The sequence below is a fragment of the Phoca vitulina genome, unplaced genomic scaffold (assembly GCF_004348235.1).
Source record: "Phoca vitulina isolate PV1807 unplaced genomic scaffold, GSC_HSeal_1.0 scaffold20, whole genome shotgun sequence".
NCBI lineage: Eukaryota > Metazoa > Chordata > Mammalia > Carnivora > Phocidae > Phoca > Phoca vitulina.
In genome coordinates, this window is record NW_022589723.1 from 24518906 (window position 1) to 25095621 (window position 576716).

Here is a 576716-nt window from a genome sequence, read left to right on the forward strand (position 1 = left end):
TTCATAGAAATGTAAAATGGTACAGTCACTTTGAAAAACAGTTGGGCAATTTCTTAATTTAAACATATGCTCCCTTGCAATCCCTCTTCTAGATATTTATGTAGATATTTACCTGAGTGAAGTAATAGCTAAGGTTCACACAATAACCTGTACGTGAATGTTTATAGCAGCTTTACACATAACTGGCAAAAACTGGAACCAAATGTCCTACAAACTTGGGTAAACAAACGGTGGTTTGTATTTATACAAATGAACACTACTCAGCAATAAAAAAGAATAAGCTACAAATACGCAGAACAGTAGGAATGAATCTCAGGTGCATTAAACTAAACCAGATTCAAATGCTATCTTGTGTAAATCCATTTATATGACATTCTTAAAAAAGCAAACTATAGGGCGCCTGGGTGGCTCAGATGGTTAAGCGTCTGCCTTCGGCTCAGGTCATGATCCCAGAGTCCTGGGATCGAGTCCCGCATCGGGCTCCCTGCTCCTTGGGAGCCTGCTTCTCCCTCTGCCTCTCTCTCTCTCTCTGTCTCTCATGAATAAATAAATAAAACCTTAAAAAAAAAAAAAAGCAAACTACAAGGATAGGAAACAGATAAGTGGTTACCAGGATTTTTGGGGGGGGGGGAGAGATGGAATTATTCTATATTTAAATTGTGGTGGTAGTTCTGCTGTATTTATCAAAACTTACAGAACTGTACATTAGAAAGGGTTACTTTACTGTATATGTATGTATGTTTTATCTTATTTTTTAAATGAAAAAAAAAAACCACAAACAAGATTCAGAGGTTAGCTGGACTGAGATCCACAATTAGGAGTGGTAAAATTGGGGTTTGAATCCAGTTCTCTCTGACTCCAAAACTTGTGTTCTTATCCACCAGAGGTGTCACGGGATCCCACCACAAAACAGTGGAAGCTCTGTCAGCCTGGGTTCCTGAATGACTATGTGAAATACAAACCTCTGCATGTTAAGCCACAAACTGTGGGACTGTTTGTTATGACAGCATAATGTGACCTGACCTGACTGATACAACCATGATGCTGCACTCCCTGGTAGCTTCCTTTTGCAAGACCTGAGGATCTGTGTAAATTTCAGGTTATAACCCTGGAACAGCAGAGAAGAGAAAGCTGTTGAGGGTCTAGAATCCCAGACTTTAGAAGCATCTACTCCACTGGCTAGGTGACAAACTCCCACATAACTGGACATCCTGGGTTCAGTCTATAAAGAACTATGAAATGTGGTGGCCCAGTTGCAAAACTTTGTAGACTCTGTGACTTGGCCCCCTACGGCTCTGCCCAGGAGCCATTTTCCTTGGTTTTAAGAAGTTAAGTCTCTCCCTGGCAATCTCTCCAAAGGCCAAGCCCTTTGGGCACCAAGAGTATCCAAAGCCTTCCTGTTTGGAATCTAGTGCCCTGGCTGGCTCCTGCACTTCCAGGCTCTGTTTTCCTGTGCAGGTTACAATGTTCTGTGGAAAATGTGAAGCAGAAATTGTTGTGATAAGCCCGGAGCGGAGGGGCCTCTGGGGAGCAGCCCTGGTGAGCTGGGTCACCTCATTTCGTGAGGGCCAGCCCTGGGGGAGGCTCCACAAGCTTAATTAAAGCCAGCAGGAGCCTGTTTGAAGCAAGAGGAGCGAAAGAGTGAGGGCAGCAAAGAGCAGGCTAAGCCAAACCCACCTCCTTCTGCTGGAGCCCAAGCTGGGGAGTCCCACAGGCTGGAGCCCAGTCAAAACCAATGCACAGGATGAATGAAGGACAGCACGGGGAGCACTGGGGGCGCCAGGGAGGGGGGCAGGGGAGAGGGCCTGGACAAGAAGGCAAGGTGGCTGAGCTGGGGGGCGGGGGGAGGAAATCACAGTTCTTTGGAGAAGCAGTTCCTAGGGCAGAGCTGCTCGTGATATCAGGGTAACCAGCTGTGGTGCGGGGGTCGAGGAACACAGAAATGCCAAACGAATGTGTTCATCAGAGGTACAGGGACACATTTTAAAGCCAGATATTGCTACCATAGCTTCTTTTAGAAGGTTTGCTCCCAAGTCCCAGCCTGGGGAACCCTCTTCCTTCTGCAGGGTCTCCTTTTCTGCGCTGTTCATTGACCCGTGCGTGGGTAAGTGCGGGGGCAGCAGGGGGTCCAGCTTCGGTCCAGCTTCTCTCCCTGTGTATCCCTAACCATAGCTGCCAGGGGCTTCATCTACAGACCTGGCAGATGCTGCCTCTGGTTTCTGGGGCTACTGGCCCCGTACCATGCTCTGGGGTTGAGAGGAATAGATATCTTTTCCTTCCATAGCCATGAGCTTTGGGAGTGCTTCTGAGAGGACTTGACTTCTGACCAGCAGAGATGATAAAGGGGTTGACAACAGGCCTGAGTATGAATTTGTACCTATGTACTTTAATTCAGAGTTTGCAAAGCCTTTCCACATGTCTTGTCTCATTTCCCCCAATTAACTACGAGATCATAAGAGCAGTTCTTATTCCCATGTTACAGATGAGGGAATAGAGCCCCCACAAAGTTAAATGACTCCCCAAAGTCATAGGGATAGACTCAGGAGCCTTTCCTACTGCTCCAACTACGACAGCTTTGTTTTTGTTTTTGTTTTTTTTTTCTGTCCGACATGGGACATTAGTAAAAGATTTCACTTGCTAAAAAATAAAATTGTTTAGGGGCGTCTGGGTGGCTCCTTTGGTTAAGCGTCCAACTCTTGATTTGGGCTCAGGTTATGATCTCAGGGTGGTAAGATTGAGCCCTGCATTGGGCTCAGCCCTTCGTTGGGCTCTGCCCTGGGCATGGAGCCTGCTTAAGATTCTCTCTCTCTCCCCCCATGCCCCTCCCCCCCACCCTCCCTCTCTCTTAAAAAAAAAAAGGAAAAAAGCTTAAAAAAAAGAAAAAAGGAAATTGTTTAAAATAGCCACAAAATGTTTGAAGATCAATGCTCTGATTTTTCCGTTGAGGAAAGAAATGAAATGATTTGCCCAAGTTCATGCTGAATAAGAAAGCAAGGTGGGGTCAGACCCATTTTTTCCTGCTTCCAGGCCAGTTTTCTTTTTCACCCAAAATATGGTTCTGGGCCATAAGACACTGGGCAGTGTCTTTACTCTCTGGTAATTCTCAGGCATTACTGTTCTTTCTTGCCAGGGTCCAGATAGAATCTCAGAATTTGAGGGCAGGAAAGAAACTGAGTCCCAGGCCAAAGAACGGGGTTTTACATTTCACCAACCGGGACACCAAGGCCAGGCGGCAATGACTTCCCCCACATCACACAGCAAGCTAGAGGCAGAAACAGGATGAACCTGGGAGTTCCCAGGTCTTCAGGGCTGGGCTCTTCCACTGCACTGGGAGTCTGCCCCTTCTGCTGCCCCCTTGACCTGGCCTCCCAGGTCACCTTCCCCCAGTCTCAGCCCTGACTTCCTACCTCCGGAAATTCCTGACTCTTTCCTCTCTGCCCGCCAATGGCCTCCTCCCTTGGCCTAGGATGGCCCACCCCTCAGAGCCAGGCCAGCGCTCTTGCTCTTTCCTACCAGCTCACTCTTACTGCGGGGTTTCCCCTCCAGCCCCGCCCTGCACTGGGTGCCAGGCGACACAGTTAAGGCTACCTGTGCCCAAGAGGAAAAGGGTCACAATCTGGTACAGAGTGGAAAGGGTGGAGGTGAAGGAGGGAGATGTCCTTCTGGGCAGTTCCCTAATCCTGGAAGACTTTTCATGACGTCTTCCTTGAGAGCCCTTAATGCCACCATACTGCTGGTATGGGGCTTAGGAGCAGTCTTTGTGGGGGGAGATCCAGCTCAACCGTTAAGGGTGGGTGGTGGTGGGTCCATGCTCTCCTCCCGCCTTAGACTCGTCTGACTCCCAACCCCACCCACCCTGTCTCTGAGGGGCTCATTCAGCTTTGTGTTCCCAAAATGTATACACAACACCGGCAACAGTGCTTTGCACATAGCACCAGATATTTGCTTAGTATTTATTCTATATTCTGTTCTAATATTATCATATTATTTATTACTATAATATTTATGTTCTGCTTATTTATAGGATTATACATATTTATATATTATAAATATATATTTATTGACATACTTCTATGTCATATTATACATAATATATACTATCCTTATTATATATAATACATGATGATATGTTATATAATACATTATAATCTATAACTTAAATGTTATTATAATTAATATTAATTGATTAGCTAATAATTCCTATATCCCCATATACTTGTGCAGGACCAAACTCCAAGGGAGACAGGAAAGGATCCTGAGCAATATATTTCATGAGTTAGAAGAATGAGAACTAAATCCCAAATATATTTCCCCAAATGCTTTTCTGATTAAGTTTCCAATCTCTTTAAAGACTCCTTAGAGGGCGCCTGGGTGGCTCAGATGGTTAAGCGTCTGCCTTCGGCTCAGGTCATGATCTCAGGGTCCTGGGATCGAGTCCCGCATCGGGTTCCCTGCTCAGTGCAGGGCCTGCTTCTCCCTCTCCCTCTGCCACTCCCTCTGCTTGTGCTCTTCTGTCTATCTCTCTGTCAAATAAATAAATAAAATCTTTAAAAAAAAAAAAAAAGACTCCTTAGAACCCTGTTCTCATTAGCTTCCATCCCCTGAATTCCTAGTTTCCTAAGACTGAAATGTTCTAGCTTCACTGAGGCCCCTGACACGCTGTAAAATTACTTAATGGTTATCAACAGGATGCTGTGTCCTGGTCAAACCAGACAGCTGCCGGGTCTGATGGTCCAGGGTGAGCTGGAAGCATGCAATCTGTGAGTTCTGCGAGAGTTCTAGGTTCGCAAAGTGCCCACGAGTGTCTGCGCGTCAGGAGGATGGCTCAGTGGTTGGTTTCTACCTCTCCTGTCACCACTTCCATGCGCCTCCGTTTACTCACCTGCAGCAGGGTTGAGTGAAGGAGAGGGAATAATGATCTCTCATGGCAGGGCTATGAGAAATAATTAGAGAAACATTGCAAAGTGTTTGAATGAACAAATTCATCTGAAAAACCATTTGAATGGGTCTCTGGGGAACAACAAACAGACTTTTACAAGTTCACAGTTACTTAGCTAAGATCAGGTGATGATATTTTATTTCAGGAAAAAGCAAACACCATGTGCTAGCTGAGTTGCTCACGCCTGGGCCGAGTGAGGGACATCTGGGAGGAGGGAGGTGAGGGCTGCCCTGTTTCGGCCCCAGCCCTGAGAGGATCCTTCACCCTTTCCGGTCACAGACCAGCAGCGTCTCCACCAACACCCTGGGTCCTGCCATCTCCCTGCCCAGATGTTTGGCTTCCCCTGACATGCCCTGCCATGGCATGCTCTCAGCCGCATGTCTCCTTCCTGGGTTTTCATTTTCTCTGCTTTTGTCTCCTTTTATCACGTGAAAATGCCCCATAAAAGCTCAATATTTAGTTTTGGCATATGGTGGGAGTTGGCCAAAAGCATTCATCTTCTTTACTTCTCCATTTTCCAGACTATTCGTCAGGAATAAGAGGGTTGCATGTCCTATTTGGCAACTATATTTTTACTTTTTCTTTTTCCCTTCTTCTTTCCTCCCTCCCTCCCTTCCTTCCTTCGTTCCTTCTTTCCTTCTTTCCTTCCTTCCTTCCTTCCTTCCTAATTCTTCTTTCTTTCCTCCTTCCCTTCCTTCCTCCCTCCCTCTCTGCTTTCCTCTCTCTCACTCTCTCATTCTTTCTTTCTTTCAGTGATTTTCAGGATTCCTAGCTCTGGGGATAAGGGAGTTCAGCGTGCAGCCACAGATAATCTGTGAGGTGGCAGAAACACTGTAGTCAATCACAACAGCTCAAGAGGGAAATACTAACGATGCTTTATCCCCAGAGTCACAGAAACTGCTCTGCTCGAGACCTGAAAAGGCATACCTTCATGCCCCTGGGGAACCAAAGGGGCCTTCTGGGCCTCAGTTCCCACGTCAAGTACCTGCCGCCACACTCATGCTTTGGCCCTGCCTCTGCTCTTTGGGGCTGTGCGGTCCCTGGGGAGATCAGCCGAGGGTGGGAGGCCCGAGGCTGGGCTGACTATGTGGGTATAGCTATATTATTGTGGCTCATAGCATAGCTTCTCTGGGCCTCCATTTCTTCATAAATAAGTAGGAGAGGCTTAGACTAGATCAGTGGATTTCAAAATGTTACTTTTAATTGTTTTCAGCAGCGGAATCCTTTTCTCAAAATCTTGCACAGGACGTCATTACAAGAGACACACAAAGGTGGAGCTACCCCGCTTGAAGGTGGGTGGGAGGGCTTGCTCGCTGGCTCCAGGGCCCAGGCTGGGGACAGTGGAGGAGACACCTGCTCTGGTCCTTTCCAGCTCCCATAGTCTGTGATTCAGGGCCCCCGTAGCCCCTGACTCCAACTGAGGATGTAGGAAAGGAGTAAGGAAGCAGAGCACCATCTTGTTGCCCTATTGTCCTGGCATCCCCGCCTGCCTTCTCTGTTCCAAAGCACCTGGTGGGAAGTAGGACCCTCCAGTTCTGACACGGCGTTACGGAAGCGGGGCCAGCCCGCCCCCCACCACGGGCTGCTGTCGCTGTCTTCCTCAGCCTCCCAGTTTCTGAGGCCCTGCAGATGTGAAGGCTGACCTGGGACCTGGGAAAAGGCCTGGGGGGGGGGGGGGGCAGAGGAGCTGGTGACCTCACAGGGGAGGAGATCAAAGGAGGCTGAGCTCATCTGACCCAGGCCACAGAGTCAGGGCCGGGGACAGCTGTGAGAACAGAGGGCGGGCACCCGGCGCTCCAGGCAGGAGGAGGGAGGCTGGGGCTCCTTTTCCAGCTTCCAGGTGCTACCTGCTTTCCTGCACAGGCGTTTTTGTGGTGGACAGTCGAGAGAGAGAGAGAGAGAGAGAGGACTGGTAGAACTCCTGGTTGTTTTGTTTCTTTCCCCTAATTCCTCATCCTGTACTCCTCTCCCACCTCCTCAGACTTTATGGGAATTTTTGGTTATTCGACACACCCTCTTTCCTGTCAGACCATATTTCATTTCTCACATTCCACCCCGGGGCCTAGGTTAGCACAGCCCAGCCGCGCCGGTTAACCTAGGTGAGATATTAAACTCCACCCGCCCCGGGAGGCACCCATCATCGTCCCTGAGCCGCGGGTTCTCTCCCTGGTGAAACGGAGGTGATAACAGTTCTCATGGTATTTTCAATTAAAAATTCCTGAAATGTTTCCAACATCAGCCAGCCAGAAAGGAGGGTGATAAAGAACAAATGGTGACAAGGAGAGAAAGAAAGAGAGAGAAGGGGGTGGGGTGGGGGAGGGGGAGCAGGCAAGTGAGGAGCCAGAAGTCAGCAAGGGAGCCAGGGAGACCAGAAGCCAGAAAACCAAGGGCAAGAAAAGAGAAGCTGTCAGAAGAAAGATGAAGAAAAAGGGGGGCGGATTAAGCTGCGAAAGTGGAATGGGAGGCCCGAGAGAGAGCAGGACCAGCCAAAAGATAAAGCGCTTTGGCTCTAAGTCCAAAAAGTGCAACAAAGTGAGCCCGCACGTACTGGGCATTCATTAGCCGACTTTCCTGTAGTGTCCTTAACGATCCTCCCTTTATGATCCTTTATCATCGTCTTTCTCAGACTAACCAGAGGGCCCACCCCCCAAATGTACCTGAAGCCACAAGGAAGGGAGTCACGAGGTCTAAACCTTTTAGCAAAGGAGGACACTTTTATCCCAAAGGCTTTTGTTGGCTTCCAGCAATTACGGAGGACCGAGCCCAGCCCCGGCCTCCTAGGCACGTCCTTGACAAATTCATTCTGTTGAAACCGATGTGGTCACCCATCCTGTCGGGGAGGGAGGTCCTCAGGCAAAGATAAACAGCGGAGAGATGGGGAAGGGCCGTTATGTAACATTCCCAAACACACCACTTCAGAGAGCGTGCGGAGGAGGAAATGAGAACCAGTCATTTCAAAGGCAAAAAAGCAAACTAAAACCCCCACAGGCACCCACTTCCACACAGAGCTGTGCCGAGGAGGGAAGTCACTGCATCGACAGGATCCACTGCCACCGGGAAGCTGCTTGTGGAGTTCTCTGCAGGAAATAGCCACAGAGATGGTCTCCTCCAAAGAGTGTGGGATCCCGCTCCCGTGTCCCCCCAGCCCGGGCAACCGTGCCACCCAGCACCTAGAAACCCCGGCACAGTCTACCTGGCCGCCTCCTCTTCCCCCCGCCGCCATTGTTGTTCATCACCATGTGTGGGAGCACTTCCTCCCTCCACCTCCTCTGTAACCGCCTGGCCCAGGCCACCACCCCCTCTCTCTCCAGGGCTATGGTCTGGTGGTGGCTTCCCGGTGGCCTCCCCACAGTCACTCCGGCTCCCCCGAATCCACTGCCTACCCCATGGCCAGCGGATCTACAAATGTGACTCTCATGGCGTTTCACCACTGAGAGCCTGCCCATGGCTTCCGGCTGTCCTCGAGTTGGGTCAACAGAGTGAGCGCGGCCCCAAGGCTGCTGGCCCACCCTGTGACTCTCCCACCCTGCACCGCTGGATGCCGGGCGTCCTTCCTGTCCCCTATCGACAGCCCAGTTCCCTTCTGCAGGGCAGGGTCTCTCCTTTCTTTGGCGTCGGACTCACCCTGAGAACTTGCTGAGGGAAGGGAAAGATCAAAGGAGGGGCCGTCCGTTCTCCCGGGCTAGCGGGCTTCTCGGCTGTTCTGTGGTCTTTGCCTCCCTAGTAACTGTGGTACATCCTGACACGAGGTCGTACCAGGCAACCCAGGGTCCTTGGAAACTCCCCAGTGGCGCCCACGCCTCCTTACTTCCAACATCTGTTCCCACTGACCCACCACCTGCTAACTCTCGATGAGCTTTAAGCAGTTGTTTTCCTGAAGGTTTAGGAGAACATCCCCAAACGGTACCCAGTGGGAGTGGGGCAGTTCTGACGTAGGCTAACTTGTCCCTTGGGCTGAGCTAGGTTCAGGTAGGAGCCTTGTTTGAGGAGATTCTGCCCCTACTCCTCCACCCTCACTACCTCTTCAAGCACCCTTGTACCTACTTTCGGTCTCCTTGAATACCCCACATCCAAAGCTGTTATGGCCTGAATATCGGTGTCCCCCAAAATTCCTAGGTCGAAGCCCTAACCTCTAATGTGATGGCAATAGGAGGTGGGGCTTTGGGGGGTAATTAGATCGAGATGCAGTCATGAGGGTGGGGGCCCCCATAATGGGACTGGGGCCCTTATAAAAAGAGGAAGAGATACCAGAGCTCCCTCTCCATGTTCACACACTGAGGACAGGCCAGGTGAGGCCACAGTGAGAGGGCAGCCATCTGTAACCCAGAGAGAAGGCCCTCACCAGACGCTGAATCTGCCAGCACCTTGACTTTGGACTTCTAGCCACCAGAACCATGAGAAATAAATGTCTGCCATAGAAACCACTTAGTCCACGGCATTTTATCAAGGCGCCCCAAGCTAAGACAGAAACCCAGTCTGCCTTCCTCAGGATTCTCACACTCTCCACGGGACATCAGAGCCCTCTCCTGTCCACCATGGCCTTGGCTCAGAGCTAGCAGAGGCTAATGGGCCATGCCTCTTCCCAGGCTTTTCCCCGCTTGGAGGGACAGAGTGCTAAGTGACCACTTCATTTGCAGTTTGGTCTTTATCCCTGGGGGATGCTCCCCCCTGCTTTCTCTCTCAATCACCTATGAGCATGTGCCAATGTGCAAAGTAAATTTTTTTTTCTGAGGATGCCACAATGTGGTCTACGATGAAAACTTTTTTTTTTTAAGTCATTGTGATTTTATTCTATTTTTTTTTAATTTTTAAAAGGTTATTTATTTGAGAGAGAGAATGAGCAGGGGCGAGGAGCAGAGGGAGAGGGAGAAGAAGCAGACTCTCCACTGAGCAGGGAGCCAGACTCAATCAGGGCTCTATCCCGGGACCCTGAGATCATGATCTGAGCTGAAGACAGATGCTTAACCAGCTGAGCCACCCAGGCACCTGATGTGATTTTGAACATACTGGTGGGTGTGTAGTGCTATCTGATTGTGGTTTAATTTGCATTTCCCTGCTTTCTTAATGTGCTATGGCCATTTGTATATCTGCCTTTGTAAATTTGTTGAATATTAATGTTGAAATTATCTCTTGAAATATAAGTTATCGAATATCTGTTTAAGATTGATTTCTCCTTTTTATTACTGAGGTGTAGGGATTCTTTTTATGTATCTAGGAGATCAGTCCTTTCTCAGATACCTAGCTTGCAAATTTTCTATCAGTCTCTGGCTTGCCTATTTATTTTCTTAATGATGTTGAAAACCTTTTTTTTTTTTTCTATTTACATGACTTTCATTTTATGAAATAGCTCTGTCTTTTTATGTTGTATGCATATTTGCCTCCTTCCTGAACTGTGTTCATTACAAAGAGTTCCTTGCCTCTGCCCCCACCCCCACATTAACTGAAACTGCAATTCTCTGCCCTCATTCAGGAAGGAGGGCACTATCCTCACATCATTTCTCTGTGATGTCCCCAGTTTCTCTCTGGAAAGTAAGGGAGGGTCTATTTCAGTTCTTCCCCACGGGCATGCTTCTCCTTCAGACTGGAATATTCTTGCCTCCCCAGTTCCTTTTATCCAACTGGCTTCTGTTTGTCTTCTACTTCTCAGCCCGAAGTTCCCCAGGGAGTTCATTCATTCATTCATTCATTCATCCATTCACTCCTTACTACACGAGGCCCTGGCTCAGATATCGGAAATACAATGAGCCAAGACAAGCATGTCCCTCATGGAGCTCGCTGTCTCGTGGGAGCGGCCAATCAAGTTGATGGACATAGGAGTGCAACTGCGATGAGCTCCAGGAATGCATTACTTGGGAACTGGACCTAGTTAGGAAGGTCAGGGAAGCTGGAATAGACAACAGGAGAGACATGAGCCTTCCAAGCAGAGGAGGAACCTGTACAAAGGCCGTTTGTCAGGAGGCAAAGCCCATATCAGAGCCTAAAAGAGGGCTGGGGTGGTTGGGGCAGAGAGTGCAGCCGCGTCCAGTATGAGTTGGGGGAGGGAGGGAAGGGCAGAATACCCAGGACTATGTAGAAGATGCTCTGGAGCTTGTTTTGATTCTCAGAGCGAAGAGCCATTGAGGTTGTACGTGGGGGATGGGGGGTGGGCGTAGAAGGGTAGAGGAGTAGAGGAGAGGGATAGAGGGTGCCATAATCAGGTTTTTCCTTTGAGGCTAGCACTGTGGCTGCTGTATAGGATGGATTGCAGGGGCCCCGTGGCGGGGAGGTGAAGCTGGGTGGGCGGCTACAGTGATGCTGGCAGAAGATGCTGATTCTGCTGAAGACAAGGGCCGTGGGGGTGCAGATACTTAGGGAACACAATCAAGGGGCTCTGGTACGGGATTGGTAATAGGGAGTGTGCAGTATGAGGATGATTCCCCACTTATTGGCTTCCACACTGTGGGGAGTGGGGGTAGTGTGCTGAGATGGGTAGGACCACAATGGGACCTGGTGTGGGAGGGCAGATCATGAGTTCTTCCAGCACAAACCCACCTGGCACCTAGTACTGTTGTAATTAATCATTATCTGGGGAGTTATGTGTTTATGGTATGAATTTTCTGGAAATTATTATCTCCATGAGGGCGGGACTTGAATTGGTCTTATTCACCAGGAAATCCGCAAGGCCTGACTTGCTGGCATTCAGCAAATGTTTGCTGAATAAATTAGTGACCATCTGCCTCATTCTATCTGCCCAGGGGAAATCACCGTTTGAAATATTCACCATTTCTGTAGCCTCCATGCATCCCAAACAGAATTTGTTACTAACTTCACATGTTGGAGTTGAAAAGCACTGGGCTGAGAGTCAACAGATCTGGGTTGGAGTCCCACTAGTTATGTGCTGTACTAGCAAAAGGTCCATAGACAAGTCCGAAATATTCAGAAATATGTTCCCTCTGGGGTAGAACAACTTGGAAGCCAGGCCAGTCTGAATATAAACACGGTGAACCAAGAAGCCGTGATTCTTGTTCTGAAGGTGTTAGCTCTCACGTGTGCTGCAATGGTTCATTGTATTTCCTTCTATTTCATTTGATTTCATTTCATCTTTGATTATTCTTTAATGGTGGGGTCCCAGAAGAACCTGAGAATAGATCAGGATCTCCAAGAAGGGACTAAGTTTTCCCCCAACAGTGGGGCTGCCCCAAAAGGACTTTCTCTAGGAGACATTTCTCCAAGAGACATGTGCCTCTCATCATTCTTTCCTGGGGAAGTGGGATGTCAGAGGGGTCAGGGGGTGAGCACTGAGTCACGCGGGGAGGGGAGGAGTGCTGACCCAGCCTGCTGGATGACTGTGGACAAGCACTGCCCACCCCCCCAGCCGGGCCCGAGTTCTGCAGAGAGAATGAAGGCCTTGCACTAATTTGCACTTTATATGCTTATTCCCGGAGTGAAACTACGCATCTGAGGGTGTTGCATAACCAGAAGAGGTAGCAGTTTACAAGACCAAAGTCAAGGAGGGCCAGAGCTGGTGGGATGAGGCTGTTGACCTGAGACATGAGGAGGCACGAGTTCAGATCTCCAGTTGCCTGGGGTCATTTCTGGCAGTTCGTCATTAGGGTGCCCCCTGAACCCCACTGTAAAGTTGGCCCCCCATTGTTTCCTATCATAGCGCCCTACTTTAGGAATAAACCATAAAAATGACACAATTTTATTTTATTTTTTATTTTATTTAAAATAAGCTAAGTTTTAATGAATGAGGCCTGATTATTTACCTAAGTGCAGGAGAATAGTGATTGATCTTACAGGCTCTTTTAAATCTGCTTTGCTGTTACTTTTCGTAAAGAATCTCCAGATTGAATTTTTTTTTTTTTTTGAGTGAATGGACCTATTTTATTTTATTTTATTCTATTTTCAGCCATCAGAAAAGATGAATACCCACCATTTGCATCAACACGGACGGAACTGGAGGGGATTATGCTAAGTGAAGTAAGTTAAGCAGAGAAAGACAATTATCATATGGTTTCACTCATATGAGGAATATAAGCAATAGCACAGAGGACAATAGGGGAAAAGAGGGAAACCAGAGAGGGAGAAATCAGAGAGGGAGAACCATGAGAAACTATGGACCCCAAGAAACAATCTGGGGGTTTCAGAGGGGAGGAGGTAACAGGGTGATGGGTACTGAGGAAGGCACGTGCTGTGATGAACACTGGGTGTTATACTTAACTAATGAATCATTGAACACTGCATCCAGGACTAATTATGTACTATACAGTGGCAAACTGAACATAATACCAAAAAATGACACAATTTTAAGTTAAATATTGATTAAGTTTTAAACATGGCTCTGCCACTAGGCCATGTTTTATTAAATGCCTATGCTGTATGAACAGAATTTAGCACAGGGCCTATCAGGCACAGATTAAGTGGAGGTCTTGGGTGGATGAATGGATGGTTGGATGGATGGATGGATGGACGGATGGATGTGTGAGCCAGTGAGCATGGAAACAGGTCGCAAGCATCAGTGTGCCCTATTGTGTGGGATGGCTGCCTTCTATTTTTTTGATAAGTTCACTCCCTCTTCCCAGTAACTGTTCCCCCTCCCTATGCTAGCAGAGGCTGTCCCTGGGAGAAAGACTCAGAGCTCCTCAGCTTGCTTGCCAGACTTGGCAATGGGACTCTTCACTGATTGTGTGGCTGCCGTCCTGACCGTCTCTGCCTTTATGACCAGAGGGTTCAAAATTAGGCAGATCCTGAAGATCATTTCAGGGGGACCAGCTGCCACCCAATTTCTTGTTTGCCAGAAGTCTGCCAAGACCTCGAAGACTGTGGTTCTGATGGTGACAGCAGTTCCATTATTTTGTCCTCAGTCATCGGGCCTGTGCTGAGCACTTTGCAAACATTGTCATCCATTCTCCCAAGCCACCCTGGGAGGTAGATGCCATTCTTACCTTCGTTGCCCAAAGGTGGGCACTGAGGCCCAGAGGCAGCCTTGCCCAAGGTCATGCAAACCGCAATGGGCTGAGCTAAATTGGGATCCAGGGCAGTCTCCGTATAGACGCCATGCCCTTACTCATTAAAATCTATTTCTTCCTGTCCTAAAAGTGTGTTCCTTTCAGTTGAGTTCAGCTCCAGCTGTGAGATTTCTATTCTAGGGTTCATATTGGGTCTCCAAGTAATGCCCAATTGCAAAGCGGGCGGGTGTGGAGAGGGCTGCTGCATCCTGGGGAGAGGAAATATTTTGATTTTTGAGTGTCAATGGTGCATACAAGTTCTGCAGATTGTCCTCCAGGGGCGGGAGGCTATACTTTCAGGAAATGCTCAAATGTCCGCTCTGGATGCAATCAGCCCAGGGAGGAGGGCCAGGTGCCCAGCCCCCGAATGCCAGCTTTGGGCCCAGGGCAGCCATGCCTCCCGCCCCATGGCTACCCCGGCAGAAGGCCTGATACTGAAGCTCTGCTTCAACCGCGCTCACCTTTCTCAATGCATTTATTTCCATTTTAAACAGTAAGGATTAAAAAAAAAAAAAGGATCAAATTTAGGAATTAAATGCCAAAGTGTGCCAAATGCAGACTCTGACACACCAAGGACTGATAAGCATTTCAGAAAACACCATCTTCAAGTAACAGAAATGCTCCCAAATTAGTGCTTTTAACCCCTTTGTTTTAATTGCTTGGATTAAGATCAACTCCGAACCAAGCCTGGAACCAATAGGCTGTTGTTTCTTCTGTTTGTATCAATCTTATAGCTGTTGCTTTGCTAGGATTAGTATGTCTCTGAGGGGTTTCAACACTGTCCTCCCTGGTGGATTTGCAGAGCCCATAATGTCATGTAATCGGGACCATGTTATTTTTGTCTGAATATCTAGGAGTGATGTAAGAGGAAAAGGAAACTAGCTAACTCCCAACCATTTGACTGACCAAAGGTTAAATTAGTCTTGGCCTTTCCCCAGCTGGACAGAATGCTGCTCAGTCAAACATTTATTCCACCCAGCAGAATGGAAGTCCTCTTCCTTTCTCCCTGAGTTGTTTTCCTTAGATATCCTTCCCCCATCGTGCCCCTAAATAATACACCGATGTTCTCGATCCCCCGTCCCTCCCCGCCATCTTCATGTTGTTCATTATGGATCATTAGCACTGGCGGGAACTGGGTAGAAAAGCCAGACAAGGTGGAAATAGATCCTGACATCGGAACTGGAAACAAGTTTTTCTCAAGAAAGACCGCAGGCCATTAAGTGGCTGCAAGGAGGACACCCTGCTCGCCCCTGGCCCTCATCAACAGTGCAGACACCCAGCTTGGCCGGGATCTCAGGAACACCCTGATGACTCTGATAGGAGCTTCTTCTGAAGCTGCCATGCGGGGTAAGCCAAAAACCCCACCCAAGCCTAGTAGTTGGTCCTCTTGTAAGACACATAGACATGTTGACTTCGACTCTATCAAACTTATTCTTCTTGCAAGGTTAGGAAGCTCTCTCAGGGCCTGAGGGTGGGTATTGAAAAATTAACGTCTCTCCATTGATGCTATCTGTTTTGTACTTGAAGACACTTCTGGGCAAGAGTTGGGGCTATTGAGTGATACACCTGACCCAGGCAAATAGTCCCTTTTCTGTCTGGCATTTTTCTTTAGTTGGCAAGCAGAAATTCATCCAGTGGCAGACTACAGCTTTCTGAAAGAGTGTCTCCTCTCCCAGGAGTGGGGGACACTGTGGTAGAGGGACTCTGGAGCTAGAAGACCTGTAGAAACAACAGCTAGCATGGATTAAGACTTCAACAGGTGTGGGCCAAGCACTTTCTGTGCCTTACTCTCTTTAGCCCGGGCAGCGATCCCAGGAGGCAGGTCCTTTTGTGGTCCCCATTTTCAGAGAAGGAAATTGAGACTTTGAGAGTTTGTGTCATGGGCCTAACATCACAGGGGTGGTGGGACACCACTCCGGGATCGTTGGGACCGCTTTCCTAGGCGGCTCGATACTGCTTCCGCAAGAGTGGGCTGTGGACTCAGCCTCAGTTTCTTTCTCCCTAAAATGAGAACAGTAAAATTTGTCTTTCCTACAGGGGTGGTTATAAGACTGGAGTGAGGCACGGATGTGGAAAGAACAGCGCTGTGAGGCAGCATGCAAATGTTTTGGCTTTTATTTCTATGGCTGAGAATTGATGAGCCTCAGGGACCCACTGTCTCACAAGCTTCTCTTTGTAGTCCAAGGTCTTATAATGTATAGGATAGTTTTTGGTGATGGCAGCCCTTGGGATGGTGGTAGTGATATTTCATTTCTTAAAGGATGAGTGTAAAAAAAGTAGGAACAAGAAAACAGGAAAGCAATCTAAGAAAACAAGGGCAACATGGTGGCCAGGAGAGAGAAGACAAGATGTTGAAGAATCAACCCTTGCTCAGTTATTTTCCCTCTTACCTCCTAGCCTGAAGTCCATTTGGTTATCCTCATCCAGCCAAATTCTGTCAAGTGCATTCCCCAAAGAGCTCTCACATCTGACTTCTATCCTTCCTCTCTGTTACTACTGATTTGGTTCAAGTGCCAATCAGCACTCACCTTGACTTTGTCATGGGTTTCTACCTACTCTCCATGCCTCAAGTCTTATCTTTTTCCTTCATCCTGCCCTCAGAAATCTTACTCTTCAAAGGCTACACCATCCCCTGAAAAATAAAATCTAAATTCTGAGCATAAGTCACTACCCTCAATGACCCAGACCCTGCTAGGACCTGCAGACTCAGGCAAACTACATCTCTCAGGCCTGCTCTACATCTCTCATGGCCACTGCCCATGCATGACATTTCCTCTGTGCTTTTAAGATTTGGGGGGTGGGAAAGATGTCCTTCCCTTCCTGATCCAGCAAACTCCTATGCATCCTGCAAGGTCCAACTCATGAATTGTCCGTCTGTGTATTTTGATGACACTGTATTCAAATTATCCAATAGTATTGTAATTATTCGACACCTATAATTCTTCCTCAGGGTTTCTTACCCATGGGAACTATTTATTAGCCTCTATAAATCCCCTGTCCTGATGTCTGGCACATAAAGGCACTTGGGAGAAGTTGTCTGAAAGGATGAATGATCCTCTAAGATGGGAGTTGGGTTTGTGTAAGATGGTTGATTCTTTCTCTTCTCTTCACTCAGTTCACTGGCTGTGTTCTACAAATTTTCATGAGTTTTCCAACAACTATAGAGATTGTATTCATGTCTCATGATGTGGTATGGCTATTTCTGATTCTTCCTGAGCCGGGGAAGTGGGTGGTATGTAAAATATCTTAAAGCAAGCAAGCAAAAAATGCTTTTTAAAGTATATCCAAACAAACACTTTTATTGAACTCTGAAGAGTCTTGGAAAAGAGTTTGGTTCAGCACAAGGTTTGAACAAAATCTCTGCCAGCAAATTAATTCAGGGAAATGAGCCCCCACACCTCCCTTCTTCTGTTCTTCTCATTGGTTTAACAAAAAGGATTGGAAGGTCATTGACAACACTGTGTTATCCAAAGGAGCAAAATTCAGAGCTATTCTTTCCATCAAAAAGAAACAATATAAACTCTGGGAGCAGATGCATATTTCTGCTATTTTTTCATGAAAACCTCTTCCAGTTCAGTGGGTTAACCACAGCTATTTTGGAGATACACTGTATTAAGTGTAAAGCCCCAAAGCCAAAATGTCTAAGACATTTTAATTGTTCTAGTTGCTATTCATTGATATATATATGTATTTGTTCTAAATTTGTTCTGAATTTTCCCCACCAACCAGCATACATAATAATCTAAAAATAGAAATAGATTTAACTTTTAATGTTTACTAGTCTGATTACAAATGGGTATTAAATTGTGTGTGGTTAAAAGTGACAGCAACAACTTCAGCCAAGTTAAAATGAATAACTTCCACAGAAAGCTTCTCCTTAGAACTATTTCTTGGGCTTAGCCAGAGTTCTAGATAAAACCAATTTATTTTCTGGGAAGTTACTATGCTAGCAACAGTTATCTGGTTCAGTGATTCCCAAACACCAAACCCAAAATTAGTGGAGGGCAGGTGGCAAATGGATCTCAAAAGGAGATTTTCAAAAGTGCTATTCCCAGAGCCACCAGATCCATCCTGATTTGAGGTGTCTGGGGGGAGGCTGGAGACCCATACTTTTGCAAAGCCCCAACTGATTTTGATGCAAAGTTGGGTCTGGGATCCACCCCACGCCATCCCTTAGCTTGCACAGGTGTGACTTAAGGTCACACCTTCGTCATTCTCTAAGTGGCCACTCTGTTCAGGGACCCAGAAGGTGTGAGGCGACGGCCTGCCTACTGGTGTTCCATGGCAAGAGCCACAGGCTAAATGAAAATGTGTTTGCCACTCAGAGAGCTAGACTTTGGTGTCCATGGTTCAGTCAACAGCCTGTTCATGTGTAAGTGATTTGTCACAGATTACTCTGGAGTTACTCTATTGTGCAAGAGAACTGGAATGGTCTAAGTAAAACCACCCCTCAGCAGCCTCTGCTCTCACGAATCCTGAAGTTTTTCTCAGATCAGGGTGGGATGGATCGAATCTCTCAAGCTAGAATCTTCTTTTCACCTGGTACCGATCTGGCCCATGCATCTAAATACAAGGGCCTAATCTACCAGGTCAGCAGAAACCAGAGACTTCAGCCTGTTGGGCAACCTGCAGGTCAGAGCCTGACTGATGGATAAACTCACTGGGGAAAGGCCTCAAGGGTGAATGGGGGTGCAGTTACCTTAGAAGTAAGGGCTGGACGCTTTTATTTTGCAAGCTGGATCAAGCAGAAACCTAGCAGGTTATCAGGGCATGGCTGTGTCCACCGCAGCAGGTGTGACCACCAGACATCAAATCATTTCCTTCAATTTGAATCATTAAGCATCTTAGAAGTCCTTCTTTGTCATCAGATATGTACAACAGATTTTAAAGAATATTTTAAACATTTAAATTATCTCATCCACAAAAATGGGAAAAACCGTTTAAAAAAATCATTCCAACTTAATGTACTATTCCCATCTAGGCAGAGAAAGTACTTTAAATTTGGAAAAAGGTAGCCTAACCTTTATCTCCATTTTTCTTTCAGTAATAAGTTGGAATGGGTAGGGGTGCCTGGGTGGCTCAGTCTGTTAAGTGTCTGCTTTCGGCTCAGGTCATGATCCCAGGATCCTGGGATGGGACCCCGCATCGGGCTCCCCTGCTCAGCGGGGAGTCTGCTTCCCCTTCTGCCCCTCCCCCCAGCTCATTCTCTCTCTCTCTCTCTCTCAAATAAATAAATAAATGAATATATCTTTAAAAAAATAAGTTGGAATGGGTAGATAGAGATTTGTATTTCTGCTTTTTAATAGTTCCTTGATTTATTATAAGATGAATTTCACCCGAGGAAAGACAATTATAGATAGAGTATTAAGTAGCACGAATCCAAGTGTTCAGGAGATTTACTCTAGGAGTAGGGATCATTTCAAAACCTCAACAAATCTTACAAGTTTCACCCTCACCCCAGACATTTATTATATCTAGAGTTGTATGAGACAAGTCCAAGAGGCATTGTTCTTCAAGGTGAAAGGAGCTTTACAAGGCCCTCATCCAGTCCTGTCTACAGATGAGGCATCAAGGCCCGAGCGGCTGTGTCCTGTCTCATGTCACAGAGGCGTTAGCGGCTTGGGACACTGGGATCCTGAGAACGCGCACACGGCGTGGCCCTTGCTTTCCGACCGTGAACGGCTAACCCTGGAATGAGACATTAAGACCCTTCGACCAAAGGACACAATTGTGCTGCTTACATGTGTGTGCTCAGTGCAGACAATGAACTCTGTCATGGCATAGTCCTGTTTTCAGGATCTTCAGTTTCTCCCCAGTCTCAAGAAATCAGCAATTTTTAAAAGAGGCACCTTTCCTGTCCCATGTTCAAGGCAAAGGAAGTATCTGAGTGGCCAGCACATGGTCCATCCTTCTCTTTGGCCGATGTCAAGAGCAGTGCCCATGAGGATTCATTCCCTCTGTCCAGTCACCACCTTGTTCTCCACTTGTCCTTCAGATCAGAGAACAGCTCCTAGGTCTATCTTCCCACTCTGAGGACACCCATGGACTCCCGCGGACAGCAGCTGTAATGGGGTATAGGCACTCACTGCTTTCTGGTTTCCCTCTCCCTTCCTACTCTTCCCCTCTTCCTTGCTGATGATTTGCGCCGGTCCCAGATACCTGAAGCCTGAGGTGTGCTGAATGAGTCCCACACCACGTGTCAGTAGCTGCAGGCTTCTCCCCACTTCACCCCGTCCTGGGGACATTGACAGCGCAGCCGACCCCAACAGGAGACCTCGCCATCTGAGTTTCCTTTCGCTGCTAATTCAGTAGGCATTCCACCAATAGTGCATTTCCTGATTTTTTTTAAAGTTTCTTTCAGGGGCTGCATTAGCACAATATTCCTCAAGGTTGTGGTATGATATTCTTTCCTTTTCCTTCCTAGTGATTTATCTGTGAGGGTTGCTCTGATGGGCAGACATAATCCTGGTATCGGGGTCCAAGCCATGACAACGATGTGTGGGTTCTCTGCTGACCCCAAAGGGAATTCACTCCATAAACAAGCTTTCAAAGTGTTAGTTCTTGTTGGTGGCACTCGCAAGTTATTATTATACACATATCTGACTATTAATACAAATGTATTTTTTATGACGGAGAGTTTCAAAAATCTTCTGGCATTTGAAGAGCCACTGCCCTGACATCCACCGGCCTCATCCGCAAGCTTGGGAGTTAGGGGAGGGCTGTTGCGGTAAATAAGTCGTGTGTGTGGATGTGCACTCAACACTGCCGGAGACGCTCAGCAGCTGCAAAAGGAGGGTATGCCCGTAACGCTCCCCCAACTGCAGCTGAACGATGGTAGATCTGTACCAGAATAACAAAAGTGCTCAGATGCTAGTGTGAGGATGTGGTCACCCACAGTCCTCCGGGAGGCGGTGGGCGTCTGAGAGCTGGCTGGGTGGGAAGGCCAGGGCTCCATCCATCACCTTCAGAGCAAGCGTGCTGGGTAGGGGTGCATCCCCGGTGGGCTCCACGGGGCAAAGAGGCATCCCGTTTGCATTTCTTTGTTGCACTGTTTGCATTTTGCACGTCACCACCTGTCTGCTCAAAGGTAGAAGTTCATTAAAATATCCTCCAGCAGTCGTCCTTCCCAGGAGATGGGGTTTACCTTTTCCCACAGGATTCTCCCTTCGGGCCCAACCCTTGACGTCGGGGAAGCCCAGGCAAATCTTTCTCTTCAAGACAAAGGAACTTTCCCCTCAGAAGCTTCTCCTTTGTTTTCTGAGCCCCTTCTTCTCATTTATATCAACAGTTTATGTCTCCCTTGGACATGCCTGTCCTACTCTGCTAAGTCTCTCCTGATTAACTGTGTGGATCAGAGTTAAGCGCTTGACTCTAGTGCTTGACTCTATTCTCATAAACTTTCGGATAGACAGTGGGTCTGACCAGATGGACAACCAACACATCTCTGCAGATCCAAGCTCTGCATTTGAAAGCTGAGCATCTTTGTTCCCAAAGGCTTCTTTCTGGAGGCAAGCACTGACTCCCACGGAGAGGAGTATTTTTCTTTAATATTTCTATGTCACCTCCGGATACGTCTGGACCTACCTACAGACGGCACCCTGGGAAGGGGAGCCCCAGGCATAGTTCATCCGGTGTCTGGATGAGCTTTTGAAACTTTTCTTAAAAGGTTACTTGGCTCTCTGTATCAAGTTATATTTCTTTGCCACCCCAAACTAGTATAAGGTATAACAGGAACCTGATGGCTGTTCCATAGTGATACTTTTGACCTTGACTATAGCTTGAGTGGAAACATTTTTCTATAGGAATGGTAATTCTATTTTCTGAAACAAACATCAGGATGCATGCTCTGTCAATAAGTCAAGGTATTTGAAGATAGTTCTGCTAGAGAATATCTAAGATGTGTACAGCAACTCAAAAATATATGTTCTCCTAAGAAACCTGACTATCCCAACTCCACAAAAACAAAAACAATATTCCAGACTTTTTCATTGTTTTTTTTTTTAAGTTAATTTTAAAGTTGCCATTTCACTGTAGTAGCAAGTTAAATCCTCTCTAAAAACTCTTGGGCCTTCTACTTAAGCTTTGAGTCCCAGCTCCCCTCCTCTGTGATTTGGGGATAATGAAGACACTGGCCTCACAGGGTCTTGGGGACTACGTAAGAGAGTATGTGAAAGTGCTCTGAAATGCAAATGTTAGTTGGGAGTGATTTATTTCCTTGGAGCATTGATTGCGGACAAGAAAATCACCATAATCACCATTTGCCTCTGCCCGCAAGCGAAATCTTCATGCCACTAGCTAGGCTTTTACTGGAGCTATACCTTTCCTAAGGAAGTCTGGTGGTAAGTGTGTAAAGGAAGAGACGTTCACGTTTTACAGGCCCAGAAATGAAGCTGAGTCTGAGTGTTTTCATGCCTTGGAGAATTTGATTTTTGTATTATTAGAGCACTAAGTCTTAGGAACCAGGGTAAAACTCACTAGCTGTGTTGCTTGGACAAGCCATTGAATTTGTCTGGTCTTTCTTTCCTTATCTGTAGAATGACTGTAGGCTAAATATGGACCTTCCCAACTCCACAGCTTCATATACTGTGGGATGATTTTTACTGACCCATTGTAGGGAGGAGGGTCATGGTCATGATAAGAAAAGCTACATTACTGACCCTTTCCCCACGTCAGGCTCTAAGTGCTTTACATCCGTTGGCTCGTTTAGCCTCACAACAACCCTTGGCAAGTACTACTAGTATGTTTATATGGAGGATAAGGAAAACTAAGGCAAGAGAGGTTATAAGACTTGGTAAATCCACACGGTGGAGCCGGGGTATGCACCCAGGCCGTCTGGGTTCAGAGCCAGTAGTTTCAACCACACCCTATGCTGAGATAAATTAGATATACATTAAATTTGTACTCACTGAACTTCTCTGCTTAAACTAATCTATGAACGCATTCTTAAAAGAAATGGAAACTTTTCTGACAAAGCTAAAGTGCCTTGGTGACAACCCCATTCCTACGCCAAGCCCTTCCCCAGAGGCAACCACGGATAAACATTTGGTGTGAACCTAATGTGCACCACGGACTTACATGGAATGTTTATGTGTGTGTGTGTCTTAATCTACGTGGCATCAAGCTTCATATATTATTCTCCCACAGCTCTCTTCACTTCACATTATGTTTAAAAACATATTGTTTTCCCTCTTCCTGGTACATGGAAAGGAGTCAGTAAGTGTAGTTTATTCTACAGTAGAGCTACACACAATTATTTTTAACCAGTATTGATCGTATCCTGCCATTGTGAGTCTGCATAGTCGTGATTACTAGTGAGAAAGAGGATCTTTTCATATACAAAGTGAAGTGGCCCTTTATATTTATTCTCCTGTGAATTACTTACTCATATCATTTGCCCAATTTTCAATTGGTTTGTCTTTTTCTTATTGATTTCTAGGAGCTCTTTACATATTCTGGATACTGATACTTAGTCTGTTACATATATTGCAAATACTTTCTCCTAGTCTGTTGGAGGCATTTTAAAAAAATCCTATCTATTGAATGCTTACTATGTCCTAGGCTTTGACATGCATTGCCACTAATTCTTGTAATACTGCAAATTACATGTTACTCTCTCCCTCAGTTTCAGAGTAGAACGACATGAGATGCAAAAGATAAGCATCTTGCCACAAGTCACACCTAAATAGCAGCACCAGGATTCGAAGCCTGCCTAAGTCCAGACCCAGTCTTACAACCGTTCTTGACTTGGTCTATTCAAACAGCTCCATGTGGCCAAATGCAAGGATTATTTTTTAAATATCGGGTCATTCTTATACAACAAATACAAACTTTTGAGTTCAACTAGTAAGTTCCCCTATTTTCCATTAATGTTATTTGGTGTGACGATTAGGCAAGCAGGCCCCGGAAGTAGAAATCCAGCCACAAATGCTTTGAAGACAGGAGCCAGGTCTTTTTCATGGCGCTATGCCCGAGCCCGACGCAGTGCCTGGCTTGTGGAGGTGCTCGATAAGGTGAGAGGTTCTGACCGTAGCAGGCAGAATCCTACTTGCCTGGTGTGGCTGCCACGGAAGGACCTGTGCTCTTCAGTGTCCATGGGAACGTGCTTCCACCAGTGCATCCCCACCCTGGGCCCTGGATGGAGATCTGTGTGAGGAGATTCCACTTCCTTTCTGCTCACTGCTCCTCCTGAATTCCAGATGAGCAGCTGTCAGTCCACTTGCCAGCCTGGCACGCTTGGTAAGCCTTCATCAAAATCAGTGTCTTCGGCTCACAGAGCAAAGGGGAAGTAGACTGTGTTATTCAGTTTCTCTTTAAGAGCCCTTCTTCCAGAACATGACCCCTGCCCCCCCTTGCAAGGTCCGTTCGCATTTCAGAGAGTGGTGCAGCCAGCCATCATTTTCATCGCTCTCATGGATTTCTGGTCACCTTCCCCTGCCTTTCCAAATCAGTCTCGAAGGCCCTGCAGGCACCTTCTGCTTTGCTTATATACACTTAGGATCTATTCTTGCTTGACGGACAGATGTGCTCCCCTTGAGGCTGATTCCGGGCACTCTGGGTTTTCTCTTCTTGCTTATATCTGCACCTTCCCCCACCCCCCACCCCACATATCTGATATGTGGTAGGCTACATGATAAATCATAACGGTCTCTCTCTTGCCCCTGCCCTATAGTCATCCTTCTAAAATCCTCTTTGGAAGCAGAGAGGTATTAAAAAAACCAAAAACCCCAAAAGTCACGGTCTCGGCAAAATCTCTCCCCAAACTCAGCTTAGCCCCTGCTCACCTATCAAAATGGATCACTTGGCTCCTCCGCCTTTTCACGGCAGCTTTTCTCCTTCCTGGTCCACCCAGCTGTTACCCCATGACATTGGGGTGAGAGATTCATTTCCGTCTCCCACCTTAGACGGTCAGCCCCAGAGGACCAGCTCCCCTCACGCAGCGCCTAGCACACCGGCAGGGAGGGGTCCTCCTGCTGCAAGTATGAAGGAAGGACAGAAGGAAAAGGGAAGTCGGGGCAACGGGCTGGGTTCTGGGGAGAGGGAGCCTGCCTGTGGAGTCAGGGAGCAAGAGCCGATGGGTTAGTTGGGGCTGCCGGAGGAAGCAGCGGAGGGTGGGCAGGGGCGGTGGACACGTCGTGCGGCTGGGCGGAGTTTGGGGGGTGATGGCCTATCAACCCTACAGGTGCTCCGCCCCAATGCCTGGAAGAACACTGGCCTCCGGGTCCTGCACTGCCACTCTTGCGAGACAGGATGGGCCAGGCTCTCCCAGCGGGTAGGGACGGAGGCCAACCCCGCCGGGTGAGGCAGCGGGCCGAGGGCGGGGAGTCAGCACCCAGCCAGGAGCGGGGCCCAGGTGCCTGGCCTGCGAGTAAGGGCCCTCGGGCCTCGTGGGGCTGCCCCGCGGGCTCCCGCGCGGGAACCATGACCCCGGGACGGCAGAGGAATTCTGTTTGCTCGCACACAAAGTCCTACTCGGGCCAGCTCCGTGGCAGGCCAACTGAATTGGATGCTGAGAAACAGGAAACAACCAAGCCATGAAGTAAACTGATCCGAGTGTTGAAAAGATAATTTGTCCAGAAACAGACCCCTGGTGAAGCTTCACTGTGTTATTTATTAGCTAAGGGCGGGAGTCTGTGCAAATGACGGTTGCTGGGACCATTACTGGGAGATCTTGAAGGCCATTCCTGACTCAAATGTCAGCAACGAAGGTGCTTTCGTCTCTAGGATTTCCAGCTCCTTTTCTGGGAAGGTTTTTCAGATAAGAAATCAGTCCAGTTTGGGAAACCATCCCCATGCTTAAATTTGGGGTGCCACAAAGGATAGGGAGAGGAGGGAAAGAGGCAGTACCCACGGCGGGGCTCGCATCTTCCTGGGCAGCCAGGAGAGGCAGGTCTTACTGGTCAAGCTTCCCTCTGGGGCAGCGCCGGGGTCCCCACAGTCATGCTCCCAGTGCCCCTGGAGCCCTGGCCGGGGGTTGGGTCTGAGCAAATCCGGCCCGATTTCATGGCAGGGGAGAATTCAGCTCTCCCGTCCACAGGAGACTCACCGGAACCCTCCAGTCCCTGAAGGCAATCGCCGCCAGCAAGACAAGGACACCAGCAGACACAGGCTGGGGCCTTCGGACACGCCAGGCAGAGAACTAAGAGCACCGTGTACCCGAGCCGCCCTATTGCTCCGTGAGGCGTGATGTTCTACCAGCCCTAGGTCTCAGCTCCTTCATCTGCAAGGATAAGGAGACTCTAGAGCAGACCCCCCACACGCCTGTCTTGAGACCCGCTGCACCACAAGCACTGGGGCTACACGTTAACAATGTCGATGGCATCTTTGGAGAGATACCAAGAAACCGGCAACGGGTCTGCTTCTGGAAAGAGGGCTGGGGACGGGACATTTAAACCTAACACAGGCAAACAGCTGTTGAGCAATAACTAAAACAATTCACATGAACCACACATCCAGATTTCCAGGCTGAACCTCAGTCCAACTGAATCGAAATAGCCAGAGAGGAAACAACAGGGCAGTGCTTTTAACCAATTCTCCAAAGTGACCCTGATGCGAGGTTCAAGGACCCCTGTCCCTGAGGACGCCTCTTCTCTCCTCACCCACGACCTCTATGTTACAGATAAGAAAACTTAGCTCTGAAAGGGACAGGGATGGGGCCAAGTCATCCTGTTGCTTAGAAGCACAGCACAGCAAGTAAAACCAGGTCTCCAAACCATGACACCCTCGCCCTCACCCTGCTGCAGGCCCCCGTGTCTTTCCCCCCGATTCCACTTCTCTCCACAAGAAAGACTTTCTCATCTCAGAGCCCTCACCCTCCAAACCCTGCTTTCCTTAAGCTAATCTGGTAAACTGAGTGATGATGTGTTTAGTGGGTACTAATGGGCTAACGTGTTCTATTAAAAGACGCTGCTTGAACCCTTCTGGAAACATTTGCAATTAATGGCCATGTTTTACTTCTGTAAAGTAATATGGGGGATTCAGTGTAACAAGTTTCCAAAAATTCTATCCCAGGTGGCAGAGGAGAAAAAACATCGGACCAAAGTCCTGAAATCTGGGTTGTAAGGTTTACTGTGTGGAAGTCATTTCTCTTTTTTGGCTCATTTTCTGCATCTGTGAAATGAAGGTGTTAGACTGAATAATCTCAAAGGTCCCCTTTAACTCTTAAAATCCCATTATATAACCCTGTCTAAATCTTCCTTCTCTGGCGAAATCTGGATTTTCAACAACAAGCACCAGAAAATACCATTGGCCCTTTGGAGAACGGTTCCCAGTGACACTGAATATTTTGCAGCTCTGAGCACCAGGAGCATGGTCTCAGCCATTTCAGGATCAGGTACGGTGGCAAAGGGGGACCATTCAGTACAAATTCCATCTTCGTCACAAGAAAGAAGAAGAGCTTGGGGTTCACAAAAAGAAAATGAAAGCAAACAAAAATTAAAGAGGGAAGACAGTCTGCTTGCATTGGAGGGGACCCAGCACAGGGAGCTGTTTGTTAGCACGAACATGCCTGGTCTCTAGTAATTTCTGCTCCTACCGAGGGAGGAGAGCCAGGTCTGTGTCTGAGACAGGGATTGTCAAGAAGAAATGCTTTTTTTTTTCATTCCCTTACAGTTCCCCCTCTAACAGCTGGGATAAGAGGCCTTCATCTAAGGCCTCTGCTAAAATGCAAGCATCCCAAGAGGTAAGCTTCACAGTCTCATCAGCCTTCTTACCCCTGAGTGCATATGGATTGATCAAATCTTTTCATGAACAGGATTTTTCCTTATTGCGGTAAAATATGCATGGCATACAATGTGCCATGTTAACCATGTCTAAGTGAATCATTCTGGGGCATTAAGTATATTCCTTATTGTGTTATGAACACCACCATCCATCTTCAGAACATTTCATCCTTTCCAACTGAAACTTTGAACCCATTAAATAATAACTCCCATTTCCTCCTCCCCCACCCCCCAGCCACCCCCAATCTGCTCTCTGTCTCTATGGATTTGACCATTTGAGATGTCTCATAGAAGTGGAACTGTGCAAGAACAAATGTTCTTTGGGGCCTTACTTCTATCACTTAGCATAATGTCCTTAATTTTCAACCACTTTGGAGCAGGTGTCAGAATTTCCTTCCTTTTTAAGGCTGGATAACACACCATTGGATGGATAGACTACACCTGTGAACACGGGTGTACAAATATCTGTTCAAGTCCCTGCTACGACCAGATTTGTAAATAGGGGTGGGAGGACCGTACCTGGCAGGTTGGGGCACTGAGGACCAACTCTGTACTTCAGCGTTTTTCCCAGGCTTTCCATGGAATGAGTCCTCTGCTGTCGTCTCTTCAGATCTGTTCACACCTTGGCATCCACGGCTACGATGGAGGTCCATCTACCAGTGAGCACTCCCTAGTGGGTAGCTCTGTCCAACATGCCTAGACTCTCCTTCCTGACCACAGAGAGCCTGGCCCAGCCCAATTTGGTGGCTGTGGGGACCTTGCTGCCTCCTCAGCTGAGCAGATGGATGCGTGACTCAAGCTCATGTTCAAGCACACCTTCCAAAGTCTTAATGACCTTCAAAATAGGAAAGAATTTAATTGGAGGGTATGGGAACTTCTCTCCTAGAGTAGGGCTTTAAAGGTTACCAAAACATTTCTGAACAATGTGTTGAATAGACAAGACTAAAATTGTGGTTTAGTTTCCTGAAAAGAATTCCTGACAAGCTAATTTGTTACAAAGTCCTTGATATCGCTGAGGGTAAGTGGAAAAAAAATAAAGGACAAGTGTTTCCAATATGTATGTGGCTTCGCGCATTAGTTTATTTGTTATCTTTGAGTGAAAAATGAAAAGAAAAAAAATACCCAAATCAGAATCCTGGGTCATCATGGCCCTTGGGATTGAGTGAGTTTCCAGGGTGGTTTTATTTTCCCTAAGTTTTTTAAGGTTATTGATTCTTCTTGTGGGCAGTTATAAGAACTGTTACTTCTTATAACTAGTTTGTAAGAATAACAGTTTCTTGTGGGAATGAAACGGAACAAACAGGCAGCCGAGAAAAGTGTTCTGGGCATTTTTCAGTTTTGTTCTCTGCAGTCTGTTAGGCTTAGCTGATTTTACCAAGGCCCCTGCTTGGGGGAAGGTTCTTGTTCTTAACATCTGGGCCAGAGCAGCCCCCAGTCCTCTGAAAGGGCCCAGGTGCAGAGTCACACTTTATAGCTTTGGGGAGAGGTGATGCCTTCCCACAATGTTACTCTTCTAGAAGTGTTGCCATCACCTTCCTGAGAACTTTGGCTATAGTGTAAACATTCAAACAGACAGGTGATTCCCTCCCCCGCACCTAGGCAAAAACCCCACCAGGTTCCTTGAGCTCAGTAGCAATCACAACCACAATAATATTGTTGTAACATAGCAAACCCTTACTCAGCAAAGTTGGCAAAAGCCTCTTCTAAGTTAATGTTTGCCTCCTTCACCAACTTGTCCTGACTTGCTACCTGTTCTTTTAAACAAATGGGAACCAGGACAACATCTTCTGTGTTAGGAAATCTCTAGATCTCAGTGACAGGGCAGGCGGAGCAGAACTGACTGGACACAGAACCGTGATTTTAAATGATTATATCCTGCCAACCTCCCCGCATTCACCAAAGCTCTTGGTTCTAATCCCACCACTTAAAGCTACCATAGTACCCGTGCCCTCCTGCCTGGCTTCTGCATAGGAACCCAAAGCCATGGACGTGCGAAACCAAACCCAAGGGACTGTGAAATTTACCATCTCTACGGGACTATAGCTCTCCTGAATACTGATTTGTTAATTAATTTTTACTAATTGCTACCATTTTTTTGAGCTCTTACAATGGACATTATTAAGCATTTTACACACATTTTCTTATTCCACTCTCACGACAACTGTGTGAGGTAGGTAATTTTATTACCCCATTTTCCAGGTGAGGAAACTGAAGTTAACTCATTTTCCAAGGGCGCACAGCTAGTGAGCAGTAGAATACTCTAGAATTCCCTTCCTTTGCCCATTGGAGAAGCTCTTTACGGTACTAGCTAACTGTTACTAACAGTTACCGAAGACAATTCCTGGAATCAGAGTGCGTCAGATCTGAATTTAAAAGAGTAGACATGTGATGGGTGGACACCCGTACACACACACACCCCCGTGGTCCCCAGCCTTTGTCTGACAAGCTCCTGTCCCCACCTTCCCTTTGGCAGGCAGGGCATGGCCTTGCTTTTAGCACATAGAATTAAGGGCTGGGAGGGAGTGGACATGGCTGCAGGCTCTGGGAGTGTTTGCGGGCATTCTACCTCCCTTGGGGCCACTAGGGAGCATGAGCTAATGGTACTAACAAGGGACATCTGCAATTTATCCAATTTTACTCAAATCCCGTGTTGTTATGAATGAACCTAACTTGGGAAATGGAGACTGGGATCTCAGCTGTTCAACAAACAGCCCCTTCCCTTGAGTTTAGCCAAGCTATGGGGTCTTGTTCATTGCTACTTGGCTACCCTCTTGGGGATCTTTCAAAGTTCCCACTCTAGGTCACCAATCAAGAGGAACTGGGAAACATCCTACATCATCCTTCCATAAACTGGACATATCTGCTTAGAACTGGAAAGCGAGAGGTCTTCCCAGGGTCCTGGAATCACGGCATTTGGCTCCCGATGGGGTAGGGACCGGAGGAGTCTCTCTTCCTTGCGGCTCAGGAGTGTTTGGGGTTGGAATATTTTTTACGCTGCTCAGAATATAAAATATGAAGCCTGCTGCACATCTCTGAAAACAGACTGGGGAAAACACACTGGAAAAGAGATGAGGCAACTCAAGCCCACCTGATAAGTAACGTCTATTTCATGAGAAGGAGAGGAAGGACCGGGACCTGCTCTTGAGGAACAAACCCAAAAAGCAAGGCTCAAGGACCTTGAAACCATTAAGAGGAGCTCCTGCTCCAGCAGGAAGGGGGCCCAGGCCAGGCTGGTTTCAGGTTCCTCCTTGCTACATAGATAAATGGCCAAAGGAAACATTATCTAAGCAGTTTCACATCAAAGGCTACATGGCAAGCTGATCTTCCTTTTAATCTGGCCAATAACCAAGTGAGAATGAGACAATGCGTGTTTAGGAAGAGGGCTCATGCGGTTCTGGAGTGGACTTTCCCATGCTCTCGTTCCCAGCCGTCTCCACCGAGGAGCAGTTGTGTAAGACACTCGGGGCGGCACCGAGCCCGCGGGCCTCGTAATCACCCCACGCGGGCTCTGAACAAAGCGTTGAACCCACAGGACCGAAACTGGGGGAACGGTCGGAGCTGCATTCATCGCTTGCCCCTAGCTGGCTCGAGGGATGCACCTGTGGCCCGCCTCCAGGCCAGGAGTCCTATCCGAGAGAGTCAGGGTCCAAATGATGGCCTCAAAGCTGGGTGAGAAATGACAGATTCTGGGGTCCTAGGAACTGATTGGCAAAGCAATGGAGTCACCCTGTGATGACTTTTTGCAGTTCAGAGCTGTGTGTGCGGCATGACATCTTGGAGCACCTGAAGAAATAGATCATCCACGAGGTTTTCATCCCCACACAGCATTGCAAGGTAGGCAGGGCAGGCATGATCATCCCGATCCCACAGAGGAAGGGGAGGCCCCCCGAAGTGAGGTGACCTACCCAAAGACACACACCTCTTAAAGGCACTCCAAGTGAGCAGTGCTCATCCCTTCTTGGACCCTCTGGGGCAATGTGCTTTTCACTCTTTCCACACTGCTGGTCAGCTGTGTCTCTGAGCCGAGCTATCACTCTGGATGACCACCCCGAGGATGTGGGAAAGGGTCTACAGGACCCTTCCATCAGCTGGATGTGTGTGCCTGGCAAGGAGTTACAGTGAGAGCAAAGCATGGGGTCCCCCCGCAGGGAGCAACGGCCTTGGCCCGCGAGCTTCCCCAGGGCAGGAGCCGTGCCCGGCCTGCTTTGAGCTCCCACATCCATGCCAGCGCCTGGCGTCAGAAACGTTGCTGGAGGGAGGGAAAGGAAGAGAAGGGGACAGAGGAGGAGGGTGGTTTCTTAGGGTCACTGGTCAGGGGTGCCGGCTCTTCCCTGACCGGCTGACGGCGACCCCCGAGAACAGTGCCAGGACTTCGTGGAACGTGTATTTTCCAGTCCCGTTCGGGCTGCATTCATTAGCTTCCCACCTTTGTTTTCTTCTTTTCTCGTCCCGTTTTTTAATTCATGTGATGCTGTTGCTGTTTCTATTATTCCTGTTATAGTTTAAGCATTGTGATTGACTTTAAATATTTTGGGGATGTTAGTCAACAACAACAATAAAAAAAACAAGCTAGAAAAACTAAGAAGTGACTGTATAAGTACATGTAACTGGCAGTGAGCCTTTCCATTCTGCCCCCGCAGAGAATGCGGCCAGTATGGCAGTAAGAGGGCCTGGAGATTTTCCCCAGCAGTCCTGCTACCCCTCCTCTCTGCACCTTCCCCAATTCTACCCACATTTTGACGCTTATTCCGAGGCCGGTTTCCTCCTCTTAACCTCCCCCAGCTAATCCAGCTCGAGTTTCTTCTAACTTAAGACAGGGAGCTCACGTCCTCTCTTTCCATGGGGCTCTGGAAATTCAAAATCCCCTAATGCAGGGCTCCTCAAACCATCCCCGTCCTTTCAACCTCTTGGCTGCCTGTCCTTCTTGAGCTTTCTGCCCTGGGTTTCTGGGGTGTACCTCTGACAGGGTTTCCTCCCAGTTCTCTGCCTACCGCCTTCATTTCTTTCACTCAGCTCCTCCTCTTCCTTGGCCCAGGTTTTGTTTTTATTCTTGTGTTCTCTGTACAGACAACCATCACTCTTACGGTCGTGTCCCAGTCCAGTCACCCAAGCCAGGTTCCAATCTCTTACCTCCAACTGCCTGCGGGTCTGTCCAGATATCCCTTCATCACCCCCAGAATTACATGTCCAAAGCTGGACATCAAGATCTCTCCCTAAAACTCTGTTCTCTGTGTTCAGCTTCTTGGTTCCACTTCTGTGGCCATGGCATTGCCATTTCCTTCTCAGCCAGGCTTGAAAACATAGTCACTTACTTTTTATTCTTTCATATTCACTCACCGAGTTCTGGTGATGTCCCCACTGATTTGGTTCTCTCCTCTCCATCCCGTGACCATGCCAGGATCACCCCAAACTCATCCCATCATCAGTCTGCTTCTCCTGCCATCCATTCTGCTCCAGAATGGTAAGCCCTAAACGCTGCCTTGTCATTCTCCCGTCCCCAAACCACTGGGGACCCCCCTCCCATTTTCTATTTCAGTACCAGGGATCTCTGGCTGACCCCCAGGACCATCGGCACTCTGAACACTCGCTGGCATGCGGTGCCTGTCCCATCTCGTGATCACATGACCGAGCCCTGCCTTACCTCCAGGCCATGCATATTACCGTCTCCCCGGAGTGCCTGCTTCCTGTTCCCTTGCTATTGGAATTACATGCCATCTTCAAGCCCAAATCAAAACCCACCTCCTCTGCTAGCTTCTCAGACTGTCCTCTTTTCTTGGGCATCTTCCTGTTTTGTTGTGCAGTCCAGTGTATTCACGGTTTCTTTCTGTTCCTTAGTCCCTACATTATAATATTCTTGCCCTTTATTATCTAAAAGGTAGTGAAAAAGCATGAGATCACCAATATGAAGGCACTGTGCAAGTTTTGGAGGAAAAGGTATAATGGAAATCTCAGGTGTTAACAGTGAAAAAAAAGACCGCAAATATATGGTGCTGATGGCAAATGACGGAGTGTCTCTGTGTTAGTTTCATTAGTGACATTTGCAATGCTGTCATTTGCCTTTATGTTGGTACCATAAAGAGATGCGGTTTGAGTGACTTTGTGCTTTAAAGAACCATCAAATTATATCTTATTCTGGATTCCTGTTATCTGTAAGCTCTATAATGCCACCTGCCAGAGGACTTTCCATGATTACTCTATGCCCATCTCATTCTCGTTTTCTTCCCGGTGGCTCAAGGTAATGGACATGAGATAGAATCACAGGGAGCCCACATCTTCAATTTCAGAGTACGTCCCAGCGCCCAGGGACCCCGCGCCCAAGGCTCAATTTGTTCCTCCGAGGGACGAGGTATCAGCAGTCAGAGAGCCACACATCCCGCCCCGAGTCTGATTCTCTTTGTGGCCAACTCAACAGTTTTTGTTTTGTCTCACTGGACCAGGACTCGGGTGGAGACTCCAAGCATTGAAGGAGGGGATGTACGGGTCTGGAGGGGGGGAACCTCTCCCCAGAGGCTCAACTCTGAGAACGTGGAGAGAGCAAACAAGCTCTGGCTGGTAATACAGTCACCACTTACAGCTTCCTTTTTGCAGCTGCGAAAATAGTGCATCAGGTTGTCAGCTTTTGACTTCATCTCACCACGGTAAATAAAAATAAAGCTACTGCCAAGTGCCATCAGCGATGTGAGCTCTGTCATGTAGCCCACGACTCTGAGGACAAGGCCCTCAACACTCCTTCATGTTTTAGCTTTCAGGAGGCAATTTTGAATTAAAACAGTCGTTTCAAAGATTTCATCCATGATTCTACTTGTTGGCCGTGTAAAACAGTATGTGTACACAAAGTTTAAATAGTGTCAGAAAACAAGGGTGTTGCTTACTGCATTCTGTAAAAATACTCTCCCAGACTCCTGATCAGTAACCAGAGAAAACAACACAGCTGAAAAACCCAGCAGCTGAGAGAAGGACCCAAGTGTACTCAGTATGACGCGAAGATTTGTAAACACAGCCACATAATCCCAAGGAGTACACAATATAAATGCTTTATTGCTAGCACAGAGGTTTCTTTTTAAGTAAATTAAAAGAAATAAATCTTCATTTTCACATTCTATATTGCAGTTGAAAGGTAAACTAGCTGGTTAATGGGTATGTTCACTTGGACACACGCTAGAAGAGGAGAGCATGACATTCACGTGGAAGAACTCAGAAGCGTGGCGTCTCTCGAGGCATCGGGCCACTGAATGCACTGTCGTTCGTAAATAACAGCAAACGGAGATTTCTTTTAAACATCATGAACAGACGAGTCTCATAAATAGAAAACCGGTGTGGTTAGAAAGCAGAAACCCATTACATACAGAAGGCTACCTACGTGTTGCCCATATTCCATGTACTTCTAGGTTATGCTTGGTACTTTTAAATAAATGATCTTCATCTAGGTTACAGACTGGATTGGATTCAGCAACTGGAAGAAGGGAAGGAGGAAAGGAAGCCAACACTGTCCATCAGCTGGTGGATGCGCTGGAAAGCAGGAGAGGAAGTGTGTGGCTGGGGGAAAGGGAGAGGGGCTGCTTTGTGCCTCCCCCTCGGGAGGCCCGTCGGGAAAACCATGTGTGGACGAGCCACTGGGCGTGGCGGGCTGGGGGGTTGTTGCTGGTGGGGCACGGCAATCGTGGTGCACTGCAAGTCTAAGAATGGAAATGGAACCTCCAGGCTTGGCCGGATTTTCCAAGGTTACTGCCAGCGCATTTAGGGCATGAGGGGCCACAGCAACACCCAGAGCACTGGGAGGAGCAGGGTTGGTGCAGGCGGCCTGGGGAGTAGAAGCAGCTTCGGAGTCCAATTGCAGAGATAATTCACTTCCTAAGAATTGTCAGCCAGCAGGGAAATGAACTTCTTTCTGCAGGCCCCCGGCACCAAATTCTTGAGCTGACTCAATTCATTTTAGGGTTGATTGTTAAGAGAAGCTTTGGAAAAAGATCTTATCAGTCTATGAAAAACAACTCCCCCCTCCCCCGCCTTATTCCAGAATCACCCAGAAGGAAGTAAACACACACGCACACCCACACACCCTAAAACCAAGCGGCAAGCTCAGAAGCTGTGAACTACATGTGATCATCTCTGGATCTGCATCTTCCTGATCTTTCACTCGTGTCTTTTATGGATGTATGAAAGCCAGACTGGGTCAGGAACATCCGAGTTCTTAGTTCTCGTTACATCTGCAGTGTACCAGCTCCTGGCAGTTTCGGTCTGGTCTGGCTCTAACTAAAACCATTTCATGTTTCGCTTTGAAGAAGTGGATAACATGAAATGGTAATTTGGCTGCAAAACCTTGGAAAATTGTTCCCGGCCCAAACATCTGCCCCAAATGAGCTCAGCTGAGATCTCCTTGGAGGGGTCGGAGGCGTGGGGGGGAAGTGAGCAGAGAGAGCCTGGAAGGGGGAAAATGGAGACAATGGAAAGACGACCTTTCCTCAGGAGGAAAGTTCCTTGTGACGAAAGGCATCAGCCCATCACTCCGGAAAGAGAGACTGGGTGTACCCGACAGTGACTTTTCCTGCCTTCATCCCACTTCCCCCAATATTTGGTATCGTTAAGGTGATCCCTTACAGAGTGCCAGGAAACCGTGCCCACGTGGTCTGCTTTCGTTATGCAGTGACTGGCCTGGCCTACATGTCATTATTTAAATCTTTAAATAAGGACTGGGTATGGACTTTGGATTCCTGAGAGCCGGGCCCCCCAGGGAGAGCAGAGAGGGAGGGTCCTGTGGGCTGGCCTCCACCTTCCTCCTTGGCCTTCTTAGGAGTTCTTCTGAGGGATCTTTACTGTCACCGTCTTCACCTCGGAGTACTCTCGCAAGCCGAATTCCCCCCTGAAAGGCAGAAATAGGCTGTGTCAGATGCCCAAGGCCCGGGCAGCCTGGTGTGAGTGATGGCAGGAGTCCCGAGAAGGGGCCGTTTAGCACCTGCTAACAGTAGGCCCTGGGGTTTCCATGTAGAAATGTCCAATGAGTGGACAGCCCAGCCCTCCTCTGAGGAGCAGAGGGGGCTGTCCTGTCACGAGCAGTGACCGTTTCTTAAAGGCAAAGGCCGATCCGTCTTCCCAGTATGGCCCAGGAAGGGGCAGCATTCCCAACTACTCAGAGAAACAGGCATGCGCGTTAGCCTGGGCCAGCGGTCACACAGACCCTGGACCATGCCCCTGGGTGGGCACCGCAGACAGCAGCAGGCCCAGGCCCTTACCGCCATGTCTCTACCACGGACAGCAATGGCTCTGGAGGACAATGGTGTGCTTTCCTCCTGCCACCTGCCACCCCGATGTGTCTGCGTTCTAGTCGCTCTCCTAGACACCTAGTCCACTTTAGCTGAAAGAAAAGCCTGAGATTTCTAGGCTGGGATCCCCTGGATGTTCTAAATTCTTTTCCACTGGTCCTTAGACTTAACAAATGGAAGCGGGGACCCAAAGGCCTGGGCAGGGAAGAGCATGGATCACCAGCAATGCTTTAAAGACAATCCTGACGCGTGCTGCCCACAGCCCCACAGAGTCAGGGGAAAGAGGGAGGAAATCCAAGTACCTGACTTCAAAGGAAGTGGCAGTAAGCTGGCCCCCCAAGACTCTGGGTAAACGTTTATGGGGTGGGAGCTGGGTCCCCTGCCTCTGCGGGGGCCAGGGGACGCTGCCCTTCCCGGCCCCCTGGTCCTGCTGCGCCGGGCTCCAGCCACTGCCCTCAGGGGGCCGGGGTTCGGCCCAGCTGGCGGCTGCCGTGCTCCCTTCCTTCCCCTCTGTGTCATCTCTCCTCAGTTCACCTCATTTCCATCGCCTTTTTCACCTTTCCTTTATTTCATTGTAAAGTCAAGCATGTTCTCCTAATTTTCTCTTTTAAACATTGAACTTTTCTCCCCCTCTATTCTTTTTAAAGCCACTGGCCCGTGAGGCTTTCCCTGGCTCTCTCAGGGGGAGGAGCTCCTCCCGCCTCTGTGTTCACAGAGCACCTGGTGCGCCGACCACCACAGAGCTGTCACCTGTCCCCGGGGGAGAGGCCGTCTCCCCCCGCGGACCTGTAGCTGACTGTTCCTGCCTCCTGCCGGCCACCCAACCTGGTGTAGAGCCCACGGCTTCAGGCTCGGACGGCACTTGCGGAACGGAGGGACAGAGGGAGGGCTTTTTCCCATCCCCCCTCCCCCAGTTCCACCCAGTGGATATACCACCTCTGCCAGGAGAAAATAAAAGAACACTTACAGATTTATTTGAATAAGAAAATATTAATAAAAAAGTCACATATGGGGTGCCTGGGTGGCACAGTCGGTTAAGCAACCAACTCTTGGTTCGGGTAGGGTCGTGATCTCAGGGTCGTGAGCTCGAGCCCCGTGTCGGGCTCTACACTCAGTGTGGAGTCTGCTTGGGAATCCTTCTCCCTCTCCCCCTTCCTCAATCTCTCTAAAAAGAAATAAATCTTTAAAAAAGATCCCAGTCATATATAAAAGATACGATGTTACAGTGACTGGGCTTTACAATAAAGACCTGCTGTAAGGGATTCATGCCGCTTCCTTCCAGGAACCCCGTGCCCTGCACAAGGCTCCAATTATTTTGCCAGCAGCAACTCTGAGCACCCAAGTCACCTGACTTGTCATGCCCATGCCCTCCCCGCCGGGACATCAGAGGCAGCTAGGGAGAGACCAGGGCATGTGTGCTATTATCTGTGTTGGCCATCTTGCTTATGGGAATGAGAATCAACTTGGGACTGTCCCACTCAGTATGAGGTCCCCTCATTAGCTCCTTCCAGGCCCTGAGTCTTTATTACCAGCTCAGCTCTGGCTCCTTCTCTACTTCTTCCTGCCCTCGGGCAATTCTGAAAGTGTCTCTTCATCACGGACATCATCTGCCTCCTGTTTGAAGTGAGGTTACTCCCTTCTTGTTTCCTGGCTTGTGCACGCACATGGGGCAGACCCTGAACCATCTCCTCCCACTCAGATCTCTAAGTCTGTTGTGAGAAGCAGAAGGAAGCCTACAGAGTCAGAAGCGTGGTGGTATGGTTGCTTTTGAGTGTGATGATTGGCTCCTGTAATCTTTGGGTGCACAATGCAATGGAAAATCATCCTGGGCTGGAGGAGCTCCTCCCCTGTGTCTCGGGCAGCCATCTGCCACCCTGGTCCGCACACAGCCTGCTCCGAGAATGAGGAGTGGCCTCGAATCTGTCATAAAAACAACCCTGGAGCTGGGGGTCAGCAGGCAGGCATGCCCACTCAGCTCTGCCATTAACTGGCTCTAAGACTAGGCGAGCCACCCCATCCTCCTGGTGCCCGGGCATCTCTCAGGCATCAGGAAACGTAAGGATCATCCTTGGAGCTTGCTTACATTGTGGATTCCTGACCATCCCCACCGAAGACTCTGTCCCGGTAGGTCTGGGGAGGAGCCCAGGAGACTGTGATGCAGGTGGTTGTTTGGGCCACCCTCTGAGAAGCGCTGCTGGAAAGTCTCTGAGGGCCCCACGTTTAGATTCTTCTGCTATTTCACCATCTCATTCTGGGGGCTTTCTCTCCAATCTAACTTAATCCAGTTAAATCCCACAGTTACGGGAGAACTGCACTACGGTGCAAACGTAGACACGCCGCTCCCGCTGCACCCCGATCTCTCTGCAGAGCTCCACGGTGCGTCCGGGCAGAGGCACACTCAGACGCCTGTGTTCCTGCTTCTGAGCCAGACTGGGTTATATTCCCTACCACGAACCAAACCTGGCACCCCACGGGCAAGTAAGATGTTAGATTTGGGTGCCTCTCAGCCAGTCATTGTAGAAAATCACTCATAAAACAAAGAGGGATTTCCATGTAGGATGTATACTTCCCTGCTCTTTTCTTTGCCTTACAGCAACATTTCGCAGAGCAGGGTTTCCAGACCACCTGTGCTGAATCATTCCAGAAGCCTGTTGTCAATGCAGAACCTCAGCCTTAGCCCAGCTTTACTAAAGCCAAATCTCTGAGAGTGGGTCGCCAGACAGGCATGCTTGGCAAGCCCTTCTCCCAGACCACAGGTGACTTTCTGTGCACAAGCATGCTCTGCACCTCCATATGAGCACACATGCATGCATGTGCATGCGAACTTGGGAAGCCCTGATTATCCTAATAATGCTTCTCATCTTCAAAGCCGACGTCCTTAGTTTTTAAAATGCTGAGGTTCACAGCTTTCTTTCCATGTGCTCAGTTTGTGACATGTATTTTATAGCTTGTCCCAGGGAAGCTTAAATGAGGAGTAAGGGAGGGGTCGGGAGGAATGAACCGGGGAACTGGCTACAGGGCAGGCCTGAGCCGCCCCCCTCTCTGACCCTGGGAATCAGAGGCCAGCCCATCGGGGAACCTGTAGAGGGCAGCCCTCCACAGCGCTCTTTGGGGGGAGAACTCCGGTGCTCCCACAGTCCGCCTTGGAGCTTGCTTCCAGAAAGTGCTACTTCTCCGTGCCTCTGAGAGGTGGGAAAAGGGGTGCCAGGGACCAGAGCCACATGGGGTTTGCAAGGCCAGGAGATAAACAGTACTGTCCAGAGGAGGGTAAGGGGAGTTTCTGGGATTGCAGTAAGTAGGAAGGAAGAGTGGGGGACCAGGATAGAGTAGGTTCTTTTATTTGAAGCCTTTGCGACCACTCTAGGTCATTTAAGGAAGAAAAAACATGTTTGGGGAGCAAGTAGGGACTAAGAATCATGTAATCTAGACAAGATGAAGTGAGTCTCATCAAAGAGCACTGTTCCCTAATTATTTTTTAACTGCACTGCAAAGGCCAAATCACTACAGCACCGAGACAAGTCGAGAAAGGCTGCTTTTCAGTCTCTTGGGCCACTGTTCTGTGTGGTTCTGACACAGCCAAACTGTCTCCTGGCAAGTTCGTCTCTTTGTCTTTCCAGGCAAGGGGAAGGTTTCTAATGGGAATAGACTGGACCTGGACAATGTCACAAGCCCGAATCCTGTCCATGCTGAGGGTCCAGGACAAGTCTGGGACAAGCTCCATCAACCGGCGATTATTTATTATATTTTATGCCCATGATTCACCCTCTTAATGATCTGTAACAAAACAGTCGGCGTGAGAAGCATTCCCAGAGCCAGGGATCGTCCCAACATTTCAGAGACCAAGAAGGCACAAACACAGAAGCGGGACACGGAGTATCAAGTTACATGCATCCTGAAAAGTGGGAGCAGAAAGTGAAGGTCATATGCAAGTTAGGAGGAGATAGCTGGAGTACACGAAGACTTTATAAAAGCTGAAAAAATACTGATAACAGAGCAAAGAGGATCCAGACTGCTTCTGTATCCTCTGGTTTACTTGCTGTAAAGCAAGTGGGAAGCACTGAAGGCCAGAAACAAGACTCAAGCAAGAGCGATTTCTCCCAGCATTCCCAGGGACAGGACAGAAGTTGATGATGCGAGCTGAAATTCGGGAAAACATTCTGCCACACTTCCAAAGTAAGACATTTATTAGGAAAAAGAAGGATCACCTACATAACACTCACCTACTTGACCACTAGCGACGATATCAGCTAACATTTCTGGAGGCTTGCCGGACACTGCTGGATATCTGGAACACTGAATCCTACCATTTAATCCTCACGGCAACTTTTGGGGTAGGTACTATAATTATTCCCATTTTAGAGATGAGGAAACAGAGGCTTAGTGAGATGAAGTAATTTGTCCAAGGTTGCATAGGTATTAAGTGGCAGGGCCAGGATACGTATCTGAAGCCATGTGATTCTAGAAACTCTGCTCTTAGCCTCACCGCTATGCTTAACTTTCAGTTTAATGGCTAAGAGCTAGAAATTACCAGCTGAAGTATCTGAAGCATGTAAATCCTCTGCACTGGTCTTACGGGTTCACTGTACTTTGTCCCCAATACCGTACTTGTTTCTCCCACAATTGCCGCTACTCACTCTTCCTCCACTCTTACCAACCCTGCAAATTATTCCCCTCTCTCCAGCTACCCAAATGTTCCTCTCCTTTAAGGGCCAATTCAAATCCCTAGGTTTGGTCCTACCTAAAGGTTTTCCAGGCTTCTATAGCTCACAATGATCTCCCCCATCCCTGAACTCCTCTATGACTTCACCGTCTTCTCTGGAATTCTTCTGATTCTTTCAATGTTGTGTATTTCATTTATCCAGCAAAATCTCAAGTGCTGTGATGAACCACATCTTCTCCCACAGGCCAAACACTCAATACTTCAGCAGACTGATCATGAACTGGCACTGGCTCACAAAAGGATGCATTCATTAATGGCAGAGGGAATGGACGTAAGGATGTTTCCTCTTGGGAGTCACAGGATTTAAGAAACACAGAACCAGCTCCTTTCAAGAGGAGGGAAAATTTTTTGTTTTTGTTTTTTTAGAGAGAGTGTGAGCGGGGGCAGGAGGGAGGGGCGGGGTTAGGGAGAGCAGAAGGAGAGGGAGAGAGAGAGACTCTCAAGCAGACTCCACACTCAGTGAGGAACCCAATGTAGGGCTCAATCTCATGACCCTGAGATCATGACCTGAACTGAAATCAAGAGTTGGACGCTTAACTGACTGAACCACCCAAGTGTCCCGGGGGAAAATGTTTTTTTGTTTTTTTATTGGGGGAGGTGCGTGTCAGCTCAGGGAGACCCTGGCTACCATTCACACTCTGAATGCCACTCAAAAAATCCATTTATATATGAAGGCGGCAAATAACATCCCCTTGAGTGTAGTTCTCCTCTGCTACAGTCCCATTTTTCAGGTCCTTTGCCTCACAGGAGGACCCTCCACAGCTCTGATCCCGGCCCTGAAGAGTCCCCGCACCTGGCCTCCCTGCTTCCTTGGCTGCATATCCCAGCAGCCACTGAAACCTACGTTCAAACCTCACATCTGCCACGTACGGGCTGTGTGACCTGGGCAGGCTGCTTAGCTAGTGCAAGCCCCAGTTCTCCACCCGAACCATGTGGGACGTGAAGGGAAGTATATCAATCCCACTCCGTCATCATGAAAATCAAATGAGACATTAAGAAAGAAGCTAACGTAAAGCCATACACAGAGCGGGCATTTAATGAGTGATACCTATCAGCGTTAATTGTAAAATCCTCGTGACGGGTCTTCTTCCTCTAGTCTTTGCCAGGATGTCCTCTACCTGCCAGAAATCTCGGCCTTAAAACCTCTGGTATCTCCTCAGCTCCCACAGAACGTCTAAGCCCTCAGAGACTGGGTTTAAAACAACCTTTCCACTTGTATCTTCAGCATCCTCCAGCCATCCTACGTCCAAACCCTGCAGTCCCAGCCTCAGAGAACCTACAGGGGCCGAGCAGGCGATGTAAGGGAGGGGCTTGGGCATGTGTAAAAACGAAGGGCTACCAATATTCAGGCCCCAGAAGCAATAAGGACGGTGGGGAAGAAGGGGAGTTCTAGAGCTCACAGCTGCAGCAATTTTGCTATGGGGGAATGAAAATAAGCAAGAAATCCAGATTTTATGGAAAGCCTCATTTTTGAATGCCAGTTAAGGATTTTAAAATGTGGGGCAAAGTGAAACACTTCTGCAGGCCAGATTTGTCCTTGGGCTGGCAGATGGTGACCTCTGTTTTAAACACACCAAATCCCTGATGTTCTGTATTTGTTGTACCTTCATGCCTTGGTTCCTGCTATTCCCTCTACATGGCAAGACTGGTCCTCACAAACTGAAACGTGATTTGCTCTGTGAAGTCTTCTCGGACCCCAACAGGCAAATTCCATGGATTGTTTCCTCTGTACTTGCAAAAGGTTTGGCACACTTCTATCAAGAAAGCAGCCCTGATTTTATGAAATAGATGGTAAATTTTTATCCATTCCCACGTAAGGGAAGGGAGTTGTGTTCTATTCATCTTTGTGACATGTAGCACAGTGCTTCGTTTATAGAAGTACGTGCTTAACAAACTGCTGAATGAATGGATGAGAGTAAGAGAATTAAACAATTGTGTGCATACTCCTCTAGGCTGGTATTTGTAATCCGTTTCTCTGCAGGCACCAGCAACTTTGGACACTTACATTTCTCTCCCATTTCCAGACATCTTGAATCCCCCAAAGGGGCTCTGGACATTTAAGGCATTGTAACAATTGATCCTAAGAAAAGAAAACATAGTACCGTGAGTGTGAATTCTGCTTGCACAGAAGTAGTCCCCTCAGCATAATATTTCTTTTAAAAGTTTTATTTTCTAATTCCCCTTTTTGCATATGAAATATTTAGAACTTAAAATTGACTTTGATCTCCTGACCTAGCCATTAAGGAGTGTATATCCCTTTTCAGGGCGAAGGCTGGTTGCTTTCCGTCTTCCCCATCCCCCCGGAGGATCTGCTTATGACCCACACTCCAGAGATCACGAGGCCCCTACAGTACCACCAGTGGTGTGCGTTACGGCCAGAACCATGAGGCTGGCCGCCCTCATCTTACCAAACAGTCCCAGCCTGCATTGCAGAAGACACCGTGAGCGCCTTGTTGATGTCATTAGTGAAGACGGCTGCTACAAGTCCAAAGTCTGAGTTATTGGCTCTTTCGATAACTTCATCCATAGTCTTAAACCTCAGAATTTCCTGAACAGGTCCAAAGATCTGCAACAAAACGGCGTGAGCCAACATGGGGTTGTTGCTCTGCCTTCATTATTTAAATGACATTTAAGTTTAGTAGCACAGAACTGTAAAATTGCTCAAACTTTGCCAGAACAGGATTATGTGAGTCTAACTTTAGAGTTCATTTAAGGCCCCCTCTCCTCCATCCTCCCTGGCATCCCCGGATCCCACGGTCTGTACCAATGCTGCCTTCTCCGTGATTCCCCAGCCACTGCCCCAGACCTCAGAACGGCTGCTGGCTGAGGTGCTCCGGTCGCCCTCCTGCACAAACGTGAGGTGGCTTGGATGCCTTCTCCTTCCCGGCGGACAGCTTAGTAACCCACATCTGAAGGATTGACCTGTGACTAGCGTATTACTAAGGCCAGTGATCGGCTGTTATGATTGTCCTCTTGGCTAATAATAATTGCAGTCGAGGAGCACGTCACAACCTGCCTCCATCTAGCTTGCCTGCCTTCTGATTTAACATTTTCTTGAAAGCAGGATTTGCACAGACATCTGTGTTGTTACAGAATGTATATCAAATATAAAGAGCCAGAGCTAGAATACCATCTACAAGAAATGCTCTGGAAGCCATCCCAAGAAAGGCATGGCTTCCGCTCGAACCCCATATTTGATACCTCCTCTTTGGCAATGCGCATGTCGTCGGTGACGTTGGAAAACACGGTGGGCTCGATGAAAAACCCCTTTCGGCCCAGCCCTTTGCCTCCACATTCCAGCTTGGCACCCTCGGCCACACCACTCTGGATGAGTTCCAGGATCTTGTTGTATTGTTTCTTATCAATCTGCAAGAGAAATTTCCTAAAGACTCCATGTAAAGTCTTCTATGAAAAGAGAAAGAAGTGTGTACTCAAGGATCTCTCACTTATCTAGTCATGCCATAGGGGACTGCTGCCATTTAGCCACTGTTCTCCGAAAAAATGGTCACTTTGTATGTTTAATCCAATATATTGAGAATTCCATTAAATGCACTGCACGGATGATAGTGCCAAATCAGAAGTACCAGATGCAGAGTTAGGCAATGTTTCTAAATGATGGTGAAACTGGCTAATTGATTAAATGCGGTTTCTAAATGGGGAAAAACTGACCGCTATAACCAAATGAACAGTTCACCAAGTTGAACTGATACTAAAAAGATGAGAACAATAGGTAAGCTCCATGGTGCTTCAAATCCTGCTGGGGTCTATTTTTAATGGAGTTCCTATTACACCTCTAGAAGAAAGGGTTAAGTATAAAGAGCAGGGACCAGCTTCCTACTCCATAAAATACGGTTAGTCTTGCCCACCCCCCAAGTTATAGTCATCATTCAATTATGATGGTAAATACAAAAACCTAAATTCACTTAAGTTTGAATTACTCGGCTAGAACATCAGTCATCTTTCAAATGGTCCCCAAATCTAGGAGATGTTGTTTCTTATCGGGAAGACCTATATGCTAGAGATTCAGATGCAATCTGATCCAAGTATCCTTTAAAAATTCCCAGACTCTATCTACAGTTTAAGATTCGACCAGAATTCTATCCAGAAATACACCTTGATGATTGTGGAGAACGTGCAGAGCCAGATAGTGTGGGACTTTTGTGGCCCTCCCCACGGCACTACATGAAGTCTACAGAGTAAGAGACAACCATACAGCAGGGGGACAAGTAGACAGCCCTCTATTCCCTACACATTACAAGCCACAAGTAGGCCAGGTTGGCAGAGAGATTCCTTAGCCACGGAAGAAAGGATACAGGGCTTCTGAGAAAGAGAGATACCCACTCTCCTTGACTGTGGCATTTGCAGGGATGTCTTGAAGGCCAGTGGTGAGGACTGGGACTGGGTTCTCAGGTCAACCTCCATCTTGTCATGCTCAGGTCCTTCCTTAGAGCTAAGAGACTCCCACTTACCCCCGGAGTTCAAAGTATCCTTGAGGCAACTTTAATCCCTTAACATTTCTGAGATAACATTTCCAAAGGGAAAGGGAAGCTTGAGGAATAAGCAATGCCTCACCAGCTCCAATTCCAGCCACGAAGCCGAGGTGGGAGAGCAAGGAGGAGGCGGGAAAAGGACGCTGTTTCTGGGGTCCCACTAGAGTGTCCGGCGCTCGCCAGGGATTAAGAGAAGAAATGTTTATGATTTCTCTACCTGGGGTCCCTGCTCCGTGGTGGGATCAAAGGGACTCCCCACGATGCGCCTCTTGGCCCGCTCCACGCTTCTTCTCACAAACTCCTCATAGATGGACTCCTCCACAAAGATGCGAGACCCGGCGGTGCAGCACTGGCCCTGGTTGAAGAACACTCCCTGGTGGGCCTGCTCCACAGCGTAATCCACTGCAAGAGGAGACAGCCGTGTCCTCAGCACCGTTCACCCGCGGAGGGCCCGTCCATGCAGCCCCCTCCCCTCCCTCTGCGGAGCCCCGGGTCTAATGCCGCGCTCACCGCACAGTGGAACCGTGAGGAGGCAGCACAGGGGAAAGCACTGGCTTGAGAACACAGTTTAGTACAAGTTCTGGCTAGATCCTGACGTGACTTGCTACGTGACCTTGAACTTGGACAACTTCCCTTCTTTGAGTCTCGTTCTTCTTCTGTAGAACAAGGGCCTAGACCACACCATCTAGAACAGGAGTCTCAAGCTCCACGTGCCAAGGGGCCAGGCAGATAATGTAGTGGTATCAATCGGCCAGCCAGGAAAACAATCTGATGGAGACTCAGAAGGAAAGCCACTGCATTTGGCTGTTACTATGCATGAATGTAAGCCCCTGGGTTGCCAGATTCCGATTTTAAGAAAAAACAGACATCAGGATTTTTCTTTTCTTTTTTTTTTTTTTTAAGATTTTATTTATTTATTTGACAGAGAAAGAGACCGCGAGAGAGGGAACACAAGCAGGGGGCGTGGGAGAGGGAGAAGCAGGCTTCCCGCCGAGCAGGGAGCCCAATGTGGGGCTCGATCCCAGGACCCTGGGATCATGACCTGAGCCGAAGGCAGTCGCTTAACCAACTGAGCCACCCAGGCGCCCCTGAAATCAGGATTTTTAATGTGTAATTTTTATTTTTTAAAGTGCTGTGTGACATTTCGACAGTTAAACATATGTATGCCCTGCGTTGGGTCTAGGGACTGCCAACTTGCAATCCTTGATCTATAGAACCTTGTAGCTGTATGTTTAATTAGTATTATGGTGAATTAAACTCTAACAGAAATGGAGCTTCTTGAAAGATACCAAGTTTTCTCTACATTTACTGGAATTGTATAGCAGCAAATAACTCTTTCATCTCAGAGCTTACACTTCAAGATAGGACTAGCAAATACAGTGTGTGCTAGTTGCTAACTGACTGACTGACTGAATCAGTCACTCATCAGTCAATCAGTCGTGTCAATGGAGGACTTACTCCCCAAGAGAAATTTAGGTGTGACAGTTCTGATCCCTCTGACAACCAGCATGACGCTGATGCTTTATTCTTCATGGACTCCAAGTTAGGGCTGAAAGGCAAGCAATCCGCTTTCTATTTTCTGACCTCCCAGTGGTGAAAGGGAAAGCAGCTCTGTCTGGTGGGATGGGAGGAAGAAAAAGACGGACCGAAAGAGCTTTTGAATTTTTATTCCCTGGAAAACTTTTCAAAACAGAAGGACCACACCGATGCAGAATGGCCTAGAGGGCATCCTGCCTGGAGACATGGGGTTTCCTAGATTACTGCTCCACGCCACCATAGGGTCCTACCTCCAAGGTGTAAGCAACTGACCAAAGTGCATCGACATTCTCAAAGTCATGGAAGCAGCAGAGGATGGGGTACTAAACAGAGGAGGGGTTGTGGGTTTGGGAAAATGTTGGCAGGGCTAGTGAACTAGAATTTTTGTAATGATCTACAAAGCCACCAGACACCATTGAGAACTTTCAGATTTCTTGAATCTAAGCAAAGAGAGGATATTTCTGGTTTTGAGAGGCTTAGACCATTGCTCTTTCCACTACACAGCACGAAGCAGGCCTTCTGCTCTTCTATCCTGGCCTCAAGTGCCACAGAGTCAAAGCAGCTCAGGAGGGTCTAGAAAACACTCTGTTCAGCTATCAACTGGCAAGTGCTCTTCCCCAATACTAAACTAGTTGCCCTCTAGGAGGAAGGGTCCAGGTTCTTCTACTTGAAGCTTCTTCTTAGCCTCACAGATCTTTTTCTTAGTGTCCTGTCAAAAGTGGAGATACAAAAGAGAGCACTGAGGGGCAATGTACCGGGACATGGAGGAGATCTGTAGTTGACTTACAATCAGCATCAGCAAAAATAATATTGGGACTTTTCCCTCCAAGTTCCAGAGTTACTCGCTTCAAGTTACTTCTTCCAGCTGCTTCTTGGATAAGCTTTCCAACCTGAAAGAAAGGAAATGGAGCGAGGTTTTGCACACCTTGCAGCTGAGACAGTCAGTGGCCAAAGCCAACGGTGGGAGGCAGCAGGGATGGATCCTGCAAGGCAAACTAGCAAACTAGCGCCGTGGACAACGCAGGAGCAGCTCCCATGGTCAACTTGGTCAACTTGGGTGGACAAGATACAAGTCAGTTGGGATGCAGTTTAATGTCTAATTGGAAATGAACTGGAAGTGAATTGGAAGACTGCTTTAGTTTCATGATGAAAAGAGCACTGAAAAGGGGTTTAATCTGGAAACTTAATCATTGAAAGATTTCTTTAAAGGCAACTGGCAAGCAAAATGTGACTAGAGGTTTTCTACCACTGTCCTGTGGCTTTTAGCTCTGGACTCTGGTCTCAAAAAAAAAAAAAAAAAGGCCAATTGGCTCCACATGAGAGACATGATGACTGTAAAAGAAACTCTTCGTGGATTTACAAAACTGCCAGGTAGGACTTTAATCAGATGGGTCAAAGAAGATACAGATGTTACAACTTCGCCTCTGCCTAGTTCTATAAGTAAAAGGAGTCCAGACAGCTGAGGATCTGTCTGTATGTGTGCAATGCCTATTTACTTAGAAGCCAAGCAAACAAGAAGCTAGGCTGGAGATAGCATTTACCACTGTGTAAAGTCATGTTTCTAATGAAATTGAAAGCGTTCAAATGGAAACAGGGATGTACCACCTACAGCCTCCCTTCGAGGAAGAACATATTGATTACCTCGGTGAGTAGAAATGTTGCCAAATCCTTCAGAGTTGGCCTCAGATGAAGAGCGTTTCCTTGCCCAAGAGGATCCCCTTGCCCTGGGTGGCCTATCCACTGGTGGCAGGGGTACGAAGATCCTCACTTTCAGCTCACCACAGGACAGCTCCAAAAGACAATCTATGTGCCGCCATGCTGCCTGTCGTTGGTGGAAGCTACCAAGCCTGCATTGCAGTTCAGTTTCCCCTTGTGCCCACTTCCCTTCAGCAGGGATCCCTCATAAATAATCAGCATGGCAAACTCTGTCTCAGCAACTGCTTCCAGAGAACCTGAGCTGTAACAGAGTGCTACTCTACTATGGGGTAGAGGTCCCATTATGGAAAATGCCAAGTCCCCACAGAGCCCATATGGGCAGTTTGCTCTTGTTGAGATGAAAAATGCAACTTTTGCCTGGAATCCTACAGAAAATAAAAGATTTTAAAAGCCTGGAGAAGAGAAATGCTACATTTCAGCCCCTCCTGCCCCTTGAGATCCTCAAGTAGGGCTAATAACTCCTCAGGCAGTGTAGTCATGGTTGAGAGAAAAGGCTCTGGAGCCTGGAAGTTTTACTGATTTTATCACTTACCAACTGTTTGACCTTGGGAAATTAATTTCTCTGAGCCTCAGTTCCCTCCTCTGTAAATGGGGCTAAAAATAGTATCTACCTCAGAATCCAGTTGTCTTGAGGATTAAGTGAAGGTACTTGGGCCTTAAAACCTAGCCTGGTACAGAGTAAGTACCCACACATGGTAACTACACACCGGCAGGAGAAGTCGGGGCCCCTCTGCTTCCTTGTTCAATGCAGAGAAATGGAGCTGATTGTAAAAGGAGTTACTGCAGCTAGACTTTCCAAAGCAGGTCTCCCCTTCTTCCCTCAAACAGCCTCTGCATATCAATTGCTTCAGGAAAATATTGGGGAAATGCTGACTTCCCTCAGCCTCTAATATTACTCATTCACTGGATTAAATGCTTTTATGTTTTTATTATTACTCTCCCTCATGGCAAAAAAAAAAAAAAACGTAGAAAATATACTTTCATTCTGAGGAAACCTGTGGGGGAAAGACAGTGATTCTCTGAAAGAGCTAGAATTAGAGAGTTTCTTAATTTGCAGGACAACGCTAGTTTCCAAGGGGTTGAAAAATACTAACATGTGGCCCTAAAGATTAATGGGTGGGCATCAGCCCCCCAGTCAGATGGTCCCTCTCCCGCCTTGCCAGGTTGTCTTGTCTGTCTTCTACCTCAAGGTAAACTCCCTGGGAAGACAGGCTAATAAAGGCCCTGTTCTCAGGCAGACATGCTCCCTCTCCCTCTTCTTCAGGAAGAAATTACATGTATATGATGGAAAGGAGAACCTGGCCTTCTGTTGTGGCAAGAGAATAGCAGTCAGGTGGAAGCTATGACTGAAGCCTGAGATCTCGAGCGTGAAACCTGCACGCAAGGGCAGCTGGGACAGCGCCGTGGGGAGTCCCCGACCAGGCTATCCCCCGCGACCCCGTTGTCCTGAGGAATTCTAGGGTTCTTGGCTCTCTCTGCCCTGAGGAATCCATATTCACTGATGATGACTCATCTTAAAGTCCAGGAAGATAAACAGGCAAGTGCTTTCTCAAAAAAAGGCAACCACTGGAATTCATGAAAATTATTATTAATTGTAATAAAAAAACCTAACATTTGCTGAGTCGTTCTGTGTCAGACATTGGCATGTATGAGCTCATCTAAGTCTCACAAAAACCCTTCAGAGTAGGTACTATCTCATGTTAAAGGCGACCAAACTGAAGAGCTGGAAGCCAACGGATGTTCCCAGGTTACCCGGCAGGTGGCTGGTAGAGCCCGTCAGAGCCCAGGGAGACTGACGCCAGGGGCCGGGGGTGGGTCACTTGCTCTATGCCCCTCCCTTCCTCTCTACCTTCTGCCCTGTCTGCCTTCCTTTCTATATTTACTGAGCACTTACAGTGTGCCACACACCACCAAAACCTTAACCCTGAACTCCAAATTGATTTCAAAGTGAGTAGGAATATCCCCTTTTGAAGATACAGATGATGGTCACACACGATCAGGTGCAAAACTAGCAGTTGGCCTTTGGAGTGACAGAAACAAGAAACAAGCGAAGGCATGGAGAAATCACAGGTCTCACACACAGTAAGACGCTGAGTAAATGCCTGGGGCTGGTAAAGGGAGTGCTGGCCCAGCTGGTATCATGGTTCTATCAGCCCTACTCCCTGACATTAATCAAAGAAGTTCTAGGGGTTGGTGTTTTTTGCCACAAGGAATGTTGTCCGGTGATTATTCTCATGGCTACGGTAACTATACAAAAACGTCGCTCAGTCTGTGGTCATCAGAGAATACCTAAGAATAATTTTTCTGGTGTCAGTGCTTTGCCAGTCTTTCCTTAGAAACCAAATTTGTACTAAACATTGCAAGGCAAGTCTCAGATGAATAATGCCTTTCCTCTTCATCTTTGGAAGAAGGTCAAGTTGCAGCTCGGCCTCAAGAAACAGCTGGATGGGGGAGGGCAGCTTAGTGGTTAAGCATCTGCCTTCAGCTCAGGTCATGATTCCAGGGTCCTGGGATCGAGCCCTGCTTGGGCTCCCTGATCAGTGGGAAGCCTGCTTCTCCTTCTCCCACTCCCCCTGCTTGTGTTCCTGCTCTCACTATCTTTCTGTCAAATAAATAAATAAAATCTTAAAAAAAAATAAAACAGTATAGCAAAAATTAAAAAAAAAAAGAAAAAGAAACAGCTGGATGTATGAGGCCACGGGAGAACCATTCCCATCTGGAGCGGCCTCCGGACCGGACACTGAGAAAAACCCAGTTTTCACTGATCCCCTTCATTCAACATGTATTGCTGGTTCTCCTACTTCGTGTCAGGTGCAATGCTGGGCACAGTCCTGCACCCGGAGGGCATTCGCAGCTAAGAGGACTGCATTATAAACTTAGCAGGTGCTCAGTAAGCGAAGCTTTGAGGTCCACTTGGAGAAAAACCTGGGTCAGAATGTATTATTAGATCTGAGCAGATGGGATTAGGGCTCTGCAGTACTTTGTTATAAGCCAGGGTCAGAGCACTCTGGTCCTATGCACAGAACTGGACTTCGGAGAATGTACTATTGCTCATGAATTCTCTCTGTGAGTGGACAGAGGTTAAATGACCCCAAATAGGAGGCACTTCATGATCACTACCAAGATGGGAAAAGAGATGATGGAAAGGAGAACAGATACAACTCCAAAGCAGGAGATTCTTAACAGGGCAAAGTAATGTTTAAAAACAAAGAGTTCAAGTGAGAACTGACTCCGTGTCTGCTTACAAAATATGATAGGTCCTGTGCAAACTAGCCTAAAATACTACTTGTACAAACCCCATACAGAGGTTTCCAGAATTACAATCTATGGAGTTAGACAAGTTCAGAAAGAATGAAATACAGGCACTACACAAAGGCCTGGGGTTAACTGGCCCTTCCAAGACAAGAAAGCGGTGAGTGGGGCGTTCCTTGGGGATACGTGCTGCTCGGTCAGAAGGCAGAAGAGCATGGAGAGACAAATGGGGTTGCAAGACACACAGGCCTTGTGAGGGGTTAAGAGTCAAGTCAATAGGGATGGATTCATAAAACCAAGTCCTATTCTGATAAAACAGGCAACATCTCCTGTCTTATTGCTGACAACCTGGCTAATTATAAGCATATTCAGGTTTGGAGACTACAGTTTGGCCCACGGGAGGCAGGAGACCCAGGTACTCCAAACTGTGGCTTGGCTCCTAACTCCGACTGCAATGCGGGAAAGCCACTCTGGCTCCTTGAACCTCAGTTTCTTCATGTGCAGAATGAAGGCACAGGCCAAGCAGTTAATGTCCGTGGTACTCGAGTTAGTTAGGAGAGTTTAAAAAGACATATGGGGCTCCTGGAGCTCCTGCTCGTCTGAGAGTCTGCCCACAATTCTTCTGCATTCTTCTTGCTTATGGAGCAGAAGTAGCTTTTCATACAAGTACCCAGCTGCCCTGAATGATAGAACAACCTGATTTTTTTTTTTTTTTTTTTTTTTTAGTTTCCTGCACAGAGCTCATTATGAAAGAGTAAGTGATAGCGTTCCTGCCATGTGGTTTCTTAACTTCGCATTCCCCGTAGTCAGCTGTATCTGGGTACCCCAAACAGGCGCAAGGATGCGAAGGGGGGGCTCCCCCACACATAATGGAACTGGGCTTGCTCTCAGCAGGAATGTTGGCATGGAGCAACTCTGACTCCCATCCTCGTTTTGAATAGGCTTCAAGCTTGGTATGAGGAGTATCCCTGGAAGAGCCACAATGGACCAGACCACGTTCATGGCAATGTAGCAGGGGCAGGAAAGGCAATTTGGTGCTTTGCAAGGGAAAGGATTTGTTATACAGGACAAAAAAAACACATGAAAGGCCTTCCCATGTGCTCTTTGCTCTTCATTTAAGGCTGTTACTGCCTGCACAGAATTTATGAAGTTAGGTAAAATTTTTATTAATTACTGAATTGTCCATATTAGGATAGGTTCTTGCTCAGAAACATTTCTTTTTATTAATTAGTTAATTACACCTATTAATAAGGGTGGATTCTTTCTCAGAGATATGCTACCTTTTTAAAAAAAACAGAAACACCTCAGTAAATTGGTTGAAAATGCCTGCTTTTTGGAATATATTTTCATTTCTTAAACCTCAAACAGATTGATTCTATGCTTTTTCCCTCCTCTCCTTTCTTATTTTTCATTGTTGGGCTTACTGGTTGACTATGATGGAAACAGGAATGCTGAAAATATGCATAATTGGGTATTTCTTATCTTTCTGAAATATCTAGAAATAATAGCCCAAATCAATCTGTTCAGATTTCCACCAGAAAGTAAAAGGACCAAGATATTTAAGCAGTTCCTTTAATCTCAGTGTAACAGCAATTTCCAAACTTTGTCAAATTCAGATTATGAAAGCCAATATGGCCACTACCGACCCATGCCCCCCATCGCACACCTGCCCCTCCAGCCACATGAAACCACTTGCCTTTCCTGGAACATGCCTCTCTGTCTTTGTACAAGCTGTTTCATCTGCCTAAAAGGCCTTTCTTCCCCTTGCTCACCGATAAACTCATTTTTCCAGACCTACTTTTGCTACTTCCTCTGAGAAGCTAGTTTTCCGGACCCACCCTCCCTACATGTCTGATCCTCTGATCCAAAAAAACCCTCACCCCGTTCTTGTTTAATATTCATCTAGATTGAATGTGAGCAGAGAGACCCTCTGTCTATCTGACATACATACGGAAGATTTGCTGGGCAACCACACCAGAACATGACACCTGCTCTTAAGGTCTCTGGAAATCAGAGACCATGAGGGCTTTATGGAAACAAGTGAGAGACTGGATTACAGGATGCCTATGTCCAAGGTAGTTGTATTTTGCTACAACTAACAGAATAATCTTGGGCCTCCCAGTACTTACCTTTGGCTTAAATTTCCTCTTTTTAATGAGGGGGATGACTTCATCTACTACTGGCCGCACAGTTCCTGGGGGGCTTAAAAACTTTTCTATGTCTGGGCTCTCCCTCCAGAGATTCTGATAGTTTTACTCTGGATTATTTTAAAAGTTCCCCAGAACATTTTTTTTAAGACTTATTTATTTGAGAGAGAGAGAGGGAGAGAGCATGAGCAGCAAGGGGCAGAGGGAGAGGGAGAGAAAATCTCTAACAGACTCCTCGCTGAGTGTGGAGCCTGATGCGGGGCTTGATCTCATGAACACTGAGATCACGAGCTGAGCCAAAACCAAGAGTCAGATGCTTAACTGACTATGCCGCTCAGATGCCTCCTCCCCAGAAATTCTAATGTGCTGCTAGGGTTAAGAACCAGGAGATTCAAGAATCTTTAAGGGCATCTCTCCCACACTTGTCTCTCACCTTGCATCACTGCTTCTCCTTTCTAGTTGTGCAACGTTACTGTTTGCTGAGCACATATTCTGTGCTGTTTGTTCTCACAAACATTATTTAATCTTCATGTTGTTTCAGTGAGGCGAAATTACCCCCGTTTTAGAGTTGAAAAAAAAAAATGAGGACTCAGAGAGGTCCAGAAATGACTTGCTGACAGGCTCCTGAGCCTGTCCTGGTTCTTCCTGCCCCATTACAGTTCCTCTCTGCGGTTCCTGCTTCTCTGCTCCAGATGCCCTGCTGGGGATAAGGTCCCCTCCGCTAGGATAAGACTCCCATCAGCCAAACACACTATCCACAGCTAACAGATAGTCCAGATCGGCTGTCTGGTACACTTAGCATCCTTTTGTTAACTACGTAGGACCCTCCCTTTTTATTTCAAAATAAATAAAAAAGGCAAGATTTTGATTTTTTGGTTTGCTTTGATAGGAAGACTCCTGGAGTACTCAAGTCAATGGTATGACACTTCCCACTCACCAGGTGAGCTAAATAAAGAGCTCGGCATCTTGGGACCTATTATCATCCCGAGCTCCAAGGAGAGGGACCCACTGCAGAATAAATAAATAATCTCGGCTAGCATGCAGAGGCCATAGCAGACTTTTTCTTATTCTCCAGTATTCGAGTTTTGATTTAAGTGTTAAGAAAAGGAAAAAAAGAGAATTTAAAACCTGTACATCCAATGGCTTTAACCCATCAAACTGGTATTTTTGATTCACGTGCCGGATGGTTTACTCGTGGACTCATACACCCTTAGGAAAAGACCCATCAGCTTTTTATAAAAAATAGCTAAAACTCTAGCAGGCTGCTTCCCCCACCTACGAAGAGGTGGTGCGGCTACGAGAGAGAGAGAGAGAGAGAGAGAGAGAGAGAGAGCTGCTCCAATCCCTGCCTCCAGCAGCAGCGGGGGCGTCCGCACTGTACGACATAACCTTCCTCCCGCTTAGGAAGTGAGAGGAGGACCCCGGCTGCGTGAATTCGACTCAGTGCTAATACAGCTGTTAGCTACAAACATTTGTTTGGCACGAATCAGTCTGGACTCTCCTGTAGTTTGCTTTGATGGTCTCTCGACTATCTTGTTGACTAATGATGAAACCATGGTTTGTTCATCTAACTGAATAAAGAAAACACCACACCAAGCAAAGTGCAAACTGCTTTCCTGCACTTGATTGAGGTTGTTTATTGACTCTGTGTTTATAAGAGCCCTTTAAAACTCACTTAGTAAATATTTACATGCATTGCTTATGTATTTCGCTGTATAAGGAGAAATTAATCCCATCTTTAATCTGTGTAACTCCGTTTTTCAAAGGAAAGCAGCCACCTCAAATAAGCTTCTTGTTACTGCTGCAGACATTCTGTGATGTCCCAGTAAGTCCCCTCTCCCTAGGGTAATCAGACCAAGAGCCATGTCCAAATTCTTCCCTCTGGAAGAATCTATACAATTTCCCAAGAAGCCTACAAAGTTAAATGAGAATAGATGGATCAAGAAGTAAAAAACCTGATGAGAGCAAGCTTAAAGTGGGTCTGGGAATTATGGGCTCATCTGATTTGCCTGTGAAAATTCTCTATCCACCCCCATTAACATGGGTAATTATAAACTGGCTTCCATATTCTAGACAGATGCTTCTCCCTCAGGTCTTCCATTGTCTGTTAATGATATCGTTCCAGAGAAGAAACTAGGAGATACTCCCGAGGCCACAGAAGTGGTTCCCCTCCAAGTGAGTGCAAGCCTCTCTAGAGACAGAAATATCAAATAGAGACTGCGTCAGAAAAAGTCAGTGAAATCTGCTCTATGCACATGCAATAGGCTAGCTCACTATTGTGAGTATTCCTAAGAGCAAAACTCTTCACAGGGTCACCTTCCACCTCATTCTTTTTCTCAAATTCTCCCTTCTCTCTCTCTCAGGTCCCTCCATTGAAGATCTGCATCTTTGAAGATTACATATTTAGTTTTTAATGTTCTCCCGTTAAGATAAAGAATTTCCTACATTATATAAAGCTACAGTAATAAAAAAATAGTGTGGTATTGGTGAAGGGACAGACATATGGATCAGCAGAACAGAATCTAGAAAAAGACCCATACAAATATGGACATCTAAAACACAAAGGGAAAGGCAGAAAGCCAATTCAGTAGGAAAAAAACATCTTTTCAAGAAATGGTGCTGGAACTCTTATTATCAACATTTTTTTTAAAAAAAGAACTTAGTTCCTCACCTTACAACATGCACAAAAATTAAATAAAAACAGATCACAGACCTAAATGTTAAACATGAAACTATAAAATTTCTAGAAGGAAATATAAGAGAAAATCTTTGTGATACTAAGCTAGGCGAGAATTCCTTAGGCGTGACACCAAAAGCCTGATCCAGAAAATTAAAAAATTAATGAGTCAATAAATTGGATGTCATGAAAATTAAGAACTTCGGCTCTGCAAAAGATACTGTTAAGAGAACGAAAAGATAATCTACAGACTAGGAGAAAATATTTGCAAAGCACAACGGACTTGTATCCAGAATACACAAAGAATTTTTAAAATTCTACAATAAAACAATAGAACAGTAAAAAATGGACAAAGATTAAAACACACTTCATCAAAGAAGACATAGAGATGACGAACACACACATGAAAAGATGCTCAACATCACTTATCAGCAGGGAAATCCATATCAAATACACAATGAGGTATCACCTCACACCTGTCAAAATGGCTAGAATCAAAAATACTAGAAGTAACAAGTGTTGGCAAGGACACGGAGAAAAGGGAACCCTTAGGCAATCTTGGTGGGAATATAAATTGGCGCAACCATTATGAAAAATAGTATAGAGGTTTCTAAAAAAGTTAAAGATAGAACTACTGTATGATCCAACAATCCCACTTCTGGATACTTATCTAGATGAAGAAAACAAAAACACTAATTCGAAAAGATATATCTGCACCCTCATGTTCATTGCAGCATTATTTATTATAGCCAAGATACGGAAAAAACCTATGTGTCCATCAATGGATTACTGGGTAAAGAAACTGTGGTTATATGTACACAATGGAATATTAGCCATAAAAAATACTAAACTCTTGTGCTCTGTGACAACATGGATGAACCTCAAGGGCATTATGTTAAGTGAAATAAATCAGAGAGAGACAAATACTGTATGCGTTCTCTTGTATGTGGAATCTAAAATAAATATATTTTATATATGTGTATGTGTATATATATGTATACATATATACAAACATATATATATATGCATGCCTATCTAGAGAGAGAAATATCAGATATATGTATCTAAAACAAGTTCATAGATACAGAGACAAAACTGGTGGTTACCAGAGGCAGGGGGTGGGGAGTAGGAGAAAAGGGTGAATTGTTTTTTAGTTTAAATAAACTGAATTCTTAAAATGGGGGCTCACATAAAAACAGTAAGTATGGGAAACAGCCTGTCTTTCAGGCTCTCCATCTGCAAAGCAGGTGCTTTCTTCTCTTCCAGGACCACAGCTGTCAATATGTGTGCACTCAGTGTTGTAGCTCCTCTGCTTCAGAAACTAACATTACAGGGAGGAGGGCCAGAATCCAAAAGTAAAAAATGTGCAATGGAAACACCACATAAAAGCAACTACCTATCTATAACGCACACACATGCACAGGTGATAGGATCCTAAGAATAAGGGGAAAGGACCCCCAAGTGATGCACCAAGATCACCTAAAAAATATTTTAATGAAAAAATTTTTTAAAAACTGCAGGAACTCACTTTCAATTATGCCACATGGTATGTTTGTTGATCTATCTCATGATAAGGTTTGGAATGATTATTACCTAATTTCAAACACTGTTAAGGATAATTAATATGTACAATATCTGATTTCAACTCACAGTCCAGAAGAATCACTTGTAAGCCAGTAATGGGGTAACTGTGTTAACAGGATCTTCTGCAGATGTTGTCTAGTTTAATGCTCACAACCACTTTGTAAAGTAGGTGTCACTCTCTCCACATCATAGAAAACAGACTCAGAAAGCTAATGAATAATCAGGTGGAACTTGGCATTAATTATGTATTTATGAAATAAATTTGTAGCAAAATGTTTTCAAATGGGCTTCCATAATTTAAAAAAATTTTAAATAAATGTGGTGCATAGTCAAAAGTTCCCAAGCCATATATATACTATATACACACATACACTTTAAAAAACACTATGTTGAGATAACACTATAGATTTATTAGAATGGCTAAAATTAAAAAGACCGACCATACTAAATGCTGGATGTAGGGGAGTTGGAAATCTTATACATTGTTGGGAGGAATGTAAGATGGTACCACCACTTTGGAAAATAGTTTGGCAGTTTCTTAACCTACCATATGATCCAGCCATCCCATTTCTAGGTATTTATCCAATAGTAAAGGAAAAATACACACACACAAACACACACAACACAGATGCACAAAGACTTGCACATGAAATGTTCATGGGAAATTTTATTGATAGTAGTTCCAAACTAGAAACAACCTAAATGTCCTCCAACAGCTGAATGGATGAACAAATTGTGATATATCCATAAAATGGAATATGGCTCAGCAACAAGAAGGAATGAATTACTGAGATACACAACAAGGATGGATTTCAAAATTACCATGTGAGTAAGTACAGCCAGACAGAAGGGTATATACAGTGTGTTTCAATTTATATGGAATTCCAAAAGTGCAATGCAAACAGTCTGCAATGGCAAAGAGCATATCAGTGCCTGGGAATGGGAAGGGAATGGAAAGGAGGAGGAGAGAGATCACAAAGCCCAGCAGGAAACTTCCAAGGTTGATGGATGTATTTGCTATCTGAGCGTGGTGAGGGTTTCACAGGTAGATACATATGTCAAGACATATCAAAGTGTACATTTATGTGCAATTTATTGTATATCAATTACAGCCCAATAAAACTGTCAATAAAGATACATTAAACAATGAAATTGTTACTTTATTAGAGCAATTATGCCAGACATCTGCTTGTTGTTCTTTCTGGACTATTGTCGGGGAAATTATATTGAATCTACTTGACCATTTAAAATACAATTTGATGGTTTTAATTAAAGTCAAACGCACTAGGAATAAATCAACTAAATTTTAAGATAATTTGAGCTTGAGAGGGAGAGAGAAGAAGTGAGGAGAAAAAAAGAAACTGACAAGAAAGCCCAAGGGGGTGAAAATAACAGATCAGAGGACGAAAGAAAGAATTATGATTAGAACTAGAAAGAGGCAACATTTGAGATAATCAGTCTCAGTAAGAACGAAGCACCACACTCACTAGAGAAGCAGACCAGTTCTCATTTACCCTCACGGACGGTAGAACAGACCCACAGCCCCAAGGGCTCACGGGGCAGATAACGGAGAGGAGGGCGCTCCGGCAGCAGAAGCAGCAAAGGCAAGGGACAAGGTCACGGAACAGAAAGGCATAGCACTTGTGGGGCTATGCAAGTGGTCTGGGAAGGCTGGACAAAGGGGAAGGTGTGGGGCCAGGTCATGAATCGACCTGTCCGTGACCTGGAGGAGTGTGGCCATCCAGGTAGAGGTGTCCACTCTGCAGTTAGAAAGCAGAAGTCTAAAGCTCAAAAAAGAGGTCAATAATTACAGTGAACTATTTCAAGGAAATATTCTAAATGACATACTGTGTGGACTCTCTCATTGGATTATTTCATACTGCTAAATTAAAAATTAAATGGGCCAATTAGGTTACTCCAGGTGAAAAATCTTTTGTACTGATGGTCTTATAGGACGGAAGAGTTGGAGCGGGAAATGGTGGTTAATTTCCAAGTTCAGAAGCCAATAGTTAGGACTGAAATTAACGTTGTACCTTCACTTAGGAATAGTGCTTTTATACAGAAAAGGGCAACAAAAATTGCTTGTAAGAAGAAAATCTGACCGGCTAAGCCTGGAGTGTAAAATTTTCTCTGAATTCATCAGCTGATTCTCTGGGCTCCCTTGAACAACGTCTGCAGGGGGATACAGGATGACGCCATGACCTTGGAGCTGTGCTCAGCCTGGAGAAGCCTCTGGGAACGGGCCTGAGGCACAGAAGGACTAGCAAAGAGAGGGAGGAGGAAGCTCGTGAAGAACCCGGGTGATCTTTGGCTCTGTGTGCCAGGGGAACCCCAAGGTCATCTGTCAAACAAGAAGTGACTTAAGAGCATCTTTACCAGGGCCCAGCACGCCGTGGGGAGTCCCAGTGGTTACCGGATGACAAGGGACTCTGAGTTTTAAGATTATCAAAGTCCTCCCTCTTGGGCAGCTGGCAAGGCCATCCGGGCCCTTCGGGGCTCCGGGGCTGCTCCAGGATCTGGAGAGCAGGAAGGAGAGAGGTGTCATTAGCTAAACACAGACGGAGAAGTGGCAGAGGACATGCTGTGGTTCTTGTTCCTGAGGTGTAGCTTATGGAAATAAGAAAAGCCTGAGCACGTTACAAGGGCACTGTGTGAGTGATAGCTTCTTCAGAGAAATATAATCATTGCAGAACCCGTCCCCATGGCAGAGAGTACCCCCGTGTTCCGTCTAAGCACCTCTGCTGGTGCTTAGAAGAGAGAGGATCCCTGGAATGAACTTACGGACAGAGCGGACACCGTGAGTGGCAGGTGTCAGTTCACACAAATGTTCTCTCTGGCACAGGTTAAAAAACTCAGACTTGTAGTTGTTTTCTTAAACGGACCCAGGAACATGTTCTGGAATATGAGCCAACTAGTCAAATTATGTATAAGCTAGTGATTCCTGAAAGTTAGTGAACCTAGGAATCACTAGAAAAGCTTATAAAATGAGAATTCTTGGGCCTCGTTTCCAGTTGTTCTGACTTAGAGGCTCTTGGGTGGTGCCCAGGAATCTGCCTTTAAAGAAGCCCCTCCACCCTTGACCAGCACTCCCCATCCCCAATCCCTATAGGTGAGGGAGTCCTTGGAAGAACTGCTGGAAAACATGGTAACCCACTACACTTTGTTGCAAAGAAATTCTCCCTGCTCTGGGATTCGGTTCTGGCAAACACAGGTTGTGGGAGTGGTCCCCACTCTAGGCCATAGTGGAATCATACGAAAGTTCCTTAATAGGTACCAAGTGCCCTCTTCTAGCACGCTCTCTAAGTATACTATTCCACTTTAAAAAAAAAAAAAAAAAAGGACTTAAAATCAGCTTATCAAAAAAAATAAAAAATAAAATCAGCTTACCCAAGAAAGTACCTGGGCGATCTTTCAAAAAAGTAAAAAAGAACAGCAAAAACAAAAACACCCCCACATTCATTAGAAGACAAAAATATTTGTAAACTATGTATAAAAGCCCTAAAACAAACAAATGGAAAGTAAAACTGCCAGAGGACTGCAGGAATTAGGAGTTATTCACAGCCCTTCTTGATAGATGAAGAAACGAGAGGTCAGAAAGACTAAATAATTTGCCAAAGGTCACACAGCAGAAGATTTGGGATTTGATCCCAGGTTGGTTGAATCCAGCCCCCTTCTATTCTACCCCATTTCCCCAAGCATAAATTATTCTATAAATTTCATTTAAAAATAAATAGAAAACAATGACAGCTAATATTTACTGGTACATCACTAAGAAACAGACCCTGTCCTAAACATGTTACATATATTAGCTTATTATATCTTCAGATCCATGAATTAGATACCTTCATCCCTTATCTAGAGGTAGGCATCTGAGGACTGGAAGGATAAAATAATCACACGTACTGTGAACAAGCCCACACCACCATTATAGAGGTTGAAATTATGTCTAGCTTTCCGATATGGATCTGACGTATCTTATTTAATCTTGATTGCTTTTAGTGTGACTTGAAGACAGTGCTTGGAATTTCTTACCGAAAAAGTGATTTCCTCTGTTTGTTTTTTTTACCCCCCTCTGGTTTTTTTAAAGAGGCAAAGTGTGGTGTTGTGACGCAGTGTTCTTTCAAGTTTTCATGTAGCAAAAGAAGAGGAGTACTTTATTTCCCTTTAAGAGGCTCTCAATAAAGGATTGAAAGAAATTAACTCAAGCTGAATGACATTAAAGCTCTAAAATTCCTAAACTAACATAAGATTCTGTGAGGAGGTCTTTGTTATCATGAGGCTGATTGGATTGATTACTAACGGTTTGGCTCAGTGATTAACTTCGGTTATGATAAGCCACTGGATAGCTTTGCAGATGGAGATTAACCTGGCCTGAATATAGGGGAGAGTAACATAATCTAAGGAGTAGAAAGATGATTTATGAGAAATAGGTATAGGGTAAAACCTAATATTTTACCTAACTCTGGCACATCTTTGCATCCTTTGAATATGAAATTCTTCCACTAGAACGCTGGGATTCCGTGTTTACCAGTCACCGAACATCTGCTGTCCAGTGTTGGTTTGCTCTACTAAGTGTTCGGGGCACAAGGAAATCAAACACACACCAACTTCTCGATATGTCCCATCTGGCATGATTTAGGTTCCTAGGGCTGGGTTTTTGTTTTTTTTTTTCCCCCATCTCTAAAAGGTTTTTCACTTCCAGAAGGGACTGTTAAGGATACACACTGATTTAGCATAAAATCTACAGTTCTGGAGCATCGATGCCTGTTAAAAGTAGAGCTGTCGGAAACGGCAGAAAAATGACAACTATCTTTGCTTTTGAGAGGCAAACGGTGACACCTAATCTCCCGTTTTACATCCCAGCAAAACACGTATTAAGCTTTTTGAAAGTGCTGGTCCTTCATATCAGGCTTGGGAAAGATTCTGAGAACTGAATGGATTTCAGTATTTGATTATCTGCCAGCATCGAGCAACACATTACTCACAAGAGTCCTCACAGCTAGGGTTACTGTCCTCCAAAGGTCTTTCTGTCCCTTGGTCCCCATAGCACCACCATTTCATTTTCCCCCAAGAGAAGAGGAAGATAGGCCTACATTTCTCCCAGTTGTGAATATGAACAACTGTGGAATTAAGATGTAGAACTATCTTTTTCTTAAATGCTATCTTTGAATGAAGTAGCTTTTCATTTAAACTTAAATACCTTGAACTAATGATATTGTGGTAGTGTTGTATGGTGGCAGGTGGCAGCTACACTTGGGCTGAGCAGAGCATAATCATCCCCTTCTAGCTCTGAGATTAAGCTTTTTTCCCCCCTCAAATGCAGTCCTTCCTCTTTTACGGGGCTAACAAATATTTATAATGCAAGTTGACTACACATCAGATACTACTTGAGGTAGTGAGAAGAATGCCTAAGATAGACTCCAAAGAGAATGCCACCCCAAAATCTGCATATACGGCCAGAAAGTAAATAAATTTATAACCTCACCGACAACCATCTATCCAATTTGAGGCAATGAGGACAAGGACAAACTATGAGGATAAGTGATCCGCCTGAAATGTAAAGAAAGACATCGAAGAATAGTATCAAAATTAACCAAAAGATGCCACAGAGGCTTCTGCTTCTGGTCATAATGGAGTAATGGCCCTGAACTTGTCTTCCCACCGTAAGCAACTAGAAAAGTATGTGAAACAGCTTTCTTCAAACTGGCCACCGGGCAGTATGGGACTGTGATCCCAGAGATGAGAGAAACGGATAAGGGAAGACCTTTTTGCCAAAAGACTTCCTTCACTGCAGCATGGGATGGGGAGACCAAAGTAGAATAGGGTGGTCTCACTAAGTTGATGAAAAAGATCAGAGTTTATAGAGGCTTCAGTGGCTAAAAGGTGAGGGGCTTAGTACCAGAGGGAGAGAATGAGGTCCAGAAATCAGCACAGGGGTCCCTTTGAGTCTCTGGCTGAATGCTAAGCTGGGAATACATGGGGTGAGACTTCACGAGACTGGATAAAGAACAAAGACCAGGTCATCTGTATGCTGATAATCCCCAGAGCTCATACAGGGCTGGGAGACCTTTGAGTTTCCAGAGTGGAAAGACCTGGTTAAACACTGGGAGCATTCAATCGAAGCTTTGGAAGAATCTTCGTAATCTTAGTAAATTTTAATATTTAGTAAAAAATAAACTAGTCCCAACAAAGCTTAAAAGTCAGTGTCAAAAGGGTCAAGCTGTCCTGCAAGTGACTTAACCATTTGTCAAAAACAAACAAACCCAGCACTCTTTAAAGAAAGACAACAAAATCCACATGGTAACAATCCTTTCCAAAATTAACAGACATGAAAACCAACCAAACAACTATATATATATAAATATAACCAACCAACGAACCATATATATATATAAACAAACCAACCATATATATATATGCATATATATATATATAACTAAACTAAATAAATATATATATTTGAAAGAAATGGTCGAAGTTTTCCAAATTTGATGAAAACTATAAACTTACAGATCCAGCTATAGACTCATAGATCTAAAAGTTTTCAATGAACCTCGATTAGGAAAAGAAAAACAAAAAAGAAAGAAAACTACACCAAAGCACACAAGAATCAAATTATTGAAAACTAGTGAAAAGAGAATCTCTCAAAAGCATACAGAGAAAAAAACATTACATTCAGTAAAACAAAAATAATGACTGCTAAGTTCTCATGAGAAACAGTGCAAGTCAGGAAACAACAGAACGGCATCTTTATAAAGCGTTGAAAGTAAAATAAAACAAAAATAAAAACTGTCAAATCAGAATTCTGAATTCAGAAAAAAATTAATTCAAAAAAGAAAACAAAATAAAGACATTTTCAGACAAAAGCCAAGAGAGTTTGCCTCTCATAACCTGCACTCTAAGAAATGTTCAAGAAAGATGGTAACACAGAGGAAAAACAGTATCCGAAAGACACTTGGGTCTACACCAAAAAAAAGAAGAGGGCCAGAAATGGCAGGTCTGTGAGTAAACACAAAATAACTGTTTTCTCGCTTTAAATTTTTTTAAAAGATAGCTTACTTACCAAAAAGAGTAGATAACATACATAGGAGCAAATTAGAGGGCAACAGCATAAGGGATGGGATGAAAAGTGGAACAATTCTGTTGTACGGTCATTATATATGAAGTAACAACACTGTTTAATGATAGACTGTGATTGAGATGTGTATTGTAATTACTAAAGCAACCACTTTAAAAAGAGGTAGAGCTAATAATCCAAAACAGAAGATAAAATGGAGTACTCACTTCATCCCAAAAGAAGGCAGAAAAAGGAGGAATAAAGGAACAAAAAAACAGATGGGACAAGTAGAAAATAAAAATCAGGATGGGAGATTTACACCCAATGATATCAATAATTCTTTAATATTAAACAACAACCAAAAAAAAAAAACAAACCCACCAACACAGGAGAGTATGTATTGCATTACTCCATTTACCTAAAATTCTAGAATAGACAAAAATAGAAAAAGGATCAGTGGTTGCCTGGGGCCAAGGGTATTACACACAAAGAGGCATGAAACATCTTTTTAGGGTATGGAAGTGTTCTATATCTTTATTTGGGCAATGATTATATGAGTAATTTTGTGTACATCTGGTATGAGGTATTTTATTGTATGTGCATTATACTTCAATGAAGTCTTTTAAAAAGTTGAAAAAAAAAAGGCAAGACAAGAGATTTGAACCCAAGCAGCCCAGAAACAAGTGCTTATGTTCTTACTGATTCACTATACCCTTTTTTTTTTAAAGATTTATTTATTTGACAGAGAAAGAGAGAGAGAGTGAGAGAGAGAACAAGCAAGGGGAGTGGCAGGCAGAGAGAGGGAGAAGCAGGCTCCTTGCTGAGCAGGAAGCCTGACTAGGGGCTCGATCCCAGCACCCTGGGATCATTACTTGAGCCAAAGACAGATGCTTAACCAACTGAGCCACCCAGGCCCCCTCCCCTTTTTTAAGATTTTATTTATTTGAGAGAGAGAGGGAGAAGGAGGAGAGGGAGAGGGAGAGAGAGAGAAGCAGACTCCCTGCTGAGCAGCAAGCTCAAGCTCACTCCATGTGGGGCTCGATCCCAGGACTCTGGGATCATGACCTGAGGCATGATGAAGGCAGATGCTTAAACGACTGAGCCACCCAGGTGCCCCTTACTATGCCACTTCTTGTCCAGCCTTTAAGATTGGGTCATCCATCAATATAGCTTGCCAATACATGACATTGTGACTTTAAAAACCTATGTAACTGACACATAAATGAAAAGATTTGCATGGTGCTCCTAGATGAGAAGTCAATCTTGTACAGAAAGCACTCACCCTCAATTTAGTACAGACAGATAATGTAACACCAGTCAAAATTCCAATGAGAGTTTTTGGGAGGAAGGCAAAGTGTTTAGAGAATCAATTTGAAATTTTATCTGAAAGGATGGGCAAGAATAGCTAAAAGGTTTTGAAAAACCAAATAAGAGGGTATCTTGCCTGACATATTGCAACATCTTTTTTTAAAGATTTATTTATTTATTGTAGAGAGAAAAAAAGAGAGAGTGCATTAAGGGCAGGGGGAAAGAGAGAGGGGAAGCAGACTCCCCACTGAGTGGGAAGCCCAAGGTGGGGCTGGATCCCAGGACCCTGAGATCATGACCTGAGCTGAAACCAAGAGTCGGACACTTAACCAACTGAACCACGCAAGAGCCCCTACTGCAACATCTTTTAAAACCTAGTAATTGAAGTAATCTGGTACTAGTGAAAGAACAGACAAATAAAGTTGTGAGTCCTAAAACAGAAACATGTATATATGGAAATTTATCATATGTTAATGTTGTACTCAAATTAGCTGCAAAAGGATAGAGTAACTGAACACTCACTTATAAAAAAATAAACCTAGTCAACATCACTGATCATCAGGGAAATACAAATCAAAACTACAATGAGATACCACCTCACACCAGTCAGAATGGTTAAAATCAACAACACAGGGAACAACAGGTGTTGGCGAGGATGTGGAGAAAGGGGAACCCTCCTACACTGTTGGTAGGGATGCAAGCTGGTGCAGCCACTCTAGAGAACAGTATGAAGGTTCCTTAAAAGGTTAAAAATAGAACTATACTATAAGCCAGCAATTGCACTACTGGGTATTTACCCACAGAATAAAAAAATACTGATTTGAAGGGATACATGCACCCTGATGTTTATAGCAGCATTATCCCCAAACTATGGAAACGGCCCAAGTGTTTAATTGAACTATGATACACTGATGCAAGAGTATGCTATTCACCTATGAAAATGAATGAAGGGGATCTGTAAGTACTGACATATAAGGAGCTAAATCTCATTTTATATATTATGATCTCATTTTTATTAAAAAAATATTATATAGTAGAAAGTGCTTAACTGGCTCAATCTGGACCACTGACTAATTAATTGATTTTTGAGAAAGAGAGCATGTGTGCAAGTGGGGGGAGGGGCAGAGGGAGAGAGAAAATCTTAAGCAGGCTCCATGCCTAGCGTGGAGCCGGACACGGAACTCGATCTCACAACCCTGAGATCGTGACCTGAGCCGAAATCAAGAGTCGAATGCTTAACCGAATCACCCAGGCGTCCCATGACTAGTTAATTTAAAAAAAGGGTAAAGCAGGTAAAGATCCTTAAATATTTCATTTTAATTTAAAAAGTATGTACATTCATTCTCTAGTCTTTGGATATAGAACCAAGGACTTTTCTTTAATTATGGGTTTACCTTTCCTTTCTGATGAAACCATCCCCCTAAAATACTGTTTAAGATTTCTGGTTTCAGTTTCTTTAAAGTGGAGTGAAGACTTAAAAATAGTTGCAAAATGAGCCAGGTGCACATTCTATCTAGCTTTATATTGTCCCCCAGGTTCTTATAATTGTCTTGCCCACTCCTCATTGATTGCAGTTTTTAAGGCATCTAGCCCTTAGCAAATCTTTTCAAAGCACTAGACTTAGTTTAAATAGGAACTATAATTTCCTTTCACGCCCACATTTTGGTTTATATATTTCATTAAAACTGCAAATTACTGTAACAAGTACAACTAGAATAAGAGGTTTGGAAACAAGATTAACTCTTTATAAACATAAAACTCAAGAATCTCTACCTATAAATTAACACTCGGGTTTATTAACCAGTCCCTTACGAAACTTTTTTACCTGAGTCCATTTAACCAAGTATCATTAATTGCATCCGCCGATACAGTCAAGCCCTTCTGCGCGGGCAGCCCAGTGTGGGAGTCACTAGCCGCGTGCGGCTGTAGCGACTCCCAAGGGGGCTGGTCTGCACTGACACGTGCTGCAAATGCAAACTACAGGCCAGATTTCAAAAGCTTTGTATTGAAAAGAGAGTGCAAAATACTGTGACAATGACTCGTTATACTGATCCTGAGTTGAAATGATAATATTTTGGAAATACCGGATTAAATAAAATATGTTAAAATTAATTTCACTTGTTTTAAAACTTTTTTAACGTGGCTAACAGCGAATTTCAAATTCCAAGTGTTGCTCGCTGTATTTCTGTGAGGCAGCACTGTTCTAGATCTGCAAACATCCTTCCTTCCACAGGGAGGTCATCCGTGAAGTTCTACTTGAAACAATGAATCACTTTCTTTTTTATCATCTCTGTTACCTGAATCCAAGACATTTAGAGTAACATTTCAGAATAAATCTTTCTAAGCAGACTTATGACTCTTTATCAAGGGTCAATAAACTATGGCCCATGAGCGAATTTGGCCTGCTGTCTATTTTAGGTATGGCCTGCAAACTAAAAACCGTTTCTGTGGTTTTAAATGATTGGGGGGAGGGGGGGGAAGAATCAAAAGAAGATTAGTAATTTGGGATGTGTAAAATTATATGAAATTCAGATTTCAGTCTCTATAAACAAAGCTCGATGGGCCTGCGGCCATGCTCAGCTTGGACGTTGCCTACGGCTGCCGCTTCCTGCTTCACAAGGGCAGAGGGGAGTGTCGCCGCAGAAACGACAGTACCTGCAAGGTCTCCAATATTTAGTCTCCGGCCTTTTCCCGGAAACGTCTGCTGACCCCCGCTCCTTCTCATCCCTTATGGCTCATGGGCATAGCTAGATGCCAACTGCATCTACAGGATCTGGTGAAACAGTGAGGACAGAGAGCTGTGTTCCCATTTTAATCTCTACTAGAGATCAGTTTGGATTTCCAGCTTCTTAACCCGCTTCTGCCATTAATGTCCTTGACTCAGAAAAGTGTTTAGAACCCCAGCTTCTGGGATAGATTTTGTTTGTTTCCTTTTGCCTCTGGGAAGTGTTCCTTCTATTTCAAAACATAAGAGGGTGTTTTTTTGTTTTCTGGGACAGGTTTTCCACAGATGGCATCCCGAAAGTCAACTTGACTTTGACACTCGCGAGTGTTCTAGCTATGACAATATGCCGGCCTCTGAGGGCTCGGGTACTCACTGCTCTCGCGGAGTCCCACCTCTATAGATAACACATTCTCTTTTCTTTCAAACCCTCTCTTCATTTGCAGGACTGTTCCTCAACCCACGGCTTCTCAGGTACCTACCTCCGTTGACCCTGTGAACGCAATCTTGTCTATGCCAACGTGAGAAGCTATTGCTGCCCCAGCCGTTGGCCCGTATCCTGGCAAAATATTGATGACTCCCGGCGGAAAGCCAGCCTGACAAAACAGAATTGGAGGAAATGTGGCTTGTGAAAGCTGATGAAGCACATTAAATCGGCTATGCTCCAGTAGGCTCCAGCTATAAGGGGAGCGTGAGCCACTCCTAAAGCCGGTTTCCCTTACCTCCTTGATGAGGGCTCCCATGTAGAGCGCGCTGAGCGGGGTTTGTTCTGCCGGCTTGATAACTACTGTATTACCACAGCAAAGAGCCGGAGCAATTTTCCAAGCAAACATCAGCAGGGGGAAGTTCCACTGAAAGGGAAAACTCAAGGTGGATAAATGAAAAAATATTGCTCTATGACTCTGTTTTCAAGCTGTGACTGCTCAGATTTCTCAGACGAGGCCTCTACATAAATCTTGTCTCACCACAGAGTATAGATGTTTGGATATTTTAATTACTTCATTAAGAAGAGAAGAGGACTGGCCTTGAAAACCTCCCCTTTTCTCGCCATTCGGCAAAATACTATATCCCAACGCCCCACCCAAAGGAAATCTCAGGGTGAAAAGGGAGTTTTTGTTTTTTCTTTGTTTTGGTTTGGTTTTTCATTTTTGTCATTTTGTCTGTTTTTAGAATTAGACTTTGGGGGGTGCCTGGGTGGCTCAGTCGTTAAGCGTCTGGCTTTGGCTCAGGTCACGATCCCAGGGTCCTGGGATCGAGCCCCGCATGGGCTCCCTGCTCAGCGGGGAGCCTGCTTCTCCCTCTCCCACTCCCCCTGCTTGTGTTCCCTCTCTCGCTGTGTCTCTGTCAAATAAATAAATAAAATCTTTAAAAAAATAAAATAAAATTAGACTTTGGTTCCAGTAAGTTCCTGTATACGAAAATTTTTTCTTGCATGTGTGATTTTACACCAGCAGCTTCAGACGGGTTTGAGAGAGCTATTCGGTGTGGAAGGGCTGGAAAAGAAAACTCCGGCTGTTAAGTCAACGTGTACTTGAAGAGAGTGCCTTTTCTTCATATACACGTATTGTCACAAAGCACCCGATGATGAAAAAGAATCGCATCGACTGATGAGTATGCAAAAATTTTCATTTGTGTCCTTTCTGTTGCAAAATAAACGAATGGGAGGCTGAGAAATATAGGGGAGTATCTGAATTTGGGGCCTAAGATGGTTTATTTAAACTGATTCCTAAAAAGGATATTAAGCTTGTACTGTCACAGGCATAGGGATGAACCTTGGTGCTATCAGGTGTCATTGATAATTTCATTAAGAAAGAAAACAGAAATCCTGGTCCCCTGGCTTCAGCCCTTGACCATAATGTGTTTCAGCCTGAAGCATCTCAGCGGCCACCCTTGAAAGATTCTCACTGGCCCTGGCAAGCTTGCAAAAATATACAAGTGTCTTGCCTTCACCAAACACCCAATTTCTTTTCCCCTTGGTTGTTTATAAACTTGGGAGTCCACAGCGATGTTTTAATTCCATCTACAGTATATAAATCTTGGAGTGCGGTAATTGAGCCGGAGCTGGCTGACAAGTGGTTCTTGTGTTGTCAGTGAAAGCTGGAGCTCCGAGCTTGCCTCTGGGGAAGGGCGAGGAGAGCAGGTTTGAGTTCCCGCAATGGAGGTGACAGACCTCACCCCTGGCCCGATCCACGGGGGATTTCCCTAGATGGGTTAGGGGTAGCAGAACTTAACCCAACTTCTCATTTTCTGTTTCATTCTCTAGTAAATTTCACAGAAACCCACAGCTTGCAGATCACTTAAAAAAAAAATACTAATACCTCTCAAAAATCTCTGCCCCCCCAAAGCCAAAGATGACTTCCTCCTACATTTTGCAAAGAGAACACTTCTTGTCTCTACTGTAAGAGTTGAATTTGAGCCTCCCCTGAAATCCCTGCCAGAATGATTAGCTAGTACTGTTGGAAGATTCGATGATGTTTTATACAGTGCCAAGACTGTGTATGAGAGAGAGAGGGGAAAAAAAAAGACAATGTTTAATGTTCCAATCCAAACACTAAGCACTACATCTATTTCCCTTTACAAGACATACAACAGCCCGGCATGGTTTCAATTATGACCGTGACGTTAATTGTACTGCTGTGTCTTCCGTAGAGTCTTCTATCTAGATTCTTGTGAAAAGAAACAGTGGGAAAGAATGGGATTAAAAGACCATATAAAACAATATGCCTGGAAAGATGGTGAGTCATAGTTCTAAAAAATAAACAAGCAAATATAACAAAGCATTAATTTTCCATAAGCAGAACGGACATCCATAACCAAGGGCAGGTTATTAACACACTGGGCTTTGCTTTGCTTTGCTTATTTTAATATGAGAATTCCATGGCTTGAGAACTCAACTCCTGGTAACAGAGCCGAAACCCTATTAACCTGTTCAAATAAGCATTTGCGGGGAGGCTGTTAAAGATATGTCAACAACATGAGCTCAGTTTTTTGCCCCCTGTAATGGAAAGCATACCTCGTTGAGGTCCATGTTTTATGTATCTTTAAGAGAACTGATTCAAATGAAAATAAATAGGAGGCGTAAGGAGATTCACTCACCGGGATGATCTGTCCACACACTCCAATGGGTTCGTGTCTGGTAAAAGTAAAATAATCTCCATCTGAAAGAAATGCCCACGGTCACTACCAGAGAATTTGGATGAGAAGAAAAAAACGTAGAGAGAGAATTTGGGTGGCGATGGAAAAACCAGAAATAAAGTTGAGAAAACATCCTACTCAGCCGTGTAGGAAAGCTGGTAGAAGAGCTTATCACTAGGCACAGGGTGTCTCCAGATACGGCTCCTGGACACCCAGAGTACTGATGAGGGACCTCGAAGGTGAAATGAAGGACAAGTTTATGACAGGAGAAGCAATCTTCCGGGGAGGTGGGGGCAGGGGACTGGTGATGGGAGGAGAGGGGCTGGGAACTAGAAAATTGTAAATACTAAATTTTATGTTAAGTGCTAAAATGATACTTCAATGTACCTCAACATTTTAAATAACTTTATGAAGTATTCAAAAAAAACGAAGTAAAATGCTACTGGGTAAATTTTAAATGGTAGGCAACTAGGAAAGGTGAATAGTACAGTAAGATTTTTTTTATAACTGAACCTAGGTGTCAAAACACTTTCCGGGCACTGGGGGAAGAGAGACATGTCCGGGCCTCTTTCAAGAAGGCAAAAGTCCACTTCAAAAAAGATTCTATCAAAACCCCAAAGATTCCACCCTCAAATTAGCCAGGGAAATAAGGACGATTTAATAATCTTATTTTCCTTATAGGAGAAATAGGCATAATAATAATAGGAATAATTACCCAGGAAATCCAAACCAAATTTTTCTTTAGGAAAATACTATTATGTTTATCTGATTTTATTTTTTAATTTTTTTATAGATGCATTATTTATTGAAACAGTCTATTGTTAATGAAAATTTAGATTGTTTCCAGTCTTTTGCTAATGCAAACAATGTTGCAATGAATTATTTCATCTTTATGTACCTGTACACATATATTTTTGATCACTTCCTTGAGGTGGAGTTGCTGAATGAAAGCATATGTTCATATTAAATAGTAATAAACCTTTTTGACCTGACCTCCCTAGATATTGTATCAACTTGTACAGCCATCAATGATGTGTGATAGATTCTGTGTCAATGCATTATTATTTATTTATTTAAATTTTGTTAGTTAACATATAGTGCGATATTGGTTTCTGGAGTCGAATTCAGTGATTCATCACTTATGTACAACACCCAGTGCTCATCATAACAAGTGCCCTCCTTACTACCCATCCCCCATCTAGCCCCTCCCCCACCTTCCTCCCTCTATCAACCCTGAGTTTGTTCTCTGTCATTAAGAGTCACTAATGGCTTATTTCCCTGTCTCCTTTTTTTCTTTTCCCCCTTCCCATATGTTCATGTTTTGTTTCTTAAATTCCACACATGAGTGAGATCATATGGTATTTGTCTTTCTCTGACTGGCTTATTTCACTTAGCATAATACTCTCTGGCTCCACCCATGTCATTGCAAATGGCAAGATTTCATTCTTTTTGATGGCTGAATAATATTCCTATATATGATATGATAATATGTATATCATGTTTTATCTGAATTATTTTAAATGGCTAATTGAGATAACCAAATAATGGCTTGTTCTTAGCATACAGCACTACAATGCCAATACTGGACAAAGTCTTTGTTTTTCCCTCAACTGCCAACCCTTTGGCCACTTCACTCATATTTGTTTTCTATCTCAAAAGCTGTCCCCAGGGAAAGTGAAGACCTCAGCTAATTCTCCTGAAGAGCATTACTCTTAAGGATGAAGAAGTAGGGACAGGAGGAGTGTTGTAGGTTAGGGGAAGAGAAAGGATGTGATTGTTTATCATTGTCTCTCAACACAACTAAACCCCTCCTCTTTATACACAGAACTGTTTTAATTAAGTTCAAAATTAGGCATTTAAAAATAATTAAAGGTCTCTCTCCCTCCTGGACCTCTTCCCAGAATTCACAGCTATCTGTTGCTGGTGCATCTTTTCAAAGAACTTTTTTTTTTCACATACAAGTATATGTAGCATCCTTTTATTTCTCCCCCCAGCTTTTTAAAAAATATTAATGTGATCATACTATTCACAGTCTTCTATATTTTTTCCCACTTTTTTTTTCAGATACAGCTTACATATTTTTGAACTGCTGAATGCTATTCCACTGGCTCAGTACTTGTAACTACTACAAACTGTCCCGAGGGACACAGAAACTGCTTTCAGTTTAAGCTATTATAAATAATGCTTTAAACATGATCATTTCACATTATCTTTGCATATCTGTGGAATTTCATGGTCAAAGTGTATGTGCATTTCACATTTTGATAAATACTGCCAAATCATCCTTCAGTAAAGTTATACAATTTAGAATTCCAACAACAACACGGTATTTTTTCCCATCCTTTAACACTGGGGCTTTTCAAACATTTTAATTTCAGTCAACCGGACAGGTGGAAAATGGCAACTTATTTTGATTTGTGTTTCATTATAGATACATGGTGTGAATATCTTCTCGTGTTTACTGGCCATTTTCAATTATTTTCTTCAAATTTATATCTTTTGCCCTCCTGCTGTTGGGTTATTCAACTTTTTAGTCATTTGAAGAACTCTACATACATACATTAAGGAAATTAGGTCTTCGTCATGTGTACTTGCAAAGTCTTTTCCTAATCTGCGCTGCCTGTCTCCAAACTTGTTTTATGACAACGCTTTAAATGGAAGAAACTGGGAAACAGGCAGCATTCAACAACTGTAGGAAGGGAATTATTTTAGCATATATCCCCGTTAAAACAAAAGTAGCCCAATGGAAACGGTCCATAGGATGACAATAAGAAGTCTCAGTAATACTTTAAGAATCAAATCAACTATCTTAGCTTTGTATGCAGACAACTCAAGAATTTTCATAGGTACCGTTCTTTTAAAGATTTTTTTTTTTTTAATTTTACAGAGAGCAAGACAGTAAGAGAGGGAACACAAGCAGGGGGAGTGGGAAAGGGAGAAGCAGGCTTCTTGCTGAGCAGGGAGCCCGATACGGGGCTTGATCCCAGGGAAGGCAGACGCTTAACAACTGAGCCACCTAGGCACCCCGCATTGATACTGTTCTTTACAAAAGCACAATTTACTGTCCTTTTTCAACTTACGATCTCTGAAAAGGTTGTTTTGTTTTGTTTTAACTATCAGTACCTTTTACTGCTTCACTTTTTGTGTGTGTGTGTAAGATATAAATGGGATGTCAGGCCCTTCTTCCCGGAAGGTTTTTCATAAGGAGCAATAACCCTGATCAAAAGGTTAGATAGTTTCATTTGCACGGAAATCCTTGCCAACTCAACTGTAACTTGGCTAAGGTGACGGCTCCAGGTGGATCATCATAGACGACAGAATCAGAGTATCATGTCAAGAAGGGGTGCAAAGGGGCTGAGAAAAAGATGGGAATCTGGACTAAGACCACCACGGGCATTTACTGTGGCAGCACATGCGGGGAAGCTGGAGGAGTTCAGATGAAGCATGTCCCCCTCTACATTCTAATGGCTCAAGAATTTAGTTGTATTACTTATATAATTTTCAAAGTTCCTGAAGAAATGAAAGAGAAACAGAATGTAGGCAAAATCTTACAAGGCTGACCCCATAAGGAATTGAACTCGACTCCGTAATTGTGTCCCAAGAGAAACCGAGCTATGGGGAACGAAAACTTCCTTGGATGAACTGTCCACAGATTTGACACTTAGCTAAAGGCTGGTATAAAGAACGGACTGAAGAATCTTCTATCTCTACAGCTCCTCTAAGCAGGAAATGAAGAAGTAAAGGGTATTTTGGTGCTTGAACTCTTCCCCCAAAGAATGCTGTGTGAAAGAGATAAAGGGGCCCTGACCTTGAGCTCAGTCTGTATTCTCATCTGGTTGGTGAGTGGGAGATGATCCCGGACACCCCGAGTCTGACCAGGGGTGCCAGGCAAACATAAGAGCTATGCCTTCTACACGTACCCTTGGCTCGGGCTAACGTGGGCACCATGGAGGTCCTTGTGCTATAGAGTGTTTCAGCTGGATACAGAAAAAAATTTTGGCTCCTGGGTTCTCAGTTGGTTAAGCGTTGTACTCCTGATTTCAGATCAGGTCATGATCTCAAGGTTGTGAGATTGAGCCCTGTATTGGGCTCCACGCTAGGCATGAAGCCTGCTTAAAATCCTCTCTCTCCCTCTAAAAAGAAAAAAAGAAAGAAAAAAAGGGAAAAGAAAAAAATCTCCACCCAAACTCAGATACTCTGTTTTAAGGCTATGATGATCTTAGGTCTTCTTACCGAATATGAGATATTATAGGGAGAGTTCAAACTCAGCAAGGAAGGACTGTATTTGATGAGAATACCAGAAAAATGTTCTGGATTCCAAATTCTGAGCCAACAAGTTAGATCATAACTATGGTGGAGAAAATTAAAAAAGAGATGAGATACCAAACCAGAAATACAAAATCACACGTGTAGGAAATTTATCTCTCAGCCTCTTTTCTCTTTCACTCAAAAAAGTAAAAAATATAGGGTAATAGATACTGCTCTTGAAAGGAGTTTAAGATCCACCCAGAGACTTCTCTGGTATGTTCTTATATTTGAATTTTTACAACTCATGAAGGATATAAAAATCTTACAATTAAATACATTATATCATGAATCTGGTTAACCTATGGATCAAACTTTATTGACTATGTGTAGATGGAGGCATTTCTAGGATTATACTGAGAAAAGCCTTTGACCCCTAGAAATGAGTAACAGAGTAAGCTTCTTCTGCATTTGGAAAATGTCAAGCCACTGTTCTATGTTCTTTGATGGGAACCTGTCAAACTACACAGGAGAAACAGCAATTATTTAATTAGCACAATTTCATTATTTGAATTATTCCTTCGGAGTTATCCTTACTTCTTAAGGGAGATTTTATCGTTGCTTGAAAGAATTTTTTTTACAGAATTTTTATTCTCATAGGAATATTGGCCATTGGCAGAGTCTCTACATGAACTTGAGTATGTTTAAACAATATGTCAATAAAATCAGAAAAATCTAAAATGTGCCAGAAATCGAGGAGAAATTTATCTAACATGGACCTCCAGAGATAGCTTCCAATTACAATACTAAGAGTATTTCAAGAACTACAGCAAATTTTATATACTCACTAAAAGTGAGTTTATTTAACAGCATAAAAATCTGTAACACAATTCAGTGAAGGAAATCTCTAGTCTGTGTTTCGAGGAGTTAGTAACCCTTGTGATGACCCCAGTATTCAACAATTAGACCAGCTACACTGAGTTATTCCATTATGTCCCCTAGCAAATACCTATGTATTCTGACACTGAACAGACCTCACTGAACATTTACAGCTATAACGATAAACCCTATAAAGGCCTATACAAACACTGAGACTTGATGTTAGTGTATGATGGTGCTTACACTGTTCTTCCCCGGAGTCTGCTAGTAACTTCTCAGAGGTGAGAGCACATGTTCCTGAGTCAGGAAGATCTCTCTTAGCTCCACCACTACTCCATCATGTGCTCTTGGAAAAAAGTGACTTCTCGACCTCCGTTTCTTTGTCTGAAAAATGAGTAGACTGGCCTTGGGACCCCTCAGGTCTTTTTTAACCCTAACTTCTCAAAGAGGTGTGAAGCAGACTTCACAACCTCCTGTCACCAGCAATTCAGGTCCTACGAAGGACTCTGGGTTCTCTATAGGTGGGCTGAGCAAACAGCTCCTCACTCTCAGTCTGAGTGAACGAAAGACCTCACCATGCGCACTCTCAGTCAACAACACTAAACCAGATTGAACTCTTGAAGGCAACGCCTTATGATTTGAGTCAATGTCTGCACCTTTTTAGCCTATTCTTTAATTTAAAAGGTAAATCTGAAAGGGGGTGTAGTGGATAAATAATTACACATGATCTGGGTAGACTTTTTAGCCTTTGCTATGTGCTAATGTATCATGAGGCCATTTTCATGTCAGAATTCAGCTTAAAGCATGGACATTTTCCCTGCTCACATATCACAAAATCAATAAAATCAACACTTGTTACAGAGAAAAACCTTAAGTCATGCAAATCGATTAACCTCCATTTCTCCCTCAGTAAACTCTAAACAAGCTTGGATCCTTCCTCCATCCCAAGGAGTCTGTGGACATGAAAAGAAGCAGAGGATCTTGATATAGGTTAAAAATAATCAAAATGGGGAAAATAATATTCCCTCTGCAGGGCTGCTATGAGATTAGAGATACTATAATGGGCACAAAGTGATCAATAAATCACAGTAATGATTATTATTTATCAGCATAATTAAGAGGTGCCATAGTAAAAGGGTCAAAGCGTAGGATTTAGGGTCAGAAAAAATAGCTCCATTGAATAGCATGGCAGGAAATAAAAACCAGTGTTGTCGAGTGAACAACATCGAGACCCTTGTGAATCACACTGATATTACATGACTCCGTGATCGTGTCTGATGTGGGCCTTGTGGGAGAGGGAATGCGGAAGGCTGGGAGAGGCTCTCAATTCAGAGGGAGAAACAGCTGCGCAGCGGAAGGTTCAAAGTGCTCATGCCATAACCTGTCTCTCTTCGTCTCAAATATTCTAAAGGGAGGCTACAGTTCAGGGGAGGGGGAAAGAGCAGGTCCTTGCTCTAAGTATCGATTATACAATTAAAGTGCTCTCTGTAAAACGCAATTTTGATCAAGGCATTTGTCTCTTTAAAAGACTTCAGTGACTCACCACGGCTTTGGAATGCAGCCTGTAGCATGCTTTACCAAGCCCCAGAGCCCCACCGGCTTCTCCACCCGGCTATGCCGTCAGACCCATCGCCACATCATACCGTCCTCCCTCCGTGCTCTGCACAGGCTGCTGTCCCCACCTGTGACGGCCCTCCCTCCATCTTCACTGAATTGCCCTTCAGGGATCATGTTGTACATCCCACTGCCTTCTCCAGGAAGCCTTAATACCCGGTGAGAGGCCTCTCCTACCGCGTCCCATCGAACTTCGTGCTTCCGTATCTGAATAAGCCACACTATATTGCAATTGCTTGTCCACCTTGTTTTCTTCACTGTTCTTTGACCATCTTACTTACTCACCTTTGTATCTCCAGTGCTTTACACAGGACAGGAAACATAGCAGGTGCTCAAAAACAAAACACAACAAAACAAAAAACCTGTCGAGTGAATGAATGCATGAAGGAAAGAGTGAATGACCGAGAGCCTGAAGTTGATGCCTGGGAGAGGAGATGAAGGAAGAGCTCTTTCCATTACAGGGCAGATCGCCCTCTTCCCTAAATGGGAAGGAGTGAAAGAGACAATAGCATCATTCTTCCTACTCTCTTTGGGTACTAAGCTTGGATGAACCATAGGTTGTCCTTCAATGAAAACAAAGTGATCTTATATTTTGAAATTAAAAAAAAAAACTTTCCAGTTTACTTTTTATGGGTGACCAGACAGAACTGTACCTTTCATCCCTGTCTTTCCTCTAGAAGCAACAGTTTGGTATTTGCTGATTTAGTGTCCAAGCCAACTTTACAGAACATAACTGCCACGAACAATAGGAATCAAAAGTCTATTGATCTAAAAACCTGCAGAGGATTAAAGACTTCACCAGGGTGACTGGCCTCTTCATCTTTTTGTCCTGCTGACCTAGTCTCCATAAGAAGAGAGTCTACGATGGCTTAGGCAGAAAGAGACTTGGGCTTGAATCTCAAGCCTGCCATTTACTAGCCATGTAACCATGTTCAAAACGCTAAACCCTTGCTGTCTCATTTTCTTATCTGTAAAATGGGTACAATACCTTTTAAAACCCAACCTGCTTCACAGGATCACACACAGAATCACACAGGTCCTGTGGGTGAAAGAACATTTTACACAATCAAGTACTATGCAAATATAAACTACATTATTCCTTTACATTATAATTCCAAATGTAAAATTAGGGTATTCCACAAAAAATGTATGTAACACAATAAAGACCGCATCATTAAAGACTAATAACCTTCTTATATTCCAGATTTCAGTGGGAAAAGCCAAGAATGCAGGGACAAAATGAAGCTGATGTTACGTTACGGAGTTACAAATGACAAACACAAAGGGACTGACTGAACATATTTGAGAATAAATAAGTGAATAATAATGACTCCCTCTTTCCTTGACCTTTGCCTATGCCCCCTCCCCCCGGTTCAGTCCAGCTAGAGTCCCTAAGCATTGAACTAGCCAGAGGGGCGGAGGAGCTGAATTCTCAGTAGCCTACGGGCAAGAGCAACTGTACCTACACCTGGAACAGAGAGGAAAGCTGCCAAGTTCACGTCTGCCTTCAGCCTTCCCTCATCTGTGGGAGGCACCACAGCAAGAGCTCTTCCATCTCAAATCCCCAGCCTCCGAGGAGCACTGCCTAGCCTCCTGACTCTCTGGAGCGTCCCTCACCTGGTATCCCTCTAAATGCACTTTAAGAAAAATTAGGGAAACTAAACATTACTTAGGATTTAAGAGAGTGCCTCACTTTTCTCCTTCACGGGCTGCACACAGGTTTGTGCGTAAAGGTGAGAGAGACTCCCATGACAGCCTTTTCCAAGCCCTGTGCTTCTAACTCCTATGTCAACGTCCTCAGGATCTCCAAAGAGCATCAGATGAAAACAGTAAGGTCTGTGCACCAACCACCTCTTGCCAGATAAAGTAAAATAAGCATCTAACATCAGAGACTCCAGGAAATCTTTATCGAATCAGGGTCTTCTCTCCTCTAAGAAAGCAAAAAACACTAAGACATGGTTAGGCCAAACCAAACCTATGTGTCCAGCCTTCTATTTCATCTTATTTCTTAAGATGTTTATAAATCATAAGAAAAGATATTTAAATGCCCAAAACATATTTGTTTTAATAATAGTGAAATGGCGGGGGGGGGGGGGTGCCAAAAAACCCAGGGCCTTTGGTCCTGGTCTTGTTTTATTTACCTTTCTGCACTGACATAGGAGAAGCCAACCTAAAAAGGCTGACATGTGTTCTGTTTTTAGCAAAGCTTTTCATTCTCAGGCCCTCCAACAGGTATGCTCGTACCACACAGTAACCCTGCTCCGCTCAGGCCATTCCTAAATCCCGCCGGTGATGCTAGAGAGCAGGGCTTCTGTAAAATCCTCAGAGCCAGGACAGCACTAAGAGCCTGACATTCCCGAGAAGCAGTCTTCTCCATCCTGAGTCTGCTGAACAAGGAAAACCTCTGGATGGCCAGGAAGAATGCCTCTGACTGCAAACCCATTTCCTACAGACTAATGTTGTGCATGCTGCCGTCATTCATGGAGCTAATTTTAAAATATACCTTTGAAGTCTCACTCTGTCCCTCCTCTACTCTCACTGCGACTTCTCTTCTTGCCCCATGCCTGGGTGAAGAAGGGTCCCAACAGCCACTCGGCTGGGGCGGGTCTCTGGAACCTCTCCTCACTGCTCAAGGCAGCGAAGCCCCAGCACAGACAGGAGCTGGCAGCTGGTGAGGAGGGCAGAACCTCGGGCCCCACCCCAGGTCTCTCCCGGCAGAAACTGTGCTGGAGGAGGATCCTAAGCGATACACACAACATGCATCGAAGTTTGAGAAGCACCGCTCCATGCCGTCCATCAGCACTGCCAGCCAGCCGCCCCTTCTCGGGTAAAGCAACACCTGGCCCAGCCCTACTTTCCGCTCCTAGCGCGCCCGTGGAGAGCCGGCTGTTCTCCGGAGCACAAAGGTAGAGTACCTGGCACAGCACTTTGCAGCCACCGGGAGGCCCTCAAGGAACACGAGTTTCCTTTCCTTCCGTCTGTTCACCGCTACCGACATCCTCCTGTCTCCTTCAGCTGCTCCCTTTCGTCTCCTGGTATCTTCCTCCCAGAATCTAAAATGGATCCGCTAGTGCAGTGATTCGCCAGACTCTAACGTCAGAATTTTGGCTCTACAACTTACTTGCCAGCAAATTAGGAAAACTACTTAGCTTCACTAGGCCTCAGTTTCTTCCTCTGTCAATGAGGATGCTAAAACACTGCCTTCCCCGTTAGAGTTGCTGTGAAGCCTCAGTCTGGTATTGGCTATTGCTGGCACGCGCTGCGCAGGTCGGGACCTGTCCACTGACGGACTCAGCTTGGACACCTCCCTCCCCTTTACAGGACTACAGCGCTCAAGGCCAAGCCACACGACTCAGGAGCTCGTTGTAACTCTCCCATAGAGGTCTTTGTTTCTGTTGTGGGTTTTGTCCCCTAACCTGGATCTTAAAAGGATGGTTGCTGTTTTTACAGACTGTGAAAGTAATTCATGCTCATTATAGAAAATACAGCCAAGTATAAAAAAGAGAAATAAATTATCCACCAGCTCACCACTAAGAGACAATTGTTAACATTTTAGAGTACTTTCTTCCAAACACATAGATCTCATGTTTCAGGAGGGGAAGGTCCAGGTCTTTAACGCTCGTGGAATTTTCCCTGACTTCCCTACGTCCGACACCTGTCCGCACCCCCAGCGCCTGACGGAGCGCAGTGCTGAGCACTTAGCGGCTGACAAGCCCACCTGCGCCTTAGCTGAGTGCTGCATGGATGTGGCTTGCCACTGCACTTATGTGGGGACTGTCCACATACAGAAACAGGGATGCTGTCAGAGTTAGTGATGTGCTCTGTTCGGCTCTTCAGTTCCAGCTGCTGTAAGTGTGCTCCCGTCTGCTCTGTGACTGCCGTTTGTGTTTGATGGTGAAAGTGTGTTTCTGGTGGAGCTTCACGTTTCCCTTTCAACGTACTCGAATTTCACGTACCTACAGGAATGGTCATCCCGTGAATTTTATCAGCCCAGCCTGCGTAATACCGAAGGGTTTTGATGACCCCCTGCAAATCCACGTAAAAAGCTTGCAGGAACGGTTTGCCACCATTTAGGGATTCCATGGTCTGTAGGAAAAGAAATGAAGAGAGCTTTCTAGTGATATACTAAATAATTTCTGGAGCAGAAGAAAAAAAAGAAGAGAGAGGCTATGAATGAATATGAATAATGATGCACACCTGGTCAACTCTTGACTTCCCCAATAAATAGATTTTTAGCACCGCCAGTTTAGTTTAGCTTCAGTAAAGCCATGATGACTACTCATGCGCATGTTCTTGTGCCTGGGTGTCTCCAGGAACCACTACCGCAATAACACATAAACATGACATTTCTTCAACTGATGATAAAGAAATGTTCTGCCTGTCAAACCAGCTTCTGTTATATTAATGATCAGAGCTGCGTGGGGATTTTTTGGAGTCTGAATCCATAAAGAGAAGCGGGGACATGGGCTTTTATGCGACTGACGAGAATATAAAACGTTTTCCACTGCTGCCAAGACCCCTGCTGAGAAATGGAATATCCACAGTGCACAGCGAGTTTATTTATTACCATCAAATAAACAAGATCTCCTCTAGGGAAGCTCACACTTTAACAACTTCAGGGCTGGTTTTTTGTAAATATTTATGTTAACAACCATTACCTATTAATAGGGAAGTATCTGGTCCATTTAATAAAAATAGACATATTGAGCAGTTCTAGATTATAAATGTTACTGTTTGAATGACATATTCTGTAAACTGCTTAAATCTGTAGCAACAACTAAAAAATCCAAATGGACACACTGAAATGAGAAAAGAGTATTTCAACTTGAGAAATATCAAAGGTGTTACAAGTTTAACAAATTAAGCAAATACATATGTTTATAATCTCACGTCCTTCTCTACAAGCACATTTTATAACATACTGGTGTAAGAACGACTTGAGTGCTGACAGAAGTAAAATGGAAATATTCTCCATTCGATGACATAAAAATACAATTACTTATGGTGCAATTTACCCACTTACTATGTGTAGAAGATGGGACTCATTTTAAAAGATCACATTGTTTATCACTGTATATTGGTTCTTCTTTATTAAAGGGAATCAAATTATCTCCCCATACTTTTTAGGATGTTTATATACTCGTGAGATGGGCACTACATTCTCCATGCAGCCAGCACACGGCCAAAGTCTACACAGCACTGAGTGAAGCAGAGTCAATAACCAGAATCTGGGCCACCTATATGGTCCCAATGAGCTGCCGACACCGGCCAAATTCACCTGTGTTTATTTTCAATTAATTATGTGTACTTGGATGAGGTATTAACTTCGCTCTCTGGTCAGGAGCTCCTCTATATTCCAGAGGCTATCTCTTGTTAAAACTTACTCCTCCTATGGCTCGGGAGTGTTTAAAAGGAGAAATCTCATTTAGGTGTAAGGGCAAGAAGGAATGGATCACAGTGAGACAGAACGTCAGAAAAAGGATGGCATTTGAATTTTATGACATGAAAATATAACTGCAGAAATGAACTATATCATTATCTAGTACACACTGTTAGTGGAATGTTGTAAATATTGTTTAGATTTCATTCAATGAAACAGACATATTAGACAAAAAATAGTGTTGAGGCTTAAGTTTAAGTGTGAGAAAGAGTGAACAGGGCTTTTCAGGGTCTCTCATATGCTCGGTGTCTTGGGAATATCTGAGAAGGAGCTACGTCACCATGGAACGCCTTTTTCACAAAACGTGTAAACACCTCATTGGGACAGTTTTCCTTGAAGTACCAGATTAGAAAATGTTTTTATAGAAAAGTAAATGTTACATACGGTCAGAGTTCCGGGATTCATTTGTGTTCCCATCCTGGGAACAGATCCCTGAAGGGGACGGTTGGAGGGAAGAGCCACGGTGGATGGGACAGTGAGGAAGGACACTTGTGCTCCCCAAGCCCAGAGCAAGCCCAATCGTGTCCTGCTTCTGCGCAGAGGGGAGGATACAGCGTTCGTGATTCGAATGCCTGACTGAACAAGGACGTCCTCAACATTAATGGATCGCCTGTGGGTGATCGAGGTGGAGATCCCTGGCGTACGACAGACAGTCCCAAATGGTTCTGGTTTCCAGGCAGTTTATATTCTCTAAGAAATCAACTTTGATTTTAAAAAGAGCAAAAACAAACAAACACAGAAACCCCTAAGAGAGAGGAAGTTCCTTAGGTGAGAAAACACTTTAGTGAAAGAACGTTTGCTGTCCCGGGCTATCTCTCCTTTTTACTGGTTCTAGAAAGTGGCAGAAGAACAAAGGGAGCAGACGTGTATGAGAGGCCCTCTGCTTCTGAAGGACTCTATTTAGTCAGGAGAGGTTAACTCTGGGGAGGTAAAAAAAAAAAATCTTATTTGATTCTCAAATGAATCATTTGGGATTGCTTTTCCACAGGCTTCATGGTGACTTTCCTGCTGCTTAACTGTTTTTGTTTTGTGTTGTTTGTCAAGGGTGGGATACGGTTGGGAAGGAAGGCAGGGAGGTCCTTACTAGTCACGGGCAGCTATGGTTTTGTTCTTCAAAATTCAGTAAGAAGAGACACTCAGCTGGTCTTGCACTTCCCCATCTGATCCCAAAAGCTTACCCCTCTCATTTTTCCTGTGTATTATGGACTTCTCACCTTGTTCCCCAGGTCGGCTTCACATCACATTTTCAGAAAGACTAAGGAATCTGCATTTCAGTGGAATGGTAAATTTAGAGTAAAGACTTAATGTGTTTTTTTTAGGCTACTTACTGCAAGAACTGCCCTGTCTCGTTCCACCAAGTCTGCAAGCTTCTCCAACAGACGGCCTCTTTCGGAAGCATCCATCCTTCTCCACACTGAACCAAGAGAGAAAGCCAGGCGGGCCGCCTGCACCGCTTTGTCTATGTCTGCCTGTTTGAGAGAGAGGAAGAGGCACAACTGAGGAGACACCACGCTCCAAATAAAGGAAGAACCACCTGCTTTCAGGGAAAAGGTGACAAACGAACGTCAGTGCTGGTGTCTAGAGAGCATAAGCTTAGCGCTCCGTTGTCTGAAGGCAGTTATTTCATAGGGAACAATTTGCTAAAAAGGACATACCTTGTCTGCTTCTTGGACTTCACACACCTGCTCTCCTGTGGCTGGATTATAGACAGGGAACGCTCTCCCGCTCTCTGAGTTCTGCCACTCGTTGTTAATAAAAATCTAAGGGAGCAGACAACAGACGGGGATCGGTGAGATGGGTGATAGGAAGCCAACCAATGGCCAAGGATTATGGAAGTACCACGGTAGTAATATTTGTTCTCTGTGTTTGCTGGCCTATAAGCAAAGTATAGAATTTGAAGCATTGCAAGAGACCCTCAAATAGTACGCAGTCCAGACTCTCCTGGAATTCAGGAATTTCTTCTATGCTATTTTTACCTCAAAGTTATGCAAATTGAAATGTAGTTCTTACCTTGAGTGAACCTGCCAACCAGTGAGAGAGTCAAACAAAGATGGAAGGACAGAGTGGCACATACATACAAACAATACATGCGGAGGTTGTAGAAAATATTTCCTGATTGTCCAAACTGGCCAATATCCAAAAGGAGTAAATCATAGAACAAACGGATAGTCATCGAACTTTAGATCCTAGTTTCTCTGTCAGAGGCATAAGTACCTTCACAGTGGAACTTGAAGGGTGCTGGAATCAGTAAGCATTCACTTAATTTATAGTTAGATCCTGAACTGAGCAATGACTTTGAACAAACTAGTCAGTGAGTTAAACAAATTTCATGTGTAAATCCAAGTTAGATTTCTGTCCTTTTGCTGGGTAGGCTACCCAGCTCAGCAAACGGAAAAGACCTATCTTTCAAACTGGTCTCTCAAGGATTTCTTAAGACCCTTGGTTTCCTTATAAAGGAAATGGAGATTCTATTAAAATGGCAGAGACTAATAGTTTAAAAAATTACTCAAGTTAATATCTCAGAAAATTTGTAAGAAATGAGTTGAAGAAAAAGAGAAAATACAGGCAAAGAAATGTAAAAATTTTTATTGATATTAAAGAGAGAAATCCAAACAAATATTTTTGGACTATGAAAGCTCAAAGAATACACAAAGATATTTTACTCTATAAAATTTATAGCCTGACAATGAAAATTTCTGAACTTATGAGCCAACAGTCAGTTTAAAGTAAACACAATGATAAACTGATTTGTTATTTTCTGCCATTTTAATAGTCACAGATGAGGCTAATGAGGATAGAGCTACAATTTTAAATATCAAGTTCTAGATTATTCCAAAGCTTTATTTTTCCTTGATTTGATAAAACAACAAGCCTGTGTTGAAGGAGCCTTCTTTTCCTGAAGGTTTTTTTTAAAGATTTTATTTATTTATTTATTTAGGGCAAGGGGGTGAGGGGCAGAGGGAGACGGACAATCTTTTTTTTTAAGATTTTATTTATTTATTTGTCAGAGAGAGAGAGAGCAAGAGCTCACATGCACAAGCAGGGGGAGTGCCAGGCAGAGGGAGAAGCTGGCTCCCCACTGGGCAAGGAGGCCTACACGGGATGCAGGACTCAATCCCAGGACCTGGGATCATGACCTGAGCCAAAAGCAGATGCTTGACTGATTGAGCCTCTCCAGAGTCCCAAGAGAGGGAAAATCTTAAGCAGACTTCACACTGAACATGGAGCCTGATGCAGGGCTCGATCCCAGGACCCTGAGATCATGACCTGAGTGGAAATCAAAGAGTCGGATGCTTAACTGACTGAGCCACCCAGGCGCCCCTTGAAGGCTTTTTAAGATAAAGGGGAAAAAAGCTTAAAATTGCATAAGTACTTAATTCATATGTAACAAGCATAAACACAATGACCTTGTAATTGCATAACATTTTAAATGTATAATTTATACACACACTTAATGTAATGTATTCATTTATTCAAGCAACACTCAGATACTTTTAGATATAGGACAGGCAAAAATAACTAGCAGTTCCAGCCGCCCAGGGTCTTCCAGTGTCTAGTAATTCATTAAATATTCGCAACAACCCTAATGGCAGGATTTTATTATCTCTACTAAAGATGAGAAAGTTGAGAGGATGGGAGGTTAAGAGTCTGATGAAGCAGGATCTTGTTGTGGCTCTGAGCCAGTCCAGCGCTCTCTCCACTACATCAGAGTTTGCAGGATTGCTCAGAACAAAGAAACACAACTAGTTAGTGTCCAAGCCTGAATGAGATCCATAGTTCTTGGACTCCTGGTCTAGTTCTCTTTCCATTCCGCTTAACAAACTTCTTAACAGTTCCCAGTTCATCAGATTTGCATACTCCTTTGAAACTCAGTATGATCTCCGAGGAAACAAAGGGAAAAAATTAAGAGATCAGTTTCGCTTCTAGAGCATTGTCAGGCTTAGAAGAGGGGTCTTGCCCATATTTCGTATTCTCTTTATTCACTATTTGAATGAAACTTCTTAACCTTTTTAATCCAATTTTAGTTTTTAGCTTCGGTACTGAGCAGTTCTAACTATATGTAAGAATTGATATTTCATGACTTTTATCGATTCTTAGAGGTCTTCCAAAGATCAAAGAGAAAAATTATTATTTTTTAACAGGATAAAACTCACTCATTCTCTTACTGTTTTCATTTAGGTACATGGATCATCTTATCAATTTAAGATACATTATATGACCTTAGTGATCTTCTCCTGTATCTTGAAACATTTTGCTATTTCATCATCCTAGGCATCATCCCATTATCACTCATCATTTATTTCCAACCATGCTAAAAAAGAACAAAACAAAAAATTATGGAACTCTCTAGAAATGAATAAATAAATACATCACAACTATCTCATCATCCTTCAGTGGTGCTGGAAATCAAGTACATACTCAAAAACCTGTGGAGACATACCAAAAAGACTCAGGAGCTGATGTGAAGGGGCTCCCAATGACCAATACTGGGATAATTTAAGCAACAAAATAAATAATGACAGCAATGGATTATCACCCATAGAATTAAAGAGGCACCCATAATGATACAAATTTTTTAATGAATATGTAAGTGGGGGATAAGGTAAAGCTCTGCTTCACAGTAGAATTCCAACTAATAGCTGTGAAGGAATAATGGAATTAGATAATCACCATTTGTCAAATACCACAGTAGTAATTGCTGGAGGCAAAAATTATCAATGGATGGTAAAATCAGCAGATAAAAGTATAATGGAAGACTGGATGTTTTTGTAGTCTCAAAGTATCTTCCCTCAAGATACTTATTAATTACAAAGGGAAAAACAGGAACTTTATGTTGGAGAAACTTGGCAGAGGGCACCTTAATCAAGCGATCGATGTTAACATCACCACTAACAGGACAAATTAATTGTTATTGACATTTTATCTGCTTGTCTTAACAACAATTAGAAAGCTATGTCGAAATCTCTTGCTTTGGTGGTGGATTTGTCAATATATCCCTTAGGGTCATCATTTTTATATTTATAAATTTTAGGTTATTTTATTAGTAAATATAAGTGCATAACTATTAAATCTGGTAAAACAGAACCATTTATCAGTATGAAGTGGTCCTCTTCATTACTAATAAAGCTTTGTGCCTTACAGCCTATTTTGTTTAATATTAGTAAAGCTACCTAAGCTTTTCTGTATTTCTGTAGTATTTCCCTGATAGCTCTTTCCCCATCCTTTTACTCTCAACTATGTCTTTATTATTTTACTGTGTCTCTTTAAATGACGTATGGCTAGATTTTATTTTAGTCAATATAAAAATCTCTATCTTTTAACTGGCAAGTTTAATACATTTGTATCTATTGTAATTATACATTGTGTTATATACTGTGTGATATTTGGACTTCATGCTTTCAATCTGTCTTGCTTACTTTACTTCCTGTTTTCTCGTGCCTCTTTTTTTAGTTGACTAACTATTGATGTTGGTTTTACAATTCAGTTTCCTCACTTTATTGGTTTGGAAGTTGTATACTATATTTCTATTCTCTCATGGGTCACCCATGATATTTTATCATGCATATTTAACAACTTGAAGTTTAAAGTTAATATATATCTTAACATTCCTCCCAAACAATTATAATAGCTTTGGAACACTAAATCTAATTGCTCTCCTCCAGGAGTTTATTTATTATAAAATTATTATTCTGCACAAAAAACAATTTCTTATATTTAAGATTTTTAAAAAAATTTCATTCTCATGATTCCTTAGAATTTCATTTAGTCAAGATTTCTTGGGAATAAAGTCTCAATTCTGAACATATATTTATTGCACCCTCATTTTCAAAAGATATCCCAAGAAGGTTACACAATTCTAAAGAGACAAATACTTTCTCACAATATTTTGAGTATATTTATTATTCCAGTATTTTCTATCTTGCAATGGTGTTTATAAGAAGTCTGCTGTAAGTCTCTGATTATAACTTCCTGTTTATGAATTGCCTTTTCTGTCTGGTTGCTTTTCAGATCTTGTCTTTGCCTTGGTGTTTTTAAGTTTCATCACAATATGTCCAAGAATCAATTTCTTTATCTCAGTCATTAAGCACTGTGCTCACAGTGTGTGTGAAATTCTGTCTCATATGTTCTGGAGTATTCTTAATCATTATCATCATTTCCTTGAATATCATTCTCTTTACTCTCTCCTTCTGGAACTCCAAGTGTTACACCTTTGTAGTCCACCCTCAATGTCCATTATCTACTCATATTTTCCATCCTCCCTCTTTTAAAATATTTTATGTAAAAATAGCTTTATTGTTTTTGTCAATGTGGGATATATTCTTCTAAACAATTCAAACTATACAAAAAAACACAGAGAAGAAAGTAAAAAATCACCTCAAATTTCATCATCCGCAGATAGCCAAAGTTCACACACTCATATCTCTAAGCCCCATACATATATATAATTTTATAAAACAAGATCACATCTCTATGAGCTGGACAACTTGCTTTTAAAAACTTAACAATATTGGGGCGCCTGGGTGGCTCAGTCGGTTAAGCGTCTGCCTTCGGCTCAGGTCATGATCCTGGGGTCCTGGGATCGAGCCCCACATCCGGTTCCCTGCTCAGCGGGGAGCCTGCTTCTCCCTCTCCATCTGCCTGCCACTCTGCTTACTTGTGTTCTCTCTCTCTGTCAAATAAATAAATAAAATATTTAAAAAAAAAATTAAAAAAAAAAAAAAAAAAAAAAAAACTTAACAATATTCTACAGACATTTTTTAATGGTTTCTTTGTATTCCAATGTGTATATTTACACACCTGTAGAGAGGTGACTGTGCAGGTTGCATGTGTGCATGTATGTGCGTAGCTTAATTTATTCACTCAATCTTCTACTGAGAAATGCTTTATTATTTCCATTCATCTCCTTTTTTCTTTGTGTTGCAATTGGGCTGTTTCTTCAGTTCTGTTATCCAGTTCTCTTTACCTGGGTCTAATCTGCTAATTTCAATGTCTGTATTTTTATTTCTAAAAGTTTTGCTTTGTTCTTTTTCAAATCTGCCTGGACATGTTGTTTTGGTTTTAAAAACTAATACTTTAATTTTTAGGACAGTTTTGAGTTTGTAGAAAACTGAGCATACAGGGCGCCTGGGTGGCTCAGTTGGTTAAGCGACTGCCTTCAGCTCAGGTCATGATCCTGGAGTCACAGGATCAAGTCCCGCATCGGGCTCCCTGCTCGGCAGGGAGTCTGCTTCTCCCTCTGACCCTCCCCCCTCTCATGCTCTCTCTCTCTCATCCTCTCTCTCAAATAAATAAATAAAATCTTTAAAAAAAAATATTATTAAAAAAAAAAAAAAAAAAAAGAAAACTGAGCATACAGTACAGAGATGTCCCATATGTCCCTATTCCCCTCCTCAGTTTCTTCTCTTTTTAATATCTAAAAGATATCTTTAATATCTTTTTAATATCTTAGAGTAGTGCATTTGTCACAATTTATGGACTAGTATTGATACATTATTAACTAAAGTCTATAGTTTACATTAGGCTTTACTAGTAACTTTGTGTTGTATACTTCTACGGGTTTCGAAAAATACATAATATCATGTATCCACCATTGCAGTATAATACAGAATAGTTTCTTCACTGCCCTAAAAATCCTGTGCTCCATCAACTCACCTCATCTTCTTCCAATAAACCCCTGATAAACATTCACCTTTTTTTTGGTCTCCATCAATTTACCTTTTCCAGAATGTCACATAATTGGAATCATATAGCAGGTAGCCTCTTCAAACTGGCTTTTTTCACTTAACAATCTGCATTTAAGTTTCCTTCATATTTTTTTCATGGCTTGTAAGATTTTTTTAAGGCTGAATCATATTCCATTGTATGGATGTTCCACAGTTTATCTATTCACCTTTTAAAGGATATTTTGATTGCATCTAGTGTGGGGAAATTATGAATAAAATTGCTATTATGTGCAGGTTTTTGTATGAACATAAAGTTTCAACTGATTTGAGTAAATGCCTAGGAGTGTGATTGCTGGATCACATAGTAAGATCTTACTCTTAGATCTGTAAGAAACTGTCAAACTGTCTTCCAAAAGTGAGTATGCCACTTTGCATTCCCACCTGCAATGAATGAGAGCTCTTGTTGCTTCACATCCTCATCAACATTTGGTATCGTCAGTTTTTTGGATTTTAGCCATTCTGATGTGTGTGTGGCGGCATCTTGTTGTCCTAGTTTGAAATTCCCTAATGACATATGATGCTGAAAATTGTTTCATATGCTCATTTGCTGTCTGTATATCTTCTCTGGTGAGGTGTCTTAGATCTTTTGCCCATTGTTTGAGTTGTTTTCTTAGTGTTGAATTTTGAGAGTTGTTTGTATATTTTGGATACAAGTCCTTCATCAGGTATGTGTTTTGCAAATATTTTCTCCCAGTTTGTGGCTTGTCTTTTCATTCTCTTTCACAGTGTCTTAGGGGATAAAAAAGTTGTTCATTTTTAGGGAAGCCCAATATATCAGTTTTTCCTTTCATGGATCATGCTTTTGGTGTTGTATCTAAAAACTCATTGCCAAACTCAAGGCCATCTATATTTTCTCCTATGTTATCTTTTAGGAGTTTTATAGTTTTACATTGTACATTTAGGTCTATGATCAGTTTTGAGTTAATTTTTGTGAAAGGTGTAAAGTAAGTGTCCAGATTCATTTTTTACATGTGAATGTCTAGTTTTTCCAGTGCAATTTGTTAAAAAGACTATTCTTTGTCCATTATTGCCTTTGCTCCTTTGTCAAAGATCAGTTGACTATATTTATGTGTACTTAATTTTGGGCTCTCTACTCTATTCCATTAATCTATTTGTCTATTCTTTTGCCAACAGCACACTGTCTTGATTACTATAGCCTCACAATAAGTCCTGAAGTTAGGTACTGTAGGTCCTACAACTTTTTTCTTTCCTTTTTTTTTTTTTAAGATTTTATTTATTTATTTGAGAGAGAGAGACAGCGAGAGAGGGAACACAAGTAGGGGGAGAGGGAGAAGCAGGCTTCCCACCGAGCAGGGAGCCTGATGCGGGGCTCGATCCCAGGACCCTGGGATCATGACCTGAGCCGAAGGCAGACGCTTAATGACTGAGCCACCCAGGCGCCCCTTACAACTTTTTTCTTTTCCTTCAATATTGTTGGGTCTTTCACCTCTCTATATAAACCTTAGAATTGGTTTGTTGATATCAACAAAATAACTTATCAGGATTTTGATTGGGACTGCATGAATCTACAAATCAAATTGGAAAGAACTGACATCTTAAAAATACTGAGTCTTCCAATCCATGGAATATCCTTCCATTTATCTAGATCTCCTTTGATTAATTTCATCAGAGTTTTCCTTACAAAAATCTTATACATACTTTGTTAGACTTATACCTAAGTATTTCTCTTTTTTGTGGTAATGTAAAGGTATTGTGTTTTTTATTTCAAATTCCAATTATTCATTGCTGAGATATAGAAAAGCAAATGACTTTTGTACATTAACCTTATATCTTGCAATCATTTATTAGTTCCAGAAGGTTTTTTATTTTTCTGGGTTTCGTTTTTGGTGAATTCTTAGGGATTTTCTACCTAGACAATCATGTCATCTATGAACAGAGACAGTTTTATTTCTTCCTGCCCATTATATGGGCATCGGCTTCCAGATGTCTAATTGTATTAGCTAGGACTTCCAGCACAATGTTGCACAGGAGTGGCAAAAGGGAGTTTCTTGTTCCCAATCATAGACAAAGAGCATCTAATTTCTCATCATTAGGCATGATGTTAGCTATAGGGTTTATGTAGATGTTTATCATTGAGTTGAGGAAATTCCTCTTTATTTTTAGTTTGTTGAGAGTTTTTACCATGAATGGGTGTTAGATTTTGTCAAAAGCTAATTCTAAACGTATAGATACTATCATATGATTTTTTTCATTAGCCTGTTGATGTGACAAATTGTAATAAACGATTTTTGAATTATGAACCGGTCTTGTATACCTGGAATAAACCTACATTGTTGTGGTGTATAATATATTGTTGGATTTTATGTGCCAATATTCTTTAGGGTTTTGCATTTATGTTAATAAGAGGTATTGGTCTGTAGTTTTCCTTTCCTGTAAATGTCTTCTCTGGTTTAGTTATTAGAGTAATGCTGGCCATATAAAATGAGTTAGGAAGTGTTCCTTTTGCTTCTATTTTCTGGAAAAAAAACTGCAGAGAATTGGTATGTTTGGTAGAAGTCACCAACGAAACCATCTGGGCCAGTGCTCTTTTTTTTGAAAGGTAATTACTAATTCAATTTCTTAAATTTTTAGGGCCCATCTAGGGTTAACCAATAGGAGTTCCATCCTCAGCTTCCACTGTCAGCTCTTCCTTTTTGGTGTGTCTCTTAGGTCAAGCTCCTGAGAAGAGCATCTGATTGGTTGCAGCACATTTTTTTTCAAGTGCTTCCAGATGTAAATTAAATGACTGTCCCTGGGTCCAAATACATGAAACCAGGAAGAAGAAAGTACTTTCCGAAAAGTTAAATAACGTAGTATTCTATGATTTAGTGCCCAGATGAATGGTAAAGATAACCACGGCAGGAGCTCGCCTGAGAGAAGGGAGATAGCGGTGCGGGCTGACATGTTAGAAGAACACTTCAGGAAAACAAGAAATAACGAGGGAGTATAACCCAGGGTAGGGAACAGATAAAGTAGAAGAAAGAAACTCTATCCCTAATAAAACGATTCGGCTGGCCTGATCAGCCCCTCCTCCTTGACTTCACAGTTCCTCTTTGAAGATGATCTGATGCGCTGGTTTAAGTAAGGTGACAGAGAAGGAAGAAATCGAAGTCAAGCTGCTCTCCTTCCCTCCAGGAGTCCCCGAACCCTGCCAGCAACTCCAGCGGTTGAGTGGCCCTGGGGTCCCAGCCCCAGCCTCTGCTGCAGGACTGTCTTCAGAGGAAGCAGGGTGCCTTCTGGCAAGCAGGGCCCCCAAACCACAAAGACCCACCGAGTACCCAAGCCAGAGACTCATCAAGCTTGTCACAGTCACAGACAGAAGGGAGACATGAGAAAAGATTCTTTTAAATGTTTTAAGTTGAAATATCTAGAAAGAGCTGTGATGAAAAGGCATGAAAATCACAGACCTGTACCCCTGAAACAAATAATACATTATATGCTAAAAAAAAAAAAAAAAGAAGAAGATAGTAGGAAGGGAAAAATGAAGAGGGGGAAATCGGAGGGGGAGACGAACCATGAGAGACTATGGACTCTGAGAAACAAACTGAGGGTTCTAGAGGGGAGGGAGGTGGGAGGATGGGTTAGCCTGGTGATGGGTATTAAGGACGGCACGTACTGCATGGAGCACTGGGTGTTATACGCAAACAATGAATCATGGAACACTACATCACAAACTAATGATGTAATGTATGGTGGCTAACGTAACAAAATAAAAAAAAAGAATGGAAGGAAAAAAAGGCATGAAAAATATGGCAGAGGAAATAAGAAGAAGAGACTGAAAAGATAAAGAAAATAAACACTGAAAAAATGGTGTTGAAAACCAATTAAAAAAAAAAAATACAGTTGTATTTTAAAGACTACGAAAAATAAGCCTTACAGATTTCCTACTGTGAAATGATGAACAGAGAAGGGAACCAAAGAGAAAGAGAAATGGGGAGTAGAGGGAAAAGGTGAGGGTAGAAAAGGAAAATAGAAAGAGCTAGGGCTCATCTCCTATGAACGTTCCAGGATTCGATATTTTGAACTATTCAATACTGGATAACTAGCTTTCTTTCCTTTTTTGCTGTGAAAATACAGTTAGCAAAAGCATTAAAGCCAGACCAGCCAGAAAACATACACAGCCCATGGCGGGAGAACAACGTGATAGCCACAGACTTGTGTCATCAGAATCCTGCTCTTTGCAGACACGGATCATGTTCATGGTTTCGGTCAACGTCTGCATTTTGCTAGTAGCCCACACAATGGAGAAGGGATTACACCGTAGGGAAAGTGTGGTATTCTTGGGTAGCATAATCCTGCTATCCTAAGTATGTGTACTTGGGCCAAAAGTTTCTCAGAAGCCATGCAAACAAACACAGAAATAAAGACAAGGAGTGCCAGGCAATCAGTAGGGACAATTTTGTTATAAAAAGTCTAGTCTAAACACAGCTGAACTCCTGAGGGTAAATCTCTTAAGACACGGGTTTCCAGGCTCTCTTCCTATTAACACCCTCCCATCCCTCCTTCCCTTCCCTTATCTCCTTCAACAGTTTTTACGAAGCACCTACTCTCTTCTAGGCATTGTGCCTGCTAGGGTCTCCTTCGATTTCTAGATTTTCTTCCTTTCCCAGGCTGAGCAAATTATGTCTTTCAGGCTAAATATGTCTGCCTGTCTCCAGTCCAAGATCCCAAGAGTACAAGAGGGCTAAAGGGGTTCTGGTGCCAGTCATCCCAAAAGACAAAGGCCACCGCTTCCATAGAGCGCATCAAAACACACCCAAATAATTTTTTAAAGAGAGGAAAAAAAAATCACTCCCATGACTGATTCACTTGTAGAGAACAGACTTGGCTAAAACAAACTCGATTATATACAATCAGTCCTACCTACTCTACTGCCCCATGATTCCCGTATTGAGAAGGCTCTTGACATCTGTTTTAGGAAAAACAGTAAGAAACAGCCAACTGGTCTGAGCGGCCTTATCAGAGTCCCGTTGGATCACGGCGTTTGTTACTCTGTTGAAACAACACGGCATCAAGGCCAAGTACACACCAATGTCAGTTGTGACATACTCCCAACCTAGAAGAAACTTTTCTTGCCGTCAGCATTGTGGTAGAAGGCAATGGGAATTGCTACTGGTAATGGTTAATGTTCATTTCTTCCTGTCCCACTTTCTATAAACACGGTAATGCCTATACAAGCTCATTACTGTAAACTGAGCACATTTAAATTGGCAGTAAAACCAGAGTATTTACTCTAGTGCACATATAAAGTGCCTCATCCAATGTTTTGGAAATGTTTCAAGTTTTGAAACCCAGCAGCTGGCAGCTTTACAAGCCAAACCTTACGCTTAAATCACTCACTCTGGAAGGTTTTTTGGTGTCCCGTGTCAGGTAGTACCATTCAGCAGACACTCATTCCCCCACCCCTCGGATTCTTCTGCAATAAATTTGCATTCACAGGGCTCTTATAACTAACTCTTCCAGCACCACAGACTCCCGATGGCTGTTGATTAAATGTATATATCCTGTGCATTTAATCTGACTTTCATTATGGCCACTTCGTAAAAACGCCACAGACTGGACAAGCGATGACACATAGCGAGAACCTGGAATCCCTGCAAAGCCTCAGATTAGGTTTTTTCTCCTTCTTTATTAATAGTGACCATTTTGTGGACCGGCTCTAAATCAGCCAGAGTATTTGACAGCAAATGTTCCTATCTATGGATTATATATAACCTGTCCCACACACCAGATGAAAAAGGGATAACCCTGGGAGAGGAAGGGCTTGCTTCCATGTAAATCATGTTACAAATTGGACAACACCCAGAGAGTTCATTGTTCAACCTCAATTGAAGGCCATTCCCATTTACTATTCCCCGAGAATCGATGTTAATTAAGGCGGACTGAGACCATAAATCAGCCCGGGAGTTTTACAATGTAATTCAGCATTAAGCATATATATTTAAATTAAAAGTAACTGATTAACCACTAGAGTTTTTCCAGAAGTGGCTGGGGCCATTTCTTTATAATGAAGATGTGTCACCTTTCATTTTTGTGAAGAGAGGACACGAAATAGTGTATTATCTTCCAAAAGGGGGAATTAAGGCTAGGAAGTGAGTCACAGCACTGGTTATGGGGAGGGAGGAGTTGGAAAGAGAGAGGGAAGAGAAGGACAGCGAAGAGCTGCATGGGAAGGGGAAGGAGCACATCTTCTCTCTGTCTCCCTTCAAATCCTTAACTCTTCCTCTAGCCACGATCATTCGCTCTGCACCTACCACACGTTAGGCTCTGTGCTAGGTACGGGGGGGAGGCAGAAAGAAGTAAGAATCAGCGCCTGCCCTTGGAGTACATGTTCTTACTCTGTAGAGGGGAAGACCGTCACAGTAACAAGATGCGACAACAATGTTCCCAAGTATTTGTGGAACACCCACTCTGAATGTGCTTCAAAGATAATATACTTCATATTCCAATTCTGTGAAGTGCTAGACCGGTCATTTGTGTGCCTCAGAGAAACCCCACCGAAGAGCCACACCTGCCTGACAGAAGCCAGGAGAACATCCTTGTGGATGACAGGACCTGGCCTTCATCAGGAAAAGCTCCGGCTCTGTGAACCCACAGCTGAAAAGACCGGGCTATCTGATGAGGAAGTCCTTCTTCAAGAGCCGTGCTAACATAGCCCATCAGCACACGCCTCACTACGCTGTGAAGAGGAAAACTACCTGCAGAGAGAGAATCTGGGAGAGGAATTTGTTTTAACCCGAAGTACGTGCGTAATGCACAGTCAATGAAAAATTCAGATTAGTAACATTACTAGATGCCCACGGTATACCGAGCATTTTCACTGTTTCACAAACCTGCGATGTAGGTATTTTCCTTCCAGATGTGTAAATGAAGGCTCGGGTTACCAGTGCAAGTTTATACTGCAAATAATTTACAGGGCAAAAACTTGACCGTAGGTCTCTAAATGCTAACTACAGAGCTTTTCCATTCCTCTTGACATTACTGGTCCCCCCACCCACCCACTGTCTCTGCTAAACTATAACTTTAAGTTAAAGATCTATGTTCGGTTAGGCCAAAAGCAACAGAAAGAATATAATTAGAACATTGCCTGTAAAGTCAGGATCGAAAACCCAACCAATCAAGAGAATGATAATAGAAGTTAACATGTGAGTGCTTACTATGTTCCAGGCACTGTTCTAGACACTTTCCATGTATTAACTCATTTAATCCTCAAAATGATTACATGTGGTAGGCATTATCACTATCCCTGTTTTATAGAGGAGGAAGTTGAAGATCAGAGATATAGAGGAGCTCACCCAGAGCTAGGCATGCGGTGGAACTGGGACTCGAAACCTACACAATCTGGCACCATCACCCCTCAGCCCTGGACCTGGACAAGTGCCCCGGAGCAGTTTCCTTCGCTGCTGCATGATCTTCCAGGGGATGCCTGTACTGTTCCAAAGTAAATGTGCATATTTCTTCCCAAGGGGTAGGTTCCTTCCTAATCTGGTCCCAACCAGCATCTCTGGTTTCATCTCTGGCCATCCCTCACCAAGTATCTAAGCTGGAATAACGTCTACAGCAGGATACCATTGCTGTAAGTGAAAAACAGCTCGTGGCAAAGTAACACCGTGCTTCCCATCAGGGATATGTCTGTATCTAGATGCAGAGTGGAGTGAGTGCCTGTGGAGAAAACAAGAAAACTTGCGCGTAGTGTGCCCTAAACTGAGGAGCACAATGATATAAAACTGTGGATCTAAGCTCCCCCTCACGCCCCCCTCTACTGAAATCACACCAAACATGCTATAAATTGTTATGAGTAAGGACATTTGAGCCTGCTGTTCTTCCCTCCCTTCTTTACCTGACACAACACTAGGATTGTGGTCATCCTTCAAAACTCAGTTCAAATACTTGAGAAAGCCTTTCCCAAATCCCTTCAGAGCTAACTGCTGGTTCTCTGACTTCTACCTGTGTATCGTATCATCCTGTCATATTTTACCCATGTTCCTCCCTAGACTGTTTGCTCCTTAAGGACAAATACCATGTCACTAGGTCATCTTTGTTTTTGTATCTCCAGGATCTAGAAAGGGAACAGTGAAAAGGTAGTTGCTCAATAAATGTTTAGATGTATTTGTATTCTTTCAACCAAAACCAAAACCATGTGTGTTTTAATTCCAGGAGCCAGATCCTTGGACTCCTAGAACCATTTTCGTCCATCCAGAGAATCAGGCCCCCGCTCGACACTGAATACTATGCCACTAACGCTAGATACTTCCTACTTCTTCTTGTCTGGATTGAGGCTATGACAATCAGTGTTCATCCAGCACATGGTTCTGGGTAGACACTGTGATACCAAGATAATGGAGTTACTTACTTACCTAAGAAGACTGCAGAGCCACAGTACCTTGCGAAACCTTTTTAAGAGAAAAGTGGTTCAGAAGGAACCCCTTTCCTCTGGGGCCCTGGATAATGACACCCGAGGTCGCCTGAGCAATCTACAACCTGGAAAGTCACACTGGAGCTGCAGTGTCCCCGTGTGACCACTACCGAGTATGCAGTGGGGTCGGTTATTCAAACGGACTACGCCGAGGGGTTTCTTTATAAGGGGACATCACTTTAACGGTCTTATTTTCTTCTGCAGCAAAAGGAGGCAGAGGTAGAGTGCTAGTGTTCTGCTCTCAGTTTCACACTAACTGTCCGGCAAGTCTCCCAGCTCCCTGAGCTCTCAGTTCCCGTGTCTATGACAGTATCATTCCCGGTCACTGAAGACAGGCTAACCTAGGGCACTCGTGATAAGGTCTTCTGTCCAGCCCCTTGACAGATTGATAACTGATCACAGTATCTTCCAGTTGAACTTCTGAATACTTTTCAACATGGCACGTTAACAAGCTAGTGCCACCTGAATGGAAGATGTCTTCCCTAATGGTTTACAAGTTCTAGCGACTCGGTTCATCTGAGGTACTGGGTATCCAACACGCATGGCCACCAGTGGGCGCTCAATAGTTTACAGGAAGTTCTGTGACACCATAGCCTTGTCTTGCTCCTTCTCCAAGTGCATGTTGATGTTTCTTTTTTTTTTAAGATTTTATTTATTTATTTGACAGAGAGAGACACATAGAGAGAGGGAACACAAGCAGAGGGAGTGGGAGAGGGAGAAGCAGGCTTCCTGTGGAGCAGGGAGCCTGATGCAGGGCTCGATCCCAGGACCCTGGGATCATGACCTGAGCGGAAGGCAGACGCTTAACAACTGAGCCACCCAGGTGCCCCGCATGTTGATGTTTCTAGAACCATTTCAACAACATATCTCTGTGCCCATGCAGAGTCCATCCTCTGGGTTCAGAAACTGCGGTTTCCTTTTCCAATTATGTCTAGTACTTGAACATGCAACTGATGTACTAGAAAGACACCATTCTGAAAAAGGAAAATTTAGGTGGAAAACAGTCCTACAACAGACATTTTAAAACGCATGCAAGGTCAACACCGAGCACAACTGGAAACTGCCCACCTCCCCCAAAGCACTGGGTTTAGTATCTTGTTGTGAAACTATGAGGTATGCCACGATGATACTTTACCAGCCAAATCTTATTAAAGCACGATTTTAAAACGCACTAATGAATGAATATCTTTTTCTTGGCCTAAATATAGTGAAAGGAGGCTGCTCGGGTTAGGAAGAGATAGATTCACAAAGCTGGAGGAGGTCTTAGATATAATCCACCCAAATGAGAAATGCTACTAAGTAAACGTCTCAAAAGGAGTCCAATGACTTGCCCAAGGTCACACACCCGGCTAGTGGCAGAAGAGGGACTGAAACCCCCATATCCTGATTCCCATCTTGCTGCCTTCTCTAAATTTAATCTTTGCTGATGTTCCTTTGGAAAGCAGATGTGATGGCTGCCTGGGTCATAGGAGAAATCCTCACTGCATTTCGTTCACAATGTCTCTTAACAACTACTCAGCACAAGGAATTTTGCTTGAGTCCCTTTTTCCTTCAACACAACCAACGCAAGTGACAGCAAAATAATTTTTCATTTCCTTTCTTGAAAGCAAAATGTGTTTGGGGAGCAGTGGTGATTTCCATTCCTAATGTGATTATGCTTAAAGATGAGGTCCTGGGATATTTTCTGCAGTCCCCCCACCCCAGGTGTAGAACCATGAATGACCAACCTTGACTGATTTAAGAGCTGGTAACAATTTCACTGCATCAAAGTGATTCCTTTTTCATCTGTTCCTTCCTCTGTAGAATCTAGGTATCCAAGGCTGAATAAGAAAAGGGCATCAAATGCCACAAACTCTTTATAAAATGGTCACAGCTGTTTGGCTCATGGTTCCTTCTCCCAGCTAAGGGAATTAAAGTAAAAATTCATAATGACACTTTGTTAGGGACACTCTACACAGGCATTTGGGGAAGAAAAAAATCTGTAAGTATAATTTCCTCCTGTAAATATTTCATGGTATCCTAGATTCTGGGCAGGAAACGTCATATATTTCCCCATCTCAGAAATGTTTTCCCCTTCCTGATGGAATGTGTTTAAGAACTCTAACAAGTACAATACTCTACTGCAACAAAGGCTTCTGCTGAACAGAAGTGTCCTTTCCAAATCTGAAAAGAACAGGTATCTCAGGGTCCAAGAGGGGTGGTCCAAAATATGAATGGAGTATAAGGTTGTGTTTCTGGATTGAAACAGTAAGGGCTTTTTGAAAGCCAACTCAAGGTGACTGGGCTGGTTTATGCATTTTATTTTTTTTCAAATGAGACCATCAGGATAACAAAGCAACATGCAAGTTTTTCTCCCCAAGACAAGTGTAGAGACTGATGTTGTTTAACGTATTCATTCACGATGGTAAAGTGTCATGAGGGCTGTGTTCATATGTAAAACAGAGCAGAAAAATAAGGAAATCCACTGAGGACTGAGGTGATTAATCTTGTACTTATTCCTTTATCTTCCTTGTAGAACCAACCAGAGTGGAGGTACTAGAGCTGGAAGATCCCCATGTAAATAAATACCAGTCTGTCTTTAACCACTTATGCAATCTTGAGCCATCTTAAATAGACTCTCAAACTCTTTGAGCTTTGTTCCCTCCTCTGTAACAACAGAATTATAAGGCCCATCTACCTTGCAGGGCTGTTGTACAATTAAGTGAGATAAAATGTGAATGTGCCTAAGGCTTAGCTGGCTAAGATGAAGTTTCTTCCTTCTCTAAGTTCCTTGAAAAAAGCTCTCTTGGCTTCGTTTGGTTTCCGCCGTACTCTAACATAGCACTTAACATGCAGTCAGTGTTCAAAAGATGTAATAAATCCTATTACCATGGAAAGAAATAAAGATGGGATAAGGAATTCAGATTGGCTGTCCACAGGGATCCAATTCACCTAAAAGTGGCTTTACGTTGTTTTTATAAATCTCAGTAGTTAACCTGGATAGAGATTCAAAACTGTAAATTTAGCCACGAAAGCCAAGCCACATCACTTGGCCACTTCCGCAGCGGGAAGATAACGGAGAACAAATCAGGTTCGCCACACTTTTCAGCCCAAAGCCACGTGGCTGTGACAATATAGAGAGGCTGCCATGAATTTTCTAACTGGGGAATCGAAACCTCCGCGGAATTCCAAAGCGGCAGGCATTAATAGGAGTTAGGTGTAAATAATTTCCCATCCTCAATGAATCTTTGACATAAAGCTGCCATGTTTTATTTCCGCAATAAAATGTTTTGTTTTTTTAATAGTAAATGCTTCAAATGATTTGTATTAAACCCTGCAGTAGACTGTGCCTTGGAGAGCTGAATTTTACTCAGCTTGCCACTTAAACTGCTTTTGGCTCATCAAAGGAGAGTACCAGATAGCAAATCAATAACCAGACGGATCTATCTACAGAAAAAAGTTCAATTACCTTTAATTAAGCAGTACAAAGGAGTAGTTTAAGAACTTGTCATATGTTCGCTATCTCCTTTGACGTGACTGCTCTATTGTTTCTACTGACGTACTGTACCTTAAAGAGATCTGCGGACAACATAGAACACACAGCACTATCACTTAACTGGACAAAATTAAATTTCTCTTGTAATAAAGAATCATACTGATGCTCACCTCAGTGCGCTACTCTGCAAAGCTGGTAGCCTTTGAATACTATAATCAAAGGTAAAAAGATTACTTTTAAGTTTGATGAAAAATAGCACCATCTTATTTTACTTCTAATGAAGAGGCTACGTATATAAGGTAAAGGAATGAAGGAAATGCTCAGATCACTTATGGGAGGAGAGAACCCTCCTGTTGAACTAACTAGGTAGTTAGAGCAAAAGTGATTCTGTTGACTTCCGTTCTTTGCTTTGCTTCACGCCAAAACATCTGGCTAAAAAGTGAAAAAACACCCAAATGGCATTCTATAGGAAAACACACTTAGATGATTGATTGCATTTTTCACTTTAAAGTCAGTGTTTTGATATTATAGAGACGTGGACTTGGTTCAATAGGTGTAATCTCTTACTGGCAAAAGCATGGTTCTACAAAGCTTGCTTTGACAAGGACAGACTTATCAATTCTAATTTTAAATCAATTAACTGTTTTAAATAATGGACCCGATATTGTATGCTCTACACCCCACTTATCCTGAGTCTTAGGCTGAAAGGCAGGAAAAGGGAAAAGTCTTCACTAGAAAAGACTGCAAACTAGACTTCCCAAGTATGCACATAGCACAAGGTCAAAAGAACTGAGAAATGAGGGGCAACATTTAAAAACAGCTTTTAAAACTATTAATCCACAGTGATTGTGTCAGAGTATTTAAAAATGAAGGTTGTATGCCCAGCACATTACACTAATGTGCAATGGTTACACGACTTGTGTTAGTGTTGTAAACAGAAATAAGTTATGACCTTAGCAATTCTAGGTAGCAAAGATCCACCCGGCTTTTCCCGTATCCATCTAACCTCAAGGTCTGTTTCTGAAAGTGAAAGGACACTGATGAGAGTCCAGAGACAAAAGGTCATTCATTAGTCATGTTCCCAGAAGACAGTTCCGTTTGGGCAGCCTTCAGGGGACAAGGCTAGATCTCAATGAACTGGGAGGTGAGGTAAGGGGTGGGGTGGCTGGCCTCTTTCCCCAAAGGAGGCTGCCTGGATCGTTCAGATTAAAGGGCTCTGGGGTAATTCCAGGGACCTGTGATCCAGATCAGGGAAGACCTAGTGTTCCTTTTGACTCAGAATTCCAAGGGGCACGGCAGGATATTTCTACCACAGGCCAAAACAGTCTAGTATTCCCAGTCCCTTATCATATGACTGGTTTGACTAGCACCTAGGTTGAATCTCATGGATGTCCCTTTGGTATTCTCTAACCACAAAAATGGACAAAGATGTCCTATAATCAAGTTCTGCCTCCCCATTGCTCTCATACTATATATATATATAAATATATGGTATACTTCCTATGTGTAGAAAGATTACTAGATGGTGTGACTTGAGTATGCCATTTAAACTTTCTGTGGCTCAATTTTCTCATCTGTACAGAGATTCAAAACGGTGACTTTAGCCACGCAAGCTAATAATAAAACCACCTCATCCAGTGGATATAAGAATTACTGGGACTACCGAAAAGTCTGGAATAGTGTGCACCCAAACTTTTAACAGACTCTGATTCTGAATGTAAACAGCCAATTCAAGGCAATTTATTAGTGCTCTTAAAAAGCTAGTTACTGCTTGTTCTGTGTTTGTGTACTCATTCGTTTATTCTTCTCCCCATTGCTAGTAACTGAATCCCCTTTGACAAACCAACAGAGACGAACAGGGCAAAAAGATGGGGGAAGAAGGTAAAGATGGTGAAGGCCATCCAACATATGAACTGGTCTCTGGGAGTTTCTGATTGCTCCCTTCTTCTGACTCTCCCATGAAGATAGGCCAATGCAGGCTGGTTCAGACGTACCAGGGTTGCCGGGCCCTGAGAGGGTCTGAGCAGTGGTGTGGGAAACGAGCTCTGAGAAGAGGAAATTCAGCAAAGGGCTTTAATGCCCTCCTGTCAGTCTTGAGAAAGCGGAATGTAACATGATTTCTTTTGTCTTCTGCTTGGAAACAAATGTTCTTTTGCCTATCTTCCCTAGGTTTAATTAGTCTTCTTTCTCAGAATTCAGCCTGTTCATTTGCAAATGGCAGACATCAGAAAGGCTAGTGACTGTGGGTGTAGGTGTTGGGGGGAAGGAGGCTGAAGTGTTTATTTTCAAAGCCACAGGGGTCCCCATTTGAAAAAGCACCCAGCTTATCTCAATGTTTTTGTTTGTATGATTTTGAATTAAAAGGTTGGAGCAATTCATTTAGGAGATTAAGCTGTCTTTACAATGGGCCTAGCTGCCCTATTTATTCACTAGTATTGCTAGGGTTTAAAAAGAAAAGTCTTTCTACTATACTCTTCATTATGCTAGTGCAAGAATTTTTAAGGATTCCTTGAGTCTTTGATTCTTATTGCCAATTAATTTTACATTAAAGTGATGTTAATTTGCTGGTCACAGATAAAAATCACAAACCATCTGCATAATGGTTTAGGTTTGCCAGTTTTAGCAAATGAAAATACAAGATGCACAGTAAAATATGAATCTCAGAAAAACAATTAAATTTCAGTATAATATGTCCCCAATCACTGGCAAATCATGGGGCATTCTTATATTTATTTATTTATTTTTTTTTTTTTAAAGATTTTATTTATTTATTTGTCAGAGAGACAGAACACAAGCAGGGGGAGAGGCAGGCAGAGGGAGAAGCAGGCTCCCCGCTGAGCAAGGAGCCCGATGCGGGACTCGATCCCAGGACCCTGGGATCATGACCTGAGCCGAAGGCAGCCGCTTAACCGACTGAGCCACCCAGGCGTCCCGGGGCATTCTTATATTTAAAAAGATTCGTTATTTACCTAAAATTCAAATTTAACTAGACGCTGTATATTTTATCTGGCAACCCTACCAGGTTTTCATGGATGTTGTACATGCTCCAAGAATGCCAAGTGGAAACTGGGAGAAATTCCATTTTGTTATTTCATTATTATACTTAAACTTGCTCCTTACAGAGTTGAAGTACTTCATCAATCGGAATAATACTCCCCATTTCATGAACAGATAAACAGATACCTGGGAAATCAAGTGAATTTTGACTACAGGATAAGACTTACTTCTAACCACCAAAGCCCATTCATTTATGATAATTTTTCTCATTATGAAAAAGTAAAACACAAAAGGGACAACTGGTATCTCTGGTTGAATTAGAACTTCATGTCATGAACTACTACATTTAAATGCCAGTATCTTTCATTTATGTTACAAAGCAAACATCCTGTGCAAATAGAAGCTGAAACACCCCAGTGAATATCCTAAGGTTGAAGAGGTCTTTGAAACAATAAATGAGTGATTTCTCCACAGGAGACTAAACATTTGCTTGTGACAGTAAACAAAAAGCAAGCTGAATTTTATATAGCACAATCATTTTCATGTATCTGTTTATATAGTTAGATGAGGAGACGGATTATTGGATTTTTTCTTTCAGTTAAAATCAAAATTATTGCCCTTGACTCAAATCTTAGCAAATGGTTTCAAACATAATTCTATCTATGTTATAAATGATTAAATTCTTCCTCCCTCTCCTCCACTACAAATATGCAAAAAGGTCTGTGTGATGTCTTCCTCTACCCCAGAACTGGATGGTTAATATTTGTAACAATTCATTCCTAAAACCCCTGAGTTAATAAAATGTGATGATGAACTAATAAGTCTATTTGTGCAGACCCTACACAGTCAATTTCACTACCCTAAAGTCACATCTAATATTTAGGAAGAAAAGGTTTTTTTTTTTTTGCAGACCTCAAATCACCTTAATTTTTTGTTTCTTTTTTCTTTCTTTTTAAAATAGACACCTTCTCCACAAAGGGAAAAGGAAAGGAGACATCAAATGAAAAGCTCAAATTAACCTTCAAATATCTGAGCAAGAAATCCCTATTTGCCATTTAAACAAAATATTAGAAAAATCTTGAGAGGACTTGATTTTGAAATAACCTCATGCTCGAGGTAAGTCTGGCTAAGAAATGCCACCAAAAGCTGCCACTTGACCCGGAATTCCTCTGCAAGAAAAACTAGCCATACCTACATGTGAGACCTTCTATGAGAAACTGCCGGAATGTCAACTTCATTTGCAGTGGCCCCATATGGCCTGATCGCTCTCCCTGGCATGATAAATCACTGGCAGAATCCTTACCTTCCTACGTTTGATCTCTGCTCAGCAAGATGTGGTTTTGATGTGAAGAACTCCAGATCTCTTAGGTCAGAGACAAAGAGCAGTGGCACTGACCTGCAAAGTGCTAAGTCTCTATTAGACTCAAGTAAAAAGCCGAAGGCTCCTGACAAGCATCCTCGCCATGGAGTTTGCCCGACCCACCGTGGTTTTCATGAGCTTAGGCTGACAGAAAAACTGCTGAGAATGGCTGGAGGAAAAGTGCCAACAAACCTTTTCTTTCTACCACCATGACCGGGTACTCACATCCATTTTCCCTAAGATTTAAAGAAGGAATTCTCTTGGGAATCACTGCTCTGAAATTTCTAGTACTGTAAGTCTTTAACAAACACAACATTTTCTATTTCTGGTGGATCTTTAGGACACGGCTAAATCGCTCATTCACGTAAGGAGAATCATTACCAGATTTCTGTGGACTGCTCTCTGGTAATGATAAGGACATCCTTGGGAAAATATTTGAAACACTGCTTTGACCCAAAATGTGGGGTCCCAGAAAGACTGCAAGGAAGACATACAAACAAGTTCAGTATTTTCCTTCTGATCCTCATAATCCCAGGTTTGGGCCCAGGAAATGAAAGAGTTCTGAAGAGTCAGGGTGGGGGTCAAGAAACCTTATAGCTCTTCCAATCCAGTTATTTTTGTAAGTAGATGGGTTAATAAGTAAGCATCTCATTCTGCCCTATCATTTTATAAGTAATAAAACTGATGTCCAGGGAATTTAAGTTAACTAACTCAGAATCACAAAGCATTTTCATATCCCCAGAGCCAATATAGAAGAAAGTACTCAGTAAATTATCAAATAATCTGTTCATTCATTAAGTCCACGAATTTGTATTCTGTGCCTACATGTACAAAGTACGTGTATGCTAAAAAGCATACATCAGTGGCAGATCTGGGACCAGTCTGCTGACTCTTTCACTACTCTACAGTACACCCTACAGATTTTCTATTTCAAAGGAAGGGGTAGGTGAGTGGGACTGAAGGGGGGGAGTTTTTCATCCTAAGTGTGTGTGTGTGTGTGTGTGTATGTGTTGCTCTCGCTCTCAGAAGAGAGCTATTCATTTCAAAACACTCTACCTGGAATTCACTTTTGGGTCCTGGCATTTTGTCTATCAGTAAGTATGCAAATGAAATCAGACAATTTTCTTTTCTAGGACTCATTCCTTTACTCATTCATTCTAACACAAAGATGTGTGGACCACACTTTGTGCCAAGACCATCGTGATAACCAGCTTTTATGAAAATTCAAATCCAGGAAGAAAACTAGTCTAGGCATTAAGCAATAATTGGATCCCTTGCTTTGGCATTATCAAACACACAAGTTATTCAACAGTAATAATAAAAATAAAGATCTGAAACCAACCTAAAAAAAAAAAAACACATTTGAAAGGCTTCTTCCAACAAGTTCAGAAGCTATTTATTATAAAGATAACAGCCAAATCATTCCAAGAATTGTAAGACTCAAATTAGTATGAAACTTTAGTTGGCTGAAATGATGAAGAGCCCTGAGAAAGCAAAGAGTGGGCTATCATTTAAACAGCTGCATTATTTCAATAGCCGCCCCCTTGATACCACTCACAATTAGACACTCATAAATAAGCCCCTCGTTAGCTCTCTATACAACTAAGTTGGTGACTTCGCAAATGTTCATTAAAAGCAAAATGTTCGGTTTCTTTTTTTTTTTTAGCTAAATGTAGTTTATGTACCCGTCTTTGTACATGCACGTCTACACTCAATGTTGAGCAATAATCTCTCTCCTTAATTCAGATCATCAAGAGTTCCAGAAATCACTGATTTGTGTACTTCTTTTCCAAGCCTTCTCTTTTTCTCTGTTGGAATTCCTGGTAATGATACCAGAATGTGGGCAAACCTCATTAGTCTCCCTGCTGTTTACAAGACAGGATTTATGCTCAATGTGTTGAACACAATGACACACATCACTAAATGGCTAGAACTACCACCCAGGCTCTAATCTGAGAAATTTTTCACTCAGTACAAATACCTATCAGCATGGAGAAACACGGAAGAACAATTACAGCCAACACATGTAGTCTTTTAAGAGTACACCAATAAATACCCATTTGTGAAGGTTAATTTAATGCAACCCAGGCTGTTATCTGGAATAGTGTGTGTCACCTATTCAATCCATTAAGTAATTACTAAAGTCTCAGGAGAGCTCATTGAAGTCAAATGTGGTTATTCCAGGTTCATTGCTTCTGGTCTCCCAAAGGACCGTTCAAGCCAACAGCTGGGAGAGCTGACTACAAAGGTTCCCAGGCAGAACTACACATTTTATAAAAACAGGTAAATGAATCTGATCAAGGAATGAGGGTCATCAAAGGCCTGCCTGACAGAAATACTTAGGGAGGCGGAAGAGAAGCAGACAAAATACTCAGGGAAAAGAAGAGTAAGATGGAAAAAGTGAGAAGAAGGAGTACCTCTGACTGAGAAGAAGAGGTACTTCTCTAAAGAGGTACACTTCTCTAAAAGTGAAGACCAAGAAATCTGAAGACTATCAGATCTGGCTTCAAGGAGACAACTTGTCAGCAGATTCCTTAGGTAAGATTTTTGAGCCATTCACAATAAAACATTAATCGTGCTTCCCAACTACCACCCTCCTGGCACTGAAGCTCTGTTACAGTATAGGTATTGCATGAATGCCTGGGGCCCACTATTTCTCTGTTCTGCATCTCCACTGAGGCTGCGTGCAACAGACGAATCTAATGTGGTTAAGCCTCGTGAGAAACGGTGGCTCATAAAAGGCAAGGTGGAACATATCCACCTAACTCTTTCTGCCAAGTGTCTCTCCCACATAGGTTATAGTCAAGTTACACAAAATGATGGCCTATGGAGAGAGAGGAAGCACTAGAAAGAATGTGAAATATACTCATTTTAAGCGGTCTCAGACATAGTCACTCCCAAGTAGATCTGAAGAACCATAACAAAGAAAAGCACTTGTTGAATGAAAAAAAAAAAAAAAAAAAAAAAAGCAGGACTTATTAAGGGCAGTATGTGGCTACCCAGCCAGTGGGAATCCAAAAACACAGTTCTTTACCATAGCCTAAAGAGTCACACCTACCTACGTGTTGATTATGTCAATCCTTTATTATGTTGTTGTTGTTGTTTTAATTGAACACTCTCATCTTTATGTGAAGTTGAAATTGTTGCTAATGGTAGCTACAACACCTACTATAATTACGTTTTGTAACAGGATTTGTAGTCAAAGAACTGGGCTTAGGATTGTCCTATACAATACTCAGCAGAGCTCTAGGCTAACAGTTCAAATTGTGCTTACTCCTGTTGTTATGAGCAGAGAAGGAAGAAAACTGAGTCCTGGAATTGCCACCTACTAGCTATCAAGCCTGGAGAATTTATTTAACTTTAATAGGCTTGATTTTCTCACTTATAAAGTGAGAAGATTAATATAACATCCACATCATAGGACTGATGCAATTATTAAATGTAATCATATATGAAAAGCACTTTGAAAGTTTTTGTATTAATATTAAAAAGAACTATTAGTAGCCAGTAATGCCAATAAAATATAACAAGTTTCACTTCACTGTAAGGCACTGAGCTAGATGCTTCAGAAATACTAAAATGAGCAAGAGTTTATAATCTAGTACAGTTTAGGAGTAGGGAGTTACACAGAAAACTATAATCATACAAGGCAAAAATTGTACCATTTAGGAGTAGGGCAAACAAGTAATATAGGCATTCAGAGAATATAGGTTCATCCTAAAAAAATAAGTGTGGGGCCAACTCTGTCAGGTATTACATAAGCAATATGCACAAAAAGGCCAGATTCAGTTTTAAGGTTGGAGAATTTCATTCTTCCTCAGTAGCTTCTTTAGAGCTAGAGGTACACATGCACAGATCAATAACTTATGAAATCTAAACACAAAAGTGAATGTGTAACACCTGCTTTGAGTTTAAAACACAATGAGTTAAAACATTAATGAAATACAAAGTAATGTTATTTTTGAGCTTGGTGCTAAGGAATAATTTAAATTCTCTAAACTAACAGGATGAAGCACCCTACTGAATTAGTTATTCAACAAAAAGGTATATCAAAATTCTTTTTCACATTATATTAGTTGTCATCTCTCTAGTTTTTCTCCAGTCCTATAAACAAATAGCACACAATGAAGAATTTACCTATTTACCTGGTAACGCTCCTTCAAAAACTGAGTGGGGTGTGTGTGTGTGTGTGTGTGTGTGTGTGGGAGAGGGGGAGAGAGAGAGAGAGAACAACAGTAGCTAGCATTTGAGCACTTACTTTGTTCTAGGTAATATAAGAAAGCTAGGGAAATAAGTCTTGACATGAAAAACTTATAATGATCATATTATCCTAAAGTTTTATACAATGACTCCTTAAAGGTAGGTTTATAGAATGCACTACTGTTCTTAGTTTAGGAAAACCAACATGTACTTAAAATCACCCACCGAAGTAGGACTAGTTTCTGATATTTTCCCATTACGGAGAAGACCAGGCTTAGAGAAAAACCACACATTCTGAACCTCCTAATCCCGTTCCAAAATTACACAGAATACAATTTTGAATTCTTTACACATTAATATCATTTGATTTTCCTATATGTTACATCATTTGTCCTTAAGATTTACCTGTGTTCTTACACATATACAGATACCAATTACAGGTGGATTAAGACATAATGAGAAAGATAAATTCTTTCATAATAAAAGTAAACTTTCAGAAGACTATATAAAAGAATATCTTGAAAAAATCAGAATAAGGATGGATTTCTTTAAAAAGACACCAAAAGCACTAAACATAAAGAACAGATAGGGGCATCTGTGTGGTTCAGTCGGTTAAGCGTCTGCCTTCAGCTCAGGTCATGATCCCAGGGTCCTAGGATCGAGCCTCACACTAAGCTCCCTGCTCAGGGGGAAGCCTGCTTCTCCCTCTCCCTCTGCCATTCCCCCCACTTGTGCTCTCTGGCTCTATCTCTCTGTCAAATAAATAAATACAATCTTTAAAAAAAAGGAAAGATAGAAATACTCCTCTCTCTTTGCATTTAAAACCATATGACCTTACACTTAAAAAGGAGGAGGAGGAAGAAAAAATACAAGGAGGCAGAAAATTTTCACATGGTATAAAGCTATCAAAAACTTATAATCCCAAGTACATAAAAACTGCTACAAGTCAGTAAAAATACACACATACGCAAACAGAAATAAGCAAATGACATATTAGCCAATTCACAAAGGAGGACAGCCAAATGGCCAATAAACATATGGAAAGATACTAAACCTCATAAGAAATCAACACAATGCAAATTAAAATGGCAGTGAGATACCATTTCACACAGATTGGCCAAATTTAGGAAGTATGAGAACTCCAAGTAGAGGTGAGGACGGAGAGTAGCAGGGACGCTGATAGACTGCTGGTGGCAGTGGAAACTAGCATAACAGTGTTGGACAGAAATTTGCAATCCTTAATTAAGATGTAGATCCACATACCCCATGAGCCAGCAATATCACTTCTCAGTATAGATCCTAGAAAAACCTCTCACCCAGGCACCTAAGGAGATATGCTTAGGAATATTTAATGCAGCATTACTATAATAGCAAAATGCTGGAAGTACTTTAAATGTCACTAGTAGAGGGGCTCCTGGGTGGCTCAGTCGTTAAGCGTCTGCCTTCGGCTCAGGTCATGATCCCAGGGTCCTGGGATTGAGCCCCGCATCGGGCTCCCTGCTCTGCGGGAAGCCTGCTTCTCCCTCTCCCACTGTCCCTGCTTGTGTTCCCTCTCTCACTGTGTCTCTGTCAAATAAATAAATAAAATCTTTAAAAAAAAATAAATGTCACTAATAGAATTGATGAAAAATTGTAATATATTCAAAGAATGGAATCTGACAATGAATGAATGATGATGAATGAATCACAAATACATCCAATAACATGGGGGAATCTTGAAAATATTATATGCAAACAAAGCAAATTATAGCACGGTACCATTTATATAAAAAATTAGCATGCAAAACAAGAGTATATATTGTTCATGAATACATATAGATATACAGATACTTAAACCTATGGGAAGGATAAATGTCTCTGAGGAAGGAAAAGGGAAGAAAAGAGAGGAGTGGAAGAAGGTCATAGGTGGAGTTTCAATGTATTTCTTTAAAAAAAAAAAGAGCAGCAAATATTGCCAAATGTTAAGAACTAACAAATCTGGGTACAGGGGCACAACATGTTTGTTATTTATTCTCTATAATCTTCTGTATGATTAAAACATTTCGTTTCCTGTTAAGTAGGTCTAACAATACAGTGTGCTGTTGGTTTGCGGAGCCTGAAGCATCTCTCTCCCTTCTGAATGCTCATGGTGCTTCAAGTGCATTCATCTCAAGCATCTGCATCTTCTATTATGCACCATAGTTATTTGTGCACATGTCCTCACCCCACATCCAAGTGGGAATCCTATCCAGCCCCTTCAGGGCAGGGCCCACATCTGTAGATCTTTTCATGCCAGACAGTGACTAATAGTGCTTTGCACACAAGTGGCCCAAATAAACGTCAAATGAATAAACAAATTAATAAATTCAGGTAAACAAAAGGGTAGCTCTAGCTGTAGATAAAAATAAAAATGACCTCAAGATACTACAGTGAGATACCCTTCCCTGTGAAAATCAAGTTATATTGGTGTGTTGGGTATCAGATTCTAAAATACAGATGAGAAACCAGAATTCACTGGTTTCTGGTTTGCTCAGGAATTTAACCAGTCATACTGATTCCTGATCTCCTCCCAAAAAAGGATTCTGGGCAAAAGTCCAATTTTCACACCTAGGAAAATAAGACTTTAAGTTATTCTCTGTAGATTTCTATAGACACTTCATAATTTTGTCTTATCAGGCAAGGTCTTCTTTTTTTTTTTTTTTAAAGATTTTATTTATTTATTTGAGAGAGAGAATGAGATAGAGAGAGAGAGCATGAGAAGGGGCAGGGTCAGAGGGAGAAGCAGACTCCCTGCTGAGCAGGGAGCCCGATGTGGGACTCGATCCCGGGACTCCAGGATCATGACCTGAGCCGAAGGCAGTGGCTTAACCAACTGAGCCACCCAGGCGCCCCTCAGGCAAGGTCTTCTTATGTCCCCTTTTCCTTCCCACCATAAACACCCCCTCATTACACACATATCAGCCCATACACTGGGTGTATGTATTGGTTGTGGGGACTGGGAAAAGAATGAGGTTATTTTTGCCTGTTATTTGGTGTACTTAAATCTACAATATTTTGTAAGATCCACTTACCTGGAGGTAGTTTCCATTATTCCTGTGGGAAGAGCCACCCAATTTATACCATTTTTTGACTAACTTTCAACTTTAAGAAATCCCTAGGAATGACCTGGGACAAAAAAACCCTAAGAGTCATTGGACTTGAAATCAGAAGATATAGGCTAGAGGAATGAGAAGAATGTACAAGAAAATGTATAAAAATATAATCTTTAATTATTTTGAAATTTCCCCCTATATTTTATAATCAAGACTAGAAAGTGTTGGTACCCCTGATATCTTAAATTCTTTGCAAATAAGAGACAGGTGTGTCTAGTTTTAGCTGGACAATAGGTTTTATCTTTCCAGAGGTCTAGGGCTAAAGCAACTGCTATGCTGGCTCACCAAAGGTCAGTTTGTGATGAGGAAAGGAAACAGAGCAGCTACGTACTTCTGGAGGTAACAGAGCTGAACTGAAGTAAGAAGAAAGCTTCCTTCGATAATAAAAATTAGAATGTTCACTCACAGACATTCTAATTTTTAACCACATTCTACAGAGGTCAATAAACCCCCGTGTTTAGCCCCAGGGAAATTTTGTTGAGAGCCCAGCAGAAGTCTAGGTAGTGAAAGCACCCAATTATTATTCCAACTGGAATTTTCAAAGGTTGGAAGTATTTCCAAATCATGTGACACAACAGAGACACGCTGTAAATAAACTCATTAAGAGTTAAGATTTTGAAGGGAAACATTTTAAACATTACTTCATCTTAAAGGCCAACAAAGGAGCAATGGAGAAATGCCAGAGGTAAGAAATTCTCAACTTGGATAATCTCATATATCTGAAAGGTAAAATGGAATGGAGCTCAAAGATATATCTGAAAAGGCAATTAAAAATTATCCAAAGTGGGGTGCCTGACTCTTGATTTCGGCTGACGTCATGATCTCAGGGTCGTGAGAGTGAGCCCTGTGTCCGGCTCCACGCTCAGCATGAAATCTGCTTGAGATTCTCTCTTTCCCTCTGCCTCTCACCCCCGTTTTCTCTCTCTCTCTCAAAATAAATAAATAAAATCTTTAAAAAAATTATCCAAAGTGAAATTATGGCAATCACTTTTATAATACATCAGGTTTGGTGTTTGGGGGGACATGACTGGCTTTGAAATGATCTGTCACAGCGAATAAAGAAATGAGTGAAATGCTAGAAGGGCTTTCAAAATAGTCACTGCATGGTGGTTTTACTTTCTGGAAGGTGAAGTGCCCCAAAATTGGGCAGTCAGGACCAGTGAAAGTCTCTTTAGTTTTAAATTATATGAACTAAAATATCTTCCCACTTCTAAAAAGTATATATATATATATATAAACATACATATACATATATAAACATACATATATAAACATACATACATATATAAACATACATATACATATACATATAAATTCTGAGAATGTCCTCAAACACTGCTACACCTCCCAGATTTATGTGCCAAAGACTTGGCAACATCTTTGCACAAACTACTTAAAATGCCAGAAATGGTTGTTTGCCATCTAACACTTAAGGCCAGCCACGTGGGTGTCCTGAGGCACATTAATGCTGAATTTTGGCACAAATGTCAGATATCTAATTTGATTATTAAAATACTGGCTGGGAAATTGTTTGATTTAGTGACTTCTTAATAAAGAGAAGACCTTGGTAGGGAAGCCTCCAAGGGATCTCATTTGATGAAAATCCAGTGTAAACATATAAGGGATCCATAGCTACCCAGAATATTCAACTCTTACGACTAATTAAAATAGTACACGATGGCCTGTTTTACAAAACTTTATTGACTGTACAATTCTGATCTTTCTTAAAATGGGCCTCGGTTCATCCATAGCTCCAAATGTAAAAATGAAAATGGAGTTAGCCTTTGGCTGATCGCCATTCTGTGTACTTTCACCCAGTTGTTCATTTAGTCCTGACAAAAACCCCGAAAGGTAGCTACTATTATCTCACATTTGGCCGATGTAGCAATTGACACTCAGTGAAGAAACTCCTCAGCAGGAGACAGCATCCATACCTTGTTTACCATTGTATCTCTGGAGCCTCAAGGCACAGCTGACCCTGTGTGCTGTCTACATGTTGACTGCCCACACAGCTAATAAGGACATGTCCAACCAAGCTTTTTCTAAAATGTAGGCCATATGATCTCTGTTGCGACTACTTGACTCTACCATTGTAGTCCAAAAGTAGCTCCAGCTAATATGCAGTTGAATGGGTGTGGCTGTGTTCCAATAAATCTTTATTTACAAAATCAGGCAGATCGTCTGTAGTTTGCTAACTACTGCAAGCTGTTACTAAGATAACTAAAAAAGACAAAAATATACATCAGTATTTCTATTTCCATTATCCAGCGGAGAAAGACTTGAGACAGAACTGCATATGTTGGTATTTGAGATGTTTCTGATCTGGTCACGGTTTGATCACTGGGCTTGGGTAATGCAACAGAGAACGTATTACGCATGCCTGGCTTCTCTTCAGCCTTGCTACGAGGAAATCAGACCTCACAGAACAGGCTCCTCAGAGAATCTTCTAACCTCAAATAGAAAAACTATCATTCCTCATTTTATAGAAGTGGAAGACAGAACTGTCCTAGCAAATGATGATTCCATAAAGTAGCATAAGCCTGTACAGTAGAGAGCATCAGAACCCCAGGAGAGTTATCTAAATCAAGCCCTACAATTAAAATGGTTAGCTTCTCTAGTTTGAATGGAGATGACACAAACATCAAAAAGCTATACAATTATGAAAATGTATTCTTTGAAAATCTGAGGTTCCTATAAACATGGACGTGTGATTCACAATTTATGATCAAGACAATCTTGATTAGAGGTTTGGAAACGACTAGACCCACACCATCTTTTAAGAAATGATCCCTGGGATAGGCAAGAATCTTGCCCTAGACCTAACAACAACAACAACAACAACTCAAAGGCACATCAGAAATAGTAATTTAAAGTCAGGGAATCAAAAGCCACAGATGTAGCAGCTTCTTCAGAGGAGTGGACCAGTACATGTTCGCCCCATGTTTGCAATAGAAGCAACACAAAGAATAAAGACTTAAACTCTTTCAAAAAACAAGCCAAAACAAAACAAAAATCCAAAAACAAAAACAAAAAACAACTATGTGACTGTTAGGAAAAACAAAGTATATGGTGAAGCAAGTTCCAGCAGTTTTTTTAAAAGTCAAGGCCAAGGTCTTCTTTATCAATTATTTCTACCTCTTCCTATTCTCTCTCCTTCAAAAGGTTTTGCAAGGATCAAGTAAGATACACATGAAAGTGCTAAATAAACCATTAGGCCCCATAAACAATGTAAGTGGCACCATATATTTTATTATCACCATTGTTATTACATTGGTCGACTGAACTACTGCCATGCTGACAATTAATTTTTGGCACTCAATCTTTTTAATAAGACCCTAAGCTCCTGGAAGGCAAATGCCCAACTAGCATAATGGAGAGCACTGTTGTTAGAATACTAACAATACTCGATAGCCACTCAAACAGCCTTTGGACCGAATTGAAGTTGACCCCAGAAAACAGCAGATGTTCAATAAAAAGTTTTTAAATGAATAAATAAATAAATAATAGTTACCCAACACACATTAGCTCTGATTTTCAGTTGATTGTCTTTTATTTTTTCTCTTCTAGTTTAGTAAGTCAGTACTCCATAAATGTTCCCTTCCTCCCTCTGTTCTCGCTCCCCACAGCATCAGATGCTGGAAGAAAACACAACCCCTTATGTTACTGTTAGTTATAGGCATAAAGGGTCACTGAAAAAAATGCTCAACACAGAGACCGCACAATATGTGTGTTTGTGTGTGTGTGTAACGGGGAGGAAGCACTGGAGCCAGAAGAGATGATAGAGACAACAGAGAAGGTAGGGTGAGATAAAGACCGAAAGATTCCAAAGATCTTCTGGGAATCTGGAAGAAATCTCCCCTGCAGTTAGGGGCAGTCAGTAAAGTGCCAGCCTTGATTTTACAATGTGTGAACTCCTACAATATATTCAGCCATACGAAGGTTTAAAAACCAGACTGATGAAAAAGAAACAATTCCGAAAAGCTTTAATTCATAAAAACACGGCTAAAAGCAATCAGGTTCCTGCGATCGCTGATAAGCAGTCTTCTCAGGATACAAGCAAGAGAGCATGCATTCTCTTGGCCTCAAAGTGGTCCCCCTGCTACTTCTTGTGGGTGGACTTAGCGCTCTTTCTTGACTAACGCAGTCTTTGAAAACAACAACAACCACCACCATATTCCTTAGTAAGCAATCATTTTTAAAGCTTGGGATCTAGTTCACTGCATTAAGGAAATAAAATTAGACATATACCAAAGATGGTACTGCCATTGATCCTTAGTCTAAAATGGGTATTAGAACTTCAGAGAGGTAGGCTTCTTTTTAAAACTAAATATAACTGCGTGAAAGTCAATATAGGAGCACAGCTTTAGTCCTTTCAGCATCCATGGAGACCAAACCGTAATTTTGGAGTATTTTCACTGGACCTTTGACAAAGGTGTAACTTTCATTTCTGATGATCTCCCCCATTCCACCATTTATAAAAAGTGCCAAATACTTTTAGAAGAAGAACGGCAAAAAAATACAGGACAATACAAGATCACAAATGCAAAGTTTTCTGGATGCACGCTACTTAAAATTCTCATAATCTGACCATTTACACGTAGGTAGTGACTTCATGTTGGTCCCCAAAACACATTTAAAAATCCTGTCGTAATATCCTTCCCTAAAGAGGTATTCGTTTAAGAAGACAAAAATGATGAAGGATCCGTCTTGTTTATCTTGTACCACTTTGTGACACAAACACCGTATTTGTTTCTTACGTGTTATTCAACAAGCCCTCCAGCGTAGTAATTTCTAAGCCATTACTCTTTTAAAAATTCCTGATGAATGTGGTACTACTGTTCTAAAGGATGAACTGTCCATTCTACCTTTTTCATTCTTCTGTTTCAAATTACCAATACCCCTCACTTCTGATCATAAGTGAATTTTTAGAAACCTTTCCACTAATCTTACTTTCCTTTTAAGTAAAAAATCATTACCCACTACCCTCAGCTACCAACAGAGCACTGCTCTTCACGTTAAAAAAGCTGCTCGCCCATGACGCTTGTCTCAGAAAATTTAGAAGCCTCGCTAAAAAGCTGAGGAGGAAAGCTGCTGGGAATGTTCACAGATACCTGATTTAACAAGGTTCTGTGAAAAGAGCTTGCCTTTAGATTAACATTACTCAATGTTTATGAGGGTTGTTTGTCAAACCAAAAATAAGGTGCCTCCTCCCCACAAATTAAAGAGTCAAGTTACAATCCATTATTTCATTTCTGATTGTTTTTCTTTGTAATAAGTGGGAAAGTGGATACTGGATAAAAGTCTCTCCAGAGCTAAAAGACTCCACATTAAAGGCTTCAATTAGCTATAAATCAGTTGTCTTTCCTACTGGGGGAGAACAAGAGAAAAAGAGAGCAGGGGTAGTTGGGAAAAAAAGAAAACTGGAAGAGCTTCCAAATTAAATTCCGGGATACCTACTGCATACCTAAAACTCCTTTCCGGGGCTGGGAGGAAAATCCAAACAAAAGTTAAGACTAAACTCGAACCCTCCCAAATATGAGAGTTCGCTCCTGTCTCACGGGGAGATCTTGGAACTTAAGACCTTTAAAGAGAGGCTGAAGAGGTTAGGGACCCTCATAAAACAAAACGTTTATGCTGTATACTTTCCCCGCTCGTTCCCAAACCCAGATATGTGCCCCCACATTGGCACTATTGTTATGCAAACTATCTAAATGGCTGTAACCACTAACGACCTCCCATTAAAATGGCTTTCAAAAATTTGTCACACCATCTAAAAAAGCTAACAGGTACATCAAACCCATCATAAATCGGACGTTCAGAACACGAATCACCTTGGCTTGTATTCTAAAACTAACACAAGTAAAATTTCAATATTCGGATTTTGAAAAAATTTCTCTTTCAACCATTAAGCCAAAACCAAACAATCTACTTCTCAACAAATTTAGTTTATCTTGTAATAAGCATGATGGAAAACAACTTTAACCCTATTGTGTGCGCGCAGTGTGTGTTTAAGTTAATCGGGAGAAATTTGGGGTAGAAATCAACTGAAAGGATAGAAAATCAAACAAGAGAACTGTAAAATGAACTCCAGGGAACATGACTTTAAATCCCATCTATCTCCCCCCCTCCATGCTATAACGTTATAATCACCCCCGTGTGTCTAATTAATATATTTTTTCTATGGGGAATTCATAGAAAGTAAATTCAATTTACATTAAGGTAGCGAACGCATATTCTTTTTTATGTGGTGCAACAGCAACAAAAAATCCTGCTTGGCAAACCCAAGATGTCAGAGTTCGTTATAAAAAAGAATTTCTTTCCCGTCCGACAGCGAGCCCGTTAATCTGCACACATTTAGAGAGTTTCCGACTTTTCCAGGAGAGCCGCCACTGCCTAGAACATTCGAACGAAATGCCGATACTGGAGCTGCGGGTCGCCGGCAGCCAGGTTTCCGCGCCATCTGCAAAGGCGGCCGGAGCGCCGCGCGCCCGCTCAGTGCCTCCGGGAAAGCCGCTCCGCACGCGCGGGCTTCCGAGGACCGAGCGGGACGCGCAGCCCAGCGGCCCCTGAAGGCGCAGGGCCGCCGGGAAGAGCGGCCGGGCTGCATGGCCCACCTGGCGGGAACCCTTCCTCCCCACTTGAGGAGTCGAAGCGGTGCCGACGCCTTGCCCGCGGCAGTCCGGACCGCGAGAATCGGATCAGAAGGCAGCGGCAGACGCGGCAGGGGTAAGGAGCCGTTGACCGCGACCCCCGGCGCCGCGCTTCAGGTTGGGATGAGTCCCTAAGGCGTCCCGAGACCCCGCAGGACTTCGGATGCCCCAAGCCCGAGGACGGGGCGTCCCTCTGCCGCGCGGGGATGACAGGCTGGCCCCGGCCATCCCGGCCCCTGAGGCCGTCACGCCACCCTCGCTCCCTAACAGATCATGGACAGGAAGGAAGGTTCTAGAAAGCCTCGGCGGACGGCAGGTCCTCGCCGGCCGCTTACCTTGGTGTACTTGATTTCGAGGTTGGGCGTGGGCGATGGCAAGAGGTGCAGGGACGCCATGAGGGCGGCGGGGTCGGCCTTCACCTCGCCGGGCATCTCGATCTTACTGGAAGTCATGGTGGCGGGCCGAGGTGTCGCTCGCCCGCGGCGTGGGCTGTGCGGGCTGTGCGCGCGGTCCGCGGGCCGGGGGCGCGCTCGCCTGTATATAGGCAGGTGTCAAGCTGGGGCTTTTCTTATTGGACGTGAGGGCCGAGGCGCGGGGGGCTGGTCCATCCTACCTAGGACGCCCGGGCGCAGCCCCGATTTACATAAAGCCCGCCGCCCGCGCCGCGCGGCCAGTTCGCTCGGCGCCCACGGTCAAGTGCGGCCGGCGACAAGCCGGCTGCGGGCACAGACCCACGCCCAGCCCGCTGCCGCCGCAGGCCTCGACGGCCAGAGCCGGGACCCGCACCGCGGCCGCGCGGGGCTCGGAGAGCGGGACCGGCCTCGCTCCGGCACGGGCGGCGGCGGCCGGGGGCGCACCTTGGCGGATGTCGCGCGCGGGTCGTGGCCCCAGAGGCAGAGCGAGCGGGGGCTAACGCGGTGTCGGCGGAGGAAGCTTCCGGGGCGCGGAGGGCGGCTCTTGGGGCGCCGAGCGGGCTCGGCCGCTGGTGGGGCGCGTCTGGAGCCCCTCCCACTCGCGTCCCGGGGCCCGCCGAAAGCGCGTTCCCCCCTCCCCCGGAGACCCAGGGGGCGCCCTCCGCTCTCCTTCCTCGGGCAGGCGGCCCCGCACACACCCACGGCCTACAGCCGAGCCCGAGCTGCACCCGCGGCCGCAGGGTCCGGGACCGGTAGTGATGAGTGCGAGTCCTTCGCCCCACACTCAAAATTAAGTATCCCCGCAAGGCGGCCCTCGCCCGGCTTCTCCCGCCCAACTGCTGCCCTCTGCCGGCTGGGACCGCCCCGGGCGGTCTGGGCTGCGCCCCAGGATGCGGGGTGGTGGTCCTTATAGGCTCTTGCGAGTTGTATGTTTCATTGGCCCCTCTATCTTTCTTCTTGGATCCCCCCTTCCAGCGCTTAACTCCTCGCCCCCAAATAACACAACGATATACTTGCTTTGCTTTTCTGTTGTTTTTCACGCCAACAGCTATCATCCCTCCAGACATGGGGTTCCTCACATGGCTGCCCCTTTGGGTTTGAGCTTCCATATCTATAACCCCCTAATTTAGGTGTTTATGTAGCTCCAACAGGCCTTCTTCTAGTTTGTGGGATCCTAGAGGTCAGCATATAGGTGTACGTCCAGAACTCAGAGATCCCATCCCAGAATGGACTTTGGGCTGGGTGGGCCAAATCTGGGCTTCAGATAAAAAGACCTTAATAGGTCATGTCTCCCCCTCTCTCCCAGTGTAAGATTGACAGGGGCCTACTGATTCTTATCTTTAATGCTATATTCAGAGCCCTTACAACCTCATTTCTTCGGATGTTAAGGGTCAGCCAGAAGAGATCTTGCCTTAGATACTTTCCCTAACTAAAAATGCCTAACACTCAGTGCCTGGATACCAACCAACAGTAGAAATAGACAAAAATATTGCATTTTAGTATTAGGTCTGTAGAAATAAATTCCAGCCTCTCAGAACCCAAAGTAACTACCCAAGGTCACCTGAGTGAATTACCTCAGCTTTAGGCAATAGAAAGATCTGAATTCACAAGGGGATCACTATGGCCAAAAATTGTGTTCCAGTAACAGTCTATGTTCATGAGATACAGGTGGTTTTTTTTTTTAAAGCCTTGGAGAGTTGGAGATATAATTGAGGAATAAAAAAATAAAGTCGCAGAGTTAGTTGGGGAGAGAGGGAGAAGCGAGTAGCAAGGGAGAATCACTGGCGCTCGGGGAACAATTCTGCCCACATGTTTTGCAAGGCACAGTACTGGAGGCTGGGTTACAAACAAGGTGGGTAGCCCTTACCATCAGCGAGCTGGAATCCTCTCCCCACAGGGAGATAGATCGCTGACTATGAGGGGCTGTGGGGAAAAGTTGCAACAGAGCATCAACCGAATGATCTGGGGCTCCACTAAGGAAGAGGCCAGCTCTCTGGGATCGCTGGTCTTTGATCTGGGCCTTAAAAGGAAAGGTGAGACGTCCACAGGGGAGGAGAGGACAGAGTAGGCAGTGGAGTCCACAAGAGCAAAGGCCTAGAAATGCGAGGGGGGGGGGCATCAATGTGACTGGAGGGGCAGAGGATGAACCTGGCAAGGCAGTTGACTCAGGTTCTAAGGACCTTAATTCTTGAGACACTGAGAAGCCATCAAAAAATTCTGAGCATGAGAAAAAGGAAATCTGTGTAAATTAGACTGATAAATGAATATTGTCAGGAAAGTCTCTCACAAACTGGAAACCATTGAGCTGTATTCTTCTCCAAGCATAAGACAGGGTTGTTCCCCCTTGACCCACCTCTTGCTTGCTAACTCCAGTTCTAGCACCATGGCTGGAAAATCTTCTCCCAGGGAAGGAGCAGTGTGATGGAATCATTAGCATCTGTTACACAGTGACATAGAGCAAATAAAGAGATTCCCTCTTCTCCAAGCAAGGAAATGAGAATCTCTGAGCTTCTCCTCATAAACAGCTCCAAAAGGTCTAGTGCATTTTTTTTTTTTTTTTTTTTTTTGGTCCAATTCAAGATGGGGGACAAGATTGAGCAGGAAAGAACACGGAATTATAACGACTTCTTCAGTGTACGTTTTCTTCGTTTCTGTTCGTAGGACTTAACTCTGCTGCTACTTACTCGTAAGGTTGCTGGAACCTCTCTTCTCACATTCTTAGTCTTTCCTTCGCTTCTCTTTCTTTTACTCTTTTCTATTATTTTCTCATTTCCTCTATAGATTTCACCATGTAAGTTAAAGTGGCCATCTTCCCTTCAGATTTCTAGCATTTTGAAATTCACTCTTTTCCATGATTTGGTGAAGAAACATTTTTTTTTCCCACCCTTATAATGTTTCCTTCTCCCACCCTCTCCCATCTGTGATTATTTATTGTTTAGGATACATCTTGTTTATAAAACCCCCTGCACAAGGGAACACAAGCTACAGCATGCTCTATTTCCTTGTGAAAATAATTTATTAGGCCTGGTGGAGCCAATATCCTGGAGTTGTAGAGGAGAAAAATAAATTCTTGCCTCATATTTCCTCACCTAAATAATAGAATGCAAAGTTGTAATTTTAAGGCATCCGCTTTATGTGAAGTTAGATTTTTTTTTTTTTAAGGTATGAAACCATAGCAGTCTGGGCTTATTTTTAGTTTGCAGTTATGGAGGAACAAATTGAGAAACATGCTTTAGAAAATCAATGAAGGAAACAGTTCCTCCTAACCAAGGAACACTTTTGGTTTTGACAACAACAATGTCCAGCTTGAACTTCAAGCTTCCATGTTCAGGGGCTATTTCAGCCTCAGGTGGCCCTGCTTAATTGCCTTCCTGTTCCCATTACTAACCATGCTGACAGCCCACCTTTTCTAACAGATACACTTGCATTTTAATTTATCTGCAAAAATAAATCACACATTATAGCATTTCTCTCTTCCGGGTTAATTGAATCAGTTCCTTAAATGTCTCTAAGTCTAATGATTTAAAAGGAGCACATTGTTTGAAATATTTAAAAAATTAGGGCCCTTGGGTTGTATGCAGAATGATCTCAGTGCTTATTTCAGATATAAGTGTTTCCTAATGATCTCATTCATCTCAAACGGGATATGCTCAGCTACTTCATTTAAAATGTTTCCTGAAAACTCTAACAGGAAAGCTTAATGCAAAGTATATTTATAGAGAGATGGTATTTAATTTATTAACAAAAGCTTATAGAGAACGTTACATGTTTTTATCCAGAAATGCTTAATGAAGTATTTTGGACCCATTCTGAAACAAATTCACATTCTATAAAACAAATTCACTTATATTTTTATTTAACGTGAATATTAACTTTTTATTTGGGATCTAAACACTCATTTAATTATCCTCTTCCTTCCAACATCTAGAAGAAAAGAGGCTGAGATTATGGCATTTATTAACCATAAAAATTCTCTTCATATTAAGTCCCTCATACCCCAGTGTGGCCTCTGGTCACTGTATTCTATGAAAAGGGGGTATTTATGGTTGCAGGGATTAGATTCCTAATTGGTTATGACTCCAAAAATAATGTTTTGATACAAAACACCGTTCTTTCCTTTTAAAATATATCCTCTACCTTTTGGGAGCCCCGAGAGACTATTTTAAAAGTGGAAACTAGATTTGTCTTTGTTGTAAAGCCCAGTTCCACCTCATATATGTTTTAGAGGCTTCGATCTAGGGGCAGGGATGAGCTCAGCACTTTATCAATAGTCACACTTAACAGGCACAGAGAGAAATTACAATCCCAGCTACGCAGCCTTCTCTGCCAGGCCTGAGGAACAGGGCATTAGCCCCCCCTGCAGTTGATGGCATGTATGTGCAAACTAACGGGAAATGGCAATAGGCAATAGTTTGGATTTAGTGTATTTTATCTGCTACTGTTTGGCGATGTTACAGTTTTAATTTGAATTAAGCTGGAGATGGGAAAAGATCTCAGAATGCAGACAAATTTCAAACTACAGTTAATTTAGGAGAGGGACTTTCATTTAAAAAGCTTTAAAAAAAAGCTTTTGACTTTTAGGAAAAGAATGATAGTGTTTATTCGCCGAGTTTAGCTCAGAAAGGAAAGTGCTCAGACCCCTACAGTCCTGCTCACACAGTAGTCCGGAGCATCCCTGAGCCAGTCACATGGCTGTGTCTCAAATGGGGAGCAACTATTTTTATCATGGTGGGTGAGGAAGGGTTACTAAAAAAAAAAAAAAGAACTCGTTTGACATGTGACTAAGTTAAGTTTGCTTTTCTGTTTTCGTTTCATGTTCCTTAATTTGCAGTTTTCCTTTCACTTTTAAAAGTCTTCACATCTACATGTAACTCTTAACTGCTGCTACTTACTTTAAGGCTCTCCCATTCTTAAACATAAGCTCCTTCCCCAAGTCCTTCTGCTCTTAGGCGGTCAGTCATCCAAAGGGTCTTTCTTCATATGGAATGGTCACATGAACTTTGGTGATATTTGAGGCAAGGATCCATATCCATGTCCACAAGAAGACGAGGCTCATTGAACAGTCATCGTCTCTCTTTTACATGCTGAAACGAGCCTCTGAAAATCTTCCCACTTTAGACGTCTTGACAACAGAGGCAGAATGCCGCTTCTTTCTTCTCAACCACACACTTCAAGCTCTGAAAGACACAGGGCAAAACTGGGAGGCATTCAGAGCCGGGACACTGACATCCAATGTGGACATCCCGCCCCAAACTGCAGAGGACCGGTCTCCCGCTTCCCCCTTTCAGGGCGTCTGTGACTCCCTGACTACCAATGCTAAACATAGACTCTGTCCTCCCTCTACCGGTCGCAGAGCTCCAATTGAACAACCATTCCCTGATGGGACATTAGGAGCCAAGCATTGCCATGGAGTCTCCGAAGAACAAAAAAGAAGCGTGTGGGATGACAGGGGCTGCGGACATGAAGCTATTCAAGGGCCGGATGAGACAGGAAAGAAGTCAGAAGATGCGGTGTACGATGAAAGCGACAGGCCGTGGCGGGCAGGGCCCAGCCTGTTGGCAAATCCCTTTGCCGGCCTTTCCACGGGCCTCACGCTCTTCTAGGAGCTGTGGGGGGCATACGACACACAGTGGTAAAGATAGCATCTCCCAAAACATGGCCCAAAAAAGAACTCCTTTGACATCTTTTAGTGTAAAGCCAGCTAATGTGATTGGAGAGGTGAGCTGTTTGTAAAATCGCAATTCCCAGAAGCAAATACTCAGAGCTGAGATTCCTCCCACTTCCCAAATCCAAGTTAAATGTTCTCAAGAGTAAGACCTTTTGGTACCAACCTAGCTAGAAGAGAAGGTAGAGGGACCAAGGGCAGCTGAATTTTTTCCTTGCTTAGGAAGAAAAGAAAGCATTAAGTACGACATTAGGTCATGTTTCTAATGCTTACATACCTACTACGAACTGATACTGCCACCTTACTCCTGCTTAGTTGGGGAGATCAGACATTCATGGAATGGCCCAATGGTTTTCAACTCAGCTTCCAATATAATCATGTCGGGAGCCTTAAAAAATATGGAGGCCTGGTTCCACCTCCGAAGACTTCAGTTAGTCTCAGGTAGGGCCCAAGGCACTGCTATTTTTAACAAAGCTTCCTGGTGTCTGTAAGACACAACCTACTTTAAAAACCACTGATTAATCCACAGAAGGTTAACTCCGTGGACTTACTTGAGTCCACTCTGCAACCTCTGGGTTGGAAAAGTAGATTCCATGCTTCCTACTCTGTAGTGTTCTTTGATTTGCTATTTTTAATTTAGTATTTGAAAAACACATCAAGCCTCAAATGGATTGACCTTTCTGCTAATGTAGTTCACCTAAATTAGCAGAGGCAATTAACTAATTTATATTGGAATTGTGCACTTTCCAGTTCACATTTATCAACTCTTAAATGCTCAATCTGGTGTTGCAGTTTAAATTTTTTATTATTACCCTTTAAATCTGAAGAAATGTCTTACATCTAATTAGACAAACTTACATATTCAATTAATAGATTCATTATGGGCTAATGAATATGGAGGCAGCACGAGGGCAACATCTGCTTGCCGGTTGAAAGGACGCAAACTTTTCTGCTATGAAAAAAGAAAAATCTGTTATAGAACTAAAACAGCGTGAACTTTCAGTTTTTGCATTTCTGCATACTGTAATGCCGTAAGGAGTTTTAGGGGCCTGCTAACATAGGAAAGACAATATATTGTCCAGAGACAACTGCCTTTCCAGAGAAATACGAGAATCGGAACTGCAAAAGAAATACACCTCTGCAGACCCTTTTCGATATGAAACCAGTACAGGTCTAGATTTTCACTTTAAATTATTGAGGTTTTGGGGCACCTGGGTGGCTCCGTCGTTAAACGTCTGCCTTCGGCTCAGGTCATGATCCCAGGGTCCTGGGATCGAGCCCCGCATCGGGCTCCCTGCTCAGTGGGGAGCCTGCTTCTCCCTCTCCCACTCCCCCTGCTTGTGTTCCCTCTCTCGCTGTCTCTCTCTCTCAAATAAATAAATAAAATCTTTAAAAAATAATAATAAATAAATTATTGAGGTTTTTCTAACATGCATTTTTTTTCATGAAAAATGCTTAAAATAAACTCAGTGGAAAAATTAATATCACAAATGAAACAAAATCTTTAATTTGCTGTAATATACTTTAGCATCATTCCAAACTCATGTGACTTTATAGATTTAAAGATATGACCAGACATTACCTTGGGAACTGATTATTTCGGTAATCAGTTATATTTGGAATCTAGATAATTCAGAGACCTAAAATGAATTTCCACAATATTTTCAATTATTGAAATTCTATTTTTTTATTTTTCTATGAAAAAAATAGACATTTTTAGTAATCCTGAAAAAGCCATGAGTTTCAGGAAAGGTGGCTGAGAGCTAGAATTCATGTGAAAGACTCTTTTTAGAGGTGGCAAGATTGTGAGGAAAATAATCAGAAATCCCTGGTCCCACGTCAGAGCAAGAATTAAACAAGTGACTTTGGACTTGTGTCTGCGTGTGACAGTAAGGGTATTTCAGGATACGTGCATGCTACCATACTGGGGCTTTTTAAGTTTTTTTTCTTTTTTCATTTTAGACTCCTTACATTCAAACCGACACCTGAAATATGAAAAGACCACATTTCTTATTTTCCATGATAGAAGTGCACAGTCCCAATATCCTTGCTATAGCATCAAGGGCACATTTGTCAAATATTTTTAAAATGAATTACTGCAATATTCCTTATGTGTATTACCTATGGCCTCTTACATGCCTAGCACTGGCCAGACTCCCTGGGAGTATGACAAAGAAAACTATAAGGTCTGGTCACACCTCAAAGAATTAATAATTTGATCCTCATAAGAAAAAATCTCTATAATTGACAACACATAGACCCAGGTCCACAAGATTTACTGCATTTCAAAAGTGGTTTATCCTCTTCAGTGTCTGAAAAACAGTGCCTGCGTGAGTAAATCTTCCCCTTGCTGCTCCCAGTAGAAGAAGCAGAGGAAAAAAGAAAAAAATAAAAGGCCCCTGGTCGGCTCAGGGGGGCTGGAAGGAGAACACATAAGCAATACCTGAGTCAGAGGGATGTCGCTATCGAGTGCCCTGAAGTTACAAATACAAAAAGAGCCAATTTAATAAAAATACCCAGGCACCTCGGTCATTCGAGATCTGACTTCCGGTGCTAGTCAGCCCTAAACATCCACTGTCACCACTAACACAGTTCAGGTCCCAAGGGAATGCTCTTCCTCATCTCTTGTCCTGTGTCCTGAAGACAAAACACAGCATGAGTGCTGGAAGATGAGCGTGTGAAGCATTGTCCTCGTGAGTGCACAGGGAGGGTTTGAGCAGTGCATGCGTGGAGGTAAGGAAAAGGACAAATGAGCTGTCTCTCAGACAGCATGAATGCAACAGGCTTTCAAAATGGGGGCATTGTTGCCCGAGAGTGCCAAGTGTCCATTTTCTTGCTTCTCTTCATATTCCAATGGGGATGGTTTTTGCGGTAGTCACAAATTAACATGGTATTCTTATCAGTTGTAGGCATTAACTGAGGAATATTTTGCAATATTAAACAATTTATAATACTCTAAAACATGTATGTATGTAGGTCTAGACATGCATTAAGTGTGATATTGATTCTTTATCTTGGCAACTAGATGTATATTAAACTCTAGAATTTCAAATAGTTTTATTTTTTAATTTTTAATTCCAGTATAGTTAACATAGTGTCATACTAGTTTCAGGTGCACAATGTAGTGATTCAACACTTCCATACAATACCCAGTGCTCATCACAAGTGTACTCCTTCATCCCCATCACCTGTTTCACCCAACCACCCGCCATCTCCCCTCTGGTAACCATCAGTTTGTTCTCTATAGTTAAGAGTCTGTTTTCTGGTTTGTCTCTCTCTTTTTTTCCCCTTTTGTTCATTTGTTTTATTTATTAAATTCCACACAGGAGTGAAGTCATATGGTATTTGTCTTTCTCTGACTTATTTCACTTAACATAATATTTCCTAGCTCCATCCATGTCATTGCAAATGGCAAGATTTCATTCTTTTTTATGGTTGAATAATATTCCATTGCAGATATACCACATTTTCTTTACCTATACATCTATTGATGGACACTTGGGCTGCTTCCGTAATTTGGCTATTGTAAATAATGCTGTTATAAACATAGAGGTACATGTATCCCTTTAAATTGGTGTTTTTGTATTTTGGGGGTAAATATCCAGTAATGTGATTACTGGATTGTAGGGTAGTTCTATTTTTAACTTTCTGAGGAAACTCCATACATTCCACAGTGGCTGCACCAGTTTGCAATCCCACCAACAGTGCAAGAGAATTCTTTTTTCTCCACAACCTCACCAACACTTGTTGTTTCTTGTGTTTTTGGTCTTAACCATTCTGATAGGTGTGAGGTGATAGCTCATTGTAGTTTTAATTTGCATTTCCCTGATGATGAGTGATGGTGAGCATCTTTTCATTTGTCTGTTGGCCATCTCTATGTCTTCTCTGGAGAAATGTCTGTTAATTTCTTCTGTCCATTTTTTAATTGGATTATTTGGTTTTTTGGGGTGTTGAGTTTTACAAGTTCCATATAGATTTTGGATACTAACCCTTTATTGAATATGTCATTTGCAAATATCTCCCATTCCATAGGTTGCCTTTTAGTTTTGTTGATTATTTCCTTAGTTGTACAGAAGCTTTTTATTTTGGGTGTCTGTGTGGCTCAGTCATTTAAGCGCCTGCCTTCGGCTCGGGTCATGATTCTGGAGTCCTGGGTTGGAGCCCCACATCGGGCTCCCTGCTCAGCAGAGAGTCTGTTTCTACCTCTCCTCTCCAAACCCCGCCCCATGCTTTCTCTCTCTCTTGCTCGCTTTCTCTCTCAAATAAATAAATGAAATCTTAAAAAAAAAGAAGCTTTTTATTTTGCTGTAGTCTCAATAGTTTCTTTTTGCTTTTATTTCCCTTGCCTCAGGAGACATATCTAGAAAAATGTTGCTGCAGATGATGTCAGAGATGTTACTGCCTGTGCTCTCTTCTAAGATTTTTATGGTTTTAGGTCTCCCATTTTGGTCTTTAATCCATTTTGAATTTATTTTTGTGTATGGTATAAGAAAGTGGTCCCATTTCATTATTTTCCATGTAGCATTATTTTCCAGTTTCATTCTTTTGCACTTTATCGTCCAGTTTTCCCAACACCATTTGGTAAAGAGACTGTCTTTTTCCCACTGGATGTTCTTTCTGCTTTGTTGAAGATTAATTGACCATATAATTGTAGGTTTATTTCTGGGTGTTGTATTCTGTTCCAGTGATCTTGGTGTCCATTTTTTGTGTCAGTACATACTGTTTTGATTACTATAGCTTTGTAATATAACCTGAAATCTGGAATTGTGATACCTCTAGGTTTGCTTTTCTTTTTAAAAATTGCTTTGGCTATTCAGGGTCTTTTGTGGTTCCATATAAATTTTAGGATTTTTTGTTCTAGTACTGTGAAAAATGGTGTTGGAATTTTGTTAAGGATTGAATTAAATGTGTAGATTGCTTTGGGTAGTATAAACATTTTAACAATATTTGTTCTTCCAACCCACAAGCGTGGAATGTCTTTTCATTTCTTTGTATCATCTTCCATTTCTTTCATCAATGTTTTGTAAAATTAAATTACAGATCTTTCACCATTTTGGTTGGGTTTATTCTTAGGTATTTTATTATTTTTGGTGCAATTGTAAATGGGATTGTTTTCTTAATTTCTCTTTCTACCGCTTCATTATTAATGTATAGAAATGCAACAGATTTCTGATTTTTTTTGTGATGTTATGTTAATCACCATACATTACATCATTGGTTTTTGATGTAGTGTTCCATGATTCATTGTTTGCATATAACACCCAGTGCTCCATGCAGAACGTGCCCTCTTTAATACCCATCACCAGGCTAACCCATCGTCCCACCCCCCTCCCCTCTAGAACCCTCAGTTTGTTTTTCAGAGTCCATCGTCTCTCATGGTTCATCTCCCCCTCCGATTTCCCCCCCTTCATTCTTCCCCTCCTGCTATCTTTTTCTTCCTTTTTTTTTTTTTAACATATAATGTATTATTTGTTTCAGAGGTACAGATCTGTGATTCAACAGTCTTGCACAATTCACAACACTCACCATAGCACATACCCTCCCCAGTGTCTATCACCCAGCCACCCCATCCCTCCCACCCCACACCACTCCAGCAACCCTCAGTTTGTTTCCTGAGATTAAGAATTCCTCATTGGGACGCCTGGGTGGCTCAGTCGGTTAAGTGTCTGCCTTCGGCTCAGGTCATGATCCCAGGGTCCTGGGATTGAGTTCCGCATCGGGCTTCCTGCTCCACGGGGAGCCTGCTTCTCCCTCTGCCTCTGTATCTCTCTCTCTCTATCTCTCATGAATGGATAAATAAAATCTTTAAAAAAAAAAAATTCCTCATATCAGTGAGGTCATATGATACATGTCTTTCTCTGATTGACTTATTTCGCTCAGCATAACACCCTCCAGTTCCATCCACATTGTTGCAAATGGCAAGATCTCATTCCTTTTGATGGCTGCATAATATTCCATTGTATGTATATACCACATCTTCTTTATCCATTCATCTGTTGATGGGCATCTTGGCTTTTTCCACAGTTTGGCTATTGTGGACATTGCTGCTATAAACATCGGGGTGCACATACCCCTTCGGATCCCTACATTTGTATCTTTGGGGTAAATACCCAGTAGGAAATGCAACAGATTTCTGCACATTGATCTTTGTATCCTGTGACCTTACTGAATTCATTATCAGTTCTAGTAGTTTTTTGGTGGAGTCTTTAGGGTTTTGCGTATATAGTATCATGCCATCTGCAAATTGTGAAAGTTTTACTTCTTCCTTACAAATTTGGATGCCTTTTATTTCTTTTTGTTGTCTGATTGCTGTGGCTAGGACTTCCAGTACTATGTTGAATAAAGTGGTGAGAATGGACATCTTTGTCTTGTTCCTGACCTTATAGGAAAAGCTCTCAGTTTTTCCCCATTGAGTACAATGTTAGCTGTGGGTTTTTCATATATGGACTTTATTATGTTGAGTCTAATAGTTTTATTTAAATAAAAGTATTTTGTGAGATGTAATTATATTTTTAAAAACTGGGTAATTTTATTTAAGTTTGATACTCATTAATTTCTATTTTGCCTTTTTAATAGAAAATTTTAAATAGTTTAGAAAAAATAACTTTTGAAAACATCTATGAGAAATATTTTACTGTTTCTATTTTTATTTAACTCATATGTCTGATGAAATATAGTCAAATTTGTACACTTCAGGGGCGCCTGGGTGCCTCAGTCATTAAGCGGCTGCCTTCGGCTCGGGTCATGGTCCCAGGGTCCTGGGATCGAGCCCCACATTGGGCTCCCTGCTCGGCAGGAAGCCTGCTTTTCCCTCTCCCACTCCCCCTGCTTGTGTTCCCTCTCTCACTGTCTCTCTCTCTCTGTCAAATAAATAAAATCTTTTTAAAAAAAATTGTACACTTCAAATATAATTCCTTCTTAAAAGAAACTTTAAATCATTACTATCAATATCATCAAATTATGTGAAAATCTTGGTTATAACAATACAGTGATTTTGATGAAACAAAGGGCAAAAGCTGCATTTTGCATTCTGTGGAATACATATATAACTTACAAACCATGCAAGTCTTTAATTCATTAGTTACCCACACATTGCTGGCATGTCAACAGAACACTAAGACATACACAATATGTCTATGTTTACTGCAGTATTAATTATAATAGCCAAGAAATGGAAACAACCCAAGTACCTATCAATAGATGAATGGATAAAGAATATGTAATATATATATACAATGGAATATTACCCAGCCATAAAAAAGAACGAGATCTTGCCATTTGTGACAACATGGATGGATCTAGAGAGCTACTGATAATTAAATTCAGTAGCCTTGATATTTTGCTGACTTTCAGTCAAATAAAAAGTATAGCTTTACATATTTGATAATGTTGCCATCATGAAGTTCTGTTAAAGCAGAAAAGAACAATATATTTAACAATTGGTAAGTTAGTTAAAAATTATAAAATATTTAAATGTATGGTATTTGGGTCTCCATTTGTCCTCTTTATCTGGACCCCACACATGTTAGGGGTGGGCCCACATATAAAGAGCTACTTTTCTCTAGGGGCTTAGGAGATAGATGTTTTTTTGTGTCCTGATTCCCCATGACTTCTTAGAGACCCTCGGCTAATTGACAACTGTTTTCTTTTGTTGACTATCCTGTGATAATTCCCTTGCATATTTTTAAAGTTTTCTCTGAAAAAGCATGTAAAGTATTTCCAGAAACATTGTTTGAATTTGAACTGAATGTGTTAATTACCTTTTTAGTTTTAAGTGGTTTTCATGCATTGTTAACAGATTGAATCAACGTTATTGAGGTTTTCTCTATCTCATGATAATATTTTTCTTTTTTTCTATATTCCCCATGCTGTACTTCTTATCTCCGTTACTTATTTATTTTATAACTGGAAGCTTTTATCTCTTAATCCCCATCACTTATTTCTCCTACTCCCCCGCCAATCACCCTCCAGTAACCATCAGTTTGTTCTTTGTATTTGAGTCTGTTTGTTTTTTGCTGTTGTTGTTTGTTTATTCTTGTTTTTTAGATTCCACATGTAAGTAAAATTATATGATATTTGTCTTTTCTGTCTTATTTATTTCACTTAGCTTTATATGCTTTCTAGATCCATCCATGTTGTCACAAATGGCAAAATCTCATTCTTTTTTATGGCTGAGTAATATCCCATTGTATATATATACTACATATTCTTTATCCATTCATCTATTGATAGGCACTTGGGTTGTTAAATACCCAGTATTACTGGAATTACTGGATCATATGGTATTTCTATTTTTAATTTTTTGAGGAACCTCCATCCTGTTTTCCATACTGGTTGCATCAATTTACATTCCCACCAACAGTGCACAAAGGTTCCCTATTTTCCATGTCCTTGTCAACATTTGTTATTTCTTGTCTTTTTAATATTAACCATTCTGACAGGTGTGCAGTGATATTTCATTGTGGTTTTGATTTACATTTCCTTGTTGATTAATGACATTGAGCATCTTTACATTTGTCTGTTGGCCATCTTTATGTCTTCTTTGGAAAAATGTCTATTCAAGTCCACTGCCCATTTTAAAATCAGATTATTTGGGAGTTTTTTGGTGTTGAGTTTTATAAATTCTTTATGTAATCTGGATAGTAATCCCTTTCGGATATATCATTTGCAAATATCTTCTCCCATTTGTTAGGTTGCATTGTTGTTTCATTGATGGTTTCCTTTGCTGTGCAAAAGCTTTTGATTTTGGTGTTTATTTTCATGATAAGTTTTTGTTTGTTTACCTTATTTCAATATGGAAAGGGCACTGGATCAGGATTCAAGAAACCTAAATTCTATTCGTGAATATTCCCTTACTCACTATGCTTTAGCCATTGAACGTCCCCTGCTTCCCCCAGGAGAAAATTTTTATGCTAATGTGAGTATATCCTCATGAGAAAGTGTCGAAGTTTGTATTAGGAAGTCAGCATTTTATTTAAACTACAAAGGAAAACAATGCCAATTTTCTATGTTACAAAGCCATTTTCAAAACTGTGGAATAGAGAATTAGGATATGGTTGAGCTAAACAAGTTATGGTATATGTGAAATATGATTATTACATTACATTTTCATAATCCAACAGAAATAACTACAACACTGTTAGGAACTCAGGGCTATAAAGATGCATAAGCCGTTGACTCAGATGAAAGCTCTGTGTTCAAGCCAGCAGGGAGCGTAGTGGTGCTCTAACAGGTGTGCAGTGCTACAGAGATCAGAAGAGAAAGTTGTTATGTCTCCATGGGAACCAGAAGATGGCATTTGAGCTGTACCTACCTGGTAGGGCACATAGGCAAGACTAGTATGGTGGCAGGAAGACTGGAGCAAATTTTGGAAAAGTGTAACATATCTGTAGACCAATGGTAAGGCCATAACCTAGATGATAAGCTAAGAAATCAATTTAGTAGAACAGGGAGCTAGAGTAAAATACCTCTTTCTTTGTCTCTGTCTCTGTCTGTCTGTCTGTCTCTCTCTCTCCTCTCTCTCTCTCACACACACACACACACACACCTCTTTACATGAGGATATTACCTGGGTTAGATAGATGATAGCAAATCCTAGAGAAGTGTGATGTGTAAGTTATTGCCATTCAATATTGTAAATAGTTAGGCAAAAGCAGAAAAAGGTCCAAAAGGTCTATGCACAAATCAAAGGATTCCCAGATATGAGGGAAATTCCTACGGTCACAGGAGGGGGAGGCAAGGTGATGAAAAGGAAAGGGCTGTGAGATGCCTGGAGGTGTTGCTAAGAAGGGGGTAAGAGTCACTCCCACCTCACTGACTGCAATACCTTGCAAGGTACAGGCTGGTCTCTGTGTTAACCCTCTCCTCACCAATTTCTGTATCTTCTAGCTCAGTACCATTCTCCTGCCCTTTCTCTCCACCTCTATGCTACTGCTTTGGTCCTGCTCCTCCCCATCTCTTCAATAGCATAGGTAGCTCTGCAAAGTTCTACACTGACAAGAATGAATTTCAGTTAAAGTTAAGTGATACCAGGCCAGTTCCTGTAGGATGTGGGAAGCGGGAATGCTCTAAGCCACTGATAGGAGAAGAGGATGTCTGGACTCTTATAATAATTTTGTCTTTACTGCTTCTGGTCTTGTACCACCCTTCACGCAGCTGATAAAGTGGCCTTTCAACATCTCAACTATGATCATGCCACTCTTCTCCATAGTGGCTTTCCAGTGCCTACAGGAGGAAGCCCAAACTCCTTGATGTGGCCTTAGCTGATCAGAGCTGTGACTTTGGAAGGTTATCTGTATAACCATGTGTGAGAGAAGTATTCAAACCCAACAAGAGAACTTGAGGTCATCCAGTCTGTGCTTTCCTAAACTCCCCTCATCACTCATGTGTATATTAGACTCACAGGGTCCTCCCAGGCCCAGTGGATTGGTCTCCCAAGGAAGGGCCCAGGAGTGTGTGTGTGTGTGTGTGTGTGTGTGTGTGTGTGTGTGTGTTTGAACAATTGGAGCTCTCCCAGAGCATTCTTATCTTCAGGTGGTTTGGGGAAACAGTGAGAGAGCCCACCACCTTTTACAACAGATGAGGATAGGCCATATTCCAGAATGGAGGGGCCCAAAAGCAGGAGAGTTGTGAATGACACTGCACACCTCATTATCATGTCACCAAAGTGCCCATGCCAGAGCCTACCCTAAGGTCCACCTTGGGGCTCCTGGGAGTGTGCAATGCTGGTGGGTAGGGCCTCCCACTCCCATCATCCCTGTGGAGCCACAACAGCAGCAACTCTTGGGCAGCAGGGGCTGGAGAAGGGAGTAGAAGATCAGGAGAGAGAGGAAAATCCTAGGCTGAACACATGATACTCTTGCCCCCAGCTTTTAGTTGTTCAGAGACAGCTGAAAGTGAGCAAGAGTTGACTGAAGGCAGAATTATGAGTGCAGCAGAATTTGTTGCTGGTGTTTATAGCCTTCCCTTTTTGCTCTCTTTCCTGACTTGTTAGTGTCCTCACCTCTTCATCCCGTCGGTGAGTACTTGTTCTCAACCCTTTCTTCTCTAGATACATAGAAATGGCTGTGTTGTCATCAGCCATACTTTGACTGAGGCAGTGTTTTGCTTTCACCAGGCATTTGTACTATCCAGCTTTCTCTCTCTTTATCTCTCTAAGGCGAAAAAAGTAAATTATTTCAGGCAGCAGTAGAAATAGAAAAAAATAATTGCACCAGAAGGTCAAGGAAGCCACCTTGCCCTTGAAATGATAATTTTTCCAAAGGTTGCCTTAAAGTTTTCTTCAGCCATTCAACTTATATTTAATGAGTGGGGACTTTGTGTTAAGTAAGCACCATGTTGAATATTTGGCAACCAGAAGAGAACAGGGAAATATGCAAATAATAATAATAAATAACAGGGCTTGGTCTTTTTCTTTGACTTGCTCACAGTCTGGTGAGGATGAAAAGCCAGCCAGATAATACTGTAAGACAGAGGTATGTTTAACATACATAGGATCCTAGGGAACAGAATAATTAACCTTCTCTGGGCTGAGACAAGAAGGCTTTACAGAGATGCTACACTTGAATTTGGACTTGAAGCATGGGAAGGTTTTTACTAGGGAGTTAACATGGAGAAGGAAGGGCATTCCAAGTATAAGGAGCAGCATACACAAGGGTACAGAGGCATGGAAAGGTTTGTCATGTTCAAAGGAAAAAACTAAGCAAAACAGAAGGTCAGTATGGAAAGTGTAGAGTGAGTGGCAAAGAGTAGAAGGAAGTGGTGCTGAAAGGATAGGTGGGAGGTGAAGGGTCTACCATATGGCAGACTGTATTTTTCAAGTGATATCATTTTTCAGAATGACTTCACCAATATATATCCCATCCCACAGGATCTACAATCCACCATCCAGAGGTGAGGTCTCAGTTCCCTCTCCTCGAACCTGGGCTACCTTTAAAACCTCCCTGACCAATAGGATGTGGCAGGAGTGATGCTGCATGACTTCCAAGGTTTCTAAGGCTCGTTCATAGAAGACAAGGTGGCTTCCACCCCACCCGCCTTCCCTCTCTCCTTCTTTCCCTCTCCTCCTGCCTCCCTCCCTCTCTTTCTGGACACTTGTCTTTAGAAGTCAGCATTGGTGAGGAAGGCCAGGTCAAATGGAGAAGCCAAGTGTGGGTGTTCTGGCTCCTGGTCCCAGCTAGGCCCAGATGTGGGATGAACTGGCCTTCAGATGACTTTGGACAGTGAGTCTTCTGGCAGGGCCCCAGACATTGCAAAGCAGTAACAAATCATCCCTGCTATATTCTGCTTGAATTTCTACCCACAGTGACCCTGAGAGACAATGAATGATTATTATAATTTTAAGCCACTTGGGTTTTAAGCCAGTGAAGGTGTTTTCATCAAGGAGGTGGTGTAAGAATTGCAAATTAGAAAGATAGCCCTGGTGTGATATGGAAATAGGATGGTGGGGAAGGGGTGGTTTAGAGGCTGGGAAAACAGGTAGGAGGCTATTACAGTTATCCAGACCAGAGGGAATGGTAGGGCAGGAAAGCATTTTCGATTTTCTAGGCAAACTTTCTTAATTTTAGTTTGGTTTAGGAACTCTCTTATTTTTATGTACCCAAATGACGACAGTCAGTAAAGACAGCAAGATGCTTGAACTGATTCTCTTTCACTCTCCCTGATCCCAGCCGTTTTCTCTCCTTTCTTATATCCAGATCCTAGACTTTTAGAGTGTATTTTCATGGTGCCCTCATTCCTTCCTAATGATGTCTGGTGGTCAACAGCACACTCCTCCTAGCTGGTGTCTTCTCCTCGCTTTCTCTCCAAGTATGAAGGTCATGGTGCCAGTCTTATAATCTAGAGTTTCTGTTGCCTCTAGCTCATGGGCATCTGGGTTCAGAGGAAACCTTAGTCCTGGAGATCTGTAGGGGTCATGGGAGGACATGTTTAGGGGAAAGAGGATCTCAACTGTTAGGAAGGGAGAGCCTGGCTTTTTCAATATAGATGAGGGAAATAATGATAATCCAGAGACTTATATGATTTATACTACTGAGTACTATTTTGACACCAAAGATGACTGTAAATACCTAAGGAGTAACGATGTGTTTTTTAATACATATGAGTTGGTCATATAGTGTTCACTGTATAATATCATTCAGCACTTAAAGAAAGACTCTTTAACCATTGCCAATTGCCAAGTATATATTGTAGAATGTAAAATCTAAGAGATATTTAGAAAAGCAATACAGGCCAAAAATAAAACGAATTAAAATTTTTCTTGTACTTCATTTATGCTTCATTCTTCCTGCTAAATATTAGACTCATCTCTAAATTTATCTAGAAGTAGTTGGCAATAATATCTTACATGAACTGTCGTGCAATTTTATTCATTTTGTTAATTTTTGTTTCAACTTTTTCAGAATTCCCCTATTGAGCTATTTCTTTCTGCTAGGATATTTCATATTCATGACCTTACTCAATCCTCGCATTAAGTCCGCAAAGTAGTATTTTATCTCTACTTTATACTTAGGAAAACTTTCCTGATCCTAAGTTAGGTGACACGCTCAAGGTTAAATTGCTCTCAGTGATAAAGCAGAGCCCTGATGCTAGGTATTTTAGTTTTCCAAATTCAGAATTCTTTTCACTGTGTACCAGAAAGTATGATGGACTGAGGTCATATCTTTACAATGGCTGTCATTGAAGGCAAACTGCTTTTGTCGGTTATGATCACTTAATTTGTATTTATCCACACAGCGACAAACTGACAGGTTGTACCCAAATGGCTGGATGTTCAGATCTGGGCTGCTAAGCCTTTTAATATGTGATCGTTTTCACTAGCCCTGTGTGAGCACTCAGTCACTTTCCATTCCATTGTGAGAATTTGTGGACAGTTCTGGTGCTTAAAAACTGGAGCCAACTGTTTGGATTCAGATCCTGGATTCAGATCCTAACTCTGCCCCTTGTTAGTTCTGTGACCTTGAGGAATTATTTAACCTCCTTGTGCCTTAAGTTACTTCACCTTCAAAATGTAGATAATAACAGTGTGTATTGTGTGAGTTTGTGGTTAGGGTTAAATGAGTTAATGTAGATAAAGTTCTTAGAACATTGCCTGGAACATAGTAAATGCTATTTAAGCATTATTATTATTATTATTATTATTATTATTACAATTCCAGGAACCTAAAGGAATCAGTATGGAATCAGTTTAGCAATTTAGTAGCACACATATATGTGTGGTTATGTGTGGATATGTAGATAGCTGGGGTTTTTGTTTTTTTTTTTTCTTTCACAGTCTAATTTTCCAACCAAAATTTAAGAAGCCCATTGTCTGGAACTTGAAAAATCTCTGTCTCTTCAGTCATCATGGTATCTTGACACAATAGGTGATGACCTGCTTTAGTTTGCTAGGGCTACCATAACAAAATGCCATCGACTGGATGGCTTACACATAGAAATGTATTTTCTCACAGTTCTGGAGGCTGGAAGTCCAAGATCAAGGTGCTAGGAGGTTTGTTTTTTTCCTGAAGTCTCTCTCCCTGGCTTGAAGGTAGCTGCCCTCTAGCTGCCTCTTCATATGGTCTTCTCTCCGTGTGAGCACATCTCCGGTATGTCTTTGTGTGTCCAAATTTCCTCTTCTTATAAGGACACCAGTCAGATTCGATTAGTTTCTCATTTTAACTTTATCATCTCTTAAAAGGCCTTATCTCCAAATATGGTTACATTCTGAGTGGGGGTTGGTTAGGACTTCAACATGGGAATGGGACAAGGATGGGGGGAGGCATCGCGTGACTATTTAGATTATTTTATGTTAACCTGTCTACTGGGTGGGAGCTGTGGTCTCTTAGTAGTGTTATGTAAATCCCCAGAATTTCCCGGAGACATTGTCCCTGGCAGTTGGAGACCTGCATAGACTGCTGGTTGAAGTGTGATAGCTTGTAAAAAATCCTCTTGGGCATTCAGCTGGATTGCTGGGAAGGTAAGTGAGAAGTAAAGCCACACCCGAAAGCCCCCTCTTTGACTTGTCATTGACCTGCCAGGTGCTGTTATACTTACATGATATAGAACCAGGTGGGACCCAGAAAGTGGATCTGCCGGAAAATGCCAAGATTGATCAGAGTATTTTCCCTGGGTTTACTTCGAAAGTTTTTGACCACTGAACTTGAAAATAGCTGTAACTTGGCTTTATCAAGGAGGCAGTCAGTAGAAGACTGGAACAGAAAGAAAGGAGGGAGGTTGGAAGGAACAGCTAAGCATGTGCTGACAGGGCAAGAAAACTAGGTTCACATCTCCTAGATCAGTCAGCCCTGGAGGCACCAGGAGGTTGAAGTGGAGGGACATGCTCGTGCATGGATGGGCATAATCAAATAGCTCTAATCATGCTGTTGCTCATTTGCAAGTGGTTTTTCTCAGTAAAATATCATTAACATAAGAGAGGGAGGCACAACCAGGGCAATGGGGAGTAGAGTCAGTGCAGTTCAGTATCAGCGATCTCCAGAACTATCTTGTCTGATCTCCTGTTTTCCCAGAATGCATTGTTCTCTCTCCTTCTTGTTCTCCTTCTCCTAAAGTAGATTTCCCCTTTGATCAGTAATACTCAACACTTCCTCACCTTCTTTTTAAGATTTTATGCCCTTAGGGGCACCTGGGTGGCTCAGTCAGTTAAACGTCTGCCTTGGGCTCAGATCATGATCCCAGGGTCCTGGATTGAACCCTGTGTCGGGTCAGGCTCCCTGCTCAGTGGGGAGTCTGCTTCTCCCTCTGCCTCTGCCCCTCCCCCAGCTCGTGTGTGCGCTCTCTCTCTGTCTCTCTCTCAAATAAATAAATAAAATCTTAAAAAATAAAATAAGAAAATTTCTAAAAAAAATAATTTATTCCCTTATAAGAAAGAAATGAACTTCTGAATTTTTCCATAACCTTCTCTTGTGCTCTGTCTTCCCATCATAAATAACATAAAAGAGGGGTGCCTGGGTGCCTCAGTTTGTTAAGCATCTGCCTTCAGCTCAGGTCATGATCTCAGGATGCTGGGATTGAGCCCTGCATAGGGTTCCCTGCTTAGCGGGGAGTCTGCTTCTCCCTCTCCCTCTCCCTCTGCTCCTGTTCTCTCTCTCTCTCTCTCTCTCTCTCAAATAAATAAATAAAATCTTTTTAAAAGATAAATAACATAAAATAATGATCAGTTTAATTTATGTGGCTAAAACTTATGTTAAAATTATTGATAAGATTATGAAATAGCTGTAATGCAGCTATGAGAGTTTTGGATTTGCAGTCAAAGAATCTGGATTTGCATTCTGATTCTCCTTTTACCAACCCTGTGAGGCCTAGTCATTCTTTACTCTCTCTGAGCCTCTGCTTCCTCATATATAAAATCAGGAGAGGAATACTTCTCTCAGGATTATACTGAGAATTACATAAGGTATAAAAGTGTTACACCTATTACAGGGCCTTACCTATAGAAAGTACATGGCATACCTTCATTAAATCCACATCTGCTGTATTAGGAATTTTTTAAAAATCTTTTTATTATGAAAATTTTCAAACATACACAGAAGGAAAAGGAGAATTCTAACAAACCCAATGTACCCATTACCCACTGTTCAACACATGTCAACAGTTTGTCAAACTCCTTTTACCTATCTCTCAACACATTTTGTTCTGTTACATGTAAATACTTTAGTATGCATCTCTAACTTACCCCCATGTCATTATTACACCTAACAGAATTAAGAGTGATTCCTTAATATCATCTATAATCTGGTCAATATGCAAATGTTGTTGATTATCTTAAAGTGACTATTTTTAGTCAATTTGTTGGAATAAGGATTCAGACAAGACCCACATACTGCATTTATTATATCTCTTAAGTTTCTTTTTTTTAAAAATAGTCCCCAATTTCTTGTATTTTTTTACTTTATGCCACTGACTTGTTAAAAACAAAGATGTTATTTGTGTTATAGAATTATCTACATTCTGAATTCAGCTGTTGTTCTGGATTTGTGGTGCTATTTAAGTTGTTTCCCTATCTCCTGTATTTCCTGTAAACTGGTGGTTGGATCTAGAGGCTTGATTATGTTCATGTCCAAATTTTATAGACAAGAATGATTCATAAAGGGTGCAGAGTTAGCAGTCTTTTGAGAATGACTAATGATGTCTGTTTCGCTATTTTACCATCAGTCTCAAAAGTCTTCCTCTGCCACAAACCCAGACATATAGTGAACATGGTGGAAGTTCCATTCATTTGACCATAGAATTCCGTTAGCTTACACTGCCATTGAATATGGCTGTATTGTTTTGTTGTTGTTTATTGTTGTTGTTGTTGTTTTTTATAAAAGGCTATGATCTAGCACTGTTTTGGAAACTATGATGCCCCTAACTCTAGTGAATCAACTACTTTTGTGAGTCACTCACCATTCACTTCATATACATAGATAATTAGTTAGAGGTTTAGTTAGTGTTGAGTCACAGTACATTTAAAAAAAATGAGTCATTGTCTCAAATTAAATATGATAGGAAGGGGTGCCTGCGTGGCTCAGTCTTTTGAGCATCCAATTCTTGATTTCACCTCAGGTCATAATTTCAGGATCCTGGGATTGAGCCCCATGATGGGTTCCGCACCCAGCCTGGAGTCTGCTTGTCCCTCTCCCTCTGTTCCTCCCCCCACTCATGGTTTCTCTCTCTTTCTCAAATAAATAAATAAGTAAAACCTTTAAAAAATATATGATAGGAATTAGTCAGAAAACAATAATTATCTTCTCTATGGTCATACCCCTAATTAAAAATAACTGAAGTTTTGGATTCTGGATAATTTAGAATTCCAAAATAGCTCTCCCCCAATTGTCTAGATGTTTTTTGGAAATATTGAGTCAATTCACATGATTTCCTTCAAGTAGATTCACAAATAAATATTTATCCAGCCCTACTTTGAATAAGTCAAGTTTGCAAGGTGCTACAAGATAAGACTTAGTTTCTGCCCTCAAAGACTAAGTTTGTTAGGGAACATAGTGAAAACACACATATTTATAATGTAAAGTATGTGTTGTAAGAGTGGCAAAAACAGAGCATGCATAAATTTAGTTTAGAAAGGTTATGGGAAATTTTTTGGTGGCATTTGAGATGAACTGTGAAGATTTGGAAGGTTTTGTTTGGTCCTTGAAAGATGGAAAATGGTGGCTTTGGCAGGAATGGAACATATGAAAAAGCATCTAAAAATCCAGGCTTGGGGTTGCCTGGTTGGCTCAGTTGGTTGGGCATCTGCCTTCGGCTCAGGTCATGATCCGAGGGTCCTGGGATCAAGTCCTGCATCAGACTCCTTGCTCAGCAGGGATCCTGCTTTTCCCTCTGCCTGCCGCTCCCCCTATTTGTGCTCTCTCTCTCTCTGACAAATAAATAAATAAAATCTTTTTTAAAAATAAAAATAAAATAAAAATCCAGGCTTGAAATCACTGGATATGGTTTGCCTCCAGTTAAAAAGATAAGCAGAGGGGCACCTGGGTGGCTCAGTCCGTTAAGTGTCCAACTCTTGATTTTGGCTCAGGTCATGATCTCATGGGTCATGAGATCGAGCCCCTCATCAGGCTCTGTGCTCAGTGGGGAGTCTGCTTCTCTCCTCCTCCCTCTCCCTCTGCCCTGTCCCCTACTCATGCTCTCTCTCTAAAAATAAACAAATCTTAAAAAGAGATGAGCAGAGATTGAGACAAAAACAAATCCATATATTTCTTTCTTTCTTTCTTTCTTTCTTTTCTTTCTTTCTTTCTTTTTCTTTCTTTCTTTCCTTCTTTCCTTTCTCTCTCTTTCTCTCCCTCTTCCTTCCTTCCTTCCTTCCTTCCTTCCTTCCTTCTTCAGAAGGTAACAGAAAAACCATTAAAGTACTATGACATACAGTGATGTCAAAGCCAAAAGAAGGAAGAGTTTTTTTTTTATTAAGATTTTATTTGTTTATTTGACAGAGAGAGACAGCGAGAGAGGGAACACAAGCAGGGGGAGTGGGAGAGGGAGAAACAGGCTTCCTGCGAGCAGGGAGCCTGATGCAGGGCTCGATCCCAGGACCCTGGGATCATTACCTGAGCCGAAGGCAGACGCCACCCAGGTGCCCCAAGAAGGAAGAGTTTTAAGATGAAGAGAAGCACCATTATTCACAATAGCCAAAAATGGAAACAAATCAAATGTTCATCAACTAATGAATGGATAAACACATGTGGTATATCAGTACAATGGCATTTTGTTCAATCATAAAAAGGAATGAAGGACGGTTACACATTACAATATGAATGAACCTTGAAAACATGCTAAGTGAAAGAAACCAGTCACAAAGGACTACATATGACATTTTATTTATATAAATTGTCTAAAATAGACAAATCCGTAGAGGCAGAAAGCAGTTAGTGGTTGCCTAGGACTTGGGGGCAGGTGGAAGGATTGGAGGGTGACAACTACAGAGAGTGGGGTTTCTTTTGGGGGTGATGAAGTGTTCTAAAATGAATTGTGATGATCAATACACAACTCTGTGAACATATTAAGAGCTATTGGATTGTATACTTTATTTGAATGAATTGTATGGTATGTGAGTTATATCTCAGTCTAGCTGTTTAAGAAAAAAAATGATGAAGGGAGTGGTCCATTGTATCACTTTCTACAGGAAGGTCAAGGAGAATGAATAGTAAGGCTATAGAATTTGATGATTAAAAGTTCATTGGTGACCTTAGAATTTGATGATTAAAAGTTCATTGGTGACCTTTAATGGGGAATTTCTTCTCTGAAATGGTGGGAGTTGAAGTGAGTGGGTGAAGAGGAAGTGGAAGGAGACTTGCCTTTTAAGATATTTGGCGCGATGGGGTAAGGCCATGGGACGTGACTGCTTCAACTTCCCCCTACTCAACCTCAACATCTAATTTTTTTAAAGTCATCTCATTAATATTAGTTATTTCTAAAGAAAACCATTCTTTTGGGCCAGGGCTTACCTTTTACCTTAGTTCTTGAGCTTATTTTCTACTCTCAGTCCCAGAAGCTTGCCTGGTTTGTTGTGTTCTCTCTCAGTTTAATCAGAAAGACGCATCATACAAATCCGAGTTATGGGACATTCTACAAAGTAAATTGTTCTGTCATGATTAAAAGTGTCAAGATCAAGACATTCCAGAAAAACTGAGGAACCCTTCCTAATTGAAGGAGACTGAAGAATTAGTGTGATAACTAGATGTGACACATGATTCTAGACTGGCTTCTTCTGTTATAAAAGACATTATTGGGACAATTGCTGAGGCATGAATGGGGTCTGAGGATTAGGTAATAGTAATATATCAATGTTAACCTCCTGATTTTGATGGTTGTATCACATCTATGTGGGAGAATGTCCTTGTGTGTAGGCAACACTAGGGTAAATAGAAGCAATGGAACATCACTTGGCAACTTACTTACAAAGAGTTCAGGGATGTAGTTCTTTGTGTAATTCTTGCAACTTTGTGTAAATTTGAGATTGTTTCAAAAATATAAATATAAGTATCATTGTGAAGTAAAAATAAAAGGAGCCTGGAAAGATAATCATCCCAGCAACCTGCATAAGTAAGCACAAATCCTTCCTGAAGGAACAAAAGTTTAGCCTGGGTCTCAAAGAATTTCCACTTATGAAGTCATAGTTAAAATCATAGAACACAAGAAAATAAGTTATGAGAAAAAGCCAGCAGAAACAATACATAGCATAATTAGAGTCTTAGAGTCGTAAAGACTTCAGATATTGGAATTAGCAAAAAATAGAAAATTCATTCTCAATATGTATTAAAAATATGTTTAACATGCTTTAGGAGGTAAAAAAAAAGATTTTAACATATACAGGAGACTATAAAAACAATGAAGAAGACTTGAAAAAAAAAAAAGAGCCAAATAGAAATTCTAGAAAATAAAAATATGATTGAAAGTAAAAATTTTAAATTTGATATTAAAGAAAAGATTGGACATAGTTCAAGAGAGAGCTAGTGAACTTGAAGATAGTGTCAAAAAAAATTTCCAGAATACAGTTCAAGGAAATAAAAGGATGGAAAATATGAAGTAAAGTAAAATATGAAAATATGTGGTAAAGATCCACAGAGGCTAGATTGTGAAGGACTAACGAATGTGTTATTGGAGTTTCAGAGAGGAATAATAGAATTGGGAAGAATCAGTATTTGAAGAGCCACGAGGTTGAGAATTTTCCCAGAATTGCTGAAAGACAATCAACAGTTATCAAAAAAAAAAAAAAAACAACAAAAAGTCAAAATTCATCTGGCAAATACCAAAGAGAAACTGGTTTTTATCTAATATTAGCATCACACTTATATAAACAAGAGATATTTAATGTTCATGGTTTAAAAGACTTAATATTGTAAATATGCCAGGTGGCCCACATGATTAATATACTCAATGCAATTCCAATAAAAATCCCAATAGAAATTTTCATGGAACTTAACAGACTGGGTCTAAAAGGTATATGGAAATACACAATACCCAGGAGATCAAAGATACTCTTAAAAATGAACAAGTTGGGAGAACTTGCTCTACCATGTATCAAGATTTATAATAAAGCTATAGTAATTAAGCTAGTGTGACAGTTGTTCAGGGATAAAGAAATAGACTACTGGAATGAATATGAGCCCAGAAACAGATCTATCACTACAGGGCAGTGGGGAAAAAGAAAGACTTTTTAAACAAATGGGGCTGAAACGTTACCTATCCAAATGAGGAAAAATGAAGTTAGATTTCTACCTGGCACCATACAGAAAAATCAGTACTAGATGATTAAAAATCTAATATAAAAGGCAAAATTAGAATTCTCTAAGAAGATTATATAGAAGAGTATCTTCATGACCTTAGGATTTGGGAAGGATTTTTTTAAACAAGATATTTAAAAAAAAACACAAAAAAAAGACTGGTAAGTTGGATTCCATTTAAAATTAAGAACGTTGAGTCATTAATTTTGCATTTAAAATGTTGTATTCTTTTTCTTAAAGAAACACCCAAATTGTATATCTTCACTCCCCACAAAACCTGCATCCACATCTAGTCTTTTCAAGCAGTATCTTCTTCATTTCCTAAGCATACTTTATTCCCCAAAACAATATTCTAGATATAGACCTTTTCTATTTTCTCCTTCACTTTTATGTTTGTAATAATATCATGAAGAAATTTCTCTTGTGGAGCCCAAGAAGAATACCATAGTCTCTTTATAATAAAAGCTTCTATTCTTTTTGATTTGTTCATGAATCCAATTAAATGATGGACAATTTTGTAGAAGAAACCAGATCTCAAACCATGGTCATGGCTGACAAAACAAACAAAACCAGGGCCAACCTGAGAGCACCATAGCCTCTGAACAAACTTTGTAATTCTAAAAGGCTAATTCATTCACCATTACTTCTCTTGGCCCTAGCAACAGCTCAAACACAAAGGGGCTTATCTGGTTTTTCCTAACTCGGCCTGGTGAGAAACTCACATGTTAATGCTTTGTAGCCCAAGTAGAATGGGCCTAGCTATCTTTACAGTCTAAAGTCATGGTTGCTAACTTTGCTGATAAACCAAATAAAAGCAATGAAAATTGTTCCATAAACCAATGCCTAAAACACCTGTACCTTGAAGCTCTGCCTATTTTGAGGTAAAATTTTCCTGGAGTTAATGATGTAGTTCCCGATAACCTAATCCTTGTTCCAACCAGGCTGAAGCTAAACTGAATCTGTGTTAGGCCAAAGTCATACCTACCTAGGTCATATGAGGGTTCACATATTACATGCACTTATTAAGGCCATGCTGTCCCTCTCCAGGTATAAATAACTACATAGTTATAAAAACTTGCTAACCTACAAATTCCCTCAAACCATCAAAAGTAAAAACCATGTGATTTCAACCCCTGAAGTCTTCTATTTCCTCACATGGTTGCTCCCAGAAGGTTCAACTACATGATATTTTAGACTTCACAGTATCAGTCTTTATACCTTATATAAACAACTAATTGGTTATGTGTGTTGTGTATATAAATGTAGGTCTCGTTTTCTGCCTGTTCGCTTGAAGAATTCTCTCCTCATCAACTAGAAATGCCCTTATTTATCATTCTGTATTATTTTTACTGGTGTATATGGTTTGTCTTTTCAATTCGAAGATTCAATTTTTCATTTACTTTAGAGATACTTAAAATATTCTCTGAAAACTCTTTTTTCTCTGTCTTATTTTTCAGGCTTTCTAATAGAGATAGCAATTATCCTTATGTTGGGTTGTCTCCTCTGTTTCCTTCTCTCTAATTGCTTTAATCTCTTTCCCTCTTTTTTTTTTTTTTTTTTGGCTTGTTTGTTTCTTTTTGGTTCACTCTGAATAGCTTAAGACTCCTGATCTCCAGAACTGTAATATAATAAATTTATGTTGTTTCAAGCCATTACATTTGTGGTAATTTGCTACAGCAGCTATGGGAAATGAACACACACATCGTCCACCAGGGCCCATCCTCCTGGTCAGGGGGGAGCACCACTTCTGTGGATGCCAGCTGACCCCCGCCAAACCCAGCAGCATGCCCCTGATGATGGCAAGTCCTCCAGTCCCTCCAACCTTTGCTAGGGTTCCACGGTGACAGGGTAGAGCATCTGCTTTCAGGGCTTTTGCTTTGCTTTTACGAAGGTTCCTGACTTGTTAGTATCCTCCTTACAAATTGGAGACTATTCATGAGGATCCTCAGGGTTGAGTTCACTCACCTTCTCCCTTCACTGGGCCTCCGAGAGGTGGGGGCCAGGTTACAGCCACACTGGACTGCCTCACACTCATATTCTCCATGTTTTCTTCAGTACCGTTTGTTGAGTGTTGTACTCCTTCCTTGATTGGTTGCTGCTCACGAATCTTTGACCCTTTATTTTTAGTTAATTTCCTAAGGAATTGGGGGAGGAAAAAATGATCTTACTTCAGTCCACCAGGTTCACCTGGAAGTCTTCCACTGTGGTTTTTGAGTTTTCATCTCTGTGCATTTATTTCTTGATCTCAGAAATTCCTTCTTTGGCTCTTAGGTCATCTTGAAATCATGAATTAGAAATTATCTAAAGTTATCTTTTTTTTAAAATAAGAAGCTAATTTTTTTATAAGAAGACATTTGCTCCTATTGCATAAAACGATTTTTTTTTTTAAGAGCAGAATCTTCTCATATGCCTGGTGATTTTATTTTGTTTTCTATTAATGTATCCTTAAAGATGGCTATATTTGTCCAAACTTTTAAGATGAGCTATGTTGTACAGAGATAAAGGAAGAATAAAGAATTTTAAATTTTCATCTTTTCTCTTTATTACTCTAAATATACAGCGGCCTAGGGAAGGTAGGAAGAGAGCTGGTGCCTGCTGCATTTCAGAAGAAAGCTTTGCTATGGCAGCCAAGCATTAAGCAGGCCAGGGCCTCTGTTTGGAAGGTAAGTGAATAAAAGTGCTGCCACCTACTCCCTCCAGGTGCTTCATCTAAGCAGAAGCTAGACTATCTTTATGTTCCCTGAGCTGACCCATGGCGTATACGTTCACTTCCAGTCCTTACCATTGAGTGAATATTTTATGGATTTCCATCAAAGTGTCCTTTTCAGTCTAGTCACTTACCTGTTTGAAAAAAATTTAGAAGTTCCCTCTCATTAAAAGAAAAAAAAAAAGGCAAACAAACCTACATCTCTAAGGGTGAGTGGAATTTTTACAAAAACGGGACCATGAAACAATGATAAATAGTGGAAGGTGAGTACCCACATTACCTTTCATTTCTTCTTTTCCCGTTAGCACCTCATATTTGCCTGTAGACTTCATTCATTCATTCAGCATTTATAGGCCTAAGAGCCTGGTTATATGTTGGGCAACAAGACTCAAAGATAAGTAACATGAACTCCTGGTAAGATAGTGATTGGATCTTTGATGGTCAATGGGATATAAATTTTATAAAATAAACCAGCACTAGAAACTTACAAAGGGTGGCATTCAAATATCAGATATTGTAGAGACATTTTTGCTAATTATAGTTTATACAGGACTAGCTTTAGCAAGGGCTGACCTTTGGCTTTCCTCGTGTTGAAACCAGCAGTCGGCCCTCAGGTCATTCAAAGGCTTAACAGTCTCAAATTGGTCGAGAGTTGTAATCCCGGGGCGCCTGGGTGGCTCAGTTGGTTAAGCGACTGCCTTCGGCTCAGGTCATGATCCTGGAGTCCCAGGATCGAGTCCCGCATCGGGCTCCCTGCTCAGCAGGGGATCTGCTTCTCTCTCTGACCCTCCTCCCTCTCATGCTCTCTCTCTCTCTCTCATTCTCTCTCTCAAATAAATAAATAAAATCTTTAAAAAAAAAAAAAAAAAGAGTTGTAATCCCTTGGGGGAGAATTCTACCCTAGCTCATGAGAAGCAGAGTCCCCAGGGAAATGATGGCAAAGAAGTGCCTCCACTCACAGAGGTGGCAGCAGCAGGAGACAGGGCTTTGGGGCACATGTAGTGCTAGGGAGGAAGTGGTGATGAAGGTAACAAGAGCAAGCTGCCTCCAAACCCACCGTGAAGGGTCACAGACCCTTCTGTGACTCCTAAATGGGTCGAGTCACACATCTTTGCCATTAAGCCCAAGACAGGCATGGTATGAACAAATCAATGTTCCATTCCTAAGGGAACTCAAATATGCCTCCTTATTAATGCCACCTCTTGATCCTAGTCCTACCTCTGGAGTCATCTGCTTTGTCTTCCACATCAAATCCCTTTATACATTCAAAGACAGTTATCATGTCCCACTCTGTTCTTCTTTTCTCCAGAATACACCTGGGCAGTTCCTCGGACTCTGGCGACAATTTTCCTCTGCAGACACTTTAATTTTGTCAGTTCCTAATTCAGTTCCTCTTCTCTTTCAGTTCATGCTGGAGAGAGGTTGTTGGCCTTTGGTTTAGTCTCCAAACATGGTTCCATTTTAAGGACTTGTCTATTTGTCTCATTATTTGTTTGTGCTATAAATCTACGTGTTTCAGGACCTTGACATTGGTTCTATTCAATTGAATTAGTTGTCTCTCTCTCTTTGTTGATGATATTTGGGTGGTTACTTAACAGAGACCAATATAAACAGTTTAGAAACTTAAGTTTCTTGGGCCAGAGGTGGAATTTCTTGCCAGGTGTATGAACATGGGTCTTGGCCAAAAATAAGAATTTGGATGTGCGTACATTAAATTGGCATGGGCTTGCTCTCTTGATTTGGAATTTGAAATGGGTTTTGTTGTTGTTTTGTTTTTTATTAGGACCACTGTGTTTTTTCTAATCCTCTTAACTCTGTGCCCTGGCATACTCACTCATTCCGTTTCAGGAATTAAAGAAGGAACCAAAAATAAAAGTGAGGGCTAGAAATGTGAAAGGTTTACATTCTTTAAGATAATTAAAAGTATGATATGAGAGACTCAAAACATGTGCTGGCAAGTTCTTTTTGCAACAGTGGGCATTTTTCAAAGTTGTAAATGACAGTAATATGTTGTAAGAGAGTTCCCCTTTCTCCGCATCCTTGCCAACATTTGTTGTTTCCTGTCTTGTTAATTTTAGCCATTTTGACTGGTGTGAGGTGGTATCTCATTGTGGTTTTGATTTGTATGGAAATAAAGTGATTTTTTAAAAGCCTTCTTTTTAAGAAACTCATTAGAATGCTAATTGAAAATCTCAAAACTCTTCAGCCTGAAAGGTTGAGCCCAATAATAAGCTTAGACACTTTTTTGTTGTTGTCAAAAAGTCTGGTATGATTCCGCCTCTGCAGAAGAAGTCAATAGAACTTATATTTTGTAGCTATTGGTGGTTTGTTCCCTCCTCTTTATATTTTGGAAGTTGTGGGGAGGCTTTGTCACTTATTTTTGCTATAATTGTTGATCATGGACTTTTGGTTTTGCTATCCAGTCATTCTCTCTGCTTTAATGTAGTGAATTGGGAAGATAAAAGCTATGTTGCTGCAGCTACTTTAAATGCGCTAAATTTTGTGCCAGAGTCCTAAGAAGAAGTTGGCTATCAGGAGAAGTAAGTTGCAGCTTCTACTATCAAAGAGCTCCCAGTTTAATAAAGGAGATAGAGAAGCCAATTAGGATGGGTGGTGCTGATGGCTCTGTGTACATGTATTATGTATACAAAAAGAGACTTCCCTGAGTTTGTGAAATAGTGGGGAGAAGGTCAGGGACAGTCTTCTGGAAGAGGTAACATTAGAGCCTAGTGTTGAAGGACAATTGGAAGTGAAATAGGATGACGGAGTCAGGGAAGCTTTTCTGCACCAAGGAAATTGCACAGGCAAAGGCGTGGAAGCTAGAGATGACATGGCATAGCTGGGTACCATATATTAAACTATGGCTGTGTAGGAACCCTGAGCCGGATTCCTAAGGGAAGTGATGATAGATGAGCCTTGAACAATAAGAGAGCTCATGGGCTAGTTCATGAAGACTGAGGTTGTAAGCTGAGGGAAAAGATTAAGCTGGGCGGTCATCACTTACAGATAAATGAGAGCTGTGTGTAATTGTTTTACAGGATGCCCTGCTCTGCCTTGTTGCTCAGAGAAATCACTCCAACTCTGACCTCCACCTGTGACCCCTACCTGCCCCTTCTAGACCTAAATAAACAAGTCTTTGTGGTCCCTACTAATCTTGGACCATTCAGCTAGTTTGTTTATGGGTTCGCTTTTCAGATTTTGCCCCAACTTCTGCACATTCTCTGGCTCCAGCCTCTTTATGACCACTGGTTCCATTTGGGACCACTCTTCACTCCCTGCTGTCCTATCCCTGCTCATCAGATCTGACTATGGGACAACTTCCCCCCTGGCTCTAGGAATCATTATATCCCTCATGAATTTATTCTTTTACTCATATATTAAATTTATTAAGCTCTTAAAATGTATCAATGAGATGAATAAGAAATTCTCAGTCTTAGTTTGAAATCCCTCCTAATGCAGATACTGAGATGAGGATTAAGGTGCAGTTGGTTTACTTGGGGGATGATCCCAGGGATATAAGGGGAAAATCAGGGAAAGTCATGACAGGAGAGGGATAAAAGCCAGTAAAGGGTACATTACTGAGTGGGTAAGCACTGTGGACAACTGAGGCTGAATCCCTCTGTGAATCCTCTTTGGAACTATGTAGAACATGCCTCAGAATTGTTCTGTCAAGGGCCAGGATAAATGCTGGGGCATTTTATCCATAGATTTCTGTCACTCATTGGTCGAGCCTTCTCTCCTGGATGCAATACATCCCTGGCATTTCTGCTCTGCAGAGCAGAGCAATTTCCTACGGCACAGGAGAAAGCCCTCAGGCAGCAAAGTAGATCAACATAACACTTGAGCTAAGAAGATGTCATTGTGCACAGCAGCTTGTCCCCTGTAGCTGCAGGGAAGCTCAGAGTCAGCAAAAGGGTCATAGGGCAAGGCATCAGTATCCTCTGCTGCATAGTCTTTGTTTTCAAGAGGGTTTCTTTGCATAGGAAAAGAACACGCATATGAACAACTGGGTGTTGTAGTGTTATGGGTGTTGCGGTAGAAGAATATACAGGGTATGTGTGAGAGAAGGTGCAAAGGAGGAAGTGGCACATTCTACCTGGAAAAACCCAGGAAATATTTCCTAGGAAAGTCACCCATAGACTCCACCCCATCCCACTTGGCCTGATCCTTCAACTGAGACACAGCTTGATTGAACCAGTGGAGGACTGACAATAGAATTATATGTTCCAGTCTGCATTTTAGAGAGTCACTCTTATGGCCATGTGGAGGGTGGACTGGAGCAAAACAAGACCAGAGGAAAAGCCCAGTTCCATTAGAGAACTCTTGTAGTAGTCCACACGAGAAAGTATATCAGCTTGGGTTAAATCTGTGGCAATGGGAGAGAAAAGAACAAGTTCTAGAAGCATAAAGGAGACAGGACTGAGACAACATGATGATGGATTACAAACAGAGTTTATAGGAGAGCGAGTTTAAGGATGTTTCTGGATGAAGTGCATGGGTGGATGGTGATTCCATTTGTGGATATGGGGACACAGAAGAGAGAAGAAGCTTTACAGGGAAGAGAGTCAACTCAGTTTGGGGCATGGAATATTTGCATGCTCTTGGGGCATAATGTGACCAAAGAATTTGGAACTCAAAGGAATGAGGGTAGAGGAAATAGTGAGGATTCGGGAGTGCTGGTCTCTTTCCCTTGTTTCGGAGATACAAGCAAGAATGGGATGTAGAAGAATGAGTCATTGGAAATAGAGTCACAAAGGAAACTGGGTTCTCAGAGGAAAGACAATCTGCAGTAAGAGCCAAGAAGAGAAGCAAATGGAGACGGTGAAGGTGGAAGGGTCCTGTTATTAACCAGGGGATTTGCCCAGGGTTCTAGAGAGAATTTTACAAGAATTTGTCCAGGCACTTTAGTCACGCCTGTCCCCAATTGATGGAAAGAGGAAAAGATAGACTCGGTGTGTTTTCAACTCACTATAAATAAACCACACATTATTTTGTACTAAAATTAAAATAATCCCCCTCTTCAAACTTTTCTAAATTGTGCCCTTTCTCCATCCCTTATAGGGGGGAAACCTGCAAAACACCTCTTGGGCTTTTAAATATCACAGTTTGAAATAAAAATGGTTTTATTAGTTGAATAAAATTCTTTAAAAAATTTTTGTCCGTCAAACTTTTTTCTTTGTGTAGGTCACATGATGGACCATATTTCAGAATAGTTATTGTTGGATAGTGGAGAAAGGACCAGAAAGAAGGACACAGTGTATTTGTGGAGTATAAACTTGTTTTCTGTGGAGAGGTAAAAAAGGTAGAAGGAACTCTTCATGCATAAGCTCCTCTGGGTGTTTTGAGGAATGTAAAAGAAACTTCTGCCCTTAGAATATTTGTTCATCCTCAGCTAGAGATAATTCATGATTATAGTTTTGGTCAGCAATGACTCTAAGGCTTCATAAAGGAAAATATTATGGATGATAAATGACATGAAGGAAAGTCTTTGATAAAAAGGAAGGAAATTACAGTGATGGAGAGGGCTGAGTCAGGAGGTTATGTGTGGCAGGCGAACAATGTGAACAGGGGGCAGAGCTGGGAATAATAATGCATTCTTAAGGGAATGATTTCGAGTGTCTCACATTGCGGAATGTTGGGGACGAGATTGGAGAGATCAATTGGGGCACATTGGCTAACAGCCTTGAATGCTGGGCTCAGAAAGTATATTAATCTGATAGGTAAGCAGAAGTCATTGTAAATTTATGCAGAAGATGGCAAGATGAGAGTCCTGTTTGAGAAATATTTGTGTGAGTATTTAAAGAAACCAGTTAAGATAGCATATTTGGGGCATTAACCCCTGTGGTAAATTGAATAATGCCCCCCAAATCTTTCTAATATTCTAATCCCCAGAACCTGTGAATGTTATATGGCAAAAGAGACTTTGCAAATGTGATTAAGTTAAGGATCTCGAGATGGGGAGAGTATCCTGGATTACCTGACTGGGCCCAATGTAATCATAAGAGTCATTCTAAGAGGGAGGCAGGAGATCAGCATGAGTAATAGCAGATATGGCAACAGAAGCAAGAGATTGGAGAGATGCAAGAAAGGGGCCACAAGCCACAGGATGCAGGTGGCCCCTAGAAACTAAAAAAAAGCGAGAACATAGCCTCCAGCAAGAATGCACCTCTGCCAACACTTGTATTTCAGACTTGTCACTTCCAGAACTGTAAGAGAATAAATTTTTGGTTTTTTTAGGTCTGTAAATTTTTGATAATTTATTTCAATGATAATAGCAAGCTGACATGTTTCCCTTTGAGAGACTGATGAAAACTATTATTTTACATAGAAAAATGCATGTATGTCCTAAATCAGAATACATATTTTTTTTTTAAAGATTTATTTATTTGAAAGAGAGAGAGCGTGTAGAGGGAGGGACAGAGGGAGAGGGAGAGAGTGAATCTCCAGAAGACTGCTCTCTGAGCCCCGAGCCCAGTGTGGGGCTCAATCTCACAACCCCGAGATCATGACCTAAGCCAAAACTGAGTCAGATGCTTAACTAACTGAGGAACCCAGGTGCCCTGAGTACACATTCTTTTCAAGTGTACATGGGACATTCTCCAGAACAGATCACATACTAGGTCACAAATCAGGCCTCAACAAGTACAAAAAGACTGAGATCATACCATGCATATTTTTTGACCACAACGCTATAAAACTTGAAGTCAACCACAAGAAAAAATTTGGAAAGATTACAAATACATGGAGACTAAACAGCATGCTTTGAAAGAATGAATGGGTCAACCAGAAAATCAAAGAAGAACTTTTAAAAATACACGGAAACAAATGAAAATGAAAACATGACAGTTCAAAACCTCTGAGATGCAGTAAAAGCAGTCATAAGAGGGAAGTATATAGCAATACAGAGCTACCTCAAGAAGCAAGAAAAATCTCAAACAACCTAATACCTAAAGGAGCTAGAAAAATAACAACAAATGAAGCCTAAAGCTTGGAAGAGGGGAAATAATAAAGAGTAGAGCAGAAATAAATGATATAGAAACTAAAAAAACAATAGAACAGATCGATGAAAGCAGGAGCTGGTTCTTTGAAAAAAATTAATAAAATTGATAAACCCCTAGCCAGACTTATTAAAAAGAAAAGAGAAACGACCCAAATAAATAAAATCACAAATGAGAGAGGAGAAATAACAACCAACACCACAGAAATACAAACAATTATAAGAGAATATTATGAAAAATTACATGCCAACAAATTGGACAACCTGGAAGAAATGGATAAATTCCTAGAAAAATATAAGCTACCAAAACTGAAACAGAAAGAAATAGAAAACTTGAACAAACCGATAACCAGCAAAGAAATTAAATCAGTAATCAAAAATCTCCCAACAAACAAAAGTCCAGGGCCAGATGGCTTCACAGGGGAATTCTACCAAACATTTAAAGAAGAATTTATACCTATTCTCACACTATTCCAAAAATAGAAATGGAAGAAAACTTCCAATTCAATCTATGAGGCCAGCATTACCCTGATGACAAAACCAGACAAAAAATCCACTAAAAAGGAAAAGTACAGGCCAGTATCCCTGATGAACATGGATGCAAAAATTCTCAATAAAATACCAGCAAATTGAATCCCACAGTACATCAAAAGAATCATTCGCCATGATGAAGTGGGATTTATTCCTGGGCTGCAAGCGTGGTTCAATATTTGCAAATCAATCAATGTGATACACCATATCAATAAAAGAAAGGATAAGAACCATATGAACCTTTCAATAGAGGTAGAAAAAGCATTTGACAAAGTACAACATCCATTCATGATAAAAACCCTCAACAAAGTAGGGTCAGAGGAAACATACCTCAATATCATAAAGGCCATATATGAAAAACCCACAGCTAATATCATCCTCAGTGGGGAACAACTGAGAGCTTTTCCTCTATGGTCAGGAATAAGAGAAGGATGTCTGTTCTCATGACTGTTATTTAACATAGGACTGGAAGTCCTAGCCTCAGAAATCGGACAACAGAAAGAAATAAAAGGCATCCAAAATTGTAAGGAAGAAGTAAAACTTGCACTATATGCAGATGACATGATAGTCTATACAGAAAACCTAAAAGATTCCACCAAAAAATTGCTGAACTGATATACAAATTCACTAAAGTCTCAGGATACAAAATCGACATACAAAAATCTGTTGCATTTCTATGCACCAATATACACCCAATAATGAAGCAGCAAAAAGAGAAATCAAGGAATCGATCCCATTTGCAATTGCACCAAAAACCATAAGGAATAAACCTAACCAAAGAGGTAAAAAAAATCTGTACTCTGAAAACTATAAAACACTGATGGAAGAAATTGAAGAGCACAAAAAAATGGAAAAGCATTCCATGCACATGGATTAGAAGAACAAATATTTTAAAAATGTCTATATTACCCAAAGCAATCTATACATTTAGTATAATCTCTATCAAAATACCACCAGCATTTTTCACAGAACTAGAACAAACAATGCTAAAATTTGTGTGGAACCACAAAAGACCCTGAATAGCCAAGCAATCTTGAAAAAGAAAAGCAAAGCTAGAAGTATCACAATTCCGGACTTAAATTATATTACAAAGCTGTAGTGATCACGACTGTATGATACTGGCACAAAAACAGACACATAGATCAATAGAGCAGAACAGAAAACCCAGAAATGAAACCACACTTTATGGTCAACTAATCTTCGACAAAGTAGGAAAGAATATCCAATGGAAATAAGACCGTCTCCTCAACAAATGGTGTTGGGAAAACTGGACAGCAACATGCAAAAGGATGAAACTGGACTACTTTCTTACACCATAGACAAAAATAAACTCAAAATGGATTAAAGACCTAAATGTGAGACAAGAAACCATCGAAATCCTAAAGGAGAACACAGGCAGCAACCTCTCTGACCTCAGTCATAGCAACTTCTTTCTAGATATATCTCCTGAGGCAAAGGAAACAAAAGCAAAAATAAACTATTGGGACTTAATCAAATAAAAAGCTTCTGCACAGCAAAGGAAACAATCAACAAAACTAAAAGGCAACCTACGGAATGGGAAAAGATATTTGCAAATGACATATCTGATAAAGGGTTAGTATCCAAAATATATAAAGAACTGATACAACTCAGCACCCAAAAAAACAAATAATCCAGTTAAAAAATGGTCAGAAGACATGAATAAACATTTTTCTAAAGAAGATATCCAGATGGCCAACAGACACGTGAAAAAATCCTCAACATCAGGGGCACCTGGGTGGCGCAGTCATTAAGAGTCTGCCTTCGGCTCAGGTCATGCTCCTGGGGTCCTGGGATCGAGCCCCGCATCGGGCTCCCAGCTCCGAGGGAAGCCTGCTTCTCCCTCTCCCACTCCCCCTGCTTGTGTTCCCTCTCTCGCTGTGTCTCTCTCTGTCAAATAAGTAAATAAAATCTTTAAAAAAAAAAAAGATCCTCAACATCACTCAGCATCAGGAAAATAGAAATCAAAACTACAATGAGATATCACCTCATACCAGTCAAAATGACTAATATTAACAACACAGGAAACAACAGGTATTGTCAAGGGTATGGAGAAAGGGGAACCCTCCTACACTGTTGGTGGGAATACAAACTGGGGCAGCCACTCTGGGAAACAGTATGGAGGTTCCTCAAAAAGTTAAAAATAGAACTACCCTATGATCCAGCAATTGCACTACTAGGTATTTACCCAAAGGATACAAAAACACTGATTGGAAGGGATACATGCACCCCGATGTTTATAGCATCATTATCAACAATAGCTAAATTATGGAAACAGCCCAGATGTCCATAGACTAATGAATGGTTAAAAAAGATGTGGCACACACACACACACACACACACACACACACACACACACACTGGAATAGTACTCAGCTATCAAGAAGAATGAAATCTTGCCAATTGCAACGATGTAAATGGAGCTAGAGAGTAAAATGCTAAGTGAAATAAGTGAGTCAGAGAAAGACAAATACTATATGATTTCATTCATGTGGAATTTAAGACACAAAATAATTGAACATGGGAAAAGAGAGAGAGGCACACCAAGAAACAGACTCTTAATTATAGAGAGCAAACCAAGGGTTGATAGAGGGAGGTGGGTGGGGATGGGTTAGATGGGTGATTGGTATTAAAGAGGGCACTTGTTGTGATGAACACCAGGTGTTGTATGTAAGTGATGAATCACTATATTCTAAACCTGATACTAATATTACACTGTATGTCAACTAACTGGAAATTAAATAAAAACTTGGAAAAAAAAGAAAAATGCATGTGTATGCACACCAGCACATCAGTATTTTTAAAAATAATTTTAGGGGTTTTACAGACCCATTAGAGCTTATGTATTGACTTTCTAGTGGGTGTTTGGTTCTTAGGTTGAAAACTCTGGAGCTCACAGGTTATGTTAATACCTCATACACATAATGAAAAGGCTTAGGGCTGTGACAGCGGGATAAGAAAAGATATTGTAAATGTCCGAGAAACTATGGTAGAAGGCTAGGCATGCAGTTTAAGGACAGAAAAACATCGAAGGTGACTCCCAGACTGTAAATCTGAGAGACCAAGAGAATAAAGATAGGTTAACAAGAAATGGAGAAGGTAGAAAGACAAGAAAGTTTGACGGGAAAAGTTATGGGGGAACGCCCATGATACAGAGCCTGAAAGAGGACTTCAGCTACCTCCATTCTGACCTCAGTCTGTACTTCCTGATTAAGTAAGTTCTTCTTTCCAGCTTATCTCCTAACTGGCAAAAGACCCCGCGGGCAAAGCATCCTCTGAGGGGAACTGAAACTACCCCCGAGCAATAAGGACTGCACTGAGCCAGCGAGACCCCGCAAAACTGACACCAAGATGAGGCTCCACCTGACCTGTACTGCCCACCTGCACGTATCCACCAACCTCTGTCCCACGTTCTCCTTAACATAGGCCTGGAAGTGTTTTCGGAACTTTGAAGTCTTGGAGACACTAGTCCACTGTCTTCCCGGTGCTGGCCTCAGTGAAATAAATTCCTTTCTGGTTTCGCCTCCACTCATCTCTCTGCCTCTGGATTTTGTCAGCGGCCAGTGGCCGTACCTAGTCTGCGTGGGACCCCCGGAGCCAAGCACTGTGGCACCCGTGGGCCCCAGTTACAAGCCTGCCCTATGGAGCCAAAATCCAAGTTCCCGATTTATCTCAGGACTTAGGATCTCCAAGGGGAGCATTCGTGTGTGTGGAACACCCAGAAGCCAGACTCAGGCTTGAGGGAGCACCCCAGGACAGAGTTTTGGGGCCTGCTTCCTCAGCCAGGAATTGAGTAGAGCCAAGAAGGGATGGGATGATCACCATGGAAGGTACCATGGAAGCCTCATGGCCGTGAGGAGGATGCCCTCAACATGTAGCCAGTAGATATGCTGACTCCTACCTGGGGGTCTACCCCAGAACCAAACCTGTCCACAGCAGGAGAGGAATTTAGAACTCTAGGTTAAGAATTGATTAACTCTATGATTAGTAAATTGGTTTTCAGTCAGAAGGCTAGTCAGACAGAAAAGTTTCAGTTCATTGGTTCCCGTTAAGATAAGGAATCCTGAATTGGTGCCAAAATAACAATAGCAACAATAGAAGCAAAAGCAATAAATAAAATGCAGGACAGCCTACTGCCAAAAGGTACAACCAAGGCTGTCCCCAGAAGTTCTGGGCATCTGGCCTGAATTGATTATGGACAATGAGGTCTGTGTCATTATTTGGGGAGTCTATAAGAAGGTACCCTATGTCATTATTTGGGGAGTCTATAAGAATTTACCCCTACAGTATGCAGACAACTTAAGGAAAGGGTCACTCTGAATTTTATGAAGAAGACAATAGAACATTCTGGAGAAAAGCATGGGTTCTGAAACTAGGAAGATTTTGGTTCAAATCAGGGTTCCTCCAGTTGCTACCCATCCCGGGCAAATGTCCTAGGGCCCGGAAGCCTAGTTTCCTCATCTTTAGAACTGCAAAAACAATACCTTCTTTTACAAGGATGTTGTCAACATTATGTGTGGTAATATTCATAAAGCAATTTGCGTGGTGCCTGGCACATAAAAAGTGCTTGATAAGTGGTGGCTGTTGTCACTGCGATTAGGCACCTGCTAAGTTGTGTACCCTGGAGATGGTATGCAAATGTGAATGTGCGGTCTAATCTAATCTAGTCCTGCATCAAATCAAGAGGGTGTTACTCTGAAACTATAACCCACTCAAGTGTATTGTGAAACATCTCAGGTCATTGTGCTGTCCTAAAGGAAAGGGGCTGCTTAGAATCTAGAAAAAGTATAGAAGAACAGGAACGAGTATTGTGTGCTTCCTGTGTGCCATATGGATTGTGTTACATAAAAGAATTCATTTACTCCTCAAAACAGTCCTCTGAGGTATGAGCTATTATAATCCCCTTTCTACAAATGAGGAAGCTGAGGTGCAAAGCAGCTAATAACTTGCCCAAAGTACCACCACCTATTGAATGGTGACAGGAAAATAGAAACTCAAGCTCTCTTAACTCTGGGGCCTACACATTCAATCCCATACTCTACTCTCTCTCTCTCTCTCTCTCTCTCTCAAAAGAAGGAATTGTCTCCAGAACTGCTAATGGAGTCCTAACCAATGGACACATGTTCTTAATTCCTTCCATGGATACATCCCCACAGTAGAAACAGGTGCATGAATCAGGTTACTTTCTGAATCCTCTCCAGGGCAAAGTGATAAGGAGGAGGGTGCTAGACTATTGGTTGGAGAAAGATTCTGGTTGGTGGAAACAAGTAGATTCAGTGCCAAGAGTTATCTGAAGGACAGAAGCCAGGGGTGAAAGTCAAGTTGAAAACTAGGGACCATCTAAGGAAATATCAATCCCAAACCAGTTGAACTGAAAGATGAAAACCTGGTTGAGGAAAAGGGAGTATGAAAAGAAGCCAACAAGATGCAGTCATCAGATTCAGGTGAATTTGGAGCCTGGAGAGAGAATTCCTGAGTGCAAAATGGAAAGCAGATCTTTCTTTGAAGGGAGCCTGTGTGTGGAAAGAACAATTGTTAAGGCAGCCAGTTCCTCCTGTGCTAAGCCATGTTTTCCAAGTTGGCTTCTATGCAGACCGTACTACCGAAGAGGTGTGTGTGGATCAGCCAGGAGGAGTGTAATGTTTTTCACATGACAAACTAATAAGCAGGCATGTCATTTATTAGTCAGCACCAAGTGAATTTGGTAACTTCAGTCAGTCTTCCAGGGCTTAGTCACATATAGGGAACATAGTGAAATTAAGTTTTAGACCTAGGAAGCTGAAGACAACATCCTGGGTCTCAGTTGATTCCATTCAAAGGTCAATCTCCTTTCATAAGAGAGTTAGCCTTTTTCCTTTACATCTTTTTAGGGACAAGAAGTTCCAGGAATTCACCCAGTTCGGTCATTCATGCATTTGTCAAATTTACCAACAATCTATGTGGTTTCTTCACTGGATTGAGATAATCTTAAAGGCCCAGGCTGCTCTCATTGATCTTCATGTGCCCAGAACCTAGCACAGTGGCAGACACTTGTATATGCAAAAACTGTTTGTTGAACTGAACTGAATCAATGTGGATAAGAACAATGTACCAGACTATAGACAATACAGGTAATAGGCCCAATATGTTTCAAGGAGTGGATAAAGATATCATTTTAACTCTGTGTACCAAATATAATAGATATTTTTAAATGATAGATTAAGTGCTCATTTGAAAAATGTGACTGCCATTTTGTTTCAAACTGATTGTAATGTTTCCCCTCATGTTCTTTAGTAGCATACCAAATTTTAGCAGTTAAACCCTTTGATATCATAGAACAAACAAAAATAAAAGTGGCCTTGCTTTTAGTCAACACACTTTCCCTTAAACAAATTCTCTCTGAGCAAACTTTTGGGTAAACAGATATTCTTCGTCTTTGTACCCAGAAGATCAATGAACTCAGATCATAGAGGTCATGAAAATCATGGAGTCAAAGATCCCTTCACTGAGCACACATTAGTTATGACTGTGTTCAATTCAGACAATTCAGTCAAAATGGAGTTGACTTTAGATTTTTTCTGTACTGCTTCTGTGATTATTAGTTGATTGGTTATTTTTATCAATTCAACTGTTTAAGTACCTCGGCTATGTGGGGATTTGATCAATTATTCAGAGATTAATCTGTATAAGGTCTATATGAGGGAGCCATTACCATAGTCTCTAAATTCTTTGTATTAAACTAGAAGACGTTTAGAGATATTTTGAGAGTGTACTTCCATTGAGAAATACAGCATTTCAAAACACACTCTTAACTTACTACCAAGGACAAAAGTTTTGTTGCCAGTGGTGTGTTTTGCAGTGAGCTCCTCGATAATGGTTTATTTGAAAATATGATTTTGTTTTAAAATTTCTAGCAGTCATTATATTTTTCATCAGCTAAGAAGTTAATTTTTAAAAATTGTAATAATAATAAAGCCCGTAGTGAATTCAGGAGATGAGGGAAACTTACCTCCCATGTATGCCTCGGTGTCTCACGGGAGTCTCCTACAAGTCTTGGAGAGAGAGCTCCAGGATGTTCTTTAGCTTAGGGTGCCACGTCTTCTCTGAGGATCAGGTAAAGGTCACCTTCTCCTTAAACCCTTTATTTAATGTCTTTACCAGGAAGTGGACCAGTGATCATTGTGGTCTCTCCCCATGCTACAATAAATATAAAATTAGGAGAAGGGGTCTACCCTGAAAAGAGCTCTAAAAATAGATATTGTTGTCCTCTGGCCTCATGGAGCAGTTAGAATTAAAATTTGTGGAGTAGCTTCTGAAAGGAAAGCGTTCTGATCTAGCACTTTCATAGATATGACTGACAATATAACCAACTGAACGAGTGCTAGCTACTTACTAGAACAAGAAGGAACTCCCAGGTTCTCAGGACTGTGTGGAGAGCACACCGGGCTATTATACAGCAACCAGTAGGCATTTGGGGCTCTCCACTGGCAGAGTTTGAAAAACAAGCAATGCATTCTTATCCCAATTGCTGAGAGACTTGGGGGGCCTTCAGTGCTTTTCTCAAGATACTGTGTCCAGCATCCTTGCTAGTGCGGGGATGCGTGGACTTCCAGGGCAATGGGTGTCCTTGTGAGACATGTGACTCCTCACCCCAACCCCCAACCTGATGAATAATTTAGGCTCCTGAAATACTAAAGTTGAAGCTATAATAGTAACTGAGCTATACACGATTGTTGTTGCGAATGCGCTGTCAGGAGGGCACCTGCTTTTGTTTTTGCAGTTCTGGAGACAGATTTGTAGATCACTCCCAGCCTGTGTGATCAGCTTTGTGTGATTGAGAGATGCACGTGGCTGGGGCTGTGGAGTCCATCCCGACCAAGTGGCACTTGCCAAAGCCTTGGCCTTGGCCTCATTCTCACAGAGCTGCAATTCTACCCAGGAAATCTTATAGTGTGTTCATTCTGTGAAATAGCACATTATAAAGAAATTAGGAAAGTTTGAATAAAAATCTATCCATAAGCCAAAATCTTTCAGTTTGTGACAAAATCAGATTTCCCTATTGTGTTTGAGCAATGGTAGAAGGTACATTGGATCCAGAGTCCAAAGGTTCAGCTTTGAATCCTCACTGTCCTACCAACTGCCTGGTTTTAGACAGGTCACTGCTCTCTTGGGCTTCAGTTTCTTCAACTGAAAGTGAAGAGTTTCTTCACTCCCTAACTCCACATGTGTTTATTCAAAGATTACATGCCATGGGCATACCAGGTGCTGGGTATCCAACACAGTCAACATAGTTTTTAACCTTCTAAGCATCAGTGTGGTATGAGAGACAGGCCAAGTAGCAAAAAGTTGTAATTTACATCTGCTTCTTTTTCGTTACATAATTGTTTTTTTTTTTTTTAAGATTTTATTTATTTATTTGACAGAGACACAGCGAGAGTGGGAACACAAGCAAGGGGAATGGGAGAGGGAGAAGCAGGCTTTCTGTTGAGCAGGGAGCCTGATGCAGGGCTTGATCCCAGGACCCTGGGAACATGAACTGAGCCGAAGGCAGCCGCTTAATGACTGAGCCACCCAGGCGCCCCTACATAATTGTTTTGAGATCAAAATAAATGATTTATGCAAATGCTTGATAAACTGTGGAAAGCTATTTAAAAAGTCCCAGCATTCTGCCCATACTTCATTCTCCATAAATATTTATTAAATTGTACTTCTATGATGATCATTTTATTGTGAGATGATTTGTGTGTTTGGTAAAGACAGATTTATAGGTTTTCTTAATTCATGAAATTGGAGTACATTAAAATAAGATGATATTTCTGAAGCAAAATATTTGACAGGACCACCTGTAGTCTCTGACAGGCTCTGTACTCTCTTATTCTTTCCCAAAGCCTCATCCACCTCCCATCAACCTCTAAGACACACCATTCCTTACCTCACTCCTGAAGCCCACTGACCAGGGGTCATATAGATAGGGCAAATCTCAGGACACAGGGAGCAGATTAGGATGGTGGGTCTGTTGTGCACATTACTGGTCAATTTTGTTTAACCTGAACATTTAAAAAGTTTGTTTCTTGGGTCTTGTAAAAATGTCCCTGTACCATGGTGCCTGGATAAAAATGGCTGCATTGGAATGTCACATAAGTAAGAATATTTCTGAAAGGAAGGACCACTGGGAAATTTGAATATCAGAGCACATAATTATAAGCTAGACATATTCCAATACATTAACATTAGAATTAATTTTGGAAACTGTTTCTAAGTTTGATTTGAGTTGGAGTCATTTTCAAAGCATCCCATGCCATGAAAAAAATTGAGAAAGCTTATTTATTTGTATGACAAATGTTTACTGTGCTAAGCCTTTTAGATTATACCAAGAAATAAAAACATAGCTCTTACTTTTGAAGAATTTCTCACCAAATGGGGAGGGAGAAAAACACATGCTTGCATACACATATACACACACAGATAAGAAGGGTTAAGAAACTGTGTATGATTAAGAGTGAAGTGAGTAATTTACACTATGAGTGGTATAGGCATTTGATTGTGGGGATATAGGCATTTGATTGTGGGATATTTCACTGTTCAGTAGAATTGTGAGCGTTCATAAATGAGTTAGAAAGTGAGCTTGGCCTTGAAAAGAAGAAGTGAATAGGGTTTGGACAGGAAGAGAGGCAGAGGAAGGGCATTCCAGATGAAGGGATAGAGCACAAGTAAGGACTTGTAGGCAGAAATGAGCAAGGCATTTAGTGAGAACTATATGGGCCCTTCTAGATAAAATGGAGTGCATCTTTTTGAGGGATATTGATATATATATTTGGGCATATGAGGAAGAGTGATATTTGTGGAAGACCTTGAATGTCAGTCTAGGGAGTTTGGACTTGACCCTTCAGAGAATGGGGAGTCAATGAGTTTTAGGGGAAAGAATGTTGTAATTAAATCATGTTTTTAAAAAATTTCTCTCTGAAGGATGTATAGGGTGAATCAGTGAGGAGAGGGAAGCAGGAAGCTCATTTTTTCTTTTATTTTCAATGTTGTTTTATTTTTTCTCTTTATTAATAAAACAAATATAAAGTATAAAAATTCATGATACAGTGAACATCTATGAACCCACCTCCCAGTTTCTGATGAGCAATAGGACCATTATCTGACAGTCCCCCCCTGTTTAGTTCCTCAAATCTCTCCTTTCTCCCACCACCTGATAGCTAACCCCTATCTTGAGTTTTTTGTTTATCATCCCTTTGCATTTCTTCATAGATCTACTACCTAAGTTTGGTCCCTAAAAATATGTTAAAAACTTTTGTATAAAAATGAAAATAAATTCATCAGTAAACTTAAAGAAATAAATAAGAACAGTAAAAGAAATTGAGATAAATCAGGAGAAATATATGAAGAAAAATGAGAAACTAGTTGACTTGAATAAAAGAAAACCATAATTGACAAATATAATCAAGGCATGCTTCTTCAAATATAACTATAAAAATGGTACACTGCTGGCAACTGAGATCAGATGCTTTAAAATTGTATGATGTATCTGTATTAATTATTTTTAGAATCTACATTAAATAAAAGAATTTATAGGAAAGCATAACTGACCAAAATTCACTTAAGACATATAAACAACAGTAACTGTGATCAATATTAAAACATTCTCAAAGATCTACTATCCAAAAAGGAGCTTGGCTCCTTTGTATATAAATGGAGCCTATCATTTTTTAGGGAACAGATATTTCTTGGATTATTTAAATAGTTCCATAAAATAGAGATATATGGAAATTTTTCCAGTTCATTTGTTCATGGATAGTATTAGTCTGATATCGAAGTCTGACAAATAAAACACAAATCACCTATTTATAATTTTAATGGTGAATATCCAAGCCAAAAAAATAAAAAACTAAGTATTGGAAAATTATATCTAGCAGTATATGTATATGTGTATCATGATCAAGTAGGGTCTTTTCAGGAATGCAAGATATTTTAACAGTAGAACATTTAAAACACAGCATAATTAATTAATGCCAAATGATTAACAGAATAATTTTTTAAATGCAATATCCTCATTAAGTATTCAAAAGACATTTGATAAAACCTAATACCCATTCCTGTTCTTTAATAACATTTTTAGTAAATTTTTTAAAAGTCTTAGTATGATAAATGAGAAACATGAAACTTAATGAATGGTATAATAAAAACATTGTTTTCAAATTCGGAAACAATACAAGGATGCCTGTTTTCATTATTATGATTCAATATTTTTGAATGATTTCTGCCCATACAATAAGGCAAGAAAAAATAAATAGGAATATTAAAAAGGAAACAAGTAAATGATGGTTATTTTAGTTCATATTATATTCTACTAGCTTAATTAGAAGCCTAGTTCCCTCCAAGGTTATAGGATGGGTATCTGTAATAATTGAGGCTATAAACTTCCCTGTCCATGTCCAAGAGATGATAGAGACCTGGATTCCTATAGCTTTCAAAGAATTGAGGAATTCCTTTCCAAAACCATAGAAAGCTTCTTCTCAAATTTATTGGCCCCAATTCAATCACATTATTATTCCTGAACCAGGCATGTTTTTGAGGGTGGGAAAATGATTCTGATAGGCTTAGACTAATCAGCATTTACCCTTAAACCTGGGTATAATCGATCTCTCACTCAAAGCCTGTAATTGCATAGAGTAAAGGATCGATATATAAATGAAATTCTGATACTATTAGAAAGAGGACTTAATAGATGCCAAGTAGGCAACTAACAGTTTTCACTATAATATCAACTAGTAACCTATGTGAAACTATAAGAAAGTTCATTAGCATGGACAGTTAATAGCTATATATAGAGAGAGAAATAGAATTTTGCTTGTAATGGTCAGTTAGAAAATAGAATAAAATAAGGGATTCCATCCTAACTCCAAAAATAAATACAACTAAATATTAAATAAACTTAAGAATTTGCAAGATCCAATGGAGAATGGGTACAATGTAATTTTCCTTGAGAACGTAAAAAAGACTTGAATAAATGATGAGATGGGAATTATATTTCTAAATGGGAAAATTCATATTATAACTTTATAAAGTTAATGCTTTCTCATTAATTACAGTTGGGAAGAGATGGAACTTAAAAAATGATTCTAAAGTTCACCTAGCTAATAAATATTTGAAAATAATAATGCGGGGGGTACCTACTCTATGCAGAAAGACATCAAAAATTATAGCAGAACTAGAGTAATTAAAAATCACAATTTTATGTTGGGGAATTTTTTATATAGGATAGATGAAATTTAAAATCAAATAGTGTTGGAAAACTTGTCAAAATAGTTGGGAAATATATTAAAGTCCTACTTTATGCTATACATCATACTTTAGAAAAATTTAAAATTTAAGTGTGAAAAATAAAATCATGAAAATACTGGAAAAAATATAGGACAAAGTTTAATATTTTGTAATTTTGGTGTAGATCAGGTCTTTCTTAGAATAAATAACAAAGTTGGAAACTATATAGAAAAAGGTTTATAGACTTGAGTACATAAATTTTCTAAACTTTTATGTGGCAACCAAGTACCATCACAAGTTAAAGATAAATGATTAACTGGAAAATGATTTGCCACATATAACAGATAAAAGATTTACAACCTATATTGTAAAGAGTGACAAAAATTAAAATAAAAAATTAAACATTACATTAAAAATTGGGTAGAGGACAAAAATATGAAATTCATTAAAGAATAAATATAAATAGTTAACACGTGAAAAATGTTCAACCTCACCATTAACCAAAGAAATGCATATTAAAACAATATTATTTTTTAGTTGTTATATTGGGGAAGGATTGAAAGGATTTACATTAACCAATATTGAAAAGAATGAGAGCAATAGGTACTTTTAAAGCACTTGATACATGCATATTCTTTGATCAGTAAATAATTCAATTTCAAGGAAGTTGTGCTAAGAGATAAGTAAGTATATACGTAAGAATGTTCATTTAATGGTGGAAAATTAGAAACAACTGTCTATCAAAAAGAGCTAGTTAAATTACGGCATATTTGTACAATGGAATATTATACAGTCATTAAAAAGATCAGTTACACAGGGGCGCCCGGGTGGCTCAGTCGGTTAAGCATCTGACTCTTGATCTCAGTTCAGGTCTTGATCTCAAGGTCTCGAGTTCAAGCCCCCCATTGGGAGGTATAGATTGGCATAGAAAGATGAACAGAATATTTTAAGTGGCAAAAAAACCCACTAACCTAATATCAGGGGAAAAAAATATTTATACAGATCTACTGAAAAAGAATTCCGGAGATATATATTCCAACCTATTAACAGTGGTTATCTCTGAGGGCTGGGATTATGGGAGGTTTTTATGTTTTAATTTAAATACTTCTGAATTAGTTTTATTTTTTTCATGTAATATGATTTTATGCTCAAAGGGAACTGGTTATTTTTTCCCCAAATAGAAAAGAAAGAATGTGGAGAAAACCAGTGAAATTGTTGCTATGAATTTCTTGCTTATGTTTCCCCCAAAATTCATATGTTAAGGCCCTAATCCCCAATGTGCTAGTATTCAGAGCTGGGGCCCTTGGGAGGAAATTGATTTTGAATGAAGTCCTGAGAGTGCAGTCCCCATCATGGGACTGGTGTCCTTAATGGGGGATAAAGAGGCAGGAGGTCCCTCTCAGCCATGTGAGGATACAGCAAGAAGATGGCTATCTACAAACCAGGAAGTGTGCCCTCACCCAAACCCAACCATACTGGCACTCTAATTTCAGTCTTGTTGTACCGGCCCAAAGTGACTAAAACAAGGAATTTAAGGTGGAACAACTCTGTAGGGATGTTTTTCAGGATAGGTAAGACCTGAAGTTGCTTGTAGGCCCTGGGAAAGAAATCAGTGGAGGAAAGAGATCGAAAGTGTGAGGAGATTATTAATTAGCTGAGGTCCTAGAGGGGCGAGAATAGTACAGTAGCATCAGAGCTAGGTTTATAAAGAAGGAAAGAAAAGGAGGATAACACAAATAAAATTAGGGCAATTTTTTGAGAAGGAGAGGCACAAAAGGTATTATAGCTAATGAACCCATGTTTTTCCCCAATGGATTCAGAGAAAAGTGCATCAGCTGAGCAGGAGGTTTGGGACAGCTATCTGGAGTGGCATAGAAAATGTATTGCTACTACATAAAATGAAATAAGGCATGGTATCTGAATCATCAGGTATATGCTTATGAGATTCCTGAACTCCATCCCAGATGTACTAAAATCATAATCTCTCAAGGTGGGTGATCCTAATGCACACTAGAATCTGGAACCTTTGAAATAAAAGGTTAACTAAGAATATACAGCCACTGCTGATGCTAGATCACAGTGATCTGAAATAGGGTCAATCAGTATACTAATATGATTTTCTCCAGCATCATTCAACATCCTGAGAAGAGAGTATTTGAGAGAAATAGGTGGCTAGGTAGACTCAGAGTTGGGCTTCGGCAGCGTGGATGTAGGAGGAAGTCAGTGTGTCAGTGGAACCTGAGATACTGGTAAGTGCATTGTTAACCTGGATGACCACAAGGCTAAGAACTGAGTGGAGAGGAAGGAACTGAGGGACTGAAATTTATGAGGAGGATGTGCAGCACATTTGTGAAAGTTAGAGAGTGGGTGAAATGTGAGAAATGGAAGTTTTAGTCAGTGAGATGTGCCTTCTCGTGAAAGGTTCTCAAAGAGGAGATGGTGACACATTCCAACAATGGCCATCAAAGGGGCTTCTGAACTAGAGTGGAGATAGAGTTGGTCAAGTAGAAGAGGTTGAGGAAGTGAGGTCAGAGTGTGAGATAGTTCTCCTTATGAACACCAGACTTGTTGAAGCCCATGAATGGAGGCAAAGATGGTTACTCAAGGTACAACCAGATAGAGAAGAAGAGAACGTTGAGGTCAGGGAGTAACAGAGTCGGGGGGGTGAGAGCTGGGTAGGCTGGCACTGGAGAGTCAGCATGGCACTGCATCTAGGGGAGCATGGTTCTAGAACTCTTGGTGGCAGGACTAGTCGATACATTGACAATGTACAGTGAACTCTCAGATGTCCATGTGGTGATAGCTGGAATTTTAGTTCAGTGCTTTGCATATGCTTCTATTTTGCTACATGATGTATTCATTTGGAAGTCTTTGTCACTTAGACTATATAATGTCTTAGCACTAGATTTCTGTTTTCCTAATTTTTGAATCCCCTGTGTCTGACACATGGTATATACTCAGTTAAAGCTTTTTCTGAAAGAGTGAGTGAATGAAGGAATGGAGGATGGATGGATGAATGAATGAATGAATGATGAATGAATGAAAGAAACTAAGCGGCCCCATATTTCCAATAGGAACTTTGGTGGGAAGGTGCAAAGGAGAGTGTGAGTGAGTTATGTTTGATGAGAAGTTGTTCATGGTGATGAAGGTGAGAGTGTGACTGTCATCTGAAAGCAGAATAAGTGAGATAACAAAGATTTCATTCTCCATGTGAGCATGGAATGTCCAGTACCACAAACTCAGCCTCTGCTTTCTTCAAATTCTGCCCCCAGGCAAGCTCAACTTTATTCTTGGCTTCAATTATCATGTCTATGAGCACACAAACCTCTCCTCTGATTCCAGAACCGTATCTCTTCCTACTCAACTATCTTTTCTCCGAAGCGCCAGAAAGCCCCTGAGGCGTAATCTGCACACACACACGTCACCATCTGCCACAGCAGTCCTGGTCCTTTGGGTGTTTTCTCTCCCAGTACTTAGCACCTCCTTCCCCAGGAATCAACTCTGCTGAGTCCCTCTCCTCACCTTCAGTAGCCATGCTTCCAAGTTCTTCCAATTTTAAGATCTAAAGTTCTTCTCTCCATTGTCAAAGCCACCCAGTCCTGGAATTCTGTAATATCCTCCAGTGGGTTTACCGATGCCTACTTTAGCCCCCTTCCAATCTCCTTTCCACCTCGCAGCCAGGATGATTTTTTTTTAACTCAAATTTGGTAGTGTTGTGTTCTCACTTAAACCACCTATGCAACTTATCATTGCTTTTAGCCCTGAATGTTATTTATAGGCTCAGTCTGTGTGGTCTGACTCCCACCCATGGCTCCAGGTTCATTTTGCACTGTGTTCCTTCACTGTCTCTGGGAGTCAGGCAGTAGATTTCTTTTGTTCTTGAATACTGTTCCCACCCCCACTCCCCAAGGCCATTGTACATGCACTTCCTTCCCCACTTCGTGCAGTTAAACCCTACACTTCCTTCTGATCTCAGCTGGGACATGATTTCCCTGGAGAATCCATCCAAGATCTCTCTGTTGAGGTGAAATCCCCCTCTTTTATTTGCTCATAGAAATATGTCTTCCATCTTTATAGCATACATCTCAGTTGCGATTTCCTATTTCTGTGTGTGTGATTATTTCCCTATGCTTATCTCCCTCAGTAGACTCTAAGCTCTGTAAAGGGCAAGAACTGTGTGTGCTTTGCTAAGTGCAGTGTTTGGCACATAATGAGTATGCCATAAATATTTGTGAGATGAGTGAATGAAGAGACCAAAGAACACTCTTGTGTAGTGTTAGTTATAGTCACAGCAATAAAGTCCTGTTTCTCTGGTCCACCCGCTGGGACTTGGGAATAGGGCAGTCATCAGTAATCCTTCTAGACAATGGTATCCATGATAACTTAACCAAGAGTTAAAGCCAAAAATGCTGCATTCTTGTCCTGGCTCTGGGATGGTGTGCCCTCTGGCAAGTTCTAATTTTTTTAGGCCTAAACTCTGTATTTCACCTCTAGATTAGGTATCTCCTTCTGTACTTAGACTCTAAATAGCTGTTTTCTCCAGACCTCTTCTCCCTCCCTGCCTGCCTGCCTCCTCAGCTGGAAATGACTGTAGGCCTCCTGCAAGGGGAGGGGAAGGCCTGAAAGAGAACTGGCTTCTCTGTGGGAGGATTGGGAGGAAGCACAGAGCATGGGTACTAATGCTATGAAACTGCCTTGGTATTCAGAAACAACTGCGGGATTCTATTTCTTCAGACAAACTAGTTTTGAGAAGCAAGGCTTGAATACTTGACATGACAGAATGCTAGTCCTAAAGAGCCTGTTGCCTGCAAGGACGTTAATTCATCAAACTTCAGTGGTATAACCTAGAAGCCTTGTTTCAGTGTATTTAATCCCTTTCTTGTTTAACTGGGGTGTCTCTTTGATCTTCAGGCAGTATAGAGTTTCAAGCCACTATTGTTTATTTTCTATGTGTTTTGCTTAAATATTCCATGGAAAATGAAGGGGGGAAACTTGGTTTTCAAGTTTCTGGAATCCTTCAGAAGAAAGTCAACAAGTTGCTTTCTCCATCATTCTGATTCTTGGATCCCAGTTTGTCTCAGTAGATGAAGCCCAGCTATAGTAACCAAGGAGGAGATCCATCCTGTCCTAAAGTCTTGCAGCGTGAAACTTGCAATGGTCTCTTTGTATGTTGATTTCTCCATCTCTAGAATGGATGCAATTGTTTTTACCACCCTTAGGGAGGTGTCATTAAATCACTGAAATGATATTGGAAGAAAACAAGAGTGATTAATCTTGCAGAACAACACATCTGTATTTTCTCCATATTCTCCAACGTGCATGAAAAGTTCCTTCAGAAGAGAATGTTTACATTGGATGTATGTATACCTGATTTGATAATCCCAAACTACACCCCAACCACCCACTTCTGAATAGGGGGAAAAAAAATCAGAAGCCTGCAATTGTGTAACATGAAATCTCTTCTGGACTGGAGCCCATCGCTGTGGTTTGGCAACACAACCAGCACAACATCTCTTTTCTCATCTCTTGGGAAAAAAAAAAAAAAAAAAACCAACAGAGAAAAAAAAAAATACCTTGAGAATAAAGGTAATGATTAATCTATCAAGCACAAAAAGGATCGTTTTGGGGATTTCAGACTGTAACTCACGAAGTCAGATAAACAACAGTGAACAGGGGATGACAATTTCACCAGAAGAGGATTAAGTCATGGGCTGTGATTGGGACAGCGTTTGTACCGTCAGAGAATCTCACCAGACATCTCCAGGAATCTGAGCAGTTGTCAAAACTTCCATTTTCACGTGCGAGTGAAGTAGGGGCCAGAAGAAGCAGGTACTGGTGGAGAGAGTGGTTCTTGGAGAAGCCCCACGATGCAGCCTGGGAAGGGGCGAAAGGGGAAAAGCTTCAAGCAGAAGCTGGTCTTGAAGAGCAGCTTAGCTAAAGAAACAGTCTCTGAGTTCTTGGGTACCTTCATAATGATCGTAAGTATTTCCTGAATTCTGACCCAGTTATGCCTCTCTTTCTACGTAGCTGGTGGCGGATAGTTTTGTTTTGTTTTCCTTAAGTTTGTTTCCAGATTTTATCTCTTCCAGGAAACAGCACGTTACTTCCAGGTTGTTTGGCTATTTACTGGCCACAGGTTAGGTTTCCATTTACTCATTTCATTTATTCTCAAGAGTTGATAGGGGTTGGAGAAGGGGAATAAACTACTTTCTTCATTTCAGAGATTTACTCAGACTCTGAGCTGGCTTTGATTAAAGTCAGCTGTTAGAAATTTTTCTCATTGATTAACTGATGTATACCATGTTCGTTTCCCACAAACATTGAAGTGACTCGCCCCTTGAAATAAGGATCGGCAGTCAATAAATATGAATGGCAAGAAACAACTCAGTAGTACAAATGCTTGGCAAGGCTTGTATTGTCAGATCACTTGACTTTTAGTAAGTTAGAAATTTCGCGAAGTAGAAATATGTATTCTGCAACCATCCAGCTTTGGTTTTGCATGATTTTCCCCCCTCTATTTACCTTAAGCTAATCTCTAAAGGTCTTTAATGAGACAGTTACAAGAGCCTTCTATCTATCTATCTATCTATCTATCTATCTATCTATCTATCTATCTATCATCTATCTATCTAAAGGAAGGACTGATTCTAAGAACCACTCAAGGGTCTTGGCCAGGGAATTGCACAGCTATTAATGAAAAACTGGACAGTTTACTTAAGTGGCATGGGCTCTAGGCTTTCATCCTATTGCACATTGTAGTATTCTTTGGATGCTGAGTTTTTAGCTGGAGCAAGACCATTTGTGAGCAGAAAATGAAATGTTCGATTATTCTCATATGCAACAACTACTGACTTTAACTTGCTCTAAAAAAATAAATAAACCTGCTCAAAGATTCCCTACTTCAGGTATTAGTAATTTCATTTTTCTTAAAGTTATAGAGAGTTGTCCATAAATTTTGTACTTTAAAAGTTCTCTGGTACTGTACAGCATGGAGACTACAGTTAGTTAACACTGTATTGCATATTTGAAAGTTACTAAGAGAATAGATCTTTAAAGTTTGTTATCAGGAGAAAGAAATGTGTAACTATGTGGTGATAAATGTTAACTAGACTTACTGTGGTGATCATTTTGCAATATATACAAATATTGAATCATTATGTTGTACACCTGAAGCTATTATAATGTTATGTCAGCTAGATCTCAAAAAAAAGTTCTTTGCTTTGTATAAATACATAATAATTTAGGGGAATAAGCCAAGATCGAGAAACAAATGTGAACTCAGAAATTTGAACTAGTGTAAATTGAGAGGGAGTCATAAATTTTCTGGTCTCTGAGAGCCTCTTTTTACTGGATCCACTCACGTATTTTCAAGGCATATGGACAACTCCTTCTTGACTGTCCTCATTCACTTGAGTTAGGAATGCGGATGGGGTGGGTAGTTTGAAGGAAAAGAGAGAAGATAAAAGCCCATGATTCTTCTGATCTTCAGTGCTTCCTGGAAAATCACCCTCAGTGAGACAAGAACTCTGGGGTCATGTTCTTGACAGTTTGGTACCAGTGAGGAGAGTGGATGTCACCACAGACTCAATTCAGCTCTATGGTGACCTGTGGTACAGAGAAGTAAGCAAATTCAGTTACAATCTGCAGTGCTCTGCAGAAAACACAGAGGAGGAAGTGAACTAAATATCCATTTTGCAATTGAAAAAGCTAAAACCTCCTTTCTTAATGAGAAGCTGTTTCATAATTCCATCCCCTCTGTGTTGAGTAAATAAAAGTTGCTTTCCGCCATTCACCATTCTATTCATACAACTAGTAACATGTCTTCCTCTAGTATTCAAGGTGGGAGCTAAAGAAATATCTTCTATTTTATGTTGAAAATAAAACTTTGTATCTTCTGGTGAAAGCCAATAATTGCCTAAATGTTTCATTTCCATCTACATTGTACATTTACTTTTTTAAATTAATTAATTAATTAATTTTTCTTTGTAAACCAACCTCTGATGGAATCCATAATTGTGATTATAATCTTTTTATTGAGGCTTGGGGGGGGTATATAAACAAGACCCTTTGCACACAGTATTTTTTTTAACCAATTAATCTTCGTGGTTTTGCTCAACTATCAGCCAAAGTAATTGTTTCTGCTTAATTAGAAAACATGCATTTTGTGTTGCTTTGTATAGCAAAAAGCTTTGCATGTTGATAAGGCAGGGGCAAAAAGGAACATAAAAAAGATGGGAAAGGATATACAGGACTCATCAGTCCTTCAAATTTGTTTTTTCCCCCAGATGTTGGGAGTCTGGTGGCATTTTCCCTCCTCCTCTCAAAACCTGCTCTTAGGAGAAGCATCTTAAACTCATTGACACCATGGTGTAAATGACTGATGACGCCCACTTAACCATTAGCATTAAAGTCCATGAAAAATTCTCTGTAAACTACAACTAAAAACAGCAATGATTAAGTTATAAGCCGTTGAACTATCTCTAATTTAGGCTTGTAGTGAAGGGATAAGTAGGCCTTTTTGCCTTTGCTAGTGCCTGGGAGAGGGTTTTGTAATGTGTCTTCCCTAATATGTAGAAGAGGTTTTGAAGCCTTGAGCTGCAAAGGAAGGGAGAGAGCATGTATTAAGTACCTACCATATGTTAGCTTCTTTATATATATATATCTGTTTAATCCTACAATAGCTGCACTAGAAAGGCTTTATTAACACTCATAAACAGTTGGAGAAATGAGGGCTCAAAGAGACCAAGTAACTGGCCCAAACCAGGAAAGCATGGAACTGGGATTCTTTCTAATTCTAGAGCCTACACTTCCCACCTATTGATGGAATTCCTTCCCCAATGTCCTTGATAGATAGTAAATCAGACTCCCTCTACTTTAACATCTCCATAGTTTGGAACCATGAAAGAGCTCTCCTTTGCTTGTGGGCATGTGAGTTTAGCTGATGGGCACCTAATGAGACCAGACCATGAGTTGTATGCCAAAGGCTTCTGAAGCAGAAAAGATGGCTCAGCGGGAGCCAACAGGTATGAGGGGAAGGTAGAGCACAGGGGACTGCTCAGCCCCCTGCCCATGGCTCGTGGCCTGGGGATTTCAAGCTGCACATTACATATCCACTGCTTAGAAAGTTCCTGATGTAAAGAAACACTCATTAAATGCCAGCTCCCTTTCCCAGTTCTCTCCCCTTCCCCTGTTTCACGTGGAAGTCTTTGTAGTATTTGAAAATAGCTGCTTTGTCTCCTTCTGGACATCTTGCCGGCTCCCTTCCCCCAACATCTGCCACGGAACTCTGCACGTACATAACTGAGACCCCATAAAGTTTTGTTCAATTAAAATGTCTTTTGGGGGCTGTACTTCCCAGAATCTCTAGTCATTTCTTGTAGTAAATATTCGCTCCTCACTATTCTACAGTGGAGTGATATAAAGATGTGATTCTTTGATACAGAGTTCATCCTATTGAAGATGCTGAGGTGAGCAAGCCGCCATATTTCCTCCTGTGGTAGAAGGGCATCCTTCCAGGGCTGGATTTATGAGTGGGTAATCATCTACTTGTGTATTGGGAAAGATTCTAAATTCTTGTCTCACTCTGCCAAGCTTACACATTGGAGATCTACCTTTTGGCATTTCTAAGAATGAAAAAATGTAAATACTTGCTATAGCCTTGATCTGTGCCCTGAAGGGAAATAGAATGAGCAGAGACCTGGGACACAGGATATGGAGGGCATACGAGAATGCGCAGTGCAGAAGGGGGGGAGGAAGTGGGATGGATGGTACATGAGAAATGTCAGACCCCACCGTGTTTTCCATATCTGCTCTTGCCTTCCTCCAAGACTTCATGACCATACTTCCCACCTTGCCAGAGTCACTGAGTTTGTCATTCTGTCTTGAAGAGATCTCAGATATGCTGACTATAGAAATTCTGGGGCTTTAAAATTATTATTACAAAGTGTGCTCAGATCTTGGAGTGGGTCTATTCCAGATTGGAGAGCTTTTGAAACAAAAGAATATATGATTAGCATTTAGAGTAAAATAGGAAAATTCTTAAAATAAGCTAGTTCTTAAAACAAGTGCTTTGCAGGGCATAATTCAGGACATTTGGGACTGCTGCATATTTAGAATTCCCAGGTACTAGTGGGACAGCTCTGAGATAGATGCTGCTGGCCCTTCTTATTGATGGGGAACCCAAGGCATGGGCTGATGTAATCGTGTGTCCTTTGAATCAGTGTGGAGCCCATGTGCCCTGCCTTAAGCATGCACTTGCCCATGATTTCCACTGTGCTTCCGTCCAAGAGGCATAGAATGCTTTCTCATGTAGATTCTTTTTTTTAAATTCCAGTATCATTAATATACAGTGTTATATTGGTTTCAGGTGTACCGTATAGCGATTCAACTATTCTGTACATTACTCAGTGTTCATCATGACAAGTGTGCTCTTAATCCTCTTCACCTATGTCACCCACCCACCCCGCACCACCCCTCTGGTAACCATCTGTCTGTTCTCTAGAGTTAGGAGTCTGTTTTTTCCATTTGTCTCTTTTTTTCTTTGTTTGTTTTCTTCCCTAAATTCCACATATGAGTGAAATCATGCAGTGTTTGTCTTTCTCTGACTTATTTTGCTTAGCATCATACTCTCTAGATCCATCCATGTTGTTGCAAATCTCATGTAGGTTCTTGTTTATTTTTATATTTATATCTTTCCTGGAAGGGGGGCGGGGGGAAGAGAGAAAGATCAACTCCATTTTCCCAGATGGAGAAACAGGTGTAGCATAATTAAGAGGTTCACCCAAGGTCACCCAGCCTATGAATGCAAGAGCTGGGCTTGATATTTGACTGTAGTTATTCCTAATGTACCATTGATTGATGAGAATTAACTCCTTTCCTGGGAAAGCCCAAGAGAACCTTACTAATTTTATAGTGTAAAATACATTAGACACTAAAGATGTCAAAAGATGATAATATAGAACAGACACGATCATGGCATGGAAACTTTATAGAAGATCTATTAGCGTAGAGTTTATGGACCACTTCAGTACCTACAGACACACTCAAACCTCTTGTAACATGAGGGTTCTGAGGTGATTCAGTCATATCTTCATGTCCCTAATGAACACATTGACCATGCATTGCACTGTGTTTCTTCTAGTGCTTCTATTTTCTGGGTTCTCCTTGAGACCACCCTGTGGCTCAGAGCAAAGGACTGACAGGCCAGTGGCCATAGACACCGTAACTCCTCTCTCTTGCTTTCTGACTCAACAGTCCCTTGCCCTTTCTCTGATTCCTCCCTGCTTGGCCTGGCTTACTGCTTTGCAAAGACCTGCCCCACTCCAAGCCGGGATGTCCAGGATGAGGGTCCCACTGAGCTAGAGCCGTCGGTCTGCCCACAGCTGATAGGACAGAAGCCTCTGCCGTCAGCAGTGCCTGGCAGATTCTGGCCACAAATGGCATGTTTGCGGGAGCGGTGTGGAAGAATCTCTGTCCTCAGACTCTCAGGCACTGGCTTTGGAATGAAGTGGCCTCTGTCGTCCCACCCCTGTGTCTTCCAGGTGAGGAAACGGAGACCCACATGCTCACAGAATTCTGTCAAATGTTTTTTCCACCACAGTAGGACATCAGAGAGAACTTGCACAGTCAGTCCCATCTGATTCTTATGATTTACTTATAATTTATGTTTAGTTCTCAGCTTCTCATGGATTTGTACTTCTGTCCTGGGGGGTTCTGTTACTTTAAGAAAGTGCCAGCTTCTAACTATGAACATGGGGAAGAGTTAAATAAACATGGCGGGATCTGTGTGGGCTCTTGCCCTGTGCCTTCAGTGAGTGTGAGGGTGTGAGATGGCCCAAAGCAGGAGGTTCTTTCCCTTCAAGTATGGCGATGTGATGAGGACAAAAGACAACGAAAGGGGTTAACATTTATTGAGCATACAGTATACCCAGACACTCCTTAATTCTGGAAACATCTCACGAGGTAAGGGAATTGTTCGTATTTTACAGATGAGAAAATGAAGGCTTACTACGATCAAGCAACTTGCCCACAGGCGAGTGTGTGGCAGAGTTGGGATCAGAGTCAAATCCCTGCTTTTCCTTCACCGTGCTGGAGTTATTCTCACATACGCTTTTGAGCTTTTGAGCTTTTACTACTGTTGCCCGAAACAATATATGTTACTGTTTTGTATGCTTTAAAAATGTACGTACGTGGCTTCCTCATTTGTATACCTTCTACCATTTGAGATTTTCCCCCAAGTACACTTCCTGAGACTGATCTATTTGAAGCCATGTAGATGTGGGTAATTCATTATAGTTTTGTAGTGCAGTGGCTTTATGTCTCCACTCCCCTTGTGAACCATTAGGTGGTTTGCAGTTCGTCACTAGGAGCACCACTGCAACAATGAACATCTTTGTACATGTCTCCTTGTCCGTGTGTTCCAGAGTTTCTTCTGAGTATACACTTAGAAGTGGGTTTGGTGGCCCAAGGGCATCTTCAACTTCATGCATATTGCAAAATTGCTCTCCAAAGTGGTTTTAAATTTACAGTACCATCAGCAACCTGTGAGTTTCCATTTTCCACGTACTCCCTAACCCTTGATATTCAACTTTTAGATTTTTGCCCATTTGACATATAAGAAATAGAATTTCACTAATAATTGTAATGCAGTTGACCTCATGCAGTTGACCATCTTTTCATGTTTACTAACCTTTAGATTTCCTCTTCTGTAAATTGCCTGCTCATATCCTCTGCATTTTAATTTTGTCCTATTGATTATAATAGGATATTGGTATTTTTAAAATCCAGACATTAGAGATATTTTGTGTTTTCTTATTACATAGTTTAATGTCTTAGTTTTGATATTTAAGTCTTTAAATAATTAGAATTTATTTTGGTATATGATGTAGAGAGTAGGTGCTCTTTATCTGGTAGGACAGCCAATTGTTCCAGTAACATTTTTGACAGTCTGTTCTACTTCTATTGCTTGTGATGACATCATATACCAGTTAGATAGAGATCATATATCAGTTCATATATAAATGTGGTTGTAGGCCTAGACTTGATTTAGTTCTATCGATTTCTCTGTCCAAACCAGCACCAATGCCATATATTTTTGTTATAATTACTTTCTAAATTATTTTTTGTTATCTGGTGTTTTTCTTCCTTATTTTTCCAATATTGTCTTGGCTATTTTTAGCCCTCTATTCTTCCATGAATTTTAGGATCTGTTTATCAAGTTCCATAAATACCCTATAGACATTTTGACTGGAATTGCATTAAATTTATGTATTATTCTGGATAGAACTGGCACCTTTAAAATATTGAATATTATATCCACGAACACGATGTAGCTCTTTCTTCATAGGTCTGCTTTCTAAACTTATTTTTAAGTTTTATAATTTACTTGATATTAATCATGTATATCTTTTGTTTGATATATTGTGGTTGTTATTACTGTTGTGAATGGTACATTTTAAAATTATATTTTCTAAAACAAATTATATTTTCTAATTGGCGACTACTAGGGTTTAGGAGTAACATTGACTTGTGTGTATGTTGATCTTGTATTCAGCAAACTCGGTAACTCTCTTAAAACACAAGTAAATTTATGGATTATCTTGGATATTCTGTATAGATCAGGACTGTCAAATATGATAGCCACTAGCCATGTGTGGCTACTTAAATTAAAATTAAATTTACATAAAATAAAAAATTTTTTTCTTCAGTCTTACTAGTCCCAGTTTGAGTGCTTAAGACCCATATGTATGACTTCTGGCTACATTGGACAGCATGGATATGGAGTTCTATTGGACTGGACTGGTATAGATAATATTTTAAAAATATTTTTAATATTTTTTTCTGAAAATATGAGAACTTTTCTTCCCTTCTTGACCTTAAATATTTAATTTCTTCTTATTACCATGGTTAAAACCTCTCTAGTACAAGGTTACTAGAAGCTATAATTGTAACATTCTTGTTTTATTCCCAACTTTAAAGAATCTGCTTCTCATGTTTTACCATTAAGTGTGATAGCTCCTGTAGGCTTTTGGTAGACATTCTTGATTTGAGTAAGGAAGTTCCTGTCTACTCCTAATTTACTAAAATTTTCATTAGGAATGATTGTTGAATTTTAAAAAATATCTCTTCTATATTTATTGAGATAAGCATATGGGTTTCTCTTTTATCTGTTGATAAAGAAAATTACACTGACAAATACTTTTAGCATTAAATCATCCTTACATTCCTCAGATGAATTCCCATTAATCATGCAGCATTTAGTTTGCAATGTTTTATTAAGGATTTGGACTATAATTTCTTTTTATTATGTTGTCCTTCATCCAGTTTTATCACTGAGATTATATTAATGTCATGAAATGAAGTTCTTTCCCTCTTTTTATATTTTCTGAAACACTTTGCATGCCGTGATCGTATAGTGGTTAGTACTCTGCGTTGTGAAACACTTTGCATAAAGTAAGGATTACCTATTCCTTGAGGATTACTTAGCATATGCGCTGAAAAAAAGAGAGGGAGAGAAAGAGGGGAGGGAGGGAGAAAGAGAGAAAGGTGTGTACAAGAAGATTTCTCTAAAATTTATGTCTAATTTAGATTCCCCATTTTTTTCTTAATTTAAATTCAATTACCCAACATATAATTTATCATTAGTTTCAGAAGTGAGTTCAGTAATTCATCAGTTGCATGTAACACCCAGTGCTCATCACATCACATGCCCTCCTTAATGCCCATCACCCAGTTACCCCGAAGATACATATGTAGTGATCCTAAGGGGTACCTGCACCCCAATGTTTATAGCAGCAATGTCCACAATAGCCAAACTGTGGAAAGAGCCCAGATGTCCACTGACAAATGTATAGATAAAGAAGATGTGATACACACACGCGCGCACACACACACACACACACACACACAGGAATATTACTCAGCCATCAAAAAGGATGAAATCTCACCATTTACATCAACGTGGATGGAACGAGAAGGTGTTATGCTGCACGAAATAAGTCAATCAGAGAAAGACAATTATCATATGGTTTCACTCATATGTGGAATATAAGAAACAGTGCAGAGGATCATAGGGGAAGGGAGGGGAAACTGAATGGGAGGAAATCAGAGAGGGAGACAAACCATGAGAGACTCTTGACTATAGATTCTCTATTCTTAATTACACTTTAGCAGTTTATATTTTTTTCCTAGGAAACTATACTTTATTGTGTTTTCAAAAATAGTTTTTCAAAATTGCTACTTTCAAAATCAGTACAGTGAAAGCAGTAATTCTGAAATAATTTTTCATAGTATTTGCATAGGCTTTTAATATCTCTACTGTACCTGTGGTGATGTTCTTTTTCTAATTTTTTATGTGGTTTCTTTGTTTTTCACTCAGTAGTTTCTGCTTTGACCTTTCTTAATATTGTTCCATTAAGTTGATCAGGTTTCTTTATTTCTCCCTTTTCTCCTGTTCGTTCTATTTTTAAGTATTTACGTTTGCATTAAAGAAATGTATTCTTGAGTTAACAAAGTTTAAAGCGAGTCAATATCTCTTTCCTTCTGAACAACAGAAAAACTTTTTAAGATCCTGACTGTAATCAACCACTCTGCCTTACACGTCATTATTGTCTGATATTTAAATTCTACCCTCATTATTTTTATTATTGGTGTTTTTAATAGTGATCACTTATTTAAATTTACTATCATTTATCAGTTTATTTGCTAATTATTCTTGCATACATGCATCTCTTTTAGGTGCAGTTTCCTTCTTTGTGCAGTAAAAAAGTTTTCTTCAGGAAATTTTTCAGGGTGTGTGAGGGATAAACTTTCTCAGTCTTTGTTTGCCTGAGTTCTTCATTTCACTTCAAGTTTCAATGATTAGCTGATAAATTTTAGGTTGATGATTGGTTTTGCTTGGCATTTTGAAGGTGTCATCCCAATGACTCTTATTGCTGTTGACAAGTCTGTTGTTCGTCTAATTTTTGTTCTTAAACTGAATTTCTCTGATTACTATTAAGAGTTTCTCTATGTAGTACATGCACACACACACACACACACACACACACACAGAAATACTCAGCCATTAAAAAAAAAGGATGAGATCTTGCCTTTTTTAACAACACGGATAGACCTAGAAGTTATTATGCTAAATGAAGTAAGTCAGACTGAGAAAGACAAATACCATATAATTTCACTCAAATGTGGAATCTAAAAAACTGTAACAAATGAATGAATAAATAGAAAGCAGAATCAGACCTGTAAATATGGAGGACAAACTGGGGTTGCCAGAAGGAAGGGGAGGGGATGGACAAAATGGGTGAAGGGGAGAGGGAGGTACAGGCTTGCAGTTATGGAATGAGTAAGTCACGGGAATAAAAGGCACAACATAGGGAATATAGCCAATGGTGTTGTAATAGCATTGTATGGGGACACATGGTAGCCACACTTGTGGTGAGCAGAGCATAACCTAAAGAGAAGTTGAATCACTATGTCATACACCTGAAACTAATGTAACATGGCATGTCAACTATACTGAAATTTTAAAAATTATAAAAACAACAACAACAAAAAGAGTTTCTCTTTCTTTTCCCCTGAAATTTCACTACAACATGACTAAGGGTTATTTTATTTTATTCGTAGTGCTCAAGATTCATTGTTTATTGGAATTTAAAGATTCACAATTTTTACCAATTCTGGAAGATTCTCAACTTTATTACTTTGCCTTTCCCCCAGTCTATTTTCTCCTTTTAGAATTCCTATTATATGTGCATATGTGCCTGACTCTCTCACTTTTTTTCTTTATGTCTCTAGCCATTCTCTCATATCTGTATCTCTTAATCTCTCCATGATGAATTTTATGTAATTGTCTCAAGCCTGTCTTCCAGTTCCTAATTCCTTACTCCATTGTATCTAATCTTTTGTTTAACACACTCATTAAGTTTTTAGTTTCATTCTTATGTTTTCATTTCCAGAAGTTCTATTTGGTTCTTTTTAAAAATTGTTTTTCTTTTCTTAGGTGTTTATTTTTTTCATCTCTTTAACTCACTAAAGTCTAATATATTTATGGTATTTTATGATTGTTCTGTCATCTTAAGTTTTGGGGGAGCTAATAATCCTGCTTATTTTACCTACTAAGTCTCATTGATGAAGGATCATTTCCTATAGTGTTTTGTAAGTTTGTATTGTGAACTCTTCAGGAAGGTTTGTTTTTCTCTGTGGGAATTCTATATGGCCTGAGCTGTGGAGTCATTCTGCTACAGCAGGTTTGCATTTGTTTCTGCTAGGTTGCCCAGGTATATCACCACCAGAAATTATTATTGTGAAGTGGAAAACTGGAAAAGGAAGATTGATAAATGTGCATGCCTGTTGAAGAGCACTCTCCCAAAAGAATGGCTCTCGGCTCCCTTTCCCCCACATGGGATTTGTGACCATGAATGATTAGGAAATCCCATGCTTTCTCCAAATGAAGCTGGTTCTCTTCGCGTCCTTAGAGCCTGAGTCAGGATCGGCTGAAGGAGGACTTTCCTATAGACTTCCCCTTAACAGCCCTGAACACGAAGGGCCAGACTAGCCCGGAAAATTTCAGAGTTCCAAAGGACTTGGGGAGAAAAGTCCATTCTGGGTCACTGATCTAAAGGCTACAGATATCTAAAGCCAAACAATTCTGCCAAACAGAACTCTGCTTTTGATCCCTGAATTTGAATTTTGACTCAGAAAACTTGCCACTTTCATTGACTTTCAAAGAGGAAGTACTTTTGTTTTCTGCTTTCCAAAGTGGGTTTGGTTGGTTTTTCTTTAGTGACAAAGCCCATTGCAACATGTTCCCATTACTTGCAAGAAAGGAGAACATAGAAATGAGAGCAGAAGTTGGCTCCTCTTTACTCATCAGCCTTGTGATGAAGATACCACATAAAATGAGGGACCATGAGGAAGAGAATCCTCATAAAAGTGAGGTAACTGATAGATCTGATTGAAATGCTAAAACAGCCCAACAATGAAGGCTACTCCGTACATCTAGTGGGCACCTTATTTCATGTCTGAGGTAGGATTGCTAAGGCCACTGAACCCACAAAGCAAAGCAAATTCTTTAAAAGAAAATATGCCAACAAAATTTTCCCCCCTCTTGATAGATTGAGTGATCATGCTAAGACACACAGTCCTGGCTTGGCCAGGCAAGACCAAAAAAGACCTGAGGGCCTAGTCTTTCTCAGCCTAGAATCAGCCCACAAACATTAGTCTCTGTTTTGAGGTTTAGATTTTCTTAGGAGGAAACCTCCCGAAAAACCTATGCCTCTATCAACAGGTAAGTGGTTAAAGAAATTGGGGTGCATGCTTACAATGGACACCTGTGTAGCCACTAAAGATAATGAGGCCAATTTTTATATGCTGATATGAAACGATTCATTAAACTACTAAATTTTAAAAAGCAGGCAGAAAATGATATGTATAAAATACTCCAACTTGTATAAACACACACACACAATTTTTGACAGAATATACCAGAAAGTATTGATATTAGTTTCTGTAAAGAATAAAATATAAAATCTGGGATAGAAAAGAGACAAATTTCTTATATTTTATTGTATACCTTTTGTAATTGAAAAAATCTTACATGTTTATGTACATTTTCTTCACTCCTCTGCTCCCCCTAAAAGAGCTCACTTAGCAGAATTTCTCCTTTCCAAGTAGGGAGTTGCTCAAAATGTGTTCTAAAGAACACTAGTTCCATGAGATGCAAATACAAATTTTGAAAGAGAATATGCTGACTTTCCCAAATATGTTTGGAAAACACTGGGTTAAACCAAGTTAGGCAGTTTTTTTCAACTATAGGACTTGTCAGAGCTTTTAATGTTCACTATAAACTAAGAGGGGAATAGAATATATTGATGTCCCCAGACTCACTTGACCACAAATCCCTTCCTTAAATTTTAATTCCATTAGAGTTAACATACAGTTATAACTGTATGTTATAGCAATATAACATACAGTGTTATATTGATTTCAGGTGTACAATATAGTGATTCAAAATTCTCTACATTACTCAGTGCTCATCAAGATGAGTGTACTCTTAATCCCCTTCACCTATTTCAACCATCCCCCCACCCACCTCCCCACTGGTAACCACCAGTCTATTCTCTAGAGTTAAGACTCTGTTTCTTGGTTTGTCTCTGTTTTTCCTTTATTCGTGTGTCTTGTTTCTTAAATTCCACATATGAGTGAAATCATATGGTATTTATCTTTCTCTGACTTATTTTGCTTAGTATTATATTCTCTAGATCCATCCATGTTGTTGCAAATGGCAAGATTCCTTCCTTTTTATAGCTGAATAATATTCCATTGTACATATCTTCTTTATCCATTCATCTATCATTAAACACTAGGCTGCTCCTATAATGTGACCATTGTAAATTATGCTGCAATAAACATAGGGGTGCGTATATCCTCTCGAATTAGTGTTTTCATATTCTTTGAGTAAATACCTGGTAATATGATTACTGGATTATATGGTAGTTATATTTTTAATTTTTTGAGGAATATCCATACTGTTTTCCACAGTGGCTGCACTAGCTTGCATTCTCACCAACAGCACACAAGGGTTCCTACTTCTCCACATCCTCGCCAATACTTGTTATTTCTTGTGTTTTTAATTTTAGCCATTCTGAAAGGTGTAAGGTGATATCTCATTGTAGTTTTGATTTTTATTTCCCTGATGATGAGTGATGTTGAGCATGTTTTCATGTGTCTATTGGCCATCTGTATGTCTTCTTCGGAGAAAAATTGGAATGACACAGAGAAGATTAACACAGCTGCTGCACAAATCCCTTTTTTTGAGGAGCATCTCATGGAACTGATGATCTATGGAACATACTTTGGGAATTGCAGGGCCTAGAATGAATCTAAGAAACTAATCAGCCCCCAATTCCTCTGTCTCCAGGGTTCTTCCAAACTGAAAGTGACCCAAGGTGTACTTAACATTGTTAGACCACTCTAAATAAAGGGAGAGCTGTCTTGAGCAACCCCTATCCACATTCAGCATAATCAGACCATGGTTATCCTAATATGAACACTGACACCTTAATAATAAATAAATAATGCTTAATAAATAATAAATAAATGCTTAATTAGTTCCTTATTCTGGCACTGGGATCATGATCAAGTTCTTGTCCAAGCTAGCATTATTTGGATGAGTTGAGGGATGTGAATGCCTGATGTAGGTCAGAAAAGAAGAGCATTGTTCTTTTTAGCTTGTGAGAAATAATGGTGTTTAATCACCTTATATTTCTGAGGCCCAATTTTGTTCTTGGTACTTCTTTCTACTCAGAGAGCTCTGAGGTTGGCCATCTGCCCATTCACCTGGTTCTCAAACCTCGGATTCCTCTGTTTTTATGAGCCTGCCCTAATATCATCTCTTTGCAAGTACAGCTGGTTCTTGAGTGGTGATTGATCTTATCCTGATGTTCTCTCAGGCTGCGTGCCACCAAATACTTTATTTTTAACCAAAACGTCCCAGTTTCAGTCTTGGGTTTTTTTTGTGACTATTTTGTTATGACTGAGAAAATTTTATTTTCCAATTGAAAAACTAACTGACTGGAAAGCCATACATAAATATGCATTCTGCCCTAATAAAGGGAACAAGCAGACCCACCGAAACAGTAGCGGTTGTCAGAAGAGGAACACAGAACTAGGAATCCGAAAACCTGGCTCCAGGTTCAGATTCTGCCACTTATTATCTGTATGAATTCTGTCGAATTATCCAGTCTTCCACTTTTTAAGTCTTTGTTTTAATTCCAGTTAGTTAACATACAGTGCAACATGAGTTTCAGGTGCACAATACAGTGATTCAACACTTCTGCACAATACCGGGTCTTAATCACAAGCGCACTCCTTAATCCCCCTCACCTATGTCACCCATCCCCCCACCCGCCTCCCCTGTGGTAACCATCAGTTTGTTCTCTAGAGTTAAGAGTCTGTTTCTGGGTTGTCTCTTTCCAGTCTTCCACTTTTGAAATGCAGATTAAATGTTGGCAGGTAATGTACGTGACAGTGTGGTATACATGCTATGTTCACCTATCCAGTGGTCAGAATTATGTGTAGTCAAACCGGGGCCCCATCGTTGACCACCCGTGAGAGTGTGAGAAATTCTCTTAACCTCCCTAAAAACTTCATTCCCTCATTTGTGAAATGGAGGAAGTAAGAGGACCTGACGCACAGGGCTGTTGTGCAGACCAATGGGCTAATGTATGGAAAGTGCTTAGCTCATAAAAAGCACTCAATAAACATTAGTTGTTGTTGTGACTATTATCGTTATGTCTTTCAACGGCTATAGTCACATCAACTGAGTAGATATATGATAGGTAGGATGTGGGGCTTCTGGTAACATATACCTACAGCCTGGGCTGAAGGGCCAAGGTTTGCCGAGAATATGCTGGCAGATTGGCTTTTGTTCTCCTTCCTCCCCCGTTACAAAAAGCAAGATGTTTATAGGAGGAGGGGAACCTCTGGCAAAGCCCCAAAGTGACTCCCGCCTCAAGAAAGGGGACTGGGTTTTTGGTCTCCCTATCACTGCCACCTTAGATGAAGTCATGCCCGTGGTCAGTCCTTTATTTGAAGGTCTCCACAGAGTCTCCCTCCAGGAACTGAGAGGCTGGGCTACCTCTCATCCCAGAGATGTTATCACCATGCCATCTGTGGGGCCAACAAGTCCCTGGCACCAAAAGCTAAACGGCTTTCTCTTCCCAGGACTTCAGATGGGAGTCAGTAGCCCCAAAGTTTATTGAGATGAGGCAGGTCATGTATATGAGTGAAGTGGACAGTGTATGTCCTGTCTTAGGACGCATCTGCCACCCAGGCTCTCTCCACTGTGGCCAACTAGGAATTGGGTGGGTTTTTATCAGATTTTCAAGTTTTTCAAAAATGGTCAGAAATCAAAAGTTCTATGCAATTTTTCTCTTTTTAAATACTGGCAACAATGTCTAAAATAATAATGATTAAAAAAGCACCGTGTAGGCCAAACAAACATATCTCTGAGTCAATCCATCCCACTCATAAGCTGTCTTCAGCCATGGACCACCAGTTTGTGACTCTGCTCTAAGGTGTCCTTAACTGCATTCTACACAGACAAAATATGCTCACCAGAATAGGGAAAATGGAGAGACCATGAGGGTCTAAGCCTTCTGTTCAATATCATCTGTTTATAAGAGGCCTGGCTATGGGAAATCTAATTCCTGCATGCGAGATTGTTGTCCTTTTCTTTTCCTGTCCTAACACCTGGCAAAACTGATTGAGGCAATAGTGTGAAAACCATTCTTTTAAAAGATTTTATTTATTTATTTGAGAGAGAGAGAGCAGGAACAGGGAGAGGGGCAGAGGGAGAGACAGACTTCCCGCCGAGCAGGGAGCCCAACAGAGAGCTCAATCCCAGGACCCTGGGATCACCACCTGAGCCAAAGGCAAACGCTTAACAGACTGAGGCACCCAGTTGCCCCATGTGAAAACCATTTTTATTTCAGGCAGTATCAGAAGAGAAATCTTGATCTCATGTAATTTTAATCAAGTTTCTCATGAAGCCAATCTGTCATGTGCATATATTAATATACCTCAGATTTAATAGTATTATGTCAGATGATTCAAGAATTTGGGGAGACTTAAATGTCAAAATAACCATCATCTAGTTAGTAAGGCAAAATTACAAAATCACGTCTTCATGTACACTTTCCCTAGGCATAAATGCTTAAGGCATTTTTTTAATAACAAGCCTACAATATTAAATAACAGTACCACCCTTCATCCATACTTTTCCTACCAGTCTGTGAGCTCTCAGAGGACCTGGGTCTGATTTTTTTTGCATTGCTGCTACTATTGGGCATCATGCATGGCACTGAGAATTTTTGAATATACCTATATATGGAGGAATAAATGAAGAGTGGAAGGAATGGCTGGATGAATGCCAAATTCCAATTAGGGCTACTTGTAGAATTGAGGATCTTAGTTTCCTCCAATTTTGCTTTTTGAAAGACAGACTCATAAAGCACAAATCTGGACAAACTACTTATTTGGCTCCGGCACAGTTGAGGGCAGTTTAGTTTAAGTGAAAAAACACAATCTTTGGACCCAAATGTTAATTTTAGTTGCCAAAAGATCTTTTCACTAGCTGTATGTCCTCCAGCAAATTACTTATCCCAAGGTTTCTTTGGATGAAAACAGCAGAGTTTTCCTCCCCCTCAAGTTATTATGCGGACTAAAAGAGAGTATTTGTAATGTGTGTGTGTGTGTGTGTGTGTGTGTGTGTGTGTAAACAAATCAGTTTATTTAAACCCAAAACAAATCAGTTTATTTAAAATACAAATGTTGCCCCAGATATATTCTTTTAATGCTGACTTCTGTCTGGTGAGCATTTACATTGAATGACAAATTTTCTACTGAAGGATATTTTTCATTTAAAATACACTGCTTACCTATTTCTAAGAAGACCGGCAGCAACGTACAAGGTTAACAGCCATACATGACTCACATTCTTGGGTCCCATTGCTGCTGCCCACGTGACCCCCAGCAACCATGCTGCAGACTGGCACTACCAGATTAAAGCATACTAACTTCCTAGAAAAGTTTTCAGGAGAAGAGAAATAAATACTAGCCAAGTGAGCTTGGAAGCCACTGGGGCATTTTATTCTCAGTGGCCACTTGAGTTACTTCTTTGGCTCTGGTTAAAGGGACAAGCGGGAGTGGGGGAAATGCTTGGCTTCTCGGGTCTTGGTGTTGAGAACAGATACGAGTGCGAGGAAGTCCCCAAACACTGGCTAGTGCCGCCGGAAGTCTGTTTGACTCGTGAGTGTGGTTCATCTGTGCCGAAAAGGCCCGCCCCACGATTATCTCAGCCTAGTCGCTTCCAGGGCCAGGCAGGTTTGGTCAGCATTAGGGGCATGAGTGTGCCGGCTGCTGCTGACCACAGAGTTGGGAGACACTCTGAGAAAAGGAGCGAGCCAAAAAGAACAAGAGGAAAGGGTCTGATGGGCTTTCTGGTCTAGTATTCTCCTGGTGAGTGTTCAGTTATCTAGTGGAAGCCGTCTGTGCAGGGGGAGCTAGAAGGCAAGCAAATATTACTCAGTGAAATCGATCTTGCGTAAAGCGAAAAGCTGTGCTTCATCACCAGCCTGTGTCACTGACCTCTGAGAAAGGAGGCAAATGGGGCTGAAGAGGATGTTTCCCTAGGTCATTGGAAGCTTTGGTGAAAAAGCACAAGTGTTGGGTATTTTTCTGAACCAGAGTGACCACATGTGTTATCACCAGAAAATGCACTTGTCTTGGCGCAAAATCCCAGAACTACAGGAAGATTCCCAGATGAGCTTCGTCCTCAGTCCTTTCTCCGCAGCCCGATGCATCTGGTTTACAGTGTGGGTAGGGTAGATGGGTAGATGGGTAAGAGACAGCTGTTGGGTCTCCAAGTCCTTCAACACTTCCGGACAGCCCTTCACTTGTAGCGTGCAGATTGGGAAAACTGGTGTCCCAACCCCACATTCCGTGGGACCTCACTGGTCTCCCTGAATATTGCCATGAATTCTTGGGGGTGTTGGTTGTCTTGGATGACCTCTCACTCCATCCAGTGTGTAATGGTTAAAAGCACAGGCCTCCGAATAAGACAGACCTGGGATCAAATCCAGGTTCTGTCTCCTTTGTTTTTATTACATAACCCTGGAGAACTTGCTTGGCCTCTCTCAGCCTCCATTTGCTCATCCATAAAGTGGAGATAGTGATCCTGTCCTCTTCTCCCAGGGTGAGTGGACATTGGTAGGATGAAGTGATACAGGTAAAGCACTTCGCCTGGGACCGGGCACAGAGAGTGTCCCCGGTGTTTGTATTTCTTTACCCATACTGCCCTAAACAGATGAGTACAGACACTAAACATTTCATGCAGCCTTAGCTCCGAAGTCCATGACAGTACTGGCCAAGAAGCCCTTTCAACTGTTCTTTCAGTATCCATTAATTCTGAGAACACTGAACTACAGAAGGCATGTACTATACAAGACATGTTATCCTTTCCTTCTTTGGACAATGTCTGATGAGCACAGAGAATCGCAGACCCCTTGCAATAATCACAAGGTCCCCTGGTGATCCCTGGCCTCACATTGCATGCATTTGCAAACATTTTCTAAAGAATCCTTGGCCTTTATTAACTACTGCTTTCGCAAAGGGCTCAGTTTTTACATACTGACTAAACAGATACTTGTTCAGTGTCTATTATACACTGTGTACCGTGTTAAGAACATCTTAGTTTGCACTTTAAAGGAGGTAACAGATACCCAAGAGATTTGAGAATGGTCAAATGAAATAAAATCTATGGGCTTATGATTCTCTCCATCCCAGCATTTGTTTGTGATAATCACTTTACCTCTTTAGGTTTTATATTGTGTCCAGTAATCAGCTTGTCATAGCGGTCATGGCTCAACTGGGAACTTCCCAGCAGCCCAGCTGAGATTTCTTAAAAATTACACCTCCCATTTCTCACATCCTACCCCCTGTTTCTATTGAAAAGAAATTTACACAGGGTTTTTTCCCCCCTGCTTATGTTTAGATATTTTAAGATTTTATTTTTTATTTATTTGACAGAGAGAGACACAGCGAGAGAGGGAGCACAAGCAGGGGGAGTGGGAGAGGGAGAAGCAGGCCCCCCGCTGAGCAGGGAGCCCAATGCGGGGCTTGATCCCAGGACCCTGGGATCACGACCCGAGCCGAAGGCAGACGCTTAACGACTGAGCCACCCAGGCGCCCCTATGTTTAGATATTTTAATATATTCCATCAGATATTGTTTGAGGATGGAATATAAAGAAGCATGAGCTGCTGCGGTGGACATTACAGTCTTGGTAGGGTGATCCGAGGCAAGGTGTTATGTAACGAAATGCTGTTGTAAAGACATAGCAGAAGAAGCAGAAGAGGTCTCTGAGGGCTTAAGTTGTCAAAGGAGAGCCCCACAGAAAAGGTAGGATTTTAGGTCAGTGTCAAGAATACATTGAGTTTGGTTGCAGAAAGGGACAGACAGAGAAGGGACATTCTGCTAGAAGGTAGAGCATGAGCTGGTGTGCAGGGTGGGAATGAGTGTCATGAGCTCAAAGGACTCAAAGTGACTGGGATGCCAGGGTGGCTGATGCAGATTTATGCTGGAGAATACTGGGCATAAAGTGGATGGGGTCACGAGACAAGACCCTGGAGAGCCCTGAGTACCAGGGGGAGGGGCTTGTGCTGCCATTTCCCGAGTAATGGCTGGGGGAGCAGTGTGATGAGTCGTGCTCCCTCTGGCATGGTCACTGAGTGGGGAGACCCTGGGGGTGGGGATGCTGGTTGGGGGCTGCAGAAAAAGCCTCCAAATATTTGGGAATGGCTGGCTATGGGTGGTAAAGGGAGAGAAGAGGAAGGAATACCAAATGATTCCAGAATGTTTGCCCTGGGTGATTGAGAATGACTAGTCACCAGTCCGTCTTTCGTAGGAATTCTGCCTTTCAAATGTCCTTCTTGCTTTTCCACGGAAATTCTTTCTCCCATTCCTGCCATGCATGGCACCTGAGAAGAGCAACAGTATTTGCCCTCTCCTCTTTTCTAGTGTGGCTTTCCCACCAAAAGCGTTAAAACCTCACCAACTATGAAAGGACCCAGCTTTGGAGAGGAATCATGAGTAGGCAAAACAACCTGAAGCTCTTGTCAGCTTCCCACTTCCCCTCTTCTGCAAATTTTGATCCTATGACTAGGAATGAAACAGCAACTATTTCTAGTATCTGTCACAGATGTGGTTTTCTCCCTGTTTTTATTGCCAGTCAGTGAGTCAGCGGTTAAGTTCATGAGTCCCTTTGTCTTAACATATTCACCCTAAATTGGGGGTTTCCTTTTGAGTTTATACTAAAAGCAACAATATCCTGCACTTGCCATTGCCCTTTGTTGTTTAAATAGTGCTTTCATTATTGTTTCCCATTTGAACCTTTACTAAACTATCCTACGAAACAAGCTTGGCTGGTATCATTATTATCCTTTAATAGGTGATCAAGCTGATACTGAGAAGTGTCATTTACACAGACACCGGCTGTCATACCTGGAAATAGCACCTAGAATCTCGTTATTTAGTTCCCTCCAATATACTAGATGCTGTTACAGAGACAAAGACGTTTCATACAGGATCTTGAGTACCTTATAAAATTGGTAAAACTGGGCATAGATACGTACACAGTTAAAGTACATCCTGTGCCTGAGTACCCCACTAGATGGCAATAGAAGCAATGAGCAGAAGGTACAGGATGACTTACCCCGTCGTAATGCGATGCATGAATATGGGAGGATTGTGTCCATTTCTGGGTTCTGTGTTTTAAGAGGGATGCTGACAACCCAAAGCTTGACCGGGTGAAACTCACCAGGAATCAAAGATGAAGGAACAGGCATCCAGGAAAGAGAACTCAGAGAGGACCTCACACTCCCACCATTTATTGGAAGGCTTGGCATGTGGAAGAGGCTTATGCTTTATGGCCCCGAGAATGGGCCTAACAGACAGAAATTACAGGAGAGAGGATTCCAACTTCATGTAAGGAAAGACTCCCTAGCCACTGGAACAATAAAAAATATAAAGAACAAGCTGCCCGATGTGGTAATGAGCTCCCTATGTCTCACGGTAATCCAACACAGACCAGATGAACACCTATTTAGGATGTTGTAGGGAAAATGCCTATATCTATCAGACCAAGTATGTTTGCCGTTGAGTTCAGGACCAGTGTAGTGTTGAGGCTGAGGAGAGAGCATTGTGCTGGGTTTGAGACCACAGGCTCTGGAGACTCCATGGTGCTCACCCTTGGAACCCATTCACAGGGCTGTGAAGAAGCCAGGCCACATGGAGAGGCCATTTGTAGGTGCTTTGGCCAACACCCCAGCCAAGGCATCAGCTGACAGCCAATATCAACCACTAAACACATGAACGTGTTAGCCTTCAGATCATTCTAATCCTCCAACTTTGAACCATCACACTTGATACCAAATGGAGCAGAGATGAGATGCTCTGCCCAGCCTTGCCCAAATTCCAGATTCGCAAGCAAAATAAATGTTATCATTTTAAGCCACTAAGTTTGGGGGGTAGTTACATAGTGCTGGGTAACTGGGACACAATGTTTATGCGATATTCTAAATTGCCACCGATCTTCAAGGCAACTTACAGGTGCTGAGTCAAGTAGAAGGTGGTTTTATTTGCAGAAAGGGGGTTGGTGGGTTGGGCTGATGAGAGAAGAGAAAGTTTGGTGAAGCTATTGGTCGAATATGAATGAGAGATGAATGAGGAGCTTTGGGGGCACAGTGAAGGGCACAATGAGAACTAGATCCATGATTGGTAATAACCTCCCTCCCCTACATGGTTCTGTGAGTTTTCTAACTCCCCTGGAGAAGGAAGCTAAATTGAGCAGATGCCAGATCCTGACGAGAAGGTGGAAGAGAACTTGGAGGTGTGTAGATGGCCGGCATAGAAGGAGGGGGTGGTGGACTTGGGAAACACAACACCTAAGGAAACAGAATGAAACAAAGTAGGCCAGCATATTGTTTGCTGTTGGTCTGGAAAGGAATCTTAGAGATTGTTTTCTAGATAAGGAGACCAAGATCCGGCACTTGGAAAACAACTAAGCACTAATTGTATAGTACGGACGGTACAGTTGAATTTCCGAGAACACAGGTTAGGTGTGGCGAAAGTATGAATGGATGATGGGCCATTCAGCTTTCAACAGCTTTCCAGATAGTGGGACGAGAAAATTGAGACAAGCTGGATATGATAATAGGCTCTTTCTGTATCTAAGAAGGGGAAAGGTTGGGCAGTTTGTTTAAAGGTTAGGGCAGGGAATCATGTTGGAAATTCTCTCAGTAATACCATGAAGGACAGTTCTCTCATTTTGGAAGGGGAAGAATTACACCGGGCACAAAGAAGGAAACCAGAGTGGGCGACAATTACGCAGCGATCTGGCCGTGGTACTTCAGGATATCCAAGCTCTGCTTCCCTGGTGCTTGGATGCAGGTGGGAAGAGGCAGGCAAGGGATGATACCAGAAGGTGGTATCATCATCACCTCATTGCCTTTCTGGCTATAATAAATATATTTTAAAATTAAAAAGCAATGATGTAAATCTGGGCTGAAATCTTCCGAGTGGCGATTTCAAATGAAGGTCACTGGAGTCCCCACACTGTTCATTTCTCCTCCTTCCTTTCCTGTAGAGCACCGCATCAGTCATCCTCCTGAGGAAAGAATAAAAAAACAATTTCAGCATCTAGGGTGGAAGAAGAGAGTGTTAATCATTGTGAAATTTGACAGGGCGGAGGCCTCCCTGAACCCGCCGGGGCCATTTAAAGCTTTTCTGCTCCCTCTAGACTAGCACAGGCGCACGCGCATCAGACCTCAAAAGAGGGAAGACGCTTATATAGAAAGCAGTAATACGTCAGGACTGGCCCATGTCTGGATGTGTCTCCTCTTACCCCCAGTTGTCTAGATCAGGTCATGTCAGCTGTCAGTAACATTTCATTCCTCTTTTCAGAACATGCAGTCAAAATGCCAGTTAGCGTAGAAGTTGTGCATGGTTCGGTTAATTGGCTTGAAATTAAAAAGAAAGACACCAATGTGGTGGTGGTTTTAATTCAGATAGTTACTAAAATAGATAGGGATTCTAGAAAAAAAATTAGGTCATGTCTAAGTGGAATTGATAGGCCATGAAATGGACCCAGGTGATATTTTTGAATAAGGAAAAGGGAACATGTTACTACTACCCCTTTAGTTAAGATTCCCTGTAGGGTCTGGGGCCCAGCCTGTGCATGTGTGTTGTGTAGCCCAAGGGCTCCCCTCAAGATGTCAAGCCCACCTACTTAACCCTACTGTCTAGCAAGTGGAACTAAGATGAGGCAATACGTCTTAGAACTGGGGATTACAGAAGCTGTTGAAAGATCAAGATAATTTCTCTGCCTTCAGGGAGGAATAATCTAAAATCATTCTATATGTATTAAATTATTGTTCATAAATTATATTTCTATGAAAGACCTCACAGAGGCACCCAGGGGGAAGCTATTTAGAATTAATTCATCGCTGTCAGGAAATTGTTCACATGTAACCTCTCATACTTCAGGCTCAGATTTCCCTTTTCATCCTTTTGTGGAGAGACACACAGTGGCTGGTTATTATCTTCCTGATAAGAAGCATCCACCTTCTTAATCTCTTTTTCCTTATGTATATTTGCTTCTGAAACCTTTCCTCATATGCCCTTAAACAATATTCATTGCCTGATGTTGAGCCCTTCCTGAAATCGGTTGCTCTTTCATTATGAAACCCAAGCTGGCTGTGTATTCTGGAAAAAGTTTGGCCAATTCAACACACAAAGAGCTATGATTTAATGATCCTATGTTCCAGAACTCACTCCTCCAGGACCACACTCACTCTTTAAACCACAGCATGAGGATGGCTGATTGCCTTGTTACTTTCCTACCAGACTTGCACGTGACTCTTCTGTCTTTCCCAATAACACTCAGTCCCTCACCAAATGTTTCCTTCATGGCCAGGATTAAATGGTTTTGACTGGTTGTTCAATGAGTGTATAGGACCCATTTTCTAAACATTAGGAACTACGTGGTGCTACAGCCAAAATGTTTGCGTCGCCCCCCTGCCCCAAAATTCATTTGCTAAAAACCTAATGCCCACAGTGATGGCATTAGAGGTGGGCCTTTGCGAGGTGACTAGGTCATGAAGGTGGAGCCCTCATGAATGGGATTAGCAGCCTTTTAAAAGACTTTCAAGAGAGCTCGCTTGCCCCTTCTGCTCTGTGAGGCTGCAACAGAGAAGTCTGCAACCCGGAAGAGCACCCTCACCCAACCACGCCGGCATCCTGATCTTGGACCTCCAGCCTCCAGAACTATGAGAAATAAATATCCATTGTGTATAAACCACCCAGTCTGTGGTATTTTATAGTGGTACAAACAGACTAAAACACATGGTTAAAAAGAAAAAAAAGATAAGCAATGAAAAGTTTTCTTCCAGCCCTGGCCATCTAGCTGCCCCTCCCCCCCACCACAGAGTCCAACCCCATCTCCTACTCTTTTAGGTTCATAAAGACGGCTCATGCATATAAAAAGAAATACATATAACGTGTTTTGAATACAATTGGCAGTGTGCCTTAACACTGCTCTGCATCTTTTCTTAAAAATTAAGAATACCTATGGGGGCTCTTTCCCTCTGGGACACACAGACCTCCCTCATTCTATGATATAGCAGCAGAGCACTCTGCTGAAGGGATGTACCATAAGATATTCATCCCAACCATTTCTGAATACTGATCCCATTCTCCACAGTACCCTCTACAGCTGAAGACTGTGGAAGACTCACGATCGCACTTCTTCACTGTACACCTGTTTGCGCAGTGCTTCCTGTGAGCACGGCTCCGTGCTTGGTGCCAGAGGGAGTACAAGCAGCAGTGAGTTTGGCAGTCTCTGCTCCCTCGGAAAGGACAGCCTCCACAGGGACAAAAGACACGGGGATGAGGAGGGCTTGATTGCCAAGTCTCTCCCCCTCCCAGTTTGCCTCTCTTTGCTTGCACATCAGGCCCTCTTTCCCATGGCCTTGTATGTGGTACCCGTGGCCCTTCCACTTGTCGGATGTGCATCTGATTGTGAGCCCCAAACGGCTTGCTCTGGCAACTTCTAGAGCAGAGCTTGCCAGCTCCCCTCCAGGGGCCAGGAAGGAGAGCCACAGGAGTGCAGTGAAGTGACTGAGCCCACACAGGCTCTGTTTAAAGGGAGTGGCCGACCCCTACTCTGCCCCAGGATATTATTTCCTTGAGGCTGCTAGATCTTCTGATTGATTAAAAAGAACCAGCGGGTAAAAAGTACATGGGATCTTTCTGTGTTATTTCTTACAACCTCAAGGGAATCTACCACTGCCTCAAAATAAAAAGTTTGATTTAAACTAAGAGCCAGAACCCTGGATCAGTGTGTAAAACTACCCGATTGACAAGTGGGGAAAGAATAACACTGCCGGCACCCAGCAAAACTCATCTGTAAGCCATTTTGCTATCTGTGCTTGGCTGGATCCTTATAATTTGATTTGCATGAAGTCGGAGGCAGCCCAATCCGTGCATTTGCTTTAAACATATTTCTTATTCCTGCGACTTTCCATTGTCTTCGACAGTGGCCTTCTCCACTTAGTTACTGAGCTTCCTCTCATTCCAGGTCCTTGGATGTGGCTCTGTCGCCCAAGCTGTCCTCAGTCGAGGTCTCTTTGGAGGAATTATCACTATCAATGTTGGATTTGCCATGGCAGTTGCAATGGCCATTTATGTGACTGGGGGTGTCTCTGGTAAGTAATAGAAATAATAGTGGCCATTCATTCAGCCATTCCAATGTGCTAGAACAGTGTTGGGGGCTTCACATACCCCAGTTTATTTGGATCCCAACAACCCTGCAAGAATATGTATTTAATTCTGTTTTTATAGATGTTAAAATCAAAATGGCCAACAAACAGTAAATGACTTGTACAAAAGCAACATTTAGCAAGAGACAAGAGATGAGGGTTAGGATTCATAACTGGCTGATTCTTTTTTTTTTTTTAAGATTTTATTTATTTATTTGAGAGAGAGAGTGAGTGAGCATGAGTGGGGTGAGGGGCAGAGGGAAAGGGGGAAGCAGACTCCTTGCTGAGCAGGGAGCCCAATGAGGGGCTTGATCCCAGGACCCTGAGATCATGAGCTGAGCCAAAAGCAGACACTTAACCCACTGAGCCACCCAGGCACCCCTGACCTGGCTGATTCTTAAATCGAACCACTGCATCCTGTTCTTCATCCATCAGTATGATCTTTCGCCTATTTCTACCCCATGCTTGGAAGTCATTCCCAGAGACCCTGTGCAGAGCCCAGTGAAGATCACTCCAACAGAGACAAGTCCCTGGACCTTTACCCACAATAATCAGAAAAGTCTAGGCCACTTGCAAAATGGCTGGTGCTTTCGTGGAAGTGCAGGTCTCGTCGAGCAGTGCTCTTGGTCGAATTCTGCCCCGAGTGGGGGGCTGATTAGAACCCATTCACAAAGTTCTGAGAAGCAAAATGAAATGATGTTACTTAATGCAGTCTGGGAACTCAGGAGAGGTCTGTGGAAATGATGCAGTTCTCAAAGGTGCTCAGAATCTTTCAGCAGCCCGGTCAGAACACTAAGGCAAGCCTGCTGGGCCTGAGGGAAGAAAGGGAAGCCCACGCGGGGCCCTGTGCGGCCTGCCGTGCATACTCTGTCCCCTTTCTCTACAGTAGCGCTCTGCCGCAGGGGTTCCTGTCTCCATGCCACCAAGAAACCTGGAGCTCCGAGTAATTAAGAAAATGGCGAGTCCCCCCAGCTGGTAAAGAAGCAGAGCAAAGACGTGACCTAGGTCTACGTGACAGCAAAACTCCTGTCCCCACCATTACACAGTGTTTGCAATGGTCTATTATGGGAAGGGCGTAACATTACAAGCAGGGTCTTTGGGCAGAACAGTCCTGGCAGAGGAACCTGCAGTCAAGCCGGCTGGCTTGGTGACAGATGCTGCCACTGGAACACTGAAGAATGGTTGCCCAGACCCCCTGGGAGCCCCGTTGGGCTGGGCACCTGGAACAGTCATCTGCTGGCTGCCACTTTTCTGTAGCGCATAGACTCAGATCCTGCGGCGGTCCAGGTTAGAGATGGCTGTGTGTGTGGTCTGTTTGGTATGAGCAGTGTTTATGTTCACACTCTTGTCAAGTCTTTGCTGTGATCCCAGCACTGTAGTGCCTACCTAAACACCAGAGTAGGCAGGGGACCATCCTAACTATAGTGCAGGCCTTGACAGCAAACAGATCATAGGCGTGGCCTAAAGCAAGCTTGCAAGATGCCCCACAGCGGCCCCCTCTGGCTCCCACTACGTTCACACAAGGCTGGTGGCCACAAACTGGGGAATATAAATGTGGGCGTATTTTTTAGGTAGAGACACAGTTTTGGAATATTTCACCTGCATAACACCCTGAATTGAACATCATCACATATTTATTCAGAAGAAATGGGTCCCAGACCCTACCAGTGTAGGTAATAGCTTTCATCACCAATGTGGTCCATGTCTGTTTACATTTATTGATATACTCGGGGATTTGGGCAGTCAACATAGAAAAAAAGGGCAAAGACCAGCAGGAAGAGGAAGAGAAGGTGAGAGATGGCGTGAAGTCTTCCCATCTGGGCCCTGGACTGGGTTTAAGCCCCTGTGCTCAGAAGGGTGAGAGCTAGAGCCTGTGGGACTATTTCTACTGGAGGTTCTTTCCAGATGAGGGTTAAGAGCCGACCTGTTCACGAGAGTCTGTGAGACCCCAAAATATAAGTAGAGCAGTTTCTGAGCCTGGCTGATACAAGGCAGCATTGGGCTGGAAAGGAAGCTTATCTTCCCATCTCTGGAACCTAGCGCTGTTCAGCTCCTTGAGGACTGGTGGCTTTGGGAATGCACAGAGACCACACACCAGGCCACCGTTAACACCCAGGCAGACATCAGTATTGGTTTCAGCAGCCACAATAATGGGACAGGAAGACTGTGGGGGGGGGGGGGGAGGTGACTTTCTCCTTTGGCCACAGCTAACATACTGGTTTGCGAGCACATAGGAGGCCCTCTTTGAGGATTCCAAAAATAACCATTGTACAATGGGCATAAGATCCCATTTTGTGGTCACAGACTGGTGAAGTCAACTGACATCTGGTTTTGCAATATACAACATTACCTTCCTGGAAGGAAGTTATCACACTGTTCTTCCTTGTGAACATGCCCGTGGTCTGCCCCTCAAATCTTGCCGATCAGAACTCACGACTCCCCCATTAATGATGCAACATCCAACATTAAGTGTTTACGCTGCCTCCTTGTATGGTGGCTGTTTGTGATGTAACATTGTTTAAGCCATATAAATTCTCGAAAAAGCAAGAGGGCTTTGCATCATGATAAATAAAATATTAAGGTTGTCTCTATCGCAGAATGGTCTGTGAGTATGGGGAAGGAGGAGACTTGCCCAGAACAGCACCTTGAAAGTGTTCATTCTGCTCACGTAAGACTTTCATCTCGGGCCAGGCAGGCTCCAGCTCCACCCTGGGCTCTTCTTATGAATCATCTGATCTTCACAACAACCTGGACAGAGCCAAGACTTGAGGGCGGCGCTCCCCGAGTCCAGCACTTGTGTTCTTTCCACTACACTGCTCTGCTTTGTCCGGCAATAAGCCAGGCTGAGCACTCATCCCTGCAAGGAGAAATCTTCCTGTTGCTTTGTAAGGCACCCTCCCAGACACACCTCTCTGATTCCCAAACAACTGTCCCTCTCAGCAGGCCTTCGTAGTCCGAGCTACCCTTGAATAAAGGCCTCTGACGACTTACTGACTCATCTTTCAGATTTGAACACCTCCTGCGTGGCTTGCATTGTTTAAAGTCCGAGACGAAGAATGAGCACCCTGCCTCAAGGTGCTTATGAGGGGCTACAAACTAGAAACCTACCTGTAGGAGGTTTTATTTTGGAAGAGGAGCTTGCCAAACACATAACTCTCAAATTGATGGACTCGTCTGAGGGGAGGTGTTTTTGATTGAGGCTGATTTCTTATGGGCCCTTGTCCTTTCACAATGGATCTCTCTGCGCAGGCTGGGTGGCAGCTCCTCTCCAAATAGCCTCTGGGAATAGAGAAACAGGGCTGGCTTCGGGAACTTTCCATTGCCTGTGTACTCCTCTCTCCTAACCCCTGTTCCCAGCTTGCCTAGTAAGTGGTGCTCCTGCTGGTCTCTAGAATTGTGGCTTTCTTAGATTTAAAAGTAAAACAAACCAGTTGAGGTGTTTGTAAGGCTTCAGGAAATCACCCATACTTTGATATATTGGCATTTTCTTGCTCATATTAGCCGCTAAGTGGCAGGGGCAGGTGAAGAAAGGACCCTTGTGGCTTAGCCAGCAGTGAGAACCACTCCCTGCCAGCCCACTTTGGTTTAGAGACTCAAAAAGAGCATTGCTTTCTTCACAGGGGGAGGCTTTCCAGAAGCAGGCTGACCTATAGGTTCTGCAGAGAATCAAATGGTGAAGTTTCTTCTTCTCTCCTCTTCCTTCTCCTCCTTCATCATCATCATTATCATCTCTTGTTCACAACTATGTCCCCACCCCAAAGGTCCACATTTCAATGTGGTCACATTGACAGTGACTCTAATTCACCCTCCACACAAAGTGTACCCTTCAAATGAACATCTTTCATTTTTAGGAACTAAGCCCATATGCACTCAAAGATGATATTTGAAATGTTTGTGGTTTTTTTTTTTTTTTCTGCCCACTAAGGCAGGGAAGGCTTATAAACATGGTGAAGGAGGTCTGGAAGTGGTATAACATAGAACATAGACTCTAGAATTCATATCAACCTGCATTTGAATAGCCCATTTCCACTACTTAACTGATCATGTGGCCTTAAAAAAGTTGCTTAACTTCTGTGCCTCAGTTTCCTCACCAGTTAATTGGAGTAATACCCATCTCACTAGGTTCTTATAAGGGTGAAATGCATGTAATACCCCAATAATAATGTATAGCAAGTGTTCAGTAAATGTTGTTGCTGTTACTAGCAAAGCCGGCTGGGGTATTGGTGACCTACCACTGAGCAAACCCACTATCTGATCTGGTGACTAGATGAGAAACCAGGAGACTGATTTCTCTAGCAGGAGTTTAGGTTGGGGTGTTGGAAGTGTTGCTACGTTCTGTGTGTGAGAGAAATACATTGTTTATGCAGAGGAACTGAGCAGAATCCACTCAGACACTGTGATCACCTCAAAGTAAATTGAGCCCCTTACCTGAGTGAGAGGGACAGCTCACCAGCCAAGGTTTATTTTCCCGTAGACATCTCTTTTCCATCTTAAGATTGTTTTATATCCTCTGAACATGGGCTGAGGAATTGCTAGATGCAGATTTAAACCTTAAACAATATATTGTATAAATATATTGACTTAAAAATATATTGAAGTTAACAGTTTATATCCATCTCTTTGAGGTTATTGTTTTATAGATAGATAAAAGCCTCGTAGATAGATGATAGCTAGGTAGATGGTAGATCGAAGGTAGAGATACAGAATGAGCTTCTTGAGTACCAGCTTCTTCCCATATCTGACTCCCTTTTCAGAAAGCTAAACTTCCTAGACAGTGTCTAATGATGCATGTGGGTTATTGGTCTGCCTTTCCTCCCCATTCAAACACAAACACACACACACATACACGCACACTCACATACACCTAAGTCTCTGTCTCTTCACACAGTTCTCTACCTGGAAGACTGAGTTCTGCCTGAGGTCTCTAGATAAGGTTTTCTGTGTAATAATTCTCCCTGGCCTGTTGCTAACATCCCTAATCATCTTATCTTTCTTGTAGGTGGCCACATCAACCCAGCTGTGTCTTTTGCAATGTGTCTCTTTGGACGAATGAAATGGTTCAAATTTCCTTTTTATGTGGGAGCCCAGTTCTTGGGAGCCTTTGCAGGAGCTGCAACCCTCTTTGGCATTTACCATGGTGAGTAGGTCCCCGAGCCCAGAGGTTAGGGAGAGCTGGCCATAATTAGGAAGTCAGAATTACTTGCTAGGAAGAGCTGAGATAAGGCAAGAACAGGGAAGTGTTCCACAATTGGCAGACAGTTCTAAGAATTCGAAGTTCTGAATAATGGGGCCAACATTATCATTAGGACAAATTCATGAAGGCTTTTTAAGAAAATGGTCACAATTTAAATGGAGGGCAGAACTAGAAGTCTATCTTTAGGTCCAATCAGTACTACAGTGTGACCCTGCACAAAATAAGCAATGGGCCAGTGGCTTCTCCACAAGCTTTCTCTGACTTGGCTGGGAGAGAGAGTGTTGACTGGTAGCAAAGGTGATGATGATTAAGTATTCAGAGAAGGAATCTGGAACAAAGTCTTTGAAGGAAGGGGCGCAGTTGAGAATAGGCTAGGTGGAGAATCTCTTCCCCATTCTGTCCAACAACCAGGAACTCTGTTCTGCAACAGTCCTGGGAGAGAAACAGTACTGGCGATCAAAGACCCAGACTTTAATTCTGTCCTGTGTTAGTAAGTAGCTGGGGGACTTATGTGTAAGTCATTTGACTCTGTCGGTCTCAGTTTCCTCCTCTGGAAAATGAGAGACTTGGCTTCTAAGACCCCTCAAACTAAAAATCTTTGCGATTGCATGAAATTAATGGTTGAAGTAGTTCCTTCTGTCTAATCCAAGGTAAGTCTCAGTACATTAGGACTCTCAAACTGAAGCCCCCCTAGGAGCTAGAATGTAAGAACCGTGCCTTCAAGAAATACTTTGTGGACGGAGACTTCTTCCCACAGAGTGTCTTTCTGAGAAATAGAGCTTAAGAGGACTGATGGAGAATCTGAGACCAGATCAGAAACTCAGGAGAGCCAGCTGCTGTGGCAGGAGAGACCAGGGGTTGGCGTTGGCTGTGTTGGGGACTGCGGTCTCCCTTGAACTAAGGGCATCTTCGCTGTACCACAACACCCTCAATTTCTGGACTGGTATCAGGGGTTACTGAGAACCCCCTGGGAATCATGAATTCTACCTACAGTAGATTGAAGCTCCACCTTGCCATTTGGTTGACCTCAAAAATTCCAAGAATTCTCCCCCCAAAAATTAGTTGGACTCACTGGATAAGGATGGCTCAAGTGGAGTGAACCATGGAGGGCAGCCAGGGCTTTCTATCTTTGACCTGACATCCTAGAATTTCTCTGGGCATCTCTAAAACTGCCATGCTATGAAGTGAGGAGAGGCAAATGGTGTGGATCTGCTAAGCTGAAGCTGAGTGTTGGGTTGTGGTTGTTTAGCACAAGACCGGGCATAGGCTTCCCTCAGCTTTGCCCAGAGAACACTAATGTGAGAGTTCTTTCTTCCATAGATGGACTTATGGCCTTTGCTGGTGGAAAATTGCTCATCGTGGGAGAAAATGCAACAGCACACATTTTTGCAACGTACCCAGCTCCATATCTGTCTCTGACGAATGCGTTTGCAGATCAAGTAAGTATCATTTAACAAAGATCAAACTTTGGTGAAAAGATATGATCTAATAAGGGGAATGCACAGGAGCATTATAGTCCATCAAGAAGGAAAGGCTGTGTTTCCAAAGTCAGAGGTCACTAGGCATAACCCAAGCATTTTTGACAAGTTTTTCCCTTTACCAAAGTTGATACCACTAAAAAAGTTTTCTGCTTCCTCTTTAATAGATACACTTGAGGGCGCCTAAGTGGCTCAGTTGATTGAGTGCCCAACTCTTGATTTCAACTCAGGTCATGATCTCAGGGTCATGGGATTGAGCCCCACATCAGGCTCCTCACTGGGCGGGGAGTCTGCTTGAGATTCTTTCTCTCCCTTGGCCCTTCCCCCTGCTCTCTCTCTCTCTAAAAATAAACAACATAAATCTTTAAAAAATATGCATACACTTGTTTCACATTGGTTGAGGTCCAGAAAAGAGTGGACAACTGGACATTTTAACCCCTAAAGGGGCAAATAGGGTTTGCTTTCTGATCACTGTCTCTTCTGTGCTCTGAACATGGAGGCCACAAGAAAAGACATTTCTATCTCAATTCAAGGACTGTGAAGTGTGGCAGTTGAGCCTAGAGTATCACTGGTCCTCTGTGTCTCCTCAGGTGCATAGGTTTATCTAACTTCTCAAGGTAGCTAGAAGTGTCTCTGCCCTATGGACATCTAAACAAGCTGCACCCAGCCATCTGTGATGTAGCCAATAGCACAGTTCTTCTGGTCAATTTGTGGCAGGATGAACATCGTCAACCTGACAGCCTCTTCCTCCCATACTACAGCCCAAAAAGGCTGCTGGTCAGCCTGGAAGGAAGGAAGGAGGGAGGAAGGACATCTCCAGCAACTCTCAGTTGTTCTCTTGTGATCACGATGGGGCAGGGTAGAGGGGGCATGTGTATAAAAGGGATCTTCCAGATTGCCAACCCTGCCCACCTCCGTTTAATGGATAGATGAAAAAGCCATGCCCTCATGCCCTCAGTCTTTTTCCTTTCCACTTTGATCAACAAACCAAACAGGCAACCAACAAGTCTTTCTTGAGCCCTCTCTGTATGCTCAGCCCTGTGTCTGGAGCTTGAGGGACTGACAAGTAACCGTGAGTCATAAAGATCTGAGATTTGGAGTCTGAGTGTCTGAATTAAAATAACAGTTCTGTGCCAACTCCCTGAGCAACTTTAGCTAAATTACTGAACTCTGGGGGTCTCGTAAAGTGGGGATAATATGAGCACTTAGCAGATTACTTTATAAGGACGAAGTGAATAATATGAGGAAAATGCATTGTAAACAGTCTCTGCCCAGGAATTTTGAATCTAGCGAAAAACAAAATGAGCACCTGAGGACAAAGGGAACAATGCAAAAGTGAAGACAATTAGATGGGAAACTGGACTGTGGGAATCACATTAGTCATTTGGAACCAAGAGCCTAAATGAGCTGGGATGATGAGAAAAGTTTTGGTGGCAAAGATAGAGAGAGATGTAGCTGCCAGAGAAAAAGGAATGTTCGCATAAGCTGAAAAAATTGAAAGATAGTATTCAAATGAAGTGGTTTAGGGTTTTATACTCTATTCCATACTGGGAGTATTAGACTCATTTCCATATGTCACAGTTCAAGAGGGCATACTACTACAAGAGAGGAACCAAAAGCTAATGATGTCACCCAGCAATGAGTGGAGAATGGGGATGTTTACTCCAGAGCAGGTGTGTGTGTGGGAGCTGTGGGGCTGGAGGTGATGGGATGGATTAGTAGCTTTCAAAGAGTTGAAGGAGTGTCAAGTGCAAAAGAAGTTAGGCTTGGTATGTACATCCTCCATGGGGATTTGGTGGAAGTTAGTACATAACAGGTGCTCAATAAATATTTATTAATATACTTACATATTAATTATGTAATATATGTACACTAATATTTATACACTAATTATAAAATATTTAGTCCATGAAATTATGGTGAGATAAAGTTACACCCAATAAAAGGAAGACCTTTCTAGGAATTGGGGCTGGGCTATCTCATTAGAGATTTCTCATGTGAATTCAGGTCCTTTCCATTAGAGGTAAGAGAGAAAGAAGGCTGACTTTCTCTCTCTCAAACTTTGGCTTTCATCGAAAAGGACAGTATCTTCATTGCTTTTGAAAGTGGCATGTGTCATTCTACTAGAAGAGCCTGAGAGAACTGGTATCATTTCCCTAATGTTTAGTACCGTTTGCCTTTTTTCATTACAAATTAGTTTTTCCCACTTCTTTCTTTCTTAATTCTATTTTTCTCTTATGAATTTTCTTTTCATTTCCTTTGCCCGCTTATCCACTGATGTCTCACGTTGTTCTTCTCACTAGTTTGACTGAGCGTCTTCAACCATTTTGACAGCCGGCAACTTGCCTTTCTGTTTAGCGGGATGGTAGCTTAGCAGGATAGTTGTGGTCAAGATAACAGTCTCCGGAGCCGAACTCTCTGGGTCCACACCTGACTGCCACTGAGTAGGTGACCTTGGCACGTCACTAATGTGTAAATGATGCTAGTCCCACATCTAGGATTGCTGTGATGAGAAGAGAGCCTGGCACAGTGTGCTCACCAGTGCGTGTTAGTTATTACCGGGTTTGTTTGTAACAAGAGGGGGTGAATTCTGAGGTGGGTGAGTGAGCAGAATACAAGTTAAATCCCTTGTGCATTTTCTCTCTCCCCAGGTAGTGGCCACCATGTTCCTCCTCATGATTGTCTTTGCCATTTTTGACTCCAGAAACTTGGGAGTCCCCAAAGGCCTAGAGCCCATTGTCATCGGCCTCCTGATTATTGTCATTTCTTCTTCCTTGGGACTGAACAGTGGCTGTGCCATGAACCCAGCTCGAGACCTGAGTCCCAGACTTTTCACTGCTTTGGCAGGTTGGGGGTTTGAGGTCTTCACGTAAGTATTGGTGGTGTCGGGGGAAGAGAGATTCATGCTGCGCCTTACCGGGAAGGGCTGTGTTTGGACCAGGGAGGTCCGGGAGAGTTCAGTTGGGAGTGTGGAGATTAAGTGCATGCTCCGGTCATCAGTGTGGATTGTTTCACTGACGATCTGTGATTTGGGGTGTGGGGGTAAGGGGAGACACACATGGACACAGATAAAGAGAAAGAGAGAGGGAGAGAGACAGAGAGAGGCTCCAGGTAAATTCAAAAGAGATAGGCCTACCCTATATAATAATAATAAATCCTCAGTTAGTAGATGGCTTTATGTGAGTATTTTGGTTGTATAGCTTGTCTGCAGATTCACTTTGTGATAAAGTTGCACCTAGAATTTCCGTCTTCTGATACGACTACTGGGCTCTTGCTAGTGAACCATGCTATGCTTCACTCATTCAGCAGATCTTTACTCAACACTATCTGTGCTGTGGTCACTGTGCTACGTAAGGAGATTTCAAAATCAGCTAAAACACTAGCCTTGAGCAATATAATAAGGGCTCTGGCAATCCCCAAAACAAAGTGCTTAGCGAACGCAGATAAGAGAGTGACTAGCTATGCCTCACAAGTTGGGAAAGGCATCACCAAAGAAGTGAGGGCTGAGTTGGGTCTTGAGGTATGAGTAGGAAATCCCTGGTGGAACAGACATGAAAGAGAACCTGTGCACAGGAAATGGCAAGACATCATACTTTCTACCTCAGAATGTGCTGAGGAAATACGTCAAGTGTTGGTACCAATCTTCCAGGACACACTGTGCCCATTTATTCCTTCCCACTTTTGCCCCATGCAGTCACAGTGGTCTGTTCCCATCCACTTAGCACATCTCTCTGTGGGAAAGGAACTTACGTTGGTTCATCAAGTAACAGGGCTCTAACATGGAGAAAGAGAAGTAGGAAAGACACGTGTGAGGAAATTCTAGTGACATTTGCTGTGAGAAAAGACTTGAATGTCCCTAAATGCTGACCTGTACATATAATCATACACATGTGATGACTTATTTAAGTGAAAGTTTGGGTTGTCTTCACCAGTGTGAAAAAGTAGCTATTAAAATAACTGACACCAGTCAGATAACCACCACAGACAGGGTTGAGAACTGCTACAACATAAGCATCCTGAGGACAGGGACCTGGCCGCTTCCTCACCGCCGCCCCCACAGTAACAAGACCAGGTCCTGGCGTATACAGGGTCTCAGGAGAAGTCAATAAAGTCTGAATGAAAGAATGGGCGAATGCTACGTGCCTGGCATGTCCTAGGAGATGAGAAATACAAAGAAAATCAAGCAACATCCCCTATCTTTAAGAAACTAATAATGCAATGAGTTTTCTAGAGCAGTGGTTCTCAACCAGAGGTAATTTTGTCCACCCAAAGACATTTGGCGATGCCTGGAGACATTTTTGGTTGTCACAACTGGGGAGGGTGGAGGTGAAGGTCGTTACTGGCATCTAGTGGGTAGACAGAGGCCAGGGGCGCTGCCGAGCACCCTGCAGTAGCCAGGACAGATCCCCACAACAAAGAATTATTTGGCTAAAAATGTTAAGAGTACCACAGGTGAGGAGCTCTTGTTCCAGAATGATTACCACTAGGACATGAAAAGGTTGAACAAAACGTCCCCAACTAAGAAGGTTCTTTTGTGTCCTCCCGATGGAGAATGAAAAACATATGAATGTCCCTGCCACTGCGTGGATTCCCAGAGCCCAGAATTAACCTGAGTTTTGTTAATCCCACCTGCCTGAGCCTCAGTCCAGGAGACTGCTGCCCCCACAACCAGGTCACCTCTGTTAGCTTCACACAGACCCCTGGAACAAATAGGCCTCGAAGGCTTCCTTTTGAGCCCTGTTTTGTGACTCACCCAAAGCTCTAGGAGTGGTGGTGCTTCTAAGATCAGTAGAGGGCTCGCCTATCCTCCCTTGGCTTTGTTAAGTATATGGTAAGAGATCATGTCTGTGGCAAAATGCTAGAATCCCCTACTGCCAGACCAGCTCCATGTCCCTCTGTGTCAGGGTCTTTTCCCTTCGTGCATTCATTTATCCACCCCTGCAGCTACCTGAACTCTTGCTCAAGGCCCCGGGCTGGAGATGATGAAACCCAGCTGCTGCCCTTCTGTTCCCTTTGTGTTCTGTTCAGCGGGCTCAGTATAGGTGCTTACACCAGTTGAAGCTGCCTAGTGCCATTAAGGAGATTTGTCTCGTTAACTCCAGCACTTGAGAGGTTTGCAGCTCCAAATTTAGGAATTATGGGGGTGGAAGTAGGGGCATTTTATAGTATTTGGACACACTTAAATGGGGGACAGAGAGGAGATTTCAGGCGGAGAGGATCTGTTTACAAGGACGGAATGTTAAACTAACAATTGATCTCGTCTAGCTGGAAGGGTGCATGGAGATGGCTGGAAAGGACAACTCGTGTCAGATCACAGAGGCTCTAGACTCCCAGAGTGAAAGACTGGGGTCTGGGCTGCTCCCTCTTCCATAGATTACGGGAAGCAGTGGAAGGATTTAGAACAGAAGTTTGACATGCTTAGAACTCCAATTCACTAAATTAATCTGACATCACTACATAAAATGGATTAAAAAGGAGAGATAGAGGAGCAGAAACCAGTTAGGAAAGAGCTGGCTGGCTGGTAATCTTCAAAACTTCCCAAGAAAACCTTGGAGGGATAACAGATCTCCAGAGTGTTCCTAGATTGTCCCACCCTTTTAGGGTTCCTCATCCCTGGTAAGCATCTCAGTAGATACCCTAGCTTGGTGTCACATAAAACCAAGACTGCCTAACTCTCGGGTCCCCACTCGTCCTTGTCTGGCAGGCAGTGAGGATGACCGCAGGCAGGGGGCACCAGAGGGTCTGACAAGGGCAAGTCAATAGACCCTGGCTGACTCTGGCTTTTCCCTTAAATATTAGGAGGTTTTCCATCTAAGCGCTCTCCACGAATTCACATTAAGGTGTTAATGACTTCATGGATGAAGGATCTCAGGGATATTGTTAATATTTTAAATAGTTTACCCAAAGGAATGAATCCCTGATGGTGGTGCGTACCTTAAGCAAGTAACACAGACATTCTCCTGGCATCCCCCAAATCACGGCGTGTGGATGACACCGTGGACACGTAAGACCCGGCCAGGCAGGAAGCCACGTGTGAGGGCCTCTATCTCTGAGCTGTGACCCTGGCACCACACATTCAGCCCTGAGAGTCCGGCCAGTGAAACGAGGACGTGAGTCCTGGCAGATTCCTGGGACCCGAATCTGTTAAAGGACAGTGAGATTTGCGGTTAAATCACGATGAAAGAAAGGAAATGAGAGAAAAATAAGGGGGCTTATACTTGTTTCATGTGTTTACCAAAGAGAAGGCTCCTAGCTCTTTAAAGCCCATGTGCCTCTCATAGGAAAGCCCTCCTGGATTTGGGGGCTCGCCCTTCCTGGGTATGGAGAGCAGCCAAGTGCAGTGTCCTCTCTCCTGCGCAGTAAGAGTGACATCTGGTGGCCGCGGTGCTCAACCTCAGGGCTCTTCCCTCGAGCCTGAATTCATGAGCTAGGATTTCTGGGGATGGTCCAAGTAGAAGGGATCACCATGCAGAAGGAAGAATGAGGGTCAAGAGCAGGGCTTAGTTCCTTTATTATCCTTTCTAATTCAAACGTGATACAAACAACAGGCCACCTGGAACATATATATGGTTATTAAGCATAATGATAAAAAGAACAGCCATGAACCTTTCCCCAACTGTGAAGTCCTCAATATATGTGAATGCTCTTGCTCTTTCCCCTGCCTCCTCTGCATTATCCTCAATGCTGGTGTTTATCATTCCCCTGCTTTAAAAAAGTTTTATCTGAAATGTATAAATCCTTAAATAATTTTAGAGTATTCCTGTACAAGTTTGCTTGCTTCTGAGCTTCGTGTTCCTTCCTATGGAGTTATTTAAATGGATTTCCTGTCTCCGAAAAAGATGGTGACAATTTATGAAGGCACCTGCTTTCTCCTGGAACTATACTTCTAGTATAATGTACTGTTATTGAGGACTTCTGCAGAAGACAGGGAATCATGGCAGAAAAGCCTTATCAGAGAGTAGCTTGAAACTGTGACCTCAAAAAATAAGCATGAAATTAAATTGTATTTAGTAGGTAATTCATATGTCCACCTTTCATTTTTTAAATTCATTCATTGACAAACATTTCCTGATTGTTTATTCTGTGATTGCCCTCCTAGACCAACGTTACCCAGGAAGCTCTCCACATCCTTCCATTTGTAATCCCCAGGACTCATCATTTCAGGATGAGGGAAAGGCAGTTCCTGAATAATCCACCAGGACTGTCCCTAGATGCTTTCAATTCTGACAGTGGGTTCAGGGACTCTCTTTCATGAAAGGAAAATAAATGGGACATATTCTCTCACGAGTACTAATAGGACAATGGAATACATCATCTGAAATAAGGTATATGAAAAATCTAGGATGATGCTTGCGAAGCACAGTGAATGTCCTTATACTTAGCTCTTGCTGAGTTAAAAGGGAACCGGGAGCATGAGAAAGATGGGCTTGTTAGTGAATAGCTAGTAATACCAGGGGGAAGATCCAAGTGGTGTATCACTAACTTCTTGTTTGATTTCAGAGCTGGAAATAACTTCTGGTGGATTCCCGTAGTGGGTCCTTTGGTTGGCGCGGTCATTGGAGGCCTCATCTACGTTCTTATCATTGAGATCCACCACCAAGATCCTGACCCAGACTTCGAGACAGAACAATCTGAGGAGAAACTAGATAAATATGAACTTAGTGTGATAATGTAGTAGTGTGCTCAGTTCGGGTTTACCATTGGCTGCCCCAGTATTCTCTTCAGAAAAGATGGCATCCAGGGGTCTGTGTTTTCACAAGACTAGGATGGAATCCACCCAATTTCCTCTGCTAGCCATGTGAGGCACCTAATTGTAAAAGCATTCAAGTGAAAGTTTGTAAATGCTGACCTCTTCTTCACCGGTTTCCCCCAGAATAGCACTGACTGTCCCCTGAAATAGCCTTATTTCCTGCTCTGTTTGTTTCATCCTTTGATGAGAATCCTTACTACTAGGCGAGCACTGATAACTTAGAACCTTGACCATGGACTTATTTGGATGATTTCAGCTGCACTACCTGTATGAAAAAGCATTACGAAAGCCTTGTTTTTTCCACAAAGATTATGTTTTGAGTGTCAACCAAAACTAAATTGAAAGACAAAAACTGTGATTTCAATTAATATGCCCATGAATTAGGGAGCTAATAGGTTAACTCTGTAGTTATGTTGTGCCACTCTATTGGTATAAATACAGATACTCTTCAAACCTAGGGATATAGGAATCAGTAGAATACTCTGGAAAGCACAGGGGAAGGACATGGTGGCATTCAGAAACCTCAGGAGACAAGATAAATTTGGGAAACCAAATGGAATTTTTTAATGGAAACCATTTATCAGATTAATCTCTTGCTCTTTGCATTTTAGAGGGCACCAGTTAATTTTCTTGTCTTTAGTATATAATAACCTAAAATACAACTATAACCTCAGTCATGAAAATTACATCACCCTGTATTTTTAACTCAAATGTATTTTCCTAATTGTCCACTTGAGGACAGACATTTGACAAGTTAAGTCAATGTCTGCACTCATCCCTTATTCTACACAGGCCCTTGAAGCCAAAACTGGAAGCCATGGGATCTTGGTCTAGTGGAATCTTCAGGATAGAAGGTCCCAGGAAAGATAGTGTTACCTTATTGGGCTTTACAATTCACAAAAACACTTTCCCATTTATTATCTAATTTAATCCTCATAGTGACTGTCCGAGGTAAATGCCATGCTGCCCATTTTTTCAGATAAGGAAACAAAGTCTTGGGGAAGTTAAGTGAGTTGCCTAAGGTCACATGGAAAGTTGAACCTCATCTACTGCATCGTATACCTTTCAGAAGATCAGTAACTGGCCAAGAATCTCGGCCAGCCCTCCTTGGCCGGCCAGAAGACATGGGATTGGCAGCTGCCAAAATGTGTACACCTTCTGGATGTAATGTTCCTGGGATCCTAAAATATAAAGACCTTCATCGTGTGTGTGTTTTTTTTTTTTTAACATATAATGTATTATTTGTTTCAGGGGTACAGGTCTGTGATTCATCAGTCTTGCACAATTCACAGTGCTCACCATAGTACTTATCCTCCCCAATGTCCATCACCCAGCTACCCCATCCCTCCCACCCCCCTACACTTCAACAACCCTCAGTTTGTTTCCTGAGATTAAGAATTCCTCTTATCAGTGAGACCATCATGTGGTTTTATTCCTGCTGTTACTGAAACACTAACAAAGGAAAGAGGTCGCAATTTGGTCATATTTTTCATGTGTTGAAAAAACATTATCAGAATGCCTCCCTCCTTAGCCCACCCTTGCTCTTTCTAATTCTCACGCCTCCTTCCCTGCCAATCACAAGCATTACATCTGGGGAATTTCCCCTTGGTCAGGCTCTTCCCTGTGAAGTTCCCTAATTGATGTCACTTTGGTGACAAGTCTCTGTGAGTTACAAGCACCAGAGAAATTGCTCTACATCAAATGATGCACCTTCAGTCAAACTGTTAAAAAGCCCAGCATTCCCAGAGGTATCCAGGTTCCCAATTGCTTTGTGATGAGAACAGAGCAAAAAGTAAATGTGAAATGTCTCCAGTGGCCTATGTTCTATAATCTATCAACATGGAATGTTTTTTCTTGCTCTGAAACTACCTGGATATTTCCTATTTGAAATAAAATTGGTGGCCTTTTTTTTTTTTTAAGTTTTTATGAGTATTATGACTCCTAAGTACACATGTTTATCCTATGTCAAATTGAGATCTCCTGGGGAACTTTTAAAAAATACTAAGTCCCAGTTAATCATTTGTAAATATTGCAGTGATTCAAATGTGCAACAGAGGTTGATAACATTGACTTGGTTAAATTACATATGTCTAAGCTTTCTTTGAGAACCATGTCTGGTGGTGGCCAGGTGATTTCTGGTAGGATTCTCAGGCTTAGGATCCTCATAGATTTGAGAGCAGTGGTTCTCTACAGGTAGCAGCTTTACTCCCTTCTCACTTCCTTCCACCACCCCTGCAAGGGGATATTTGGCAAAGTTTGGAGAGATTTTGGTTGTCACAGTTGGGGCAGGGGAGTTACTGGTGGGTAGTGGGTAGAAGTCAGGATGCTGCTAAACATCCAACAAAGGACAGGATAGCCTCCCCACCCCCACTCCCCACAATAAAGAATTATTCAGCCCAAAATGGCAATCATGCACAGAGGTTAAGAGATTCTGGATTTGAGAAAAGGCGAAGGGAGGAATAAGAGAAGACATTGAAGCCCTGTGCCCTGATTCAAGTTCTGCAAAAACAGAAATGCCAAACAAGTCAGGAATAGCCCCTGGGGGTGGATTATAATTATTAGAGGAAGAGGCAACCTAAAATTTGAGTTTCAGGTTGGATTGTGGAACCTATGATCCATGCAGGTGTTCATTAAACACTAACTGGTGATTAATGACCGGGATCATGAAGAGGAAATGCACACTTATGGAAATCAACCCCAGGAAGGCTTTTTTAAATGGAAAAAAAAAAAAAGGTCCTCTAGTTCTAGGGGTTTACATTCAAATTCTCCCTCTCCCCGAGTTTACAAGTGGGTTTGTCTGTGGTGGGTTCTTATTCCAGAGAATGTCTTTGTGGTTGAATGGTCTATATCAAAAGTCAAGTAGAGCCAAATAACCTATTTTTTAAATAGATCCTTTAGGAGATGGAATTTTACCCCCCTTCTTTGTCAATCACAAAACTTAATAGAAGCATTTATTTTAATGCCAAAAACAGAATTTCTCCATGATTCCCCAACCCATTGAGATCTCAAAGCATGTCAAATGTTGTAGGACTTTTCTAACCAGTAGGAACCAGAGTTAATACTCAGCTGTTGAACAGGCTAAGTGAAGTAGAAATGCCACTTTTAAAATCTGATCCTTTAGATATAAATTATTGTTTCTTTTAAATTGCTTACACACACACACACACACACACACACACACACACATCTTATATAAAGACACATCAGTACTCAAAAATATCAACTTCCAGTTAAAGAGAATGGTTTACAAGTTTTATTTGGCCACAGAACCTATTGTTCAAATAAAATCTTATATGGTAACCACTAGTAAACAAAAGCTGCTATAAATAGAAGGAGGGCGGGGAAGGGGATAGAAGTTTTGCCCTGCCCGTGTATCATCATACTATCCCCATCTGCCCCCAGCCCAATGCTGAGGGGTCTCTGAAAAGAAACTATATGTGTGTATGTATGTAGGGGATCTTCAGAACACAATTTGAAAACCATTGATAAAGGACTTGGGACAAGTTGTTGATGAACATTTTTGTAAAAGGATGAGATTCAAGAACAGAACCTACCAAAGGTCATGGTAGTTCAATCTCGGGTAATTTCCCAAAGGCTTCTTAATAAATTAATTAGATACATTAAACAGAACTACTTAACCCACCAAACATTACTCACAAAGAGATGTGTATCAATTCTCAAACTGGGAATTTAAAGTTGTCTGAGATAACATATTTACTAATCACAGCAAATGGAGAGAAGCAATGTTAGTCTTGGGTTAATTACTGGGTTGACTCTCTAAGTCTCTATAAAAATAAGTAGGTAGATAGATAGGTGATAGGTAGGTAGGTGGGTAGGTAGATAGACTGATCCACCAAGCCCTAAGCTCTTACTTATTGCTGGAAATGGACTAGCTCTTATCTAAGAGAAGCTGTCTCTATATTAAGGAAAGAAATGCCTCCATATGAACTGAACACGAATAAATGAACTGAATGAGCTGAGAGAACCCAAGGAACTGTGTATGGATGGAGATGCTGCCCAAGCACAGTTTGACTCTGTCTCCCTCCAGATGTGTCATCTGTGGACTTTAGGCATTTTTGCCTTTGTGGGCCCCTTCCCTTGCAGATTTTTTAAAAATAAATCATGTTTTATGATTGTACTAGTAGCAAGCTAGATTATAGATTACATATATATATATATTTTTTTTATTATGTTATGTTAATCACCATAAATTACATCATTAGTTTTTGATGTAGTGTTCCATGATTCATTGTTTGCATATAACACCCAGTGCTCCACGCAGAACGTGCCCTCTTTAATACCCATCACCAGGATAACCCATCCTCCTACCCCCTTCCCCTCTAGAACCCTCAGTTTGTTTTTCAGAGTCCATAGTCTCTCATGGTTCGTCTCCCCCTCTGATTTCCCCCCCTTCATATATGTTTTTTCATATGATGTTAGAGAACATGAAAACATTTTCATGGGCTACTAAAAGTATCCTGGGCTCTAGGCATCTTGCTTAACGAATAAGTAGGCCCTGCTTCCTACCTCCACCTCCCCCTCCCCCGGTATCCCAGAGCTCAGTTACAATGCAGCCTCTTCCTTGTGGCTCTCAACTCCCTGCCCATGGGGTCTCAGGTAATAGGTCAAGGGGCAGACTGAACCCGGGAGTAGGGATGGAGACTGAGGAGAGCCTTGAGAGTTCTAGAGGTTGTGAGGGATACTCCAGAGGCCAGAACTACGGCCATGGGGAGTGTACAAATCTTGGTCCTTCTCCCTCCTTCTCAAACACTAAGCAAGAAAGGGGCTTCCTGACCTGAGAAGGAAACAGGGAGGTCCTAGGGGCTAGACATCATAAGCTCCAGAGATACTATAATATGTTATTAACACATAACTCTTGTATAGTGTCTTACAGTTTACAAAGCATGTTCACATTCAGTATCTTGTAAGACGCTCAGAACAGCTAGACAGGTATATTATTATCCCCAGTTGAAGATGAAGAAACTGAGGCTCAGAGGCCTAAATGATTTGCACCAAGTTCCAGAGTGAAAGAGTGGCAGAGGTGGAATACAAATCCCATGTCTGAGTTGGGTGACCACTGCTCTTTTATTCACCACTACTGTCCTAGTGCTTGGAACATGGTAGCTGCTCAATAAACACTAGTTGAATGGATGAAAGAAGGGATTATGGAATCAGACTCCCTGGGTTCAAATCCTGGCTCCTCAGAATTTTAGTTACTTGTAAAGTAGCCAAGTTGCTTAGCCTTAGTTTACTTATCTCTTAAGTAGGTATAATAATAGTGAGATAACCAATGTAAAGCTCTTAGAATAATTCCATGCTCATGTTATATATTCAATAAATATGAACTAGTGCTGCTCTAGCAGCTGCCATTTTTATTAATGTCATTACAATATGGTGTAGTTTGAAAACATGGAGTAAGGAAATCAGAATTTGGTTAGAAGCTCTTCTCTTACCCTCCATAGTGTAATAATTCTTGGTTACATGTATGTTCTGGAGCTTTAGAATGGAATCAAATGTAAGTTGTTATCAACTTAACATAGACTGTTCCAGATAATTTGTTATATGTAAGCCTCATGGTAACCACAAAGCAGAAACCTATAGTAAAAGCACAAAAGATAAAGAGAAAAGAATATAAGTATACAACTAAAGAAAACCATCAAACCACAAAAGAAGAAAAGAAGAAGAAAGGAATAGAGAAGAACTACAAAAACTGCTAATAATTAACAATATGTCAATAAGTACATACCTATCAATAATTACTTTAAATATAAATGGACTAAATTCTCCAATCAAAAGATATAGAATGGCTGAATGGATTAAAAAACAAAAACAAAGGTGGCGCCTGGGTGGTTCAGTCGGTTAAGCATCTGCCTTCACCTCAGGTCATGATCTCAGGGTCCTGGGATTGAGCCCCTTATCAGGCTCCCTGCTGAGCTACTTCTCCCTCCCCCTCTGCCCCTCCCTCCTGCTTGTGCTCTCCCTCTCTCTCTCTCTCTGATGCTCTCTCTCTCTCAAATAAGTAAAATCTTAAAACAAAAACAAAACAAGACCCATTTGTATGCTGGCTACAAGTGACTCACTTTAGATGTAAGAACACACACAGATGGAAAGTGAAGGAATGGAAAAAGATATTGCAACCAAGAGAAAGCTAGAGTAGCCATACATAAGTATGTCAGATAAAATATACATTAAAACAAAGACTTTAATAATAGACAAGGATGGGTGTTACATAATAATAAAAAGGTCAACCCAACAAAATGATATAATATTTGTAAATATTTATGTACCCAATATAGGAGCACCTAAATATATAAAGCAAATATTAACAGACTTTAAGGGAGAAATAGACATCAATACAATGACAGGGAATTTTAATACCCCCACTTACACCAAGGGATAGATCATCCAGACAGAAAATCAATAATGAAACTTCAGCCTTAAATAACACGTAATACCAGATGGACTTAACAGATAGACACAAAACATTCCAACCCAAAGCAATAGAATATACATTCTTCTCAAGGACATATGGAAGATTTTCCCGGATAGATCATATGGTAGGCCACAAAACAAACCTTAATAAATTTAAGAGGATTGAAATCATGTCAAGCATCTTTTTGATCACAATGGTATGAAACTAGAAATCAATTACATGAAGAAAACTGGAAAATTCACAATTATGTGGAGATTAAACAACATGCTACTTAACAACCAATGGGTCAAAGAAGAAATCAAGACAGAAATAAAAAAATACCTTGAAGCAATTGAAAATGGAAATATACCAAAAGTTGTGGGATGCAGCAAAAGCAGCTCTAAAGGGGAAGTTCATAGCCTAAAATGTATACACAAATGAAAAGAAACTGCAAGAGCCAAAGCAAATGAAAAAAGGAACAAAGTGGGAGGGCTTATACTAATTTCAACACTTTCTATAAAACTATGGACAGTGTGCTATTAACATGAGGGTCAAATAGATTAATGAAACAGATTTAGAGAATACAGACTTTGATCCAGATTTATGCAGAAAATTGATTTTCAGTAAAGGAGCCCATGCCATCCTATAGAGAAAGGACACAGGTTTTAAAAAAAAATAGTAATGAATAACTAGAAAAAAGGAAACCTTGACTCCTACTTCATAGTAACATAGTACACAAAATTAATTCAAGATGGATCATAGGCTTAAACATAAAAGCTAAAACTATAAAGCTTCTAGAGTAAAACATGGGAAGATGTATTTACAACTTTAGGATTAGAAAAGATCTTGTAAAAGCATATAAAACAAAAAATAGTTTAATTGTATTTCTGCAAACTTTAAAACCTCTACCCATTAAAAGACACTATTAAGAAAATGAATGTGTGGGGTGCTGGGTGGCTCAGTCAGTTAAACATCTGCCTTTGGCTCAGGTCATGACCCCAGGGTCCTAAGATTGAGCCCCGTGTCGGGCTCCCTGCTCAACAGGGAGCCTGCTTCTTTCTCTCCCTCTGCCGCTCCCCCTGCTGTGGTTTCTCTCGTGCTCTCTCTCTCTCTCAAATAAATAAATAAAATCTTTTAAAAAAAAAGAAAGAAAATGAATGTCCACACCACAGACTGAGAAAAAAATATTTGTAATTCTTATTAGCTAACAAAGGACTTGTACCCAGAATATCTAAAGTACTCCTTCAACTCAATAAAAGAAGACAAACATCAATTTTTAAAATGAGCTAAGGACTTAAATAGACACTTTATTAAGGAATATATATGAATGGACAATAAGAATATCAGTGAAGTTCAAATTAAAATTACAATAATATATCATGTTACTGGTACTGGAATGGCTAATTCCAAAATAGACTGGACAACACCAAATAACAGTAGCTGAACTCATATATGATTAGTGGAAGTGTAAAATGGTACTACTTTATAAAAGTGTTTTTTATAAAGTTAAACATACATATATCCCATAACCATGCATTTCACTCTCAAGTATTTACCCAAGTAAAACAGAAAATATGTCCACCAAAAAACCTTATACAAGAATGTTCAGGGGTGCCTGGGGGGCTCAGTCAGTTAAGCATCTGCCTTTGGCTCAGGTCATGATCTCAAGGTCCTGGGATCAAGCCCTGCATCGGGCTCCCTACTCGGTGCGGAGTCTGCTTATCACTCCCTCTGCCCCTCCCCCCACTCATGCTCTCTCTCTTTCTCTTGCTAACTCTCTCTCTCAAAAAAAAGGATGTTCACAGCATCTTTATTCATTATAAGCCCTAATCTGGAAAAAATCCAAATCAACAGGAAAATGGTTATATAATTTGTGGTATATTCTTACAATGAATCATTAGTCAACAATAAAAAATAACATGTTATTATACATGCCACAACTTGGATAAATCTTTAAAACATTCAGGGTAAAAAAAAATCAGACATAAAAAGTACATAATATATGATTCTATTTTTATAGAGCTCAAGGACAGGAAAAAGAAATCAGAGATGCTACAGAGATGGACAGCAGTATTGGATATAAAAGAGCTGGAGGAAATTTCCTGTAAATATGGACGTTTTATAGTTTTTGACTGGGTTAGAAATTATATAGATGTATTCATATGTCAAAACTTATCAAACCTTACACTTAAAAATCTGTGCACTTCACTCTGTGTAAATAATAATAATACAAGAACTCTTTAAAAATATTAACAACTAATTTCTCATTAGAAACTATAGAGGACATAAGTCAGGGGGATATAGTAAATTCAAAGTAATAAAAGTAAAAGATGGTCAACGAAGAATTCCATGTCCAGCAAAACCATCCTTTAAAATGAAGGAAAATTTAAGACTTACCCAGATAAACAAAAACAGAGAGTTTGCCACTAGCAGATCTGTACTGCTTGAAATACTAAAGGAAATCTGTCAGGGTGAAATTAAAGGACATTAGACAGTAACCAAGTCCACATGAAGAAATAGACTGGTAAAGGTAACTATATAAGTAAATATAAAAGGCAGTATACATGTGTTTTTGTTTGTAACTTTTTTTTTCCCATGGTCTATTTTATTTTATTTTTTAAAAAGATTTATCCATTTGTTTTAGAGAGAGAGAGAGAGAGCACACAAGCAGGAGGAGGAAGAGAGGGAGAGGGTGAAACTCTCAAGCAAACTCCTTTCTGAGCACGGAACCTGATATGGGGCTCGATCTCACGACCATGAGGTCATGACCTGAGCTGAAATCAAGAATTGGTCACTTAACCGACTAAGTCACCCAGGTGCCCCTCCCATGGTCTATTTTAAAACATAACTGTGTAATGTAATAATTACAAGGCTCCACTGATGGCTTTATAATGTATAAGTATGTAATTTGTATGACAATAATAGCACAAAATGGGGAGAGAATGAAGCTATATAGGAGCTAAGTTTTTTACAATATTGAAATTAAGTGGGTAATTATCAGAACTAGATTGTTACAAATTAGTAAATTTGTTGTTAATTTCCAGGGTAACCATTAAGAAAATAAGTCAAAAAATATTAAAGAAACAAGAGACTTAAAATGGTGAACTAAAAAATATGTTTAACACAAAAGAAGGCAGTAATGGAGGAATAAAAGAACAGAAAAGACATAAGATATATAGAAAACAAGTAACAGAATAGCTGTTGTAAGTTCTACCTTATTAGTAATTACATTAAATGTAAATAGATTAAACACTCAAGTGAGAAGATGGAGAGTGGCAGGATGAATTCAAAAATATCATCCAATTATATACTGTCTACAAAAGACACACTTCAGATTGAACGCCAAAGATAAGTTGAAAATGAAACAATGGAAAAAAGATACACACCATGCAAACAGTAATCAAAAGAGAAGTGTCTATAGTAATATCAGAAAAATAGGTTGTAAAGAAAAAGTGTTAACTAGAGACAAAGAGAACATTTTAAAATGATAAAAGAGTCCATCTATCAAGAAGACGTAAAAAGTATAAACATAGAGCTCCAAAATATATTAGGCACAAACTTACAGAATTAAAGAGAAAAATAAACAATTCAACCATTATAGTTAAATATAAAAATACCTCACTTTCAATAATGGAAAGAACGATTAGACAGAGGATCAACAAAGAAATAAAAATCTTGAACAACACCATAAACCAAATAGACCTAACAGATATCTTTGGAACACTAACCCATAAAACAGCAGAATACATATTCTTTTCAAGTACACATGAAGGACAGACCATAGGTAGGGATTGAAATCATATAAAATATATTCTCTGACTACAATGAATTGAAATTAAAAATCAATAACTAGGAAATTTGGGAAATCCACTAATACATGTAAATTAAACAACACACTATTACATAATCAATGAGTCAAAGAAGAAATCACAAAGAAATTAGAAGATATCTTGAGATGAACGAAAATGAAAACATGACATGTGGAAATTTCTCGGATGCAGTGAAAGCAATGCTCAGAGGAAGATTTATAGCTATAAATGTGTACATTAAAAGAGAAAGATCTCCAATCAACAACCTAATCTTCTACCTTATGACACCGAAAAAGAAGGTCAGGCTAACCTGAGAGCAATGTTGACTACACTGGAATAAAAAAAAAAAAAAAACCTAAGAGCAAGTAAAAGGAATAAAGTAATAAGGACTAGAGTAAAAATTAATGAAATGAGAAATAGAAAAACAATAGAGAAAATTAACATAATAAGTCAGTCAGAGAAAGACAAATATCATATGATTTCACTCATATATGGAATTTAAGAAACAAAACAGATGAACATGATCCACAGTAAGAGGAAAGGGAGAGTGACTGCTAATAGTTACCAGATTTCTTTTGGAGGTGCTGAAAATGTTCTGGAATTAGATGCACAACTCTGTGAATAATCTAAAACCACTGAAATATACACCTTAAAAGAGAGAATTTTACAGTATGCAAGTCATTTCTCAAATAAAAAGAATGTTATGACCATTTAGATTAGGTTTTTTTCCCAAAGTAAGCGCTACACCCAACATGAAGCTTGAACTCATGACTCCAAGATCAAGAGTCACATGTTCTACTGACTGAGCCAGCCAGGCACCCCTGTCATGACCATTTAAATTAAGAACAACCTAGAAGCATTTAGTTATAGTAGATATTTGTATGCCTATGACTCCACAGGCTCACTCCTGTCCATATACCTCTGGTAATCAGATCCATAGGGACATGTGCATGGGGATGTTTACTGTGTTGTTTTTGACAGCAGGATGTTAGAAATAATCTAAAAGTCCATGATTCGGGAAATAAATAAATGAAATGTGGTGGATGCATGCTATCAGTTAGCAGCAATGAGCCAGATGGACATCTCGCCCTCTAAATAGATCATAGAAATAGTATTGAGTTAAAAAATAAAAAGAAACAGAACAAGACCTATAGCAAGTACCTTTTATGTAAATTAAAAATACATAAATACAATATATTTTTCAATGATGCATACAAATACAAGAATATAGCATCTTAGGATGGCTACCAGTGGCAGGAGAGAGGACTGGGAATAAGGATTCAGGATGAAGGGGGAAGTAATAAAATAAAATAGAAGCAAAGCCAAGGACATGCAAATGTTGATAATGTGCCATGACTGAGAAGTATAAATAATTCAACTCTCTGCCCCTGAGGTCTAAGGAGAGAAAGAGAAGGAGGAGGACAAGAAGGAAGGATGGAGGGAGGGGAGGAGGGCAGAGAGAAGCTACTCAAATACGCTCCAAAATATTAAGAGTGTTATCTCTAGGAGGTGGGCTTGTGGTGGGGTTTCTTTCTCCAACTCTTCAAAAAATGGGAAGGGGGTATTTTTTTTGTTTGTTTTAAAAGGTTAAGAAATGGTAAAAGTCTAAGATGGCTTTGAGTGACTTTTAAGGGCACCCTGATGCTGTAGACAGCCAAAGGATTATAACCAGTGCCATTCCCTTAGGTTGTTAAAGTGTATTAAAAATGACTGCCCTGTGAACTGTAACCCATCACTGCCTCTCTCCACTCTTATCAGATCTATTCTAACATAAAATTGACATTTCAAGGACTCAGAGAGTCACCAGTGACCTGGATCCCACTCAGCTGTAGTCAAATATTGTCATCCTGCTGAAAGAGACATCTGGTAAGTCTCTAGCTAGTCTTACAATAAGGCCATGTTTCAAAAGTCAGAAATCAGTTAAGAGAGGCTCTCCAGGACTTAATTCAAAACCAGTTGGAAGAACTGGATGTTAGCAAGTGTCAGGAATCTTGGAAATTCTCTCGGAGGACATCTTGTACATCGCTTGGCTCTCTGCTGGGGCAGCACAGTAACCACCAACATCACTGGGGTCCTCCTGTTACTACTTATAGATTCTACTCGGACCAAGATCCGATACCACCAGTTTTAGTGCTGGAGGGTATGTAAGGAACCCTGGATTTGGTACTTTCTAGGATCTCACTACGTCAGCTTTGTGCCCGGTTCTATGAATTGGTACCCAGGTCCTTGCTACTATAATTCTATTTCATTTCCCTTTCTGATGCCCCAGTTCTCCCTTGCTTCTCCAAGCCCTGCTCCCTAACGCTAGACCTCATGACTTCTTAGTGTTGACTGGCTTTCCACCCCATCCTGGCAGAGCTAAATAACTTCTAATTCTGGCGTCACCTACTACTGGGTTGACAGACTTATAACAGGATGACAGACCTATGCAAAATATGGCAGGAGCAAGAGTGGCCCCAATGGGTCTCTGATGGAGGTTGGAGCCCCAAATGAGTTGAGCCCTGTGAAACATGCTAGGAACACAAAAGGTATGAGTTGGGCACAGGGGTGGGGGACACACTTTAATCAGGGTTTTGAGCAGGAAGGAAAAAAATGATAGGCCCACAGCTTCGGACAGATGGTTAATGTTAACAGATGGCAGATAGAAAGAAACACTATTTTTATTTTTGCTATATTCTTCAACACAGTGCCATAAAACTAGGGATAGGCATATATTATTCAAATTTTCAGAGAAGTGCAAAGAAAAGAGTTCAATTTTAGAAACTACAGATTGAGTAACAACTTATTGTTACAATAATAAAACAGGAACAATAATGAAACCCAACATGTATTGAAGTATTACACGATCAGCATGGTGCTAAACGTTTTCCATCCAGTATCTCATTTTAATCATCACCTCAAACCCCTAAAGAAAGTATTATTATCCTCATTTTATGGCTGAAGCTGAGGCTCAGAGAAGCTGAACAACTTGGCTTAATTCACAATTAAAAATAGCCAGGCTTTCAACCCAGGTGTGTTTAACGCCAAACCTGTGCTGTTCAAATTCTAAAACAAATTGTTTCTGACTGTGTAGAAAATAAAGTGTTCTCTGTTAGGAACCTACGTGAGTTGATTAAGAGCCAATCGTGTCAGACTAAATTGGAACCACTTTATTGGAAAGTTATACCCACAAAGTTCAGGGAAGGCAAATGCTCTGCGATGTCGTTGTGAAGAACAAAAGAAGAAAAGCAGCTTAGTGAATGACAGACTACACACACTTGTAGCTGGAATGATCATTTCCTAAAAGTGTCTCCCAATCAGTAGAACAAACCTACTCACCAGGAAGTCTTCAGTGTCTGGCTGAAGGACCCTGGATTTGCCTGGTCCCATTCAATAATTTTATCACGATGATTTGAATAAGGTATGTATAGTATGTTTCTCAGATTGCAGAGGGCACAAGAGATCATTATTATCTTAGGTAAGAGTGCAAAATTTTTTTCCAAAAATCTCATCGAGCTGGAATGATGAGTCACAACAGACAAGATGAAACTTATAAAGGAAAAAGATATAAAATCTTTTATTTGGGTCCCTAACACCTTTTAGGAAGACATTGGAGAGAAGTAGCCAAACAGCCATCCTAGGGATGTATAGTTAGCTACACATTCAATCTGATTATACGATTGTTAAATGTAAAATAAGTCCAGAATGATGTTAATAGGGTCAGGATAAACAGACACTATTCCTTCCATCCTCGGCATTGGACAACCAGTTTGGGTTCTGGAAATATTTTTTGAGTGGTTTGTTTCAGTTATCAGTGTAAAACAAACCACTCAAACTTAGGAGCTTAATAAATTTTATCCTTATCTCTCATGATTCTGTGTGTTGATTGGTCTCAGTTGTGTGGTTCTTCTCTTGATTTTGCTCGGAAACTCTCTTACAGTTGTGGTCAGTTGGCAGCTGGGGCTGAAGTACTCTAGAGGCCCTTGGGCAGGAACATTCAAGATGGCCTCGTCACTCCTAGAGCTGACGCCTCCGTTCTCCAGATGGCATCTTATCTTCCCAGGCCTTTCCTCCCCAGCAGGGCAGCCAGACTTCTTACCTGTTGGCTAGCTTCCAAGAACACAAAGACACTAGGTGTCAGGCTTTCTTAAGGCTTAGGACCAAAACTGGCCCAGTCACTTCTGCCCATCCAATGTCTGTCAAAGGACAGCCAAAACTCAGGATGGGAAGGACTACACAAGGACATAAATACCAGGAGACGTCATTCACTGGAGGCCATCTTTGGAGTCCACTGGAGCAGGACAATGAGGTTTATAATGAATTTTATTTTAAAATTTATATATAACATGAAAGACAAATACATTTGGGGATTTTAGCACAGACATTATGTTTTTTTTTTTTTAAAGATTTTATTTATTTTTTGACAGAGAGAGAGACAGCTAGAGAGAGAACACAAGCAGGGGGAGTGGGAGAGGGAGAAGCAGGCTTCCCGCTGAGCGGGGAGCCCGATGCGGGACTCGATCCCAGGACCCTGGGACCATGACCTGAGCCGAAGGCAGACGCTTAACGACTGAGCCACCCAAGCGCCCCCAGACATGATGTTTTATAAGTTCACAAGGGTTGTTTCCAAATTTTGGGAGGACTGTGTACAGAAGATGGCTTAAATATATCCTGTATGGCTCCAAGGAACAAGATTAAGACTGGAGGTAGGTTTCAACTCAATTGCTAAGTATCCAATTGTAAGGGGTATGGAGAGAAGCTTCTGTCAAAGCAGGAAATACTAGATAGCCTCCAAGGCCCCCTTCAACCTCAAAATCTAAGTTTCTAATTACATGCCTCCTCCTGTTAATTATTTCTTAGTATATTAGTTCTATCTCCTCAGCCAGATTTTAGATTGAAGAAGCTGGACAAAAAAAGAAATAGAAGATTTCTGGACTAGCTTCTAGTGTTAGCTCTACCAGCAGTTAGCTGCTATATAACTTTGGGTAAATCACTTAATGCCCCTGGGCCTCAATTTCTTCAACTGGAAAAAGAGGGGTTTGGATTGTAACTTCCCTCCCAGTGCAAAGTGAGGATAATAAAGAGCAACTTCGATTGGGTTACTTTAAGAATAAAGTGGACATGAAACTAGATAAAGTACTTTAGAGAGTGAGTGGTCTATTGTCTGTGCTTAATAAATATTAGCTCTTGTTATTTCCATGATGATGATGATGATGGTGATGATTCTATGATTTCCACGTATACAATAAAATCTTGAATTACTTTAGACCTTCACTTCTTTTGCTCTGCTGAATGGCGATCAGGAAGTAACTTAAAATTATTGCTGATCTAAGTTTTCTCAGTGGGTAACCAGGTGCCCACCATGACCTTGGAAAGGGCAAACCTTTGATTAATAATTGAAATGAACCTGAAATGGTTTGGGCAACAAATGTGTTCTCTTGCTCCATGTCAGCAGAGGGAGCCAAAGAAAAGGAACAAATCCTTTCTCAGATTAGGTGCCAAACAGCGAGACAGATCAGGGGCTTTTAGAGAAGTATCTTTAATCACATTCTCCACCCTCATTTTATAGATTGTGAAACAGGCCAATGGAGGAAAGGGGACTTCCTAAGGTTACCAACTAATAAGTGGGAAGACTCTCAGAAGAGCAAGCCTGTGTTCTCTCAGTCCTGGTTCCTGGGTCTTTGACTCGTGGTCCTTCTTAGGCTACCATATTGCTTTCTTGCTCTTCAAGGAAATCAGCTGCAGATAACTGCAACTTCAGGCTTCTCTTTTGCCTAACTTATCTGATAGCATAGTCTTTGGGTTCAAATCCTGACTCTGCTCCTTACTAACCGTGTGACCATGGGCAAGTTACACAGCCTCTCCAGGATTCAGAATTATATTTTTAAGTGGTTATAATAATTACACTTATTTCAAAGGGTTTTGGGGACGAGCAAATGAAATAATATAATATAAAATGCCTCATAAGGCATTTCACGCTTTGAATGCAAGGAGGTGCCTTAAGAGATATAAGTACCCATTTTTGTCAAAATAATTTTATCTAAGTGAATTGAAAATGGATAATGTAGGTCCCAAACTCAGATGCTTCCAAGAGCTAGCCATTTAAATAAAGCTGTCTGGATATGTAACAACAGGGACTTCTAGGGACTGTGGCAAATCACAGAGTTCATGGCCATGGGAGACGACTTTTACCGGGAGCAAAATTCAAGCCCACTGTTGTCAAATCTTCCGACACGTTGAGAGAAATTGGAAATCTGGATTTTTATGTGCAGATCTCTGATTTTCAAAAATATTGTACAGGCCAAATAAAATCCAGGCCAGCAGCTTGTTATTTTAAATTTAATTTTAGAGCTCCATATGCAGCAGACTCACAACACACTAGAATTGAGAAACTCAGCCCAATAAATGCAGGCGAAGATATTATGTCTCTCATTTGGAGTGCCAATAATACGAACCCACAGGAATGTTTTTCCAAGGACCTTACTCAGCAAACACACTGAACCCCCGAGGATTATTTTGCAATCTCTAGAATATCCTCCAGCTTTTCTTGGTGACTTCAGATTTTCTGCCCACTCCATGGCTGATGCCATTTGAGTTGCCAGAGTCTTCCAGCCTGACTATAAATTATACATTCCACACTGATATAGTTTTTTCTTTACAAGGTAGAAAATAACATTTCACAATTTTATACATAACATTCATTTTTATTTAACAGCTACCTTCATTAGATATTCATTGAAAAGAGGCTCGTTGTAAGCAACAACTAGGTGGGGGGAAAGGGGTCGAGTATCTAGGATTTTGTATACTAAACTTCCAATACACATGAAGAATAGCAATCCTTTCGTTCCAGTAAACAACAACAAAATAAACTGTAGGCATATCAGAATAGGAAAGAGAAGATGTAATGGTAAATAAAAATGAAAAAAAGGGGAGGTATCAACTAGCAGAGTAGTTGGATCCAAACTGATTAAAGATCCTTGAGTTGTTTTCACTCTTCCACCTTAGCAGGCTTCAGCCCCATGCCTGATTTCCAGAGAGTATCTCCACCACTATCTCCCTTCCTCTGGGAGAAGAAAGGCCGATTGGGAAAAGTTTCGTTTTCATGGTTTCACTGACTTGCAAAATGTACTCAGCCTGGTAGTTTTATTTATAGGTTGGTGCATTTTGGTGCATTTCAAGCTACCTTTCTGGAGATCGTGGGAAGATAGTGCCCTGAGTATAACCTTTTGTTTAAAACGGAGGTTTCCAATTAGCATGCCAAATGCGATCATGTTGACTTGGTTATATTAGAATTTGTTTCAATACTGCAAAGAAGCTGTTTAAAAACCAGCCCAGGAATATTAAGAACCAGTGCTGGGCCAGCTCAGTGGGAGTGGCACCAAGTTAATGAAACAAGGAGACGGTGAGGCCTTGGGGGCTGGGCTGGGGGCTGAGTGAGACCACCTAGAAGAGGGCCAGGGCATTGTCCTGTGGTCCAGAGGAGAGGCACAGGTCTAGGGAGCAGGGGAAACCAAGGCCCTAGAGAGACAGACAACGTGCCCTGCCCTCCCCCACTCATTTTAATATGGAAAAGCCAGTGTGATGCTAGAAGAGATTAAAAAGAATTTTACATTAAAACGTGAGTCTAATTTTCATGAGACAGCAAAGAGTAGTGGAAAAAACACAGGGGGCTGAGCTCTCCTGCTTGCTGACTCTGGGGCCTCGGGCAAGCGGCTTTACCCGCGTGGGTTTTAATTTTACAATTCACAAAAGGAAAAATTTAGAAGATAAAAATCGAAGGATTCTTCCAAGTCTTATACAGTCAGGCATTTTCCCCCAGCATTTTATTGGGAAAAATTTCAAGTCTATAGAAAGGAATCAAACTAACATCCATATACTCATCATCTTGGTTCTCAACATTTTGCTGTGTTTGCTTTAATTTTCTGTTGCTGTCTGTCTGCCTGTCTCCAACCATCTAGCAACCATCTATCCTCCCATATAACCACAATATCACAGTCACATCTAAGAAAAATGACAATATCTAATTGTCTATATCTAATATCTAACTTGTATTCATATTTCTAATTATACCAAGTTCTTGCACTTGATTAGGTTTTTAGCCTTTAACATTTTAAGATACTAAACTCTTTCTTTTTTTTAAATTTATTTACATTCACTTTCGGAGCACTCCAGTTATTTTGAAGAACACTTCACACTTTTTGGACACGGCTGTTTCCTCGTCGTGAGATCTTTTTATTTTTTTTTTTAAGATTTTATTTATTTATTTGACAGAGAGAGACACAGCGAGAGAGCAACACAAGCAGGGGGAGTGGGAGAGGGAGAAGCAGGCTTCCCACTGAGCAGGGAGCCCAATGCGGGGGCTCGATCCCAGGACCCTGAGACCATGACCTGAGCCAAAGGCAGACACGTGACGACTGAGGCACCCAGGCGCCCCCTCGTCGTGAAATCTTGCGTGTTCCTCTATCCCTATGTTTTCTGTAGGCTGGTAGTTAGGTCTGGTGACTTAGCAGATTCAGGTCAACACCTCTGGCAAGAAAGCTTCTGGGGCAATTTGTGTTCTTCATATTGATTCGCACCAGAAGCCCTTTCATGTCAGGTCGTCCCAGTATTCGTGATGTTAAGTTTGATCCCTTGGTTAAGGTGGTGACGGCCAGGTCTCCCCAAAGTAAAGGCGTATTTTCTCCTCCTCTGTCGTCAGTAATCTGTGGGATAACACTTTGATGTCCTATGAACAAACCTCTTACCCGACTATTTTAGCACCATCAGAATCCTTACCTGAATCCTTTATTATGTTGGGTTTGTGGGGATTGCCTCATTTTACCCTCCCTTCTATATTTATTAGCTAACATTCTTCTGTAAAGATGAACTTTCCTTTTATTTTTTCTTCTCTCTCTCTCTTCCTCTCTCTGTCTCTCCCTCTTTCTCTCTCCCTCTCTCTACCTCTCTCTCTCTCTTCCACTCTGCGTGTGTCTCTCTCTGCCTCCCCATGTCGTCCATTTTTCCTTCTTCCTCTCCTTCATATTACTATGGTCTCATGAATTTCCTTTATATTTAATTTGTAATCATTTACTCTCTTTATTCTTTTTGATGTCCAGATGGTCCCAAACTTGGCTAGGGGGAGCCCCTTTAAGATGGATCTTGTATCCTTTTCATAAGAACACATTGGTTTTTGAGTTCCTCCTTGCTATCTAGCAATATAAAATATTTCTGATTCACTTCACATTTGCCCTCCCTGGATCTGAATTCAACCATTCTCCAAGGAGTCCTGTTTCCTTTTAATGGAGAATGATACTCACATCAAGAGCTGGGCAAGTAAGTATGCTCATTGCAACTAAGTGTCCTTACTTATAGGTCTTTTCAAGTGAGCAAAGCTAGGAAATGTATGTATATATTATACACATACTATATATATATTCAAGAATTCATATATTCAAATTTAATACAGAAGCCTTTTAAAAAATTATTTTATTTTCATTTATTTTAAATTTTGATTTAAAATCTTGATTCCTAATAATATTTAAAGTTTTGATTCCTAATAATATTACTATATCTACTTCTTTGCTTTTTCCTACAATATTTATATATAGTTTCAGAATTATAATGTTAATATTCCTAATACCCAATAAACATACTAAAGCTTTAGATGCCACTGAATTCTTTTTGTTCTTAGAATATATCCCACTAGGGACGCCTGGGTGGCTCAGTTGGTTAAGCGACTGCCTTCGGCTCAGGTCATGATCCTGGAGTCCCGGGATCGAGTCCCGCATCAGGCTCCCTGCTCGGCGGGGAGTCTGCTTCTCCCTCTGACCCTCCCCCCTCTCATGCTCTCTCTCTATCTCATTCTCTCTCAAATAAATAAATAAAATCTTTAAAAAAAAAAAAAAAAAAAAAAAAAGAATATATCCCACTAAGGGATGGTCAGCCAGGGTCCTCATATCAAAATTTACTTGAATCAATTCTTTTCCCTGTGTGGTTATTTTATCAATACAATATACAGCTACATTCATTTGTTTTTTATTGCATTCCAATTTAGATTTGCTTCTTTCTGTCCCCTTCAATTTACTTTTTCAAGTGTCTAAGACATTCACATGTCCCCATACTTATTCCTTCCACCTCAGTCCCACTTCTCCCCCTTGTAGGTTTTAATTTCTGATTTATTCTTCCCGTGTTTCTTTTTGCAAAATACACACACATACTTTCTGTTCTTTCTGCACAAAGGATATCCTACTGTATACATTCTTGTACCTTGCTTCTTTTACTCAACAATATGTCTAAAAGTTACTGCAAATCCACTCATAAAGATCTTCCTCATTAGTTTTCATGTATCACCAGGTATTTTCAGAGGGATATTTATGAAACGAGACATCGGGAAGCAAGAACCGAAAAGTACCTGACACCATGATAGAAGATTTTAAAATTGAAAACTGACTTTGAGATCCAGTGAACCAATTTCCCCACTTTACAGTTGTGGCCACTGAGACTAGAGGGGGAAAATGACCTTCCCCCACCTTTCTTTCTACACTATATTATGTGACCCAAATCAGAGTGGCTATCTTTTAACATGTGGCTATTTTAGCTGCAAGGATCGGCCCAGGGATGAACATACGACCTGATCCAAGCCACTGAGAGTACCTTTTAGGGGCTGTAAAAGTTAGAACTAGGGCAGGGGGAGTCTTTTCCTCTCTGGTAGCAAAGCTCTGAGCATCAGAGCCTGAAACTGCTGGTAGCCAGATCCCCTGTTGAGCAGAGAAAGTTTATCTGTACTCGGAAAACATAAAGTCAACAAGTAATGATCAAGAGAGGACCTGACGGGGCTTGAGTCCCTATGCATCATAGGCCAGCTCCACCTTCACCTTTCCCACACTGGGACCTGAAAAATGACATGACCATCAGTGGACTAACTTACCTCCCCAAAAGGTGGGGGTGATGATAACTGGCAATAATTGTAGTACCAAAAGAATGTAGAGTTAGAAAATAGCCCAGCACAGGAACAACAGGGAAAGACGGGGTGTCCGAGTAAGAGTTTCTGCCGTGCTCCATAGTTCATGGTTCAAAATGTGGACTGTAGCTGGAGAACTGTTTCTCCTTCCCACTCCACGCCAGCCCTTTACTCACCAGCAACGCTGGGGATTCCAGAAAACGGCTTGGTCTCTCCCCCAGAGGGGCTACCCACAGAAAGGAGTTTGCCGGTTTCCCCTATCCAACCTCCCCATCCTACTTCCGCTTTGCTAATTACTTACCAAGAAGGCTTCGAGAGCCAGGAGGGTTTCGATTGTCTATGCCCTTCACAACAGTGACCTTTGAGTTAACAGAACCGCCTTAAGTTGGTTGTCTACATAGTCTGTTTCATCGAACAATCACCAATCTCCCATTGCCTGCCCCAGTTCTGTGGGAAGTGGAAGTTTCATCTTTTACAAACTACGGATATTGCTTGCTTTCTTTTTCCAGAAGGGGGACAAAGGTTTAGCCTAGCCTTAAGTCCCAGAGGAAGCAGAGCTTTGTTTCAGTGGTTTTGATTTGAAAAATCACCCTACCCCCTCCCACCCCTGCCCCATTGAGTCACCCAGCGGTGCTGTTCACCCACCCACCAAAAGCTTCCACATACTGGGGCCTTTGCATTTCTTACAGATGAAGGGTCTTCTGGCCATCATGCCCTGGTTCTTCCTAGACAAGAGGCATAACTCCATTTGGGTAAGTCACTGCTGCGGGCTTGAGCATGGGCATTTTCCTAGTGATGAGACCTCAAAATTCTCCAGGATTTTAGGTGAAACGTTGACCACTGCCTGCAGGAAGATCATAAAGAAGTGGAAAACACCACTTTAAACATCAAACCCTCGATTATAATATTAATTTGCAAAACAAATTCCATGAGCTTCAACTTCTGCATCCATAAGATGAAGAAAAAGAATGCCTACCTCACACGGATGTTCTGCTCAGGGAATGCTGATTAAGTGAATCACTGAACTAATTAATTTGCTGAATAGAGGCATCAGAGTTCTGGGTTGCAAGCAATAGAAACTCAATAGAACTTACTTAAAGAGAAAGGGAATCTACAGACAAGACACCAGGAAGCTCACAGAACTGGCCAGAAGCAGAAGAGCCAGCCCAAGAGTGTGGGAACCAGAAGACAATGAAGGTCTTGCAAACAGAAAAGAGTCCCTTGGGTTCCGACGTGCCCCACTGCTGCTGGGCCTTCAACACCCCACTCACCCAGTGCTACTCTTCTGTGGGAAAAATAAAAATCGAAATAGGTCCCATTCTACCTGTCTGGGTCTCCTAGCTTCACCGCATAATGCTTGAAAAATGTCTGAATGTAACCATGTGAAGGAATTACTGCAATTTTGAAATGACCATTTCTCCCACATCCTGAGGAATTCGTTTCAAGTTGAGTCTACACCTGTAAATCTGCTTCTGCCAGGGACTGGAGCGCTTCTTCAGTCAAAAAAAAAAAAAAAAATGATGGAGGGACAGACATGTCAATGGACAGAAAGATAAATAAAAAGATAATCTCATTTTAAAAATAGCTGAAGGAAAATATGTCTCAGGCACCTGACTTAAGCAAGTGAGGACATTTGGACAATGACTTCTACTCTAAGCGTTCTGGCACCCAGGACTTGGAGGAAAATGTGATGGACTATGTGGTTTTAATTTTCCTTCTCACACCAGAATTTTCTCTCTAGAGACAAAATGTTTTCTGGCAATAATCTCATGCAGAAGATTTTCATTTGGGTTTGACATGCAAGGTGTTACATGAGCCAGTAGATAGTATTGCCAGTTACGATCTCACAAACCCGGGAAGGTTTTTGAAATGGATGAACCTCACGTGAAGTATTTTCTGAAGGCACACTGTATCTCGGAAATGTTTCCGACAGCCCCCCAGAGACAGGGCCCACGTGCGGTGGCTCCTCCAAGGTCGCCCCTGCCCCCCACATGCAGCCTGCTGGGTCTGGAAGTCCACCCGCAGCGGGCCTCCCCTTTCCCAGGTCAGATGTGCAAAACCAATCTCCAAACATGGCCCCGAGGTGCGGCAGGTCCTCCATGGGCTTAGGCCTCAGACTCCAGACAGGAGAGGGCAGACTGCCCCTCCGTTCTGGAAGGTTTAAAACCCAATGTGTTCTCTTGCCCAGACAGCATAGCCTCAGCAGCAGGAGTATCTGCAGATGGAAAGGCTTTTTTTTTCTTCTTTTGTCTTTCTTTTTCCAGGAGCTCAGCGGCTGCCCCAACTCCCATACCATAACAGAACCTCTGTTACCTGGGACGCAGTCTGCCAGCATCGTGGAGGCTCGTCAGAAACTGCATCACCGAGGGTGGGAAGGGCACAGAAGCCAAGAGGTAAGCCCTACATCTTTACATGACACAGGAGAGAGTTGCGGGAGGCACTGGGAGCCTGAGAACCGCAGTGAGTTTGAATGCTGATAAAAATGACCAAAATGCTGGAAACCTCAACTTCATTTCAAAAGAAGGTTTGAGACAGGTGGGGTTTGTTGTTTTTTTTGTTTTTTTTTTTCCATTTTAGGAAGAGATCAAGATGAAGGCACAAATAAAATCAGGTTAGTGAGATGAAGTGTGTCATCAAAGTGGTTTTCCAGAAATGCATGCCACGTGATCCCGTCCGTACAAGCCGGCTGAGCCCTGCCTGAAGAGCAAGCCAGCTCTCTGTGCGGCTGGGCAGAGAGGGGGGCTAGGGTGAGGTGTGGAGAAGGGGCCCGGACCCCGAGCTGGAGAAGGAACAGCAGAGGCCTGGATGGACAGACGACGTTCACCTTTCTTGGAAAGGACCATGTTTTCTCATGCTCCATCTTCAACAGACTGAACTCTACTTCCTCAGGAGCAGGTGTAGACCTTACCGTCCCGGATGCTTTCCCTGCTGCAGCCCCGTACCCCCCACCCCCACTTGACCACCCCCTACCCGGACCCCATCCCTCTGGGCTCCCAGAACACTTCTCACACCTTTCATTCAGTGAGGCCAGATGCCTGCCTCTTACTGAAGGAACATCAGTCACAAGAGCACGTGGAAGAGAAGATAAAGTGTTTATGCTCACCCCCCCCCCCCCCCCCCCCCCCGTGACGGGGAAGAGGGGCAGGGAGATAGAGGATTCTCCTCTCCCTGGAATCAGATTGTTCCTAAAACTAGACCTGAAGTTGTCATTATTTCACTCAGGCCAGAGGACCTAGATGGACGGTGGGATGGGGGGGCAGGCCTCCCCTCTTCTTGCCCCCACGCCCCATACTCCTCCCATTTCCAATTAGCTCTAGCTGTTCCCTCTGTGGCAACAAGGCCAGGTCCCACCCACACTCGCCATGGCTCCCCCACCCCCCAGAACCCCACAAGCAGTCTAGGCCCAGTGTCCCTTCTCTTCTGGTGCAGGTGACTTTCATCTGGTGTGGGGACAGAGAGCCTAGGGGCATGGGCAGAGAGTGTGAGGGGCTCATGGGAGGGCCAGCACACTGAGAGGGAATCAGAATTCCTGGGGATATTCCAGGGAAATTCAGTCCTGGCAGCCAGGGGCTAGGAAGTAAAATCTGGAAACTTTGTCTTCAATTTACAAGTGATGATAATGCCCCTGAGACTAACATCTGGATAACAGAGCATATGCACGTGCACACACACACACACACAGAGTATTTGACTCTTACACCAAACTGATGACATACATAATTATTATCTCAACCTTACAGACCCGGAAACCCAGCCCTAGGGAAGTGAAATGACTTCCCCCAAAAAGGAGCAAAATGCTTAAGTGAGGTTTGAGTCTTCTGCTCCCACAAAGTATGTTGATGATAAAACAATCCATGAATTTTAGCAATTATTTCACATGCTGAAGAATTAACAAAATAAACGTAGAAAACATAACATAAAGGATTTACCTGTGTAAAAGCAATTACAGTTAAGTCCCCCAATGTGAACTAATAACAGTCAAACTCAATGTGATAATGGTTATAATGAACCATGTCTGATTAATAAATTTCTTAGATCTTATTTGATTATTATAATCTAAGACCTATACACTTATGATATTTTCACAAATTATGCACTTCACAGTGTCAGCTTATAATGTTCTTAGATTCCCTAAGAGATTAAGGTAAATCAATTATTTTATAAGGTTTCACAGGCTTATCGTACTTCACAGGATGAGATATAAAGCAAATATAAAAACTTGTCTTTGCTTCACATTGACCTTGCATTCCAAACAGGAAGGACCACAGTATCATATGAGGCCAATTGGTATCTTTATAATTTGGCTTTTAAGATTGAATTCCTAAAAGGAAGGCTCTCAGCACACTCAAAAAATGAAGTTAGGGTGGGTGGTCAAGACTGAATTTACGTACACCGCCACCAGGTGGAGGCAGAGTGCCATGGGTTGTGGAGTCGGCCAGGGTCGCTGGAGAATTTGCTAAAATTGCAGATGATGGTTCTAGGTTCAAGCCCTAGAGATTTAAAATCAGACATGTTTCTATTTCTTATTTATTAGAAACATTTGCTGAAATAGCAAAATGCAAACAAACTATTAACAAACATTTTAAATAGCACTTTAGAGGGGTTTTATAAATGAGAAGTACAGTTTCATTTTCCCCTTTACCTCTTAAGGTTCCTTTTCTCACACATACTTTCAAAAAAATTATTGGCTCCTCCTTATGTTGCTTTCATGAGAAACCCCTCAAATCTCTGGATTGTTTGGCAAAAACTTCCAAAGCTCCGTTTCAGGCTATGACCTATCTCCCTGTCTCCCAGCTAGTGCAAGAACAAATGGTGAAGGACATTTGGAGGGTGGTGATGAGGAAGGTGATGGAGAGTGACCAGCTGTCCTGGTTTGTCCTAATCCATCCCAGGAAAGCTCCTTAGTCCCAAGAAAACCAAAAAATAGATATAACTTTCCATTTCAGACTCTCTGCTCAAGGACCTTCATTTCTTTCCATTGGGGAAAAAAAGGCAAAATACCCCCACCCCTTGCTGAACCCCGCAAATCCCAGGTAGAAAAGCCCTCCTTTAGCGTGAGTCTTTGCTGCTGGGCCAGGGGAGATGCTTTACGTTTTACACGGAGGCAGGCTACACAGAGGTGTACAGATGTGTGTGGTGGGCTGACCACGTCGTGTAAATAGAGCCTTTAAGAGGTCTCTGATGAGGCCGCCCGGCCAGGCGGAAGGGAAGCAGGAAGGAAATCAGCTCCAGCTGACAGAAGATGGGATGCTGGAGCAACCAATGGAGGCTCCCGGAAAGGATGTATTTAGCTCAGCTCTGTTAATAGCCGACCCCCTTGGATCTCCTCAGGAATGGATCAGGGAGAGTTCTCGACAGTGAATCTGGAGTGAAATAACACAGACAGGTTTATAACTGGAAAAGAAGAATCTCTTCAAGGAAATGACCTAAAAAAGGATGACTCGAGGGGGATTTGATGAAAATGCTAATGGTATTTTGTGAATTGCTTTCCTGCGCAGTTTATATTCATTATATTCATTTCCTGTATTCTTTCATGGAATTGGTTCCATCATAATTCCGCTTTTCTTTTGGACAAGAATTCTCTGTCCAGTTTGTGTTCTTGGGCACCTGGTACTAACAAACCCTTCTCCATACACCTGTCACCTACGAGCACCTATTAATGAGGAAACGCTCTTTAAAAATGGAGATTTGGTAAGAATTACCTTCAAACCCTGCAAAGAAGAACCCAGAGATGCTGACCACGGAGGCAACGTCACAGTAGGAGGGCAGGGCCATCTCGCCCCGAGGCCCCCGGTGGGTACAATGAACAAAGGCAACACAATGGCACAAACACTATTAGAACAACACATTTATTTATTAAATCTGAGGCTGGGAAACTGAAGACAGCTGAGAAATATGGTTGAGTTCCTAGCTTGGTGATGAATAAGCAGGCTCTAGTCTACAACTGCACAGGTGCAAGACTGCCGTATGTTACGTAAATAGCTGTGGGGCCCTTTAAGAAAAGAAATGGTGTGAAGACAAAGCTCTTTTGTACTACTGACTGAGGCCTACCTGATCTTCAGAGAATAAAAGAAAGGTCACCTGGATAGAGTTGCCAGATAAAATACAGGATGCCCAGTTCCTTTTAAATATCAGATAAACAATGAAAATATTTTGGTATAAGTATGTCCCAAATACTGTATAGGACATACTTATACTAAAAGTACTATCCGTTGTTTACCTAAAGTTCAAATTTAACTGGATTTTTATTTGCTGAATCCAGTAACCCTAAACCTGGGAACAAGAGGAAAGACCTGCGAGATGGGAGTGATGTAGGGAAGATGTTAGGGTTCGAAGCCAAAGGCCAAGAAAGAAATCTTGAGACGTCTTTGGTGCAAAAAGGTGGTTTTATGAAAGCACAGGGACAGGACCCGTGGGCAGAAAGAGCTGCACTGGGGTCGTGAGGATTGGCCCATTATATACTTTCAAGTTGGGAGGGGGTTAGGGATAGCATAAGTCTCTAAGGAATTTTGGAAGCAAGGTTTTCAGGACCGTGAGGGGGCTAGCTCTTTTGGGGAAAAGGTCATTTATTGCCATCTAATAAAACCTTAGTCATGAGACCCTTCAGATGTATATCAGTGGGTCATATGCTTGGGGGATGATTGCCAACATGTATCTTGGGGGGTAGAGATAAAGGAAATTTCTAAAGGAATTTTTATATGTTAAAGTAGACTTACAGGATCCTGGGGGTGGGTAGTGGGGCTAGGATGGCCTTTTGCCCTTAGCAAAGTGTCAACATCAAGGCAGTTGAGTCCCTGGAGGAATGTCACTCTGCCTGTTTCAGGGACTCGTCAGTGGGCTGTAGGGAGTAAGGAAATTTAATAATTTCTCTTCTGCCTTTGTTTCCCACATCAGGAGGGGAGTGTTGTCACTAAGACAAAGGAACAGGAAGTTGGACAAACATCAGCTTGCCCAAGAGGAGCAGCTCCATCGTCAGAGAGCCCAGGAGTGTGGAGAAGAAATGTTGGATTCCACGCAGAAGCTCCCAAGAGCCCCTCCAAAAAGCTTCAACGTTTTCTGGTTTGCTTGTTTATGCTGGAGTGAATGATCAGGCATTGAAAACTATTTTATTGGCTGTGTTGGGGCATATAATGTTCCCTTTTAAGTAGTGGAAGGCCGGCCTTTCAAAAGAGGTGACAAAGTTCTTCTGATTAAAGACCCACACAAAGGAAAGGAATGGGGAGTGGGTGGAAGGATGAAAGAACAGAAGGGAATAATGGAAAGAGACTGCAGCTGATTTCTAGAAGGTGGGAAGCAGGTGGGTGGAGAAGGAAGCAGGTGGAGCTTGCAGGGGGACCTAAATTCAGAACACCAGGCACGCCAGAGGAAAGGAAGTGGTCCTTGTCATCAAGGAGTGGAAACCTACAACCCCTGGCCCGCACCAGCAGCTGGCAGAGCGTCCCTGGCCAGGGGATCTGTGCCGGAACTGAAAGGGAGAGGGGTCAGTTTCTAAGACTAGAAACCACAGGTCCAGCTGAGGACAGGAGCAAGTCATCTGGGCTGAAAATAGTAAGAGTGATTGAAAGTCTGCAGAGGGAGTGATTGGGACTCAGACATCTTCCTCTGCCCTCTGCCGGGGACACTGAGTGCGGGCCCAACCCCAGCCCCAACCAGGGGAGAAGTTTCCTCCCCAGAGAAAGGGAATGGCCTCAGAGGAAGGACCTCCACGTGCCTCCCGCCCTCTGCCCCAATACACAAACATAACTCACAGAACTTCCAATCAGTTTACTTATGCCACAATCTTAAACATAAACAGACAACCAAGGATCATCAACCATTGAAGGGAATTTCCTACCCTTCCCGGGAAGCCCCCCTCCCCTACCTGAAAATGACCAAAATAGACAGGGGAAAAAAAGAAAAACAACTATGTGAGGGGCGCCTGGGTGGCTCAGTTGGTTAAGCGTCTGCCTTCGGCTCAGGTCATGATCCCAGGGTCCTGAGATCGAGCACCGCATTGGGTTCCCTGCTCAATGGGGAGTCTGTTTCTCCCTCTCCCTTCTGGCCCTACCTCTCTCCTTCTCTCTCTCTCTCTCTTGCTAACTTTCTCTCTCAAACAAATAAATAAAATCTTTTTAAAAAATAAGCCATATGAACAGATAATAATGCCAAATACAGGGGGAAAAAACTTTGAAACTTCTCATTAGATCCTTAAATATGCAGGAAAACATTACCTACTCTTCCTCCTGTTAAAAAGAAAAGCAGCCCCCAAATGCAAGCATTTATGCTAGGCCCTGTCACCAAACTGGGGCTTAATACCGAACCTAATTACAGTTTCAGCCTCCCCTAGAAACGCAGTCTGAACTGGTCAGTCAGGAATTTTCTGGTCAGCTGCAATGAGGTCAATCTGTCACATGGGCCTTCTCCATCCCCCAAAGGAAGATGAGGTAATTCACCTAATGAGACCCCCGTCCTTTCCCCTAAGGGAAGATGACTTGGCCTGAAACAGTCCTTTCCTTGCTTTGGCTAGTAACTTCTTGCCCCAAACTCCTTCCTGTGAAATCCTCCCATTTTGTCCAGCTCCGGGGAGCATCTCTCTGCTTGCTGGCTGAATGGGATGCTGCCCCATTCATGAAGTGTTTAAGAAAGCCAATTAGATCTTCCAATTTACTCGGGTTGAATCTTGGTTTTTAGCATCCCCCCAAAAGAAAATACAATTAAAGTGAAACAACTGTAGAAAAAATACTCTTGGAAATTTTAAGCATGTTTCCAAAATAAAAACTCAATAGAAGGCTTAACCTATAAAGAAAGGGTCTCTCTCCCAAAGTAGAACAAAAAAGACAAAGACGTGGGTAATACGACAAGAAAATATAAAAGCCATAGAGAATCGATTCAGGAAGACCAATATTCACATAAGAGATATTTCAGAAAACAGAGAACTGCGAAAAAACTATCAAAAAATGATACTGAAAAATTCGCCTAACTGAATCATAAGAGCTAACATGTATTGGGTGTTTCTTATGTGTTTTATAAATATTAACTCCTTTAATCCTCCCAGGAACCCGATGAGGTAGCTACTATTATTATCCCATCCTACAGAGAAGGAAGCTGAAGCGCAGAGAAGTGAAGAAACCGCCCGGGGCTAGGATTCAAATCTGAAGCCCATGCTTGGGAATTCGGTGTGCTTTAGTCTGGGTTGCCCATGGACCGCACAGGTGTCCTCGCTGCCTCTTCACCCCAAGTGCAGCTGCAGGCAGGCAAGAATGAGGGAAGGGAGGGAGGGAGGGAGAGAGGCAGGAAAGGAAGGAGAACAAATACAGAGCTCGCCTAGGCTGGCCCTGGGTGCGTGACAAATTGCTTCTCAGCCTCTCAGCCACCCAAACCCGAGGAAGTAGGAGACTTGATCTCCCGCCTCCCATTTCCGCTGGTCGCGCATGCCCCTGGGCCTTCTAGCCTCCCCCTCCTGGGCCCTTCGTGGCTGCTCCATCCGGCCTCCCAGGGGCCGCGAGGGAAGCCAGATCGCGCTGCAGCAGTGGCAAGAGCCCACGGTCCCCCAGCAGGTGGGCGCGGGCCAGCGGGGCACCCAGATGCTCCAGGGGGAACAAGGAATTCCTGGGGCCGGTGGGGGGGGGCAGGCCGAAAGGCAGGTGGCATGAGGAATGAGGAGAGTCCTGTTGAGTCAGGCCTGCCGGGGACAGGATGCCTGGGAGCCCCTGCCACTGAGGGCTTGGTGTGGACAGAGACAGAACGACGATGGAAACCTCCACTTTGAGGCAACCCCCCTTTGAGGCCTTGAAGAATGTCGGGGGGACGCCAGTGATCTTCCCAGACGGCTGTCAGTAAGTGGCAGCCAGGAGAACTGGGGGAGACCCACCGGTGGATAGGGCATCCTTCCCTAGGGGAGTCCAGAGACCGGATCACTGACGACAACAGCTTCAATACAGCCAGAACCTCGCTGAGCTGCTGCCCTGTGCCAGGACTACTCCAAATACTACATCTGTGTTATCTATGTTCATCCTCACAGCACTATCACCAGGCTCTCCATGATTTCACAGACAAAAACGCTAGCACAGAGAGGATCAGTCCCTTCACCAGCACCATAGCTGGCCTGTGGGGGAGCCAGGGTCTGAATCGGGGCCATCTGACCCTGGTGTCAGGACACTTCACCATTGCAGTGATCAGCCAATAAATGAAACAGGCTTCCCACCATGTGAAAATTTGGAACACCAAGAATAAAAGATGATCCTACAAGCTTCCAGGGGAACCAAGTGCAACAGAATGAGAATGAGAATGGTACTAGTCTTCTTAGCAGCAACCCTAAACAGTGGGGAACTAGTGCAACAACTGCAAAATTTTAAAGATGATACATTTTTAACCCAGGATTTTACATCCAAATTGTTGATCAAGTATGAAAAGAGGATTAGACTCAGCAAAATGAACGTTCTTTCTTAGAAAGCGACTAGCGGATATGCACCAGCAAGACCAAAACGTAAGGCAAGAAAGAAAGAGGAAGACGTGGCCTCCTGAAAACAGTAAATCCAACCTAGAACCATTAAGAGAAGATGCCAGGTTGGGGCACCTGGGTGGCTCAGTCGGTCAAGCATCTTCCTTCAGCTTGGATCATGATCCCACGGTCCTGGGATGGAACCCCACATTGGGCTCCCTGCTGAGCAGGGAGCCCGCTTCTCCCTCTGCCTGTGCTCCCCCTGCTTGTGCTCTCTCTCTCTCTGTCAAATAAATAAATAAAATCTTTTAAAAAGAAAAAAAAAAAAGAAGATGCCAACTTGATGACGGTGTGGCAGGACTACAGAAGCTCCATTCCACAATAGAGCAGGAAGAGACAGGGCTTCATGAAGGAGTTTCCAGAAAAAAAGGGGACCCAATAAGGATAGAGGAGATGATGGAGCACATGACAAGAAGATGCAATCTGCGGTGCATAATATTTGCAGTTATAATGATGCAAACACTAACTATGGATATAACTAAAAGCCTGAGAAAATTTGGGGGAGAGGATGAGGAGGGAAAAGTGGAAATATCAAATCTTCATCTCGTATAACATTTATAAATTTAAAAATTGCAATATATGCATCGTCTTTAAACATGGGAAGGTAACTGCCAGAGAAAGCTGAGAAAATTTCAAAGCAGTTCCCCTTAGCAAGAAGACTGGCAGCTGGTGTAGGGCTGGGCAGGGAACTACTGTTTTGTATTATAAGCATTTTAGCACTATCTAATTTCTTAATTATGTATATACTTACTAATTTTTTTTAAAAACCTTAAAACTTATTTTTTAAAGAGGCAAGCCCATGAGAGGAATCCATGCAATTAAGAACACAGCTCACGGGACACCTGGGTGGCTCAGTGGGTTAAGCATCTGCCTTTGGCTCAGGTCATGATCTCAGGGTCCTGGGATGGATCAAGCCCCACCTTGGCTCCCTGCTCAGCAGGGAATCTGCTTCCCCCCTCCAAGTGTGCATGTGCTCTCTCTCTCTCTCTCTCTCTCTCAAATAAGTAACTAAAATCTTTAAAAAATAAAAAAAAAAAACAACTCAGGGATCCCACAGGTTCTTTCCCCAATTTTGCTCCATGGCACTTGACCAGCTCTTCGTGAATCCCCATCCTTGACTCCTCACCTCTATCTCCAGTTTGCACACCATCTTTAGTTTTGATTATCTGGTATATCCTCCGGTTCCCCATTCTGACATCCACCATCAGCTTGCTTTCTGTTATTGAGTTTGATATCTCAAACTCTCGCTTCCTCCCCACCCTTTCCGCCTACTTGTAACACAAGTGGCTGGGAAGCGTGGCTTTAATCAAACAATTACAGGTATCCCCCGCTTTTTGAAAGTTCACGTTGCGCCACTTTGCTTTTAAGAAAAACCGACATTGGTACCAGGTTTTGCTGAACAAAAGAAATCCAAGGGGGATTTTTGTTTCTACCAAAAAGGGGGGAAAGCAAAAACAGCCTTCAGCATTTGTGTTTGCGGCGAGCTGTTCCAGAGGCAGGGCGCGCTGCGGAGCAGCAAGAGTGGCGCCACCAAGCGCCTTCTTCGGGAACTACATGCAGCGTGTCAGCGTCAAGCTGTGGCAGCTTTGAAGTGTGTGTGAGCAGCTGTGCTTTTCTCAATTTATTTTGCGCTTCCCTTAGCAAAATGTGTCCTAACATATCAGAAAAGCCTAAAAAAGGTTAATTTTTAAGGCATGGGAATGCTCATTTTTTCCACATAAATTAATGGTAATTGTTTTTTGGTTTTCACCATTTCTGCTTATGAAAGATTTCACAGGAAGCCTCTCTACTTTCAGAAAGTGGAAGAAACCTGTAAGAAAATACAACCTGTTGTAATTTTGTGACTCTGACCAAATCACCTCACTTCTCAGATCCTTTGTCTGTGAAGTGAGGGACTGAGTCTAGATGATCTTAAATCTCCTTCTACCTCCAACGTTCTATGGTTTGTACCCTGAACGTAAGGCTGAGTTGGCAGAGGTATATAAAAATAATTACAAAGGAAGTGATGTCATCTATTCTATGATTAAGGAAAATAATTCTCTGAAAAGTCATATTGGATTCCGTTCACTTTAAAAAGAAATGTGAAGAGCGCCTGGGTGGCTCAGTCGTTAAGCATCTGCCTTCAGCTCAGGTCATGATCCCAGGGTCCTGGGATCGAGCCTCGTGTTGGGCTCCCTGCTCGGATGGGAGCCTGCTTCTCCCTCTTCCCCCTCCCCCTGCTCGTGCTCTCTCTCTCAAATAAATAAAGAAAGAAATCCTTAAAAAAAAAAGAAAGAAAGAAAGAAAGAAAGAAAGAAAGAAAGAAAGAAAGAAAGAATGTGAAACTCTACACCTGAAACTCAAAGAATCAATGGTCCAGATCTGATTCAAGCTAAAAGTGAGCTTAAATGGAGAGCAGAGGGTCCCAAAGTCATGGTACTAGACAGTCTTGATCAAACTTCTCTTATGGGCCCTTTTATGAGAGAGGTATTCAAATCCATATCATAATGCCCAAGTGACCTCTTAATGCAAAGGAGGGAGTGTGGTTTTAATTCCCCAGCCCCTTGGGGAAGACAGAGGTTAGCTAGAAACAGACAACGGCAGAGGTTCCCATTAAGAAAGATGGGCCCAGATGACAAAGGAATAAAATAAGAGCCCCCCAAAATGCACACATTTCCCCGTAGAGGAAAGAAGGATTTCACTGTTACAGGCAAAGGTTTTTTTCTTTCTCTGAAAGTATACAACATCCAACTGTGAACTTGTTAAGTGGGTCTTGGAACCAAAAGAGAAATAATGGTGTGCATTTATAATTACTAATGGGGAAGATGTAAATGGCAGGCTTAGCATACCTTCTAGAGTTAGGGAGAAAATCTTGTTAGCTATATGAGATTCCAGAACCCTCATGTCACTTACTAGAGTAGACTTGATGGACCCTTGGAATTGTATTCCAGCAGGATGCACTGGGATCCATGGAGGTCAGTCCCTTGAAGTACTAATAATTCGTAAGTCTTTCAAAATACAAGAAATTAAGTAAATATTATATGTCTTGAAGTAGTACACACACATACACACACACACATTCTGAGAAGCAAAAGAGAACTGAAGGCCAAAAGAAAAACAACGGAAATGAACCTTAAAAATCTTAAAGGAAAAAAGGAAATCAATAAAGATTCTCTGGCCTTTGCTAAAATGTAATTGATTTTTTTGACATAGATAACTCTATCCCTATAAATGGACTCATTCTTATGTTATGGCTTTGGTCCCTAAACTGGGACACATGAAGACAAAATAATGAAAGTATTTCTTGGTGATGAAAAGTTTTCCACCTTGTATATATTCAATATACTCTTCTTGAACTAACAGGGGCTATTTACTGAAACTTCCTAACGTCAGGTATGTCACTCAGCACCTGACGTATTTTGGCCATTTCATAGCAACCCCCGTGACATATGAACTATGAGTGGTCACATTTGCAGATGAAGAAATTGGCATAGTGAGGTTAGGGAACATGCCCAGGTCTCACAGCTAGTGAGTCCATGTTCTGAACTATGCTCCTGCTGGTTGGTCCATCAACAATGGTGGGAGAAGTGACCCCATCCCCGGCTAGAATTAGACATGATCATCTGGGGGGGTGCTAGAAACGAGAAATTCATGAGAAGTAGGGAAGCATTTAAGATCATAGAATACGGTGAATTGTTAAAAATAAAGACTACGTGGGGCGCCTGGGTGGCTCAGTCGTTAAGCGTCTGCCTTCGGCTCAGGTCATGATCCCAGGGTCCTGGGATCGAGCCCCGCATCGGGCTCCCTGCTCAGTGGGGACTCTGCTTCTCTCTCTCCCTTTGCCCCTCACCCCCACTCATGCTCGCCCTCTCACTCTCTCTCAAATAAATAAAAAATAATAAAAAATAAAGACTACTTGATATTAGATATGAATTTCAAAATATTTAAACACCAGTCGAGCATGAGCACTGATTGATTCAATAACCAGATGCCCGCCACATGACCGGTGGGTCATCCCAGGGACCTGAGAATTAACATCTCCTTGCAGCTCTTTGATCTGTGAAAGAGGGCCCGGCACGGTGTAACAAAACAGCTTTTATACTCTAGGCCCAGGGAAGAGGATGTACCTCTCTGGCTTTCAGTGGAGGTTCAGAGGGTTCAGTGGGTGACTTGGGCCTCTGGGTGGGAAATTGCTGCCAGGCGCCTGTCCAAGAGACCCAGTGAAAAGGACCCTGTTCAGAACAGTAATGCACATTTGCCTACAGATCTTCCAAATTGAATAATAAGAGGAGCAGAATTAAAAGTTTCCTTCATCTCTCCAGCCCCAGAGGCCCTTATGCTCATCAAAGAGGTCATGAATGTCTACCTGAAGCTGGTCTAAGTGTGGGTCTGATATGTTGGGGTGGAAGGGAGTTCCCCACAAGCCCAAAAATGTGTTTGAAATCTCATATTTCATCTTCTAAAATCATGCTCATTTTTATTTCGTCCCCATAATGAATCCGTCCTTGACTTAGACAAAATTTCCCTCCTGAAATATTCAGTAAATCTGACACTCCGCAGAGAGGCCCCACGATTGTCTGAAAGCTTTCCTGAAGCCCCGCTCAGACCCGAGTCTGATACCCCATGCACTTGTCCCTCAAATGAGAAGCAGGGCTGCTAGAGAGAGCTCTGTCTAGGGGCGTGGGGGTGCTGTGGCCCACACACCCCAGAGCCTGGCCAGCTGCCGATGCTCCCGACAGGCCAATGAAGACATGAATGAATGAATGAATGAATGAATGAAGAAATGAACAGACAGAGGTGGTGACTCCTCACGCAGTACCACTTTCAAGGAGCCCTGTCCAAGTCCGCTATGACCTGCACGTGAGCAGTTTTCACCGATGCCCGAGGCACAACCAAACACGTGCACTCAAGACAGACTTTCAGAACAGACCCCAGAGATACCAAAGGACACCTCTAGCAGGAATAATTAATCGCCCGGGAAAAGGGAACCTGAACCCGAGAGACCGAGCAGCTGACAAGAGGGGAATGCTATATGGAAACCGATTAGACATGGGTGTTAAACATCCCCACCGTCTGCGACAGGAGAATCAATCATGTCGCCAACAGCAATTTGCAGGTGGGGGAAGGTTAAGGAGAATGGAACAGGAGAGCCGGGACACACAGAAAGGTCTCTAAGGTAGAAGGGGGCGTCATAGCACCTGGGCCAGGACCCTCCCAACCCGGAGACGGAGACACACCAGGTCATCTGAAGGCAGCCGTGGTGACCCGGCTCAACACCGAATGACAGGGGGGTTCCAGAGGGCAAGAACAGAAAGGTCTCCCCTCTCGGAGCGCTGGACGGTTGCCTGGCAGAGTGGTATGGCAGAATGGCAAGTGTGGCAGTTGAAATGCATTTATATGACAGCTAAATAATTGCATGCCATATTTTACTCGGATACAGAATAACATTTGCATTTTTGTAGGCTTCAAACAAGAAGGATGCACCAATTGTGCCTTCCGTGTACTTTCAAAGTTAAATAAGAAACAGCCTATAAAATTAGGAAAGGGATTTATAATCTGCTTCGATCCTTGGGCTAGAGTTTGATGTCTGTGGATTTTAGAGTCTAACAACGCTGGGTAATTTGATGTGACACGTCCAGAACAGGCACGTCCATCCACAGAGACAGAAAGTGGATGCGTGGCCACCTCGGGCTGGGAGGAGGAGGTGGGAGAAATGGGGAGTGACTGCTGGGACAGCGTTTCTTTATGGGGTGATGAAAACTTCCCAAAATGTATTGTGCTGAGGGTTACACAATTCTGCGAATCTACTAAAAACTGTTGGATTGTGCACATGAAGTGGGTGAGTTGTGCATAAATTATATCTGAATAACGCTTTTAAAACAGAACAAGAAAACCCTGGGTCAGTGTCCTAATTCTGCCACTTGCTAGTTGTGTGCCCTTGAGAAAGTTACTTACCCTTCCCTCGGTTCCCTCATCTGTATGATGGGATGATCTGATATGATGACATGACATGATAACACTAGCTAGGTGATGGGAATTCTCAGTCAGGTCCCGTACGTGAGCGGGCCAAGCCCAAGGTCCTGCCCATGCTAGGAATGCAATACAGGTCAGCTACCTGTCCACGTGTCCCAACATAACAAACGAATTTATCTGAGAAGTGAAGTTTGAGGTTGGATTGATGGTTCCCACTGGAGGACCCTCAGACCTCCAGGGAGTCTAGAAAATAGTCACCAAGTTTCATCTGGCTATTTCCTGCCAGAGAGCCGACCTCAAGTTGCATTTACTGCAATCCGGCTGCCCCAGACTGCGAAAACATCAAAATTCTTTGCTTTGGGCTGGAATTAGATGAACTCAGCATGGTTATTCACTGAGCCCAAGTTCGGTTGGCAATTATATAAGCCTTTGGCTAATTGTTTTATTATGAGTTGGTAAATGCTGTTCATCTGAGAGACAAAAATCTTTCAAAACACAGAGCGCATGGAGTAAACTAATGGAAGGAGTTTTGCTGGCGAAGGCGCCGTGAACCACTGAGCCAGCCCCCCTCTGAACGCCGTCTGCTCTGTGGTTCGGGCTGAGTTTTGGAGGACAGGTGCTTGTCGGAGACGGGGAAGGATGGCATCTTGCGCCACTCCATTGTGCCAGAATGTTAGTGCAAGTGCCAGCTCGGAGCCTGAGAGGTCTGGAGTGGGTGGGGAGGAGAAGAACGTTCTCTGACTCCTGCTCCTTCCCAACTGCTAAGACCTACTTGTGGCCGCAGGATCCAGGGCATTTTGAAAGCCACTCCAAGGTCATCCGGCTCACATTCCTGTCACTAAGGTCGTCTTTTATCCAGTGACACAACTAAGGTCAAAGCCATGGTCCTAGTGACTCTTGTCCCAGGACAAACGGAAGCTCGATGTGGCTTGTTTCACTTTCTAAATCAACGCTTATGGAGCACTTTGAGTCTCAGGCAGCATCTGCCGGGCTCAGCAGCGGAGTTAGCTGCTAGAAGGAAGAGCCACCTGGGGACTCTGGATCCAGGTGGGTCTGATCTTGTTCAGGGTGTTCAGTGTTTGTGCCTTGTCAGCAATGCATACAGCACGCTGGACGCTGGCCCTTCCCAGACTCGGGAGCTCCCCCTTTGTCTTTGTGTCAGCCGGCAGAGAAAGGCTTCTGCCTATAGACGTTCAAAGGAAGAAAAGGGCTGACAGCTGTCTTCGGAGAGACTTCCCGCTGTGGCAGTTACTCACTTACTGACCTGACTGTGGGCTACGGTCTGAGCTTTGGTCTTGAGTGATGCAGCATCGGAGCACGGTCATGGGGCCATAAAGCCATTCTCTTCCTGAAGGTAGATCTGGGAGGGAAGCCTCCCGGCTCTGGAAAGGTGTTGGGTGGTCCTGGATCAGGCAGAGAGGAGTTAGGCAGATGAAAGGTGGCGATTGTAAGGCTGCCTGGGCCAGCCGTCTCCACTTTAGGGTCTGACTTACCAGTAGGTTGGGAACCCTTAAAAGATGAAGGTTAATGCCCCCCCGGGCACCACAGCCAACCAAGACAGAGTTCCAACGGACACCGCCCACCTTTGTTGTGGGGCCTCTCCTTTTTCTTAGTTCCCATGGTGACTATGCCCTTGTGATTGAGTGACACCGTCTATCTTTAAATGCATGAAAATATTCAATCAAATTAATCAAATCTCAGAATCTTGAAAGCCATGCCATCTCTCTCAAATTTTGACCAAAACTGGGATCTAGTTGGACCCCCAAAAGATAATTTATCTTCCCATTCTTTGAGGGAGTCTCACTGAGCATGAATAACAGCACACTAACATTTACTGAGTACCTATGCAGTGCCAGGCGGAATGCTAAGAACTTGGCTTGCACTAACTCATCTAATCCACATAGACATCTCATGAGGAGGGTTCTGCTATTACCACCATTTACAAATGCTGAGCCTGAAGCACAGAGAGGTTAAGTAATTAGTCTAAGAGAGTGCAGCTCCTAAGTGGGGAAGGCAGTGTTTGAACCCTCGCAGTCCAGCTCCAAAGTCAATACCCTAACCCAGTGTGTCACAAATACTAAGAACAGTCACCACTTGGAAGGTCTTCTCCAAGGAAAAGAAAATTAACTAGATGTCAAGCTGGCGCTTGCTGGAGTTTTGAGACTCTTGTTGGGAGTTGAATCTAGTCTTTGTGAATGAGTAGAAATAGGAGTGATGAGCCTGGAAAGGGGAAGGAGGACTAGCTAAGCCCCTTGTCCTGGGAGTGCCCTCCCCACCTGTCTCGTTGGAATTCCCTGCTCTTGCAGTCACTCCTTTGACCTGTCATATATTATTCATCCAGTAGACTTGTACTGAGCACTTTCTATGCAACCGACACTAGAGACGCCAAAGACACACACACAGTGGCTGTACTCCACCCCCCCAGGACCTCTCAAACATGGTAAGAGGTTGCCATTGACTTCCACCTAAATTACTGAGTTAATCCTCAGAATCACCCATGAAGTAAAGGAGGTGGGAATTGATATACCCATTTTGTAGCTGGGAATACTGAGGCACTGAGTAGCTTACTACTCTGCTTCCATGTCTCCAGTCATCACACTGGCTTGAATCCCAAATGAAGCTCTATTTCAAGTGTTCTGTCTTCTTGCCTCCGTATATCTAAAGGACACTTACATGGCCAATCTCTTAGTGGGCTTTCACTAGTCAACAGTGAAATGAGAAATAAAGATGATGGAGAATTGTTCCACTAGACTAAATTTCTTCTATTTGAAGAACTATCCCCTATCCTGAAATTATGTTCTTTCTACCTTTTGGTATTAAAATGCTCTTTTATAAATATTAATAGTGGTTTTTTCTCTGTGCACTTTCATGGCAAAATAAAACATGGGTGATTCTGTTATTTTCTGAACCCGTTTGCTGTTCTTTGAACCATTGCCCTAAAATGCACATGACCCTGGAAAGACAGTAAGCACAGCCCACCTGCCAGGGCCATAGATGAGCCTCTCACTACGCACAGTTCCTAAGGTGCCCGAGAGCATGACCTTGACTGGGAGGGCAGGAACACTGTGAGGAGACTTGGATCAAGAAAAACAAAGAGCAGGGATGTGTTGCCATCCCTTTACTCTGATTTAAACAAGACACATGACTTTCCATAGCCATGGCAACTAGCCAAAAATGATAAGGCTGATTAATTCCACAAGTGCATTATTCACATGTCACCAAATATTGACTCTTACCTACCCCCTCCCCCGCAACCATCTGCCCTGGTGTGTCAGATCAAAATAAATCAGCAAACAAAAAGTGGCAGGCGGATGACACCCCAGGGATGCCACAGCCAATTGCCTAAGTCCCAGTGCTAGGCTGAGCTCTGAGTGGCTTCCCCACTTCTCCATCTTTCTTCTTCCCCAGTGGCCAGGAGCGCACGTGTATGCACACACACACACACGTGCGTGCACACGGGTTTTAGATGGCTGCAGGGTATGTGGGGAGCACAATGGTCGGGTGGGAGCTGTGGAGTGAAAAAGACTGAAGAGGTCCTAGGAAGTCATGCTAATAGTAAACCATTTACTGATATATTTGTGTACCAGGCATATAAATGCCATAAGGATGTTTAACCCTCACCACAGCTCTGAGATAGAGGAATGATCATTATTCCCATTTTATGGATGAAGGACTACAACCCATTTATGTTAATCGACTTGCCCAAAGCCAGACATTGAACATTTCATGGTCTGAACTCAAAGTTACTGCTTTTACTCCTGACCTAAGCCAACCCACCTTCACTGCCGCCTGGACGTGTTTCTCAAGCTCTCTGTGCCTCCACTTCGGCATCTTGATAATGGGACCGTTACGGTACCCAGTTTACACGGTTGTTGGGAGAAATCAAAGAGCTAATACGTGTCACGTACCTACCATAGGCTGCGCACACAGTAGGTGCTCAATATGCATGGCTATTCTTATGGACATTGTTGTTACTTTTATCACGCAATATCGCAGTCCCTAGTGGGATGAAGGGAGTGTGGAGGACACAGGCTTTACAACAAGCAGAGGAGATATTTGGGTGTGTGAGCAGTCTTGGGGACCAAATGCCCAGAGAGCGACGTTTCTATCCCCAGGGGAGGATAAGTCATTTCCTCTGTACCTGCTCACCCTGGGTTGAACATTTCTATGCCCTGTGGACTTCCTCAGCAGCTCATTCTCCTTCTCAAGTCCTTCTGTCTCTTCTCTTCTGACAGCTCTCCAGAGAGGCGACTCACCCCATCTTCCACAGCCCTCTCTCCCGGAGTCAAAAACTGCTAGACTGTCGGGTGAGCGGTAGTTAAAATGAATCTCCAAATCAGCGGCCCACTGGTGGAGTGTGTGTGTGTGTGTGTGTGTGTGTGTGTGTGTACCACACCCAGAGAAACTCCCAACAAAGCACCGAGGAAGGTCAGCTCATGGCTCCAGCCGGCTCATTTTTAAAAGCAATTTCCAGCATTTTCCCCTCCACTGCTTTCCACCAAACGACAGGCAAACACAACAATTAATCGACCGAGACATCCCTCACAGCTGCTACCCATCTTCACACGAGGCAAGTGATGCATACCAGTATCTTTAAATTTTGTAACATGGAAAATGCAACCAACAACCCCTGAGAACGAAGAGTTATTTCCGTGAGTTTTCTTTTCCAGCATCTGAAGCCGATGACTAAAATCCCAGTCACCAGCTTGAGTGTGTCACAAATATGCTCCTTTCCCACAAGACCTTTTGCCACCACTGACTGCGTTTTCAAAAGTAGCCCGAGGCCAGAGAACAGCTGTTTGCTGGTTCCCTCCAGAGCAAGCTGCAAATGGCACATCCTTAGCTTGTGCTTTTTGCTTCTTTGAGGGATGCGCTTCAACGTGCCAAATGGAAGGGAGGAATCATAGAATGGATAATAGGATGTTAAAACTGGAAGTTTCATCTAGTCACCAACATATACCAGACGTGAGAAAAAGCAAAGTATAGATTTGAAAAAGAAGAGAGCACCAGCATGATCGTCACTCCTTGTGCTGGACTGGTCTAGCGTCAACTCGTCTCCCAGAATCACCTTTACAGAGTGGTCCAGATTTGAGTTTATGGAATGAAATCCGTGTGGGATTTGGGAGGTGGAAGTGAGGCAGCAGGCCCTTCCCTCTGGTGGTTGCTGTGGATTAAAGGAGGTGGGAGGAAGACACAGGCACCAGTGGATTTCAGTTTGCTTTCACTTTTCCCTGTGGTGCATCCAGCTCTCCTTCCCAGCTGCTGACCCGCCAGCCAGCAGTGGCCGTAGGCCCCCCGCAGACACTTTGCTGTGAACCCCGAGGGAGCAGCCGTGATAAGTAGACAGCCTTGCACACACTTGTACCCGCCCCTTTGCAGCCCTACTCCACGGCTGGAGGAGCAGCTTGTCCCTGTGAGCTCTGAGCAGTCACTGGTGCCCCGCTGCTTCGGGACCTTTCTCCAACCTTCCTCCTCTTTTCTAACCTTTACTTCCCCTGCACCTCCCACAATGGTAGGGTCTCCTTGCTGGAATATACCCCTTATTCCATAATGCTCGTAAGGATTCCACCTCCCTGATTGGACCTTGGCTGAGGCACTCCGGGACCCCTGAACCAGATCAAGGATAAGGAGTGGTCAAGTGTTAAAAAAAGAGAATTGTCAAGAAATTTTCATGAGTGGAGCACCTGCTGGCTCAGTCCATAGAGCATTCGACTCTTGATCTCAGGGTTGTGAGTTCAAGTCCCACGTTGGGTGTGGAGCTTACATAAAATAAAATAAAATAAAATAAAATAAAATAAAATAAAATAAAATAAAATAAAAATATACAAATTTCCTTGAGAGATGCAACTATGCCATGCATCCCCACCTACCCCTATACCTCAAGTCTCATGATGGCCACCATGGGGCCCCTAGAGAGCTTTGATATGTGCGCCCTGCAGCTAGAGATGGAGGGCTACCACCTAACTCATGCCTCAGAGAGAACCAAGCAGAGAACGAAGGTGACTGCCCTGGGTTCCTCTCACTTGCAAAGTTTGGGGGTGGGTAGAGTGGGTAGTGGCTTGTCCTGGGTCCTGACCAATAGGACTAGTGAGAGGGGTAGAGCAAGCTCAACAGCAACAAGCACAAGTGGACTCAGGACGCCTGTGGACGAAGCATCACCAGCAACTGCCGGGAATGGAGATGCACCCAGCAGACCAAGGGATCTGCAGGAGAGCTCAGTGATGGGAATCTTGGCGGCACCCTGGAACCACCTCACCGGAAAAGTGGTGTTGGATACCTACTGACCCAGAAAGCATGAAGCCAGTGTCTGGCCCTGGTCAGCACCTCATTTACCATTCCTTCCTCCCTCCTCTCTGACCCTGGAGGGGTCACAAATTACCTAGCAAGCTGAAATGGGACAGGGCCAGAGAAAAGGCAAAGATTCGTCATAAAATTAAGTTCAGAGTTTTGGTTAATCTCTTGGAGTGGACATAATTGAACTGAGATCGTGTTTTGTGATGTGCAGTGAGCATGTAAGTGAGAGTGAGCGGGAAATGATGGGCCTTCTGGAGTTTTTACCTAGGGGTGGGAGAGTGTTTCCGTATCATTTATGCTAAGGTGGAAAAGAAAAATGAAGTTGCGCTTGCTCACGCCCAGAGGCTGGGCACTGTGCATGCTGGTTACAAATGTCGAGGCGGGCACCGGGCCCCGTGGTCCTCACTCGTGCTTGCGGAGCCCTGGATTCCCCTCGTGAAGCCTCAAGGCAGCTGTCAAGCCTGGGAGAGAGGACAGGTCAGGGTTCTAAGCCGCAGGGGCCATCCAAGGCACTGAGGCCTCAAAGTATGAAGGAGGGCTGTGCTGAATTGGCAATATCCGGGTAACTTTGGCCACAGACTCTCGTGGAGAGATTTTGTGGTTTTCATAACTGCTACGAATCCCAGAGCATCGGAAAATATGTTCCTGTTGTTCTTCTATGACAATGGTTCTCAACCAGGGGTAGTTTTGGCCCCCAGGGAATATCTGACAACATCTGGAGGTATTTTGTTTGCCACACCAGTGGGTGGAGGCCAGGGAAGCTGCTGGACATCCTACACAACCCGGGACACCCCGCACCACAAAGATCCACCTGGACCAAAAGGTCAGTAGTGCCGGAGTGGAGAAACCCTCCAGGCATCCATCTTCCTTTGGGGAAATTCATAGCTGAGATGCCCATGCTATAAAGTGCTGGTTTCCCTGCGCCCACAAACTGGCCCACAGGAGCCCCCCCACTTTGGAGGGCAGCTAGGCCTGGAGCCCCGTACCAGCGTGCAAACAGATGCTGGCCACTCCCTACCACAGCAAGGTCTATTAAAAGAGAAGACACACAGCAACACCTGTTCTACCAGGCAGCGACAGGCGTTGGAGTCCGCCGGCTCACACCCCTGCGTCCCTGCCGTGCTCTGCCCTACGTGATGGTCCTGCAGCGTCACGGGCGTGGAACCGCACCTGCACGACCCTCACCTCCCACACCGGCCACCGGGACTCCGCCCACTTGGTTTCCGGCGGGCAAACCTGATGTCTCTTGCAAACCAAGTCAAGGCGGAGGTCGGGGGGGCGGGGGTCATTGCTTCTCCTCTCAGAAGAACTAATTCGCTTTCTTTCTGAGCCACTCAGTGTGCAGATAGGGTGACTGTAACCCCCACTATGCACGTCCCTCCTGTACCTCTCAGTAAGTGTGCATCTGTGTCCCCAAGACCCTGCTCCAGCTTGTTCAGACTGAGCACCCCACTTTCACCCAACTCATCTCATTTATTCAGTTCACCGAAGCACTCAAAATCATCCCCCCCCTAAAATGTCAGGGGACACAGGTCCTCTGCCTCTCTCCAAGGGTACGGCCAAGTGCTTTGAAGGGCACGGCAGGAGCAGACGGGGGAAAGCTCAGAATCGTGTCTCTGAGCAGAGCCGCCAGCTTTCTTTCCTCTCTAGAAACAACCCTATTTGTTATTTTGAGCCGTGACTGGGACGACACTTACGACATACAGCAAAGCGGGAATTATCTTTAGGAGCAGAAAGACGAAGACATACTGGGAGTCTGATAAGATAAAAGCGGCTGCAGATAAAAGCATTTATAAAGGAAGATGATGGCTATCTGCCAAACAGGAGCGAGGAAACTCACCCAGCACACACAAAGAAATGAAAAGAAGTCAAACCAAATTCTGTGATGTGCTGCATGCGAGCTAGCATCCTTCCCCGCGAGACGACTCAGCAGCGGGACAGAAAATGGAAGGGGGGTGTTGGGTGTTGGGGTTTGGGGACACCGTGAAACCTTGGACAGCAGTTTCCTGTGTGTAGAAAGGAAGGGAAGCCACCAGGTTTACCCCTCGAACTCAAGCAGATGCGGGTTATGGCGCCACGCGTGCTGGGGAAGCATCAGATGTGTAAGGTTTACCTCCTCAACTGTCGCATACAGAAGTTGCTTGGGAGAGCTGCTGAAAACACAGATTCTGGGCCCTAACTCCAGAGATGCCGAATCAGTAGGTTTGAGCTGGGACCCAGGAATCTGGATTTTGGACAAGCACTTCAGATGATTTCTGAAATAGGAAGCCTCTAACAACCCTGTGAGGTAAATACTGTTACGATCCCCATTTTACACGTGAGGAAACTGAGGCACAGCTAGTTTGTGGTAGAGCCAGCTCCTGAGAGATCTCAGACTCGAGAAATGAGAAGAGAGGTTGTCAAAATCTGGCCCGGGACTGCTCTCCCTGCCCCCTCCTCTGAAGCAGCCAACAGAACCGCAGCCCGTTCCCAGAAGCTTCCAGCAATCTCAGACGTGCTGTTTCTCTGCAGCCTTCAGGCAGGCAAATATGCCTGAGACAGGTGGAAACAGACCCTCATGAATGATAGAGACAAAGAAGAGGGAAGGGGAGGAAGAGCCATCTTAAAAATTATAACTTACATCAAATTTGTGTTTCTCTGCAGATTCTCTGGGATAAAATTTGCTCTAAAATGCCAAGGTGATTAAAATGCCATTCTGTACCATCAGTGTACGGAGAGGAGAGGGAATGGCAGCCAGGATGTCAAGTTTTCAGAAAATAACAGAAAATGAGTACGTTAGGCTTACAAAACCCAGAATCATCGAATGTTAGAGTCGCACATAGCTCTGGGGGTGACCTTGATTAGCCCCTTTATTTTACAGATGAGCAAGCTGAGCTGCAATGAGGGCAGGTGCCAAGGTGGGCACAGAGCCCGGCCCCAGAGCTGGGAAGCCCCCAGTCTGATGCTCATTTTGCTCCACACCCTGCCATCGTGAAACTTGAAAGGAAAGGAAGTCCTTATGTAGCACTCCTTCCAAACTCCTGCTTTAACGAACCACGGCCTGGGTTGGAAAAGCAGCTGAGGAAGGATGGGAGAGAGGTGAGAAGAGGCAGCCAGCCGTGGACTCCGTAAATGAGAGAGAGTCTCAGACATCATCACCCTGTAGAGAAGTCCCCGCTCCCCAGCTCACTTAGAGTCACAAACAGAGAGGACAAGCGGCTGAACGGAAGAGACCCCGAGGAAGGCTCCCCAGGAGGGGTCGGGGGGCACGGGCACGTCAGCTCGCCTCGCACCACCTTCCTGGCTTGGGGACCCAGGGATGCCACTTGGAAAATCAACATCTTTGAGACACAGGCAGGATTCGGAGGGGGGGGGGACTTCCCTTCCAGCTCAAAACCCTCACGGGAGCCCTTGGCCAAGGACCCCAGATCCACCATGGTCTGCCTGTACCCCGCCCATCCAATTTTATTTTCTACCACTGCCCTCATGTCAGCACATATCCTATGCCTTGGACTATGCCGACGGTGGAGGAGGAAGAATTTCCAGTTTCTGGGGCGCAATCCTGAAACTGAGGGCGAAGCCGTCTAGGACACAGTCCTGAGCAAAGAGTACCCCAGGACGTTCCGCGCTCCCGCAGCAGCAGGCTCACCTCCGCACGTGACACCACCAGGGCAGTGACATGGACGGTAGAGGAGCCATGGCCCAGCCCCCGGCTCTGAGCTGCCCATCCCCCCGTGACCAGTGCGGTCAAGGCCGGTGCTAGGGCAGCCATTGCCCCGAGCTGTGACGAGAGCAGCCTGAGACAGCAGACGACAAGACAGGAGGACCCGAATTTCTGGTTTTCTTTCCACAAGGAGATTGTACCCAAGATTCCTATCATAGAATGAGTAAGCCCTGAGGCTTATCGCCAGAATGGGGGATCCTGGGAGCAAAAGCCGACATCATCTCGATAGTGGAAGAAAAAAGAACTGTGAGCTTATCCTCTCAAACCGTAATGCCGTGGTGACCGTGGCATTGAAGTGATAGCCACCCACGAGATTTGGCTTTAACTTTGCTTAAACCGACGTGCACTCAAGTGCAGATGATCACGGTGTTTACCATGAGAATCATCCACTGGGTGACCTACTGTGCATCAGGCTTACAAAGTTGTCTAATTTTCTGAACAGAACAGGATGTGTGAAGACACCAAAAAAGAATGATTGCCCTGCAAGTCCTGAAAGAGACTTTCAAAGTTCCCCTTTCTTCCCATCTGTCTTGGTAATGAATTCTCTGAGTCTCTGACCTGGCAGTTCAGTTATCTTTCCCCTCTCTGATAAAAGCCTAACTGTGGGGAAAGATAATATTTTCCTAATCAAATGAGCATCAGTGAGATTTATGCAGCAGCTTCGAACATTTTTTACATGACTTGACTCTTCCGCAGCTTCTCTTAGGAGAAAGCCCTCGGGTATGATATGACTATGAAGGGATATTCTACATTTATTCCAGATTTATTGAACTCATAATCATTTTTAAGCTTTTAAGTGGGAACCCTTGAACTTTCCAACTTTTTGACCCTGGAAAGGAGAATGTGAACAATTACTTAGAAGATGTGATCAGTTTCAGCTGCCAATCAGGATCTTCAGGCCTAACTGCTTGGGGTCTTGAAAGACCTTGGTTAGCATGTTTTCTCTGGGGGCACCTGGCTGGCTCAGTCGGTTCAGGGTCCAATTCTTGGTTTCAGCTCAGGTCGTGATCTCAGGGTTGTGAGTTGGAGCCCCATGTCAGCTCACCTGTCAGGCGTGGAGCTTGAGATCCTCTCTCCCTCTCCCTTGGCTTCTCACCCCCACCCCACCAAAAGAATGTTTTTTCTGTTGTTTTACCTCTCTCTGCTAGTTTCCAAGCCTATAAAAAAGAGATCATTATAGTACCTCCCTCATAGAGATATTATGAAGATTACATAAAATAATGACTAACATTTATTTATTTAGATTTTATTTATTTATTTGACAGAGAGGGACACAGCCAGAGAGGGAACACAAGCAAGGGGAGTGGGAAAGGGAGAAGCAGGCTTCCCGCTGAGCAGGGAGCCCTATGTGGGACTCGATCCCAGGACCCTGGGATCATGACCTGAGCCGAAGGCAGACGCTTAACTGACTGAGCCACCCAGGTGCCCCAATAATGACTAACATTTAATACAGGGTTTGGCTCAGTAAATGTTAGGTTTTATTACCAAAGGACCACAGTGCCCCCCTCCCAGCCCCCTTACCTCTAGTTTCACTCTCTGTGGCTTTAGTTACCCTTGGTCAACCTTTACCTAGAAGCAGATGATCCTCCTCCTGAAATACTGTCAGAAGCTCAGTAGGAGCCTAATGCTACATCACAGTGCCTACGTCATTCCCCTCACCTCACATCGTCATGTAGGCATTTTATCATCTCCCATCATCACCAGAAGAAGGATAAGTACAGCACAATAAGATATTTGGAGAGAAAGAGACCACATTCACATAACATTTATTACAGTGCATTCTGACAATTGTTCTATTTTATTATTGTTGTTCCTTTCTTATGGTGCCTAATTTTTAAGTTATACTTTATCGTAGATATGTATAGGGGAAAACATAACATATACGGGGCTCAGTACTGTCCACAGTTTCAGGGATCCACTGAGGGTCTTGGAATGTACCCCCAGCAGATAAGGGGGGACCACTGCAATTTCCATCTCCACTTGCCTTTGCCTTTATAGATATGGCCTGTAAACATTCTGAACATCACAGAGACAGTTCTAGCAGTGAAGAAATGGCCTCTCTGAGTAAAATGTTCTTAATGCCACCTGTGATTTTACTACTAGGAAAAAGAAGTCGGCTAACAGTTTACCATATTTGTTTCCTGGGGCTGCCAACACAATGCACCACCAAGTGGGTGGCTTGAATAAAACCCCAGAAACTCATTCTCACATAGTGGCGAAGGCCGGAAGTCCAAAATCTAGGTCAGCAGGGTGGGTTCCTTGTGGAGGCTCCGTGGGACAATATAGTCCAAGTCTCTCCCAGCTTCTGGTGGTTGCTGGCAATCTTGACATTCTTTGGCCTGTGGATGTTCTCCAATCTCTGCCTCCATCTTTATATGGCCTTTCCCTCTACGCCTCTGTGCCTCAAATTTCGCTCTTCTTTCTTTTACAGGGACACCAGTCATTGGATAAATCCAGGATGATCTCACCTTGAGATCCTTAACTTAATTACATCTGCCAAGACCCCATGTCCCAATAAGTTCGCATTCATAGGTAGTGGGGGTTAGAATTCAGACATATGTTTTGGGGATACACTATTTAACCCACCACAGTTATTTTAAGTTCTTCAAATAAAAGCCTTTACACTACTGTGTTGCAGGAGTGAAACGACTTCAGAGCAAGTATAGCTCATTTTCTATACATCTTTGGAAACTCCTACAAAACATTTAAGAAGTGTGGATTGTATGAGAAGTTTAAGTTTCTTTGCAATCTGGAGTCATGTTAAGTCTTTTTTTTTTTTTTAAAGATTTTATTTTTTATTTATTTGACAGAGAGAGAGACAACGAGAGAAGGAACACAAGCAGGGGGCGTGGGAGAGGGAGAAGCAGGCTTCCCGCGGAGCAGGGAGCCTGATGCGGGGCTCGATCCCAGGACCTTGGGATCATGACCTGAGCCAAAAGCAGACGCTTAACGACTGAGCCACCCAGGTGCCCCATGGAGTCATGTTAAGTCTTGATAGAAGATGGTGGCAAACTCAATTTCGAATTTCTAAGTTCCAGTGAATGATGCTGCCATAGGCAGAATAAGGCTCCCTGCCCCACCAAATGCCCGTGCCCTAATCTTTGGAACCTGTGAATATGTTTACTTTTCATGAGAAAGGAAATTACAGTTACAGATGGAATTGCTAATCTGCTAACTTTCAAATAGGAACATTATTCTGGATTATCCAGGTGGGCTCAATATAATCACAAGAGAGTCCTTAAGGGTGGAAGAGTAGGTCTTTATGATGCCATGTGGAAGAACTTGACCCACTGTTAGTGACTCTGAAGGTGGAGGAAGGGGCCAAAATCCAAGGGATGCAGGGAGCACCAAGAAGCTGGAAAAGTCAAGAAAACAGAGTCTCACATCCAAAGCCTCCAACAAGAAATGCAGCCCAGCCAATCTCTTAGCCTAGTAAGACTCATGTTGGACTTCTACCCTCCAGAAAGATAAGATAATAAATGTGTTCCAAGCCACTAAATTTGTGGTCATTTGTTAGGTAGCAATAAGAGAGGAATACAGATGCACTCTAAACAAACACAGTTGTTTTTCCTACTTAAACTCTACTAAAAGGTTGGGAGCAGAAGCGGGAATGAATGCACAAGAACAAGGTACAAAGAAGAGAAAGAAAAGACTAACACGGCTTTTGAAACTAGAAAGCAAATGGGCAGGTGGTACCTGACCTCGCTGTCCTGAGAAGGCTGCATCATGAGCCATTATTGTGAAGACCAAAAGCAGCCCAGTTTGTCATGCAGAACCTTCAAACGGCCCAGAAATTGGTGACACCAGGTATATCTAGAAGTAGAGGGTAAAGCAGAAGTTAAAAACAGAAGGATTGGTGAAAATCTTTTCAAGGAGCAGTTAGAGCTCCAGATCTTGTCTCCCTCCTCGATCATCAGCCTGGCACGTGCTCTTCTCCAGTCCCAGCAGAAGCCTGGAGGTTCCGTCCTCGCCGAGGGAATAACACACAATCTCTAGAACTATACACATGGCATCGAGCAATGTTCATTGAATGGAACTGAGTTTAATTGAAAATGAATTGAATTAGATTGTACTAGTGATATAAAATGTATGTTACATATCATTTATCCATTCAACAGTCAATGTACAAAGACAAATGACTAAGACACAGTACCTTTCCACAAAGAGTTCTGGTATGGGGGGTAGACAATTCTGCAGGCCATTACGATGGAGAGTGAGAAGGGCTATGCCGGAGATGAACTTGTGACACTCTAAAGGACTGAGGAAGGGAGCCCCTCTCCTAGTGGCTGGGACAGACATGCCTTTCCAGATACCGAGATGCTTGACTTGATCACTAATCAACCTCTTCTATGGGCCAATAGCACAGTATACAAAGAACAGTGCTTTGCTATGGGAAAAACATGATATGAAGTAATGAGGGTTATTTTGTGGAATTCATTCTGTGGCCCCCAGCCCATAGTATCACTATAAAGCCATGGATCTCCAAGTTTGATGGAATGAAGGGCCACCTGGGTATAGAACAAAATGGCAAGGACTTTAGCTACATTATTTCTACCCTCAGAAGAATCCTGCCACATAGGAATTATGATCCTCATTTAGCAGATTAGAAAACCGAGACTCAGAGAGTTTGAGTAACTTGCCCAAGATAACCTACCTGGGACTTCCAAGTCAGTCTGTCCTCAAAGTCCACGCTTGCCCTGGATTGTCAGGTCCCTGGAGGAGTGGCTCATGAGCCGTGCCCACTCACTGAGCCCAGGGCTTTGGTGTGGCCTGAAAGTAAAGCCATCCACCCTGCGATGTAACCTTAGCGCTCTAGATAAATTGTGCTTGGGACAATAGAAGTGATGAGTAAATTGTACACCTTAGTTTATGACACACCTTCACAGGGGTCTATGCAAAGCCCCTCTCTTTTTATATTTACTTTGTTGCCTTTGCTCATTCATTTGACAATGATTTCAAGTGTCTATGATGTATTAGGCACTGCTTTTTCCTGCTGGGAATAAAACAGTCAAAGTCTTTGCTCTTGCAGAGCTTATTCGAGTCATGGAAATTGACAAATAAGTAAACAATAAATATAAGGCAACTGGTGAATAAATGTTATGAAGAGAAAATAAAGCAGAGTAAAAAAAAAAAGAAAACGAGAAGCAGAAGAGTAACATAATCCGACTAAAGTTTTAAAAAAAAAGATACTCTGGCTCTGTGTAGACATTGTAGAGAAACGAGGAGATAATAAGCCAAGGGACCCATGAGGAATGGTGGTGGCTTCAGCTAGCCTGGCCAGGACCCACGGAGATGGTAGAAGTGGGTCAATTCTAGATGCTTTGAAAGTTGAGTCAACATGATTTTCTGGAGATTGGGTGAGAGGTGTGAAAGAAAAAGAGTAAAGGGCCCTATCAGAGGCTGAAAAATTGGATCCCCTGAAGATATCCACCTCTGAATCCCTGAAACCTGTGAACGTCACCTTACATGGCACAGGGGACGGGGTGGGGGGGTGGTCTTTGCAGATGAGATTAAGGAGTTTACAATGGGGAGATTATATTCCAGATTATCTGGCTGGGCCCTAAATGTAATCGCACGTATCCTTATGAGAAGCACAGAGGAAAAGGTACTGTGACGGTGGAGCAGAGAGGCTTGAAGATGCTGGCCTTCAAGACTGGCGTGATGCAGCCACAAGCCAAGGAGTGCCAACAGCCACGAGAAGCTGGAAGAGCCTAAGTGGATTCTCCCCTATAGCGCCCAGAGGAGCCGGCATCTTGCTTTCAGCACAGTGATACTGATTTTGGACATCTGGTCTCCAGAACGGTGAGAGAATACAGGGATGTTGCTCCACACTACCCAGTTTGTATGAATTGGTTCCAGCAGCCACAGGAAACTAACATGGACCCCCCTCTAACCAGCCTCCCCACACCAGACATCTGCTCTTAGGTGCTGAACATATGGCCTGATACAAGCTTGTATACTTGTAAAGTGTGGATTGTCGTTTTGAAGGGTGTTTGTGGTTTGGACTAATATTACTTATGCTATGCTCTAGATCTTACTCTTTTTCCTCTTCTGTCCTCAACTCTATATACTGAACGTCTCTCTATGCTCTTGTGTGCACACACGCCTGGCTTTTGTGTCCCTTTGCTGCAGAACGTCTGTAGCATGCCTCCACCAGGTAGCCCTTTCCCATTCTCCTACAGATGGGCATCTCCATTGCTCCCAGCTCACTGCCGTCAAACTGTGACAGTTTCAAAACTTGCTTCATCAAGAAGTAGATCATTGCTGATGCGATCCTTCTAGGACCAGGTGAAAAGAGCAGATCTTATAGTTGGACCCAAACTACAAGAGGATAAACTGTGTGCTCTGTGTTTGAGTGACACACGTGATTCTTGAGTTGCCTTGGCCTAACCTTTCCTACAGGTCCTTCTGCCCTGGACCTCCCTATCCCCTAGTGATCTTAGAACTTGAAAGCTTAACAATTCCAGCTGTCTTGCCCGACACATCGGAATGGAAGTTGGCAGCTGCTTTCCCTCCAGCATCCTTTGGGAAATCCACCCCACTACACGTTTCCAGCCTGCCCTGGCTTTCCGAGCTGTAATGTTCAATATCAAGTGGCAAGTGCCACGTACAGGGCATTAGTGTGGAGATGCAAGGCAAGGCCTGGGAGGGGCAAAAACAGCCCCCTGGGAGGAAAAGAAGCCGAAGTTATTTAGCTAGAAGAAATGTGGATGGGATGGCTCAGCTGGCTCCAAGTGTATAAACAATGATGTTAAACAATTGTGCTTCTACTCAGTTGAGGGACAGACACAGTGGACCTGAACTGATAAGAGACACCTGGCTCGGACATGAAGAAGGCCTCTATACTGAGGGAGGTTTGAGCAACAATCATGAGGCCTCAAAGCTGGAATATGTGGATGCAAATTAACTCGGTCAAAGCAAACACTTGGTCTGGAAGGGACCTTAATGATATGTGTTAGCTCTGTCATGAGTTTGCTTTAGAACTTGAGTTAAGCCCCTTTGCTTTGGTCTCATCTTCAAGAGAAGGGTCCAAAAGCTGTGGCTACACAAAATTAACTCAAAATGCACGATAGAACTAAATGTAAAAGTGAAAATAACAAAACTCCAAGAAGAGAACCTTTATGACCTTGAATTAGACAAAGATTTATCAGATCTGACACCAAAAGCATGATCCATAAAAGAAAACAATCGATAGATTGGATTTCTTCAAAATTTAGAAAAAAAAAAATTTCTGCTCTTAAAAAATACTATAAAGAAAATTGAAATATAATCCAAAGACTGAGAGAAAATATTTGTAATTCATATAACTGGTCATTTATATAGCCGATAACTGGTAAATGAGCTGTCAGCATACATATCTCCACTAAAAAGGCTATGACCAAGAAGTCTGATGATACTGGTGGGAATGCAAACTGGTTATAGCCACTCTGGGAAAAATGTTTGGTGGTTTCTTAAAAAGCTCACCACACAGCTACCATACAATCCGGCAATTCCACGTCTAGGTGTACACCAAAGAAATGAAAACATATGTCAGCACAGAGATGTGTATGCGACTGTTCATAGCAATACCCCGACACGGGAAACAAGCCAATGTCCATCAGCTAGTGAATGGATAAACAAAATGTAGTATATTCATACGATGGAATGGAATTCAGCAATGTAAAAGAATAATACGGATACAAGCAATAACATGGTTGACTCTCTAACACTCTATGCTGTGTGAGAGGACCAAACACAAAAGGTTATGTGTCGTATGATCACCTTGTATGAAATCTCCAGCGACAGCAAAGCTGTAGACACGGTGACTGCCTGGCACTGGGGTTCAGAAAGGGGGGTGACCACAATTAGGCACAACTCCAGGGGTGATGGCAGTGATAATGGCTCCAAAATTGTATACATCTTCTAACAATTATCAACTATATTCTAACTACAAGCAAATTCCACAGTTTGTAAATGTCACCTTGGTAAAACAAAAAAATGAGATGTGGCAAAATGGAGATTCTCCGTGCCCCTGAAGGTCTGTACAAATTTTGTTTTTTGTTGAATGCACACCCACTTGCTCAACAATCCAGTTAGAAATTGCCTGAGAACCATGATCCAGGAGGTGGTGGATTTGTGAAATTTTATGCAAAATCGGGTGGTCTGGGTTAAGAGGCTAACTTTGTAAAGTAGGTGGCTTTGTCTCTTATCTGTTTTCTGTCCTCAACTCCAGATCAGCACTTCCGGCCACCACACTTTACCCTTTTACTCCCTGTCCTCAAATGGATAAGAGTTAAACTTGTGTTCAAATGGGCAAGTGCCTTCGACTAAAAATGGTTCCTTCCTCTGAAAAGTGGGGATAATCGAACCAAGCTTGTGATGCCAATGGGCAGCCTGGGCAGCTCCACACAAAGGAGCTGTCAGCTGTTAACTTCTCTCGCCTCTTCCCCATCCCCAAACCTGCTTCCAGGAAAAGAAGGTGCTATTAGTCTTCAACACCTCACAGAGAATGCACTTCATTTAATTCCTTTTCTGTATTTGGAGTTATCCTTTTCAAAGTGGAAGAAAGGCCTTTTCTGCACTGAGGGGAAATATGGCCCCATCCATCCTGCAGCCCTTCCTAAATTCCAGAAATCTCACTCTCTGGTCTCCTTGCTTGGTTACCCACCACGGACCATGGGAAGAAGCCAGTTTTTGGCAGCCTGAAAACCCTGTGCCTTCCCACCTTCAAGTGCTGTGCTCTCTGGCACAAGATCCCAAAGAGTGTAGTGTTGTTTCAGATTACATCAGCAGACACCCCCAGAAGGCCAAGGACACAGCCACAGTTACCTGAATGCTAAGTGCTTGCCTGCCATCCCTGCTGAGAACAGCTCCTCCTAGTAGAGCAGAGCTGGGACCAGGGTCAGGGGAGGAGGAGCTTAGGGTGTAACATTTAAGGAGGCACTCATTTCCAGCTGTCAACTCTGCACTTGCATGACCCTGAGAATGAGTGCCTCCTTAAGAGTGGGCCCCTTAGGGTACCACCTTTCAGACGCAAGCATTCTCAGGATTGTGTAAAGGTCAGGGAAGCCCCAGAGGGTGGTCTCCTTCAGTGTTTTACCCTAGGCCCCTCACTTGCCTAGAGAGCCAAGTCCACATGTCGAAGCTAGAGCACCAGCTCTGCCATCAATTAGCCATGGGACCTTGGGCAACTCTGCACCCCCACTTTCCCACCTTTTTGGTTCTGTGATGCTAGGGTGACTTTGCTTCTCTCAGCCATAAAGCAAAACAATTAGTATGCATTACCTTGATCTAATAGATGCCTGCTTAAATTCCCTATCTTCACAGAAGCTTTCCCTGACCTGTAGGCCACTAACATGTTATATTAGAAATTTGTTCCTTTTATTCACAGGAGTTATCACAATTTATAATTTTGCTTTATTTTATTGTTTTGTATGAGTCAGGATAGTTTAGATTACGGTGTAGTAATAAACCCCCCGTGCAAATCTCGAGAGCCTAAAACAACAAAGGTTTATTGTTTTTTCATTCCACACGTATGTTAGGAGGCAGCTGGGAGGCTCAGCTCAGGGGCCCAGCTGATGGGGCGACCACCATATGGACACTTCGCTGGTCATCGTGTCAGAGGGCACAGAGCCCCAGGGAGCACCACATGAACTGCTCGGCCCAGAAGGGACACACATCACTTCTAGTCAGGACTCATTGGCCAGAAGCAGTCACTGTCCCCAGCCCCCACAAGGGGCTCTATCACTGCACTCATGATGTGTGCCCCAAAGGCAGAAAGCCACAGAGTTTTGATGAGCAGGTCTAATGACTCCTGCATTATTTATTTGGTTTTGTCTGAATCCTCTGACCAGAACCGTCCAGAAGGACAGGATGGTCTGTCTTGTTCTTCATTTCATCCCCAGTTGCTGGTTTGATCACCATCTGTTGACGGACTGAATGGTTCTGGTAGTTTAGGTTTGGAGACCAAGACTGTTGGGTGGATGAATGTCAGCTCCCAGCAAACTGCTTGGAATCTGGGGGACCGCGTTTAGCTACACCCTCTTGAAAAGGGACGAATATTATAACTGCTACTTTCCACAATTTTCTCCTCAAGTGTCTAAGTGCAGAAGCAACCAACAAGAACGTCTGGGAGTCTGAGAGCATAGTCCGAAGCCGTGAGCTCTAATCTGACACCTCTTTGTAATTATATTCTTTATCTTAAAAGCTCATGTGAATTTTGTATTTTGCTCCATATCATATCCATGGTCATAAAAAATGTTTTAAAACCTTGAATTGGGGGAAATGAGTGCTTTGCAAACACGTGTCATGCTTATTTCACTGTTTTGAGGCCCCCCCTGACAGCTCACCCCCCCACCCCCAGGGTGGTATGCCCCCAGTCAGAGAACACAGCTCTAAGCCTCCTTAGGTGGCTGCTGGGGCCTTAAGGCTTAAGCTTAAAACATTCAGAACATCCTCCACATTTTGTTGCCTTTCTGTGGTGCCTTTTTCTCTGACGGGAAATTTGTAATGAATACTGCATGTGGGGATTTGCCTTTGTCCAACGAAATGAGGAAAAGAGTGATAGAGGCCTCATTTTCTTTCCCATGGGTTGATGGGCAAAATTCTTCTAAATCAGTGTTTCTCAAACTTTTTTTTTCCATTATGCACACTAAGAAATGCATTTTCTAAAACTTCACGAAATGGACAGTGTGGGTAACCCCATGCAGGCCGGTGCCCCCATTCCCCAGCTGCCCAGAGCATTGCCTCCTTCCCTGGAGAATTACTGTGAGCTAAGCAGGAACTGCCTTCCCAGAGGTTATGCATCTCTGTTCCTCAGAGTGGTCCATGGCCAATGACTGGCTGACATGGGGGTTCAGGAGACTACCCCCTTGGTTCAGGCAGCCCCAACTCTGATACAATTCAAACCATGAGATTAGGCGTGAGAGCACACCCTTTCTTAGCTCTCCTGCCCTATCCAGCTCCCTCCCCCCCTTTTTTTTCTGAGAGCAGTCCCTAAAGACATCATAGACACCCACATTCTTTTCTTGAGCTTTGCTTCCAAGGAACCTGAGTTAAGACGATACCAAACGCACACACACACACACACACACACACACGCAGGCCCACACATACACAGACCTAAGTACACTCACCCCTGAAATAAAATTGTAAAAACACTTACACTTCAGGTGACCTGCTCTGATACTTGCTACATTGTTCTGTCTGATTTGTTTCAATTGCTCATTTGTGATGCTTTAATTTGATTTCATAACCCACTAATAGGTCACAGCCCTGCAGTTGGAAAAACACAGCCCTCAACCTTTCCAAGTTAGTCTTCCGGAGGCTGGTGTTCAATACCTGGGCAGGTTAAGGAGAAGGTTAAGCCGAGGGGCACCTGTTCCAGTGTGCAGAGCACTGAGAGTTTAGAGGCTCAGGAAGTTGATTCTAATAGGACTGAGCATCTCAAGGGAGCGGAATGCGTCCGCTGCCTTCCAGCCACTGACCTGCTCCATGCTCTGCAGGCTGGTTTTCCTTCCTGGCAGGAATGCAAATACTCAGGGCTCCATTAGGAAATGTGGGTTCCAAGGAAATAAAGCAGGTTTTGACCTCACACCAGTGCACAGAGATGGACATGTGAGGACATTTATTTCGGCATTGTCTGTGATGGCCAAAATCAAAACATTGCAAATGGCCACCCCTAAATGAACTGCACTGCGTTATGTCCATTAATAACAATGTATCTAAGTACAGAAAGTTTTCCACTAAGTGGAAAACTCAACAGCCCTTCAGTTCACCAATTTAATCCCATTTTTATTTTTTTAAAATTAGTATGTGTGTATATGTATAAAAATACGGAGAAATATACTCAAAACTATCTGCAGGGGCATGATAATGGGAGGCTTTTACTTTCTAAGTCATACATTTCCACAGCATTTGAACATTTTCCCTCTAGTATAATTTACTTTTGAAATAGGAAAAAGCAGTAATTTTTCGCTTTAAAACAGCAAAACACAAAAGGAAGCTATTTATAAGGTGGCCGCATATATTCCTTTGAAGTCACAATAGCAGTCCTTCAGCAGGTGATGTGTGCTTTCAAGAGTCTGCGATCGAACCTGTTTCTAGAAGTTCATGTTCTGAGGCAACATCTCAACAGATAGAACATATAGAAGTGATAAAATACACGTCAAGAAAATGTATAAACCATAGAGAGGCTTGGAAACTAGATCGATGGTCCTGTGCCCCCGAAACAGAAGAGAAACACCCCATCAGGGAGCAAGACTGAGGCCAGGGCCCCGGGCTCAGCTGGAAGCAGGTACAGGTGGCCGAGTTTGGCTCCAGCAAGGCCCCAGGACATTAAAAGAGGTGGGGGTTTGGGAGGAGGGTAGAGTAACCTCACTGCTGGATGTGGGGACTGGAGGCCCGCTCCCCAGCTGGTGAAAGGAGCCTGGAAAAAGCTGCCTGTCTGGAGTTGTTTGTCCATTTTCGCTTTTTAAATCAGGGATTTGTTATTCTGGCTACATTTTAAAATCACCTGGGGACTTAAAAAAAAAAAAAATACCATTGCCCTGGAAATTATAATTTAATTTTAAAAATTCTCTTTTTCTCTCTCTCTCTTCCTTTTTTTAAAGGCTCCCTTGGAAATTCTAATCCACATCCAAGATTGAAACTTGGGGTTTAGGTAGGGCTCAGAGGATCCAGACACAACCTCTGTCCAGGGACTCAGCTGAGCAAGCAACCAGCTTGGAGGTGAGAGCTGGGATTTCCCCATTATGACCTCAGAGTGGGCATTTCTAACCATTGTGAAGCCTGCTTTGGCACTGGAGGTCCTGCCAGGAGGCCTAACACGGCTGGTCAGGGTGGGGTAAAGAGATGGACAGACAGACAGGAAAGAAATGTCTACTCATCGGTAAATGCATGAATCCATGATATACGTGATATATTCGTAGAACAGAATCTGATAGAACAGTGAGATTTAATCACCCAGCATTAACATGGCACCGACATCGCCGTGAGTTATAAAAGCAACTTGCAGCAATGCATGTACATTATGATATCATTTATTTAAATTTTAAATTATAGGAAACAGGGAGTATGTATTTTAGTGGCTAAATCCGTATACAATAAAACTATAAAAATATCCGTAAGAATTAAACACACTGACTTGGGTCTGTGGTTGCCCTTTGGAGAGGAATGGGAGAGGGGCACACAGGGAGTGGCAGGCACAAATCTGGGTGACCCCAAAGACATCATGCTGCATGTAATAAGCCAGCATTAGGAGGTCACATCCTTATGATTCCATTTACAACACTGGAGAAAAGAGTGGTGGAGAACAGATGAGAGGTCGCCAGGGGCCACAGGACCCTGGTTATAAAGGGAGGTTTGGAGGGTGATGGGGCTCTTCTGTGTCCTTACTGTCGTGACCATTCTGTCACCCTACAATGTACGAAAATGCATAGGGCTGAAATTCACAAAGATAGTGGAATGGTGGTTTCCAGAGCTGGGAGGAGGAGAGAATGGGAGTCCCTGTGTATTGGGGAGGGAATTTCAGTTCGGGAAGATGAAAAAAGTTCTGGGGATGGATGGTGGTGATGGTTGCAGAACAATGGGAAAGTATTTAATGCCCCTGAACTGTGCACTTCAAAATGGTTAGAATGGCAAATTTGTGTTATATGTATTTTACTACAATTTTTTTTAAAAAAATGAAAAAAATTCATAGGACTGTAGACCAGATGAAGAAATAAAAAGCCTTTTTTATTGAATTTTATTGCATAGTAATTTAAAAAACCCTAAAAGATCTGAAGCAAATATTGCAACATGTTAAGATTTATTAAAGCTACATGATAAATACATCCATGCCTGTTACTGAATTTTCTTCACTTTTCTGCATGTTTAAAATAGCCTAATCAGTTTGTGGTAGTTTCAGGTCGAATCAAATTTTTAGGGCTGCAAGGAGCTTTTGAGATCATTCCCTGCACAGTCCTTCCCTGAACAGAGAGAAACTGAGTTTTCACAGCTAAAACCCCTGACTCCCAGGCCACTGTTTCACCCATGCTGATTATGTGAAACGGAAGTTTCTAACTGAAAACAAAATTAGGCTTCTTGAATTTGAAGAGCTTAAGAAATGCACAAACACACGGAGTGTGCTCAGCTTCCCCATTCCACAGGAAACAATCCCTACATAATCATAACATCGAACTAAGTACTCTCAAGAACAGAATTAAAATTTAATCAGCAGCTTTCTTCAAAAGAATTGTTAAAATAATTTTAAAACAAAAAAGTTGCAAAAGAAATGTGCCGATTTTACACGGAGATATTCAAATTGATCTCATAAAGCATTTTAACTTGTTTTATCTCAGCTTTGCTTCTTCCTGTCTTTGTTCTCACCCTGCTTTCCTCCTCGCTAAATACAACTTCATACTGAATAGCTTCTGGGACCACCTCTCACCCACATTTAGAGTCAGGGTGGCTCAAATTAGAACAGACTTTCTTTAGCAAGTAGTACTCTGCAAAATTCTTGGCCGAAAAACAATCGGCCATTGCATCTGCAACGTTCTTGGTTGCGAGCAACCGAACTTGACTCAGAAAGCCAGGAAAGCCAGGCCTGCACAGGGCAAAATGTGAGGGAGGAAGCCCAGCCAGGAACCCCCTGTCCCCACAACGGCCACAACGCTGCCTTTGGTACCATTGCCACCAGCAGGATTCTCACCTCGTCACCGCCATCCCCACGAATTTCTCAGCGATGGCATGTCTTCTATGAATCATTCCATCGAAACTGAAGGCTCCAGGTGTGGGCATCCAGTTGGCTGAGCCTAGGTCCCCAGCCCCTTCTCTAGCTGCCAGGAACTCCGTTAAAGGGAGTCCCAGCTCTGCATTTCAACCACCCCCACACAGTGAAGGACTCTCCCAAGTAGGGAGGGAATTCTATGCTGGGGAGAAAAACAAACAAGAGCTGTCTCTTCTCTTGGGTTTCCAAAGGCTTCGCAGCATCCACAGATGCCCTTCTTCCCTTATTTAAATCCCCCTCACTGCTCCCACCCCACAGTCACTTCTCCTCCCAGCAGCCAGTGTGATCGCCTGAAGCCCAAGACACATCTTGTCACTGCTCTGCCCAAGACCCTCCAATGGCTCCCCTGTCACTCCAGGAAAAGCTAAATCTTCCCCGTGGCTCCTGGACTCTAGGTCATCACCTCCTCCCCACCTGCCTGACCTTATCTCCTACTCCTCTCCCTCCCTCTGCTCCAGCCACCCTGGCCTCCTCCCTCTTTTTCTCACCTACCTAGCTTGGGTTCACTTGGGTTCAGTGGAGGCCCTACTGACTTTTCCTTCTGTCAGATAGACACACGACTTGCTCCCTGTGCCAACGTTATCTTCTCAACTCCCTCTAAATAAAATAGCATCCCATTGCTCTTCCCCCACCCTGTATCCTACCTTATTTTTCTTTACATGATCATAGCCAGTGGCCTTCTCTGTGGTTATTTGTCTATTTGTTTAGTGTCTATCTCCTTCCATCAGAACACAAACCTTATGAGTCAGGGCTTTGTTTTTCCATCTCAGATCCCCAGAGCCTAAAGGAGGGGCTGCTTGAGAGTAGGTGCTCACTAAACAGGAGTGGCTACTGAAGTACCAGGTGGGTCCTCTGCTGAGAATAAAGGCGAGGAGGGGAGCAAGGGTGTCTTCCAGTGAGGAGGGTAGATGAGGCTTGAGAAGCATTCTCTGGTGAAGTGGAGAGATCTGACCAGGAAATGGAGAGGTTTGTATCAACAGCGAGCGAGGAAGACATGAGTGAGGATGAGAGCTAATAAGAGCAAGGATCTGTGGTTGAGTAACTGTTTTCTTTTCAGGCCCACTCAGAGCCTCAAGGTAGGTGTGGAGAAGCACAGTTGAATTGATCCAGCAACAGAGTTGACCATGTGGGTAGGGCAAAGGGGACAAGGAGAAAGGACATTGAGGTTCATTGGCAAGAAAGCAGTTGTGGAAATGGGCTCTAAGCTGCATGGGGAGGGGAGTAAAGAAAGACAAGGAAGTGGTACAGAACACCCAGGTGAAGGATAGCATGCTGTCAGAAAGAGGCGAATAGATGGCATCATCTGGGAGGATTGCTCCTGAGGAGTGGAGAGCCAGGCCAGGAAGCTGGGAAAGGAGGACAGTTAATGGACAGGGCATGTGGGAGGGAAGGTACATGGAGTCTGAGATCTTTAAGTGAATCACTATGGGGTGATGTGTGTGGCCAGGCTAACAGAGGCAGATGTACACTAGAATGTGATCTTTATGGATTTTTAAGATTGTAATCTCTTCAGTTGCAAGAGTATTTCTTCACTGTTATTGTTGTTATGGATAGTATGATGTAGCTGAAATGATTAATATCCCAAGGATACTTAAATATCCTATTTGTTATTGAACTACTCAGGTATGAATATAGGAGAGGATCTAATGTAAAATAATAATGACTATAGGTGACAACACTGCATTGTATAATTGAAATTTGCTAAGAGAGTAGAACTTAAATGTTCTCACCAAAAATAAAATAAAATAAATATTTGAGGTGATGGATGTGTTAATTACCTAGATGGGGGGAGGGGAATCTTTTCACAATGTATGCATATATCAAATCACCATAATGTATACTTTAAATATCTTACAATTTTGTCAATTACACCTCAATAAAGCTGAAATTTTTAAAATATGAGAGCTATTTTAACAAAAAGGTTTATAGTAATCTTTATTCTAATTGTGCTTTTTCCCAGGACAGAGACCAAATCTGACTCCCTTGAATGGGACAATTGGCAGGATATTGGGTAGCTCTTTTGGACTAACAGAAAAATTGGAAAGACAAACCAGAGAGGCAAAGCAGCAGGGAATGCAACCAGAAAGCCAAACCATGTTTGTTGGGGTCATTTTAGAAGCTGCCACTAGGCTAGCAAAGATGATCCAATGAAGAGCCAGTCCTGTCCACCGTGGCTATAATAACTTTACAGTACCCACCAAATCTCCAGTGGCAGCCCACTTTTCCAGTCTCATCCCCCATGGCCCCGTGATCTCACTTTCACAAATCTTGTTCCAGAGTAGTCCTCACTGATCCCCAGACACACCATGTCCCTCATGCTTCTGAGCCTTCCCCATGACCTAAAATGCCCTTCCCTCCCCTGGTGACTTTATCAGCCTGGTGAGCTCCTACACACCCTTCAAGACCTTGTTAAATATCACCTGTGGGAAGCCTTTCCCTGTTCTCCAAGTATACAGTGTTCCCACAGCACCCAGGGGATATCACTAGTATAGCCTTGATTGTGTTATATTTAAATTATCTGTTTTCCTGTCTGTCTTCTCCAGTGGACTGTTACCTTGCAAAGGCAAGGTCTGTGTCTAATTAATTTTAGTTAGTTAATTAACTGGGTTACTCTAATTAACATAAAGGGCAAGGTCTTGTTATTTGCCTCCATGCAAAGTACAATGCCTGGTACATTTGCATGTTTAATAAATGCTGAATAAATAACTTAAATAATTAATGATGACCCAGAAAGCTGGAAAGTATCTCATGGTGCCACTTAATGGATTCCTCTCCTTCCAGGCAGGGTCTACTGAAATCTGATCAATCCTTTCCTTAAACCTGAGAAGCCTTCAGGCAGACATTTTAATACTACATCTCTTACATATGGGGAAATGTCTTTTATGCCTAATGTAAAATCCTTTCTAGTGCATTTTACCAATTCTCTTGAGTCTTCCAATCAGTGGAAAGAGAAAAGCTCTTTACCATCACTCATACAACAACCTTAATATATACAAAAGTAGGTAGAGATGGCCACACTGGGCCAGCCCACAAAGCCTTCTCTATTCGTCTACGAGGGCCGCCATAACCAAATTCCACAGACAGGGTGGCTTAAACAACAGAAATTTGTTTTCTCGCAGCTCTGGAGGTTGGAAGTTCAAGATCAAGGTGTCGTGAGGGTTGGTTTCCTCGGAAGCCTCTCTCCTTGCTTACAGATGGGTTGATGGCACCTTCTGGCTGTCTTTTCACATGGTGCCCCTGGCGTCTCTCTGTGTCCTAACCTCCTCTTCTTATAAGGACACGAGTCAGATTGGATTAGGGACCACCCTAATGCTTTTATTTTAACCTAATTACCTCCTGAAAAAAAACCTACCTCCAAATACAGTCATGTTCTGAGATTCTAGGGATTAAGGCTTCCACATAGTAAATGAGGTAGAAGAGGAGACACAGTTCATCCCAGAACACCTTCTCCTTCTCCGCGAGCATCTGGTCTCAGACGGTAAAACCAGAAGACAGCAGGCTGGTAGGGAGCTGCTGCAATGGGCCTCCCTAATCCATTCTTACAGCCATTCTCATTCCACCAATATCTAATGAGAGCCATTTATATAATGACATCATCTACAGAAAACCAACAGAGTGATCTTTCCAAAATGCCTGTCTGATTATGTCTCCCTTCAGACAGAAACTCCTGAGTGGTTCCCATGCCCTTAGGAGAATTCCAAAATCCTAGCACAGTATATAAGACATTTCAAAATCTGGATTCTGCTCACCTGCACAGCTACAATTCCATCATACCTCTTTTGTTCCAAAGTCCAGTGGTGGTTCCCCAAACAAGTTATGCTGAGTTATTTCTCACCACATGAACCCAAGGAGAAAATGTATTTATTCAACAAATATTTAATTATCATCTCCTCTCTGGAGTTGTGCTATGCCCTAGAGCAGATAAGAAAATCCCACCTTCAAAGATCTCCTCATATGGAGGAAATATCAGACAAGTAAATGAAAATAATAATACAATTGACAGGCGATTTATTCCAGATATATGCAAAAGTGTGCTAGGAGTTCAGAGAAGGAACTTCTTAAATTTATAGAGCATTAATTCCTCCAGCAGAATAACACACCCACCTCCAAAATTAGACTTAGGAGAAGGCCAATTTATAGCACAACCTATATGGTGTGCTAATACATTACTGAAATACATCAGAAATGTGGTTCCAGTTATTAAGAATGAGGTAAGTGACATCTTACATAACTAATGAAATTGAAACTGGTTACGCACTCACCAGAGTACATGCAGGGCCCTCAGGTGGAAATTAAAATCCCTCCTTGCTGTGCTCGCTTCGGCAGCACATATACTAAAATCCCTCCTTGCTGCCATGAAATCATCTCTGGGGTGTTTTTCAAAATGCACACATGAAAGTCACATGGGACAACCACTATATGAGCTACTCCACCAAGCCTGAGATAGTCTAGTTCATTGCCTGGAATTAGCCACAGTCTGCTGATATACTCAAACAAAATCATGCAATTTGTAGTGAGGATTATTTATTTATGTTTAAAACCTTCTACCATGGTTCTCAAGAAGCTACCTACTCTAGAAAGTTGCAAAAACAAACAAACAAATAAACAAACAAAAAAAATCCCAAACCGAAGAGAAAACAAGAACAGGTATTGGTAAGCTGCCCAAGTAATACAGATGGAAATACAGATGGTTGCAAGACATAACTGAGTTCTCAACCACAAAGGGGAATTCCCAAGTGATTATAACAGAGAGAACATAAAAGAAAAGTAGTAAGCCATGAGCTGACTGAGCAGCTACTCAATTGGAAGAGGTGGTATTGATATCAGTTTCCATGGAGTTCCGGTTTTAATGCCCACGTGGAAGCAGGGAGTCTTTGAGTCCACCTGAGGTGAGGTGGGGGGGGGGGGGGGGGGGGGGGGGGGGGGGGAGGAGGTTTAAAGCCAGGACTCTGAAAGGGCAGCACCTTCAGAGAAAGGCAAACAATAGTGTGCCCACTGGCACACAGATCTAGGAAGTATGTTTCCACTCATGTTCCGGGTATGGAAAAATGTTAATGCTGATGGGGCATTAATCAGTTCATTGCCTCTCAGTTACAAATTCACTTCTCAGTCCCTGGTCCATGATCATGAAATGGATGCCTTAAGCGGTTCTTTGCAGTAAGTGTGATACTACGCTTTGTCAGTAGAGGGCGCTGGAGGGACATTGCTGGAGAGAGGGGGTTTCTCTTCCTGGTTCCTGTGTGCTAGGTTTGGCTTTTTCGTGCTCTCACTGCGTGTTTGATGTGCACTGCGAACATGTGGGACATCCAGTGGTGCATTGCACAGTCACTTGGTGACCTCAATGGCCCAGCCCAGGCCTGGTGACCACTTTTCCTGACTCTCCTAACAGATACCATGTGCTCCAGACATCATGCCCACAATGACATCTCGAATATCAATGTGCACCCACATAACAGCCTTGGCATACCTGCACCCCCAAAGTTGTTTCCTGCCTGCCAAGCAAGTGTGGACCTGCTCAAGTCTGGGCAGCTGAGTAAGCTGCTCTGCCTTCCGATGAGGTTAACTCGGTCAGTAAGTTGAACCCCAACCTTGGGGAGGGCCCCCATTCCAAGTTCCTCCTTCATTTTAGCATTCTCTTTATATATTTTTAGTTACACTTTTATCATACCTTAATAATCCCTTATGTTAAACTTAATTTTAATTTAAATTATGGTGTGGTTTCTGTCTCCTGGTTAGATCTAGACTACCACAATGGAGAAATCAATATCCCTGGCCTATGCCTTATTAAGGGTTCAAGTTGACATTACAAAAACATCCAGATGAAATAGTTCCTCAGCCTAGTTTGCATGGCATTCTCATAGATAAAGCATGATGAATATGAATTCACAGTCCAAAATTTTAAAACTCATAAAAATGGAATCCTTCTTGAGGAAATGTTATCAAATATAATCATTATGGGGCTTAGAACTATAATAACTTTTGATAATAAAGCAATCTAAAAAGATTACTTAAGTATGCTTAAAAGAAAATTGGCAACTTAGAAGAAATTACTTTAAATGTAAATGGACTAAACAATTCAACTAAAAGACAAAGATTGTGAAATCTTTATTTCCTGATTTGAATGGTGTTACATGGGTATGTTTATGCCCTGAATATTTTATACAGCTACACTTTCATGATTTTACACTTTTCTGAATGTATCATCTATTTCTTATGTATGTTTATAAAAATATATATACTTCTACATACTTTGTAGGTCAAAGAAATTAGAACTATTCTAGAAATAAATCACTAAAAATAATATATATCAAAATTTAGGAAATAGAGATAAAGCAGTATTTATAGAGAAGAAATTCATGATTCTAAATAGCCTTATTAATTAAAAAAAAGGTCAATGAACTAAGAAATTAGACAAAATAGAATAAATTCAAAGAACACAGAAGGAAGGAAATCATAAGGTTAAGAAAAACATGCCTGAGAAATTGCAAACATTAATAGCTTTTCTAGTGTTAGTTTGTCCCTGCCCATCTGTGCAAGTAGGCCACCTGAGCATTGAAACGGCTTTAGCCCTGAGGGCTTTTGTTGATCTAGGCAAACTTGGACTTCAGTTTGGGTAGCTTCATGGAGTGAGGAAAAAAAAGAAGAAATTGCTCAGGGTTTACTCTGATACTGGCAATCTAATAGGACACCCTCTTCCATATCAAGCTGGTCCCAAAAAAACCACACCCTTTGGGCAAGGCGAAGCAGAACTCTATCTGTCCCTAACCCAACCCCAGGGCACTACAGTAAAGGTGACCTCGGTGCTGAGTGCAGGTGGTATTCAACTTGCCTCTTTGGTTCCTTCTTTTCTTTAAATTGTGGCCTGATAGTTTTTTATAATTTTGTCAGTTCTTTAACACTTTTACAAGATTTTAAAATATAGCCTAGAAAGAATCTCTATATATAGTTTAGACAGCATTTAGGTATATTTATCACAAGGAAGGCTTGAATTATCTAGCCCAGCATTATCAGAAACCGAACCTCTAGATGTGGTAAAAGTATAAAAATCTGTGTAGGAGTTACACACACCAACTTAAGGATAATAGTTACCTCTGGAGTGGAAGGGAGGAAAACGAGATGGAGATAGGCCTTTAGCTTTATTCGTGACGTTCTATATCTTTAAAAGAAAAAAATCTGAAGCAAATTTGCAAAATATTGACATCTCTTAAATCCTGGCAGTAGGTGATGGCAGACATTGGTGGGTTGTTGGCCCAATATCCAGTCTCTCTTTCTTTATTATTAATGGAACCCCAATGCTGATGAGGTTGGTAATGTCGCTTTTCCAAAGCCCCTTGTGGCCTGGAATGGCCATATGACAATAGTTCTGGCCAAAGAGAGGTATGCAGAAGTCCCAGGGAGGGACTTCCTAATGCAGTAAAACAAAATCAGCAACATTCTGTGTACGGAGAGGCTGCTTTTCTGTCTTCTTTCTGCCTGAAATAAACCAGTGGTAGTGGCCGCAGCATCTTCACATCATGAGGCTGGACTAAGGGTGGAGAAGCAAGAGGGAAGGGTGGTCCTTGCAGGCATCTCTAAGATTCCATATCAGCTTTGACCTACCTCCAAAATTCTTGTCATGGTAGAAAAATAAACATGTTTAAGCCACTCTTTTTCATTTTTCTGTTACAAGCTCCTGAACCTAGTCCTATGTGATACAATGGTACGTGGATTTTATTATTTCCTTTATATGGAAATGTCTCATAATTTATTTTAAAATTTCAAAATGGTAACAGAAAAGATAGGAAACTAGAAACAGTTATAGCACACGAGTGTAGCCTCTCTGCTCCGTTTAGACTAGCCGAAGGGAATGAATGGCTGTATGATGCCATTCCTTCTATTTCTGAAAAGTCTCTTATGCAGAATCTTTTTCCATTTCCAAGTTTGCAAAGAAATCCAGGTGGAGTAGTGTTCAGTTCTGCTGTACCAAATAACTTCTACGGTTCTGAACACTAGTGGGGATGGAGACTGTCTTCTTGTCCACTTGCTACTACAATTCTTGCTGGTGGAGTAAGTAGGTTTGACCAGTGTCACTGATGTCACTTACTGTAATGTTGCTCAATGGCCTGTGACCCTCAGTCATATTGTGTCATAAGGGGAATCACGTTAGGATGGTTTGTAAATAACTCGGTGGTCTCAGCAGGAAGAGACTGTCCAGGAAGGAAGTTTCCACAGCTCAAGAGCTAACTGAGGAAACCAAGTGGGGAGGAAGCAGACACAGACGTCTTCGAAGATGTCAATGGCAAGCACCGCTCAGAGGCCTTGGCAGATCATCGATTGACTACATGACTCCAATCATTTATCTCTTCTTTGTGACATGCCAGTCCAAATTCAAAGGCGTGTGTGTGTGTGTGAGAGAGAGAGAGAGAGAGAGAGAAAAGGAGAGAGTCTTAATAACTAAACATAAACCTTAGGCCCTCTCATCTGCTACCAGGATTTGGACTTGAATCTGACACACAAGCCTTTAGATTCTGAAAGGATGAGCACACCACTGACTATCATCTCCCTGCACAGACTGAAGAGAGCTGCCGCTCTGGAAGGAATTTGGGCCACTGTAAGGAAGGGTGTGGGGGCCAGGTGGCTAAAGCAATGATGACTGCTTGCTGCCAAGGGCCAGGCGCCGAAGGAAGGAACCGTATCCTAGTGACTCCCCTCACCGCTCTTTTCCGACGGTATGGAATTACACAGATACTGCTAGTGGAGAATCCCATTTTTGCAGGTTTTGTTGAAAGTACATTTCTAAATGTTCCTGTCAAGTGAATACATAAGTGTTATTATCAACTGTAAAGGATACTGCTCAAAGCATGCGCTTGCTAGACAATAAAATCAGAAAGGAGCAACTTTTTAAACTTATTTTTAAGAAGGCTTTTAAACTATTGCCATGTGGGGCACCTGGGTGGCTCAGTCGGTTAAGCGGCTGCCTTCAGCTCAGGTTATGATCTCAGGGTCCTGGGATCGAGTCCCATATCAGGCTCCCTGCTCAGTGGGGAGCCTGCTTCTCCCTCTCCCCCTGCTCATGAGCTCTCTCTCTCTCACTCACTCTTTCTCTCAAATAAATAAAATCTTAAAAAAAATTTTTTTTTAAAAACTATTGCCATGTAAGTAGCCCATTGCCTCAGTGAATAGAGTGATTAATATTCCAAAAACTTAAATATCATTCCAACAGAGTGTTCCCTTATGACATCATTCATTCAAAGAAGTAAAATATTTTAAATAAATATGTAGACAATGACCCCCTCCATACAATAAGCTAGGCTTACTTTTGAAAAACGCTTTGAAAATCTTTGGAAATTACTTTCTGAAAGTGTTAAATATTTTTTTTCATCATTTTGAAGTTTATTAACTAAATGGCAATTTTGTTTTCCTTAGAGCTTATCTTGACATTTCTATTTTGCTTTCATCTGCTTTTTTGCTATGCAGCTAAAACCAGTGAAGAATAAAGCAGAGCATATTTAAATTTTAAGTTCGAAAAACCTCTTCTGGTTTGTGGTTCAGCATAATGAACGAACACACACGTTTATCTCCTCTTCTTCCAGAGACTGCATGAAGATGAAACTAAAGGAATAAAAAGGGTCAAAGTCAGCAACAATGTAGAATATCAGTAGGGCCCATGGGTGGAGGTGAGATTTCAGCACATATATGCAGGACGAAAGTGGACAGACTTCCACTCTGGGAGCATAGTGGGTCTAATATTCTGAAGGGTCCTTCTGCCAAAAACTAAGTTCCATATAAATTACAACAAACGTGATTTCAAATGCATTGCTCAGATCACAACAAAGTGAAGGAAGTCTCTAAAAGTCAAAAGTCAAAAGTAAAAAAAAAAAAAGTGTAGAGGGAAAGGAGAGAAAAGGGGACAGAAAGAAGCAAAGAAAAATGATTAAGTGAGCCAGACCCAAGGGAGGGAGCAACGACCAGTGTAACATAACTTCATCCTTCGTGCCCTCTGTGTTTCTATAAAACCACCAAGCTATGGAATTTTGCATAATAAAAGGAACAGGACATGCAGGAAAGCTAGGATTGGGGAAAACACTCCAAAACCGTACATAAAAAACTTACTGCAACAGAGTAATAAAAGTAAATAAATACATACATAAATGGTACAGCCACTTTTGTTTTCTAAAGAATAAACCTTATCATAATCCTAGACAAAGCATATCAGCTTGCTTGCTGTGGTGAAAGGTAGCTTCCGAGTCACAGACAAGAGGTAGAAGGAAGAACAACATTCTGAGGCTGAAATGTTGTGACAGCCGAGATGGAGGGTTCCGGCTCATTGTCTGTCTTTCTTTCTTTTGCTCTGGCTTAAAATAGAAACCCTACCTTTGTTGTTTCCCAGTTTCCTTCTTTCATAAAAAAGCTGCACACGCAGCTCGATGCGGCCAGACACAGGGCGCCATCCTGCCGCTCTGAGAACTATATCGTCAGCTCCAGTCCTCGCAAACGCTTCCCACTCCCAGTTAGCACAGATGATAACTGGGCTGTGTCCATCTCTCCTTGCCTTTATTTTTGTCACAGTGCCATCTCTGACAGAATGCAATGGGGACTCCTTTTTTCTTGGATATCACATTTTCACTCGTTTTTTTTTTTTTTTTTTTAATTATAATTCCAAGCTTCCCCTCAATACTTTAAGGCTTTTTTGTTCTTGCTATTCACTACTTGGATTCATATAACCAGAATGTTTACTTGTGTTTGGAATGGCTGTCTTAAATATTTATATTAAAAAGACGACACAAGCTTTGGAGAACTGTGCAATACATACTTGCAGGCTATATAAATAAATGGAGGAAAGAGAAATTAAAGGGTGTGTGTGTGCAGGGTGTGCGTGTGCGTGCTGAGTAGCCTTCCATGAGACACTATGTTCAGCAAGGTGGCTTTTTTTTTTTTAATCTGATGTTTGGCTGAAGCACAAACATAGTCAAAATGTGAAAAATTGTGGAAAAGCTAACACAATTTCTAACTTTGGTGATTTTATCCCTTGCTTATTTATCTTGAATATATAAAAGTACCCATTTCAAACAAAACAAAAGAGACTGTAATGATGCGAAAGGCAAGATTGCCCCAGAGGCAAATGTTGATAACAGCTCCGCAATCTGGAGACGTAACTCTTCAGCCCATGGAAAAATATGTGAGTGTAATCTGAGATTCATCCATTAATATAGGACTCTTAAAGGGGGCTGAAGGATTCTTGGTAGTACCCCTAAGTCTTGGGTGCTACCAGGACCAGAAACAAATGTCCAGACTCTCTGGATGATAGTAACCAAATTTAGGCACTTAGGATTCCCACAAGCTAATCTCCTTCATGAACACAAAAGCATAAATTTTAAACAAAATATTAACAAATCCAATCCAGTGCTATATGAAGGGATTATACATCACAGTCCAGTAGGGATTATTCTAACAATTCAAGGGTAGTTTAATATTTGTGAATCAGTTCATGTAATTCACCACATTAACAACAAAAAAGGTGGGTGATGGAACATACAGTCATCTCAATAGGTAGAGCAAAGGCTTTTGATAACTTACTCTGAGCAAATTAGGAAGAGGTAAACTTCTTAATCTAAAAAAGAGTGTCCATACAAAAATGTATAGCAAACACCTTACTTTATGGTGAAATATTGAAAGCATTCCTCTAGAGATGAGAAATGAAACAAGGATGCCGTCTATCCTCACTTTCATTCATCATTGTCCTGGTAGCCAATGCAATAAGGCAAGAAAAGAAATCACAAGGATTGGGAAGAAAGAAATAATACTTTATTCACAGATGATCTGGTTATGTAGATAAAAACCTAAGAACATCAAAAGGTAATTTCAGAATTATTAAGTAACTTTAGCAAGGTCACTGGATACATGGTCAACATATATGAAACACTGCTCTTTTTATATCTCAGAATAAACAAATAGATTATGAAGAAAGTAAAATAACTCCATTATAGTGGCATCAAAAATTCAAACCATCAGGGAAATAAAATTAAAAAAAAACAGCACAGTATTACACCACTACCCACCCACCAGAATGACTGTAACACAAAATCAGATGATATAAAATGATATCAAAGATGTGGGGCAAGAGTAACTCCCCTACTCTGCTGTGGGGAGCACAAATTAGTACAACTACTTTGGACAACTGTTTGGCACTATAAGGTACAGCTGAACATATATGTACACTATAACCTAATGTTTCAACTTCTAGGTATATATCCAACTGAAATGTATGCATAAGTTCATTTAAAAATATGCATAATTATGCTTATTGCTTTACTGTTCTATATATCCAAATATTAGACAGACCATAAGTGCCCATCAACATCAGACTGAATAAATAAAGTGTGGTATTTTCATACAATAAAATACCATTACAGAAACAAAAAGGAATGAAATTTTAGTACATCAACAGCAGAGATAAATCTCAAAAACATAATGTTGAACAAAAAAAGCCAGATACAATAGAAGACAGACTGAATAGTTATATTTATATAAAATTCAAAGGCAGGCTGAACTTCTCTATGATGTTAGAAGTCAAGATCACGGCCAATTTGGTAGAAAGTAGGAAGTGGGAGGGGGCACAGGAGGACTTCTGGGATGGGATAAAGTTTTATTTCTAGATCTAGGTCCTGGTTACAGAGGTATGTTTACCTATCAAACTTTATACTACGGTTTCTGCACTTTTTTTGAGTATAATTATACTTCAATTAAAAGATATCTAAAAAGGAAAGAACAGGGAGAGCCTAAAGAAACTGGGAGGTGAAAGGGGCTGATACAGGTGGGTGGAGGGGAGTGAGCAATGTTTTCATCTTAAAAAGTGGGGAGTCAACAGATATTATTACCTATGGAACAGGTAACTCGAGCTTAACTCTTGACGTTGCAAAGGTGATGAACAGAGAAACCAAGTCTAGTGATAAAATTATAAAATGGCGGTGCGTGGCAGAAGGGGATGAAATAATGAACTAAGTCCTCATTTGTCATAGCAAGGAATTGATGGGCAATGCCAAAACTGCCTAAAGAAACTTAAGTATTTTAAAACAGCAGCCATTTGTGATTTCTCATGGTTCTGTGGATTTGCTGGGCAGTTCTGCCATTGATTTTGTGTGGGCTCCCCCCTGGAGACATGGCTGGGCTGGACAGGACGAGGTGGCTCTATTTGCACATCTGGCTATTAATGCCAACTGTGCCCTGGGGTACTTCAGTTCTCATCTACATGACCTCTCACTCTTCTGTAGGCTAGATCAACCTCCTTAAATGATGGTATCAGGACAGCATTCCAAAAGGTCAAAAGCAGAAGCTGAAAGGCCCATTGAGGCTTAGTCTTAGGCTTTGCAAAATGTCACTTCTGCCTTATGCTACTGGACAAAGGAAGTCCCAGGGCCAACCCAGACTCAAGGTGTGGGGAAATGGACTCTGCCTCCTGATGGAAGGGGCTGTGAAGTCACGTTGCAAAGGGGCGAACCTTCAGCAGTTAGCGGGCGAATCCTGCTAACAGGATAGGAGGGATTTGTGGCCACCCTCCTACTGTCTGTCCTCTGCCACAGTTATTTACATTTCTCTCACATGCAGAAGAAACAAACACAGAACATTAAACCTGACTGTCTCTGGGAAGGAGAACAGTGGGTAAGGAAGAGTGGGGACAGGGGCTTTTTCATTCTAGGCCCTTCCATACTACTCTTTTCAAATACATGCATGTTCTATAAAAATAAATGTTTCTAATGTTATAGAAGATTCAGTGCCTATAAATCCCTTGCTTTGAACAGAAAAACTGGAAAGATATTTTCTTCTATCCTCATCTAATAAATGATGAACAGTATTTACTAAGCATGGATTCTAAGAACTGTAAGATTCTTAAACGACTCAGACCGACCCAACACTGTTCAGTTTTATTCCACCTCCTAAGGATTCAATTAAAAAATGTGATTGTGCCTATGAAAAATGCTTCTTAAACTGTAAATGTTTTATAACGCACCATACATTATCCATTGCAACTGTTTCCATGGCGTGCCCAGCACTGTATTAAGCTGTGTAGAGACCACGAAAGGACCAGAAAATACGGTTCCTGCCAGCATGGAATTAACAGTCTAGGTGAGGAGACAAGATGACACCCACAAACCAATTATAGTACATTATGCGAAACTGTAAGGGCCCGTGCAGACAGGGACAATTACTCTTCGTTCATTGCAGCCTCATCAGGACCCCACATATAATAAGACCTTGATAAATATGCGTTAATGGAGGGATGGATCAATTACCTGGCAGCCCATGATTCAGAGCCCGGTCACAAGACCGACTGTGAGTGCTGAAGTATCTGAGAAGCAGGGATCAGAGGAGCTGCTTGTACTCAGTCTAGGCACTGAGGCTGGGCTTTAGGTCCAACCGGGATATGACAAAGTCACAGTGCCGCAAGAGGAGAAGATGCATATTGCAGCCTGGGGGAGAGCCCCAAAAAGGAAAGCCTCAGAGATAGGAATGAGGTCAAACCAGCCTGGATGGAAGCAGGGAAGCAGGAGGAGGGCTGTAGGGTCTCCTGGAGCACCCACCTTCTGTCCTTGTGGCAGCTGGGCAGACAGGAAGCAGGGCTAGGGAGGAGTGAACAAGATGGGCTAGCAAGGGGCAGGAAGCACTGGGGGCACCTGAGAGGGAGGGAGAGAACAGATCCCACCACTGGCAGCCACAGGAGAACCCCAGTTCTCCCCATAGAAGAATCCTGCCTTTTCCTCCACACTGAAATCAGCAGGGAAGACAAAGGTGGATTGGACATTCTCCCACTCACCCGGACATCAGTGCCTCTTAGAGGGGGAGAGACAACAGTAATTTAATTTCTTCTAAAGATTTTATTTACTTATTTGAGAGAGAGAGAGAAAGAGAGGGAGAGCACAGAGGGAGAAGCAGACTCCTTGCTGAGCAGGGAGCCCGATGCAGGACTCGATCCCAGGACCCTGAGATCATGACCTGAGCCGAAGGCAGACGCTTAACTGACTGAGCCACCCAGGTGCCCCCACACCAGTAATTTAAATAAATAACTAAGGGTCTTGGAAAGCCAGGACTCTGAGTTCAGGCACACCTGGGTTCCCATCCCGGGTCTAACACCCATAGCTCAAGCTCCTTAGGCAAGTTAACCTTTGTTCGCCCGTTTTGTCACCTGAGACCAGTCCCTGCCTCACGGGTTGTGAGAATGAAATATAAGGTCCCCCATGTAAAGCTCTCAGAGGACTCCATGCACCTTAGTATTGTTAAAGCCACAGCTGTGAGACCAGGGAGGCTGGTCAGAGGTGCTGGGGACTTGAAAATGAGCAGAATTGAGATATGCAGAGAGGTGAGCCAGGGCATCCAGCTGAGAGCAAGAACAAAGCCCCAGCGCATGAAAACAGCTTGCAGAGCCAGCCTCGAAGCTTTCCCTTTGACTGGCTGTGGGGGGTGCAAAGGAGCTACCTCTGGAATGACAGATAGGGCATCCTGGGGATACCGGTGACGTGTCCACAGCAAGAAACCAGACCTTGCTCTGGAGTCCGTTGGGAGCCACGAAGGGTTTGAGCAGGGAAGTGACTGGATGAGAAGTGGGTGGTGGGCTTAGTGCAGGGAGTCCATGGGGCACAGGCCCAGCTCCTGGAGAGGGTGGGAGTGTGGGTGCCATTCAAATAGATCAACTCTGACACATTCTGGGAAAGACCTAGGGTTGAGATGTAATTCTAATTCTTAGGACTTTATCTCTTTCACAACTAGCTTCAAAGGGGAGAAGGCTGGGTGACAAGAGGGAGATAAAGGGCCATGTTAATGATTGGAGAGGTAATATAGTTCAGGAAAACATCGATACGCCTGGTCTAATCATTCACAGAGAAAGCGTCTGCAAGAAAGGCGCTTGTGAAGGACAGCTCTGCACCCCTGACAAATGAGCTACAGGCCGGATGTGGTCTGGCCTTGGGCGACGTGAAGAATGGATTGTTCCCTCAACCTCCCTCAAATCTCTTTAGGGTCTCGTTGCCCTATTAGCACTACCCTTTCTCTCAATTGCCCAGACCCCATGGCCACATCTGAACACACTATGTCTCCATGTGCCGGTGTGGTGTAGACATTTGACTCCCCACAGTGCTACTCCCCAGCTGTGCCCTGTGGGCAGGTGACTTATGTGGGTCCCTTGAGACCTCTAAGGATGAATCCTTCACCGGTAGACTTCCTACTGGGAGCCTCAGTCTCTTCGTTCAGCACAAAGGGAAATCTGTTGAAACTCTAACCTCAACAGACTGCTGAGTGTACATTGAGAAAGCTCACATGCTTCCCTTTCAAGTTGACTCTAAATCCACAGATGATGTTTGCTCCTAATACGGAGATATGTCCCAATCTGTAAAAACATCTGAACTTACGATCAACTTAGAGTCAGGTGCTAGGGTGCATGTTCCAGAGACTTGCAGGTGTTCTCAGCTCAAATTGTCCTTTTCTGAAGAAATTATGTGAAGTGTTGACGCTGGTGAAGCATTTCCAAAATAAAACCTGATTCAGTACATCTTCCTGACATGAAACGTCAGGAAGACCTAAGGCTCTACAAGAAGGTAGTAATCCAAATACAAAGCCAAGTAAAATGGGACATGATTTTAAGCAACTGATAGATTGAAAGAAAAGAAAAACTATTTGACCTTGACATTATTGTGCGTCCTTCCTTTTCGAGTAGCCCACAGGTCCTGACAATGGACCCGCCAGGAGGACCGTATGTTCCTGGCATATTGTCCCTGCCTGTGGTGGGCAATAATTAACTGATCATAATAACACGTACCCATTTTCTTATGGATTCTCTTTCCATCGACCATAGAGAAAGCAGGGAAGCCTTTATTACAATTGCAGAACTGAATGGAGAGCGTCTGAATGTTGACAACATGAAAGCAAAAGTGTAGCTGACAAAGGGGCTCTAGATTAATTCAGTGGGTTGTCTGGCATCCTCCGTAACAATGAAGTTACTGAGGAGGAATCCAAAGCAATCACATCAACAGGAAATGCCCAAATCCTACATTTAGTAAATTTGGCAGATTTGTTATTAATCAAACTGCATTTTAGAGAACTGGGCTGCTTCTTACAGAAGATAAGAGATGAAAGAGTGACCTTGTCTTTCATACAGGGAAGTAAATTACTGACTGAAGGTGAAGAGAACAAAAAATAGAGGTTCAAGCATAGTATTTAAAGTTAAAAATACCAGCAATGAGGAATTTTCAGAAAATAACAGAACTATCAAGCCTTAAGAAAAGAAGAGGTAAGGGAAGTAGAGTCATGTGACCTAAATCTGCATCATAGTTTTGTTTAAAGATTTTACTATTTGAGAGAGAGAGAGAGAGCACAAGTAGGGGTGGGGGCAGGGAAGGGCAGAGGGAGAGGGAGAAACAGACTCACTGCTGAGCAGGGAGACTGATGCAGGGCTCGATCCCAGGACCCCAAGATCATGACCTGAGCTGAAGGCAGATCCTTAACCGACTGAGCCACCCAGGTGCCCCACACATCATACTTTCTTAATAAGTAGTCAAGAGAATGTCCTAAAGCTGAGAAAATTAGGAAACTGTGATCAAAGGTTATTGTTTTGAATTATGGAATAAACCATGGGAGAATGGGACTAGGTTTGGGACATGCAGGCAAGGAGAGCGTTGCTTGGCATTTTAAGCTTGCTTTTGCTATTTGTTTTTTACCAGGTGCATCAATGTGTCAATAATATGTTTAGGTGTGTGTGTGTGTGTGTGTGTGTGTGTGTGTTCCTCACAGGCAAGGACCATACCTAGCCATCTTTGTTTTCCTAGGTCTACTCTTGTAGTTGGCACAACAGCAATAAAATGACAACAATAATAGGAAAACCATTTGTGTGTTCAGTGCCTACCATGCCCCAGAGGCTGAGCCAACTGCTTCCCAAAAAACATAGTTATTCTTTACACAGCCCTGCAAGGCAAACATTCTGTTCTTCCAATGAGGGAGTGGATGTGAAGGAGTTCAAAAAGAAAAGAGAAAGTATTGCCCAAGGACACACAACTGGTTAATGATAGGATCTGAACCCAGATCCTGAAATCCAGCAGGATTTAAATCTAAGTCTGACTGTCTCTAAGACCTGGGGATTTTTGTTTGCTTGTTTTTAAAACTAAACCAGCGTTTGAAGGAATAATTGTGAATAAATGACTGTGAATAAGTGAATGCCTACAAAACTTAAAGTGAAGTCAGTTATGTTGTTCTGTGCCTCACAAAGCATCATTCTATCAAGTATCACTCTCCAGATCCAAAAAAGCTTTAGATTCAAAAACTGACTGTGCCTGAAATAACTGGAAGAGACTCTTGTAAAGTCATAAATAAGGCCTGGTAGAAGCCAGAGGGAAAATTTAGATTCTTTAAAGTAAGTGGAGAGATTTTGTCCAGTAATGGAACAAATTGAAATAATCCAGGCTGAAAGAACACTGGGTAGCAAATACATACTGAATCAACCTCAACACTTTCAGCTTTCTGGACTAAAATATCATTTTCATGCAGATTTAAATGGCTTAGGCATTAGGGCTTAATGCAAAATTAGCCTAAGTGGCTGTGTCTTTGAGCCCAAAGAAGGTCATAGGGATGCAATGCAAGAGCGTACTCGGCCTCAGGAGCACAGCACGCTCCCCGTGCCCGTTTGATCACTCACCCTATCAGTGAAAAAGGTGGAGGGCACCCCCTCCCTCATATATGTATCTACAAATTATATTCTGATATACTGGATTAAGATACACAGGATAGTACATACACAAAAAATAGGAAACATAAAAGGATGAAGTAAATACTGCCTATAAACAGAAGTTCTATTGTTTCTTCTTACTCTCCAATGGGTAGTCTTGCACAACCCCAGCTGTACCCCACTTAAAAGTATCCTGGTCTAGGGGCACCTGGGTGGCTCAGTCCATTGAGCATGGGACTCCTGATCTCGGCTCAGGTCTTGATCTCATGATCATGAGTTTGAGCCCCGTGTTGGGCTCCCTGCTGGGCAAGGAGCCTACTTAAAAAAAAATACTGGTCTCTAGGGTGGATTATCACACACTGAGCAAGCAGTCATGGAGAATAAATGGTCTATAGAAGAAAACAAAAGTAGTATAATTAGAGTCAACATTTATTAAGGACTTACCTTGTGCTAGGCGCTGCTCTAGGCAGTTTGTATTAACTCATTTAATCCTTACAACCAACCTAGGGGCAGGATGTCGTGTCAATCTCCAGTTTACAAGAGACAAGATTGAGCCACTGAAAGATTAAATAACTTACCTGAGGTCACACAGCTGGTAAGGTTGGAGCTAAATGGCCTTTTAAAAATAAACATTTAATTTTGGAATAATGTTTTATTTACAGAAAAGTTGCAAAGATAGCGCGGAGAACTCCCCTACACTTGTCCCCCAGCCTCCCTGCCACTAACGTCTCTTCTCACCTTGGTCTATCCACACAACTGAGAAACCAACATTAATACATTACTATTAGCGAAACCCCAGGCTCCTTTGGGGTTCACCAGTGTTCTCACTCTTTCTGTTCCAGGATCAAATCTAGGGCATCCCATTGCATCTAACTGTCCTGTCTCCCCAGTCTCCTCTAGTCTTTGACAGTTTCTCAGTCTTTCCTTGTGTTTTTATGACATTAACGTCTATGAGGATTACCAGGCAGGCATTTTTTAGAAGGTCTCTCATTTTGAGTTTGGTTGATGTGTTTCTTGTGATTGGCCTGGAGTTACGAGTTTTTGGAAAGAAGACCACAAAGATGAGATGTTCTTCTCATCACGTCATGTCAGGGGGCACAGGATATCAACATGACATCGCCACTGATGCTACCCTTCATCACCTGATTAAGGGGCTGTTTGCCAGGTTTCTCCACTGTATAAAGTTACCATTTTTCCCATTCTATACTCTGTTCTTTGGAAGCAAGTCAATAAGCCTGACCCACCCTGGGGAGGGGGGAGGAGATTAAGCTCCACATTCTAGAGTGAGGAGTAGCTACATCTACATATATTATCTGGAATTCTTCTGTAAGGAAAATTTGTCTTTTCTCCCTCATTTATTTATTTATTCAATCATTTACTTACATCAATATGGACTCAAATATATCTATGTAATAATTGGGGTTATACTGCAAAACTCCACTATTAATTTTGTTGTTTAAATTGTTCCAGTGTTGGCCACTGGGTACTCTTTTAGGTTCACTCCTGTGTCTCTTTGATGTACCTGCCTCGCCCCGTCCCCCCCCCCCCCCCCCCCCCCCCCCCCCGGCCCAATCCATGTGGTTGGGTTTATTATTTGTTTTGCTTTAGCTCTTTCTTATTCTCTGGTACTACAAGACACTTCAAACTCATCTTGTATATTTCTTGCCCTAATCTTAGAATTAGTCATTTCTCCAAGGAGCCCTGGTTTCTTTCATTGGAAAATGATATTAGAAACCAAGATCTGGGTGCTAGGTGTGCTCACTGCTACCAGCGTGTCATTGCTTCTGGGTCCTCTCAGTGACCAGAGCAAGGACATACATGTATGTACACTAACTCATGTATACACACTTCCCAACAATTGTTTCTGTGTCCGTCTATCTATCTATCTATCTATCCAAACATGAGTTCATCTTGATAGCTTTCCACACTAATCCCAGACCCCGGAGTTTGTTCTAGCTTTTCTTTCTTGCTTATCTGTAACTGCCCTCTCTGACAATGAGAAACTAAGCTCCCAGCATCTGCCATCCATTACTTATTTGTACAACCCTGGTCTACAGATAAAGCAGTTTGAGAATTGCTCGCTTACACCCCTGTGAGAAACAACTTGACCAAGTGGGGTACAGTGTTTCTGTGCACGTCCCTTGCCTTTAGCCTGACAACTTTTTCCAGAGTTACTTAGGTCAGCTCCTTTGGTCCCTACCCACTCCAGTGCTATTATATCATCATTTTGCATCAGTCAGGGTTCTGCCAAAGAAATAGAGCCACAGTAGGATATGGAGGTGGATACACATACGGTGTTCCTTGGCTTGCAGGTGACTCTCCTCTCCCTGAGTCTGCACATCATCATCCCTCTATGTGTGTCTGTGTGTCTAAATGTCCTCCTTTATAAAGACACAAGCATATTGGATTAGGGCTCACCCTAGCGAGGCATCTCAACTTGATCATCTGCAAAGATCCTATTTCCAAGAAAGGTCACATAACAGGTACTGGGGCGAAGACTCCAATATCTTTTGGGGGGCACAATTCAACCCATAACTCTAGGTAAATCTAAAATCCATAGGGCAGCCCATGAGGAAGGGCAAGCTGGAAACTCTCAGGCAGGGCCCGAGCTGCTATCCACAGGCAGAATTTCTTCTACTTCAGAGAAGCCTTAGCTCTGCTCTAAGATCCTTCAGCTGATTGAATCAGGCGCATCCAGATTGTCTAGGATAATCTTCCTCATTTAAAGTAAACTGATTATGGGGCGCCTGGGTGGGTCAGTTGGTTAAGCGTCCAGCTCTTGATTTCGGCTCAGGTCATGATCTCGGGGTTCTAAGGTAGAGCCCCAGCATGGAGCCTGCTTAAGATTCTCTCTCTCCCTCTGCCCCTCCCCACCTCTAAAAAAAATAAATAAACAAAATAAAATAAACTGATTATGGATTTTAATCACATCTACTGAATACCGTCACAACCACATCTAGCTTAGTGTTTGATTGAATAAGTAGGGACGGTAGCCTAACCAAATTGACTACTGCACACTGTGAGGCATTTAGACTCATTTGCCACAGTCTGCATTCCACAGGATGCCCTTTAAAGTCAAAGAATATCGAAACCAAACCTAGAAACTGCTGTAACTATGAATCCAGGTGGACTTACATTTTATACCTCTTACTTTACACATGCTTGATCAGAAAGGGACTATTCTTTTTTTTTAAGAAAGGGTTACAAGATCATTTCCTTAAAATAACAGCAAAGACAGAAGGAGAGAGTCTAGAAGCAGCGGAAGGAGCCTCCAAATGCACATCTGCTCACCTGCCCCTCTAATGTGCAGATCGGACAGAGGCTGACATCAAGAAGCAGGTAAAATTTTCAGGATAGAATCAGCAATTTCATGCTGGAAATCTGTCCAGTCTACTCCAAGTTGCCCACACAACCTACCCCCCGCCGCCCCCCCCACACACAGAGGGGACCTAATGTTTTGCCCTCCATAGGGTCCACAGTTACTGTTCAAAGACCACTGGGAACAAGAGCGACCCAAATCAACCCCAGACACCCTTGGGCATCTTTGGGAAATCCTCTCCTGCTTTCTAACCAGAATCTCAGACCCCTCTGCGAAGGGCAGAATGAAACTTTCCCCTCCCCTGCTGAAGGAGGTAACCTGGAGTCAAGGGTGTTACAATGTGAGGCTAATTACTGTAGCCTTTTAATATTCTCTTCTCTGAGGCCCTCCTGGGAAGGATAAAATAAAACCCTGCATAATAATAGGTGAAATGAACGGTGGACTGGGAGCCTTCCGTGGCTGTGTGTGACCTTGGACAAAGCAGTTGACCCAGACCAGCAATCTCATTAACACACAGGGAAAGAGAGTGAGAGAAAAGGCCCTTTCTTCTCCTGGCCAGGGTGAGGAGGATCAGGCTGGAGCCACAGGATGTCACAGAGGACTTGTCTGGAAAATAGACCCCAGGGAGGCAGCGTTGCCTTGTGGGAGACACAGTGCCTGCTTCTAGAGCCTGAGGTCCTCCGTTATATCGCCCCACAATTTTTGTTCAGCTGACAGCCTCAGTTTTATTCGCCCAACGGCTTTTGTTTTGTTTTGTTTTCATCATGAACTATATCACATACACGGAAAGGTAGGAAAAGCTTCTGTACGGTTTGGAAACTAATAGGAACATGAACACCTGTGTATTCGCCCTTCGGGAAGAGGAATAAAACCTTACCAAACCTTAAAATCCCCATGAGCCTCCTCCAGGTCCACCCCGCGGAGCCAACCTTCCTAGCCTGATTCTTGTCCTAACAGCCTCCCTTGCCTTTTCTTATCACCCATGAATGTAACCTCTAAAAATAGATTAATTTTGTTTTTGACATTTATATCAATACAGTCATACCGTTACGATTTTCAACTGTGATTTGCTCCTCATGCTTGGTTTTATGTTTCTAAGTCTCTTTCATGTAACCGAGGGCAGCTGTGAGGGGGTTCATTCATTACCACCACTGTGTTACTGGTATTGCTTTATACCCCGAATCACAGACACCACCATCTATCCATTCTACTGTCAATGGGCACTCAGGTTGTTTCCAGTTTGGAGCCACTAAGAACAGCAGCTGTGAATGGTCTTGTTACGTGCGTCCTGTTTCTTCAGGCAGGAGTGGAGTTGCTGGGTCATGGAGCGGGGGGTGGTCAGCCTTACCGGGTCATATTCCGTAATGCCACCCTGCTTTCCAAAGTGCTTGTACCAGTTTATACCCCCACTAGCAGCTCATAGATTTCCTCACCTCTCCCTGCCCAACTATAAATCATTAACCTTGTTTTTGCTAATTTGGTGGTATAAAATGGTTTTGTATTGTAGTTTTAATGTGTAATTCCCTAGTTGATAATGAGCTTGGGCACCTTTTCATACGATTATGAGTCATATGTGACTCTCCTTCTATAAAATGCCCGTTTGTGTCTTCCCCACCATTCTACTGAGTCATTTGTTTTCTTCTCCTTCTCTTCCTCTTCCTCCTTCTTCTTCTTTTAAGATTTATTTATTTATTTTAGAGAGACAGAGAGCTAGAGCGGTAGGAAGGAGTAGAGGGAGAGGGAGAGAGAAAATCTCCAGCAGACTCCTCACTGAGTGGGGAGCCTGATGCGAGGCTCCATCCCATGACCCTGAGATCATGACCTGAGCTGAAATCAAGAGTCAAATGCCTAACCGACTGAGCCACCCAGGCGCCCCTGCTTTGTTCTTATTGTTTCATAAGAGTTGTTCTATATCCTGAAAGCCCTTTGTAGTTATATATTGTAAATCTTTCTTCTCTACTTGTAGCCTCTGTTTACTGTCTTAAAGTTATCTTCTGAAAAAAAAGTTCTCAGGTTGAACATAGCTGAATTTGCAATGATTTATCAGAAGTGTGGATCTGTAGTAGGGACAGTCCCACCACCTTCTGCTGCTTCTTCAGCATTGTTTGGACTATCCTTGGCCTTTTGATCTTCTATACAAATTTAAGAATCTGCTTGTTATGTTCTACCAAACAAACAAAACCACAAACTCCTACTGGAATTTCACTAAATCTGTAAATCACAAAGGGAGGAATTCACATCTTTATAATATTGTCTTCCTATCCAAAATGTAAAAATGGTGTAGGTCATGGTTTTAGGGCTAATTTAAAGTCTTTCGGTAAAGTTTTAGAGTTTTATCTATAAAGACTTACATCTCTTTTATAAATGTCCTTCTAACCACTTTCTACTTTTTGTTGCTAATGTAAATAGTAGCTTCCAAAATTATATTTTTCTAACTAATTGCCTTGGTATATAGAAATGCAACTGATTTTTTTTTGCAACTGATTTTTATATCACTTGTATGTGCAGCCATCTTGCTAAAACCTTAACTCGAATAATGAAGATATAGATTATTTTGAAATTTCTACATCTGAAAACAGTTTTGTTCCTTCCTCTCCTATTCTTAAACTTTTCATTTTTTTTTCTTGTTTTATTGTCCTAGCTATGACCTCCAATACATTGTTGAATAGAAATATTGGAAGTGAGCATTTCTATCTTATCACTTGAATTTAAACTTTCGACTATTAATAATGATGTTTGTTGTAGGTTTTTAAGAGGTCCTTTTTCAGATTAACAAATATCTCTTCTATTCCTAGTTTGCTTTAATTGCATTCCAAAAGTTTCAAAACAATATTTTCATCATATTCATTTCTATGTATTTTTAAATTTCCATTATGATACTTCCTTTGATCTATGAGTTGTTAAAGCATGTTTTTCATTTCCAAACATAAGTTTTTTTCTCATTATAATTTTTGTTATTGATTTCTAACTTAATTACATTTGAAATTTATTCATAGAAAATTCCATTTATGCTTAAAAAGAAGCAATAATTTCCAACTGCAGAGTACAATGTTCTCTATACGTCCCTTTTATCAAGCTTATTAATGTGTTCTTTAAATCTTCTATATCCTTCCTGATATTTATCTGCTGAATCTATGAATTACTGACAGAGATGTATAAAACCTTCTACTAGCACAATGGATTGGTCTAGCTTCCCTTGTCATGCTGTCATTGGTTTGCTTTATGTATTTTGAGCATAAATAGATCGATAATGATAGATAGATAGATAGATAGATAGATAGATAGATAGATGATAGACAGTCTTATGAGTTTGAAATTGTTTTATGTGTTTGGGAAATAAAGCATTTTACTGCCATGTGGTGACCTCTTTATCACTCATAAAGCTATTTGCCTTAAAGTCTGTTTTTTTTCTGATACTAATATATTTTTCCAGCTTTCTTTTGATTAGTATTTGCCTATTGTATCTTTCTCCTTCCTTTAACTTCCAATATATCTACATCCTTATGTTTAAAATGTGTCTCATGTAAGTAGTACATGCTAGATTATATTATTTTTTATCCAGGTTATCAATTTTTGTCTTTTTTTTCAAGTTTTTATTTAAATTCCAGTTAGTTAACATACAGGGTAATATTACTTTCAAGAATAGAATTTAGTGATTCATCACTTACATATAACACTCAGTGCTCATCACAAGTGCCCTCCTCAATACCCATCCCCCATCTAGCCCATTCCCTTGCCTACCTCCCCCCCATCAACCCCCAGTTTGTTCTCTATAGTTAAGGATCTTTTCCCTGGTTTGCCTCCCTCTTTTTTTTTTTTTTCCTTTCCTCTATGTTCATCGGTTTTGTTTCTTAAATTTCACATATGAGTGAAATCATATGGTATTTGTCTTTCTCTGACTTATTTCGCTGAGCATAACACACCCTAGCTCCAACCATGTCATTGCAAGTAGCAAGATTGCATTCTTTTGATGGCTGAGTAATATTCCTATATAAACACACACACACACACACACACACACACACACACACACACCACATCTTCTTTATCTATTCTTTTTTTTTTTTTTAAGATTTTATTTATTTATTTGTCAGAGAGACAGAACACAAGCAGGGGGAGAGGCAGGCAGAGGGAGAAGCAGGCTCCCCTCCGAGCAAGGAGCCCGATGTGGGACTCGATCCCAGGACCCTGGGATCATGACCTGAGCCGAAGGCAGCCGCTTAACCGACTGAGCCACCCAGGCGTCCCTTCTTTATCTATTCATCAGTCGATGGACACTTGGGCTATTTCCATAATTTGGCCATTGTTGATTCAATTTTTGTCTTTTAACTGGGGAGTTTAGTCCTGTTGTATTTATAATAATTACTAATATATTTGAATTCATTTCTACCATCCTGTTATGTGTTTTACATTTGTCTCGCTTTTTCTGTTTTCCCACACTCCACTTCTTGTGAACTGAGGTTTTTTAATTATTCATTTGTATTTCATGGTTTTTTCCCCTATTGAATTCTATTTTTTGGAAATTACTTTCTCTGCATCTTTTCTTTTTGTGGTTGCCCTAAAAATTTTAAGATGCATTTTTCATAATTCTAAAATTAATGTCTTTAACCTCCTCCTGAAAAATTCACGGTCTTTAAATGTTTTTTTAATTCCATTTATTCTCCCACTCAATCCAGTGTTTAGGTTTTAATTCTAACATATTTTTACCCTGGAAAAGTGATATTATTATCATTTTATAGAGTTAAGGTGTATTCATATTTATCCACATACTTAGAATATATTTGTGCACTATTCCTTCTCGTATCTCCCATCATCCCTCTTGGACCATTTTCTCCCACCTGAAGTACACTGTGTAGAATTTCATTTAGTGGAGACCTTCTGATGGTAAATAATCTGTTTTATTTCTTTTATTTTAAACATCTTTACTTTGCCCTCCGTTTTGAAACAATCATTTGGCTGGATATAGAATTTTTGTTAACTATTATTTTCTGTCAGCACATTATGCCCTCTGGCTTCCATTACAGTGGGGAGAAGTCAGCAATAACACTAATTGCCATGCTTTTTGTCGAAGACCCATCTTTCCTCTCTGGCTGCTTTCAACATCACTTCTGTTTCTTTACTCTGTAGTTATTGTGTCTAGGAGTGTGCTTCCTTTTATTCATCCTCCTTTGGATTTGTTGAAGATTAGTGTCTTCTCAAAGAGTTCTCCAAAATTCTTAGCCATTGGGCGCCTGGGTGGCTCAGTTGGTTAAGCAACTGCCTTCGGCTCAGGTCATGATCCTGGAGTCCTGGGATCGAGTCCCGCATCGGGCTCCCTGCTTGGCAGGGAGTCTGCTTCTCCCTCTGACCCTCCTCCCTCTCATGCTCTCTGTCTCTCATTCTCTATCAAATAAATAAATAAAATCTTTAAAAAAAAAAAATTCTTAGCCATTATCTGTTAGAATGAAATCCTCTCTCCATGTCTAACTCAAACTTCTCATTTGGTTCTCTCTCTCTAATTTTTGCCTTTTTTTCATATTTCTTAACTTCTCAAATTTATATCCACAATACTGTCATTGCATCCATCTTCATTATTTCTCTCTAACTGTATCTAATTTTCTGGTTATGCCATCATTTGAGGTTTTAATTTCAATTATTATATTTTTCATATTCGGGAGTTATATTTGGTTGGTTCTTTTTCAAATCCACTTGCTCCCTGCTCACATTTTCAAGATTCATTTACCTCCCAGAGTTCTTGGTTTCAGTGTGTTTGGGAACTGAGAGGATTATCTTATTTCCCTGTCAGCTCAGAGATGCATTTGTGAAGATTTAAAGAAATACTTTATCCAGTATTTCTTTTGTTTTGGATGGGAAAATTGTTCTGGCTATCCAATTCACTCTATTGCTGGAAACAGAAATGATCAAGCTGTTTTATTTTTAGCCAAAGCTAATTTCCAGATCGCTCTGCACCTGTAAACCTGAAACAATTTGCATGAACGCTCCTTTCCTTTTGAGTTAAAAAGAATTTCCAAAGAGGATAACCAATGCACTTCTGTTAGAGGGAAGTCTTCCTGTTCCAGAGGCTCCCAGAATGACATTTCTCACTCAGATTTGAAACTATCCTGTCAAATCTACTACTACTCATAGCTAAAGTGCATCAGGGTAAGGCTTACTACATGCCCAGCATACATGTATTATAAATGTTACCTCCATTTTCACGACCACCCTCTGAGGTAGGTATTATTACTGGTTCCATTTTACAGATAAGCAAACTGAGGAGAGAAATGGTTATAAAATTTGCCCAAAGAACATGGTGGAAGTGGGAAGCAGTTGGGCTCCAGAGCACACGCTCTTAACCTTGCTGCTATACTATCTCTGTTAGAAGATGAGCAATCACTGCAAAACGAGCAACCTGAGAAATAGGACCCATATTGGTTTGTTCAAGGGAAATTGTTCCTCTAGCGCCATGGTTTTTAACCTGCACAGCCCATCAGGAGTACCCAGGGAGTGTTCTCAAAACGTACTCGGCACATCCCAACTAGAGATTCCAATTCCATTGGTTGGGGTGGGGTCTTTTGTCAAGTCTCCCCTGCAGTTCTGATGGACCCCCTTGATCAGAACCACTCCTCTGTGGGTTTTCCAAGACTCCCACCCCGAATAGCTTCCTCTCTCCCTTTGTTCACATTTTAGAGCGCTTTACCAGGTTTTAATTTCCCAGAAAAATGGACGTTGGGCAAGAAAGAGAGTTGTCATCTTACCAGTCACCATCCGGATGTCCTTGAGCAATTCACTCCCCCAAATCTGAGCGTCCGTTTCTTCCTGTGTAAAAGGAGAGTCTGTTTTAGTGCTAACATTGAAGATTTTCAGTCACTGAATAAGCCTAGTCTTTTGGATCAGCACTGTGTAGCTGCAGGTCAGGGCTCAGAGAAGGGAAGTTCTGGCTTCAATTAGGCCTGGGGATTACTTATGGGGTTGATATATCCATCACTCCACACTCATGGATATTTGGAAGAGAGAGTCACCACACGATGCTGCCACCTAAGTGATCCTGAATGATGTCGTGAACAGAAGACCCTTGCGGAAAGCCCATGCTCTTTCCTTGCTAGTTAAGCGCTTAAGAAAAGCACGAACTACAATTTAACTGGGGAAGAGTCACTAAGGGACAAAGTCCTAAAAAAAGACAGGGAGGCCCAGACTGAGAATGCCACCCACCTCCACTCACACACCCCCTTCTGTCAAGGCTGCTGAAGCCATCTGGTCAGAAAGAAGCTGCTTTTAAGGAATTTGGCTTTGTTGGGCCTGCGTATAAAATTCCAACACAGATGTTCCTTGGCAACCAAGCGCCTGACTTCTCTGGACCAACATGGCAAAAACTCTCCCTCCTTGGCTGGTTCTGGCCCCGAGGTGCACCAACTTAGTCCTTCCATTCAGTGCTCCTGGCCTGAGCCCTCCTAACCCTGCTGGATCTCGCCCCAAAGGTAACCAAACATTTCCCCACAGGGTTGAGCCGGACAGCCTCCTCCTCAGTGCTCCCTACCCTGTGCTTTAGAGGGTTTCACGGCTCTGCTTTGGCCACTCACAGTGCTCCCAACCCCAAAAGTCAGGGAGAAGTCCCTCCACGTGTAGTTAGAAATGTGAAGGTGATATGCTGAGCTTTCTGAGCACCCCAACCAGCCATGGGTATTGATTCATAAATCAACCTTGCCCATTCATGTGGGACTCCCCTGAGAGATGAACTGGCTTCCCCACCAGCCCCTGGCTTGTCTCTAGATCACAACCTAAGCCTGGGTCTGTCTCCTAGACACCCCTGGCCTCCTGTGGTTGCCTCTATAAATCCCAGGTGAAGCCTCAGACAGGTCATGCATTCCTAAGGAATGGGGTTAGGCCTTCATTCTGCTTCCCCCACAGAGGTTCCTTAGGCTGCTGGGCAAGGGGTGGACAGAGAGAGTGGCGGTGGGAATGGAGGCCAGGAGGACCTCGTTCTATACCAAATAAGGTAAGGTGTTCAGTGCGTTACCTGGAGTACAGAAAGGCTCACTAGCGGTCCGCTATTATTAGAAGGCCAGGCAGGTGGCAGACCTTCCAGACACCGTTGGAAGCACTCTGTATATATTCTCCACAAATCCTAATACATTTCCTTCAGGCTATTATTATTTTTCACAATTTCATAGCTGAAAAAACAGAAGTTCAGAGAGGTTAAATGATTCGTCCAATGTCACACAGCCAACAGTAGTCATTTCAAACACAAATGAGTACAACTCTAAAATCTGGACTCTTTCCGCTATTCTAGGCTGTCTTATCTCCCCTACGAGATGGCAAGCTTCTCAATGAATTTGTTTCTTAAAACAACTGATAAAATATTTTTTTAAAAAGATTCAGAAGAACTATGAGGAAAAAAGTCCAATCACTCTCATCAATGTGGGTATTGTAATAGAGCATAAAACTATGCTCTGGCCTCCTGGAAGCCCAAAGAGGGAAATGAAACAGGTGAAATTTGTCTTCCTGGGCCCTCCTTTCCTGATGGATTTTGCTCCCACTCCACCCCCCAACCCCACCCTCACCCCCAGCATCTACCTCTATCCCTCTACTGGAAGGATTCTGGGATTCTGGTGCCTGGTGCTTGATTCTCACCCGGGGCAACTTCCTATGCCTTGCCCTGTCTCTTCCCTCAGCCTACCAGTCTGCACTCAGTGATAATTTTTTCCTGTATTCGGTGCTTGCATAAAACTCAGAGAGTAAGTCTTGTGCACTGAAGGACTGATCTGGGCAGCACAGGTAATTACAGACCAGAGCAGAGTATGGTGAAGGTAGGAGTTTGAGGTGTAGAGAGGAAGAGCAGTAGGCCTGTCTCCAATGGAGGAATCATCTTCCATAGGAGGCAGGGGTAAAAGGGAGTATTCAGAATGGGAGTACCTTTGGGGACCCCACATATTGTACCATAGAGTCCCCTGCTTGCTCTACCATGGGTTTGGGCTGCTCATCCTCTTAACAGATCGATACAAGGTCAAGCAAATTTCACTAAATAATCCTGGAAGAACAGGACTGCTTCCTTGGACATTGTATCCATCTCCTACTCTTCTGGTGTGCAGATTACAGGCAGCTAATGAAATCCTATAGCTAAGGCAAGAGCCGGTCAACCTACTCCTGATTTCCGGAGATGGAAGGTATTTTGAGCATTAGAGAATCCACATGTGCACCAAGCATTTACTGTAAACTGGATGATTATGTCTTCCACTACCATGAACCACTATTTCACAAAGATACCTGACACTATGGAGTTTATTGTCTTAGGTTCTTTTGATTCTAAGGAAGGAAGTCAGGGAAAAAGGCTCTTTGGTAGCAATGCCATTGAATGATGAAGGAGGAGAACTCTCATGGTGTATCAGTCAAGGTTCTCTGGAGAAATAGAGCCAGCAGAGGCAGAAGCTGATGCTGCAGTCTGGGGGCAGAATATCTTCTCCAGGAAACTTCAGCTTTTGCTTTTAAAGTCTTCCACTGATTAGATGAGGCCCACCCACATTTTTGAGAAGAATCCTCTTAACTTAAAGTCAGCTGATTGTAGATGTTAACCACATCTAAAAAATGTCTTTTTTTTTTTAATATTTTTATTTATTTGACAGAGAGAGAAAGAGGGAGAGAGAGCACAAGCAGGGGGAGTGACAGGCAGAGGGAGAGGCAGAAGCAGACTCCCCGCTCAGCAAGGAGCCCGATGTGGGGTTTGATACCAGGACTCTGGGATCATGACCTGAGCCGAAGGCTGTTGCTTAACCAACTGAGCCACCCAGGCGCCCCCAAAATGTCTTCATAACAAACCTTTGATTCGTAGTTGATCAAAGAATGGGTAGTATAGCCCAGCCAAGTTGACATAAAACTAACCATCACACATGCACATCCAGGAACAGGAACCGTCATGGCCTTGTGAGGCCAGGAACAAAGAATGGTTCTGGATCTACTAGTACCCAGGCACTAGTGTGATTCAGCCACTTCCTCCCAATCTCTTCTACTCCCAAAAGGCACATTCTTTTTGTACATTCAGTTCAGATTTTGCAGAGAGAAAACATATTGATTCAAGCCATTTTTTTCATCCTAGGCCATGTTAAGGTCAGAGTGAGGGTCGGTTGTCCTGGAGGCAGGTGATCTCCCCGTGGCCCAAGCACTGTTTGTCCCTGTGCAAAGGTCAGCAAGGGCTCTATCTCAGGGCAGGCCGCTGTGGGCCAAGGAGCTTCAGCTAGGCGAGAATGGGGAGCACAGCAGGCCCCTGACTGCACAGCGCCAGCATGCCTTTCTACTGTTACAGCACCACCGCAGTGGATCCTAATCACACACACTGCTGCACACAACTCACCTCTTCCAGTGAGGAGACCACCAAAGATGTGTGTCCAATAGGCAGTGTGTGCAGCGGCGTGGGGAGGGGGCTTACAAAATTGTTTTTCAGCATCAAGGCCACAGTCCCCTGATGATACTCACTCCTTTCATGTTCCCTCTGCAACCTTTTCTAGGGGCTATTCCTGATCCTTCTGCAAACAAAGGGTAAATGGTGAATGTAACCACCACCAACACATCTAGTAAATATGATGGAAAACAGAACATTCTGAAGCTAGCAGTAACTAAAGTAATAACATCTACTTTTCTTTAAAAAAAAATTGGAGGAGAATATGGTATAATTACCCAACTTTCAGATTTTAGCAGGGAGGGGATAATAAACCTTAATAATTAGAAGGTACCATGCCCTTAATTCTAGAGTTAGTCCCAAGGCTGTACCTAACATTTGTCGCTCCTTTCCTCCCTTCTTCCATATTGCCTTTGCTTTTCACTCAATGTAGTTGAGTCTAACTTTTGTTATCAGGAAGTCTTTTGTCTGCAAATAATAGAAAATCCAACTCATAGTGGCTTAAATAAATAGGAATTTGTTTTTCTCATATAACAAGAGGTAGAAAGAAAATTTCTGGAGTTGGTCTAGCAATAATGTCAGGAATTTAGGGGACTCATCTCCATTCCACTCTCACCCTCTGCCTCCTGATCACAAGATGCCACCGTGGGCATCCTGGCCATGTTCAAGGCAAGAGGACTAAATAGAGACTGACACTGGCTGCATCTTGACTTTTTATCAGCAAAGCCAAAGCTTTTCTAGGAGAGTCCAGCAGGCTGCTCCTTCTGTTTCCTTGGCCAGAACCCCATCACGCCACCACTCCTAGCTATGTTGGAGGCTGTGAAAACAATTATCCAGCAAAAGGAGAGAGAAATGTCATAACGGACTTACACCAAATGTTATTCTTTGACTGGTCATGGCAGATTACCTTCCTCCAAACAAGATGAGTAAGAAGGAGGTGGAAAAATGGCTGTGTAATTGATGCACCTGCCTACATGACAGAGCCACAGTTCCCCACCACCTTTTATAGTCCCCTACACCTTATTTTACCGTCGCAACTTCCCCGGATAATCAACATCAAGCTCCTTTGCCAATGCCCTGGACCCCCAGCATTTATCAAACCACCAGTGGCAGACCTGGTTCCATAGGGTTTTTATCATGATCCTCAGGGAAGGAATCTCTCCAGTGGGTAGTGAAACTTCCAGACCAGCAGAGTTTAGCGGCAGTGGGAAAAAATGCTTCATCAAAGATGAGCATGAGTGGACCCCCACCTCCACCTCGAGACTCTTGGCTTTTTTTTTCCTGGCTTGGAAGAGATAGAAGCATATAAAAGAACTGAAAATTATTCAGCAATTCACAGTTGCTTTTTCTCAATCAGTCGTTACCAAACGAGAGTGATATGAGTGTCTGTGAAATGGTTTTGACTTTCTAAAGGGTTCCTCATGCCTGAAGGAAGACAGAGGCCCACTGGTCCAGTGGGAAGATATCCAGGAGTTAAGAGCTTTTTGGGCTAAGGCTGGTTCTGCAGCTACCTAACCAGCTGTGCATCTTTGGAGAGACCACCTCCCCTGTCAGGACCCTAGCGGCGTGCTCTGTAAGCTCAGCAGGATGGACTATCTAATCACAAAGGTCCCTTCCTACTAATTTATTAGGATTAAGAATCATTTATTAGGATTATTAATTTATTAGGATATTCATTAGAATTATAAATTAGGATCTATTAATTTATCTTGCAATTCTGAAATCTTATGATCCTATTACTTTCAGGGTTGAACTTTCTTGCTGTTCTTAGTCTGCCTTCATTTCGAAAGATAGACATATTCTCATTTCCCCTAAAGGCAATGGGCTTTCTCTCCAGATTAACTACCTAGAATATACTGCAGTGGCATATAAGAAGACTCCCAGTGGTTGGTCATACTGTATTATTCACAACTTCTATTTTCAACAATCAGGGAAAAAAGGAAGGAAGAAAGGCGTTCAGTTCAAAAGTCTTAAATCCCCCCACAGAAAAATAAAGCAAATTGAAACTGTCTGGATATTATTGGGGCCTTTCACCTTCTAGGTTAATTGGTCATGAATCAAAAGTACCACGAGGTTCTAACAGAATTCATTAGTGCCAAAGTTCATTTATTCACATTTGGTGCAAAAATGACGGTATACCATGGTGAAATAAATCTTCATTTAAAAAATAAATGTCAAGGCTGTTTTAAGACTTTTTAAAAATTGTTTGCGTTTTTTACACCTTTCTTTCTGGCCCGTAAGTGATTACATGGTACGCTACAGAGAACCATGGAGCTAGGAATCAGTTATCGAAAATCGTTGCCGGCACTAATTGTGTGGTCCTTACCAAGTCCTTTTATTTCCTTTAGCTTCAAAATAGAAATGATAATAATTAACACTAAAGGCTTCGGTGAGAATAAAATCACACCAGAAGAAATACAGTAATATATGCCAAAGTTTTTATAAGTTATAAAATGATACAGTTGAAATTAAAGACACCTTTGAGCTAATGTGGAAATGATTTAAAAAGAATGTAAAATATATAATTTGTGATTAATAATCTTGTGTGAAGTTCAAAAGATCTTCTCCATCTGAGATTTTTTTAGATCTATCTACCAAAATCCAAACCAGCTGAACTCATAGACACACATACACACACACACACACTCTTTAGTAGCATTTTAGAAATTTGTTTTCATTGATTCAGAAATAAAGAAAAACAAAATATTTTCAATACCCTAATCGTGTTTACTGTTTTACAAGTGTATACATGTCAAACCTTATCAAAGTGTACACTTGAAAATACATACAGTTTATTATATATCAATGACATCTTAATAAAGCTGTAAAAAATACTAATTCTAAAAGGCCGTTTAACATGGAAGATTATATTCTGGTTGACTCACTCTTCTGGCTTCCTTGTCCTGCGTTTTCCTTCATTCCTGGAAATGTTCTGGGAGAAAGTAGTCAGCACACATTCCTAACATTGCGCTCCTTGAAGTTAAAACTTCAAGACTTCCTACCACCTCTGGCAGTCATAAGGCAGATAATGAAGACCAGGACTCTGCAAGAATCTCTGTCCCTGACGGAAGCCCAGCTTGAAGCTCGCAGGTGGGGGTAGAACCAGCCACTGCCACTTCCCAGAATCCCACACACACCCAACTGCCCGGCTGGTCCTTCTCTGGGAATTCAGCACTGAAAGGCAGGCTCATCAGCTCATTCCCCAGGGAAATAAATGGAAGAGGAGAGAGAGAGGAAAAGGAAGAATGGGCAGCCCTGAGGTTTGAGTCCAATGCAAAAGCCAGCAAGGAAAGTATGGTGGCCTTGAGACAACAGACCGCTGCCTCCCAGCATCTTTCCTTCCCCTTTCCCTGATGTTTGGCTGCAGAATACATTCAGGCGAGGCCAGACATAAGAAGAGATTCTACTGAAAGCCATTTCACCCAACACAGAGATTTCTAAACAGATAGACCATTCGAGGTTGTATACAGGAATAGAAGAGATAGGACATTTGCCAGATGACAGGAAGTTTTGACAGAGATGATCTCAAGAGAAGGTTACTCTGCCCGAACCGAGTCCTCCCGCCCAGCAGCAGTTCATGATTCACTCCTTCGCTTTAAGGTTTTGACTTTGATACAAAGTAAATTCTTCTGGGAGTGCACGGTTCAGGTAATATTTTTATTCTCAGCTAGGTTTGATAAAAGTCAGAAAGCCCAAGCAGAGGTTCCCAGGATCACTTGCCCATTGAAATTACCTGATTAGATTTTAAACTACTGATACTAGGCTCTCACCTCCACAGAGTCTGACCTCACTGGTTTGGGCTTGAGCATAGGGATTTTTTTTTAAGTCCTCCAAATGATCTTAACGGGCAGCCAAGGTTGAGAAGCACCTCCCTTGGGTAGGGGACCCACACAGCTGGCTGATAAGCTGATCCCCTAGGAGCCTGGTGAACATACAGACGGGCGGACCCTCCTCAGACCTGTCTGAGATTCTCAGGGGGTTTTCCTACAGCCATCCACTAGCCCTGGTGTTAAGACCTTCAAGGAAGTACCCTCATCCGCTGCCTTGCACTCTCACTTCCCCTAGGGCATAAGGCCTAAAGCAGTGCCTCTCAAATGTGCATCCTGATTACCTGGGGATCCTGTCAAAATGCAGATGCTGAAGAAGGAGTCTAGAAAGACTGCGTTTCTAACTAGCTCTCACCTGATGCCCAAGCTGCCAGTCTGTGGACCACATTTTAAGGAGCAAGAGCCTACAGCCGTGGTTTTCAACCCTGGCTACACCCCCAAAATACTGATGTCTGGGAAAGTCTGATTCAATTGGCCTGGGGGACAGCCTGGGCCCTGGGATTGTTTTTAAAGTGCTCCAGGTGATTCTCCAGTGCAACCAAGTTTGAGAACCACAAATAAGCCAAAACAAAATGCTCTGTGAAAGGGATATCTGCTTTAGGATTTTGCGATGCTTTGTTTTATGATGGAAATAAATACGTTAAAATAAGAGTAGATGTAATTTCTCTGTGGAGAATGGATCTTGAGGAAGAACCTTTTGTTTGCCGAAGAGATGGTAGAAATGCAGACAGAGGCTGGTGGTAAAAAGAGAACTGTTTCTACAGAAAAAAGAGCACGGAGCTCTGAGGGAAAATGATTCCCAGACACCGAGAGGCAGGGGAGAGAAAGAAAAGCTGCTGTGAGGATGGAACTTGGGTAAGACGGAGAAATGAGTATAGAGAAATTTAAGACAGTTTTACTGTGCCTAGGGCCGTGTAAGCTCTTCCTCAGTGTCCAGAAACCTTCAACAAAGACCTAGTCCAAATAATAATCGAACTCCCCTCTGTGGTGGATTTTGTTTGGTTTTTGCCTGGGTCACTATACCTAATGGGGTTCTCATAACGACCCTATTATTAGGTTTAGAGAAGGTAAAAAATGTGCCCCAAGTCTCACAGGCAGAGGCAAAGCTGAAACCTGAGCATGGCTGAGGGAATCACCCCCAAAGCCCAGGCCCTGACACCCCAGGAAGAGACTGAGGCCTTGGACTCAATGTGCATGAGAAGAGACAAGGCCTCAAGGAAGAGAAAATAAGAGACAGGATGGAGGAGCAAGGTTTCTGCTGAAGGCAGGAAGGCTGCCAGCTCAGCACTGGCCTGCCACTCAGACCACACTTGAGTCCTGAGCCCCAGGGACAGAGAGGTGTGGTGTGGGGGAGGAGTCATGAGGTGAAAAGTTAAGAGCTTTTTCTTCAGGCATCTCTCTGCAGACCCCAAGATGGCCTGCCTCAAGAACAAAGTAACAACGAAACACAAAGGTAGGCCAGGGGATCCCCCGCTTTGGCAGGAACTCTGTGGAACACAGCACTCATTCAACGAAACACTGATTTAGCACCTACTGCGTGCCCAGTGTTGAGGCGTGGGTGACCCACAGTTCTAGTGCTAGAATGAAGACACTCCTCCAAAGATGTGCAGCTCGCTGGCTTCTGCCCGGTTCATCAGGGGCAGAGGTCCCTCTCTGCACGTCGTTCTGCCTACCCACACATCTTGAACACTACTCATTTCACCAAGGAAAAATTGTTTCTAACTTTCCTTATGCTCTAAAGGTTTCTGGAAGTCAAAGACAAGAAGAAAGTATCCATAAGATTAAAACAACCACCCAGCGCGTTGGAAGAAGTTTCTTTCATAGCTCCTTCAGGATGCACACAGTGTAATGTAATCCACAAATCAACAAGAGTTCCAAGGGTTATTTCTTCAGTGGCTCCTCAATATAAGGTTACATATCACGCCAAAGAGCAATTCAGCAAAACAATTCCACAGAGGCCTACTCAGCGAGGGCCTGCCCAGAGGGGCAGCCTCATTCAGGACAGTGTTAACGGAATAATTCTTAAATTGGGGGGTGGGGTGGGGTGTTGAGATTCCCTTCAAGAACCTGAAGAAAAAGCCACTGAATATCTCCCCGGGAGAAAACAGACATTTTGCACAAACAAAAATCCACTGCCTAGGATTCCAGTTCCTAGACCCCCAGAGCTCCAGTAACAGACCTGTTAGCGTCTGTGAGACCTGAATCCTGAACTGAGGATGCCTAGCTCGGAGGACCGAGTGGATAACACGTCCTTCAGCGCGCCCTTCATAAATGTCTTCTTTCCATGGGGCTCTAGAGAAAAACAAGGCAGTCATGAGGTTGAGGTTATGTCCTCGACAAGAGGCTGAAGCAACTGCCGCTCTTCAGGGACATCATCAGCACAGGGGACTCATCATGACTTCTCCGGCTCATCTCACTCCTGCAGTCGAAATCCCCCTCCTCAGTTTACCTCACGTCAGCTGCTTTTGAAGAGGCATTCTCTTAAATCACCCACCCTAAGATACAAATGACTGAGAGCCCCAACCCCACCTGGGGATCTTCCCATTTCAAAAAGTGGCTGGGTTTATCCAAATGGTGACATTTCAGAACACGTGACACAGGAAAGCAATGCCAGACCGACAAAAGAAGGAAAATAAATAATGAGCACCTGTTAGCCGGCAGGCACCGCACGCGTTCATTTGATTTCCCTAACGTCGTTGTCCACTCTTTACCGAGAAGGAAGCCGGTGCCCCAAAGACAAAATAACTTAATGCCCTAGAGCAGGGTTCCCAATCTGTGTGCACATTGCAATCACCTGGGGACCTTCAAAGACACTGGCTCCCATCCCAGAGGTTGTAGCCTTGGCTTTGGCATTTTTAAAAGATGCTCTGAGGATTCTACTCAGTGGACCTTTTGGGAACCACTGTCAGAGAGTAGAAAGTGGAGATGTGAATTGCCCCAGTTCTTTCTTACTTCAGGGCGGATATTTTGTGGGACATCCATGCGGTCATCCAAGCTGTATAAATCTTGCACTAGTTTAATATCAGTTGGTATGTAGCTGCCGATTCAAGCCCCTGTCCTCCAACATCACCCCCATCCCTTGCCCTGACTCTCGGGGTCCCCTCATGCCCGGAGCTGGAGGGCTGTGCCAAAACCATGGTCAAGGATCTTGAGGATCATCCCTGGCAGTTTCCGTGCTCACTTGCCTTCTTACACCACCTTAGTACATGTGAGCAAAGTCAGAAAGAAAATTCAGGGTAGTTTTCTGGGCATCAGCTCCACAAAGCTGAAAACCCCTGCCCCACACCTGTTCACCATATTGACCCTAGCTGGAAATACCGACAGCAAATTGGAACCTTTGCTCAGTTTTTGCAAGAGACAGCTCAGGAGTTTGAAGTCAAAATATGTTTTGTTCTCGAATGTACCAAATCCATTGTCAGGGTGTCTCCTTGAGTTGTCCAGAAAATAAGAGATACTATGAAAGAAAAAAGGCTCAGGAAATGATCTCAGACTTCCCAGCCGACTACACTTTCCTGTAATACAAACAGCAGGTCAGGCAAGTCTGAGGTTTGAACAAGAAATTCCTGTTCCCATTGGGGCAAAGAGCAGGGGAATACAGCTTTCCATCATTAACCAGAGTAAACCACATGAAATGGGACAATCAGACAACATGCAAAAACAAGCTGGAAGCCTCCGGCCTCTATACATCTGGTCAGAGACAGTAAATACAGAAAATGAAAGCAATACATTTCACTATTAGGTTCCATCTCTTTCATAATTAACTGCAGAAGAATATAAGCAGTGATAAAGATCTTTCTGTTACTTAAGGCACCTCGTCTCTCAGGGCATCCCCCGAATGAGTGCCTGTAGAAAGTGTGCCCTTCTTTATATGTTTAACAAACATCAGCAGAGTGGCTACTATTTGCCAGGACCTCTGCTAGGAGACAGGATGGAATGTAAGCCTGAGAAAGACACGATGTTGGCTCTCAGGAACCCACAATCCAGGAAAAAGACACACAAACTATTATAATGCACCCTGAGAAAAACTGGAACCAGCGGTCGTGCAAGGTGCTTGGGAGCTCAGAGCAATGGGTAATTCGTTTGGCTGCCGGGTTAGGAAACTCATGGAGAAGCCTTATCTGCCATGATACTGTAGATGGATGGGTCCAGTTGATTCCTGCCATTTATTCCAACCCTATCTTCAGATTCTATAAAAGAAGAGAGAGATACACCCTGGACATGGTCCTGGATCATGCATGAATATTTTTTAAAGCCTCAGAACAAAGGTTGGAGACTTCTTATGCATCATTAAGGCCCCCAAAGAGTACCTGTGAATATCTGCTGGGTCCTGAAAAATGTCAGACTAAGTAAGGTATGACCTGGAGATTATGTCAGGACATATAAGAATCACCCTTCAGCCAGAAAATGGTAGATCCTTTTACTATGAATCATGCATTTCCCAGAAGCCTCTGATTCCCTGAAATTTTCCTTGAGGTTCTGAGAGGCACTAATGAGCTCTTTCAAATGGCACCATTTTTGATCATGTCTGCCTCAGCATTCTAGTAAGGAAAACCGGCCTTAGCCTTTCACATTGAAGATTTGGTTGGGTTTCATTTCGTCACTTCCTCTCCTGCTGCTTCTTTCTATGGGCTGGCTTGGAGTGGTGATTTCAAATAAAATTTAAAAAGAAACTCCTGACATGCCTAAACAAACCTGACAACCATTTGGAAATATAAGTAGAGTCACTGAACACTCTTCCTTCAAGAAAAGCCTTCTTTCAGGGCGCCTGGGTGGCTCAGTTGGTTAAGCGACTGCCTTCGGCTCAGGTCATGATCCTGGAGTCCCTGGATCCAGTCCCACATCGGGCTCCCTGCTCGGCAGGGAGTCTGTTTCTCCCTCTGACCCTCCCCCCTCTCATGTGCTCTCTCTCATTCTCTCTCTCTCAAATAAATAAATAAAATCTTTAAAAAAAAAAAAAAAAAAGAAAAGAAAAGCCTTCTTTCAAAGCCCACTGCCTGGGAGGTGAAGTCATGTCAGGCGGGCAGAGAGAATCATTCCAAAAGTAAATCTAAGAGCAAAAGATTTGAGCAAAATGAGCAAAAATGACCCCTCTCATTCCCATGCAACAGTCACTGCAGCTAGGGGCTTTTCTCATAAACTCAGTTGGTGTGTTCATTCTATTTACTGAGTATCTATACAGCCCAGGAGCTGGAAGAGAGGAATCAGAATTCTAAGACGAAGGACAGACAAGTCTCTCAAAGGATTATATACTTTATTTACAGACATGGACAGTGATTTTATTTTTTAAAAATCTTGAATAAATAGGGAACACAGTGCTAAGTGTGGAAGGGGCCAGTCTCAGTCTATAGACTGGAATCTACCAACGTTTTTTTCATTATCTTATGGCCTTTTGTTCTTGCAACATTTATATAGTTAAGATCATCTTGAATATACAATTTGAGGGTTTTTTTTTTTTTAAGTTTACCTGAAAAAACATGTCCCCTACCATGAAAACATCCTAGTCAATATCATCTTTAAGTAAGTGCCCAGTATTCCATTGTGTGGGTGTAGCATAAAATTCATACAATTCCACAGTACTAGGCGTTTAGGTTGCTTTGGCAATAATAAATAACATAGTGATTAGCATCTACGCCCATACGTCTTTGTCGGCATTTCTGATTATTTCTGAAGAAGATTCTCAGAAAAGGAATTACTGAGTAGAGAGTATGAATATTTTAAGGCTTTTTTCAAGCCCATTGCCAAATTGCTTTCCTGAACATCGGGAGCCATGCTTTTCTCCCCACACCCTCACCAGCCTTGAGTAGTGCCATAGTCTTAATCTTGCATGATGCAGCAGGGGGCAAATTGTATTTTATTGTTGTGATTTGCATTTCTGTGATTACTGGTAAAGCTGAATGTTTTCCCATATATTTGTAAGCTGCTTTTATTGCCTTATCTGTGAACTGTCTGTTCACACTACCTACCTACTTTCCTATATTAATGTTTCACTGTTCTTCTTATCAAAGTAGAAACTCTTTAGAGACTGAGGCTATTAACTCCTTCTCCATCACATTTGTGATAAAAAGGTACTTTTAGTTGGCTTTTAATTTGTTATGGTTTTTTGTTTTGGTTTGGTTTTGGTTTGTTTTGGTTTTTTAGAGAGAGAGCGAAGGCGAGCAGAGGGGGAAGGGGCGGCGGGAGAAGAAGAGAGAGAATCTTAAGCCAGCTCCATGTCCAGTGCACAGCCGGACATGAAGCTTGATCTCACAATGTGACCTGAGCCGAAATCAAGAGTCGCACGCTTAACAGACTCATCCACCCAGGCGCCTCTGTTGTGTGTGTGTGTGTGTGTTTAACTTGCATTTACCATACATCCTAGCCTGATTCATTTCTTTCCCATTCTTCACCGATGCTCCTCTGCCTAGTAACTCAGGGTGGTGTATTCTAGAGGGGCCACTCTGTGAGGGATAGCCCAGACTCTGGAGAGAGATGATAAGGCCAGGAAATAGGGGTTGGCAGAACAGGGCTCTATTGGGGAGCAGGGAGGACATATAGCTAAACGTGTGAGGAGGAAACAAACAGGCAAGATGAAGCAAAGGGAAAATGAGGGTGGGAACATCAACAGAGCCAGGAATGAAGCCTATTCAGAAATGCATGCCAAGAAGTTCTACCCTCTGGTTAGAGGTTGGCTCTCAACCTTTTAGCACCCAAGAGTGAAAAGGTGTGAAAGGGCTTTGGTAAGTCAGAGAAAGACCGTGGGAGAGAGTTGAGAGGTAGGTATGGAAGGAACCAGAGAATAGAGAGAACGAGAGGCAGAGTGCCCACACTAGATGTTTACTAAAGCCCAACCACCTTCAGACGAGTGTGCTCTGGTATTACAGACTCAGTGCATGGCAAACAGAAACTTCACCAGCTCTAGATGGTGACGTATTGGGTTGGCTGCAGAGAAATGCTAAGACTGATAACATCTGACATTTATACAGAGTATGGAAAACATATTGCACGGTGAAACATACACCTCTGCAAATGGCGTGAAGCTCTCTAGGCACCAAGGTGCCAAGACTACTAGGGTGGGAAGCATGAAGATCACCGTGGCCTACGTGTGTGAGTGCAAGATGGACTGAGAGCTGTCGGATCAAACACAGATTGCACCACAGGACGAAGCTTCTTCTCTCCATACAGAAAAGCATTGCTTGGATCTTCAGGTTCAAGTAATGGCATGCTAAGTAATTTAGACCACCTCCTATCAAAGATAACGTAATGGAGGACAGTAAAATCATCTATGTAACAAATCCAGTGGAATCTACAAATGGTTGCAGGATACAAGATCAATATACAAAAGTCCATTTTGTCTCTATAGACCAGCCACAGTCAGGAATTGCAATGATCAGACAAGATAGACTTTAAGTGAAAAAGTGCCACAGGAGACAAAGAAGGATATTCGATAATGATAAAAGGGTCAATCCACCGGTAAGATAGAACAATTATAAGTACATATGCACCCAAATCAGATCATCTAAATACATAAAACAAACACTGACAGGAGTGAAGGCAGAACTAGAAAACAATAATAGTAGGATGCTTTAGTACTCCACTTTCAATAATGGAGAAATCAACCAGATTCTTCTTTTCAACAAAGATACAGTGGACTTAAGGAACAACATAGACCAAATGGACCAAACAGAAATATACAGAAATTTCAACCCAGCCGTAACAGAATAAACATTTTTTTCAAGCACACATGGAACATTCTCCAGAAGAGGTCACATGTTAGGTCACAAAACAAGTCTTTTTTTTTTTTTTTTTAAAGATTTTATTTATTTATTTGAGAGAGAGAGAATGAGAGACAGAAAACACGAGAGGGAAGAGGGTCAGAGGGAGAAGCAGACCCCCTGCTGAGCAGGGAGCCCGATGCGGGACTCGATCCCGGGACTCCAGGATCATGACCTGAGCCGAAGGCAGTCGCTTAACCAACTGAGCCACCCAGGCGCCCTCATAAAACAAGTCTTAACAAATTTAAGAAGACTGAAATCATACAAAGTATCTTTTCTGACCACAATGGAAATTGTAATTAAAGACCTGCACCATTTATAACAGCATCAAAAAACGAAATAGAGATAAATCTGAAAAAATGATGCAAAAGACCCATACACTGAAAGCTATAAAATATTGCTAAGATAAACTAAAGACCTAAACAAATAGAGAAATATATCTGGTTCATAGATTGGAAAGTTCAATATTGTTAAGAAGCCAATTGTCCTCAAATCGATCTACCAATTCAAAGGTATCCTAGTAAAAATCCTAGATGGTAATTTTAAAGAAATTAACAAGCTGGCTCTAAAGGACTGAGAATAACCAAAACATATCTGAAACAGAACAAAGTTGAATGGCTAACGTTATCTGGTTTCAAAAATTATTACAAAGCCATAGCAATCAAAACAATTTGGTATTTACATAGAGACAGACAGATCGATCACTGAAACAGAGTAAGATTCAGAGATACACCCACACATAGATGGACAACTGATTTTTGACAAAGCCTCAAAGGCAATGCAGTGGAGAAAAACAGCCTTTTCAACAAGTCACAATGAGATACCGCTTCGCACCTATTCAGATGGCTACAATCAAAAAAAAAAAAAAAAAAAAAACCAGAAAATAATAAGTGTCGGTGAGGACGTGGAGAAAATGGAACCTTTGTGCGTTGTTGGTGGCAACATAACATGGTGCAGTCGCCGTGTAAAACAGTATGACATTTCCTCAAAAAATTAAAAATAGAACTACCATATGATTCAGTAATTCCACTTGTGGGTCTATACCCAAAAGAGTTGAAAGCAGGATCTCAAGGAGTTATTTGTACACCTGTGTTCACAGCAACATTACTCACAAGAGCCAAGAGGTGGAAGTAACCCACGTGTCCACGGACAGATGAATGGATAAACCAAATGTGGCATATACATAGAATATTATCCGGCCTTAAAAAGGAAGGAAATCCTGACACACGCAACAACATGGGTGACTCTTGAGGACATTACAGTAAGTGAAATAGGCCGGTCACAAAGAGAAAATATTATAGAATTCCATTTATATGAGGTACCCAGAGTAGTCAACAGTGGGTTGGGGAAGAGGATGAGATTCCATGGCAGACCTCTGAGTTTGAGATGCCTGCAAGGCTCAAGTGTGGAAGTTTGATTAGCAGTTGAAAATAGAGATCCAGGGCGCCTGGGTGGCTCAGTCATTAAGAGTCTGCCTTCGGCTCAGGTCATCATCTCAGGGTCCTGGGATTGAGCCCCGCATTGGGCTCCCTGCTCCGCAGGAAGCCTGCTTCTCCCTCTCCCACTCCCCCTGCTTGTGTTCCCTCTCTTGCTGTGTGTCTCTCTCTCTGTCAAATAAATAAATAAAATCTTAAAAAAAAAAAAAAAGAAAATAGAGATCCAGAGCTAGGAAGAATCTTTTAGGCTAGAGTTGCACCAAAGTATAGATTTTTAAAATAATGGGCAGTTTTCTCTGAAAAACTGGGGTGGCGGGGTGGGGTGGGGAGAGGTAATTGTTTTGAGAAGAGAACTGAGCCGAGGGATCCCTGGTAGGTTGAAGTCAAGAAGAGACAAGGTTGGCACTTGTCCCAGTTCATAAATGAGGAAGAGCAGGTTCTGACAGAGTAGGCAACTTGCCCCAAATCACTCAAGTCAGTAAGGCGCACAGCCGGGGTTTGGACCTATGATCCACCCTTAGCCGCTCTCCTCCTCCCGCTAAACAACAAAACAAAGAAACCACCTAAGCAGGAGAGGCCGCCTTGCCAAGTAGCTGCCTCCTGGTGCAAGTCCCCCTCGCCAGCTGAGACCCAGTTTCCTCACCTGCAAACTGGGGGAAATGGGACTTCTCTTTCCTGGGGCACCGGGCTGTGGCGGGGACCAGGGGAATCCCAGATACAGACAATTGTTTGCTGGGGCTCCAGTCTCTGTGCACCAGTCTCTGAACAAGGGAAGACCCTCCACGCAGTTGGCCTGCGATAATCTTCAAGGCAGAGGTCATAATCTTCCCACGAACCTGGACCAACAGCCAAGTTAATCAGTTCAACCTCAGACCCACTTCCTCATGTTTACCTTTCTCTGGGAACCATCAGACCCAGCCCGGTTCCCAGTCCGCCCAGTTCCCTGTTCTCTGCCAAGCCGGGGCCATTCCAAAGCCAGCCCCCCTCTCTGCAGGCTGGCCCTGACCGAAAGCCCAGGGCAGGATATTGAACCCATATCCTGTTCCAACCCTTTGGGACTAGAAACTGCCTTGTTTTTGGCAGTCCCCACCTCAGTGCCAGGACTAGAATCTGGGGAGTCAGGAGGCGGCAAGCTGCTGGTGCTGCCCAGCTAGGACTTCTGAGAATCACCCGAGCCTGAGAACTGTGAGTCACTGGCCCCTGCCCACTGCCCGCCTTGTGGCCTCAGGCTCACGGCCTGCTTGGACCACACCCTCGCCTTAGAATCACAAACCTACGGGCTGCTGTGTGCTGCTTACCAGGCTACGCATCCTTCCAGCAGCCTCAGTGGGGCCCCCACCCTTCACCCAGCACCCCCATCCACAGTGCCTGCCCCCTCCATAGCCTTTTTTTCCTGCACCCTTCACCCCCAAATGTACATGTCTCCCAAGATTTCACCCGAGATAAATTTTCTTCTCTGGATTGACTGTCCTTTGACAATCTTATCTACTCCTAGGGTTTCAACTAGCACCCCCAAAGTGGCAGAGGCCTAAGGATATAAAGGTCATTTTCAAATTAGACTGACCAGGGCCCAAGGCTGGTCAAGGAAGGAGGAAGAAGAAAAAGGGTGAGAGTCAAGAGGGAAGCTGAGTCCCCAGAAGGATGGCCCCTCACCACAGACGTGGAGGGAGAAACCCAGGCCCCAGTGGGCTCTGAATCCTCCAGGCCTGGCATAGAGCCAGGCACAGATGGGTGCAGAGTCTCTGCTGGATGGATGAATGAATGAACAAGTTGGTTCTTCCCTCTCCGGATCCGAGTGTGTTTTCCGGAGCCACCCTCCTTCCTGATACACGAAGCCGGGAGAGGAAGTGACTAGGCAGCCAAGTCCAGAGAGGAAACATGAGTCCCTGTGAGATCTGTCCAGGAACAGGAGACTAAGAGAGGACAGAACAGGCACCCAGATTCCGAAGCAGCACCCCAGCTCCTGCTGTCTCCCTACAAAAGCTTGGGTACCACTGGCTCAGCCAAGCCCTTGACTATTTTCATCTTGTTTAATCCTCCCAAAGACCTTTGGAGGTAGGTACTATTATTTTCTCCACTTTACAGATGAGAATATAGAGGCAGGAGGTCAGGAAACCTGACCAGGATCCCACAGTTTATCAAAGTAACCAAGCTGGATCTTTTTCTTTTTTCCTTTTTCCTGCAGTGGTGCTGTTTCATCTTTAAAATGCCAGCAATTTGCCCACATGCTCAGCTCTGCTACAATGTGTTATTTTCAGATCTAGCAATGAACTACAGAATGGTAGAAGTGGAAGAGCCTTTGAGATGAATTAGTCCGGGCCAGAGTTGGGGAGACAGGGGGAGGGAGCCTGAGCATACAGGCTGCAAATCCTCCCCTCCCTCTTCTTCCTTCTGCTCCTAAAATAAAACTGAACAAAAGACTGGAAAGTTACTGGATCAGAGAATTCAGCATCTCCCTCCTAACTCCCTGGGATTTTATTATTCAAGATAGCAAGCAGGACCTACATCCTGGAGCAAGAAGAAGCTAAGATCTCCCTGCCGGTGGGTGTGATTTTGAAAGTGCGAAAAGACAGGAGCTTCTGGGCCCCTCCCTCCAGCAGAGACCTGTCCTCCTCGAGCCCTGTCTGGGATGCTGGGAGGCTGCAAAGGGCAAATGCAGGGCCTGAGGCCTTCTCACAGTCGGCTCCCCAGGAAGACAACCCTGTCCTTCAGCAAGCCCTCACCTCCCATCTGCGTCCCTAATTGGCATCTTCTGGTGACTTCATTTTTCACTCTTGGCTAAAATGGGCCTCTTCTATCCCGGGTGTTGACAAGCTCAAGAAGTTGTGTGGGGCCCACTGCCAGGCACTCATGGTGACAAAGCATGACTCACCGCTCCCAGGTCAGTGGGGGGGGTGTGGTGGTGTAGGAGGCAGGGGAAGCAGCTGACAAGGCTCACCACTGCATCACTGGGCCTTCTGCCCTCTTGTGAGGCAGCTCCACTCTCGGATGGGAAATAGACACCCCAGAACCCTCTGACGGAGGCAGGACAGGCAGCCCACAGGTCTGTCACATCTCAAGGCTGCTTCTCTGTTTTGTCTCCCACCCCCAGTGCCAAATGCTAAACTGTCTTTCAGAGAGAGCTCTAAAAGGGAAATATAAGCCAGCCCTCCTTGAATCCCCTCAATCATAGAACGTTAGCAGTGGGGAGTGGGGAGCCAAAGAAAGCCTTAGAGATCATTAAACTCAATCTTTTTATTTTGTGAGAAAGAATTTGAGGTCCAGAGAGGTCAAGCCATTTGACCAAGGCCCCAAAGTGAGTTAGAGGTGGAGCTGGGACTAGAACTTAGGTGTTTGTTCCAGACTTGTGCTCTCTTGCCAACCAAGATATGATGAGAATTTCACTAGCGCTCCTGAGAGAGAGGAGGCCGACTCTCCCCCAGAAAAAGGGGCAAGAAGCACTAATGCCTAAGGTGAGATGAGTTGGCTGGACTTCGGCTTTGCCCTTTGTTCTTCTCAGATGGGGCTCTGTGCTTTCCTGGCTTATGGGGAGCCCCAGAGCCCAGGGGGCTCCAGGATGAGCATTCCCTCTCCCAGGAACGATACTTCACTCACAGGAACGTGCCAATGGCAGATGACCCGCAGACTCTTTCTTGGCTTAGCCAAGAGCAAGTTGCCCTTAGAAGAGCCTGTTACATCTGGCTGCTAAGTGACCTTATTTCTCTTTTTTCTCTTTCCTGACCTTCTGGGTAAACAGTGTGTTAGCTCAGGGGAGACTTAAATTCATGAACCCAGTAAATGAAAAGGGGCCACAAAGTTCCTCTGGTCTGTACGTGCTCCACGGGACCCCCTCCACGACACCCCAGACGGACACTACCTTCAGCTTGAACACTTCCCAGGATGAGCCACTGTTTCTCCCTCACTCCCGGCCCCTCTGCTGCTGGACAGACCGAAGAGATAGAGACAGCTATCTAGTCCTGACTGGAGTCAGCCACCCTGTGATGCCCCCTGCGCTGAAACAGAGCGAGTGACTACCCTTCTCTGGACTATGGCCTGTGTCTTCGCTCATGACTTATAGGGACAAGCCCAGACAGACATAACCGTTCTTGATCCTACAAAGACTGAGTGTCTGTTTGGGGGTCTAGTCCAATAGGGCTCTTGCTCAATTTTCTTGTCCCATCTGATTTCCATGAATTTAAAAGAAGAAAGAAAGAAAGAAAGAAAGAAAGAAAGAAAGAAAGAAAGAAAGAAAAAAGAAAGCTTGCCCACCACCCCTAGAGAAAGAGTAAGAAAAAAAGATAAGTGCCAGACCTGTTCATTTGCTTCTTGCTAGAGATTCTGGTGAAAGTTCTGACTGAGGAGGCAGTTGGTCCCACCCAAGGCGAGGTGCAGGGCATCTGTGCTCGACAATTAACCTCTTTTTTCCCCTTCCCCTTGCGGTTGAAGACGACCAGCATATTCATGAAAAGTAGTATTGTTGTTCTAAATTCCTTATTTGACATTTCATTCATTTTGGAAGCCACATGCGAGTTTCATCCAGTCAAAAAAAAATCAATTACTATATGCCAGGCAGGGTTCCAGGGGATATACTGTGAGTGAAACAAAGCTGCTGACCCCGTGAAGCTTCCTATTCCAGAAGACAAGGCAGAAAGAAAGTAATAGTTAGACATTATAACATAATAAGCATTATAACAGGAGCTGCCGGGCACTACAAAGGAAGACAAAGCAACATGAGGGGTGAGAGGTGATGCAGCTGTCATTTGGGGTGAGGAGGGCGAGGGCAGGCCTGGGAGGGGACGTTGGAGCAGATGCTAGAGTAGAGTAAGGGACCCCTCCCAGGGGATATCTGGGGCAAGTGTTCTAAGATGAAAGAACTGTAAGAACCACAAGAAACCCCTGATCAATGTGCACCTGGGATCTACTAGAATGCGTTTCAACTAACGTTTCATAGATGAAAATAATGGCCAAGGCACATTTTGCCAACAGCTGAAAAATTCAACGTGACATTACCTGCACTTAGAGGCCATTAGCATTCATAACCCGATTTCCGGGAGGGGGGGACCATCCGTATATGAATGAGGTGATCAAACACTCTTCTCTCTGTGGAAAGCTCCCTCATATACCATCTTTTTAAATAATCACCACAAGCCCACAAGGTAGATCTTACAGTTCACAACAGTGTGAAAACTAACGGGAAAACTGAGGCTGTGAGTAGTGACTCTGGTCCTGACCTAGGCCACCGGTACGCAGAAGTGCCCCATTTCTAAAGGAAGTTGTCCTGTTTCACTGGAACATGTAATATAGAGAAAAGTCCAAGAACATCGGGGCTTGTAAATTTAACTTCAAATCAGCACCATAACTGATATCGGAGACCAGTATCACTGTGGTAATGTGACACGCACCTCTCAGCTCTCCTTCCAGAGGACCTGCCAGGGGGAGCAGATTCCTGACTGCCCCAGTGAGTGCCCTGTGGACGTGGGGGGGTCAAGGCCACCCCTCCTCCGGGCTGCTCCCAGGCAACCTTTGAGCTCTGGGACTGCTGCCCGCCTGCCTGAGACCCTGTCAGAAACATACCGCAGACTGAGAATCTACCTCATTCTTCCTTTCCTCTTCCCTCTCACGCTGCCAGACCGGCATTAACGGGCTGAAGGCCCTCCCTGCCATCTCCCGAGAACCCCCTTTCCTCCCTCACAGACATTTCTCCCAGCAAACCTACTGCGTGTCCAAGCTCATCACTTGGCATCTGTGTCCCAGAGGATCCACACTGACATTTCTAATCTCAATAGCTCTGTTTTACTTCTTCACAGAAGGACGACATTATGAGTTCATTTCTATCTTTGTCTTTCCTGGACGTGAAAAAACAGAAGAGAAAAGAAAAAAAGTATTTTGTCGGTTACCAGTGTCAGACTTTGGGCCTCATTAGTGGTCCATTTTAACAAAAATGTAAAGGGAAGTTCTGGAATGTTACTAGTGTTACCTGGGGTGAGGTTTTGGCCTGAGTTCTGCCAACAGCCTTTTATCTTAGCAGCTTCTGATCTGCTTTCACAGGTCCTGTCGAAGATGAGCGCCTCATGCTTTGTGTCCCGGCTGTGAACTCCAGCTTAGAGCTAATCAGAGCTGACGACGCCTATTGCAGAGTATCGAGGTGGCTACAGGAGGTCGCCGGGGGAGCTCTGAACCAGCACTGTCCAAGAGAAATAGAATGGGAGCCACCTACGTAATTTCAAATTTTCGAGGAGCCACATTTGAAAAGGAAAAAGAAACAAGTAAAATGAATTTTAATGATATGTTTTGTTTAACCCAAAGGCATCTAAATTATTATCATAACACGTAATCCTATTTAAACATTGTTGATGAGATAATTTACATTTTTGTCACATTATTTTTTTTTTTAAGTCGGCTCCACACCTAGGAGCCCAACACAGGGCTTGAACTCACGACCCCGAGATCAAGACCTGAGCTGAGATCAAGAGTCGGAGGCTTAACTGACAGAGTCGCCCAGGTGCCCCTCACACTAAGTCTTTAGATGAGGCACGTCGCAAGTGCTCACTAAACATATATGGCTGGCGGCTCCCGTGCTGGACAGTGCAGATCTAGGCACTTCCGAGTCTGAGGAATAATATTTGAATACGGAGCAGCTGATCAGCTGTTTCTCTTAGTGTTCCTCTAAACCAGTTATGGGTCCCCACCCCACTGAGGAATTTCAAAATCATCACCCAAGGGGATTTTTATTCAGAACTTTTGTTTGTTTGCTAAGAAATAGAAAGTATTCGTTTTGAAATAAAATATAAAATAAGAGGGGTTGCGTTCTTAGGTATTTGTAAGATACCAGCTTCCACAATCATTTTAGATGAATCTTTGTAGCTGGAGCATCCAGGGTACAAACATAAGAAAGAGGCTATTTCCTTCTCCCAAACATGTCTGAGTCTAGCAGCCTTCACAGTTCCCATTACGGCACTGATTTCTTTGGCCCCATCCCCGGAGTAGTCCTCTCCTGCCAGCCCCCCAGCAACGTACACCCCCAGTGGAGAACATCAATCATGTCCTTTACTACTACAAGAAAACACGATACCCCAATTTTTAAAAACCGGAATCATACATTTAAAAGCTATGCCACACGAGGCAAGTATTCACCTAGGCACTCACTCATTTTTCAACTTTATATTTTTCTCTCCATTTTACAGTTTCAGAAAGCTAAGTAACTTGCCCAATGCCACATCGCTAATCATTCTACAACCCTTTAAAAGTTGGCATTGGGAGTTGACGGCATTGTAAATTGGTTCAATCTTTTCTGAGATTAACTTGGCAATGTTTAGCAAGTTATAAAATGGTCCGTGCCCTTTTATACAATGATATTGGGATTAGTTCTAAGGTAATAAATAAAATATGTATGGACACACTCACACATTAGCTTGTGCAAAGATATTTATGACATAAAACCTATGATAGCTGAAAAAATTTTAAATACCCCAAATTTTTCATTCATTTAGCAAACATTTATTGAATACCTTCCATGTGTCAAGCACAGGTCTAACACCAAGGATTCAGCAGTGGAGAAAAAAAACAAAAGGACAACAATGAATCCCTGTTTTCATGGAGAAGTTTCATAAACAAAGATCCTAGGGGTAAAAATAAGAATGGATAATAAGGGCCACATACATAATTTTTAAGTTGTCTAGTAGCCACATTAAAAAGGGACAAAGAAACAAGAGAAATTATTCTTAATAATATATTTTATTTAACTCAATATATCCAAAATATTATTCTAACATGTAATCAACACAAGAAACTAATTAAGATATTTTGTGTTCTTTTCTCATACTGTCTTCAAAATCCAGTGTGCATTTTACTCCTATAGCACATCTCAATTTCAACAGCAAAGTTTCTTCAGAAATATTAGATTTGTATTTAGGTGTCATAAAATTCACCATTAAAAAATTAGATTCAGGGGCGCCTGGGTGGCTCAGTCGGTTAAGCGGCTGCCTTCGGCTCGGGTCATGATCCCTGGGTCCTGGGATCGAGCCCCACGTCCGGCTCCCTGCTCAGTGGAGAGCCTGCTTCTCCCTCTCTCTCTGCCTGCCGCTCTGCCTGCTTGTGCTTTCTCTCTCTGTGTCAAATAAATAAATAAAATCTTCAAAAAAAAAATTAGATTCATCCAACCAAACATACTTAAAGATATCCCAATAATTCAGTTGAATATCCAAAATAATTCTTTTAATATTTGCATACACATTGACCAAACAGTTCATTTTTTAGAATTGATTTGACTTCCAGCAAAAGCATTATCAGTTTCAAAACAATTTCTGTCCAAGTAAAGTAAACTCACTCACTCTTGGGTTAGCTCAGTCTTACTAACACAAATTCAAAAGGATATTACATAAAATGAAAAGCAACTCTACATTTATCAAAACCAACGAAGGGTCCTTCAAGTTTTTCTTATAATATTTTCAGCCAATTTGTATAACACTGTCGATTACAACTGAAATTTTCTGCAATTGATTCATATTAGGAAAAAACGTATAAAATTGTTATCATTGATTTGGATTATGAAAAGTTTCGATTTCAACATAAGTTCTTGTGCCTATCTTGTTAGGTCATGAGCTTTTACTTTACTTGGAACTTCAAATTTACCTTGTCCACATGCAGTGTAATATCAGTGAGAAAACGTAAATCACACTGCCATTTTGTCTTTAATTATTGGCCACTTGGCAACTATTCCTTTTGTTCCAAGAAAAAAATTGGACTTGCTAGCATAGTAAATCTTTGTAAAATGTTTCCACAATTCAGATAATGAGTATTGGCAAACAGCATTAAATACATTAAATCCATTGTCTTCTATTTTTTTCAAAAGTTCCGTAAACTTGGGATGATTCATAGTATTTCCACATGTATACTGAACCATCTTAACAATTTCATCCACGACACCTTTCTGAGTGTCTCCTCTAGAAAACTGCATTCAAGTATTGTCAGTATGTGTGACACACAGCGGGATGAAGCAATAAGAAAAACATCCATGTCTTATTTCAAAATTCCAACAAACCTGGATATTTAAAGTGATAATAGCTGGATCACAGTACATCATGATAGAAAGGAATTTCTTCACATCTACCTGAAGTTCTTGGATAAATATAAAATATTCAAAAATATTCATACCTTGAACTCAAATTTTTAGACCACACATTGATATTTCTTTGTAAATGTGCGAGTCCTTTGAGAAAAAAAAAAAAAATCTAAATGTTACTGTTCTAGTCATAGTACTAGCTTCTGCATCTCCATGTGGTTCTTTGTCTTAAATTTAAATGTTTGTCCATACTTATTTTTTAACTAGAAAAATAATTATACTACAATTAAAATAAATGCAGGGGCACCTGGGTGGCTCTTGATTTCAGCTCAGGTCATGATCTCAGGGCTGTGGGATCAAGCCCCAGGTTGCGGGTGGGTCCCTGCTCAGCGGGAAGTCTGCTTGAAATTCTCTCTCTCTCCCTCCCCCCTCCCCTCCCCTGCTCTCTCTCTCACAAATAAATAAATCTTTAAAAAATAATAAAAGCAATAACATTAAAATTTTAATAAATGTTATTACTAATTATAATTTACATAGGTATCACTATAACTCATGTTGCCCGCAGGAAATACTCAAATAAACACAATAAAGTTATACCAGATACAAAGAAAAGCATCACTCAAACTGATTCAGTCACCTGACACCAACTAGATGGGTGAGGTATGTATGGGTAGACTACAGTAAGTTCTTACACAATGGAATGAAATGTCCTGCTATAACAGCAAATGTGATGTGTAACAGAAATATATTTTATATTGCTGAAACTTCTAAATTAAATTAGACGAATTTAAATTCGAATAATAATTCCATTCCTCAGTCACTCCATGCACATTTCAAGGGCCGGGTAGCAACCGGTGACTGGTATTGGACAGCGAAGCCCTAGCGGAAGATGGGGAGAGGGTCCAGATCACCAGACTTCAGAGCCACCTCGTGTTGCCTTGAGGGTCCCTGAGTCTGGAAGGGGTGGAAAGAAAGCACTGAGGGGTGGGGCTTCCGGCTGCTCCCCTTCAACCCACGTGGCTCCAATACATCTGCTTTCCTTATTGAATCGTCACATTAAGATTTGGTTGGAAAAAGGTGTCCCAGTGTTTTTGTTTAAGGCTTTGAAACCATTGGTCCTCTTCTTCCTTGCTTCTCAAAGTGGTGAATCTAGCAGTGGCTTCCCCTGAGAACTGGTAGGAAATACATGTTCTCAGGCCCCGCTCCGGGTGATTCATGTGCACATGGCAGTGTAAGAAACAGTGGGCTTTTCAGCCCCGTGATCTCCTTTCCCTATGAATCACACACACACACACACACACACACACAGTGTTTCAATGAGGAGTTAACCCATCATGAAACCAGAGCCAAACTGTAGCATTTTAGAAACAATCACACGGCAGGGAATCTAGCCCTAGCATCTCCTTTCCGCAGCGGCGACCTGTGTGGAGCTCCCAGATCCTGAGTGACTGCCCCAGCACGTCCCTCCCGCGCTGCCATTGCCATCCCTGCTGGAGCCCCCAGGAGCAGTGTTACTGTAGAAGACTCTGCACGGACAGGGTGGAGGAGGTATGCTGAGTAGCGAACAGAATGAACCCTGGAGCCAAACAGAGTGGATTTAAATCCCAGGTCTACCACTTCCAGCCTTGCCAACTTGGGAAAGTTTCCTTGGGTGGTGACAATGTGTTGGTGTAGTTCGTCAGTTGTAAAAAACGCACCACTCTGGTGGGGGATGTTGATAGTCGGGGAGGCTGTGCATGTCGGGGGGATAGGGAGTATGTGAGAAATCTCTGTACCTTCTTCTTAATTTTGCTTTGAACCTAAATCTGCTCTAAAAAAATTTGTCTTTTTTTTTAGAAAGCCATTCAAGTGGTCATTTTGTGGTGGACACTATGATATGGCCCCAGATGAGAACAGAAGCCGGAAGTGATGTCCACTCCCAATTTCTTGGTTGAAGTTCTAAAGATGATGGCAGGAAGGACCCTTGTGCTGGACTGTCACCATTTGGAGGATGAGGCTGGACAAGAGGAGGAGGACAAGAGTGACATTTTCTCCATCAGGGAAATGAGCTTTGAGTCCACCAGAGAGTCAGAGTGGAAGAACATGAATTACACACTCAACACAGATTTCCTGCACTGGGCTTTGTGCGACCACTTAATGGACACTTTTTCAGATGAGCTCAGCATGGCCCTGGATCACCAAGAGTACATAGCTTTTCTCAAAGACCGCAAAGGTCTTGTCAAGAGCCAATAGAGGGGTGCCTGGGTGGCTCAGTCGTTAAGCATCTGCCTTCAGCTCAGGTCATGATCCCAGGGTCCTGGGATCAAGCCCTGCATTGGGCTCCCTGCTCCGCAGGAAGCCTGCTTCTCCCTCTCCCATTCCCCCTGCTTGTGTTCCCTCTCTCGCTGTCTCGCTCTCTCTCTCTCTCTCTCTCTGTCAAAAAATAAATAAATAAATCTTTAAAAAAAAAAAAAAGAAAGAAAGAAAGCCAATAGAGCAGACAAGATACTGAATACCTTGATTTTATGGCAGGCTTTGGCCAGTGAACCAAACCTACTCTGAAGCCAGACACATGGGCTTTGAAATGGTTTTCATCCTCATATCAGAGAAAATAATTCAAATTGATTTCTGTTGCCTTCTTATTTACTATTCCTTTGTTTCTTCTCTACAAATCCATTATTTTTAGATTTTTGTATAACATCATGATGGACAATAACATTGGTTTATCTCCCCCGCCATCATCCTTCTTCCCCTTCCAAAAAGAGTAAGGAATGAAGGACTTCTTCCCTCAGCTGCCGGGAGCAGCTTGGAGGACAGTCCTCAGTGATCAGCAGCCCAGGAATTGCCTCAGCTGAATGAAGAGTCACTTCCCCAAGGTCATGTTGCATTCCTGATGGATACAGGGATAGAAATACCCAGCTCTCTTGTCTCAACTCGGGACAGTTCTGAAGGGTCCTCAACCTTGAGAACTGCCCACAGGGCCACTGTTGCAGCTTCTCTTGACATTCCATCACAGCTGGGCTTCTCCCTCTGCCGAATCCACTCCCTTCCCAAGGACATCCCTGGTAAACTTCTCATGTTCCCAGCTCTTTGAGTTTGCCTCCCGGGGAACCCAGAGATGAGCTGTCCATTTCGAAAGAAAGGAAGTCACACACAGTATACATTCAAAGTTCCTAACTTAGAGAATTCATGACATAAAGTTCTTTTGATTTTGGCTAATGTCCCTATTTGACACCTCCCACAGATGAAGAACCCACCCATCAATACCTCTATATTTATAGAGAGGTACGTATGTTTATGAGAAGATAATTATACCTTCCCAGGGATGGTGTTGCTCATCATTACTATAAAAGAAAGTTGAAAGAAGAAGACAATTCACCAGAACTCTTTTTAGTTTTTGTCAGTCATTAAGTGAAAAACTGGGTATCACTTTGTTCTTTTAATTGGCAGTGCCCCAACCTGTGAGCTTGAGAGTGTTTGCAGGTGTTTATTAGCCAGGTAAATTCCTCTCCTGTGAATTGTTTATTCATATACTTTTGCCCATTTTTCTTTTGGCTTCGCCTGTCTTTTTCATAATAACTGGTAATAAACTGTTGGACATATGTTGCTTTCTTGGCTTTCTTTAATGGTGACTTTCATCACTTTTTAAGGTAACACTTTATGTGTTGGTTTTGCAAGGGTTATTTTCATTTTGGTTTTAAAAATCCATATATGCAGAAGCATATAAGGCAGAAAATAATTGTCTTAGTCCATTCATGCAGCTGTAACAAAAATACCATAGGATGGGTGGCTTATAAACCACAGAAATGTGTTTCTCACGGTTCTAGAGGCTGGGAAATCCAAGATCAAGGCACCCACAGATTCAGTGTCTGATGAGGGCCTGCTTTTCCTGGTTCCTAGATTGCTATCTTTTTGCTGTGTTGTCACATGGCCAAAGAGGCAAGGGATTTTTCTGGGTTCCCTTTCATAAGGGCACTAGTCCCATTCATAAGAGCTTCACCCTCATGACCTAAGTACCTCCCAAATGCCCCATATCCAAATACCATCACACTGGGGATTAGGATCCAATATGTGAAACTGGCGGGGGGTGGGGAGGGCACAGACATTCAGTTTATAGCAGCGGTAATCACTTAAAATTTCTCCACTTAGAGAAATTACTTTGAAATTTTTCATTTTTTCTTGTAATTTTTCCATGCCCAGTTTTCCAAATTGAGATAATGTATTAAACTTCCTATGTAGCTTTGAATTCTTGTTTTTTTTATATAGTATTTAAGCATTTCCCCAGATCATCAAAAGCCTTTATAAGCATCATTTAAATGGGTGCCTAATAGTTTATCAAATAGATAAACCATTATTTGGTGTAATCCCTTCAGAAATGTTAGACGTGTGGATCATTTCCAATTTCTCACTACAAATAATACTGTGATGAGCCTAGGCAGAAATATCTGTTTGTGTTTCACGTTGTCTCTTTAAATACATTCTCTAGATTGCAAGTGAGTTAAAAGTAAAAGCACGTAAGGGCTCTTGTTATGTATCTCAGTTCGTTTTTTGTGGAGCCATTTGCAAACCAATGTTTTACATCTGAAGAGAAATACTGCAGTGAAAATATCACATCCAACCTTAGCCCAAGCACTGGAGGGAGGCCCCAGCCTTCAATCGCATTCGATCAAGCAAACGTGTGTTACACCTGCTGCTTACAGTAGACTAGTTTAGGCCCTAGAGGGATGCCAATACGTTGAGCAGGATCCTGCCTGCCATCAAAGAGCAAAGGGTCCAGGAGAAAAATGAGCGGTAACTGATTAACCATAACACAAGAAAGGGTGAAACAAATCTTCAACGACATGGTAAGTCAGCGTGTGTGGGGTATGCAGTGAAACAATGCAGCCGGAAAGATAAGCTGTTATATCATGGTCTCATAAATACCCCAGAGGGCACTGGGACTTTCACAGATTCAATACTGGAAGTACATGAATGTCCAGTCTAGGATTTGGAACGTGGATTCAGGATTTTACATGACATAGTTAATGATTTTTACAGCTTTGCTTTTATGATCTGCTAGTGGTCAACTCTATGGCTTTCTTGATATCAGGGATCCCCAGCATGCAGCCTCCAACTTCTTCCTATAGAGTTGCATCCTCCAGAATCCCACTCTGCACCATGGACTTAAAGACAGCAATGTGTCCTCAAGGCCAAAACCACTTGTATTCCTTGATGTTTCAGTCTTTGTGCTGCTCAGCCCCAGGGGGCTCTGGTGGGTGGAGAGAGAGCTGCTGGCTTCCAGCAGAGCATGCTTCCTCCCCTGCTCTGAAGCTGACAGGACCCCACACACCACCCCTGAATCACTTAAGAGCAGTATGATGGATGGCCATGGAGTCAAAGTTCTGAACCTGACCTTTGCTTTCCCCACTTAGCAGCCCTCCAACCTGGGCAACCTAATTAAACCCCTCACCTTTCTTTCCTCAACCATAAAACAGAGCTGAGAGTGGTCCTGAAAAGACAGAAAGATAATGGATATGAAAGCACTTAAAAAGAAGAAATTGTCTTTGAAATCAGCATTTATTATGTTGTGGAAAATCTAAACAAAAGATTTTCTAGTCCCTCCTCTCTGAACAAACTTTGACTTCCATGGGGGTGGGGCCCCAGGGTGGTAGTGCATTGATTTATTCTTCGTTAATTTTTAAAAAGCATGCCTTAAAGCGATGTGACAGAAGAGCGCTTCTACTGGCTTTGCTGCATCGTGAGCGAGGCCGACTTCGGCTAGCTAACACATTCTTGTGTGTGCCTAGGTTTTTGAAAGTTAAGAGGGGACTCCTGTAGAAGACTAGGTGAGGAAGTTTCCTTAGGGTTTACAAGTTGATTCCAGGCGCTGCCCCATAACCATGCAGACCTTGAGCCCTCGGGATTTACCTTCCACTCCATCTTGTACAAAGGGGGCGCTTGGGAAGCGGACTCTAACATGACAAGGGAGATTTAGCCAGGCTCCCGGATAAGTGAAGCTCAAAGGATATTCTAGCAGGGATTTTCAGAGAAGCACCTCCACTTTGTGAGCTTACGAGAAAACCTGCAGAATTGCTGTTTATCCCACTTTTGTTGAATGGAAAACATATATGGCTCCCTAAAGAGCCTACCGACGAGGTGAAGGAAGCCATTACCTGGAGTGATATAGTTAGACACACGGGGAGGCCAACTCAAAGGGGCTACACCTTCATTCAGAGATGCTCAGGGGAGAGACGGAAGTGACTGGACCACACTCCCCAATATATCTACCCACCCCCTCACCAGCCAGCCATGTAACAGCCCCTGGAGAGCGGGATTGAGGCATCCCTCCCCACTCACACCCCACTTTGCATCCTCACTGGCACCCCGAAAGGGATAGACAGTCCCTGTGCCAGGCTCACAAGGGGAGTTGCTTCCTTTGCTGGCCACCCTTCTGCTTTCCCTGCCTACCTTCAAGGACCCTCCCCTGCTCCCCAGCAACGTGGCAAGGCACCTGCCTCTCCAGGGGAAGGCCAGCCCCTCACACCTGATGTCTCCCCATGGCCCCTCCCCAGCCACCCGGCGGGGTCCCCCAGCTTTGCTTTCCTTCAGGCTTCCATCTCATCACGGTTCCCTAAGGGTCCTCTTTCTACCCTCTGCTCTGAGATCCCCACGCCTGCCCGTGCTTGAAAGAGGGTCCAGAAAATTCCCAGGACACTCTAAATATAACTCAGCTCCTGCTCTGTGAATTCTCAGCCCCAGTCAGAAACTTGTGCAGCCTTGCCTCAGCTCCCTACCCTGGAGAAGTGGTATTTTTAGAGGCATTGCCGAGTGGGGGGGCGGGGAGGGGGGTGTCAGGCCAGGTGCAAGGACAGGTCTGCTGAACGGAAACCTTGCTCCGATGGAAAATAATAACCCTAAGAGTAAGAGCGGCCATTCCCTGAGACACTTAGCTGCTCACACGCGTGCTCGTAGCCGTCACTTCCTTGACTCCTCAGCACCACCCGGCGAGGAAGAGACTGGGCGACGAAGGTGGACTGGCTCTGCTTTTCAGGCGAGGAACGTAAGCTTATGGAGAGCGGGTAAGGAAGTGGTTCCAGCAGAGCCCTGGACGGTGGGGGGGGGGGGGGGGTTGTTGGTATTTGAGGTCTCTCCAGCTTCTGGCAACAGAGAGCAAGCACGGGGGAGCCGGGAGGCCAGCAGAGCCGGGCGCCCCCTCCGCCAGCAGCAACGAGCCGAGACGGGCCAGCCGAGACGGGCCGGCCGCGGAGCGTGCTGCCCGAGAGCAAGGCGGGCCAGGCGCCCCGACGGCAGCCTCCTCCCAAAGCTCGGCTGCGGCCCACCGAGCCACGCGAGCTACGCGGCGAGAGCTGTGAACCCGCACCCTCACGTGAAGCCGGAAAACCGCGCTCCATGTCCTCCAGGCTGCGCGGCGCATGCCGCCACCGTGGACGCAAAACGGGCCACACTCAACCACGCCTCCTCCCCTTGCGTTCCCCACCGCTGCTCCCTGGCACTCCCGGGGGGGGGGGGGGGCCCTGTGCAGTTTGTTCTTTCTTCCAACAAGTGGGCAGAACCTGGTCTGGAACGCATCTCCTGCCAAGAGCAGACGGGGCTCATGGGCCTGTGGCTGCAAGGGGTCCCAGCAGGTGTGTCCGTGGAGAGCGGCCGCACCGGATCCCAAGGCTGGGCTGGCCTCTTCTGCGGAAGCTGGGGGAGCTAGGGAGGGTCCCCTCTGACTCCCCCCCCCACCTCAGGCCCAGCAACCCTCCCGCACCTTCCCCCACTCCCCACCCCAGCAGACGGCCTCCTGTGGGCACGAAGGAAATTTCCTCTCCACCGCACATGAGCCAGAATATGGGGATCCAGTTTTCAGAGTCATTTTGCTGCTTTCTCTGCTCTTTCTAGCTCCAAAGCTGTTACTTCCCCTAGGAACTCAGTGCTCCTACCAGGAAGAAAAAGGCGGGCACTCTTAAATATTTACACAGGGTCCTCATCAAAGAAGAAGGTCCCTGAGATGTTAAGGACAGACAAATATTACAGTGCTTTCGCAAACACTGGTTCATCTAAGCCCGGAAGAGCCCCGAGGAATAAATGGAAAAGCTAATAGTAGTATGGGTACTAGTATTAGTGATGTGGGAAACAAAGGCAGAAGAAAAATTATTAAATTTCCTTACTACCTACAGCCCACTGACAAGTCCCTGAAACAGGCAGAGTGACATTCCTCTAGTGACTCAACTGCCTTGATGTTGACACTTTGCTAAGGGCAAAAGGCAATCTTAGCCAGACCCTCCAGGATCCTGTAAGTCTGCTTTAACATATAAAAATTCCTTTGGGAACTTCCTTTATCTCTATCCCCAAGGTACATGTTGGCAATCATCCCCCAAGCACATGGCCCACCGATATACATCTGAAGGGTATCATGACTAAGTTTTATTAGACGGTAATAAATGACATTTTCCTGACAATAACTAGCCCCCTCAAGGTCCTGGAAACCTTGCTCCCAAAATTCCGTAGAGACTTATGCTATCCCTAACCCCTTCCCAACTTGAAAGTACATAATGGGCCACTCCTCACGACCCCAGAGCAGCTCTTTCTGCCCACGCGTCCTGTCCCCGTGCTTTAATAAAACCACCTTTTTGCAGCAAACATGTCTCAAGAATTCTTTCTTGGCCTTCAGCTTCAAACCCTAAGGTCTTTCTACATCATTAGTATCTCTATTCGTATTCCTGTAGCTATTGCTCTTCATATTAGCATTTGGATTTATATTAGAATTTTTATTCACATTCACATTAGCACTTGCATTCATATTTATATTCATACTATCATTCACATTCCTAGTGGTGCTCATGCTGGTATGAGTATCAGTATTAGTACTTTAGGAGGGAGAATGGTGGGCGCACAAACAGCTAGAAGGCCCAGTGCTGTCACATGTTGCCTCTGTTCTCCATAAACACTGGAGATGGCCTCTGGCAGTAATGACAGGTATAAAGCTCTAGAGTTCTCTTTAACCCCGGACAGGAATGGGGTGATAGTGGTCCTCTTGGAGCTCTGAGAGGAGAGACAAGTAAGACACAAGTAAGGTCTTAAGCATGACCCCCAAATCCTACACATGAGGACAGTGCTACAACAAGGAGGTGGGAGATTATGCTGGAATGAAGACAGGAGGGCAAATTCTGACATTATGAATGACATCATGGGTTATGATAAGGACTTGTCCTACTACAAAAATGAGGCACCATTGAGAAGCAGAAGGCCGTCTCAAGTCCCAGGAATCAGGCTTGGAACTCTTTCCCTCATCCAACACACCGCGCACAACCCCTACACACACACAGCAGCCCCCCCCACACTCACCCCTACACACATACCACACCACACCCACACACCCACACATCACACATACCACGCACGCATATTACATGAACCCTCCATACACACTTCACATACTTACCCACACATATACACCACACACAACACACATACATATCACACACACCACACACACACATACCCCATACACATCACAAATACATATCACGCACACACCACACACACAGACACACACAACACACACACACACACACTGCACAGAGCTTCTGACAGTCACTCATGCCCATGTGTGGCCCCATTGCTCGGAGAACCCTCACAGAGTAGAGTCAAGCTTATTACCTTAGCCAGGGTAAGTTTGCGGCTTGTTCCACAGATGTCAGCCCCAGGGTGACTGGTGATAGCTCTGCTATTCACAGAGAGCCTACACCACCTCAGCACGTCTTTGTGACGGGAAACCAAAGCATCAACAGGCCTGCTCTTTCTGGTAGCATTCAGCCTCTCATCACACCCTGAGATACAGAGGCTTTTGTGGGGAACAGGCCTCAGTCACCTTCTGGCTCAAATGTCCTTTTGCAGCAAAGGCCGGCACCTCACGTCCAGTCCTTCCTTCATCTTATGTCCTGCTGTGGGAGGACACAGTACGAGATGGCACATCTCTGGGACTTTCCACAACAGGAGGCCAACACAAAGCCATGGGTTTCCTCTTATCATGCTATTTCATGACATAAAAGAAAGCACCCACCTGGAGAGCTAGAGCCTGAAAAATATGCACGTTCCCCTACATTAGCATCCCTTTGATCTCTAAGGACAGCGGAGGGAGGCACACTCAACTAGACCAGAGGGGCTGCATCCTTTCCTGTTCATCATCTTCCTTCCTGCTTTGGGGGCAGTGAGTCTCACACGTGCCTGGAAACCAGGTAAATGTCTGGGCTGGTGAAATGTACAACTTCCAGAAGCACATTGATGGTCAAGGTCAGGCATCAGAGTTAAACCTTTAACATCCGAAATGCAAGCTTCTTGTACTTTCATTACTCACCACTGGAAAGAATTCTAGACCATTCCAACTGAAAAATATTAGAGAGCTCATCTAACTTCGTCATTCCACAGATGAGGAAATTTAGAGATCTGTTTCCCCAAGTGTGATCCTCTAACCAGCTGCACCAGAATCACCTGGGGGCAGATCCCTTAAGTCCTTCCCTAGATTTGCTGCATCAAAATTGACAGTGGAAAAGCCTAGGAACCTGCATTTTTAGCAGACTCTTTAGGAAATCATATACCTGAGAATGTTCTAGAAGTACAGCTGGTGGATACAGCTCAGACCATCACAACAACAGCAATAATAGTGATGACAGTATTGAGGGGTGATAAATCAGGATGGCCTCAGAGACTCATCTCCTCCCCTCTTCGGAGCTTAGCAAGAACTGGCTCAGCAGGTCTGTGCAAACCAAGAGACAACGCTGTCCCCAGCCACAAAGCTCCCAAGATTCCCCCTTTCTAACAAGCCTATTTCCTCAACCAGGAAGCCCACTGATCCATAGGTGTCCCCTACTCTTCTGTCCCTATAATGAGGCAAGGTCACTCTTCTGGAGCTCTTTCCATGGTATGAACAGTCCCTCCAGGTCCAGCCCAAACATGTCTCTCATTTTATTGATTCTATAAACATCTATTGAAGGAACTCTGGGCCACACACTAGGCTAGGTACCAGCAATCTGATGATCAAAAATAATGAATCTGACATCCAAATGTGGGTCTCCACCAAGAAGAGGCTGAGAATTGTTCCTCTACCCTGTAGATTAGAGATTAGGTAGGAAAAGCCTTCAGATTTGGGGAGAAGAATTCTTTTCTTCCAGACAGGAGATAGTAAAGGAAAGAGCTTCTCTCCAGGGTGGCCCTGAAGGGGGACACCAGGGAACATGTCCTTAAAATAGCTCCCCAAATGTGTTTCTTGACCTTCTCTGTCTCATCAGCCTCACATCGGAAATTGCACAGAAAATGGCTGCCAGTTTGGAAGTTCAAATGGGCCCACTTCCCTGCACTTGGCAGCCACCAAGCAGCCATCCTGAGGCATAATCTCTTACCAAACGTCTTCCCCAGAGTTGAGGGTAGCTCCACCCAGACTGTGCACCTGCATCCAGCCCTAAGCCTTAGGCAACCTCATAGCAACACACACACACACACACACACACACACACACATCGAATGACCCAGAGCCTGCGCAGCTCTGCTGACCAAGGGCTCCTGCGTAGTCCTCTGGTCCTCCAGTGCTCCTCCTCTCCCAGCCCAGTTGGGTCAGTCAAGTTTCTTCCCAGAGTGACTGCTCTGGCAGTGTGCCCTGATGAGTGGCCTCTATAAGTGCCCTTCTCTTGGGTCTGGAGTCCCTGCCCCAGGCTACCGACTGGGGCCTGCTCCCCAGGTGACTTTGGCCCCAGCGGATTGCCTGGTTCCCACTGATGCCCCGGCTAGTGATGCAATCAAGACCTTTGGAGTCCGGCCTCACCTACAATCCCAAGTCCACCACTTCCTAGCTGTGTTACCGTGAGTGATTTCCTCGATCTCTCTAAGCCTCAGTTTCCACATCAGTAACATGAGAAAAATAAGACCTCCCTCTCAGGGTGTATTGTGGACTAGTGACGACCTTCATGAACACCAAGTGCATCTCCATAGCAGGTGCCTAGTACATGATGGCCCTTGCTGTCACTCTCCATGTGTCCTTGGACAAATAACCTGTGTCCCCCAAAGGACCCATTCACTCATCCAAATATTTATTGAGCAGCTACTCTGTACCAGACCCTGGAAACATACCACGGACAGGACAAAATCCCTGTCCTCATGGAACTTCAATCCATAATGAAAGACATAAAGGGTCTGTATTCATTTGCTAGGGCTGCTGTGACAGAGGCCCACCAGCTGGGTAGCTTAAACAACAGAAATTTATTATCTCACATTTCTGAAGGCCAGAAATCGAAGATTAAGGTATCAGCAGGTCTGGTTCCTCCTGAGGGCTGTTCTGCGCTTCTCCCCCAGCTTCTGCTCGTCTGCTGGCAAGGGTTGGCATTCCTTGCCTTGGGGTTGGCCTGATCTCTACCCCCATCTTCACACAGTGCTTTCCATGTGGTGTGTGTGTGTGTGTGTGTGTGTGTGTGTGTGTCTTCTGTCTGTCTCCGTGTCCAAATTTCTCCTTTTTATAAGGACGCCAGTCATTTTGGATTAGGGCCGACCCTAATGACCTCATTTTAACTTGATTACCTCTATAAAGACTCTCATTTCCAAATGAAGTCACATCCTGAGGTACAGTGGGTTAGGACTTCAATGTATCTTTCGAGGAGTGGGGGGAGATGCACTCCAACCCATAATGGTGGCCCTTTCCATGTACTCACTCAGCCTCCTTTGATCTCTGGATTGAATAGGTTCTGCTCAGGCCTCCTTCCAATCCAGTTTAATCTGGAATTGGGTGTATCCAGCATGTTCAGTGCTCTTAAAGGCTATCTCCAAGACCCATCTCTGTCTCCTCTCTGCTCTCAAGAAGGTGAAAGACCTGGACATGGACCTTCCCCTGACTCAGAAGAGGGACCATACAATGCCCCAGCCGGGGCTCAGGTCACAGAGCCAGCTCCCTTCCCCGGGTCTCTGACTCAGTCCACCTGTCCAGCAAGCAGGGCGTCTGACGCCAGCACCCTTCCCGCAGGCCTCAGGTGGAAGGTTAACACGCTGCTCGTCATACATATGGTTCCTCTCTCGCACAGAGTCATCTCATAAATGGAAGAAGCATCTCTTTGTGAAATTGCCTATCTCCTGCAGCTTCAGTTGGAAGAGTGTTTACTTATTTGGCCCCAGGGAATCATAAGCATCTTACAGCGTATGTTAACAGTTACTCCATAATACTGTTCATTTTTAGTATCTGAAATTACAAAGTGTCCCTCCCCTCCCCAGGATTTACCTCTAGTTGTTAACAGATGGATGGGCTCAATTCTCCTTGTTTCGGGCCTCAGAGGGATGACATTATTGGTCCTGGTTTGTCCCCTTCGAAATAACACCTCTTGATGTGAGAAAACAGAGGTACCAGCCACCAGTAACAAACCTCATTGCAAAACTTCCATAAATGCCCAAATAGAAGACCAGTCACTGATTATAAAAGATTTAGTGGTTCCTGAATGCCAGCCAGTGAGCCTGCGTGAACTTGAGACTTGAAATATGGACACCTGGAGCCCCCCCCCACCCCGCTTATTAAAAATCAGAATTCTAGTAGTAAAAGGAGAGAATCTGCATTTGTAACGAACTCAAAAGAGATGGTGAAGAAGAGTCAGGTGTGGAAAGACCGCACCCCTCCCTCGGCCTCTCAGTGGCCCCTCCCTCACAGCAAGCCCACTGCTCTCTGGGCCCCTTCCAAATGCTGTGTCCAGCCCCAGGGGCCCCTCTGGCAAGCTACCCAAGTCTGCCTGTTCCTGGCATCACCACTGCACTGCCCCTTGATCTGCCTCCTGCTCTCCCGCCACCATCGGGTCAGTCATCTCTCTCTGGGACCCCGCCGCACCCCCTGTGCCCCTCCCCAGTAGTGCTTGCTAGGCTCCCTGTATTCGCTCTTTGCATGTCTGTCTTCCCAGCTTGGCCATGAACACAGGGAGAATGTGCCTTTCTTCCCACCCCCAGCCCAGCTCCTGGCTCACCACATCCTTGCTACCTGCCTGAATGACGAACTGAACCCCATCAGGGCCCTCCGTGACCTCAGCCCAGTGGGCAAGCTCCCTCTGTCCCTCCTTCTCTTTCCGTGCGTCTGTCTCCATCTTCCTGTGTGGGCAGGGCCTCTCACTGTGCCCCTGAATTCTCAGTACTGGCCCAGAGCGGTTACTAAGAACTCCCTCCTACTGCTGTGCATGGGTCCTTTTTGTTCTAGCCATCTGTTTGCATCCCCCAAGCATCTAGCACCGTGCTTGGCATCTAGCAGGTCCCTGTAGCGATCTGTGGACGGCTGGCTGGTAGCGACTCGGGGCAGTACCGAGGAGAGGACTCAGTTATATGGAAGACCTGGATTCCGGTTCCATCCTCACACCCGCAGAGTGAATTTGCTGCATAATCCAGAGCTCACTCGTTGATGACGACGGCTCTTGGCCTCCTTATTTGTAACTCCTCGTGTGAGGCAGGTAAGTTAGACAGGGTGAGGGAACATTCTTAGAGCGCCCTGAGTCCGCAGGTGCAGATGTGCCTCGAGTCAGCATGCAGCCTAGCCGCCGTGGCGTGGTCCCATGGGGCCGTGTAAGCGCCCCCAGACCCTGCAGAAGGGACAGGCAGGACTCCGGACTTCAGCCAGCAATCCGGCCATAGGGGATGAAATCAAAAGCCAGTCACCCTCAGGGAGTCTCAGCCATGCCAAGGAGTTGCCGTCACCAAATCCATGACCGGTTGGCCCTTGTGTCCGGCAGAATGTTGCCTGAGGTTCCCTCGCCATCCTCCACACCTCCGCCCAGGTCAACCGACTGCCAGATAAAAAGGAGCCTACAGTGCTGGCCTGCCTCCACGCCTCAGGGCCCCGAGGGCACTGAGGTCTTCCACCACATCCTGCACGGTGGGGAGGAGTCACCTGCTTCTAGGAGAAGAGGCTGTGGGCTGAGAGCTCAGTGGAAACCGCTGCCTGGCAGATACTAGGAACAGACACTCCAAGCTGAGCCAGCCCTGCCCAAATTGCAGACAGCACGGTGACAGTCCTCTCTCAGGACGCAGGGCTGTCTGAGGGAAGTTCCCAACGTGCCCCTACCAGGACCTTGTCGGGGTCCCCGGGAGGACAGCCCTGCCCATCCTCCGCAGGATCAAACAGGTGAGCACGCGCAGGCTTCACAAAGCATCCAGACCCCACAGCCCCTCTGGACATGCGTGGTGTTACATGCTGCTACTTGCCATCCTCCCTTCCTCTCTTCCCGTGGACCGTGGGAAGAGAGTGGACACCAGGACTGGCAGAGGAGGTGGCCGCCTGTTTGCTGGGATTTCATCCAGTGGTCCAGCAAACACCAAGTGTCATAGGCTGTGCCTGCCTCCATGCCTGGAATGCCCGCTGACCTCTGTCCTGACGTGAGGATTTAGGAATTTCACAATTAGAAGAGACCCCTTGTTAAGATGTCAATATTCTATCTCTGGATGAGAAGGCACTGGTGGGGGGGGGGCGGTTTCTGCTTAACATTTTCACCTCATTTAAATTATCTGCTCTTTTCCAGAGTCCGTTTTCATTTGCAAAGGAAAAGAAAGCAAGAAAACTCCTCCTCACCTTTCAAGACACAGGTCAAGTGTGTCCTCGACAGAGGTTAGTTTTCTCCCAGAAAGAAAACAGCATCTTAACTTCTCGTTGCTTGTTTACATGGTGCAAGCACTATTCCTTATGCTGTCTTCAAGACAGTCTTGCAAGTTAAGCAGGAAAAGCAAGCCTCATTTCTCCCCTTGACAACTAAAACAAAAACACAAACAAAAACAACAACAACAAAAAAAACCCTTATAGCGTTTATCATATTTAAAAGAACCTGATACTTTTTATTTTTATTTTTAGCTGAAAAGTGTAAGAGGAGTTTAAGTTTATAAATAGTTGTGGCATGTTTTAGAGAACTTCATTTACTATAATTATACATTTATTGGATACAAGAGTAATTTAAATGCTTAAGAAGGTTTTGCTTATTAATATTGTAAGTATACCCTGCCAGACATTTGAAGTGTCTAAAAAGTAAACATATTAAATTTATACATGTGGTTGAAGATGTCTAAGAGAATGTAATTAATTAAGTTTGTAAATGGGACTAATTTTAATCTTTGCCGATGAGTTACTTGAAAATCAGTGAACAACTGAAAGTTATTTGTTCTCGATTTTTTTACAAGAATCATTAGAAATATAAACAAAAATATTTAAGAGTTGGCTTTAAATGCATAAAGAAAATGAGCCTTTCACATCTGAACTTGGCTGTCTAACTAGGTATCTCACACATGCCCCAAGTCCAGTGGCTTAGCTCCCCACAGGTGTCCCCATCTCCATCAATTCCAACTCTATTCTTCCAGATGCACCAGCCAAAAAATTCCCAAGTCTTCCTTGACTCTTCTCTTTCACTCACATCAATCCAAGAGAAAAATCCTAATGTCTTTACCTTCAAAAGACAGAGTCGGGCCATATCTTGGGACCTCTCTGCTACACCCTGGCTCAAGCCACTGTTCTCTCCATCCCGGGTTACTGCAATCACCTCTCACTTGCCACCTCACCCCTTCTAATCTATTCTCAACTCAGCAGCCAGGGAGATCCTGTCAAAACAAAGTCAAGTCATGGCGCTTCTCCCCTCAAAACCCCAGAGTGAAAGCCAGAGTCTTCACGGTGGCCCACAGGGTCAGTACAAATGGGCTCCCTTTCCCCCATGACCACACCTCCCCAGAGGTTCCTGTTGCTCCCCCAGCTCCAGCCTCATCCACCTCTGGGCCTTGGCTCTAGCTGTTCCTATGCCCTGAACTCTTCCCTAGATGTCAGCATAAGTTCCTCTGGGCTAGACAGAATAATCGCACCCCACCCCCCAAATATCCATGTCCTAATTCTCAAAACCTATGCATATGTTGGATACATGGCAAATGGGGAATTAAGGCAAAAGATGGGGTTTGTGTTAGGGATTGAACTGTGTTACCCCAAAACTCCTATATTGGAGCCCTGACCCCAGTGCCTCAGAATGTGACTGTATTTGGAGATGGTATCTTTAAAGAGGTAAAATGAGGTAATTGGTGGGTGGGCTCTCATCCCATATGACTGGTAAGGAGAAGACCATGTGAAGACATAGGGAGAAGACAGCCATCTCCAAACGAAGGAAAGAAGCTTTAGAGGAAATCACCCCTCTAACACTTCGATTTCAAATTTCTAGACTCCAGAACTGGGAGAAAACAAAATTCGGCTGTTTAAGCCACCCAGTGGTTCTTTGTTACGGCAGCCCTAGCCAGCTAATAGAGGTTGCTAATCAACTCACCCTGAGATGAGATTATCCTGCAGTATCCGGCTTTATGATCCCAGGGTCCTTCTAAGTGGAGTCTCAGTGATAAATGAGAGTATTCCTGCCCTCAAGCTGCTTCGTCTAATGAGAGAGATATAAAGAAACAATGGTCAAATGTGAGAAGAGCTTTCACAGAGATTCACAGGCACAAAAAGGTGTGGTGATTAAGAACCTGACTTCCATTCTGAGCTGCTCAGGTTCAAATCCTGCTTCCACCTCTCTCTAGCCATACACCCTTGCACACACTGATGTGCCTCATGTCCTCCACTAAGCTAGAGATAAGGAAAGCATAGACTTTAAAAAAGCTCTTATGAGGAAAAAAAATGAGACAATGCGTGGAAGGCGCTTGAATCGCACTCAGCACATGGAAAACTCACTAGCTATTCAGTTCTCTCAGTTATTGGGCAGTAGAAGCACAAAGAAGGAAGTGACCAAAAGGGACTAACTCCACCCAAAGGGGTCTGGGATGGCTTCTCAGAGGAGGGCTATGAGGTGAATCCCTTTCCAGGAAGGAAAGAAAGGATGGGCATTTCACATAGAGGGAGTGAATAGCCAAGTACCCTGAGGGTGATAGGGAACCAGTGAAAGTTTCTAAGCAAGAGAACGACTTGAACAGATATGTGCTTCAGAAGAGATTGGATTGGAACGGTAAGAGTCTGAAGGCCGGGAGGTGAGTTACAATGCTGTCAGCCACTCGGGGTGGAAATGAGAGGGGCCCAGAAGGAGGCAGAAGGAAGGCAAGGAAGTAATGGCTTCAGAGGTAGAATGGTTGACATACAAGAGGAAGGGAAGGGGAGGGCCAGGACCAAAAGAAAACGTTCATCTTTAGAACCTTCAGGTCTCCTTTCAGCCCTTCTTCCCCAAGGCTAACCAGGACCTCACCGAGCTGCCTTCGGCCCCTTGGCTGGTAAAAATGTGAAATTAAACCTCCCCTGAGAGAAGGGACTTCTGGAGCAAACAGGCAGATTCACAAGGTCTCTGGAAGTGAGTCCTAGAGCCAAGAGAGAAAACAAAACCTGCCCAAACACAGGGAGAAGGTGACAGGAGGTTCTGGAAGCAAAGATTGCACCTCGAGGTGCCCTGACGTAAGATCCAGGGTCTTTCTCTGGACACTTGCTCAGGTTGGTGAGCATTTGTCCGACATGAACGAAACTCAGTCCTGGCCCAGAGGAAGGAAGCAACTAATAAACTGTAAGAAAAAAAGACGGATATCCCCCAGCCCTCTCCCCTGATATTTGCTCTTAGCTCCTCAACACACAGGACAGCAGGACACAAATAATCAGGGTACCTGGAGCCAGGCTTTATCCACCAGTGTTTCTTCCCAGCCTAAGTCATTCTGCCGACTCTAAAACTTGAAGAGAATTTGTCTGATGGCTCCAAAGACCCATCACTCAGTCACATTATGCATGACAGGGCATTGTTGTTGTTTGGTAAATCCGGGTAACAACAAAACCCCAAATCTTAAACATGAAATCTTCAGATCTATATTCCCCTGTTGTTGTCACTGCTGTTGCTGTTTGTCATTGCCAAATACACAAATCCCAAACATCTGAACATTGTTCCTCCAAGTATAACTTCAGAATTCAAATGAGGTTTCCATCTAGAATTTTCTTTTGTTCTTGGGATGCCAAGTCTGAGAGTTCTGAGACGAAGAAAAATAAAGATAATGTTTTCTGTGAAGACCGTGGCTGCCCAGCCACTGTAAAGAATCAGGGTGTGGCTGGCAGTGGCTGGTCTGGGACTCTGTGGTCCCACTCTGGAGAGAGGGGACCCTGGCCACCCCCCAGGGAACCAACTACTCCATTTCCTGCTACAAATCTCAGCAACTATTCTTTTCTCAAATTTACCATGCTCCAGCCCTGCCTTCTGGGTCCTCTCCTTCCTATGAATAGTTAAAAAACAAACTGAAACAAAAAAACAAAAAGCCAAAACACTAGAAATTTATACAGTCCAAAGAGGGGATGGGGACAGCGAATCTCCCAGTCCCAAGCTGAGCTCTGCTGAACAGTCAATCTACCTCGCTGTTGTTTCTCCCTGCTATTTGGTGATGCTTTAGAACGAATGTGGTTCTGGAACTTAGAGGACAAGCCTGCACTCCCCCAGAGCTGAGGTCTGCCGCCTCAATGCTCAGTGACTTCTGCCCCATGCACACCCACGTTCCAAGGAGCCAGTTTCCCAGCCTACTGTGGCAAAGATTCTCATTGCTCCCTCACCTTCACTTTCTTCTTTCTGTGCCCAAGGAATCACACTTCTTTTCAATCTCTCGAAGGGCCTCATCACTCCCTTTCCTCAAAGAGGTTTTCCCCAAATAGAGCCACCAGGCCAACTCTTAAACATGGGTTATAACAATAGCGTCAAGGGGGTTGTCTCAGGCAGCTTGGGCTGCCATAACAAAATACTATAGACCAGGTGGCTTAAATAACACACATTCATTTCTCAGAGTTCTGCAGCCTGCGCAGCCCAGGACCAAAGCGCTGGCAGAGTCACGTCTAGGTGTAGAAGTGACCAAGGACCTGTGCCAGATTCTATGGGGGGTATAAGACAGATCCATGCCCTTGAATAATTCATAATCAAATGAGGACATTAATTATCATCATGGATTTATGAGTCTACTTGCCTGGCTTGCAGAGAGCCACCTTCTTGCTGTGTGTTCCCATAGAGGGAGGGAGCTCCATTCTCTTTTCCTCTTCTTATAAAGGCACTAATGCCATCATGGGGGCCCCACCCTATGACCTCATCTAAACACAATTACCAACCAAAGGCCCCACCTCCAAGTACCACCACAAGCAGGGGTAGGGCTTCAACATATAGATTTTGGTAGAGACACAAACATTCAATCCACAACAGGATCTGAAATCAAAAAATTCTGGTTGTCTCTTTCTCCTTACGGAGGGAGCTTCTTCAAAGCTAAAAGGAGGTTTGTTTTCCTCCAAAGCTGACATGACTGATTTGCAGGGACATCCTTCTATGGAACAAATTCATGGGAAACATACATATAACACAGTTAAATTTTCAACTGGATGAGCTGCTGCACATCTTGATAAACTATATAGCGATATGTCTCATGGACCTCACTTTTCACCTACACAGATGACTCTCTCCATTCATGGTAGAGTGTATGTAGTACAGAATCCTGTGAAGAAGGAAATACATGCAAACTCTACTAATGTTTTCCTAGTGCAGTGAATCCCAGCATTGAAAGGGATTTTGGGGGGCACTTGGGTGGCTCAGTCGGTTAAGTATCTGCCTTCAATTCAGGTCATGATCCCAGGGTGCTGGGATCGAGTCCCACACTGGGTTCCCTGCTCAGTGGGGAGCCTGCTTCTCCCTCTCCCTCTACCCTCCCCCTGTTCATTCTGGCTGTCTCTGTCTTTCTCTCAAATAAATAAATTTTAAAAATCTTAAAAAAAAAAGAAAAGGATTTTGGTATCACTCTATCCAGCTCCCCCCACTCGATGTTTTAATTCCCTCTAATGTCTCTGCCAGTGGTTACTCAGCTGATGGGAGAGACCTCCAGTGCCAGAGAAACTGCTCTCTAGGCACCTTCTTGCTTGCTTCTGAAAACACACACACATTTTTGGCAAGTTGTTAAGTATAGCGTAACAGACAAAGCCTGGGCTTTGGTGTGAAACAGACCTCAAAATCCCAGCTTTGCCATTTTCTGTCTGGTTTTAAAGAGATGTTTGTACGTTTTTGAGCTTTAATGCTGTCATCTGCTAAGAAGAAGGAAAGGCAATAATGCCTACTTCCGGGATTCTTCCGTAAATGTATTAGATGACAAAGGGCCCAGGATAGAGTAGGTGTCAGTTAGTGTTAGTCTCCTATTTCCTCATCACCTTCCCTTTTAGCCTTCCATTCATTTCCTGCAATATGGATATCTTGAGTGATGATTTAGATTAATATGGAAACACTATAACCAACATCCCATTGATAAAAGCATCACAGAAAGCCATAAAGGAGCCATTATGTTGAAAAGGGAGACCCTTGCCTGGCAAGTAGACTCATAAATCCATGATGATAATTAATGTCCTCATTTGATGATGAATTATTCAAGGGCATGGATCTGTCTTATACCCCCCATAGAATCTGGCACAGGTCCTTGTGTGTGGTAGACACTCAGTAAATGTTTCTAAGTTGAACTTTGTTGTATTTTTTATAAATTTTATTTCAGAAATTTATATAGATCAATGCAAAATGCAATAATATTTGGATGTCTGTTATTTGGGGGGAATATCTGCTCCTGGGGGCTATCGCACTAATAAGTAGGCATTAATTACTAATCAAACGTCTATAAAATTTAGCTATTTTCATTATATGCACGACTGAATTACATTTCTTTTTTTTTTGGAGATTGGAATATTTGAAAAGTTTATTCCCAATTACCCTTATATTCCTGGTGCCTAGCACAGTGCCTGACAATATTTCGTGGGTAGATAGATGGACAAATCTGTGGATTCCTGTGTTTCTGCTTCGAGTATATTTGCTGAAAAACATAATGAAACTAGAATTTAGGGATTATACTTAAAAGTCTAGTATATTATTTACTTAACTTAAATATTCACATTGTAATGTAAGTTTCAATTCTGTATTCTGTCTGGTTCATTGAGTTATTATATAAGGTATGGTCCGAACTTAAGTTACTCCGAAATCATAGAGATAAGTCACTCTTGGGGAATGAATTTGGTATAAATCAACAAATAAGGAGCTTTACTGCTGCAGAAATTACCCTTGCAAAGAGATAATTTGTAAATGTGTTGCTGTTACCAACTTAAGAATAACCTAAATACAATTAAGATGATTAAAATGTGACTTTAGAGAATTAATTAGAGAGACAGAAAATGTTAGATGAAGAGATGTGGTCAGCAATTAGTTTTCTTGTGTAGCTCCCAACACTGTATTATCTTCTTAGATCGGTGCATACACCCTCCCCCCCGTGAAACTATAAGCTCCAAGAGCAGGCCCCATCTTTTTCACTATAAAAGCTCCCCAGCTCCTGCCATAGAGCCTGGCACACAGTGCACATTGGGGTTTCTACAAAAGCCTACATGTTACCTTCTTGTCCTCTCTAGACTCTAAATCACTTGGAAAAAGCCCACTCAGTAATCAAGACACCAGCTTTCTTAATAAGAGAACTAGTAAGCCAAAATAGTTCTTACTGCAATGAGATCCTGGAGTAGGGAGAGTTTGGTCTCCAGGACAGACCCTCATCATACAGAAGAGGCAGTAAGACTAGGAGTATGAAACATAGTTGTTGCCTCAGGGACTCAAGGGCTCTTACTGTCAAAATTATGGAGAGTCTGGGATTTTACCCTACTTGCAAGCTAATGAGCTGGCCTATAAGTGTTTCATGGATGCCGGCAAGAAGCTCTGGCACTCCTGGATCGGAGACAAAGGACTTTATCATAGTGTATGTAATAACCAGAGTGTCAGCATGACATTCATATCAGTGTCCCATGCTCTCCCCCAGGCTCCACGGGGACAATGTAGGTGGCCCTTAGATGGACCCTGAGCATGCAGAATTGTGTTACAGGAGAGGAAGTTGGAGCTTGGCTGATTCACCACTTTTATAGCAAGTGAAGGCAAACCTGTTCTTTGTCTTTTTTGTCCAGGGAGAGAAATGACCTCCTTTCTCAAGGTTGCACACTGCACATGCAACCCTGAGTAATGGCCTGGATGGAGAGCAGTCAGACTCTTGTATTCATAGCACACACAGGAAGAACATGTAGAGATGGTCAGGGCCCATAGCCGACTACCTCTCCCAACACCAGTCAAACGAGGTCCCCCTTCCCATAGGAGCAGAAGAGGAGGGAGAGGAGTAGAAAGGAGTGTTATTCCAATACCTCTCTCCTCTGAGAAATAGAGATGCAACCCCCTTATGGGGGCACTTCCCAGCTTTTCCTTACTTAACTTACTGGGTTTAACAAAGTCAACAGGCTTTGTGGCTGCCCCTCTTTGGGGAAGAGAACAGCAGTTTATCAGTTATAATGCCCCCACATTTACTAGGATATGTCCAAATCTACGACTATTGCTTCGTATTAACCTTTTGGGACAAATTACAGGTAGTTCAGATTTTGCCTCTATGATGGTTAGTTTCATGTCAACTGGGCTAGGCTATGTGACCCAGTTGTTTAATCAAACACTAATCTAGGTGTTGCTGCTAAGGTATTTACAAATGTGGTTAACATCCTCAATCAGTTGAGTTTAAGTAAAGGTAATTGCCACCCCACCTCACCCCGCCCCCGATAATGTGGGTTGGCCTCATCCAATCAATTGAAAGACCTTAAGAACAAAACTGAAATTTCCCTGAGGAAGAAGAAGTTTTCTCTTAAGACGGCAACATTACCTTTGCCGAGAGTTGCCAGCCTGCCAGTCTGCCTTATAAGTTTCAGACCTGGAGCCCCCACAATTATGTGAGCAAATTCCTTGTAATATATCCTAGTCGATCTGTTTCTCTGGAGAACCCTGACTGATATCCTCACATCTCAGAAATAGGTCAGAAAAGGATAGTAATTAAATACACCTACAGCTCTGCCACCTCCTTGCTCACCACACAGTCACGCCATTGATTTTTCAGGGCCTCGAGTCGCTGGATACTGGGCAGAGCCCAGACCTCAACAGTCCATAACAAATTAGCGTCTTTGCCATACTGTCCATAGTTTCTAAACCAAAATATCAGAGCCCATGGCCTGACAGATATAAGTGTACTTATAGGGAAAATTGGAGCGACTATTTGAAACCGGGTCTGTTCCAAAAAATCTGGGACATACAATTGATGTATTTATATATCATACAGGTTTGCTTCACCAGTCCTCCGGTCCAGATAAATGCTAAATACACCCCACAGAGCCCAACTTCTAGTCCTGCAAGATTGAGGATCTCTAATTACTCAACAAATATCCCCTGAGTACATAATAGACCAGTCACCATCTTAGCCTTTCAGATAAAAGACAGAAGTTACAAATGCTCACTAGTAGCTCACTGCTGGGACAGACGGGCAAGGAAGGAAGCTATTTAAAACAAGACCCCTGACAAAGCCAAATCCCGGGTATTCCCCCCAACCAAGGCTGCACCCCCCCCCAGAGGCCCCCATAAGAGAGCCCCCTTCTGTGCCACTTCATCTCTTTTTAAACTCAACAAAAGCTGTCTGTCATGTCCAAGCTAAACGCATCGCTCTGCAGCCCAGGGTTTTCTCAGGGGCCCATGTTCATGGCTCTTGGTCACTTGAGGAAAACTCACAGGGACAAGGCCCAGCCTGGAGATAGCCATCCACCGTCAGCTGAGCTCAGGCAGGCCTCAGGGTCACCAATGGCTGCCCCAGGCCTCTGCGTGCAGAGCCCCCTTCCTCACATGTGGCTTTGATAAAGACTAGACTAAGAAATATTAACTCCTACATCCACCCCGCCACTCCCGCCCTAGACTGGCCTCCCCCACGGGCTCATAACTCTGGAATGTAAGAAACTGCTTTCCGGACCCTGGGGGCAGCGCCTGGTCCAGACTCACTGCTCAGAGCCCCATGTTGAAGGGAAGGAGGGAAGAGGGTACAAAGGACAGAAAGAGATGTTACAGATGAGAAAATCCAGTGGCAAAGTGAAAAAGGGGCTAGCCTGCCGGGGGAGCAGTCCTAGATTAGAACACTGCCCGCTCTTCACTTTTAGTGAGTCTTTGGGCAGATGACTAAACCTTTCTGACTTGTCCTCGTCTGTGACAGTGGGATCCTAGGAGCGTCTACCTCACAGCGATAGAGTGAGATGTCCATAGAGCATTCGGCACAGTGTCCGGCAGACAATTAACACTCCGTGTACGTTCACGTTACCGTGATAGTTATTCTAGCATCGCTTCTGACCTGCAATTTCCCAGCTATAAAATGAAGGATTAAACCACATGAACACCCCGCCCCCCACCTCCCTTCAAGCCCAACAGTCCTGTGACTTGGTAAGGCAGAAATCGGCTCCTTTTACATCAACTCCGCACACGACATTGGATGAGGAGTGCAGAGGTGCTGGAGCCCAACTCTGACTTCTGTCCCCCATGCCCAGGCCAGCTCCAGCACCCACTTCAGGACCAGGCTGGTGCTAGACCCGGCGGAAAGCCCGCCATCCCCGGATGCCCCCTCCCCAGTGTGACTTGTGTCTTGCCTCTTGTTACAAAGCTAAGCAAATACTAGATCTTACTGATGAGCACACACTGCACTGCTATTGATTGTCCCACTGTGTCTCCGACTAGCTTTAATGCATTATATATTCAGCCCCGCACGGCTTGCTAAAACTGGCATACGGTCACATCTCAACTCCCCGCAGGCCTTAGAATGTTTTCAGGACTCTAGATTTCTTAGAGAATTGAACAAAAATTTCATTGAACAACTGGCAGCTTTCACTGGACAGCTGACACTGAACAACTAAGGAAAAGAACCTCAAAAGCTCTGTCTGCAAAGAATATAAATTACTAATGATCAATTTCAATGACCCCCAGTGCGTGAATCATTCCAGTAATAAAACCATTTGGGCAAAGACTGAAGGATTGTGTCTCTTAATCTTACACTCGCAGAATTCTGTTATTGAATGTGTCCAGGGCAACAATGGGTTATGGATTCATTTGAAGAATCACCTAACTCCTCAAAACTCTCAGGACTCAAGTGGAATTTACAAGTGGAATTGGAAGATTTGTTGCTCACTAGAGCTAGCCAGTAGAGCTAAGACATATGGGCAATTTTTCTCTCATTAAGGAATCTTCCAATACTTGAAAAGTGATAACTCGTTAAGAATTGCAGTTGTCTGGGACAAAGGGTAGAGCACGACAGGTTTTCTTTATGTTCCACATGATTCTCCTTCTCCAGTGAAAGAAATCTTCCACTTTTTCTAATAAAGGTTGCTTCGATTTCTCTTTCCTCCTCCTCCCCAAAAAGAAAATCACAAGTTTAGCTAAAAATTACATCACCGTGTGTTTCACGAGTTAGTAGTCAATGGTCCCCATATTGGTTCCTGACTGTCAGTGCTGACTCCTGAGTAGACGGTGAGGTCATTGGCAGCAGAAACCCCAGCAGAGACTTTCCCTGACTTCTCCCACAGGCCTAGAACGGTGGCTCTCAACCAGGACAATTTTGCCCCCCAGAGGACGTTTGGCAGTGTCTGGACACATTCTGATTGTCACGACTGGGCTGTGGTGGGTGCTACTGGCCTCAGGTGGGTAGAAGCCAGGATGCTGCTAAACATCCAATGCATGGGGCAGCCCAGGCACAAAAGAGTTGTCCTGCCTGAATTAGTCAGTGTTCTCCAGAGAAACAGAAGCAATAAATATATAATTTCTATTTCTTTATACTATATATAATTTTTATTTATTTATACTTTATTTTATTATTATATAATACTTATTATATTATATATCTCTATATAATATATATTATTATATATACATATATAATATATATCTACATATACAATATATATTATATATATATTTAGATATAATTATATATCTATATATAATTACATATCTATATATAATATATATCTATATCTATAATATCTATATATAATATAGATATATAATATCTATATATAATATCTATATATAATATCTATAATATCTATATATAATATCTATAATATCTATATATAATTATATATCTATATATAATTATATATCTATATATTTATATATGTAGATATATAATTATATCTACATATATAATATAAATTATATATATATGAAGAGACTTATTATATAGAATTGGCTTATTATAAAGGATTGGCTCATGCTCTTAAGGAGGGTGGCAAGTCCAAAATCTGCAGAGCTGATGTCCCAGTTCAAGTCTAAAAGCCAGCACGCTGCTACACAACTTGGAAAATCTAATTGATATCCCAGTTCAAAGACCATAATGCGGGATAATTCTGTCTTATTCAGGGACGGGTATAATTTTTCTGCTATTCGGTCCTTCAACTGATTAGATGAGGCCCACCCATATTGGGGAGAGCAATCTGCTTTACTCAACGTTCACCAATTTAAATGTTCATCTCATCCAAAAACACCCTCACAGAAACACCCAGAATAATGTTTGACCAAATATCTGGGCACCCCATGGCCATCAGGTTGACACATAGATTAACCCTCACAATACCCAAAATGTCAGTAGTGCTATCGTTGAGAAATCCTGACCAGAATCATTCTAGCCACATAATAAATGCTCACAAGGGTTAATTGATGGAATACAACTGGCTTGTGTTCACTTGAGACAAAGTGAGGTGAGTTAGTGGGGGGGGGGGTCATGGGAAGAGATAGGCTAGTAGAAACTTGGAAGTATGTGTGGAACTTGGGTGGACAGGGAGGAGAACAGGAGACATTCCAGAATGTGAGAAGCGGCATAAGCATGGCATATACAAGGGGTCTCAGAGGACGAGACCCCACTGGTTAAACTCTAAACACTTGAGACCACGAGGATCTTAGCAGAACAGAACCCAATATCAAATCTGAATGAATGATGTGGTTTTGTTCATTAAACAACTGAAATTAAGTGTTTTGAAGAAGGAGAGGAGGGAAAAATTTCTCTTTAGCACCATTTATATAATTAGCACCACAAACTTATATTGGCACATTTTACAGAAGAAGGAACTGAGACATAGAGACATCAGCCATAAAGTTTGGGAGTTTTTGCTTTACAGTGTTATAAATTTGCTTCCTTCTATCTTTTGACATGAGGTGGGTGTTAGGAGGGACAGTCTCATTAACACACAGTATCAGTGATGTCTCTAGCTTAGGCTCCGGAGCTAGAGCCTGTGGGCTCAGACTGGCTCCACCACTTACTAGCTCATGACCTTGGGCAAGGGGCCAAATGTGTGAATATCAAATTAGTTCATAAATGTAAAGCAGGCAGCACAGGGTCAAACACATAGAAAATGTTCCATCACGCTGTTTTTATGATCATCCTTTTTAATGATGGTTCTTTATTCCAGCCTATGAGATTCCACTGGATTCCCACTCTAACAAGCAACATCAGAATGTCTGGCGGTGGCAAAACCGAGGGGCATGAGCACGCCCCTTTCAAGACTTTCCCAACCTTTCCCACAGGATACTCTCATAGAGTGCTCGAAACTAAGTGATTCCAGTGGCACTGTTTGCGCTGAAAACATTTTCTCCCATGACCTCCTTATTAAGCCTGTAGTTTGGACAAGCAAGCAATAAAAGCAGCCGATGCAGCCTGCTGCTTTGAGTAGCCAGTTGAGTAATGATGCCCCCAGAAGTGTGCGTGCGTGTGTGTGTGTGTATGTAGTGGAGAGGGGAGGGGAGGGAAGGGGAAGAAAAAGGAGATTGCACTAGGACAAGCTGGGGTTTCTGAGAACACAGCATCAGGCTGCAGTGGGGAAGGACCCTTACCTGTCCCCAGTAATCAGCACCTCTGCATGGAACTTCTGTGTCAAATAAAAAAAAATTGTGGAAGGAGGGAGAATTTCCCATCAAAGTCACCTCCCTAGTTTTTAATGGCTCATCAAATGGGGAAGGACTCAGAGGAGAGCCAGCAAGCTGGTGAGGAGGCTGGAGGCTGTGCCAATGAAAAGGACTGGGGGAGGAGACGCTAATGGGAGCCGTGGTGGCTGTCTTCGAGTAGATGAAGTGCCAACAGTGTGGATGGGAATGAAATATGTTATGTGTAGGAGCCAGGTGCAAGGAGCAGGTTTCAGAACAACATACTGAATGCCTTTCTACTACTTAAAATAGTCTAAAAATGCAATTCACTATTAAGAGGCAGTGAGCTCCCCGTCATTAGAGTTATACAAGCAGAGGCAGAATGCTCATTTTGTGGGGATGTGGTAATGATTGCACACCTAAAAGTGACTTCCAATGATATAGTTCTCAAATGTAAAACTTACAATGCCTATTTGGATGTGAGATCTAGATACTGCGTGTTTTCCTTACCTTCCTCGAGCTTAACTGTGTACTAGTGATTGAAAAGTGTCCATACTCCCAAGGCCAGCTCTTGTTGATTGTCCCTGGCTGCCTGGAACACTGCTAAGAAGGTTTCCAAGGCTGTGTAATGTGATAGATTAGTAATACCTGCTAAAGACAAAGAAAAGGAGCAAAAAAATCTCATTTTTCACCACAGTTATATATGCAGCAGCTGTAATATATAACATGGATAATATTTTTAAAATATTTAAAAATCTAACTTCCCTTCTCAATAAAAGTTTTCTCTTTCCACCATCATGGTGGGTAGGGCATGAGGTTTATTGCCTCAGGGAAGGGGCAGTAGGATGGATCCACCTAGAACAAAGAGTCCGTGTGTAGGAAAGAAGATATGACATAGAGCAATTTCCAACAGACAGAAGGGAAAGTAGAGCTCTACCCCAGAGGAAGTGGAGAGTTCTGGAAAAGATGAACCTGAGAAGAAGTTGCTGACTGAGACCCCACCCCACCAACTCTGAGCCTTAGCTCAGGGCAGGGGGTGGGGGCAGATAGAAATTCTGAAGGGAAAAAGGAAAAGCTGAACTCAGAGCAAGATCCACTGCATTTCCATTTGGAATTCTGAGTGAGACCACCTCACGCTACACCTGTGCCACCATGGGGCGGCCACATCAGGTACAAATGACAATGTGGGATGTTCAGGAAGAGAGAGGACTTGGTGTCCCTGAATGTCTCTGCTTACATGTGGAGGTGCCCGGAAGTTCCCACCTGCACATGGCAAGGGACAGAGAAGGATGCAGAACTGAGGGCAAGGGACCCACCTTGGGTGGCCATTGTGAGAGGCCAAGTGACCAAATGGAGGGGGTAGCTGAAGCTCAGGGCATCTATATGGCCAGTGAGGTCCGACGTGGGGTTGAGTAAACGAAGGGGGATGACCAAGCCCTGAAGGTGCCTAGACAGCAAGCCCCAAGTTACACCACCATGATGTGTCAGTACTAGACACACACAGGGGCAGACACCGGGCTAGAAAGGGTCCAGGGGGACGTCAGAGGAAGTGGATAGAGAAACACAGTGCTAAGACCAGGAACCTCTCTCTCCAGGACGTGAGGATGGAGAAACTCCCCCTGCTCGAAGGCACTGGGGAATAGGGAAGGCAGGGGACACCCTCTGAGACCTCTGACGGTGGCCCTGAACTTTAAATTGACTAATTGTTGCGAATGCCCTTTAAAGCCAGCAAAGACTGAGTCGTGATGTAAGGCATGGCTGAGATGGAACCGCTTTCTCCAAATCTGAACCGGCCCATTTCAGCCTCTGCGCCATCTCCCTCGCAAGCGCACACCATCCACGCATGCGCAGGCAACCGCAAGGCCCGGACAGGAGTAGCTAGCGCGAAAGGTCTGGAACAGAAGGAAAGAAATGAAAGGATGAGGTGTGCAGAAGCCGTGATAGTGTGGTAGGAAGGAAAGAGAAGGATGACAACGACTAGCACTACTGAATGTTGCTCGTGGAACAGGCACTCTGCATCCCCAGGGCTCCAAGCATGACCTGGAGACCTGCAGCGCAGGCATCGCCCAGAGCTTCTTAGAAATCCAGAATAGGGGGCGCCTGGGTGGCTCAGTCGGTTGAGCGTCTGCCTTCCGCGCGAGTCATGATCCCAGGGTCCTGGGATGGAGCCCTGCGTTGGGCTCCCTGCTTGGCGGGAAGCCTGCTTCTCCCTCTCCGTTTCCCTCTGCCTGCCACTCCCCCTGCTTGTGCTCTCTCTCTCTCTCAAATAAATAAATAAAATCTTTTTAAAAAGAAGAAGAAGAAATCCAGAATAGCAGGCCACACCCTAGGCCTATTGCATCTTCTTTTGTCTTTTTCTTTTTTCCAGCTTTATTGAGATATAATTGATATTGTGTAAGTTTAAGGTGTACAGTGTGATGACTTAATATATGTATGTGTTACTTACCACATACATACACATATGTATGTGTGTCTTTGTGTGCACCACAGTAAGGCTAGTTAGCATCCTTCACCTCCCGTAATTACCATTTTATTGTTGTTGTTATGATGAGAACATTTAAGATTTGCCCTCCTGGCGACTTTCAAGTATACAACACAGTATTTTTTTTTTTTTTTTTAAATTTTTTTTATTGTTATGTTAATCCCCATACATTACATCATTAGTTTTAGATATAGTGTTCCATGATTCATTGTTTGTGCATAACACCCAGTGCTCCATGCAGAACGTGCCCTCCTCAATACCCATCACCAGGCTAACCCATCCTCCCACCCCCCTCCCCTCTAGAACCCTCAGTTTGTTTTTCAGAGTCCATCGTCTCTCATGGTTCTTCTCCCCCTCCGATTTCCCCCCCTTCATTCTTCCCCTCCTGCTACATTCTTCTTATTCTTTTTTTCTTTCTTAACATATATTGCATTATTTGTTTCAGAGGTACAGATCTGAGATTCAACAGTCTTGCACAGTTCACAGCGCTTACCAGAACACATACCCTCCCCAGTGTCCATCACCCAGTCACCCCATCCCTCCCATCCCACCCCCCACTCCAGCAACCCTCAGTTTGTTTCCTGAGATTAAGAATTCCTCATATCAGTGAGGTCATATGATACATGTCTTTCTCTGTTTGACTTATTTTGCTCAGCATAATACCCTCCAGTTCCATCCACGTCGTTGCAAATGGCAAGATCTTATTCCTTTTGATGGCTGCATAATATTCCATTGTATATATATACCACATCTTCTTTATCCATTCATCTGTTGATGGACATCTTGGCTCTTTCCACAGTTTGGCTATTGTGGACATTGCTGCTATAAACATCGGGGTGCACGTAGCCTTTCGGGTCCCTACTTTTGTATCTTTGGGGTAAATACCCAGTAGTGCAATTGCTGGATCATATGGTAGCTCTATTTTCAACTTTTTGAGGAACCTCCATACTGTTTTCCAGAGTGGCTGCACCAGCTTGCATTCCCACCAACAGTGTAGGAGGGTTCCCCTTTCTCCGCATCCTCGCCAACATCTGTCATTTCCTGACTTGTTAATTTTAGCCATTCTGACTGGTGTGAGGTGGTATCTCATTGAGGTTTTGATTTGGATTTCCCTGATGCCGAGCGATATTGAACACTTTTTCATGTACAACACAGTATTATTAACTACAGTCACCAAGTTATACATTAGCTCCCCAAACTTATTCCTCTTATAACTGGAAGTTTTTACTGTTCACCTAATATCTCCCCATCTCCCCTGTCCCCCAACCCCTGGCAACCAGCATCTACTTTCTGTTTCTATGAGCTCAGCTTTTTTAGATTCCACAGTTAAGTGAGATCCTGCAGTATTTGTCTTTCTCTGCTTCTACTGATCTTGGTATGAACTCAGGTGATGTGTGAGCACACTGCAGTTTGAGACGTATTATGTTACATGATTTAACATAATCCATTCAACACAACAATTCCAGGAGTTAAAGAAATCTCCCCATTTTGCAAATGAGCAAACTGAGACCCAGCCAAGTTCGCATATCCGGTAAGTGGTAGAACCAAGATACCAAGGCAAGCAATCTGACTCCAGAGCCCACCGTCTTCACTACACCAAAAGCTTAGGGCTCCTCCACTGGTTGGTTTCTGGTCAAAAGTATGTTTACAGTGGCACTGATGCATGCCTAGAATGTTTGGAATGACCTGTGGACATACAGTAGTGACAAGATTTCCTTTTCCAACATGTTTTCCAAAATAAAACACCAGATATTCATGATTCAATCCATGTCCAGGTTTCTGCGTGATCAAGGGCCCCCAGTATTTTAAGCTCTTGGGCAATTCGTAACTATCATGTCTAAATTGTTCTGCTTGTTCTAAATTTGCCCTGCATGTGTACCTTTCAAGAATAGTTCTTTTAGCTGATACACCCCCATTTTCAAATGCAAATGTGTTTTGGAATGTAACCGTTCAATCACTTCTCCCTCAAAATCATACTACAGCTGAATTACTCCAAAGGAATCTGTAGTGAAGCACAGAACATTTTCAAGCATAATCCTGTGGTGCTTTTCATCTAAAAAGGTGACTAACAGCTTGCATAAGCTTATAACCAGATTTAAAGCTTAAAATCCCTGTGGCGTTTGCAAAGGGCATCGAGACAGCAAGCCAAACCTGGGAAACACAAAAATGTCTTTGCCTGCTGACTTATCTACCAGTCAGTCACGAAACCAGTCTGAATCAAAATTGCTGTTACTTATTTCAGTTCCACAACCTCTGTTTTCCTGACAGTGAGTCAAAAAGGCACTCCTTCCTCTGTTCAGAAAAGTAAGAAAGAGCTCCTACCTAGCAAACGTTAATTAGGTCATGCGATGTGGTGAAAAGTGACTTGAGGTGAGAGGAAGCCTATGCACTGCTACCTGACGTCCAGTGGGTAATGACAAATGGATGTTTGAAGACATGAATGAGATCTAGTCTGGAACTCCCCAGCTCTTTGACCTTGAGGAGCTTACTCTGCTCTCCAGGTTCATTTTCCTCGGCCTCAATGATTTCCTAAGATTCCTTCTAGCTCCACAGTCTCAAATTTTAAGTCAGACCTTAATTATGTGCTAAGTAAAGTATAATATATTTCATCTGAAGGGTGGCATACTGACAAAGATGGTTAAGAAGATGACAAGGCAGCATGGAAAGTACTCATTACATAACATGGAATACAAAATGTTGTTTATACTTTCTAAAGCTATGTAAGATTCTGTGCACATTTGGACAGAAACTGGAAGGGAAGAGGGAACAAAGAAAAACAGAGTGAGATCATGGGTGGGTGAAGTTCCCTTGTACTTTGATTTCCATTAATTTGCTCTTTAAAAATCATACTTTTAGGGAAGCATATCTTGATGTTCTATGGAAGAACTGTTTGCCTGGTGCCCTGCTGTCATATTTTCTCAGCTTCCGAGTTGATGGTAGCCAGGCTGAGCCCTCTGCTATTTATGGACTGTGTCAGGAGGGCTTGATATTGTTTCCAAAGTGGTCACATGCCTGGGCCCAGGAGCTGGGCCCCCATCCTTTCAGCCCAAACTTACAGTCACAAACTCGGTGCTTGCGTTTCCCTCCACTACTGGCTGGGAGAGAACAGGTATGGAACATAAAGGTCCAATCAGAGCGCCTCGGGCGGGAAGGGAGCTCTGACTTTGCTCTATCCTTCCTCTGAGGTAGTCCACTTGGAGTGTCTGCCTGGTTCACAAAGAAGCCTTTCACAGCCCGCCCTTAATCCACAACCGAGGGCCCCAGCAATCATGTTGGACAATATGCCTCTGCTCCCTCCCATGGCAACATCTGATTGGACCAGCCAGCCCCTGACCCAAGATGAGCAAGCAGAGTCTCTTTGTCAGAAATTTGAGGTTGGGACTAAGAAAGAGTCAGTCTCTTGAGATTGTTAAATCTAAAACAAGTATGCGTGGATGCTATGGGATAGACATTTCTGATCACCCACGTAGACTGTAAAAGCAGAGAAAGCTCATATCAGGGGTGAGATGCCTTTGTGCTCCCTGTTCCAGCCCCTCCCTAAGGGATGCTGCAGGCTGCCCCTGGGTTCTGTGAAACAGCCTGAATTCTTAAGTCCCCTTACAGCTTAGGCTAAGGCAAGTGGGTTTCTGTTACTTGCAAAAAGAAATGTCCCAATACCGGGTGCCTGGGTGGCTCAGTGGGTTAAGCATCTGACTCTTGGTTTTGGCTCAGGTCATCATCTGAGTCCTGGGATGGAGCCCCAAATCAGGCTCTGTGCTCAGCGGGGAGTCTGCTTGAATATTCTCTCCCTCTGCCCCACCCCCCACTCATACACAGGCTCGCAGGTGCTCATGTGCACTCTCTCTTTTTCTCTCTCTCAAATAAATAAATCTTTTTTTAAAAATGCCCTAATACAGTTTATCTCTGGGAGCGTCCCAGCATGCCATACAAGTGCTTGTGTGACCTGGCCCTGCCTGGAGCCCCACCTGGTCACCCACCGTCATCCCCACCACACTGGGCCTCAGTTGGTAGTGCCACACACTGGATCTCTCTGGGCTCTGTCGCTACGCTTCCTGAAATGTTCACCAGCCTGCCGAGCTCCCTCCCCAGTCCAAAGGCACAGGCAGGTAAAAACCTGGCTACAGGGGTCTGCTTGCTTCCTCCCTTTACTTAAGCCTTGCATATGATTAAAACACTCAGACGGAGTGCTGCCGGGGATGCTGGGAACTGCTCTTTCTACTCCCTGCTAGCCAGAGCAGACTTTGAGCTTTTGGAGAGTAGGCCCACCCGGGGAAGCTAAGGGAAACTCGTTGCTGCTGCCTGAGATGTTGCTACTCTCATTTGGTTTTGCTGCATTCTTTATTTATAAGGACGCTGGGCATCCAGGTTAAAGGCTGGCTGTACCCAGCATTCCCGCACTTAATGAGGAATCAACAGCATGGTGAAAAAAGTCGGTCTGGAGAGCTTTTCGAGGTACAGGCACAAGTGAAAGAAGAGAGCTTCTCCAAACATGCCTGGGGAGAGGGACACCTCGCCTCCCAAAAGATTTTCCAGAGAGCAGCAAACGTGCACAGTTTAATCCTACCTATTTGAAAAGAACGACCAATAATGACTTAACATTATGTAGTGCATAACGCAGAGCCTCACAAAAGTCATCGAACCCAGGTGGTATTAGCATCCCTGGTTAACAGATAAGGAAACTGGGTAAGCAACTTGCTGAGGTTACACAGGGACGCAGTGGGCCTCTAGGTACAAAGCTAGTGGCCGGGCTCCAGCGACTGTCCTCTAAGCCAGTGGTTCTCAGGATGTGTCCCGGGAAACAGCAGCATCAGCCTCACTTAGGACGAACTGGTTAGAAATGCAAGTTCTTGGGCCCCCACCCAGACCGACTAAATCACATACTCTGGTGTAAGGGCCTGGCAATCTGGGTGCTAACAAACCCTCCAGGGGATTCTGATGCATGTGCTAGACCCTCACTATTCAATGGGGGGATCTCGGTCCAGCTGCATCAGCATCACTTGAGAGATGATTGGAAATGCAGACTCTCGGGCCCTGTCCCAGTGAGTCAGAATCTGCATTTTAACATCTTCCAGTGATTTGTTTGCACATCAGAGTTTAAGAATTAAAAAGCACTGCTCTTCCCTATGAGAAGCAAACAGTTGGCCCTTAATATAGTGGCAGAGCTCTCAGTCCCAGGGCACATGCTGCTTGGTCTCAGAGTAAACAAAGCATGGCTCCATTTTTCTTACCAGTGATTGGCTTAAAAATAGACATGTGAGCATAATTCTAACCAATGAGACAGGAGAAATGAACATAAATGTTTCCTTGGTATTAAAAAAAAAAAAACATAAGGGCCACCTCACACTCATTAGGATGGGTACTATCAAGAAGGAAGGAAGGAAGAAAGGAAGGAAGGGAGGAGGGGAGGAAGGGAGGAAGGGAGGAAGGGAGGGAAACAAATACTGGCAAGGATGTGGAGAAATTGGAACACATTGCACTGTCGGTGGGAATGCAACATGACACCATGGAAAACAACTGGCAGCTCCTCAGAAAATGAAAGGTAGAATTACCATATGATCCAGTCATTCCACCTCTGAATGTAGAGAAAAAAGAATTGAAAGCAAGGTCTCAAAGAGATATTTGCACACCCACGTTCATAGTAGCTTCATTCACAATGGCTAAAATGTGGAAGCAGCCCAAGTGTCCAACAACGGAGGAACAGATCAACGAAATGTGGTGTATACGCAAAATGGGATCTTATTCAGCCTTAAAAAGGAAGGAGATTCAACACATGCTAAAACGTGGATGAAACTTTAGGACATTATGGTAAGTGAAAGAAGCCCAGTCACCAAAAAACAAATACCGGACGATTCCCTTTATATGATCTACCTACAAGAGTCCGATTCATAGAGACAGAAAGTAGAAGGGCTGGTGCCGGAGGCTGGGGCGAAGGCGGGATGCGGAGTTATTGGTTAACAGACATAGAGTTTCAGTTTTGCAAGATGAAAAGAGTTCGGGAGACTTGTTGCACAACAGTGGGAGTATACGTCACAGTACCAAACCGTACACTTAAAAACGGTTGAGAGGCCAAATGTTATGTGACGTGATGTATGTTCTACCAAAATAAAAATAATTTTTTTAAAAACAAGGCACAAAGAAGAGACCATCTCCTTTTCTGCCTCTGGATATTATCTTGTCTTCATGCAGTGACTGGAAGAGCTGACAAAATTTGGGGACCCTCTGGAGAGAGAAAAAAAAGATGATAAAAATACAAATCTTTGGTGATGCCTTTAAGTCACTGCATTAACAAGCCCCGGATCAGCCTTATCTCCAGGATTCTTATAATGTAAAATATTTTTAATTATATAAGCAACTTTGAGTGTTCTGTTACTTACAGCCAAAAGCATCTTCACAGATACAGGGTTCTAAGTGCCCAACAAGAGGCAAGCAGCCAATATGGCTCATGAAGATGAAAAGGCCTGGCTTTGAAACTTTCCATTTTGCTGCCACAGCAGTGAAATTATCTGGCAGTGATTATACAGAGACAGTCTCCATGCCCTACTTGCTCATAATTTTTTTTTTACTTTCCAGATATTGCTGTGCATTATATGCTTTTATAAGTAATCACTAAATTACGCTAACTGCTTGGATGGCTATCGTATCATGAACTACAATGCAGCCATTAAAATGATGCTAAAGGGGTTTACTTAGTAACATGAAAAGCATCCTACCTGTGCATGAAGTGGGGGTAAATGCAAGTTACAGAGTGGTATGATTCCATTTCTTATGTATTAGTTATAGATGAGCAGGCAGGCAGTTGACCGATAGATGAATGGATATAAATATACAAATATATGTGAAGAGAGAACAAGAAAGCAAACAAAACATTTACACTGATTATATCTTGGAGTTGGGGGTTATAGCTATGTTTTATTTTATTCTTTTTTTAAAAGATTTTATTTATTTTTATGAGAGAGATTGAGATCACGAGCAGGGGGGATGGGCAGAAGGAGAAGCAAACTCCCCACTGAGCATGGAGCCTGATGCGGGACTCGATTCTAGGACCCTGAGATCATGACCTGAGCGGAAGGCAGACACTTAACCGACTGAGCCACCCAGGCACCCCTCTTTTATTCTTTTTCTTCTATATTTTTCTAAATTTTCTTCGATGAACCTACCTAATTTCTGATAATGAAAATATAGCGTTTTTTTTAAAACCTTATGTAATAATTTAATTCACTTTACTCAGGCATACATGATTTTTCCCAAAGACCTGAGTATTTCATTTCCTACGTGTCGAAATTTTATTTCAACCATTTAGAGAAGACATCTCCATAATGTATGACATAGGTCTCTGCCCCTAAAATGGTGTCTACCGATCACAATTACTGATGCCGATGACACAGGTTTGTTACATTATATCCATCATTACACTGTAGTGTTCTCAGGTAATATCCAAGGCTGTGGCTCACTTTGCCCCTCACTAAATGCTTCCAGTTGGCTGTGCTTTTAGTTCTTGGATCTGCTTTGAATAGTTTCAGTGTCATCAGACATTGCTCATTATTTGTCCTAGAGTCTGTCCGTTACACACCTTCTCCTTGCCTCTACTCTGCAACCTCCAATATACTGAATCTTTAGAAATCCAAGGAACTCCACGGTTAAGAGTAAATATTTTCTGAGTGAAACTTCAAAAAAGCTTTCCTATGGGAGAGGCCCAAGAGCTTTGGTGGGAGGAAGCCTATGCCATTTGGCTGTACACAGCCTTTGTTGGCTTGCCTCTTGGTGCCTGCGTGTTTTCTAAATTGGCAAAGACGCTGGAGACCAGAGTTGTGCATAAATGAAGTGGGAGTGTTTCTATTAACTAAGAGCTACTCGATTAAGAAATAGCATGACTCTGAATCTCTGGACATGTCTCTCCTAAAGAAGAAGGCTGCAGATGGCAGGAACAGAGCCAAATGGGGTCCCTTCTACCCCTATCAAAGTGAGGTTATTTAGGTTCACCATCTGGTTATTAGATTCGCCAGATGGCAAGCCTGAGTAACTGCTCGGAAAGAGAGTCACCAGCCAATCCACTACCCTAGCACAGCCGATACCGTTAATTTAACATGTGATGCACATACTAGTACATAATACGGGTAATGAGGCATCACAGAGCTGTCATAAAAGCCGCCATCTGGGCTCACGTGGGACAGCCCTGTCACAGTGGCCCTGGGAAAAACCCGGCTGAGTTTCATGCAGCAGGGATCAGGAGGAGGTGGGAGCGGGGGAGGCAGGAAGTGGGGTGCTTGCCCACGTGTCTGCTGTCCACGGGATTCAAATATTTTGCTTCCATCGTTAAGACATTGCTGACTCCTGCCCAGTTCTGAGAATTGCCCAGTTCTCAGCTTTTCTGTGTTGTTATTTTCCACTTTGATGAAAAAGTATGATATTTTTACACCAATGCAGGGAAAACGGAACTGTGACTAGAGGTGGATTTGAATGCTTTGACAGTTCTAGTCCAACTCCGACAGTCAGCGAAAAGGTGTGTGTGTGTCTGGGGGCAGTGGGGAGAGGAGTTGGGGGGAGGGTTCGTCCCGCTGGTGCCCCCTCAGGAACAGGCTGGTGGAGGAGCCGCTCCAGCTGGTCCCACTGGGAACCGCAGCAAGGAAGGGCCAGAAAGAAAAGCCGGTGAAGCAGGCCGGGCCCCAGCCGGGCCCTGGCAGCTGCATGGGGGCCGCGGCAGTCCTTGTCATGGCTCCTGTCCCTCGGGGCTCCCCTGGTGCCCCCACAGTCCCGACCCCGGCCGTGGGCATCCACGCACTTACCCAACAGGTACTTCCTGGCTGCTGGGCGCTAGAGGACTCTGGCTGACGGGCGCCCGGAATCTCTCTGGGTTGTTTCTTACAACGACACATGCATCTCCGATGACCTCTAATTTAATTAAAAATTACATTGGAAAACCTTGAATATGTCTGACAGGGAGGAGCTCAGCAGAAACAAGGGAAGAGCTCCAGGCTTGCTGTGAGAGGGAAACGAGCACTGGACAGACCGTCGGGTGGAAAAGGGCATACACGTGCACTGAGGGCCCCATGTGGGACCGGGAAGGGACATTAGGGTGGACGCCGCCACCTCCTGGGGGAGGAGAAGGAGGAGCAGGGGAGAAAGCAGAGGGGCAGGGCAGGGGTGCGGCGTCCTGGGGCAGGGAGCCCCTTTCCTGGCAGGGCTCCAGCAGAGCCTGGGTGGCCACCCGGTAGGCACCTTCGAGGTTTCTTCTCAGCTCTAGGAATGTATGAGCTGCTGACCTATTTTCAAAACCAATTTTCCTCACTGGCTCATTTTTTGTTCCGACTGACCTGTGACTGTAAATAAGGCCATCTGTGTCTCTCATCCGGCTCTTCAGAAGCCGAGAACTTTCCACCACTGAACTTCTGAGTGTCGGGTGGGGTGGGAATGCTCTTGGGACCCCCTCTCAGGAGCTGTCACCATCCCTGCTGCCATCTAAAGGACATTCTCGTCGGGGCCGTGCCCATGGCTCCGGTCACTGCCGCAGGGGGGTGGCAGGCACAGCCTAGGAAAGCCCTCACCCAGGTTTTCTATCAGACCCACAGGAGTCAACCGAAATGCCAAGGGGGATTCAACGTCCATCACGTTTTTACAGTATTGTCTATACCACGGTCACGTTCACCTCAGATTCTCGAAAACGCACAATAACGCCGTGAGGCCAGAAGCGCCAGCCCCTCGCAGAGTCAAAGTAAGAGAGAGCAGGTCTCACACGCCCCGCTTCTGACTCCGGGGAGCGTTCTTCATACTCACCCTCGCTGCTCCCAGCCTAGGGTTTTGCTTTCTCTGTATCAAGATGCTTTTCTCTGCCTCTTCTGATCTCGGCATCGCTCTCTCCCCGTTGACCCCCATGCGCCCTCATCTTATTTCATCAGCGTTAGGCCGTCTGTGTCTCGGTACTTCAAGGTGATGCTCAGCTGCTCTGTGACTCGCTAAGTTACCCGGACTACAGTGTCTCCAGTCTCATTCGCCTGATGCTCTTTAGCCCCCAAGCACCTGCTCTTCTCCTCTGTCTTGCTCCAGTATAATTCCTTTTGGGGAGCCACCTGAAACAAGTCTTTATCAGATGCCAGCCCGTCTGCTCTCAGTGGAGTTTCTGCACGTTTCGCAGCCAGCGTGGTATGGAGCACGGCAAGACCAAAACCCAGGATTGCTTAGCCTCCCAGAATCAGCGGCAAGCAGCAGTCCCGGAGTCCAGCTAGGAGAGGCCAGCTGGGAGCGAGGAGACCCAGGAGAGCATACAGGAAGTTAGAACCATGGATGAGGAGTCAGAAACGCGGACGATGTTACGGGGGTAAGCCCGAGGAGGCAAATGGTGTCCCGGTTTGTCTGAAGTAGGGAAGCTTTCAAAGGGCCAGGTGTGGCTATCTCCTTTTGCTCCGCAATGTCTTGGGCACCACCTGTCACCTCCGGATGACTGATTCAGCGGCCTGGGAGTTCACAGGGGGCCTGCCTGCCTTGGACACAACCCTGTTGATTGGAGCCAAAGCACCTCACACAACAGTGATAGGTCCAAGCCCACAGATATCTTCACACCCTAAATCATAGAGAAAGTCAGGATGGGAGAAGATGAATGGACAGGGTCCCTGATCAAAACAGACACCTCGTCACAGCGTATTTAGTGGAAAATACGTGGAAAACAAAAGTTGAGTTCTCTATCTCGGCTGCAGAGCCTAATACATCACTGCCAAGAAGAAAGTGTTTAATAAAATCCTTCTTTAAATTATATCTGGAGTAGATGCTCAATGGAGCAACTAAGCAGACAGCAAGCAGCCCAACCCCCAAGCTCATGGTGCCATGAGAAGAACCCTGATATGGACAAATAGACCCAGCACATCGACCAACAAATACTTACTGAGTACCTACTACATGCCAGGCACCAAGCTAGGCTCTGACTTCATACCAGAGCTGCCCTTTGAAGTTTCCAAAGCAAGTAGAAATATACAATCAAGTCTGATCCCCATAAAAACAAGTGACAAAGGTGTTGTTATTTGCAGATGAGTAAACTCAGACTCACCAAGTTTAGATGAATGGTCCAAGGTCGTATGAGTAGTACTTAATATATAGCTTAGATCCCTGGCCACGTAAACTTTTATGCATGGGAAAAGAATCTCAGGGAATACTTGTCCTTCAAGCGTCTGGATGCCTACGGACCCTTTCCTACCTGTGCCAAAAGCCTGGTCCTCAACCTCTACACTCACTCTCCCTCAGATGTCTCCACGTGTAATACTTTTTCTATAGGAAGGGTAATGTATCAGTAAGGATATGTTCAGCTTTAAGCAACAGAAAAACCAACTAAGAGTGTCTTAAGCAATAAAAATAAATTTACATAACAGGAGATGCAAAAGTAGGCAATTCCCGACTTGGCCCCTTAGCTCACAATTGTCATAAAAGAAAAAAAAATGCATTGAAAGAACCAAGATCTTTCCTTCTTTCCACTCTACCATGTTTAGGCTCATCACCTCGCATCTATAAAATGGCTGCTTCAACTCTATAGTTTCATGTTCTCGCAGGATTTTATCCAAAGGCAAATCCAGGTCACATGACCACCCAGCAGCAAGAATCTGATCTCTCATGGGGAGGGAGAGGAGCACAAGAGGGAAAGTTGGGAATGGCTATTGGATAGCTATATCCAGTCTCTGCTGCTGGTAACTTTCTGATTCCTGATTAGGGTCAGAGCTGAAAACTAATGATTCCTGAGCAGAAATATGGATTTCTTGACACCACCTACAGGCTGCTTTATTAGTTTTCTATTGCTGTGTAATAGCTTAATGCAGCTTACGTCTTGGCAGCTTAAGACAATACCTGTTTATTTCCTCATAGTTCTATAGGTCAGAAGTCCGGGAAGGCTTGAGTAGGTTCTCTGCTTAGGTACTTGCAAGGCTGAAATCAAGGTGTTAGCTGGTCTGAGCTCTCATCTGGAGCTCTAGGGAAGAATTCGCTTCCAAGCTCATTCAAATCACTGGGAGAATTCAGCTCCTTGCAGCTGTAGGACTGAGACCTCCATGGCCTTGCTAGCTATCCACCAGGATCACTCTCAAGTCCAAAGACCATTGTCCATCCTTGAGCAAGGCCCCCCTCCATCTTTAATGCCAGCAATCATGCACTGACTCCTTCTCATACTTCAATCTCTCTGACTTTCCCTTCTTCCAGCAGCTGAAGGAAACTCTCTACTTTTAAAAGGCTTAAGTATTAGAGTAAGCCCACCCAGATAATCTGCCTTTTGCCATAATTACAGAAGTTAACACCAGAGGGTGAAGATCATGGGAGCCATCTTAAAATTCCATCTACCTCAGTTGCCATTAAAAACAAAAACAAAATCAGGATTTATTCTTGAAGGTCAAGATAGGGTCACCCTTCCCTGATTCACAATAAGGGCAGGAGGACTCCCAATCAAAACAGGGACTCTGCAAGCAAAAAATTAAAGGAGCGAATGGCTGCTGGGTGGGCAACCAAGAGTATCTGATTCAATCAACTTTTTTTTCTGTGAAACTGAGATATGAAGCCTAACTTAGCTGCACAATGGAATCCCACCTAGCTGGTGGACATTTTTTTTTTTTAAATGAGAACATGGTGTATAAGAACCATTGATGGGGACATGGATTCCTGCTTCACTTAACTTCCCCCCCGCCCCACTCCCCTCCTCATCTTGCAGCTCCTCAGCCTGCAGTGTGCCCCCAACACAAACTCATGAAGAATGCTGACCAACAGGGAGTCTGATAGGGTTTTCTTATAAATGTATTTAGTGTGGCTAGATTTCTCATGTTGATTTTTCACTGGCTTGCGTCTATCTATTGGGCAAAAGGGAAGGACAAGGGTTTATAGGAAGAGGAGGCCCCTCCCTCAGAGCTTACCCAGAGCAGCCCTCACACTGCCCAAGGTGTTTAGAATGAGCCCTGTGGGCTTTTCCATGGCCTTCTAAAGAGAAATCACACGCCCTCTCCTCTACAGAGATGCCTCATCACCAGCTCTTTCAATGCATTGTTTTCTGTTTCCCTGCCTTAAACCTGACTCAGGCCACCTGTGTTTTTTGTTTCACTTAGTTTTCCCTGCTTTGTGACATCAGTGTGGACTTCACCTTTTCTACGCCCCGCCCCCCGCACCAAAAAGTCTAAAATCCCAAGTCAGAAGTCTCCAAAGAGCTGACGTGTGTTTGCACAAACACGTGAAGATCCTTCAGAACTACAGATTATCCACCAGCAACAGCTCGATGCCTTTGAGAATTCTCTACTTTCATGGATGCTGTGTTTACCTTTTATTTTAAGTGCTTTCAAGCCCATTCTCTTGAAGCACCTTGCCTTATCAGGAGCCCTGCTCGTTTGTCTTGTTGCCTCCTTCACTCAGAGGCCTCCATCGATCAGTTTCTGAAACAAGGCAGGTTCTGTGCAGAATCAAAAGCCACCACATCACAGCTGACAGCAAGAGAATGCAGTGAGCATTGTGCCCTTGTACACAAGGCCTTCGTCTCTTTGAGAAGTACGTTTGAAATGAATGAGGCAGACGAGAGTGGTGGCTTCAAAAGCAACCATCTTCCTCTGGGCTTTTCTTGTTGAAAAGTCCTGAGCAGCACTGTTACTAGAAAGTAAAGAGAATAAAAGGCAAATCGGAGGCAGGCTACAGGTTTCCTAGACGAGAGACTCAGACCTGGCCTCGGCCAGGCTGTGCCGCCAGACATCTGCCTTTCCTTTGTAGACTTGGGTTTGCAAGGTTAACGTGAAAGAGGCTGTTTATTTTCTCCCGGGGATTATGAATAAAAAATACATAAACCCCCTTCACCCAGAGCCCAGCCAGGAAGTATGAGAGGCTCCTCTCTTTCCTGGTGCCCCTTAAGGGCATCATTGTTGGTGGTAGAGCTGGGGGCACCACTGTTGCCATGGTTACGACTTCTGAACCAAGGGATTGGCTGATCCTTGGCCCGGCTCTTCCACCCAGCTGTCATTTCCCCTGCAACCAGAGGCCTCCTTATTCCCTGATCCATTTTGTATTTGGCTGGAATGTTAGAGAGCAGTTTTCCATGGCACTTCATGACCCTTCCGTAGAGCCTTAATGACCCTAATGTTGATTTGGACCTAAAGTCTTGGGCTAGTGGTAAAGTTAAAACAATATTCAGGGCTCATATAGATGATGATCCTAATAATTGGCTTGAGGATCATCGCCTTCCTCCCTCGATTGCAGAGGGTTTGCAACGACTGCTTGAAATTTCAGAGCAAATATCTGGCCCATGACCAGGAAGTGAAAAGAACGGTACGATATTTGACGTGAAACCTCATTCATGAGTTCACCTTATTTTTCCCATCCTTATCTTCCATACCTGAATCTTCTTTTTAATAAGTCTTGCATTGTTTGCATCTTTAAAAAGTGCCTTAAATTCTTTTGAAGCAAGGCTAAATATACAGAAAGTGTAAGGATATTCCTCAGAAATCCAATGGATTCTTGTTATGAGGATGGAAGAAAAAAAAGTGCAAAGGTTTTTCTCGCCAGGAAGGGAAGACTGCATAGTGCAAAGCACCTAGAACATATTCTGTGTAAAAACCAAGTGGGATCATTTAAATGCATATTTTCTGTTGAAGTAAAAATATGCACACGGTGCTCGCTTTGGCAGCGCATATGCTAAAACTGGAATGATACAGAGAACATTAGCATGGTCCCTGCTCAAGGATGGCACGCAAATTCAGAAAGCATTCCATATTTTTAGATATTGGTCAAAGGGTAACAAACTCCCAGCTATAAGATAAATAAGATCCGGGCATCTAATGCACAAGGTGGTGACTATAGTTAACAATACTATATTATATACTAAAAGTTTTTAACAGAGTAGATCTTAAATGTTATCACCACACACACGCACACAGACAAACACACACCATAATTACGTGAAGGGATGGAGATGTTAACTAACTGTATTGTGGTAATCCTTTTGCAATATATGATGTATCTAATCATCACGTTGTAAACCTTAAACTTACATATGTTATATGTCAATAATATCTCAGTAAAGCAGAGGGAAAAAAATTGCAACTACAGAGAATAAAACCACACACACACACATACACACACACATACACACACACATACACCCGCACACGATTGGATTCAAGAAAACTGGAATTTCCAGTACAAAGAAGTGATAAGGACATGGCACTCCTAATCTCAGGAAGCCCCCTAAACACTTAGGGACCTGTTAAGTCAAGTCACTCACATGAGATTTTGATCAGTCCCTTCAAAAGCCTGGGGTGGGCCATGTGGACATGCCACACCAGCAGGGAGGTGCTTAGGGGGTTCTGGGAATCCCAGTTCCTTGCACACAGTAAAAACTTTACAAATATCTGCTGAATAGATGGAAAAAATAAGTAGAACAAAATAAAACAGAAAACCCACAACAGCAAAAGCAGATGAACAACAAAAATCATTATGCCTACGTGCTAAGTTCACAGATAACCTTCATATGAACTCGGGCAGAAATGCTTTAGCAGCACCAAAAAGCAGGTGCAATACAGGGCCCCAGTCTTTTGAATCCTCTCGACAACACTTTGAGGTAGATGTTTTTATCTCTACTGTTTTTCAGATGAGGTTAAGGAAGGTTAACTAATTTGTGCAAGACCCCATAACCATAGGTAGGATTTAAGCCCAGAGCTGTCTGATTCTAAAAACAGACTATTCCCTCCATCTACCCCATTATTGCCCAAGCTCTTCTCCTGTCAAGAACACACATCTCAGGCCCCATCCCAGATGCACTGAATCAGAGTCTCTGGGGAGGGGCTTAGAAGCATATGCTTAACAAGAGACAAGATGATTATGATTATCACAGAAGTTTAAGAAAACAGCTCTGTTGCTTCTGGTGGGAAATGCACCCATCTCTCCCTCTCCCTGATCAAACAGAAGCCATCAGAGATTTGAAGCTCACACGACAAAAATCAATCACGTCATTCTGGAGTTTATCGGATTATAATATTATAGGATATTTATTCCTCACTTTGATACTATAGCATTGTCTGATTTGAGATTATCCGGATCCTGAAACGCAAAGACAATTTTGGAAAGTTAAAAACGGACACTAGTGGAGTCCTCAGATTTTTTCACTTTCGTCTCTGTCTGTCTATGGTCCTTCGGAGCAGAAGTTAAGAATTCAGCTCAGCTCCCGGCAGCTTGAACTGATGCAGAGGTTCCGGCTGGGCAGGGGCTGGAGGGCGGCTGGAAGGAGAGCCCCAGGCTGAGAGTCAATCCTCCTGTCTGGTTGCTCACCAGATGGCTGTCATTGGACAAGCAAATTCCAGGATCCAGGAAGTAGAAAATCCATCACTGCTTGGTGTGCTTTTCTTAGTGTCAGTGTTTCCACGCCCAATGACAAGAGGAGAGGCCAACGAAGTCTGCAGCTTCAAATCTCCGTCATGGAAGCAAACAACGTATTTTTACCCCCTAAATCCTTAATGAATTAAATGGGAAGCAAACAGTGATTCCTGACAGGGCTGGATTTAAGGCAGGCTGTGAATGCCACAGCACAGCCAGAAGTAGAGACGGACGAGTCGAACTGAAACCTGACCACTGCCTCTCAGCAATCTTACTGTAAGTTATTCCCGTTATCTCAGAGAGAAATTTGAGAAGGGGTTAGAGAAAAGTATGGAGCTCATTTCCCCCCCCCATGTTGAGCACGGATCGTTGTTTTAAGAATTTGTTTTATATGCTATTGCCAAGAAACTTGCTTTGAATGAAATTTCCAGGCCTGGTATCTATAATAGCAAAAAATGACAGTTACATTTTACAAATAATAGTTTAATATGCTTTACCATGCTTCTATTCCAGAATGTTCTTGATCTCCTTTAATCTTCACAACAACTCGATAAAGTTTATACTCTTAATTAACAGGACTGTACAGATAGGACACTGGTAGCTTCCTCCTCAGAGTCCTTAAGCAATTTGCAGCAAGTCCACAGCTCATAGCCGAGAGCCTATCTTCTATCACTGTGCCAACTGCATTCCAAGGGAGGCCATATATATAGGCCGTTAGTTTCTCCAAAGACAAATTCCCATATTGGATTAAAACATAAGACCCAACAATATGTTTGTTGCTTAAAGACAGGTATCTGTAATAAAATGATGCAGAAATGCTAAAAATTTTAAAAAGTTTTATTGAGGAAATTTGTACAACAAAAAGGAAACAGTTGGTAGAGGTGGAATCATATAAAAGAGATTTTGAAACCAAAAAAGTGGAGGGAGGGTGCAAAGAGGCTCCTGATTATAATGAAAAATATAAAAACAACAGTGAAGACATGGATTACCCAGGTGCCCCTAGATTTTGGCTTTTAATCAACAAAAATTCTGGGCTTCTTTTTCTAGTTAAATAAAATATGAGTACATTGAAAATATGGAATCATAGTTGTATGATATATGGGTTTTAGCCTTCCTTTAAGTAGTAGGATTATATTATTGTATTTTTATTTTATATCTGCAAAAGTAGATGTAAGTTTGAAAAATAAAATAGAGGTTATGAACACTATGCATTTAGTATGCTAGAACCAGTGGACATACACTGAACTCAGTAACAACATAGTATCGTCCATACATTTTTCTCAAGGTATACGGCATTGATACATATATGCTAACTCTTAAATAAGATTCCAAAAATGAATCCAGAAGAAAGTTATATAGATATATTTTCTCACCACAGTGCAATAAAGCTAAATTCTGATGATATAAGTAAAAATACAATGAAAGGAGCCTTGGGCAAAATAATGATCAAACCCACAGCCTTGGAAGTAGACAGCCCAGGGTTTAGACTATAACTCCATCCCTTACTGCTGTGTGACCTAAGCAATTTATTGAACCTCTCTGAACCTTGGATTCTTCATCTAAATATGTGGCTCTACTTTGCAAAGATGGTATGAATTTTATCTATAAAGTACATACAATAGGGATACCTGGGTGGCTCCGTCGGTTAAGCAGCCAACTCTTGGTCTCAGCTCAAGTCTCAATCTCAGGGTCATGAGTTCAAGCCCTGTGTTGGGCTCCAAGCTGGGCATGGAGCCTACTTAAAAAATAAACAAATAAATAAATAATATAATACTAAGACTTAGAGGAAGGCTAAAACTCATACTCATACAACTATGATCCCATATTTTCAATATACTCATATTTTATTTAACTAGAAAAAAAAACCCAGAATTTTTGTTGGTTAAAAGCCAAAATCTAGGAGTGCCTGGGTAGCTCAGTTGGTTAGGCATCTGCCTCCGGCTCAGGTCATGATCTCAGAGTCCTGGGATCGAGCCCTGCGTGGGGCTCCCCGCTTAGCAAGGAGCTTGCTTCTCCCTCTCCCTCTGCTTCGCTCTGCCTCTGCCTGCTGCTCCCCCTGCATGTACTCTCTCTTCCTCTCTGTCAAATGAATTTTTTAAATCTTAAAAAAAAAAGAAAGAAAGCCAAAGTCTAGAAAATATATCTCTAAATACTAACAGTGCTCATCAATATGCCCTTGGATTTCTGGTAATTTTTGTTATTTTGCTTTATTTTTTTTACTATAAATGTATAGTTACTGCACAATAAAACAATAATAAATATGAAAGTAAATATACATTTCTCTAGAACATAGCACAAGAAGAAAATAAATATTAATATATTGAGTGCCCTATAAGTGGGGGTTGCTGTGAACATACAGTCATTTCAGTTGTTGCCACGGTCATCATTATTGTAAATTCTAAAATGCTCTCTTTCTCTCTCTCTCTGTGTGTGTATATATATATACATATATATACACACACATACACACACACACACATTGGTGTTTATTTTATTATATATTGTAATAATAAACGCAAAAATAACACAAAATTAGTGTTTATTATATATTATATATATAATAATAAACACAAAAATAAAAACAAGTTGGTGTTTATTTTACAATATATAATAAAATAAACACCAATTTAAATTAAGTTTAAATTTAAATATAAATTAATTTTAAATTTAGATTATATAAATTTATTTATCTAGATATAAATATATATTCTATAATATATACTATAGTATTATATATAGTGCCAAAGTACTTTAGTACTATACTATATAACATATAGTATACTATATAGCCTAGAAGGTATAGAGTATACATATGTGTATATAGTACATATATATTATAGAGCATGTATAGTGTATATACACTATATATAGTATACAGCATATATATGTATATATAGTACATATACTATGTACATAGTATACATATACTATGCATATATATTATACAGCACATATTTGTATATATAATATATATACTATATATGTAGTATATACATACTATGCATAATATAGTATACAGCATATATACATATAGTATATGTATATTATACATATATAGCATATAGCATATATATACTATATGTATACTATACTATATGTATATACTATATATGTATATATATGCTGTATACTATATGTATACTATATATATACCACACACTACACATATACTATATACATAGTATACTATATATGTATACTATACACTATATATAATATGTGTAATATGTATATATGCTATATATACGTATATTCTATGTATAATATGTATAGTATATGTATATGTATATATATGTATATGTGTACTATATATATGGATAGCATATATACATATACTATATATATACTAGACATATATATAGTGTACAGCATATATGTATAGTATACTATATGTATGCTATATATATACTATTGTATACTGTATGTATATACTATATGTAGTATACAGCTATAGATATGTATATATGTATGTAGTATACATATATAGATATGCTGTATACTATATATATACATATGCTGTATACTATATGTATAGTGTATACTATAGTATATATACTATATATGCTGTATACTAGTATATATACTATATATACTGTATATACACTATATAGGCTGTGTGTATATATATATTCTATATATAGTATATATATGCTGTATATTCTCTATATATGCTCCATACTCTATGTATAGTATATGTTATAGTATATATACTATATATATGCTGTATACTATATATATACTATATATAATACTATAGGTTATATAGTATTATATGTTATTCTACTATATAACAGCATTACATACATAAAAAACACAATATTGGGATAACTAACAATTTGAATATGGACTACAGAATTAGATAATCATATTGTATCAATATAAAACTTCCCATTTTTCTTAACTGTTAAATTTCCTAATTTTCAAAAGAGAAAATGTCTGTCTCAGGAAATATACATTGAAACATTTAGGTTTGTATGTACATACATCTGCATCTTATTCTCAAATGATTTGGGGAAAATACTCATATATAGAGAGAAAATGAATGATAAAGCAATAAGGAAAATATAAACAAATGGTGAATCTGAGTAAAAGGTGTACAGGAGTTCTTCATACTAGTCTTTTAACATTTCTGTAAGTTTAAAATAATATAAAAATAAAAATTTACAGCAACAAAAAACAAATAAATGAGTAACCACTTCTAACAATAGCAGCAAAAGCTCTCCTTAGCAACAAGGTGAAGTAGGAAATTAAGAGCATGATAATAACTTTTGGAATATTATAAAACTGAAAATACCACCTATCAAAACTAAGGGGAGTATGAACAATCAGAGCCCAGAAGTAAAGACAGAGATGCATTTTAGAAATATGAAATAAGTGAACTAAGCATCTGATTTAAAATCTTATAAAAAGAAGAGAGTCAACATAAGGGAAAATAAGAAGAAAATAATAAAGATGAAGAACAAAAATAAACAAGCTGAAAAACAAAAAATGAGTGGAAATAATAAATTTAACTCTTCATTCTGTGAAAAGATTATAAGATATATTAAAGCCCGTGGGAATGTAATAAATAAAAGAAAGGGTATGAGTCAAGAAAATTAAAAACACACAATTGATATAAAGGATTTTAAACTATAAATAATGGCAATGCACATTTTATGATAATTCAAAATGTTCAACCAAAATATAAAATTGGCAAAACAAGATGGAGAAAACATGAAAATGATGATGAAGGAGGAGGAACTTGAGAAACATATTAAAGAAATCCTTCACCTAACCAAAGAAATATAACCTAAACAAATTTAGTGAACAATATTCTATGTATTCAAGAAACAGATTTTGCCATAGGATGTAATCAGTTCTAAATCATGGAGAAACAAGACCCGATACCCAATTCATCCTAAGAGATAAGTATCATACTCATCCACAAATCTGTGAAAAAGACCACACATGCACACACACACACAAACACTCTTAGGATGGCAAATGTACACAAGTGTCAATTCCCGTAAAATTGGTTTGAAAAGATTACAACCAAGTTCAGACATACAATAGATTTTCCAAAAATAATTGTTGGCTAAGTGAATCAATAAAAATATGGGAATATGAATGAAGAAATAAATGCAGTCAATTAGCAGAGCCCACTGAGGGCACGGAAGGCAGGAATGGCTTGTGTAAGCCATGTATTTGTTAACTTCTTAATCATCTCATCCACACCAGGCCCAATGAGCATAGGCAGAAAAATCATTTTTCATTGAGCTTTGAGAATGCAGCTGTGACAAGAGAGTGTGATAATCAATAAAGGTAAATTCTAGGAATGTCAAGAGATCACAACAAATCAAGGACACCTTTTATAAAAGAATTAGGTTTTTTCTTCTTTTTTTTTTTTTTTGTGAGACTTAAAAGAAAACATGAAGATAAAAAGGCATTAAGGATTGAAGAGTTAGCAGAATATACCATCCCCCAATATGCCACTTTGGTATTAGGATCATTTTGAGCTAAAGGCACTTGAAAAACAGTAGATTCAAGAAGGACATTCTAATCTTCCCTTTCTTCCTAAAACGGGAGATAAGAATTCCCACGTGAAAGATGCCCTTCCAGTACCAGGGGAAAGAATTGTTCTTCAATAAAGAATAAAAGCTAAAAGAAATCTGTACCAGCAGACCTTGTTAAAATACTTCTTATCTTCCTTTAGCTTCCCTACATAATTCTGTTACTCCTCACATTGCCTCTCTTTGTTCAGTCCCCTATAAAAGCATGTAGGTTTCGCCATTTCTTTAGGTCTTCATTTCCTTATGAGGGCATCCTGTGTCCTAGAAAACTCACAAATTTGTACGTTGTTCATCTGTCAGTCTGTCTTATGTGGGTTTAATCCTCAGGCCCAGCCAAAAAACCCCCAGAAGGTATAGGTAAATTTGCCTCTGATGCAGAATGTTCCTGAAGGAAAAGACTACTGGATCTGACTACATGAAAGTTTAAATCTGTTCAACAGAAAACACCACAGGCAAGTGAAAAGACAAAATGCAGATTGCGAGGAGATATTTGCAACGCATGTAACCACAAAGAAGCCACATCAGTAAGAAAAACACTAATGAACTAATCGAAAGAGAGGCAAAAGATCTGAACAAGCAACTGATAGCACATGAGATCTAAACGACCAATGACATGCGTAAAAGGATGCTCAAGCTTATTTTCCCAGTAATCAGAAAGATGAAAATTAAAACAATGAGATACTATTTTACATCCATCAAACAGGTGAAAATGAAATAGTCTGACACGATCAGGTGCTACTGATGATGTGGAAGAATTGGAGAAACATTCACATTTTGATGATGATGTGTTCACTGGCATAACCATTTTGGAGAATAAATGGTCAACATCTGGCAACACTGAAGAGACCCATATCTTACAACCCAGAGGTTTCACTTCTAGGAGTAAACTCTAGGAGCTCTCACTTGTGAAAAATGCAAGTCCATTGCAACATTGTTTGTAAGAGCAAAACACACACAAAGAAAAAAGTAAATCATACAAGTATCCACCGACAGGACCAACTAATTGTAATAGACTCATACAATGAGACCACTTATAGCAGTGTTATCAATAGCAGATAAGTCTCAAAAATATAATGCTGCATGAAAAACCAAGTTGCAGATAAGTAAGTAGAGTGTAAAAACGTGTCAACAGGGTGCCTGGGTGGCTCAGTTGGTTAAGTGACTGCCTTTGGCTCAGGTCATGATCCTGGAGTCCCGGGATCGAGTCCCGCATTGGGCTCCCTGCTCAGCAGGGAGTCTGCTTCTCCCTCTGACCCTCCCCCCTCTCATGCTCTCTCTATCTCATTCTCTCTCTCAAATAAATAAATAAAATCTTAAAAAAAAGTGTAAACATACAAAAGAATGCTATATATTTTATAGTTACATACACATGTTGCAAACATATACATAGAAGAGAACCATAGGCACAAAACTTAGGATGGGGCTGCCTCTGAGCCGGGAAAAATGAGACTAGGTTTGGGGAGAGATACACAGGTATTCAATTTCATAACAAAAATACGAAGCATATATGACAAAATGTTAGGATCTGATGGATCTGAGTAGCAGGGTGGTATTCATAAATATTCACTATACTGTGTTTTAAATCATTTTTTAAATGAGCACCCCAATTTTAAAAATACATAAAAAATACAAAAATATATAAACTAGTATCTAAAATATATAAAAATCATTAACAGATAATTCATAAAGAAAGAAAATACCCAATAAAAATGGGAATGGTAGGAAAGCCAACTTTAACTCACTAGTTAAAAAAAAAGTAAAATATACATATATCATTTCGGCTTATCAGCTGAACATGAAATTGCAAAACTGTGAATACCTAATGTTAACAAGGGAGAAAAGGCAGGTGGGAGGAGAGATCATATCCATTCACTGCTGACGAGAACTTAAAATGATACAAATTTACTTAATTTGGCAGTATATGTGAAAGAGCAAAAAATATATATATATGCATGTATATATATATATATATACATATTTATAACCTTTGCCTCAGAAATTCTGCTTTAAGAAATTTAAGAACAAAGGAAGTGATCAGAAATGTGTGCCAAGATTTATGCTTAGGTATCTTTATAGCAGCATTGTTCATCATAGTGATGTCTTAGATACACTAAGTTGATAAAAAAAATAAGGAATTAAGGCAATTATGGTACATCTATAGAATGTAATACTCTATAACTGTTTCAAATAATATTTTATGAGAATATTTACCGCCACTGAAATATTTCATTAATATGTTGTTAAGACAGGTTATAAAAGCATTTGTACAGTATGTTTGTTTGCAGTTGTATTTTTAAAAACAAATAAGAGGCACCTGGGTGGCTCAGTTGGTTAAGTGTCTGCCTTCAGGTCAGGTCATGATCCAGGGGTCCTGGGATCAAGTCCCCCATCGGGCTCCCTGCTCAGCAGGGAGCTTGTTTCTCCCTCTCCCTCTGCCTGCCGCTCCCCCTGCTTGAGCCCTCTCTCTCTGCCAAATAAATAAAATCTTTAATAAATAAAGAAATAGGCAGGAAAAATAATTTGGAGGTATCCAAATCAAAATGACAACAGTGGTTGTCTCTGGATGGTGAAATTATGGGTCTTCTTCACTATGTTTTTATTTTTGCCCTTCATTTTCTTACTTCTCAATAATAAATATTTATTTTATAATAGAAAAGTTATTTAAAATAAAATATTTACCAAAATAAGCTTTGGTTTGTTAAAGATTTAAGTATAAAATCTAAATACAGAGGAAAATTGAAAAAAAGTGTTTATCACCTCTCTGGGGGAATTTTAACTTTCTCAGCTTGGAAGCAATTTTAATGATTTCACTATAAAAATTAGCATTACTAAAGATTTTTTAAGAGGGAAAATATTTCTATCAAACATTACAAAGAATTAAGATCTATCACAAATAGCTAACTTAAATTTGTAAAATCAATGTCAATTTCTAAAAGATAAATAGGTAAAAAGACAGGACCATTCCCATAAGGGAAATACAATTAGTAGATAAACTAGAGTGGGGAAGGGAAATACAATTAGTAGACAAACTAGAGTGGGAAAATGTTAATTCTCTCTAGAAATCAAAGAAATGTAAATGAAAGCCAGCCGCCTGAAGATGACAGTTTACATATTCTAAAAGAACCAAAAAAAAAAAGAAGTTGAATGCTAATATCCAGTGCTGGTGAAGCTGCCCAGAAATTGACTCATACATTCATTTACAACCATATCACTCCCACCCTTTAGGCAGAAACGCTACCACTAAGAATTTATTCTTAAGAAATACTTTGGCAGAAGCGGACAGGTCCCTCCTCATCTACCTGACTTCTAACTGTTGGAACTCCGAGGACTCAGCCTTCTGGCATCTTCTCTCTTCCATCCATGTGCACAGTTTGGAAGAGCTCATCTATACATACACCCAAACCTCTCTCTTCACAGGTCTCCAGGGAGAAAGCAGACCGGAGCAAAGATTTTCCTGGGCGTGGGTGAGGAGGAGGGGGGTGGATCTTGAGGGCAGTTCAAGGGCTCTGAATTCAGTCAAAGAAGCAATGAAGACAAGAGGGACCGGCAAAGAGACACCTAAAGCAAGTTTCATCATAATATTAATCCTTTAGGTTAATAACCAAACATTCCAGGCTTTGTCCACTAGGAAGTACCAGTGTGGTCCCCAGGAATGCCCTAATTGCAGTAGCCCTCAGCTCACCTGTAGGCCACCAGATCTCAGCTGCCCTTGACCCCCACTTCCAAAGTCTGAGGGAATTATTTTTGTGAAGCAGTCCATAAACCACTTGAAGTGGGCAGCTCAACACTCCCACCTGAGCCCTACTGCACTAGAAGCCAGAACTTTCCCTCTGCTAGTGGCCACCCAGGCAGGACCCTGTTGTCAGCAAGGCGGACCCTGCTCAGAGGTCAGGAAACAGAATTGCTTCAACCCCATGTCTCACAGTCTCTTGGTTCCACAGACATTCTCATCCACTTGATGTCCCAGTCTGGGGTCTCTGCCTCACATGAGTCCTTTCATGGCTTAAGGGTGTTTGGACATTTACCATCCTTAATTCTCATGACCTTGTGAGGTCACTGGTTCCATTATCCCCATCATTATTTAGAGGTCACGACTGACCCAAGGCAGAGCTGGACTCAAACCCAGACCTTTTGCCGTCGGTCCATGTCTCTCTCCATGGCACCAAGTCTGGCCAAGACTGGGTCTTGCTATTCCCACTAACAGCCTACCACTTCGTTTTTTGTTCATACATTGCCTGTGAAAAATGGACAAGGGGAGTTACTTTTCTACCAAGAGTTAAAACAAGCAGGTTTGCTCTGGAGACGATATGACAGCAAAAAGAAAGAGTCCCCAGAGGCAGGGAGTGCTGTGTAAATCGGAGTGTGTTGTCCTCCCAGCTCTGAGATCCCAATTACACACCTGCTGACCTCTGAGATCTCATCTCAGCTGTTTCCCAAGGCATCAGGAGGACAATTTGCTAGCCCAGGAGCTCTCGGGAACTAAACACAGCAATATTTTCTTCCTCCTATCCCTGAACTTTGCCTACAGGCAGAGCTCCTTCCCCAACCTGGCTCACTGAGAGCAAACACTTGTTCCACCCTGGCAGAATGTGGGCTGCCAAGAACAGGTGTGCCTGTGGGTTTCACCTGAATGTCTGACGGTTTCTGAAGGCGTAAGAATTGGGGCTGATGGAACCCTGAGACATTCAGGAAGTGCTGTTTGGGGTTGAAGAGATCACGCCTCCACCAGACCCAGAGGGAAAAAAACGAACTTCTCGAAGGCAGATTTGCACCAACTGGCCTGGGCAGGACCATATGGATAATCCTCTCTGGTGACGAGCTTCCCCCAGGGGTACGTGGATTCTCTGGCCTGTGGACATGGCCCCTGGAGTCTGAGGAGTCTGACCAGGGATGGACTCACCACCAAGCTCCTAGACCTGACTCCAGAAAATCACCTCTCCGGGCCGGGCTGTGAGATACTAGTCGCTGTAAGGGGGGCCCTTGAGGGCCTGTTCTCTCCAGCCACTAACTTGAGAAAAGGAACCACGTTTTCAAATTTAAATTCATGGTGGCTGATTCAACACAGGCAATGGGAATTACTCAGAACCCCAGAAAGCAAATATCAGACAGAGGGGGCTTTATTTTTTTAAATAGAAAGGAATACATCACAACTTACATAGTTAATTTCTAAAGAACAGGACAGAGATGCCGTCTACACACTATACATTATGACTAGTTCTCCTGTTCTTTATTATGGTCAGATAGATGGGCAAAAAAAGAGAAAGGCAAGGAACATGGAAGTGTAGGAGAAATAAAAAGCACAGTGAAGGGGCCCCTGGGTGGCTCAGTCGGTTAAGCACCTGACTCTCGGTTTCGGCTCAGGTCATGATCTCAGGGTGGTGAGATCAAGCCCCGCGTCAGGCTCCGCGCTCAGTGCAAAGTTTGCTTGGGATTCTCTCTCTCCCTCTCTCTCTGCCCCTCCCTCTGCTTGCTCTCTCTGTCTGTCTCTCTAAAATAATAAATAAAATCTTAAAAAAAAAAAAGCACAGTGAAACATTATAATTAATAAAAATAATCACAGTGGACATATATTGTGCTGGACACTGTACTAAGCACAGTTCGTGGATTTTTCTCATTTATTCCTCCCCCAAATCCTTGAGGTTAATAATAGTACTACCCCTGTGTTAGAGTGGGGAAACTGAGGCACAAAGATTTTAAATAATTTGCCCACTAAATGAGCCAAGAAGGGAGAGGGCAGCATGGAGATCCAGTTCCGTTATCACAAAGCCTCTGCTCAAGAGACAAAGAGACAGAGAGACAGCCTTTCCTCCCGAAGGGAACTTATCCTGCTATCTTCAGAATTCTGTAGCTAAGTACTTCCCTTTATCATTTCTTAACAATAGGAATTACAGGGGAGATTTTGTGCTTCAATGGAAGACGATGCATTGTCTATGCACTGTGCTGCCGTCCTGGGTTATCTGATTCAGGCGTTCATTGCCCTTGAGGCATTTTACAACTCCGTACACTACAGATAACTAGGAGCAATGCAAAATGCAAATTCTGCCCTGTCCTGCGTGGAAGTTCGATTGACTTTCTTCCCACACTGGAAGAAGCTTGCAGTGCTTTCATTTGCATGTTCTTTTCAACATTCCTTTATCCATATACATTTGTGGGAGGGGGGGCTTCTCCCTTGAACTAGTTATAACAACACCCTTACCAGCTTCCTCATTAATGAGCTAAATAAAATACTTTCCATGTGTTCATTTTTAATATCTGAATGAGAGCCATGATCTTATCTTTTTTAAAAAAAAGTTATGTCTTGGGGCTCCTGGGTGGCTCAGTCGGTTAAGCATCTGCCTTCAGCTCAGGTCATGATCTCAGGGTCCTAGGATGGAGTCATCGCCATCGGGCTCCGCACTCAGTGGGGAGCCTGCTTCTCCCTCTGCCTTTGCCCCTCCCCCCACTTGTGTGCACTCTCTCTCTCTCTCTTTCATTTTCTCTGTCTCTCTCAAATAAATAAATAAATAAAACCTTTTAAAAAATAAAATAAATAAAATTTTAAAAGTATGTCTTAGCAGAATTATCAAAGCCTGTCAAAGCACCCCATGGCTTTCTGGAGGACCCTGGGCATAATCTAACCCAAATGGTTTCAAGAGCATGTGGGTAACTGGCAATGCTGGGTAAATAAGGTCATTCGTAGCATAGGCTTGCCCCAACAATTCCCTGTCAAACACTCTGTTCTGTCCATAACAAAGCTTCAAGAGCAAGAACTCCAGCCCCTTCATGTTCTCTGGACTTTTTTACTGCTGATTGGGGGAAATTCTTCTGTATATAAAGTATATAGTTCTACCCCACCATGATGTCTCCGTGGTGTCTCTCTTGAGCTAGTCTTGTGGGCTGTTTCAGGGCTCTCTCCATGAAATAGCTGACACAGGGCTTGAGAACATTTGTTTGGAAAATGGTAATATAATAAGGACACGATCTACGTCTTTATCTGCCGTTCAAGAGCACACAGTACAATCTCATTTTTCTTTCACTTTACTTATGTGAGGATGGCACACTTGGCAAACTTGCTTTTTTGCTGTGTGGGCTTTGGAGTTAAACAATGATAATTCAAATCCCATTCCACCACTTAATAGAATGTGGGTTTGGGCAAGTTGGAAACTTCCCGAATCCTCCGTTGTCTTCTCTGTACAAAAGGGAATAATCACCCCTGTGTCATAGGATTGTTTCTGAGGTTTCAATGAGTCACATAGCAAGTCTGGCATCTTTGGGAGTTGGCCCCTGAACTGCTAACCCCTGAGCCTAGCAATCAATGACTAACCGCATCAAGATACCATAGACGCTGGAGAAACAATGAGCCATCGGTAGCACTTGAGGCAGATCCTTGGGAACTGCTCTTGATTTTTCGCAGCCAAGCACTTCACTTGTTAACCCCAGAAAGCTTTTGTGAGAGGAGTGTGTGACATGGCGCGAATACTCACTGCTGCAGAGAGGTTTGGGCATTTCAATCTGAGATGCTTCAGCCCTGCCTGATGCTCAGGATGTGGTCAGTGCCCCTGGGAATCCCATAGTCAGAAGCATGGGACTGAGAGAAAGCCAGGATGCTGATGGCCCACCTTCCCAAACCGTGTCTTTGCTCTGCTGTAAACAGCCGTCCAATTCATGGCTTGGTTGGTCTCCCCAAGTAACCCAGCATCATCACCCGTCACCAAGTCCCACCAACAGCCCAAGCAGCTAGAGGACACAGGCAGAGTCTAGGCTATACCCTCCCTCTTTCCCACAGAGGAGAAGACCCTTAGCAAATGTTAAGGAGCCACCAATGTTCCATGTCTATCTGGCTGTTCTAAATCAACTTAAATCTTGGCTTTTTGCTTCCAAGCATGATGCAAACAAAGAAAAAAAAAAAAAAGATTTGCCATTCTGCTGCAACGACTAACCTCATAAGATGCATTATTGGATGCAGAGTATCTGGCCACAAAAAAAAAAAAAAAAAAAAAAAAGACTCCTCTGGTTTTGGGGTTTGGGTTTGTTCGTTTTTTTAATTGTTCCACAAACCAGAAGCTGAAATTCTGACAGGGAGAGTAACTGGCCAGCGCAGAGCAGGAAATAAAAATAAGTTCAGAAAGAGCTCAACTATTTGCTCGCTAGTTACTTGGCTCTTCACTTTAGACTGGGAACGAGAGAGCCACGGAGCTTCCAGGGACCTAGGAAGTCCTCCCATCCAATCTATATCAGTTAGACATGTGACCTTGGGCAAGGAATCTGGGAGCCTCCGTTTTCTCACCTGTACAATGGGGGAAATAATTCCTACCTCATTTGTTACCAAAATCAAGTGAGCTCTGACTGCCAAGAGCTGTTAAAGGCGCCTTCCACGTGATAACGTTTGATCTCATGATTCCATTTTACAGGTGGGAAAACTGAGCCAGAGAGAGGTAACAGAATCTGCCTGGGGTTGCAAAACCAGTCAGAGGCAGAGCGGATGCAAAGTTTATCTGCAAAGTTTTATCAGTAAAGGCATGATGATCTCACTGAATAAATACCTGCTTGTATTGTTTGAAACACTTCATTCTTTCAAAGAATCTAAAACATTACCTGCAAACTTGTTTTCACCTTTCATTTGTTTACTGATCTTAAAAAAAAAAAAAAAGTAAAACGATAAGGAAAGGTTAAACTCCAGGCCAACCCCTCTCCAAACGAGGACATGTTTCAAGCTTTCTTGTTTTTGCCATACTCCCACATGGTATAAGAATGTCCACACACTGATCAGTGACCCAATACAAGCTTGGTCATTTTCCCGGTGGCAGCCTGCCCCCCGGCAGCACTAAGGGAAGGTGACATGATCCTGAAAGCATCATAAATTTCATCTTGGAAGTGGAATGCGGTGAAGGTGTAGGAAAGAAAGCCCTGTGAAGTCCCAAGGAAAACCAAACACATAGGGATTAAGGGCTAGTGGTTGTTAAGGAATCTGACTCCGGGCTCAGATGGCCCTGATTTCCCCCCTCTCTGCCTTTTCCTGGGAAGATACGGTTTTGTCCCAGTTCTTAATCTCTTAAATCTCAACCGCACAATGAGGGAAATAATAGTACCAGCCCAAAAGTTATTGTTTCCGTTACTCTTGTCTGAGAACTCCAACCCGGGGCTGCCTCTCTTGCATATCCCCAGTTTCTGAAGATGAAAGCAAGAACGGCTGATTCTGAATATAAAACTCCATTTCTTTCATAAGTGAACTTCACCGTGATCCCCTGGCTTCTCCCCACCAGGGACTTGCTCTCTTTATCTCTGTAAAATATTTATTTCTTTTCTTCTGATTAACTTTCTTATCACCATTACACTAAAGGAAAAGATGACAGGCAGGTCATCAAATGCCAGTCTCTTGAAATTTCCATTTCTTCAAGAAGCTTTTCAAATTAAAAGAGAGCAAGAATTGGGCAATTTTTAAGAATCTAATTATAAAACCATTATTATTTTAGACCGAGGATTACAGACAGTGCTGATAACTCTGCAGGAGGCTCCAGCTTCCATGGGGCTCAGGCCTGCCCCCTTTTCAGTTCATGGGAAATGAAGATTCCCCCATAAACTGCTGGGCTTTCTTCAGCATGGAAGTGACTACAGATTCCACTAATCAATCTACTGACTGTTCCAATGTATTGATGGAGTCAACCACATTTCAGTTAGGTCATTAAGGCCTGGGAACCACTCTATCCCTCTACGGTAGAGTCTTCACACCTTTTCAATGGTTCACCTTTATCAGTTCAAAAAAACTTTGGGGTTCTTGGGTGGCTCAGTAGGTGAAGCATCTGACTCTCGATTTCAGCTCAGATCATGATCTCAGGGTTGTAAGATCGAGCCCTGTGTCAGGCTCCACACTGAGTGTAGAGCCTGCTTAAGATTCTCTCTCTCCCTCTGCCTCTGCCCCTCACCCCTGCACGTGCACTCTCTCTCTCTAAAAACAAACAAAACAAACAAACAAAAAAAACTTTAATACTCCACCCCACCAAATATATGGGTAGTTATATGCTTGTAAATTATATATCACCAATATATTCCATAGTGTATATTCTAATTGTATAGTATGAATGTATTATAAACATTATATATACACACAAAATTTTCTAAGGTGATACCTTAGTCCATCTGGGCTGCTATAATAGATTATCACAGACTGGGTAAATAACAGAAATTTATAAACAACAGAAGGCTGGAAGTCCAAGATCAAGGGACCGGCAGATGCAGTGTCTGGGGAGGTCCTCATAGATGGCCATGTTCTCACTGTAACCTTGTAGAAGCAAAGCAGCAAGGGATCTGTGTGGGGTCTCTTTTATAAGGACACTCCCACCACTCGTGAGGGCTTGCCCTTGGGACCTAGTCACCTCCTAAAGGCCACACCTCTAATACCATCACCTTGGGAGTTATGCTTTTAACATATGAATTTTAGAGGGGTACCAATAATCAGCCTAGAACAGGAGATATAAAGACATCTGAAAGGCCTATTATTTCCTTCCTGTGCCCTGATAGACCTCACAAGCACCAGTTGGAGGCAACTGTTCAAACTTTGTGTGACAAAGAACAGCCTGGAGAACTTTAGAATGAAGGTTCTTCGGACCTCAGCCCCAGAAGCTTTAATTGGATTGTTCTTGGGATGGGCCTCAAACCCATCCTCTCCCCAAGCTCTGGGACTAACTCTGATTCCAATGCTCAGATTTTGGAGCCACTGGTCCAGACCCTTCTGTTTTCCTACCCTTCTCACTTTATCACTGTGGTCCTGCTGTTATCTATCTCCTGGAGACCCTCTTGATTCCCTAGGTAAATTAAAAACAAGTCAGCAATAATAATAGCTGTCATTTATCATTTCCTGCAGGCCAACATTGCTTCACCTCTTTCCGTGACCCCCTCTAATCCGATCAGGAAGGCATTTGCAGTCCCTATACAATGAAGGGCAACAGTTAAAGCTCCGAACACTCACATCTTGCCTAGGTCATCCCGTTAGAAAGTGATAGGCCAGGGATTTGAACCTAGAGCTCTCTCATTCCAAAGCTTCGACTTTTGACCACTGAGCATGTTGCCTCCAAAATAAGTCACTACATGAGCTGAATTTCAAGTATGAACCAGGCACATGGCTGGGCACTTCACATGCAAATCTCTAATACTATGACATATCTGCTTTTGTACAGGGATGGATCTCAGTCTGAAAATTCTGGTGTACAAGACATGTCTCTATTTTCTGTAAGCCATTGGAATTATTGACTCCAAACTCGTGTTTTTCAGGCCCTCTGGATTTCTCCTTTCCATCCCCACCCCATTATGCCATAGTTCTGGATCAGACACAACCCCAGGCCTGGGGGTGAGGGTGGCACCTGGTTCTCTGTCACCCATCCACACAAGTGGCCACTGAGGGGCCTGTCCTCCCCATCTTACAGGAGCTGTTAGCCCTGGAGCTCACTGCTGCTCCTACTTCATGCCAGGCATGGGGGCATCTTTTGCCCATCTGCCAACACCACACAGCCCTATCGTCTTTGGGTTCTTACCATCTTCCGGCAGGGTTTCTGGGAAGCCAAGTTTTGGGAAAACGAAAGATTTGTAGAATTGCCCTTCTTAAGAGGGAGGAAGAGCAAGGGAGAGAGATGTCAGGAGAAAAATAATAGTAAGTTGGTATTTCAGAATCTCTGGCTCATGTTATCCCATTTTACAGGGGAGGAGATGCAGCTTGTTAAGGTTAAGTTAGATTTTGCTCAGCTAGTAGATGGTAGACCCAGCATCCTCAGGCCCTGGAAACCTCATTCTCTGTGAAGTCCTCCTCTCTCCCCTGCCAGGAGTCTCCCTGGCCAGCTTCAAGGAAACACAACAGAGCTGGTGCATTAAAACCACCACAGAAGGGTGATGGGCCAGGCAGGCAGAGCTTGGGCAGATGGGAGCAGACAGCACCCCTGAAAGGGAACCAACATCTCTCCTCCTATCCCGGCCCAGGAAAGCCTCACAAAACAAACTGGCATGAAATGATAGTAGAGAAATTCTTGGTGAAGCCGGGACTTTTGAGAGCTAGAACTTTGAAGACCTCTTCCCATGTAGAAAGTGGTAAGAGAGTGTACTCTGCAGAAATTTGGGAGGGAGGGGTCTTGGCATTCCGGAGCTGCTTGGATTCACTGGTATCTTGCTGAGTTAATTGGCAGAGCAGAACCCCCAAGTTATCTAACTGCCTGCTCCACATTTCCAGTTGACTGTCCGAGAGGCATCTCAAAGGCCACAGGGCCAAAGCTGATTGCATCATCTTCCTCCACCAAAACTGCTCCATTCACAGCCTTCCCCACCTCAGCTGATATCAACCCCATTGTCCACTTGCTCGAGGCAAAGTCCTTGAAGTCATCCTCAACGCATCTCTTTGCCTTGCATCTCACTGTCCAGTAGTCAGGAAATCCTGTTGCACCCACCTTCCAAATATATCCAACACATCCACCACTTCCCAATTCCACTATTACCACGCTGAAGCAAGCCCCCATCACTTCTCACTGATCACTGCCATGACCTCCTCACATTCTCCCCCACTTGCACTCTTGCTCATTTATAATCTGTTCCTAGCCTCGAAAACCAGAATGGTTTTTTTTTTAAATAATATAAAATCACGTCACTCTTCTGCTCAGAATGGTTCCCTATGTCTCAGATCATAAAAGTCCAAGTCTTTATAAGGGTGTCTCCTTGTTGTTCCTGGAACATACCAGGCACACTCTTACCTCAGGGCCTTTGCACTGGCTACTCTGTCCCAATATGTCCACAGAGGCTACTTACTGAAACCCTCATTTAAAGTTCAACTTCCCAAAAAGGCTCACCCTGACCATTCCATTTAAAATCTGAACCTCGGGGCACCTGGGTTGCTCAGTTGGTGAAGCATCTGCCTTCGGCTCAGGTCATGATCCCAGAATTCTGAGATCAAGCCCCGTGTTGGGCTCCCTGTTCAGCCAGGAATCTGCTTCTCGCTCTGCCCCTCACCCTGCTCGTGCTCTCTCTCTCAAATAAATAAATAAAATCTTTAAAATTTTTTTTAAAAATCACTACCTCCCCCACCCCCGTAATTCTGCTATACTTTCTTTTTCCATAGCTCTCACTGTATTCTACAATCTCTATAAATCTCTGATTTATTATGTCTATTGTCTATCATCTGAGTCGTCCCACCCCCAATGGTACATAAGCTTCACAAAGACAGGAACGTTCATCTGTTTTGTTCGCTTGAATGTCCCAAGTGCCTAAAATAGGGCCTGGCATATAGTAGGTATGCAAAAAAAAAAAAAAAAAAATGTTGAACAAATAAAGTTTAAATAAAACTAGAGACCCAAAGAATATCATGAGAGTCGCACACAGGAACATTTCCCCTGCCTGGTTTTGCCGAGTGGCCTGACTTCTCAGTCCTCTATACAGTGGGAGCATTAATTAGCACAGAGGAGGAGAGTTTATTCTAGGGTCATCTCCCAAAGGGGCCCCCAGCAAGGGCATCCAGTCCTGCATCTTTGCTCCTTCCTACACTGACGTTAGAGGTTTTCTGTCCCTTTCAGCTATAGAAACCTCGTCCCACCACCACTCTTTAACTTCAGGCACCAGCAATTTTGCTAAACCCAACAGAAAATGGACCCTCTGGTAGCTCTCTGCGTCCCAGAGCCCTTTTCTTTTTCTTTGTGCTTAGCCTGCAATTTGAAATACCTCTGCCATGAGCCAACATCCCCAACACAGTGATGACAGAGGGAGAGCAAGGCAACCCCTGACCTTTGACAGAATTTCCAAACACATTAACTTTAAATTGATTAATTTGGAACTGTGACCTTGGCCCAAGAAGGTAAGAATATATGACAAGATATTTTATTTTCAAAATGTATCAGGATTTAAAAAGAGCTTTTGTATATCAACCTTTGTTGTATTCGAAATAGTTAGACCTGGGGTTGGGGTCTAGTCAGAGAAGCGAACACTGGATACCATGGCTAAAGGTTAATTATTAATGAGCAGGCGTCCCTAACAAAGTACCAATAGGCAATCTGGTCTCTTTAACTTCAGAAATTAGCAAGAAGACCTCGGACCCCGGGTGAGACAGGAGAAATGGAAAGTCCCCCGTGTGTCTCTATTTTCTTGGTTTTGTGCATCTTTATCCAATCAAGTGCCCATGGACAAAGCCTGGGACTAGGTAAGAGCTTGCCTTTTATGCGGAGATGGGCATGGATTTTCTTTTTTAAATGTCTGTCTTTGCGATGAATCCAAGTGGTTCTTGATGGTGTGGGACAGAGCTTGGTTCTTAGTGGAGTCACGGGTCACAGGACAAGCTGCCATTTGTGCAAGATTGAAATTTTAGGAGATGTTTCTGGGGGTAGACGTCTAAATGCACTCGCAGCTTACACTGAAGTCTCTCCCATGTCTGATTCAGAATTAGTCAAGCTAAGACTTGGATGGAGAATGATCTGAAAGAGTTTTGGATCTTCCTGAGCGCTAACTTGGCATCTAATTTGTGGCTGGGGAGCATAGTTTGCAACGAAATGCTCCATCTCGCTGAGGTTGTCTGATTGTCGGCTCTCTGGGAGGAGAGAGGGATTTGTAGAGTCCTGTTTCCAGTCAGGTCTAAAGGAGAGACAGCGTTGCAGATTTTCTGGACTTCATTTTTTTCTGCCAAAGGTTTACTGTGAGACTGAGGAATCCAACAGCAGTCACACCTGTTTGATCTGTAAATTCATAAACTAGATTGATGGCCAAAGACAGATCCAAATGTTTGGTCAGGTAGGTGGATTCCCGGTTCCTGGCTAAACAGAGCATTGGATCAATAAGTGACAGGTATGAAGTACACTGAACAATGTGACCAAATAGACAGGTATTTGGGACTTTTTTGTGTGTGCTGGTCAAGAGCTAGTAACTCTAAGGTAGAAGCTTTAGATTTTTCTTTCCTCAAAGACTATGCTTGGAAGGAGCTCCAAAAACCTTGAGAGTGAGGAATTTAGTAACCAATATCCCTGCAAATTCCAGAATCTTGTTTCCCTTTAAAAATTTTTTTTATTTTAGTATTATTTTATATCGTAGGCCGGTTAATAACTGATTAGTAGTATTAATTATTTACCATATACTGAGCATTTTCTGTGCCAAACATGTGCTCATTATTTTGCATACATCATCCTGTGTATGAAGTCAGGTCCAAAAATGACAATAAGAATTTAGAGCCAAACAGGCAAAATTGCTGATGATTTTTATTCCCTGGGTAGACGAGGATTTTGCTGAAGGACCTGTCCTGACCTTCGGTCCAGAATGTTGTTTTTGTTTGCTTATTTTCTATCAAAGTATAATATATATCAAGAAAAGTGCCTGTGTCTTAACTGCCCAGTGAATTTTCTTCGTAGTCGGAACCTGCATCCGAGAAGCTTCCTTTGTGTACTCCTTGAGCCTTAACATAGATTATTTTGCCTTGAGGGGAACTTTTCGTTAATGAAAGCATAAAGCCTGTGCTCTTTTGCCTCTGGCTTCTTTCACTCGACATTACACTGGTGAGCTTCATCGGGGCACGTGTATGTGGTGGTGACTCATTCATTCTGGTGGCAGAAGCATTCCGTCCTGTGAATACACCTCCCTCCGTGTATCCATGGTGCTGTCGATTGGCCCAGAGTGTTTGTTAGTGGAGACGCCCAGGCTGGAAGCCGTCAGTGCCAAGGAGGAGGCTGCAGGGCAGGACAGCTTCCCCCAGGCTGCTGGGCATTGTCCAGACTTCCTTCAACGGATCTTGTGTTGGTCAGCTACGGCTGTCCCAGGGCCCGGTTTGTCCAAAAGCCGAGGGAAGCAGCCACGGCTAGCAGGAGGGTTCTTCAGGGGAAAGGATCAGAGTCGGGAGGTCTCTTGTTGCCTTGAGAGCAGAATCCCTTGGCAAAATTCTTCCTGCAAGGAGTGATCCAGATCTATGTGTATGATGCTTGTGCACCTTCCAAGACTGGCTGCAAGCAAGCGCCCGCCGTGGAGGCCTTGTCAGACGGGTATCTAGACTGGTGGTCCTCAACCCGCCCCAGGGGACATTTGGCAATGTCCAGAGACATGTTTAATTGTCACAGTTGGGGAGAGAGTGCTATTGGCATGTGGTGGGCAGAGGCCAGGGATGCTGCTAAACATTCTACAATGCACGTGGCAGTCCCCACAACAAGTGAACCAGGGCAAAGTGTCCATAGTGGGTCGAGTGCTGGGAGACTCTGGTCCATACCAAGCTCCCACTGTCACTGGCCATGGGCCAGGAAGAACTCCCCCAAGGACCTTTCTTCCTTAACCCCACCCCTCCCAGCCTCTTTTTGTGTTTTTGAATGACTTGACTCATGGACCCACTAAGGTACTATGCACCCAGTACGTGCCGGATGTTATCCTGTCCTCGCCATGGCGGAGAGTCGGCCAGCATTTAGGTCCCATGGCTGTTCAGAGCAGAGCAGGGAGAAGCAAGGAGAGCTCGATCTGTCTGGCTGAGGCTCCGGGCCTCTCTTTCCACTGTGCTCACTCCCAGTGAGTGGACAGCCAGAGGCCCCTCGAAAACAATTCCGCTCAGGTCCCATCCAGAAAGACAGATTGGGGCGGTCGTTCCAATCTGTCAGCGTCAAGGGGAACAGGATATGTGGAGCCTCCTGAAGACCCCAGGACACAGAGCTACCATCACCCTCATCCCCAGACCTCACTGCTTGAGGCCCAGACCCACCCCACTGGTGTTGCCATGACAGCCCACACTGCTCTCAAACGGAAGCTGCCGCTCCCAGCCCCCAGCAACCCCACCCTCCAGGTGTCCACCACTGCCTCCGCCCCCCCTCCCTCCCAATCCCAGCTGCAGCTTCCAAAGCCCGGAAGCAGCTGACACGCACCCACCCAGTCCCTCACTCATTCAGCCACTGTGCGCCAGGATGCGCCATATATCTAAGGCAGGCCATGAACACAGCTGCTCTCAAACTTCTTGGTCTCAGGAAGCCATTACATTCTCAAACATTCTTCAGGACCCCAAAGAGCTTTCTTTGTATGGAATACAGCTATCAATATTTACCATATTAGAGACCAAAACTGAGAAAGTTTTATAAATGTTAATGCCTTTAAAAATAACAGCAAACTCATTGCATGTCAATACGTATACTATTATGAGAAATGCCTGGTATTTTCCAAACATCAACAATAAAAAGGGAGTCCGAAGACTGACATTGTTTTACAAAGAAGTGTTGCCAATTTCTTTAATGTCTGGCTTCATGGGAGAGGGCTGGATTCTTCTGTTTCTGTATTTAGTGGATTGTGATGTGTTGCTTTGTTTGGAGTACATGAAGAAAATCGACCTCATATATAGGCCACATATAGGCCATCCCGAGGGCCTTGGCGCACACACAGAACCACTGCATTTGGGCAGTAGACAGTGTACAACTGCCCAGCCAGCCCCCAGCCCCAACTCCCACCCCGAGCTGTCAAATCAGGGGTGGACCAGGGGTGGGGAGGTGGGAGCCATGTACCCCAGAAGTCAGTAATAAGGAGGCCATCTTCCAGAGGGAATGTAAATACAATAAAAGAACCTCCTAAAAGTTGGTCTTTTTTTCATTATCACAATTCTCAATAATGTCAGTGATAAAAATAAACCTCCTACCCCCTCAAAATGGTTTTTTGACCAAAGTGGCAAACAACTGCCATGGTTACTGTTGAGTTTCATTAATATATATGTAACCTTCAAATGATCACATTTTTATTACTTATCCTTTAATAAATATGAAGTTCTCCAACGATGTTAATTTTGAGAACACCCCGTTATGTGGTTGGCCCCTGACACTCACCCATCAGGTGACGTGCTCACTGCAGGTGTCATGGTTTCGAATCCTCCCAGCTGGCTTTGACCATCTCATGTCTCCAACCCCTGTGGTACTTACTGCATTCTCCTACATTTAAACAGCAAATTCAAAATCAAAGATGATACCATAGTGATTGTGAAGACAAGGAAGCAAAACCTGAGAACTTCCATGCTGTTATCTTATGTGACCACTTAGAGTTATGTTTACAGTGTAAAACAGTAAGACAGATATTACAATGAACTGGGACGTGTAATATAGTTGGCCCTTGAACAACGCGTGGATTAGGGGCAGTGACTCCTCATGTAGTCTAAAATCCACATACAATTTTGGCTCTCCCAAAACTTAACTACTAACAGCCTACTGTTGACCAGAAGCCTTACTGATAACATAAACAGTCGATTAACACATACATGTATATGTATTATATGTATTCTTACAAGAAAGTAAGCTAGAGAAAAGAAAAAGTTATTAAGAAAATCATAAGGAGGGGTGCCTGGGTGGCTCAGTCGTTAAGCGTCTGCCTCTGGCTCAGGTCGTGATCCCAGTGTCCTGGGTTCAAGCCCCGCATCGGGCTCCCTGCTCTGCGGGAAGCCTGCTTCTCCCTCTCCTTCTGCCTCTGCTTGTGTTCCCTCTCTCGCTGTGTTTCTCTCTGTCAAATAATAAAATCTTTAAAAAAAAAAAAAAAAACATAAGGAAGAGAAAATAAATTTACAGTACTGTGCTGTATTTATGGGGGAAAAATCATCCACGTGTATTTGCACTCACACAATTCAAATCTGTGTTGTTCCAAGACTCAACTATATTTTGTTTGGTAAGTAAAAATTTTAGTTCTTACAGGAAATACTCTTAATGCATTTGAGTATCTTCAAAGTTGCAATGTGTTCTTCCTCTTAAATTGTTCATTGCTCTAAAACTAAAGAACCAATTAAGAAAACAGCGATTCCTGATTTTTGCAATATTACTGAAAATAACTTTGTCTTACAGAGCAGAGGCATATTAAAATGAAGCATATCACTGAGTCTAATAAAGGAGATAAGATGTGTATATAAAATTTTCTCGGCTAGGACACGTAATGTGATGAGTACCACTAGAGAGGAGTACAGTGGGTTGAATGTTTGTGTTTCCTGCAAATTCATGTTGAAATGCTAACCCCAAATGACGGTATATGAGGTGCGGCCTTTGGGAAATGATTTGGTCATAAGGGTGGAGCCCTCTGAATGGGATTAGTGCCCTTATAAAAAGGACTCCAGAGAGCTTGCTCTTTTTCCAACCTGTGAGGAAACCAGGAAACAGACTCTTACCAGAATCTGACCACTCTGGCACCCGGGTCTCAGACTTCCAGCCTCCAGAACCACGAGAAATAAATTTCCGTTGTTACGAGCCCCCCAGTCTGTGGCACTTTGTTACAGCAACCCAAATGGACTAGAACAAGGAGCAGGGGAGAGGCCAAAGGGCTGACTTCGAAGCACAGGGAGAGCTCTGGGGAGGCCGGCAGCATTTGAGCATGGTCTCACAGGGTGGAACTGGAGCAAAAGAGGAGGTTTTCCTTGTGCATAAGCAAAGGTACAGAGCCCGGAAAGTGCACATGTTTTTCAAGCCCAAACACCTCCCCAAAACAGGCCTTCTGGGATGAAGAAAAGCAAAGCAAATCGCAGGTAGGTAGATTGACAGCTGGCCTGGGTCCCAAGTGCCAAATACTGGAAACAACTGGAATGCCTAACAATAAATCACCCAGCTAGCGCGCGAAGTCCAACTTTAAACAAGTATTGTTTCAAATGCCGACTAAAGTACTAAAAGTTCCAGGCACTTCTGGGGGTAATCAAGACGGAATTCACAAATGGAAGGCTTAATGTTGGCCCTCGGGTGCTCACAGTGTAACACCAGCGATATTAACCTGGCTCGAGGGGGGTGCCATCGGAGAGTCTTGCTGCCTCCTTGGACGGCACCCAAGGCCGAGCGTCTGTGCACTTTGACTGGGGGAGAGAGGTCATAAGATTGGCAGATTATCAAAGGGACCTGTGACCTCCAAAAAGTTAAATAACAACTGGTCTTGTAGCTTTTAAAAGTAAGTATACGGAAATTCTACACACAAGAAAGTGGGGGAAAAAACAGAACTAAATAACCTACCTATTGAATCACAACTATGAAAAAACGGTATACATGTATACGGCTAGGGATTAGAAGTATATTTAAAGATATATATATATACATATATATATAAAGAATTTTTAAGGCCATAGAGTGTGGGTTTTTTTTTTTTTTAAGTATTTATAAGTAAGAGAAAGAATTAAAATTTTAAAAAAATCCTGATTAGCTGCAATTAGATTGGTCTTGGATTTGTTGTCCCAAGGGCACCACTGGGAAAGGGCTGTACCTAGCACTGTCACTTCAGACCTTCACTATCATAGGCTCAGGCCCAGAATTATCCCCCCAGTGGGACCTACGAATTCCTGATAGGCCTCAGGAAGGGGAAGGTCATTTGTGAGTAATGTTGCAGGTGACATCCAGAGATGGAGCTCGCTCGTGGGGAATGCACAGGGAACCAGAGTCCAGCATGCTGGTGACATGCTATCTTCTCTGTGCTAAAGGGCAGATCTCATCCACTGCCAGACTTCCTGGCCCAACCCCTCGAGCCCTCCTGAGGGTAACACACCCAGAGAGGACAAGCCTGGGGTAAGAGGACAGGCCCGTCTTCCACCCTGCTTGCCTTTCCCAGGGGACCCAGGACTAGCACCCATCTTCTTTCATTCTGGGTCAAGTGAATAGTACATTTTTTCAAAAAGAAACAGAGTGGCTAATTGTGGAAGAAACTGATTGGGGCTGGGAACTGACCGTAACGCATGAATCACCAAGTGAGTAATCCAGCCAAAAGCCAACTAGCCAGTTCAGAGATGCCCGCTGCCACCTTCTCCCTGCCCTGTTTCCCGCACCAGCTGCCACAGTGCCACAAGGCATGCTGGGTCTTCGTAGGCCAGTCATCAGGGAGGGGAAAAGAGAGTGGGGGCTGGTCCACAGGCAGGGCTGAGCAGTCCCAGTTACATTCTCCACGGGAATGGATCCATGCTGACCTCAGCCTGGTGTCCCTGACATCCACGGGATCCGTGGAAGGCAGAGGGACAGCCATTCTCACAGCCAGGAGGGTGATGATATGCAGGTTCCCAGGAGGGTGTCCATTTGACAGAGGGGCCCTCTCTGAGGGGCTGAGGTCCACCCACTAGGGAAAGGGACTGGCCAGGGCCAAGCAGGACATCTGGATCCCTGCCAAGCAGGCTGGGGGTCATGGCTGGACCTCAGCCTGTGTGGAAACCAGGACAATGGGAGGGAGCACAGCCAGCCCTGCAGGGAGGGGAGCTCCCCCTCAGGCACCAGCCTAGGGCAAGGAGACAGACTCCAAAGGGCTCTTCCGCGCTGAAAGACTGGGGTGCCGCCCATGCTTGTCAAGAGAAGGTGCACTTCATAGACACAGCCACAAGGTAGCGCAGTGAGGACCCAACTGCTTCAGGATTTCAGGAGGGGGTTTCAGGCTTGGGAGAATCCCAGTTTCTGGATGACTCTGGAAAACTCAGGGCTGTTGGCTAACCTCCCTTTCCTCTCTGTTTGTGACTCTATTTCCGGGAACACTCAAAGTTTTGATTTTTCCACAGTGGTGCTTGGTGGGGAGGGGCGAGATGAAGAGAAAATCAAAAGCCTCAAAGGGGAGGCCTCCTTGTCTGCCCAAGAGCATTTTCACCTCCACATATGCAAGTTCACCCGGGTTCTGGTGAAGTACGGGAAACACAGCTGTTCCGGGAAGTGTTGTGTGGCCTTTCAGAATAGTTCTGATGAAGATGTGGAGGTGGCAGGACTGAACAGTATTTACAGTATTTATGTTAAGCGGGAAAAAACTTGTGCGGGTCCTGGTGATTACAACCCTGTGAAAATACGTGTGAGGAAAACAAATACTAGAAGAAAATGTACAAGAATGTTTATACTTCAGTTGAATGTATATCTAATTTCTTGTCTCTTCCAAAATTTTTATAATGTTATAGTGTGTATTTGCGTGTGTGTGCGTGTAGTAGATTTACTTTAATGATTTGAATAATTTTAAACATAAATTTATATCAAAATGATAAAATGGCCTTGACCAGATCGGTGGTTCTCAGACTTCAGTGTACATCAGAATCTTATTAAAATAAGGTCATCTTAAATCTTATTCATAAAATAAATAATCCTACTATATTTATTAAATAAATAAATCATATTAAAGTAAGATTTCTGGTCCCTGGCTGCAGAGTTTTCTAATTCAGTGGGGCCTGGGGCAGGCCTGGGAATTTGCATTTCTGACGTGGTTCCAAGTGCTGTCACTGATCTGGGACAACACGTGGAGAACTACTAGGAAAACAAAATAGCTAGTCAATGGCAAAACAAGACTTGAACCCAGGTGTCCCGACTTCCAGGCTTCGGGCTCTTCCGACAGAAATAACGCAGGCCTCCAGGGCAAATCTGGCTTCATTTTGAAGTTTCCTGGTAGGGAAGGGGGTGTAATCAACATTGACTGATCCTGCATTTTTACCTCCCTCAAGGGTAACCGTAGCCCAAATAATACAAAAACCCCATGATATTCATGGCAATTTATTCCTCCAAAATAAAATATGGGCATGGCAAAAAGAAAGTGATTCTTGAAATGAAGAGAAATCCCCAAGCTGAGACTTACTTGTAATTGGTGGGAAATTACTAGCTGCAATAGCTAATGAACCTACACAGTGAACCCCTCCTCAGCAGGCCTGAAAACAGGATCAAGAAAATTCTTTTCAGATGAGCTGGGCATTTCCAAAAGCTAGGCAGAGCCATGGATTCTCAGTTGACTAGAGGACTGGTCTTTCTGATTGTGAAAAACTTTCCAGTGACAAATGTTCCAGCTTCCTTGTCCCAAGAGAATCCCAAATAGTGAAAACAACATCCTGCTTGATACTGAAACATAACAAGATCAACAGCAGCAAATTACAGCATTCATTAACCACCTACTGTGTACCAGGCCCCATGGGCAGTACCAAACCGCATCCCTGTACATACAAAAATGAAAAAGCACATTTCATTTCATCAAGGAGCTTCCCAACTGACGGGGTCTCTGGCTCCCTACAGGGGCAAGGGTGCGTGCGTGCGCGCGTGCGTAGATTAGAGATCGGGAGAAGCATAATTTCAATACAATGTGGTAAGTGCACAAGTAACATCACATACAAACATCATCAGGCCCTGAGGCAGAAAAGGTCAGCTGGAAAGATAGAGGAAGTGATATTTGGGTTGAGTTCTGAAGGAAAAGATGTGGAAGGACGTGGCAAGCAGAAGGAAAAGCATAAACCAGTCTTGGACACTTGAAAAAGGATCATGAAATTGGGAAGCCCAGAGACGTTTGCCGCGGCCCAGGGTGGGCCCCCTAAAAAGAAATGGCCGGAGGTGAGGGTCTCCGAGGCCAGGCTATGGAGTTTAGCCCTCACCCTGGAGCCACAGGGCCACCACTGAGGTTGGTGTTTTTAAAAAAAAAAATTTAAAAAAAAGGAGGAATGAGGCTGCTGGCTGCCTTTTTGCTGGGTGGTTGGCTTTATCTCTCAGCCTGCCTGAAACCACAGCCACTCCCTCGTGGAAGCAATGGTATCAGCAGGAAAAGACAGGGGTGGTGCTCAGAAGTCACCAGCTCTGCAATCTCACCAGGCAGGCACCCACAAACGCTCAGATCTTCCTCCCAGGCAGGCCCCAGCCTTGGGTAAATGTCTTTGAAGTTTTCGTGTTAATTGCTATTCCTCGCACTAAATCGTAGGAGGGATTTACGCCAATGAAATGAGGCAGGCGCACAAAACAGAGGCTTGAATAGGAATCTTCCATTTAAAAAGTACTGTATTCTAAGTCTGGAAAGAGAACTATTTGGAAATTCCACATCGCACTAGCTTAGAGACCCGGAGCAATTTCAACTTGAAAAACTCCTTCCCACCCACGTCTCACCTCTTGCCTCTTACAACATCCCTGTAAAGAATAGTTATTGGGCAGGTATCAGTGTGCCCAACTGACAGATGTAAAAGTTCACCAACCAAAGTCCACCTGGGGCACACTCATCACACTCAAGTTCAAGGCTTATTGACCTTACTGCAGCAAGAAAGACTCCACCCCAGAGAAACCCTGGGGTATCGCAGTGTGAGATGTTAAGGGGGGCTTCTCAGGAGATTGGGTTTTGCTGGCTGAGACGGAGAAGGGGGGGCCATGGGGGTGGTTCTGGCTCGGAGTCTGTCAAGGGGAAGGTGGGCAACTCAATGACCGGATGTCTTCATAATTTAATAATCAGGTAGTTACTGTAAACTCCCGATTGCATGACCTAGTCAATAACGACGTAGCCGGCAGGAAGGGGAGGTGGGGCTAGTGCTGGTTTGATATAGGGGCGGCCTTCGCTGCTATGGGTCGGGACAGGGGAGTGGTTAGTCACCTTCTCGGTTCCTCTTGTCTTGTCGCAGACGTAGACCTAGAAGGTCCTGTCAGCACAGTTTCTGTTTTGTGGCCATCGTCTGTGTTCAGTTGGCAACATCCTGGTGCGGCTGTCCACAGGGCTGGTTTTTGGTGCTGCTGTGTTTTGTTTCCATTTTCTCACACCCCAAGCACCTCGGGGAGTGTCTTCGAGGTCTCTCAGTTGCTCTGTGCCCACTGCACGGCCTTGGGGGGGCTGCCTTCACCTCCTGTGCCTCCGATTTCCCTTGAGTGGCATGCAGGGTCCCTTCTAGCACTGAGACCCCGGGTGTCAGAGGGACTCGTTGAGAGGTCACCACGGTGCCCTCAGACCATCACTGGCTGCCTCATCTGAAGTCAGCTGTTTAAATGTTAACGGGAGAGAAAAATATGAAAGCCAAGTTCTATGCCCTTTAAACATGAGACATTGCCCAGTGCCTTAACCCTAGGGCAACTCAATTGCCTTGAGCGATTCAAAGGCTCCCAAACACCAGGAGGACAAAGGCACAATTCTGTAAGAACAATCCAAGCAGTAAATGACCATCAGACCATTTCTTTCCCCATGCCAGTTTCCTCCAGGGCCGGACGCCCACGTGGGCTTGCCTGAAAGGCCAGGGGCGGGAGAAGCCTCCCAAGGTCCCTGGGATTCTCACTGATGCATATTTCTGGCGATGCTGGTGTCCCCCTCAGAGCCCACACGGGGATCTTGGCCTTCAGAGTATCCTACCATGGGTGTCAGCGCCAGGGGAGCCTGGGACATACTCTGAGCCTCTCTGGGCCTGACCACTTCTAACCGAACACTTACCCTCCCCACACCCACTATGAGTGATGGCCACGCCCAGCAGGAAACCTGTGTGTGGACAAAGTTCTAGTCCCTCGTATCTCAGCTTCCTTCATAGTCCCTGGTTCCCAAAGTCAAGCTCGTAAACAAGGTGCAAACACAAACCCAGGCAGCCTGAAGAAAGGAGAGGCCCCATGATGCCAAGACTGAAAGTTCTGGGCCAACTGAAGATAATCCAGGATACTTTTAAAAAGCTAAAATGTTTTTATCCCTCAAGAATCCTCTAGGTACAGGGTTGCTTTCACAGAGCTGGACTCTCCAAGGCTTCTCTGAGACTTGTTGACGCCAGGAGAACACCTGAGAACTCTCCTGAGACTCCCCCTGCAGCCTATAACACAGATCTTGCTGTTTTTCCATGACTAGGTCCCCTTGGCATGTCCATGTCCATGCCCTGGCCACCACCTTCATGCCACACAGAGGGAGGGGCTCCCACCCTTGAGATTCATGATAAGGATGGGTGATATTGAATCAAAAAGAGCTGGAGGTGGGGCACCTGGGTGGCCCAGATGGTTAAACGTCTGCCTTTGGCTTGGGTGATGATCTCCAGGTCCTGGGATCGAGCCCCATGTCAGGCTCCCTGCTCAGCGGGGAGTCTGCTTCTCCCTCTCCCTCTGCCTCTCCCCCTGCTTGTGCTCTCTCTCTTTCTCAAATGAATAAGTAAAATCTTGGGGGAAAAAAAAAGGAAAGAAAGAGCTGGAGGAACACTCATAAGGGAGGGTGGCCGTCAGCCTATCCCCTCCCTGCCCCGGGGAGACACCCAAATGACCGACTCAAGCAAGGAAGTCCACACTGGATGGATGGCATCTGGGATGTAGATTTACTCACGGATTCAGCCACACACCAGTTCTGTGCCAGGCCCGCGCCGGGCCTCCAGCAAATTCAATACTCCTCCAGCGCACTAGCATGCTGGGGCTGCCCTAACAAAGGGCCCGAACAACAGAAATTTCTTTTCTCACAGTTCTGGAGGTTAGAAGTCTAAGATCAAGGTGTTCGTAGAGTTTGGTTTCTTCTGAGGCGTCCCTCCTTGGTTTGTAGTTGGCCACTGTCTGTCCCCTCTTTATCTTCACATGGTCTCCCTCAGTGCGTGTTTGTCCTAATGTCCTTTTTTATAAATCATATGGGATTAGGGCCCATGCCAGTGACCTCATTTAACCCTAATTACCTCTTTGAAGACCCTATCTCCAAAGACGGTCACATTCGGACATTCCGAGGGTTAGGACTTCAACATATGAATGTGGGGAGGGGTGGGGGACACAACTGAGCCCGGAACATCAGCAAACACTTTCAAGACTCTGCTCTGACCCGGGTCCTGGGCCCAGTACTGGGGACACTGTGGATATATCATTGTTCTGTTTGAGCTTCGGCAGCAACCCTCAGGGGCTTCAGGGTTAGAAAAAGAGCTTTATAAATATACATGAAACTGAAAAGTGAGTAGTAAGTCGGCGTGCTCTGAATCAGGCCCAAACAGGGGAGCCTTTGCTGGGGGGAGGAGGGGTGCAGGAAGTCATGGCCCAGCTGAGAGGCCCAGGAGCCAGCTGGCAGCTGGTGGGGGGAGGGGGCTCAGCCTCTTTCAACAGCATGATTAAGACTTTCTGGCAGCACGAGCAATAACTGGCAGGAAACCAAGAAGGAGCCATTTATCTGGCTCATATTGCGGGTAAGTGATAAAACTTACCCTCTGGCGGGGTGCCTGAAAGACCAATCATCTTTGCTGGAGTGTGCTCAGTGTGAGCCCATACAATGGCTCTCTCTGGCTTTGAGAGGCCATTTTCCCACACAAGCTGTCTTCAGCCAGGCTGTTTCCTAGACTTGCCCAGGGCCTCGGCCAAGGAGAAAGGGCCCAAGGTCAGCTGCCATTTTGTCCGGGGTGCCTGCCTCCCTTGTCTTCACCCCCTGCAGACCCAAAAGGAAAACTGGAGGGTCGGCCCCTGGGGACAAGGCAGCCCTGGGAAGATAAACACTGGGGCCTCCTCCTCACGTCTGGGCACTTGGCCCCTGGCACAGGCAGGAAATAACCCATCCGCTCCTGAGAGAGACTCTGGGTGACAAAAGAGAACTGGATTTGGAGTCTAAAAGCCTGGGTCTCAGTCCCTGCTAGATCACTTCCCAGCGGGCGGCCTTGGACACATCACCGTGGTCTCTAGGCCTCTGCTTGTGAGCGAGGGTGATGATTACAGAACTCACAAGGTTGTTGGGAGGATGGACTGCGATCCCAGAGGGGAAGCACTTAGCAACTGTGTACTGCGAGCCATAAGCAAACATCTGTGAGCATCTACTGTTCACTAAGTCATCCCACCATGGTAATGCTCGCCTGATGCGTGCACTAACCCCAACGTTTTCCCCACTTTTTATTACAGAAGTGTTCAAGTTTAGAAAAAGTTGAAAGGATAGTACGATGAGTTACTGTATTCCATCTAGATAGGTTGGATAACTGTTAACATTTTAGTATATTTGCTTTCTCTCTCTCTATATATATGTGTGTGTGTGTGTGTGTGTGTGTGTGTGTATTTATATGTGTGTGTGCACTACAGAGCTACTTAATTCCCTCTCTCTCTCTCTCATATATGAATATATGTATCTCACTCCTCTCTCTTTCTCTCATATATATATGAGCCCACTGTGCCGTGTCATTTGTAGACCTCTCGCCCATGGCTCTTGGCTCATCGCTCTTTGATTACCTGCCAGCACATCTCTCTTTCCAATAGATTCTGAGCCCCTCAAGGGCAGGAGCGAGTCTTCATCCCCACTGTATCCCCAGGACCCACACCGGCCTGGCATGGAGGAGGCTCATGGCAAATGACCACTGAGTGTATGCCCCCTCATCAAAGGGCTGGGTAACATACGTTTGTTTTCAGTAAATGAGTTTTAAGTCATTTCATTTAGCAAATTCCACACCCCTGCTGGCGATCATGGAAAACATCCCAGAGGTACAGGAAAACCACCTCAGTTCCTGACCTCCTTCCCCATCTGAAAACCCAGGGACTCTGAAGTCACTTGGGGCTCTTCATTAGAGTCTGCCATCTACATCTGTGACAGAGCTATCGATTGGCAAGGAAGGAACGATCCCCAGACCACAGTCTGCTCTGGAAAGCCCACACACAGGGGCACATGGAAGCTGGCTCTGCTCCCATTATGGATCTTACAGAAGTGATTCTAAGTCCTTTGGGTTTCCACGGAACCAGGAAACCACTTCCAGACCGGCGAGAGTGGGAAGAGGGCGTGCACGGCACATGTGTGTGGTCTTCTTGCCCGTGAATTTCTCACAATGCTCGCTACCTTCGTAGGAGTTCTTAGGCTTCCCCCAGCTTCAGAGGTTGCTTTCTAAAGCAAAGCTTCTCAAACTTTAATGTGCACACGAATCATCTGGGGAGCTTATGAAAATGAATGTTCTGTTTCAGTACATCTGGGATGGACTCCAAGATCTTCCATTTCTAATAAGCGTCCAGGTCATGCCAGTGCAGCTGGTCCCCAAACCACACTTTGAGAAGCCAAGTTTTAAAGAACACAAAATAGCTCCTCCTTTACTCAGTGATTTCGTATTTAGCACCTACTACTAGGTAGAAGGCAGTGTGCTAGCCCTGGAAGAACAGGGAAATGGGAAGAAATATAAAGACAAAGAAGACATAATTCTTTGCCTCAGATCAGCCAGATATGCCTAATTACTAGGTCTAGCATTTTGCTTAGGTTGGCTTAATTCTTACAACAACCTATAACCCTATGAAGTGTAGATTGTTATTCTCGTTTCACATCTAAGGAAGCTGGGGCGCATACAGCCTAGTTGTTTTGTCTAAATGAGGAAAAGGGTGCAAGGAGATTTGAACTGTGGTCTACTTGACTCCAAGGCCCGGTCTTTCCCCCAGGCACCTCTCTGACACCTGGTCTTGCACTTTTCATCAAATCCTCGGACTTGAGTGTGGAAGGCAGGGAGAGCCCTGGAAGCAGACTGGCAGTAGCCCTGGGGGGAGGAGGTGGGGCAGTAGGAGCGGAAGGGGGGTGCGGATTCTGGACCCTAGCAGCTTGCTCACGGGGTCTTCTACTTATTTCAGGTAATATGTTGTCCCAATGTGGTGGATCAAACACTGCCCACACTGGCCTACTTCGGTCACAATTATGGCCTGAACTTTGACACCAAATGACTGTGTGACTTTGGATAAATCACTGTCCTCACCTGGACTCAGAATTGGGTGCTCTGTACACTCTTTCCTCTCTGACAAAAGATCTTCCAGTTTCCCTTTTTGTTATGTCTGCACTTGGGGTCCCCCAGCCCAAACTTATTAGCTCAGGACCAGGAATTTCTGGAACTCACCCTGCTAGTCTTCTTCCTCTTTTCCTTCCTAACTTCACAGGTGTCACCAGATTTGTACCCGACCACGGATCTTGTGCTCAGGGCTGGGGATGCAAAGGCAATAAGATACACTCCCTCGGGGCGCCTGGGTGGCTCAGTCAGTTAAGCATCTGCCTTCGGCTCAGGTCATAATCCCAGGGTCCTGGGATCGAGCCCCACTTTGGGCTCCCTGCTCAGTGGGGAGTCTGCTTGTCCCTCTTTCTCTGTCCCTCCCCCTGCTCATGCTCTCTCTCTCTCTCTCTCAAATAAATAAATAAAATCTTGGGGAAAAAAAAGATGTATTCCCTCCTCCAAGGAGGAGACCCAAATTAGACCGTAGGTATGGAGCAGAAGGGCCCCAGCTCAGGTCCCAGGGACATGGCACAGAACACCTAACTCAGCACAGGCAGGGGCAGGCAGGACTGGGAGGGCAGCTTCCCACACACAGCGCTTCTCTGGAATAGTCCACTTTATCCCCCAGCAACCCTATGAGGTGAGTGCTATTATTGTCCCCATTTTAAAGATGAGGAAACAGAGGCTTATAGAAGTCAAGTGACTGGCCCAAAGTCACACAGTTGTGGGGATTAAGTGAGTTAATGTGCACAAAAACAATTAGCAGAGCACTGGGCAAGTAGTAGATGAATGGTAACTCCAAAGCCTTATTTAAATGATACAAGAAATGGACAAGTTATAGGGAAAGGTCTTCCCTTGAGGACAAAGACCAGGCTTGGGACCGGCCATGCATGAGGAGAAATCTGCTAAGGAGACAAGCAAAAGAACCCTCGAGAAAGGGCCTGGTAGGCTCCAAAGCACTCCAATGCACACATGGTGGGGGCAGGAAGGGGCTCTGCGGAGGTGGCAGCCATTAGTCACGCTGGGGGAGGCTGCGACACCAGAAGCAGCCCCAGGGCCCTTTGTCCTTCCTAGATGGCTGCTCACCCCAGGCTCAGCTGCTCCACGTTTCGGCCGCCACACTCCCCATCTGGGTAATGGAGTGTTATGAAGCATGTTGGAGGCCATCAATTAGTGCTTAACTGCGTGTTCATTGGGTTGTATTTCCAGGGATGCTCCACTCAGATCCACAGCAGAGGTAAATCTTGCTCCTTCTCATTCGATGGCTTGGAATTAAAATGCCGCCCGACATCCTCTCCCAAAGAAATTGAGATTTATGGGTCACTGTCAATATCAACACATGTTGGCCATTATTTGTATGTCTCCTCGCTCCTTGGGACTGATTGCTATTTACTCTGAAAGATAGATGTGGCTTTATAATCCATGAGGGTTGCTGGGAAGAATAAGTTTTAAAGTACATTTGTTTCTTCCCTTGGAGACTTTTTCATTCCACTTCCTTCCTTCCATGTAAACCCCACCCTGCCTCCACCCCTTGGATACTCTGATGTATCTGAGGCTCTGGAACAGAGACACGAGGAACCAGTCTGTCCTCAGCCTAGGTACTGTGACAACACACAGAGACTTAGCACCTTCGTAGCAAAATTGCCCTTCTTATGGGCTGACACCACTAATACTTGATCTGGGGCCAGGGTGGAGACCACCAAGGAGCTTGCTTGAGGAGCAGTAGATGGGCCCCTCTTGAACACATGTGGCCTTTTGTGTTGCTGGGTGGGCTGTGGAAACTGAGGCAGGAACTGACTCACTTAGGTTGTGGTTCTGACAGTGATTCTCAAATTCGAGTCTGCATCCAAATTGCCAGGAGAGTTTGTTAAAACAGATTTCTGGGCTTCTTTCCAGACCTCCCGATTCAGCAGGCCTAGGGCGGAGCCCGGGAATTTGCATTTCTAATGAGGTCCCAGGTGATGAGGGTGGTCCTGGGCCCCCTGCAGCACGGCCTTGGAACAAGAGTGCGGAGTATTTCAGGCCAGGAGTGGGAGAGAGGGGGTTGCTGGCACTGTTTGGCACTCTGGGTAAAGAATAGCAACAGCTAAAGAGGAATTTTTATCGTTTTGCTGGGCAATGTGTGATTTCAATCCTTTTCTATGAAATCTTCAGTTAATAAGCTGTAAATTTGAATCTATTCTGGAAATGCACTGAATTGCTAATGAGTCTGGGATCACCCAGGCCACCCATGGTGGTCTGTTCTACCTAGATTATTACTAAGAAGGTCGTGGTCTGCCTACTGGGGTGTTCTGATAACTTTATTGGGTGACATTTGTGAGGAGATCCCTGGTGTTAATACCAGAGCCCTCGGTGCCGGTTCCCACAAAATAGTCCCTAAGAGAATTTTCCTGCAATAGTCAGGATTTGCAGGTGAAAGTGGGCCCACGGAAACGAAGGTGCACAGTCTAAAGACTCAGAGAATTCCTTGTTGAACACTAGAAGGTTGTTGGAAATACATGATAGCTTTTGCTGGGCATCAGGGGTCTTACCTTGTAAGTCGTAAGGCTGCAATTGTCCCAGGAAATGTGCTAGAAAGAGTCATTGTGTACCGAAGCTAGGCTGACCCAAGCCCTCTCCATTGAAGTCCCGTGGGCTGGGCAGATCATCACTTGGGACTCAGTAGTTGGAGGTGGGCATCCCCGGAGCAACCAGAGACCCTACTCTCACAGGATTGGGAGGCTGGTGTTAAAGCAGGGGGTGCAGTGGGGATGGAAGAAAATCAACATATTTGAAGATGTGGAAAAGGGGGGCAAGAATATCCCATGATTGCATTAGTTGGGACTTTGGGTCACAAGGACAGAAATCCAACTCAAATTAACTTAAGGAAAAAGGAGGATTTATTTACTCCTATAACAGGATGTCCAAAATATAGGCTTCAGGTACAGCTGGATTCAAGCCCGAATAAAGTCACCATGTCTCTCAGTTCTCTTTCTTCCTTCTCCTCTTCTTCCCCTACTCTCTGTCTCTTTCTTCCTCTATCTCCCTCCCTCTCTGATGGTACTTGGGAGTCCCACATTTCTTTGGTCCTTAGAGCTTAAAATTCCAGACAGATTATAATATTTTATCACATACCTCTGGTAAACATTCCAGAAAGAACTCTGCTTGGCCAGATGCTCACCCTTAAAGAGATGACTATGGCCAGAAGGATGGGACCTCCAATTGGCCCCTCCTTGGGTAGAATCAGCTGTACCCAAACCTGACCAGGGAAAGGGCCCTTTCTCTGAAGGGGAGATGGCAGCCTGCTTACACACCTTCACTATGCACATCGGGCCCCTGCTCAAAGATTTGCTGTAGCAGCTAATTCACCTGGGGAGTGCTGGCCTCAAGAGCATGGGGGGGGGGAGCCCCGGTGACCTTGCAGACTCTGTTGTTTGTAAGGCAATGGATTTGCAGTTGGTTCTTTAACACAGAGAAGCGCCAGTGAGAGTTTCGAGCACCGTTCCCTCCAGGGAAAGTAGTGAAATAAATAAAATCGATTGATAAATTTTTTTCTCAAGTTTGCGAACCACTGCTCCATACATATATTTGATTCAATTTAAGTTCAAAGGGACTGCCTACTATAAAAACGAAGACATTACAGGTTTATTGATCAGTCTGAATTTAGAGGGGTATGATGAACCTGAAACTGTTTTATAGCTCTCCCATCCCTGATGTCGACCACGTAGTATCAAGTCATACTTTTCCATCCCTTAATAGCATCTTGGGCAGATTTCTTTTTTTTTTTTTAAGATTTTATTTATTTATTTGTCACACAGAGAGAGAGAGAGAGCACAAGCAGGGAAGGCAGCAGGCAGAGGGAGAAGCAGTCTCCCCGTGGAGCAGGGAGCCCAATACGGGGCTCGATCCCAGGACCCTGGGACCATGACCTGAGCCGCAGGCAGACGCTTAACCGACTGAGCCACCCAGGCATCCCTTGGGCAGATTTCTTAACTTTTGGTCAGTTCTATTGTTCAAATTTAGTCTAATTTATTATGACTTAATTCTAAAGCCTCAGTCTCACATCCATTTGACAGTCTTCCTTCTCTGCTCATGAGCTAGATTCGGGGAGAAGGTGTGATCTGAAGTGGGGAGGAGACATTTCTACTCTTTGACTCCTCTTCCCACTGGGGCACTGTGGGGTGGGATGGGAGAGCAGGCCTGGTTCTGGAATTACTCTCTGGGGGAGCTGGTAGTGGAGCAGAGGTGGGAGACACAGAGATTCTGTTTGTGCTCTGTCTGGTCTCGGCTTACTCTGGGCCCATCTGCTGCAGGTGGTCTTAGCTCCAGGATGGTCCTGTGAGGATGGGTGCATGGCTTTCTGAGGGTCCTGTCAGTGTGAACCCAGCCCGTCTGTCATGTAGAAGGACAGCTGTGGCCCCCTTTGTGAGTTACTTTCCCACCTTCTCCTACCTCCCTCTCCCACTTACCTCCTCCACGTGGCCAGAGGAGGGTGGGGAATGGTAACTGGGTCTGCTTCCTTGGGAACCTGGCCCCAGTGGCTGACAAGCCTCTTTAGAGAATATGGGTTACGGAACACCTGGTGTTTCCAATAGAATCTCTGCTGCCAGTCCTGTTCACTGTCCCCTTATGCTTACTATTTGCGGCACGCTTTCACATATATTGTCCCAGTTGACCTCACAATAATCCTGTGAGACATCTAACCCGCAGGGAAACGGGCTCAAGCCCAAGGTCACATAGCGCGGTGGCGATGGTGGGATAGGAGCTCAGCGCTGCAGCCCCTGGGCCCCTGTCCTCTCCCTGCTATTCCATGCAGATGGCTCAGCGTCCCTTGTCTTGTGGCTCTAGCAAACTTAAAGCAACTAGCCAGAAAAACAGCTTGCTTCCCAAGGCCACAGAGCAGCTGACAGTGGAAGGTTTGAGGCATGGGATTTCCTCAGAGAAAACACCAATTGGTTCAGATCATGGGTCCTGACTGTTGTTTTCCTAGGCCAGGGCCGCATGACTCCAGGGAAGCTTGAGTAGGCTTCAGTCAGCCAGCTACTCCTGCCTTCCTGGGGTGGGAGAGGGGGTAGGGAAGGCTTATTAAGTTCGTACTTCCAAAGCAGAAAACTGGGCATAAGCTGACAGGGCTGACTGGCCAGACCCTGTGCTCTATTCCCATAGACTACCCACCCAGGTCATACAGGGCCAGGGCACCATCTGTTCCTTCTGGATGGCTCTGTCGGGAATGACTCATTTCCATGCATGGTGGGTAGAGGGTCATGGTTATACTCCCTATGGTGGCCAGAGTACATGGCCACTAATTTTCTAATCAACAGATGGGGATAGAGCCCCTGCTATACACAAGAGGCTCCTTTCTTCACGTTTAAGTAAAAACTTACGACGAGCATGAGACCCTCACATGCCCCTGTCCTGAGCAGAGGTTTCCCCAGGGCTGGGGTGCAGTGAGGCGCCACCCAGATGGGCTGGGATCATATTTCCCCACCGAAGATCAAAGCCTTCACCCTGGACAGAGCCAGTTGTTACATTTTCAAAAATTTTGTGAGCTGATTTTTAAGCACAGCCATTATTTTTAAATTAAATTATAAAAACTTACAATTAAGTAAGTGATGTTTAAAAACAACAGTAGTGGGGCTCCTGGGTGGCTCAGTCGGTTGAGCATCTGACTCTTGATTTCGGCTCAGGTCATGATCTCAGGGTCGTGAGATGGAGCTCTGTGTCAGGCTCCACGCTCAGTGGGGTGTCTGCTTGAGATTCTCTCTCTCCCTCGGTCTCCGTCCTTCCTCCCCTTTCAGATAAATAAATCTTTAAAAAAAAAAAAAAAGTAATAAATACCCAAAACTCCTCTGTTCTTATTTATCTCACTCCATTTTACTATTATCTCTGTCCTTAAGGTTATTGACATTTATTGACATTTTTGATAGAAATACTATATAATGATGTGTTAAAGTGCATGTCTTTCCAACTCCCTGTTAGCAACATCACTGGCAGTAAATATTTTTCCCTTTGTAGGTCATATCGTCAACTACACAACTTTGCCATTATAACACAAAAGCAGCTACAGATAGTAGATAAATGAATGGACATGGCCATGTTCCAATAAAACTTTATTTACAAAAGTAGGTGGTAGACCAGATGTGGCAGGCCGTAAATTGCCAGCCCCCAGTTTGGACTTAAGAAAACCATAGAGAAAATGTTAATAATGAAGATTAAACATATAAGTGTATTGTGTCTCTAGTTATTCCAATTGTAAATAAGACAAAAATGGAGGTAATATTCTTCCAGAATTCAAAAATAATTACCTGACAGAGCAAAGAAGTAGTTCATGTCACTGTTGAATGTTTGAAGTTCCAGTACACATCTTCATTGTTTCATTTTTGATTTCCTCATGAATGTAAATGAAAATACCAACCATGGGTTGGCTAACGATAAAAAGTTCAGCAAAAATGATTGAGAGCATTCTGTGAGAATCAGCTGGTTTTGTGGAGTTTACATTAAAGTGTATTGGATATTTTATTATTATTTGTAAATTGTATAATACATGTCCTTGTTATCAATTATATATATATATATCTCCCCTCAGGGAGCCAGTTGTTAAATATTCCCATCACACTGCTGCCTGACGGACATCTACATAAAGAGAGACCTAACTGTCCAGAGCAGCACACATTGAAGACAAGACCAAAGGCAGTTTGTCCAGAGTCCAGGGAAGGGGAGGGATGTTAGGGATGGAAGGATGATCAGGAGGGCCCTCCAAGGTGGCCTGGAAGGCTTCGTGGAGGACCTAGGGCCCTAAAGAATCATAAGACTAAAAACGGTTGGCGAGTGGCTGCACTTCGAGCAGGTAAACAGCCCAAGCGAGGAGTGGAGGTTAGAATGCCCTGACTTGGACGGGGCTACCAAAGAGGTGCGTCAGCCCTGGGAAGCAGTGGGAATGACGTGGGGGCTGGAGACGGTTCATGACATGGGAACATGCTATGAGACTGAATCCAAAAAAGCCAGTTACAAAATGGGTACATTCATGTTAAGAAGAAAAAAATACATTAGAAGAAAATGCACTTAAACGTGAATAGCTCTGGGTGATTAGATTATAACCGATTTTGGTTTTTGTGCTTTTTAATACTTTTCAGTACTTTCATCTTATTCCGAAGTGGTGTGTATTGCTTTAATAATCATGAAAAAATAAGTTTTTCCTGTATGGGGGGCAAAAAGCAGGCAGCCCCAGAGCATGAGACCGTGGCTGAAGCCATAGCCAGGGACAGGGCACATCTGGCCTGATGTAGTCCAGAGGCCCCGAAGGCAGGTGCAGAGGAGGGGTATAATGGAGACTAAGGGGTACCCCCCTCTCCTGGGAGGATTGCAGGACCACATGGGTGCCCACCACCGATGCCCCCACCCCTGAGGACCCGCAGTAGCCATGTCCACAGCGGGGCTCTGGCCCACCCCTTAACCCCCCGGAGGTGTCTTCCATCTCTCTTCTCTCCCCGAGGTACTAGTTTGCAAATGTTCCCCTCCCCATTCCCAAAGGCAGAACAAAATGGGAACAAGAGATGCTCTTTCTTTTCAGGGCTCCATCATTGATATTTTCCCAACTGAAGAAGTATGTATTTTTTTAACGTGCACCTGATTCATAGAATTGGAAAATTGGAAGGGCTCATAGAGAACATCTCGTCCAACTCATTTCTTTCGCTAGTAAGGAAATAGAAACTAAGAAGGTCAAGGGGTGCAGAGCAAGGTGGAAACTAGTCTCCAGCAGAGATGACATCCAGGGCCCAGCACCTTTTTCCTCAGCATCCAAGCCTGTCAAATGAGCCCCGGGGGCTACTGCCAGGTAGTGTGAGCTGAGCAACCCTGGGCTTCAGAGCATGGAAGATCCTAATTCTTCCTCAAGCTTACCCATGGAAAGCAAGATTACCTACAAAGCCCCCAGCATGTTCGATGTCACCTGCTTCTCCAGGGGAAGGCCACAGCAGCTGAGCTTTTCCCCGCTTCGTAGATCACACACCCGGAATAGCTCCCTCAGTGCATCAGACCCTCCTCCTCCCCACCCATGGTGGATGAGACCCTCAAAGCTGTCTTCTTCTTAAAGTCTTTCGATGATGAAGGTCATGTCATTTTGGGATCAGTCCCCTTCGTGGGTAGTATCTTTACTGGCCAAGCCAACCAGGTAATCCCATTTGGTAATCAAAAGGGCAGAAAAACACTGGCTTGGTCATTTTCTCTATATAAAATTGACCAAAGTGGATAAAAGGTAAGGATTTTCACCTTGCGCTTATATATCTAGCAGCCTCTGCCATTCACACAGTTCCTTTTCCTCTTCCTCCTGGACCAAAACCCGTGTCTTCATCCTGCCACGGATGCTGGCCGCTTGGGTATGCTCCGCACGTCCCTCCGTGTTGTGTATGCCATGTTGTTAGTCTTAAATGATATGCTCCTGGAGTGCAGGGGACATACCGGTTTATGCTTTTTCTGATCAGGAGCATCTGCAGCTAGAGGATTAAGAAATACATTTTCATGAGCTGATAATAACAAAAATTAAATGGCAAAATCCTTGCTATCCCCAGTAGCTGGACAGCTTTAAAAAAAAAAAAATAAGTATTTTAGTTTTTTACTCTTACAGAGACAGGGAAAATTCCAGAGAAAAATTTGTGCCCATATATCTTGTGCCATGCTTCTTCAAAGGAGAATAAAATTTTAAATGGGGTCATCAGGAAGAGCTCACTAAATGGGAAGCTCACAAACTGACCTTTGGAAGTCGGGGTGTGGACTTCCCCCAGCAAGGTTGGCATATACTCTGGTTGGAATCACTGGACTTCCCCACCATGTCCCTCTACCTCATGCAATGAAAGCATAACCCAGGCAGATTAAAACAAACAACTCGGTTTGTTCTTTGTACTGGTGTGCATGCTTTTGTTGCCATTTACAGCAGGAAGATCATCCCCATCCTTGGCTCTTCCCGCCAAGTCAAAACACCTAGGACAACAGTGTCTTTTGAGGCTTTCCCATCTCTCAGCCCTCTGTCTTGGATACCAAGACCAGCTTTCTGCCAGAGCCGAATACTACTTTTGGTTGCTTTCCCCATGAGGAAAGCTCAGAAACCAAAGAACTCCATTCTGACGCTCTTTCCAGTAGAATCTGGGTCATCCTTATGCCCTGGGAATTACACGCCCAGTACCACCCGTCTCTGTCCCTTGTCCCTGACTCCAGTGTCCCAATAGAATGGGGACTATGGGGGTTACAGAACCTTCTGAAAAGGCCCCTTGCCAACTATCTCTCTGGTCTTTAGGAGATAGTTTAGTTGTACATTAGCTCGACCCCAATAACACCACTGAGGTCCTTACAACTGTGGCTTTATTATTTTTCTTTTTGTTTTTAAGGTCTTTTTTTTTTTAAGATTTTATTTGTTTGAGAAAGTGAAAGAGAGAGAGAGAGGATGCACGCGTGCGCACAAGCCGGGGGAGTGGCAGGCAGAGGGAGAGGGAGAAGCAGGCTCCCCGCTGAGCAGGGAGCCTGACACGGGACTTGATCCCAAGACCCTAGAATCATGACCTGAGCCTAAGGCAGATGCTTAACCAACTGAGCCTCCCAGGTGCCCTTATGGCTTTATTATTTTTCTAATGAATATTTAAGAGGAAAGGTTACTACATCATAGAACGGTGAGAAGGCCGTAAATCTCCCTTTGGTGATGGACGTACTACGTTCTAGGAGGGAGCGGTGGAGGACTCACTTCAGATTTTTTAGGTGAATTAGGTATCTTCAAGTTCTGCTGGGACAACGCCAGCTTTTGGTCATTGAAAGCCAGCGGCCTAGTGGACATTAGGCAGGGCTGGCCTCTCTCAGCCCAAGAAGACTGCTTTGAATTCTAGTCAAAAAATGAATCTAGTGGCCTAGTGGTTACCTTTCCCAGCAAGCAGGAGGTGCCTCAGAAAGCGTCTTCTTAGAGATCCTGCTTTGGATAGTGCTCCCTGAGGGGCAAATATTTGCTGGTGAGGGTGGATTTTAGTCCTTGGCTTAAGTTTGAGCGGGACCATCTTTGAAGCACTGGCTTCATTGTTTTGTTTTCCTTCTGGGATCCTTTATAGAGAGTAAACAATAAATCCATGCGTACATAAATCAAAGCCAAAATGACATAACAAGTCCCAGGGTTGGTCCAGGTTTTCCGGAAAGCAGCGGTTTCTGGAGGAAGTTGCACCCACTCCTAAGAACAGAGAAAATAAGATGAGAGCCCACCAGCAAACAGGTGTTTTGTATTCCCTCTAAGGAGATGTTTACTTTTACGGGAAAGCAAATAAACACTCCCCCGAATTGGGCTTGGCCCATAATGAAGTAGAAAGCAGCCCTGGGCTCTGCGCAGAGTCCTGGCTGCATTTACCACTGTCCCAGGAAGGAACAGGAGAGCGCACACCCCCTTCCCAAGGACGCCTGGACTAGAACAGATAGTGGGTCCCTTTGCTCTTCAGAGAGGGACCAAGTTATCTTACAGCCTCCCGGGCCCTGTGCATGCAGCCCGGCTTCCTCCTTGGCACGAAGACCCTGGGCGGCCTTGGGCAAGGCCCTTGGGTTCCTCTGATATCAGAGCAACAGTGAGATGTGGGGACAACTGGCTGCACTTGACAAGAGCGGGCCCCTCCCACTTGCCGAGCAAGGGAGAACCATTCTTGGGACTCATCCCAAAGGCCAGGCGGCGAGGGTCTCGGTCTCTCTGCCTCCAAGCCTGCGGGTGGATGTGTGAGTGTGGCCCTGTGGGGGTCTGCTCTGGATGTCCTTTCAACTGCCTGTGAGCCCCACTCAAGCCTACTCCAAAATACCCGAAGCCCCTAAGCTCCCGGAGCCTTGGCCTCCGACCACTCTGGCTTCTGTCTTTAAGGACATTTAAAACATAGCTCTGAAATGAGGCTTGGGCCTTTTCCTGGAGTTCTAACTCTGTGTGTGAAGCAGTGAAGGAGGGGCTTTGGGGAAGTCAGGGGTGCAGAAGAGCTCGTGGGGCAGGGGGTGGTGCTGAGCTAACGGGGCGACAGGGGCGTGGAAAGTGGAAAGGGAAGGAAGGCCCCGGAGAGGAGGCAGCGTGTGCAAACGGTCCTGGTGGGTTCTTGGGGCCAGGGACCACCCACCCAGCTGGACAGAAGGGGCTTCAAAGCTCCAGAGCCGCGTCCTGTGTGCCAGACGCACTACCAGCCCTTCACTTAGGTTATAATCCTCACTCCACCCTGCAGGGAGCTCTTCCAACATCTCTTTCAATGCCTGGGGCGCTCAGGCTCCGGAGGGTTCCCTTGCTTGTTCAAGGACACTTAGCTAGGAAGGGGCTGGGCTGGGCTGCCTTAGGAATACGGCCGGCTCACTTAGCCTCTTTGGCGCATGGTGTTCTCATCTGTAAGGGGACAATGGCCACACAGCTACTTCTCCACAACAGGGCACATGGAGGCCTTTGAGCAGAGAAGTGGCTGGAACATGACACTAAGGGGGCTCAGTGTGGGGCTGGTCCACAGGCGGGTTGCAGGGGAGGAAAGCAAGCCAACAAGACTGGCTTCCTAGACGCATGGAAACGCAGAGGTGAGGGGGGTGGAGCAGCGCTCAGGTGCAGAGACTCAGGTGGTCACTGCTGGAAGAGAGTCAAAGCAAGACACGAGAAACACTTCAAAGGAAAAACTAGGAGCATTTGGAGATTGAATAACAACAGTGACAAAAGCCAACACTTACTGACGGTTATGCCAGTTGTCCCACCAAGCGCTCAACTACCCGTCTTCCCCGCAGCGGGGCTGGGATCTGAATTCAGATGCTCTCAGTCCAGAGCCTGTGTTCTTCGTCTCCACAGAGTACTACTTCCTCGCCAGGTGCCGAAGGAAAGCTTCTACTCGCATTGACTCCTCCCCCTCTGGTTAAAATTCCGTCAAATTCCAGATTTCAGCTCCACCCGAGAATTCCCACCCATCTACACCTACCTCCCACTGTTTTCCCTGCAGTGCGGCCCTGCTCCTAAAAGTTCTGCTCCTGCGTCCCCCCTCCTATCCATCCAGCGTCCACACCTCGTCATCCAAGCCGGACACCGAGTGTCGTCCCTCTGCCCCTGGAGTTAGGCCCCCTTCCTCTTTGCTTCCATCCCCTCTACCTGCTTCTGGCATGTATCACACTGTAGTCATATTTTTTGTCTGCTTGTTCATATTTCGACCTCCCCTATAGGATTGTGAGCCCTTGGGACCAAGGCCCAGCCTGTGCATAGGGGGTAGCGTATAGTGGGTGCTAGGCAGATGCTGATGAGTGACTTAACATGACTGATTGATTAACTGGTTTAATTAATTACTTGGCACCTGGGTCCAGGACAGGGGTCCTTCTGGCTCCGACCCCACCCTATCCCACTAAAGAGGCTCACATTGAGTATTTATCGTAAAGGCGTTCTGCATCCTCCTTGAAAAGCTGAAAGCTGGCACCAGTGGTCCCCTTTTTGCCTTGTCTGTGATCTGTCAGTTTAGACACACACACATGCATACACATGAATGTGTGCACACACGCACACACGCACACGTAAACTTCTTCCCTGACTGCGCCCCAGACCAAAGCCAAGGAAATGAACGCCCCTCCCCTGCCCGGTTCTAGACATCCAGACAGATTAGGTCTAAGCACGAGAGGCGAGACCCTCCGCGGGCAGGGCAGGAGATGGATGGGCCAGCTGACTGACACCAGCACCTGGGAAGTAAGGCTCGGTGGGGCAGGGTAATTGCCAAGTTGGTTTTCTCACCTGCACCGCTGCCCTTGGCTTCCGTCTCCTAGGTGGGAGGGGCCCAGCCGTGGCTCAGAGGCATTCTCCACGCCCCCTCCACCCCCAGGCAGTGCTGAAGGGAGCCTGCGAGCTGAACCCTCGCCTCTGCAGGCCCAGGCAGAGGGAGCAGGCCCGCAGAACCCCTCCAGGACACCCCAGCTCTGCTCCCCCACCGGGCCCTGCCTGCCGAGACAGGTCAGTGGAGATATTCTTGGCCCTCATTAGCACTTGCACAAGTTCTGGAATGAATCCTGTCTTGCTAAGTGGCCCCAGAATGCTGCCGCCTCAGCCTTGCTTTTGAAGTCATCGTGGGAGAGTCCAGGAAGTGGGTCCACTCTTGCCTCCCGGCGGTGGGGACCCACCAGAGCCGCACGGCTGCACAGAGTGGAAGCCAGGGGCCAGTCCCCCTGTGATGGATGACACACTGAGGCGGGGGCCTCCCGGCTGGACTACCATGCTCGTGTCTCCTGTGGACCATTTGCTCCTGGGTCCTGACAACAGCCACTAGCACGGCTGGGGCCCCGCAGTCTTTCCAGTCTCGGTGAGCTCCGTGACCTCCGGAAAGGGGCTCAGCCCCCCAACATTTGTCGCTAGTACCTGTCCTGCCCCCTCCAAGGAGAGAACTGTGATCCCCTAGGGGAGGGCACTCTGAAGTGTAAGGAAGCATGTCAGTGTGACTCTGTGGGCCGCAGGAAACTCTCTGTGCTCCCACTACTCTCCGGCAGGTAGTTTGGAGGGAGGGACATAAGACCCTAACCCCCCACAGCTGATTGTGGGCGCCAAATTGCTGGTTCCTCCCTGCTGCCTGAAAGTGGCTTTAACCATGGAAGACAAAGAGCAAAGGACAGACTCCTGGGCTGCGGCTCGCCCTGGGCCCTGCTGAGCAGGTGCCACCACTGGGTCATCCCACAGGGACGCTTGGGAGACCAAGGGTAGGAAAGAAGGGGTTCCAAGTGTCTTGGGCTAGCACCTCCTCACAAGCAAACCAAACGGAGCCGGCTGTTGGGTGGGGACTGGAGCAGCACCCAAGACCAGCAACCAGGGAGACTCCTTGTCTTTTTATTACATCTGGTCAGGCCCTGTGCCAGACCATCCTGTGTGTCCGAGAGACAAGAGGAAAGTAATCAGTTTCTAGCCCAGTGAGAGCATGGTAGGAACTGGCCCAGAAACATCACCCCTCAGCCCCACCACGCCCCTCTCCATCTTTGCTTAGTACAATCACACACACACACACACACACACACACACACACACACACGCAATGTCCCAGCCGCCTGACCTCTGTCCCAGCATCCTTTACCTTTTCTCTCCAGGTTGCCTAGAGGCTGTTTTGCCTCAGGGCCTGCAATGGAAAGGGATTCTCCACCCCCACCCCCAGCCTCATTACACTCTCACCTGAGGATGAGTTGTTTTAAGATTTTATTTATTTTTCAGGGTTGGGGGGGAGAAAGAGCAGGGGGAGGGAGAAGCAGACTCCCTGCTGAGCAGGGAGCCTGATGCGGGGCTCGATCCCAGGACCCTGGGATCATGACCTGAGCCAAAGGCAGATGCTTAACTGACTGAGCCACCCAGGCGCCCCCTGAAAATGAGTTTAAACCAACCAACCAACCAACACCAACCCTTTCCTGCCTTATTGTTCATCTCTCCAACTCTCCTCCTTTTACTCCTTCACAACACTGGCTTCAAATGGCAGACACCCCCACTTCACTCCTCTGAGCTTCCTTGTCTCAGGCTCCAACCATTTGCTGAGATCTGACTCAGGCTTCCCCTCCCCAAGGAGGCTTCTGATCGCCCCCCTTCTCTGAACAGTTACTTGCCACTAACCTGTACTGAGCACTTAGGGAGCCAGCTGTGTGCTAACCCCATCTGCAAGAACCATTGTCTTTCATCTCCTCGATGACCCCAGGGCCCTCATTCATCAGATGAGGAAACTAGAGTTTGCAAAGAGTTTGCATAACTTCCTCAGGGTCACACAGACCCAAGGGCCTGACTCACGGCCAGGATGGTGAGGTGCAGACGTGAGTGGGAGTTGGAGCTCGGGCATGGACTGCCTTGGGGAGGCCCCAGCTCAGTGCTCGGTGTCTGCTTCTACCCACTCCGCCGTGGAAGGGGACAAGGAGACACCCCCTTAGAGCACGTACTGCTTTCCTGGTCGGCCCCGTTGTCACTTTACCACCCATCTGGCACCTTGTCCTGTCTCGCAAGCAGCTGTGTGTGCACAGGAGGAGGTCAGCACCTTTGAGGGGAGGCTACAGTGCGCATTCTGCCTTCCTACAACCTGGAGAGCCCCTCCCAGGGGAAGTGCCATCAATCTTCTAACTGGCTGATTGAAGTCTTCAAATGAGAGCGTCACCAAAAATGCTTTTGCTGCTATAGGAGTCTATGCCCTAGACCACATCAACCTTTTGGAATCTGTTCTGCTCTTTCCTTTCCCCCCTCTCTTGCTGTGGGGTGTCTGTAAGGTGACAGCCCACACAGACCCCAACTTCCTGCCCACGGCTCACCTTCAAGCTACGGCACCTGCCACTTTTACCCCCTCAGGACCCCTGCAACCAGCCCAGGGTCAGCCACGCTCCTCCTCTCACCTGGAGAGAGTCTCCTCTCCACCCGGAGACTGACACGCATTCATCTCATCTCCTCCACTCCCATGTGTCCAAGCCCTCCCCTGCCCTCTCCCTCAGGGACCCAGCACCCGGCCCTGCCCTCCTACCAGCTTCTCCAGCTTCCCATCACTGTCTCAGGGACCCTCACCTGCTTTGCTCATCTGGGAACAAACATCAAAGAAAGGCACTCATTTATCTTTGGACATTTGATTTCCCAGGACATCTTGAGTGACTCTCAAATATGAGGTCAATACAAATACAATCATTTAAATGGCCTGATATTAAATGCTTCTGACCCGAAGAGTAAAAAGCTTTTGGAGGGATCGTTCCATTGATACGAGAATCACAATGACAGGTTTCAGAGATGAAAGTAATGGATCAGAAAATAGAACCGTAGAGAAAGCACAGATGAAAGGCAAATAATCCCATTTGAAATCCAAAGCTTTCACTTGAGAGGGAAAAATTGCCAAAAGCACTGTTTTGTGTTAAAGAGATCATGATGCAGGGAGAACACACTTGCTACCTACTTGAGTTTTCATCCGAGCCCATATGTGTGTCACTTTCCACCTTGAAGTAGTGTGGCCTTCGTTGTGGCTGTTCCACAGGCCAGCGACGCCAGTCATGTCAGTGCCATGCACACTGCGGCCGGGCACGGCCCCCGAGTGACCGATCGGCATCCGAGAGAGAGAGAGAGCAGAGTGAGAGGAGAGAGAGAGCTCCCAGCTCCCCAGCCACATGGTGAGCCGAGCCCGATACCAGCCTGCTTCCCCACATCACTAGACTTCAGCAGACCTTCTCACTAAAAGAGCGCGTAACGACAAACAACTAATACAAACAAAGCGTTTTATTTAGAGCAAGATTTAAAGACATAGGAACATTAAGCATCTTAACTGCTGTTCTTTAGCTGTTATTCACCTCCAACTAAGCCCGTCCTTGAGTCCTCTCACATTTCTGCAGAAAGCAATTTTTCTAACTCACCTTCAACCTTCTTGGGGTCAGTCCCTTCCAGGTTTCTTGTTTTTCTAGACCTTTCCGTGGCTTCATCAGGCATCAGGACAGGTAGGGTCCTTCTTCTACTTTACCTTTGAAGTCCAAATAAAAGAATATTACTACTACTGGTGTGCAGCGGAGTAAAGAAAAGCCCCGTTATTGCAGCCCTATCACTTCCCTGGGCATTTGGGGTTTCTATATCTTACCTCTCCAGGGACCAGAGAAAGAAAAAGATTCTCTGTCACGTATGCCCTACATTTTGCCCGTGTCACTCCTGTCCTTCCAATCAGAAGAGGTTGTTTACTGCCTCCCTACCCTCAGCTCTTTGCCCTTTGGAGCAAGATGTGTTTATCGATTGATTGATATTTACTTACAATTGGTGCTTATGAGTTGCAGCAGTTTTTACACTTGGCTTCTGACACAGACCGTGCTCTTATATAGTTCTAATGAAGACTTAAGATTTCAAAAAACCACATTCAGAGAGAATTCCATGAAATTCCATGGGAACAATGGAAAAGGTTTTAAATGGGAGATTAAGGTGACCCATTAAATAAGGATTATAGGAAATGACCGATGGACAGGGCTGGACTGGACCAAAGAGACGAAGACCGAGTATCCAGCTAGAAGTGGGCTGATGTGTGATGGGGAGGAGTTCAAAATCAATTCAATACACTGGAGGGAGGGAGAGAAGAACTTAGACCAGGCATCCTCACTCCTAGGAAACCAGCTATCACAGGAAGGCTCGGACAAGTCCTGGGAGTGCAGGGACCGGGAGGTTAGAGTCTGAGAATACAGTCATCACAAATAACACATCGGAAGAGGGCTCTCTGTCCTCTGTCATCGTCTCTACTCTCTGCAGTGTGTGGTCAATCTAGGTATAGAGTACAGGAGAGCAGGGAGAGAATCATGGACCCCAATGTCTATCACTTCTTTTTTTTTTAATTTTATTTATTTATTTATATATAAGGGAGATAGAGTGAGAGAGCGCAAGCAGGCGGAGCGGCAGGCAAAGGGAGAGGGGGAAGCAGAGTCCCCGCTGAGCAGGGAGCCCGATGCGCGACTCGATCCCAGGACCCTGGGAACATGAGCTGAGCCGAAGGCAGATGCTTAACTGATGGAGCCACCAGGCGTCCCTCTATCATGTCTAATTAACACAGGGGCAGAGGAGGTAGATCTTCTGGCGGATATCTAAAAATCCTCTGAAGTCCTATCGAGCCCCATCTCTGATGATTAAATGCCAGTTCTAAAATAAGAAGACTTTGTCCCCAAACCAACAGATGTTTGGGCTGTCATCATTTTGCTTGTTCTAAACTCATTTGTGATTTCACTGTGAAGTCCCATCTGTGTGATTAATAGGAATCACTTATATAAGATTATTTGGAAAATCTTACTAGTCATGAGGTATCTATCTCTCCATCTCAGTGACTTGTCTTATATAGCAACGCAGTGGGGCATTCTGAAGGAGCATTTGGTGAACTTTCCACCTCATCAACCTAGAAAGGTTTTAGAAATCCCCCATACCCTTCAAGATGGCCTTTATCAGATACCTCGGATCCATGAAAGGTAGATTAATGGTTTCCATCTTGCATACAGTGCATTCCCTAATTGCTTATAGGACCTTGGACCAGCAACTTTGCCCGATGGGTCTCAATTTTCTCACCTATCAAATTAATCAATAGACTACATTATTTCCACAGCTTCTTTAAGTTCTAAGGATCTAGCATTATTTTAAATACTTCATTAGCAATCTTGACCAAACTAGCTTTACAGGTGAGAAACAGGCTCCAAAGACAGAAATTCTTCTGGGTTTATACCCATTAGGTCAGAGCCGACCATTTTATAAGTTGTTGGGTTACTCGTTGCCGAATGTGTCGTGACCTTGTCCACATTGAAGATCATCTATTTTTCTGCCCATTCACATGGCCCTATTTCATTATCACCCTCAGCTGAGCATTTTACCTCCTGGGATGCTCATACCTTCTTCCTTCTCTTTCTGTATAGTATGAAACTCTTATATGTTATTGCAATTACTAAGTAAAGTCACTTTTCACATCTCTTCATTCAGAAAATTATCCCAATTTTTTATGATGCCTTTATTCTAATGAATAACAATTCCAATTTTCAAAGTGCTTTTCAGACATCCACTGACTTACCTGACCCCTCACAACAATCCCATTTTTTTCTTATAAAAGTAATTTGTTACGCAACATTCCTACCCACGTGTGATAGTTATAACAACTTCTTTCCCTGGTAAACTTTGGCGTGAAATTTCCTCAGTTTTTTTTTCTGACAGTCAAAATGATTTTCATTCATTGTACTCTTCCCCAAAGACTTGCTTACTTGGGGAAAGAAATCTGGTAGACCAATGATGCGTGAACCCAACTCACAGAGGTTCCTTGGAACTGAGAGCTGAAGTGGCCTTCAGGGGTCATCTGTCTCACTCACCGCGAACATGGGCTCTCTTATTTCCAGGGACCAAAAGGTGCTTGCCTCTGGGACTCCCCTATGTTGGGGTGCAGAACCTTTGCTTATGGGCTCCTTATCTCTGTGAGCTCCCCTGAGTTGCTCCTGAGCTCACAATTTCTAATTTGTACATACCGGGTCCCACTTGGTGGCTTTTCCTGGTCCCCTGTTGTGAGCCTCTTTTTTTGTTGTTGCTTTTCAAAGCCATCCTTTTCCCAAGATGGCTGTTTTGACTTAATGAATCAGCTGCAGCATTTGTGATCTGCTGCCAGGTTTTCTGGGAGGCAGCTTTCCTGGGCTTCCATCAGGCTTTTAAAGAGCCCTCTGGTCTTCCTGCCGGCTGTTTGCTCTGCTCTTTTTTCCTCCTAATTAATGCCTTCGTCTTATCTGAGTGGCCTGTTCTCAAACATCGCAACTGAGTGATTGATGCGTTTTGTTGTGTCTTCTTTTGGAGCCCTCCCTATCTGCCCAGACTTGACTTAATTGGGGTTTGCTCACTGTGATTTAGACTGATTCGCCCACTAGGTATCCCTTACATCAAATCCTGCTCACCACTCAGAAAAACCACAGCTAAGGATTGTTTGGCAAGTCTCAGTGTTCACAGGGTCTCCCACTTAAAGTCAGGGCTGGCTCAGCGGTTGAGAGCTTGAGCTCTGGGGTCAGCTGGAATTGCCTCTGACACAGAGCCCTTGACGAGGGGATGAAGCTTCCTGAACTCCAGTCTCTGAACCTGTAAAATAAGAATTATAGGACCTACTTCATGGAAATGTTGAGAAAGTAAATTGAAATAATGCACGGAAAATGCTCAGTACCTGGTGAGGGCCCAATGAGAGTTATTCCTGATTATCCCACTCAACCCTTGGGAATAGGCAAAGCAGCTCAGCTTATCCCCAGATTATGGATGACACATTGGGCCCATAAAGGGCACATGGCTTACCCTATGCCACATGGCAGGTGCATGAACCATGGCAGGCACTGGACCCCCAGGCTCACACTCTATCCGTTTCCCCAACACTGCCTCTCAGAACCAAGACCCATGTCCTCTATGACAGTGGTTCCCAAAGTGTGGTCCCCAAACTCCCAGCATCAGCATCACCTGGGAACTTGTCAGACATGTCTACTTTTGAGTCCCAGACCTAATGAATCAGAAGCCCAGCAATCCTGGTTTCAGCAAGCCCTCCTGGACTCTGGTGCAAGCTCAAGTGTGAGAACCACTGCTCTATGGAATAAGGATTTATCTCTTGGTCTAATTCCTGAGATGGAGGGGTCCCCACAAATCCTGGTGTGATCCCCAACATGAGTTCACCCTTCCAGGCTCTGGGACAGTATCTTCTTTGTGATTGATCCCTACTGATACCGTTGAACATGGAGTGCTTCTCACCCCTGGACTCACAATAGAATCATCTGGGGAACTTTGTAAACACACAAAGGCCCACCCCAGACCACTTAGCGTTTAGTCATAAGGACACCTAGGAATTACCCTATGCACGCCCCATGGAACTCTGCTAATCTGGGAATATGTTTACCTCATTAAGGTTTTTGTGCTTTACAATCCACTTCCAGTAAATTGTTTCTTCCCTTCCTGTACACCTTGAATCCTCTGCCCACTTATTTGCACAGCTGCTAGTTTTATACAGAGGTATTTATTTATACCTCAGCTTTGCTGCCCTGTCCACACCCAGAGTTATTCTGCTTGATCTAAATATAGTGACAAGATATGATAAGTACTCAACACTGACTCACTATAATTCTTATTTTTTGTCTAACTTAGAAGGAATAAAGGCAGATAGTTTAATAAACATGTTGGACTATTAAGGATCCTAAGATCGCTCCCTGGCCCACCAGGGTCACAATCATACACAGGGTCCTGGGGACCAAAGAAAGAAGACACTGTCAGCCTTTCTCACGCTCACAAGGGACAGGAAGATCTGGCTTGAGCCTGAGGCCATAGTGAACCTTCTACTGCAGCCCCTCTGAATCGAAGGTCAGCAGCCTCCAAAAAAGGACCACCTCCACTTGTCCGACTGGCTCAGATAAGGAGGCTGAGAATCTTGGGGTTGCCTTAGTTACCCCAGGAGTGGTAATTCCCTGTGAATTCCTGTTAACAAATATGGATCCTGGGGAAGAGGCAAGAAAAGAATAGAGAAAAAGGCAGGTGCTCCCACTCCAGCTATAAGGTTGATGGACATTGAACCCTGTAGAGACCAAGAAGAATTTCCCTTTGTACATGGGCACAGCCGGGTTTCATGGGGCCTGAAGCCCCATATAGCTCGGGATAGGAAGGGGAGGCTCACTTTAAGAAAAAGAATACAAAGTTGCAAATACGAAATTAGGCATGAAATTTCAAAAGGGGCCTTGCACACTAGGGACTAAGTTCAAATTCCTTTTGCCCTACAGTATTTTCCCTTCCACCTAGATTCTTTTAAAAACTGTTCTGGATTTTTTTTTTTTTGAAACTCGATCACCCCCAGGTGTACATCCTTCACAGTGCTAGACAACTTTCCATCATCCTCATTATCTTCACCGAATATGTTCTTTGAATTTCAAAAGACTGTAAATGGGAAATTTGTTCATAAAAGAGGGTATTCACATGTACAAACACAAAGACCAGCATTTAATTTATTGACTTTATTTTTTACGAGGTAGTATATTCACATAGTCCATTGTTCAAAAGGTACAAAAGGATATATAGTGATAAGTTCTGAGTAAGTGTTATAAACTTTAAAATAAAATACATTATTATAGGGGCACCTGGGTGGCTCAGTTGGTTGAGCATCCGACTCTTGGTTTCGGCTCAGGTCATGACCTCATGTATCCTGGGATCAAGCCCCTCATCGGGCTCCCTGGTCAGCGGGGAGTCTGCTTGAGGATTCTCTCCCTCTGCCCCTCCCCCCACTGGTGTGTGCACGGGTGCACACTCTCTCAAATAAATAAAAATAACTCTTTAAAAAAATAAAATGCATTATTATAAAATGCATTTTTTCTTTTTTTAAATTTTATTTATTTCCTTTATTTATTTGTCAGAAAGAGAGAGAAAGAGCACAAGCAGGGGGAGCGGCAGGCAGAGGGAGAAGCAGTCAGAGGGAGAAGCAGGCTCCCTGCTCAGCAGGGAGCCCGATGCGGGACTCCATCCCAGGACCGTGAAATCATGACCTGAGCCAAAGACAGATGCTTAACCAACTAAGCCACCCAGGCATCCCAAAGTGCATTTTTTTCTATTAAGAAAGTAATACTTGCTTAATACAAAATTTTTAAAGACAAAAAAAATACAGAAAGAATCACATTTTAACCCATTGTCCAAAGTCAAAACTTAAGCTCTTTCCAAACACTTGGCAGATATGAGTAGATAAAGGTAGAGACTTGGCCTTTTGTCTGTCTGCCTTTCATCCTCCGAACACCTAAGACTTTACCAATCTTCCCAGTAATGAGTAAGAAACAGGCTTCCATAAAGAAAGGTAGAAGGAATTGAAGCACAGTAGCATTTTTGTGGGGAAAACTATAAGCTTTTGAAATGTATGGAGGCATCAGGCCATACCCAGTGATCTAAGAGTCTAGACCAAAGATGGTAAGTGGCTTTAAGCTTAAGGAGCAATTCCATTCCATCCGGGATGACCGCCATGACACCAGGCTCAGTGTGAAGAACGCTGTGATCCATTAGCCATGTCTGTCATGCTCATGGAGTGGTGGGGTGTGGGGGGGAGACAATCTAAGTGACACACAGGTCATAGTGGTCTAGGCGTAAGTGGAGGTTTGGCTAAAAGAACCACCTAGAGTCAGGGCTCCAAAAATGAGAGTCAACTGAGTAAATTAACTAAAGCAAACAGAAATACATGGCTAACCAATCCTCATTGTGTAGAGAGGCTTACAGGGGGCAGGTGCCTGAAGGTCCTCTACCCACCTTTCCCCCTCACCCAGTGGTAGCTGTCCTTGTGGGCAACACTCCCCCAGCCAGTACAGGCACAGGCACTCTCCCTCCCCTAATGCCCTTTGGGCTCCTCTCCTTCTGGATCTTACTTGTCTCCCCACTGGAGTGCCCAGGGGTCAAGGGCTGGTCATGTACTTCCTCTCATTACCTTCCTCCAGGCCCCACACAGAACCCCTGCACAGGCTGTGAGCTTTCCATACTTGACAGATGTAATGAAGCCTTTTGGCTCCAAAAAATGTTGGGTCACACTCCTCAGCCCCTCAGACATTTGCTGCGTACTCACTCTGTCCTTTGTATTCAGTGATGAAGAGGATCTAGACCCTTCCCTCAAGGGGCTTACAGTCAGTGAGGGAAGTAAAGCACATGCACAAATCATTATAATTAAATAATAAATTATAGTACTATAAATGTTATCAATTTAAAATGCAATTTTAATTAAATTATGATACTTATTTAAATCAGAAATAAGAAAAACTAAGTGCCAGGTATGGATGCTAAATATTTTGCTTATATACTGTACTTAATATAATCTTTACAATGGCCCTGTGAGGCTTACTAATATTATCCCCATTTCCAAATAAAGAAACAGGCTTAGAGCATTTAAGTCACTCACCAAACTAGTCAATGGAGAAGCCATAATTCAAACCCGGGTATGTCTGTGTTGTTAATAGAAGGTGAAGGGGGTCATTTCAATCTGGGTTTGACTAAGAAGGGTGAGTGGTTTGGGGCACTTTGAAACCACCATCACGACCCCCACCCTCCAGGGTTGGCCGAGGGGAGCTGAATCCCCGCTACTGGGACCCAACATTTCACCCAAGGCCCGCCCTGCCCCGGCCCCCGGCCCCAGCCCCTGAGCACAGGGTATCAGCTCAGAGCCGAGAAGGCTACTGGGAACAAGTGGTTCCTGCATTTGCGGCGCACATGCTGCTGGGGTGGGTTTTATGAGACCAGAGAGAGGCGGGGAAAACTGATGAGAAATCAGAGATCTGCCAGAGTCGGGAGATGAGCCACAGGAAATGCTTTTGTCTAAAAATATGCCATTTCTGAAAGGAAAACAGTCATTAGAGGGTGTGAGAAGCCCCCGTGGTGAGGAAAGCAAAACAGTGAGGCTCACAGGGAGGCCAGTGGAACAACAGAGAAGCCCATTACCCACCCACTTCCTGTGCGATTAGCGAGACTTTGGGAGGATGAAAGGCACGCAGACAAAATGACAACCCACAGACAGAACTCCAGGGGAAATGTCTGGGGACAGCATCCCAAGATGCAGCCAGGAGGTAGGAGGAGAGGAAACCATTCCAGTTAATATTTTTCTCGCATCAGCTGGTTCAGCTATAGATTTGGCTAAAATTTCCTGTACACTTCCTATATGCCAGGCACAGAGAGGGGCTTTGCATACGTCATTTCCTGCAAGTCTTTAGACCACGCTAAGAAGGAGGACCATGCGCCTCAGAGGTTAGGTGACCTGTCCAAGGTCCTAGAGCTGGCAGAGGACGAAGATGGAGATTTCTCCTGGGTTCCCTGACCCCAAATCTCTCCCTCTTTCCCAGTCTGCCAAACTGCCTCTGATAAGATCAAGGATCCTGACCATCCTCAACCTACACAAGTGGGGGCCAGTCGCTCCAATTTCCCTGCTGGACTACAACCTTTTCACATTCTTTATCTTGTCTTGCATCATAGCAGATCTTGTTAAAAGGAAATTCACCATCGTTGATTCATGACTCATTGTCAGCTAAAACACACGGCAGCCACCCCAGTTCCAGTTCCATCTACTCACCGAGGAATAGTGCAGTCTTGGGATGGGAAGGTAGGACCTCAGCCACTTGATCCCAGGTCCTTCTACACCCACCATGAAGCAACTGTCCCTCCCTGGGGAGAGTTCCAGGGACAGGCACAGAGGAGCATGGGGACTTTTGGCCAAGGAGGAGGGGACAGTTCCTTCAGGGGCATCCTGACCGTTAGGGAGCACATCCTCTGTGCTGGGAGCAGGAAAGAGCGTTTCATATGCATTTCTTGTTCTATCCTCCTCCACCCCTGACGCAGGTGATTTGTCACCGTCTTATAGAGGAGGAAACAGTGTTTCTTACATTGAGCCCAGATCCAACTCCTTCTGCCTCTCACTCACGTGTCAGAATTTGGCATCTGGGAGCACAAAGAGTTAGATCTCCTCCGTGAAGACGGGAAGGGTCACTGTGAGGGGGACAGCTTCCTCGACCTCTTTCGGTCCCCTCCACCCAGGCTAAACATCCTCAGGCCCCTCAATTGCCCAAAGTGACTTAGGGCACAAAGTCACTCCCACACTGCGATAGTCAGAGCTGGCTGGTGAGTCTCCCGGCCACCCCCACAAGTGTACTCAGGACCTCGGTCCAGCAGCCACAGCAGAGGGACACCCATCTCAATCCACCCAACTGCCCTTGCTGGGGAACGATTCCTCCCAACGCCACATCCCCTGGCCCTTCTCAGCCCTCCCTTGTTGGACCTCCCTAGTCAGAGAACTGGAAGTCAGTGTGGCCGTCTCGCTCTCCCTACCCCACATCCACCCAGTGTCTGAAGCAAAACAGTGAGGCTCACAGGGAGGCCAGTGGAACAACAGAGAAGCCCATTACCAGTGGGCAGGGAGCCCGATGCTGACCTCGATCCCAGGACCCTGGGACCATGACCCGAGCTGAAGGCAGATACCTAACTGACTGAGAAGTTATTCAGTGGACACAGAGGCCACTAAATGTCTCACTACATGTCTCCCACACAACCCCCTCCCCTACACCCCTTTGCCGCCATCCTCTTCATGCCCTCCCCCCCTCCTCCCTGTGCTCCTGCTCTAGGTCCCTCACAGACCACCCCCTCCCATCCCTCCTTCACCTGCAATCCTAGGGAGCTTACAAGGAGGTAGATTTAATCATATTTCTTCCCTAAGATTCATCAATGGCTCCTCATGGCCTCCAGAGAAACGCAACTTAGCCTGGCCCCAAAGCCCTCTGCCATCTGCACCCTCCCCCCCGCCGCCCACCCCCCGCCTGCTTGCTGACCATCTCCAGTGACCTATGACTTCCTGACTCTGCCCTCCTTCCCTTCCTCTGCCCACAAACTTCTGTTTTTCCTTCAAGACCCAACTCAAGTATCTTCTGTCCCCCACACCTTTCCTGACCTTCCTGCCCTCCAGTCAGAGGTGACTGTGCCCCTCCTGTCTCCCACGACCACACCTCACACTCACCTTGCGGGGGTCCTCCTGACTACATTGCAATGGCTGGCTCACACACCTGTGTCTGCCAGTAACCCACTGAACCGTGAGGCGCTGTCTTCCAGGCCAGGCCTTGAGCAAGGCATGGATTTACAACAAAGAGAGATGTCGAAGGACCACGAGAGCTAAGTCATGGCATTTGGTCCCCAGGAAAGCAGCAGCCCAGGATAGGGCCCACACCTGGGCAGGTTTAACTGTGCAAGACACCATCTTAACACTAGGAACCACTCTGAGCACTTTCCATGTGAAGCTTTTTGCCTGCATTATGTCATTTAAAAGGATTGAGTGAGTTAATTTATGTGAACTGGTTAACACAGTGCTTGACACACGGTGAGGACCGAACAAATGTTAGCAATAAAAGTGAGGGATTGGGGCACCTGGGTGGCTCAGTCAGTTAGGTATCTGCCTTCAGCTCGGGTCATGGTCCCAGGTCCTGGGATCGAGGCCAGCGTCGGGCTCTCTGCTCAGCGGGGAGCCTGCTTCTCCTTCTCCCACTGCTTGTGTGTTCTCTCTCTCTTTCTCAAATAAATAAATAAAATCTTTTAAAACATAAATAAAAGTGACAGATCATTTAGGGGACATTTATGCCAGTCAGCATGCCAAGTACAGTCCATGCATTGTCTTGCTTCTTCCAACAACCCTGGGAGGAAGGTATTCCCATATGTCCCCATTTTACAGATGAAGACACTGAGTCCAGCTGGGCTAAGGGACCAGCACAGAAGTAATGAACGTGGGCTTCCAACACCCGGGTTCTCCATGTCTCTCGTACAGAAGAGTGCCAGGTGTGCCCAGAACTCATCTGGGAAGAAAGCAGACCAGGTTCTTTCAGAGCAGAACCTAATGAGACAGCCAGGGGAAACACGAGGCACTGGGTGCTATCATAGTGTAAGTTGGAGTCAGTCCCCTCCTTCGTACAGCTGGGAAAACTGAGCCCGAAACAGAGCAATTCACACAGAGCTAGACATGGGGGTCAGTCTGTCAGCCAGGCTGGGCCCCACTCTGCCGGCCGTATACCAAATGACAGTGGCATGATGTCACAGACAGGGCACGGGCTTTGAATCCAAAGCCCCGATCCCGCCAGGTGCTAGCAGCTCCGTGACATCTTGGTCAAGCCAGTTAGCCTCTCGGAGCCTCAACTTCCTCACCTATGAAACAAGGCTGAGGGCTCCTTCCCAGAAGGCTGTGGTCACATTAAATGGATGGTGGGGGCAGCCATGGGGGCTGTAAAATGTTCTCCGCTTGCTGCCTGGTAGCAGTGAGCTCAGAGGAATGGCCTTGAGCTCCATAGGCTCTCTCTCCCCATTTCTGCTGGATTGCACTATGCCTGGGTTCTTCTGCACCCCAACAGCAATCCGGTTTGTTCCGGCTCAATCCACACCATTCAAATGACAGCAGCGTGTCAGGACGGTGCCCATCGGTCAGTGTGTGCTGAGCTCTGAGTGGGGTCTTCCCCTGCAAGCTTCTTCACGTTTCCTTTTTAAAAATATTTTCCCTTCAACTGTAGTCCGCAGGCTTTGGAGGATGAAGCCAGCCAGTGGTCTGTAGAGCTTCTTCCAGGCAGGAAAAGGGTATTGCCATCTCCTACCTTTTTTTTTTTTTTTTTAAGATTTTATTTATTTTTTGACAGACAGCGAGAGAGGGAACACAGGCAGGGGGAGTGGGAGAGGGAGAAGCAGGCTCCCCGCTGAGCAGGGAGCCTGATGCGGGGCTCGATCCCAGGACCCTGGGATCATGACCTGAGCCAAAGGCAGATGCTTAACCACTGAGCCACCCAGGCGCCCCCATCTCCTACTTTTTTTTTTTAATTTTTTTATTGTTATGTTAATCCCCATACATTACATCATTAGTTTTAGATATAGTGTTCCATGATTCATTGTTTGTGCATAACACCCAGTGCCCATGCAGAACGTGCCCTCCTCAATACCCATCACCAGGCTAACCCATCCTCCCACCCCCCTCCCCTCTAGAACCCTCAGTTTGTTTTTCAGAGTCCATCGTCTCTCATGGTTCTTCTCATCTCCTACCTTTTTAAACAGAATGTGCCTTGATATTCTCTGCCAAGGTATCTCTTTGGCCAGAGAGGTAAGGTGCTTCTGAGGCTCCATGAGCTGCAGAAAGAAGTGAAAGAAGGAAGCAGGGGTGAGATGGCCATGGTTCAAGGGCGGGGCCCCTGTTTTCCAGAAAACGCCCTGGTGGCTCACCCACCACAGGCTCGGCTCCTGGGGACAGACTGGAACTGGCCAAAGGTCAGGAGACATTATGTGGGCCAAAGCACTTTGAAGTTTAGTAATTTGGGTGGGGGGGGGGACAATATTCACCTCGTTATCGTAAAGGGCACGAAACCCCACACAGAGGAAAATAAAAGGGTTCCAAAATCGTTGATAATGTTTCTCCCTTTCAGCCTGTAGAAGACATGTGTCCCTTCGCCCCGCCTGCCCCTGCTGGAGCGCACACAGAGTTTCAGAGCCGGATAATGTAGAATCTAGAAAATGCCCCTGTTTTCTGCTTGCTTTAATTTGAGAAACTGCCTGACTGAGCAGTAACTGAATTTCATTTTTAGGATAAAATACTTGATCTCCAGGGGAGCCAGGCCTCAAGCAACTGATTTTTACCAGGTCACTTCTCCTTGACCTCTGAGGACCGGCCTGATTCTTGGAGAAAATTTTAACCACGTGCCAGTCTGCAGGGGTCTACAAGTCCCTCCATGGTCTGGTCCACCCACCTCTCCAGCCCTCTCTCCTCTCCCTCGGCTCCCGTCAGAGGGACGTCTAACCACCCCACACCCACCTTCCGAGTCTCTAGCTTTCAGCTCCTGCCCCCAAAAGGCCCACCCCCCCCCCCCACCGTTCGCTTGACCCACACCAAAGCCACCACCACCTGCCTTGCCTCCAAGCCAGAAGTAATAACTCAATTCCAAGAATAGTAATTATTATTATTATAGCTTGCATTTCTTGAGCTGAGTGCTAGGCACTTTACAAGCTCTCTTTCACTGACTCCTCTCAGAACCCTACCATGTAGGTATTACTGTGATTTCTCCCCATCTCAAAGATGAGAAATCTAGGACTTAGGGAGGTAATGCAAATTGCCCAAGGTCATACAGCTGGTAAGCATAGGAGACAAGAATTGAACTCAGAGTCTGGGTCTAAGCCTATGACACACCATCTCTCCCAGGGGTGTTGTTTCATGCCACAGACCACCTCCTACCTTGCTCTACTAGAAGTTCTGTGAACTGGTTTTGTAACTTTGGGAGTTGTAATTCAATGGACAAATTGAATAATTCTTCACACCTCCAAGAATACTGAGCTCTCAGGAATGAATGAATGGATGAATGAATGAGAAAATGTACATCAGACTAGAGAGGTAGGCCAATTTTTGTAAGCATTAATGGGTTGTCCTGTCAATAAAGATCCATTAAGTACCAACCACGTGGCCCACATTCTGATGGCCCCAGAGTTGAAGTTCAATGGGCTCTCAAATGTTCAATGGACATTTTCCAACCTACAAGACCCAGTTCTCTATTGAGCACTGATTTTCAGTCTCCTGGCGGCTTCTCTGCTCATTACTGCTGGGCAAACAATGTAATTTATGCATGAGACACACATATTAAGATGCAATGTAGTTATTCCAACTGTCATAACTACTAAATTGAATTGAATGGCAATAGACTGATAGTTCAACCTCTACAGGAAAAAAAAAAATCTGTCTGAAAATAGTCAATTCAATAGTACTTTACAGACATTGCTACAAACAACTATATAAACAGTAGGAAAGGTGATGTCGGGACTATCATTTAGTAACGCATGGAGTTTTGGGGTTCTGCACCAAGATGAAGGCCACTGAAATGCAAAGCTAATTTGTCCAAACAGAAATTCTAATAAATACCTTTGATAGTTCCTTTGTCTCTATCTTTTACCAAAGACAGGCAATTAGCGGCATTTGCAATATTACAAGCAAATGAAATTGGGTCTCTTCCCAGCCTGCCTACAAAGGACTTCTATAGCAATAAAAATAATCAGTTGGATTCTTCATTTTCTGCTGGGTCCATGTGATTTCCTTAATAATGTCAATGCAGATTGTAATTTACAGGGAAAAATAAATACCACTTGCATAGGCGTGAAATTTTGGGCCACAGAAATGTCATCTTTTCTTACAGAATTGTTTTGTTACAAGGGTATGCAGTTTGGACAGCTTGAATAGACCTCAGGTCTGGTGCCCGATTTGTCTTTCATAGACTGACCTATATTTTGTCTAGCAAACGCGTCTTGTGTATTTCTCCTTCTGTACTTTGGCTCTGCAGCAGTTAGCAAGGGAAAGCACCACAGTGAGGATCAGAACACCGACATTGAACCCCCAGCTTGGCCACGCACTAGCCCGGTGACTTGGGGCTAGTTATTTAACAGCCCCAGAGCCTCAGTTTGCTTGTCTGTAAAATGAGGCATACGAATATGAAAGTGCCAAGAATCTAAGTTCTCTGGACTCCTAGGGCATTGCACGGCCTACAGTAGGCAGGCAGCATGTACTGCTTGAGCAAATGAATGACTGTGTGTCTTGCACTCTATCTGGCCAAGTGGTCAGCACAAACTAATGACTGCTTAGAAATTAAAAATCCATCCCTCACCTCTAACACCCACCTTCTTCCTGTTGGCCCAGAAAAATCTTACTGATTCTTCAAGGCTAGCATCAAATTCTGCTCTCTCTGAGCAGTGTTCCCAAGAGCATACCAGCTAGACGTGATCTGACTCGCCCAAACTCCTAAGACATTTGTTGTCCATAAGCCTCACTTAGAACATTGGCTCCTGGCCTTGTATCATTGCTTCTCTTCTCATAAGGGATTTGTTAGCTGCCCAGTTAGATTACAAGCTTCTTGAGAGCAGGTCCAGAGTCTTTGATTCCTTGATGATCCCTACAGCTCTTGGTAAAGTGCATGACATACAACAGATGCTCCATAAATATCCATAGATTGGCTCGTGGAGGGGGAAAGCCCAGTCCCCAGGGAGAGGGACAAATGCCCGTGATTTCTAGGGTCCTGCCCCTGCCCTCGAGGGGCCACACCATCAATCCTTACAGCTCTCAATTGAATGCACTGTGTCTCTACAGACCTCTCTTCTATAGAAGAAAAGTTTGCTCCACTTTGCAAAAATGCTTCCCGCTTGTAAGGAACCAACACCCTCATTCCTGTGGCAGAAGGGCGATTGTGTGACCTCTTCGGGGGGACAGCCTGGCAGTATGTCTCAAAGTTAAACCACACCGACAATTTTTAAAAATTAAAGACACACAAATATCTTTTGAGCCAGCAATTGCACTTCTCAATGTTTATCTTACAGATTGACCTGCACATGGTATAGAAAGACATATTAAGAATATTCCCTCTGAGGGAAGGGTCCCTAAGTGAGTGGCTCAGTTGTTTAAGCAGCCGACTCTTGATTTCAGCTCAGGTCATGATCTCAGAGTTGTGGGATCAAGCCCCATGTTGGGCTCGGCGCTCAGCATGGAGCCTGCTTGAGATTCTCTTTCTCCCTCTACCCCTCCCCCTGCGCTCACTCTCTCTCTCTCTCTCTCTCAAATAAATAAATAAAATCGTTAAAAAAAAAAAAAGAAAGAAAGAAAATTCACTTTGGATTAGCAAAAGACTGGAAACAATGTAAATGTCTATTAACAGGGACCTGGATAAACAAATCTCAGTACATGGCCTCCAAGATTTAAGTGAAAAAACAAAATGCCACCCAGTCCGTATGGCCTAATCCAGCTTATGTAAAAGAGGACACATGCACATGTGTGCTTATAAGTGTCTCTAGAACAATAGCAGTGGCTGACTGGGGGAAGGAGGATGGCAGGAGGGCCTGGGGGTCAGAAGTAGGAGGACACTTGTCATGATGTTCTGTATTCCCATTTGTTGCAGACTAAATTTATTAGCAAATGCCTACAGTATCTTTCTCTTCTTTTTTACATTTAAATTTTATTTATTTTTATAAGGTCATTCATGTGCATGTACAAAATTATAAAAGGTGCCACATAGTGTATGCTAAAAAGTCTCCCTCCCAGCCCAGCCCCCAGTCTCCCGGTTTCCACCCCAGAGGCATCTAGTAGGGACCCTTCCTTTTAAAGGGAGCCCACGCTTTAAAAATAATCTTTAAAAATAATCTTAATAAAGTGAGCTGGAGAAAAGCTTCCAACTGCCTCATCTTCCCTCTCCAGCTCTCCAACCCTCTCTTCTCCAGACAGTCAAGTCAACTTTTGGACAGAGTTGTCTACTTGCATGGAGTCATGAGAAGAGCTTCCTCAGGCTTGGAAGTCAGGCCGACCTGAGTCCTCAGTAAATTACCGAATTTCTCTGGGCCTCATTGTTTCATCTGTAAAATGGCAAGTAATACATATATACCTCTTAGGTCGTGTAGGTAGAAACAGTTCATAAAAAGAAGGAAGGTCACTAAGCAGTCACGTGGGGCCGTTGTGGCCACTCGAGCTCTGGGCACTGCTCCCCTCCTTGCCTGGGCCCATCCACCCTGAGCAGTGTTCCTGGAGACAACAGGAGACCACAAGACCCCTGGAATGTCCCGTCCAACCCACTGATGGGGACATCCCATGTTTCCAAGGCAACATTCGTGGCAAACATCCACAGCAAGCCGAAAAACTTTGTGGTGTGGTATTATCCGAAAGATCAATACCAGTCCCTGGCCCTGGGTTTGGGGACTTTTGCAAGGGCTCAGGATTAGAAGTCAGGAAATCTATGTTTGAGGCCTGACTCTACCGCTAACTGGGCCTCCTGGAGCAATTAACTCTCATCCAGAGCCTTGCACAGATCACTTGCATGATTTGTCAGACCTGGCCAGCCTTACAACCTCCCATCAGGGATGCGTTAGGGGAGCTCTTTACTCAGTGAGAGGGTAGCTGGGTGTGTCTCTGAGCAATAGTGTGATTTCCAGCCTAAACTATGGTCTCCCTAGTGATGTGGGCATAGAACAAAACGATGTGGGTATAGAACAAGTATTTCCTATATTCTTCAAAGCTAACCAACCAAATAACTAAATTCTTCAAGAAGGGAATCAATATTTTACATTATCTTTAATTCACTTTTATCATTCCTGAAATGACATGCAAATCATATGAACTATGCAGAGTATCAGATACAATCCTCCCTCTGTCAAATGCCAGTTTACTCAAGATTAAGATGCGACCACGGGTTACAAAAGTTTTACCGACCGGTGAAGTGGCCATTGAGGGGAGCTTTTCTAAGACACAGTCCAACTCCAGGAGGCTCTGTTCTGACATTTGGCAAACAACAACTGACACCCTGCGCTGTGATTTAGAATCACACCCACGATCCTGAAGAGAGGAGATTTTGCACCTGGCAGAAGCTTCCCAGGAACGCACGCATGCGCATCCCTAGAGCCGTGGGTGGGGTAGGAGGGGACCTTGTTGTCAGGATAGAAAGGGGTCACCTGTGTCCCTTCACCAAGTCTCTCTCATTGCCACATCACCACTCAGCATACAGACGCCATTCCCCAAAATAAACCACAGATAAAAAGTAGAAAGATGGCTCTCCATCTATTTTTTAAGTAAATTTGGGGAGTTAAAGGGCCCAGCGACCTCCAATGATACCATGCTCATTGAGTAAAAATATTTCTTAGCAAGTTGTCCTAAATCAATTTTTTTTAATGAGTACTCTTTTTTTTCCTACTTAGTATTGGTAATTTAATAGCTCTGTGAAAAGTGCTATTGAAGCAAGAAAACTGAGTATTTTCTAATTTCTTCTCCGGGAGATTTATCTATTAATCAAATATCTTAATTCCCTCCATACTTAAAAAGGGGATTTTTAAAGTGACTTTCCCAGCCATCCCAGATCACTCCTCAAATTTTTATTATCTGTTTTTAAATTTATGTCCAACGTGGACTCTCTTCTTGAGGCCCGAGCTATTTGAGAAAATTTCTATGGAAACTTGGGGGGAATCCACCAGTGGTGTTGAGTCTACCCAAGAGGGCAAGCCACTAAAACCTGGGAGAATTATCTCCTCTGATCCTGTCTGTTGGCCTATTGTTCTAATGGGTATGAGTAGAGTTAAGCATGCAGGTCTGCCTTTAGTATTCTCTTCTATCCTTGACATCTCAAGCCTTCTTCATCACATTATTCCTTTCCAACTCTATTTGTCAATAATTCCCTGTGCGCTGGGCATTTTCCTGAGCACCAGCATGCAGAGAGATGCCTAAGCCATATTCCCTGCCTTCAGAAGGACTTTATGATTGAGAGGAAGGGGGGATGAGCACATCTGACTAAAGGTGTGTCCTAGATGCCATGCCTGGGGTGTGAGCAAAATGCTCAGAGGCAATTCTTTTATCTATGTAACAAATGCTGGTAGAGCACTTACTATGGACTGGACATGGTGCTCTGCAGGGCATTAGCAATATTAACTTATTTAATCTTCACAACAACTCACAAGATGGAGACTATCATTATCCCTTTGCACTGATGGGGAAACTGAGGCACCATGTGGGTAAATAGCTTGCCCAGGCCCCACAGCCAGTGTGAGCACCAGGTTCTGAGCCCAGGCACCCTGGCTCCCAAGTTCATGCTCCTACCATTGGGTACGCTGCCTCTCAAAACGCCTTCTCCCCCAAATTCAAAGGTGCTTAAATAAAACCGGCCACAGATGGAACACTCTGAGAATGCTACAGGACACGGTGAGGAAGTGGCATTTACATGAAAACCTAAATGATGACTAGGAGTTAACTGGGCCAATGGGAAGGAAGTGGGTTGCAAGTCAGGGTTCTCGGTGGAAAAAAAGTGAGCTGTGTTCTAGGAACTGAGCAAAGCCACCGTGGCAGGAGGGTGGAGACAGAGGAGGAACGTAGCTCAAGGGGCAGCTGAAAAGTGGTCCTAGACCATAAGATTCAGCACCCAGGGTGGTCTTGTGGCTGGCTTCCCCCAAGAACAACAGGTATCTAGCGAAGGGTGTTAGTAGGGGGATGACAGTGTCAGCTCTGCGTTCTCCACAGTGATGACACCGGCTGCCAGTGCATGGAATGGACTGGAAGGGGCCAGAGTGGAAGAAGGGACCTGTGGGGAGGCAGCAGCTGGGAGAGAGCTGACGGTCCCTTGGAGGGTGGGGACCGATAAAAGGGGATTCAAGAGAGACTTAGGAGGTAGCATTAACAGGAGATGGTGACTACTCATGAGGGTGAGGGGAGGCAGGGGTCAGTGACAGCTCTAAAGATTCTGGGCATCCACGGTGTCCGGGAGCACTGGAGGTGGGGCAGGCTGGCAGGGTGAGCCCCCCGCGCCATTCACCACTCCTCTGGCTCACAGGCTCCTTCAGGGCTCCGTGCCTTCGGTCCTTTGAGTGTCCTTGCCCTCCTCCACCTGTGAGGTCCTCCTCAGAGATTCGGCTTGGACGTCACTCCTCCGTGCACACATTGCGTGCTGGGCACTGGACCGGGCACTCAGGCAGACATGCTCGTGTTTGGGCCTCACAACCTCCCCACAAGGGAGCTCTTGCCATCCCTGCTGACACATTACTGAGGATCAGGGAAGGTCCAGAGTCGGCCAGCCTTCCAGGTGGCCCAATGCCTCCTTCCCAGTGACACTGAGGTTTGAAGAGTGAGTGTGGCCTGGGCCCCTTCTCCTCAGAGGCATTGAGGTTACTCCCCATGCAGAAGAGAGCCGTGACAAGGAGCAGTGAGAAGCTCTGCAGCCCATGCTGGGGGGGGCGGGGGGGGGGGGGGGGCTCGGCAAGAAGTGTGGCTGAGGACTGCCAGACCCAAAGCGGGTGTGCCCCATACAGCACGCTTCTCTCTGTGTCTCCAGAATTTGTCCCAGGAAGCACTTCCCGAGCATCAGGCAGCCAGGGTGTCTCTGTGCTTCCTAGAAGTAGGTTCCAGTGAAAAGACAACCCCCAGCTTCTTCCCGGACCACTCTTTGACACACACCCTCCACTCTAACCATGCTGCTCTCTTGCGCCACTGTCCCTTCGGGTGTCTGTCCCTCGGCCCGGCTCCCCCTCCCCTCTCTCCCTCTCTCTCTTTAATGTGCCCAGAGAGGTGCTAAACATTGGATCGGTCTCGCCTGGAGTGTCCCTTCCTCGTCTCCTTCGGCTGGGTGAGGGTGACCCGCCGTCCCAGTTTGCCTGGACTGAGGAATCTCCTGGTTTGTGGGACTTCTGGGGCTACATCAGGCAGTCCCGTGTAAACCAGGACAGCCGGTTGCCCTAGTGAGATGCCTGCCTTGCCTCCACTTGCTGCAAGCCCAAGTGTCCAGCTGTCTTGTACTCGTTGGTTCTCTCCTGTGTCCCCCCTCTCCAGGAGCTATGCCTCCTTGAGATCCCCCGTACCCTGGAGGTCTGGGCATTGCGTGCACTCAGTGCTGGTGGGATGAGTGGATGATGTGAGCACAGACCCCGAGTGCATGGGGTACAGGATTGCTCCCACCACCCAGCAGTCAGAGGGCACCTCACTAAGAAGGACACGAGCATGAGGCGCCCGGGTGGCTCAGTCAGTTAAGCGTCTGCCTTCAGCTCAGGTCATGATCCCAGGGTCCTGGGATCGGGCCCTGCGTCGGGCGCCCTGCTCCACGGGAAGCCTGCTTCTCCCTCTCCCACTCCCCCTGCTTGTGTTCCCTCTCTCGCTGTGTCTCTCTCTGTCAAGTAAAAATAAAATCTTTGGAGAAAAAAAAAAGGACACGAGCAAAATGTGTGGCCTGCAGAAGATTGAATACTGGCCCGTGAGAGCCAAAGAACTTGTTTTGCTTGGTGTTTGTTTGTGTCATTTACCAGCTGGAAGCTTGGGGGATAACGCGGTGGAATCCCTTCCTAGATGCATTGAACTTGAAAGAATTCAAGGACAGGTGTTTGGCAAGCAAACAACCAGACAGTGAGCTAGCACAGGAGAGAAAGAACAATAATAATCATAAGCACAGGGATGGTTCCACTCACCAGGCCACTTGGTGAGCACGAGCCCACCGTGGGTGTGAGGTGGAAGGTGGGGCGCACTTTCCTCCTGAGTGCCCCACATTGCATGAGCATCTCGTTGCCCTGAGTATGATTCTAGCATACAAAGACACTTATTTTTCATTCAACCTGGCCTTCATCTGATGATCCACTGGGAAAAACACAGGCATACCCTGTTTTATTACGCTTTGCTTTATTGTACTCGGCAGATAGTGTGTTTTTTTACGAACTAAAGGTTTGTGGCAACCCTGCATCGAACGAATCTGTCGGCACCATCTTTCCAACAGCATTTGCTCACTTCGGGCCTCTGCGTCGCATTTTGGTAAATCTAGCAATATTTCAAATTTTTCATTATTATCATATTTGTTATGGTGACCTATGGTCAGCGATTATGACTTGCTGAAGGCTCAGACGATGGTTAGCATTTTTTAGCAATAAAGTATTTTTAATGAAAGTATGTACTTTTTAGACCTAATTCTATCACGCTTAACAGACCACAGTATAATATAAACGTAACTTTTATTTGCACTGGGCAACAAAAAAATGCGTTTGACTCACTTTATGGTGATATTCGCTTTATCGTGGTGGTCGGGAACCAACCCACAGTATCTCCTGCGTGAGGTATGCCTGTATTGGCTGAATTCCATCCCGTATGAGTGATTACGAGAGTTTCAAGGGCAGTTCTGACTACACATAACAGGCTGACTGTAGAACCCTCGTGAATGAGACTCGGGGTCTTCCAGTCGAATACCCCCGGGTCCAAGTCCCAGCTGGGCTGCTTAGTAATGTAGATCTTAAGCAGGTAAATGATTTAACCTTGCAGAAACTCAGTTTGCTCTCATGTCAACGGGGCTACAGGTATTATCTCTACTTGCTAGGTTTGTCATGAGGAGTAAAGATGATGCATGCGCAACGCTTAACAGAGTGCCTGGGACATAGTAAGTACTCGATAAACACTAGCCATTGTTCCTTAGCGGTGGGAACAGCATTGCTTTTATTGGGCACTTAGAACTTCTAAAAATGAGAAAACTATATAGTCTCAATCTGGGCATCTCCAGATAGTCCCTTAGTAAATAGCTTCCAGAGGATTTGTCACTTAAAACTGACTGCATTTTGGTTTCTCGGTTATCAGTCGCGTTATCCCCTACCTGATGGTTCTTGCTCTAGAAACAGTGCAGCCCAAACGGGCGGACTAATCAGTACACATTTCCAGAGCACATACCATCATTCAGAAGCAGTTTTCTCAGCAATTAGCACGTTTAACAGGATTTTCTTTCCCCTACACCCCCCACCCCCCGGTACCTCTAGCACATTAAGTTGATCACAACAGTTATTTTAAGGAAATTCAGCTGAAGTATTTGTGGGGTTTGAGGTAAGCTTGTGATGGCTACATCAGAAAACCCTGCTGTCGGCGACACTGTGAGCACGTGGCCGGGAGGCCGGAGATCAGGAAAACCAAGCTCTGCCCCCGAGAAGCTATGGGGCTCCACAAATTCTGGGCCTCAGTTTCCTCATCAGTAAAGTAAGGAAGTGGGCTTACTCAATCCCTAAGCCCAACTCCAGCCAGGAATTGGGTGGTTCTCTGAGACCAGGGCCCACGCTCCGGTTGGCCACCAAATGCCTCAGTTTCCTTATCTATGCCACTCATCCAACAGCTATTTATTCATTGGGCACAGTGCTGGGTGCTTGGAATAGTGACTGTCATATCCATTCTGTCTTAGCAACCTGTAGGAATGCCTTGCTTTCAGAGGTAGGCATCTTGGAAGGAAAACAATCCCAAGCTCCATTTCCTTCCCATCTCTTCCTGGAAGCTTCAGGAGCTGCCTCTCTGACCTGCCCCATCCTCTGAAATATGTCGGAAGAGTAAAGCCCAGGCTTGGGGCCTTTAGGACAAAGGGACCAGGTCTGGGGAGAGGGAGAAGTTTCCAGGACAGAAGAAATCCTGGGATTTTTTGACCTCTCATTATCCAGTCTTATAGTAAAATAATTCTACAGATGAGCAAACCTCTCCCCCCTCATACTTCCTTTTGGCAATACCTGGGACCCCCTCTAATATGGGCCATACCCCGGCATCTTCTGACAACCTAGGGATGAATTTCCTTAGTACATCTTACTGGGGGGCAGGAACCAGGATTTGGGGAGTCCAGACCTACAACTTGAAAAAGGGACTTAATCTTGACCTCTGGTTTCGTCATCTGCAAATTGCGGCATTGATAGCTACTTGATAATGCTGAGTGTGCATCTGAAAGAGCATTATAAACTGTAAAAGCAATACCTGTGATCTCTCTTGCCTTCTTCCACTTCATGATAATACAGAGCTGACCCTACAAATAAGCCGAAGAGATGGACATCTCCGTAGAATTTGAATGGCTCCAGAAAGTTTCACCAGTCCAAAAATATCTTCCCCAAGGCCTGAAATTCAACTATTTGTGCTTCATTCAAGCACCCTCTTAAAGAGCTGTGCTTCCTGTGACCTACCTGCTTATATTATAAAGAAAAATTAGATGCATTGGGACCTTGTCATGCTCCAGGCCCTTTGTAATACTTCATTCTTATTTTTTTAAACCCCCAATGAATGCAAGATAGGGATTATTATTCAATACAGTTTAAAAACTGGGCAACTGGGCCAGAGAGAGTTTAGGGAAACTTGCTAGACGCCCAGATGAGTGATGGGGTCAGGACTGAAGTATGGGTGGGGTTAGGAAGGTGGCAGGCCTGGGGGGACACACAGGACCGCTGCGGGGGAGAGGGGTCTGGAGGAGATGGGCACAGGCACCAGCGACAATGAGGCCACCTCACAACTTCTAGCCCGGTGACCTCACTGCCAGGCCAGCCCCACGAAGACAACTGGAGTTTCTGCCAGGAAAGACATAGAGAATGCTGAAGCTGTTCACTTTCTGAAACAGCATCCCCCCTTCCAGCTAATCTGGAACTATTATTTACAGGGCTCTAGCATGCCCCTTTGTCGTGGAGCGGGCGGATAGGCACCACGAGCACCCGGCACCACTGCCCCTCCGCCAGCCAGCACTGCTCATTGGATAATTACCCTGTTGTCTTCTCACCTGTGGGGGGGGGGGGGCGGGAAATGCAAGACGCCCTCTTTCCAAACCGGGCCCATCGCGCTAGCAACACTGGTATTTTTAGAAGCTGTTTTTCTCTGATAGTTTCACAACCTCTAATCTGCCACTCTCCCAATGAATAGAAATTAAAACGCCACAGTGAAGTCCGGAGACAGAGTTTCTCCCATCATCTCTGGCTCTCGGAACCCAGGTCCAGGAGTGGGTGGAGTCCTGATTTGTCTCCAAAGCAACCGGGGAGCAGGGGCCGAGCAAGGAGAGGTGTTCCCTGGTGGCGTGAGGCTCTGATGAATGACAGCCAACCAGGTATTAGGGAGGGGAGAAGCACTTGCAAAACCTTCAGGTCTCGAGAGCCCGGAGAGCCCGGAGCCAGGGAGCGTAGAGGAGTCTAATTACACCCAGGTGGAAGCCTGCCTGCATCTCACCTGCGAAGAAAAGAGGGCTCCCGGCTGGATGGAAAGGAGTTCACGGCGGGGGGGGGGGGGGGGGGGTTGGATTTCTAGACTGCAGCCTCGAAGTCATTCTCAGATTTATCCCCTAAAATCTGCAAGTGAAGAAACAAAAGCACCCTTTAAGAACAGGTCAAAGGAGCCCTGTCCGAAGGGTAGGCGACCCAGTCCTTAGCTCCTGACAGCCATAGCCTCAAGAGGGCACACACCCTGTCTACACAACCCTGCCCCAAGAGCCCAGGAAAACCTTGAAGCCGCAGCTCAGAAGCTGGCATTTCAAGAAATGAGAGGGCTCCCCACTCCCCAAACTCAAGGGAGAAATAACAGAGGCTTAGTGTAGCAAGGCAATGCCGGAGATGGTCAAGGGTATGGGTCTGAGCCAGGCACAGGGTCTCATCCTAACTCTACTGCTTACTAGCTGTGTCATTCGGGCAAGTCACTTTATTCCTCAGTTTCCTGGCCTGTAAAGTGGGAATAGTTACGCTATTACCTCTGTTGTGAGGTTTAAGAGACAACATGAACGTGAAGTGCCTGGCACACCACCTGGAACGTAAGAGGTGTGAGGTTAGTTTAATCTGTCCCTCTCCCCCCGACCCCCCTACACCTGAGAGCAAAGTCCTGATGGATTCCCAAGCAATGTCTCTGCTAAATACCAGTTACAGGGTTGTAGCCGGGGATCAGGCAGCAACAACTCCACGGTCCCACCCTGTTGTTCAGTGAGGGGCACCACTCTAGGGACAAGCATCGGATTCAGGCCCTGGTGGGCACTTGCCATTGCTTGACCAGGGGCGCCCAGCACTGCCCCTCCCCCTCCTCCTGGTACTAACCACAGGCTGTCATGCAAGACGGCTGGGGATCCCCGGGGGAGCTCCGTGGTGCTGGGAGCACTGCCTGGCACATGGTTGCAGGTGGACCCTTTCTGGGGTGCCAACAGACCCAGAGAGCGAGCAGCCTCTCTGCCTGCCCTGTCACACATGCCCCGGAGCCGGGGCCCACTCAACTTAGCTGCATTACTGACCCAGTTAGATACCGAGACATGGTCCCAGCAAGCAACAGAGCGCCCATTGTTCAGCCTTCCCGGCCTCAGAAAGGGACGGTGCCTGCCAAGTACAGAGGTACCACCCGGATTCTGGCCGCAGAGAGAGGCTCCCCAGCCCTTCCACCCAGAAGCACAACTGCTCTTATCACATGGCCGGGGGCCCAGCTAGCCCCTCAGCTCTGTCTGCGCTGCTGGTTGTGAAGGGCCTGTAGGGGAGGTCAGACAAGGGGGAGGAACCTAAACCGTGTTCTCTGCCTATGGCCATGGAGGCTTTATAGTGTATCTCTGTAATCGAGTAATATTCCTGTAATTATCTAATCTTGCTGGAATTAATATTACTATGTAGCTAGAATAGAAACATAGAATGTAGCTTAAATAACTAACCCTTATTCTGAGTATATAGCAGGTCCGTCCTAAGCATTATCTCATTCTAAACCTCCCAAAAAGGTGTGAAGTAGGAACTATCGCTCTTTACATTTTATAGATGAGGACAATCCAGAGAGGCTAAGTTACTTGCCCCAAACCAAACAGTCCTTGGGAGCCCAAAGTCCCACTGGGGGAGTCTGACCTCAGTCCTACGTCACTTGGCTCTGTAAATGTGGGCACTCAAACCTCAGGCTGGTCATGCGGGTGGCAGAGTTCTGAAGACCAAATCTAAGGGCCTAGCAAAGGTGCTCTGCTCAGCAAATGCCACTCCACTCTGCCTTCACTTAGGCTGGCTAACCCAGGAGGGGACAGAGCACGGTGTGGTCCACAGTGGGAGGGATCCCGAGTTAACCTCACCCAGCCTCAGTTTGCACTTAGATAAAATAAGGGTAATGGAGTTGTCAGGGCTCAACGATGTCCATGAAACCATCGAGCAGAGTTCCGCAAATATAAGGCAACGCTATTTTGATTGTTTTAGCAGTTGCGGTCCCCCACAATTCTGGGGACTCCTACTATGTTGCGCTCTCAGGCCCAACCCACCTGTATAAATCAGTGCCTGTGCATATCTCAAATTGCCAATACCCAACGTCAGAGAATGAAGTGTTGCAGAATACAGCTTGGGTGGAACCTCTTTAACCATCTGTTAGAGTTGATTTATAATTAACCTTTCACCTGAATGCAAACAGAGAGCCTGAAATTCTCACTGGTTCTTGCTTGGAAATAATCTGTACTCTTCACTTATAGGCCCTCCCTTCACCCCATTTCCTTAGTGATCCTGGCGTTTCTATTTAATAGACAATATGAAAGTAAGCATTCAGCCCAGCCCTCTCAGAGATAGGACAGGTTCCCAACCACTCAGCTCTAGCGTCATTGACCCCAACCTGCCCAACAGTCCTCCCCTCCCCTGCCCTGCCCCGGCCCCTGCCCCTGGGGCTTTCAAGACTGACCTTCTTTAACTCCAGGCATTTAGGGCACTGAAAACTTCCTCACTAAGAAATGCCTCTTTCTAGAACCCCAACCGTGCTGGTCAGACAAGAGCACTGGACAGGAGCCAAGAATCTGGGGCACTAATTCCGGCTCTGATCTTTGTCTTTGGTGTGGCCTTGGGCAGGTCACTTCCCCGCTCTGAGTGACTTAGATCTGTATCAAAAGCCTCCATGATTCCACCAGTTATTCACTGAGCACTTCTGAGCCTTCTCCAATGCCCCCTTCACCTGCCCTACAGCACCCCACCAAAAACAAAGTATACGCAAACTTCGGAGGTACTCCTCATGATTCTCTCCCTGTGGGAGTGTTCCTTCTGAACACTGGTAGGACTCACTTGTGTGCATTCCGCCCTGAGCGGGGAACCATGATGACTTCGTGCTGGTAAATCAGCCTCAAGTTCACGGCTATCCCAGCTAACCCTTACTGAGCACAATGTGCCGGGTACTGTTCTATCTCTTTAAATCTTCACAGCAGCGCTGACGTCGTAAATAACCCCATCTCCATTTTAACAGATGAGGAAACTGAGGCTCAGAGGGTAAGCAACTTGTTCAAAGCCTCCCAGCCTGTGTGAGGCAGAACCAGGATTCAAACACAGGCAGGCTGGGCCCAGGGTAGACTCTCTTGGGACTGACATCTTTTTCCACAAAGAATGTAAACTTCTCGATCAATTTCTTTTTGTAAACAGTCAGCATCTGTAAGTATTTGCTCATTAGCATTAGTGTTAGTGGAAGGATTAGGCTTATACTTACAGTGTAAGTATATGGTAAACTTTATCCCAACCTTTCCAGAGCAAGTGATATAACACGTTATAATAGATAGAGCCAAACTTCCATAGACTCATAGGATTTGGAAGGAGTGTTTTCCCAACTCTTTTTTTTTTTTAAGAGTTTATTTATTTATTTGAGAGAGAGACAGGGTGAGAGAGAGAAAGGACAGGAGGGGGGAGGGCCAGAAGGAGAAGCAGACTCCCCACTGAACAGGGAGCCCCACGTGGGCTCGATCCTTGGACCCCAGGATCATGACCTGAGCTGAAGGCAGAACTGACTGAGCCACCCAGGCGCCCCTCTGCCAACTCTCATTTTGCAAGTAAGGGAAGCCCAAAGAGAGTAAGGGAGTTGCTTCTGATCATATAGCTCACTCCTTGCAGCAGAGCCAGGAAAGGAGCTCTGTCCTGTCAGGAGTTCAGTCTAGGGCAGTCGTTCTCACTGGTCCGCAACCGGAGCGGTTTTGCCACCTCACTGCCCCCCGGGACCCATCACATCGTCTAGGGACATTTTTGGTTGTCACAATGGGGGAAGAGGTGCTACTGTCACCTAGCGAGTAGAGGCCCGGGGGTGCTGCTCGACATCCTTTGGTGCACAACATACCCCCTAGCAAATAGTCACCCAGCCCCCAATGCGAGTAGTTCTGAGATTGAGAAACCCATTCTATGGGACTGACCAATTCCTTCAGAGGTGCTTTACTCCTGTTTGCTTATGTGTAGTCACCTACAGTTGGACACCTTGTCTTATTCATCCTTGGTTCCAGTGCCCAGCAAAGTACTTGGGATGGAGTAAAAGCCCTGTGAATGAGAAGGAGGGAAGGCCAGGGGAAGGAGTAAGGGAGAGGGGGAGAAAGGGAGGAAGGAAGAAGAGAGAGAATGACAGAAAAAGATACCAGGCTTTTCTGGCAGACAAAGAAAGCCCCACACTATACATCAAGACCTCTGTTCATAAAACAGAAGACGATTGACTTCTTGCATGTTTTTCCAGAGAGAAGACTAACTCTGAATACCTTCATTACTCCTCAGCATAATTTTAGGCCAATTCTAACCAAGTGAATTAAAGAGAGAGCCAAGCCCTGCTACAGAAATTTCCCCCCTATTAAAGTAAGTCCTGATTGATGGGTGTGATGGAGCTGGTGAGCTGCAAATGCACTTCCCTTTTTACAAATACCTGGTTCCTTCGAGGTGTCCGCTGGGAAAATTGCTGTAGTCACAGCTGCCACTGAGGAAGACACGCTAGACAGCTCTCATTCCCAGGGAGCCGGGCTGCGGAGGAGGGCTGGCCCGTGGGCTGTAAATCCGAAGAGCCAAGTACAGTTCATGCCTCTGCCCCCGACCGAATGACAAATGGCGCCCCTGTCAGAGCTGGCGAGTGATGCACCCCCCTCACCCTGCCCACCGCGGCGGGACCATCTGTCAGCCACTCATTCTCAGGAATGGATGAGGGAGAGGGAGAAGGCAGCCTGTGGCTGTGGGCAAGCAGAAGGGCCCTCTGCGCTCAGAGACCTTCTCGGGAGATGCCGCTCCTGCCCCTTGGGACAAATAAGGCTCCGCCGCCAACCAGAGGAGAGCTGTTTCTCTGTGTTTTCATGAGGGCATGGGGAGCCCCAAGAAAATGCCTTGGAGCCATCAGATAGAAACATGCTTTATGCATCCCTCCCTCCCTCCCTCCATAATTGTCCCCAGTGCCCTCAGCATGGGAGCCCTCCCCCTCTCCGTTGGTGTGCCTCTTCCAGAAACCAAACGACGCCCCCCACAGGGTTTTTCCCAGACCCCACGCCCAGGCGACGCTCTCCGCACTCCAAGCCCCGACTGCATATGCGCCTCCCTGGCAGGTGCCTGGCACGCTCCACCCCCCTCACCCCACCGGCTGGCAGTTAGGGGAGCCTGCCCAGCTGCCAACTGTGTGACCCACAGCACTGCCACCCCCCACTGGGCCCGCCACCCGGTCCACTTGCACGGAGCGCGTGGAGCTTGGGTGTGGAGACCCCTTACATGCCCAAGCCCCTCCCTAAGCCCTCTATTCAACTGGGTATTAGTGATTTTGTATTCCTCTTCCTAAACAGGACCCCTAAGTTGTATCTACAACTCAAGCCCCCCAGGATCTGCTCTTCCCTGCCCACAGTGCCCTGCATACCTTGTACAAAATAGGCGCTTAAAAAGGATTGGAGGATTGGAAAAAAAATGGATCCTGACCACGATCACAATTAGTTAGGAATCAGTGTTTAACAAGACAGTGAATATTTGCGTTTCCCTCGGGTAGGCTCTAATCATTCTTCCTCTGTTGCTGGACCGAAAAAAATCAATGGTGTCCTCTATCAGCCAGTCCAGCAGTTCTCAAACTCCAGCGTGCCGCAGAACCCCGTGGACAGCTTATTAAAGCACCGCCGGCTGGGCCCACCCCCAGAGTGTCTGGTTCAGTTAAGTCCAGGGCAGGACCAAGAATTTGCATTTCTAACTAGTGCCCAGGTGCTGCCTCTGGTCAGAGGACCGCTGAGAGTCCACGCATTCTCAACAAGGGCGATGCTGCTCAAAGGGGGTGAAAAGCAGTTCTTAGGGAGGGGGGACCCAGAAATCTTATTCTTTTTATTACAAAGCAGACATACAGCGCAGTGCAGAAACAGATCTGGCGGTGGTAAAATTTCATGGATGGGCAACTAGGAAATAAATGTCTGAAAAGACTCCTTAGGGAGTAATAATGAGAAAAATTTAAGAACACTGATCTGGCCCAACTTTTTGCTTGGTGCAGAGTCCCCAGCAGCCTGAACCAGGACCCTTCCTCTCCACCCCATGGCTGAAACTGTGAAAGGAGCACTGGACAGGGAATCCAAAACCCATGTTCAAATGCTGGCTCCGCCCAGTGGCAGCTGGGGGCTCCTTCCACCCAAACCCATGTTCGCTTCTCTACCGAAATAGAGAAAGTAATATTGACCAAAACTACCCTCAGAGGGAGTGCTATATGTGGTTGGGGGAGATACTTTAGGAAGCTGTTGCAAGGAGAGGGGCGAGTGAGCCCCCAAAGAGTGTGGTGGCAAGAGCGGCACATTAATGCATCTTGCCCTGAGAGCGGGCCTGGTGACCGCCTTGCTTTGCTGGGCAATGAGAGCGTGAGAATGCTCCTTTCAGGGCGGAAGAGGATGACCCCACACAAGAGAGGCCAGGCTGGCTCAGGGAAGGATGGAGACCAATGGTGCTGGTGGCAGCCCAGGAGAGAGAGAAAGGCCGAAAACACACACACCCAGTCCTGCTTTGGGCAGTTTGCTGAGTGGCAGCTTTATAAAGTCTTTCTTCCTCGCTCCTATGAATTCTACACTATGTTCCTTGTCAAATAATAATGCTCAAGGAACCAGTAGGTTATTTGGGGGTACAGCCAAGAGGGGTTAGGTCTACATTAGTGTGTTGGCTCAAAAACAGAGCCAACACACAGGGACCTGGGTTACACTTTTTATCTCTGCTACGATTCACCAGTCTTCCAGGCCCTAAACCGGGGAGCCACCAAACCCCGGAATTAACCTGGGCAGGCCTCTTTCTGGCCCCAGGTCTCTGACATCCTGAGACCTGCTCCCCTGTGTCTCCTCAGCGGGCTTCTACTTCTCGGCTGGGCCCCAGGCCTGGCCCAGTGTTGATTCCACCTCAAGATACCTCAGGTAGCCCTTCCTCTGCATCTGGAGCCACACACCTCCTCGGGGCCTTTCCTATCTCCCCCAGAGCACTGCAGCACCTTGCCCCTATATACCTGCACTCTTTCTGGAAAAGATTCGAGGCAGCTCAGCATGTGCATACTCAAATGCCTCCATCTTGTCCCAGGGTAACTAACTACCTGAAGAGTACTCATACTATTTTTTATGCTTTAAGTTTTTTGTTTCTTTTTTCAGTTCTACACTCTAGTAGTTCTTTGGTGATGACAGATCTTCTCCCAGAATGACAAGGGATTTAGAAACATTTTCAACTTATTTTTAACATCTGCGTCAATGAACAAAGAAATCATAGTTGGTGACAGGATGGGGAGGAAGGAGGAAGGGAACTTAATTGGCTCTAGCTTTTATAGGGACTTCCATCAGTGCAGGCTGAACTGGAATGTGACATCTGATTGGGTCTAATCCCAAGAAGGAAAGGTATGATAAATTGCCACAAATATATTTACCAGTTTTTACAATGCCATTTTTTAAACTCTCTGCAGAAGCCAATTTCCTCACGAGGACATTACCACTGCTGAGATTTTTTAGAATAAGCAACCCCCAAATTTCTTTCTTAGTGAAAGTCAGTTCATCAGGATCTAATACTATGATTCTGAGAACAGACATCAGTGCAATCTTGGGGCCTCTGGCTCTCCACCCTTCTGGAATTTTCCGCAGCCTGAACTTGGGTAGGGAAATCCGAGGATGACAAGATTAACCAGGTATCTGTTATATATCTTGGTGTTAGAGGGTGGGAGTAAAACCTCAGCTCAGCCCCACGCCTGGGTAGGCTAGAATTTAATGAAATCCTGGAGCTGGGCTGGGCTGAGAGAGGCAGTCGCTGAAGGTGCTCGAGGCCGGACCTAAGGCCTGGCTAAGTAACTGAAGGGCAAGGCCTGTGAGTTGGAGCCTCGCGTGGGCCTTCGTGACAGCTCTTGGAATGTGGCAAGAGGGAGCTGACTTACCACGACGTCTTTCTCACTCTTTTTCTCTGCTATTGCTCTGATGTCCCACCCCTGGGCCCTTTCCCTCCCCTGAAGCCCCGCAGCACTGTCTGCACGTCTCCCGCACATTGCCGCACCCCACGTCACTCTTTATGCACAGGACCCACCTCCCCGCCCGACTGTACACGCTGGGACGGCAGGCAGCGGCTTACTCACCTTTGTATCCTGAGCACTACCCAGCGCATAGCAGGGGCCAAGTATAAATTCCATTAAAAGAAAGAAGCGTGTGTGGAGCGTTGTTACTCAGCTCCTACACTTGGGTTTGTAAATGTTGTGCTCACCTCCATGTAAATCTCTCCCTCTTTTGCAAAAGCATTATCATTTAGCTTGCCACCACTCTTGCTTTGGGGTTACAAATGTCAAAGCACTCAGCTCCAGGTCACTCGTGTGTGGTCATTAGGGCATGATGTTCCAAAATCAGAAGGAAATTTTCTAAAACTAGACTTTGAATAGCTGTAGAGAAATATAACCCGAGTAGGGCATATTTATCCACCCACTTATATGTATTCAGTAAACAAGTCTTGGGGTGTTCCTATGCGCCAGACAGCATATTGGATGAATAAGACATGGTTGCTACCACCCTGAGAAGCTCTCAGCCTGTAGATCTTTCCTAATCATTCAGCAAAGATTCAATGAGCCCATGAGGTAATGAAACGCTTTACTTGGCCTTTCTCTTTTTTAGAACAAATACCCCCATCATACATGCCAGGCAACACTGAACATAGTACAAACATAAATAGTTTATATAGATACTTTATGAACATCAACTTTTACCTCTATAACAACGCTATGAGGTAGAGACAATTAATTAGCTATTATTACAGAGAGATCATCTCTTTTAATCCTCACAATTGAATGAGGACGATATTGCTAATCCCGTGACAAAAATGAAGGAACTGAGGCTCAGAGAAGTTAACTAATTTGCCCTAAGTCACACAACCTATTAAGTAGTAGAACCAGGATTTTATTTTCCTTCTGGGATGAGAGAACTCGGTGTGTTCCTTAAACCCGGATCAGAATCTGTCACCGGATTCAGCGTGTTCCCTACACTCTGATCAGAATCTGTCACCAGATTGGCCTGCTGTTGATTTGGAGGCTGGAGGGAAGAGGGCAGAGGCTAAGGTTACAGTCTAAAAGAAGGAGCGGGGAAAGGTTGTTTGTGATATGACTTTAGGGGCAGCACAGGGCCTAGGATAACTGGGGCCCCGGGGACACCAAGGCATCTTTGGCAGGACCCCAAGAGGACTCTGCCCGCAGGGGCAGGGCCCCGCCTGTGCTCCGGGCGCGCATCATCCTTACCTGCCATCCAAACAGCACCACCCCTGAGTATCTCGTCACCAGGAGGTCAGGCTTCCAATTGCCCCGCTTGTTGCAGAGCAGGGTGAGGACGGGGCTCAGCCCCTCACTGCCCCCCAAGGGTACACGGTACCAGAGCCACTGCCGACACCTGTCTTTGTGAGGCTCCGCACGTGCCAGGAACCAGGCACAGAACAAGATTCTGAGAGCAGTGGCAGAAACCATGGAGAGATTGCGTATCAGGACCCACAGTACTCAGAACCCACACACACACACACACACACACACACACACACTCCCTAGTCCTTTTTCCTCGGGGGGGCACTTTCGTAAGAAAACCAGAGAGTCCCACTACCAAGCCCGTGATCTGTTTCAAGATCTGACAGGACATAATTTTCAAGTGGAAAAAAAGAGAAGATTTCTCAGAAAACCCCGTTTCCCGCAGAACTCCGTACCCCCATTTGAAATCGTCCTCGGACAGACAAGGCCAGAGAACGGCCCCATGGCATCCTAGTCCGAGTAAAATGAGCTCCATCCAGGCTTCACAGAAACCCCAGGCTCCCCGGCTGAAGTGTCTCCTTTATAGGGAAGTTATTCCAGCCCCATCTAGGGCAATAACCTCTCAGGGCAGAGGAAAATAAATATGCCACCGTCAGGAACCACGGGGATGAAGTGATCACATCTGCCCCGTCTAAATTTTTCTTTTTTTTTTTTTTTAAAGATTTTATTTATTTGTCAGAGAGAGAGACAGAGCACAAGCAGGGGGAGAGGCAGAGGCAGAGGGAGAAGCAGGCTCCCCGCTGAGCAAGGAGCCCGATGTGGGACTCGATCCCAGGACCCCGGGATCATGACCTGAGCCGAAGGCAGCCGCTTAACTGACTGAGCCACGCAGGCGTCCCTAAATTTTTCTTTTTTATGCCCGTGACCAGCCTTGGACCTCTCAGAAAAGAGATGGTGTCAGGGTCTCAGGCAGGCAATTCTTCAAGCCAAAGCTACAAAGAAATTCCCCGTATCTTCAGGTCTGTCTCTGGAGGGCAAGCCCCCACCCCCCTCCCAAGGTCAAAGGGGGCTTTTGGGGGCATCCAGGCGAGGCAGAGCAGAGTGGGGTCTGGGGACCGCACCGCTGTGTCCCTCAGCCTTGAGGCCCCGGCTCGGTCTCTCCTCGGCTGCTCTCGACAACTCATTTTCTAGTTTTTTGGTGGTTACGAACGAATTTGGGTTGTCTTCCTCTTTTTCTCCTTCTCCTGGTAATTTCAAATGTATCAAAAGAAAAGAAAATTCTGCCATTGTCAGAAATGAGACCGAAATAACATGGCGCCATCAAACACCAGTGTCCTTGTCACCAGAAAGCAGCACACCGGGAGTACCTGACCTCGAAGCACTGCGGCCCCGTTAGCGCGACACCAGGAGAGCGGCCGAGCTGTCCCCTGTTTTATAAGGCCTGTCATGCGGGGCGCCTGGGTGGCTCACTCACGGAAGCGTCTGACTCCCGATTTCGGCTCAGGTCATGATCTCGGGGTACTGGGGGTCCAGCCCTGGGTTGAGCTCTGCGCTCAGCGGGGAGTCTGCTTGAAGATTCTCTCCTCTGCCCCTCCCCCACCCCGTAAAATAAATAGATAAATAAAAATGATAAGGCCTGTCATGCTTCTGGTGGCAAAGAAATGATCTCCCGGTTCTTAGGTGGTACCGGGGACACAAGCACAGAAGAATAGAGCTCACATGGTCAGATATTTTCAGTCACATGAGGCTTCAAAACCTGAGCCCCACAGAAGCTGGAGTAACGACTCAGGCAGAGAGAATGAGAATCGCTCAGACACTGGGCATCAGAGGGTCCCCAGCTTTCTGCAGCACCTGAAGCCTGACGTGACACGCTGGAAGAGACCTGTCCTTGCATGAGAAAGGACCCAACAGGCAGGGAAGCCACTAGAAGACTATTCGGGTGCTAGGCCAGGGTGGGGCTGGTGGGGGCAGACACAGACCCCCGTCCTGACCTGACGGGAGCCTCTGCTCTGTGTATCCCCACCTCTGACCAGCCAGGTGGCCTCAGGCAGGTGGTCCAATCCCTGAGCCTCAACTTCTTCATCTTTCAAGGTGGGATAATAAAAGACTGGTCTACTTCGTAGGGTTGTTGAGAGGACTAAATGATGTAATGTGCCAAAAAAACCATTTAGAACAGGGCTCGGCTCACAGTGAGTGCTCAGTCATTGTTGCAGGACCGGCAGCCTGGTGGGCAGAGATCTCTCTGAGGTGGGACAAGCATTCCATGAGTAGAATGGTAGACTGTTCGCATGACCCAGTCCACTGCTGTTAGAATGTTCCTCCCTTTATTGTACCAAGATGTGTTTCCTTCGTACTCCACCCAGCCTCATACCAGCCTTTCTCTTCTTTGGCTAAATATCCCCTCAACTGGTCCTCAGGTGACATGGTTGCCAGTCCACTCACCCTTATGTCAATCTTCTTGGAACAAGCTCAAGTTGTCAAATGTCCAGCTCTCCAGCCAGTCACCACCCAAACCAACAGTCCAAGGCCAAAACCATCACCCCCATCACTGAGCATCCGCTTCCATTCCTGGGACTTCAGATTGCATTCTTGGGGCTGCAGGCCACCGGTCAGCGCTGGGGGAGCCATCGCCATGCAGCCCCTCGGGCCCCCCCGTTCACAGGAGATGGCTGTTGCCTCCTTTGGGCAGCCCCCACCACCACCCTGGGCCTCTGAGAGAGGAATCCCACTGCTTGGAGTCTCCTTACGCAGCCAATCTGGAGGGAATTCCTCAGAGGGGATGGCAGTCACCTCAGCTGCAATCCGTCTCTGTCCTCATGGAACGCGCCCTGCCTCTGCTGCGCTTGGACCCCTCCACAGCACCTGTCTGCCCTGCTCTGGTCTCACACAAACTCCTGTGTGAGACTCCTTCCCCCACGGCCCAAGCCTTAAAACCGGGCTCTCCTTAGCCCAGGACAGGAGATACCATCCAGCAAAGAGATGGCCACACCGCCCATGGCGTCCCTGGGGACAAGGGCGTTGTTTTGCTGCCTTCGTTGATCTTTAAAACCACGGCTATGCCAGAACCCAGAAATAGAAGGCACAGCCGGCCTGTGTGGGGGTGGCACACTGGCTCAGCTCTGCCACAAAAGACACTCAACCAGCTGTTCCAGGACAGCCACTGGTGGGGGAGGGGTCCTGAGCAGGGGAGGGGCTGAGGAGAAGGCACAGCAAAGGGGACCCAGGCACCTTCCCAGTCAGCTGCCCACAATTCCAAATCCAGACCCCTAGCTTCTGAGAAACCCATGCGGGTGGCGATATTCTTTCTCTCCGGATGACACCAACTGCAGAGAGGCCCCTCCGATAAAGCAGTAGTGTTCTTCCTGGAGACACAGGCTCAAATTGTGCTCGGCTCCAAGCTGGCTGTTTCTCGACTCCCCAGCCCTGCTGGCTTCCCCCACCCCCACCCCTGCTGAAGGTAGACACCACTGGTGTGTCGGGCCAACCAGACAAACACCATCACGTTTACCTGTACTCTCCTCCACTCAGAAACAAAATTGGTTTTCATAATGGCAAAACTATTTGGAATTCCTCCTTTTTTTCTCTTACCTTCTCACGTGTCTTTTTAACCAAAAGCGAAAAACATGTCTGTCTCTTAAAAAAAAAAAAAAAATGAAACCTATGTAAGCCAAACTAACTTGACTTGACCTAGCTCACTATTAAACATACAAATGGGATCACCCCTGTTCTTGGAGTGGGATCTGTCATCTGCCTGCAGGTCATGTGACATATCTAGTGTTGAATTAGTTCTTTGAATCATGCCTTCCCCCTCCTTCCAGAAAAGTATAGCTAGTTGTTTTACTTGGATAACCAAAGGGGTTCATCAAAGCGGCCCCTCCTAAAATAAGGAGAAAGCAGTGGTCACTGGGACGAATTTCGGCTTCTGGAACTCTGGAATGCAGGAAGGGCAGTTACGGGTAACTTTGAAACCTAGACTCTACCAGTCACTGCCACCCTTTTGTCAATGAAGCCCATCACCCCAGAGCAGTGGTGAGTCTTGCCAATTGCTTTCCTGACAAGTGACCTGAGCACAGGTCTCAGGGGGTTAACTAGTGCCCAGTGGTCCCTGTGGTCCCTGTGGGGGCAAGGAGAGTCTTAACACTCACACTTTGGTAAAACAGAAAATGCCTTTCCTGGCTCCCTGCTTTCCTGCAGGCGCCTCCCCACTCCCTTTATTAGTGTTGAACTGAACAAATGCATTAATATGGGAATGTTTGCGGGCATCGTCTTTGCTCCGAAATGAAGCTGTAAACTTTCCCAAATGCAATGCCGGGGGCTAAGGGAGCATCTTTAAGGCTGAAGTTGTTTCTGTAAAGGTTGTTATTAGTCACTGCTTCTTCGATGCGTTTTTCTCCCCATTATTTCTTGCACCCTGTCCAGTGTGAAGAGCCAACCAGCATGCTCTACACTCGTGAAAGGACTGTGGGGTTTTAACTCTTCCCTCTTGCTACTTTTTCTCACCATCCTATGCATCTTCCTTTCTTCCTTCCTGGCTTCTCAGCCCTGCTCTCTCTGGGGCGCAAGTGGTCGCTGGGCCTCCTCCCTTCACAACCCCCCAGAGCATTTGTGTCTAGTCCTAAATCAAAGCAGACCACGTGCGGTAACTCTTCTGGTAACTGCCAAAGGACTAACAAACAAAACCAAGCCAAATGAAGTACAATAGAGAGGATATGTGGGGAATGGGGGTGGGGGGCACGTTATCAGAATCCTCTCTTTGCTATTTATTCAAATCCATTAGTTCTCCTCAGTGCTGTCTGGAAATACATCAGTCTATAGCCAACGGTTCAGAGAGGATAGAATCCATCGGACACAACACCTTGCCTTCCCGCCAAGTGATGAGCCGCATTCATCATTCTAATTCCAGTGCCGGCCCAAGTCTTCCTGAATGTCCATAACTCCTGTCGGACATTCCTCAGATCCTGGGTTTTCTGAGTCAGTGGAGTGGTTGACAAAGCCATGACCGTAGAATCAGGAAGAGTCAGACTGGAATCCTAGACGAGCCATCCACTAGCTACAGGAAGGTGACTCCGTCTGAGTGTCAGTTTCCCCAGCTGCAAAGGGAAGTGATGCCAACCGATCCACGGGCCCGTGTGAGAATTACATGAGCACCCGCCAGCCTAGGAGGTGTTCAGTAAATACCTATATTCTCCTTCAAAATTCTTTTCTTATCTAGTAGGCATAGCCCTAGTTCTTTCATGCCTTTCTAAAGCCTAACAGCCATACTACGGCTCGCCAGCTCTTCAGCAAGCCTGGGCCCTCCGTGGACTCTGAGTGCTTTGCCGTATCATTCACAGGGCTGCAGCCCTGACTCCTATATGCCCCAGCTTGCCCTGCCTGGTGATCGGGAAGCACTCCTGTCACTACCTGATAGCATGTCTGTGTTGGAAAGCTGAAAAGCGTCATACGCAAGTACTTCCTACTATGATGATGAGAATTCTATCAGTGGGAATCGACCATATCTTTGCCAGTCAAAATTTAGTCCTTTAATTGGTATGACCAATTACATGAATTCAGAACAAAGGAGTTTTTAAAAACAGCAGAAGCTATTTATATACTACTTTATTTCCATAAGACTTCAATCGATTCCCCAGTTAACAAAAATGTCCAAGTATAGGATTATATTAATTCCTCCATGCATGTGACACGTTTATTGAGTACTCTCTGTATGCCAACATTGTGCTGGGTGCTGGGCACACAGTGACAGACACAATGGACAAGGACTCAGCTCCCTGGTAGAGGAAACAGATACTTTATTTTGTCAATTCTAAAGCATGCATTTCTTCATATTTAAAATGTGTTTGAAATTAAAAGATATCTTACAAACGCCGGGGCCAAGCCATGGCTGTGAGATTGATCAGAAGTGCTCATATTATTATCACTTCAGCTGAGTTTTGTTCATCGTTGGGACTACATGGGTCAAGCTTCATTGCCAGTTAAAATGTTTTTGAAAAGACTAACCTATGATTTGCATGCAAAAAGGCATGGAGACTGTGTGAAGGCATACATTTGACGTTTATTATTGGAGAAATGACAGCTATCCCATAATTTTTTACAAAGTAACAAACAAGTGGTTTATGGGAAGATAATCACAGTATATGGAACGTTGCTTTACTGAGGCATGTGCAAAAGGATTGTCTGTTACACTCTAACCAAAGCAACTAGCAGAAGGAAACTGCCAAACCCCCAAAATAGATGAAAAAAATCTCAAAGCAATGAGATGCTTCTGTGACCATCCATGCATGACACAGGGCTATCATTAGGGCATCATGTCACAGCTTAATTTGTAGCCTTCTTTTTTCCTTTTTAGTGGTGTACAAAGCAATGGTGTATCATACTAACCATGGCATGTTAGGCTCAATGAAATACTGTAATAAACAAGTAAGCAAAACAAAATCATTCCAGCTCTTGAAAAATGTTATGAAACAACCAACAAAATGCTAATAGGGAATAACAAAACAACCAAATTTATACAGAGAGTTCAAGAAAGGCCTCCCTGAGAAGGTGAAGTTGAAGAGAAGCCAGCCCTGCAAAGAGTCAGCACAGAATTCCAGACAAAGGGTATGGCTAGTGCAAAGGCCCTAAGGTGGGAAAGTGTTCTGTGTTCTGGGAGGATTTTATCACTGGCTTTAAGGTTCTGGTCTGCTTAGAAGCTCGTAACAACATCATGAGGCCACAAGCAAGTCCTACACATAGTTAACCTGACATATAGCAAGCATTATAATAAAAATAATTTGGAAATTATAGAAATATTTATGATACTTCATCCTGATAAATACGTAGTGTCTAATATAGTCTAATTATTCTGCTAAAGGCAATGCTTATTGGCATCACCACCCACAAAGAAATTCAATAGTAAATAATCATGAGGGGAGGGTAATGAATACCCAATTCAGATAAGACAGATCTCACTTTTCTGCCCTCTTTAGTTTGAGTGTGTTATTCTCTGACATTGTCCTATGCCTTATCTTGGCATTATTCACAACCATGTATTTTGCAGAAATGCCACAAATCCCTTCAAACTAATGGATAGTTTGGGTCAAGAGAATCCAGGAGTTTAGAAGCACGTTAACCTCAAATTCACCAGTCTACTGATAAGTAAACTAGTTAATTTCCCATAGCCAGCATGCCTGCCATATTAGTTTATTTACATTCTAGATAGTAAACAATCTAGATTGTTCATTCTAAAACACCTAGATTGCCCCTGCAGAACTCGCCTTCAATAGTTAATTCTTTCATTTGTGATGCTATTCTTTTTACAACATCTATGATGCACATACTAAGCTCCATTGACAGGCAAGGAAAGAGAAGTGTGGGCAGGACAAGTGACTTGCCCGAGACCACCTAGCTGGTCAGAGCAAAGACTACACAGCCCAACTCCGGACTCTTTCATTTTCTTAAGTAGGTCATGTAACCTCAACAGTAAAGAAGCCAGGAGAGGTGTTAAATTGGGGTTGCCAGATAAAATATAAGACATCCAATTAAATTTGAATTTCAGATCAATAATGAATACATTTTGATATAATGTGTCCCAAATATTGTATGGGACATACTTATACGAAAAAAGTGTCCATTACTTATCTGCAGTTCATATATAACTGGATGTCCTGTACTTTGATTTGCTAAGCCTTCCCGGTTAAATGGGTAGGGGCTGTTCTTTCCCACCATTCTCTACCTTTGTACCAGTCTGTATGGTTACCATAGCTCTCTTTCTCTTACAGTCAGTTGTATCTCTCTGTAAAGCGTTCTGGCTACTCCATACTTCTTCTCAGTCTACACACTAGTGTTCCCTCCCCAGGTGTTAGTGTGGAGTTGTATGTGGGCTGTTTACACCGATGCAGAGCTTGCCCTCTCAGCTGGGCCATCCACTCCGTGTACTATTCTTATAGCACGTTTTACGTAAGGGGACTCCGCCTCTGTGGCAGGAGAGAAGAAGTAGAGGAAATGGCTAAAAGGGCATCAGAAGAGAAATAAGGAGCTAGGAAGGTCCTGGCTGATTCACCAACTCGGTGTTCATCCCTAAACAGATGGACGCAGCTGTCCTCCAAGGAATAGCACCTACTCCGACCACAGGGTACCCTGCCGTGAAGGCTCACAGTTAGGATTCCCCTGGGAGCAGACAGGCCTGATTTCAAATCCATGTTTTCCCACTGACTGGCTGGGGGCACTGAGCAAGGCTCTGAGCCTGCGCTCCTCCATGAGCTAAGGTGAGGTGCTAAAGCCTCCCATGCAAGGCTGCTGGGGACTGAATGAAATTACTTTGCAAAGTGCCTGGCTCTCAGCGTCCCTCACTGAACGGGCACTTTATTATATCTCTGTCTTCCAATCTGGCCCTGCCTTGGAAAGACAGCACAGACATGCCATACAGAGGACAGGCACATTCTCTTTGGCTCCGCAGCCTCTTGCAGCTTCCTAACCAGAGACCTTGCAGGCGCCTTTAATTCTCCAGCCAGCCGAGCGGCACAGAGATGTGCCCACAGCATGTGAGGACCAGCTCAAGCTGAGAGACAGCAGAGCAAGAACCGCCCTCCGAACCATGGTTGTGGACCTTGCGCAGCCCCAGCCCGTGCTCATCTGCGGCTTGCGCTGACTCTTCCATAGCAGAGAGAACAGCTTTCACAGGGAAGACTGTCTCTTTCCCAGCATCCTCCCCATGGAGAAAGATGGCGCCCCGCAGGTTGCCCTGAGTCTCCTCACTGTCCCAACCGCAGAAAAACTTACACGTGCTTCTTTAATCCACGGGCATGTAGACTAATAGAAAATGGAACCCTCCATGTGCCAGGCACTGTGCTCAAGAGTTTACAAAATTCTTATTTCATATAAAACGCTGTTATAAGGTCATGAGCCTTAACCTTGTCTATTTTATTTCCTGTCTTATTCCTAGTATCTAGCCTAGCATGTAACTTCTTAATATATGCATATTCTTTTTTTCTCTCTATATTATATATATGAATAGATGAATGAATAAATCAAAGACTCCATGAGAGGATATCAATAAAACCCCTGGCACGTAGTTGGCACTCAATAAATAGTAGCTTCTTCCATTGTTTTTCTGTTTTTCCAACTTGCCCCTGCCTCAACAGGACGTCTGGACACCCCCTCCAGAGTGCAAGGTGCATTCTGTCCACTTCGGAGCTGTCACTCAGCTCATAGATGAGGAAGCTGAGGCTCTGAGGAGGTTACATGAGTCAGCAAAGGTCACAAGGCCACTGGGGGACCAGGGCCTGGGACCATGGCTCCCTACTAGAAACCTCCAAGTCTGTAGAAATCACTATACTAAGACAAAGGGATGTTCTCCTTTATGCCATGTAGTCCAGTTTCCAATGACTTGCACCGGGCCGATCCAAACTCAGTGGTCCAGAGGCCCACAGACAGCTGTCCTGAAACTCAGTGAGAATGACACACGGCAAGGAAGGTTTCAGATGGCGTCCATATGGCGGACAATAGCACTTCCCTCCAGGTATATTTAAGCATACAGAGCACTGACACGATATCTCATCTCAGCACCTCAACTACCACACCTGGAAGGCATGATTATGATGCATATTTTACAGATGGGGAGGGGGCTTGAATTGGTTAAGAGACCCCCCCCCAAGGTCACTCAGCTAATGCCCGCAGAATCAAAACTAGAACCCAAGACTCCTGACTCCCCCATCCTCCTGTCTCTCTTCTGCGCTACATGAAATGGTGCAAAATATGAATTCAATGATCATCCACATTCGTATGTCATTCTGGCATGTTTCCAGCTGAGACTTCCCAGCTGCTGATCCACCTCAAATGTATCCTCAGTTTTTCTCCCCCATTCCTTCGTAGTGCCTGGGGAAGGAGCGTGGTGAAAGGAAAGTAACCAAATCCTCATTAAATGCGAGGCACGCACGGACTCAAGGAAATGTAGGCAATAACTCATCTCCTTGCACTTACCCTGGGGCTCTCCGGTGATGATGGCAGATGCTACAGGAACATGAGTCCTATGACTTTGTCCTCAAAGAGCTTACAGTCAAGGTGAGGAAGTGAGCCAGCCATAAAGGAGAGCCCATCACAATGAGGCTCATTCCACCAGCATCCTCCAGACCCCACTGCAAAAGTTCCGTCTTTGACCTCCATCCAACTAAGCTAAACAAAAAACACCAACCAAAACAAAACAAAAGTAAAAAAAAAAAAAAAAAAGTACATAGAAAAGGAGATGCAGGGGAGCATAGAAAAGGAGGAAAAAAAAAAAACCTCCTCCAAACTGATGACTGTTTCATCCCAAAGGACGTCTGACCTTTCCGAGGCATCCTGCCACTGAAGATGTCAATTTCTCACAGCGCGCAGCCCCCAGATTCCACTTGGCACAGCCTGGAATGAAGGAGTTCATTTAATGGAAACTTAGCTGATTCAGATTTCTCTAAAATTCCACATCCCGTTCTGCCAAGAAGCTGTTTTGAAAGATGACACTCCCTTGATGTGAATTTGCAGCCTGCCCCATTAACAGGGCTTCACTCAGAAAACATTTTTAGATCGACCCCGTTCTAGACTTTTGCTCCCAAGGACAAACTAGGAGAAATTCTGCACCAGCTCAAACATTTCTGAGCTCTTTGATGATCAGAAACAAGGGAAAATATTAGAATGAATGTGATTAATCCAAATATTCTGAACAACCTTCAAAGCAAACCGCACAGCTCCTGCCGAGTCAGCCCCTGTGGCCCTGATTCCTATTAGCCAAGCCAACCCCTTAAAAAAAAAAACAAACAGATCTCAGAACAATGGGGGGAAGCATTAAAAATCAAAGGTGAGGAAAAGAAAAAGGAAGAGGAAGCAGGTAAATGAATGAGGAAAGAGGATTGGAAAACTGGCTGCGGTTAGCATGTTTCATAAAAAGAAAAATGTGAGGTGCTCAAACCACACAGCCCCCTCCAGGAAGCCCCCATGGTTCACTCTTGTGCCACTCCACAGTCTGGAGAGACCCCGGGGCATCCGACATCTGTGCCCTGTCTCCTCACCCGACTGGCTGAGCGCTGGCCTCACCACACGCAACTGCATCTTTCTGGGGCACGGTGGGAGGGGTGTCCCCATTTCCAAACCTCAGAACCATTTGCTCTCAGAGAAACATACATCTCCCCAGGCTTTGCCAACCTCGCCCAGCCGGAAAGTCGTAATGCTGAATTACTAGCATCTCAATCACTTCTGTGACAAGCCGGTGACAAGCTGCAATGTGATGAGTGGAACAATCAGATGTTGTTACAGGAAAGAGGAATGAGGAGAGAAGAATAACGGAGTGGTACAGTAATCGTCATCCTCATCACCCTGGCCCCCATTTGCACAAAATTTATAATTGCCAGGATAACAAAAATGAGCAAGAGCACCTGTTTGCCATCAGACAGACCCGAGACCGAATTCCAGGTCCTCCCACTTTTAGTGGTGTGAGCCTGAGCAAGTTTTCTTGATCTTTCCAAGCCTCGGTTTTCCATCTATTAAAGGTGGAGAATGATCTCTACTTCATGAGATTGCTGAGGAGTTTGAATGAAATAATGTCGGGAAGGCATTTGCACATTAGAAGTAATATGAGTGCTAGTAGTTTTGGCATTATGAGTAGTATTTCTATTATTTCAACTAGTATTATGTACTATTTCATTTCTCGTTTGCCTCATGGAGGAGAGAGAGTTTTAACCTTATTGGGCTGAAAGTAAAACAGAGGCCCAGAAAAATTAGGTGTCTTTCCAGGAAATATAAGAAGTTAGTAGGGAAACTAGGCCTGTGTATTACTTTCTTATTGCTTCTGTAACAAATGACTACTGATTTAGCAGCTTAAAATAATACAGGTTATTATCTTACAGTTCTAGAAGTCAAAAGTCCTAAAATCACGGTATTGACAGGGCTGTGTTTCTTCGGGAGGCTCAAAAGAGAAAATCCAGTTCCTCCTTCAGTTTCTAGAGGCTACCTGTGTTCCTCGGTTCACGGCCCCTCCTGACATCTTCGAAGTCTACGGCCTCTCTCTTATAAGGACCCGTGCGAGCCCATCCAGATAATCCAGGATAATCTCCCCATCTCCAGATTCTTAACTTAATCGCATCTGCAAAATCCTTTTTGCCATATAAAATAAAATTCACAAGCGCTGGGGATTAGGGCGTGGCCATCTTTGGGGGAGAGTCATCATCCAGCCTACCCCAAACAGAAGCCTGTTCTGCAGAGTATAATTATTTGGGGTGGGTTGGGGTTTTGCTAGTTTTTGGTGTCATTCCGCTTTAAACTCTCATTTATTTATTCAGCAAATACTTTGTGCAGGGCACATTTATAACTTATAACTTGCTCCTCTCTAGATATAACCACATCAGAATCTAGCTTCATTAGTGTGAAATAAAAGAGGTCTCTCTATATACATGTCCTAAAACATCACTGAAGCCCAGACTTTAACAGTGAAAAGGACCTCGGAGGCCATTAGGCAATCCTCTTATTTTATAGAAGGGCACACCCAGACCCAGATGGGTGACGTGACAGTTCCAATGTCAAATAACAAGCTGATGAGAAGTTTGGAGGGCCTGGGTTAGAACTGGAGGAAGAGAAGCAAACTGAGAGGTATTTAGGAGACAAAATCAGTGGGATTTAGGAACCAGCTGGATGTGGGGTTCAAGAGATATAAGAATCAAGCGTGCCTGAAGTTCATAGCTTGGGGGTGCCATTCACTGAGCTGGGGATATAAAGCAAAGGGAACACGTTTTCTAGGGAAAATCATGTATTCAATGTGTTCTGGAACTTGGGCCTCTTTTTGTAGGACTAACTTAGCATCATCGTGAAACTTCCAGTACTCTTTCTCTTCTCCACATGCTCTCAAAAGTGTGGGCACGGGGCTGTAATCTTCATCTGACCATCAAAGTACTTTTTTTTCATTAATAAACTTTTTTTATTTTATATTTTTTTTTAAAGAGAGAGGGGGCACAGAGGGAGAGGGAGAGAGAATCTTAAGCAGACCGCACACCCATCACAGAGCCAGATGCGGGGCTCGATCTCACAAACCCTGAGATCACAACCTGAGCCGAAATCAAGAGTCGGACGCCGAATTGACTGAGCTACCAGGCGGCCCTACAAACATTATTTTTTAGAGCACTTTTAGGTTATAGCAGAATTGAGAGGAATGAGAGAGTTCTCATATGCCCCTGCCCCTACATATGCACAACCTCTTCCACCAGCAACATCCCCTACCAGACTGGTATATTTCTTACAATCGATGAACCTATCGACACATCATTATCACCCAAAGCCTATCGTTCACATCAGGGTTCACTCTTGGCATTGTACATTCTCTGGGTTTTGACAAATATATAAGGACAGGTATCCACCATGATAGTATCCTGCAGAGTAGTTTCACTCCCCTAAAAATCCTCTGTGCTCCACCTATTCATCTTTCCCTCTGCACCCCCCACCCAGCTCCTGGTGACCACCGATCCTTTTACTGTCTCCCTAGTTTTGCCTCAGTGCTTTCACTTTCCTACTTATACCAAGCCTTGGGGATGAGATTCTGTCCCAGCATCTACCAATTTACATTTGCCCCAAGGCAATGGAGATGGCAGCACACCTCTATTTGATCTTTAAAGATGTTGCTCCGCTGTCTTCTGGCTTCCACGGAGATGTCTGTTAATCGTCTGCGTTCCTTAGTATACAACGTGGCTTTTCAGTCTGACGGCTTTCGAGATTTCCTCTCTACCTCTGGTTTTAAGCAATCTGATGATGCTGTGCCTTGGTGTCTTTTTATCATATTTCCTGTGCTTGGGGTTCATCAGGCTTCTTGGAGCTATGCGTTTATAGTTTTCATCAAATTTACACATTTTTCTGGCATTATTCCTTCAGACATTTTTTCTGTCCCTCTCTCTTTCTTCCCCTTTGGAATCTCTGATTACACAAATATGAGGCCACCTAAAATTACCCCACAATTCCCTAAAGCACTGTTCTTTTATTTTTGGTCTTTCCTCTCTCTGTGTTTCATTTTGGGTAGTTTCTATTGCTGTGCCTTCAAGTCCACCAATCTTTTCTTCTGCAATGCCTGATCTGTCGTTAATCCCACCCAATGTATTGTTCGTCTCAGACATCATTTTGTCAACCTGGATGTTCAATTTCGATTTTTTTTTATATCTCCCATATTTCCTCCCACCGTGCTTACATTTCCTTCTCCCTTCCTGAACGTATGGAATACAGTTATAACAACTGTTTTTAATGTTCTTATCTACTGATTTTATCCTCTCTATCACATCCAGGCTGGTTTCAGTTCATTGATTTTTCTCCTCATTATAGGTTGTATTTTCTGCTTCTTTGCGTGCCTGGTAATTTCCTATTACATGCAAGACAGTATGAATTTTACCTCGTTGGTGCTGGATAGCCTTGTATTCTCTTCAATATTCTTTGGCTTTGTTCTGGGATGCACTTAAAGTACTTGAGAATCATTTGATTCTTTTGAGGCTTGCTTTAAAACTTTTGTAAGGTAGAACCAGAGCAACCTCTAGTCTAGGGCTAACTTGCCATGCTCCTGAGTGATAACTATTTGAGTCTTCTAGCCGATGTCCTATGTTTACAAGGTTTTTTCACTCTGCTGGTGAAAACACAAACTCTTCCCAGCCCCACAGGTACCTGGGGATTGTTCCTGTACTCCTTTCTGGTCATTCTTTCCCCAACTTCACATGTCTGTGCTCATCTCTATCAGCTGAAAACTCAAGGGGACCCTTTGCAGACCCCCAGGGCTCTCTCCTCCTCAGCACTCTTCTCTGTAAGCTCAGGCTGCCTGGAGTGAGACTCCCAGCTCTGTCTCCCCCACCCCCAGGAGGGGCCCATCCACTGTAAATGCTCCCCAGGTGGCAAACTGGGGCAACGGTAGAGCTCTGCTCTTTTGCTTCCCCTTTCTCAAGTTCACTGTCCTATGCTGCTTATTGCCAAATGTTTGATAACTATTGTATCTTATATTTTGTCCAGTTGTTTAATGTGAGAAGATAAATCTGAATACTCTTCTCCCATCTTGGCTGGAAGCAGAAGTCCTTTGCTACAAACTTTTGAATACTAGAATTTGAGGTGGCTCGCTTAAAAAGATTCAACCCATCACAACCCTGTATTGAAGCAGGCGAGTGAGGTTCTTGTCTCACAGAGTTGAAGGATGAATCTCACAGACAAAGGGGAGTGAGTAAAGTGATAGAGTTTTATTAAATGAAGATACCAAAAAGCTCTCAAGAGTGAGAGGGGTCCCAACAGGGTCACTGACATGGGCAAGCATGGGCAGTCTTTTATTTAGAACTGACCAGGGAGCTTGTGGTGTTATCATTCTGGTGATGTCTTGGTTTGAGTAAGGACTGGTAATAACATCTTTAATGGCTTACTTCTTTTTAGGGTCTGGTTATTCTGTGTTGGTCACAGGTGACTGTCATAAAAAAAGGCATATCCCCCCTGCACACACACACACCTGGGATAGGGTGGTCTGGTTTGTTCCCTTATCTCTGGTTTCCTTGAACCTTAGCATTTAGGGGATTTCTGTGAGCCTGATCCCGTAGCCCCCTACCTATCTCTCCATACCTAGCCCTGCCTGTCCCTTACTCAGCATTAAGATTCCAAACAACATTGCTTATATTATTAATAATTACAATATGATGCCCAGCTATTCACATTCCACACTATTCATTACCACACTGAGTCTCCCTTCAATGTTGTATTTGAATAGAACTATTTACTTCCTCACTTTGTTCTCTTATTGACTCACAAAGCAAAATTCTTCAATGTTCTAATAAATGCCTAACATTTTTTTTGCACCAGTTTGCACAGCATGGGACCTCTACATCTTTCTCACAGAGTGTTGTACCCCTGTCTACTCTCCATGGCATGACACACTAAGCCGAACAATATGCCATCAAACATTGTCATAACATTCCATATCCTCACCTCCGATGGCCTATAGCCCTCAGCCTCTAGTGGCAACATCCAACCCAAGACTCAGCACTAAAAATACCTTGCTTTTCTGAAGTGAACTCCTTTGAGAGGGTGGGGGGATCTCACAAGAATTCAAAAGGGAATTTCAAGACTGCAAATTCCTGTGTTGAGAACCGCAACCTCAGAGAATTTGCAGGGACATTGGAAACCCTGCCCACAGTTCCAGGAAACATCCTTTGTAGATGAGCTCCTTTCCCACACAAGTGTGAGAATGAGGCTATGGCCCGGGAAACTGAACACAGGAAAACAGAAATCCCACTGGAAATGTTCTTGCACTGACATTAGACACAAAAACATCCATATACGCTTGCCTTGCTGTCACAGTCAAATAAAATAATAACATGTAAGCATTTCAAAGCAATTTCATTGACATTCTCACTTGATCCTGACAAGTAGGAGAGGTGGGCTGCACAGTTCCCAGCAAAAGATGAGGGAAGTGAGCCTCGCAGAGGTTAAGCAATTTGAACAAGGTCAAATGGCTAGTTGGTTGGCAGAGGAGGGCCTTGAACTTCTAGGGGTTTTCTATCTCTAAGTTAAGAGCTTTTTCCATTATGCCCTGTTTCTTCTTTTCTTGTATCAGAAAAGGGAACGACCTCCAGATTCAGTGCTGACCTTAGACCAAGGCTGCTCGACAGCAGCTCCATTTACATTTTGAGCTGTATCATTTGGAAGGGGACTGGGGGTATTGCCGTCCTGAGCACTGTGGGATATTTTGCAGTATCCCTGGCCTCCACCTACTAGGTGCCGGTAGCAACCTCTGCCCCAGTCTTGACAAGCAAAAATATCTCTAATTGGCTACCATATTGTCAAATGGCCCCAGTGGGAGAGGGGGGACAAGATGGCCCCCCATTGAAAACCACTGGCCTAGGGGCCCCTGGGTGGCTCAGTCGTTAGGTGTCTGCCTTCGGCTCAGGTCATGATCCCAGGGTCCTGGGATCGAGCCCCGCATCGGGCTCCCTGCTCGGTGGGAGGCCTGCTTCTCCCTCTGCCCCTCCCCCTGCTTGTGTTCCCTCTCTAACTGTCTCTCTCTCTCTGTCAAATAAATAAACAAAAATCTTAAAAAAAAAAAAAAGAAAGAAAGAAAGAAAGAAAGAAAAGAAAACCACTGGCCTAAATGTCTGAGAAAGCCGCCACCATGTTTGAGGAGGTGTCAGTGATGAAGTTCGTTCTGTAAAAAGAGAAATACAAAAGCGAAAGAGAAGCTTGTGCTTATGCCAGTGAGCCTAGGACCGTGGAACTCAGCAGTGAGGGACTGCAGTTGCTCAGCACCTGGGCGTTTATCTAAAAGCTTCTCTTCTTGGCCCTGCCCTGAACTTAACCTTTTGTGTTCACCGCTTCAGGCTCAGCCAACCCTGCATAACCCAAACCACTTTCCAAAGAGATGTTTCCAGAAGGCAACATGGAGTTCGTTACCTTGACAAAAGGCAGTACGGCACGGTAGCTAAGATGCAGGCTCTGCACATGCAACAACATGAATGAACTTCACATACTATTGAGGGAGAGGGGCCACACACAAAATAGCATGTGCTGTATGAACCCACTTCCTCGACGTTCAGAAATAGCCAATATTAATGTCCGGTGAGGGAAATCAGGATTACTATTACATCTTGGTGGTATTCCTGGAGACAGGTTTGGGGGAACCCTCTGGGAATGGAAATGTTCTCTGACTTGTTCCGGGTGGTGCCTACACGGGTTATAAACATATGTAGAAATTCGCAAAGCTAGACAGTCAGGATTTGTGCATCTTACTGTGCATAAGTTATACCTCATGTAAATAAATAAGCTTCATCACCTTAAAAAAAAATGTCAACTCTGGAACCAAACTGCCTGTGTTTGAGGATGACTCTGGCTTCCTCAGAGTGTCTTGTGAGAGGTTAAGGAATTGAGTGGGGCCTAGGAAGCACACAGTGAGTATCAACATCATTATACTCAAAAGGACCAGGTTGCGACCAGCCAAGCAATGCAAAGGATTGAGAGAGGTGCTTCTGAACACCTCTGTTGTCCCCTTTGCCCCACCCCACCACCGCACCAGATGCAGAGTGTTGCATACGGTACATACATGATAACTCGACCTAGCCCCCCCCATAGGTAGGCCCCTGCCCCCCGCCAGTGATCAAGACAGGCACGTCTGCCATTATTCTCTGTCTTCTTTAGTTCCTCCCGAATTCTCTCAGGAGGCTTGCTCAGGAGCTGCCCCTATTTGCAGAGCTCTTCATCAATAGACTGAATATTTACAGAACACAGCAGTTTTGATTAAACAGTTCATTTCACTGGAGACTGGGGTATTGTACTGTGTCTGCTTATGAGTTATTCTTGGCAGAAGCAGCCCTTGCTCTGAGCATCCATTTCTTTATATTGCAAGGCCAGTCTAAGAAGGACTGCAGTGAAACAGATGAAACGAGGAGCAGATGGGGTTGCTCTGAACCTTCCCCCAACTGTTTCTTGGTAGAGTTAGCACGGTATCTTTGCTGCTATGTGCTCCTTGCTGCCTCTTATTCTTCCCTTTGGAAACTGCATCAGGAGGAAATAAGCAAATGCAAGAGCACGTAGAAAGAGCATTCAGTGGTGTATTGGCAAACCCGAGTTCTAGATCCCAGTTTCCAGATGTGGGATTGATTAAAATGTGTTTTCGGCACCACAGTTTTTGTTTCCTTTTAATCCATTAAGTGACTGGTCTAGATTTGTGGGTTTTAAACCTACGTCATCCATGGAAACCCTCCTACAAACGGAATCCCAAGCAGAAAATGTTGAAACCTGAAGGCATTGTTGTTTGGATTAAAACGGAGGTGGGCAGTCAGGAACCTTCCCTCTTGACTTCTGCATCCCCACCCCCGCAACAGCCCCCAGATCCCTTGGGCTTGGGATCCCAGGAGCACAATTTGAAAACAATTCAACTTTTTTTTTTTTTAAAAAAGAGATCATTTCCCAGCCAGCTAAAATACTGTTCTAAAGTGGCCCCATTTCTATCCATCTCACAAATTTTAATCAACAGACCCTCCGCACTTCAAAAAAAAACCCATAAATAAAATTCTGCATGCCATAGATCTGCATGGGAAAAGACTATAAGGACATACACAAAAAAGTCAAGAGAGTGGTCATCTGTGGCTGACAAGGATATGACCACAATGATCACAGCAGCTTTCACACGGTCCTCATGTTCCTGCGTCACCACCTACGACATCTTGCCTGTCTCTAAGTGCCCAGGCCTTCATCCCACGCATAAGGTCTTGCCTTCATTAGAACAGCTAGCGCCAGCTTAGCCTTCAAGACATACACACACACACACACACAGAGCGTGAATGCAACTCTACCAGGATGCATGCATGATGGGAAACTGTCCTCCAACAGGATTTCCTCAAGTGTGTCCCATGGGATATCAGTCCCAGAAACGCAGGGCTACACAAAGGAATGTGGGGGGCAGGGGCTGTCTGCTCCAAAGTAATTGTGTTTGGAAACCACTGCATTTCATTTGCCCCTGCTAGAGATTAAATGCACAGTAAGTAGTGGCTTAACGTCTCTGTCTGGCCAACAGGAATCCTGATTAATGTTGCTTAATATAATTTCTCAAATTTATTTGACCACAAAATTATTTTTTCCCCATCAGCCCTATTAATGTCTCAACAAACAGTTTCAGATCAGAAAAGCCTGCACAAAAGCAGTTTTTAAGAACTGAATATAAGGCTTTAATGAGACCGAAAAATTACAGAAAAGAGGAAAAGGAAGGAGATGGGCTCACGGTCTGGAGGACTTAGAGGTGAGGACAAACAAAGGACCACCCGTGATTCCAAAGAATGTCTGGAACTTTCTTCTTATGTATTGGTGCCTTTTTTCCAGCTCATTCCTAGAGAGTAGACAGAGGCAGGGATCGCTGTGTTAGTAGTCCATCAGCTCATAACACCGAAGGGGACTATGGGTATTAGAAGTGACACAGTGCAGGGTCCCTGCCTCTAATCTTCCCTTCCTCTCAATATGGGCTTACTGTGACAAATCTCTTCCTAGGAAGAGCAGGAAAATGAAATGATCCTGTTAATTCAATCCAGCAAATAACCCACCTCTGTGCCAGCTTCCTGCTAGGGTCTGGGACCACATGGATGCATAAGACACACCTGAGAGCCTAGTTGTGAAACCAGCAAGAGACAAAGAATCCCTGCCTCGGGATCTGCACACAGAGGGGGCCCTTCGCCTGACCAGTTGTCAGAAGGTTCCTGAAGGACGCATTATTGTTCCTTCAAGCTGAAGGCTGAGCTGTAGGAAGGGGAGCAAGACCTGGTGGAAGGAACCGGAAGAGCGAAGTCAGGGAGGCAAGAGGGCGGGCCGGCGGGGACCTCCCAGTGGCTCCGGCTGCAGCCGAGGGTCAGAGTGTCTGGCAGGACGGGGAGCATGCAGACAGAGAAGGGCGGAAAGACGAGTGCAGCCCCCAACAAGTCGAGCGGGTTAGATAGAAGTCCAAGCCTTGATGATGACTAAGACGAAGATGACTGTGACCTCACTCTCCTCTTTCTCTCCTGGTGGCGGGAGCGGTTGGGGGAAACAGCAAAGGACTTGGTCAGAAAGAGAGTTGTTGTGAGAACACCAGGATGCCCTACACCCTGCCCCCTTCTGTCCTTCTGCGGAATCCTGGCCGGGCTGGGTCCTGCGCCGCTGGAACCCCAGTGCTCCCATCCAGACCCCTCACGCCTTTCCTCCCCAGCCTACGGCGGCCTGCTCGCCCCACCCCTGCCCCCCATGGGGCGACTCCACCCTCCTTCCTCCAGAGCAGCCACCCCTCAGCCTCCCCTTCCCCCACCTCCCAAGGACCTGGGGTGCACCACCCCCCCGCAGAAGCAGGGAACGCAGGACACCACGTGCCGAACAAGGCCACACTGGAAACAGAACAGGGAGGCAGCCTCCTCTTAGAATGCATTCTCTTCGGGGTAGATGCTGAATTCTAGTAACACATTCCCTGGGGTGTTTTCAAATCCAGACCCACTGGAGTCTTGTTCCAACCTCACTCTGGGCCAAGGCCTGGGCTCGCCTCCAGCCTCCGACCGGCTCTGGCTGTGGTCCTCACTCCGGCCTGGCCGGCAGCACTTCACCGGCCGGCCCCACAGCCCCGGCGCCGCCTCCAGCCCCGGGCCCCCGTGTGCCCACTCGTGTTTGATATGCCCTTGCTCCCAGATGAACACAGCTTCCCTCTGCCAAGACCTCGGGCACTGCCACCTCCGGCCACAGCTTCACTGGCCTCGTGGTGCTTTGACCACGTGGAGAGAGCACCTCACGGCCACCTCCATCTGGGACGGCGAGCATGAGTTGCCTGGTTTAAAGACTTGCCAATTTCCTCTGGAGTTCAGTTTCTTCCAAAGGGCCTGGCACATCTCGGCTGCCAGTATGAACTGTGAGTTCCCGGAGATGCCGATGGCACTTTCCAACATTCATCACTTTTGACACATCTAAAATATCCTCGCTCCCAGCGCTCTGTGAGCACTGGCCCAGATGGACGGGCTGCCGAGGAAGTGCCAGTCTCGGAGAGGCCCCGGGCAGAAGCTTCCTGATGGAGAAGCATGTGCTCTCCTCTCCCTCCCTCCGCCCCTTCTGAAGCCGAGCCGATGAGTGGGGGCCGCTGGGCCCTGACACAGCCCTCGCGGCCTGGCTTCCAAGCTCCAAGCCAGCTTCCTTCTGCAGAATTCCTCACACCTTCGCTCCCCGTGGCTCCCAGCACTTTGCCATCTGCCTGACTCCATTCTCCCAGAGAGGAAGCTGGCTACTTGGGAAGTTCTCCGTGGAGTCACCTTTACTCTTTTAGGTCACTTGGGAAGGGTTCTGACCCCTTGACCTATCTATTCAACAGCTGAAGTCAAGTGTCCCTGGGGCCAAGATGAGAGAAGGCATGGCTAGAGGCAGGAGAGGCACATGCCTAGCCAGGCCGAGAGGTAGGCCAAGGAAGATAGATGAGGCTGGCAGAAACTTTGGGCCTCCGTCAGGCCCTGAGAGGTCAGCTTCCAGAGCCTTCTGGGGCCCAGGAGGGGTCCAGCGGCAGATGCATAGCATCCAGACAAATGTGCAGGTGCAAATAAGGAACAAGAAGCTGGGCTCTTTGTGTTGTTTAAGATGATTTTTGAAGAAGTAAGACATTCACATGGCTCAGATGAAAAGAGTATAAAATGGATAGATTTGCAAAGTCTTGCCTCTCTCCTCGTGTCTTTATCCATTTTGCCTCCCTGTCTCCCACTATGGGTAACCACTTCTTTATTAATTTCTCCTGGATCTTTCCAATGTGTCTTTATGCAGATAAAAGCAAATGTGAATTTATTTAACTCCCACTTCTCGACAAAAGTTATCACACTCTAGATGTCATTCTTTACTAGATTTTTGTCACATCGCAATCCATTCTAGGTATCTTCTCAATCAATGTTTCTTCAGTACAGCTGCATGGTATTTCATTGAGGGCCATGCCCCAGTTTGGTCATCTTTGGTCTCCAGATGGACACGTGGGATGTTTTACATTTACAATTACAGACAGTACTACAGCGACCTTGTATTAATTTCATTTCATATGTGTGCGGATACATCCACAGGGTAAATTTCCAGGAAGGGAATGCTGGGTAAAGAGCAAGTGCATTTGTAACTTTCACGGTTGTTACCAAATCCCCCTCTATCGTTACACTGTTTTGCATTCCTGCTAGCCTCACCATTGAGGTGTGTGATCAAGTTCTTTAATGTTTACCAACCCAACAGGAAAGACCTGTGCCTCAGTATAATTTTAATTTCTACTTTTCTTCTCCTGAGGTTGAGAATAGGTTATATTCCTTTTCTGTGACATGTCCCTTTCTGGTCTCAGTCCATTTTCTATGGGTTTCTAGTCTTTTTCTTCTTGATTTCTAGGCACTCTTTATATATCAGGGAGATAAGCCCTTGGTGTTACAAGTTGCAATTATTTTCTCTCTTTGTTATTCATATTTTGACTTTGCTAATGATATTTTTATTTTATCTTATTTACTGAGTTGGCCATACACAAGGTATTTGTTTGTTTTAACATAGTCTAATTTAATAATTTTTTATAGATTCTGAATTTTGAATCACAGAGGATCCTTCTCACAAGGTTATAAAGGAATTTGCCCAAATTTTCTCCTAGTCATTTTATGGTTTCCATTGTTTCGCTTAAAAATTTGATCCATCTGGAGTTTTTCTGGTGTATGGTGTGAGGTATGGTTCTGACTTTTATATCTTTCTATCTTTTGCCAGCTCTCTCAAAACTATTTATTTAAAAGCCCTTCTTTACCTCACTGATTTGAGAGGCCACTGCTAACACATATTGAATTCCTATATGTATTTAGGTGTTCTGGATCTCTGCTCTGCTTCTTTGGTCTATCTGTCCATGCACCAATACACACAGTTGGCATTATTGAATTTTTATGGTAAGTTTTATTATCTAGTATGGAGAGCCTTCCCTCATAGTTCGTTATTTTTTCTCTCATAGTTTTCTTGGCCCTCATTGACAAGCTGAGCTCTGTCTCTGGGGCTCTCCCCTTGCTCACTGTTGTATTGTATTCTTTCTCCCACAAGGAGGCCCACCTATAACTGTAGGCTTCCAACCAGAGAAGGAACCAAGCACAGCTCACTCCCCAAACACAACAGAGGCACTCTCCTCCTGGGAGAGTCTCAGTAGGGTATGTCCATGCACCTATCTGAGGCAGATGTGTTGGAGAAAAGCCAAGTGTGAGACCTATATCTTCCTAGGGGCTGTACCCTGCAGATTCCTAACACTGATCTTCTGGTCCTTTTGACCTTTTGAAATGAAAGTGATCCCATATCACTTAGATATGAAGAGTTATCCTATCTGATATTTTATCTGTTCATGATGTGTTACCGACAGGGCATGGAAGGACCCTTCAAAGAGAGAGATGTAATAGCAAACACCAATTACTACTTCTGTTACCACCAATACCACGATAACCACCTCTATTCATTGAGAACTTGCCATATTCCAAGCATGTGGGAGGCTCTTTACACGTTTATCTCACTCCGAAGAGGGGCCTCCTTTTGGCACAAAGGCACAGCATCCTTGCCAAGACATGTGACATGCTGCCTAAAAGAAGTAAACAGATCTCACAGAAAGGTGCTAAATAGGCTGGCAAAAATCTTTGTGAATATAAACCAGCAAGTATCTGGAAGGAACTCTGTTGGGTCAAGTCATGAGATGGAAGAGATCTGAGGTAAGCTTTGAAAGGAAAGAGAAGCTGTGTAGTGAATGTCTACATAAACATTTCAGTGAGTCTCATCTGGTTCTCACAACAGCCCTATGACACGGATATTCAGGGTGGCGATTTAAGAGAAGAAAGGGAAGCTCCCACAGGTGAAGTGGACTTATCAAGATCACACAACTAATAACTGATAGAGAATCAAATACAGGGCCGACTGCCTCCAAAGCCAACGCCCCTCCCTTCACACTACTCTGCCTCCACCATTGTTTCCCATGGTGCCCCAGAAATTGTTGGAGTACATGTCCATGGTCTGACAGGGTCTGAGATGCTGCAGTTAGCAGTGCCCCCAGACACAGGCAGTGAAGGAAGGACAGGGGTGCCGAAGAATATCATAGGAAGAGTGAAACAAGGGTAAAAGCACCTGGCCAAGAAGGTCGTGCCATCTCAGAACCTAGACATATGGAGGAAGAGGTAGAGAAATGGGATTCTGGGCCTGGTTTGATTTTTTTAGCTTGCTGTTAGCCTTGGGCCAGCCACTGAACCACTCCTTATTTCTTCATCAGGAAATGAACCCACAGATGATGGGAACAGTTGTGCTGCAGACCCCAGGGCCTGGGGAGTCTCAATGGAGATGCAGTCTCAGAAAATCTGAAGGGCCTGGGGTGCGGGCTACAGCATGACCTCAAGTTCTATAAGTATAGAAGTGACCACATTGACCACACATGGGCCCGTCCTCCTTCCACATTCCATAGTCCTTCTCTCCCTGCAGGACCAGGCCTTGATCAGAATCCTCAAGATGAGCTGGGGAATGGGTGACATTCCTTACCCATGGGATTCCTCTGGCTGCCTTCACACCAGCCACCGTACGGCTGAATATGTACCTCCTCTACTCTACCATCAAAACACTGACCAAGCTGTATAACCATTGTCTACTTACATACTTCCACCAAAAGACCATGGGCTTCTTGACAGCATGGTCTACCTTATTCACTGTTGTATCTGCACAGTTAAACACCATCCCTGTCACATAGTAAGTGCTCACTGCTGTGGGGCAAAATGAATGAATGGTGATTTGTCAGTCTCTAAGATCATACCCAATGACCGGCCCTCTCAGTCTTGGGCCACAACACAGAGAAGCCCCAAGGAGGCTCAGGGGTGAGGTCCAGCTCATTTCGTTATCAGGTGGCCCCCAAGTCCCTGCACATGTTTTAGCTCACATTCCCCACCCAGGGTTTACTTTTGCCTCATAGAGTAATCTTGGGGTTGTCTGGCCAAGTTAATGCTTAGTACTTTCCTTGTGCTGCAAGTATTTACCTTTGCAAAGCATCAGCTTCAGCCACAAGCGCAGGAGAGGGGAGAATTTCTGGGGGACATAGAGCCAGGAACCCCAGGTCACGCTGCTCTGACTCTCACTTTTCTTTTTGAAACCTGGCTTCACAAATACTTCTCTCTGGCATCTTTTACTCATTGCAACTCAAAGATGGGACAGTCTTAGGACTCATACATCCTAGACCCAGAGGGACCCTGGGATCTTCTCTCAACCCCTCAGTTTTCCAGAGGTGGAAAGAGAGAAAAGCCAGGTCTAGAATCCTGGTCCAGCTGACTGAAGGAGCCAAGGACGTCTCACTGTACCACCATGGAGACCTCAGAGCTGGCTGCTCCAAACTCCTCACTTTCCACAGGAGGAAACTGAGGCCCAGAAAGTTAAATGACTTGCTCAAGGTCAACGAGGACGAGTGAACAGGAAACTAGGACCTCGTAGAGATCTGCCAGCACACAGTGACACCAAGAGCCAAATACGAGGGACACAATTCTTTTTTTTTCTTTTTTTCTTTTATTTTTAAGATTTTATTTATTTATTTGACTGAGAAAGACACAGATAGAGAAGGAATGCAAGCAGGGGGAGTGGGAGAGGGAGAAGCAGGATTCTCACTGAGCAGGGAGCCGGATGTGGGGCTCGATCCCGGGACCCTGGGATCATGACCTGAACCGAAGGCAGACGCTTAACGACTGAGCCACCCAGGCGCCCCACGAGGGACACAATTCTGAGCGTCTAATGCCATGTTGTCTATAAAAGCAGATGCAGTGGACCCCAAAGAGAACGTGTTCAATTGCTTGCCTTATGTGAAATGTCTCCACTTCAGGCTCTGGGCCCTCTTCAAAGTTGCCACGTAAATGCAGTTCAACACCGCCATGCCCATGACCACAGAGCTCAACTTTAAGGCTGATTTCAACAACCTCGTGGTCAGCAGCTGTCCTGTGGGGTACTGAAGGCCTCGCAAAGGGGGCTTGTGGGTCTAAGCAGGTGCCAAACTTCCAGGAGCACCAGGGAGCCGCCCTCGGCACGAGGCCCAGCTCAGCTACCCCCTGTGTGACCTTAGTCAAGACACTTAACCGCTCTGAGACCCACGTTTCCTTTTGGAATAACACCTACTCATAGGCGTGTCATGAGAACTGGATAAAATAAGGTGTTCTGAGTTACTAGCAAAAAGTTAATGATAGCCACGTAAACAGCCTTTTATCCACCCACTCCCCAGCCCCCCATCATCTCCTTTAATGAGAACATTCAGGGTCTTACAGGGTTCTCTGGGTTGGTAATAATTGTGGCTGACACCCCGTGGGGGACTTACTTGTAAAATTGCTTCCACTCCCCTGTCAGCAAAAATGATCTCACCATTTAAACAGGTGATCCCACGCCAGGTCATTCATCCTAGTGGAAATAATTCTCTGAAAGGAAAAGTTCACTGCGTGAAGTTCATTGCGGCTCTGCTTATAAAGGTACAAAATTGGAAACATACTGCTTGTCCCAGATAGGGGAATGGATACATAAATCATGAAACATCCCCTCCATGGAATATTACTCAGCCTTTAAAAATGAAGAGTATGGACACCATAGGAATATGGAGAGATGTTTATTATATAACGTGAAATGAAAAAAGCCAAAAGCAATTATATCTGTGCAGTTACATGAAAAATATATTTGCTTCTGGATACAGAATAGAAACATGGGAAAATAAAAAGTCAAATCCACTAGGATGATGAGAATGTGAGTGTATTATTTTTTATTTTGTTTTCTGCTCTTACTCTGCTTTTGAGCAACAAATGCCTTTTATAAAGAATAGGGAAGAACACTGGATACTTGCTCCCAAAACACCTGAGCTGAGAGCAACTTTCCCTTGTAGGAAAACGCCAGGCACAGAGTAAGTGCTCGGGAAGTGATAGAGACAAGAATGAACAAATAAACAAGAGTAAACAGAGTACCCCCACCTCAACACCAGCACCAATGCTGTGCCACTGGGAAGCCAAAGTAGACCAGAGAAGGATTGGTGTTCTCTTTTTCCATCCAAACTCCTGGCCCAAGGTCTGTTTGGAAAAGCCATCGTGAGTCTCCCTTTCTATGGAGCTGAGAAGAAGAGGGACGTCAGCAGGCACGAAGTAAGATAAAGTATTAGAAGGCTTAGCAGAAGTGGACCACCTGTTTGGCCATCGGCAGGGCTAGATGAGGAGACCGCCTGAGTCTCCACTGAAGAGATACGGGATCCCCGCCCACCGTCACTCCCAGTGTGCTTGTCTCCATGACGTGGGTGGCTCTGGGCTGAGGTAAGACTCAAGTACTCCTAGAGCCCTTGACTGGGACACCATCCGACAATGCCCTAAGCCCCATGATTAGAGAGTTAAGTTCCTCTGCCCCCACCCCTCCTTCCGCTCCTGTCACTTGGCGAGTGTGTAGAGACAGAGAGATAAGGGGAAATGAAGACCAAAGTCGGGGGCTAGGCAGTCGTCATGCATCCAAATAAAACTTTGCAACAAGAACATGATTTGGTTAATCTATTAAAATAGCACTTGGCAACCTGATTTTAAACCAAGGTCCACCATTCTAAGAGCTGTGGAAGGACCCATGACTGTCCAGATCCTGGGCAACTTCCCGGGGCCTGACTCTGGTCAGATGCCAACATCACAGTCCCTTGGCTGTGTAAGAATTCTAGCGTTACCTCTGTGACAGAAGGAAACGACATCTAGTCCAGTGGCACCTGGTGGGCTCAATTGGTGGAGCATGTGACTCTTCATCTCAGGGTTGTGAGTTCAAGCCCCACACGGGGCATAGAGATTATGTAAAAAAAAAAAAAAAAAGACATCTAGTCTGAAGATGAGGCTGGCAGACAACAGCTGTGACAGGTGTTTGAGGGTGTCATGGGACTTGTAGTTTTCTTACTCTGGTCACCTTAGTTGTTTGGGGCCATTTCCCATAGGCAAGAGGATGCCCCAGCAACTCTTTTCCATGACTCAAGCCACACTCCCTCCTTGACATCCAGGGGCCTTACTTGGAGGGATCAGCCTTTGTGAGGCACAGAATGTGAGCCCTCTGAGCTTTACACCAGTGACAGGAACAGAGTCCCCTAAATCTGGCAGGGATATGGGTTGGGACTCTTCTTCCTCAGCAGAGTAGGAAGACGCTGGCTTGAATGTTTGGGGGAGCTGAGTTCTTTTGATTCTGCCGTTAACCAGATGCCCAGTTTGGGGCATGTCAGTTGGCCTCTCTGGGTCCCAGTTTCACCTGTAAAATAAGGAAGCTGGACTAGATTATTGTTACCAATAAGAGGTCCCTGGTCCCTAGGGAGTAATGGTTGGGGGTGGGCAAAGGACATCACTGAGCTATATTCAAACAAGTTGTAAGGGAAGATTTTATCACACAACACAACTAAATGTCGAGTTTCTTTGCTTTTCACTGGAATTCTATCTGCTTGGTGTGGTAACACTGATTCTCTCCAGAGGATTAGAAGAGTAGATTGGTGGTGTTATCTAGATCCTTACTTAATAAGTGCAGGAAAATGAATTACTCCTCAATAAATGCAGGTTGTTGGTGATGCATAGAGAATTAAAAGCAGGCAGTAACCAGGCTGGATTCTAGGACACTGCATGGTCTCTGGGTCCCTTTTATCCCCAACTCTCTGGCCAGATATTTGCTTTCCCAAGGATGGCCTCCCCAGGTACCGCTGCTCATCCTTGGCCCAGAGGACCTTGGAAGGGCCTTCCAGGTATGCCAAGTCTCCCTGAGGTCTTGGAGGGCTGGGCCTGTCCCGGACTGATCTTACCACTTGGTTCAAAGTCAGGGCAGGAACCCTCCCTGCCAATTGATGCCAACCTCCAGAGGACTCAGAAATATCCTGCTCTCAGGCCAGCCCCACCCTGCGTAAGTAACAAAACAGAAAGCCTGCCATTCAACCTACAGTGCCCTGGCCTGAACCCTGACTGATATGGAGAAGCCACAATCCTGCATGGTTGTAGTTTATTTTTGCAACCATTTTTTTTAATGTACATCTAAGGGATCATTACCATCATCAAGATACGGAACATTTCAATCTCTCCACAAGTTGCCTTTTTGCCTTTTCCATCCCCTGGCCCCCGGAGAGCACTGGGCTGGCTGCTCACTATCGCTAGTTTGGCCTTCTCTAGAATGTCCACCTTTTAAGTTGGGCCTCTTTCACTTAGTGTAATGGCTTTTAGATGCATCCATGCTGCATGCTTGCATGTATTGGAAATTTGTTCCTGATACCACTTACTGCTGAGTGGTATTCCATGATGGTCTATTCCCTGTATGTATTTACTCATTTACCAGTTGATGGGTATTTGGGTTGTTAATAGTTTGGGGCTATTGTGAATAAAGCTGCTGTAAACACTTGCATCTTTGTGTGGACATATGTTTGAATGTCTCTTGGGTAAGTTCCGAGGCTTGGACTTGCTGAGCCTTATGGTACACTTACCTCTGTAAGAAATTGCCAAACAATTCTGCAAAGTGGCTGCAGTGTTTTGCAATCCGGCCAGCCGTGCATGGAAAGTTCTAGCTCTTCCACATCCTCACCTGCACTTGGTGCTGGCAGTCTTTTTTATTTTAGACATTTTAGAGGGAGAGAGGTGGTATCTCACTGAGGTTTAAATTTGCATTTCTCTCCTGAATAATGATGTTGAGCATCTTTTCATGTGTTTATGTGCTATTTGTATCTCTTTTTATAAGATGTAGCTTTTTAAATCTCTTGCTCATTTTATGATTGGGTTGTTTATCTTTTTATACTTGAGGTGTAAGTGTTCTTTATATATTCTGGATAAAAGTCTTTTGTCAGATATACATATTTTGAATATTTTCTCTCTGTCTGGCTTGGCTTTTCATTTACTCAGTGGGATCTTTCAAAGATCAGATGTATTTAATTTTTCTAATTTTTCTTTCATGATTTGTGCTCTTGGTGACCTAAAAAAAAAATCTTTGCTCTCCTCAATGTCATAAAGATTTTCTCCTTTTTTCTTCTAGAATTTTTATGGGCTTTGCTTCTAAATTTAGGTTGGTGATCCATTTCAAGATAATTTTCATCCCTCCAACAAATATTTTATAGCAAACTATCATAATAGTGAGTGTTTATATAGCACACACTTCATGCCTGACACTATTACAGAATTTATCAATACGAACTCATCAAATCTTCATGATAATTCTCTAATGTAAATACTACTATTATCTCCATCTTGCAGATGATATGATAGAAAATTCAGACACATAGAGGTTAAGTAATTTGCCCAAGGTCACATGAGTAGTAAGTGGTAGAAATGGACCTCGAACCCCAGCCACATGGCTCCTAGTCTGGGTGCCTGACCACCACACTCCACAGCCCCTTGCTGTACTGACTAAAGTTTTAATGTGAGCAAAATCAGACCTAGGTTCTGCTTTCATGGAGCTTACCACCAAATAGGGGAGCTAGATATTTATGTAATGACTATTCAAATAGAAAATTACAACTGTGAAATCACCTAAGAGAACAAATAATAGGGAGATGTGACCAAGTGAGGAAAATTGGAGAAATTTTCCCTGAGGAAAGGAAGATTGAATTTAGATTTGGAGAAAGAATGATGTTAGCCAGGTAAATAAAACACAACAGCAGAGCGTGTCAGGCCAGGGGACCACAGGGGGAAAGACCAGGCAGGAAGGTATGTCACGCACTGGATGTTGATAAAAATTCTCAGAATAATCATCTACAGGGATGATGGCAATTTTTATCCTCTTTTGTCTCTCCACTTATTCACCCCATTGCCCTTGAACTAGAATGGCCAACTCATCCTGGTTGGACAGGACAGTTGGTCACCCTATCTTGAAACTGTTCGGGTCAAGACGTGCCCATGACCTTGTAACCACTTTAGGGAAGTAAGCACCATTATCCGCAGAGGAGTCCAGTACAAATGGAAAACTTTTCTTAATGGCAGACTCTTTCATAATCAGATTTTTTGAAAGACGAAAAAAAAAAATTCACTCTGATTCTAACCAGAGTTGCAGGGGAGTACAACCCAAGAAGAAAGCTTGGGGTGCCTGGGTGATTCAGTTGGTTAAATGTCTGTCTCTTGATCTCAGCTCAGGTCTTGATCTCATGAGTTCAAGCCCCACATTGGGAGAAAGAAAGAAAGAAAACTTGGAAGAAAAAAAACTCTCCAACTAGAAAACATAGCCTCTAGTTACTTCCCTGAATCTCCAAGGAGAAATTGATTGTAGTCTCAGGCTACAGGATGGCTAGCTAAATCAGGCCAAAGTAGACAAAGAAAACAGAATAAATTATACTTGTGAAAATAGCTTTCCTTCCATCCCTTACCTCATAGTCTTATTTCACAACAAAATGGTGATGCGCAAAATTCAAGATGGCGGGAGTCAGAGAAGCGTTCCTCATCACAGCCTTGGGTAGAATCTGCTTATCACCAAAGATCAGCAACGGCTAAGAGCTAAATCTCTAAAGGCCCAGCAACAACTAAGTTCTTATTCAAGTTTTTCCATCCTGCCATCATCCTAGAAATTCTGAAGTCAGTGTTGTGCATGTACAAATCACAGGTCTGATCACAACCGCCAGGGAAGAGCTGTGGCTACATTTATATCATAGGTTCCTTCCATCCTGAACAGAGGACATGGCTGGGGAGGGGGGATGTTCAGAGTAATCATGAAATTATGGTCTTCCAGAGGACCTCTCTCAGTAGTCCCAGGTCTGGGAATATTTTCAGCAGTGCATGTTAACAAATTTCCAAAGTTAACGAATGACACACACACAGGTTAGCGATGTAAATAATGGATATGAAGATATTTCACAAATAACTCTGTGAAGGGCATATTAATACCTGTGGCTCCTGTATAATGCACTTGTGTCCTCAGCACCAGCCATGGGAGGTGCTCAACAAACATGGAACCGAGCAGAGGCACCCAGCCCGGGCATCATGGGCAGAAGACAGAATGACGGACTCCCACCGAGGTCTTCTATGGCAGGATCCTTGGTTCCGTTCTGTGCCAGCTCGGCTGCCTGCAGTCACCACCTAATGATGTCCTTACCCAAAAGAAAATAAATAATTTGCTCTTGTATGAAACATTAGGAACCCTCAAACCCGGGGACTGACTTAGGAATGGAGAAATCACTTGCCGTAAGGAACCTAAATATTAGAAATGCAGTGGTTGCACCTAGCTTCTGCTTCCGACTGATTGCGAGGAAGTTTCGCTGCCCCAGGAACTTGCTGTCATGCAGAGGGCAACCTCAAGCCTCCTTCACTCGTCAAGCCGCTTTCAGGTTACAGGCGGTGACACTCCAAGGAACCGACTTTTTACCTTTAATAGTCTCCCTCTCAAAACCACAACCTCATCCCCAGATTCTTATCACTGGTGTGTCTTGGTCTCTTCTAAAGACTTGAGAAAATAACAACTGTAGAAGACACACCTGGAGAAGGAGCTACTCCTATGGAGTACAATTGGAAAACATCCCCCCCCAACAACCCTCCAACTCCCCACCCCGCCCCCACCGCTCGTAACTGAATCATTGGGTTTTCTCACAACTTGCTCACAGAGTTGCCATGAGGTTTCAATGAGTCAGTACAAAGCAGACTGTTAGAAAAGTGCCTGGCACAGAGAAAATGCTCAATAAATATTAGCTTAAAAAGTGCAGAAAATCAATTTGGATATATATGCATACATAAAGAGATACGCACAAGATCACGCCTAAGGAGGCTAATGATTCTACTTTCGAAAATCTATACTAAGAAAATACTCATAGATTTTCCAGACAAAGATTTATGTATAAAAATGGTCATCAGGGCGTTGTTTGTAATAGAAAAGAAACCCGAAAGAACCTAAAGTCCAACAATAATGGAATAAGTAAACAAACGAAGCCACTTTTCAAAAGCATGCTTTTGAAGAATTTGTAATGCTGTAAGAAAATTATCATGACAGGCGAAGAGGGATATGAAACCATTCGCATAATACGATTTCAATTTTAGACACTCCAAATAAATATCTACGGAACTCCATAATAAAAGATTAGAAGGAAATACTCCAAATATTACTTGTGTTTTTGTCCCAGTAGTGAGATTCTTTATTCATTTTCAGCATTTTTCAAATTCTATATACATATACATATACAATGAGTGTGTATTAATTCTACAAATAAAATATAAAACAGTTTTACAATTTCAATTTCAATTTCGCAATTAAAAAAAAATTGCATGAGGTTCTAGACTAGGCCAGTGGCAGAGGAGAGAAAAGATAATCATGAGGCTGAGTCCTCAGTATTTGGTGACCCATGAGGGTCACCAAGGGGACAGAGAGAATATCCCAGAACAGCTCTAAACTTTCTAGCTTGAGCAACAGCATGGATAAATAATGGTGTTTTGCATCACAAGAGGAAATGTAGAGAGAAAGGAAGAAGAATGGGTTGGGAAGAAAGAAAATAAATTCGGTTTGGCCTGACTGGGTTTGCAGTACCGAAAGGATCCCCTGGTAAGAGGTGCTCAGTCAAGAGCTGACTACATGTGGGGCTAAAGTCTGGGAAAGGTTTTGGTATACATGTGGGTATGGGCGATAGCCATGTGTCGTTGACGCCATGGCTTGGCTGAGGATGCAGCCGCATTCTGTGTTCTGTAAAGGGCAATCAGACTCTGTCCCCATGGAGGCTCAGACACTCGGGCTCTGGAGCTCTATTCCTTCCTGCCACCCAAAATGTGACCTGAAGTGACCCCTGCCTCCCTCAGTCAGTCACAGAGACTACTGCTGGATTACAGTGAAGAGCCTCCTAGAGATCCCCTCTGACTTACATGCTGTTTGGCACTGTGGCTGCCGCTTCCACTGAGGATGACAGAGCACTCAGAGTCAACCACATAAAACTTGCTACTGCATATTTTGTAAGAATGGCGTTCAAGACAGTGGCCACTGCCTCGCCCAGTGACCTCTTTTTGCAATAACATATAGGGAAACCATCTCAGGCTTCAGCACCGGGAAAGTGTGAGTAACTGGACACCATGAATCTTATAACTGTTCTTGTTTCCCTCTCTGGTATGGCCAATAAGAAGCTCAGACTAAAAACTGTGGCCCATCTTCAGCAACATTAGATGATCACGTCGTGTGCATTCTAGAACACTAATCTGTTAGCATTTCGGTCTTTGTTGTTTTACTTATTTTCTCTTTGTCCTAATTTCTTCCACTATGAATCTTTGTGAACTTCAAGTCTAAGATTTTCTTCAGTGTCACACCCACCCATTGATTCCGTCTCTATCTCCTGGAGTTACACAAGAGAATTCTAGGCCCTCTTCCCCATAGCAGCCCCTTTGAGGCTCATGTCCTCCACTAAATCTGATTCTTTTTAGGTACTAGAGCCTCACTTTCTTCAACAGTTTGTCCTAGACGTGAGCTCCTCAAGAATCTTTATCCTTCTAGACTCAACTGATGCCCCATCTTCCCTTGGCATCTTCTCTAAGCACTTTTCAGGGTGTCCCTCCACGGCAGCACTGACAGCAACCACACATGAGGACTGGTTCTCATACTTGCCTCTCCCACCGGACTGGGGACCCCTGAAAAACAGAGGTCGTGCCCCATGTGCCTCCAAATATTACCTAGCCAGAGCCCAAAGCATAATATAATAATATATGCTTCATAAGTTTTTGTGGAGGAAATAGATGAGTGAATATATATTCATATATATACATAACTTCCTCGCTCCTCTACATGCTAAAAGAAAGCCAAGCCCCCAGGAAGAACAGGGAGAGCCCAGTTCCATTCAGCTGTTTGTGGGCCTTTCTATCTGACAACCGCTTTTCCACAGGACTCTCCTGAACAGACTTGGCCCTAGGCACCGGCGTGAGAGCTTATTCTCCCAGCTAAATCCAGAGTTAATACACATGAGACAGAGTTGGTCCTGTGAGGGCAACTGGGATAAATTTTCACAGAAAAAAAGGATTTCACAGATCAAAAATGCAAGATGCCACTCCAACTCGTACTTACTTTAACACAGCCTTATATGGGTGCTAATTATGTGTCAGGCATTGTTCTGAGCTCTTTACAAATATCTTATTTAATCTTTGTAACAACTTCATGAGATAGGCACTATTTCTATCCCCATTTTGTTTTCATATATAGTCTTCTCAAGCATTGGAGTCAGCTATCCTACAACGAAGGAAGATGTAGCTATTCCGTCACTAAATTAAAGAAAGTTAGTTACATTTCGTTCACGCCAGTGCATGAATGGCTGACAAATCAAATCTTCGCGTTTGATGTGAGACCAGGATGCCACAGAATACATCATTCACTAAGCATTCATTGAGCGCCTACCAGCACAGCCCTCCATGAGCTCAGAGCCTGATGGAGAAAACAGCACACACCTAAACAAATAAATTACCAGACCCCATGACAAGCACATTAGAAGCAAGGACCCAATACAGCGCTGGCGGCAAGAGGAAGTAATGATCTCTGGCTAGATGAGAAGACTTCCTCCAGGGTGTAATGTCTGAGTTCTTTTTTAATGGATGGTCCAGGGCGCACCAGGAAGCCACAGCGACAGAGGTGGGAGCGAGAGGGCCAAGGTAGGGGGAACCATTGGCCGTGGGTAGCAGGTGGGGGTGAGCTGGGGAGTGAGGGATTATCACTGGGGTGGTGACCTTGGCTGCGACACCACGAAGCTCAAAGTCACTAAAGGATCTGATAGTCGTTCCTGTTCTAGGAAGCATCTTTGAGCTGCAGCATGGGGGAGGATGTCAAGACCAGAGAGAGAGAGAGAGAGAGATGTGTTAGGGGGCTGTTGAAATCAACCAAGCAAGACGCAGTATGCACCTGAGCTGGGACACTGGATTCTAGGGATATTTGGGAACCTGAAGCTTCAGACTGATTGGAAGGCTGGTATAGGAGTGCAAGGTGACAGCCCAGCTTCTACTTAGAAGACCAGGAAGCTGATGGGGCAGCGAAATGGGGAACGTGAGCTGAGAGCCCCCTGGCAGGGATGAGGACAATCTTGGGCAGCCTCTAAGCTTGGGAAAGCCACACTGGGCAACAGACATTTTCTTAATAATCACAGAGCAGTTATTCAGATTCTCACTCACATCTCCTTTTAATAAAATATGATGCATTTCACTCTGTCACCTTAGTGAAAAATCATTGCCCTTTGCTGGAAATTAATAACCTTTCAAATTAATAACCTTTGGGTAGGAAAATTGGTTTCATTAATACCTCCCCTTGCACTTTGTAGGTTCATCATCTCTCCATCCTGCTGTCCCCTGAAACCAAAAGCCCAAGACTTATTGTTTGAGAAGCCTGAATGACTTTATGCTCAGAATGAATGATCGGGATCCTTCATAATTAGGCTCAATTGAGGTCACTGCCCAAAAATGCTGGTATGCCCCTCAACCCCCAGAGAGCCCACTCTGGGCTAGAAGGGATGATGAAGCATCCTCCCCCAGCTCTTGACCTGATCTCTAATCTTGGCACAAAAGTGGTCACCCACCTTGGTGCCCCAACCCTGAGAACAGAGCACCTCCCTGGGCTTCCCACAGCCCCTGAGCAGAGGTGTCTGTCTTTGGCCAGGAGCATGGCCGACCTGGCAGAGTTGCGTGATTGCTCATCACCACTCCAAAATGACTCAAGACCAGGAGCAGCCTCCCCCAAAAGAAAGACTAGAAGGCATTTTGAGAAAACAACTGAAGGCAAAATCTTAGAAACGATCTTTCTCTCCCCTACCCCATTCTTCTACAGTCTTTGAAAGATGCTGAATGGATACTCATTTATCCTTTCCTGCTGAAAAATGCCTTAGCAGCAAACTTATCATCTCGGGCATAAAGTCCAGATTCCCAGCATCCTGGGGCCCCTGACACTCCGGCTGCCCAGGCTTGTCTCTTTCCTCCTCGTGCCCACAAGGTGCCACCCTCTGAGCCCTAACTCTTCTGTTCCCCCAGCTCAGAAAGCCCTGCTCCCTCCCACCACCACACAGCCCCACACACAAGCCCCTGTCTATCCTTCCAGGCAGGATCAGCATCATTTTTTCTGAAAAGTCCTCCTCCCAGTGTCACTCCTTGCATCAAGCAGAATCAGCCACTCCTTTGAGATCCTTTCTGCCCGAACCCTCCCTGGTCCAGGCAAGGCTACATGGCATAACGTGTCTGCAAGTGACAATGGGCGGAACTACATGGGCAAATGCATAGTGTCATCTAACTAACGTGCTCTATTCACTATCTCTGCAGTATAGGGATGTAGGCAACTGGAATCAGAGGGAGCTGGGTTCAAATCCTGACGCCACTGCTTATTGGCAGTGTGACTTGGGGTGAAATACTCAACTTATACAACTGCCTCTTCCATATCCCTATTGTCCACGAGGTACTTGAATATCTGACTGGCTGAGCCCATAGGATGGCAGGATGGAGGATCTGGCCCCCTCTACCTCTGTGTTGGGTTCTCGTAGGTCAGCCTTCATCACCTCCCAGAGGAGAAATGGCTATTCTGCTGGACTTGCCCTCTTGGGTTCCCCAAAGCTGCGGTTCATGCCTACCTCCAGTACCTCCCAGTAACCCTGCTGGCTGGTGCTCTTAGGAACTTTTGGGCTGTCCCAGAGCCGGCAGAGGTGGGACAGACGCCAGGGTAAGCACTGTCTCCAATCTTACATTCCAGAGCCAGTTGGAAGAAGATCGAGAGCTGTTGAAACAAAGGAAGCATTGCAGGAGACAGAGACCAGATTTCTGCTTTTTGAAGAAGAAACGGATAAGGGCTGTCAGATTCGGCTGAATCACCCAGACACGTTACAGCGGTGTGGCTTCAACTCCTCTCTGCCCCTGGTGATGATAATCCACGGGTGGTCGGTAGGAAATGCTGATGTGCCTTTTTTCTCTCTGCATTTACATTTTCTGCTTTTCTCCCTCGTGTGTCCAATTTTAATAAAAAAGATAGGGAGCCAGTGATAACACCTTCATGCATAATATTTGTAAAGCACATTCTAATTTTCCGAGTACTTCCCCACACAGGATCTCATTGATTATGTCAATCCCATGAATAAGCAGGATAGGGAAAGTATAATTACCTCCACGTTTCAGATAATAAAATGTGGTTCAAGGAGGTCTCACAGCACATGAGGGCCCCAGAAGTGATTGCGGTCCCTGTGGGTGAATCTGCCTGTTTCACAAGAGGAGATAGGAAGCTAAAAGACATAGCCTCCCAGTGAAATGTTGTAACTATAAGGTTTAAGTGTAGCTGCAAATAACAGAAACCCAACTGACAGTAGTTCAAATAAAACAGAAGTTTGTTTCCATTTCACACAATAGTCTAGAGATATGTAATCCAAAACTGGATAAATGACTTTGTCAATGAAGTCCTCAGGGACCCAGCTCATTTCCAGCTTACTACTCTGCCATTCTTAAAGTGTAGCCTTTGTCCTTATAGTCCAAGATGGTAGCCAGAACACCGGCCATCGCATCTTTATTCCAGGTAACACAATTAGTAAAGGGTGTACACAAAGGAGTCAAAGGGCATGGGTTTTTTTAAACAGCTTTACTGAGATATAATGTACATACCATACAATTCATCCATTTAAAGTGTACAGTTCAATGGCCTTTGGTATAAAAGAGTGGGGTTTTTTTAGGTTAGCTACCCAGAAGCATCTGTAAAATGCTTCCAGTTACATCCATTGGCCATAGCTAGGTACAAAGGTGACTGAGCTATGTAGCCTCTTAGAGAAAGTGTAGCCTTTTAGGGATGCTAAAAATCCTGGACAAAGGGGAGAAAGAATATTGTGGGCAATGGTTGAAATCAAACTAAGCAAGGACTTGTCTCCAAGAGGAAATTCTGCTTCCCTGGTTCCCAACCAATCCACGATTGGAAGCTTAGTTCACAACTTGAAACCTCCAGAGATTTGGGGATCTATTTCTTGACTTGGAAACCTTTCCCTGCCATCTTTGAAAACACTCTTGAAAGCCTCACCTATCCTACCGTAGAAAGCAAAATGAGCCCATCTACCCACCCGCCACTCTTTCAACATTTAGTCACTGAGAGCCTGCTTTGTGCAGGTTCATAGCCTTCCCATGAACAATACAGACCCTGTGCCATGTGTCATGTGGTAGTGGGGAGCCACAGGATGCCACGGGAGTGTAGCCACGAAGTGGGGTGCTTACCACTGCTGGGGGGGAAAGCAGAGGCACCAATAGCCTGCTAGGAGCTTTCCCCTAGGACTTAAAGGGCTCCCACCCTAAGGAAGAGGGGGTTCCACACACCCCAGGGTCGGCAGTGAAGGTGGTGTTGGGCTTTCCTGCCCCTAAAGAAGGGACCTAACATAGATTGAGGCCCTACTACAAGTTAGGCCCTTTACATTATACATCAACCCGTTTAATCCCCACGCCTCCCTCCGAGGTGGGTTAGCATCTCTTAGAAGAAGAAACTGCGCTCAGAAAGGTCGGGCAGCTACCATAGTCACACAGCCAAGAGTGGACAAAGATTCAAACGCAGAACCCCCACGCACCAAGCTCACACTCTCAAAGACTCCCTTTGTCAGAGGGGTCTGACAGGGCCCCCATTCCTAGCAGGCTTCACCCCACAACCCTCACTGTGGCTCTCTCCCACTGGGGTAGAAGCTCGCTCAATCCATGTTTCTGTAAGAAAAACAGAATAGGAGACAGAGGGCAGAACGCTAAGAAGGTGAAACCTGTTTTAAAGGAAACTAAAGATCAGCCACAGAAAGCTCTCCTGTGGGAGCCCTGGGGGAGGATGGGGATGAGAAGGAGGCCAGTGGCGGTAGAGAAGAGTATCCCATTTCTTCAGCTCCTTTAGCCAAACGGACTTTCCTTACAAGAAAAAAGAGAGAAGGTGGGAAGGAGGGAATGCATCCAGAGGACAGATCTGGGGACGGGCGGAGTTCGAAGCGGGGGCCACCAAGTCAGAAAGGCTGCACACAGCAGAGCTGGTGACTCCTTCCCGTGCTCTCCCCCTCGGATGCTGCCCTCCTCACCCTCCCTGCCTCCACTGACTCCCCCTGCCTCTATTCACTCCTTGTGCTCCCCTCACCTTCCCTGTCTCCTCCTCACCCTCCCTACCTCCCTCCACTCCCCTTGCCCCCTTCGCCTTGCCTTGCCTTGCCCTCGCCCTCCCTGCCTCCTCTGACTCTCCCTGCTTCCCCCTTACCTCTCCCTGCCCCCCACTTAAACTCCAGCAGCCCCCAACTGCTTTTAGCTCCTTCCCCTCCCCTGTGCTTTCTCTCCTCTTAGCCCTGGCTCAGCCTGCACCTTCTGCCTAGAGTGTTCTTCTCCCTCTTCTGCCGATCAGTATCCATTACATAGTAGGTGGTCAAGAAATATTTGTTAACTGAATTCATGACTAAACAAATATCTTGCTCACAAATGCAACGTGAAGATAAAACCATTACCAGGGTCCTGTCCCAAAATGAACTCTTCTTAAAATGCAGAGGGGACTAGAACTACTATCACTAGTGATAGGAACAGTGGGTCAGTGACTCGGAAGGGGTTCATTTACTAACTAACTAACTAACATTTACCGAGTGCATGCTGCATTCCAGGCGCTGTTCTAAGGGCTTCACAGCGATTGATCTCCTCTTCACAGCAGTTCTGGAGAAAGGCCACTAGGCTCGCCCCATTTTCCAGATGGGGAAAGTCGTGCACAGAAAAGTTAACCAGATCGCTAACTAACTGGGAGAGTCGGGATTTGAACCCAAGGTGCTCTATCTACATGGAAGGCACTGGGTGCACATTCATAAGTGGTTGCACCTGACCCCGAATGACCTGCCCTGTCAGCAGCATTGTTCTCCAGCCTGGCCTCTCACCGGCTGGTCTTCAGGCACACCAGACTCTTCTCCCTCCAAACATACACCAGGGCCCTCTCATGATCATGCACCTCTGCTCGTGCTCTTCCTTCTGCCTGGACCATCCTAGACACCCTGCCCCACGGTCACCAGCCCACACTCATTCTCATAAGTGAACTCCTATTTATTCTTGCAGACACCAACATCTTCGTTCCATGAGCCCATCAGGAGTGCCCTCCCACCCCACCCCCCACTTCGGCAGGTGGGAGGGATGGGGTGGCTGGGTGATAGACACTGGGGAGGGTATGTGCTATGGTGAGCACTGTGAATTGTGCAAGACTGTTGAATCACAGATCTGTACCTCTGAAACAAATAACGCAATATATGTTAAGAAAAAAAAAAAAGAAAAAGATAGCAGGAGGGGAAGAATGAAGGGGGGGAAATCGGAGGGGGAGACAAACCATGAGAGACGATGGACTCTGAAAAACAAACTGAGGGTTCTAGAGGGGAGGGGGGTGGGAGGATGGGTTCGCCTGGTGATGGGTATTAAAGAGGGCACGTTCTGCATGGAGCACTAGGTGTTATACACAAACAATGAATCATGGAACACTACATCAAAAACTAATGATGTAATGTATGGGGATTAACATAACAATAAAAAATTAAAAAAAAAAAAAAAAGGAGTGCCCTGCAAGTTGGTTCTCAAACAAAGCACATACACAGAAAGATTCTCCATAAACATCTATTGAGCTCCTGCCATGTTCCAACTCATGGTGTTTTATTCCCTCAAAAGCGAGCAGACGCAGTGGGCAGGAAGAGAGCAAAGGAGCTGGGATTCAGAGCTGTGATTGAACAGGGGAGCGGGGAGGTATTAGAGCTGACCCTCAAAGGATAGGTCAGCTTTCAGCTCCTGATTACATAGACTTTTCCATTATTTTAAGGCTCAGAAACTCTTAAAATAGGGGCATGTTAAGAGAATGGTTCTCTCAGGCTCCTTGCTCAGCGGGAAGAATGGTTCTCTCAGGCTCCCACTCACCCTGCCTGTGTTCCCTCTCTCGCTGTCTTTCTGTGTGTCAAATAAATAAATAAAATCCTTTAAAAAAAAAGAGAATGAGAGAGAATGGTTCTCAGTTGGAAGCCAGGGGTAGCCCACAGGGGACATTTGGCCAAGCCCAGAGACATTTTTGGTTTTCACAACTTGTGGGGGAGCACGCTGCTGACATCAGCTTGGTAGAGACCAGAGATGCTGCTAGATACCCTACAATGCACAGGACAGCCCCCACAACAGAAAGTATCTGGCCCAAAATGTCCGTAGTGCCAAGGTCGAGAAACCCCACATTAAGCCCTTTCTTTTAGAAAGAAGGATCCAGCCTTAATTAGCCAAGAGTTGGGAAAGAAAAAAAAAGGTGAATGGGGGAAAGAAGAGACTAGTTCAGCACCCCACCTCCGTGTCCCCTCCCGGTTAAGCTGGCGACTTTGTGGGCCCACCCGCAGGTGGACGGCTTCCTGGAAAACTGGATCTGGCAGATGGTTGCCGCCCTGAAGTCTGGGCTGGCCCAGCCGGTGAACGTGGGGCTGGCCGACTGGCTCACCCTGGCCTACCACCACTACACCATCGCCGTCCGCAACACCCGCCTTGTGGGCCAGGAGGTGGCGGCTCTCATCCAGTGGCTGGAGGTAAGGCCTGCCCCGCCCTCACCTCCCCTCCCCTCCTCGCCCTTCTCCTGAGACTGAGTGCATTAAGCTGGTCTCCTAAGCAGCCCAGACAGGAGAACCACTCTACTAAGCTCATAGGAATGGGAGGGCACAGGGTGGAGACGAGACATTGGGGCTCCCTCAGATGCCTTGCTTGAACCCCTATTTGGCAGAACTATCTTCCCTCCCCCTCCCCCATCCACTATCTCTTTTACGCTCACTCGCTTGGATGTGCTAAGGGATCTAAGCACACCCGTATACCATCAAACCCCACAGAAATGGACAGCAGCACTGTGCAGGGCGTGCATGTCCTAGTAAAGGCCGGCAGGCAGGGGGCAGCATCCCCAAGGGGCGGTCCCAGGTAGCTGAGCTTGAAAGGTGGGCGCCAGCAAGGTGAGAAACCAGTTTGGGTCAGGAGGCTGAATTAAGCACCTCATTTACCACCTGGGACAAAGAACAAGGGGGGAGCCCAGAACGAGCTGGACCCACACAAGCTTTCTGTCTGGGAGTTCTCCACCGTAACCATCTTGCCTCTATCTTCCAGGAATCTGCTCAGTTTTCTCGAAGCAATGTTCATCTAATTGGGTACAGCCTGGGTGCCCATGTCTCAGGATTCGCTGGCAGTTACATGGGCGGAAAGCACAAGATTGGGAGAATTACAGGTAACCTTGCCGATAACCAATGACCTCGCGGGGGTGCGGAGCAAGATCCGCTTCTACAATAGGCCCGGAACTACCATGCCCCCAGCCTCCTTCACCCTGTTTTAAGCATGACTACTGTCCTAGACGGCTGTCCCTCAAGAATTCAGAGTAAATCACAGCCCCAACTCCTATTGCCTTTCCTCCAGTGGGTGCCTCTCATAGTCATGCCAGATAGGACCTGAAAAGTAGACTTTCCATACACTTTTTACCAGGAAAGAGTTTATTTTTCAACCTATAGTTTAAAAAGCCCAATATGAGCAAGTTAAAGGATCACAGCCCGAAATTTGTGATAACATCGGCCACGTTTGTGCCTCAGTTTCCACATTTGTGAAACACATGGGTCTTACTGTGGGACCCATTTGAATTGAGGGAGGGGGCACCACACTGACTTGGAAATGGTTCCAGATACTCAGAGAGAGCTGGGGATGTGCAAGAAGGCCTTTCCTCCCAGGCCTCCTTGACACCAACCTCATCCCCCAACGCTACCCCACAGTTCTGTTTGGAAGAACACATCTGATCGGATTGTGCCCCAGCCAAGTCCCCAAGGCCCACAGATATCCACAGGATAAAACTCAGAAAGCCCAGGGGCGCCTGGGTGGCACAGTCGGTTAAGCATCCAACTCTTGGTTTTGGCTCAGGTTGTGATCTCAGGGTCATGAGATCGGGCCCCACGTCAGGCTCCATGCTCATTTCAGAGTCTGCTTAAGACTTTCTCTCCCTCTTCCTCTGCCCCCTCCCCCTGGTGCTTGCACACATGCTCTCTCTCTCTCTAAAAATAAATATATTTAAAAAGAAAGAAAGAAAGAAGAAAGAAAGCAGGCAAGCAAGCAAGCAAGCCAGACAAGGCCCTTCTCAGTTTAGCGTTCCAGAATTCTGTGACCTCTCCTCCCTCTGCCCTCCTCCTGTAGTCCCAGGCTTCCATGACACTAGGTCTTTCTCTACTTAACGAACACACCATGGCCTCCTGTGTTTCTGGGACTTTGCAGATCCTTTTCCCTTTGCCTGAAATATCTTTTTTTTTTTTTAAGACTTTATCCATCTATTTGAGACAGAAAGAGAGCACGAGAGGGGGAAGAGGGAGAGGGAGAAACAGGCTCCCCACTGAGTGGGGAGCCTGATGCAAGGCTCGATCCCAGAACCCTGAGATCATGACCTGAGCTAAAGTCAGACACGCAACCGACTGAGCCATCCAGACGCCCCCTGCCTGGAATATCTTACCACGACTTATCCACCCAGCCCCAGTCTACCTACCAAACTCCTACTCATCCTTTAGAAACCCAGCAGGCTAAAACAATACTTCACAGGCTAAAACAATTCAAAGGAAATTCAAGATGAATAGCATTGTTGTGACCTTTCATTTTTTTTAAAAAGATTTATTTATTTATTTATTTATTTTAGAAAGAGACAGAGAGAGTGGGGAGAGGGGCAGAGGGAGAGAGAGAATCTCAAGCAGACTCCCCACTGAGCATGGAGCCCAACTTGGGGCTCGATCCCACAACCCATGAGATCACGACCTGAGCCAAAACCAAGAGTAGGATGCTCAACCACCTGAGCCACCCAGGCGCCCCATGACCCCATTTTATCAAGTAAGAACATTTTTGACAGCTAATATCTACTATTACCATTACTTCACCAAAGAAGAGGTCGGTTTTAATGTAAAAAAAAGATAGAAATAATGGCAGACATTTAAACGAAATAAATTTGTCGTTATGAGAACTCCCTTCCTCATCCTTACTTTTTTGAGCTTGCCGGTAACTGGGGAGACCTGGTTGGCAGGCCAGTATTTGTGCCTCCAGCTCTGTGATTTAACCCTCACTAGGCTGGGGTGAGCAGACCTTCACAGAAGGCCAATGAGGCCCATCGCCAAGGAACCAGGCCTAGAAGGCTGAGTCAGAATCACAGAGAGGCAGCACCAGGCCCAGCACCCTCTCCACTCTGGCAGGTGTCATGGGCCACATCAGGCCCACTCACGACAGAGGCAGCGGGACAGCTAATTACTCCTGTCGTCTCATACTCAGCCCCATGAAGAACGGACTATAAATCACACCAAGACATCTTTCATTCGTGACTATGGATGAGAGCTGGAGACAGGCGCTCTCACTGCCCCCTGTCAGTTCCTTCACCCGCAACAGGGATAGAAGCCAGGGCTGATGTGGGACATCAAAGGGTCTTCCAGAGAAGGTAAGGAAGAAAGACAGAGGAAAAACCTTGAGCGCATAAATACTCCCCAACGACAGTCAGCCAGGAGCTGCCACTCGTCTCACGCACACACATCTGTCACTTGACCAGAGCTTTGAGCAGTCCTATTTGCTCACAACATTTTCACCCGGGAACAGTCATGCCCCGAGGCTGTTCTGGACATTCTAATGAAATGACATTGGTGTGGGAGAAAAGCCAGCTTGTTTAGGGAAATTATTGACAACATACAGGCAAATAAAATCTTTCTCTGATGGGTAGGTTAGAACTACTTACAATTATAAACACAGTGGTTTTTTGTAGGCAAACAGATGCTCTTGAAAGGAGCTTGAGAGGTACTTAAAATTGATTTGCTTAAATAAATCAAGCATTCCCTCCTAACCTTATTTCTACCACTGGGTAGTTCCTGCAGACCTCTTCCCCATAGATAATGTGCGGCCCGTGTCTAATTTTCGGCACCATGAATTACTGTGGTTTTACTGCGAAAAGGTTATAGCAAGATTTTCTAGAGAAAGATTATCCCCTAGGATTTTCTTCTTCCTGCTAGCTCATGAATGTGTAATAACATCAGAAAGCTTAAAGGAGCATTCTCCTTTCTTCCCCTTGTCCCCACCTAACCCTTACCCTTGCTCTCCTGTTAGGGCTGGATGCCGCCGGCCCTTTGTTCGAAGGATCTTCGCCCAGGGACCGTCTTTCACCAGATGATGCCAATTTCGTGGATGCCATTCACACCTTCACCCGGGAGCACATGGGCCTGAGCGTGGGCATCAAACAGTCCATAGCACACTATGACTTCTACCCCAACGGGGGCTACTTCCAGCCTGGCTGCCACTTCCTCGAGCTCTACAAACATATTACCAAGCACGGCTTAAATGGTGAGAAAGAAGGCGTGGGGAAAAGCACTAGCCTGCCCTGGCTTATACCCCCCATACTTGCACACAGCCCCCAGATCCAGTACTCTGGGAAGGGTATGGTCACCAAGCCCACTCAGAGGGAGAGTGGGTAAGGGCTAGGGTCCCTCCAGCAGGCCCTCCTCTTAACTGACAATGAGCTGGGGGAGCCACCAGGAATCCCCACTTCTTCGCCTCTCCCAGAGTACCCAACAAAGTCTCTCCAGGGATACTAGCAATTCTGAAAGTGGAGTCCTGATGCCTGTGGTCATTCCTCCTTCTCCAGAAGTTTCCTCACCCAGGGGGCTTCCTCTATTCTGGGCCACATGAGGATGCACTTAATAGATCCTTGATCTTTAGCATCTCGATCTCTGGTCTGACTAGAGCAGGAGTAACTCTTCCACTCCTGGGAGCTGTAATCAGCTGGTCCTGCAGGACCTTACTGGGATTCTTCCAATTCAAAATTCAGTTCTAAACATGTCTTTGTCGCTTCCTTTATCTCAGGGCAGAAACTGGATTGTGGCATTATCTGGGTTGTGATCCCACTTCTCTCTCAAATCCTAGACTAAAATATTGACATGCACGTTGACAACACGCACAGGATTAAAGAACAAGCCTGTCAGCAAAAAGCATACATTCCATGGATGTTCCAAATCTCTCATTATTATAAAACATCATCCTGATGAAAACATGCCAACTCATGCTAAGCCAATTGGAGCCCCTCTCCTCCCCCACCCCATGTACCTCCTTCTCACCTCCATCATCCAAAACCCAGCTGAGAACCCAGTCTCCTGTGATTACATCACCACCTTCACCTCTCCAGTATCAGAATGACCTTCACACTCAACACTATCTCATTTTGGCTGGACTCCCAGCCTTCCACCTGCCCACGCCTGAGAGAACCTTCTGGGAACTTCACCTCGTCATTCCTCACATGCCCCTCACATCGTTGCTCCACCAGTCATCCATGGGGGCCTGCTCCATTCCCGGCTGACCAACCAGCCCTCCTCCCAGATCCACTCCCTCCCAAAGCTCAATACAGGCCTGGTATTGAGTAACTAGTTGCTTGATAAATACATCTCTGTTAGTACCATTTGCTCTTTTGTGCAAACCTTCAAAGTGGTGGAACGATGTACACTTATTTTGCTTGCCCAATTTTGGTGTGGTTTTTCTCGGTTTTCTTCACCTTTAAGTTTAAAAGTGATCCCATTCTGGGGTGGTTCTCGCAAAGCATCTGAACAGAAGGTAATTTGGTCACTGCTTTGCCACCCCAACCCCTCCCGGCTAGGTGAGCTGGAATGCCTTTGAAGCTCAGTTTTCTCGTCTGGAACAGCTGCCTGAAGGGGCTGTGGTGAGATTCAGGAACTGGATGAGTGAAAGCACTCAGCATAGTACCTGCCTCATAGTAGGTGCTCAAAAAATGCAGCACTAGACCAAGAGCCAGGTGTCCCGTCTTGGCATTTAGCCTTCAGACACCGGGAGAAAGAGCTTTTGGCAAAGTTACCTGTGCTGTACCTTCACATTAGGTACTTTACATACCTTGTGGTGGTTCTTCAACATCCTTGAGAATAATTTATTAAAGATTAAATTAATTGATTAATTGATTTTTAATTAATTAATTAATTAATGGAGAGTTTTTTTTAAAGGTCAAAAATTCATGGTAAATAAACTTCCTAACCTTGCTGTTTTGGCCCATGTAGACCTGGTCACTTGGATGCATCCTTCTAGAAGCCAATCCCCTTGCTGGTTTTACAGACCAGTTACCCAGTGGAGGCAATGGCTGCTTTAGGACAGAGGGCAGACACTGTGGGAGAGGACTCAGCTTTCACCAGGCCGTTTAGCCGAGCCCCAACAGTACCTTGGCTCTCATCTGCCTAGCGGGGTTAAGAAAAGAGGCATCTCACGTGAGCCCGCTCCAGCTACCTCAACCCCAGACATGAGCACTTGCACATTTGTAGCCATTTAAGACATAAATATATTTTTTAAAGATTTTATTTATTTATTTGACAGAGAGAGAGACAGCGAGAAAGGGAACACAAGCAGGGGGAGTGGGAGAGGGAGAAGCAGGCTCCCCGCTGAGCAGGGAGCCCGATGTGGGGCTCGATCCCAGGACCCTGGGATCATGACCTGAGCCGAAGGCAGACGCTTAACGACTGAGCCACCCAGGTGCCCCAAGACATAAATATTTTTTAAATAAATCACACTACCCTGTGTTCTTAAATAATTCAGTATTTTCTTAGGGACTTAGGCTTCCGGTTAAAACACCAGGGCGCCCTCAGGAGCCCCAGGGTGCCTGGGGTGACGCCTCCCCACCTCGTGACTGAGAGGGGCCTGCTCCTGGAGTTGTCAGTCACGGATTCCGTCCCAGTGTCGCCAGTGGGCCAGCCTCGGCAACCCCACCCCTCCTTCCCAACACGCCGCGAATCTGCAATGGAAAGAGGACGATCCTTTGAGGAGAGGGTACTCTGGAACACCGAGGGGGTGTTAACGTCCTTCTCGCCCTGTGTTGCAGCCATCACTCAGACCATCAAGTGCTCCCACGAGCGGTCGGTGCATCTCTTCATCGACTCCTTGCTGCACCCCAGCCAGCAGAGCACGGCCTACCAGTGCGGCGACATGGACAGGTTCAGCCAGGGCCTGTGCCTGAGCTGCCGGAAGGGCCGCTGCAGCTCGCTGGGCTACCACGTCCGCCAGCAGCCGCAGGGCCAGAAGAACAAGAGGCTCTTCCTGGCCACGCGCGCCCAGTCCCCCTTCAAAGGTGAGTGTGGGTGGCCCCCGGGGCAGCCGCTCAGCCAAAGGCTCGCTCTGCTTTCAGTGGTCCTCAAACCACAGATTCCAGACGGCGATGTCCACACAGCCTCTCTCTCTCTCTCTCTGTTTCCAAGAGTGTGTCCACCTGGCCACCAAGTGCCAGGAGGAGAAACCTTGATACTTTCTGAAACGATCATTGGGTGAGCCTCTTTTCATCCACTTTCATGGTCCCCTAGGATGTTAGATCCTGAAGGCCCTGAGCAGTTCCGTCGACCACCCAGGTCTCATTGTGCAGGGACCTGGAGGCGTCTTTAAACCCCAACTGGAACCCAGTGCTTTCCAGCTCTGCTCACAGCTTCCATGAAAAAAGGAGGCTCCGGGCTATGTTTGTGGCTCCTCATTTCCTCTAAAGTTGGGATCCGCTGATCTTACAGGGTATCACTGTCTTATTGAGACCCTCCAAAGATGAAGTTTGGCTTCCAACTTTCCTCATCAGATCCTTAACCCCAGGACAGAAACCGAGCCCCGGTCCCTCCCTGGATTGAAGCAGAGGTCGGAGCTGCGCCTCTTTGGGGGCTGAAGCCAGCAGAGAAAGTCTCCACCGAAGCCCAACTCCTCCAGGAGTGAACAAGCTGACATCTGCCACCATTAATATTTCTGTCTCATCCTTTCGACAGCTCCTGAGTGATTTAGTGCCTTACTGTCTCACTGCACATGCTCACGGCGCCCAGAGGACCTGGGCGCTGCGCTGTTTGATTATCACCGCCCAGAATATTTGTGGAGGCAGGAGGTGAACATGTCGTCACCACCACTTTGCATTTGCACAGCCTTTTACACAAAACATCAGATGCAGCCATCACCTCTTTGTGGAACCCACAACAGCCAAGCAAGGTCGGCAGGGCGGGTAAGGATCTCATTTTCAAAAGGAGGGAAGCGCAGCTTGCAGGGAGTGACCTGCCCACGGCCACACAGCCTGGAAGGAGGCCAATAACCAGGTGCATCCGACTCCCGGTCTGTGTTCCTTTTTTTATCACACTCACAAGTTCAAGTTCCCAGGCGACTTATTTTTTAAGCACAGGATTCCTGTTTATCTGAACTTGTGCTCTCCAGCCAGATTTCCCTTCCGTGAAGCCCAGGAATGACAGAAATCCGCTGGCCGGCAGCTGATAGCTTCAGAGAGCATCACAGTGAAGGCGGATCCTTCCTGCCTGAGGGGCCAGCCAGTCCCTTCTGCTGACTGCCCCTTCGGGGTGGAGGAGAAGGTACCATCCGAAATCAGGCGAGGGAATTTGGAAGGGCTCCTGCCTCGGGGAGCTCCCCCACAGCAGGCTGCCAATTAGACACTCATTTGGGTTAACTGGCTCCTCTTTTAAATGGCAAAGCTGCCTGGAGTGATTAAGCCCCTCCGATAAGCACATTTCACTGAATCTACTGTAAATCATGGGATGTTAGCATTTCTAGAGGCTGTTCTACCCTGCCATTTCACAGCCGCAGACACCCAGGCCCAGCTGGGGAAAATCATCGGCCCAGGGACACAGAGTGAATTCTCGGCAGAGTCAGCATTTAGACCCGGACCTCCAAACAACTAGTTGAGGGATTTTTATTTTTTTATTCTTTCCTCAGGAACCTGCCCCTTGTCTGTTTGTGGAGGTGAGGGAGGGAGGAGAGAAGAAGGGGAAGGTTTTGCTTTCTCCTTGAGATCAGCAGGGAAGAAAGGAAACTACTTTTCACCTTCCACAGCTTGGGGGTGTCCTGAAGTGAGGAGGTTGGTCCAGCTGGAGGACATCTACTGGGGGCTTGGAGATGGGGGGGCGGGGAAGGCAAGCATGTAGAGAAGAAAGAGGGGAAAGGAAGACCAATAGGCACAACCAGGCTGAATTCCTCCCTTCAGCCAAGGACCAGCACATGCTGCTGGCGTGACCTCCCAGGGGTCCCTTTCCTATGAAGGAGGACCGGAGCACTGCATTCAGGCAGCACCACCCCACCCCAGCAGCTACCAAAACCATTGTGTTCATCCATACATTTATTCTTCAAACGTAAATTGAACCAGAGTAGTCAGAGTCCCTAACTCATGGGGTTCACTGGAGACCAGCCCCCTCCCATATGTACATGCTCAGTGCCATCCCAGGAAGACAGGCAGGGGGTCCCTTGGAGACAACACTCGGGTGTCTTTATTGCCAAGGTTTCATCTTGCTCCAGACTCTTCCGACGAGAGTGGGACCACCGAGGCCAGTGACATGGAGGCTATCCAGGCAGTCAGGACTGCCTGAAACTGTCACAACCCGTCTCAGCCCCTAACAGAAGCTCCTTGCTGAGCTGTGGCCTGCACTGTACCCTCCCCTTCTCTGCGTCTTCCAAATTCTCCCCCGTTCTGCTTCAGTCCTTCCGGGGAGCCAAATCCTAATCTGTTCACTCGTGGGGAGTAGCATCCCTGGAGTCACGCCAAGCTGCCTTGGGTACGGGTGGGACTTATCCCCAGGTGAGACTCCGCCTGTTCTGGAGCAGCTGCTAATCTGCATAATGCTGCGTCACCTGGGATGGTAGCTGTGGCTAGTTAAATTACTTAGAATTAAACGCAATCAAACATTTGATTCCCCAATCACTCTAGCCACCTTGCAAGTGCTCAGATATGTGGCTGCCATATTGGAGAGCCAGAAATGGATCGCTCCCATCATCACAGAAAGTTCTGCTGACGGTCCTGGCACAAGGCCTCTAATCTAGGTCCCATAACTACACGTTTCTCCACCCGTCATGGTCATGATCATCTCTGACCGGGGCCCTCCAAGCCTATTTAGCTGGCATTTGGTGAATACTTGCAGACTCTTAAAAGAAGAGACTTGCCCAGCCCTGGTTATAGAGAACCCATAATTCATATTTTTCAAGAACATCTAATTGTATGATATATTTTAGTGCAGGATCTGGCTGGGCAAAATAAACATGGCCTCCTGATTGTAGCTTCACAAAGGGTGACTAACTTAGCCTTTTATTCCTCTGGCTCCTAAGATATTTCAACGAAACCATCAAAGGGTCTCTTTTCTATGACCAGAACCCAGTTCCCATGGGGAGAGTCCCACAAGGCAGTTATTACTCACTTCTATTTTCACTCTCCCAGTAAGAGCCCTCGCCAGTCTGGGAGCCTGTTTTGTAAAAGAGAAGAGAGGGAGCATATCCATCCTGAGGGAGTCCTGCTTAGCAAACGCCTTATCTAATTAATCCTCTAGCGGTGGGACGAGGCCACTGGGAGTGGAGGGAAGTGGCACTTATGGGGGCCTCTTCTGTTCAGGCTCCACACTAGGTGTGTTGTACAAACTAGCTCCTTTATCATATAATCCTCACAACAACCCAGACAGAGGGACAGAGACTGAGATGGGTGGGGGTGGGGACTGATGATGGTGGACTTTCCAATAAATAAACTGAGACTCATAGAGTTTACGACTTCCCCAAGTCACACAGTCTGTGAGTAGCAAATGTAGCATTTGACCCCAGGTTGCTCTGATTCACGGCCCTTGCTCTTCCACTCCACACGGTCTCCCGAGTGTAATACCAATGCCGGGTCCTCCCTGCCTCTCTCCCTCTCCCCCTCTCTCTGCATTCTGGGCCTCATCCCACCTAAGGGAACTTGCTTGAGTACTCTTTCCTTCTGGTTGGTGAGACAACCAACCAAACTCTGACTTGGGGGAATCTGTTTGTCTTTTTGGCTTTTCTCTGCTACTTCTTTTGGAAGGTTTTCGCTAATTTCCAGGGAGAGGTCCAGAAAAAGTCCTGGGTGTCACAGAGACAGTGCAGGCTTGAGATTGGGAATAGAGCATGTCCAGAATTTGGCTTTGCTGCCAACCTCATATATGTGACCTTGACCTAGTGACAAAACCCATGCAGGTCTCAGTTTCTTCAGCCACAGAGTGATTGTGTGTGGATGAGCATGGGGGTGAACCACTAAAACTGGCACCTGTGGGTGTGGCTCAGAACCGTGCCTGGTCAGTTCAGCACATAGGAAGGGAATAGGTGTCACTGGGTTAACACCTTCTAGAAGCTGGGCACTTTTGTATATGCCATCCCTTCGCATCACATCCTCACAACCTGTTAGAGTGGTCTTGATGCCCATTTTAGACATGAGGAAATTGAGCTTCAGAGAGGCTATGAGTGCTCACAACCACTCGGTGGTAGGTGGCAGAGAAAGGACTGGAGGCCCTCAGCTGAGGGCTCTTACTGCCCTCCCACATGAAGCTCCTATGGGCACAAACAGCGGGCAGCAGGCAGCAGGATGCCAGTCAGTACAACACTCCTTACCACACACACACACGCACACACACACTCCCCCAATCCCACCCCTAGCAGAAGAGGCAACTGCCCACAGAAGGGGCAAGCATCCAATCCCATGACATCAGGGTGTAGGGGAGGAAAATTTTTCCTCTACCCTTTTCATTCTTTGGCTGGCCTATTAATTAAGTTGACATAAAACAGATTAACAGGAGAAAATGTTAATTTCATGTGTACTAGAGCCTCACAGAGCCACGAGTGGTTCAAAGAAGTTAGGCAGTTGATGCCTATCTGCCATCCTGAGCTAAAGGGAAGGCGGTGGTGCTGCGGGGCTTCAAAGAGAAGGAAGTTAATTCACAGGAAGATGGGAAGAGCAAATGTTTGGGAAACGAATGTTTGTCACACCATGCAGAGACAATGGGACACAGAGTGGAATCAACAAATGGCCTGGAGCACCCCCCCCACCCCCCTCATCACCCAAACTGCAGCTCTCTGTGGTGGGTGCTCTCTTCCTGGACTAGGCCCCCCAACTAAATTCTTAGAGGCAGATAAGCAGGAGGCAAAAAGCTCTTCCTGAGTGTTTTGGGTCTTGATTGTCTTCCACTTAAAATACCCCACATGCCAAAGTGGCACATTTGGGAGAGGCTCATTCTGAAGCACTTTAGGGGTGTCACGGGGTGCTGTGAAGCCCAAATGTGGCCACCAACATGAGCCCAGAGCTGCACAATGCACCTGCTTCCAAAACCACCTGCACCTGCCCTACCTTCCTCCAGCCTGCCCTGAGTGCTGGTCCCCTCGTGGGGTAACCCCTGCACGGTGCCATCCTCAGGCCTCTCGGTGCCAGGATCCGCAGCCTCCCTCTCAAGTTAGAGGTGTCTCATGTCTAGGAACAAGCCCTTGGTGCTGCAAGACAACACAAGAGATCTCATTCCTCCCATCTTCATGAAAGAAAATCGATACACTGAAAGAAAAAGGCCTCTTTGATGTTTGCAAAGAGAGTCATAATATCTCCCGGAGCCAATATCTAATGATCTGGAATCATTTTTTTCCATGAGACAAAAAGAAGAAGAAAAAAGAGGAGGAGGAGAAGAAGAAAAAGAAGGAGAAACAAAATATTCTCTTTTCATAAATTCCACAAGCCAATGTCTACTGTGGCTGGCTTATAAAAAGAAACTTAAGTGGCACCAGTGGGGTTCACATGAGATCAGAATCCGGGGTTTTTAGGGTATTGAACCACAGGAGGACTCTCTATTTGAGGAGAATCTCCAGAGGCCTCACATCTCTGCTCTACGTGGCATTTGCCTGATCTCATTCAGGGTTAATGGACTGTTTCATGCTCTTTATCTTTAAGACCTAAAATAATTTCTCCTGCCTGAACCGAGGAATGCACTGGGCTGGCCCCTCTGCAGTCACAGGATCAAAAGCATTTTTCCTAAATCATTTTTTAAAATCCTTACTAAACATGTCATGAGGGAAAGTGAGCAAAATTTTTCCTTAATCTTTGTAACAGCATCATTGTCCTGGGGGGGAGGCGGGGGGAGGGGCAGGGAGAGGGAATGATAGGCAAATTGTCTCTTTTTCTTTTAAAGAAAAACACAAAAATCCAAAATAAGAACATCTAATTAGTTCTCAGTATGAAAGGTTCTTTTATATTTATAAAAATTATGTCATTTCAAGATTTCTCCCCAAAAAAGTTACTTTCCTAGTGCAGGTAATTTGGGACTGCCTGTGCCATCAACCTGCTTAGTTCTATATCCGGGCTTTTGCAGACACAAGGGTGCCCTCATCCCCCCACCCCTGTGCCCCCCCGCCCCCCCACAGCCCACACATCTTTCAGGAGCGCTTGGGAGGCTGGCAGACTCGGGCTCCTCGACGCTCCTGCACCTTTGGGGTTCCGACTTCCTGCACAGGTCCCACCCCGGGGAGACACCGCAGGAGGCCAGGTAATTCTCATTCAAAGGATGGGAAACCAAAGGGGTCCTGCAAGCTGACCCTTGGATTTTACACCTTCCCCCGGAATGGTGCAACCGTAGCATCTCGGACGTGGGAATCCATCTCCTACTCATGATTTAAGAACAAAGGAAGAAAAAAAACCCTCCAGCGCAGGGACATGAGACATTTATCCCCACTCGGGGGCTAGGCATTCAGGGGACAGGCAGGAAGTATCTGCAGCAGCGATAGCCCAGGATGGATGTCAGCAGGTGAGACCCGGGAGGCACTTTGTCTTGGTGGCTTCGTTCCAGGAAGATTTTGACGGCAGCCTTTCCTCAGGGGTTGAGGGTTTGCCATTTGCTTTCAAAGGGCAGGCGCAGCTTGCAGAACCAGAACCCCAGGAGACAGCGGGAAGGGAGTTTTAGAATCAGACAGACACCTGGGTTCAAATTTGGCTCCACTTGTAACTCTCTGTGACCTTGGACACGTGTCCAAATCTCTGCTTCCTTGTCTGACACCCACCAGAGTAATTGACATCCTAGGTCTCAGGAGAAAACAGGACTCTGCTGGCCGAGGTCAGCTCAAGGGAGTGGGCAAGACTCCTTCCAGAGGGTGGGGAGTAGTAAGGAAACCAACAGGGCCTTCCCCTTATTTAGTCTTGTTGTGAGGACCAAAAATGATGTAGACAAAACACTTAGTATATAGCCTGATGCATACATAGTAGGCTCTCCACAAATGGAGATTCCTATTCACAATTAGGGTCTTTAATGCAGCACGTGTGCTGCCTTATCTTCACACCAAAGAGCCCCTGAAGACCCCTTAGGTGCCCGGTGCATGCTGGGACTTGTGCCGATAGGAGCATTGATATGACACTGAGACTGCCCTCAGGGAGAGAAGACACGGACATTGATGCCCACAAGACAAGAAGACAGAAGTGACTCTGCTTCCCAAGTGCAAGCTCCCCTGAGTCCAGGACCACGTCTGGTCCTCTTGTCTTCTGTTTTAATACTTTTAAAAGCGTTTTCTTTTTCCAATAAGAGTCTAATTAGAATACAGGCACATTGTAGAAAACCCAGAACTTGCAGGAAAGCGTAAAGAAACAAAAATGACCCCTCTCTCCTCTCCGAAGATAAGCATGGTCACATTTTTATGCCTCTTCCTCTTGTGTGTCCTGTTTTATAAAGTTGGTCTCATGTTGGACATGAAATTTTGCATCCTGGTTGTTGTTTGGGCTTTTTTTTTTCCCCCACTTCTTTCATAAGGATTGAAATTGCTCCAAAAATATCTTTTAATGACTTCATAAGAGTAAATCACATGGTTGGGAATATGAACTCGGAATCAGCAGACTCAAGTCTAATTGCAGCTTCCCCCGTTCTTAGCTGCATGACAGTGGACAAGTTACTTAACTTTCCCCGAGCATCAGCTCCTGCATTTGTAAAATGATGTGGAGGGAGGATAAAATGGGCATCTTACAAAGTTGTTGTAAAGAGAAATGAGATAATTACGTGACGCGATTGGCTCAGTGTCTGGGACACGATAAAAAGTAAATGGTAGTTCTCATAATTGTCCTGATTAGTCAGTCTGTAGTCATTCTTCCACCAGTGAATATCTCAGGTGTTGCTGATTTATTTTTAGTTAAACAGTTCTGTTATGACACTCTTGAACTTAAATGTCTCTCCATACTTCAACTTTTTCCTTAGGGTATATAAAGCTATGGTCCCATGTACAAACACTTAAAAGTTGAAGTACTGGAGCCAGGTGGCCTGGGCTTACATCCCAGCTCTGCTACTTAGGAGCTGTGTGACACTGGGAAAGTCACTTAACTTCTCTGTGCTTCAGTTTCCTCCTCTCTAAAAGGAGGTGATGATAGTATCACCTGTTGTGAGGATTAAGTGTGATAATAGATGCAAAGTGATTGGCACAGGTAAACAAAATAAATATTAGTCAGTGTTGCTTTCTTGCATCCTGCCAATTATCCTCTTTAACTCCTCTATCCCCAGTAGCTTTTAGCACTGGGCTGAGCACCAGTAGACTTCCAATTTATGCATATTAAATTGGACTAAAATTGGTTACTAAGGGTGTTCCTTGAGTGCTCTGCAAGATGCCGGCCTCCTCGTTAGGAGGTTAATCCAAGCCCAGCCCTCCTGCCCCGTCCTGTCCACATCCGACACCCACCCCACACAACTATGGCCTGTGTCTTTGGAAGGACCTTTCCTTTTGCCTCTGTTCAACTTATAACACAGTCTGCCTGTGACAGGGTTCTCTTGATAGACCCCAAATAGTATATGGCTTCTCAGACGCTTCTGGGATGTTAGGCCAGAGTCCCTGTCTCCATCACTGCCAGCCAGGGTTGAGGGACACTTTCTGGAACCTAGGCCCACAGCCCTTCTCTTATTTCTTACCCGCAGCCTCACAGTCCTGAGAGTCTCAAACTACTTTTTCCACGAATAAGGATCTGAGCACCTGTTACGGACAGGGCACAATGTTCAGTGCCAGACGATGCCCAAGCTAGCTCCTACCTAAAGCAGAAAACTCATGGCCTATAACAGTCCACTGTTCATGTTTGGCTCTTGCCGTGAACATAAATATACAAAAAGAAACTTTGGTGCTTCAGAGTAAACCCAAGAGATAACCCCGGGCTCATAAGCAAGTCCACCACAAAACCCAAATGCGAAGGTTGGTTTATGCCAAAGGGGAGGGTTGTGCAAACAGCACAGAATCCCAGGGCAACAGGCGGCCGGGACACTGCAGCTGGGCTGTTGGCAGCATGCCATCCGAAGCAGCTGTTGCTGGGTTTGTGTGTAGCTACCAACCTCCCGTGGCCATGTGGCATTAGGTAGGTAAGAGATTGACTCATGAAGATGACGAATTTCCACGTGTGGGGTGTATGGGATGGATGAACAAGTGGCTAGTGCCATGATCTATGCTTTCTGGTGGGAATTCTCCTGCAACACAGCTTGAAACTCGGGTCTTGGACTCTCAGAGGTGGCTTCCATCTTCCTAAATGGTAATACACATCATGTTACTCCCAAGCCAACTGTCGGTTCATTCATCCCACCACGTTTGTTAGACACCTACATTGTGGAAGTCACTATATCAGGATGAGTGGATTAATCGTTACCTAGAACAGGAAAAGCAAATACACAGCAAGCACCCCATAAATCCCTCTCCTCTGCCCAAGGCAGACACCAGTCTTCCCAAGAGCCTGGGTGTAGCCTCAGTACCCATCTCCACATAGGGCTCTGGGCAGCCTGATCAATCAAGCGGAGTTGGCATGCTATATGAAACCTGTTGGCCATCTTGGAGCTAAAACAGTACAGGCACGTAGAGAATATGGAGACGGCAAGAGACAGAAGTCCAAGCAGTCCATTCATTTTGGAATTAAGTGGGGGTAATTGCAAGAACAGCCCCATAGGCAGTTGGTATGACAATACAGGGTAAGTCAAGGCCATCTTAGGAGCCTTAGCAATAGGTCCAGGCTAAGAGACAGACTATGTGACCTTGAACGTGTGAAAGTCCCTTCCCTTCTTGGGCCCCCGTTTTCTTATTTATAAAATGGGGATGATGACAACAATACCTCATAAGGTTCTTATGATGAGTGAATGAGATGAGGTAGTGTAAAGTGTTTAACAATACCTGTGTGATAGTAAGCGATTTGCTTTTATTAATTAAATATTTAGGTAAAGAAGAGTAAAATAAGTTACCCTCTCCTACACAACCCAGTAGAAGGACATTCTGAACATTTGATAAAATGGAAACATTTTAGGCCCAAGTGCTAGAACTAGAGTTGTCTTATTTCCATCAGAAAATGTGCTTGATGAACCCCACAGAGCTAGTGCCTAGGAACTGCCCAGAATATAGAGCTGTGGTCACTAGGGCATATGATTCTTAACTAGAGCTCTGTCCATCCCAAAACGGACCCCTCAAACAGAGGCAAACATTGAAAAGGGCAATGGGTTCTCTTGCCTTTGTCAGGTGCCTCAAAGCAATAATATCCTTTAATTTATGAAAGGGGACTCTTGCCAAATATATGGAATAGTCCAACAAGATTGCACCCAGAAATGGGTGAGAATGCTAGGTATACCACATTCCTGTTCTGCCTTCTTCTGCTAGATAATACTTATTCTTATATTACAAACACACCATATGTCCTCTGTAAACATTTCATAAAGACAGAAAAGGAAAAAGAAAAAAATGTAAAGCCTTCATAATCCCTCCACCCAGGGAAAAAAAAAAAAGTTGGTCTCTATCCATCCAGACTTCTCCTTCTGCATTTTTAAATTTTAAAAATATGAGATTTTTAATTTAAAAAAAATCCTATTTAAATTCTCTTTCTCTCTCCCTCCCCCCACCCCCCGCCCACCTTCTCTCTTTAGTATATCATTACCAGTTCAAGATCCAGTTCATCAACCAACTTGAGAAACCAGTAGAACCAACTTTTACTATGACACTCTTCGGAACAAAAGAGGAAAACCAGAAAATTACCATCACTCTGTGAGTATAAGGTGCAGCCCCGTCTATGGTGATGGCATGCTCCTTTTTCTCACAGGGTCTAGAAGGACCCCATACTTTTCAAGGGCCAGGCCAGACACAGCTTACTCTTCTCAGCCCATACAACTGCCCCAAATGCCTGTCAGAAGGGATGTCCACCCCAAGCCCAGCGCCTTGTCATCCCTCAGCCTCACCCGGGTCCCACAGATTGCTTTATGGTAAAATGACCTGTGTTTACAATGGGTTCATTGTGAGGTGAGCTGAGCAGAGAGGGAAGCCAGAGGTGGCAAAGTCCGTCGTCCACACTGCAGGAAGAAGAGCCAGGCAGGAGGAGCAGGGAGGGCTGGAGCAGCTGTCTGCAGGACGGCCCTGAGCTCCTTTTCAGTGAGTTCTGAAAGCCATAACCCAGAAACAAAACTGCTTTCAACGTGGCACCAATTTCCCACGTCAGTCAGCCTGCCCTGCCAGCCCTGCCCATCTGTCCTTTGCCCTGTTACACGCCTGCTCACAACGTGACCAGTAACCTCATGCCTCCCTTGGAGCCTCCCCAGTCTCACTGACCACATCTCGACCCTCAGTATGGCCTCTTCCTTGGAAGTGCCAGTAGGCCTCCGCCCGCTCCAGGGATAGTCCTCAGCTTCCAGAAGATCTCCCCCAGCTTTGGATCTCTGGTCATCACACTGATTCCGACATTCAGCAAGTATTAGTCAGTGCTGTGCCTCAGAGGTAGAGAGGACCCTAGCCCTAGGATGCTCACAGCCTAGCGGGGTGGATGGATTCCTAAGCAGTTCTTTACAACATTCTGCAGGAGGAGCTATGACAAGCCGTGCAAAGGAACCCTCCATCCACCTGTCTCTCCCTAAATCCAGTGTTACCTTTGCACTGTCCCAGATCTCTCCTGGGGAATAGTTCCAAGGTGGAAAGGGCATATAGCTGCTCAGTCAGTGTTGGGACATGTTAATGTCTTGGAGACCAGTGAGTAAACCCGTTAATGATACCTCAGGCTCTGCATTTAAATCTTGCTCCAAATTGGTGCATCCCTTTAACATGTGGTTTTCTATTACTGTTAAACTTTGTTGTTTCTATTTATATGGGGAGGAAAAAAAGCATGAGTGGGGAGATAAGAGTAGTGGGTGGCTCTACTGTGTTAATCAAACCTCCAGGGAGCTGAGCTGCCCAGAGATCATTGCCAAAGGCCCACTGTCTTCTCAGGGGCAGTTTTCCTGATTTGTTAACGTAGAAGCTAGTAAGCCTGAGCTCAACAGAGTTACCAGATTCATTATGGCAGAACTCTCAGAGCCTCTTAAATATGCTAACCCAGAAGATACATGGTTTTCCCAGTATTAATGGTCTGGCCCACCCACTGCTGTTTCTACTAATAGTCTGTCCCACACCAGTTTGGAAAATGCAGCAGAAAAGACCTTCCCAAGTCACTCAGGCAAACCCAACACAGCCTGAATGTGCCCAACACGACTTTGCTGTTACAAATAAACTAGGTCTGATTTTCTTTGTATCTTCAAGGGATGAAGAAATTACTAGTAATAAAACCTATTCCTTTCTTATCACATTGGATTTGGATATCGGTGAGCTGATCATGATCAAGTTCGAGTGGGAAAATGGCACCGTATGGACCAATGTCTGGAACACAGTCCAAACCATCATCCCATGGAGCAGAGGGCCCCTCTACTCAGGCCTTGTTGTAAAGACCATCAGAGTCAAAGCGGGAGAAACCCAGCAACGGTGAGTATTGACTCAACCTCCCTTGACATCTATCAGGCATCTCCATGTGCCGGACCTCCACAATTAACACTTGCACTTATATCATAAAGTGGACACTATCATGTCCTAATGACGGCATATAGATGCTCAGAAAGGTGAAATGACCATCCTGAATTCACACAGCCATAGATGGAAGGACTGGGATTTGCACCCAGGTCTTCTGACTCCCGGTCTAGACTCTTCTGGCTGCCTATGGTTCAGAGCTACTTGCCTCAGAGTTTGAGAATCACCTCACTGGCCCAGTGCCCTTCAAACTTCAGTGCGCAGGTGGATCACCAGAAGATGTTTGTGGGTGCTGCAGTCCAAGGACCGCACTTTGAGTGGCAAGGACCAAGATGTGCCATTTCCTTCTTACTGCTCACCCAGAGAAATGCTTTCAACAGATCGCAGTCTTGACATCCCATTCTGTGAGGGTGCCTCTCAAATCTCAGAGTGCCAAAGAGCCACTGGGGAGCTTATTAAATATGCAGGATTCCCGAAGCCACCTGCGGAGCTTCTGATGTGCAGTGGTTTGTGAAGGGACCCAGGACACACAGTTGCTAATAAAAGCCCTAAGAAATTCTGATGGGAACCAATGGAGCAGGCTTAGGAAGCCCTGCTCTGTGCGATTTAACATCTCCCTTGGTCCCAATGTCCCCGGGGACAATAAGGGATTGGGGACAGAGTAAGACACAAAAGAAAGAAAAGGTGATCCAGATGCCCCTTCAGTCCTGTCAGCAAAGGGATGCCCAACATATTTTGCCATGGCAACTCTGCTTTTCTAGAGTTCTGCACTTCTCCATGAGAAGAGAATTCTGTCCTTCCCCAGACCCTTCCTCGTCCTCCTCCCCCTCATGTTCAGGAAACTTGTCTCTCCTCTCCCATTCCCTTTTGTTGGGGAGCCCATTTCTCTCTCCGGCTTGTCCTCAGTAGAGATGGAGAACAGCAGGCCTCTCACCTCTGAACTATGCTCCTCCCTCACCCCACGGGCTTCACGGCCAAGAGTGGGCCCGAGGCAGATTTATGCCCCCGACTCCCTTACACAACAGTGCTCTGAGATTTTATCTCCCCGGGATACAAAATCCTGGCAATTACTAAGAGCATACTCTGCAGCCTGCCAACAGATTTCTCCACATGATCAATTTGAGAAAATTCAACTGCTTCTCTCCTCTTAGACACTTGGCTATTCTTGCATGACTTTCTAGCCCTTTAGAAGTGCTCAGCTTCTGAGAGCCACCCCTCCCCGCACTCCCTCAGCTCGAGGGTCATTCCTCAGGCCTAGGGGCTGTTCACCATGACAATTCTCTGTGACTTGACTGGAAAGGCTGTATAAAACACACCATAGCCTTCTCACTGGTGCTTACCCACATGGTTCTGAAGGAGGAAAGAGCAGAGGGAAGGGAATGGTGCTTCCAGAGCTCCCACTGCGTCGAAGGCACGGAACCAGGTCTAGAGGGTTGGTCTCATGGAACCCTCCCAGTGATGCTCGGAAATGGGTCACGTTGGCTGTGCAGATGAGGAAGCTGGGCCTCACAGAACCACAGCCTGGGGCACTGCTGATAATTGGCTGAGTCCAGATCTAACTCAGGGCTTGTCTGCTGCCTTCCCTGTCTCTTTGCTGTCCATGCACTGTTCCCAACAGTTCCTTCCTCCATTCATCTGGGCCCCATGGATCTGACTTTCCTTAGTCTAAACCAGCAGTGTTGAAGTGCTGGGTATTCATATATCTGCACATCAGACCCTTCCTCGGAGCTGTAGGAGGTACATGCTGAAAAAGGAGGAGGGGTGGTGAGACCTATAGCTTTTTAAGTTGCAAGTATTCAGTGGCTCCTATGTGTCTTCCCAGCATGAGGTACCATCAGGGGATACCAAAAAAAAAAAAAAAATCTGAGTGTGGCCCTTGGCAGAAAGAAATTCCAGGACCTAATAATTAGGAAAAACAAGATGCATAAATTTTACTAATAACATACTCCCTCCCGGTGCTTCTCAAACCTTCATGTGCCCAGGAAGCATCTGGGAATCGTGTTAAAATGCAATTAAAATGTAGGTGGGGTGGGGCCTGACATCCTGTGTCTCTAACAAGCTCCCAGGTGCGGCTGCTGCTGGCTCACAGACCACACTTTGCATAGGGAAGGTCTAGCATTGCATGGTCTAGAAAGCCTAGAAGGGAGACAGCAGTTCAGTGGTGCCGCACCACCACGGGCTGTGGGGAGGCCAGGAGGCATTCCCAGGGAGAGAAGCAGCGAGCAAAGCAATATGGCGGCCAGAACCTGATGGCCTGCGTCTGCCAGCCCTAAGCTCAAATTCCACTTGCCGCTCACCATCTGTGGAGCCTCGAACACTAACTGCACCTCGCAGAGACTCGGTTCTTTAGCGATAAACGGAATTTATAATATGTATCTCATGAGACCAATAACAAACTACCAATTTTTGAGTCCCTCTACAAACCGTAATCCCAGGGCCAGGATGCAAATATGCAACCTCACAGTCTTAATCTCTCTGCTGACTACAGGGCACAAAAATGGTCAAGTAACTCACTCCATGCCTCCACGGGAGGAATTCAATGAGAGGTGATTTTCTCATTCAGAGGCACAAAGTCAGAGGTGAGAGGACCTATTGTGATGGAAGAGACAGGGCAGAAAACATTGGTTCTACAGCGGGACATCAAATGCGATCAGCTACACATAATGAGAAAATGCTCAATTTCCACAGTAATCATATAAATGCAAGACAAAAATCAATGAGATTATCGCTGGTCATCCATTAGCTTGGCAGGAATTAAAAAACAGACAACATCCAGAGTTGGTAAAGGTGTGGAGAAGCAGGCATCCTCATACACTATTTGTGGGAGTGCAAATTATGGAGCTTCTGCAGGAGAATTTCATTCAACAACTAACATTTAGTGAGCACCTACCTTATACCAGGCACTGTTGTAGGCACCAGGCAGGGAACAGAATAGACAAAGCCCTTGTTCTCATGGAGCTTACATTATCAAAATTTTAAATATACATAATACCCAGAATTTTGACTCTAGGTGTCCATCCTGGAGAAATACTCAAAATATCCACAAGAGATATACATGTGCAAAAATGTTTGTTGCAGTCCTATCTGTAAATGGTAAACCATTGGGAAAACCTCAATGTCTGTCAGTAGGAAAATGGCTCCAATACACTGTGGTACATCCACACAATGGAATATAGTACAGGAGGTGAAAAAGAATGAGACAGATTCATATGTAGTGAGATGAACAGGTCTCCAAGTCCATTACTTGATGGCAATGAAAAAGGTCAGAAAAATACATACATTATAACCTCACTTCTATTAAAAATTCTTTATGTTTGCATATGAACACTGATATATGTGTAAATGCATAGAAGTAGGTCTGGAGATGGGGCACCTGGGTTGCTCAGTTGATTGAACGTCCGACTCTTGATTTCAGCTCAGGTTGTGAGATCAAGCCCCGCGTGGGGGCTCTGTGCTCAATGGGGAGTCTGCTTAAGATTCTCTCACTCCTTTCTCTCTCTGTCCCTCCACCCCTCAAATAAGTAAATAAATCTTTAAAAAAAAGGAAAGAAAGAAAAAAGAAAAGAAAAGAAAAAGAAAGAGATCTGGAGAGACATAAACCAAACCAGGAAAGCAGGGGGAATGACATTGGTGAAGGGTGATGGCAAAGAGGATCTTTAATATTTGACTTCGTTTAGTTCTTTACCATCTGAATTTTTCAAAATGGCATTCACAAATTATTCGTAACAGTTTTTTTAATTTTAGCTTTATTGAGATATAATTGACAATTAAAATTAAGATATTTAAAGTGTACGTCATTGTGATTTGATATACATATACATGTGAATGGATCCCCCCACCACCCAGTTAACTAACACACCCAGCACCTCACATATATATAATACAGTGTTATCAACTATAGTCACCCTGTTTTACATTAGACCCTCAGACCTTATTCATCTTATAGCTAAAAGTTCGTATCCTTTTACCAACCTCTCCCTATCTTCCCCTTCCCCAGTCCCTGGGAACCACTTTTCTACCCTGTTTCTATGAATTCTACTTTTTGGGGGGAGGGGCAGATTCCACGTATAAGTGATATCCTGCAGTATTTGTCTTTTTCCATCTGGCTCATACACTATTTTAATTTTTAAAAAGTCTGATTTAATGAAGACTTGACCCTAGATGCAATATAAAAAAGAAGAAGAAGAAAGAAGAGGCCATAAACTAGAATTCTTTGTGACTACTGATAGTTTTTTTCCTAGTAAATGCAAGTTAGCAACACAAAACAGCATCTTAGGCCAACCTAACAAACGGTCAAAGCAGTCTAAGGCTTGGTCTCCAAGAGAGACCCAAAACACAGAGTGATGTCCTCTCTAGCCGGACAGCGTCTGCACCAATAAGAGGAAGGGGCTGGGCTTACAGAGCTGAGCCCAGCAGAGGCTGGTGACCATGGCCTCGTGCCCAGGGACCTTTAAGAGCAGTGCTGACAAACTGGAGCGAGTCCAAAGAAGGAAGGCTGAGGAGAGAAGCCTGCCTTGTGAGGAACAGTTGAAGGAACTGCGAATGTTTGCCCTGGAGTCTGGGCAATGCAGTGAAAGGAACAATAGTTACCCTCAAATCTTTGATGAGCTGTGGTTGGGGAGAAAAAAGAACTGCCCCGAGGACTTTCTGTTCTTACTGAGCTGAAATCACCCCAGTGCATAACTCCGGGAAGCAGCCTTACACTGATTGCTTTCACTGACTTGGGTTTTATTTTTCTCTGAAGTTATGAAAATATTTGTGCACGTAAGAATCCAATTTTTAAAAAAAAATAGCATGCATTACATAAATTGAGTTTTTATTTACAAAGGATGAAACACTTCAATAAGCTCCATCTAAAAGTGAACGCTGTGTTTGCTCTGTTTTCTCTTCAGGATGACATTCTGCTCAGAAAACATGGACGGCCTACAGCCCCACCCAACCCCGGAGAAAACCTTTGTGAGATGTGACGTAAACTCTAAAAAATTGAAGAGAAAGATCAGATGAGCTTCTACGAAGTCCCAGTGTGAAGAATAAATGATCTTATTCCTCATCTGGAATGGTTACTTTATTTGGAAACCCAAGTTATATAAACAATCTTGCATAAAGTTTAAACAAAGTTTAGGTTTAAAGGGGGAGTATGTTTCACTATTCTAAACTGAGCTTTTAGAAACTATATTATGTAACTGTATTCAAATATTTGTGTAACTAGAAATTTCCCTGTTGTATCTCTGATTAAATGGTAATATATGCAATATATAAATAAGAGCCATTTTAGATCCATTGTCCTAATTTACAAGGTCTTTTACAGTTAAGTCAAATTCCCCATATTTCCCTCCTAGTTTATTCTGATCCGTTTTTTGAACCATGCTGGAAAGATACTTCTTTATGACAGAACCCATGCTTCAATAAAATGAAATTCCCATTAATCACTAGTCATATGTCCCCACATACACATGCTTTAAGACAATTCAGCTCACTAAAAGAAGAAAAATTCTAATTAAGTCAATAGCTGCCATCATGAAGGTTATACAATTATTTCACTGAACCAAACCAATAAAAGTAGAATTCTCCTAAAACTACTTAATGGCAACCTGAAAGCTGGACAGTTGGTCATTTTAACAATTAAATTACTATTGCACTAAATACAATTTTTCTCTTTTACTAATGCTCGCATTAAAAGCTAATGGAAAACTTACCTCAAAGACTTAGATATCAGATTTCAAACTGTTCAATAAATGAAGTAATGACGTTTTAACCGGCAAATTCTGTCACAAAACATGTGAAGGAAATACTAGCCCTGGTCATGACTTGTGTATGTGTTTCAAGTAACTCAGAGAGGGAGAGCACGCTGTGTGCGCTATGCTACCGGACTTGACTTCCGCGTGGCTTCAGCCCCGTGCAGCTCATAACGCACCTGCTCTTCAGCAGAGCAGGGCAAACCAGAGCTGGTAAAGGACAAATCCCAAAGAGGTGCCTGCCTCTGATGAAATCAGTTTAAGATTGTCTTACACGAGGGCACCTGGGTGGCTCAGTCGGTTACGCGTCTGCCTTCAGCTCAGGTCATGGTGCCAGGGTCCAGGGATCGAGCCCCTGCATTGGGCTCTCTGTTCAGTGGGGAGCCTGCTTCTCCCTCTCCCTTTCCCCCCTGCTTGTGATCTCTCTCTCTCTCTCTCAGATAAATAAATAAACTCTTAAAAAAAAAAAAAAGGATTGTCTTACACAATTCACTTTTATTTCCCTTGGAAAGACCCATAAAACTAAAGGATGGGGGTGGGGTGATAGGGAGAAAGAATAGCTTGGTCAATGTTGCCTCCTGTCCTGAATGCTGATCCTGCCGGCAGAAGTAACTGACCACACTTTTTTTTTTTAAAGATTTATTTCTTTGTTTCAGAGAGAGAACAGGTGAGCAGAGAAAGGGGCAGAGGGAGAGGGAGAGAATCTCAAGCAGGGTCCCCACTGAGTGGGGAGCCCAAAGTGGGGCTTGATCTCACAGCCCCAAGATCATGACCTGAGCCAAAATCAAGAGTCAGATGCTTAACCGGCTGAGCCACCCAGGCGCCCCAGGACCTGACCACACTTTTAGGTGAAGTGTGTTATGTGTGTGCCCAGAAATAATAGATAGTAAAATGAACAATATGTCCCACTATGTCTAAAATAGTAAGATTTACAATAATATCACATTTGCACGCATTTGGCATGTTTTATCATTAACTGAACCAGAAGGAATTTAAAATAACACTTTTTAAAAAAACAACATAAAAACACTCTTTGTTATACACCCTCCAGAGTCTATGCACACGTACACCAGGAAACACGGAAAAGAAAACTCATATCAGCCTTGAAAGTCATGACGACCAGAAACAGCCCAAATGTCCACCAGCATAAGGCATAAATGAACTGAGGCATATTCTTACAAACGGACTGCCACAGAGATGAACCGAAGCTACGCACACTTACAGGAACACCGCCCACTCTAGGGTCATGATATCCAGGGAGGCACTCGGGGCGCAAAATGTAAGGCAGCGCTCATGGGTTCGTATCTTTGCACAAAGACACCAAAAATGTATACAGTCTAATATAAGCCAAACTAAACTAGATTGTTGGAGAGGAATACCGGAGGGATAAAACTCGAAGTTAAAAGCAATAAAGCCACCAGCACAACAGGGAGGCTGCGGTAGCTCTGGGAAGGAGGACGGACCCACCGGAGTTCCAGGTGCCAGAGGGACGGTACTTCTCACTCGGGGGACCGAGGCACGGCTGTTCATTTCTATAACCATTTTTAAACTGTACATATGTATGCTATTCACTCACTTGGGGTATGAATGTCACATTTTGCAAAACAAAACAAAACAAAGAACCAAGAAGATAAAGGGCAGAGTTAAAACCACCATTTCTCTACTATAGTGTGATACATTTCAGTATTAATGTCGTTTCACACAGAATATAATTAGAAATTAGTTCATCTTGGGGCGCCTGGGTGGCTCAGTCGTTAAGCTTCTGCCTTCAGCTCAGGTCATGATCTCAGGGTCCTGGGATCGAGCCCCGCATCGGGCTCCCTGCCCAGCGGGGAGCCTGCTTCTCCCTCTCCCTCTGCTGCTCCCCCTACTCGTACTCTCTCCACCTCTCTCTGTCAAATAAATAAACAAATAAAATCTTTTTAAAAAATTATTTCATCTCTAGGAGGAAAACTTGAAGTGACACAGTATGTCATAACATTTTGGGCAGAGAACTCAATAAGCAAACCAACATGACAAATGGTTAACCAGAACATTTGAAACTCCTCTTGGCATGGGTTATTTTCACTTGGGAAGATGTGTTCATCGACATCCCATTTTCTGAAGTACATCTTGGTAGGGAAGTCAAATAGGGAAACTGAATAATGCAACCACATCTGTTCATTGCACATGCAAAATGCTGGCTCGTGCACTCATTATATGCACCTCTCTCCAAAGAATCTGTATTTATGAGCCCACTCAGGAAAGATAACACTGGCATCCTGCCTTTCAGGCAAAAGCTTGTTTGTGCTTTTACTTCTAAGAGAGCACAAGGAAAGAGACAGAGGAGCGGCGATTACACTGCAGCTGGGCTCTTTGAGGTGCCTGAAGTCAGGGAGAAAGAAACAATCACTCCATTCACTCTAAATGAATGCACTCTCCTCCACAGCAAAGCTGACTGTCCTCAGTGTTCACCTTGATCATGTTGTTGCAAATATTGTGAAAGCTATGACCAAAGTTGCACATCCCGGGGAGGGCGGGGGTGGCACAAAGCAAGAAGCCAAGCTGCCCAGGGCAATGCGCCCCCCCCCCCCGCCCGGAGCCGGATTGGAAGAAAGTCGGATGGATGGGAGACAGAGACAAGCAAGGGCAAGAAACAAGAAGGGAATCCCAAGAGTCGCCATCTACCCGCTAACCTTATAGGATACTACATACTTCAGCTCCAATCCCAGTACATGATCAATGGCCCCCAGACACCCCATCCTTTCCACATCTCTGCCTTTTCTTATACCTCCTCCCTCTAACCCTCTCCCCTCAATTTCCTCCTCCCTGCCTAAGTGCATCTTATTTCTCTATCCAGGCCCGTTATTCTCACAGTTATCTCCTAGCTCCGTCCAGCCCTAGGGGATCTTTCTAGTCTCTGAGTGCTCCCTTGGTAGTCAGTCATTCCTGCTCCCTCCTCTCTGGCTCCTCGGTCTCCTTGTCCTCGGCTCCACTCTTCCAGGTCGGCTCTCTGGGGGCCTGGGCCTCCTCTGCTCCCTCACTTCTCTCTCCCTAGGCAACCTCAGCCACTGTGCAGTCTTTCTCATCGACCGTGTACCACAGCTTCAGTGTGGGGCTCTCCCCTGTGATGCAAATGCCCATGCAGCAGTGCCCCATGTCTCATAAGCCCAGAAGGTTCCACACTGAACCTCTCTCCTGCCTTCCCAAACCCATGGGTCTCCATGCCCCCTGCTCTGTGGCTCATGAATGTCCACACCACCCCTCAACCGGTGATGCCCAACACTGGGGCAAGGTGGCGGGGGAGGGGGTCATCCATAATGTTGCCTCTCCTCTGGGCCCCCACGATTGAAGAGTCGTCAGATCCTTCAGCACGCCCTCATCTCTGCACCGAGGCTGCCATCAGTCCAGCCCCCGCCGCCGCTCTCCTCGCTGGACATTTGCAACAACTTCCCACCTCTTCCCGCTGCATCCACTCTTCTCATCACAGCACCCAGGGCGAGCTTTAAAAAAAAGGGGTTGGGGTCAAATCCTATCATTGTCCTGTGTAAAGCCGTTCAAAGGAAAAAGTCCCATATTATTCCACTAACCTCCAAGGCCTCTGGCCAAGCCCAGCCCTTCCCTCCAGTCAGCCTCCTCTGGCCCTGGATCCCCCTGTCGCCGTCCACCAGGTCTCAACCCAGCCTGCACACTGGGACTGCCTTGGAAAACTTAAAAGCCACCGATGTGTCCGCCCTAGAGATTTTTATTTACTTGGTCTGGGCAAGGCCTAGGCATTGAGACTTAAAAGCTTTCCAGATGTTCTAACATGCACTGAGTTTGAGAACCGAAGTTTGAAAACAGTGGGTCTAGACACACGGGCCACCTTTCAGTTCCCTCAAAAGTGTAAAGCTCTCTCCTACCTCTGGGCCTTCTCCCATCATTCTGTCACTCACGCCCCCTCCACTTCTCCCAGCTTCTTCACTGGCATCCCCCCCAGTTCGGGTGTGACTGCCTCGGGGATAATTTAAGGAGGATGATCCCACCCTCCAAAAGCTTCTATCAGCTCATCCTGTTCTCCGTAACTCTTAACATCTTTTCATTCTTCTGGAAAAATTATCTGTGGCCAGGCCCTGTGGAGCCGTGAACAAAAGGAGAAATCAGTAACGCTGATCCCGTCTTTATATAAAATTGTGTTATTTTATTCATCATAGGTTTTTTCATTAATTTTGACCTTTTAAAAATAGTGCCTTAAAATATTACTTATTTTGATAAGTGAGTTTCTGGAGCCCCTCTTCTACTGGGCACCCAGGGCGAGTGCCTCCCACCACCTCACCCTCATCCTGGCGATTTATGGGACCGGTTATCCAATGTCTGTCTCCCCCACTGGATGTTGTGAGGCTCTGTGAAATCAGGGAGAGACTCTAGCTGTTGGCTGCTTTATTCTAAATGCCCAGCCCACTGCGGCACAGAGTTGCCATCTTGCAAATACGTGTTGAACCAACAAGTACGGGTCGGTCATCCTTTTAGAGGTAGGTCTAGTCTTTCTGAATACAGTGTAAACCCCAACTACTGTATCTGTTCACAACAGAGTTCACCGCTTTCTCATCCGGTTCAAAAACACAGACAGATTGGGGTAGGAGGTGGCTTCCCTTCCCACCTCAAGGACAACGCCATCTCTTCCCGCCCGCTAGCCTCCCCCCAGCCTGGCTCAGCCTCTGCCTCAGTCAGTTCATTAGAAGCCCTGTGTTCCTTGACTACATTTTTACTTTTCATATAGGTCTATCACAAAAAGGATTTTCTAGATGCTGAGAACTCTCTTCATGCCAAATAAGTTAGAGTTGGGGGTGACCATACAGATCATCTGTAGCAATTGTTCTCAAACTGTGCTGTGCCTGGGGACCTTGTCCAGTGCCATTTTGGACTCAGTCCACCACGGAGCCCGAGAGCTTGCATTTCTGGCAAGCTCCCAAGTGATGTCATTGCAGGTATCACCACTGCTGGTCCCCAGACCACCCTGGGAGTAGCGTGAATGCAGGCCAATGTTTCCCACCCTGCTCTGATGATCTGCATCACCTGGACACTAATGAAAATATAGCTTCCTAGACCCCCTCCTGTGGGGATTCTAATTCAGCGGGGTGAGGAGAGGTCCCAGAGATGTTTATTTTTACAAGTTTCCTGGGTGATTCTTCTCATCAGAATATTTGGGACAACACTGACCTCATCCAAAACCTTCCTCTCAGGGGGAACATCATACCTGTGGCTGAGCACCTACAAGTGGAGGAAAGTCCCTACACTTGCAGAGAGGAAATCTGGCTGCCCGTAACTTCCCCTCTTCAGGTTCTTTCCTGGAAGCCACAGAGACCAAATTAATGCCTCAAATAGCTGAGGACAGTCTGTATGACACTGGGAGCACTTCAGGGCAGAAGTTTTCATGTGTTCTTGGGTTTCGTTTATGTGGTTGTTTTAAATTTCTCATTTTTAAGATGTTTTACAGAAGCATGAAAGCAACAGGTGAAACGATGCAGAGATGTTACAATCACCTCCCTGCATCCCCCTCATGCCCTACACCAGTGAGCTAGGGCAGGGAATAGGAAGCCTCCCACGATGTTCCTTCAAACACCCACGAGCATTTATACACCCCCCCCCGTTTTGACTGTTCGTTGTTTTCACCGAAATAGAATCATAGTATCATAGATCACTCGGCAACTTGCTTTTATTTTTTAGGTAATGATGTATCATTCGTATCCCTGTAAGGCAGGAGCTACAGATCGTTTCCTCATTCCCATATAAGTGGAATTATACATGCTAGAGAAATTAGTACAATATTTTCCTACTCTTCTTGATTGGGCTGGTGCCTTGTCCCTTGACCAATGTTGACAACTAGAGGTGTAACTGAAATTTGCCTACAGCCATATACCCAAGCATATATACACATTCTCATGTGGAAGGGAGATATCCCTGTTTTACAAAAATGCGATATTATATATTCTTTTCAACAGATTGATTTTCTGACTCAATAGTGCCTCCTAAAATCTTTCTAGGTCAATTGATACCGCTATTCATTATTTTGACGACTGCGTAATATTCTACACTGTAGGGCTGTCTTAATGTATTCAAATAGTCTTATACCAAAATGTCTTCACTTTGCTTACAACTCTTTGCCCTCCTGAAAAATGTTGCATTTAAAATCATATCCTACATCTACCTATTTAAGGGAAATGTTTCTAGCAGTGGAATTGCTAGATCAAATGATTTTTTTTTAATTTAATAGATGTTGCCCTGTTGCTTTCCCAAAACAATGCAATAATTTGCAGCTCCACCAGCAGTGTATGAATTTTCTCCCCACCTCCTTCCAGGCAGAGATATTTATTGCTTATTTTAGTTTTTGCCAGTCTGATGAGTATAAGGGATGACCTCATTGTTACTTTATTCTACATTTCCCTACCTACTACTGAGCTTGAGAATCTTTCCAGATGGTTATTGGATTTGCTTTTCTGTGAATTAAAATGTTCAAATCTCATTTGCTGTTAGAATGCTTGTCTTATCAGTTTGTAAAAACTACATGTTTTATGAAATATGTTAACCCTTTATCTTTCCGCTTCTTTGCAAACATTTTTCCAAACCTATTCCTCTATCGATTTTAATTATAGTATTCTTTGCTATACAGTAGTTGGATTTTTTTGTTTAGGTCAAAAAAGTCTAACATTTTGGGGCACCTGGGTGGCTCAGACGGTTAAGCGTTTGCCTTCGGCTCTGGTCGTGGTCCCAGGGTCCTGGGATCGAGCCCCGCATCAGGCTGCCTGCTCAGTGGGAAGGCTGCTTCTCCCTCTCCCACTCGCCCTGCTTGTGTTCCCTCTCTTGCTGTGCATCTCTCACTGTCAAATAAATAAATAAAATCTTTGAAAAAAAAAAAGTCTAACGTTTCTTTTATAACATGGATATCATGGTAATTTTATTCAATCCCCCCCCCAAATCACTGTTAATGTTCTAATTGGGAATCATATGAAATACAGAAATTAGCAGAAGAAAAACTGAGCATTTTGTTATATGAGGTCTTCTCATTCAGGAATATGGTATGTTTTCCATTTGTTCAAGTCTTTTTTTTTAAGATTTATTTATTTATTTGAGAGAGAGTGAGAGAGAGCCGGGGGGGAGGGGAGAGGGGGGCGGAGGCAGAGGAAGGGGGAGAGAGAATCCCAAGCAGAATCCCTGCTTAGCTCAGAGCCTGACACAGGGCTTGGTCCCACACCCCTGAGATCACAACCTGAGCCAAAACCAAGAGTCGGACGCTCAACTGACTTTGCCACCCAGGCACCCTTCAAATCTTGTTTCATGTCCTTCAATAAGCTTTTACAGTTTTTATTTATTCCTAAGAATTTTAAATTTTTGTCATTATTGAGAATAGAATTATTCATACCATTTCTATTTAATAGTGGTTATTACTATATAGAATGGCTTTTGGGTTTTGTTTATATATTCTATATTTGTCCACATTATGAAACCATCTTACTAACTCTGTTTGTTTTTTTTTCTACCAGAATCTCATGGTATACAATTGTGAAGTTCTTCTTAGAAAGTATATTGTAAGCCCTAAGGGGTGACTGTGGAAGGAGCTGAAATGTCAGCAGCATTCCTGTTCTCGGGCTATTGAATGCAATGGCCCAGTAGGAGCAGGATCCCATGATCTCCTGGGTTAGTCTTAGAAAGTACATTGTAGGGGCACCTGGGTGACTCAGTCGTTAAGCGTCTGTCTTCGGCTCAGGTCATGATCTCAGGGTCCTGGGATCGAGCCCCACATCGGGTTCCCTGCTCAGGGGGAAGCCTGCTTCTCCCTCTCCCACTCCCCCTGCTTGTGTTCCCTCTCTTGCTGTCTCTCTCTCTGTTAACAAATAAATAAAATCTTAAAAAAAAAAAAAAATTCACCATCACTTTGTACTCCTTTCCCACGCTTGGAGGCATCTGTCCTTGCTTTTCTGATTAAAAAAAAAAAAGGCAAAATAAAAGCTGTGTGCAGGATTCAGCGGCTGCTGCTCTCCCTTGCAGAGGCAGCCCTGCCCGGCCACTCAGATTGGTGTCTGAGAACGTTATTTCAGTGCGCGACGACATACAATCCCTTCACCACCAAAAAGACGAGATAGATATATATAGTGAGTGATTGTTTTATTGTTTTTCTCACTTTACTGGGTTTGCCAGAAGTTCCAAGACAACGTTAACTAAGAATGCTAGTAGCGGACGCCTCTGTTTCATTATTGATATTGATGTTGATATTGATTAACATTAACGTTTTAATGTTCTGCCTTTATAATACATCTTTTTTTTTGGTTTTGGCAAGTAAACTTTATTGTATTTAGGTGATTTTCTTCTATTTTTATTAGAATTGGCTGTTGAAATCTAGGAAATGCCTTAGTAATATAAAGATTTTCTTCTTTAGTTTATTCATAAAATAAATTATGCTCATAAATTTCCTGATCCTGGCTCACACTCGCGTTCTTGGATTAAACCCTCCTTGGTTTAACAATGCATTTTTTATAACATTTTTTACATTTTATAACATTTTTTATAACATTTATAACATTGCTGGACTTGACTTGCTAAAATTTTATTTAGAATTTGCCTTTGTTGGGGCGCCTGGGTGGTACAGTCTGTTAGGCGTCCAACTCTTGGTTTTGGCTCAGGTCATGATCTCAGGGTCCAGGGATCAAGCCCTGTGTCAGGGCTCTGTGCCCAGCATGGAGTCTGCTTAAGACTCTCCTCCCTCTCCCTCTGCCCCTCCCCCCCACCCCCCAATCTCTCTCTTTCTAAAATAAATTAAAATCTTTTTAAAGAAAAGAAATTTGCCTTTGTTTTCATAAGTGAAACTGATCTACTTTTTTTGGTGCTATCATTTTCATGTTTAGATATTCTACAGCTTTAATATATGGCCTTGAATAGTTTAAATAAGATTGTGATGATCTTTTTATTTTTTTAATTAGAGAAAAACTCAGCTATGAAACCATCTGGTCCTTGTGCTTTTGCATGTAATATTCTTCGGTTTTCAGCTTTTACTTGTTTATTGCATACAACATTTATTAAAAGTATTCTTGTGAAATGCCTTCAAGCAAGAGAAATACAAAGTTATATATGATCACAATCATGAGTAAATGAAGACGTAACATTAAAGCACAGGAAAAAAATCCCAAACTAAACTGAAATTCAAATAATCCTGCCTGAGGTAACTGAGCAAATGCACACATTTTTCATGGAAAATAAGATTAAGTCATAGGAACGCTATGTAGTGCTCTGTCCAACATTAAATTTAGATATAATCCACCAAAGTAAAAAAAAAGGGGGAAACCAATAGACTATAAAGTTAAATTAGTTAACTATAAAGAGAAACTATGCTGGAGAATGATAATATTTCTCCCAAGATCTAGAGATACTCTTCTTAAGAATATATTTAAATACTATCTTTTTAGGAAGTACATTTGGAATAATTCTAAGTTCTTGCAATTCCTGGGTGATTGGCGGGTTCATTCATTGCATGGCTGATGCACTCTGAACAGCCCACTTGTTTGTTTTCTACCTTATATCCTGAAATTCTAATGGAATAAGAGGTAAAATGAATCTTATTTTTTTAACAATGACATACAGTGACATGGGTAGGCCCATAAAATAGGCCCATTAATTTAGGAATATAAAGTAATATACTTTTTAAAAGTAATGTACTTTTAAGAAAAAGGGTTTCTAGAAAAAAAAAAAAAACATCTAAAGGACTACATAAGTTACGTCTGTAAGATCTCCTCTGAGTCTGGGGTGTCTGGGTGACTCAGTCGGTTAAGCCTCCAGCTCTTGGTTTTGGCTCAGGTCATGATCTTGGGGTGGTGGGATGGAGCCCCGCCACCCCGCACTGAGTTCCAACCTCAGCTTGGAGTCTGCTGAGATTCTCTCCCTCTCCCTCTGCTCCTTACCCCACTCTTGCGAGCAAGCACATGCACGCACTCTTGCTCTCTCTCTCAAATAAATAAATAAAATCTTTTAAAAAAATAGTAATGGTATGTAAGTTTATAAGTTTTCCTCTGAGTACAGATTTTGATATAAAGCATTCCCCCTTTCCAAATGCTTTCTAGTTTGCTGTTTTAGCTCTATTTTCCTCTATGCTCCAAAAGTTGGCCAGGAAGTATTCCTTCATTTGTAAATAAGCTATTCTGGACATCTAAATTTTTTATCTCTAACTTTATTGAATGTGGCAACAAAAATCTCTCATGTCTAAATTTGGTAAGGTTTTCTTTGTGATCAAGCACATAATCGATTTTTATAATGTTCTATGAATATATAAAAATCTGGCTTTTTTTCATTTAAGGGACGTAAGTTTACCTGTGTATCTATTAAATTGAGTATGTTGATTGTATTATGCAGTTCTTCTATATCCTTATTTTTTGTATATTTCGATTCTGGAAAACATGTTTTGAAATCTACAAAATTTTTATCAAGTTGTCTTTGCATCTACATTGTTTAGTATACACAGGATTACTAATGTTAATTCTGCATATGTGCTTTATATGGTTATGTAATATCCCTCTTAGAGTCCCTTTAGCCTTACATTCTTCCTTGTCTGCTATTAATTTTCCCATTCCTATTTTCTTTTTCATTATGCTTGCATGGCATCTTTGTCCATCCCTTCACTTTCAACTGCTCTTTATATTTCTTTAAAATTTTGTTTCAAGATATTGTCCTTCTAGATAGTGTATAGCAGACTTATTTATATTTCTAGCTCAATCTGTGTCTCTGACTTTTAATGGGAAAATCCAGTCCATTCACATTTAGCGTAATGATTAGACGGCTCCTGGTATCTCATTTATTTGGTGGCTTATTCTACTTATTATTTCCCCCTTTTACTTATATTTATTTTTGCAGGTTGATCAAATTGATCTTATTTTCCCCTTTTCATCTTATTACATGACTTCTCTTGTGAATCTCCATTCTCTTTCCAGCTACTCTCTCTTTCCTTTTGCTCATAATCAGATACATACTTCTTTACCCCAATATGAAAACCAGACATATATTTCTCCCACCAAAATACTCCATTCCCCCACTACTTGCACTCCAAACTTCAGAATACTTTCACTTCCTCCACCAGTTCCACAGCCACTCCCCAGATGAGACCTTTGGAACACTTCCCTCCTCTTCACCCACCCCCGGTGCCCAGATTCACTGAGATTCACTCCTTATTTTTAGTTCCAGACTGTTTTTAGAAGAGTTGTCAAGGCAGATGGTGATGTGATCAATCCAGAAAAAGAATATACTCTTACAGAGTGGAGAGCCCAGCCACACTCAACAGTCTGAGGAACAAGCTTCTCTGTGCTTTGAGCACCCAGGTGATGATGATACACCCGGATTTGGGTGATGATTCCTTTTACCATTTTATATTCTCCTCGCCCTTCCTCAGTCTTCTGGAGACTTTGACTCTGAATTTATGTGCTAGGTAAAAGCAAGCGGTAACGTATTCTCGGGTTAATCTGCAGGACTGAGTGAAATGAAGGTACAGAGGTTTGTCTTGGTGGATTTCCACACAATCCTCTTGGTTGGTCAGCAGTTTTCCACCTTGTAGCTTCCAGTGTTGTAGATAAGCAGTCCAGTGCTAGGATGATTCTTTCCCTTTTAGGGGTAACTTGTTCTCTGTAGAAACGTGTAAGATTTTTCTCTTTCTTGTAGCTCAAAGACAGAATACGCCTAGGAGTCTTTTCATCATCAGTCCTTCCTGGAACTCTGTGAGATGCAAGTCTCTCTTCAGCTAAGAAACTTTTCTTGTATTATCGATTGCCTCTTCTATCACACCCCCCACCCTCCTTCTGGATTTCTATCCATCTTTTGATTTATATCTGTGTATTTTTGCTCTGTGCCTTTAGGTGTATCTTTCTCTTATCTTCCAGGAGACTAATTCAGACATCAACAGTGACCTCTTTCTCCTTCAATTCATCTCTTGAAATTTTTACATCAAAATCATTTTCGGTCTCAGAAAATCAGTGTGTGTGTGTGTGTGTGTGTGTGTGTGTGTGTGTGTGTGTTGCACTTAAATCTCCTTTTCTTATTCTTCTGCTTCAAAGCAGCTATTTCTGTACTGAGGATTCTGCTTGTAATTCTTCTCCATTAGGCTGCTGGGCCACATTAGGAATCTTTTCCTTTGTTTGCTCACTGGGGCTCTGTCCCGTGTCCTGGGATATCTTAAATGGCAGCACTCCCAAAGCAGTAGAAGGAACAGTAGTCTCAGCCTCCTCTGGCCCAAGCTTAGCAGCAGATGGGCAGCCAGTCATCTGGTGAGGCATTAGGAGGAAGCCCTTCCTCCTCTTCTCACCTCTCCAACTGAGGGGTGGAGGCAACTCAGTCCATCTGTTCAGCTCTTTAGGAACCAGGGAGACCAGGTACACTCACAAGGACCTTCCACCTGCTCCCCTCCTTGTGGCTCTCTGTTCCGCTCCTCTCTCTGTCAGGATTCTGCCAGAGCCTAGAGCCTCACCCACATTTGGGGCCTTGTCTGCCTCCTGGAGGCCCCGGCAGCTGCTCTTCTCAGGAGAGGCAGATGGGTTACACTGCAAGTAGAAAAGAGGCAGGATGTGTTCAAGCTGCTATCTTTCCAGAATCCCCATTCCTCGTGCTTGAAACTTCTTATTTTTGCATTCCAAGGTACTCAATAAATATGACTGAATAAATGCCACCACTCTCACCTCACATCTCCTTTGGTACAGCTTCTATTGATTATGATGCTTTAGGAAGCTAACAGAAACAAGCTTAAATTAAAAAAAAAAATTTTTTTTTTTTAGTCTTACAAAAAAGTTAAGTCCCAAGGTAGGGTGGGCTTCAGGGATGGCTGATTCAGCAGCTCAGTAATGTCATTAAGATGAAGTCATTTTTTTCTCTTTTCTCTCCTCTACCATCCTTGATGTTGGCTTCATCCTCAGGCTGATAGCAAGTTGGCTACTACCATTCCAGGCAGCATACTTAGACAAGACAACATCCAGAGAAAGAAAAGTAGAAATCCCCTCATATCTCACTGGCCAGATTGGGTTACAGGCCCATTCCTACTCTTGGCAAAGGTAATGGGATTAACTAAAGACCAATCAGCTCTAACCACATGGCTGTTTGAGAAGATACTTAAAATCAGGGAACACCTGCTTGCAAGCTAAATGTTCTCAGTTCAATAAGCAGTTTTTCACATGAAAACAAGAATAGTTGGCATTTGAGTACTCACCATATGCAAGGTGCCTTACAAACACGCTCATTTAATCTTCACCAAGTACCCTGAGGTGGCTAGTATTATTATCCTCATTTCACAGATGAGGTACCCAGAGCTTAACTAACTTTTACAAGGTCACACAGTTAATGAACCATCATTTCCCTCCTTATAGATTCTATATGTCTATGAATGCAGCCTACCATTGCAGTAAGCAACACAGAACATCCTTTACATATTAATTCCCTTGAGCCCCATGTGAGAGCTATAATTAGGTACTCTACTTAAAGATACTGTCTTTCGTATCCTGGAGCCTGGTAACCAGCTAACAGTGCAATTCATTGATGGCAGACCACTAGCTGTGCTCTCCCTGATGCTGCTGGGACTGTGCAGGGGTGTTTGGCTATGCTTTGGAGTTTCCCCTTTGTTTTATTATGTAACAAGCTCAAGAATTAGAAATTGTATTATAAAACAAGCCTCAAGATCTGAACATGGAACAGCTGGGCCCTATATATTAAACACTCTTGGCTTGCACATTCGTTTTGTCTTTTCCCTTAGAAACTAACAAGAGTCTGGGAAGTCAGACAAGTATCTTAAACTCCTGTCTACACACAAAACTCTTCCCACTGGGGGCTCTGCAGTGTGTGTGTGTTTATGTTTAATTATGTGTTTTCCCATTATAAAAGCAATACATGCTTATAGAACGTATCTGGGGAAATGTACCTGGAGCTCTACTCCCCAACTCTCTCTCCCACCCCCAAGATAATCCTGTTAACTATGTGGTTTATATCCATAGACTTTTTTTTTGCAATGCATTTCTTTTTAGTTTTTTATTATGGAAATATTTAAATATACATAAAAGTAAAAATAGTATAATGAAGCCCAATGTTTCCACCACTCAATTTCAACAATCAACATTAACAATGTACTGGGGGTGCTTGGCTGGCTCAGTCAGAACAGCCAGCAACTCTTGATCTCAAGGTCATGAGTTCGAGCCCCATGGTGGGTGTAGAGATTACTTATGTAAATAAAACTTAAAAAAAATAAAACCCAGGGGCGCCTGGGTGGCTCAGATGGTTAAGCCTCTGCCTTTGGCTCAGGTCATGATCCCAGAGTCCTGGGATCGAGTCCCACATCCGGCTCCCTGCTCAGCGGAGAGCCTGCTTCTCCTTCTCCCTCTGCAACTCCCCCTGCTCATGCTCTTTCTATCTCTCTGTCTCAAATGAATAAATTTAAAAAGTCTTTAAAAAAAAATAAAATAAAAACCCAGTGTCTTGTAACATATTTGACATCACAATGGAGTTAGTGACTTTAAAAATTATTTATTATAAAAAGAATCCAAGTTCATAAAAAATTCAAACAATATGGAAAGATATAATCCTCTTCCCAAACCTTTCCCAAAACCCTTAATTCCAGTGTTCAGAAATAGCCATTTTTAATGTATCAATTTAGACATTTTTTATACATAAATTACATATTTTTACAAACTTAAAAATGTTTACATACAAGAAATCAGACATATTTATTAATAGTTGCTTTTTCCACTTAGTCTCTCTTGGACATCATTAGGAATAAATATGGAGAGGCGGCCTGCATTCTTCAACAGCTACAGTGTTCCACTGGAAAGTATACTTAACCCAGGAATGCAGGGAGGGTGACAGATAGATAATTTGAAAGATATGTAGATTCTGTCTCTAAAGCCAGAGGTTTACAAAGCGGGTTGTTCATATACCCAGGTCTGTGCAAAATGACTCATTGGAATGTGGAATAACTTCCATTAACTTTTAACCTTGTCCTTAAAAGTTTTGCATATTTTCAAACATACATAATAGTGCAACAATACATTTATATGTCCTTATCAGGAGTATGTACCCAAGATCTTTAAGTGTGGGGTATCAGATCAACAAAGCTGAAGATCACTGTCCCAGGCAGCTGTTTTAATGAATGCCACAGAAAGCAGAGAGGTTTCTAAGAGGTGAAGGAGGGGCCAGGTCACCTGTCCTCTGAGTCTCTGCGACCTGTCGTCCCCCCCCCGGCCCTTGGCATTGTGTGTTGTAGCATTCGTGAAACTCCAGCCCAATGAGAACTCCTTATGTAAGCAGAATCTGTCCCTGGATGGGGACCCTACAAAGGTACCCGCCATCTAAGCAGCGATCCCCAAAATGCTTCTGCGGAGCCCAGACTCTTCAAGGGGAGAAAGAGGAGAAGAGTTAACTGGTTGGGAGCACTGCATGCTCTAAGACCCTTTTAGAGATCATAGTGGAGGCTCTGAAAGGTACTTCATTTAAAATAAATCAATAAATGAAAATAAAAATAAACAAAAATGTGTTTGATTTTAACTCAGCATTTCCATTTGACCCTGGGATCCATACCCCCTCCCAACTTTTTTTTTTTCTGAATATTTGTCTAAAAACCCACATAACTAGAATTTTGTGGGAAAACTTTATAGAAAAATGTTGATCAGGAGGTTTGTGGCAGGAAAATATCACCTACAAAATGTTTAACTTTCACTTTTCGTTATGAAATAGTCAAATAAAAAATGCCATAGACGATTTAGCTTAAGAAAACACTTGTTCACACATGAAGAAGCTAGGGCCTCCCCATTTAATTTCTAATTCGAGCTTTTATGAATCCAGCTCTCCTTCTGCCAGGAGTTACAATTTGTTGCTTACACACTCGAAAGCTAAGCTGTATTTTTCCCATTCGCACAGAACGTGGTGGGTAGATTTTATTCTCTATAAATACAAGTGCATATTAGATTTTGAAAGAAAATTTCTCCCTGGGGGCAAAGGGAGGAGGTCGTGCAGCCAGGGGATTTAGAATCAGAGATGTTAGAAGTTAGAAGTATGGGTGTCCGTAATATGTTGTAATGAGACTAACATTTGTGCTTATCTTGTGAAATTAGCTTCATTGCCTATTTACAAAGCACACACCCTTTATTAAAATATAAATATTTATGGAACACTTACTATGACCAAGTTCAAGGACATAGAGACTAACAAAGTAGAGGAACCAAGAGGGAAGGGGCAATCCAGGCAGAGGGAAAAACAAACCCACGGGCATGAAAGTATGACAGAGCAGGAAGCAGTCAAGGAACCACCCTGCAATGACATCATTGCTCAAAGCTTGTGACGAGAAGTTTGGACAAGTTTGAGCAAACTTTTACTAAAACTCCTAAACTCAGCTCAAGCCTCTCTCCTTTGGGGAGTCATGTCAGCTCACATGTGCATCTCCTCTGAGCCTCTAGCCACCCTGTATCTGTAGGTTTTACAGCACAAATCCCTCAGCATTCTAATTGCCGGGCTCTTTTTTCCTACTAGACTATGAGCTCCCCGAGAGCACAGATTGCTGTCCCTGGAGGGCTGTGAGGACAGAATGCAGGAGGTTGGTAAGAGAATGGGAATTGAGGTAGCCACTGAGTATCGATGATCCTTTCCAGAGCTTGGCTTAGATGAAGCAGGGTTAGCACGGCCGTGTGGCACGAGCTAGGACAGAAGCATGTACAGACTGCCAGAGCGCACATCAGAGGGTCACCTCACTAAGCACACTATGAGGTTAGATGTCCTGATCCTGAGTTGATGGGCAGCCATGGCTCAGAGGAAAAGGTCTGAAAAGCCAAGAGCCTTTCACAACTTCCAAACTGTTAGGCCAGCCAACATCCTCAAGAACCACCAGCAAGTAGGACATATCTGCCAAAGGAAAAGCCAGCTCTTCAGTAAATGAATACAGTGCTAAGCCAAAATGAAAAACCACCCTTAAAAACTACACAAGGGAATCTGAATGGCTAGGTTTACATATAATAAAATCAAGAGCAAAAAATATTACCTTTCCCCAAAGAAAAATTAGCTATCAGCACCCAGTATAGAACCTTTCAATATTATTAAAAACTCTATTTGAGCCACTTACCCCTTTTCTTCATCCTTCAGATTTGGGCTCAAGCATCACTCTCGGGGAAGTCTTCCCTGACCTTCCTGACCAGGTCCCACCTCCTCCCTCAGTCCCATCCCTGCATGATCAGCTCTCCCGTCAACAGAAGTGTCCGCTCCGTAGCATTTATCAGGCTTGAGATTGTACATGTACCCACATGATTATTTGATTAACATCTGTCTAACCTACCAGACCGTAAGCTTCACGAGGGCAGGGACATTGTTACATTCACCAATATATACCTATTAATCTAGCAGATGTGCTGGCACAACCCAGTGCTTAATGATCCATCCAATGAATAACTGAGGCTACCAGCGCATGCCAACCAGTCTATGCATACCTTCAGAGCCAAAGAATTCCAAACATCCTCTGAGATAAGACTTCAAGGAAGTGGGGGGGGGGTGTTTAAAAGGTCAATTCACTTATTCAGAGATGCTACTACTAGGAACTTATGGAAAATGAGAACTAACTACAATCACAAAACTAAATAGTGAAAATCACAACATATTGACACCTCGATTTATAAAAACTGGGCTTTTTTGTTAGAAATACAAAGCCTAAAACTCCCATGCCCAAAAGGCAGAGGGAAAAAAGTGAAATACACATTTAGAATGAATGAAGAATGGCTAATTCGTTCAGTATTTGCTTCTCCAAAATTATTTCGAAAACTCATGCAATGCAATCACTTTTTATATAAGACAAACTGCACTCTATCAAATTATTCTAATTTCTTTATACTGAGAACAAACAACTCCAGGATATCTTTTTAAAGATATATTTCCACCTCTGGAGATCATTATCATTTCAACAAGAAAGAGTAGAGTTTATTTATTCTATTTCTTCTACTACAGGACGCACAGGTTAAATGTGAATAAATAAGACCAACAAAAACTAGTGCGCAAAGAGGGATGGAATGGCCCGCTTGCTATGACTGCTGAATGACTGACAGCTTCAAGCATTTACCCTAGCAGTTGAAATCAGTTAATCATTCATAGTAACTGGAGCAGAATATAATTAATTATGTTAGCTTGACTGATTCAAGTTTAATTCCAGTAAAAAAAATCATTATAAAAAATCATTGTAAATATAGGCTATTATCATGAATGGTTGTTGAAATAAAAACAATGAGTTTCTGTATGAATTTGATTCATACTTAAAAAAAACATTTATGGGAAATTTCTAACATAAACACAGGTAGAGAAAATAGTACCTGTATAATGAATTCCCAAGTACCCATCACCCAGTTTCAGTAATTATCAACTCATGGTCATCTGTATTCCCACACACTACCCAGCTCAAACTCAATTATTTTTAACCAGATCCTAAATGCTGTATTATTTCATTTTTAAGTATTTCAATTTGCATCTCTAGTAGGGCTCCTTGTAAAAATGTAACCACAACACCATTATCACACCTAAAAATAACCGTAAAACTCCTTAAAGTCATCAAATATCCAGTTATTTCCAGATTTCCCCAATGGCCTCATTTTTTAATTAAGTTTATTCAAATCAAGATCCAAATAAGCCCATAAATTGTATTGGTAGATATATCTCTTCAGTCTCTTTTAATCCTTCTTTTTTTCCCTTGCAATTCAGTTATTGAACAAACAGGTTATTGGTCCTATAGTCTTCCAGAGTCTGGATTTTGCTGATTGAATCTCTTGTGGTATCAATTAACATGTTCCTTTCTTTTCTGTATTTCTAGTAAAGAGGTGATCAGTTACAGAGACTCAATCAGCATCAGATTCGACTTTTGGTCGAATCTGCTTCATAAGTGGTATATGTATTTCCGTTAAGAGGCACAAAATGTTTGCTATCTCTTTGTGGGGTTAGCAGTTACTGGTGATCATTGCCTAGATCCATTAATCATTATGGGGTAAAACGGTGATATCCTATCCTTCCTCTTTAACTACTTAGCTGGGTATATTTCTTTAAGAGCATATTCCAAAGGTAACTATGATTTTGTAGACTCTTAGAGTAAACATAACATGAGCTTCAATTTCTTGCAGATGTTATCCTTATTGATGCTAAAATTATCTCAGCTTTGGCCAGTGGGAACCTCTTTAAGGTGCCTCCTGAATCTTTTCTGACAAATTTCTAATGGCTTATTTGCTTTCTGGTATGACAGAGTGGTTTTTAGGCTCTTCTTGTACATTTCTTTCTCTAGACCTGGAATTAGCCATTCATCAAGGAAGTCCCATTTCTTTGAAGAAAATGGCATTTAGAGACCACAACTGGGGCACTATGTTTGACTTGAATTATGTTGAAAGCTAATAAAGTCAATCAAGCAGGAGTTTTCTACTGTTTCTAATAAATTCATGTAGCTGCATATATGTGAATTTTTAAGCATGGGGCTCTCAGATTTAAAAAAAAATTATATAATATGCTGGGGTGCCTGGCTGGCTCAGTCAGTAAAGCATGAAACTCCTGATCTTGGAGCCCCATGTTGGCTGTAGAGATTACTTTGAAAAAAGCATATAATATGCTAATGGTGGAAGTACTCTTATATGATAATGGTAGGAATATAACTTGGTACCATCTCTCTGAAAGACAAGATCATAATTTTTATCCATGACCTCTAAAAAACCTTTAGCCCAACAATTCCACTTTTAGGTATTTATTTTATTAGGCTTAGGCATTTTCCTTGTAGGGCTGTTTAAAATAATAAATGATCTAAAAACCTGAATATACAAACAAGAGGGAACTGGTTAATTTTATGAATGTACAGTAAGTACATCCATAGAATAAATCATCAGAATGAAACATTTCTAGTCATTAAAATGTTGTAGATACTATATCAGTATATCGTAAAATGAGAAAGGTGGGTACAGAAGTGTTCCTAGCATGCCTTTAACCACATGCATAGAAAGAAGTCTTGTAAGCTATATCCCAAAATCTGAACATTCTCATTTTCTACTGCTGGCTTAGGACTTGGCTTCCTGGGCCTGCCAAGTCAGATCCTACTTCACCTGCTTTCCAGTTTCAAAAATTGTGTTCTTGTTGTCTTTGCTTCAGTATTCTTTATCCTTGTTGGATTATGCTCTTTTCTTTCCCCGGTCACTGTGACTTTAGTGGAGATTTTAGGAAAGAGCAGAGGCTGTAAATATTTTGTTCAACCCTCCATTTTACCTAGCATCCCAATGCTTTTTATGGGAGAGAACACACACTCTGAAGAGCTTATCAATTATAAAATATATGAATTTCTACTGAAACTAGTGCACACATGTGTATCTCTTAAACATGCAAATAATATCGCAATATAGCACACAAGGGCTCATTTTGTAGCCTAATAATATGAAGGGCTGGATACAGAAACAATAATGGAAAAACTAAACTGGTAATAAATGGAAAAAGAGAACTAAATAGGAGTTGTTTTTAATCAAGAACATAAAATCAGAAATGTCGAAACTGAAGCTGAGCTCTGTGGGGCAAACTGACCATATTTATTACTTAGAAGTCAAACTGTTTTTCAAGAAACTACAATTTATTGCAAATTTAGACTTCTTTAAAGATGAATTGTCCCCGGCAGCTGCTTTAAAACCGTATGCAACTTGCTCTCCAGTTTGGGGAGACAATGACCTTTTAATTCTGGATAATGAACATCATCTCCTCTTATACCCCTGAAGAAGGGCTGTCCAGTTTTGTAATGCATTTACTACACCGACCCTTCTTAACACTTTCCATTAGAAATACTTAACAAGAAATTAAAAGCCTTCTCAAGCACAAGCACCCACAACTGCACAGCTGCCAAGGACACGAATCCCATCTTGGGAGAAATAATAATCATTATTCATCTTAAAATGTACCGGCCACATGGAAAGAGAAAGAACTTAAAAGTAGTTTGCTCAATTTGGAGAAATCTTCAGCTTTCACTAGCCTGTGAATATGATAAAAACGAAGTACCCAAAGCACAAGGTGCTGAAGACACCTCAGAAAATAAGACTGACCAGATAAAGTCATCTTTCCCTTTAAAAAGTCCTTCCCCAAACAGTATGATCTTTCCTGAAGCTACAGGGAACACCAAGTCCAAAAACCATAATAGTTTATTTTATTGATTTTGTTTTGTGAGTTGTTGCTGGAATTTAGAAAACTGAGGGGGAAAAACATTCTAAACAAATTTAAGTATTCAACTGTAAGTAAAAACAACAAATTTGCAATCATCTGAATTAATGGCTTCACGAACAAACAAAATTAAACATGATATATACTCTGATGTTTATAAATCAAAGTAACTAAAAAGTATTGCATATTTACTCATTTAGCAAATACTATTTATTTATAGCTGGTCTTGATTTAAAAAAAAGAATTTGGGGCAGATTATTCTGTGCAGGGCACCAGTCTGGGCTTATAATTCTTTTTCTAGTTAAGACTGAAATGTCAGTTCTCTCATTTGCTATGAATTTGATAAAACAGGAAATGTGGCTCCAAATTTTAAAATGTACTACTACAATAGACTTTTAAAATAAATGAGGTACTTAGTATTCAAAACTTTGCGAAATATATGTAAGACCACAGTTTCCAAAATGACTCTGCTCATCTACCAAGACAAAGACTTTTAAACATTTTGAATATTGATTAGAAGTAATGTAAAGCAGTTGAGATCAGCTGAATGTTTTTTTAAATGATCATTGTATGTAGATACAGAGATAACTGATCATACATTTTTTTTCATGGACTCCTAACCTGGAATAAAACTATCTGTATGTGTGCGGAAAGAGTCAATCCTCTCTCTGCTTAATCATCTCTCAGTTAGTAAGGAAAAGCTGCCTTGCGGGAAGCTCCTTTTGATACTTCTCAGAGTTCAAAGAGTATGGAACCTTCAAGTTGATTTCATCAAGTCTATTTATTAATGCATTTCAAGTTTCAAAAAACCTTACATCTTTGCACAATACTTTATTTTTTGCAATTTTTAGTAAAAATTTCCAAAGTGAACAAAAAGATACTGTATAAAACACAGTGGACATTAAACTGACAGTAGTACTAGATCTCATTTGTCTTGATCCTTTTGTTTTTACCACATCTTGATTTGCAGTGGAAAGAGTTCAGTGCACGTATCTCTTGTCAGAAAACATTTAACTTAGACTCAAAATAAAATAGGGCAGTGTGTACCTGCCAAAACCCTACCACAGGATAACATTACAAGCAAAAAATGTACATGTTCCAAAGTCTACACACTCAAGAAGTTACTAAGAACTCTTGCAGAATAAAAGTCACCATTTTAGAAATGCAAACCCACTTCCAACCTTTGCACAGTCCAAAAACAAAGGCATTTAAATGATTTAAAAGCAATTACATACATATCTACCTACTTGTTGGTTTAGAATTATTTATAGTCTATCTGGGGTTTCATGTACAAAATTTGTCTCTAAATCATGTACAAAAAGCTGTATTTTGAAAAAAGTCACCACATACTGTACAAGTTTACAAGGAAGAGATCCCATTATTTTCTCTAGCATTTTTGGCCTTGCTGGCTTGCGTCACATTATGAGAATGATTGTGTAAACCTTATACTCTTAAGAAACAAAAAGGAAAAAAAAAGCCAAAACACAAATCTTTTCAACGTTCTCTAAATTTGCCTCCTATGTGAAGCCAGAAAAATCATAGCTGTTTACTTCTAATTTAAGTGATGTAGTTGGAAAACAGAAGCAATAAATATGTCACAAGCTTAAAACTTTGTTGTAATGCCCGCTTCCATTCCTGCATAGCAATAAGCCTGTTAATACATTAAATGCTTTTGCTTTCTTTCTTTAAAAAGCCAATTATTTACATCTGTTTAAAAAATAAATTTGGAATGGGACATTGTGCTGTTTCACCTTCACTGCTGTTAAAATATTTTAAGGAAAAAAATGTCAGAAGGCCTATCTACAATTTTAACTACTAGTTGAACAAATCACCCTTCTTTAGTGGTTACCAATGATCAGTGATAGTATGCTGAAAAACCTGTTCTAATATTTTGATAAAATAAAAGACACAGCTTTTTCTTTTCCATATCAGAGAAAACCAAAAACATAATTAGCATACTTTAGATATACGGAAAACACAAATAACAGGCTACAAATAAAAAAAATCATCTCATTGACATAATTTCTACCAAAGCGTGATTAAAATTTCAAAACCGGAATTGATTTAGAAAGTTTAAAATAAGTAAGCAGAAATCAGACGTTTACGTAAGAACGGACTCTGAAGTAGTATGCTGCGCACGTCCAGTCTGCACACTTAACTGTGTCCTTCAACGTAGTCACTCCTATGCTCTTAGCAGCCATGGGATGAAGACAAGAGGAGTATCAGAACCAACTCTATCATTATAAAAAGGTAAATTGAGTCTCACTTCAAAACTGCCTGTGTAAAGCATTACAGAATCCTGGACCACTGAATACCACCATTCTCTGTTATCCTGAGTATGTCAATTAAACAGTAATTTTTCATTAAGAGCGGAAAAATTTTATAATACAAAGAAACATCCATATTGCAATTTCTGTTTACAATTGCACACAGAAGTACAGTGTACGTAGGAAATACATGTCTGCATATAACAAGGTATGTACATTGGCAAGTGATGTCTCCAATGTTGAGGTGGTCGAGCCTCCTAGCCTTGATTGGCAGTTGAAAAAAATATATATATATTTCAATTTGTGATAAAAGTTTATCGAGAGCCAAGTTTGCCTGCAAGTGAAGAAAATGCAGCAACGAAGAACAGGGAACATGGGGCACATAATAATATTCTAAGACTTTGTGCCATTAGGTTAAAAATAGCTGTCCATAAGAAAATTGGGTTCCTTTTCCACCCCCCCACCCCCAAATTGGAATTTTCAGGCTTTAAAATTTAAGTAATTCCACCTGGTCTGAGGACATGATCTCTTGCCATTTTTTCTCCGACTGTTATTTGTGAGGGTTTAGTTTGGGGATGATGATTTAATAGGTGTCTCTTTGGAGTGAAGTTTTCCCATTGTAGGCACTAGGAAGAACCAAGGCAAAAGCTGCAGTTAACGTCTCATGTGTCCCATCTGATAACTCTCCCGGGGCCTCTGACGCTGGGGTTGCTGAATGGGCTGTGGGGGTCTCCTCCTCTTTAAAGTGCCTGCGAATCACAAACAAAAGTAAAACGGATTTACTGGGTGCTTAATCTTAAAAAACAAAGCTGCTAATTCAATAAGAAAGGTTCTAGATCAGCACTATCCAAAAGAAATACAAGCCATAAATGTAATTTTAAATTTTCTGGTAGCCATAATGAAAAAAGTCAAAAAGTTAGGCAAAATAATGTTAATAACTTTATTTCACTTAATCCAATATAGGCAAAATATTATCACCTCAAGGTGTAATCAATACAAAAAAGTGTTAATGAACTATTTCATTCTTTTTTGTACACCAAGTCTTCCCAGTCTGGTATGTATTTTATATTTACAACACGTCTCAATGTAAACTAGCCACATTTCAAGTGCTCAACAGACATAACTATTAGATTAATATGAATTCTGAGGACAGAATCCATGAGGAATAAATTATGGAGTCTTTGAGTAAATGACTTAACTTCTCTGAAACTCAGATGCCTATCCCTGTAAAACAGAGATAATAATGAACTCCTACCGTCTGTCTATATAATCTGTGAGGGTTATATGACAATTCATGTAAAAGTGCTTTTGGGAAGGGTTCAATGATATCTAGAGTTTGTCTTTTTTTTTTTTTTTTTAAGTTTTTAAAGGTGGAATTTGCTTAAAGTAAAATCAAGTAAAAAAAATTGTTATACTGCATGAGATCATAATTGCTAACATGGCTAGTGAGTGTCATGCGGCCCTCTTTAGAAATCCCTAAGAAATTAATATGTTTTACAGTGCTAACACTGTCAATTTACAAAAAGCAATGACATCAAAATCAAATTTCCTCTGATTCCAACCAAGATGCTGTCCCAAGCATGACTACTGAGCTCTCTTGCCCCAAGATAGGTAAATTCAGGGGAGCAGCTGAGGGAAAAGTTGTAAGAAACCCCTAGTTTTAAACTACCCTGTTTAGGGTAGCAGACCTGGCCTGAGGCAAGAGGCTTCATGAGAAGTCTGGGGGAGGCAGGAGAGGGACAGCTGTCCATTCAGCTCTCGTTCTCTGCCACTGTTACGGCACCATGTCTGCCCCACACCTAGAGTGAAGAGTTCTGGGGCGGGCGTTCTGAGGGCAGCCCAGAAGCCACAAATAGCTTGGGGAAGGCGAGGGACAAACAGATGGGAACTAAATAATTTAGTGTAGTTGCTTCCTAACTCTTTTCTTCTCCAAATCCCTGGAACTAATCTAAAGAAAGCCTCCTCCTGATGCTGTGTCTCCGTGAGAGGTCAAGCGTGGAGACCAAAGCTCAGGAGTTGTTTTCAGAGATGGAGAGTAAAACTATGGTTACTTGGTGACTGAAGCCTCTATCCTAAGCCCTTCCCACAGACTGTCATCTCTATTTCCCCATAAGCATCACCCATAGGGAAAATGAATTTATGTACGAGAAAATATTTCAAGAGCACAAACATTAGAAACAAAAGAATCTAGCTATTAGAATAGAAAAATCAATCATTTAGAAGTAGCCTAACATAATGAAAACAAAAAAAGGGAAGATTTTAGAATACGAAAAATAAGAAAAAAGAAAACAGGTATCAAGCAAAAATAAAATTGTCTAAGTCTAAATATTTTTAGTGACTCAAGACAGATTAGCATTAAATTGGCAGCCATTAGATTGGATTGATAAAAAAAAATACTTAAAAATCAACTAAATAATTCATCCACTAATCTCATTCTCAGGGAGAAAGTACTATATAATTTGTTACTAAAGACTTAACATTCAATTCTACCTGCTGAACAGTTCCGAGTTATAAAAATACATACCTTGCTCAAACTATCTTACCTGGAAGAGGTTTAGGAGGAGGCAGCTTTGGATTACTACTTGGAGTATGAACACTGCATATCTTAATAAATCCAGCCATTAGCATGATCAGGGCAATTCCCATAAGCAATACTGCCCACCAATAAACCTAGAAATAAACAGATTTTTCTACTGAAAGAACTGTAAAATATTTTAGAATATTTTATATTATATAAAATATATACATTTTAATTTTTGAAGAACATTTGTTCTTTGGGAAGTGTACAGATACCAAATATAAGATTAATTTCTTTAAATATGAGAAGCATAAAGGGGGAAAAAAATCGCCCATAATTTCACACCCCAGATGAAACCACTCAATCTTACTTTCCTTTCAGTCTCTTTTCTAGAAACAGCTATGTTGGTCATACACACAGATAAACTCACATGCAAAACTAGAGTCCATCCTGAATATAGTTTATATTGTGTTTCCCAATGTTATTAAGTACTTTCTGGTTTGAATATTTCCCTTTTTTTTTTTTTCCTATTACTCTTATAAACTATGTCTGTTTGCTTTTACATTCTTTAGTGACTTAGGCGGTATATTACTTGCTTTAAATTTTACTTCTAGGGGCCCTGGGGTAGCTCATCGATTGAGCATCTGCCTTCAGCTTGGGTCATGATCCCGGGGTCCTGGGATCAAGCCCAACATCAGGCTCCCTACTCAGTGGGGAGTCTCCTTCTCCCAATCCCTCTGCTGCTCCCCCTGCTTGTGCACGCTCTCTCTGTCAAAATAAATAAATAAAATCTTTAAATAAATTCTACTTCTAGATAAATTTTTAAAATAATCTCGAACTATGTATTTTTTCTAATCAAAGTTAATATCGAAATTCTATCTTTTTTGAGCCCCTCCCTTTTCCTGTTATTCTATTTCATTTGGAATTTAAGCCCCAGACTACTGTTATGAAATTATTTTTATATGATATATATCTTAGTTATTATGTTTTATACATTATCATTACATATGATAATATATAAAATATTATATATTTATATCATATCTATTATATATTCATTTATATTCATATATATTCATATTCTTTTTTAATATGAAAAGTGGAAGGATATACATATTCTACAAAGTTTACCCAGTCTAAGAAGGAACTAAAAATTTCACTTCTAACTTAAATCATATTAAACAAATCAATAAGCCAAACAAACAAAAACAACTCCAAAAATTACTGGCATAATCCTATTTATAGAAAAATTATGGTTTCTATTCTTAAATTCTATTTTGCGATTCAAAATATTTAAATTTTAAGACAGTAAGTACTAAAAACATCATACAAAATACAAAACTATTCTGAATGTTTATTATACCTTTTATTAAAAGGTTATTTTATAACCTTCACACTGGCTTAACACAGATTTTATTTATATATATATATATATATATATATATATATATATATATAGTTACTGCTAATTATTGCCCAAGAAATTCCCATTTAAGATTTTTTATGATAAGGGGTCTTGTAACAATAGCCTACTACTTCTATCCTGCTTTCTTTATCAGCAGGGCATTGTAATTAAAGTAAATAAAAACTAAAATAAAAATACATGTTGCAGAAAATACCCCAAGCCACTTTATTCATGTGTGCATAAAGCCTTTCATATATATACATATTTTTAAGTTTTATTTAAACTTTATTAAACTTTAATTTAAACTTTATTTAAACTTTATTTAATTTAAACTTTATTAAAACTTATTTTAAAAGAATCTCAAACTTATCGAAAAGCTGCTAGTACAAAGAACTTTTTAAAATCTGGAACTGGGCGCCTGGGTGGCTCAGTCGTTAAGCGTCTGCCTTCGGCTCAGGTCATGATCCCAGGGTCCTGGGATCAAGCCCCACATCAGGCTCCCTGCTCAGCGGGAAGCCTGCTTCTCCCTCTCCCACTCCCCCTGCTTGTGTTCCCTCTCTCTCTGTGTCTCTCTCTGTCAAATAAATAAAATCTTTAAAAAAAAAAAAAAAAAAAAATCTGGAACTATCTGAGAGTAAAGTGCTAGCACAATGCCCTGTTATACCTAAACATTTTAGCATATAGTTTCTACAACATAAGGGGTTTTCTAGATAACCACAACACAGTTACCAAAATCAGTAAATGAGCACTGATAAATTACTACCATTTAATCCTCAGACCCTAATCAAGTTTTGCCATTTGTCCCAACACCATCCAATCAGAATTAGGTGGCGCATTTAGCTGCTGTGTTTCTTCAGTCTCCTACAATCTGGAAAAGTTCCAGTCTTTCCTTGGCTTAAATATAACCTTGACACTTTGGGAGATTATAGGCCAGTTACTTAGTATTGGAATGTCCCTCAATTTGGGTTTCTTGGATGTGACCCTATGAGTAGACTCTGGTTATATATCTTGAGTAAGAAGACCACAGAAGTGATGCAATTCTCATTGCATCCTATCAGGTGACACATGTTTTTGATCTCGTTATTGATGTGTTAACTTGATCACTTGATTAAGGTGTTATATGCCAAACTTCACCATAAGGATACTCTTCTTTTTTTGTAGTCAATGAGTATTTTGTAAGGACATAACTTGAAGCTATGTAGATATCCCATTCTTCATCAAACTTTCAATTTATTCATTTCATTCATTATTAATCCTTCATGGTTTCCTATTTTATTCAATGGGTTATAATGTTACTATCGTAGGGTGGCTTTTGAACATGTCCCTACCAGTCTTTGAACACTTTACTTTCTGGCACAGTTAGTTCTAGGTTTATCTTGTTCTTTCCCTGCCCCAGTGCTGGAATCAGCCATTTCTCCAAGGCGCCCTGGTTCGCTTTAGAACTGCCCCTCCTATGTAGACACCCTCCTCATAACACTTGTACTCTGATATCCCAAGCCAGTTGCCCCTCCACAAGGTGCCCTTCTCATCCTGCTTGGGCTTTAACAACACCTCATATTCGTCTTCTTCCCCATTCCATACCCTCCCTACTCTGCTCAGGCTCTAACACCCTGCTCTGTGCCACGACAGCTCCCCCCACCTGGCATGGATGGCCTACCTTACTTGGCCTCACCTAATGGCTTTAGGAATATACTGTTCAGGAAGGGAGAAGGTAAGATATAATGCAACTCAGCCTTATTACTGAAAGATTTGATTTTTCCAAAGCTAACAAATCTCAACTTTTATGTGAAATCTGTTTTCAAATGCTGGCACCTCACTCAAAATTTCTAAAAACAATGCACAGACCATACAAGACCTGTTTACAGAGCTGAATCTTGCTTGGAAACCACAAGTTTACAATCTACTTTTCAGAGGCCACTTCTTGTATCCTACTGAGGACTGCCAGAGAATCTTCTAAAATTTTCTTTTCTTTTCTACAGAAAATAATTTTCAGAGCATTGCTCTCCCTGGGAGTCTTTAGGATATTTCCTTTCCTTGTTACATAAACTTTCCATAGTCTATATGCATAGCTTCTGTCCTGTTCCTAGCATCCAGAGGCCTTTTAAATATGGCACTTAATGAAGTAGGACCTTCTTCTCCAGCCACTGTCTGCATTTTTGACACTCTGACCTAGTAAAATACATAAAGAACTAAAATCACCAGTTTGTACTCCTACAAGTGTTCTTCCTGCTCTATACCAGTGGTTCTCCTTAGCTGCACATTAGAATCACCTAGAAAGCTTTTAAAACTCATGATACCCAGACCAAATCCCAGACCCAAATGGGGTGGCGGAGGGATTATGACATCAGTAATTTTATTAAAACTGCCCAGGTTATTCCATTATGCAGCCAAGACTGAGAACCACGTTCTGAAACTTTTTCTATAAAGGGCCAAACAACAAATATTTTGGACTTGTCTCTGTCAAGCTACTCATTTCTGCCATTCTAGAACAAAACCCACCATAGATAACAGGCAAACAAATGAGTGTGACCATATTTTTTTTTCCCAAAAAAACCGTTATTTACAAAAACAGGAGCAGACTGGATTTGACCCATGGGCCGTGGTCTCTCAACCCCTGTTCTATACCCACATACAGGACATTAGTTTGGAGCCTATACCTAAATGGATACCATCCAACACTAACTCTTCAGTTCTAAATCTCTATCCTAACTACCTGCCTGAGAATCTGGTGGGAAGCTGAGAATATATGACTGGCTGTAGAAGTAGAGTCCTATGACTGGGAAAATAGCTCAAATAGTCAGCACTCACATGGTAAAGGGATGGTTCCTATCACTCAGTAGATTTAAGAATTCTCTGATATGCTTATTAAAACACAGATTCTCAGGTCAAAACCCTACAAATTCCAATTCAGCTGTTCTGGTGGAGGGCCCAAGAAACTGCATCTTAAACAAGCACACCAATGACGAGGATGCAGATGAGTGCCTCTTACTCAGTGTAGACATGCTGGCCCTGTGGTACGAAACCACTCAGGAAACACAGGAAATTTAGCATCCCTGGCCCTCATCCGTCAAATGCCGGTAGAGCCCTTCAGTTACTTTGATAACTACTGTACATTCCCAAATACCCTCTGGGAAGGAAGAAGCACCTCCAATGTGATCCAATCCATAAGCACAAAGAATCAATGGTTTTCCTACTGTCAGGCTGATGTGCTAGCTACATCACATCTATTCCTAAAGTCCATTATATTCTCTAACACATTTCCTTCCTTCTAGTCTTCCCTGCTCAAAACCATCTTCCACACGGTCATCAATGTTACAACTACCTAAAATACGGAATTGACTATGCCATCCCTCTATGTAAAACCCTTCTTTAAAAGCTTCTCCCACCAAGGGTCTCTAAAACCAGGAGAGAGGAAAAAAATAAAACTTGAGCACAATAAAGTATGGCAAAGCACATGTATGATTTCACTTTAAAAAAATATCTATGTGGGGGGGGTGGTGCCTGGTGGCACAATTGGTTGGGCAACCGACTCTTGGTTTCAGCTCAGGTCCTGGTCTCAGGGATGAAATCGAGCCCCATGTCGGACCTGCACTCAGCACGGGGTCTGCTTGGGATTCTCTTTCCCCCTCCCTCTGCCCTCCTGCTTAAATAGATTTAAATACAGATATACGTATATATATGCACATATATGTATATATGTATGTATACGTATATGTATATATATGGGCGCTAGTCGGTTGGGAATCCGACTCTTGACTTCAGCTCAGGTCATGATCTCAGGATCATGAGATCGAGCCCTATGTTGGGCTCTGCGCTGGGTGTGCAGCCTGCTTAAGATTCTCTCTCTCTCTCTCTCTCTCCCCCTCCCCACCCACTCAGCTCTCTTTCTCTCTAAAAAATAAAGAAATAAATATATTCTTGTAATGGTATAGATAGTTTCTGAAGAATATACCAAAAAAATCATCTTGAGAAGACTGGGCTTCAGGGGAAAAGGTGGCTTATTTTTCAATGCATTACTTTGTCAATTAAAAGAAAGGATAATTACATTTTCAAAAGGAAAAAGAGTAAAAACAAAAGTTTTTATTTAAAAAGATTCATACATATGTGACTTTTTAGATGCTCTCTATTCATAAAACATCCATCTGTACGCTCTATTTCTAGTCCTTAAGAATTTAGTTTTGGTATCACCTCCTTAAAGAGGTATTCCCTAAATAGGTCTTCCCTAATTTCTATGAAAACACCAGGCAGAAATGAAAACAAGTTTCTCTGCACTAGTCTTCTCTAATCCAAACTGGACTACAAGCTCCCTGAATTTATATCCTACAAATTCAGCACCTGTTTCACAAAAAAGTATCTGTTGGACTAGTTATTACAGGTGAGTCACTATTCCAAATATCGACTTTTATAAACACTTCTAAACAGCTCATTTGTTATTTCTAGATTGCTCACATACAAATAGTGTGAAAAGGCTCTCACAACAGAAAGAGGATGTAAAAAATGGTGGTTTTGATATCTCTGATACTAGTTTTTTAGTACCTAGAAAGTCTTAAATACAGATGCAAGTAGTATGACAGTAATAGAAGCACATAAGAGAGAAAGCCTAGATTTAGTAATGGTTATAACTGTAGAAAACAAAAGTCAAAAGTTGAGGGTCCAGTTGAGATCAATAAACATTTTAAAATATGGCACCCAGGTCCTTAAGAACTTCCAGTTCCTTTTAGCAGTGTTCTTGGACTTCCCCCAAATTTTTCCAGGTAACTACGTATCGCAAAAGCCCACAGCTTGAGATGTTTCAGTGACAATGACAGCACCTCTTCAGAGTTTAGTGTGTGGGGAAACAAAACATCACAGTGGTGAGAAGACAGCAAGAAAAACTAAACAAAACAATGGTGTATTTGAGAGTGTAGTAAATATGGCCACCATTGGTGGAGGGTATTTTTTAATGTTCCTTTTAAAAGAGAATTATCATAGAATTGGTTAAATGTGAAATTGTTTCTTTTCTCTTTTATACATACTATAAAATCAGAGGAAAGAATACAAAGCAGGCTAGCAAATGAAAAATAGGAGAAAAGATCACAATTTGTCCACCTGCTAGAACATGAAAGAAAGGAGAGCCATCATTTACTCAACAAACATTTAATGAGTGTAAATTATGCGCCAACTCTTGCCTTTCACAGATACAAGGGTGTTAAGTGAAACTTAAGAGACAAAGAGAAGATAACCAAAAAGTTAAAACACAGCTTTGCAGTTACCAAGCACTAAATCAAGTCTGAGAAAATAATTCTACGTAGCAAACAGACAGATGTTACTCAACACAGTCATTTACATGGCCAAAAGAACACAAAGTAGAAAAAAAAAGTAAACATTACAAATTAAAAGGTCAAAATTTACCAGTCTAATTTATTATGTACTAATTACAATAGTTTTTTATTTAATAATCTAAATAAACAAAAGGGACCTACAGGATTATAAACTGATAAAACAGCTATCACCCAAAAGAAAACTGTGAGGGGGAAGGAGCAACACATACATTCAAGTCTCTCCAGACATAGGATAGTCTTTACTGTATTTAAACATCTCCATGGGGCGCCTGGGTGGCTCAGTCGGTTGAGCATCTGACTCTTGATTTCAGCTCAGGTCATGATCTCAGGGTCCTGGGATGGAGCCCCGTGGCAGGCCCTGCACTCAGTGCAGAGTCCGCTTCTCTGCCTCTCTCCCTCTGCCCCTCTCCCCTCTTGTGCGTGAGCACGAGCATGAGCACGTGCACGCTCTCTCTAAAATAAATAAATAAAATCTTAAAAAAAAATCTCCAGAAAAACTCAACCATATAATCGTTTCAATGAATGTTTCGGTGTTTGACAACTCACTCTCAGCAAATGCACTCTAGACGTCCTGTGGCTCACAAAGCCTTTTTGGGCCCACAGCTCCTTGTGGTGATGCTGGTTTTGCCATCCTGCAGGGGCAGAAAGCTTCGCTTCTATCCTTCAGAATACACTGTTGTCTAGACTTCGACTAAATGTTCTTCCATACTGCAACACCCCCAGCGTGCCACCCCTCACACCAATCTGCCAAGCAGAAAGCAACTGGCTACTAATCTCTTAGTTACGTTAAGCGCAGCCTGGGCAAGCAGGATAAAATATCCCCGAGAGAAACCTGAAGATATTACAGCTTCAAAGTTAAGATAATATGCACAATTTTTATCTATTCCATATAAATTATGACATTTAAGAAGTCTGCTTCATTCATCTAGCAAATATATACTGAATCCTTACCATATGCTAAGCCCTGTGACAATACTGCATCTTTGTTGTTCAAATTTCACAAGTGATAGCTATGTGGCCTATTCTACTAGGCAATGCAGGTCCACACCCACCCTCCATTTTAACATGTGAGGATGACAGAGTAGAGAATCTCTGTCATAAGCCTTTTTAAAAAGGAGTCATTACACTGCAGAGACTAAAAAAATGGCTCCCAAACTTCAGCATGCACTATCACCTACTGACTCAGTGGCTCCAGGGTGAGGCCCGATAATTTGCATTTCTCTCAAGCTCCCAGATGATGTTGATGCTGCTGGTCAGGGGACACCACTTTGAGATCCAGTGCTCTAGATTAGGGGTTGGCAAACATTTCCTCTAAAAGGCTAGATAAATACTTTAGATTTGGGGGCCATACAGTCTCTGCTACAACTACTCAAAGTACAAAAGCAGCCAAAGACAATATGTAAATAGATGGGTGTGGCCATGTTCCAATAAATCACTATTTATGGACACTAAAATTTCAATTTCATATGATTTTCAAAGGAATATTATTTCAGTAATATCTTTTGATTTTTTTTCAACTACTTAAAAATGTGAAACCATTCTTAGCTTGTGAGCCATACAAAAACAGGCAGTGGGCTAGATTTGGATCATAAGCCATTTTGCCGATCCCTGGTTCTAGATGAATGGTTGGTTCTCAGTCCTGGCTCCCCACCAGAAATAGCTGAGGAGCTTTTAAAAGACCCAGATACGAAGTGCCATCCCATGAGATTCTGAATTAATTAGTCTAAGTCCTAATTAATGAATAACCAGGAATAAGAATTACTGATATTAAAAAAAAAAAAAAAGAATTACTGATCTTAACCAATATTCCCCCAAGTGACTTCTAAGGATATCTAGGGTTTAATAAGCCTTACATGAATAGAGGTTTCTGGGGTCAGGTAAGTTTGGAAAATGAAATTTAAGCATTTTTTACTGCATATATCCCACAATATTCTCATAAGTATCTAAGAGGAGACTATACTATGCAATGTTTTCCAGATGCATTTGCCCACCTAATCCATGGATCTAGTGTTCTATGAAGTACTCAGAAAACACTGGCTTCAATCTTTCATAAAGAATAACATTAATAACTTAATACTTAGGTTCATAAAGTTACAACAAAATATGAGAGGAGAAATTAATTTAAAAATGAGAAATACAATTGATTCTTATCAAAATAATAATAAAAAAGAAAAACTCCTGATAAATCTAAACAAATTAAAAAGAAAAAAGTCACAAAATAACAGGAAATTCTTTTTAAAAAGATGGGAGAGGGGCGCCTGGGTGCCTCAGTCGGTTAAGTGTCCAGCTCTTGATTTCAGCTCAGGTCATGATCTCAGGGTTGAGATAGAGCCCCCCCCACCCCACCCCCCATCGGGCTCAGCACTAGGTGTGGAATCTGCTTGAGATTCTCTCTCTCCCTCTGCCCCTCCCCCCACTCATGCTTTGTCTCTTTTTCAAATACATAAGTAAATCTTAAAAAGATGGAGAAATACAATGATAAATTTGAAAAAAAAAATCAAAGTCAAAGATAGTTTTCTACAATGTCAAATCTAATACAAAGGATGTAGAAAATGTGAACACATCAATAACTATGGAAAAAAGTAAAAAAGAATTACCAATGTCCTCAACAATGTTTTTTAAAAAAAGGAGATAAGGATGCAGAGTCTCAAAAGATTTCTTGGTAATCGCTCTCAAACTTTTTAAGGACTAGATGACTCCTTGATAAATCCAAAGGATGTTTATCATTATCTCCTTGCCAGACACACTGTAAGCACTCAGCAAATATAGCAAACATATTTTTTTAAAAATACTATCAAAAACAACTTTTCCCAGGAAAAAAAAGTAAAAGTTTTCTCACATCATTTCCATGATATCAGCCGCAGTCAGTACCTCATGCCCTGAAAAGTATTAAACTGTTCAGGTTCTTCTTACTCTATGCGATCTGAGGAGAAAAGGTGCCAGGGTATGCTACAGAAAGGAGAAAAAAGCCACTGGCCCCACTGGAAAGGAAAGTCAGTGAAACTAACCCTCCTCCCCTTCACAGCATCTTACACCCCAGCATCCTAATAACCTAGCTTATTAACTAGAAGGACCCTTTCCTGACATGATGGAAAACCAAAGCATGAAGTATTCATGCAACAAAATAAACTCTGCTATGCAAGTGAACTCTACACAGAACACAAGTGAGACAAATAGCTTCTAAGAAACTGGATCTTTGTTATCTGTTTGGCCTGGGAATGCCCACAAATGCAGCAATAGCCTAGTGGTACTCTCCAAGCATTACGGGCCATGCTATCTGAAACAGTGGCATGTGAGTGTCAACAGTGATATAAAATGAAAGCATTCTACACTCACTTAAGGCAAACTTGTATAAACCTAAAAGTGCCTGATTAATCAGTTTCAGAACACAAGAAAAGACTTCATATTGTTAATTCACTGTAAGAAGCATTTCACTAAATCTTCAAATCTAAGTATGAAAAAATGTTTTAAAAATACTTTTAGGGACATCTGGGTGGTTCAGTCAGTTAAGCATCTGACTCTTGATCTCAGCTCAAGTCTTGATCTCACTCAGGTCTTGAGTTCAAGTCCTGTGCTAGGCTCCATGCCCATTAAAAGAAAAAAAAAAAAAAAAAAAACCCTGGGAAAAAAGTAATACTTTAAAAAAATCATTTCCATTAAATATTTTAAAAATAGGAATGAATGAGCTTTTGATATGCTAAATAAAAGGAATCAAAATTAGAGATAATGGAGAAAAGTAAAAAAAATATTATTTTTAGATATGATTCACTACCTAGAAAACCTAAAATATCTGGCACAACATATACTCAGTAGAACATAACTCTGAGATCTCCATTATCAGATTACTTTTTTAAATACATTGTCCTCTATAGTGGATAAGTATACCAGATCTCAACTTACTCTTATTAGAGATAATCAGGGAGAAGGAAAAAAAAAAAAAAAGAGCTGGATCTGAATTGAAAAGAGGGAAATAAAGGGCCAAGGCAAGCTACTTGAAGTCACAGAACTGACAAATGCCAGAGGATGATATGAATCCTTGCATAATTCCCAAGCCTGCAATCTTTCCATTTTGCCACAGTGCCAAAGGCACCTTTAGCTTAACGGATATTTTTTTTTTAACACCTATTATGCACCAAGCACAGGAGTATGAAAATGAGTAACATATCATGTTTTAAGGAGACGTAAGTTAAGTCAATTGACCCATCTTTTGGTTTAAAACCTAGGTCTCTTAGGGGCACCCGGCTGGTTCAGTAGGTAGAGCATGCAACTCTTGATTCAGGGTCGTGAAGTCAAGCCCCAAGTTGGACATAGAGCTTAATTAAAAAAAAAAAAAAAGAAAGTATTCTACAAACAAATAAATCCTAGGCCTCCTAAATCCAGGTTCAGTGATCCTTCTACCTCATAATCATTATGTAATTTAAAATCATATACTCTAACATGCAAAACATTATTCTTCCTATGTATAATAAACACCATTTTTAAAAAGATTTATTTATTTATTTGAAAGAGAGTATGTGCATGTATGTGCACATACACACACACAAACGCATGCATGCGTGAAGTCGGGGGACAGAGGGAGAAGGAGAGAAGCAGATTCCCTGATGAGTGCAGAGCCCACCTGGAGCTCAATCTCACCTCCCTGAGATCATGACCTGAGTCGAAATCAAGAGTCAGGGGCTCAACTGACTGAGCCACCCAGGCGCCCCAATAAACACTATTTTAGTACTGGAGATAATTCCAAAGTTTTTATTGCAAATGTTACTACAAGAGTACCAAAAAGGATGACAAGCCACAGACGACTTTTCTTGTGCCTTTAAGGCATCCTCAGTCCTGAACACACACAGAAAATGTAAGAAACAATTTGGGAATGCGGGAAGGGAGGAGGAGCTGAGTTCTAAGTCAATTTCCAAAGCAAACTCATTCAATTCAGATATAGCACATCCTCAAATATATCACTTGCAAATTTCCTGATATTTTAATATAATCACTTAGAAACATGAATATTTAAGAGACTTCAGATAGTCATTCTCAGCAATCTTTTAAGAAAATTTCAGGTAATTCAATATCTGTACAGCTTAGAGAAATGTGGGCTTAAAAATAATATAGTTCAGTGGATTTATGCTGGATGAACATCCATAATCATTAACAAATCTGCAAAAGGCTCTGTATCGGATCTTAACTGTTCAACATTTTTGATCACTGACAAGATAAAGACCAAGAAATTATATTGACACAACAGAAAAAACCTTCAGAAAATCACCAATTTCTCTTTCATGTCTCCTGTTCAGCAAAACAGAAGCTGCAGCTGGCTATCTGTCATATTGAGACAAGGGAGAAATATAAAAAGCAAGCAAGGTTTTCCAAAACAACTTGAGGAAAATGCCCTAATAATATGGGCCAAAGGAGGAAGTAACCCATTCAGGAGAAGAACCAGGGAGCAGAGTAAAACAGAAGGACTCCCATCATCTACCAACTAATCTATGAACAATATACATGTGGAGATTCTGACCACTTATTTAAAAGAAAATAATACACAGGGATAACTGAACTTTAAAAATCATTCTTCTGATAAAGTTAATTCCAGCATAAATAGGAAAGAAGTGATTTTCTCATAACATTGGTGATCGATGGCCAGGTAAAATTACAAAAAAACCATGTTAAGGTAAGTTTTCTTTATAAATAAAAACTATACTTACCACAATCCATTCAGCAATGTTTTCATAGAGTTCTGGACTAAAAATTGCTTTTTTAAGCCTAGCTAGAGGACCATCAGCATCTACTAATCTGCACCGCATGAAAACATCACAGTAACCTCTAAAATCATTGCAAGGGGATCCAGGTTGCAAGGTGATGGTTCGACCAACGAAGTGCATGCTCCACCGCGAAGACCCTGTACTGGCACAAGTTGATGGATCCACTGGAAAAGAAGTGCCAAATATAAGTTGAAGATCAGATTTCCTACCAGGCTAGCTGGGGAGAGAGGGAGGAAAGGAAAAAACTGCCTAAAATCATTACCATGACATGTTATATAGACTTGCATTAGTTTAGGCTGGATAACACCATTAGTAATTCGCCTTAAACATACAATATAAACAAACAGCCACCAACTCTTGACTTAGTACCTACAATGGCTAACAGTGTTTATATTAATTATTGCCATAAAGTTGGCAGGTTTTTGTCTAGCTTATCATTTTTAAAACACTGTACGGATCATAATACTAGAAACATAATGCTATGTATGCTACATTTAAAATTTTCCAGAGGATCAGTATTGGTGGAAATTATCTGTCCAAACTGGATAACAAAGTTTAATGCTTAAAACTTAGGAGAAAAACGGGCGCCTGGCTGGCTCAGTTGATACAGCATGTGACTCTTGATCTTGGGGTCGTGAGTTCAAGCCCCACGTTGGGGGTAGAGTCTACTTAAAAATACATATATTTAGGGGCACCTGGTTGGCTCAGTCAGAGGAGCACACAACTCTTGATCTCAGGGTTGTGAGTTCAAGCCCCACGTTGGGTATAGAGGTTACTAAAAATAATAATAATAATGATAATAAATAAACTTTAAAAAAATTTAGGAGTTTTTTTTTTTCTTAAGATTTTATTTATTTATTTGACAGAGAGAGACAAGTGAGAGAGGGAACACAAGCAGGGGGAGTGGGAGAGGGAGAAGCAGGCTTCCTGCCAAGCAGGGAGCTCGATGTGGGGCTCGATCCCAGGACCCTGGGATCATGACCTGAGCCGAAGGCAGACGCTTAACGACTGAGCCACCCAGGTGCCCCAGAAAAATTAGGTTTTAAAAGAGATTTTATATTCTTGTGTTTTAAAAGCCTTACTCTTCTTCATACAGCAGACGTGGCATAATTCCTTATCATCTTTGCCATCTGAACTGGCACAGGTACACTCCTCCAAGCCATACTTCTCACAGATAGAACCTGCACATTGCTGAAAGAAAAGTAAAAGACCAGTTTTTAATCTCTATACAAACCTATTGTTCACAGTAATAGACAGATACACACCTCTGATGCTAAAATAATTAAGTAGAAATACAAGTGGAAAAAACAAAGATTAATATCAGAAATGGGTCACATAAACACACCTGAAAAAGAGTTAAGTACAAATAAGGTAGCAAATCTTTTAAAGAAATGCCAACTTAAAAAAATCTAAACAAAACCAAAACAGAGAAAGAGATTAGGTGAGCATCAGTTTTACATTGGTTATTATGGCTCCTTTATAAGAAGAGAAAAATGGTATTTTCCTCATGTAAAGTAAATATTTAGCCAAGAAAGTTTTAAAGGCTTCACATTCAGATAA

At 43.8% G+C, this 576716-nt stretch overlaps 4 protein-coding genes, 3 long non-coding RNA genes and 1 other non-coding gene across 12 annotated transcripts in view; 4 read left to right on the forward strand and 4 right to left on the reverse strand.

Annotated features, from left to right (window-relative positions):
- Positions 1-34665: 34665 nt before the first annotated feature.
- ALDH1A2 (aldehyde dehydrogenase 1 family member A2) lies at positions 34666-123899 on the reverse strand. Its single transcript, XM_032417392.1, has 13 exons — positions 123718-123899; positions 87085-87189; positions 86758-86898; positions 83946-84075; positions 73213-73274; positions 70839-70967; positions 70599-70712; positions 48441-48543; positions 46335-46519; positions 44829-44993; positions 44036-44193; positions 43633-43707; positions 34666-36507 (listed from the first exon to the last, which is right to left on the reverse strand). The coding sequence occupies exons 1-13, from the start codon at positions 123832-123834 to the stop codon at positions 36435-36437; spliced, it is 1557 nt and encodes a 518-aa protein (XP_032273283.1). The 5' UTR covers positions 123835-123899; the 3' UTR covers positions 34666-36434.
- Positions 123408-221686, forward strand: AQP9 (aquaporin 9). 2 transcript variants are annotated; one of them, XM_032417394.1, is made up of 6 exons: positions 123408-123458; positions 205863-205989; positions 211043-211180; positions 212558-212676; positions 215367-215584; positions 220216-221686. In XM_032417394.1, exons 2-6 carry the CDS (start codon positions 205947-205949, stop codon positions 220388-220390), a joined length of 693 nt encoding a protein of 230 aa, XP_032273285.1. In that variant the 5' UTR covers positions 123408-123458; positions 205863-205946; the 3' UTR covers positions 220391-221686. The 2 variants fall into 2 exon arrangements, with proteins under 2 accessions (XP_032273285.1, XP_032273284.1); XM_032417393.1 differs by lacking the exon at positions 123408-123458 and adding an exon at positions 179299-179650.
- On the reverse strand, positions 202796-311858 carry LOC116640380. Its single transcript, XR_004301022.1, has 3 exons — positions 311521-311858; positions 242292-242448; positions 202796-202892 (listed from the first exon to the last, which is right to left on the reverse strand). It is a non-coding gene; the product is annotated as an uncharacterized LOC116640380 (long non-coding RNA).
- A 17256-nt stretch (positions 311859-329114) lies between these two features.
- LOC116640780 lies at positions 329115-330668 on the forward strand. The gene is made up of 3 exons (XR_004301069.1): positions 329115-329351; positions 329662-330221; positions 330352-330668. It is a non-coding gene; the product is annotated as an uncharacterized LOC116640780 (long non-coding RNA).
- A 52300-nt stretch (positions 330669-382968) lies between these two features.
- On the forward strand, positions 382969-383075 carry LOC116640883. Its single transcript, XR_004301100.1, has one exon. It is a non-coding gene; the product is annotated as a U6 spliceosomal RNA (small nuclear RNA).
- Positions 383076-384738: 1663 nt separating this feature from the next.
- LIPC (lipase C, hepatic type) lies at positions 384739-537031 on the forward strand. Its single transcript, XM_032417406.1, has 10 exons — positions 384739-384945; positions 404235-404361; positions 507177-507364; positions 511801-511983; positions 512546-512663; positions 515540-515773; positions 518301-518546; positions 529105-529222; positions 530741-530959; positions 535894-537031. The coding sequence occupies exons 2-10, from the start codon at positions 404277-404279 to the stop codon at positions 536003-536005; spliced, it is 1503 nt and encodes a 500-aa protein (XP_032273297.1). The 5' UTR covers positions 384739-384945; positions 404235-404276; the 3' UTR covers positions 536006-537031.
- Positions 427038-436100, reverse strand: LOC116640389. The gene is made up of 5 exons (XR_004301024.1): positions 436020-436100; positions 435802-435905; positions 435351-435462; positions 429365-429664; positions 427038-427955 (listed from the first exon to the last, which is right to left on the reverse strand). It is a non-coding gene; the product is annotated as an uncharacterized LOC116640389 (long non-coding RNA).
- Positions 537032-558654: 21623 nt separating the features above from the next.
- The window catches only part of ADAM10 (ADAM metallopeptidase domain 10), a 136037-nt gene continuing 117975 nt past the window's right edge, over positions 558655-576716 (reverse strand). For all 4 annotated transcript variants that reach the window (XM_032418012.1, XM_032418015.1, XM_032418013.1 and 1 more), the window contains exons 13-16: positions 576239-576347; positions 575100-575320; positions 562703-562829; positions 558655-560908 (exon numbers count right to left, since the gene is read on the reverse strand). In XM_032418012.1, coding sequence (XP_032273903.1) covers positions 560814-560908; positions 562703-562829; positions 575100-575320; positions 576239-576347 — 552 coding nt within the window. In that variant the 3' untranslated portion in view covers positions 558655-560813. The remainder of the gene's footprint in view (positions 560909-562702; positions 562830-575099; positions 575321-576238; positions 576348-576716) is intronic.

Bases quoted from the DNA above. Each gene is read 5' to 3' on its own strand.
- AQP9 (XM_032417393.1), top strand. From the start codon at position 179,540: ATGCAGCCTGGGAAGGGGCGAAAGGGGAAAAGCTTCAAGCAGAAGCTG. The intron at 179,651-205,862 runs GTAAGTATTTCC...CTCTCATTCCAG, and splicing joins TGGGTACCTTCATAATGATC to GTCCTTGGATGTGGCTCTGT. The intron at 205,990-211,042 runs GTAAGTAATAGA...TCTTTCTTGTAG, and splicing joins TGTGACTGGGGGTGTCTCTG to GTGGCCACATCAACCCAGCT.
- ALDH1A2 (XM_032417392.1), bottom strand. From the start codon at position 123,834: ATGACTTCCAGTAAGATCGAGATGCCCGGCGAGGTGAAGGCCGACCCC. The intron at 48,544-70,598 runs GTAGGTACCTGA...CCTTTCTTTCAG, and splicing joins CGTTCACAGGGTCAACGGAG to GTTGGAAAGCTTATCCAAGA. The intron at 44,194-44,828 runs GTATCAAATATG...GTTTTGTTGCAG, and splicing joins TGCGCATTGCCAAAGAGGAG to ATCTTTGGACCTGTTCAGGA.
- LIPC (XM_032417406.1), top strand. From the start codon at position 404,277: ATGGAAAGTCCCCCGTGTGTCTCTATTTTCTTGGTTTTGTGCATCTTT. The intron at 404,362-507,176 runs GTAAGAGCTTGC...CTTACATTCCAG, and splicing joins TGGACAAAGCCTGGGACTAG to AGCCAGTTGGAAGAAGATCG. The intron at 515,774-518,300 runs GTGAGAAAGAAG...CCTGTGTTGCAG, and splicing joins TACCAAGCACGGCTTAAATG to CCATCACTCAGACCATCAAG.